The following is a 576,716-nucleotide window of genomic DNA, read 5'->3' as shown; positions in this document are numbered from 1 at the left end:
ACACAAAAAGTAGGAAACAGTGTGAGCAACTGGTAGGAAGAAGTATGGCACTATTAAGAAAGCCAATGTTTCGTCACGAGAGGTATTGAATCAGAGAATACCAGTAACCTATGGAAGGAGTAACGATGAATCTCTTAAGATACACAACGAGTGACATATCGCTTCTGGCAGACTGGCCACAGTAAGAATAAGTGGCAGACTGGGTGAGCAATAGGGACGAGTAACTATGACTCTCTTAAGGTAGCCAATGCCTCGTTACTAGGTGTTTGGATTAAGAAATCTCGAATAACCCCTAGGAGGAGATACGTTGACTCTTTTATGATACACAACTAGTGAATTATAGTTTCTGGCAGACAAAAACTACACAAAAAGTAGTAGACTGTGTGAGCAACTGGGAGGAAGAGGTATTGCACTATTAAGATAGCGACTTTTTCGTCACGAGAGGTATTGAATCAGAGAATACCAGTAGCCTATGGAAGGAGTAACGATGAATCTCTTAAGATACACAACGAGTGACATATCGCTTCTGGCAGACTGGCCACAGTAAGAAAAAGTGGCAGACTGTGAGAGCAATGGGGACGAGTAACTATGACTCTCTTAAGGTAGCCAATGCCTTGTTACTAGGTGTTTGGATTAAGAAATCTCGAATAACCCCTAGGAGGAGAAACGATGACTCTTTTATGATACACAACTAGTGACATATCGCTTCTGGCAGACTGGCAAGTACACAAAAAGTTGGAAACAGTGTGAGCAACTGGGAGGAAGAAGTATTGCACTATTAAGATAGCGACTTTTTCGTCACGGGAGGTATTGAATCAGAGAATACCAGTAACCTATGGAAGGAGTAACGATGAATCTCTTAAGATACACAACGAGTGACATATCGCTTCTGGCAGACTGGCCACAGTACGAATAAGTGGCAGACTGGGTGAGCAATTGGGACGAGTAACAATGACTCTCTTAAGGTAGCCAATGCCTCGTTACTAGGGGTTTGGATTAAGAAATCTCGAATACCCCTAGGAGGAGAAACGATGACACATTTATGATACACAACTAGTGAATTATAGTTTCTGACAGACAAAACTACACAAAAAATAGTAGACAGTGTGAGCAACTGGGAGGAAGAAGTATTGCACTATTAAGATAGCGACTTTTTCGTCACGAGAGGTATTGAATCAGAGAATACCAGTAACCTATGAAAGGAGTAACGATGAATCTCTTAAGATACACAACGAGTGACATATCGCTTCTGGCAGACTGGCAAGTACACAAAAAGTAGGAAACAGTGTGAGCAACTGGGAGGAAGAAGTATGGCACTATTAAGAGAGCCAATGTTACGTCACGAGAGGTATTGAATCAGAGAATACGAGTAACCTATGGAGGGAGTACCGATGAATCTCTTAAGATACACAACGAGTGACATATCGCTTCTGGCAGACTGGCCACAGTAAGAAAAAGTTACAGACTGGGTGAGCAATGGGGACGAGTAACTATGACTCTCTTAAGGTAGCCAATGCCTTGATACTAGGTGTTTGGATTAAGAAATCTCGAATAACCCCTAGGAGGAGAAACGATGACTCTTTTATGATACACAACTAGTGACATATCGCTTCTTTCAGACTGGCAAGTACACAAAAAGTAGGAAACAGTGTGAGCAACTGGGAGGAAGAAGTATGGCAGTATTAAGAAAGCCAATGTTTCGTCACGAGAGGTATTGAATCAGAGAATACCAGTAACCTATGGAAGGAGTAACGATGAATCTCTTAAGATACACAACGAGTGACATATCGCTTCTGGCAGACTGGCCACAGTAAGAATAAGTGGCAGACTGGGTGAGCAATTGGGACGAGTAACTATGACTCTCTTAAGGTAGCCAATGCCTCGTTACTAGGGGTTTGGATTAAGAAATCTCGAATACCCCTAGGAGGAGAAACGATGACACATTTATGATACACAACTAGTGAATTATAGTTTCTGGCAGACAAAACTACACAAAAAGTAGTAGACAGTGTGAGCAACTGGGAGGAAGAAGTATTGCACTATTAAGATAGCAACTTTTTCGTCACGGGAGGTATTGAATCAGAGAATACCAGTAACCTATGCAAGGAGTAACGATGAATCTCTTAAGATACACAACGAGTGACATATCGCTTCTGGCAGACTGGCCACAGTAAGAATAAGTGGCAGACTGGGTGAGCAATTGGGACGAGAAACTATGACTCTCTTAAGGTAGCCAATGCCTCGTTACTAGGGGTTTGGATTAAGAAATCTCGAATATCCCCTGGAGGAGAAACGATGACACATTTATGATACACAACTAGTGAATTATAGTTTCTGGCAGACAAAACTACACAAAAAGTAGTAGACAGTGTGAGCAACTGGGAGGAAGAAGTATTGCACTATTAAGATAGCGACTTTTTCGTCATGAGAGGTATTGAATCAGAGAATACCAGTAACCTATGAAAGGAGTAACGACGAATCTCTTAAGATACACAACGAGTGACATATCGCTCCTGGCAGACTGGCCACAGTAAGAAAAAGTGGCAGACTGGGTGAGCAATTGGGACGAGTAACTATGACTCTCTTAAGGTAGCCAATGCCTTGTTACTAGGTGTTTGGATTAAGAAATCTCGAATAACCCCTAGGAGGAGAAACGATGACTCTTTTATGATACACAACTAGTGACATATCGCTTCTGGCAGACTGGCAAGTACACAAAAAGTAGGAAACAGTGTAAGCAACTGGGAGGAAGAAGTATGGCACTATTAAGAGAGCCAATGTTTCGTCACGAGAGGTATTGAATCAGAGAATACGAGTAACCTATGGAGGGAGTAACGATGAATCTCTTAAGATACACAACGAGTGACATATCGCTTCTGGCAGACTGGCCACAGTACGAAAAAGTTACAGACTGGGTGAGCAATGGAGACGAGTAACTATGACTCTCTTAAGGTAGCCAATGCCTTGATACTAGGTGTTTGGATTAAGAAATCTCGAATAACCTCTAGGAGGAGAAACGATGACTCTTTTATGATACACAACTAGTGACATATCGCTTCTTTCAGACTGGCAAGTACACAAAAAGTAGGAAACAGTGTGAGCAACTGGTAGGAAGAAGTATGGCACTATTAAGAAAGCCAATGTTTCGTCACGAGAGGTATTGAATCAGAGAATACCAGTAACCTATGGAAGGAGTAACGATGAATCTCTTAAGATACACAACGAGTGACATATCGCTTCTGGCAGACTGGCCACAGTAAGAATAAGTGGCAGACTGGGTGAGCAATTGGAACGAGTAACTATGACTCTCTTAAGGTAGCCAATGCCTCGTTACTAGGGGTTTGGATCAAGAAATCTCGAATAACCAATAGGAGGAGAAACGATGACTCTTTTATGATACACAACTAGTGACATATCTCTTCTGGCAGACTGGCAAGTACACAAAAAGTAGGAAACAGTGTGAGCAACTGGGAGGAAGAAGTATTGCACTATTAAGATAGCGACTTTTTCGTCACGGGAGGTATTGAATCAGAGAATACCAGTAACCTACAGAAGGAGTAACGATGAATCTCTTAAGATACACAACGAGTGACATATCGCTTCTGGAAGACTGGCCACAGTACGAATAAGTGGCAGACTGGGTGAGCAATTGGGACGAGTAACAATGACTCTCTTAAGGTAGCCAATGCCTCGTTACTAGGGGTTTGGATTAAGAAATCTCGAATACCCCTAGGAGGAGAAACGATGACACATTTATGATACACAACTAGTGAATTATAGTTTCTGACAGACAAAACTACACAAAAAATAGTAGACAGTGTGAGCAACTGGGAGGAAGAAGTATTGCACTATTAAGATAGCGACTTTTTCGTCACGAGAGGTATTGAATCAGAGAATACCAGTAACCTATGAAAGGAGTAACGATGAATCTCTTAAGATACACAACGAGTGACATATCGCTTCTGGCAGACTGGCAAGTACACAAAAAGTAGGAAACAGTGTGAGCAACTGGGAGGAAGAAGTATGGCACTATTAAGAGAGCCAATGTTACGTCACGAGAGGTATTGAATCAGAGAATACGAGTAACCTATGGAGGGAGTAACGATGAATCTCTTAAGATACACAACGAGTGACATATCGCTTCTGGCAGACTGGCCACAGTACGAAAAAGTTACAGACTGGGTGAGCAATGGGGACGAGTAACTATGACTCTCTTAAGGTAGCCAATGCCTTGATACTAGGTGTTTGGATTAAGAAATCTCGAATAACCCCTAGGAGGAGAAACGATGACTCTTTTATGATACACAACTAGTGACATATCGCTTCTTTCAGACTGGCAAGTACACAAAAAGTAGGAAACAGTGTGAGCAACTGGGAGGAAGAAGTATGGCACTATTAAGAAAGCCAATGTTTCGTCACGAGAGGTATTGAATCAGAGAATACCAGTAACCTATGGAAGGAGTAACGATGAATCTCTTAAGATACACAACGAGTGACATATCGCTTCTGGCAGACTGGCCACAGTAAGAATAAGTGGCAGACTGGGTGAGCAATTGGGACGAGTAACTATGACTCTCTTAAGGTAGCCAATGCCTCGTTACTAGGGGTTTGGATTAAGAAATCTCGAATAACCCCTAGGAGGAGAAACGATGACACATTTATGATACACAACTAGTGAATTATAGGTTCTGGCAGACAAAACTACACAAAAAGTAGTAGACAGTGTGAGCAACTGGGAGGAAGAAGTATTGCACAATTAAGATAGCGACTTTTTCGTCACGGGAGGTATTGAATCAGAGAATACCAGTAACCTATGAAAGGAGTAACGACGAATCTCTTAAGATACACAACGAGTGACATATCGCTCCTGGCAGACTGGCCACAGTAAGAAAAAGTGGCAGACTGGGTGAGCAATTGGGACGAGTAACTATGACTCTCTTAAGGTAGCCAATGCCTTGTTACTAGGTGTTTGGATTAAGAAATCTCGAATAACCCCTAGGAGGAGAAACGATGACTCTTTTATGATACACAACTAGTGACATATCGCTTCTGGCAGACTGGCAAGTACACAAAAAGTAGGAAACAGTGTAAGCAACTGGGAGGAAGAAGTATGGCACTATTAAGAGAGCCAATGTTTCGTCACGAGAGGTATTGAATCAGAGAATACGAGTAACCTATGGAGGGAGTAACGATGAATCTCTTAAGATACACAACGAGTGACATATCGCTTCTGGCAGACTGGCCACAGTACGAAAAAGTTACAGACTGGGTGAGCAATGGAGACGAGTAACTATGACTCTCTTAAGGTAGCCAATGCCTTGATACTAGGTGTTTGGATTAAGAAATCTCGAATAACCTCTAGGAGGAGAAACGATGACTCTTTTATGATACACAACTAGTGACATATCGCTTCTTTCAGACTGGCAAGTACACAAAAAGTAGGAAACAGTGTGAGCAACTGGTAGGAAGAAGTATGGCACTATTAAGAAAGCCAATGTTTCGTCACGAGAGGTATTGAATCAGAGAATACCAGTAACCTATGGAAGGAGTAACGATGAATCTCTTAAGATACACAACGAGTGACATATCGCTTCTGGCAGACTGGCCACAGTAAGAATAAGTGGCAGACTGGGTGAGCAATTGGGACGAGTAACTATGACTCTCTTAAGGTAGCCAATGCCTCGTTACTAGGGGTTTGGATCAAGAAATCTCGAATAACCAATAGGAGGAGAAACGATGACTCTTTTATGATACACAACTAGTGACATATCTCTTCTGGCAGACTGGCAAGTACACAAAAAGTAGGAAACAGTGTGAGCAACTGGGAGGAAGAATCATTGCACTATTAAGATAGCGACTTTTTCGTCACGGGAGGTATTGAATCAGAGAATACCAGTAACCTATGGAAGGAGTAACGATGAATCTCTTAAGATACACAACGAGTGACATATCGCTTCTGGCAGACTGGCCACAGTACGAATAAGTGGCAGACTGGGTGAGCAATTGGGACGAGTAACAATGACTCTCTTAAGGTAGCCAATGCCTCGTTACTAGGGGTTTGGATTAAGAAATCTCGAATACCCCTAGGAGGAGAAACGATGACACATTTATGATACACAACTAGTGAATTATAGCTTCTGACAGACAAAACTACACAAAAAGTAGTAGACAGTGTGAGCAACTGGGAGGAAGAAGTATTGCACTATTAAGATAGCGACTTTTTCGTCACGAGAGGTATTGAATCACAGAATACCAGTAACCTATGAAAGGAGTAACGATGAATCTCTTAAGATACACAACGAGTGACATATCGCTTCTGGCAGACTGGCCACAGTAAGAATAAGTGGCAGACTGGGTGAGCAATTGGGACGAGTAACTATGACTCTCTTAAGGTAGCCAATGCCTCGTTACTAGGGGTTTGGATTAAGAAATCTCGAATATCCCTAGGAGGAGAAACGATGACACATTTATGATACACAACTAGTGAATTATAGTTTCTGGCAGACAAAACTACACAAAAAGTAGTAGACAGTGTGAGCAACTGGGAGGAAGAAGTATTGCACTATTAAGATAGCGACTTTTTCGTCACGAGAGGTATTGAATCAGAGAATACCAGTAATCTATGAAAGGAGTAACGACGAATCTCTTAAGATACACAACGAGTGACATATCGCTCCTGGCAGACTGGCCACAGTAAGAAAAAGTGGCAGACTGGGTGAGCAATTGGGACGAGTAACTATGACTCTCTTAAGGTAGCCAATGCCTCGTTACTAGGTGTTTGGATTATGAAATCTCGAATAACCCCTAGGAGGAGATACGTTGACTCTTTTATGATACACAACTAGTGAATTATAGTTTCTGGCAGACAAAAACTACACAAAAAGTAGTAGACTGTGTGAGCAACTGGGAGGAAGAGGTATTGCACTATTAAGATAGCGACTTTTTCGTCACGAGAGGTATTGAATCAGAGAATACCAGTAGCCTATGGAAAGAGTAACGATGAATCTCTTAAGATACACAACGAGTGACATATCGCTTCTGGCAGACTGGCCACAGTAAGAAAAAGTGGCAGACTGTGAGAGCAATGGGGACGAGTAACTATGACTCTCTTAAGGTAGCCAATGCCTTGTTACTAGGTGTTTGGATTAACAAATCTCGAATAACCCCTAGGAGGAGAAACGATGACTCTTTTATGATACACAACTAGTGACATATCGCTTCTGGCAGACTGGCAAGTACACAAAAAGTAGGAAACAGTGTGAGCAACTGGGAGGAAGAAGTATGGCACTATTAAGAGAGCCAATGTTTCGTCACGAGAGGTATTGAATCAGAGAATACGAGTAACCTATGGAGGGAGTAACGATGAATCTCTTAAGATACACAACGAGTGACATATCGCTTCTGGCAGGCTGGCCACAGTACGAAAAAGTTACAGACTGGGTGAGCAATGAGGACGAGTAACTATGACTCTCTTAAGGTAGCCAATGCCTTGATACTAGGTGTTTGGATTAAGAAATCTCGAATAACCTCTAGGAGGAGAAACGATGACTCCTTTATGATACACAACTAGTGACATATCGCTTCTTTCAGACTGGCAAGTACACAAAAAGTAGGAAACAGTGTGAGCAACTGGGAGGAAGAAGTATGGCACTATTAAGAAAGCCAATGTTTCGTCACGAGAGGTATTGAATCAGAGAATACCAGTAACCTATGGAAGGAGTAACGATGAATCTCTTAAGATACACAACGAGTGACATATCGCTTCTGGCAGACTGGCCACAGTAAGATTAAGTGGCAGACTGGGTGAGCAATTGGGACGAGTAACTATGACTCTCTTAAGGTAGCCAATGCCTCGTTACTAGGGGTTTGGATCAAGAAATCTCGAATAACCAATAGGAGGAGAAACGATGACTCTTTTATGATACACAACTAGTGACATATCTCTTCTGGCAGACTGGCAAGTACACAAAAAGTAGGAAACAGTGTGAGCAACTGGGAGGAAGAAGTATTGCACTATTAAGATAGCGACTTTTTCGTCACGGGAGGTATTGAATCAGAGAATACCAGTAACCTATGGAAGGAGTAACGACGAATCTCTTAAGATACACAACGAGTGACATATCGCTCCTGGCAGACTGGCCACAGTAAGAAAAAGTGGCAGACTGGGTGAGCAATTGGGACGAGTAACTATGACTCTCTTAAGGTAGCCAATGCCTCGTTACTACGGGTTTGGATTAAGAAATCTCGAATATCCCTAGGAGGAGAAACGATGACACATTTATGATACACAACTAGTGAATTATAGTTTCTGGCAGACAAAACTACACAAAAAGTAGTAGACAGTGTGAGCAACTGGGAGGAAGAAGTATTGCACTATTAAGATAGCGACTTTTTCGTCACGAGAGGTATTGAATCAGAGAATACCAGTAACCTATGAAAGGAGTAACGACGAATCTCTTAAGATACACAACGAGTGACATATCGCTCCTGGCAGACTGGCCACAGTAAGAAAAAGTGGCAGACTGGGTGAGCAATTGGGACGAGTAACTATGACTCTCTTAAGGTAGCCAATGCCTCGTTACTAGGTGTTTGGATTAAGAAATCTCGAATAACCCCTAGGAGGAGATACGTTGACTCTTTTATGATACACAACTAGTGAATTATAGTTTCTGGCAGACAAAAACTACACAAAAAGTAGTAGACTGTGTGAGCAACTGGGAGGAAGAGGTATTGCACTATTAAGATAGCGACTTTTTCGTCACGAGAGGTATTGAATCAGAGAATACCAGTAACCTATGGAAGGAGTAACGATGAATCTCTTAAGATACACAACGAGTGACATATCGCTTCTGGCAGACTGGCCACAGTAAGAATAAGTGGCAGACTGGGTGAGCAATTGGGACGAGTAACTATGACTCTCTTAAGGTAGCCAATGCCTCGTTACTAGGGGTTTGGATTAAGAAATCTCGAATAACCCCTAGGAGGAGAAACGATGACACATTTATGATACACAACTAGTGAATTATAGTTTCTGGCAGACAAAACTACACAAAAAGTAGTAGACTGTGTGAGCAACTGGGAGGAAGAGGTATTGCACTATTAAGATAGCGACTTTTTCGTCACGAGAGGTATTGAATCAGAGAATACCAGTAGCCTATGGAAAGAGTAACGATGAATCTCTTAAGATACACAACGAGTGACATATCGCTTCTGTCAGACTGGCCACAGTAAGAAAAAGTGGCAGACTGTGAGAGCAATGGGGACGAGTAACTATGACTCTCTTAAGGTAGCCAATGCCTTGTTACTAGGTGTTTGGATTAACAAATCTCGAATAACCCCTAGGAGGAGAAACGATGACTCTTTTATGATACACAACTAGTGACATATCGCTTCTGGCAGACTGGCAAGTACACAAAAAGTAGGAAACAGTGTGAGCAACTGGGAGGAAGAAGTATGGCACTATTAAGAGAGCCAATGTTTCGTCACGAGAGGTATTGAATCAGAGAATACGAGTAACCTATGGAGGGAGTAACGATGAATCTCTTAAGATACACAACGAGTGACATATCGCTTCTGGCAGGCTGGCCACAGTACGAAAAAGTTACAGACTGGGTGAGCAATGAGGACGAGTAACTATGACTCTCTTAAGGTAGCCAATGCCTTGATACTAGGTGTTTGGATTAAGAAATCTCGAATAACCTCTAGGAGGAGAAACGATGACTCTTTTATGATACACAACTAGTGACATATCGCTTCTTTCAGACTGGCAAGTACACAAAAAGTAGGAAACAGTGTGAGCAACTGGGAGGAAGAAGTATGGCACTATTAAGAAAGCCAATGTTTCGTCACGAGAGGTATTGAATCAGAGAATACCAGTAACCTATGGAAGGAGTAACGATGAATCTCTTAAGATACACAACGAGTGACATATCGCTTCTGGCAGACTGGCCACAGTAAGATTAAGTGGCAGACTGGGTGAGCAATTGGGACGAGTAACTATGACTCTCTTAAGGTAGCCAATGCCTCGTTACTAGGGGTTTGGATCAAGAAATCTCGAATAACCAATAGGAGGAGAAACGATGACTCTTTTATGATACACAACTAGTGACATATCTCTTCTGGCAGACTGGCAAGTACACAAAAAGTAGGAAACAGTGTGAGCAACTGGGAGGAAGAAGTATTGCACTATTAAGATAGCGACTTTTTCGTCACGAGAGGTATTGAATCAGAGAATACCAGTAACCTATGGAAGGAGTAACGACGAATCTCTTAAGATACACAACGAGTGACATATCGCTCCTGGCAGACTGGCCACAGTAAGAAAAAGTGGCAGACTGGGTGAGCAATTGGGACGAGTAACTATGACTCTCTTAAGGTAGCCAATGCCTCGTTACTACGGGTTTGGATTAAGAAATCTCGAATATCCCTAGGAGGAGAAACGATGACACATTTATGATACACAACTAGTGAATTATAGTTTCTGGCAGACAAAACTACACAAAAAGTAGTAGACAGTGTGAGCAACTGGGAGGAAGAAGTATTGCACTATTAAGATAGCGACTTTTTCGTCACGAGAGGTATTGAATCAGAGAATACCAGTAACCTATGAAAGGAGTAACGACGAATCTCTTAAGATACACAACGAGTGACATATCGCTCCTGGCAGACTGGCCACAGTAAGAAAAAGTGGCAGACTGGGTGAGCAATTGGGACGAGTAACTATGACTCTCTTAAGGTAGCCAATGCCTCGTTACTAGGTGTTTGGATTAAGAAATCTCGAATAACCCCTAGGAGGAGATACGTTGACTCTTTTATGATACACAACTAGTGAATTATAGTTTCTGGCAGACAAAAACTACACAAAAAGTAGTAGACTGTGTGAGCAACTGGGAGGAAGAGGTATTGCACTATTAAGATAGCGACTTTTTCGTCACGAGAGGTATTGAATCAGAGAATACCAGTAACCTATGGAAGGAGTAACGATGAATCTCTTAAGATACACAACGAGTGACATATCGCTTCTGGCAGACTGGCCACAGTAAGAATAAGTGGCAGACTGGGTGAGCAATTGGGACGAGTAACTATGACTCTCTTAAGGTAGCCAATGCCTCGTTACTAGGGGTTTGGATTAAGAAATCTCGAATAACCCCTAGGAGGAGAAACGATGACACATTTATGATACACAACTAGTGAATTATAGTTTCTGGCAGACAAAACTACACAAAAAGTAGTAGACTGTGTGAGCAACTGGGAGGAAGAAGTATTGCACTATTAAGATAGCGACTTTTTCGTCACAAGAGGTATTGAATCAGAGAATACCAGTAGCCTATGGAAGGAGTAACGATGAATCTCTTAAGATACACAACGAGTGACATATCGCTTCTGGCAGACTGGCCACAGTAAGAAAAAGTGGCAGACTGTGAGAGCAATGGGGACGAGTAACTATGACTCTCTTAAGGTAGCCAATGCCTTGTTACTAGGTGTTTGGATTAAGAAATCTCGAATAAACCCTAGGAGGAGAAACGATGACTCTTTTATGATACACAACTAGTGACATATCGCTTCTGGCAGACTGGCAAGTACACAAAAAGTAGGAAACAGTGTGAGCAACTGGGAGGAAGAAGTATGGCACTATTAAGAGAGCCAATGTTTCGTCACGAGAGGTATTGAATCAGAGAATACGAGTAACCTATGGAGGGAGTAACGATGAATCTCTTAAGATACACAACGAGTGACATATCGCTTCTGGCAGACTGGCCACAGTACGAAAAAGTTACAGACTGGGTGAGCAATGGGGACGAGTAACTATGACTCTCTTAAGGTAGCCAATGCCTTGATACTAGGTGTTTGGATTAAGAAATCTCGAATAACCTCTAGGAGGAGAAACGATGACTCTTTTATGATACACAACTAGTGACATATCGCTTCTTTCAGACTGGCAAGTACACAAAAAGTAGGAAACAGTGTGAGCAACTGGGAGGAAGAAGTATGGCACTATTAAGAAAGCCAATGTTTCGTCACGAGAGGTATTGAATCAGAGAATACCAGTAACCTATGGAAGGAGTAACGATGAATCTCTTAAGATACACAACGAGTGACATATCGCTTCTGGCAGACTGGCCACAGTAAGAATAAGTGGCAGACTGGGTGAGCAATTGGGACGAGTAACTATGACTCTCTTAAGGTAGCCAATGCCTCGTTACTAGGGGTTTGTATTAAGAAATCTCGAATATCCCTAGGAGGAGAAACGATGACACATTTATGATACACAACTAGTGAATTATAGTTTCTGGCAGACAAAACTACACAAAAAGTAGTAGACAGTGTGAGCAACTGGGAGGAAGAAGTATTGCACTATTAAGATAGCGACTTTTTCGTCACGAGAGGTATTGAATCAGAGAATACCAGTAACCTATGAAAGGAGTAACGACGAATCTCTTAAGATACACAACGAGTGACATATCGCTCCTGGCAGACTGGCCACAGTAAGAAAAAGTGGCAGACTGGGTGAGCAATTGGGACGAGTAACTATGACTCTCTTAAGGTAGCCAATGCCTCGTTACTAGGTGTTTGGATTATGAAATCTCGAATAACCCCTAGGAGGAGATACGTTGACTCTTTTATGATACACAACTAGTGAATTATAGTTTCTGGCAGACAAAAACTACACAAAAAGTAGTAGACTGTGTGAGCAACTGGGAGGAAGAGGTATTGCACTATTAAGATAGCGACTTTTTCGTCACGAGAGGTATTGAATCAGAGAATACCAGTAGCCTATGGAAAGAGTAACGATGAATCTCTTAAGATACACAACGAGTGACATATCGCTTCTGGCAGACTGGCCACAGTAAGAAAAAGTGGCAGACTGTGAGAGCAATGGGGACGAGTAACTATGACTCTCTTAAGGTAGCCAATGCCTTGTTACTAGGTGTTTGGATTAACAAATCTCGAATAACCCCTAGGAGGAGAAACGATGACTCTTTTATGATACACAACTAGTGACATATCGCTTCTGGCAGACTGGCAAGTACACAAAAAGTAGGAAACAGTGTGAGCAACTGGGAGGAAGAAGTATGGCACTATTAAGAGAGCCAATGTTTCGTCACGAGAGGTATTGAATCAGAGAATACGAGTAACCTATGGAGGGAGTAACGATGAATCTCTTAAGATACACAACGAGTGACATATCGCTTCTGGCAGGCTGGCCACAGTACGAAAAAGTTACAGACTGGGTGAGCAATGAGGACGAGTAACTATGACTCTCTTAAGGTAGCCAATGCCTTGATACTAGGTGTTTGGATTAAGAAATCTCGAATAACCTCTAGGAGGAGAAACGATGACTCTTTTATGATACACAACTAGTGACATATCGCTTCTTTCAGACTGGCAAGTACACAAAAAGTAGGAAACAGTGTGAGCAACTGGGAGGAAGAAGTATGGCACTATTAAGAAAGCCAATGTTTCGTCACGAGAGGTATTGAATCAGAGAATACCAGTAACCTATGGAAGGAGTAACGATGAATCTCTTAAGATACACAACGAGTGACATATCGCTTCTGGCAGACTGGCCACAGTAAGATTAAGTGGCAGACTGGGTGAGCAATTGGGACGAGTAACTATGACTCTCTTAAGGTAGCCAATGCCTCGTTACTAGGGGTTTGGATCAAGAAATCTCGAATAACCAATAGGAGGAGAAACGATGACTCTTTTATGATACACAACTAGTGACATATCTCTTCTGGCAGACTGGCAAGTACACAAAAAGTAGGAAACAGTGTGAGCAACTGGGAGGAGGAAGTATTGCACTATTAAGATAGCGACTTTTTCGTCACGGGAGGTATTGAATCAGAGAATACCAGTAACCTATGGAAGGAGTAACGACGAATCTCTTAAGATACACAACGAGTGACATATCGCTCCTGGCAGACTGGCCACAGTAAGAAAAAGTGGCAGACTGGGTGAGCAATTGGGACGAGTAACTATGACTCTCTTAAGGTAGCCAATGCCTCGTTACTACGGGTTTGGATTAAGAAATCTCGAATATCCCTAGGAGGAGAAACGATGACACATTTATGATACACAACTAGTGAATTATAGTTTCTGGCAGACAAAACTACACAAAAAGTAGTAGACAGTGTGAGCAACTGGGAGGAAGAAGTATTGCACTATTAAGATAGCGACTTTTTCGTCACGAGAGGTATTGAATCAGAGAATACCAGTAACCTATGAAAGGAGTAACGACGAATCTCTTAAGATACACAACGAGTGACATATCGCTCCTGGCAGACTGGCCACAGTAAGAAAAAGTGGCAGACTGGGTGAGCAATTGGGACGAGTAACTATGACTCTCTTAAGGTAGCCAATGCCTCGTTACTAGGTGTTTGGATTAAGAAATCTCGAATAACCCCTAGGAGGAGATACGTTGACTCTTTTATGATACACAACTAGTGAATTATAGTTTCTGGCAGACAAAAACTACACAAAAAGTAGTAGACTGTGTGAGCAACTGGGAGGAAGAGGTATTGCACTATTAAGATAGCGACTTTTTCGTCACGAGAGGTATTGAATCAGAGAATACCAGTAACCTATGGAAGGAGTAACGATGAATCTCTTAAGATACACAACGAGTGACATATCGCTTCTGGCAGACTGGCCACAGTAAGAATAAGTGGCAGACTGGGTGAGCAATTGGGACGAGTAACTATGACTCTCTTAAGGTAGCCAATGCCTCGTTACTAGGGGTTTGGATTAAGAAATCTCGAATAACCCCTAGGAGGAGAAACGATGACACATTTATGATACACAACTAGTGAATTATAGTTTCTGGCAGACAAAACTACACAAAAAGTAGTAGACTGTGTGAGCAACTGGGAGGAAGAAGTATTGCACTATTAAGATAGCGACTTTTTCGTCACGAGAGGTATTGAATCAGAGAATACCAGTAACCTATGAAAGGAGTAACGACGAATCTCTTAAGATACACAACGAGTGACATATCGCTCCTGGCAGACTGGCCACAGTAAGAAAAAGTGGCAGACTGGGTGAGCAATTGGGACGAGTAACTATGACTCTCTTAAGGTAGCCAATGCCTCGTTACTAGGTGTTTGGATTATGAAATCTCGAATAACCCCTAGGAGGAGATACGTTGACTCTTTTATGATACACAACTAGTGAATTATAGTTTCTGGCAGACAAAAACTACACAAAAAGTAGTAGACTGTGTGAGCAACTGGGAGGAAGAGGTATTGCACTATTAAGATAGCGACTTTTTCGTCACGAGAGGTATTGAATCAGAGAATACCAGTAGCCTATGGAAAGAGTAACGATGAATCTCTTAAGATACACAACGAGTGACATATCGCTTCTGGCAGACTGGCCACAGTAAGAAAAAGTGGCAGACTGTGAGAGCAATGGGGACGAGTAACTATGACTCTCTTAAGGTAGCCAATGCCTTGTTACTAGGTGTTTGGATTAACAAATCTCGAATAACCCCTAGGAGGAGAAACGATGACTCTTTTATGATACACAACTAGTGACATATCGCTTCTGGCAGACTGGCAAGTACACAAAAAGTAGGAAACAGTGTGAGCAACTGGGAGGAAGAAGTATGGCACTATTAAGAGAGCCAATGTTTCGTCACGAGAGGTATTGAATCAGAGAATACGAGTAACCTATGGAGGGAGTAACGATGAATCTCTTAAGATACACAACGAGTGACATATCGCTTCTGGCAGGCTGGCCACAGTACGAAAAAGTTACAGACTGGGTGAGCAATGAGGACGAGTAACTATGACTCTCTTAAGGTAGCCAATGCCTTGATACTAGGTGTTTGGATTAAGAAATCTCGAATAACCTCTAGGAGGAGAAACGATGACTCTTTTATGATACACAACTAGTGACATATCGCTTCTTTCAGACTGGCAAGTACACAAAAAGTAGGAAACAGTGTGAGCAACTGGGAGGAAGAAGTATGGCACTATTAAGAAAGCCAATGTTTCGTCACGAGAGGTATTGAATCAGAGAATACCAGTAACCTATGGAAGGAGTAACGATGAATCTCTTAAGATACACAACGAGTGACATATCGCTTCTGGCAGACTGGCCACAGTAAGATTAAGTGGCAGACTGGGTGAGCAATTGGGACGAGTAACTATGACTCTCTTAAGGTAGCCAATGCCTCGTTACTAGGGGTTTGGATCAAGAAATCTCGAATAACCAATAGGAGGAGAAACGATGACTCTTTTATGATACACAACTAGTGACATATCTCTTCTGGCAGACTGGCAAGTACACAAAAAGTAGGAAACAGTGTGAGCAACTGGGAGGAGGAAGTATTGCACTATTAAGATAGCGACTTTTTCGTCACGGGAGGTATTGAATCAGAGAATACCAGTAACCTATGGAAGGAGTAACGACGAATCTCTTAAGATACACAACGAGTGACATATCGCTCCTGGCAGACTGGCCACAGTAAGAAAAAGTGGCAGACTGGGTGAGCAATTGGGACGAGTAACTATGACTCTCTTAAGGTAGCCAATGCCTCGTTACTACGGGTTTGGATTAAGAAATCTCGAATATCCCTAGGAGGAGAAACGATGACACATTTATGATACACAACTAGTGAATTATAGTTTCTGGCAGACAAAACTACACAAAAAGTAGTAGACAGTGTGAGCAACTGGGAGGAAGAAGTATTGCACTATTAAGATAGCGACTTTTTCGTCACGAGAGGTATTGAATCAGAGAATACCAGTAACCTATGAAAGGAGTAACGACGAATCTCTTAAGATACACAACGAGTGACATATCGCTCCTGGCAGACTGGCCACAGTAAGAAAAAGTGGCAGACTGGGTGAGCAATTGGGACGAGTAACTATGACTCTCTTAAGGTAGCCAATGCCTCGTTACTAGGTGTTTGGATTAAGAAATCTCGAATAACCCCTAGGAGGAGATACGTTGACTCTTTTATGATACACAACTAGTGAATTATAGTTTCTGGCAGACAAAAACTACACAAAAAGTAGTAGACTGTGTGAGCAACTGGGAGGAAGAGGTATTGCACTATTAAGATAGCGACTTTTTCGTCACGAGAGGTATTGAATCAGAGAATACCAGTAACCTATGGAAGGAGTAACGATGAATCTCTTAAGATACACAACGAGTGACATATCGCTTCTGGCAGACTGGCCACAGTAAGAATAAGTGGCAGACTGGGTGAGCAATTGGGACGAGTAACTATGACTCTCTTAAGGTAGCCAATGCCTCGTTACTAGGGGTTTGGATTAAGAAATCTCGAATAACCCCTAGGAGGAGAAACGATGACACATTTATGATACACAACTAGTGAATTATAGTTTCTGGCAGACAAAACTACACAAAAAGTAGTAGACTGTGTGAGCAACTGGGAGGAAGAAGTATTGCACTATTAAGATAGCGACTTTTTCGTCAGAAGAGGTATTGAATCAGAGAATACCAGTAGCCTAAGGAAGGAGTAACGATGAATCTCTTAAGATACACAACGAGTGACATATCGCTTCTGGCAGACTGGCCACAGTAAGAAAAAGTGGCAGACTGGGTGAGCAATTGGGACGAGTAACTATGACTCTCTTAAGGTAGTAAATGCCTCGTTACTAGGTGTTTGGATTAAGAAATCTCGAATAACCCCTAGGAGGAGATACGTTGGCTCTTTTATGATACACAACTAGTGAATTATAGTTTCTGGCAGACAAAAACTACACAAAAAGAAGTAGACTGTGTGAGCAACTGGGAGGAAGAGGTATTGCACTATTAAGATAGCGACTTTTTCGTCACGAGAGGTATTGAATCAGAGAATACCAGTAACCTTTGGAAGGAGTAACGATGAATCTCTTAAGATACACAACGAGTGACATATCGCTTCTGGCAGACTGGCCACAGTAAGAATAAGTGGCAGACTGGGTGAGCAATTGGGACGAGTAACTATGACTCTCTTAAGGTAGCCAATGCCTCGTTACTAGGGGTTTGGATCAAGAAATCTCGAATAACCAATAGGAGGAGAAACGATGACTCTCTTATGATACACAACTAGTGACATATCTCTTCTGGCAGACTGGCAAGTACACAAAAAGTAGGAAACAGTGTGAGCAACTGGGAGGAAGAAGTATTGCACTATTAAGATAGCGACTTTTTCGTCACGGGAGGTATTGAATCAGAGAATACCAGTAACCTATGGAAGGAGTAACGATGAATCTCTTAAGATACACAACGAGTGACATATCGCTTCTGGCAGACTGGCCACAGTACGAATAAGTGGCAGACTGGGTGAGCAATTGGGACGAGTAACAATGACTCTCTTAAGGTAGCCAATGCCTCGTTACTAGGGGTTTGGATTAAGAAATCTCGAATACCCCTAGGAGGAGAAACGATGACACATTTATGATACACAACTAGTGAATTATAGTTTCTGACAGACAAAACTACACAAAAAGTAGTAGACAGTGTGAGCAACTGGGAGGAAGAAGTATTGCACTATTAAGATAGCGACTTTTTCGTCACGAGAGGTATTGAATCAGAGAATACCAGTAACCTATGAAAGGAGTAACGATGAATCTCTTAAGATACACAACGAGTGACATATCGCTTCTGGCAGACTGGCCACAGTAAGAAAAAGTGGCAGACTGGGTGAGCAATTGGGACGAGTAACTATGACTCTCTTAAGGTAGTAAATGCCTCGTTACTAGGTGTTTGGATTAAGAAATCTCGAATAACCCCTAGGAGGAGATACGTTGGCTCTTTTATGATACACAACTAGTGAATTATAGTTTCTGGCAGACAAAAACTACACAAAAAGAAGTAGACTGTGTGAGCAACTGGGAGGAAGAGGTATTGCACTATTAAGATAGCGACTTTTTCGTCACGAGAGGTATTGAATCAGAGAATACCAGTAACCTATGGAAGGAGTAACGATGAATCTCTTAAGATACACAACGAGTGACATATCGCTTCTGGCAGACTGGCCACAGTAAGAATAAGTGGCAGACTGGGTGAGCAATAGGGACGAGTAACTATGACTCTCTTAAGGTAGCCAATGCCTCGTTACTAGGGGTTTGGATTAAGAAATCTCGAATACCCCTAGGAGGAGAAACGATGACTCTTTTATGATACACAACTAGTGACATATCGCTTCTGGCAGACTGGCAAGTACACAAAAAGTAGGAAACAGTGTGAGCAACTGGGAGGAAGAAGTATGGCACTATTAAGAGAGCCAATGTTACGTCACGAGAGGTATTGAATCAGAGAATACGAGTAACCTATGGAGGGAGTAACGATGAATCTCTTAAGATACACAACGAGTGACATATCGCTTCTGGCAGACTGGCCACAGTACGAAAAAGTTACAGACTGGGTGAGCAATGGGGACGAGTAACTATGACTCTCTTAAGGTAGCCAATGCCTTGATACTAGGTGTTTGGATTAAGAAATCTCGAATAACCCCTAGGAGGAGAAACGATGACTCTTTTATGATACACAACTAGTGACATATCGCTTCTTTCAGACTGGCAAGTACACAAAAAGTAGGAAACAGTGTGAGCAACTGGGAGGAAGAAGTATGGCAGTATTAAGAAAGCCAATGTTTCGTCACGAGAGGTATTGAATCAGAGAATACCAGTAACCTATGGAAGGAGTAACGATGAATCTCTTAAGATACACAACGAGTGACATATCGCTTCTGGCAGACTGGCCACAGTAAGAATAAGTGGCAGACTGGGTGAGCAATTGGGACGAGTAACTATGACTCTCTTAAGGTAGCCAATGCCTCGTTACTAGGGGTTTGGATTAAGAAATCTCGAATACCCCTAGGAGGAGAAACGATGACACATTTATGATACACAACTAGTGAATTATAGTTTCTGACAGACAAAACTACACAAAAAGTAGTAGACAGTGTGAGCAACTGGGAGGAAGAAGTATTGCACTATTAAGATAGCGACTTTTTCGTCACGAGAGGTATTGAATCAGAGAATACCAGTAACCTATGAAAGGAGTAACGATGAATCTCTTAAGATACACAACGAGTGACATATCGCTTCTGGCAGACTGGCCACAGTAAGAATAAGTGGCAGACTGGGTGAGCAATTGGGACGAGTAACTATGACTCTCTTAAGGTAGCCAATGCCTCGTTACTACGGGTTTGGATTAAGAAATCTCGAATATCCCTAGGAGGAGAAACGATGACACATTTATGATACACAACTAGTGAATTATAGTTTCTGGCAGACAAAACTACACAAAAAGTAGTAGACAGTGTGAGCATCTGGGAGGAAGAAGTATTGCACTATTAAGATAGCGACTTTTTCGTCACGAGAGGTATTGAATCAGAGAATACCAGTAACCTATGAAAGGAGTAACGACGAATCTCTTAAGATACACAACGAGTGACATATCGCTCCTGGCAGACTGGCCACAGTAAGAAAAAGTGGCAGACTGGGTGAGCAATTGGGACGAGTAACTATGACTCTCTTAAGGTAGCCAATGCCTCGTTACTAGGTGTTTGGATTAAGAAATCTCGAATAACCCCTAGGAGGAGATACGTTGACTCTTTTATGATACACAACTAGTGAATTATAGTTTCTGGCAGACAAAAACTACACAAAAAGTAGTAGACTGTGTGAGCAACTGGGAGGAAGAGGTATTGCACTATTAAGATAGCGACTTTTTCGTCACGAGAGGTATTGAATCAGAGAATACCAGTAGCCTATGGAAGGAGTAACGATGAATCTCTTAAGATACACAACGAGTGACATATCGCTTCTGGCAGACTGGCCACAGTAAGAAAAAGTGGCAGACTGTGAGAGCAATAGGGACGAGTAACTATGACTCTCTTAAGGTAGCCAATGCCTTGTTACTAGGTGTTTGGATTAAGAAATCTCGAATAACCCCTAGGAGGAGAAACGATGACTCTTTTATGATACACAACTAGTGACATATCGCTTCTGGCAGACTGGCAAGTACACAAAAAGTAGGAAACAGTGTGAGCAACTGGGAGGAAGAAGTATGGCACTATTAAGAGAGCCAATGTTTCGTCACGAGAGGTATTGAATCAGAGAATACGAGTAACCTATGGAGGGAGTAACGATGAATCTCTTAAGATACACAACGAGTGACATATCGCTTCTGGCAGACTGGCCACAGTACGAAAAATTTACAGACTGGGTGAGCAATGGGGACGAGTAACTATGACTCTCTTAAGGTAGCCAATGCCTTGATACTAGGTGTTTGGATTAAGAAATCTCGAATAACCTCTAGGAGGAGAAACGATGACTCTTTTATGATACCCAACTAGTGACATATCGCTTCTTTCAGACTGGCAAGTACACAAAAAGTAGGAAACAGTGTGAGCAACTGGGAGGAAGAAGTATGGCACTATTAAGAAAGCCAATGTTTCGTCACGAGAGGTATTGAATCAGAGAATACCAGTAACCTATGGAAGGAGTAACGATGAATCTCTTAAGATACACAACGAGTGACATATCGCTTCTGGCAGACTGGCCACAGTAAGAATAAGTGGCAGACTGGGTGAGCAATTGGGACGAGTAACTATGACTCTCTTAAGGTAGCCAATGCCTCGTTACTAGGGGTTTGGATCAAGAAATCTCGAATAACCAATAGGAGGAGAAACGATGACTCTTTTATGATACACAACTAGTGACATATCTCTTCTGGCAGACTGGCAAGTACACAAAAAGTAGGAAACAGTGTGAGCAACTGGGAGGAAGAAGTATTGCACTATTAAGATAGCGACTTTTTCGTCACGGGAGGTATTGAATCAGAGAATACCAGTAACCTATGGAAGGAGTAACGATGAATCTCTTAAGATACACAACGAGTGACATATCGCTTCTGACAGACTTGCCACAGTAAGAAAAAGTGGCAGACTGGGTGAGCAATTGGGACGAGTAACTATGACTCTCTTAAGGTAGCCAATGCCTCGTTACTACGGGTTTGGATTAAGAAATCTCGAATATCCCTAGGAGGAGAAACGATGACACATTTATGATACACAACTAGTGAATTATAGTTTCTGGCAGACAAAACTACACAAAAAGTAGTAGACAGTGTGAGCATCTGGGAGGAAGAAGTATTGCACTATTAAGATAGCGACTTTTTCGTCACGAGAGGTATTGAATCAGAGAATACCAGTAACCTATGAAAGGAGTAACGACGAATCTCTTAAGATACACAACGAGTGACATATCGCTCCTGGCAGACTGGCCACAGTAAGAAAAAGTGGCAGACTGGGTGAGCAATTGGGACGAGTAACTATGACTCTCTTAAGGTAGCCAATGCCTCGTTACTAGGTGTTTGGATTAAGAAATCTCGAATAACCCCTAGGAGGAGATACGTTGACTCTTTTATGATACACAACTAGTGAATTATAGTTTCTGGCAGACAAAAACTACACAAAAAGTAGTAGACTGTGTGAGCAACTGGGAGGAAGAGGTATTGCACTATTAAGATAGCGACTTTTTCGTCACGAGAGGTATTGAATCAGAGAATACCAGTAGCCTATGGAAGGAGTAACGATGAATCTCTTAAGATACACAACGAGTGACATATCGCTTCTGGCAGACTGGCCACAGTAAGAAAAAGTGGCAGACTGTGAGAGCAATAGGGACGAGTAACTATGACTCTCTTAAGGTAGCCAATGCCTTGTTACTAGGTGTTTGGATTAAGAAATCTCGAATAACCCCTAGGAGGAGAAACGATGACTCTTTTATGATACACAACTAGTGACATATCGCTTCTGGCAGACTGGCAAGTACACAAAAAGTAGGAAACAGTGTGAGCAACTGGGAGGAAGAAGTATGGCACTATTAAGAGAGCCAATGTTTCGTCACGAGAGGTATTGAATCAGAGAATACGAGTAACCTATGGAGGGAGTAACGATGAATCTCTTAAGATACACAACGAGTGACATATCGCTTCTGGCAGACTGGCCACAGTACGAAAAATTTACAGACTGGGTGAGCAATGGGGACGAGTAACTATGACTCTCTTAAGGTAGCCAATGCCTTGATACTAGGTGTTTGGATTAAGAAATCTCGAATAACCTCTAGGAGGAGAAACGATGACTCTTTTATGATACCCAACTAGTGACATATCGCTTCTTTCAGACTGGCAAGTACACAAAAAGTAGGAAACAGTGTGAGCAACTGGGAGGAAGAAGTATGGCACTATTAAGAAAGCCAATGTTTCGTCACGAGAGGTATTGAATCAGAGAATACCAGTAACCTATGGAAGGAGTAACGATGAATCTCTTAAGATACACAACGAGTGACATATCGCTTCTGGCAGACTGGCCACAGTAAGAATAAGTGGCAGACTGGGTGAGCAATTGGGACGAGTAACTATGACTCTCTTAAGGTAGCCAATGCCTCGTTACTAGGGGTTTGGATCAAGAAATCTCGAATAACCAATAGGAGGAGAAACGATGACTCTTTTATGATACACAACTAGTGACATATCTCTTCTGGCAGACTGGCAAGTACACAAAAAGTAGGAAACAGTGTGAGCAACTGGGAGGAAGAAGTATTGCACTATTAAGATAGCGACTTTTTCGTCACGGGAGGTATTGAATCAGAGAATACCAGTAACCTATGGAAGGAGTAACGATGAATCTCTTAAGATACACAACGAGTGACATATCGCTTCTGGCAGACTGGCCACAGTACGAATAAGTGGCAGACTGGGTGAGCAATTGGGACGAGTAACAATGACTCTCTTAAGGTAGCCAATGCCTCGTTACTAGGGGTTTGGATTAAGAAATCTCGAATACCCCTAGGAGGAGAAACGATGACACATTTATGATACACAACTAGTGAATTATAGTTTCTGACAGACAAAACTACACAAAAAGTAGTAGACAGTGTGAGCAACTGGGAGGAAGAAGTATTGCACTATTAAGATAGCGACTTTTTCGTCACGAGAGGTATTGAATCAGAGAATACCAGTAACCTATGAAAGGAGTAACGATGAATCTCTTAAGATACACAACGAGTGACATATCGCTTCTGGCAGACTGGCCACAGTAAGAAAAAGTGGCAGACTGGGTGAGCAATTGGGACGAGTAACTATGACTCTCTTAAGGTAGTAAATGCCTCGTTACTAGGTGTTTGGATTAAGAAATCTCGAATAACCCCTAGGAGGAGATACGTTGGCTCTTTTATGATACACAACTAGTGAATTATAGTTTCCGGCAGACAAAAACTACACAAAAAGAAGTAGACTGTGTGAGCAACTGGGAGGAAGAGGTATTGCACTATTAAGATAGCGACTTTTTCGTCACGAGAGGTATTGAATCAGAGAATACCAGTAACCTATGGAAGGAGTAACGATGAATCTCTTAAGATACACAACGAGTGACATATCGCTTCTGGCAGACTGGCCACAGTAAGAATAAGTGGCAGACTGGGTGAGCAATAGGGACGAGTAACTATGACTCTCTTAAGGTAGCCAATGCCTCGTTACTAGGGGTTTGGATTAAGAAATCTCGAATACCCCTAGGAGGAGAAACGATGACTCTTTTATGATACACAACTAGTGACATATCGCTTCTGGCAGACTGGCAAGTACACAAAAAGTAGGAAACAGTGTGAGCAACTGGGAGGAAGAAGTATTGCACTATTAAGATAGCGACTTTTTCGTCACGAGAGGTATTGAATCAGAGAATACGAGTAACCTATGGAGGGAGTAACGAGGAATCTCTTAAAATACACAACGAGTGACATATCGCTTCTGGCAGACTGGCCACAGTACGAAAAAGTTACAGACTGGGTGAGCAATGGGGACGAGTAACTATGACTCTCTTAAGGTAGCCAATGCCTTTGATACTAGGTGTTTGGATTAAGAAATCTCGAATAACCCCTAGGAGGAGAAACGATGACTCTTTTATGATACACAACTAGTGACATATCGCTTCTTTCAGACTGGCAAGTACACAAAAAGTAGGAAACAGTGTGAGCAACTGGGAGGAAGAAGTATGGCACTATTAAGAAAGCCAATGTTTCGTCACGAGAGGTATTGAATCAGAGAATACCAGTAACCTATGGAAGGAGTAACGATGAATCTCTTAAGATACTCAACGAGTGACATATCGCTTCTGGCAGACTGGCCACAGTAAGAATAAGTGGCAGACTGGGTGAGCAATTGGGACGAGTAACTATGACTCTCTTAAGGTAGCCAATGCCTCGTTACTAGGGGTTTGGATCAAGAAATCTCGAATAACCAATAGGAGGAGAAACGATGACTCTTTTATGATACACAACTAGTGACATATCTCTTCTGGCAGACTGGCAAGTACACAAAAAGTAGGAAACAGTGTGAGCAACTGGGAGGAAGAAGTATTGCACTATTAAGATAGCGACTTTTTCGTCACGGGAGGTATTGAATCAGAGAATACCAGTAACCTATGGAAGGAGTAACGATGAATCTCTTAAGATACACAACGAGTGACATATCGCTTCTGGCAGACTGGCCACAGTACGAATAAGTGGCAGACTGGCTGAGCAATTGGGACGAGTAACAATGACTCTCTTAAGTTAGCCAATGCCTCGTTACTAGGGGTTTGGATTAAGAAATCTCGAATACCCCTAGGAGGAGAAACGATGACACATTTATGATACACAACTAGTGAATTATAGTTTCTGACAGACAAAACTACACAAAAAGTAGTAGACAGTGTGAGCAACTGGGAGGAAGAAGTATTGCACTATTAAGATAGCGACTTTTTCGTCACGAGAGGTATTGAATCAGAGAATACCAGTAACCTATGAAAGGAGTAACGATGAATCTCTTAAGATACACAACGAGTGACATATCGCTTCTGGCAGACTGGCCACAGTAAGAAAAAGTGGCAGACTGGGTGAGCAATTGGGACGAGTAACTATGACTCTCTTAAGGTAGTAAATGCCTCGTTACTAGGTGTTTGGATTAAGAAATCTCGAATAACCCCTAGGAGGAGATACGTTGGCTCTTTTATGATACACAACTAGTGAATTATAGTTTCTGGCAGACAAAAACTACACAAAAAGAAGTAGACTGTGTGAGCAACTGGGAGGAAGAGGTATTGCACTATTAAGATAGCGACTTTTTCGTCACGAGAGGTATTGAATCAGAGAATACCAGTAACCTATGGAAGGAGTAACGATGAATCTCTTAAGATACACAACGAGTGACATATCGCTTCTGGCAGACTGGCCACAGTAAGAATAAGTGGCAGACTGGGTGAGCAATAGGGACGAGTAACTATGACTCTCTTAAGGTAGCCAATGCCTCGTTACTAGGGGTTTGGATTAAGAAATCTCGAATACCCCTAGGAGGAGAAACGATGACTCTTTTATGATACACAACTAGTGACATATCGCTTCTGGCAGACTGGCAAGTACACAAAAAGTAGGAAACAGTGTGAGCAACTGGGAGGAAGAAGTATTGCACTATTAAGATAGCGACTTTTTCGTCACGAGAGGTATTGAATCAGAGAATACGAGTAACCTATGGAGGGAGTAACGAGGAATCTCTTAAAATACACAACGAGTGACATATCGCTTCTGGCAGACTGGCCACAGTACGAAAAAGTTACAGACTGGGTGAGCAATGGGGACGAGTAACTATGACTCTCTTAAGGTAGCCAATGCCTTTGATACTAGGTGTTTGGATTAAGAAATCTCGAATAACCCCTAGGAGGAGAAACGATGACTCTTTTATGATACACAACTAGTGACATATCGCTTCTTTCAGACTGGCAAGTACACAAAAAGTAGGAAACAGTGTGAGCAACTGGGAGGAAGAAGTATGGCACTATTAAGAAAGCCAATGTTTCGTCACGAGAGGTATTGAATCAGAGAATACCAGTAACCTATGGAAGGAGTAACGATGAATCTCTTAAGATACTCAACGAGTGACATATCGCTTCTGGCAGACTGGCCACAGTAAGAATAAGTGGCAGACTGGGTGAGCAATTGGGACGAGTAACTATGACTCTCTTAAGGTAGCCAATGCCTCGTTACTAGGGGTTTGGATCAAGAAATCTCGAATAACCAATAGGAGGAGAAACGATGACTCTTTTATGATACACAACTAGTGACATATCTCTTCTGGCAGACTGGCAAGTACACAAAAAGTAGGAAACAGTGTGAGCAACTGGGAGGAAGAAGTATTGCACTATTAAGATAGCGACTTTTTCGTCACGGGAGGTATTGAATCAGAGAATACCAGTAACCTATGGAAGGAGTAACGATGAATCTCTTAAGATACACAACGAGTGACATATCGCTTCTGGCAGACTGGCCACAGTACGAATAAGTGGCAGACTGGCTGAGCAATTGGGACGAGTAACAATGACTCTCTTAAGGTAGCCAATGCCTCGTTACTAGGGGTTTGGATTAAGAAATCTCGAATACCCCTAGGAGGAGAAACGATGACACATTTATGATACACAACTAGTGAATTATAGTTTCTGACAGACAAAACTACACAAAAAGTAGTAGACAGTGTGAGCAACTGGGAGGAAGAAGTATTGCACTATTAAGATAGCGACTTTTTCGTCACGAGAGGTATTGAATCAGAGAATACCAGTAACCTATGAAAGGAGTAACGATGAATCTCTTAAGATACACAACGAGTGACATATCGCTTCTGGCAGACTGGCCACAGTAAGAAAAAGTGGCAGACTGGGTGAGCAATTGGGACGAGTAACTATGACTCTCTTAAGGTAGTAAATGCCTCGTTACTAGGTGTTTGGATTAAGAAATCTCGAATAACCCCTAGGAGGAGATACGTTGGCTCTTTTATGATACACAACTAGTGAATTATAGTTTCTGGCAGACAAAAACTACACAAAAAGAAGTAGACTGTGTGAGCAACTGGGAGGAAGAGGTATTGCACTATTAAGATAGCGACTTTTTCGTCACGAGAGGTATTGAATCAGAGAATACCAGTAACCTATGGAAGGAGTAACGATGAATCTCTTAAGATACACAACGAGTGACATATCGCTTCTGGCAGACTGGCCACAGTAAGAATAAGTGGCAGACTGGGTGAGCAATAGGGACGAGTAACTATGACTCTCTTAAGGTAGCCAATGCCTCGTTACTAGGGGTTTGGATTAAGAAATCTCGAATACCCCTAGGAGGAGAAACGATGACTCTTTTATGATACACAACTAGTGACATATCGCTTCTGGCAGACTGGCAAGTACACAAAAAGTAGGAAACAGTGTGAGCAACTGGGAGGAAGAAGTATTGCACTATTAAGATAGCGACTTTTTCGTCACGAGAGGTATTGAATCAGAGAATACGAGTAACCTATGGAGGGAGTAACGAGGAATCTCTTAAAATACACAACGAGTGACATATCGCTTCTGGCAGACTGGCCACAGTACGAAAAAGTTACAGACTGGGTGAGCAATGGGGACGAGTAACTATGACTCTCTTAAGGTAGCCAATGCCTTTGATACTACGTGTTTGGATTAAGAAATCTCGAATAACCCCTAGGAGGAGAAACGATGACTCTTTTATGATACACAACTAGTGACATATCGCTTCTTTCAGACTGGCAAGTACACAAAAAGTAGGAAACAGTGTGAGCAACTGGGAGGAAGAAGTATGGCACTATTAAGAAAGCCAATGTTTCGTCACGAGAGGTATTGAATCAGAGAATACCAGTAACCTATGGAAGGAGTAACGATGAATCTCTTAAGATACTCAACGAGTGACATATCGCTTCTGGCAGACTGGCCACAGTAAGAATAAGTGGCAGACTGGGTGAGCAATTGGGACGAGTAACTATGACTCTCTTAAGGTAGCCAATGCCTCGTTACTAGGGGTTTGGATCAAGAAATCTCGAATAACCAATAGGAGGAGAAACGATGACTCTTTTATGATACACAACTAGTGACATATCTCTTCTGGCAGACTGGCAAGTACACAAAAAGTAGGAAACAGTGTGAGCAACTGGGAGGAAGAAGTATTGCACTATTAAGATAGCGACTTTTTCGTCACGGGAGGTATTGAATCAGAGAATACCAGTAACCTATGGAAGGAGTAACGATGAATCTCTTAAGATACACAACGAGTGACATATCGCTTCTGGCAGACTGGCCACAGTACGAATAAGTGGCAGACTGGCTGAGCAATTGGGACGAGTAACAATGACTCTCTTAAGGTAGCCAATGCCTCGTTACTAGGGGTTTGGATTAAGAAATCTCGAATACCCCTAGGAGGAGAAACGATGACACATTTATGATACACAACTAGTGAATTATAGTTTCTGACAGACAAAACTACACAAAAAGTAGTAGACAGTGTGAGCAACTGGGAGGAAGAAGTATTGCACTATTAAGATAGCGACTTTTTCGTCACGAGAGGTATTGAATCAGAGAATACCAGTAACCTATGAAAGGAGTAACGATGAATCTCTTAAGATACACAACGAGTGACATATCGCTTCTGGCAGACTGGCCACTGTAAGAAAAAGTGGCAGACTGGGTGAGCAATTGGGACGAGTAACTATGACTCTCTTAAGGTAGTAAATGCCTCGTTACTAGGTGTTTGGATTAAGAAATCTCGAATAACCCCTAGGAGGAGATACGTTGGCTCTTTTATGATACACAACTAGTGAATTATAGTTTCTGGCAGACAAAAACTACACAAAAAGAAGTAGACTGTGTGAGCAACTGGGAGGAAGAGGTATTGCACTATTAAGATAGCGACTTTTTCGTCACGAGAGGTATTGAATCAGAGAATACCAGTAACCTATGGAAGGAGTAACGATGAATCTCTTAAGATACACAACGAGTGACATATCGCTTCTGGCAGACTGGCCACAGTAAGAATAAGTGGCAGACTGGGTGAGCAATAGGGACGAGTAACTATGACTCTCTTAAGGTAGCCAATGCCTCGTTACTAGGGGTTTGGATTAAGAAATCTCGAATACCCCTAGGAGGAGAAACGATGACTCTTTTATGATACACAACTAGTGACATATCGCTTCTGGCAGACTGGCAAGTACACAAAAAGTAGGAAACAGTGTGAGCAACTGGGAGGAAGAAGTATTGCACTATTAAGATAGCGACTTTTTCGTCACGAGAGGTATTGAATCAGAGAATACGAGTAACCTATGGAGGGAGTAACGAGGAATCTCTTAAAATACACAACGAGTGACATATCGCTTCTGGCAGACTGGCCACAGTACGAAAAAGTTACAGACTGGGTGAGCAATGGGGACGAGTAACTATGACTCTCTTAAGGTAGCCAATGCCTTTGATACTACGTGTTTGGATTAAGAAATCTCGAATAACCCCTAGGAGGAGAAACGATGACTCTTTTATGATACACAACTAGTGACATATCGCTTCTTTCAGACTGGCAAGTACACAAAAAGTAGGAAACAGTGTGAGCAACTGGGAGGAAGAAGTATGGCACTATTAAGAAAGCCAATGTTTCGTCACGAGAGGTATTGAATCAGAGAATACCAGTAACCTATGGAAGGAGTAACGATGAATCTCTTAAGATACACAACGAGTGACATATCGCTTCTGGCAGACTGGCCACAGTAAGAATAAGTGGCAGACTGGGTGAGCAATTGGGACGAGTAACTATGACTCTCTTAAGGTAGCCAATGCCTCGTTACTAGGGGTTTGGATTAAGAAATCTCGAGTACCCCTAGGAGGAGAAACGATGACACATTTATGATACACAACTAGTGAATTATAGTTTCTGGCAGACAAAACTACACAAAAAGTAGTAGACAGTGTGAGCAACTGGGAGGAAGAAGTATTGCACTATTAAGATAGCGACATTTTCGTCACGAGAGGTATTGAATCAGAGAATACCAGTAACCTATGAAAGGAGTAACGATGAATCTCTTAAGATACACAACGAGTGACATATCGCTTCTGGCAGACTGGCCACAGTAAGAAAAAGTGGCAGACTGGGTGAACAATTGGGACGAGTAACTATGACTCTCTTAAGGTAGCCAATGCCTCGTTACTAGGGGTTTGGATTAAGAAATCTCGAATAACCCCTAGGAGGAGATACGTTAACTCTTTTATGATACACAACTAGTGAATTATAGTTTCTGGCAGACAAAAACTACACAAAAAGTAGTAGACTGTGTGAGCAACTGGGAGGAAGAAGTATGGCACTATTAAGAAAGCCAATGTTTCGTCACGAGAGGTATTGAATCAGAGAATACCAGTAACCTATGGAAGGAGTAACGATGAATCTCTTAAGATGCACAACGAGTGACATATCGCTTCTGGCAGACTGGCCACAGTAAGAATAAGTGGCAGACTGGGTGAGCAATTGGGACGAGTAACTATGACTCTCTTAAGGTAGCCAATGCCTCGTTACTAGGGGTTTCGATTAAGAAATTTCGAATAACCAATAGGAGGAGAAACGATGACTCTTTTATGATACACAACTAGTGACATATCGCTTCTGGCAGACTGGCAAGTACACAAAAAGTAGGAAACAGTGTGAGCAACTGGGAGGAAGAAGTATGGCACTATTAAGAGAGCCAATGTTACGTCACGAGAGGTATTGAATCAGAGAATACGAGTAACCTATGGAGGGAGTAACGATGAATCTCTTAAGATACACAACGAGTGACATATCGCTTCTGGCAGACTGGCCACAGTACGAAAAAGTTACAGACTGGGTGAGCAATGGGGACGAGTAACTATGACTCTCTTAAGGTAGCCAATGCCTTGATACTAGGTGTTTGGATTAAGAAATCTCGAATAACCTCTAGGAGGAGAAACGATGACTCTTTTATGATACCCAACTAGTGACATATCGCTTCTTTCAGACTGGCAAGTACACAAAAAGTAGGAAACAGTGTGAGCAACTGGGAGGAAGAAGTATGGCACTATTAAGAAAGCCAATGTTTCGTCACGAGAGGTATTGAATCAGAGAATACCAGTAACCTATGGAAGGAGTAACGATGAATCTCTTAAGATACACAACGAGTAACATATCGCTTCTGGCAGACTGGCCACAGTAAGAATAAGTGGCAGACTGGGTGAACAATTGGGACGAGTAACTATGACTCTCTTAAGGTAGCCAATGCCTCGTTACTAGGGGTTTGGATTAAGAAATCTCGAATAACCCCTAGGAGGAGATACGTTGACTCTTTTATGATACACAACTAGTGAATTATAGTTTCTGGCAGACAAAAACTACACAAAAAGTAGTAGACATAGGAGCAACTGGGAGGAAGAAGTATTGCACTATTAAGATAGCGACTTTTTCGTCACGGGAGGTATTGAATCAGAGAATACCAGTAACCTATGGAAGGAGTAACGATGAATCTCTTAAGATACACAACGAGTGACATATCGCTTCTGGCAGACTGGCCACAGTAAGAATAAGTGGCAGACTGGGTGAGCAATTGGGACGAGTAACTATGACTCTCTTAAGGTAGCCAATGCCTCGTTACTAGGGGTTTGGATTAAGAAATCTCGAATACCCCTAGGAGGAGAGACGATGACACATTTATGATACACAACTAGTGAATTATAGTTTCTGGCAGACAAAACTACACTAAAAGTAGTAGACAGTGTGAGCAACTGGGAGGAAGAAGTATTGCACTATTAAGATAGCGACATTTTCGTCACGAGAGGTATTGAATCAGAGAATACCAGTAACCTATGAAAGGAGTAACGATGAATCTCTTAAGATACACAACGAGTGGCATATCGCTTCTGGCAGACTTGCCACAGTAAGAAAAAGTGGCAGACTGGGTGAGCAATTGGGTCGAGTAACCATGACTCTCTTAAGGTAGCCAATGCCTCGTTACTAGGGGTTTGGATTAAGAAATCTCAAATAACCCCTAGGAGGAGAAACGATGACTCTTTTTTGATACACAACTAATGACATATATCTTCTGGCAGACTGGCAAGTACACAAAAAGTAGGAAACAGTGTGAGCAACTGGGAGGAAGAAGTATTGCACTATTAAGATAGCGACTTTTTCGTCACGAGAGGTATTGAATCAGAGAATACCAGTAACCTATGGAAGGAGTAACGGTGAATCTCTTAAGATACACAACGAGTGACATATCGCTTCTGGCAGACTGGCCACAGTAAGAAAAAGTGGCAGACTGTGTGAGCAATGGGGACGAGTAACTATGACTCTCTTAAGGTAGCCAATGCCTTGTTACTAGGTGTTTGGATTAAGAAATCTCGAATAACCCCTAGGAGGAGAAACGATGACTCTTTTATGATACACAACTAGTGACATATCGCTTCTGGCAGACTGGCAAGTACACAAAAAGTAGGAAACAGTGTGAGCAACTGGGAGGAAGAAGTATGGCACTATTAGGAAAGCCAATGTTTCGTCACGAGAGGTATTGAATCAGAGAATACGAGTAACCTATGGAGTGAGTAACGATGAATCTCTTAAGATACACAACGAGTGACATATCGCTTCTGGCAGACTGGCCACAGTAAGAATAAGTGGCGGACTGGGTGAGCAATTGGGACGAGTAACTATGACTCTCTTAAGGTAGCCAATGCCTCGTTACTAGGGGTTTGGATTAAGAAATCTCGAATAACCCCTAGGAGGAGAAACGATGACACATTTATGATACACAACTAGTGAATTATAGTTTCTGGCAGACAAAACTACACAAAAAGTAGTAGACTGTGTGAGCAACTGGGAGGAAGAAGTATTGCACTATTAAGATAGCGACTTTTTCGTCACGAGAGGTATTGAATCAGAGAATACCAGTAACCTATGGAAGGAGTAACGATGAATCTCTTAAGATACACAACGAGTGACATATCGCTTCTGGCAGACTTGCCACAGTAAGAAAAAGTGGCAGACTGGGTGAGCAATTGGGTCGAGTAACCATGACTCTCTTAAGGTAGCCAATGCCTCGTTACTAGGGGTTTGGATTAAGAAATCTCAAACAACCCCTAGGAGGAGAAACGATGACTCTTTTATGATACACAACTAATGACATATATCTTCTGGCAGACTGGCAAGTACACAAAAAGTAGGAAACAGTGTGAGCAACTGGGAGGAAGAAGTATTGCACTATTAAGATAGCGACTTTTTCGTCACGAGAGGTATTGAATCAGAGAATACCAGTAACCTATGGAAGGAGTAACGGTGAATCTCTTAAGATACACAACGAGTGACATATTGCTTCTGGCAGACTTGCCACAGTAAGAAAAAGTGGCAGACTGTGTGAGCAATGGGGACGAGTAACTATGACTCTCTTAAGGTAGCCAATGCCTTGTTACTAGGTGTTTGGATTAAGAAATCTCGAATAACCCCTAGGAGGAGAAACGATGACTCTTTTATGATACACAACTAGTGACATATCGCTTCTGGCAGACTGGCAAGTACACAAAAAGTAGGAAACAGTGTGAGCAACTGGGAGGAAGAAGTATGGCACTATTAGGAAAGCCAATGTTTCGTCACGAGAGGTATTGAATCAGAGAATACGAGTAACCTATGGAGTGAGTAACGATGAATCTCTTAAGATACACAACGAGTGACATATCGCTTCTGGCAGACTGGCCACAGTAAGAATAAGTGGCAGACTGGGTGAGCAATTGGGACGAGTAACTATGACTCTCTTAAGGTAGCCAATGCCTCGTTACTAGGGGTTTGGATTAAGAAATCTCGAATAACCCCTAGGAGGAGAAACGATGACACATTTATGATACACAACTAGTGAATTATAGTTTCTGGCAGACAAAACTACACCAAAAGTAGTAGACTGTGTGAGCAACTGGGAGGAAGAAGTATTGCACTATTAAGATAGCGACTTTTTCGTCACGAGAGGTATTGAATCAGAGAATACCAGTAACCTATGGAAGGAGTAACGATGAATCTCTTAAAATACACAACGAGTGACATATCGCTTCTGGCAGACTGGCCACAGTAAGAATAAGTGGCAGACTGGGTGAGCAATTGGGACGAGTAACTATGACTCTCTTAAGGTAGCCAATGCCTCGTTACTAGGGGTTTGGATCAAGAAATCTCGAATAACCAATAGGAGGAGAAACGATGACTCTTTTATGATGCGCAACTAGTGACATATCTCTTCTGGCAGACTGGCAAGTACACAAAAAGTAGGAAACAGTGTGAGCAACTGGGAGGAAGAAGTATTGCACTATTAAGATAGCGACATTTTCGTCACGAGAGGTATTGAATCAGAGAATACCAGTAACCTATGAAAGGAGTAACGATGAATCTCTTAAGATACACAACGAGTGACATATCGCTTCTGGCAGACTGGCCACAGTAAGAAAAAGTGGCAGACTGGGTGAACAATTGGGACGAGTAACTATGACTCTCTTAAGGTAGCCAATGCCTCGTTACTAGGGGTTTGGATTAAGAAATCTCGAATAACCCCTAGGAGGAGATACGTTAACTCTTTTATGATACACAACTAGTGAATTATAGTTTCTGGCAGACAAAAACTACACAAAAAGTAGTAGACTGTGTGAGCAACTGGGAGGAAGAAGTATTGCACTATTAAGATAGCGACTTTTTCGTCACGAGAGGTATTGAATCAGAGAATACCAGTAACCTATGGAAGGAGTAACGATGAATCTCTTAAGATACACAACGAGTGACATATCGCTTCTGGCAGACTTGCCACAGTAAGAAAAAGTGGCAGACTGGGTGAGCAATTGGGACGAGTAACCATGACTCTCTTAAGGTAGCCAATGCCTTGTTACTAGGTGTTTGGATTAAGAAATCTCGAATAACCCCTAGGAGGAGAAACGATGACTCTTTTATGATACACAACTAGTGACATATCGCTTCTGGCAGACTGGCAAGTACACAAAAAGTAGGAAACAGTGTGAGCAACTGGGAGGAAGAAGTATGGCACTATTAAGAAAGCCAATGTTTCGTCACGAGAGGTATTGAATCAGAGAATACGAGTAACCTATGGAGTGAGTAACGATGAATCTCTTAAGATACACAACGAGTGACATATCGCTTCTGGCAGACTGGCCACAGTAAGAATAAGTGGCAGACTGGGTGAACAATTGGGACGAGTAACTATGACTCTCTTAAGGTAGCCAATGCCTCGTTACTAGGGGTTTGGATTAAGAAATCTCGAATAACCCCTAGGAGGAGATACGTTGACTCTTTTATGATACACAACTAGTGAATTATAGTTTCTGGCAGACAAAAACTACACAAAAAGTAGTAGACATAGGAGCAACTGGGAGGAAGAAGTATTGCACTATTAAGATAGCGACTTTTTCGTCACGGGAGGTATTGAATCAGAGAATACCAGTAACCTATGGAAGGAGTAACGATGAATCTCTTAAGATACACAACGAGTGACATATCGCTTCTGGCAGACTGGCCACAGTAAGAATAAGTGGCAGACTGGGTGAGCAATTGGGACGAGTAACTATGACTCTCTTAAGGTAGCCAATGCCTCGTTACTAGGGGTTTGGATTAAGAAATCTCGAATACCCCTAGGAGGAGAAACGATGACACATTTATGATACACAACTAGTGAATTATAGTTTCTGGCAGACAAAACTACACTAAAAGTAGTAGACAGTGTCAGCAACTGGGAGGAAGAAGTATTGCACTATTAAGATAGCGACATTTTCGTCACGAGAGGTATTGAATCAGAGAATACCAGTAACCTATGAAAGGAGTAACGATGAATCTCTTAAGATACACAACGAGTGGCATATCGCTTCTGGCAGACTTGCCACAGTAAGAAAAAGTGGCAGACTGGGTGAGCAATTCTGTCGAGTAACCATGACTCTCTTAAGGTAGCCAATGCCTCGTTACTAGGGGTTTGGATTAAGAAATCTCAAATAACCCCTAGGAGGAGAAACGATGACTCTTTTATGATACACAACTAATGACATATATCTTCTGGCAGACTGGCAAGTACACAAAAAGTATTAAACAGTGTGAGCAACTGGGAGGAAGAAGTATTGCACTATTAAGATAGCGACTTTTTCGTCACGAGAGGTATTGAATCAGAGAATACCAGTAACCTATGGAAGGAGTAACGGTGAATCTCTTAAGATACACAACGAGTGACATATCGCTTCTGGCAGACTGGCCACAGTAAGAAAAAGTGGCAGACTGTGTGAGCAATGGGGACTAGTAACTATGACTCTCTTAAGGTAGCCAATGCCTTGTTACTAGGTGTTTGGATTAAGAAATCTCGAATAACCCCTAGGAGGAGAAACGATGACTCTTTTATGATACACAACTAGTGACATATCGCTTCTGGCAGACTGGCAAGTACACAAAAAGTAGGAAACAGTGTGAGCAACTGGGAGGAAGAAGTATGGCACTATTAGGAAAGCCAATGTTTCGTCACGAGAGGTATTGAATCAGAGAATACGAGTAACCTATGGAGTGAGTAACGATGAATCTCTTAAGATACACAACGAGTGACATATCGCTTCTGGCAGACTGGCCACAGTAAGAATAAGTGGCAGACTGGGTGAGCAATTGGGACGAGTAACTATGACTCTCTTAAGGTAGCCAATGCCTCGTTACTAGGGGTTTGGATTAAGAAATCTCGAATAACCCCTTGGAGGAGAAACGATGACACATTTATGATACACAACTAGTGAATTATAGTTTCTGGCAGACAAAACTACACCAAAAGTAGTAGACTGTGTGAGCAACTGGGAGGAAGAAGTATTGCACTATTAAGATAGCGACTTTTTCGTCACGAGAGGTATTGAATCAGAGAATACCAGTAACCTATGGAAGGAGTAACGATGAATCTCTTAAGATACACAACGAGTGACATATCGCTTCTGGCAGACTGGCCACAGTAAGAAAAAGTGGCAGACTGGGTGAGAAATTGGGACGAGTAACTATGACTCTTTAAGGTAGCCAATGCCTCGTTACTAGGGGTTAGGATTAAGAAATCTCGAATAACCCCTAGGAGGAGAAACGTTGACTCCTTTATGATACACAACTAGTGAATTATAGTTTCTGGCAGACAAAAACTACACAAAAAGTAGTAGACTGTGTGAGCAACTGGGAGGAAGAAGTATTGCACTATTAAGATAGCGCCTTTTTCGTCACGAGAGGTATTGAATCAGAGAATACCAGTAACCTATGGAAGGAGTAACGATGAATCTCTTAAGATACACAACGAGTGACATATCGCTTCTGGCAGACTGGCCACAGTAAGAAAAAGTGGCAGATTGTGTGAGCAATTGGGACGAGTAACTATGACTCTCTTAAGGTAGCCAATGCCTCGTTACTAGGGGTTTGGATTAAGAAATCTCGAATAACCCCTAGGAGGAAAAACGTTGACTCTTTTATGATACACAACAAGTGAATTATAGTTTCTGACAGACAAAAACTACACAAAAAGTAGTAGACTGTGTGAGCAAGTGGGAGGAAGAAGTATTGCACTATTAAGATAGCGACTTTTTCGTCACGAGAGGTATTGAATCAGAGAATGCCAGTAACCTATGGAAGGAGTAACGATGAATCTCTTAAGATACACAACGAGTGACATATCGCTTATGGCAGATTGGCCTCAGTAAGAAAAAGTGGCAGACTGGGTGAGCAATGGGGACGAGTAACTATGACTCTCTTAAGGTAGCCAATGCCTTGTTACTAGGTGTTTGGATTAAGAAATCTCGAATAACCCCTAGGAGGAGAAACGATGACTCTTTTATGATACACAACTAGTGACATATCGCTTCTGGCAGACTGGCAAGTACACAAAAAGTAGGAAACAGTGTGAGCAACTGGGAGGAAGAAGTATTGCACTATTAAGATAGCGCCTTTTTCGTCACGAGAGGTATTGAATCAGAGAATACCAGTAACCTATGGAAGGAGTAACGATGAATCTCTTAAGATACACAACGAGTGACATATCGCTTCTGGCAGACTGGCCACAGTAAGAAAAAGAGGCAGACTGGGTGAGCAATTGGGACGAGTAACTATGACTCTCTTAAGGTAGCCAATGCCTCGTTACTAGGGGTTTGGAATAAGAAATCTCGAATAACCCCTAGGAGGAGAAACATTGACTCTTTTATGATACACAAGTAGTGAATTATAGTTTCAGGCAAACAAAAACTACACAAAAAGTAGTAGACTGTGTGAGCAACTGGGAGGAAGAAGTATTGCACTATTAAGATAGCGCCTTTTTCGTCACGAGAGGTATTGAATCAGAGAATACCAGTAACCTATGGAAGGAGTAACGATGAATCTCTTAAGATACACAACGAGTGACATATCGCTTCTGGCAGACTGGCCACAGTAAGAAAAAGAGGCAGACTGGGTGAGCAATTGGGACGAGTAACTATGACTCTCTTAAGGTAGCCAATGCCTCGTTACTAGGGGTTTGGAATAAGAAATCTCGAATAACCCCTAGGAGGAGAAACATTGACTCTTTTATGATACACAAGTAGTGAATTATAGTTTCAGGCAAACAAAAACTACACAAAAAGTAGTAGACTGTGTGAGCAACTGGGAGGAAGAAGTATTGCACTATTAAGATAGCGCCTTTTTCGTCAAGAGATGTATTGAATCAGAGAATACCAGTAACCTATGGAAGGAGTAACGATGAATCTCTTAAGATACACAACGTGTGACATATCGCTTCTGGCAGACTGGCCACAGTAAGAGAAAGTGGCAGACTGGGTGAACAATTGGGACGAGTAACTATGACTCTCTTAAGGTAGCCAATGCCTCGTTACTAGGGGTTTGGATTAAGAAATCTCGAATAACCCCTAGGAGGAGAAACGATGACACATTTATGATACACAACTAGTGAATTATAGTTTCTGGCAGACAAAACTACACAAAAAGTAGTATACTGTGTGAGCAACTGGGATGAAGAAGTATTGCACTATTAAGATAGCGACTTTTTCGTCACGAGAGGTATTGAATCAGAGAATACCAGTAACCTATGGAAGGAGTAACGATGAATCTCTTAAGATACACAACGAGTGACATATCGCTTCTGGCAGATTGGCGTCAGTAAGAAAAAGTGGCAGACTGGGTGAGCAATGGGGACGAGTAACTATGACTCTCTTAAGGTAGCCAATGCCTCGTTACTAGGGGTTTGGATTAAGAAATCTCGAATAACCCCTAGGAGGAGAAACGATGACTCTTTTATGATACACAACTAGTGACATATCGCTTCTGGCAGACTGGCAAGTACACAAAAAGTAGGAAACAGTGTGAGCAACTGGGAGGAAGAAGTATTGCACTATTAAGATAGCGCCTTTTTCGTCACGAGAGGTATTGAATCAGAGAATACCAGTAACCTATGGAAGGAGTAACGATGAATCTCTTAAGATACACAACGAGTGACATATCGCTTCTGGCAGACTGGCCACAGTAAGAAAAAGAGGCAGACTGGGTGAGCAATTGGGACGAGTAACTATGACTCTCTTAAGGTAGCCAATGCCTCGTTACTAGGGGTTTGGAATAAGAAATCTCGAATAACCCCTAGGAGGAGAAACATTGACTCTTTTATGATACACAAGTAGTGAATTATAGTTTCAGGCAAACAAAAACTACACAAAAAGTAGTAGACTGTGTGAGCAACTGGGAGGAAGAAGTATTGCACTATTAAGATAGCGCCTTTTTCGTCAAGAGATGTATTGAATCAGAGAATACCAGTAACCTATGGAAGGAGTAACGATGAATCTCTTAAGATACACAACGTGTGACATATCGCTTCTGGCAGACTGGCCACAGTAAGAGAAAGTGGCAGACTGGGTGAACAATTGGGACGAGTAACTATGACTCTCTTAAGGTAGCCAATGCCTCGTTACTAGGGGTTTGGATTAAGAAATCTCGAATAACCCCTAGGAGGAGAAACGATGACACATTTATGATACACAACTAGTGAATTATAGTTTCTGGCAGACAAAACTACACAAAAAGTAGTAGACTGTGTGAGCAACTGGGAGGAAGAAGTATTGCACTATTAAGATAGCGACTTTTTCGTCACGAGAGGTATTGAATCAGAGAATACCAGTAACCTATGGAAGGAGTAACGATGAATCTCTTAAGATACACAACGAGTGACATATCGCTTCTGGCAGACTGGCCACAGTAAGAAAAAGTGGCAGACTGGGTGAGAAATTGGGACGAGTAACTATGACTCTTTAAGGTAGCCAATGCCTCGTTACTATGGGTTAGGATTAAGAAATCTCGAATAACCCCTAGGAGGAGAAACGTTGACTCCTTTATGATACACAACTAGTGAATTATAGTTTCTGGCAGACAAAAACTACACAAAAAGTAGTAGACTGTGTGAGCAACAGTGAGGAAGAAGTATTGCACTATTAAGATAGCGCCTTTTTCGTCACGAGAGGTATTGAATCAGAGAATACCAGTAACGTATGGAAGGAGTAACGATGAATCTCTTAAGATACACAACGAGTGACATATCGCTTATGGCAGACTGTCCTCATTAAGAAAAAGTGGCAGACTGGGTGAGCAATGGGGACGAGTAACTATGACTCTCTTAAGGTTGCCAATGCCTTGTTACTAGGTGTTTGGATTAAGAAATCTCGAATAACCCCTAGGAGGAGAAACGATGACTCTTTTATGATACACAACTGGTGACATATCGCTTCTGGCAGACTGGCAAGTACACAAAAAGTAGGAAACAGTGTGAGCAACTGGGAGGAAGAAGTATGGCACTATTAAGAAAGCCAATGTTTCGTCACGAGAGGTATTGAATCAGAGAATACGAGCAACCTATGGAGGGAGTAACGATGAATCTCTTGAGATACACAACGAGTGACATATCGCTTCTGGCAGACTGGCCACAGTAAGAATAAGTGGCGACTGGGTGAGCAATTGGTACGAGTAACTATGTCTCTCTTAAGGTAGCCAATGGCTCCTTACTAGGGGTTTGGATTAAGAAATCTCGAATAACCCCTAGGAGGAGAAACGATGACACATTTATGATACACAACTAGTGAATTATAGTTTCTGGCAGATAAAACTACACAAAAAGTAGTAGACTGTGTGAGCAACTGGGAGGAAGAAGTATTGCACTATTAAGATAGCGCCTTTTTCGTCACGAGAGGTATTGAATCAGAGAATACCAGTAACCTATGGAAGGAGTAACGATGAATCTCTTAAGATACACAACGAGTGACATATCGCTTCTGGCAGACTGGCCACAGTAAGAAAAAGAGGCAGACTGTGAGAGCAATGGGGACGAGTAACTATGACTCTCTTAAGGTAGCCAATGCCTCGTTACTAGGGGTTTGGATTAAGAAATCTCGAATAACCCCTAGGAGGAGAAACGTTGACTCTTTTATGATACACAGCTAGTGAATTATAGTTTCTGGCAGACAAAAACTACACAAAAAGTAGTAGACTGTGTGAGCAACTGGGAGGAAGAAGTATTGCACTATTAAGATAGCGCCTTTTTCGTCACGAGAGGTATTGAATCAGAGAATACCAGTAACCTATGGAAGGAGTAACGATGAATCTCTTAAGATACACAACGAGTGACATATCGCTTCTGGCAGACTGGCCACAGTAAGAAAAAGTGGCAGATTGTGTGAGCAATTGGGACGAGTAACTATGACTCTCTTAAGGTAGCCAATGCCTCGTTACTAGGGGTTTGGATTAAGAAATCTCGAATAACCCCTAGGAGGAAAAACGTTGACTCTTTTATGATACACAACAAGTGAATTATAGTTTCTGACAGACAAAAACTACACAAAAAGTAGTAGACTGTGTGAGCAAGTGGGAGGAAGAAGTATTGCACTATTAAGATAGCGACTTTTTCGTCACGAGAGGTATTGAATCAGAGAATGCCAGTAACCTATGGAAGGAGTAACGATGAATCTCTTAAGATACACAACGAGTGACATATCGCTTATGGCAGATTGGCCTCAGTAAGAAAAAGTGGCAGACTGGGTGAGCAATGGGGACGAGTAACTATGACTCTCTTAAGGTAGCCAATGCCTTGTTACTAGGTGTTTGGATTAAGAAATCTCGAATAACCCCTAGGAGGAGAAACGATGACTCTTTTATGATACACAACTAGTGACATATCGCTTCTGGCAGACTGGCAAGTACACAAAAAGTAGGAAACAGTGTGAGCAACTGGGAGGAAGAAGTATTGCACTATTAAGATAGCGCCTTTTTCGTCACGAGAGGTATTGAATCAGAGAATACCAGTAACCTATGGAAGGAGTAACGATGAATCTCTTAAGATACACAACGAGTGACATATCGCTTCTGGCAGACTGGCCACAGTAAGAAAAAGAGGCAGACTGGGTGAGCAATTGGGACGAGTAACTATGACTCTCTTAAGGTAGCCAATGCCTCGTTACTAGGGGTTTGGAATAAGAAATCTCGAATAACCCCTAGGAGGAGAAACATTGACTCTTTTATGATACACAAGTAGTGAATTATAGTTTCAGGCAAACAAAAACTACACAAAAAGTAGTAGACTGTGTGAGCAACTGGGAGGAAGAAGTATTGCACTATTAAGATAGCGCCTTTTTCGTCACGAGAGGTATTGAATCAGAGAATACCAGTAACCTATGGAAGGAGTAACGATGAATCTCTTAAGATACACAACGAGTGACATATCGCTTCTGGCAGACTGGCCACAGTAAGAAAAAGAGGCAGACTGGGTGAGCAATTGGGACGAGTAACTATGACTCTCTTAAGGTAGCCAATGCCTCGTTACTAGGGGTTTGGAATAAGAAATCTCGAATAACCCCTAGGAGGAGAAACATTGACTCTTTTATGATACACAAGTAGTGAATTATAGTTTCAGGCAAACAAAAACTACACAAAAAGTAGTAGACTGTGTGAGCAACTGGGAGGAAGAAGTATTGCACTATTAAGATAGCGCCTTTTTCGTCAAGAGATGTATTGAATCAGAGAATACCAGTAACCTATGGAAGGAGTAACGATGAATCTCTTAAGATACACAACGTGTGACATATCGCTTCTGGCAGACTGGCCACAGTAAGAGAAAGTGGCAGACTGGGTGAACAATTGGGACGAGTAACTATGACTCTCTTAAGGTAGCCAATGCCTCGTTACTAGGGGTTTGGATTAAGAAATCTCGAATAACCCCTAGGAGGAGAAACGATGACACATTTATGATACACAACTAGTGAATTATAGTTTCTGGCAGACAAAACTACACAAAAAGTAGTAGACTGTGTGAGCAACTGGGATGAAGAAGTATTGCACTATTAAGATAGCGACTTTTTCGTCACGAGAGGTATTGAATCAGAGAATACCAGTAACCTATGGAAGGAGTAACGATGAATCTCTTAAGATACACAACGAGTGACATATCGCTTCTGGCAGATTTTTCGTCAGTAAGAAAAAGTGGCAGACTGGGTGAGCAATGGGGACGAGTAACTATGACTCTCTTAAGGTAGCCAATGCCTTGTTACTAGGTGTTTGGATTAAGAAATCTCGAATAACCCCTAGGAGGAGAAACGATGACTCTTTTATGATACACAACTAGTGACATATCGCTTCTGGCAGACTGGCAAGTACACAAAATGTAGGAAACAGTGTGAGCAACTGGGAGGAAGAAGTATTGCACTATTAAGATAGCGCCTTTTTCGTCACGAGAGGTATTGAATCAGAGAATACCAGTAACCTATGGAAGGAGTAACGATGAATCTCTTAAGATACACAACGAGTGACATATCGCTTCTGGCAGACTGGCCACAGTAAGAAAAAGAGGCAGACTGGGTGAGCAATTGGGACGAGTAACTATGACTCTCTTAAGGTAGCCAATGCCTCGTTACTAGGGGTTTGGAATAAGAAATCTCGAATAACCCCTAGGAGGAGAAACATTGACTCTTTTATGATACACAAGTAGTGAATTATAGTTTCAGGCAAACAAAAAACTACACAAAAAGTAGTAGACTGTGTGAGCAACTGGGAGGAAGAAGTATTGCACTATTAAGATAGCGCCTTTTTCGTCAAGAGATGTATTGAATCAGAGAATACCAGTAACCTATGGAAGGAGTAACGATGAATCTCTTAAGATACACAACGTGTGACATATCGCTTCTGGCAGACTGGCCACAGTAAGAGAAAGTGGCAGACTGGGTGAACAATTGGGACGAGTAACTATGACTCTCTTAAGGTAGCCAATGCCTCGTTACTAGGGGTTTGGATTAAGAAATCTCGAATAACCCCTAGGAGGAGAAACGATGACACATTTATGATACACAACTAGTGAATTATAGTTTCTGGCAGACAAAACTACACAAAAAGTAGTAGACTGTGTGAGCAACTGGGAGGAAGAAGTATTGCACTATTAAGATAGCGACTTTTTCGTCACGAGAGGTATTGAATCAGAGAATACCAGTAACCTATGGAAGGAGTAACGATGAATCTCTTAAGATACACAACGAGTGACATATCGCTTCTGGCAGACTGGCCACAGTAAGAAAAAGTGGCAGACTGGGTGAGAAATTGGGACGAGTAACTATGACTCTTTAAGGTAGCCAATGCCTCGTTACTATGGGTTAGGATTAAGAAATCTCGAATAACCCCTAGGAGGAGAAACGTTGACTCCTTTATGATACACAACTAGTGAATTATAGTTTCTGGCAGACAAAAACTACACAAAAAGTAGTAGACTGTGTGAGCAACAGTGAGGAAGAAGTATTGCACTATTAAGATAGCGCCTTTTTCGTCACGAGAGGTATTGAATCAGAGAATACCAGTAACGTATGGAAGGAGTAACGATGAATCTCTTAAGATACACAACGAGTGACATATCGCTTATGGCAGACTGTCCTCATTAAGAAAAAGTGGCAGACTGGGTGAGCAATGGGGACGAGTAACTATGACTCTCTTAAGGTTGCCAATGCCTTGTTACTAGGTGTTTGGATTAAGAAATCTCGAATAACCCCTAGGAGGAGAAACGATGACTCTTTTATGATACACAACTGGTGACATATCGCTTCTGGCAGACTGGCAAGTACACAAAAAGTAGGAAACAGTGTGAGCAACTGGGAGGAAGAAGTATGGCACTATTAAGAAAGCCAATGTTTCGTCACGAGAGGTATTGAATCAGAGAATACGAGCAACCTATGGAGGGAGTAACGATGAATCTCTTGAGATACACAACGAGTGACATATCGCTTCTGGCAGACTGGCCACAGTAAGAATAAGTGGCGACTGGGTGAGCAATTGGTACGAGTAACTATGTCTCTCTTAAGGTAGCCAATGGCTCCTTACTAGGGGTTTGGATTAAGAAATCTCGAATAACCCCTAGGAGGAGAAACGATGACACATTTATGATACACAACTAGTGAATTATAGTTTCTGGCAGATAAAACTACACAAAAAGTAGGAGACTGTGTGAGCAACTGGGAGGAAGAAGTATTGCACTATTAAGATAGCGCCTTTTTCGTCACGAGAGGTATTGAATCAGAGAATACCAGTAACCTATGGAAGGAGTAACGATGAATCTCTTAAGATACACAACGAGTGACATATCGCTTCTGGCAGACTGGCCACAGTAAGAAAAAGAGGCAGACTGTGAGAGCAATGGGGACGAGTAACTATGACTCTCATAAGGTAGCCAATGCCTCGTTACTAGGGGTTTGGATTAAGAAATCTCGAATAACCCCTAGGAGGAGAAACGTTGACTCTTTTATGATACACAGCTAGTGAATTATAGTTTCTGGCAGACAAAAACTACACAAAAAGTAGTAGACTGTGTGAGCAACTGGGAGGAAGAAGTATTGCACTATTAAGATAGCGCCTTTTTCGTCACGAGATTTATTGAATCAGAGAATACCAGTAACCTATGGAAGGAGTAACGATGAATCTCTTAAGATACACAACGAGTGACATATCGCTTCTGGCAGACTGGCCACAGTAAGAATAAGTTTCAGACTGGGTGAGCAATTGGGACGAGCAACTATGACTCTCTTAAGGTAGCCAATGCCTCGTCACTAGGTGTTTGGATTAAGAAATCTCGAATAACCCCTAGGAGGAGAAACAATGACTCTTTTATGATACACAACTAGTGAATTATAGTCTCTGGCAGACAAAAACTACACAAAAAGTAGTAGACTGTGTGAGCAACTGGGAGGAAGAAGTATTGCACTATTAAGATAGCGACTTTTTCGTCACGAGAGGTATTGAATCAGAGAATACCAGTAACCTATGGAAGGAGTAACGATGAATCTCTTAAGATACACAACGAGTGACATATCGCTTCTGGCAGACTGGCCACAGTAAGAAAAAGTGGCAGACTGGGTGAGCAATGGGGACGAGTAACTATGACTCTCTCAAGGTAGCCAATGCCTTGTTACTAGATGTTTGGATTAAGAAATCTCGAATACCCCCTAGGAGGAGAAACGATGACTCTTTTATGATACACAACTAGTGACATATCGCTTCTGGCAGACTGGCAAGTACACAAAAAGTAGGAAACAGTGTGAGCAACTGGGAGGAAGAAGTATGGCACTATTAAGAAAGCCAATGTTTCGTCACGAGAGGTATTGAATCAGAGAATACGTGTAACCAATGGAGGGAGTAACGATGAATCTCTTAAGATACACAACGAGTGACATATCGCTTCTGGCAGACTGGCCGCAGTAGAATAAGTGGCAGACTGGGTGAGCAATTGGGACGAGTAACTATGACTCTCTTAAGGTAGTCAATGCCTCGTTACTAGGGGTTTGGATTAAGAAATCTCGAATAACCCCTAGGAGGAGAAACGATGACACATTTATGATACACAACTAGTGAATTATAGTTTCTGGCAGACAAAAACTACACAAAAAGTAGTAGACAGTGTGAGCAACTAGGAGGAAGAAGTATTGCACTATTAAGATAGCGACTTTTTCGTCACGAGAGGTATTGAATCAGAGAATACCAGTAACCTATGGAAGGAGTAACGATGAATCTCTTAAGATACACAACGAGTGACATATCGCTTCTGGCAGACTGGCCACAGTAAGAGTAAGTGGCAGACTGGGTGAGCAATTGGGACGAGTAACTACGACTCTCTTAAGGTAGCCAATGCCTCGTTACTAGGGGTTTGGATTAAGAAATCTCGAATAACCCCTAGGAGGAGAAACGATGACACATTTATGATACGCAACTAGTGAATTATAGTTTCTGGCAGACAAAACTACTCAAAAAGTAGTAGACAGTGTGAGTAATTGGGAGGAAGAATATTGCACTATTAAGATAGCGACTTTTTCGTCACAAGAGGTATTGAATCAGAGAATACCAGTAACCTATGGAAGGAGTAACGATGAATCTCTTAAGATACACAACGAGTGACATATCGCTTCTGGCAGACTGGCCACAGTAAGAAAAAGTGGCAGACTGGGTGAGCGATTGGGACGAGCAACTATGACTCTCTTAATGTAGCCAATGCCTCGTTACTAGGGGTTTGGATTAAGAAATCTCGAATAACCCCTAGGAGGAGAAACGTTGACTCTTTTATGATACACAACTAGTGAATTATAGTTTCTGGCAGAGAAAAACTACACAAAAAGTAGTAGACTGTGTGAGCAACTGGGAGGATGAAGTATTGCACTATTAAGATAGCGACTTTTTCGTCACGAGAGGTATTGAATCAGAGAATACCAGTAACCTATGGAAGGAGTAACGATGAATATCTTAAGATACACAACGAGTGACATATCGCTTCTGGCAGACTGGCCACAGTATGAAAAAGTGGCAGACTGGGTGAGCAATGGGGACGAGTAACTATGACTCTCTAAGGTACCCAATGCCTCGTTACTAGGGGTTTGGATTAAGAAATCTCGAATAACCCCTAGGAGGAGAAACGATGACTCTCTTATGATACACAAGTAGTGACATATCGCTTCTGGCAGACTGGCAAGTACACAAAAAGTAGGAAACAGTGTGAGCAACTGGGAGGAAGAAGTATTGCACTATTAAGATAGCGCCTTTTTCGTCACGAGAGGTATTGAATCAGAGAATACCAGTAACCTATGGAAGGAGTAACGATGAATCTCTTAAGATACACAACGAGTGACATATCGCTTCTGGCAGACTGGCCACAGTAAGAAAAAGAGGCAGACTGGGTGAGCAATTGGGACGAGTAACTATGACTCTCTTAAGGTAGCCAATGCCTCGTTACTAGGGGTTTGGAATAAGAAATCTCGAATAACCCCTAGGAGAAGAAACATTGACTCTTTTATGATACACAAGTAGTGAATTATAGTTTCAGGCAAACAAAAACTACACAAAAAGTAGTAGACTGTGTGAGCAACTGGGAGGAAGAAGTATTGCACTATTAAGATAGCGCCTTTTTCGTCAAGAGATGTATTGAATCAGAGAATACCAGTAACCTATGGAAGGAGTAACGATGAATCTCTTAAGATACACAACGTGTGACATATCGCTTCTGGCAGACTGGCCACAGTAAGAGAAAGTGGCAGACTGGGTGAACAATTGGGACGAGTAACTATGACTCTCTTAAGGTAGCCAATGCCTCGTTACTAGGGGTTTGGATTAAGAAATCTCGAATAACCCCTTGGAGGAGAAACGATGACACATTTATGATACACAACTAGTGAATTATAGTTTCTGGCAGACAAAACTACACCAAAAGTAGTAGACTGTGTGAGCAACTGGGAGGAAGAAGTATTGCACTATTAAGATAGCGACTTTTTCGTCACGAGAGGTATTGAATCAGAGAATACCAGTAACCTATGGAAGGAGTAACGATGAATCTCTTAAGATACACAACGAGTGACATATCGCTTCTGGCAGACTGGCCACAGTAAGAAAAAGTGGCAGACTGGGTGAGAAATTGGGACGAGTAACTATGACTCTTTAAGGTAGCCAATGCCTCGTTACTAGGGGTTAGGATTAAGAAATCTCGAATAACCCCTAGGAGGAGAAACGTTGACTCCTTTATGATACACAACTAGTGAATTATAGTTTCTGGCAGACAAAAACTACACAAAAAGTAGTAGACTGTGTGAGCAACTGGGAGGAAGAAGTATTGCACTATTAAGATAGCGCCTTTTTCGTCACGAGAGGTATTGAATCAGAGAATACCAGTAACCTATGGAAGGAGTAACGATGAATCTCTTAAGATACACAACGAGTGACATATCGCTTCTGGCAGACTGGCCACAGTAAGAAAAAGTGGCAGATTGTGTGAGCAATTGGGACGAGTAACTATGACTCTCTTAAGGTAGCCAATGCCTCGTTACTAGGGGTTTGGATTAAGAAATCTCGAATAACCCCTAGGAGGAAAAACGTTGACTCTTTTATGATACACAACAAGTGAATTATAGTTTCTGACAGACAAAAACTACACAAAAAGTAGTAGACTGTGTGAGCAAGTGGGAGGAAGAAGTATTGCACTATTAAGATAGCGACTTTTTCGTCACGAGAGGTATTGAATCAGAGAATGCCAGTAACCTATGGAAGGAGTAACGATGAATCTCTTAAGATACACAACGAGTGACATATCGCTTATGGCAGATTGGCCTCAGTAAGAAAAAGTGGCAGACTGGGTGAGCAATGGGGACGAGTAACTATGACTCTCTTAAGGTAGCCAATGCCTTGTTACTAGGTGTTTGGATTAAGAAATCTCGAATAACCCCTAGGAGGAGAAACGATGACTCTTTTATGATACACAACTAGTGACATATCGCTTCTGGCAGACTGGCAAGTACACAAAAAGTAGGAAACAGTGTGAGCAACTGGGAGGAAGAAGTATTGCACTATTAAGATAGCGCCTTTTTCGTCACGAGAGGTATTGAATCAGAGAATACCAGTAACCTATGGAAGGAGTAACGATGAATCTCTTAAGATACACAACGTGTGACATATCGCTTCTGGCAGACTGGCCACAGTAAGAGAAAGTGGCAGACTGGGTGAACAATTGGGACGAGTAACTATGACTCTCTTAAGGTAGCCAATGCCTCGTTACTAGGGGTTTGGATTAAGAAATCTCGAATAACCCCTAGGAGGAGAAACGATGACACATTTATGATACACAACTAGTGAATTATAGTTTCTGGCAGACAAAACTACACAAAAAGTAGTAGACTGTGTGAGCAACTGGGATGAAGAAGTATTGCACTATTAAGATAGCGACTTTTTCGTCACGAGAGGTATTGAATCAGAGAATACCAGTAACCTATGGAAGGAGTAACGATGAATCTCTTAAGATACACAACGAGTGACATATCGCTTCTGGCAGATTGGCGTCAGTAAGAAAAAGTGGCAGACTGGGTGAGCAATGGGGACGAGTAACTATGACTCTCTTAAGGTAGCCAATGCCTTGTTACTAGGTGTTTGGATTAAGAAATCTCGAATAACCCCTAGGAGGAGAAACGATGACTCTTTTATGATACACAACTAGTGACATATCGCTTCTGGCAGACTGGCAAGTACACAAAAAGTAGGAAACAGTGTGAGCAACTGGGAGGAAGAAGTATTGCACTATTAAGATAGCGCCTTTTTCGTCACGAGAGGTATTGAATCAGAGAATACCAGTAACCTATGGAAGGAGTAACGATGAATCTCTTAAGATACACAACGAGTGACATATCGCTTCTGGCAGACTGGCCACAGTAAGAAAAAGAGGCAGACTGGGTGAGCAATTGGGACGAGTAACTATGACTCTCTTAAGGTAGCCAATGCCTCGTTACTAGGGGTTTGGAATAAGAAATCTCGAATAACCCCTAGGAGGAGAAACATTGACTCTTTTATGATACACAAGTAGTGAATTATAGTTTCAGGCAAACAAAAACTACACAAAAAGTAGTAGACTGTGTGAGCAACTGGGAGGAAGAAGTATTGCACTATTAAGATAGCGCCTTTTTCGTCAAGAGATGTATTGAATCAGAGAATACCAGTAACCTATGGAAGGAGTAACGATGAGTCTCTTAAGATACACAACGTGTGACATATCGCTTCTGGCAGACTGGCCACAGTAAGAGAAAGTGGCAGACTGGGTGAACAATTGGGACGAGTAACTATGACTCTCTTAAGGTAGCCAATGCCTCGTTACTAGGGGTTTGGATTAAGAAATCTCGAATAACCCCTAGGAGGAGAAACGATGACACATTTATGATACACAACTAGTGAATTATAGTTTCTGGCAGACAAAACTACACAAAAAGTAGTAGACTGTGTGAGCAACTGGGAGGAAGAAGTATTGCACTATTAAGATAGCGACTTTTTCGTCACGAGAGGTATTGAATCAGAGAATACCAGTAACCTATGGAAGGAGTAACGATGAATCTCTTAAGATACACAACGAGTGACATATCGCTTCTGGCAGACTGGCCACAGTAAGAAAAAGTGGCAGACTGGGTGAGAAATTGGGACGAGTAACTATGACTCTTTAAGGTAGCCAATGCCTCGTTACTATGGGTTAGGATTAAGAAATCTCGAATAACCCCTAGGAGGAGAAACGTTGACTCCTTTATGATACACAACTAGTGAATTATAGTTTCTGGCAGACAAAAACTACACAAAAAGTAGTAGACTGTGTGAGCAACAGTGAGGAAGAAGTATTGCACTATTAAGATAGCGCCTTTTTCGACACGAGAGGTATTGAATCAGAGAATACCAGTAACGTATGGAAGGAGTAACGATGAATCTCTTAAGATACACAACGAGTGACATATCGCTTATGGCAGACTGTCCTCATTAAGAAAAAGTGGCAGACTGGGTGAGCAATGGGGACGAGTAACTATGACTCTCTTAAGGTTGCCAATGCCTTGTTACTAGGTGTTTGGATTAAGAAATCTCGAATAACCCCTAGGAGGAGAAACGATGACTCTTTTATGATACACAACTGGTGACATATCGCTTCTGGCAGACTGGCAAGTACACAAAAAGTAGGAAACAGTGTGAGCAACTGGGAGGAAGAAGTATGGCACTATTAAGAAAGCCAATGTTTCGTGACGAGAGGTATTGAATCAGAGAATACGAGCAACCAATGGAGGGAGTAACGATGAATCTCTTGAGATACACAACGAGTGACATATCGCTTCTGGCAGACTGGCCACAGTAAGAATAAGTGGCGACTGGGTGAGCAATTGGTACGAGTAACTATGTCTCTCTTAAGGTAGCCAATGGCTCCTTACTAGGGGTTTGGATTAAGAAATCTCGAATAACCCCTAGGAGGAGAAACGATGACACATTTATGATACACAATTAGTGAATTATAGTTTCTGGCAGATAAAACTACACAAAAAGTAGTAGACTGTGTGAGCAACTGGGAGGAAGAAGTATTGCACTATTAAGATAGCGCCTTTTTCGTCACGAGAGGTATTGAATCAGAGAATACCAGTAACCTATGGAAGGAGTAACGATGAATCTCTTAAGATACACAACGAGTGACATATCGCTTCTGGCAGACTGGCCACAGTAAGAAAAAGAGGCAGACTGTGAGAGCAATGGGGACGAGTAACTATGACTCTCTTAAGGTAGCCAATGCCTCGTTACTAGGGGTTTGGATTAAGAAATCTCGAATAACCCCTAGGAGGAGAAACGTTGACTCTTTTATGATACACAGCTAGTGAATTATAGTTTCTGGCAGACAAAAACTACACAAAAAGTAGTAGACTGTGTGAGCAACTGGGAGGAAGAAGTATTGCACTATTAAGATAGCGCCTTTTTCGTCACGAGATTTATTGAATCAGAGAATACCAGTAACCTATGGAAGGAGTAACGATGAATCTCTTAAGATACACAACGAGTGACATATCGCTTCTGGCAGACTGGCCACAGTAAGAATAAGTTTCAGACTGGGTGAGCAATTGGGACGAGCAACTATGACTCTCTTAAGGTAGCCAATGCCTCGTCACTAGGTGTTTGGATTAAGAAATCTCGAATAACCCCTAGGAGGAGAAACAATGACTCTTTTATGATACACAACTAGTGAATTATAGTCTCTGGCAGACAAAAACTACACAAAAAGTAGTAGACTGTGTGAGCAACTGGGAGGAAGAAGTATTGCACTATTAAGATAGCGACTTTTTCGTCACGAGAGGTATTGAATCAGAGAATACCAGTAACCTATGGAAGGAGTAACGATGAATCTCTTAAGATACACAACGAGTGACATATCGCTTCTGGCAGACTGGCCACAGTAAGAAAAAGTGGCAGACTGGGTGAGCAATGGGGACGAGTAACTATGACTCTCTCAAGGTAGCCAATGCCTTGTTACTAGATGTTTGGATTAAGAAATCTCGAATACCCCCTAGGAGGAGAAACGATGACTCTTTTATGATACACAACTAGTGACATATCGCTTCTGGCAGACTGGCAAGTACACAAAAAGTAGGAAACAGTGTGAGCAACTGGGAGGAAGAAGTATGGCACTATTAAGAAAGCCAATGTTTCGTCACGAGAGGTATTGAATCAGAGAATACGTGTAACCAATGGAGGTAGTAACGATGAATCTCTTAAGATACACAACGAGTGACATATCGCTTCTGGCAGACTGGCCGCAGTAGAATAAGTGGCAGACTGGGTGAGCAATTGGGACGAGTAACTATGACTCTCTTAAGGTAGTCAATGCCTCGTTACTAGGGGTTTGGATTAAGAAATCTCGAATAACCCCTAGGAGGAGAAACGATGACACATTTATGATACACAACTAGTGAATTATAGTTTCTGGCAGACAAAAACTACACAAAAAGTAGTAGACAGTGTGAGCAACTAGGAGGAAGAAGTATTGCACTATTAAGATAGCGACTTTTTCGTCACGAGAGGTATTGAATCAGAGAATACCAGTAACCTATGGAAGGAGTAACGATGAATCTCTTAAGATACACAACGAGTGACATATCGCTTCTGGCAGACTGGCCACAGTAAGAGTAAGTGGCAGACTGGGTGAGCAATTGGGACGAGTAACTACGACTCTCTTAAGGTAGCCAATGCCTCGTTACTAGGGGTTTGGATTAAGAAATCTCGAATAACCCCTAGGAGGAGAAACGATGACACATTTATGATACGCAACTAGTGAATTATAGTTTCTGGCAGACAAAACTACTCAAAAAGTAGTAGACAGTGTGAGTAATTGGGAGGAAGAATATTGCACTATTAAGATAGCGACTTTTTCGTCACAAGAGGTATTGAATCAGAGAATACCAGTAACCTATGGAAGGAGTAACGATGAATCTCTTAAGATACACAACGAGTGACATATCGCTTCTGGCAGACTGGCCACAGTAAGAAAAAGTGGCAGACTGGGTGAGCGATTGGGACGAGCAACTATGACTCTCTTAATGTAGCCAATGCCTCGTTACTAGGGGTTTGGATTAAGAAATCTCGAATAACCCCTAGGAGGAGAAACGTTGACTCTTTTATGATACACAACTAGTGAATTATAGTTTCTGGCAGAGAAAAACTACACAAAAAGTAGTAGACTGTGTGAGCAACTGGGAGGATGAAGTATTGCACTATTAAGATAGCGCCTTTTTCGTCACGAGAGGTATTGAATCAGAGAATACCAGTAACCTATGGAAGGAGTAACGATGAATATCTTAAGATACACAACGAGTGACATATCGCTTCTGGCAGACTGGCCACAGTATGAAAAAGTGGCAGACTGGGTGAGCAATGGGGACGAGTAACTATGACTCTCTAAGGTACCCAATGCCTCGTTACTAGGGGTTTGGATTAAGAAATCTCGAATAACCCCTAGGAGGAGAAACGATGACTCTCTTATGATACACAAGTAGTGACATATCGCTTCTGGCAGACTGGCAAGTACACAAAAAGTAGGAAACAGTGTGAGCAACTGGGAGGAAGAAGTATTGCACTATTAAGATAGCGCCTTTTTCGTCACGAGAGGTATTGAATCAGAGAATACCAGTAACCTATGGAAGGAGTAACGATGAATCTCTTAAGATACACAACGAGTGACATATCGCTTCTGGCAGACTGGCCACAGTAAGAAAAAGAGGCAGACTGGGTGAGCAATTGGGACGAGTAACTATGACTCTCTTAAGGTAGCCAATGCCTCGTTACTAGGGGTTTGGAATAAGAAATCTCGAATAACCCCTAGGAGGAGAAACATTGACTCTTTTATGATACACAAGTAGTGAATTATAGTTTCAGGCAAACAAAAACTACACAAAAAGTAGTAGACTGTGTGAGCAACTGGGAGGAAGAAGTATTGCACTATTAAGATAGCGCCTTTTTCGTCAAGAGATGTATTGAATCAGAGAATACCAGTAACCTATGGAAGGAGTAACGATGAATCTCTTAAGATACACAACGTGTGACATATCGTTTCTGGCAGACTGGCCACAGTAAGAGAAAGTGGCAGACTGGGTGAACAATTGGGACGAGTAACTATGACTCTCTTAAGGTAGCCAATGCCTCGTTACTAGGGGTTTGGATTAAGAAATCTCGAATAACCCCTAGGAGGAGAAACGATGACACATTTATGATACACAACTAGTGAATTATAGTTTCTGGCAGACAAAACTACACAAAAAGTAGTAGACTGTGTGAGCAACTGGGAGGAAGAAGTATTGCACTATTAAGATAGCGACTTTTTCGTCACGAGAGGTATTGAATCAGAGAATACCAGTAACCTATGGAAGGAGTAACGATGAATCTCTTAAGATACACAACGAGTGACATATCGCTTCTGGCAGACTGGCCACAGTAAGAAAAAGTGGCAGACTGGGTGAGAAATTGGGACGAGTAACTATGACTCTTTAAGGTAGCCAATGCCTCGTTACTATGGGTTAGGATTAAGAAATCTCGAATAACCCCTAGGAGGAGAAACGTTGACTCCTTTATGATACACAACTAGTGAATTATAGTTTCTGGCAGACAAAAACTACACAAAAAGTAGTAGACTGTGTGAGCAACAGTGAGGAAGAAGTATTGCACTATTAAGATAGCGCCTTTTTCGTCACGAGAGGTATTGAATCAGAGAATACCAGTAACGTATGGAAGGAGTAACGATGAATCTCTTAAGATACACAACGAGTGACATATCGCTTATGGCAGACTGTCCTCATTAAGAAAAAGTGGCAGACTGGGTGAGCAATGGGGACGAGTAACTATGACTCTCTTAAGGTTGCCAATGCCTTGTTACTAGGTGTTTGGATTAAGAAATCTCGAATAACCCCTAGGAGGAGATTCGATGACTCTTTTATGATACACAACTGGTGACATATCGCTTCTGGCAGACTGGCAAGTACACAAAAAGTAGGAAACAGTGTGAGCAACTGGGAGGAAGAAGTATGGCACTATTAAGAAAGCCAATGTTTCGTCACGAGAGGTATTGAATCAGAGAATACGAGCAACCTATGGAGGGAGTAACGATGAATCTCTTGAGATACACAACGAGTGACATATCGCTTCTGGCAGACTGGCCACAGTAAGAATAAGTGGCGACTGGGTGAGCAATTGGTACGAGTAACTATGTCTCTCTTAAGGTATCCAATGGCTCCTTACTAGGGGTTTGGATTAAGAAATCTCGAATAACCCCTAGGAGGAGAAACGATGACACATTTATGATACACAACTAGTGAATTATAGTTTCTGGCAGATAAAACTACACAAAAAGTAGTAGACTGTGTGAGCAACTGGGAGGAAGAAGTATTGCACTATTAAGATAGCGCCTTTTTCGTCACGAGAGGTATTGAATCAGAGAATACCAGTAACCTATGGAAGGAGTAACGATGAATCTCTTAAGATACACAACGAGTGACATATCGCTTCTGGCAGACTGGCCACAGTAAGAAAAAGAGGCAGACTGTGAGAGCAATGGGGACGAGTAACTATGACTCTCTTAAGGTAGCCAATGCCTCGTTACTAGGGGTTTGGATTAAGAAATCTCGAATAACCCCTAGGAGGAGAAACGTTGACTCTATTATGATACACAGCTAGTGAATTATAGTTTCTGGCAGACAAAAACTACACAAAAAGTAGTAGACTGTGTGAGCAACTGGGAGGAAGAAGTATTGCACTATTAAGATAGCGCCTTTTTCGTCACGAGATTTATTGAATCAGAGAATACCAGTAACCTATGGAAGGAGTAACGATGAATCTCTTAAGATACACAACGAGTGACATATCGCTTCTGGCAGACTGGCCACAGTAAGAATAAGTTTCAGACTGGGTGAGCAATTGGGACGAGCAACTATGACTCTCTTAAGGTAGCCAATGCCTCGTCACTAGGTGTTTGGATTAAGAAATCTCGAATAACCCCTAGGAGGAGAAACAATGACTCTTTTATGATACACAACTAGTGAATTATAGTCTCTGGCAGACAAAAACTACACAAAAAGTAGTAGACTGTGTGAGCAACTGGGAGGAAGAAGTATTGCACTATTAAGATAGCGACTTTTTCGTCACGAGAGGTATTGAATCAGAGAATACCAGTAACCTATGGAAGGAGTAACGATGAATCTCTTAAGATACACAACGAGTGACATATCGCTTCTGGCAGACTGGCCACAGTAAGAAAAAGTGGCAGACTGGGTGAGCAATGGGGACGAGTAACTATGACTCTCTCAAGGTAGCCAATGCCTTGTTACTAGATGTTTGGATTAAGAAATCTCGAATACCCCCTAGGAGGAGAAACGATGACTCTTTTATGATACACAACTAGTGACATATCGCTTCTGGCAGACTGGCAAGTACACAAAAAGTAGGAAACAGTGTGAGCAACTGGGAGGAAGAAGTATGGCACTATTAAGAAAGCCAATGTTTCGTCACGAGAGGTATTGAATCAGAGAATACGTGTAAGCAATGGAGGGAGTAACGATGAATCTCTTAAGATACACAACGAGTGACATATCGCTTCTGGCAGACTGGCCACAGTAAGAAAAAGTGGCAGACTGGGTGAGCGATTGGGACGAGCAACTATGACTCTCTTAATGTAGCCAATGCCTCGTTACTAGGGGTTTGGATTAAGAAATCTCGAATAACCCCTAGGAGGAGAAACGTTGACTCTTTTATGATACACAACTAGTGAATTATAGTTTCTGGCAGAGAAAAACTACACAAAAAGTAGTAGACTGTGTGAGCAACTGGGAGGATGAAGTATTGCACTATTAAGATAGCGACTTTTTCGTCACGAGAGGTATTGAATCAGAGAATACCAGTAACCTATGGAAGGAGTAACGATGAATATCTTAAGATACACAACGAGTGACATATCGCTTCTGGCAGACTGGCCACAGTATGAAAAAGTGGCAGACTGGGTGAGCAATGGGGACGAGTAACTATGACTCTCTAAGGTACCCAATGCCTCGTTACTAGGGGTTTGGATTAAGAAATCTCGAATAACCCCTAGGAGGAGAAACGATGACTCTCTTATGATACACAAGTAGTGACATATCGCTTCTGGCAGACTGGCAAGTACACAAAAAGTAGGAAACAGTGTGAGCAACTGGGAGGAAGAAGTATTGCACTATTAAGATAGCGCCTTTTTCGTCACGAGAGGTATTGAATCAGAGAATACCAGTAACCTATGGAAGGAGTAACGATGAATCTCTTAAGATACACAACGAGTGACATATCGCTTCTGGCAGACTGGCCACAGTAAGAAAAAGAGGCAGACTGGGTGAGCAATTGGGACGAGTAACTATGACTCTCTTAAGGTAGCCAATGCCTCGTTACTAGGGGTTTGGAATAAGAAATCTCGAATAACCCCTAGGAGGAGAAACATTGACTCTTTTATGATACACAAGTAGTGAATTATAGTTTCAGGCAAACAAAAACTACACAAAAAGTAGTAGACTGTGTGAGCAACTGGGAGGAAGAAGTATTGCACTATTAAGATAGCGCCTTTTTCGTCAAGAGATGTATTGAATCAGAGAATACCAGTAACCTATGGAAGGAGTAACGATGAATCTCTTAAGATACACAACGTGTGACATATCGCTTCTGGCAGACTGGCCACAGTAAGAGAAAGTGGCAGACTGGGTGAACAATTGGGACGAGTAACTATGACTCTCTTAAGGTAGCCAATGCCTCGTTACTAGGGGTTTGGATTAAGAAATCTCGAATAACCCCTAGGAGGAGAAACGATGACACATTTATGATACACAACTAGTGAATTATAGTTTCTGGCAGACAAAACTACACAAAAAGTAGTAGACTGTGTGAGCAACTGGGAGGAAGAAGTATTGCACTATTAAGATAGCGACTTTTTCGTCACGAGAGGTATTGAATCAGAGAATACCAGTAACCTATGGAAGGAGTAACGATGAATCTCTTAAGATACACAACGAGTGACATATCGCTTCAGGCAGACTGGCCACAGTAAGAAAAAGTGGCAGACTGGGTGAGAAATTGGGACGAGTAACTATGACTCTTTAAGGTAGCCAATGCCTCGTTACTATGGGTTAGGATTAAGAAATCTCGAATAACCCCTAGGAGGAGAAACGTTGACTCCTTTATGATACACAACTAGTGAATTATAGTTTCTGGCAGACAAAAACTACACAAAAAGTAGTAGACTGTGTGAGCAACAGTGAGGAAGAAGTATTGCACTATTAAGATAGCGCCTTTTTCGTCACGAGAGGTATTGAATCAGAGAATACCAGTAACGTATGGAAGGAGTAACGATGAATCTCTTAAGATACACAACGAGTGACATATCGCTTATGGCAGACGTCCTCATTAAGAAAAAGTGGCAGACTGGGTGAGCAATGGGGACGAGTAACTATGACTCTCTTAAGGTTGCCAATGCCTTGTTACTAGGTGTTTGGATTAAGAAATCTCGAATAACCCCTAGGAGGAGAAACGATGACTCTTTTATGATACACAACTGGTGACATATCGCTTCTGGCAGACTGGCAAGTACACAAAAAGTAGGAAACAGTGTGAGCAACTGGGAGGAAGAAGTATGGCACTATTAAGAAAGCCAATGTTTCGTCACGAGAGGTATTGAATCAGAGAATACGAGCAACCTATGGAGGGAGTAACGATGAATCTCTTGAGATACACAACGAGTGACATATCGCTTCTGGCAGACTGGCCACAGTAAGAATAAGTGGCGACTGGGTGAGCAATTGGTACGAGTAACTATGTCTCTCTTAAGGTAGCCAATGGCTCCTTACTAGGGGTTTGGATTAAGAAATCTCGAATAACCCCTAGGAGGAGAAACGATGACACATTTATGATACACAACTAGTGAATTATAGTTTCTGGCAGATAAAACTACACAAAAAGTAGTAGACTGTGTGAGCAACTGGGAGGAAGAAGTATTGCACTATTAAGATAGCGCCTTTTTCGTCACGAGAGGTATTGAATCAGAGAATACCAGTAACCTATGGAAGGAGTAACGATGAATCTCTTAAGATACACAACGAGTGACATATCGCTTCTGGCAGACTGGCCACAGTAAGAAAAAGAGGCAGACTGTGAGAGCAATGGGGACGAGTAACTATGACTCTCTTAAGGTAGCCAATGCCTCGTTACTAGGGGTTTGGATTAAGAAATCTCGAATAACCCCTAGGAGGAGAAACGTTGACTCTTTTATGATACACAGCTAGTGAATTATAGTTTCTGGCAGACAAAAACTACACAAAAAGTAGTAGACTGTGTGAGCAACTGGGAGGAAGAAGTATTGCACTATTAAGATAGCGCCTTTTTCGTCACGAGATTTATTGAATCAGAGAATACCAGTAACCTATGGAAGGAGTAACGATGAATCTCTTAAGATACACAACGAGTGACATATCGCTTCTGGCAGACTGGCCACAGTAAGAATAAGTTTCAGACTGGGTGAGCAATTGGGACGAGCAACTATGACTCTCTTAAGGTAGCCAATGCCTCGTCACTAGGTGTTTGGATTAAGAAATCTCGAATAACCCCTAGGAGGAGAAACAATGACTCTTTTATGATACACAACTAGTGAATTATAGTCTCTGGCAGACAAAAACTACACAAAAAGTAGTAGACTGTGTGAGCAACTGGGAGGAAGAAGTATTGCACTATTAAGATAGCGACTTTTTCGTCACGAGAGGTATTGAATCAGAGAATACCAGTAACCTATGGAAGGAGTAACGATGAATCTCTTAAGATACACAACGAGTGACATATCGCTTCTGGCAGACTGGCCACAGTAAGAAAAAGTGGCAGACTGGGTGAGCAATGGGGACGAGTAACTATGACTCTCTCAAGGTAGCCAATGCCTTGTTACTAGATGTTTGGATTAAGAAATCTCGAATACCCCCTAGGAGGAGAAACGATGACTCTTTTATGATACACAACTAGTGACATATCGCTTCTGGCAGACTGGCAAGTACACAAAAAGTAGGAAACAGTGTGAGCAACTGGGAGGAAGAAGTATGGCACTATTAAGAAAGCCAATGTTTCGTCACGAGAGGTATTGAATCAGAGAATACGTGTAACCAATGGAGGGAGTAACGATGAATCTCTTAAGATACACAACGAGTGACATATCGCTTCTGGCAGACTGGCCGCAGTAGAATAAGTGGCAGACTGGGTGAGCAATTGGGACGAGTAACTATGACTCTCTTAAGGTAGTCAATGCCTCGTTACTAGGGGTTTGGATTAAGAAATCTCGAATAACCCCTAGGAGGAGAAACGATGACACATTTATGATACACAACTAGTGAATTATATTTTCTGGCAGACAAAAACTACACAAAAAGTAGTAGACAGTGTGAGCAACTAGGAGGAAGAAGTATTGCACTATTAAGATAGCGACTTTTTCGTCACGAGAGGTATTGAATCAGAGAATACCAGTAACCTATGGAAGGAGTAACGATGAATCTCTTAAGATACACAACGAGTGACATATCGCTTCTGGCAGACTGGCCACAGTAAGAGTAAGTGGCAGACTGGGTGAGCAATTGGGACGAGTAACTACGACTCTCTTAAGGTAGCCAATGCCTCGTTACTAGGGGTTTGGATTAAGAAATCTCGAATAACCCCTAGGAGGAGAAACGATGACACATTTATGATACGCAACTAGTGAATTATAGTTTCTGGCAGACAAAACTACTCAAAAAGTAGTAGACAGTGTGAGTAATTGGGAGGAAGAATATTGCACTATTAAGATAGCGACTTTTTCGTCACAAGAGGTATTGAATCAGAGAATACCAGTAACCTATGGAAGGAGTAACGATGAATCTCTTAAGATACACAACGAGTGACATATCGCTTCTGGCAGACTGGCCACAGTAAGAAAAAGTGGCAGACTGGGTGAGCGATTGGGACGAGCAACTATGACTCTCTTAATGTAGCCAATGCCTCGTTACTAGGGGTTTGGATTAAGAAATCTCGAATAACCCCTAGGAGGAGAAACGTTGACTCTTTTATGATACACAACTAGTGAATTATAGTTTCTGGCAGAGAAAAACTACACAAAAAGTAGTAGACTGTGTGAGCAACTGGGAGGATGAAGTATTGCACTATTAAGATAGCGACTTTTTCGTTACGAGAGGTATTGAATCAGAGAATACCAGTAACCTATGGAAGGAGTAACGATGAATATCTTAAGATACACAACGAGTGACATATCGCTTCTGGCAGACTGGCCACAGTATGAAAAAGTGGCAGACTGGGTGAGCAATGGGGACGAGTAACTATGACTCTCTAAGGTACCCAATGCCTCGTTACTAGGGGTTTGGATTAAGAAATCTCGAATAACCCCTAGGAGGAGAAACGATGACTCTCTTATGATACACAACTAGTGACATATCGCTTCTGGCAGACTGCCAAGTACACAAAAAGTAGGAAACAGTATGAGCAACTGGGACTAAGAAGTATGGCACTATTAAGAAAGCCAATGTTTCGTCTCGAGAGGTATTGAATCAGAGAATACGAGTAACCTATGGAGGGAGTAACGATGAATCTCTTAAGATACACAACGAGTGACATATCGCTTCTGGCAGACTGGCCACAGTAAGAAAAAGTGGCAGACTGGGTGAGCAATTGGGACGAGTAACTATGACTCTCTTAAGGTAGCCAATGCCTCGTTACTAGGGGTTTGGAATAAGAAATCTCGAATAACCCCTAGGAGGAGAAACGATGACACTTTTATGATACACAACTAGTGAATTATAGTTTCTGGCAGACAAAAACTACACAAAACGTAGTAGATAGTGTGAGCAACTGGGAGGAAGAAGTATTGCACTATTAAGATAGCGACTTTTTCGTCACGAGAGGTATTGAATCAGAGAATACCAGTAACCTATGGAAGGAGTAACGATGAATCTCTTAAGATACACAACGAGTGACATATCGCTTCTGGCAGACTGGCCACAGTAAGAGTAAGTGGCAGACTGGGTGAGCAATTGGGACGAGTAACTACGACTCTCTTAAGGTAGCCAATGCCTCGTTACTAGGGGTTTGGATTAAGAAATCTCGAATAACCCCTAGGAGGAGAAACGATGACACATTTATGATACGCAACTAGTGAATTATAGTTTCTGGCAGACAAAACTACACAAAAAGTAGTAGACAGTGTGAGTAATTGGGAGGAAGAATATTGCACTATTAAGATAGCGACTTTTTCGTCACAAGAGGTATTGAATCAGAGAATACCAGTAACCTATGGAAGGAGTAACGATGAATCTCTTAAGATACACAACGAGTGACATATCGCTTCTGGCAGACTGGCCACAGTAAGAAAAAGTGGCAGACTGGGTGAGCGATTGGGACGAGCAACTATGACTCTCTTAATGTAGCCAATGCCTCGTTACTAGGGGTTTGGATTAAGAAATCTCGAATAACCCCTAGGAGGAGAAACGTTGACTCTTTTATGATACACAACTAGTGAATTATAGTTTCTGGCAGAGAAAAACTACACAAAAAGTAGTAGACTGTGTGAGCAACTGGGAGGATGAAGTATTGCACTATTAAGATAGCGACTTTTTCGTCACGAGAGGTATTGAATCAGAGAATACCAGTAACCTATGGAAGGAGTAACGATGAATATCTTAAGATACACAACGAGTGACATATCGCTTCTGGCAGACTGGCCACAGTATGAAAAAGTGGCAGACTGGGTGAGCAATGGGGACGAGTAACTATGACTCTCTAAGGTACCCAATGCCTCGTTACTAGGGGTTTGGATTAAGAAATCTCGAATAACCCCTAGGAGGAGAAACGATGACTCTCTTATGATACACAAGTAGTGACATATCGCTTCTGGCAGACTGGCAAGTACACAAAAAGTAGGAAACAGTGTGAGCAACTGGGAGGAAGAAGTATTGCACTATTAAGATAGCGCCTTTTTCGTCACGAGAGGTATTGAATCAGAGAATACCAGTAACCTATGGAAGGAGTAACGATGAATCTCTTAAGATACACAACGAGTGACATATCGCTTCTGGCAGACTGGCCACAGTAAGAAAAAGAGGCAGACTGGGTGAGCAATTGGGACGAGTAACTATGACTCTCTTAAGGTAGCCAATGCCTCGTTACTAGGGGTTTGGAATAAGAAATCTCGAATAACCCCTAGGAGGAGAAACATTGACTCTTTTATGATACACAAGTAGTGAATTATAGTTTCAGGCAAACAAAAACTACACAAAAAGTAGTAGACTGTGTGAGCAACTGGGAGGAAGAAGTATTGCACTATTAAGATAGCGCCTTTTTCGTCAAGAGATGTATTGAATCAGAGAATACCAGTAACCTATGGAAGGAGTAACGATGAATCTCTTAAGATACACAACGTGTGACATATCGCTTCTGGCAGACTGGCCACAGTAAGAGAAAGTGGCAGACTGGGTGAACAATTGGGACGAGTAACTATGACTCTCTTAAGGTAGCCAATGCCTCGTTACTAGGGGTTTGGATTAAGAAATCTCGAATAACCCCTAGGAGGAGAAACGATGACACATTTATGATACACAACTAGTGAATTATAGTTTCTGGCAGACAAAACTACACAAAAAGTAGTAGACTGTGTGAGCAACTGGGAGGAAGAAGTATTGCACTATTAAGATAGCGACTTTTTCGTCACGAGAGGTATTGAATCAGAGAATACCAGTAACCTATGGAAGGAGTAACGATGAATCTCTTAAGATACACAACGAGTGACATATCGCTTCTGGCAGACTGGCCACAGTAAGAAAAAGTGGCAGACTGGGTGAGAAATTGGGACGAGTAACTATGACTCTTTAAGGTAGCCAATGCCTCGTTACTATGGGTTAGGATTAAGAAATCTCGAATAACCCCTAGGAGGAGAAACGTTGACTCCTTTATGATACACAACTAGTGAATTATAGTTTCTGGCAGACAAAAACTACACAAAAAGTAGTAGACTGTGTGAGCAACAGTGAGGAAGAAGTATTGCACTATTAAGATAGCGCCTTTTTCGTCACGAGAGGTATTGAATCAGAGAATACCAGTAACGTATGGAAGGAGTAACGATGAATCTCTTAAGATACACAACGAGTGACATATCGCTTATGGCAGACTGTCCTCATTAAGAAAAAGTGGCAGACTGGGTGAGCAATGGGGACGAGTAACTATGACTCTCTTAAGGTTGCCAATGCCTTGTTACTAGGTGTTTGGATTAAGAAATCTCGAATAACCCCTAGGAGGAGAAACGATGACTCTTTTATGATACACAACTGGTGACATATCGCTTCTGGCAGACTGGCAAGTACACAAAAAGTAGGAAACAGTGTGAGCAACTGGGAGGAAGAAGTATGGCACTATTAAGAAAGCCAATGTTTCGTCACGAGAGGTATTGAATCAGAGAATACGAGCAACCTATGGAGGGAGTAACGATGAATCTCTTGAGATACACAACGAGTGACATATCGCTTCTGGCAGACTGGCCACAGTAAGAATAAGTGGCGACTGGGTGAGCAATTGGTACGAGTAACTATGTCTCTCTTAAGGTAGCCAATGGCTCCTTACTAGGGGTTTGGATTAAGAAATCTCGAATAACCCCTAGGAGGAGAAACGATGACACATTTATGATACACAACTAGTGAATTATAGTTTCTGGCAGATAAAACTACACAAAAAGTAGTAGACTGTGTGAGCAACTGGGAGGAAGAAGTATTGCACTATTAAGATAGCGCCTTTTTCGTCACGAGAGGTATTGAATCAGAGAATACCAGTAACCTATGGAAGGAGTAACGATGAATCTCTTAAGATACACAACGAGTGACATATCGCTTCTGGCAGACTGGCCACAGTAAGAAAAAGAGGCAGACTGTGAGAGCAATGGGGACGAGTAACTATGACTCTCTTAAGGTAGCCAATGCCTCGTTACTAGGGGTTTGGATTAAGAAATCTCGAATAACCCCTAGGAGGAGAAACGTTGACTCTTTTATGATACACAGCTAGTGAATTATAGTTTCTGGCAGACAAAAACTACACAAAAAGTAGTAGACTGTGTGAGCAACTGGGAGGAAGAAGTATTGCACTATTAAGATAGCGCCTTTTTCGTCACGAGATTTATTGAATCAGAGAATACCAGTAACCTATGGAAGGAGTAACGATGAATCTCTTAAGATACACAACGAGTGACATATCGCTTCTGGCAGACTGGCCACAGTAAGAATAAGTTTCAGACTGGGTGAGCAATTGGGACGAGCAACTATGACTCTCTTAAGGTAGCCAATGCCTCGTCACTAGGTGTTTGGATTAAGAAATCTCGAATAACCCCTAGGAGGAGAAACAATGACTCTTTTATGATACACAACTAGTGAATTATAGTCTCTGGCAGACAAAAACTACACATAAAGTAGTAGACTGTGTGAGCAACTGGGAGGAAGAAGTATTGCACTATTAAGATAGCGACTTTTTCGTCACGAGAGGTATTGAATCAGAGAATACCAGTAACCTATGGAAGGAGTAACGATGAATCTCTTAAGATACACAACGAGTGACATATCGCTTCTGGCAGACTGGCCACAGTAAGAAAAAGTGGCAGACTGGGTGAGCAATGGGGACGAGTAACTATGACTCTCTCAAGGTAGCCAATGCCTTGTTACTAGATGTTTGGATTAAGAAATCTCGAATACCCCCTAGGAGGAGAAACGATGACTCTTTTATGATACACAACTAGTGACATATCGCTTCTGGCAGACTGGCAAGTACACAAAAAGTAGGAAACAGTGTGAGCAACTGGGAGGAAGAAGTATGGCACTATTAAGAAAGCCAATGTTTCGTCACGAGAGGTATTGAATCAGAGAATACGTGTAACCAATGGAGGGAGTAACGATGAATCTCTTAAGATACACAACGAGTGACATATCGCTTCTGGCAGACTGGCCGCAGTAGAATAAGTGGCAGACTGGGTGAGCAATTGGGACGAGTAACTATGACTCTCTTAAGGTAGTCAATGCCTCGTTACTAGGGGTTTGGATTAAGAAATCTCGAATAACCCCTAGGAGGAGAAACGATGACACATTTATGATACACAACTAGTGAATTATAGTTTCTGGCAGACAAAAACTACACAAAAAGTAGTAGACAGTGTGAGCAACTAGGAGGAAGAAGTATTGCACTATTAAGATAGCGACTTTTTCGTCACGAGAGGTATTGAATCAGAGAATACCAGTAACCTATGGAAGGAGTAACGATGAATCTCTTAAGATACACAACGAGTGACATATCGCTTCTGGCAGACTGGCCACAGTAAGAGTAAGTGGCAGACTGGGTGAGCAATTGGGACGAGTAACTACGACTCTCTTAAGGTAGCCAATGCCTCGTTACTAGGGGTTTGGATTAAGAAATCTCGAATAACCCCTAGGAGGAGAAACGATGACACATTTATGATACGCAACTAGTGAATTATAGTTTCTGGCAGACAAAACTACTCAAAAAGTAGTAGACAGTGTGAGTAATTGGGAGGAAGAATATTGCACTATTAAGATAGCGACTTTTTCGTCACAAGAGGTATTGAATCAGAGAATACCAGTAACCTATGGAAGGAGTAACGATGAATCTCTTAAGATACACAACGAGTGACATATCGCTTCTGGCAGACTGGCCACAGTAAGAAAAAGTGGCAGACTGGGTGAACAATTGGGACGAGTAACTATGACTCTCTTAAGGTAGCCAATGCCTCGTTACTAGGGGTTTGGATTAAGAAATCTCGAATAACCCCTAGGAGGAGAAACGATGACACATTTATGATACACAACTAGTGAATTATAGTTTCTGGCAGACAAAACTACACAAAAAGTAGTAGACTGTGTGAGCAACTGGGAGGAAGAAGTATTGCACTATTAAGATAGCGACTTTTTCGTCACGAGAGGTATTGAATCAGAGAATACCAGTAACCTATGGAAGGAGTAACGATGAATCTCTTAAGATACACAACGAGTGACATATCGCTTCTGGCAGACTGGCCACAGTAAGAAAAAGTGGCAGACTGGGTGAGAAATTGGGACGAGTAACTATGACTCTTTAAGGTAGCCAATGCCTCGTTACTATGGGTTAGGATTAAGAAATCTCGAATAACCCCTAGGAGGAGAAACGTTGACTCCTTTATGATACACAACTAGTGAATTATAGTTTCTGGCAGACAAAAACTACACAAAAAGTAGTAGACTGTGTGAGCAACAGTGAGGAAGAAGTATTGCACTATTAAGATAGCGCCTTTTTCGTCACGAGAGGTATTGAATCAGAGAATACCAGTAACGTATGGAAGGAGTAACGATGAATCTCTTAAGATACACAACGAGTGACATATCGCTTATGGCAGACTGTCCTCATTAAGAAAAAGTGGCAGACTGGGTGAGCAATGGGGACGAGTAACTATGACTCTCTTAAGGTTGCCAATGCCTTGTTACTAGGTGTTTGGATTAAGAAATCTCGAATAACCCCTAGGAGGAGAAACGATGACTCTTTTATGATACACAACTGGTGACATATCGCTTCTGGCAGACTGGCAAGTACACAAAAAGTAGGAAACAGTGTGAGCAACTGGGAGGAAGAAGTATGGCACTATTAAGAAAGCCAATGTTTCGTCACGAGAGGTATTGAATCAGAGAATACGAGCAACCTATGGAGGGAGTAACGATGAATCTCTTGAGATACACAACGAGTGACATATCGCTTCTGGCAGACTGGCCACAGTAAGAATAAGTGGCGACTGGGTGAGCAATTGGTACGAGTAACTATGTCTCTCTTAAGGTAGCCAATGGCTCCTTACTAGGGGTTTGGATTAAGAAATCTCGAATAACCCCTAGGAGGAGAAACGATGACACATTTATGATACACAACTAGTGAATTATAGTTTCTGGCAGATAAAACTACACAAAAAGTAGTAGACTGTGTGAGCAACTGGGAGGAAGAAGTATTGCACTATTAAGATAGCGCCTTTTTCGTCACGAGAGGTATTGAATCAGAGAATACCAGTAACCTATGGAAGGAGTAACGATGAATCTCTTAAGATACACAACGAGTGACATATCGCTTCTGGCAGACTGGCCACAGTAAGAAAAAGAGGCAGACTGTGAGAGCAATGGGGACGAGTAACTATGACTCTCTTAAGGTAGCCAATGCCTCGTTACTAGGGGTTTGGATTAAGAAATCTCGAATAACCCCTAGGAGGAGAAACGTTGACTCTTTTATGATACACAGCTAGTGAATTATAGTTTCTGGCAGACAAAAACTACACAAAAAGTAGTAGACTGTGTGAGCAACTGGGAGGAAGAAGTATTGCACTATTAAGATAGCGCCTTTTTCGTCACGAGATTTATTGAATCAGAGAATACCAGTAACCTATGGAAGGAGTAACGATGAATCTCTTAAGATACACAACGAGTGACATATCGCTTCTGGCAGACTGGCCACAGTAAGAATAAGTTTCAGACTGGGTGAGCAATTGGGACGAGCAACTATGACTCTCTTAAGGTAGCCAATGCCTCGTCACTAGGTGTTTGGATTAAGAAATCTCGAATAACCCCTAGGAGGAGAAACAATGACTCTTTTATGATACACAACTAGTGAATTATAGTCTCTGGCAGACAAAAACTACACATAAAGTAGTAGACTGTGTGAGCAACTGGGAGGAAGAAGTATTGCACTATTAAGATAGCGACTTTTTCGTCACGAGAGGTATTGAATCAGAGAATACCAGTAACCTATGGAAGGAGTAACGATGAATCTCTTAAGATACACAACGAGTGACATATCGCTTCTGGCAGACTGGCCACAGTAAGAAAAAGTGGCAGACTGGGTGAGCAATGGGGACGAGTAACTATGACTCTCTCAAGGTAGCCAATGCCTTGTTACTAGATGTTTGGATTAAGAAATCTCGAATACCCCCTAGGAGGAGAAACGATGACTCTTTTATGATACACAACTAGTGACATATCGCTTCTGGCAGACTGGCAAGTACACAAAAAGTAGGAAACAGTGTGAGCAACTGGGAGGAAGAAGTATGGCACTATTAAGAAAGCCAATGTTTCGTCACGAGAGGTATTGAATCAGAGAATACGTGTAACCAATGGAGGGAGTAACGATGAATCTCTTAAGATACACAACGAGTGACATATCGCTTCTGGCAGACTGGCCGCAGTAGAATAAGTGGCAGACTGGGTGAGCAATTGGGACGAGTAACTATGACTCTCTTAAGGTAGTCAATGCCTCGTTACTAGGGGTTTGGATTAAGAAATCTCGAATAACCCCTAGGAGGAGAAACGATGACACATTTATGATACACAACTAGTGAATTATAGTTTCTGGCAGACAAAAACTACACAAAAAGTAGTAGACAGTGTGAGCAACTAGGAGGAAGAAGTATTGCACTATTAAGATAGCGACTTTTTCGTCACGAGAGGTATTGAATCAGAGAATACCAGTAACCTATGGAAGGAGTAACGATGAATCTCTTAAGATACACAACGAGTGACATATCGCTTCTGGCAGACTGGCCACAGTAAGAGTAAGTGGCAGACTGGGTGAGCAATTGGGACGAGTAACTACGACTCTCTTAAGGTAGCCAATGCCTCGTTACTAGGGGTTTGGATTAAGAAATCTCGAATAACCCCTAGGAGGAGAAACGATGACACATTTATGATACGCAACTAGTGAATTATAGTTTCTGGCAGACAAAACTACTCAAAAAGTAGTAGACAGTGTGAGTAATTGGGAGGAAGAATATTGCACTATTAAGATAGCGACTTTTTCGTCACAAGAGGTATTGAATCAGAGAATACCAGTAACCTATGGAAGGAGTAACGATGAATCTCTTAAGATACACAACGAGTGACATATCGCTTCTGGCAGACTGGCCACAGTAAGAAAAAGTGGCAGACTGGGTGAGCGATTGGGACGAGCAACTATGACTCTCTTAATGTAGCCAATGCCTCGTTACTAGGGGTTTGGATTAAGAAATCTCGAATAACCCCTAGGAGGAGAAACGTTGACTCTTTTATGATACACAACTAGTGAATTATAGTTTCTGGCAGAGAAAAACTACACAAAAAGTAGTAGACTGTGTGAGCAACTGGGAGGATGAAGTATTGCACTATTAAGATAGCGACTTTTTCGTTACGAGAGGTATTGAATCAGAGAATACCAGTAACCTATGGAAGGAGTAACGATGAATATCTTAAGATACACAACGAGTGACATATCGCTTCTGGCAGACTGGCCACAGTATGAAAAAGTGGCAGACTGGGTGAGCAATGGGGACGAGTAACTATGACTCTCTAAGGTACCCAATGCCTCGTTACTAGGGGTTTGGATTAAGAAATCTCGAATAACCCCTAGGAGGAGAAACGATGACTCTCTTATGATACACAACTAGTGACATATCGCTTCTGGCAGACTGCCAAGTACACAAAAAGTAGGAAACAGTATGAGCAACTGGGACTAAGAAGTATGGCACTATTAAGAAAGCCAATGTTTCGTCTCGAGAGGTATTGAATCAGAGAATACGAGTAACCTATGGAGGGAGTAACGATGAATCTCTTAAGATACACAACGAGTGACATATCGCTTCTGGCAGACTGGCCACAGTAAGAAAAAGTGGCAGACTGGGTGAGCAATTGGGACGAGTAACTATGACTCTCTTAAGGTAGCCAATGCCTCGTTACTAGGGGTTTGGAATAAGAAATCTCGAATAACCCCTAGGAGGAGAAACGATGACACTTTTATGATACACAACTAGTGAATTATAGTTTCTGGCAGACAAAAACTACACAAAACGTAGTAGATAGTGTGAGCAACTGGGAGGAAGAAGTATTGCACTATTAAGATAGCGACTTTTTCGTCACGAGAGGTATTGAATCAGAGAATACCAGTAACCTATGGAAGGAGTAACGATGAATCTCTTAAGATACACAACGAGTGACATATCGCTTCTGGCAGACTGGCCACAGTAAGAAAAATTGGCAGACAGGGTGAGCAATTGTAACGGGTAACTATGACTCTCTTAAGGTAGCCAATGCCTCGTTACTAGGGGTTTGGATTAAGAAATCTCGAATAACCCCTAGGAGGAGAAACGTTGACTCCTTTATGATACACAACTAGTGAATTATAGTTTCTGGCAGACAAAAACTACACAAAAAGTAGTAGACTGTGTGAGCAACTGGGAGCAAGAAGTATTGCACTATTAAGATAGCCCCTTTTTCGTCACGAGAGTTATTGAATCAGAGAATACCAGTAACCTATGGAAGGAGTAACGATGAATCTCTTAAGATACACAACGAGTGACATATCGCTTCTGGCAGACTGGCCACAGTAAGAAAAAGTGGCAGACTGGGTGAGCAATTGGGACGAGCAACTATGACTCTCTTAAGGTAGCCAATGCCTCGTTACTAGGGGTTTGGATTAACAAATCTCGAATAACCCCTAGGGGGAGAAACGTTGACTCCTTTATGATACACAACTAGTGAATTATAGTTTCTGGCAGACAAAAACTACACAAAAAGTAGTAGACTGTGTGAGCAACTGGGAGCAAGAAGTATAGCACTATTAAGATAGCGCCTTTTTCGTCACGAGAGGTATTGAATCAGAGAATACCAGTAACCTATGGAAGGAGTAACGATGAATCTCTTAAGATACACAACGAGTGACATATCGCTTCTGGCAGACTGGCCACAGTAAGAAAAAGTGGCAGACTGGGTGAGCAATTGGGACGAGTAACTATGACTCTCTTAAGGTAGCCAATGCCTCGTTACTAGGGGTTTGGAATAAGAAATCTCGAATAACCCCTAGGAGGAGAAACGATGACACTTTTATGATACACAACTAGTGAATTATAGTTTCTGGCAGACAAAAACTACACAAAACGTAGTAGATAGTGTGAGCAACTGGGAGGAAGAAGTATTGCACTATTAAGACAGCGACTTTTTCGTCACGAGAGGTATTGAATCAGAGAATACCAGTAACCTATGGAAGGAGTAACGATGAATCTCTTAAGATACACAACGAGTGACATATCGCTTCTGGCAGACTGGCCACAGTAAGAAAAATTGGCAGACAGGGTGAGCAATTGTAACGAGTAACTATGACTCTCTTAAGGTAGCCAATGCCTCGTTATTAGGGGTTTGGATTAAGTAATCTCGAATAACCCCTAGGAGGAGAAACGATGACTCTTTTATGATACACAACTAGTGACATATCGCTTCTGGCAGACTGGCCACAGTAAGAACAAGTGGCAGACTGGGTGAGCAATTTGGACGAGTAACTATGACTCTCTTAAGGTAGCCAATGCCTCGTTACTAGGGGTTTGGATTAAGAAATCTCGAATAACCCCTAGGAGGAGAAACGTTGACTCCCTTATGATACACAACTAGTGAATTATAGTTTCTGGCAGACAAAAACTACACAAAACGTAGTAGATAGTGTGAGCAACTGGGAGGAAGAAGTATTGCACTATTAAGATAGCGACTTTTTCGTCACGAGAGGTATAGAATCAGAGAATACCAGTAACCTATGGAAGGAGTAACGATGAATCTCTTAAGATACACAACGAGTGACATATCGCTTCTGGCAGACTGGCCACAGTAAGAAAAATTGGCAGACAGGGTGAGCAATTGTAACGAGTAACTATGACTCTCTTAAGGTAGCCAATGCCTCGTTATTAGGGGTTTGGATTAAGTAATCTCGAATAACCCCTAGGAGAAGAAACGATGACTCTTTTATGATACACAACTAGTGACATATTGCTTCTGGCAGACTGGCCACAGTAAGAACAAGTGGCAGACTGGGTGAGCAATTTGGACGAGTAACTATGACTCTCTTAAGGTAGCCAATGAGTCGTTACTAGGGGTTTGGATTAAGATATCTCGAATAACCTCTAGGAGGAGAAACGTTGACTCCCTTATGATACACAACTAGTGAATTATAGTTTCTGGCAGACAAAAACTACACAAAAAGTAGTAGACTGTGTGAGCAACTGGGAGCAAGAAGTATTGCACTATTAAGATAGCCCCTTTTTCGTCACGAGAGGTATTGAATCAGAGAATACCAGTAACCTATGGAAGGAGTAACGATGAATCTCTTAAGATACACAACGAGTGACATATCAGTTCTGGCAGACTGGCCACAGTAAGAAAAAGTGGCAGACTGGGTGAGCAATTGGGACGAGCAACTATGACTCTCTTAAGGTAGCCAATGCCTCGTTACTAGGGGTTTGGATTAACAAATCTCTAATAACCCCTAGGAGGAGAAACGTTGACTCCTTTATGATACACAACTAGTGAATTATAGTTTCTGGCAGACAAAAACTACACAAAAAGTAGTAGACTGTGTGAGCAACTCTGAGCAAGAAGTATTGCACTATTAAGATAGCGAATTTTTCGTCACGAGAGGTATTGAATCAGAGAATACCAGTAACCTATGGAAGGAGTAACGATGAATATCTTAAGATACACAACGAGTGACATATCGCTTCTGGCAGACTGGCCACAGTAAGAAAAAGTGGCAGACTGGGTGAGCAATTGGGACGAGTAACTATCTACATCTACATCTACATGACTACTCTGCAATTCACATTTAAGTGCTTGGCAGAGGGTTCATCGAACCACAATCATACTATCTCTCTACTATTCCACTCCCGAACAGCGAGCGGGAAAAACGAACACCTAAACCTTTCTGTTCGAGCTCTGATTTCTCTTATTTTATTTTGATGATCATTCCTACCTATGTAGGTTGGGCTCAACAAAATATTTTCGCATTCGGAAGAGAAAGTTGGTGACTGAAATTTCGTAAAAAGCTCTCGCCGCGACGAAAAACGTCTATGCTGTAATGACTTCCATCCCAACTCGTGTATCATATCTGCCACACTCTCTCCCCTGTAACGCGATAATACAAAACGAGCTGCCCTTCTTTGCACCCTCTCGATGTCCTCCGTCAATCCCACCTGGTAAGGATCCCACACCGCGCAGCAATATTCTAACAGAGGACGAACGAGTGTAGTGTAAGCTGTCTCTTTAGTGGACTTGTTGCATCTTCTAAGTGTCCTGCCAATGAAACGCAACCTTTGGCTCGCCTTCCCGACAATATTATCTATGTGGTCCTTCCAACTGAAGTTGTTTGTAATTTTAACACCCAGGTACTTAGTTGAATTGACAGCCTTGAGAATTGTACTATTTATCGAGTAATCGAATTCCAACGGATTTCTTTTGGAACTCATGTGGATCATCTCACACTTTTCGTTATTTAGCGTCAACTGCCACCTGACACACCATACAGCAATCTTTTCTAAATCGCTTTGCAGCTGATACTGGTCTTCGGATGACCTTACTAGACGGTAAATTACAGCATCATCTGCGAACAACCTAAGAGAACTGCTCAGATTGTCACCCAGGTCATTTATATAGATCAGGAACAGTAGAGGTCCCAGGACGCTTCCCTGGGGAACACCTGATATCACTTCAGTTTTACTCGATGATTTGCCGTCTATTACTACGAACTGCGACCTTCCTGACAGGAAATCACGAATCCAGTCGCACAACTGAGACGATACCCCATAGCTCCGCAGCTTGATTAGAAGTCGCTTGTGAGGAACGGTGTCAAAAGCTTTCCGGAAATCTAGAAATACGGAATCAACTTGAGATCCCCTGTCGATAGCGGCCATTACTTCGTGCGAATAAAGAGCTAGCTGCGTTGCACAAGAGCGATGTTTTCTGAAGCCATGTTGATTACGTGTCAATAGATCGTTCCCTTCGAGGTGATTCATAATGTTTGAATACAGTATATGCTCCAAAACCCTACTGCAAACCGACGTCAATGATATAGGTCTGTAGTTAAATGGATTACTCCTACTACCCTTCTTGAACACTGGTGCGACCTGCGCAATTTTCCAATCTGTAGGTACAGATCTATCGGTGAGCGAGCGGTTGTATATGAGTGCTAAGTAGGGAGCTATAGTATCAGCGTAATCTGAAAGGAACCTAATCGGTATACAATCTGGACCTGAAGACTTGCCCGTATCAAGCGATTTGAGTTGCTTCGCAACCCCTAAGGTATCTACTTCTAAGAAACTCATGCTAGCAGATGTTCGTGTTTCAAATTCTGGAATATTCCATTCGTCTTCCCTGGTGAAGGAATTTCGGAAAACTGCGTTCAATAACTCCGCTTTAGCGGCGCAGTCGTCGATAACAGTACCATCGGCACTGCGCAGCGAAGGTATTGACTGCGTCTTGCCGCTTGTGTACTTTACATACGACCAGAATTTCTTCGGATTTTCTACCAAATTTCGAGACAATGTTTCGTTGTGGAACCTATTAAAGGCATCTCGCATCGAAGTACGTGCCAAATTTCGCGCGTCTGTAAATTTTAGCTCATCTTCAGGATTTCGCGTTCTTCTGAACTTCGCATGCTTTTTCCGTTGCCTCTGCAACAGCGTTCGGACCTTTTTTGTGTACCACGGGGGATCCGTTCCATCTCTTACCAATTTATGAGGTATGAATATCTCAATTGCTGTTGCTACTATATCTTTGAATTTGAGCCACATCTCGTCTACATTCGCATAGTCAGTTCGGAAGGAATGGAAATTGTCTTTTAGGAAGGCTTCTAGTGGTACTTTATCCGCTTTTTTAAATAAAATTATTTTGCGTTTGTTTCTGATGGATTTGGAAGAAATGGTATTGAGCCTAGCTACAATGACCTTGTGATCACTAATCCCTGTATCAGTCATGATGCTCTCTATCAGCTCTGGATTGTTTGTGGCCAAGAGGTCAAGTGTGTTTTCGCAACCATTTACAATTCGCGTGGGTTCCTGGACTAACTGCTCTAAATAATTTTCGGAGAATGCATTTAGGACAATCTCGGAAGACGTTTTGTGCCTACCACCGGTTTTGAACAAGTATTTTTGCCAACATACCGAGGGTAGGTTGAAGTCCCCACCAACTATAACCGTATGAGTGGGGTATTTATTTGTTACGAGACTCAAACTTTCTCTGAACTGTTCCGCAACTGTATCATCGGAGTCTGGGGGTCGGTAGAAGGAGCCAATTATTAACTTAATTCGGCTGTTAAGTATACCTCCACCCACACCAATTCGCACAGAGTATCTACTTCGACTTCACTACAAGATAAACCACTACTGACAGACACCAACACTCCACCACCAATTCTGCCTAATCTATCTTTCCTGAACACCGTCTGAGACTTCGTAAAAATTTCTGCAGAACTTATTTCTGGCTTTAGCCAGCTTTCTGTACCTATAACGATATCCGCTTCTGTGCTTTCTATTAGCGCTTGAAGCTCAGGGACTTTTCCAGCGCAACTACAACAATTTACAACTATAATTCCGACTGTTCCTTGATCCAAGCACGTCCTGTAATTGCCAAGCACCCTTTGACATTGCAGCCCATCCCGCACTTTCCCGAGGCCTTCTAACCTAAAAAACCGCCCAGTCCACGCCACACAGCCTCCGCTACCCGTGTAGCCGCCAGCTGAGTGTAGTGAACTCCTGACCTATTCAGCGGAACCCGAAACCCCACCACCCTATGGCGCAAGTCAAGGAATCTGCAGCCAATACTCTCTTAAGGAAGCCAATGCCTCGTTACTAGGGGTTTGGATTAAGAAATCTCGAATAACCCCTAGGAGGAGAAACGTTGACTCTTTTATGGTACACAACTAGTGAATTATAGTTTCTGGCAGACAAAAACTACACAAAAAGTAGTAGACTGTGTGAGCAACTGGGAGGATGAAGTATTGCACTATTAAGATAGCGACTTTTTCGTCACGAGAGGTATTGAATCAGAGAATACCAGTAACCTATGGAAGGAGTAACGATGAATATCTTAAGATACACAACGAGTGACATATCGCTTCTGGCAGACTGGCCACAGTAAGAAAAAGTGGCAGACTGGGTGAGCAATGGGGACGAGTAACTATGACTCTCTTAAGGTACCCAATGCCTCGTTACTAGGGGTTTGGATTAAGAAATCTCGGATAACCCCTAGGAGGAGAAACGATGACTCTTTTATGATACACAACTAGTGACATATCGCTTCTGGCAGACTGGCAAGTACACAAAAAGTAGGAAACAGTGTGAGCAACTGGGACTAAGAAGTATGGCACTATTAAGAAAGCCAATGTTTCGTCACGAGAGGTATTGAATCAGAGAATACGAGTAACCTATGGAGGGAGTAACGATGAATCTCTTAAGATACACAACGAGTGACACATCGCTTCTGGCAGACTGGCCACAGTAAGAATAAGTGGCAGACTGGGTGAGCAATTGGGACGAGTAACTATGACTCTCTTAAGGTAGCCAATGCCTCGTTACTAGGGGTTTGGATTAAGAAATCTCGAATAACCCCTAGGAGGAGAAACGATGACACTTTTATGATACACAAGTAGTGAATTATAGTTTCTGGCAGACAAAAACTACACAAAACGTCGTAGATAGTGTGAGCAACTGGGAGGAAGAAGTATTGCACTATTAAGATAGCGACTTTTTCGTCACGAGAGGTATTGAATCAGAGAATACCAGTAACCTATGGAAGGAGTAACGATGAATCTCTTAAGATACACAACGAGTGACATATCGCTTCTGGCAGACTGGCCACAGTAAGAAAAAGTGGCAGACAGGGTGAGCAATTGTAACGAGTAACTATGACTCTCTTAAGGTAGCCAATGCCTCGTTACTAGGGGTTTGGATTAAGTAATATCGAATAACCCCTAGGAGGAGAAACGATGACTCTTTTATGATACACAACTAGTGACATATCGCTTCTGGCAGACTGGCCACAGTAAGAACAAGTGGCAGACAGGGTGAGCAATTTGGACGAGTAACTATGACTCTCTTAAGGTAGCCAATGCCTCGTTACTAGGGGTTTGGATTAAGAAATCTCGAATAATCCCTAGGAGGTGAAACGATGACTCTTTTTTGATACACAACTAGTGACATATCGCTTCTGGCAGACTGGCAAGTACACAAAAAGTAGTAAACTGTGTGAGCAATTGGGAGGAAGAAGTATGGCACTATTAAGAAAGCCAATGTTTCGTCACGAGAGGTATTGAATCAGAGAATACCAGTAACCTATGGAAGGAGTAACGATGAATCTCTTAAGATACACAACGACTGACATATCACTTCTGGCAGACTGGCCACAGTAAGAAAAAGTGGCAGACTGGGTGAGCAATTGGGACGAGCAACTATGACTCTCTTAAGGTAGCCAATGCCTCGTTACTAGGGGTTTGGATTAACAAATCTCGAATAACCCCTAGGAGGAGAAACGTTGACTCCTTTATGATACACAACTAGTGAATTATAGTTTCTGGCAGACAAAAACTACACAAAAAGTAGTAGACTGTGTGAGCAACTCTGAGCAAGAAGTATTGCACTATTAAGATAGCGAATTTTTCGTCACGAGAGGTATTGAATCAGAGAATACCAGTAACCTATGGAAGGAGTTACGATGAATATCTTAAGATACACAACGAGTGACATATCGCTTCTGGCAGACTGGCCACAGTAAGAAAAAGTGGCAGACTGGGTGAGCAATTGGGACGAGTAACTATGACTCTCTTAAGGTAGCCAGTGCCTCGTTACTAGGGGTTTGGATTAAGAAATCTCGAATAACCCCTAGGAGTAGAAACGTTGACTCTTTTATGGTACACAACTAGTGAATTATAGTTTCTGGCAGACAAAAACTACACAAAAAGTAGTAGACTGTGTGAGCAACTGGGAGGATGAAGTATTGCACTATTAAGATAGCGACTTTTTCGTCACGAGAGGTATTGAATCAGAGAATACCAGTAACCTATGGAAGGAGTAACGATGAATATCTTAAGATACACAACGAGTGACATATCGCTTCTGGCAGACTGGCCACAGTAAGAAAAAGTGGCAGACTGGGTGAGCAATGGGGACGAGTAACTATGACTCTCTTAAGGTACCCAATGCCTCGTTACTAGGGGTTTGGATTAAGAAATCTCGAATAATCCCTAGGAGGAGAAACGATGACTCTTTTTTGATACACAACTAGTGACATATCGCTTCTGGCAGACTGGCAAGTACACAAAAAGTAGGAAACTGTGTGAGCAACTGGGAGGAAGAAGTATGGCACTATTAAGAAAGCCAATGTTTCGTCACGAGAGGTATTGAATCAGAGAATACGAGTAACCTATGGAGGGAGTAACGATGAATCTCTTAAGATACACAACGAGTGACACATCGCTTCTGGCAGACTGGCCAAAGTAAGAATAAGTGGCAGACTGGGTGAGCAATTGGGACGAGTAACTATGACTCTCTTAAGGTAGCCAATGCCTCGTTACTAGGGGTTTGGATTAAGAAATCTCGAATAACCCCTAGGAGGAGAAACGATGACACTTTTATGATACACAAGTAGTGAATTATAGTTTCTGGCAGACAAAAACTACACAAAACGTCGTAGATAGTGTGAGCAACTGGGAGGAAGAAGTATTGCACTATTAAGATAGCGACTTTTTCGTCACGAGAGGTATTGAATCAGAGAATACCAGTAACCTATGGAAGGAGTAACGATGAATATCTTAAGATACACAACGAGTGACATATCGCTTCTGGCAGACTGGCCACAGTAAGAAAAAGTGGCAGACTGGGTGAGCAATGGGGACGAGTAACTATGACTCTCTTAAGGTACCCAATGCCTCGTTACTAGGGGTTTGGATTAAGAAATCTCGAATAATCCCTAGGAGGAGAAACGATGACTCTTTTTTGATACACAACTAGTGACATATCGCTTCTGGCAGACTGGCAAGTACACAAAAAGTAGGAAACTGTGTGAGCAACTGGGAGGAAGAAGTATGGCACTATTAAGAAAGCCAATGTTTCGTCACGAGAGGTATTGAATCAGAGAATACGAGTAACCTATGGAGGGAGTAACGATGAATCTCTTAAGATACACAACGAGTGACACATCGCTTCTGGCAGACTGGCCAAAGTAAGAATAAGTGGCAGACTGGGTGAGCAATTGGGACGAGTAACTATGACTCTCTTAAGGTAGCCAATGCCTCGTTACTAGGGGTTTGGATTAAGAAATCTCGAATAACCCCTAGGAGGAGAAACGATGACACTTTTATGATACACAAGTAGTGAATTATAGTTTCTGGCAGACAAAAACTACACAAAACGTCGTAGATAGTGTGAGCAACTGGGAGGAAGAAGTATTGCACTATTAAGATAGCGACTTTTTCGTCACGAGAGGTATTGAATCAGAGAATACCAGTAACCTATGGAAGGAGTAACGATGAATCTCTTAAGATACACAACGAGTGACATATCGCTTCTGGCAGACTGGCCGCAGTAAGAAAAAGTGGCAGACAGGGTGAGCAATTTGGACGAGTAACTATGACTCTCTTAAGGTAGCCAATGCCTCGTTACTAGGGGTTTGGATTAAGAAATCTCGAATAATCCCTAGGAGGTGAAACGATGACTCTTTTTTGATACACAACTAGTGACATATCGCTTCTGGCAGACTGGCAAGTACACAAAAAGTAGTAAACTGTGTGAGCAACTGGGAGGAAGAAGTATGGCACTATTAAGAAAGCCAATGTTTCGTCACGAGAGGTATTGAATCAGAGAATACGAGTAACCTATGGAGGGAGTAACGATGAATCTCTTAAGATACACAACGAGTGACATATCACTTCTGGCAGACTGGCCACAGTAAGAAAAAGTGGCAGACTGGGTGAGCAATTGGGACGAGTAACTATGACTCTCTTAAGGTAGCCAGTGCCTCGTTACTAGGGGTTTGGATTAAGAAATCTCGAATAATCCCTAGGAGGAGAAACGATGACTCTTTTATGATACACAACTAGTGACGTATCTCTTCTGGCAGACTGGCAAGTACACAAAAAGTAGGAAACAGTGTGAGCAACTGGGAGGAAGAAGTATTGCACTATTAAGATAGCGACTTTTTCGTCACGAGAGGTATTGAATCAGAGAATACCAGTAATCTATGGAAGGAGTAGCGATGAATCTCTTAAGATACACGACGAGTGACATATCGCTTCTGGCAGACTGGCCACAGTAAGAAAAAGTGGCAGACTGGGTGAGCAATTGGGACGAGCAACTATGAATCTCTTAAGGTAGCCAATGCCTCGTTACTAGGGGTTTGGATTAAGAAATCTCGAATAACCCCTAGGAGGAGAAACGTTGACTCCTTAATGATACACAACTAGTGAATTATAGTTTCTGGCAGACAAAAACTACACAAAAAGTAGTAGACTGTGTGAGCAACTGGGAGCAAGAAGTATTGCACTATTAAGATAGCCCCTTTTTCGTCACGAGAAGTATTGAATCAGAGAATACCAGTAACCTATGGAAGGAGTAACGATGAATCTCTTAAGATACACAACGAGTGACATATCGCTTCTGGCAGACTGAACACAGTAAGAAAAAGTGGCAGACTGGGTGAGCAATTGGGACGAGCAACTATGACTCTCTTAAGGTAGCCAATGCCTCGTTACTAGGGGTTTGGATTAAGTAATCTCGAATAACCCCTAGGAGGAGAAACGATGACTCTTTTTTGATACACAACTAGTGACATATCGCTTCTGGCAGACTGGCAAGTACACAAAAAGTAGGAAACTGTGTGAGCAACTGGGAGGAAGAAGTATGGCACTATTAAGAAAGCCAATGTTTCGTCACGAGAGGTATTGAATCAGAGAATACGAGTAACCTATGGAGGGAGTAACGATGAATCTCTTAAGATACACAACGAGTGACACATCGCTTCTGGCAGACTGGCCAAAGTAAGAATAAGTGGCAGACTGGGTGAGCAATTGGGACGAGTAACTATGACACTCTTAAGGTAGCCAATGCCTCGTTACTAGGGGTTTGGATTAAGAAATCTCGAATAACCCCTAGGAGGAGAAACGATGACACTTTTATGATACACAAGTAGTGAATTATAGTTTCTGGCAGACAAAAACTACACAAAACGTCGTAGATAGTGTGAGCAACTGGGAGGAAGAAGTATTGCACTATTAAGATAGCGACTTTTTCGTCACGAGAGGTATTGAATCAGAGAATACCAGTAACCTATGGAAGGAGTAACGATGAATATCTTAAGATACACAACGAGTGACATATCGCTTCTGGCAGACTGGCCACAGTAAGAAAAAGTGGCAGACTGGGTGAGCAATGGGGACGAGTAACTATGACTCTCTTAAGGTACCCAATGCCTCGTTACTAGGGGTTTGGATTAAGAAATCTCGAATAATCCCTAGGAGGAGAAACGATGACTCTTTTTTGATACACAACTAGTGACATATCGCTTCTGGCAGACTGGCAAGTACACAAAAAGTAGGAAACTGTGTGAGCAACTGGGAGGAAGAAGTATGGCACTATTAAGAAAGCCAATGTTTCGTCACGAGAGGTATTGAATCAGAGAATACGAGTAACCTATGGAGGGAGTAACGATGAATCTCTTAAGATACACAACGAGTGACACATCGCTTCTGGCAGACTGGCCAAAGTAAGAATAAGTGGCAGACTGGGTGAGCAATTGGGACGAGTAACTATGACTCTCTTAAGGTAGCCAATGCCTCGTTACTAGGGGTTTGGATTAAGAAATCTCGAATAACCCCTAGGAGGAGAAACGATGACACTTTTATGATACACAAGTAGTGAATTATAGTTTCTGGCAGACAAAAACTACACAAAACGTCGTAGATAGTGTGAGCAACTGGGAGGAAGAAGTATTGCACTATTAAGATAGCGACTTTTTCGTCACGAGAGGTATTGAATCAGAGAATACCAGTAACCTATGGAAGGAGTAACGATGAATCTCTTAAGATACACAACGAGTGACATATCGCTTCTGGCAGACTGGCCGCAGTAAGAAAAAGTGGCAGACAGGGTGAGCAATTTGGACGAGTAACTATGACTCTCTTAAGGTAGCCAATGCCTCGTTACTAGGGGTTTGGATTAAGAAATCTCGAATAATCCCTAGGAGGTGAAACGATGACTCTTTTTTGATACACAACTAGTGACATATCGCTTCTGGCAGACTGGCAAGTACACAAAAAGTAGTAAACTGTGTGAGCAACTGGGAGGAAGAAGTATGGCACTATTAAGAAAGCCAATGTTTCGTCACGAGAGGTATTGAATCAGAGAATACGAGTAACCTATGGAGGGAGTAACGATGAATCTCTTAAGATACACAACGAGTGACATATCGCTTCTGGCAGACTGGCCACAGTAAGAAAAAGTGGCAGACTGGGTGAGCAATTGGGACGAGTAACTATGACTCTCTTAAGGTAGCCAGTGCCTCGTTACTAGGGGTTTGGATTAAGAAATCTCGAATAATCCCTAGGAGGAGAAACGATGACTCTTTTATGATACACAACTAGTGACGTATCTCTTCTGGCAGACTGGCAAGTACACAAAAAGTAGGAAACAGTGTGAGCAACTGGGAGGAAGAAGTATTGCACTATTAAGATAGCGACTTTTTCGTCACGAGAGGTATTGAATCAGAGAATACCAGTAATCTATGGAAGGAGTAGCGATGAATCTCTTAAGATACACGACGAGTGACATATCGCTTCTGGCAGACTGGCCACAGTAAGAAAAAGTGGCAGACTGGGTGAGCAATTGGGACGAGCAACTATGAATCTCTTAAGGTAGCCAATGCCTCGTTACTAGGGGTTTGGATTAAGAAATCTCGAATAACCCCTAGGAGGAGAAACGTTGACTCCTTAATGATACACAACTAGTGAATTATAGTTTCTGGCAGACAAAAACTACACAAAAAGTAGTAGACTGTGTGAGCAACTGGGAGCAAGAAGTATTGCACTATTAAGATAGCCCCTTTTTCGTCACGAGAAGTATTGAATCAGAGAATACCAGTAACCTATGGAAGGAGTAACGATGAATCTCTTAAGATACACAACGAGTGACATATCGCTTCTGGCAGACTGAACACAGTAAGAAAAAGTGGCAGACTGGGTGAGCAATTGGGACGAGCAACTATGACTCTCTTAAGGTAGCCAATGCCTCGTTACTAGGGGTTTGGATTAAGTAATCTCGAATAACCCCTAGGAGGAGAAACGATGACTCTTTTATGATACACAACTAGTGACATATCGCTTCTGGCAGACTGGCCACAGTAAGAACAAGTGGCAGACTGGGTGAGCAATTTGGACGAGTAACTATGACTCTCTTAAGGTAGCCAATGCCTCGTTACTAGGGGTTTGGATTAAGAAATCTCGAATAACCCCTAGGAGGAGAAACGATGACTCTTTTATGATACACAACTAGTGACATATCTCTTCTGGCAGACTGGCAAGTACACAAAAAGTAGGAAACAGAGTGAGCAACTGGGAGGAAGAAGTATTGCACTATTAAGATAGCGACTTTTTCGTCACGAGAGGTATTGAATCAGAGAATACCAGTAATCTATGGAAGGAGTAACGATGAATCTCTTAAGATACACAACGAGTGACATATCACTTCTGGCAGACTGGCCACAGTAAGAAAAAGTGGCAGACTGGGTGAGCAATTGGGACGAGCAACTATGACTCTCTTAAGGTAGCCAATGCCTCGTTACTAGGGGTTTGGATTAACAAATCTCGTATAACCCCTAGGAGGAGAAACGTTGACTCCTTTATGATACACAACTAGTGAATTATAGTTTCTGGCAGACAAAAACTACACAAAAAGTAGTAGACTGTGTGAGCAACTCTGAGCAAGAAGTATTGCACTATTAAGATAGCGAATTTTTCGTCACGAGAGGTATTGAATCAGAGAATACCAGTAACCTATGGAAGGAGTAACGATGAATATCTTAAGATACACAACGAGTGACATATCGCTTCTGGCAGACTGGCCACAGTAAGAAAAAGTGGCAGACTGGGTGAGCAATTGGGACGAGTAACTATGACTCTCTTAAGGAAGCCAATGCCTCGTTACTAGGGGTTTGGATTAAGAAATCTCGAATAACCCCTAGGAGGAGAAACGTTGACTCTTTTATGGTACACAACTAGTGAATTATAGTTTCTGGCAGACAAAAACTACACAAAAAGTAGTAGACTGTGTGAGCAACTGGGAGGATGAAGTATTGCACTATTAAGATAGCGACTTTTTCGTCACGAGAGGTATTGAATCAGAGAATACGAGTAACCTATGGAAGGAGTAACGATGAATATCTTAAGATACACAACGAGTGACATATCGCTTCTGGCAGACTGGCCACAGTAAGAAAAAGTGGCAGACTGGGTGAGCAATGGGGACGAGTAACTATGACTCTCTTAAGGTACCCAATGCCTCGTTACTAGGGGTTTGGATTAACAAATCTCGGATAACCCCTAGGAGGAGAAACGATGACTCTTTTATGATACACAACTAGTGACACATCGCTTCTGGCAGACTGGCAAGTACACAAAAAGTAGGAAACAGTGTGAGCAACTGGGACTAAGAAGTATGGCACTATTAAGAAAGCCAATGTTTCGTCACGAGAGGTATTGAATCAGAGAATACGAGTAACCTATGGAGGGAGTAACGATGAATCTCTTAAGATACACAACGAGTGACACATCGCTTCTGGCAGACTGGCCACAGTAAGAATAAGTGGCAGACTGGGTGAGCAATTGGGACGAGTAACTATGACTCTCTTAAGGTAGCCAATGCCTCGTTACTAGGGGTTTGGATTAAGAAATCTCGAATAACCCCTAGGAGGAGAAACGATGACACTTTTATGATACACAAGTAGTGAATTATAGTTTCTGGCAGACAAAAACTACACAAAACGTCGTAGATAGTGTGAGCAACTGGGAGGAAGAAGTATTGCACTATTAAGATAGCGACTTTTTCGTCACGAGAGGTATTGAATCAGAGAATACCAGTAACCTATGGAAGGAGTAACGATGAATCTCTTAAGATACACAACGAGTGACATATCGCTTCTGGCAGACTGGCCACAGTAAGAAAAAGTGGCAGACAGGGTGAGCAATTGTAACGAGTAACTATGACTCTCTTAAGGTAGCCAATGCCTCGTTACTAGGGGTTTGGATTAAGTAATCTCGAATAACCCCTAGGAGGAGAAACGATGACTCTTTTATGATACACAACGAGTGACATATCGCTTCTGGCAGACTGGCCACAGTAAGAAAAAGTGGCAGACTGGGTGAGCAATTGGGACGAGCAACTATGAATCTCTTAAGGTAGCCAATGCCTCGTTACTAGGGGTTTGGATTAAGAAATCTCGAATAACCCCTAGGAGGAGAAACGTTGACTCCTTAATGATACACAACTAGTGAATTATAGTTTCTGGCAGACAAAAACTACACAAAAAGTAGTAGACTGTGTGAGCAACTGGGAGCAAGAAGTATTGCACTATTAAGATAGCCCCTTTTTCGTCACGAGAAGTATTGAATCAGAGAATACCAGTAACCTATGGAAGGAGTAACGATGAATCTCTTAAGATACACAACGAGTGACATATCGCTTCTGGCAGACTGAACACAGTAAGAAAAAGTGGCAGACTGGGTGAGCAATTGGGACGAGCAACTATGACTCTCTTAAGGTAGCCAATGCCTCGTTACTAGGGGTTTGGATTAAGTAATCTCGAATAACCCCTAGGAGGAGAAACGATGACTCTTTTATGATACACAACTAGTGACATATCGCTTCTGGCAGACTGGCCACAGTAAGAACAAGTGGCAGACTGGGTGAGCAATTTGGACGAGTAACTATGACTCTCTTAAGGTAGCCAATGCCTCGTTACTAGGGGTTTGGATTAAGAAATCTCGAATAATCCCTAGGAGGTGAAACGATGACTCTTTTCTGATACACAACTAGTGACATATCGCTTCTGGCAGACTGGCAAGTACACAAAAAGTAGTAAACTGTGTGAGCAACTGGGAGGAAGAAGTATGGTACTATCAAGAAAGCCAATGTTTCGTCACGAGAGGTATTGAATCAGAGAATACGAGTAACCTATAGAGGGAGTAACGATGAATCTCTTAAGATACACAACGAGTGACATATCGCTTCTGGCAGACTGGCCACAGTAAGAAAAAGTGGCAGACTGGGTGAGCAATTGGGACGAGTAACTATGACTCTCTTAAGGTAGCCAATGCCTCGTTACTAGGGGTTTGGATTAAGAAATCTCGAATAACCCCTAGGAGGAGAAACGATGACTCTTTTATGATACACAACTAGTGACATATCGCTCCTGGCAGACTGGCAAGTACACAAAAAGTAGTAAACTGTGTGAGCAACTGGGAGGAAGAAGTATGGCACTATTAAGAAAGCCAATGTTTCGTCACGAGAGGTATTGAATCAGAGAATACCAGTAACCTATGGAAGGAGTAACGATGAATCTCTTAAGATACACAACGACTGACATATCACTTCTGGCAGACTGGCCACAGTAAGAAAAAGTGGCAGACTGGGTGAGCAATTGGGACGAGCAACTATGACTCTCTTAAGGTAGCCAATGCCTCGTTACTAGGGGTTTGGATTAACAAATCTCGAATAACCCCTAGGAGGAGAAACGTTGACTCCTTTATGATACACAACTAGTGAATTATAGTTTCTGGCAGACAAAAACTACACAAAAAGTAGTAGACTGTCTGAGCAACTCTGAGCAAGAAGTATTGCACTATTAAGATAGCGAATTTTTCGTCACGAGAGGTATTGAATCAGAGAATACCAGTAACCTATGGAAGGAGTAACGATGAATCTCTTAAGATACACAACGAGTGACATATCGCTTCTGGCAGACTGGCCACAGTAAGAAAAAGTGGCAGACAGGGTGAGCAATTGTAACGAGTAACTATGACTCTCTTAAGGTAGCCAATGCCTCGTTACTAGGGGTTTGGATTAAGTAATCTCGAATAACCCCTAGGAGGAGAAACGATGACTCTTTTATGATACACAACTAGTGACATATCGCTTCTGGCAGACTGGCCACAGTAAGAACAAGTGGCAGACAGGGTGAGCAATTTGGACGAGTAACTATGACTCTCTTAAGGTAGCCAATGCCTCGTTACTAGGGGTTTGGATTAAGAAATCTCGAATAATCCCTAGGAGGTGAAACGATGACTCTTTTTTGATACACAACTAGTGACATATCGCTCCTGGCAGACTGGCAAGTACACAAAAAGTAGTAAACTGTGTGAGCAACTGGGAGGAAGAAGTATGGCACTATTAAGAAAGCCAATGTTTCGTCACGAGAGGTATTGAATCAGAGAATACCAGTAACCTATGGAAGGAGTAACGATGAATCTCTTAAGATACACAACGACTGACATATCACTTCTGGCAGACTGGCCACAGTAAGAAAAAGTGGCAGACTGGGTGAGCAATTGGGACGAGCAACTATGACTCTCTTAAGGTAGCCAATGCCTCGTTACTAGGGGTTTGGATTAACAAATCTCGAATAACCCCTAGGAGGAGAAACGTTGACTCCTTTATGATACACAACTAGTGAATTATAGTTTCTGGCAGACAAAAACTACACAAAAAGTAGTAGACTGTCTGAGCAACTCTGAGCAAGAAGTATTGCACTATTAAGATAGCGAATTTTTCGTCACGAGAGGTATTGAATCAGAGAATACCAGTAACCTATGGAAGGAGTTACGATGAATATCTTAAGATACACAACGAGTGACATATCGCTTCTGGCAGACTGGCCACAGTAAGAAAAAGTGGCAGACTGGGTGAGCAATTGGGACGAGTAACTATGACTCTCTTAAGGTAGCCAATGCCTCGTTACTAGGGGTTTGGATTAAGAAATCTCGAATAATCCCTAGGAGGTGAAACGATGACTCTTTTTTGATACACAACTAGTGACATATCGCTCCTGGCAGACTGGCAAGTACACAAAAAGTAGTAAACTGTGTGAGCAACTGGGAGGAAGAAGTATGGCACTATTAAGAAAGCCAATGTTTCGTCACGAGAGGTATTGAATCAGAGAATACCAGTAACCTATGGAAGGAGTAACGATGAATCTCTTAAGATACACAACGACTGACATATCACTTCTGGCAGACTGGCCACAGTAAGAAAAAGTGGCAGACTGGGTGAGCAATTGGGACGAGCAACTATGACTCTCTTAAGGTAGCCAATGCCTCGTTACTAGGGGTTTGGATTAACAAATCTCGTATAACCCCTAGGAGGAGAAACGTTGACTCCTTTATGATACACAACTAGTGAATTATAGTTTCTGGCAGACAAAAACTACACAAAAAGTAGTAGACTGTGTGAGCAACTCTGAGCAAGAAGTATTGCACTATTAAGATAGCGAATTTTTCGTCACGAGAGGTATTGAATCAGAGAATACCAGTAACCTATGGAAGGAGTAACGATGAATATCTTAAGATACACAACGAGTGACATATCGCTTCTGGCAGACTGGCCACAGTAAGAAAAAGTGGCAGACTGGGTGAGCAATTGGGACGAGTAACTATGACTCTCTTAAGGAAGCCAATGCCTCGTTACTAGGGGTTTGGATTAAGAAATCTCGAATAACCCCTAGGAGGAGAAACGTTGACTCTTTTATGGTACACAACTAGTGAATTATAGTTTCTGGCAGACAAAAACTACACAAAAAGTAGTAGACTGTGTGAGCTACTGGGAGGATGAAGTATTGCACTATTAAGATAGCGACTTTTTCGTCACGAGAGGTATTGAATCAGAGAATACCAGTAACCTATGGAAGGAGTAACGATGAATATCTTAAGATACACAACGAGTGACATATCGCTTCTGGCAGACTGAACACAGTAAGAAAAAGTGGCAGACTGGGTGAGCAATTGGGACGAGCAACTATGACTCTCTTAAGGTAGCCAATGCCTCGTTAATAGGGGTTTGGATTAAGTAATCTCGAATAACCCCTAGGAGGAGAAACGATGACTCTTTTATGATACACAACTAGTGACATATCGCTTCTGGCAGACTGGCCACAGTAAGAACAAGTGGCAGACTGGGTGAGCAATTTGGACGAGTAACTATGACTCTCTTAAGGTAGCCAATGCCTCGTTACTTGGGGTTTGGATTAAGAAATCTCGAATAACCCCTAGGAGGAGAAACGATGACACTTTTATGATACACAAGTAGTGAATTATAGTTTCTGGCAGACAAAAACTACACAAAACGTCGTAGATAGTGTGAGCAACTGGGAGGAAGAAGTATTGCACTATTAAGATAGCGACTTTTTCGTCACGAGAGGTATTGAATCAGAGAATACCAGTAACCTATGGAAGGAGTAACGATGAATCTCTTAAGATACACAACGAGTGACATATCGCTTCTGGCAGACTGGCCACAGTAAGAAAAAGTGGCAGACTGGGTGAGCAATGGGGACGAGTAACTATGACTCTCTTAAGGTACCCAATGCCTCGTTACTAGTGGTTTGGATTAACAAATCTCGGATAACCCCTAGGAGGAGAAACGATGACTCTTTTATGATACACAACTAGTGACACATCGCTTCTGGCAGACTGGCAAGTACACAAAAAGTAGGAAACAGTGTGAGCAACTGGGACTAAGAAGTATGGCACTATTAAGAAAGCCAATGTTTCGTCACGAGAGGTATTGAATCAGAGAATACGAGTAACCTATGGAGGGAGTAACGATGAATCTCTTAAGATACACAACGAGTGACACATCGCTTCTGGCAGACTGGCCACAGTAAGAACAAGTGGCAGACAGGGTGAGCAATAGGGACGAGTAACTATGACTCTCTTAAGGTAGCCAATGCCTCGTTACTAGGGGTTTGGATTAAGAAATCTCGAATAACCCCTAGGAGGAGAAACGATGACACTTTTATGATACACAAGTAGTGAATTATAGTTTCTGGCAGACAAAAACTACACAAAACGTCGTAGATAGTGTGAGCAACTGGGAGGAAGAAGTATTGCACTATTAAGATAGCGACTTTTTCGTCACGAGAGGTATTGAATCAGAGAATACCAGTAACCTATGGAAGGAGTAACGATGAATCTCTTAAGATACACAACGAGTGACATATCGCTTCTGGCAGACTGGCCACAGTAAGAAAAAGTGGCAGACAGGGTGAGCAATTGTAACGAGTAACTATGACTCTCTTAAGGTAGCCAATGCCTCGTTACTAGGGGTTTGGATTAAGTAATCTCGAATAACCCCTAGGAGGAGAAACGATGACTCTTTTATGATACACAACTAGTGACATATCGCTTCTGGCAGACTGGCCACAGTAAGAACAAGTGGCAGACAGGGTGAGCAATTTGGACGAGTAACTATGACTCTCTTAAGGTAGCCAATGCCTCGTTACTAGGGGTTTGGATTAAGAAATCTCGAATAATCCCTAGGAGGTGAAACGATGACTCTTTTTTGATACACAACTAGTGACATATCGCTCCTGGCAGACTGGCAAGTACACAAAAAGTAGTAAACTGTGTGAGCAACTGGGAGGAAGAAGTATGGCACTATTAAGAAAGCCAATGTTTCGTCACGAGAGGTATTGAATCAGAGAATACCAGTAACCTATGGAAGGAGTAACGATGAATCTCTTAAGATACACAACGACTGACATATCACTTCTGGCAGACTGGCCACAGTAAGAAAAAGTGGCAGACTGGGTGAGCAATTGGGACGAGCAACTATGACTCTCTTAAGGTAGCCAATGCCTCGTTACTAGGGGTTTGGATTAACAAATCTCGAATAACCCCTAGGAGGAGAAACGTTGACTACTTTATGATACACAACTAGTGAATTATAGTTTCTGGCAGACAAAAACTACACAAAAAGTAGTAGACTGTGTGAGCAACTCTGAGCAAGAAGTATTGCACTATTAAGATAGCGAATTTTTCGTCACGAGAGGTATTGAATCAGAGAATACCAGTAACCTATGGAAGGAGTTACGATGAATATCTTAAGATACACAACGAGTGACATATCGCTTCTGGCAGACTGGCCACAGTAAGAAAAAGTGGCAGACTGGGTGAGCAATTGGGACGAGTAACTATGACTCTCTTAAGGTAGCCAATGCCTCGTTACTAGGGGTTTGGATTAAGAAATCTCGAATAACCCCTAGGAGGAGAAACGTTGACTCTTTTATGGTACACAACTAGTGAATTATAGTTTCTGGCAGACAAAAACTACACAAAAAGTAGTAGACTGTGTGAGCAACTGGGAGGATGAAGTATTGCACTATTAAGATAGCGACTTTTTCGTCACGAGAGGTATTGAATCAGAGAATACCAGTAACCTATGGAAGGAGTAACGATGAATATCTTAAGATACACAACGAGTGACATATCGCTTCTGGCAGACTGGCCACAGTAAGAAAAAGTGGCAGACTGGGTGAGCAATGGGGACGAGTAACTATGACTCTCTTAAGTTACCCAATGCCTCGTTACTAGGGGTTTGGATTAAGAAATCTCGGATAACCCCTAGGAGGAGAAACGATGACTCTTTTATGATACACAACTAGTGACATATCGCTTCTGGCAGACTGGCAAGTACACAAAAAGTAGGAAACAGTGTGAGCAACTGGGACTAAGAAGTATGGCACTATTAAGAAAGCCAATGTTTCGTCACGAGAGGTATTGAATCAGAGAATACGAGTAACCTATGGAGGGAGTAACGATGAATCTCTTAAGATACACAACGAGTGACACATCGCTTCTGGCAGACTGGCCAAAGTAAGAATAAGTGGCAGACTGGGTGAGCAATTGGGACGAGTAACTATGACTCTCTTAAGGTAGCCAATGCCTCGTTACTAGGGGTTTGGATTAAGAAATCTCGAATAACCCCTAGGAGGAGAAACGATGACACTTTTATGATACACAAGTAGTGAATTATAGTTTCTGGCAGACAAAAACTACACAAAACGTCGTAGATAGTGTGAGCAACTGGGAGGAAGAAGTTTTGCACTATTAAGATAGCGACTTTTTCGTCACGAGAGGTATTGAATCAGAGAATACCAGTAACCTATGGAAGGAGTAACGATGAATCTCTTAAGATACACAACGAGTGACATATCGCTTCTGGCAGACTGGCCGCAGTAAGAAAAAGTGGCAGACAGGGTGAGCAATTGTAACGAGTAACTATGACACTCTTAAGGTAGCCAATGCCTCGTTACTAGGGGTTTGGATTAAGTAATCTCGAATAACCCCTAGGAGGAGAAACGATGACTCTTTTATGATACACAACTAGTGACATATCGCTTCTGGCAGACTGGCCACAGTAAGAACAAGTGGCAGACAGGGTGAGCAATTTGGACGAGTAACTATGACTCTCTTAAGGTAGCCAATGCCTCGTTACTAGGGGTTTGGATTAAGAAATCTCGAATAATCCCTAGGAGGTGAAACGATGACTCTTTTTTGATACACAACTAGTGACATATCGCTTCTGGCAGACTGGCAAGTACACAAAAAGTAGTAAACTGTGTGAGCAACTGGGAGGAAGAAGTATGGCACTATTAAGAAAGCCAATGTTTCGTCACGAGAGGTATTGAATCAGAGAGTACGAGTAACCTATGGAGGGAGTAACGATGAATCTCTTAAGATACACAACGAGTGACATATCGCTTCTGGCAGACTGGCCACAGTAAGAAAAAGTGGCAGACTGGGTGAGCAATTGGGACGAGTAACTATGACTCTCTTAAGGTAGCCAATGCCTCGTTACTAGGGGTTTGGATTAAGAAATCTCGAATAACCCCTAGGAGGAGAAACGATGACTCTTTTATGATACACAACTAGTGACATATCTCTTCTGGCAGACTGGCAAGTACACAAAAAGTAGGAAACAGAGTGAGCAACTGGGAGGAAGAAGTATTGCACTATTAAGATAGCGACTTTTTCGTCACGAGAGGTATTGAATCAGAGAATACCAGTAATCTATGGAAGGAGTAACGATGAATCTCTTAAGATACACAACGAGTGACATATCACTTCTGGCAGACTGGCCACAGTAAGAAAAAGTGGCAGACTGGGTGAGCAATTGGGACGAGCAACTATGACTCTCTTAAGGTAGCCAATGCCTCGTTACTAGGGGTTTGGATTAACAAATCTCGTATAACCCCTAGGAGGAGAAACGTTGACTCCTTTATGATACACAACTAGTGAATTATAGTTTCTGGCAGACAAAAACTACACAAAAAGTAGTAGACTGTGTGAGCAACTCTGAGCAAGAAGTATTGCACTATTAAGATAGCGAATTTTTCGTCACGAGAGGTATTGAATCAGAGAATACCAGTAACCTATGGAAGGAGTAACGATGAATATCTTAAGATACACAACGAGTGACATATCGCTTCTGGCAGACTGGCCACAGTAAGAAAAAGTGGCAGACTGGGTGAGCAATTGGGACGAGTAACTATGACTCTCTTAAGGAAGCCAATGCCTCGTTACTAGGGGTTTGGATTAAGAAATCTCGAATAACCCCTAGGAGGAGAAACGTTGACTCTTTTATGGTACACAACTAGTGAATTATAGTTTCTGGCAGACAAAAACTACACAAAAAGTAGTAGACTGTGTGAGCAACTGGGAGGATGAAGTATTGCACTATTAAGATAGCGACTTTTTCGTCACGAGAGGTATTGAATCAGAGAATACCAGTAACCTATGGAAGGAGTAACGATGAATATCTTAAGATACACAACGAGTGACATATCGCTTCTGGCAGACTGGCCACAGTAAGAAAAAGTGGCAGACTGGGTGAGCAATGGGGACGAGTAACTATGACTCTCTTAAGGTACCCAATGCCTCGTTACTAGGGGTTTGGATTAACAAATCTCGGATAACCCCTAGGAGGAGAAACGATGACTCTTTTATGATACACAACTAGTGACACATCGCTTCTGGCAGACTGGCAAGTACACAAAAAGTAGGAAACAGTGTGAGCAACTGGGACTAAGAAGTATGGCACTATTAAGAAAGCCAATGTTTCGTCACGAGAGGTATTGAATCAGAGAATACGAGTAACCTATGGAGGGAGTAACGATGAATCTCTTAAGATACACAACGAGTGACACATCGCTTCTGGCAGACTGGCCACAGTAAGAATAAGTGGCAGACTGGGTGAGCAATTGGGACGAGTAACTATGACTCTCTTAAGGTAGCCAATGCCTCGTTACTAGGGGTTTGGATTAAGAAATCTCGAATAACCCCTAGGAGGAGAAACGATGACACTTTTATGATACACAAGTAGTGAATTATAGTTTCTGGCAGACAAAAACTACACAAAACGTCGTAGATAGTGTGAGCAACTGGGAGGAAGAAGTATTGCACTATTAAGATAGCGACTTTTTCGTCACGAGAGGTATTGAATCAGAGAATACCAGTAACCTATGGAAGGAGTAACGATGAATCTCTTAAGATACACAACGAGTGACATATCGCTTCTGGCAGACTGGCCACAGTAAGAAAAAGTGGCAGACAGGGTGAGCAATTGTAACGAGTAACTATGACTCTCTTAAGGTAGCCAATGCCTCGTTACTAGGGGTTTGGATTAAGTAATCTCGAATAACCCCTAGGAGGAGAAACGATGACTCTTTTATGATACACAACTAGTGACATATCGCTTCTGGCAGACTGGCCACAGTAAGAACAAGTGGCAGACAGGGTGAGCAATTTGGACGAGTAACTATGACTCTCTTAAGGTAGCCAATGCCTCGTTACTAGGGGTTTGGATTAAGAAATCTCGAATAATCCCTAGGAGGTGAAACGATGACTCTTTTTTGATACACAACTAGTGACATATCGCTCCTGGCAGACTGGCAAGTACACAAAAAGTAGTAAACTGTGTGAGCAACTGGGAGGAAGAAGTATGGCACTATTAAGAAAGCCAATGTTTCGTCACGAGAGGTATTGAATCAGAGAATACCAGTAACCTATGGAAGGAGTAACGATGAATCTCTTAAGATACACAACGACTGACATATCACTTCTGGCAGACTGGCCACAGTAAGAAAAAGTGGCAGACTGGGTGAGCAATTGGGACGAGCAACTATGACTCTCTTAAGGTAGCCAATGCCTCGTTACTAGGGGTTTGGATTAACAAATCTCGAATAACCCCTAGGAGGAGAAACGTTGACTCCTTTATGATACACAACTAGTGAATTATAGTTTCTGGCAGACAAAAACTACACAAAAAGTAGTAGACTGTGTGAGCAACTCTGAGCAAGAAGTATTGCACTATTAAGATAGCGAATTTTTCGTCACGAGAGGTATTGAATCAGAGAATACCAGTAACCTATGGAAGGAGTTACGATGAATATCTTAAGATACACAACGAGTGACATATCGCTTCTGGCAGACTGGCCACAGTAAGAAAAAGTGGCAGACTGGGTGAGCAATTGGGACGAGTAACTATGACTCTCTTAAGGTAGCCAATGCCTCGTTACTAGGGGTTTGGATTAAGAAATCTCGAATAACCCCTAGGAGGAGAAACGTTGACTCTTTTATGGTACACAACTAGTGAATTATAGTTTCTGGCAGACAAAAACTACACAAAAAGTAGTAGACTGTGTGAGCAACTGGGAGGATGAAGTATTGCACTATTAAGATAGCGACTTTTTCGTCACGAGAGGTATTGAATCAGAGAATACCAGTAACCTATGGAAGGAGTAACGATGAATATCTTAAGATACACAACGAGTGACATATCGCTTCTGGCAGACTGGCCACAGTAAGAAAAAGTGGCAGACTGGGTGAGCAATGGGGACGAGTAACTATGACTCTCTTAAGTTACCCAATGCCTCGTTACTAGGGGTTTGGATTAAGAAATCTCGGATAACCCCTAGGAGGAGAAACGATGACTCTTTTATGATACACAACTAGTGACATATCGCTTCTGGCAGACTGGCAAGTACACAAAAAGTAGGAAACAGTGTGAGCAACTGGGACTAAGAAGTATGGCACTATTAAGAAAGCCAATGTTTCGTCACGAGAGGTATTGAATCAGAGAATACGAGTAACCTATGGAGGGAGTAACGATGAATCTCTTAAGATACACAACGAGTGACACATCGCTTCTGGCAGACTGGCCAAAGTAAGAATAAGTGGCAGACTGGGTGAGCAATTGGGACGAGTAACTATGACTCTCTTAAGGTAGCCAATGCCTCGTTACTAGGGGTTTGGATTAAGAAATCTCGAATAACCCCTAGGAGGAGAAACGATGACACTTTTATGATACACAAGTAGTGAATTATAGTTTCTGGCAGACAAAAACTACACAAAACGTCGTAGATAGTGTGAGCAACTGGGAGGAAGAAGTATTGCACTATTAAGATAGCGACTTTTTCGTCACGAGAGGTATTGAATCAGAGAATACCAGTAACCTATGGAAGGAGTAACGATGAATCTCTTAAGATACACAACGAGTGACATATCGCTTCTGGCAGACTGGCCGCAGTAAGAAAAAGTGGCAGACAGGGTGAGCAATTGTAACGAGTAACTATGACTCTCTTAAGGTAGCCAATGCCTCGTTACTAGGGGTTTGGATTAAGTAATCTCGAATAACCCCTAGGAGGAGAAACGATGACTCTTTTATGATACACAACTAGTGACATATCGCCTCTGGCAGACTGGCCACAGTAAGAACAAGTGGCAGACAGGGTGAGCAATTTGGACGAGTAGCTATGACTCTCTTAAGGTAGCCAATGCCTCGTTACTAGGGGTTTGGATTAAGAAATCTCGAATAATCCCTAGGAGGTGAAACGATGACTCTTTTTTGATACACAACTAGTGACATATCGCTTCTGGCAGACTGGCAAGTACACAAAAAGTAGTAAACTGTGTGAGCAACTGGGAGGAAGAAGTATGGCACTATTAAGAAAGCCAATGTTTCGTCACGAGAGGTATTGAATCAGAGAGTACGAGTAACCTATGGAGGGAGTAACGATGAATCTCTTAAGATACACAACGAGTGACATATCGCTTCTGGCAGACTGGCCACAGTAAGAAAAAGTGGCAGACTGGGTGAGCAATTGGGACGAGTAACTATGACTCTCTTAAGGTAGCCAATGCCTCGTTACTAGGGGTTTGGATTAAGAAATCTCGAATAATCCCTAGGAGGAGAAACGATGACTCTTTTATGATACACAACTAGTGACGTATCTCTTCTGGCAGACTGGCAAGTACACAAAAAGTAGGAAACATTGTGAGCAACTGGGAGGAAGAAGTATTGCACTATTAAGATAGCGACTTTTTCGTCACGAGAGGTATTGAATCAGAGAATACCAGTAATCTATGGAAGGAGTAGCGATGAATCTCTTAAGATACACAACGAGTGACATATCGCTTCTGGCAGACTGGCCACAGTAAGAAAAAGTGGCAGACTGGGTGAGCAATTGGGACGAGCAACTATGAATCTCTTAAGGTAGCCAATGCCTCGTTACTAGGGGTTTGGATTAAGAAATCTCGAATAACCCCTAGGAGGAGAAACGTTGACTCCTTAATGATACACAACTAGTGAATTATAGTTTCTGGCAGACAAAAACTACACAAAAAGTAGTAGACTGTGTGAGCAACTGGGAGCAAGAAGTATTGCACTATTAAGATAGCCCCTTTTTCGTCACGAGAAGTATTGAATCAGAGAATACCAGTAACCTATGGAAGGAGTAACGATGAATCTCTTAAGATACACAACGAGTGACATATCGCTTCTGGCAGACTGGCCACAGTAAGAAAAAGTGGCAGACTGGGTGAGCAATTGGGACGAGCAACTATGAGTCTCTTAAGGTAGCCAATGCCTCGTTACTAGGGGTTTGGATTAACAAATCTCGAATAACCCCTAGGAGGAGAAACGTTGACTCCTTTATGATACACAACTAGTGAATTATAGTTTCTGGCAGACAAAAACTACACAAAAGGTAGTAGACTGTGTGAGCAACTGGGAGCAAGAAGTATTGCACTATTAAGATAGCGCCTTTTTCGTCACGAGAGGTATTGAATCAGAGAATACCAGTAACCTATGGAAGGAGTATCGATGAATCTCTTAAGATACACAACGAGTGACATATCGCTTCTGGCAGACTGGCCACAGTAAGAAAAAGTGGCAGACTGGGTGAGCAATTGGGACGAGTAACTATGACTCTCTTAAGGTAGCCAATGCCTCGTTACTAGGGGTTTGGATTAAGAAATCTCGAATAACCCCTAGGAGGAGAAACGTTGACTCTTTTATGGTACACAACTAGTGAATTATAGTTTCTGGCAGACAAAAACTACACAAAAAGTAGTAGACTGTGTGAGCAACTGGGAGGATGAAGTATTGCACTATTAAGATAGCGACTTTTTCGTCACGAGAGGTATTGAATCAGAGAATACCAGTAACCTATGGAAGGAGTAACGATGAATCTCTTAAGATACACAACGAGTGACATATCGCTCCTGGCAGACTGGCCACAGTAAGAAAAAGTGGCAGACAGGGTGAGCAATTGTAACGAGTAACTATGACTCTCTTAAGGTAGCCAATGCCTCGTTACTAGGGGTTTGGATTAAGTAATCTCGAATAACCCCTAGGAGGAGAAACGATGACTCTTTTATGATACACAAATAGTGACATATCGCTTCTGGCAGACTGGCCACAGTAAGAACAAGTGGCAGACTGGGTGAGCAATTTGGACGAGTAACTATGACTCTCTTAAGGTAGCCAATGCCTCGTTACTAGGGGTTTGGATTAAGAAATCTCGAATAATCCCTAGGAGGTGAAACGATGACTCTTTTTTGATACACAACTAGTGACATATCGCTTCTGGCAGACTGGCAAGTACACAAAAAGTAGTAAACTGTGTGAGCAACTGGGAGGAAGAAGTATGGCACTATTAAGAAAGCCAATGTTTCGTCACGAGAGGTATTGAATCAGAGAATACGAGTAACCTATAGAGGGAGTAACGATGAATCTCTTAAGATACACAACGAGTGACATATCGCTTCTGGCAGACTGGCCACAGTAAGAAAAAGTGGCAGACTGGGTGAGCAATTGGGACGAGTAACTATGACTCTCTTAAGGTAGCCAATGCCTCGTTACTAGGGGTTTGGATTAAGAAATCTCGAATAACCCCTAGGAGGAGAAACGATGACTCTTTTATGATACACAACTAGTGACATATCTCTTCTGGCAGACTGGCAAGTACACAAAAAGTAGGAAACAGAGTGAGCAACTGGGAGGAAGAAGTATTGCACTATTAAGATAGCGACTTTTTCGTCACGAGAGGTATTGAATCAGAGAATACCAGTAATCTATGGAAGGAGTAACGATGAATCTCTTAAGATACACAACGAGTGACATATCGCTTCTGGCAGACTGGCCACAGTAAGAAAAAGTGGCAGACTGGGTGAGCAATTGGGACGAGTAACTATGACTCTCTTCAGGTAGCCAATGCCTCGTTACTAGGGGTTTGGATTAAGAAATCTCGAATAACCCCTAGGAGGAGAAACGATGACTTTTTAATGATACACAACTAGTGACATATCTCTTCTGGCAGACTGGCAAGTACACAAAAAGTAGGAAACAGTGTGAGCAACTGGGAGGAAGAAGTATTGCACTACTAAGATAGCGACTTTTTCGTCACGAGAGGTATTGATTCAGAGAATACCAGTAATCTATGGAAGGAGTAACGATGAATCTCTTAAGATACACAACGAGTGACATATCGCTTCTGGCAGACTGGCCACAGTAAGAAAAAGTGGCAGACTGGGTGAGCAATTGGGACGAGCAACTATGAATCTCTTAAGGTAGCCAATGCCTCGTTACTAGGGGTTTGGATTAAGAAATCTCGAATAACCCCTAGGAGGAGAAACGTTGACTCCTTAATGATACACAACTAGTGAATTATAGTTTCTGGCAGACAAAAACTACACAAAAAGTAGTAGACTGTGTGAGCAACTGGGAGCAAGAAGTATTGCACTATTAAGATAGCCCCTTTTTCGTCACGAGAGGTATTGAATCAGAGAATACCAGTACCCTATGGAAGGAGTAACGATGAATCCCTTAAGATACACAACGAGTGACATATCGCTTCTGGCAGACTGGCCACAGTAAGAAAAAGTGGCAGACTGGGTGAGCAATTGGGACGAGTAACTATGACTCTCTTAAGGTAGCCAATGCCTCGTTACTAGGGGTTTGGATTAAGAAATCTCGAATAACCCCTAGGAGGAGAAACGTTGACTCTTTTATGGTACACAACTAGTGAATTATAGTTTCTGGCAGACAAAAACTACACAAAAAGTAGTAGAGTGTGTGAGCAACTGGGAGGATGAAGTATTGCACTATTAAGATAGCGACTTTTTCGTCACGAGAGGTATTGAATCAGAGAATACCAGTAACCTATGGAAGGAGTAACGATGAATATCTTAAGATACACAACGAGTGACATATCGCTTCTGGCAGACTGGCCACAGTAAGAAAAAGTGGCAGACTGGGTGAGCAATGGGGACGAGTAACTATGACTCTCTTAAGGTACCCAATGCCTCGTTACTAGGGGTTTGGATTAAGAAATCTCGGATAACCCCTAGGAGGAGAAACGACGACTCTTTTATGATACACAACTAGTGACATATCGCTTCTGGCAGACTGGCAAGTACACAAAAAGTAGGAAACAGTGTGAGCAACTGGGACTAAGAAGTATGGCACTATTAAGAAAGCCAATGTTTCGTCACGAGAGGTATTGAATCAGAGAATACCAGTAATCTATGGAAGGAGTAACGATGAATCTCTTAAGATACACAACGAGTGACATATCGCTTCTGGCAGACTGGCCACAGTAAGAAAAAGTGGCAGACTGGGTGAGCAATTGGGACGAGTAACTATGACTCTCTTAAGGTAGCCAATGCCTCGTTACTAGGGGTTTGGATTAAGAAATCTCGAATAACCCCTAGGAGGAGAAACGATGACTTTTTAATGATACACAACTAGTGACATATCTCTTCTGGCAGACTGGCAAGTACACAAAAAGTAGGAAACAGTGTGAGCAACTGGGAGGAAGAAGTATTGCACTATTAAGATAGCGACTTTTTCGTCACGAGAGGTATTGATTCAGAGAATACCAGTAATCTATGGAAGGAGTAACGATGAATCTCTTAAGATACACAACGAGTGACATATCGCTTCTGGCAGACTGGCCACAGTAAGAAAAAGTGGCAGACAGGGTGAGCAATTGTAACGAGTAACTATGACTCTCTTAAGGTAGCCAATGCCTCGTTACTAGGGGTTTGGATTAAGTAATCTCGAATAACCCCTAGGAGGAGAAACGATGACTCTTTTATGATACACAACTAGTGACATGTCGCTTCTGGCAGACTGGCCACAGTAAGAACAAGTGGCAGACTGGGTGAGCAATTTGGACGAGTAACTATGACTCTCTTAAGGTAGCCAATGCCTCGTTACTAGGGGTTTGGATTAAGAAATCTCGAATAATCCCTAGGAGGTGAAACGATGACCCTTTTTTGATACACAACTAGTGACATATCGCTTCTCTCAGACGGCAAGTACACAAAAAGTAGTAAACTGTGTGAGCAACTGGGAGGAAGAAGTATGGCACTATTAAGAAAGCCAATGTTTCGTCACGAGAGGTATTGAATCAGAGAATACGAGTAACCTATGGAGGGAGTAACGATGAATCTCTTAAGATACACAACGAGTTACATATCGCTTCTGGCAGATTGGCCACAGTAAGAAAAAGTGGCAGACTGGGTGAGCAATTGGGACGAGTAACTATGACTCTCTTAAGGTAGCCAATGCCTCGTTACTAGGGGTTTGGATAAAGAAATCTCGAATAATCCCTAGGAGGAGAAACGATGACTCTTTTATGATACGCAACTAGTGACGTATCTCTTCTGGCAGACTGGCAAGTACACAAAAAGTAGGAAACAGTGTGAGCAACTGGGAGGAAGAAGTATTGCACTATTAAGATAGCGACTTTTTCGTCACGAGAGGTATTGAATCAGAGAATACCAGTAATCTATGGAAGGAGTAACGATGAATCTCTTAAGATACACAACGAGTGACATATCGCTTCTGGCAGACTGGCCACAGTAAGAAAAAGTGGCAGACTGGGTGAGCAATTGGGACGAGCAACTATGAATCTCTTAAGGTAGCCAATGCCTCGTTACTAGGGGTTTGGATTAAGAAATCTCGAATAACCCCTAGGAGGAGAAACGTTGACTCCTTAATGATACACAACTAGTGAATTATAGTTTCTGGCAGACAAAAACTACACAAAAAGTAGTAGACTGTGTGAGCAACTGGGAGCAAGAAGTATTGCACTATTAAGATAGCCCCTTTTTCGTCACGAGAGGTATTGAATCAGAGAATACCAGTACCCTATGGAAGGAGTAACGATGAATCCCTTAAGATACACAACGAGTGACATATCGCTTCTGGCAGACTGGCCACAGTAAGAAAAAGTGGCAGACTGGGTGAGCAATTGGGACGAGCAACTATGACTCTCTTAAGGTAGCCAATGCCTCGTTACTAGGGGTTTGGATTAACAAATCTCGAATAACCCCTAGGAGGAGAAACGTTGACTCCTTTATGATACACAACTAGTGAATTATAGTTTCTGGCAGACAAAAACTACACAAAAGGTAGTAGACTGTGTGAGCAACAGGGAGCAAGAAGTATTGCACTATTAAAATAGCGCCTTTTTCGTCACGAGAGGTATTGAATCAGAGAATACCAGTAACCTATGGAAGGAGTAACGATGAATCTCTTAAGATACACAACGAGTGACATATCGCTTCTGGCAGACTGGCCACAGTAAGAAAAAGTGGCAGACTGGGTGAGCAATTGGGACGAGTAACTATGACTCTCTTAAGGTAGCCAATGCCTCGTTACTAGGGGTTTGGATTAAGAAATCTCGAATAACCCCTAGGAGGAGAAACGTTGACTCTTTTATGGTACACAACTAGTGAATTATAGTTTCTGGCAGACAAAAACTACACAAAAAGTAGTAGAGTGTGTGAGCAACTGGGAGGATGAAGTATTGCACTATTAAGATAGCGACTTTTTCGTCACGAGAGGTATTGAATCAGAGAATACCAGTAACCTATGGAAGGAGTAACGATGAATATCTTAAGATACACAACGAGTGACATATCGCTTCTGGCAGACTGGCCACAGTAAGAAAAAGTGGCAGACTGGGTGAGCAATGGGGACGAGTAACTATGACTCTCTTAAGGTACCCAATGCCTCGTTACTAGGGGTTTGGATTAAGAAATCTCGGATAACCCCTAGGAGGAGAAACGACGACTCTTTTATGATACACAACTAGTGACATATCGCTTCTGGCAGACTGGCAAGTACACAAAAAGTAGGAAACAGTGTGAGCAACTGGGACTAAGAAGTATGGCACTATTAAGAAAGCCAATGTTTCGTCACGAGAGGTATTGAATCAGAGAATACCAGTAATCTATGGAAGGAGTAACGATGAATCTCTTAAGATACACAACGAGTGACATATCGCTTCTGGCAGACTGGCCACAGTAAGAAAAAGTGGCAGACTGGGTGAGCAATTGGGACGAGTAACTATGACTCTCTTAAGGTAGCCAATGCCTCGTTACTAGGGGTTTGGATTAAGAAATCTCGAATAACCCCTAGGAGGAGAAACGATGACTTTTTAATGATACACAACTAGTGACATATCTCTTCTGGCAGACTGGCAAGTACACAAAAAGTAGGAAACAGTGTGAGCAACTGGGAGGAAGAAGTATTGCACTATTAAGATAGCGACTTTTTCGTCACGAGAGGTATTGATTCAGAGAATACCAGTAATCTATGGAAGGAGTAACGATGAATCTCTTAAGATACACAACGAGTGACATATCGCTTCTGGCAGACTGGCCACAGTAAGAAAAAGTGGCAGACAGGGTGAGCAATTGTAACGAGTAACTATGACTCTCTTAAGGTAGCCAATGCCTCGTTACTAGGGGTTTGGATTAAGTAATCTCGAATAACCCCTAGGAGGAGAAACGATGACTCTTTTATGATACACAACTAGTGACATGTCGCTTCTGGCAGACTGGCCACAGTAAGAACAAGTGGCAGACTGGGTGAGCAATTTGGACGAGTAACTATGACTCTCTTAAGGTAGCCAATGCCTCGTTACTAGGGGTTTGGATTAAGAAATCTCGAATAATCCCTAGGAGGTGAAACGATGACCCTTTTTTGATACACAACTAGTGACATATCGCTTCTCTCAGACGGCAAGTACACAAAAAGTAGTAAACTGTGTGAGCAACTGGGAGGAAGAAGTATGGCACTATTAAGAAAGCCAATGTTTCGTCACGAGAGGTATTGAATCAGAGAATACGAGTAACCTATGGAGGGAGTAACGATGAATCTCTTAAGATACACAACGAGTTACATATCGCTTCTGGCAGATTGGCCACAGTAAGAAAAAGTGGCAGACTGGGTGAGCAATTGGGACGAGTAACTATGACTCTCTTAAGGTAGCCAATGCCTCGTTACTAGGGGTTTGGATAAAGAAATCTCGAATAATCCCTAGGAGGAGAAACGATGACTCTTTTATGATACGCAACTAGTGACGTATCTCTTCTGGCAGACTGGCAAGTACACAAAAAGTAGGAAACAGTGTGAGCAACTGGGAGGAAGAAGTATTGCACTATTAAGATAGCGACTTTTTCGTCACGAGAGGTATTGAATCAGAGAATACCAGTAATCTATGGAAGGAGTAACGATGAATCTCTTAAGATACACAACGAGTGACATATCGCTTCTGGCAGACTGGCCACAGTAAGAAAAAGTGGCAGACTGGGTGAGCAATTGGGACGAGCAACTATGAATCTCTTAAGGTAGCCAATGCCTCGTTACTAGGGGTTTGGATTAAGAAATCTCGAATAACCCCTAGGAGGAGAAACGTTGACTCCTTAATGATACACAACTAGTGAATTATAGTTTCTGGCAGACAAAAACTACACAAAAAGTAGTAGACTGTGTGAGCAACTGGGAGCAAGAAGTATTGCACTATTAAGATAGCCCCTTTTTCGTCACGAGAGGTATTGAATCAGAGAATACCAGTACCCTATGGAAGGAGTAACGATGAATCCCTTAAGATACACAACGAGTGACATATCGCTTCTGGCAGACTGGCCACAGTAAGAAAAAGTGGCAGACTGGGTGAGCAATTGGGACGAGCAACTATGACTCTCTTAAGGTAGCCAATGCCTCGTTACTAGGGGTTTGGATTAACAAATCTCGAATAACCCCTAGGAGGAGAAACGTTGACTCCTTTATGATACACAACTAGTGAATTATAGTTTCTGGCAGACAAAAACTACACAAAAGGTAGTAGACTGTGTGAGCAACAGGGAGCAAGAAGTATTGCACTATTAAAATAGCGCCTTTTTCGTCACGAGAGGTATTGAATCAGAGAATACCAGTAACCTATGGAAGGAGTAACGATGAATCTCTTAAGATACACAACGAGTGACATATCGCTTCTGGCAGACTGGCCACAGTAAGAAAAAGTGGCAGACTGGGTGAGCAATTGGGACGAGTAACTATGACTCTCTTAAGGTAGCCAATGCCTCGTTACTAGGGGTTTGGATTAAGAAATCTCGAATAACCCCTAGGAGGAGAAACGTTGACTCTTTTATGGTACACAACTAGTGAATTATAGTTTCTGGCAGACAAAAACTACACAAAAAGTAGTAGAGTGTGTGAGCAACTGGGAGGATGAAGTATTGCACTATTAAGATAGCGACTTTTTCGTCACGAGAGGTATTGAATCAGAGAATACCAGTAACCTATGGAAGGAGTAACGATGAATATCTTAAGATACACAACGAGTGACATATCGCTTCTGGCAGACTGGCCACAGTAAGAAAAAGTGGCAGACTGGGTGAGCAATGGGGACGAGTAACTATGACTCTCTTAAGGTACCCAATGCCTCGTTACTAGGGGTTTGGATTAAGAAATCTCGGATAACCCCTAGGAGGAGAAACGACGACTCTTTTATGATACACAACTAGTGACATATCGCTTCTGGCAGACTGGCAAGTACACAAAAAGTAGGAAACAGTGTGAGCAACTGGGACTAAGAAGTATGGCACTATTAAGAAAGCCAATGTTTCGTCACGAGAGGTATTGAATCAGAGAATACCAGTAATCTATGGAAGGAGTAACGATGAATCTCTTAAGATACACAACGAGTGACATATCGCTTCTGGCAGACTGGCCACAGTAAGAAAAAGTGGCAGACTGGGTGAGCAATTGGGACGAGTAACTATGACTCTCTTAAGGTAGCCAATGCCTCGTTACTAGGGGTTTGGATTAAGAAATCTCGAATAACCCCTAGGAGGAGAAACGATGACTTTTTAATGATACACAACTAGTGACATATCTCTTCTGGCAGACTGGCAAGTACACAAAAAGTAGGAAACAGTGTGAGCAACTGGGAGGAAGAAGTATTGCACTATTAAGATAGCGACTTTTTCGTCACGAGAGGTATTGATTCAGAGAATACCAGTAATCTATGGAAGGAGTAACGATGAATCTCTTAAGATACACAACGAGTGACATATCGCTTCTGGCAGACTGGCCACAGTAAGAAAAAGTGGCAGACAGGGTGAGCAATTGTAACGAGTAACTATGACTCTCTTAAGGTAGCCAATGCCTCGTTACTAGGGGTTTGGATTAAGTAATCTCGAATAACCCCTAGGAGGAGAAACGATGACTCTTTTATGATACACAACTAGTGACATGTCGCTTCTGGCAGACTGGCCACAGTAAGAACAAGTGGCAGACTGGGTGAGCAATTTGGACGAGTAACTATGACTCTCTTAAGGTAGCCAATGCCTCGTTACTAGGGGTTTGGATTAAGAAATCTCGAATAATCCCTAGGAGGTGAAACGATGACTCTTTTTTGATACACAACTAGTGACATATCGCTTCTCTCAGACTGGCAAGTACACAAAAAGTAGTAAACTGTGTGAGCAACTGGGAGGAAGAAGTATGGCACTATTAAGAAAGCCAATGTTTCGTCACGAGAGGTATTGAATCAGAGAATACGAGTAACCTATGGAGGGAGTAACGATGAATCTCTTAAGATACACAACGAGTGACATATCGCTTCTGGCAGACTGGCCACAGTAAGAAAAAGTGGCAGACTGGGTGAGCAATTGGGACGAGTAACTATGACTCTCTTAAGGTAGCCAATGCCTCGTTACTAGGGGTTTGGATAAAGAAATCTCGAATAATCCCTAGGAGGAGAAACGATGACTCTTTTATGATACACAACTAGTGACGTATCTCTTCTGGCAGACTGGCAAGTACACAAAAAGTAGGAAACAGTGTGAGCAACTGGGTGGAAGAAGTATTGCACTATTAAGATAGCGACTTTTTCGTCACGAGAGGTATTGAATCAGAGAATACCAGTAATCTATGGAAGGAGTAACGATGAATCTCTTAAGATACACAACGAGTGACATATCGCTTCTGGCAGACTGGCCACAGTAAGAAAAAGTGGCAGACTGGGTGAGCAATTGGGACGAGCAACTATGAATCTCTTAAGGTAGCCAATGCCTCGTTACTAGGGGTTTGGATTAAGAAATCTCGAATAACCCCTAGGAGGAGAAACGTTGACTCCTTAATGATACACAACTAGTGAATTATAGTTTCTGGCAGACAAAAACTACACAAAAAGTAGTAGACTGTGTGAGCAACTGGGAGCAAGAAGTATTGCACTATTAAGATAGCCCCTTTTTCGTCACGAGAGGTATTGAATCAGAGAATACCAGTACCCTATGGAAGGAGTAACGATGAATCCCTTAAGATACACAACGAGTGACATATCGCTTCTGGCAGACTGGCCACAGTAAGAAAAAGTGGCAGACTGGGTGAGCAATTGGGACGAGCAACTATGACTCTCTTAAGGTAGCCAATGCCTCGTTACTAGGGGTTTGGATTAACAAATCTCGAATAACCCCTAGGAGGAGAAACGTTGACTCCTTTATGATACACAACTAGTGAATTATAGTTTCTGGCAGACAAAAACTACACAAAAGGTAGTAGACTGTGTGAGCAACAGGGAGCAAGAAGTATTGCACTATTAAAATAGCGCCTTTTTCGTCACGAGAGGTATTGAATCAGAGAATACCAGTAACCTATGGAAGGAGTAACGATGAATCTCTTAAGATACACAACGAGTGACATATCGCTTCTGGCAGACTGGCCACAGTAAGAAAAAGTGGCAGACTGGGTGAGCAATTGGGACGAGTAACTATGACTCTCTTAAGGTAGCCAATGCCTCGTTACTAGGGGTTTGGATTAAGAAATCTCGAATAACCCCTAGGAGGAGAAACGTTGACTCTTTTATGGTACACAACTAGTGAATTATAGTTTCTGGCAGACAAAAACTACACAAAAAGTAGTAGAGTGTGTGAGCAACTGGGAGGATGAAGTATTGCACTATTAAGATAGCGACTTTTTCGTCACGAGAGGTATTGAATCAGAGAATACCAGTAACCTATGGAAGGAGTAACGATGAATATCTTAAGATACACAACGAGTGACATATCGCTTCTGGCAGACTGGCCACAGTAAGAAAAAGTGGCAGACTGGGTGAGCAATGGGGACGAGTAACTATGACTCTCTTAAGGTACCCAATGCCTCGTTACTAGGGGTTTGGATTAAGAAATCTCGGATAACCCCTAGGAGGAGAAACGACGACTCTTTTATGATACACAACTAGTGACATATCGCTTCTGGCAGACTGGCAAGTACACAAAAAGTAGGAAACAGTGTGAGCAACTGGGACTAAGAAGTATGGCACTATTAAGAAAGCCAATGTTTCGTCACGAGAGGTATTGAATCAGAGAATACGAGTAACCTATGGAGGGAGTAACGATGAATCTCTTAAGATACACAACGAGTGACACATCGCTTCTGGCAGACTGGCCTCAGTAAGAATAAGTGGCAGACTGGGTGAGCAATTGGGACGAGCAACTATGACTCTCTTAAGGTAGCCAATGCCTCGTTACTAGGGGTTTGGATTAAGAAATCTCGAATAACCCCTAGGAGGAGAAACGATGACACTTTTATGATACACAAGTAGTGAATTATAGATTCTGGCAGACAAAAACTACACAAAACGTCGTAGATAGTGTGAGCAACTGGGAGGAAGAAGTATTGCACTATTAAGATAGCGACTTTTTCGTCACGAGAGGTATATAATCAGAGAATACCAGTAACCTATGGAAGGAGTAACGATGAATCTCTTAAGATACACAACGAGTGACATATCGCTTCTGGCAGACTGGCCACAGTAAGAAAAAGTAGCAGACAGGGTGAGCAATTGTAACGAGTAACTATGACTCTCTTAAGGTAGCCAATGCCTCATTACTAGGGGTTTGGATTAAGTAATCTCGAATAACCCCTAGGAGGAGAAACGATGACTCTTTTATGATACACAACTAGTGACATATCGCTTCTGGCAGACTGGCCACAGTAAGAACAAGTGGCAGACTGGGTGAGCAATTTGGACGAGTAACTATGACTCTCTTAAGGTAGCCAATGCCTCGTTACTAGGGGTTTGGATTAAGAAATCTCGAATAATCCCTAGGAGGTGAAACGATGACTCTTTTTTGATACACAACTAGTGACATATCGCTTCTGGCAGACTGGCAAGTACACAAAAAGTAGTAAACTGTGTGAGCAACTGGGAGGAAGAAGTATGGCACTATTAAGAAAGCCAATGTTTCGTCACGAGAGGTATTGAATCAGAGAATACGAGTAACCTATAGAGGGAGTAACGATGAATCTCTTAAGATACACAACGAGTGACATATCGCTTCTGGCAGACTGGCCACAGTAAGAACAAGTGGCAGACTGGGTGAGCAATTGGGACGAGTAACTATGACTCTCTTAAGGTAGCCAATGCCTCGTTACTAGGGGTTTGGATTAAGAAATCTCGAATAACCCCTAGGAGGAGAAACGATGACTCTTTTATGATACACAACTAGTGACATATCTCTTCTGGCAGACTGGCAAGTACACAAAAAGTAGGAAACAGAGTGAGCAACTGGGAGGAAGAAGTATTGCACTATTAAGATAGCGACATTTTCGTCACGAGAGGTATTGAATCAGAGAATACCAGTAATCTATGGAAGGAGTAACGATGAATCTCTTAAGATACACAACGAGTGACATATCGCTTCTGGCAGACTGGCCACAGTAAGAAAAAGTGGCAGACTGGGTGAGCAATTGGGACGAGTAACTATGACTCTCTTAAGGTAGCCAATGCCTCGTTACTAGGGGTTTGGATTAAGAAATCTCGAATAACCCCTAGGAGGAGAAACGATGACTCTTTTATGATACACAACTAGTGACATATCTCTTCTGGCAGACTGGCAAGTACACAAAAAGTAGGAAACAGTGTGAGCAACTGGGAGGAAGAAGTATTGCACTATTAAGATAGCGACTTTTTCGTCACGAGAGGTATTGAATCAGAGAATACCAGTAATCTATGGAAGGAGTAACGATGAATCTCTTAAGATACACTACGAGTGACATATCGCTTCTGGCAGACTGGCCACAGTAAGAAAAAGTGGCAGACAGGGTGAGCAATTGTAACGAGTAACTATGACTCTCTTAAGGTAGCCAATGCCTCGTTACTAGGGGTTTGGATTAAGTAATCTCGAATAACCCCTAGGAGGACAAACGATGACTCTTTTATGATACACAACTAGTGACATATCGCTTCTGGCAGACTGGCCACAGTAAGAACAAGTGGCAGACTGGGTGAGCAATTTGGACGAGTAACTATGACTCTCTTAAGGTAGCCAATGCCTCGTTACTAGGGGTTTGGATTAAGAAATCTCGAATAATCCCTAGGAGGTGAAACGATGACTCTTTTTTGATACACAACTAGTGACATATCGCTTCTGGCAGACTGGCAAGTACACAAAAAGTAGTAAACTGTGTGAGCAACTGGGAGGAAGAAGTATGGCACTATTAAGAAAGCCAATGTTTCGTCACGAGAGGTATTGAATCAGAGAATACGAGTAACCTATAGAGGGAGTAACGATGAATCTCTTAAGATACACAACGAGTGACATATCGCTTCTGGCAGACTGGCCACAGTAAGAACAAGTGGCAGACTGGGTGAGCAATTGGGACGAGTAACTATGACTCTCTTAAGGTAGCCAATGCCTCGTTACTAGGGGTTTGGATTAAGAAATCTCGAATAACCCCTAGGAGGAGAAACGATGACTCTTTTATGATACACAACTAGTGACATATCTCTTCTGGCAGACTGGCAAGTACACAAAAAGTAGGAAACAGAGTGAGCAACTGGGAGGAAGAAGTATTGCACTATTAAGATAGCGACATTTTCGTCACGAGAGGTATTGAATCAGAGAATACCAGTAATCTATGGAAGGAGTAACGATGAATCTCTTAAGATACACAACGAGTGACATATCGCTTCTGGCAGACTGGCCACAGTAAGAAAAAGTGGCAGACTGGGTGAGCAATTGGGACGAGTAACTATGACTCTCTTAAGGTAGCCAATGCCTCGTTACTAGGGGTTTGGATTAAGAAATCTCGAATAACCCCTAGGAGGAGAAACGATGACTCTTTTATGATACACAACTAGTGACATATCTCTTCTGGCAGACTGGCAAGTACACAAAAAGTAGGAAACAGTGTGAGCAACTGGGAGGAAGAAGTATTGCACTATTAAGATAGCGACTTTTTCGTCACGAGAGGTATTGAATCAGAGAATACCAGTAATCTATGGAAGGAGTAACGATGAATCTCTTAAGATACACAACGAGTGACATATCGCTTCTGGCAGACTGGCCACAGTAAGAAAAAGTGGCAGACAGGGTGAGCAATTGTAACGAGTAACTATGACTCTCTTAAGGTAGCCAATGCCTCGTTACTAGGGGTTTGGATTAAGTAATCTCGAATAACCCCTAGGAGGACAAACGATGACTCTTTTATGATACACAACTAGTGACATATCGCTTCTGGCAGACTGGCCACAGTAAGAACAAGTGGCAGACTGGGTGAGCAATTTGGACGAGTAACTATGACTCTCTTAAGGTAGCCAATGCCTCGTTACTAGGGGTTTGGATTAAGAAATCTCGAATAATCCCTAGGAGGTGAAACGATGACTCTTTTTTGATACACAACTAGTGACATATCGCTTCTGGCAGACTGGCAAGTACACAAAAAGTAGTAAACTGTGTGAGCAACTGGGAGGAAGAAGTATGGCACTATTAAGAAAGCCAATGTTTCGTCACGAGAGGTATTGAATCAGAGAATACGAGTAACCTATAGAGGGAGTAACGATGAATCTCTTAAGATACACAACGAGTGACATATCGCTTCTGGCAGACTGGCCACAGTAAGAACAAGTGGCAGACTGGGTGAGCAATTGGGACGAGTAACTATGACTCTCTTAAGGTAGCCAATGCCTCGTTACTAGGGGTTTGGATTAAGAAATCTCGAATAACCCCTAGGAGGAGAAACGATGACTCTTTTATGATACACAACTAGTGACATATCTCTTCTGGCAGACTGGCAAGTACACAAAAAGTAGGAAACAGAGTGAGCAACTGGGAGGAAGAAGTATTGCACTATTAAGATAGCGACATTTTCGTCACGAGAGGTATTGAATCAGAGAATACCAGTAATCTATGGAAGGAGTAACGATGAATCTCTTAAGATACACAACGAGTGACATATCGCTTCTGGCAGACTGGCCACAGTAAGAAAAAGTGGCAGACTGGGTGAGCAATTGGGACGAGTAACTATGACTCTCTTAAGGTAGCCAATGCCTCGTTACTAGGGGTTTGGATTAAGAAATCTCGAATAACCCCTAGGAGGAGAAACGATGACTCTTTTATGATACACAACTAGTGACATATCTCTTCTGGCAGACTGGCAAGTACACAAAAAGTAGGAAACAGTGTGAGCAACTGGGAGGAAGAAGTATTGCACTATTAAGATAGCGACTTTTTCGTCACGAGAGGTATTGAATCAGAGAATACCAGTAATCTATGGAAGGAGTAACGATGAATCTCTTAAGATACACAACGAGTGACATATCGCTTCTGGCAGACTGGCCACAGTAAGAAAAAGTGGCAGACAGGGTGAGCAATTGTAACGAGTAACTATGACTCTCTTAAGGTAGCCAATGCCTCGTTACTAGGGGTTTGGATTAAGTAATCTCGAATAACCCCTAGGAGGAGAAACGATGACTCTTTTATGATACACAACTAGTGACATATCGCTTCTGGCAGACTGGCCACAGTAAGAACAAGTGGCAGACTGGGTGAGCAATTTGGACGAGTAACTATGACTCTCTTAAGGTAGCCAATGCCTCGTTACTAGGGGTTTGGATTAAGAAATCTCGAATAATCCCTAGGAGGTGAAACGATGACTCTTTTTTGATACACAACTAGTGACATATCGCTTCTGGCAGACTGGCAAGTACACAAAAAGTAGTAAACTGTGTGAGCAACTGGGAGGAAGAAGTATGGCACTATTAAGAAAGCCAATGTTTCGTCACGAGAGGTATTGAATCAGAGAATACGAGTAACCTATAGAGGGAGTAACGATGAATCTCTTAAGATACACAACGAGTGACATATCGCTTCTGGCAGACTGGCCACAGTAAGAACAAGTGGCAGACTGGGTGAGCAATTGGGACGAGTAACTATGACTCTCTTAAGGTAGCCAATGCCTCGTTACTAGGGGTTTGGATTAAGAAATCTCGAATAACCCCTAGGAGGAGAAACGATGACTCTTTTATGATACACAACTAGTGACATATCTCTTCTGGCAGACTGGCAAGTACACAAAAAGTAGGAAACAGAGTGAGCAACTGGGAGGAAGAAGTATTGCACTATTAAGATAGCGACATTTTCGTCACGAGAGGTATTGAATCAGAGAATACCAGTAATCTATGGAAGGAGTAACGATGAATCTCTTAAGATACACAACGAGTGACATATCGCTTCTGGCAGACTGGCCACAGTAAGAAAAAGTGGCAGACTGGGTGAGCAATTGGGACGAGTAACTATGACTCTCTTAAGGTAGCCAATGCCTCGTTACTAGGGGTTTGGATTAAGAAATCTCGAATAACCCCTAGGAGGAGAAACGATGACTCTTTTATGATACACAACTAGTGACATATCTCTTCTGGCAGACTGGCAAGTACACAAAAAGTAGGAAACAGTGTGAGCAACTGGGAGGAAGAAGTATTGCACTATTAAGATAGCGACTTTTTCGTCACGAGAGGTATTGAATCAGAGAATACCAGTAATCTATGGAAGGAGTAACGATGAATCTCTTAAGATACACAACGAGTGACATATCGCTTCTGGCAGACTGGCCACAGTAAGGAAAAGTGGCAGACAGGGTGAGCAATTGTAACGAGTAACTATGACTCTCTTAAGGTAGCCAATGCCTCGTTACTAGGGGTTTGGATTAAGTAATCTCGAATAACCCCTAGGAGGACAAACGATGACTCTTTTATGATACACAACTAGTGACATATCGCTTCTGGCAGACTGGCCACAGTAAGAACAAGTGGCAGACTGGGTGAGCAATTTGGACGAGTAACTATGACTCTCTTAAGGTAGCCAATGCCTCGTTACTAGGGGTTTGGATTAAGAAATCTCGAATAATCCCTAGGAGGTGAAGCGATGACTCTTTTTTGATACACAACTAGTGACATATCGCTTCTGGCAGACTGGCAAGTACACAAAAAGTAGTAAACTGTGTGAGCAACTGGGAGGAAGAAGTATGGCACTATTAAGAAAGCCAATGTTTCGTCACGAGAGGTATTGAATCAGAGAATACGAGTAACCTATAGAGGGAGTAACGATGAATCTCTTAAGATACACAACGAGTGACATATCGCTTCTGGCAGACTGGCCACAGTAAGAACAAGTGGCAGACTGGGTGAGCAATTGGGACGAGTAACTATGACTCTCTTAAGGTAGCCAATGCCTCGTTACTAGGGGTTTGGATTAAGAAATCTCGAATAACCCCTAGGAGGAGAAACGATGACTCTTTTATGATACACAACTAGTGACATATCTCTTCTGGCAGACTGGCAAGTACACAAAAAGTAGGAAACAGAGTGAGCAACTGGGAGGAAGAAGTATTGCACTATTAAGATAGCGACATTTTCGTCACGAGAGGTATTGAATCAGAGAATACCAGTAATCTATGGAAGGAGTAACGATGAATCTCTTAAGATACACAACGAGTGACATATCGCTTCTGGCAGACTGGCCACAGTAAGAAAAAGTGGCAGACTGGGTGAGCAATTGGGACGAGTAACTATGACTCTCTTAAGGTAGCCAATGCCTCGTTACTAGGGGTTTGGATTAAGAAATCTCGAATAACCCCTAGGAGGAGAAACGATGACTCTTTTATGATACACAACTAGTGACATATCTCTTCTGGCAGACTGGCAAGTACACAAAAAGTAGGAAACAGTGTGAGCAACTGGGAGGAAGAAGTATTGCACTATTAAGATAGCGACTTTTTCGTCACGAGAGGTATTGAATCAGAGAATACCAGTAATCTATGGAAGGAGTAACGATGAATCTCTTAAGATACACAACGAGTGACATATCGCTTCTGGCAGACTGGCCACAGTAAGAAAAAGTGGCAGACAGGGTGAGCAATTGTAACGAGTAACTATGACTCTCTTAAGGTAGCCAATGCCTCGTTACTAGGGGTTTGGATTAAGTAATCTCGAATAACCCCTAGGAGGAGAAACGATGACTCTTTTATGATACACAACTAGTGACATATCGCTTCTGGCAGACTGGCCACAGTAAGAACAAGTGGCAGACTGGGTGAGCAATTTGGACGAGTAACTATGACTCTCTTAAGGTAGCCAATGCCTCGTTACTAGGGGTTTGGATTAAGAAATCTCGAATAATCCCTAGGAGGTGAAACGATGACTCTTTTTTGATACACAACTAGTGACATATCGCTTCTGGCAGACTGGCAAGTACACAAAAAGTAGTAAACTGTGTGAGCAACTGGGAGGAAGAAGTATGGCACTATTAAGAAAGCCAATGTTTCGTCACGAGAGGTATTGAATCAGAGAATACGAGTAACCTATAGAGGGAGTAACGATGAATCTCTTAAGATACACAACGAGTGACATATCGCTTCTGGCAGACTGGCCACAGTAAGAACAAGTGGCAGACTGGGTGAGCAATTGGGACGAGTAACTATGACTCTCTTAAGGTAGCCAATGCCTCGTTACTAGGGGTTTGGATTAAGAAATCTCGAATAACCCCTAGGAGGAGAAACGATGACTCTTTTATGATACACCACTAGTGACATATCTCTTCTGGCAGACTGGCAAGTACACAAAAAGTAGGAAACAGAGTGAGCAACTGGGAGGAAGAAGTATTGCACTATTAAGATAGCGACATTTTCGTCACGAGAGGTATTGAATCAGAGAATACCAGTAATCTATGGAAGGAGTAACGATGAATCTCTTAAGATACACAACGAGTGACATATCGCTTCTGGCAGACTGGCCACAGTAAGAAAAAGTGGCAGACTGGGTGAGCAATTGGGACGAGTAACTATGACTCTCTTAAGGTAGCCAATGCCTCGTTACTAGGGGTTTGGATTAAGAAATCTCGAATAACCCCTAGGAGGAGAAACGATGACTCTTTTATGATACACAACTAGTGACATATCTCTTCTGGCAGACTGGCAAGTACACAAAAAGTAGGAAACAGTGTGAGCAACTGGGAGGAAGAAGTATTGCACTATTAAGATAGCGACTTTTTCGTCACGAGAGGTATTGAATCAGAGAATACCAGTAATCTATGGAAGGAGTAACGATGAATCTCTTAAGATACACAACGAGTGACATATCGCTTCTGGCAGACTGGCCACAGTAAGAAAAAGTGGCAGACAGGGTGAGCAATTGTAACGAGTAACTATGACTCTCTTAAGGTAGCCAATGCCTCGTTACTAGGGGTTTGGATTAAGTAATCTCGAATAACCCCTAGGAGGACAAACGATGACTCTTTTATGATACACAACTAGTGACATGTCGCTTCTGGCAGACTGGCCACAGTAAGAACAAGTGGCAGACTGGGTGAGCAATTTGGACGAGTAACTATGACTCTCTTAAGGTAGCCAATGCCTCGTTACTAGGGGTTTGGATTAAGAAATCTCGAATAATCCCTAGGAGGTGAAACGATGACTCTTTTTTGATACACAACTAGTGACATATCGCTTCTGGCAGACTGGCAAGTACACAAAATTAGTAAACTGTGTGAGCAACTGGGAGGAAGAAGTATGGCACTATTAAGAAAGCCAATGTTTCGTCACGAGAGGTATTGAATCAGAGAATACGAGTAACCTATGGAGGGAGTAACGATGAATCTCTTAAGATACACAACGAGTGACATATCGCTTCTGGCAGACTGGCCACAGTAAGAAAAAGTGGCAGACTGGGTGAGCAATTGGGACGAGTAACTATGACTCTCTTAAGGTAGCCAATGCCTCGTTACTAGGGGTTTGGATTAAGAAATCTCGAATAACCCCTAGGAGGAGAAACGATGACTCTTTTATGATACACAACTAGTGACATATCTCTTCTGGCAGACTGGCAAGTACACAAAAAGTAGGAAACAGTGTGAGCAACTGGGAGGAAGAAGTATTGCACTATTAAGATAGCCCCTTTTTCGTCACGAGAGGTATTGAATCAGAGAATACCAGTACCCTATGGAAGGAGTAACGATGAATCCCTTAAGATACACAACGAGTGACATATCGCTTCTGGCAGACTGGCCACAGTAAGAAAAAGTGGCAGACTGGGTGAGCAATTGGGACGAGCAACTATGACTCTCTTAAGGTAGCCAATGCCTCGTTACTAGGGGTTTGGATTAACAAATCTCGAATAACCCCTAGGAGGAGAAACGTTGACTCCTTTATGATACACAACTAGTGAATTATAGTTTCTGGCAGACAAAAACTACACAAAAGGTAGTAGACTGTGTGAGCAACAGGGAGCAAGAAGTATTGCACTATTAAAATAGCGCCTTTTTCGTCACGAGAGGTATTGAATCAGAGAATACCAGTAACCTATGGAAGGAGTAACGATGAATCTCTTAAGATACACAACGAGTGACATATCGCTTCTGGCAGACTGGCCACAGTAAGAAAAAGTGGCAGACTGGGTGAGCAATTGGGACGAGTAACTATGACTCTCTTAAGGTAGCCAATGCCTCGTTACTAGGGGTTTGGATTAAGAAATCTCGAATAACCCCTAGGAGGAGAAACGTTGACTCTTTTATGGTACACAACTAGTGAATTATAGTTTCTGGCAGACAAAAACTACACAAAAAGTAGTAGAGTGTGTGAGCAACTGGGAGGATGAAGTATTGCACTATTAAGATAGCGACTTTTTCGTCACGAGAGGTATTGAATCAGAGAATACCAGTAACCTATGGAAGGAGTAACGATGAATATCTTAAGATACACAACGAGTGACATATCGCTTCTGGCAGACTGGCCACAGTAAGAAAAAGTGGCAGACTGGGTGAGCAATGGGGACGAGTAACTATGACTCTCTTAAGGTACCCAATGCCTCGTTACTAGGGGTTTGGATTAAGAAATCTCGGATAACCCCTAGGAGGAGAAACGACGACTCTTTTATGATACACAACTAGTGACATATCGCTTCTGGCAGACTGGCAAGTACACAAAAAGTAGGAAACAGTGTGAGCAACTGGGACTAAGAAGTATGGCACTATTAAGAAAGCCAATGTTTCGTCACGAGAGGTATTGAATCAGAGAATACGAGTAACCTATGGAGGGAGTAACGATGAATCTCTTAAGATACACAACGAGTGACACATCGCTTCTGGCAGACTGGCCTCAGTAAGAATAAGTGGCAGACTGGGTGAGCAATTGGGACGAGCAACTATGACTCTCTTAAGGTAGCCAATGCCTCGTTACTAGGGGTTTGGATTAAGAAATCTCGAATAACCCCTAGGAGGAGAAACGATGAAACTTTAATGATACACAAGTAGTGAATTATAGATTCTGGCAGACAAAAACTACACAAAACGTCGTAGATAGTGTGAGCAACTGGGAGGAAGAAGTATTGCACTATTAAGATAGCGACTTTTTCGTCACGAGAGGTATATAATCAGAGAATACCAGTAACCTATGGAAGGAGTAACGATGAATCTCTTAAGATACACAACGAGTGACATATCGCTTCTGGCAGACTGGCCACAGTAAGAAAAAGTAGCAGACAGGGTGAGCAATTGTAACGAGTAACTATGACTCTCTTAAGGTAGCCAATGCCTCATTACTAGGGGTTTGGATTAAGTAATCTCGAATAACCCCTAGGAGGAGAAACGATGACTCTTTTATGATACACAACTAGTGACATATCGCTTCTGGCAGACTGGCCACAGTAAGAACAAGTGGCAGACTGGGTGAGCAATTTGGACGAGTAACTATGACTCTCTTAAGGTAGCCAATGCCTCGGTACTAGGGGTTTGGATTAAGAAATCTCGAATAATCCCTAGGAGGTGAAACGATGACTCTTTTTTGATACACAACTAGTGACATATCGCTTCTGGCAGACTGGCAAGTACACAAAAAGTAGTAAACTGTGTGAGCAACTGGGAGGAAGAAGTATGGCACTATTAAGAAAGCCAATGTTTCGTCACGAGAGGTATTGAATCAGAGAATACGAGTAACCTATAGAGGGAGTAACGATGAATCTCTTAAGATACACAACGAGTGACATATCGCTTCTGGCAGACTGGCCACAGTAAGAACAAGTGGCAGACTGGGTGAGCAATTGGGACGAGTAACTATGACTCTCTTAAGGTAGCCAATGCCTCGTTACTAGGGGTTTGGATTAAGAAATCTCGAATAACCCCTAGGAGGAGAAACGATGACTCTTTTATGATACACAACTAGTGACATATCTCTTCTGGCAGACTGGCAAGTACACAAAAAGTAGGAAACAGAGTGAGCAACTGGGAGGAAGAAGTATTGCACTATTAAGATAGCGACATTTTCGTCACGAGAGGTATTGAATCAGAGAATACCAGTAATCTATGGAAGGAGTAACGATGAATCTCTTAAGATACACAACGAGTGACATATCGCTTCTGGCAGACTGGCCACAGTAAGAAAAAGTGGCAGACTGGGTGAGCAATTGGGACGAGTAACTATGACTCTCTTAAGGTAGCCAATGCCTCGTTACTAGGGGTTTGGATTAAGAAATCTCGAATAACCCCTAGGAGGAGAAACGATGACTCTTTTATGATACACAACTAGTGACATATCTCTTCTGGCAGACTGGCAAGTACACAAAAAGTAGGAAACAGTGTGAGCAACTGGGAGGAAGAAGTATTGCACTATTAAGATAGCGACTTTTTCGTCACGAGAGGTATTGAATCAGAGAATACCAGTAATCTATGGAAGGAGTAACGATGAATCTCTTAAGATACACAACGAGTGACATATCGCTTCTGGCAGACTGGCCACAGTAAGAAAAAGTGGCAGACAGGGTGAGCAATTGTAACGAGTAACTATGACTCTCTTAAGGTAGCCAATGCCTCGTTACTAGGGGTTTGGATTAAGTAATCTCGAATAACCCCTAGGAGGACAAACGATGACTCTTTTATGATACACAACTAGTGACATGTCGCTTCTGGCAGACTGGCCACAGTAAGAACAAGTGGCAGACTGGGTGAGCAATTTGGACGAGTAACTATGACTCTCTTAAGGTAGCCAATGCCTCGTTACTAGGGGTTTGGATTAAGAAATCTCGAATAATCCCTAGGAGGTGAAACGATGACTCTTTTTTGATACACAACTAGTGACATATCGCTTCTGGCAGACTGGCAAGTACACAAAATTAGTAAACTGTGTGAGCAACTGGGAGGAAGAAGTATGGCACTATTAAGAAAGCCAATGTTTCGTCACGAGAGGTATTGAATCAGAGAATACGAGTAACCTATGGAGGGAGTAACGATGAATCTCTTAAGATACACAACGAGTGACATATCGCTTCTGGCAGACTGGCCACAGTAAGAAAAAGTGGCAGACTGGGTGAGCAATTGGGACGAGCAACTATGACTCTCTTAAGGTAGCCAATGCCTCGTTACTAGGGGTTTGGATTAACAAATCTCGAATAACCCCTAGGAGGAGAAACGTTGACTCCTTTATGATACACAACTAGTGAATTATAGTTTCTGGCAGACAAAAACTACACAAAAGGTAGTAGACTGTGTGAGCAACAGGGAGCAAGAAGTATTGCACTATTAAAATAGCGCCTTTTTCGTCACGAGAGGTATTGAATCAGAGAATACCAGTAACCTATGGAAGGAGTAACGATGAATCTCTTAAGATACACAACGAGTGACATATCGCTTCTGGCAGACTGGCCACAGTAAGAAAAAGTGGCAGACTGGGTGAGCAATTGGGACGAGTAACTATGACTCTCTTAAGGTGGCCAATGCCTCGTTACTAGGGGTTTGGATTAAGAAATCTCGAATAACCCCTAGGAGGAGAAACGTTGACTCTTTTATGGTACACAACTAGTGAATTATAGTTTCTGGCAGACAAAACTACACAAAAAGTAGTAGAGTGTGTGAGCAACTGGGAGGATGAAGTATTGCACTATTAAGATAGCGACTTTTTCGTCACGAGAGGTATTGAATCAGAGAATACCAGTAACCTATGGAAGGAGTAACGATGAATATCTTAAGATACACAACGAGTGACATATCGCTTCTGGCAGACTGGCCACAGTAAGAAAAAGTGGCAGACTGGGTGAGCAATGGGGACGAGTAACTATGACTCTCTTAAGGTACCCAATGCCTCGTTACTAGGGGTTTGGATTAAGAAATCTCGGATAACCCCTAGGAGGAGAAACGATGACTCTTTTATGATACACAACTAGTGACATATCGCTTCTGGCAGACTGGCAAGTACACAAAAAGTAGGAAACAGTGTGAGCAACTGGGACTAAGAAGTATGGCACTATTAAGAAAGCCAATGTTTCGTCACGAGAGGTATTGAATCAGAGAATACGAGTAACCTATGGAGGGAGTAACGATGAATCTCTTAAGATACACAACGAGTGACACATCGCTTCTGGCAGACTGGCCTCAGTAAGAATAAGTGGCAGACTGGGTGAGCAATTGGGACGAGCAACTATGACTCTCTTAAGGTAGCCAATGCCTCGTTACTAGGGGTTTGGATTAAGAAATCTCGAATAACCCCTAGGAGGAGAAACGATGAAACTTTAATGATACACAAGTAGTGAATTATAGATTCTGGCAGACAAAAACTACACAAAACGTCGTAGATAGTGTGAGCAACTGGGAGGAAGAAGTATTGCACTATTAAGATAGCGACTTTTTCGTCACGAGAGGTATATAATCAGAGAATACCAGTAACCTATGGAAGGAGTAACGATGAATCTCTTAAGATACACAACGAGTGACATATCGCTTCTGGCAGACTGGCCACAGTAAGAAAAAGTAGCAGACAGGGTGAGCAATTGTAACGAGTAACTATGACTCTCTTAAGGTAGCCAATGCCTCATTACTAGGGGTTTGGATTAAGTAATCTCGAATAACCCCTAGGAGGAGAAACGATGACTCTTTTATGATACACAACTAGTGACATATCGCTTCTGGCAGACTGGCCACAGTAAGAACAAGTGGCAGACTGGGTGAGCAATTTGGACGAGTAACTATGACTCTCTTAAGGTAGCCAATGCCTCGGTACTAGGGGTTTGGATTAAGAAATCTCGAATAATCCCTAGGAGGTGAAACGATGACTCTTTTTTGATACACAACTAGTGACATATCGCTTCTGGCAGACTGGCAAGTACACAAAAAGTAGTAAACTGTGTGAGCAACTGGGAGGAAGAAGTATGGCACTATTAAGAAAGCCAATGTTTCGTCACGAGAGGTATTGAATCAGAGAATACGAGTAACCTATAGAGGGAGTAACGATGAATCTCTTAAGATACACAACGAGTGACATATCGCTTCTGGCAGACTGGCCACAGTAAGAACAAGTGGCAGACTGGGTGAGCAATTGGGACGAGTAACTATGACTCTCTTAAGGTAGCCAATGCCTCGTTACTAGGGGTTTGGATTAAGAAATCTCGAATAACCCCTAGGAGGAGAAACGATGACTCTTTTATGATACACAACTAGTGACATATCTCTTCTGGCAGACTGGCAAGTACACAAAAAGTAGGAAACAGAGTGAGCAACTGGGAGGAAGAAGTATTGCACTATTAAGATAGCGACATTTTCGTCACGAGAGGTATTGAATCAGAGAATACCAGTAATCTATGGAAGGAGTAACGATGAATCTCTTAAGATACACAACGAGTGACATATCGCTTCTGGCAGACTGGCCACAGTAAGAAAAAGTGGCAGACTGGGTGAGCAATTGGGACGAGTAACTATGACTCTCTTAAGGTAGCCAATGCCTCGTTACTAGGGGTTTGGATTAAGAAATCTCGAATAACCCCTAGGAGGAGAAACGATGACTCTTTTATGATACACAACTAGTGACATATCTCTTCTGGCAGACTGGCAAGTACACAAAAAGTAGGAAACAGTGTGAGCAACTGGGAGGAAGAAGTATTGCACTATTAAGATAGCGACTTTTTCGTCACGAGAGGTATTGAATCAGAGAATACCAGTAATCTATGGAAGGAGTAACGATGAATCTCTTAAGATACACAACGAGTGACATATCGCTTCTGGCAGACTGGCCACAGTAAGAAAAAGTGGCAGACAGGGTGAGCAATTGTAACGAGTAACTATGACTCTCTTAAGGTAGCCAATGCCTCGTTACTAGGGGTTTGGATTAAGTAATCTCGAATAACCCCTAGGAGGACAAACGATGACTCTTTTATGATACACAACTAGTGACATGTCGCTTCTGGCAGACTGGCCACAGTAAGAACAAGTGGCAGACTGGGTGAGCAATTTGGACGAGTAACTATGACTCTCTTAAGGTAGCCAATGCCTCGTTACTAGGGGTTTGGATTAAGAAATCTCGAATAATCCCTAGGAGGTGAAACGATGACTCTTTTTTGATACACAACTAGTGACATATCGCTTCTGGCAGACTGGCAAGTACACAAAATTAGTAAACTGTGTGAGCAACTGGGAGGAAGAAGTATGGCACTATTAAGAAAGCCAATGTTTCGTCACGAGAGGTATTGAATCAGAGAATACGAGTAACCTATGGAGGGAGTAACGATGAATCTCTTAAGATACACAACGAGTGACATATCGCTTCTGGCAGACTGGCCACAGTAAGAAAAAGTGGCAGACTGGGTGAGCAATTGGGACGAGCAACTATGACTCTCTTAAGGTAGCCAATGCCTCGTTACTAGGGGTTTGGATTAACAAATCTCGAATAACCCCTAGGAGGAGAAACGTTGACTCCTTTATGATACACAACTAGTGAATTATAGTTTCTGGCAGACAAAAACTACACAAAAGGTAGTAGACTGTGTGAGCAACAGGGAGCAAGAAGTATTGCACTATTAAAATAGCGCCTTTTTCGTCACGAGAGGTATTGAATCAGAGAATACCAGTAACCTATGGAAGGAGTAACGATGAATCTCTTAAGATACACAACGAGTGACATATCGCTTCTGGCAGACTGGCCACAGTAAGAAAAAGTGGCAGACTGGGTGAGCAATTGGGACGAGTAACTATGACTCTCTTAAGGTGGCCAATGCCTCGTTACTAGGGGTTTGGATTAAGAAATCTCGAATAACCCCTAGGAGGAGAAACGTTGACTCTTTTATGGTACACAACTAGTGAATTATAGTTTCTGGCAGACAAAACTACACAAAAAGTAGTAGAGTGTGTGAGCAACTGGGAGGATGAAGTATTGCACTATTAAGATAGCGACTTTTTCGTCACGAGAGGTATTGAATCAGAGAATACCAGTAACCTATGGAAGGAGTAACGATGAATATCTTAAGATACACAACGAGTGACATATCGCTTCTGGCAGACTGGCCACAGTAAGAAAAAGTGGCAGACTGGGTGAGCAATGGGGACGAGTAACTATGACTCTCTTAAGGTACCCAATGCCTCGTTACTAGGGGTTTGGATTAAGAAATCTCGGATAACCCCTAGGAGGAGAAACGATGACTCTTTTATGATACACAACTAGTGACATATCGCTTCTGGCAGACTGGCAAGTACACAAAAAGTAGGAAACAGTGTGAGCAACTGGGACTAAGAAGTATGGCACTATTAAGAAAGCCAATGTTTCGTCACGAGAGGTATTGAATCAGAGAATACGAGTAACCTATGGAGGGAGTAACGATGAATCTCTTAAGATACACAACGAGTGACACATCGCTTCTGGCAGACTGGCCTCAGTAAGAATAAGTGGCAGACTGGGTGAGCAATTGGGACGAGCAACTATGACTCTCTTAAGGTAGCCAATGCCTCGTTACTAGGGGTTTGGATTAAGAAATCTCGAATAACCCCTAGGAGGAGAAACGATGACACTTTTATGATACACAAGTAGTGAATTATAGATTCTGGCAGACAAAAACTACACAAAACGTCGTAGATAGTGTGAGCAACTGGGAGGAAGAAGTATTGCACTATTAAGATAGCGACTTTTTCGTCACGAGAGGTATATAATCAGAGAATACCAGTAACCTATGGAAGGAGTAACGATGAATCTCTTAAGATACACAACGAGTGACATATCGCTTCTGGCAGACTGGCCACAGTAAGAAAAAGTAGTAGACAGGGTGAGCAATTGTAACGAGTAACTATGACTCTCTTAAGGTAGCCAATGCCTCGTTACTAGGGGTTTGGATTAAGTAATCTCGAATAACCCCTAGGAGGAGAAACGATGACTCTTTTATGATACACAACTAGTGACATATCGCTTCTGGCAGACTGGCCACAGTAAGAACAAGTGGCAGACTGGGTGAGCAATTTGGACGAGTAACTATGACTCTCTTAAGGTAGCCAATGCCTCGTTACTAGGGGTTTGGATTAAGAAATCTCGAATAATCCCTAGGAGGTGAAACGATGACTCTTTTTTGATACACAACTAGTGACATATCGCTTCTGGCAGACTGGCAAGTACACAAAAAGTAGTAAACTGTGTGAGCAACTGGGAGGAAGAAGTATGGCACTATTAAGAAAGCCAATGTTTCGTCACGAGAGGTATTGAATCAGAGAATACGAGTAACCTATAGAGGGAGTAACGATGAATCTCTTAAGATACACAACGAGTGACATATCGCTTCTGGCAGACTGGCCACAGTAAGAACAAGTGGCAGACTGGGTGAGCAATTGGGACGAGTAACTATGACTCTCTTAAGGTAGCCAATGCCTCGTTACTAGGGGTTTGGATTAAGAAATCTCGAATAACCCCTAGGAGGAGAAACGATGACTCTTTTATGATACACAACTAGTGACATATCTCTTCTGGCAGACTGGCAAGTACACAAAAAGTAGGAAACAGAGTGAGCAACTGGGAGGAAGAAGTATTGCACTATTAAGATAGCGACATTTTCGTCACGAGAGGTATTGAATCAGAGAATACCAGTAATCTATGGAAGGAGTAACGATGAATCTCTTAAGATACACAACGAGTGACATATCGCTTCTGGCAGACTGGCCACAGTAAGAAAAAGTGGCAGACTGGGTGAGCAATTGGGACGAGTAACTATGACTCTCTTAAGGTAGCCAATGCCTCGTTACTAGGGGTTTGGATTAAGAAATCTCGAATAACCCCTAGGAGGAGAAACGATGACTCTTTTATGATACACAACTAGTGACATATCTCTTCTGGCAGACTGGCAAGTACACAAAAAGTAGGAAACAGTGTGAGCAACTGGGAGGAAGAAGTATTGCACTATTAAGATAGCGACTTTTTCGTCACGAGAGGTATTGAATCAGAGAATACCAGTAATCTATGGAAGGAGTAACGATGAATCTCTTAAGATACACAACGAGTGACATATCGCTTCTGGCAGACTGGCCACAGTAAGAAAAAGTGGCAGACAGGGTGAGCAATTGTAACGAGTAACTATGACTCTCTTAAGGTAGCCAATGCCTCGTTACTAGGGGTTTGGATTAAGTAATCTCGAATAACCCCTAGGAGGACAAACGATGACTCTTTTATGATACACAACTAGTGACATGTCGCTTCTGGCAGACTGGCCACAGTAAGAACAAGTGGCAGACTGGGTGAGCAATTTGGACGAGTAACTATGACTCTCTTAAGGTAGCCAATGCCTCGTTACTAGGGGTTTGGATTAAGAAATCTCGAATAATCCCTAGGAGGTGAAACGATGACTCTTTTTTGATACACAACTAGTGACATATCGCTTCTGGCAGACTGGCAAGTACACAAAATTAGTAAACTGTGTGAGCAACTGGGAGGAAGAAGTATGGCACTATTAAGAAAGCCAATGTTTCGTCACGAGAGGTATTGAATCAGAGAATACGAGTAACCTATGGAGGGAGTAACGATGAATCTCTTAAGATACACGACGAGTGACATATCGCTTCTGGCAGACTGGCCACAGTAAGAAAAAGTGGCAGACTGGGTGAGCAATTGGGACGAGTAACTATGACTCTCTTAAGGTAGCCAATGCCTCGTTACTAGGGGTTTGGATTAAGAAATCTCGAATAATCCCTAGGAGGAGAAACGATGACTCTTTTATGATACACAACTAGTGACGTATCTCTTCTGGCAGACTGGCAAGTACACAAAAAGTAGGAAACAATGTGAGCAACTGGGAGGAAGAAGTATTGCACTATTAAGATAGCGACTTTTTCATCACGAGAGGTATTGAATCAGAGAATACCAGTAATCTATGGAAGGAGTAACGATGAATCTCTTAAGATACACAACGAGTGACATATCGCTTCTGGCAGACTGGCCACAGTAAGAAAAAGTGGCAGACTGGGTGAGCAATTGGGACAAGCAACTATGAATCTCTTAAGGTAGCCAATGCCTCGTTACTAGGGGTTTGGATTAAGAAATCTCGAATAACCCCTAGGAGGAGAAACGTTGACTCCTTAATGATACACAACTAGTGAATTATAGTTTCTGGCAGACAAAAACTACACAAAAAGTAGTAGACTGTGTGAGCAACTGGGAGCAAGAAGTATTGCACTATTAAGATAGCCCCTTTTTCGTCACGAGAGGTATTGAATCAGAGAATACCAGTAACCTATGGAAGGGGTAACGATGAATCTCTTAAGATACACAACGAGTGACATATCGCTCTTGGCAGACTGGCCACAGTAAGAAAAAGTGGCAGACTGGGTGAGCAATTGGGACGAGCAACTATGACTCTCTTAAGGTAGCCAATGCCTCGTTACTAGGGGTTTGGATTAACAAATCTCGAATAACCCCTAGGAGGAGAAACGTTGACTCCTTTATGATACACAACTAGTGAATTATAGTTTCTGGCAGACAAAAACTACACAAAAGGTAGTAGACTGTGTGAGCAACTGGGAGCAAGAAGTATTGCACTATTAAGATAGCGCCTTTTTCGTCACGAGAGGTATTGAATCAGAGAATACCAGTAACCTATGGAAGGAGTAACGATGAATCTCTTAAGATACACAACAAGTGACATATCGATTCTGGCAGACTGGCCACAGTAAGAAAAAGTGGCAGACTGGGTGAGCAATTGGGACGAATAACTATGACTCTCTTAAGGTAGCCAATGCCTCGTTACTAGGGGTTTGGATTAAGAAATCTCGAATAACCCCTAGGAGGAGAAACGTTGACTCTTTTATGGTACACAACTAGTGAATTATAGTTTCTGGCAGACAAAAACTACACAAAAAGTAGTAGACTGTGTGAGCAACTGGGAGGATGAAGTATTGCACTATTAAGATAGCGACTTTTTCGTCACGAGAGGTATTGAATCAGAGAATACCAGTAACCTATGGAAGGAGTAACATGAATCTCTTAAGATACACAACGAGTGACATATCGCTTCTGGCAGACTGGCCACAGTAAGAAAAAGTGGCAGACAGGGTGAGCAATTGTAACGAGTAACTATGACTCTCTTAAGGTAGCCGATGCCTCGTTACTAGGGGTTTGGATTAAGTAATCTCGAATAACCCCTAGGAGGAGAAACGATGACTCTTTTATGATACACAACTAGTGACATATCTCTTCTGGCAGACTGGCAAGTACACAAAAAGTAGGAAACAGAGTGAGCAACTGGGAGGAAGAAGTATTGCACTATTAAGATAGCGACTTTTTCGTCACGAGAGGTATTGAATCAGAGAATACCAGTAATCTATGGAAGGAGTAACGATGAATCTCTTAAGATACACAACGAGTGACATATCGCTTCTGGCAGACTGGCCACAGTAAGAAAAAGTGGCAGACTGGGTGAGCAATTGGGACGAGTAACTATGACTCTCTTAAGGTAGCCAATGCCTCGTTACTAGGGGTTTGGATTAAGAAATCTCGAATAACCCCTAGGAGGAGAAACGATGACTCTTTTATGATACACAACTAGTGACATATCTCTTCTGGCAGACTGGCAAGTACACAAAAAGTAGGAAACAGTGTGAGCAACTGGGAGGAAGAAGTATTGCACTATTAAGATAGCGACCTTTTCGTCACGAGAGGTATTGAATCAGAGAATACCAGTAATCTATGGAAGGAGTAACGATGAATCTCTTAAGATACACAACGAGTGACATATCGCTTCTGGCAGACTGGCCACAGTAAGAAAAAGTGGCAGACTGGGTGAGCAATTGGGACGAGCAACTATGACTCTCTTAAGGTAGCCAATGCCTCGTTACTAGGGGTTTGGATTAAGAAATCTCGAATAACCCCTAGGAGGAGAAACGTTGACTCCTTTATGATACACAACTAGTGAATTATAGTTTCTGGCAGACAAAAACTACACAAAAAGTAGTAGACTGTGTGAGCAACTGGGAGCAAGAAGTATTGCACGATTAAGATAGCCCCTTTTACGTCACGAGAGGTATTGAATCAGAGAATACCAGTAACCTATGGAAGGAGTAACAATGAATCTCTTAAGATACACAACGAGTGACATATCGCTTCTGGCAGACTGGCCACAGTAAGAAAAAGTGGCAGACTGGGTGAGCAATTGGGACGAGCAACTATGACTCTCTTAAGGTAGCCAATGCCTCGTTACTAGGGGTTTGGATTAACAAATCTCGAATAACCCCTAGGAGGAGAAACGTTGACTCCTTTATGATACACAACTAGTGAATTATAGTTTCTGGCAGACAAAAACTACACAAAAAGTAGTAGACTGTGTGAGCAACTGGGAGCAAGAAGTATTGCACTATTAAGATAGCGCCTTTGTCACGAGAGGTATTGAATCAGAGAATACCAGTAACCTATGGAAGGAGTAACGATGAATCTCTTAAGATACACAACGAGTGACATATCGCTTCTGGCAGACTGGCCACAGTAAGAAAAAGTGGCAGACTGGGTGAGCAATTGGGACGAGTAACTATGACTCTCTTAAGGTAGCCAATGCCTCGTTACTAGGGGTTTGGATTAAGAAATCTCGAATAACCCCTAGGAGGAGAAACGTTGACTCTTTTATGGTACACAACTAGTGAATTATAGTTTCTGGCAGACAAAAACTACACAAAAAGTAGTAGACTGTGTGAGCAACTGGCAGGATTAAGTATTGCACTATTAAGATTGCGACTTTTTCGTCACGAGAGGTATTGAATCAGAGAATACCAGTAACCTATGGAAGGAGTAACAATGAATCTCTTAAGATACACAACGAGTGACATATCGCTTCTGGCAGACTGGCCACAGTAAGAAAAAGTGGCAGACTGGGTGAGCAATTGGGACGAGCAACTATGACTCTCTTAAGGTAGCCAATGCCTCGTTACTAGGGGTTTGGATTAACATATCTCGAATAACCCCTAGGAGGAGAAACGTTGACTCCTTTATGATACACAACTAGTGAATTATAGTTTCTGGCAGACAAAAACTACACAAAAAGTAGTAGACTGTGTGAGCAACTGGGAGCAAGAAGTATTGCACTATTAAGATAGCGCCTTTTTCGTCACGAGAGGTATTGAATCAGAGAATACCAGTAACCTATGGAAGGAGTAACGATGAATCTCTTAAGATACACAACGAGTGACATATCGCTTCTGGCAGACTGGCCACAGTAAGAAAAAGTGGCAGACTGGGTGAGCAATTGGGACGAGTAACTATGACTCTCTTAAGGTAGCCAATGCCTCGTTACTAGGGGTTTGGATTAAGAAATCTCGAATAACCCCTAGGAGGAGAAACGTTGACTCTTTTATGGTACACAACTAGTGAATTATAGTTTCTGGCAGACAAAAACTACACAAAAAGTAGTAGACTGTGTGAGCAACTGGGAGGATGAAGTATTGAACTATTAAGATAGCGACTTTTTCGTCACAAGAGGTATTGAATCAGAGAATACCAGTAACCTATGGAAGGAGTAACGATGAATATCTTAAGATACACAATGAGTGACATATCGCTTCTAGCAGACTGGCCACAGTAAGAAAAAGTGGCAGACTGGGTGAGCAATGGGGACGAGTAACTATGACTCTCTTAAGGTACCCAATGCCTCGTTACTAGGGGTTTGGATTAAGAAATCTCGAATAAACCCTAGGAGGAGAAACGATGACTCTTTTATGATACACAACTAGTGACATATCGCTTCTGGCAGACTGGCAAGTACACAAAAAGTAGGAAACAGTGTGAGCAACTGGGACTAAGAAGTATGGCACTATTAAGAAAGCCAATGTTTCGTCACGAGAGGTATTGAATCAGAGAATACGAGTAACCTATGGAGGGAGTAACGATGAATCTCTTAAGATACACAACGAGTGACATATCGCTTCTGGCAGACTGGCCACAGTAAGAAAAAGTGGCAGACTGGGTGAGCAATTGGGACGAGTAACTATGACTCTCTTAAAGTAGCCAATGCCTCGTTACTAGGGGTTTGGATTAAGTAATCTCGAATAACCCCTAGGAGGAGAAACGATGACTCTTTTATGATACACAACTAGTGACGTATCGCTTCTGGCAGACTGGCCACAGTAAGAACAAGTGGCAGACTGGGTGAGCAATTTGGACGAGTAACTATGACTCTCTTAAGGTAGCCAATGCCTCGTTACTAGGGGTTTGGATTAAGAAATCTCGAATAATCCCTAGGAGGTGAAACGATGACTCTTTTTTGTTACACAACTAGTGACATATCGCTTCTGGCAGACTGGCAAGTAAACAAAAAGTAGTAAACTGTGTGAGCAACTGGGAGGAAGAAGTATGGCACTATTAAGAAAGCCAATGTTTCGTCACGAGAGGTATTGAATCAGAGAATAAGAGTAACCTATGGAGGGAGTAACGATGAATCTCTTGAGATACACAACGAGTGACATATCGCTTCTGGCAGACTTGCCACAGTAAGAAAAAGTGGCAGACTGGGTGAGCAATTGGGACGAGTAACTATGACTCTCTTAAGGTAGCCAATGCCTCGTTACTAGGGGTTTGGATTAAGAAATCTCGAATAACCCCTAGGAGGAGAAACGATGACTCTTTTATGATACACAACTAGTGACATATCTCTTCTGGCAGACTGGCAAGTACACAAAAAGTAGGAAACAGTGTGAGCAACTGGGAGGAAGAAGTATTGCACTATTAAGATAGCGACTTTTTCGTCACGAGAGGTATTGAATCAGAGAATACCAGTAATCTATGGAAGGAGTAACGATGAATCTCTTAAGATACACAACGAGTGACATATCGCTTCTGGCAGACTGGCCACAGTAAGAAATAGTGGCAAACTGGGTGAGCAATTGGGACGAGCAACTATGACTCTCTTAAGGTAGCCAATGCCTCGTTACTAGGGGTTTGGATTAAGAAATCTCGAATAACCCCTAGGAGGAGAAACGTTGACTCCTTTATGATACACAACTAGTGAATTATAGTTTCTGGCAGACAAAAACTACACAAAAAGTAGTAGACTGTGTGAGCAACTGGGAGCAAGAAGTATTGCACTATTAAGATAGCGCCTTTTTCGTCACGAGAGGTATTGAATCAGAGAATACCAGTAACCTATGGAAGGAGTAACGATGAATCTCTTAAGATACACAACGAGTGACATATCGCTTCTGGCAGACTGGCCACAGTAAGAAAAAGTGGCAGACTGGGTGAGCAATTGGTACGAGTAACTATGACTCTCCTAAGGTAGCCGATGCCTCGTTACTAGGGGTTGGGATTAAGTAATCTCGAATAACCCCTAGGAGGAGAAACGATGACTCTTTTATGATACACAACTAGTGACATATCTCTTCTGGCAGACTGGCAAGTACACAAAAAGTAGGAAACAGTGTGAGCAACTGGGAGGAAGAAGTATTGCACTATTAAGATAGCGACCTTTTCGTCACGAGAGGTATTGAATCAGAGAATACCAGTAATCTATGGAAGGAGTAACGATGAATCTCTTAAGATACACAACGAGTGACATGTCGCTTCTGGCAGACTGGCCACAGTAAGAAAAAGTGGCAGACTGGGTGAGCAATTGGGACGAGCAACTATGACTCTCTTAAGGTAGCCAATGCCTCGTTACTAGGGGTTTGGATTAAGAAATCTCGAATAACCCCTAGGAGGAGAAACGTTGACTCCTTTATGATACACAACTAGTGAATTATAGTTTCTGGCAGACAAAAACTACACAAAAAGTAGTAGACTGTGTGAGCAACTGGGAGCAAGAAGTATTGCACGATTAAGATAGCCCCTTTTACGTCACGAGAGGTATTGAATCAGAGAATACCAGTAACCTATGGAAGGAGTAACAATGAATCTCTTAAGATACACAACGAGTGACATATCGCTTCTGGCAGACTGGCCACAGTAAGAAAAAGTGGCAGACTGGGTGAGCAATTGGGACGAGCAACTATGACTCTTTTAAGGTAGCCAATGCCTCGTTACTAGGGGTTTGGATTAACAAATCTCGAATAACCCCTAGGAGGAGATACGTTGACTCCTTTATGATACACAACTAGTGAATTATAGTTTCTGGCAGACAAAAACTACACAAAAAGTAGTAGACTGTGTGAGCAACTGGGAGCAAGAAGTATTGCACTATTAAGATAGCGCCTTTGTCACGAGAGGTATTGAATCAGAGAATACCAGTAACCTATGGAAGGAGTAACGATGAATCTCTTAAGATACACAACGAGTGACATATCGCTTCTGGCAGACTGGCCACAGTAAGAAAAAGTGGCAGACTGGGTGAGCAATTGGGACGAGTAACTATGACTCTCTTAAGGTAGCCAATGCCTCGTTACTAGGGGTTTGGATTAAGAAATCTCGAATAACCCCTAGGAGGAGAAACGATGACTCTTTTATGATACACAACTAGTGACATATCTCTTCTGGCAGACTGGCAAGTACACAAAAAGTAGGAAACAGTGTGAGCAACTGGGAGGAAGAAGTATTGCACTATTAAGATAGCGACCTTTTCGTCACGAGAGGTATTGAATCAGAGAATACCAGTAATCTATGGAAGGAGTAACGATGAATCTCTTAAGATACACAACGAGTGACATATCGCTTCTGGCAGACTGGCCACAGTAAGAAAAAGTGGCAGACTGGGTGAGCAATTGGGACGAGCAACTATGACTCTCTTAAGGTAGCCAATGCCTCGTTACTAGGGGTTTGGATTAACAAATCTCGAATAACCCCTAGGAGGAGAAACGTTGACTCCTTTATGATACACAACTAGTGAATTATAGTTTCTGGCAGACAAAAACTACACAAAAAGTAGTAGACTGTGTGAGCAACTGGGAGCAAGAAGTATTGCACTATTAAGATAGCGCCTTTGTCATGAGAGGTATTGAATCAGAGAATACCAGTAACCTATGGAAGGAGTAACGATGAATCTCTTAAGATACACAACGAGTGACATATCGCTTCTGGCAGACTGACCACAGTAAGAAAAAGTGGCAGACTGGGTGAGCAATTGGGTCGAGTAACTATGACTCTCTTAAGGTAGCCAATGCCTCGTTACTAGGGGTTTGGATTAAGAAATCTCGAATAACCCCTAGGAGGAGAAACGTTGACTCTTTTATGGTACACAACTAGTGAATTATAGTTTCTGGCAGACAAAAACTACACAAAAAGTAGTAGACTGTGTGAGCAACTGGCAGGATGAAGTATTGCACTATTAAGATAGCGACTTTTTCGTCACGAGAGGTATTGAATCAGAGAGTACCAGTAACCTATGGAAGGATTAACAATGAATCTCTTAAGATACACAACGAGTGACATATCGCTTCTGGCAGACTGGCCACAGTAAGAAAAAGTGGCAGACTGGGTGAGCAATTGAGACGAGCAACTATGACTCTCTTAAGGTAGCCAATGCCTCGTTACTAGGGGTTTGGATTAACATATCTCGAATAACCCCTAGGAGGAGAAACGTTGACTCCTTTATGATACACAACTAGTGAATTATAGTTTCTGGCAGACAAAAACTACACAAAAAGTAGTAGACTGTGTGAGCAACTGGGAGCAAGAAGTATTGCACTATTAAGATAGCGCCTTTTTCGTCACGAGAGGTATTGAATCAGAGAATACCAGTAACCTATGGAAGGAGTAACGATGAATCCCTTAAGATACACAACGAGTGACATATCGCTTCTGGCAGACTGGCCACAGTAAGAAAAAGTGGCAGACTGGGTGAGCAATTGGGACGAGTAACTATGACTCTCTTAAGGTAGCCAATGAGTCGTTACTAGGGGTTTGGATTAAGAAATCTCGAATAACCCCTAGGAGGAGAAACGTTGACTCTTTTATGGTACACAACTAGTGAATTATAGTTTCTGGCAGACAAAAACTACACAAAAAGTAGTAGACTGTGTGAGCAACTGGGAGCAAGAAGTATTGCACTATTAAGATAGCGCATTTTCGTCACGAGAGGTATTGAATCAGAGAATACCAGTAACCTATGGAAGGAGTAACGATGAATCTCTTAAGATACACAACGAGTGACATATCGCTTCTGGCAGACTGGCCACAGTAAGAAAAAGTGGCAGACTGGGTGAGCAATGGGGACGAGTAACTATGACTCTCTTAAGGTAGCCAATGCCTCGTTACTAGGGGTTTGGATTAAGAAATCTCGAATAAACCCTAGGAGGAGAAACGATGACTCTTTTATGATACACAACTAGTGACATATCGCTTCTGGCAGACTGGCAAGTACACAAAAAGTAGGAAACAGTGTGAGCAACTGGGACTAAGAAGTATGGCACTATTAAGAAAGCCAATGTTTCGTCACGAGAGGTATTGAATCAGAGAATACGAGTAACCTATGGAGGGAGTAACGATGAATCTCTTAAGATACACAACGAGTGACATATCGCTTCTGGCAGACTGGCCACAGTAAGAAAAAGTGGCAGACTGGGTGAGCAATTGGGACGAGTAACTATGACTCTCTTAAAGTAGCCAATGCCTCGTTACTAGGGGTTTGGATTAAGTAATCTCGAATAACCCCTAGGAGGAGAAACGATGACTCTTTTATGATACACAACTAGTGACGTATCGCTTCTGGCAGACTGGCCACAGTAAGAACAAGTGGCAGACTGGGTGAGCAATTTGGACGAGTAACTATGACTCTCTTAAGGTAGCCAATGCCTCGTTACTAGGGGTTTGGATTAAGAAATCTCGAATAATCCCTAGGAGGTGAAACGATGACTCTTTTTTGTTACACAACTAGTGACATATCGCTTCTGGCAGACTGGCAAGTAAACAAAAAGTAGTAAACTGTGTGAGCAACTGGGAGGAAGAAGTATGGCACTATTAAGAAAGCCAATGTTTCGTCACGAGAGGTATTGAATCAGAGAATAAGAGTAACCTATGGAGGGAGTAACGATGAATCTCTTGAGATACACAACGAGTGACATATCGCTTCTGGCAGACTTGCCACAGTAAGAAAAAGTGGCAGACTGGGTGAGCAATTGGGACGAGTAACTATGACTCTCTTAAGGTAGCCAATGCCTCGTTACTAGGGGTTTGGATTAAGAAATCTCGAATAACCCCTAGGAGGAGAAACGATGACTCTTTTATGATACACAACTAGTGACATATCTCTTCTGGCAGACTGGCAAGTACACAAAAAGTAGGAAACAGTGTGAGCAACTGGGAGGAAGAAGTATTGCACTATTAAGATAGCGACTTTTTCGTCACGAGAGGTATTGAATCAGAGAATACCAGTAATCTATGGAAGGAGTAACGATGAATCTCTTAAGATACACAACGAGTGACATATCGCTTCTGGCAGACTGGCCACAGTAAGAAATAGTGGCAAACTGGGTGAGCAATTGGGACGAGCAACTATGACTCTCTTAAGGTAGCCAATGCCTCGTTACTAGGGGTTTGGATTAAGAAATCTCGAATAACCCCTAGGAGGAGAAACGTTGACTCCTTTATGATACACAACTAGTGAATTATAGTTTCTGGCAGACAAAAACTACACAAAAAGTAGTAGACTGTGTGAGCAACTGGGAGCAAGAAGTATTGCACTATTAAGATAGCGCCTTTTTCGTCACGAGAGGTATTGAATCAGAGAATACCAGTAACCTATGGAAGGAGTAACGATGAATCTCTTAAGATACACAACGAGTGACATATCGCTTCTGGCAGACTGGCCACAGTAAGAAAAAGTGGCAGACTGGGTGAGCAATTGGTACGAGTAACTATGACTCTCTTAAGGTAGCCGATGCCTCGTTACTAGGGGTTTGGATTAAGTAATCTCGAATAACCCCTAGGAGGAGAAACGATGACTCTTTTATGATACACAACTAGTGACATATCTCTTCTGGCAGACTGGCAAGTACACAAAAAGTGGGAAACAGTGTGAGCAACTGGGAGGAAGAAGTATTGCACTATTAAGATAGCGACCTTTTCGTCACGAGAGGTATTGAATCAGAGAATACCAGTAATCTATGGAAGGAGTAACGATGAATCTCTTAAGATACACAACGAGTGACATGTCGCTTCTGGCAGACTGGCCACAGTAAGAAAAAGTGGCAGACTGGGTGAGCAATTGGGACGAGCAACTATGACTCTCTTAAGGTAGCCAATGCCTCGTTACTAGGGGTTTGGATTAAGAAATCTCGAATAACCCCTAGGAGGAGAAACGTTGACTCCTTTATGATACACAACTAGTGAATTATAGTTTCTGGCAGACAAAAACTACACAAAAAGTAGTAGACTGTGTGAGCAACTGGGAGCAAGAAGTATTGCACGATTAAGATAGCCCCTTTTACGTCACGAGAGGTATTGAATCAGAGAATACCAGTAACCTATGGAAGGAGTAACAATGAATCTCTTAAGATACACAACGAGTGACATATCGCTTCTGGCAGACTGGCCACAGTAAGAAAAAGTGGCAGACTGGGTGAGCAATTGGGACGAGCAACTATGACTCTTTTAAGGTAGCCAATGCCTCGTTACTAGGGGTTTGGATTAACAAATCTCGAATAACCCCTAGGAGGAGATACGTTGACTCCTTTATGATACACAACTAGTGAATTATAGTTTCTGGCAGACAAAAACTACACAAAAAGTAGTAGACTGTGTGAGCAACTGGGAGCAAGAAGTATTGCACTATTAAGATAGCGCCTTTGTCACGAGAGGTATTGAATCAGAGAATACCAGTAACCTATGGAAGGAGTAACGATGAATCTCTTAAGATACACAACGAGTGACATATCGCTTCTGGCAGACTGGCCACAGTAAGAAAAAGTGGCAGACTGGGTGAGCAATTGGGACGAGTAACTATGACTCTCTTAAGGTAGCCAATGCCTCGTTACTAGGGGTTTGGATTAAGAAATCTCGAATAACCCCTAGGAGGAGAAACGATGACTCTTTTATGATACACAACTAGTGACATATCTCTTCTGGCAGACTGGCAAGTACACAAAAAGTAGGAAACAGTGTGAGCAACTGGGAGGAAGAAGTATTGCACTATTAAGATAGCGACCTTTTCGTCACGAGAGGTATTGAATCAGAGAATACCAGTAATCTATGGAAGGAGTAACGATGAATCTCTTAAGATACACAACGAGTGACATATCGCTTCTGGCAGACTGGCCACAGTAAGAAAAAGTGGCAGACTGGGTGAGCAATTGGGACGAGCAACTATGACTCTCTTAAGGTAGCCAATGCCTCGTTACTAGGGGTTTGGATTAACAAATCTCGAATAACCCCTAGGAGGAGAAACGTTGACTCCTTTATGATACACAACTAGTGAATTATAGTTTCTGGCAGACAAAAACTACACAAAAAGTAGTAGACTGTGTGAGCAACTGGGAGCAAGAAGTATTGCACTATTAAGATAGCGCCTTTGTCATGAGAGGTATTGAATCAGAGAATACCAGTAACCTATGGAAGGAGTAACGATGAATCTCTTAAGATACACAACGAGTGACATATCGCTTCTGGCAGACTGACCACAGTAAGAAAAAGTGGCAGACTGGGTGAGCAATTGGGTCGAGTAACTATGACTCTCTTAAGGTAGCCAATGCCTCGTTACTAGGGGTTTGGATTAAGAAATCTCGAATAACCCCTAGGAGGAGAAACGTTGACTCTTTTATGGTACACAACTAGTGAATTATAGTTTCTGGCAGACAAAAACTACACAAAAAGTAGTAGACTGTGTGAGCAACTGGCAGGATGAAGTATTGCACTATTAAGATAGCGACTTTTTCGTCACGAGAGGTATTGAATCAGAGAGTACCAGTAACCTATGGAAGGATTAACAATGAATCTCTTAAGATACACAACGAGTGACATATCGCTTCTGGCAGACTGGCCACAGTAAGAAAAAGTGGCAGACTGGGTGAGCAATTGAGACGAGCAACTATGACTCTCTTAAGGTAGCCAATGCCTCGTTACTAGGGGTTTGGATTAACATATCTCGAATAACCCCTAGGAGGAGAAACGTTGACTCCTTTATGATACACAACTAGTGAATTATAGTTTCTGGCAGACAAAAACTACACAAAAAGTAGTAGACTGTGTGAGCAACTGGGAGCAAGAAGTATTGCACTATTAAGATAGCGCCTTTTTCGTCACGAGAGGTATTGAATCAGAGAATACCAGTAACCTATGGAAGGAGTAACGATGAATCCCTTAAGATACACAACGAGTGACATATCGCTTCTGGCAGACTGGCCACAGTAAGAAAAAGTGGCAGACTGGGTGAGCAATTGGGACGAGTAACTATGACTCTCTTAAGGTAGCCAATGAGTCGTTACTAGGGGTTTGGATTAAGAAATCTCGAATAACCCCTAGGAGGAGAAACGTTGACTCTTTTATGGTACACAACTAGTGAATTATAGTTTCTGGCAGACAAAAACTACACAAAAAGTAGTAGACTGTGTGAGCAACTGGGAGCAAGAAGTATTGCACTATTAAGATAGCGCATTTTCGTCACGAGAGGTATTGAATCAGAGAATACCAGTAACCTATGGAAGGAGTAACGATGAATCTCTTAAGATACACAACGAGTGACATATCGCTTCTGGCAGACTGGCCACAGTAAGAAAAAGTGGCAGACTGGGTGAGCAATGGGGACGAGTAACTATGACTCTCTTAAGGTAGCCAATGCCTCGTTACTAGGGGTTTGGATTAAGAAATCTCGAATAAACCCTAGGAGGAGAAACGATGACTCTTTTATGATACACAACTAGTGACATATCGCTTCTGGCAGACTGGCAAGTACACAAAAAGTAGGAAACAGTGTGAGCAACTGGGACTAAGAAGTATGGCACTATTAAGAAAGCCAATGTTTCGTCACGAGAGGTATTGAATCAGAGAATACGAGTAACCTATGGAGGGAGTAACGATGAATCTCTTAAGATACACAACGAGTGACATATCGCTTCTGGCAGACTGGCCACAGTAAGAAAAAGTGGCAGACTGGGTGAGCAATTGGGACGAGTAACTATGACTCTCTTAAGGTAGCCAATACCTCGTTACTAGGGGTTTGGATTAAGTAATCTCGAATAACCCCTAGGAGGAGAAACGATGACTCTTTTATGATACACAACTAGTGACGTATATCTTCTGGCAGACTGGCCACAGTAAGAACAAGTGGCAGACTGGGTGAGCAATTTGGACGAGTAACTATGACTCTCTTAAGGTAGCCAATGCCTCGTTACTAGGGGTTTGGATTAAGAAATCTCGAATAATCCCTAGGAGGTGAAACGATGACTCTTTTTTGTTACACAACTAGTGACATATCGCTTCTGGCAGACTGGCAAGTAAACAAAAAGTAGTAAACTGTGTGAGCAACTGGGAGGAAGAAGTATGGCACTATTAAGAAAGCCAATGTTTCGTCACGAGAGGTATTGAATCAGAGAATACGAGTAACCTATGGAGGGAGTAACGATGAATCTCTTGAGATACACAACGAGTGACATATCGCTTCTGGCAGACTTGCCACAGTAAGAAAAAGTGGCAGACTGGGTGAGCAATTGGGACGAGTAACTATGACTCTCTTAAGGTAGCCAATGCCTCGTTACTAGGGGTTTGGATTAAGAAATCTCGAATAACCCCTAGAAGGAGAAACGATGACTCTTTTATGATACACAACTAGTGACATATCTCTTCTGGCAGACTGGCAAGTACACAAAAAGTAGGAAACAGTGTGAGCAACTGGGAGGAAGAAGTATTGCACTATTAAGATAGCGCCTTTTTCGTCACGAGAGGTATTGAATCAGAGAATACCAGTAACCTATGGAAGGAGTAACGATGAATCTCTTAAGATACACAACGAGTGACATATCGCTTCTGGCAGACTGGCCACAGTAAGAAATAGTGGCAAACTGGGTGAGCAATTGGGACGAGCAACTATGACTCTCTTAAGGTAGCCAATGCCTCGTTACTAGGGGTTTGGATTAAGAAATCTCGAATAACCCCTAGGAGGAGAAACGTTGACTCCTTTATGATACACAACTAGTGAATTATAGTTTCTGGCAGACAAAAACTACACAAAAAGTAGTAGACTGTGTGAGCAACTGGGAGCAAGAAGTATTGCACTATTAAGATAGCGCCTTTTTCGTCACGAGAGGTATTGAATCAGAGAATACCAGTAACCTATGGAAGGAGTAACGATGAATCTCTTAAGATACACAACGAGTGACATATCGCTTCTGGCAGACTGGCCACAGTAAGAAAAAGTGGCAGACTGGGTGAGCAATTGGGACGAGTAACTATGACTCTCTTAAGGTAGCCAATGCCTCGTTACTAGGGGTTTGGATTAAGTAATCTCGAATAACCCCTAGGAGGAGAAACGATGACTCTTTTATGATACACAACTAGTGACATATCGCTTCTGGCAGACTGGCCACAGTAAGAACAAGTGGCAGACTGGGTGAGCAATTTGGACGAGTAACTATGACTCTCTTAAGGTAGCCAATGCCTCGTTACTAGGGGTTTGGATTAAGAAATCTCGAATAATCCCTAGGAGGTGAAACGATGACTCTTTTATGATACACAACTAGTGACATATCGCTTCTGGCAGACTGGCAAGTACACAAAAAGTAGGAAACAGTGTGAGCAACTGGGACTACGAAGTATGGCACTATTAAGAAAGCCAATGTTTCGTCACGAAAGGTATTGAATCAGAGAATACAAGTAACCTATGGAGGGAGTAACGATGAATCTCTTAAGATACACAACGAGTGACACATCGCTTCTGGCAGACTGGCCACAGTAAGAATAAGTGGCAGACTGGGTGAGCAATTGGGACGAGTAACTATGACTCTCTTAAGGTAGCCAATGCCTCGTTACTAGGGGTTTGGATTAAGAAATCTCGAATAACCCCTAGGAGGAGAAACGATGACACTTTTATGATACACAAGTAGTGAATTATAGATTCTGGCAGACAAAAACTACACAAAACGTCGTAGATAGTGTGAGCAACTGGGAGGAAGAAGTATTGCACTATTAAGATAGCGACTTTTTCGTCACGAGAGGTATTGAATCAGAGAATACCAGTAACCTATGGAAGGAGTAACGATGAATCTCTTAAGATACACAACGAGTGACATATCGCTTCTGGCAGACTGGCCACAGTAAGAAAAAGTGGCAGACAGGGTGAGCAATTGTAACGAGTAACTATGACTCTCTTAAGGTAGCCGATGCCTCGTTACTAGGGGTTTGGATTAAGTAATCTCGAATAACCCCTAGGAGGAGAAACGATGACTCTTTTATGATACACAACTAGTGACATATCTCTTCTGGCAGACTGGCAAGTACACAAAAAGTAGGAAACAGAGTGAGCAACTGGGAGGAAGAAGTATTGCACTATTAAGATAGCGACTTTTTCGTCACGAGAGGTATTGAATCAGAGAATACCAGTAATCTATGTAAGGAGTAACGATGAATCTCTTAAGATACACAACGAGTGACATATCGCTTCTGGCAGACTGGCCACAGTAAGAAAAAGTGGCAGACTGGGTGAGCAATTGGGACGAGCAACTATGACTCTCTTAAGGTAGCCAATGCCTCGTTACTAGGGGTTTGGATTAAGAAATCTCGAATAACCCCTAGGAGGAGAAACGTTGACTCCTTTATGATACACAACTAGTGAATTATAGTTTCTGGCAGACAAAAACTACACAAAAAGTAGTAGACTGTGTGAGCAACTTGGAGCAAGAAGTATTGCACGATTAAGATAGCCCCTTTTACGTCACGAGAGGTATTGAATCAGAGAATACCAGTAACCTATGGAAGGAGTAACAATGAATCTCTTAGGATACACAACGAGTGACATATCGCTTCTGGCAGACTGGCCACAGTAAGAAAAAGTGGCAGACTGGGTGAGCAATTGGGACGAGCAACTATGACTCTCTTAAGGTAGCCAATGCCTCGTTACTAGGGGTTTGGATTAACAAATCTCGAATAACCCCTAGGAGGAGAAACGTTGACTCCTTTATGATACACAACTAGTGAATTATAGTTTCTGGCAGACAAAAACTACACAAAAAGTAGTAGACTGTGTGAGCAACTGGGAGCAAGAAGTATTGCACTATTAAGATAGCGCCTTTGTCACGAGAGGTATTGAATCAGAGAATACCAGTAACCTATGGAAGGAGTAACGATGAATCTCTTAAGATACACAACGAGTGACATATCGCTTCTGGCAGACTGGCCACAGTAAGAAAAAGTGGCAGACTGGGTGAGCAATTGGGACGAGTAACTATGACTCTCTTAAGGTAGCCAATGCCTCGTTACTAGGGGTTTGGATTAAGAAATCTCGAATAACCCCTAGGAGGAGAAACGTTGACTCTTTTATGGTACACAACTAGTGAATTATAGTTTCTGGCAGACAAAAACTACACAAAAAGTAGTAGACTGTGTGAGCAACTGGCAGGATGAAGTATTGCACTATTAAGATAGCGACTTTTTCGTCACGAGAGGTATTGAATCAGAGAGTACCAGTAACCTATGGAAGGATTAACAATGAATCTCTTAAGATACACAACGAGTGACATATCGCTTCTGGCAGACTGGCCACAGTAAGAAAAAGTGGCAGACTGGGTGAGCAATTGAGACGAGCAACTATGACTCTCTTAAGGTAGCCAATGCCTCGTTACTAGGGGTTTGGATTAACATATCTCGAATAACCCCTAGGAGGAGAAACGTTGACTCCTTTATGATACACAACTAGTGAATTATAGTTTCTGGCAGACAAAAACTACACAAAAAGTAGTAGACTGTGTGAGCAACTGGGAGCAAGAAGTATTGCACTATTAAGATAGCGCCTTTTTCGTCACGAGAGGTATTGAATCAGAGAATACCAGTAACCTATGGAAGGAGTAACGATGAATCCCTTAAGATACACAACGAGTGACATATCGCTTCTGGCAGACTGGCCACAGTAAGAAAAAGTGGCAGACTGGGTGAGCAATTGGGACGAGTAACTATGACTCTCTTAAGGTAGCCAATGAGTCGTTACTAGGGGTTTGGATTAAGAAATCTCGAATAACCCCTAGGAGGAGAAACGTTGACTCTTTTATGGTACACAACTAGTGAATTATAGTTTCTGGCAGACAAAAACTACACAAAAAGTAGTAGACTGTGTGAGCAACTGGGAGCAAGAAGTATTGCACTATTAAGATAGCGCATTTTCGTCACGAGAGGTATTGAATCAGAGAATACCAGTAACCTATGGAAGGAGTAACGATGAATCTCTTAAGATACACAACGAGTGACATATCGCTTCTGGCAGACTGGCCACAGTAAGAAAAAGTGGCAGACTGGGTGAGCAATGGGGACGAGTAACTATGACTCTCTTAAGGTAGCCAATGCCTCGTTACTAGGGGTTTGGATTAAGAAATCTCGAATAAACCCTAGGAGGAGAAACGATGACTCTTTTATGATACACAACTAGTGACATATCGCTTCTGGCAGACTGGCAAGTACACAAAAAGTAGGAAACAGTGTGAGCAACTGGGACTAAGAAGTATGGCACTATTAAGAAAGCCAATGTTTCGTCACGAGAGGTATTGAATCAGAGAATACGAGTAACCTATGGAGGGAGTAACGATGAATCTCTTAAGATACACAACGAGTGACATATCGCTTCTGGCAGACTGGCCACAGTAAGAAAAAGTGGCAGACTGGGTGAGCAATTGGGACGAGTAACTATGACTCTCTTAAGGTAGCCAATACCTCGTTACTAGGGGTTTGGATTAAGTAATCTCGAATAACCCCTAGGAGGAGAAACGATGACTCTTTTATGATACACAACTAGTGACGTATATCTTCTGGCAGACTGGCCACAGTAAGAACAAGTGGCAGACTGGGTGAGCAATTTGGACGAGTAACTATGACTCTCTTAAGGTAGCCAATGCCTCGTTACTAGGGGTTTGGATTAAGAAATCTCGAATAATCCCTAGGAGGTGAAACGATGACTCTTTTTTGTTACACAACTAGTGACATATCGCTTCTGGCAGACTGGCAAGTAAACAAAAAGTAGTAAACTGTGTGAGCAACTGGGAGGAAGAAGTATGGCACTATTAAGAAAGCCAATGTTTCGTCACGAGAGGTATTGAATCAGAGAATACGAGTAACCTATGGAGGGAGTAACGATGAATCTCTTGAGATACACAACGAGTGACATATCGCTTCTGGCAGACTTGCCACAGTAAGAAAAAGTGGCAGACTGGGTGAGCAATTGGGACGAGTAACTATGACTCTCTTAAGGTAGCCAATGCCTCGTTACTAGGGGTTTGGATTAAGAAATCTCGAATAACCCCTAGAAGGAGAAACGATGACTCTTTTATGATACACAACTAGTGACATATCTCTTCTGGCAGACTGGCAAGTACACAAAAAGTAGGAAACAGTGTGAGCAACTGGGAGGAAGAAGTATTGCACTATTAAGATAGCGCCTTTTTCGTCACGAGAGGTATTGAATCAGAGAATACCAGTAACCTATGGAAGGAGTAACGATGAATCTCTTAAGATACACAACGAGTGACATATCGCTTCTGGCAGACTGGCCACAGTAAGAAATAGTGGCAAACTGGGTGAGCAATTGGGACGAGCAACTATGACTCTCTTAAGGTAGCCAATGCCTCGTTACTAGGGGTTTGGATTAAGAAATCTCGAATAACCCCTAGGAGGAGAAACGTTGACTCCTTTATGATACACAACTAGTGAATTATAGTTTCTGGCAGACAAAAACTACACAAAAAGTAGTAGACTGTGTGAGCAACTGGGAGCAAGAAGTATTGCACTATTAAGATAGCGCCTTTTTCGTCACGAGAGGTATTGAATCAGAGAATACCAGTAACCTATGGAAGGAGTAACGATGAATCTCTTAAGATACACAACGAGTGACATATCGCTTCTGGCAGACTGGCCACAGTAAGAAAAAGTGGCAGACTGGGTGAGCAATTGGGACGAGTAACTATGACTCTCTTAAGGTAGCCAATGCCTCGTTACTAGGGGTTTGGATTAAGTAATCTCGAATAACCCCTAGGAGGAGAAACGATGACTCTTTTATGATACACAACTAGTGACATATCGCTTCTGGCAGACTGGCCACAGTAAGAACAAGTGGCAGACTGGGTGAGCAATTTGGACGAGTAACTATGACTCTCTTAAGGTAGCCAATGCCTCGTTACTAGGGGTTTGGATTAAGAAATCTCGAATAATCCCTAGGAGGTGAAACGATGACTCTTTTATGATACACAACTAGTGACATATCGCTTCTGGCAGACTGGCAAGTACACAAAAAGTAGGAAACAGTGTGAGCAACTGGGACTACGAAGTATGGCACTATTAAGAAAGCCAATGTTTCGTCACGAAAGGTATTGAATCAGAGAATACAAGTAACCTATGGAGGGAGTAACGATGAATCTCTTAAGATACACAACGAGTGACACATCGCTTCTGGCAGACTGGCCACAGTAAGAATAAGTGGCAGACTGGGTGAGCAATTGGGACGAGTAACTATGACTCTCTTAAGGTAGCCAATGCCTCGTTACTAGGGGTTTGGATTAAGAAATCTCGAATAACCCCTAGGAGGAGAAACGATGACACTTTTATGATACACAAGTAGTGAATTATAGATTCTGGCAGACAAAAACTACACAAAACGTCGTAGATAGTGTGAGCAACTGGGAGGAAGAAGTATTGCACTATTAAGATAGCGACTTTTTCGTCACGAGAGGTATTGAATCAGAGAATACCAGTAACCTATGGAAGGAGTAACGATGAATCTCTTAAGATACACAACGAGTGACATATCGCTTCTGGCAGACTGGCCACAGTAAGAAAAAGTGGCAGACAGGGTGAGCAATTGTAACGAGTAACTATGACTCTCTTAAGGTAGCCGATGCCTCGTTACTAGGGGTTTGGATTAAGTAATCTCGAATAACCCCTAGGAGGAGAAACGATGACTCTTTTATGATACACAACTAGTGACATATCTCTTCTGGCAGACTGGCAAGTACACAAAAAGTAGGAAACAGAGTGAGCAACTGGGAGGAAGAAGTATTGCACTATTAAGATAGCGACTTTTTCGTCACGAGAGGTATTGAATCAGAGAATACCAGTAATCTATGTAAGGAGTAACGATGAATCTCTTAAGATACACAACGAGTGACATATCGCTTCTGGCAGACTGGCCACAGTAAGAAAAAGTGGCAGACTGGGTGAGCAATTGGGACGAGCAACTATGACTCTCTTAAGGTAGCCAATGCCTCGTTACTAGGGGTTTGGATTAAGAAATCTCGAATAACCCCTAGGAGGAGAAACGTTGACTCCTTTATGATACACAACTAGTGAATTATAGTTTCTGGCAGACAAAAACTACACAAAAAGTAGTAGACTGTGTGAGCAACTGGGAGCAAGAAGTATTGCACGATTAAGATAGCCCCTTTTACGTCACGAGAGGTATTGAATCAGAGAATACCAGTAACCTATGGAAGGAGTAACGATGAATCTCTTAAGATACACAACGAGTGACATATCGCTTCTGGCAGACTGGCCACAGTAAGAAATAGTGGCAAACTGGGTGAGCAATTGGGACGAGCAACTATGACTCTCTTAAGGTAGCCAATGCCTCGTTACTAGGGGTTTGGATTAAGAAATCTCGAATAACCCCTAGGAGGAGAAACGTTGACTCCTTTATGATACACAACTAGTGAATTATAGTTTCTGGCAGACAAAAACTACACAAAAAGTAGTAGACTGTGTGAGCAACTGGGAGCAAGAAGTATTGCACTATTAAGATAGCGCCTTTTTCGTCACGAGAGGTATTGAATCAGAGAATACCAGTAACCTATGGAAGGAGTAACGATGAATCTCTTAAGATACACAACGAGTGACATATCGCTTCTGGCAGACTGGCCACAGTAAGAAAAAGTGGCAGACTGGGTGAGCAATTGGGACGAGTAACTATGACTCTCTTAAGGTAGCCAATGCCTCGTTACTAGGGGTTTGGATTAAGTAATCTCGAATAACCCCTAGGAGGAGAAACGATGACTCTTTTATGATACACAACTAGTGACATATCGCTTCTGGCAGACTGGCCACAGTAAGAACAAGTGGCAGACTGGGTGAGCAATTTGGACGAGTAACTATGACTCTCTTAAGGTAGCCAATGCCTCGTTACTAGGGGTTTGGATTAAGAAATCTCGAATAATCCCTAGGAGGTGAAACGATGACTCTTTTATGATACACAACTAGTGACATATCGCTTCTGGCAGACTGGCAAGTACACAAAAAGTAGTAAACTGTGTGAGCAACTGGGAGGAAGAAGTATGGCACTATTAAGAAAGCCAATGTTTCGTCACGAGAGGTATTGAATCAGAGAATACGAGTAACCTATGGAGGGAGTAACGATGAATCTCTTGAGATACACAACGAGTGACATATCGCTTCTGGCAGACTTGCCACAGTAAGAAAAAGTGGCAGACTGGGTGAGCAATTGGGACGAGTAACTATGACTCTCTTAAGGTAGCCAATGCCTCGTTACTAGGGGTTTGGATTAAGAAATCTCGAATAACCCCTAGAAGGAGAAACGATGACTCTTTTATGATACACAACTAGTGACATATCTCTTCTGGCAGACTGGCAAGTACACAAAAAGTAGGAAACAGTGTGAGCAACTGGGAGGAAGAAGTATTGCACTATTAAGATAGCGCCTTTTTCGTCACGAGAGGTATTGAATCAGAGAATACCAGTAACCTATGGAAGGAGTAACGATGAATCTCTTAAGATACACAACGAGTGACATATCGCTTCTGGCAGACTGGCCACAGTAAGAAATAGTGGCAAACTGGGTGAGCAATTGGGACGAGCAACTATGACTCTCTTAAGGTAGCCAATGCCTCGTTACTAGGGGTTTGGATTAAGAAATCTCGAATAACCCCTAGGAGGAGAAACGTTGACTCCTTTATGATACACAACTAGTGAATTATAGTTTCTGGCAGACAAAAACTACACAAAAAGTAGTAGACTGTGTGAGCAACTGGGAGCAAGAAGTATTGCACTATTAAGATAGCGCCTTTTTCGTCACGAGAGGTATTGAATCAGAGAATACCAGTAACCTATGGAAGGAGTAACGATGAATCTCTTAAGATACACAACGAGTGACATATCGCTTCTGGCAGACTGGCCACAGTAAGAAAAAGTGGCAGACTGGGTGAGCAATTGGGACGAGTAACTATGACTCTCTTAAGGTAGCCAATGCCTCGTTACTAGGGGTTTGGATTAAGTAATCTCGAATAACCCCTAGGAGGAGAAACGATGACTCTTTTATGATACACAACTAGTGACATATCGCTTCTGGCAGACTGGCCACAGTAAGAACAAGTGGCAGACTGGGTGAGCAATTTGGACGAGTAACTATGACTCTCTTAAGGTAGCCAATGCCTCGTTACTAGGGGTTTGGATTAAGAAATCTCGAATAATCCCTAGGAGGTGAAACGATGACTCTTTTATGATACACAACTAGTGACATATCGCTTCTGGCAGACTGGCAAGTACACAAAAAGTAGGAAACAGTGTGAGCAACTGGGACTACGAAGTATGGCACTATTAAGAAAGCCAATGTTTCGTCACGAAAGGTATTGAATCAGAGAATACAAGTAACCTATGGAGGGAGTAACGATGAATCTCTTAAGATACACAACGAGTGACACATCGCTTCTGGCAGACTGGCCACAGTAAGAATAAGTGGCAGACTGGGTGAGCAATTGGGACGAGTAACTATGACTCTCTTAAGGTAGCCAATGCCTCGTTACTAGGGGTTTGGATTAAGAAATCTCGAATAACCCCTAGGAGGAGAAACGATGACACTTTTATGATACACAAGTAGTGAATTATAGATTCTGGCAGACAAAAACTACACAAAACGTCGTAGATAGTGTGAGCAACTGGGAGGAAGAAGTATTGCACTATTAAGATAGCGACTTTTTCGTCACGAGAGGTATTGAATCAGAGAATACCAGTAACCTATGGAAGGAGTAACGATGAATCTCTTAAGATACACAACGAGTGACATATCGCTTCTGGCAGACTGGCCACAGTAAGAAAAAGTGGCAGACAGGGTGAGCAATTGTAACGAGTAACTATGACTCTCTTAAGGTAGCCGATGCCTCGTTACTAGGGGTTTGGATTAAGTAATCTCGAATAACCCCTAGGAGGAGAAACGATGACTCTTTTATGATACACAACTAGTGACATATCTCTTCTGGCAGACTGGCAAGTACACAAAAAGTAGGAAACAGAGTGAGCAACTGGGAGGAAGAAGTATTGCACTATTAAGATAGCGACTTTTTCGTCACGAGAGGTATTGAATCAGAGAATACCAGTAATCTATGTAAGGAGTAACGATGAATCTCTTAAGATACACAACGAGTGACATATCGCTTCTGGCAGACTGGCCACAGTAAGAAAAAGTGGCAGACTGGGTGAGCAATTGGGACGAGCAACTATGACTCTCTTAAGGTAGCCAATGCCTCGTTACTAGGGGTTTGGATTAAGAAATCTCGAATAACCCCTAGGAGGAGAAACGTTGACTCCTTTATGATACACAACTAGTGAATTATAGTTTCTGGCAGACAAAAACTACACAAAAAGTAGTAGACTGTGTGAGCAACTTGGAGCAAGAAGTATTGCACGATTAAGATAGCCCCTTTTACGTCACGAGAGGTATTGAATCAGAGAATACCAGTAACCTATGGAAGGAGTAACAATGAATCTCTTAGGATACACAACGAGTGACATATCGCTTCTGGCAGACTGGCCACAGTAAGAAAAAGTGGCAGACTGGGTGAGCAATTGGGACGAGCAACTATGACTCTCTTAAGGTAGCCAATGCCTCGTTACTAGGGGTTTGGATTAACAAATCTCGAATAACCCCTAGGAGGAGAAACGTTGACTCCTTTATGATACACAACTAGTGAATTATAGTTTCTGGCAGACAAAAACTACACAAAAAGTAGTAGACTGTGTGAGCAACTGGGAGCAAGAAGTATTGCACTATTAAGATAGCGCCTTTGTCACGAGAGGTATTGAATCAGAGAATACCAGTAACCTATGGAAGGAGTAACGATGAATCTCTTAAGATACACAACGAGTGACATATCGCTTCTGGCAGACTGGCCACAGTAAGAAAAAGTGGCAGACTGGGTGAGCAATTGGGACGAGTAACTATGACTCTCTTAAGGTAGCCAATGCCTCGTTACTAGGGGTTTGGATTAAGAAATCTCGAATAACCCCTAGGAGGAGAAACGTTGACTCTTTTATGGTACACAACTAGTGAATTATAGTTTCTGGCAGACAAAAACTACACAAAAAGTAGTAGACTGTGTGAGCAACTGGCAGGATGAAGTATTGCACTATTAAGATAGCGACTATTTCGTCACGAGAGGTATTGAATCAGAGAATACCAGTAACCTATGGAAGGAGTAACAATGAATCTCTTAAGATACACAACGAGTGACATATCGCTTCTGGCAGACTGGCCACAGTAAGAAAAAGTGGCAGACTGGGTGAGCAATTGAGACGAGCAACTATGACTCTCTTAAGGTAGCCAATGCCTCGTTACTAGGGGTTTGGATTAACATATCTCGAATAACCCCTAGGAGGAGAAACGTTGACTCCTTTATGATACACAACTAGTGAATTATAGTTTCTGGCAGACAAAAACTACACAAAAAGTAGTAGACTGTGTGAGCAACTGGGAGCAAGAAGTATTGCACTATTAAGATAGCGCCTTTTTCGTCACGAGAGGTATTGAATCAGAGAATACCAGTAACCTATGGAAGGAGTAACGATGAATCTCTTAAGATACACAACGAGTGACATATCGCTTCTGGCAGACTGGCCACAGTAAGAAAAAGTGGCAGACTGGGTGAGCAATTGGGACGAGTAACTATGACTCTCTTAAGGTAGCCAATGAGTCGTTACTAGGGGTTTGGATTAAGAAATCTCGAATAACCCCTAGGAGGAGAAACGTTGACTCTTTTATGGTACACAACTAGTGAATTATAGTTTCTGGCAGACAAAAACTACACAAAAAGTAGTAGACTGTGTGAGCAACTGGGAGGATGAAGTATTGAACTATTAAGATAGCGACTTTTTCGTCACGAGAGGTATTGAATCAGAGAATACCAGTAACCTATGGAAGGAGTAACGATGAATATCTTAAGATACACAATGAGTGACATATCGCTTCTAGCAGACTGGCCACAGTAAGAAAAAGTGGCAGACTGGGTGAGCAATGGGGACGAGTAACTATGACTCTCTTAAGGTACCCAATGCCTCGTTACTAGGGGTTTGGATTAAGAAATCTCGAATAAACCCTAGGAGGAGAAACGATGACTCTTTTATGATACACAACTAGTGACATATCGCTTCTGGCAGACTGGAAAGTACACAAAAAGTAGGAAACAGTGTGAGCAACTGGGACTAAGAAGTATGGCACTATTAAGAAAGCCAATGTTTCGTCACGAGAGGTATTGAATCAGAGAATACGAGTAACCTATGGAGGGAGTAACGATGAATCTCTTAAGATACACAACGAGTGACATATCGCTTCTGGCAGACTGGCCACAGTAAGAAAAAGTGGCAGACTGGGTGAGCAATTGGGACGAGTAACTATGACTCTCTTAAGGTAGCCAATGCCTCGTTACTAGGGGTTTGGATTAAGTAATCTCGAATAACCCCTAGGAGGAGAAACGATGACTCTTTTATGATACACAACTAGTGACGTATCGCTTCTGGCAGACTGGCCACAGTAAGAACAAGTGGCAGACTGGGTGAGCAATCTGGACGAGTAACTATGACTCTCTTAAGGTAGCCAATGCCTCGTTACTAGGGGTTTGGATTAAGAAATCTCGAATAATCCCTAGGAGGTGAAACGATGACTCTTTTTTGTTACACAACTAGTGACATATCGCTTCTGGCAGACTGGCAAGTAAACAAAAAGTAGTAAACTGTGTGAGCAACTGGGAGGAAGAAGTATGGCACTATTAAGAAAGCCAATGTTTCGTCACGAGAGGTATTGAATCAGAGAATACGAGTAACCTAAGGAGGGAGTAACGATGAATCTCTTGAGATACACAACGAGTGACATATCGCTTCTGGCAGACTTGCCACAGTAAGAAAAAGTGGCAGACTGGGTGAGCAATTGGGACGAGTAACTATGACTCTCTTAAGGTAGCCAATGCCTCGTTACTAGGGGTTTGGATTAAGAAATCTCGAATAACCCCTAGAAGGAGAAACGATGACTCTTTTATGATACACAACTAGTGACATATCTCTTCTGGCAGACTGGCAAGTACACAAAAAGTAGGAAACAGTGTGAGCAACTGGGAGGAAGAAGTATTGCACTATTAAGATAGCGACTTTTTCGTCACGAGAGGTATTGAATCAGAGAATACCAGTAATCTATGGAAGGAGTAACGATGAATCTCTTAAGATACACAACGAGTGACATATCGCTTCTGGCAGACTGGCCACAGTAAGAAAAAGTGGCAGACTGGGTGAGCAATTGGGACGAGCAACTATGACTCTCTTAAGGTAGCCAATGCCTCGTTACTAGGGGTTTGGATTAAGAAATCTCGAATAACCCCTAGGAGGAGAAACGTTGACTCCTTTATGATACACAACTAGTGAATTATAGTTTCTGGCAGACAAAAACTACACAAAAAGTAGTAGACTGTGTGAGCAACTGGGAGCAAGAAGTATTGCACGATTAAGATAGCCCCTTTTACGTCACGAGAGGTATTGAATCAGAGAATACCAGTAACCTATGGAAGGAGTAACAATGAATCTCTTAGGATACACAATGAGTGACATATCGCTTCTGGCAGACTGGCCACAGTAAGAAAAAGTGGCAGACTGGGTGAGCAATTGGGACGAGCAACTATGACTCTCTTAAGGTAGCCAATGCCTCGTTACTAGGGGTTTGGATTAACAAATCTCGAATAACCCCTAGGAGGAGAAACGTTGACTCCTTTATGATACACAACTAGTGCATTATAGTTTCTGGCAGACAAAAACTACACAAAAAGTAGTAGACTGTGTGAGCAACTGGGAGCAAGAAGTATTGCACTATTAAGATAGCGCCTTTGTCAAGAGAGGTATTGAATCAGAGAATACCAGTAACCTATGGAAGGAGTAACGATGAATCTCTTATGATACACAACGAGTGACATATCGCTTCTGGCAGACTGGCCACAGTAAGAAAAAGTGGCAGACTGGGTGAGCAATTGGGACGAGTAACTATGACTCTCTTAAGGTAGCCAATGCCTCGTTACTAGGGGTTTGGATTAAGAAATCTCGAATAACCCCTAGGAGGAGAAACGTTGACTCTTTTATGGTACACAACTAGTGAATTATAGTTTCTGGCAGACAAAAACTACACAAAAAGTAGTAGACTGTGTGAGCAACTGGCAGGATGAAGTATTGCACTATTAAGATAGCGACTATTTCGTCACGAGAGGTATTGAATCAGAGAATACCAGTAACCTATGGAAGGAGTAACAATGAATCTCTTAAGATACACAACGAGTGACATATCGCTTCTGGCAGACTGGCCACAGTAAGAAAAAGTGGCAGACTGGGTGAGCAATTGAGACGAGCAACTATGACTCTCTTAAGGTAGCCAATGCCTCGTTACTAGGGGTTTGGATTAACATATCTCGAATAACCCCTAGGAGGAGAAACGTTGACTCCTTTATGATACACAACTAGTGAATTATAGTTTCTGGCAGACAAAAACTACACAAAAAGTAGTAGACTGTGTGAGCAACTGGGAGCAAGAAGTATTGCACTATTAAGATAGCGCCTTTTTCGTCACGAGAGGTATTGAATCAGAGAATACCAGTAACCTATGGAAGGAGTAACGATGAATCTCTTAAGATACACAACGAGTGACATATCGCTTCTGGCAGACTGGCCACAGTAAGAAAAAGTGGCAGACTGGGTGAGCAATTGGGACGAGTAACTATGACTCTCTTAAGGTAGCCAATGAGTCGTTACTAGGGGTTTGGATTAAGAAATCTCGAATAACCCCTAGGAGGAGAAACGTTGACTCTTTTATGGTACACAACTAGTGAATTATAGTTTCTGGCAGACAAAAACTACACAAAAAGTAGTAGACTGTGTGAGCAACTGGGAGGATGAAGTATTGAACTATTAAGATAGCGACTTTTTCGTCACGAGAGGTATTGAATCAGAGAATACCAGTAACCTATGGAAGGAGTAACGATGAATATCTTAAGATACACAATGAGTGACATATCGCTTCTAGCAGACTGGCCACAGTAAGAAAAAGTGGCAGACTGGGTGAGAAATGGGGACGAGTAACTATGACTCTCTTAAGGTACCCAATGCCTCGTTACTAGGGGTTTGGATTAAGAAATCTCGAATAAACCCTAGGAGGAGAAACGATGACTCTTTTATGATACACAACTAGTGACATATCGCTTCTGGCAGACTGGAAAGTACACAAAAAGTAGGAAACAGTGTGAGCAACTGGGACTAAGAAGTATGGCACTATTAAGAAAGCCAATGTTTCGTCACGAGAGGTATTGAATCAGAGAATACGAGTAACCTATGGAGGGAGTAACGATGAATCTCTTAAGATACACAACGAGTGACATATCGCTTCTGGCAGACTGGCCACAGTAAGAAAAAGTGGCAGACTGGGTGAGCAATTGGGACGAGTAACTATGACTCTCTTAAGGTAGCCAATGCCTCGTTACTAGGGGTTTGGATTAAGTAATCTCGAATAACCCCTAGGAGGAGAAACGATGACTCTTTTATGATACACAACTAGTGACGTATCGCTTCTGGCAGACTGGCCACAGTAAGAACAAGTGGCAGACTGGGTGAGCAATTTGGACGAGTAACTATGACTCTCTTAAGGTAGCCAATGCCTCGTTACTAGGGGTTTGGATTAAGAAATCTCGAATAATCCATAGGAGGTGAAACGATGATTCTTTTTTGTTACACAACTAGTGACATATCGCTTCTGGCAGACTGGCAAGTAAACAAAAAGTAGTAAACTGTGTGAGCAACTGGGAGGAAGAAGTATGGCACTATTAAGAAAGCCAATGTTTCGTCACGAGAGGTATTGAATCAGAGAATACGAGTAACCTAAGGAGGGAGTAACGATGAATCTCTTGAGATACACAACGAGTGACATATCGCTTCTGGCAGACTTGCCACAGTAAGAAAAAGTGGCAGACTGGGTGAGCAATTGGGACGAGTAACTATGACTCTCTTAAGGTAGCCAATGCCTCGTTACTAGGGGTTTGGATTAAGAAATCTCGAATAACCCCTAGAAGGAGAAACGATGACTCTTTTATGATACACAACTAGTGACATATCTCTTCTGGCAGACTGGCAAGAACACAAAAAGTAGGAAACAGTGTGAGCAACTGGGAGGAAGAAGTATTGCACTATTAAGATAGCGACTTTTTCGTCACGAGAGGTATTGAATCAGAGAATACCAGTAATCTATGGAAGGAGTAACGATGAATCTCTTAAGATACACAACGAGTGACATATCGCTTCTGGCAGACTGGCCACAGTAAGAAATAGTGGCAAACTGGGTGAGCAATTGGGACGAGCAACTATGACTCTCTTAAGGTAGCCAATGCCTCGTTACTTGGGGTTTGGATTAAGAAATCTCGAATAACCCCTAGGAGGAGAAACGTTGACTCCTTTATGATACACAACTAGTGAATTATAGTTTCTGGCAGACAAAAACTACACAAAAAGTAGTAGACTGTGTGAGCAACTGGGAGCAAGAAGTATTGCACTATTAAGATAGCGCCTTTTTCGTCACGAGAGGTATTGAATCAGAGAATACCAGTAACCTATGGAAGGAGTAACGATGAATCTCTTAAGATACACAACGAGTGACATATCGCTTCTGGCAGACTGGCCACAGTAAGAAAAAGTGGCAGACTGGTTGAGCAATTGGGACGAGTAACTATGACTCTCTTAAGGTAGCCAATGCCTCGTTACTAGGGGTTTGGATTAAGTAATCTCGAATAACCCCTAGGAGGAGAAACGATGACTCTTTTATGATACACAACTAGTGACATATCGCTTCTGGCAGACTGGCCACAGTAAGAAAAAGTGGCAGACTGGGTGAGCAATTGGGACGAGCAACTATGACTCTCTTAAGGTAGCCAATGCCTCGTTACTAGGGGTTTGGATTAAGAAATCTCGAATAACCCCTAGGAGGAGAAACGTTGACTCCTTTATGATACACAACTAGTGAATTATAGTTTCTGGCAGACAAAAACTACACAAAAAGTAGTAGACTGTGTGAGCAACTGGGAGCAAGAAGTATTGCACGATTAAGATAGCCCCTTTTACGTCACGAGAGGTATTGAATCAGAGAATACCAGTAACCTATGGAAGGAGTAACAATGAATCTCTTAGGATACACAATGAGTGACATATCGCTTCTGGCAGACTGGCCACAGTAAGAAAAAGTGGCAGACTGGGTGAGCAATTGGGACGAGCAACTATGACTCTCTTAAGGTAGCCAATGCCTCGTTACTAGGGGTTTGGATTAACAAATCTCGAATAACCCCTAGGAGGAGAAACGTTGACTCCTTTATGATACACAACTAGTGAATTATAGTTTCTGGCAGACAAAAACTACACAAAAAGTAGTAGACTGTGTGAGCAACTGGGAGCATGAAGTATTGCACTATTAAGATAGCGCCTTTGTCAAGAGAGGTATTGAATCAGAGAATACCAGTAACCTATGGAAAGAGTAACGATGAATCTCTTAAGATACACAACGAGTGACATATCGCTTCTGGCAGACTGGCCACAGTAAGAAAAAGTGGCAGACTGGGTGAGCAATTGGGACTAGTAACTATGTCTCTCTTAAGGTAGCCAATGCCTCGTTACTAGGGGTTTGGATTAAGAAATCTCGAATAACCCCTAGGAGGAGAAACGTTGACTCTTTTATGGTACACAACTAGTGAATTATAGTTTCTGGCAGACAAAAACTACACAAAAAGTAGTAGACTGTGTGAGCAACTGGCAGGATGAAGTATTGCACTATTAAGATAGCGACTATTTCGTCACGAGAGGTATTGAATCAGAGAATACCAGTAACCTATGGAAGGAGTAACAATGAATCTCTTAAGATACACAACGAGTGACATATCGCTTCTGGCAGACTGGCCACAGTAAGAAAAAGTGGCAGACTGGGTGAGCAATTGAGACGAGCAACTATGACTCTCTTAAGGTAGCCAATGCCTCGTTACTAGGGGTTTGGATTAACATATCTCGAATAACCCCTAGGAGGAGAAACGTTGACTCCTTTATGATACACAACTAGTGAATTATAGTTTCTGGCAGACAAAAACTACACAAAAAGTAGTAGACTGTGTGAGCAACTGGGAGCAAGAAGTATTGCACTATTAAGATAGCGCCTTTTTCGTCACGAGAGGTATTGAATCAGAGAATACCAGTAACCTATGGAAGGAGTAACGATGAATCTCTTAAGATACACAACGAGTGACATATCGCTTCTGGCAGACTGGCCACAGTAAGAAAAAGTGGCAGACTGGGTGAGCAATTGGGACGAGTAACTATGACTCTCTTAAGGTAGCCAATGAGTCGTTACTAGGGGTTTGGATTAAGAAATCTCGAATAACCCCTAGGAGGAGAAACGTTGACTCTTTTATGGTACACAACTAGTGAATTATAGTTTCTGGCAGACAAAAACTACACAAAAAGTAGTAGACTGTGTGAGCAACTGGGAGGATGAAGTATTGAACTATTAAGATAGCGACTTTTTCGTCACGAGAGGTATTGAATCAGAGAATACCAGTAACCTATGGAAGGAGTAACGATGAATATCTTAAGATACACAATGAGTGACATATCGCTTCTAGCAGACTGGCCACAGTAAGAAAAAGTGGCAGACTGGGTGAGAAATGGGGACGAGTAACTATGACTCTCTTAAGGTACCCAATGCCTCGTTACTAGGGGTTTGGATTAAGAAATCTCGAATAAACCCTAGGAGGAGAAACGATGACTCTTTTATGATACACAACTAGTGACATATCGCTTCTGGCAGACTGGAAAGTACACAAAAAGTAGGAAACAGTGTGAGCAACTGGGACTAAGAAGTATGGCACTATTAAGAAAGCCAATGTTTCGTCACGAGAGGTATTGAATCAGAGAATACGAGTAACCTATGGAGGGAGTAACGATGAATCTCTTAAGATACACAACGAGTGACATATCGCTTCTGGCAGACTGGCCACAGTAAGAAAAAGTGGCAGACTGGGTGAGCAATTGGGACGAGTAACTATGACTCTCTTAAGGTAGCCAATGCCTCGTTACTAGGGGTTTGGATTAAGTAATCTCGAATAACCCCTAGGAGGAGAAACGATGACTCTTTTATGATACACAACTAGTGACGTATCGCTTCTGGCAGACTGGCCACAGTAAGAACAAGTGGCAGACTGGGTGAGCAATTTGGACGAGTAACTATGACTCTCTTAAGGTAGCCAATGCCTCGTTACTAGGGGTTTGGATTAAGAAATCTCGAATAATCCCTAGGAGGTGAAACGATGATTCTTTTTTGTTACACAACTAGTGACATATCGCTTCTGGCAGACTGGCAAGTAAACAAAAAGTAGTAAACTGTGTGAGCAACTGGGAGGAAGAAGTATGGCACTATTAAGAAAGCCAATGTTTCGTCACGAGAGGTATTGAATCAGAGAATACGAGTAACCTAAGGAGGGAGTAACGATGAATCTCTTGAGATACACAACGAGTGACATATCGCTTCTGGCAGACTTGCCACAGTAAGAAAAAGTGGCAGACTGGGTGAGCAATTGGGACGAGTAACTATGACTCTCTTAAGGTAGCCAATGCCTCGTTACTAGGGGTTTGGATTAAGAAATCTCGAATAACCCCTAGAAGGAGAAACGATGACTCTTTTATGATACACAACTAGTGACATATCTCTTCTGGCAGACTGGCAAGTACACAAAAAGTAGGAAACAGTGTGAGCAACTGGGAGGAAGAAGTATTGCACTATTAAGATAGCGACTTTTTCGTCACGAGAGGTATTGAATCAGAGAATACCAGTAATCTATGGAAGGAGTAACGATGAATCTCTTAAGATACACAACGAGTGACATATCGCTTCTGGCAGACTGGCCACAGTAAGAAATAGTGGCAAACTGGGTGAGCAATTGGGACGAGCAACTATGACTCTCTTAAGGTAGCCAATGCCTCGTTACTTGGGGTTTGGATTAAGAAATCTCGAATAACCCCTAGGAGGAGAAACGTTGACTCCTTTATGATACACAACTAGTGAATTATAGTTTCTGGCAGACAAAAACTACACAAAAAGTAGTAGACTGTGTGAGCAACTGGGAGCAAGAAGTATTGCACTATTAAGATAGCGCCTTTTTCGTCACGAGAGGTATTGAATCAGAGAATACCAGTAACCTATGGAAGGAGTAACGATGAATCTCTTAAGATACACAACGAGTGACATATCGCTTCTGGCAGACTGGCCACAGTAAGAAAAAGTGGCAGACTGGGTGAGCAATTGGGACGAGCAACTATGACTCTCTTAAGGTAGCCAATGCCTCGTTACTAGGGGTTTGGATTAAGAAATCTCGAATAACCCCTAGGAGGAGAAACGTTGACTCCTTTATGATACACAACTAGTGAATTATAGTTTCTGGCAGACAAAAACTACACAAAAAGTAGTAGACTGTGTGAGCAACTGGGAGCAAGAAGTATTGCACGATTAAGATAGCCCCTTTTACGTCACGAGAGGTATTGAATCAGAGAATACCAGTAACCTATGGAAGGAGTAACAATGAATCTCTTAGGATACACAATGAGTGACATATCGCTTCTGGCAGACTGGCCACAGTAAGAAAAAGTGGCAGACTGGGTGAGCAATTGGGACGAGCAACTATGACTCTCTTAAGGTAGCCAATGCCTCGTTACTAGGGGTTTGGATTAACAAATCTCGAATAACCCCTAGGAGGAGAAACGTTGACTCCTTTATGATACACAACTAGTGAATTATAGTTTCTGGCAGACAAAAACTACACAAAAAGTAGTAGACTGTGTGAGCAACTGGGAGCAAGAAGTATTGCACTATTAAGATAGCGCCTTTGTCAAGAGAGGTATTGAATCAGAGAATACCAGTAACCTATGGAAGGAGTAACGATGAATCTCTTAAGATACACAACGAGTGACATATCGCTTCTGGCAGACTGGCCACAGTAAGAAAAAGTGGCAGACTGGGTGAGCAATTGGGACGAGTAACTATGACTCTCTTAAGGTAGCCAATGCCTCGTTACTAGGGGTTTGGATTAAGAAATCTCGAATAACCCCTAGGAGGAGAAACGTTGACTCTTTTATGGTACACAACTAGTGAATTATAGTTTCTGGCAGACAAAAACTACACAAAAAGTAGTAGACTGTGTGAGCAACTGGCAGGATGAAGTATTGCACTATTAAGATAGCGACTATTTCGTCACGAGAGGTATTGAATCAGAGAATACCAGTAACCTATGGAAGGAGTAACAATGAATCTCTTAAGATACACAACGAGTGACATATCGCTTCTGGCAGACTGGCCACAGTAAGAAAAAGTGGCAGACTGGGTGAGCAATTGAGACGAGCAACTATGACTCTCTTAAGGTAGCCAATGCCTCGTTACTAGGGGTTTGGATTAACATATCTCGAATAACCCCTAGGAGGAGAAACGTTGACTCCTTTATGATACACAACTAGTGAATTATAGTTTCTGGCAGACAAAAACTACACAAAAAGTAGTAGACTGTGTGAGCAACTGGGAGCAAGAAGTATTGCACTATTAAGATAGCGCCTTTTTCGTCACGAGAGGTATTGAATCAGAGAATACCAGTAACCTATGGAAGGAGTAACGATGAATCTCTTTAGATACACAACGAGTGACATATCGCTTCTGGCAGACTGGCCACAGTAAGAAAAAGTGGCAGACTGGGTGAGCAATTGGGACGAGTAACTATGACTCTCTTAAGGTAGCCAATGAGTCGTTACTAGGGGTTTGGATTAAGAAATCTCGAATAACCCCTAGGAGGAGAAACGTTGACTCTTTTATGGTACACAACTAGTGAATTATAGTTTCTGGCAGACAAAAACTACACAAAAAGTAGTAGACTGTGTGAGCAACTGGGAGGATGAAGTATTGAACTATTAAGATAGCGACTTTTTCGTCACGAGAGGTATTGAATCAGAGAATACCAGTAACCTATGGAAGGAGTAACGATGAATATCTTAAGATACACAATGAGTGACATATCGCTTCTAGCAGACTGGCCACAGTAAGAAAAAGTGGCAGACTGGGTGAGAAATGGGGACGAGTAACTATGACTCTCTTAAGGTACCCAATGCCTCGTTACTAGGGGTTTGGATTAAGAAATCTCGAATAAACCCTAGGAGGAGAAACGATGACTCTTTTATGATACACAACTAGTGACATATCGCTTCTGGCAGACTGGAAAGTACACAAAAAGTAGGAAACAGTGTGAGCAACTGGGACTAAGAAGTATGGCACTATTAAGAAAGCCAATGTTTCGTCACGAGAGGTATTGAATCAGAGAATACGAGTAACCTATGGAGGGAGTAACGATGAATCTCTTAAGATACACAACGAGTGACATATCGCTTCTGGCAGACTGGCCACAGTAAGAAAAAGTGGCAGACTGGGTGAGCAATTGGGACGAGTAACTATGACTCTCTTAAGGTAGCCAATGCCTCGTTACTAGGGGTTTGGATTAAGTAATCTCGAATAACCCCTAGGAGGAGAAACGATGACTCTTTTATGATACACAACTAGTGACGTATCGCTTCTGGCAGACTGGCCACAGTAAGAACAAGTGGCAGACTGGGTGAGCAATTTGGACGAGTAACTATGACTCTCTTAAGGTAGCCAATGCCTCGTTACTAGGGGTTTGGATTAAGAAATCTCGAATAATCCCTAGGAGGTGAAACGATGATTCTTTTTTGTTACACAACTAGTGACATATCGCTTCTGGCAGACTGGCAAGTAAACAAAAAGTAGTAAACTGTGTGAGCAACTGGGAGGAAGAAGTATGGCACTATTAAGAAAGCCAATGTTTCGTCACGAGAGGTATTGAATCAGAGAATACGAGTAACCTAAGGAGGGAGTAACGATGAATCTCTTGAGATACACAACGAGTGACATATCGCTTCTGGCAGACTTGCCACAGTAAGAAAAAGTGGCAGACTGGGTGAGCAATTGGGACGAGTAACTATGACTCTCTTAAGGTAGCCAATGCCTCGTTACTAGGGGTTTGGATTAAGAAATCTCGAATAACCCCTAGAAGGAGAAACGATGACTCTTTTATGATACACAACTAGTGACATATCTCTTCTGGCAGACTGGCAAGTACACAAAAAGTAGGAAACAGTGTGAGCAACTGGGAGGAAGAAGTATTGCACTATTAAGATAGCGACTTTTTCGTCACGAGAGGTATTGAATCAGAGAATACCAGTAATCTATGGAAGGAGTAACGATGAATCTCTTAAGATACACAACGAGTGACATATCGCTTCTGGCAGACTGGCCACAGTAAGAAATAGTGGCAAACTGGGTGAGCAATTGGGACGAGCAACTATGACTCTCTTAAGGTAGCCAATGCCTCGTTACTTGGGGTTTGGATTAAGAAATCTCGAATAACCCCTAGGAGGAGAAACGTTGACTCCTTTATGATACACAACTAGTGAATTATAGTTTCTGGCAGACAAAAACTACACAAAAAGTAGTAGACTGTGTGAGCAACTGGGAGCAAGAAGTATTGCACTATTAAGATAGCGCCTTTTTCGTCACGAGAGGTATTGAATCAGAGAATACCAGTAACCTATGGAAGGAGTAACGATGAATCTCTTAAGATACACAACGAGTGACATATCGCTTCTGGCAGACTGGCCACAGTAAGAAAAAGTGGCAGACTGGTTGAGCAATTGGGACGAGTAACTATGACTCTCTTAAGGTAGCCAATGCCTCGTTACTAGGGGTTTGGATTAAGTAATCTCGAATAACCCCTAGGAGGAGAAACGATGACTCTTTTATGATACACAACTAGTGACATATCGCTTCTGGCAGACTGGCCACAGTAAGAACAAGTGGCAGACTGGGTGAGCAATTTGGACGAGTAACTATGACTCTCTTAAGGTAGCCAATGATTCGTTACTAGGGGTTTGGATTAAGAAATCTCGAATAATCCCTAGGAGGTGAAACGATGACTCTTTTATGATACACAACTAGTGACATATCGCTTCTGGCAGACTGGCAAGTACACAAAAAGTAGGAAACAGTGTGAGCAACTGGGACTACGAAGTATGGCACTATTAAGAAAGCCAATGTTTCGTCACGAGAGGTATTGAATCAGAGAATACGAGTAACCTATGGAGGGAGTAACGATGAATCTCTTAAGATACTCAACGAGTGACACATCGCTTCTGGCAGACTGGCCACAGTAAGAATAAGTGGCAGACTGGGTGAGCAATTGGGACGAGTAACTATGACTCTCTTAAGGTAGCCAATGCTTCGTTACTAGGGGTTTGGATTAAGAAATCTCGAATAACCCCTAGGAGGAGAAACGATGACACTTTTATGATACACAAGTAGTGAATTATAGATTCTGGCAGACAAAAACTACACAAAACGTCGTAGATAGTGTGAGCAACTGGGAGGAAGAAGTATTGCACTATTAAGATAGCGACTTTTTCGTCACGAGAGGTATTGAATCAGAGAATACCAGTAACCTATGGAAGGAGTAACGATGAATCTCTTAAGATACACAACGAGTGACATATCGCTTCTGGCTGACTGGCCACAGTAAGAAAAAGTGGCAGACAGGGTGAGCAATTGTAACGAGTAACTATGACTCTCTTAAGGTAGCCAATGCCTCGTTACTAGGGGTTTGGATTAAGTAATCTCGAATAACCCCTAGGAGGAGAAACGATGACTCTTTTATGATACACAACTAGTGACATATCGCTTCTGGCAGACTGGCCAAAGTAAGAACAAGTGGCAGACTGGGTGAGCAATTTGGACGAGTAACTATGACTCTCTTAAGGTAGCCAATGCCTCGTTACTAGGGGTTTGGATTAAGAAATCTCGAATAATCCCTAGGAGGTGAAACGATGACTCTTTTTTGATACACAACTAGTGACATATCGCTTCTGGCAGACTGGCAAGTACACAAAAAGTAGTAAACTGTGTGAGCAACTGGGAGGAAGAAGTATGGCACTATTAAGAAAGCCAATGTTTCGTCACGAGAGGTATTGAATCAGAGAATACGAGTAACCTATGGAGGGAGTAACGATGAATCTCTTAAGATACACAACGAGTGACATATCGCTTCTGGCAGACTGGCCACAGTAAGAAAAAGTGGCAGACTGGGTGAGCAATTGGGACGAGCAACTATGACTCTCTTAAGGTAGCCAATGCCTCGTTACTAGGGGTTTGGATTAACATATCTCGAATAACCCCTAGGAGGAGAAACGTTGACTCCTTTATGATACACAACTAGTGAATTATAGTTTCTGGCAGACAAAAACTACACAAAAAGTAGTAGACTGTGTGAGCAACTGGGAGCAAGAAGTATTGCACTATTAAGATAGCGCCTTTTTCGTCACGAGAGGTATTGAATCAGAGAATACCAGTAACCTATGGAAGGAGTAACGATGAATCACTTAAGATACACAACGAGTGACATATCGCTTCTGGCAGACTGGCCACAGTAAGAAAAAGTGGCAGACTGGGTGAGCAATTGGGACGAGTAACTATGACTCTCTTAAGGTAGCCAATGAGTCGTTACTAGGGGTTTGGATTAAGAAATCTCGAATAACCCCTAGGAGGAGAAACGTTGACTCTTTTATGGTACACAACTAGTGAATTATAGTTTCTGGCAGACAAAAACTACACAAAAAGTAGTAGACTGTGTGAGCAACTGGGAGGATGAAGTATTGAACTATTAAGATAGCGACTTTTTCGTCACGAGAGGTATTGAATCAGAGAATACCAGTAACCTATGGAAGGAGTAACGATGAATCTCTTAAGATACACAACGAGTGACATATCGCTTCTGGCAGACTGGCCACAGTAAGAAAAAGTGGCAGACTGGGTGAGCAATTGGGACGAGTAACTATGACTCTCTTAAGGTAGCCAATGCCTCGTTACTAGGGGTTTGGATTAAGTAATCTCGAATAACCCCTAGGAGGAGAAACGATGACTCTTTTATGATACACAACTAGTGACGTATCGCTTCTGGCAGACTGGCCACAGTAAGAACAAGTGGCAGACTGGGTGAGCAATTTGGACGAGTAACTATGACTGTCTTAAGGTAGCCAATGCCTCGTTACTAGGGGTTTGGATTAAGAAATCTCGAATAATCCCTAGGAGGTGAAACGATGACTCTTTTTTGTTACACAACTAGTGACATATCGCTTCTGGCAGACTGGCAAGTAAACAAAAAGTAGTAAACTGTGTGAGCAACTGGGAGGAAGAAGTATGGCACTATTAAGAAAGCCAATGTTTCGTCACGAGAGGTATTGAATCAGAGAATACGAGTAACCTATGGAGGGAGTAACGATGAATCTCTTGAGATACACAACGAGTGACATATCGCTTCTGGCAGACTGGCCACAGTAAGAAAAAGTGGCAGACTGGGTGAGCAATTGGGACGAGTAACTATGACACTCTTAAGGTAGCCAATGCCTCGTTACTAGGGGTTTGGATTAAGAAATCTCGAATAACCCCTAGGAGGAGAAACGTTGACTCCTTTATGATACACAACAAGTGAATTATAGTTTCTGGCAGACAAAAACTACACAAAAAGTAGTAGACTGTGTGAGCAACTGGGAGCAAGAAGTATTGCACTATTAAGATAGCGCCTTTTTCGTCACGAGAGGTATTGAATAAGAGAATACCAGTAACCTATGGAAGGAGTAACGATGAATCTCTTAAGATACACAACGAGTGACATATCGCTTCTGGCAGACTGGCCACAGTAAGAAAAAGTGGCAGACTGGGTGAGCAATTGGGACGAGTAACTATGACTCTCTTAAGGTAGCCAATGCCTCGTTACTAGGGGTTTGGATTAAGTAATCTCGAATAACCCCTAGGAGGAGAAACGATGACTCTTTTATGATACACAACTAGTGGCATATCGCTTCTGGCAGACTGGCCACAGTAAGAACAAGTGGCAGACTGGGTGAGCAATTTGGACGAGTAACTATGACTCTCTTAAGGTAGCCAATGCCTCGTTACTAGGGGTTTGGATTAAGAAATCTCGAATAATCCTTAGGAGGTGAAACGATGACTCTTTTATGATACACAACTAGTGACATATCGCTTCTGGCAGACTGGCAAGTACACAAAAAGTAGGAAACAGTGTGAACAACTGGGACTACGAAGTATGGCACTATTAAGAAAGCCAATGTTTCGTCACGAGAGGTATTGAATCAGAGAATACGAGTAACCTATGGAGGGAGTAACGATGAATCTCTTAAGATACACAACGAGTGACACATCGCTTCTGGCAGACTGGCCACACTAAGAATAAGTGGCAGACTGGGTGAGCAATTGGGACGAGTAACTATGAGTCTCTTAAGGTAGCCAATGCCTCGTTACTAGGGGTTTGGATTAAGAAATCTCGAATAACCCCTAGGAGGAGAAACGATGACACTTTTATGATACACAAGTAGTGAATTATAGATTCTGGCAGACAAAAACTACACAAAACGTCGTAGATAGTGTGAGCAACTGGGAGGAAGAAGTATTGCACTATTAAGATAGCGACTTTTTCGTCACGAGAGGTAATGAATCAGAGAATACCAGTAACCTATGGAAGGAGTAACGATGAATCTCTTAAGATACACAACGAGTGACATATCGCTTCTGGCAGACTGGCCACAGTAAGAAAAAGTGGCAGACTGGGTGAGCAATTGGGACGAGTAACTATGACTCTCTTAAGGTAGCCAATGCCTCGTTACTAGGGGTTTGGATTAAGTAATCTCGAATAACCCCTAGGAGGAGAAACGATGACTCTTTTATGATACACAACTAGTGACATATCGCTTCTGGCAGACTGGCCACAGTAAGAACAAGTGGCAGACTGGGTAAGCAATTCGGACGAGTAACTATGACTCTCTTAAGATAGCCAATGCCTCGTTACTAGGGGTTTGGATTAAGAAATCTCGAATAATCCCTAGGAGGTGAAACGATGACTCTTTTATGATACACAACTAGTGACATATCGCTTCTGGCAGACTGGCAAGTACACAAAAAGTAGGAACAGTGTGAACAACTGGGACTACGAAGTATGGCACTATTAAGAAAGCCAATGTTTCGTCACGAGAGGTATTGAATCAGAGAATACGAGTAACCTATGGAGGGAGTAACGATGAATCTCTTAAGATACACAACGAGTGACACATCGCTTCTGGCAGACTGGCCACAGTAAGAATAAGTGGCAGACTGGGTGAGCAATTGGGACGAGTAACTATGAGTCTCTTAAGGTAGCCAATGCCTCGTTACTAGGGGTTTGGATTAAGAAATCTCGAATAACCCCTAGGAGGAGAAACGATGACACTTTTATGATACACAAGTAGTGAATTATAGATTCTGGCAGACAAAAACTACACAAAACGTCGTAGATAGTGTGAGCAACTGGGAGGAAGAAGTATTGCACTATTAAGATAGCGACTTTTTCGTCACGAGAGGTATTGAATCAGAGAATACCAGTAACCTATGGAAGGAGTAACGATGAATCTCTTAAGATACACAACGAGTGACATATCGCTTCTGGCTGACTGGCCACAGTAAGAAAAAGTGGCAGACAGGGTGAGCAATTGTAACGAGTAACTATGACTCTCTTAAGGTAGCCAATGCCTCGTTACTAGGGGTTTGGATTAAGTAATCTCGAATAACCCCTAGGAGGAGAAACGATGACTCTATTATGATACACAATTAGTGACATATCGCTTCTGGCAGACTGGCCACAGTAAGAACAAGTGGCAGACTGGGTGAGCAATTTGGACGAGTAACTATGACTCTCTTAAGGTAGCCAATGCCTCGTTACTAGGGGTTTGGATTAAGAAATCTCGAATAATCCCTAGGAGGTGAAACGATGACTCTTTTTTGATACACAACTAGTGACATATCGCTTCTGGCAGACTGGCAAGTACACAAAAAGTAGTAAACTGTGTGAGCAACTGGGAGGAAGAAGTATGGCACTATTAAGAAAGCCAATGTTTCGTCACGAGAGGTATTGAATCAGAGAATACGAGTAACCTATGGAGGGAGTAACGATGAATCTCTTAAGATACACAACGAGTGACATATCGCTCCTGGCAGACTGGCCACAGTAAGAAAAAGTGGCAGACTGGGTGAGCAATTGGAACGAGTAACTATGACTCTCTTAAGGTAGCCAATGCCTCGTTACTAGGGGTTTGGATTAAGTAATCTCGAATAACCCCTAGGAGGAGAAACGATGACTCATTTATGATACACAACTAGTGACATATCGCTTCTGGCAGACTGGCCACAGTAAGAACAAGTGGCAGACTGGGTGAGCAATTTGGACGAGTAACTATGACTCTCTTAAGGTAGCCAATGCCTCGTTACTAGGGGTTTGGATTAAGAAATCTCGAATAACCCCTAGGAGGAGAAACTATGACACAACTAGTGAATTATAGTTTCTGGCAGTCACAAACTACACAGAACGTAGTAGATAGTGTGAGCAAATGGGAGGAAGAAGTATTGCACTATTAAGATAGCGACTTTTTCGTCACGAGGGGTATTGAATCAGAGAATACCAGTAACCTATAGAAGGAGTAACGATGAATCTCTTAAGATACACAACGAGTGACATATCGCTTCTGGCAGACTGGCCACAGTAAGAATAAGTGGCAGACTGGGTGAGCAATTGGGACGAGTAACTATGACTCTCTTAAGGTAGCCAATGCCTCGTTACTAGGGGTTTGGATTAAGAAATCTCGAATAACCCCTAGGAGGAGAAACGATGACACTTTTATGATACACAAGTAGTGAATTATAGTTTCTGGCAGACAAAAACTACACAAAACGTCGTAGATAGTGTGAGCAACTGGGAGGAAGAAGTATTGCACTATTAAGATAGCGACTTTTTCGTCACGAGAGGTATTGAATCAGAGAATACCAGTAACCTATGGAAGGAGTAACGATGAATATCTTAAGATACACAATGAGTGACATATCGCTTCTAGCAGACTGGCCACAGTAAGAAAAAGTGGCAGACTGGGTGAGCAATGGGGACGAGTAACTATGACTCTCTTAATGTACCCAATGCCTCGTTACTAGGGGTTTGGATTAAGAAATCTCGAATAAACCCTAGGAGGAGAAACGATGACTCTTTTATGATACACAACTAGTGACATATCGCTTCTGGCAGACTGGCAAGTACACAAAAAGTAGGAAACAGTGTGAGCAACTGGGACTAAGAAGTATGGCACTATTAAGAAAGCCAATGTTTCGTCACGAGAGGTATTGAATCAGAGAATACGAGTAACCTATGGAGGGAGTAACGATGAATCTCTTAAGATACACAACGAGTGACATATCGCTTCTGGCAGACTGGCCACAGTAAGAAAAAGTGGCAGACTGGGTGAGCAATTGGGACGAGTAACTATGACTCTCTTAAGGTAGCCAATGCCTCGTTACTAGGGGTTTGGATTAAGTAATCTCGAATAACCCCTAGGAGGAGAAACGATGACTCTTTTATGATACACAACTAGTGACGTATCGCTTCTGGCAGACTGGCAAGTACACAAAAAGTAGTAAACTGTGTGAGCAACTGGGAGGAAGAAGTATAACACTAGTAAGAAAGCGAATGTTTCGTCATGAGAGGTATTGAATCAGAGAATACGAGTAACCTATGGAGGGAGTAACGATGAATTTCTTAAGATACACAACGAGTGACATATCGCTTCTGGCAGACTGGCCACAGTAAGAAAAAGTGGCAGAGTGGGTGAGCAATTGGGACGAGTAACTATGACTCTCTTAAGGTAGCCAATGCCTCGTTACTAGGGGTTTGGATTAAGAAATCTCGAATAACCCCTAGGAGGAGAAAAGATGACTCTTTTATGATACACAACTAGTGACATATCGCTTCTGGCAGACTGGCCACAGTAAGAACAAGTGGCAGACTGGGTGAGCAATTTGGACGAGTAACTATGACTCTCTTAAGGTAGCCAATGCCTCGTTACTAGGGGTTTGGATTAAGAAATCTCGAATAACCCCTAGGAGGAGAAACTATGACACAACTAGTGAATTATAGTTTCTGGCAGTCACAAACTACACAGAACGTAGTAGATAGTGTGAGCAAATGGGAGGAAGAAGTATTGCACTATTAAGATAGCGACTTTTTCGTCACGAGGGGTATTGAATCAGAGAATACCAGTAACCTATAGAAGGAGTAACGATGAATCTCTTAAGATACACAACGAGTGACATATCGCTTCTGGCAGACTGGCCACAGTAAGAAAAAGTGGCAGACTGGGTGAGCAATTGGAACGAGTAACTATGACTCTCTTAAGGTAGCCAATGCCTCGTTACTAGGGGTTTGGATTAAGTAATCTCGAATAACCCCTAGGAGGAGAAACGATGACTCTTTTATGATACACAATTAGTGACATATCGCTTCTGGCAGACTGGCCACAGTAAGAACAAGTGGCAGACTGGGTGAGCAATTTGGACGAGTAACTATGACTCTCTTAAGGTAGCCAATGCCTCGTTACTAGGGGTTTGGATTAAGAAATCTCGAATAATCCCTAGGAGGTGAAACGATGACTCTTTTTTGATACACAACTAGTGACATATCGCTTCTGGCAGACTGGCAAGTACACAAAAAGTAGTAAACTGTGTGAGCAACTGGGAGGAAGAAGTATGGCACTATTAAGAAAGCCAATGTTTCGTCACGAGAGGTATTGAATCAGAGAATACGAGTAACCTATGGAGGGAGTAACGATGAATCTCTTAAGATACACAACGAGTGACATATCGCTTCTGGCAGACTGGCCACAGTAAGAAAAAGTGGCAGACTGGGTGAGCAATTGGAACGAGTAACTATGACTCTCTTAAGGTAGCCAATGCCTCGTTACTAGGGGTTTGGATTAAGTAATCTCGAATAACCCCTAGGAGGAGAAACGATGACTCATTTATGATACACAACTAGTGACATATCGCTTCTGGCAGACTGGCCACAGTAAGAACAAGTGGCAGACTGGGTGAGCAATTTGGACGAGTAACTATGACTCTCTTAAGGTAGCCAATGCCTCGTTACTAGGGGTTTGGATTAAGAAATCTCGAATAACCCCTAGGAGGAGAAACTATGACACAACTAGTGAATTATAGTTTCTGGCAGTCACAAACTACACAGAACGTAGTAGATAGTGTGAGCAAATGGGAGGAAGAAGTATTGCACTATTAAGATAGCGACTTTTTCGTCACGAGGGGTATTGAATCAGAGAATACCAGTAACCTATAGAAGGAGTAACGATGAATCTCTTAAGATACACAACGAGTGACATATCGCTTCTGGCAGACTGGCCACAGTAAGAATAAGTGGCAGACTGGGTGAGCAATTGGGACGAGTAACTATGACTCTCTTAAGGTAGCCAATGCCTCGTTACTAGGGGTTTGGATTAAGAAATCTCGAATAACCCCTAGGAGGAGAAACGATGACACTTTTATGATACACAAGTAGTGAATTATAGTTTCTGGCAGACAAAAACTACACAAAACGTCGTAGATAGTGTGAGCAACTGGGAGGAAGAAGTATTGCACTATTAAGATAGCGACTTTTTCGTCACGAGAGGTATTGAATCAGAGAATACCAGTAACCTATGGAAGGAGTAACGATGAATATCTTAAGATACACAATGAGTGACATATCGCTTCTAGCAGACTGGCCACAGTAAGAAAAAGTGGCAGACTGGGTGAGCAATGGGGACGAGTAACTATGACTCTCTTAATGTACCCAATGCCTCGTTACTAGGGGTTTGGATTAAGAAATCTCGAATAAACCCTAGGAGGAGAAACGATGACTCTTTTATGATACACAACTAGTGACATATCGCTTCTGGCAGACTGGCAAGTACACAAAAAGTAGGAAACAGTGTGAGCAACTGGGACTAAGAAGTATGGCACTATTAAGAAAGCCAATGTTTCGTCACGAGAGGTATTGAATCAGAGAATACGAGTAACCTATGGAGGGAGTAACGATGAATCTCTTAAGATACACAACGAGTGACATATCGCTTCTGGCAGACTGGCCACAGTAAGAAAAAGTGGCAGACTGGGTGAGCAATTGGGACGAGTAACTATGACTCTCTTAAGGTAGCCAATGCCTCGTTACTAGGGGTTTGGATTAAGTAATCTCGAATAACCCCTAGGAGGAGAAACGATGACTCTTTTATGATACACAACTAGTGACGTATCGCTTCTGGCAGACTGGCAAGTACACAAAAAGTAGTAAACTGTGTGAGCAACTGGGAGGAAGAAGTATAACACTAGTAAGAAAGCGAATGTTTCGTCATGAGAGGTATTGAATCAGAGAATACGAGTAACCTATGGAGGGAGTAACGATGAATTTCTTAAGATACACAACGAGTGACATATCGCTTCTGGCAGACTGGCCACAGTAAGAAAAAGTGGCAGAGTGGGTGAGCAATTGGGACGAGTAACTATGACTCTCTTAAGGTAGCCAATGCCTCGTTACTAGGGGTTTGGATTAAGAAATCTCGAATAACCCCTAGGAGGAGAAACGATGACTCTTTTATGATACACAACTAGTGACATATCGCTTCTGGCAGACTGGCCACAGTAAGAACAAGTGGCAGACTGGGTGAGCAATTTGGACGAGTAACTATGACTCTCTTAAGGTAGCCAATGCCTCGTTACTAGGGGTTTGGATTAAGAAATCTCGAATAACCCCTAGGAGGAGAAACTATGACACAACTAGTGAATTATAGTTTCTGGCAGTCACAAACTACACAGAACGTAGTAGATAGTGTGAGCAAATGGGAGGAAGAAGTATTGCACTATTAAGATAGCGACTTTTTCGTCACGAGGGGTATTGAATCAGAGAATACCAGTAACCTATAGAAGGAGTAACGATGAATCTCTTAAGATACACAACGAGTGACATATCGCTTCTAGCAGACTGGCCACAGTAAGAAAAAGTGGCAGACTGGGTGAGCAATGGGGACGAGTAACTATGACTCTCTTAATGTACCCAATGCCTCGTTACTAGGGGTTTGGATTAAGAAATCTCGAATAAACCCTAGGAGGAGAAACGATGACTCTTTTATGATACACAACTAGTGACATATCGCTTCTGGCAGACTGGCAAGTACACAAAAAGTAGGAAACAGTGTGAGCAACTGGGACTAAGAAGTATGGCACTATTAAGAAAGCCAATGTTTCGTCACGAGAGGTATTGAATCAGAGAATACGAGTAACCTATGGAGGGAGTAACGATGAATCTCTTAAGATACACAACGAGTGACATATCGCTTCTGGCAGACTGGCCACAGTAAGAAAAAGTGGCAGACTGGGTGAGCAATTGGGACGAGTAACTATGACTCTCTTAAGGTAGCCAATGCCTCGTTACTATGGGTTTGGATTAAGTAATCTCGAATAACCCCTAGGAGGAGAAACGATGACTCTTTTATGATACACAACTAGTGACGTATCGCTTCTGGCAGACTGGCAAGTACACAAAAAGTAGTAAACTGTGTGAGCAACTGGGAGGAAGAAGTATAACACTAGTAAGAAAGCGAATGTTTCGTCATGAGAGGTATTGAATCAGAGAATACGAGTAACCTATGGAGGGAGTAACGATGAATTTCTTAAGATACACAACGAGTGACATATCGCTTCTGGCAGACTGGCCACAGTAAGAAAAAGTGGCAGAGTGGGTGAGCAATTGGGACGAGTAACTATGACCCTCTTAAGGTAGCCAATGCCTCGTTACTAGGGGTTTGGATTAAGAAATCTCGAATAACCCCTAGGAGGAGAAACGATGACTCTTTTATGATACACAACTAGTGACATATCGCTTCTGGCAGACTGGCCACAGTAAGAACAAGTGGCAGACTGGGTGAGCAATTTGGACGAGTAACTATGACTCTCTTAAGGTAGCCAATGCCTCGTTACTAGGGGTTTGGATTAAGAAATCTCGAATAACCCCTAGGAGGAGAAACTATGACACAACTAGTGAATTATAGTTTCTGGCAGTCAAAAACTACACAGAACGTAGTAGATAGTGTGAGCAAATGGGAGGAAGAAGTATTGCACTATTAAGATAGCGACTTTTTCGTCACGAGAGGTATTGAATCAGAGAATACCAGTAACCTATGGAAGGAGTAACGATGAATCTCTTAAGATACACAACGAGTGACATATCGCTTCTGGCTGACTGGCCACAGTAAGAAAAAGTGGCAGACAGGGTGAGCAATTGTAACGAGTAACTATGACTCTCTTAAGGTAGCCAATGCCTCGTTACTATTGGTTTGGATTAAGTAATCTCGAATAACCCCTAGGAGGAGAAACGATGACTCTTTTATGATACACAATTAGTGACATATCGCTTCTGGCAGACTGGCCACAGTAAGAACAAGTGGCAGACTGGGTGAGCAATTTGGACGAGTAACTATGACTCTCTTAAGGTAGCCAATGCCTCGTTACTAGGGGTTTGGATTAAGAAATCTCGAATAATCCCTAGGAGGTGAAACGATGACTCTTTTTTGATACACAACTAGTGACATATCGCTTCTGGCAGACTGGCAAGTACACAAAAAGTAGTAAACTGTGTGAGCAACTGGGAGGAAGAAGTATGGCACTATTAAGAAAGCCAATGTTTCGTCACGAGAGGTATTGAATCAGAGAATACGAGTAAACTATGGAGGGAGTAACGATGAATCTCTTAAGATACACAACGAGTGACATATCGCTTCTGGCAGACTGGCAAGTACACAAAAAGTAGGAAACAGTGTGAGCAACTGGGACTAAGAAGTATGGCACTATTAACAAAGCCAATGTTTCGTCACGAGAGGTATTGAATCAGAGAATACGAGTAACCTATGGAGGGAGTAACGATGAATCTCTTAAGATACACAACGAGTGACATATCGCTTCTGGCAGACTGGCCACAGTAAGAAAAAGTGGCAGACTGGGTGAGCAATTGGGACGAGTAACTATGACTCTCTTAAGGTAGCCAATGCCTCGTTACTAGGGGTTTGGATTAAGTAATCTCGAATAACCCCTAGGAGGAGAAACGATGACTCTTTTATGATACACAACTAGTGACATATCGCTTCTGGCAGACTGGCCACAGTAAGAACAAGTGGCAGACTGGGTGAGCAATTTGGACGAGTAACTATGACTCTCTTAAGGTAGCCAATGCCTCGTTACTAGGGGTTTGGATTAAGAAATCTCGAATAACCCCTAGGAGGAGAAACTATGACACAACTAGTGAATTATAGTTTCTGGCAGTCAAAAACTACACAGAACGTAGTAGATAGTGTGAGCAAATGGGAGGAAGAAGTATTGCACTATTAAGATAGCGACTTTTTCGTCACGAGAGGTATTGAATCAGAGAATACCAGTAACCTATAGAAGGAGTAACGATGAATCTCTTAAGATACACAACGAGTGACATATCGCTTCTGGCAGACTGGCCACAGTAAGAATAAGTGGCAGACTGGGTGAGCAATTGGGACGAGTAACTATGACTCTCTTAAGGTAGCCAATGCCTCGTTACTAGGGGTTTGGATTAAGAAATCTCGAATAACCCCTAGGAGGAGAAACGATGACACTTTTATGATACACAAGTAGTGAATTATAGTTTCTGGCAGACAAAAACTACACAAAACGTCGTAGATAGTGTGAGCAACTGGGAGGAAGAAGTATTGCACTATTAAGATAGCGACTTTTTCGTCACGAGAGGTATTGAATCAGAGAATACCAGTAACCTATGGAAGGAGTAACGATGAATATCTTAAGATACACAATGAGTGACATATCGCTTCTAGCAGACTGGCCACAGTAAGAAAAAGTGGCAGACTGGGTGAGCAATGGGGACGAGTAACTATGACTCTCTTAATGTACCCAATGCCTCGTTACTAGGGGTTTGGATTAAGAAATCTCGAATAAACCCTAGGAGGAGAAACGATGACTCTTTTATGATACACAACTAGTGACATATCGCTTCTGGCAGACTGGCAAGTACACAAAAAGTAGGAAACAGTGTGAGCAACTGGGACTAAGAAGTATGGCACTATTAAGAAAGCCAATGTTTCGTCACGAGAGGTATTGAATCAGAGAATACGAGTAACCTATGGAGGGAGTAACGATGAATCTCTTAAGATACACAACGAGTGACATATCGCTTCTGGCAGACTGGCCACAGTAAGAAAAAGTGGCAGACTGGGTGAGCAATTGGGACGAGTAACTATGACTCTCTTAAGGTAGCCAATGCCTCGTTACTAGGGGTTTGGATTAAGTAATCTCGAATAACCCCTAGGAGGAGAAACGATGACTCTTTTATGATACACAACTAGTGACGTATCGCTTCTGGCAGACTGGCAAGTACACAAAAAGTAGTAAACTGTGTGAGCAACTGGGAGGAAGAAGTATAACACTAGTAAGAAAGCGAATGTTTCGTCATGAGAGGTATTGAATCAGAGAATACGAGTAACCTATGGAGGGAGTAACGATGAATTTCTTAAGATACACAACGAGTGACATATCGCTTCTGGCAGACTGGCCACAGTAAGAAAAAGTGGCAGAGTGGGTGAGCAATTGGGACGAGTAACTATGACTCTCTTAAGATAGCCAATGCCTCGTTACTAGGGGTTTGGATTAAGAAATCTCGAATAACCCCTAGGAGGAGAAACGATGACTCTTTTATGATACACAACTAGTGACATATCGCTTCTGGCAGACTGGCCACAGTAAGAACAAGTGGCAGACTGGGTGAGCAATTTGGACGAGTAACTATGACTCTCTTAAGGTAGCCAATGCCTCGTTACTAGGGGTTTGGATTAAGAAATCTCGAATAACCCCTAGGAGGAGAAACTATGACACAACTAGTGAATTATAGTTTCTGGCAGTCAAAAACTACACAGAACGTAGTAGATAGTGTGAGCAAATGGGAGGAAGAAGTATTGCACTATTAAGATAGCGACTTTTTCGTCACGAGAGGTATTGAATCAGAGAATACCAGTAACCTATAGAAGGAGTAACGATGAATCTCTTAAGATACACAACGAGTGACATATCGCTTCTGGCAGACTGGCCACAGTAAGAATAAGTGGCAGACTGGGTGAGCAATTGGGACGAGTAACTATGACTCTCTTAAGGTAGCCAATGCCTCGTTACTAGGGGTTTGGATTAAGAAATCTCGAATAACCCCTAGGAGGAGAAACGATGACACTTTTATGATACACAAGTAGTGAATTATAGTTTCTGGCAGACAAAAACTACACAAAACGTCGTAGATAGTGTGAGCAACTGGGAGGAAGAAGTATTGCACTATTAAGATAGCGACTTTTTCGTCACGAGAGGTATTGAATCAGAGAATACCAGTAACCTATGGAAGGAGTAACGATGAATATCTTAAGATACACAATGAGTGACATATCGCTTCTAGCAGACTGGCCACAGTAAGAAAAAGTGGCAGACTGGGTGAGCAATGGGGACGAGTAACTATGACTCTCTTAATGTACCCAATGCCTCGTTACTAGGGGTTTGGATTAAGAAATCTCGAATAAACCCTAGGAGGAGAAACGATGACTCTTTTATGATACACAACTAGTGACATATCGCTTCTGGCAGACTGGCAAGTACACAAAAAGTAGGAAACAGTGTGAGCAACTGGGACTAAGAAGTATGGCACTATTAAGAAAGCCAATGTTTCGTCACGAGAGGTATTGAATCAGAGAATACGAGTAACCTATGGAGGGAGTAACGATGAATCTCTTAAGATACACAACGAGTGACATATCGCTTCTGGCAGACTGGCCACAGTAAGAAAAAGTGGCAGACTGGGTGAGCAATTGGGACGAGTAACTATGACTCTCTTAAGGTAGCCAATGCCTCGTTACTAGGGGTTTGGATTAAGTAATCTCGAATAACCCCTAGGAGGAGAAACGATGACTCTTTTATGATACACAACTAGTGACGTATCGCTTCTGGCAGACTGGCAAGTACACAAAAAGTAGTAAACTGTGTGAGCAACTGGGAGGAAGAAGTATAACACTAGTAAGAAAGCGAATGTTTCGTCATGAGAGGTATTGAATCAGAGAATACGAGTAACCTATGGAGGGAGTAACGATGAATTTCTTAAGATACACAACGAGTGACATATCGCTTCTGGCAGACTGGCCACAGTAAGAAAAAGTGGCAGAGTGGGTGAGCAATTGGGACGAGTAACTATGACTCTCTTAAGGTAGCCAATGCCTCGTTACTAGGGGTTTGGATTAAGAAATCTCGAATAACCCCTAGGAGGAGAAACGATGACTCTTTTATGATACACAACTAGTGACATATCGCTTCTGGCAGACTGGCCACAGTAAGAACAAGTGGCAGACTGGGTGAGCAATTTGGACGAGTAACTATGACTCTCTTAAGGTAGCCAATGCCTCGTTACTAGGGGTTTGGATTAAGAAATCTCGAATAACCCCTAGGAGGAGAAACTATGACACAACTAGTGAATTATAGTTTCTGGCAGTCACAAACTACACAGAACGTAGTAGATAGTGTGAGCAAATGGGAGGAAGAAGTATTGCACTATTAAGATAGCGACTTTTTCGTCACGAGGGGTATTGAATCAGAGAATACCAGTAACCTATAGAAGGAGTAACGATGAATCTCTTAAGATACACAACGAGTGACATATCGCTTCTGGCAGACTGGCCACAGTAAGAATAAGTGGCAGACTGGGTGAGCAATTGGGACGAGTAACTATGACTCTCTTAAGGTAGCCAATGCCTCGTTACTAGGGGTTTGGATTAAGAAATCTCGAATAACCCCTAGGAGGAGAAACGATGACACTTTTATGATACACAAGTAGTGAATTATAGTTTCTGGCAGACAAAAACTACACAAAACGTCGTAGATAGTGTGAGCAACTGGGAGGAAGAAGTATTGCACTATTAAGATAGCGACTTTTTCGTCACGAGAGGTATTGAATCAGAGAATACCAGTAACCTATGGAAGGAGTAACGATGAATATCTTAAGATACACAATGAGTGACATATCGCTTCTAGCAGACTGGCCACAGTAAGAAAAAGTGGCAGACTGGGTGAGCAATGGGGACGAGTAACTATGACTCTCTTAATGTACCCAATGCCTCGTTACTAGGGGTTTGGATTAAGAAATCTCGAATAAACCCTAGGAGGAGAAACGATGACTCTTTTATGATACACAACTAGTGACATATCGCTTCTGGCAGACTGGCAAGTACACAAAAAGTAGGAAACAGTGTGAGCAACTGGGACTAAGAAGTATGGCACTATTAAGAAAGCCAATGTTTCGTCACGAGAGGTATTGAATCAGAGAATACGAGTAACCTATGGAGGGAGTAACGATGAATCTCTTAAGATACACAACGAGTGACATATCGCTTCTGGCAGACTGGCCACAGTAAGAAAAAGTGGCAGACTGGGTGAGCAATTGGGACGAGTAACTATGACTCTCTTAAGGTAGCCAATGCCTCGTTACTAGGGGTTTGGATTAAGTAATCTCGAATAACCCCTAGGAGGAGAAACGATGACTCTTTTATGATACACAACTAGTGACGTATCGCTTCTGGCAGACTGGCAAGTACACAAAAAGTAGTAAACTGTGTGAGCAACTGGGAGGAAGAAGTATAACACTAGTAAGAAAGCGAATGTTTCGTCATGAGAGGTATTGAATCAGAGAATACGAGTAACCTATGGAGGGAGTAACGATGAATTTCTTAAGATACACAACGAGTGACATATCGCTTCTGGCAGACTGGCCACAGTAAGAAAAAGTGGCAGAGTGGGTGAGCAATTGGGACGAGTAACTATGACTCTCTTAAGGTAGCCAATGCCTCGTTACTAGGGGTTTGGATTAAGAAATCTCGAATAACCCCTAGGAGGAGAAACGATGACTCTTTTATGATACACAACTAGTGACATATCGCTTCTGGCAGACTGGCCACAGTAAGAACAAGTGGCAGACTGGGTGAGCAATTTGGACGAGTAACTATGACTCTCTTAAGGTAGCCAATGCCTCGTTACTAGGGGTTTGGATTAAGAAATCTCGAATAACCCCTAGGAGGAGAAACTATGACACAACTAGTGAATTATAGTTTCTGGCAGTCACAAACTACACAGAACGTAGTAGATAGTGTGAGCAAATGGGAGGAAGAAGTATTGCACTATTAAGATAGCGACTTTTTCGTCACGAGGGGTATTGAATCAGAGAATACCAGTAACCTATAGAAGGAGTAACGATGAATCTCTTAAGATACACAACGAGTGACATATCGCTTCTAGCAGACTGGCCACAGTAAGAAAAAGTGGCAGACTGGGTGAGCAATGGGGACGAGTAACTATGACTCTCTTAATGTACCCAATGCCTCGTTACTAGGGGTTTGGATTAAGAAATCTCGAATAAACCCTAGGAGGAGAAACGATGACTCTTTTATGATACACAACTAGTGACATATCGCTTCTGGCAGACTGGCAAGTACACAAAAAGTAGGAAACAGTGTGAGCAACTGGGACTAAGAAGTATGGCACTATTAAGAAAGCCAATGTTTCGTCACGAGAGGTATTGAATCAGAGAATACGAGTAACCTATGGAGGGAGTAACGATGAATCTCTTAAGATACACAACGAGTGACATATCGCTTCTGGCAGACTGGCCACAGTAAGAAAAAGTGGCAGACTGGGTGAGCAATTGGGACGAGTAACTATGACTCTCTTAAGGTAGCCAATGCCTCGTTACTAGGGGTTTGGATTAAGTAATCTCGAATAACCCCTAGGAGGAGAAACGATGACTCTTTTATGATACACAACTAGTGACGTATCGCTTCTGGCAGACTGGCAAGTACACAAAAAGTAGTAAACTGTGTGAGCAACTGGGAGGAAGAAGTATAACACTAGTAAGAAAGCGAATGTTTCGTCATGAGAGGTATTGAATCAGAGAATACGAGTAACCTATGGAGGGAGTAACGATGAATTTCTTAAGATACACAACGAGTGACATATCGCTTCTGGCAGACTGGCCACAGTAAGAAAAAGTGGCAGAGTGGGTGAGCAATTGGGACGAGTAACTATGACCCTCTTAAGGTAGCCAATGCCTCGTTACTAGGGGTTTGGATTAAGAAATCTCGAATAACCCCTAGGAGGAGAAACGATGACTCTTTTATGATACACAACTAGTGACATATCGCTTCTGGCAGACTGGCCACAGTAAGAACAAGTGGCAGACTGGGTGAGCAATTTGGACGAGTAACTATGACTCTCTTAAGGTAGCCAATGCCTCGTTACTAGGGGTTTGGATTAAGAAATCTCGAATAACCCCTAGGAGGAGAAACTATGACACAACTAGTGAATTATAGTTTCTGGCAGTCACAAACTACACAGAACGTAGTAGATAGTGTGAGCAAATGGGAGGAAGAAGTATTGCACTATTAAGATAGCGACTTTTTCGTCACGAGGGGTATTGAATCAGAGAATACCAGTAACCTATAGAAGGAGTAACGATGAATCTCTTAAGATACACAACGAGTGACATATCGCTTCTGGCAGACTGGCCACAGTAAGAATAAGTGGCAGACTGGGTGAGCAATTGGGACGAGTAACTATGACTCTCTTAAGGTAGCCAATGCCTCGTTACTAGGGGTTTGGATTAAGAAATCTCGAATAACCCCTAGGAGGAGAAACGATGACACTTTTATGATACACAAGTAGTGAATTATAGTTTCTGGCAGACAAAAACTACACAAAACGTCGTAGATAGTGTGAGCAACTGGGAGGAAGAAGTATTGCACTATTAAGATAGCGACTTTTTCGTCACGAGAGGTATTGAATCAGAGAATACCAGTAACCTATGGAAGGAGTAACGATGAATATCTTAAGATACACAATGAGTGACATATCGCTTCTAGCAGACTGGCCACAGTAAGAAAAAGTGGCAGACTGGGTGAGCAATGGGGACGAGTAACTATGACTCTCTTAATGTACCCAATGCCTCGTTACTAGGGGTTTGGATTAAGAAATCTCGAATAAACCCTAGGAGGAGAAACGATGACTCTTTTATGATACACAACTAGTGACATATCGCTTCTGGCAGACTGGCAAGTACACAAAAAGTAGGAAACAGTGTGAGCAACTGGGACTAAGAAGTATGGCACTATTAAGAAAGCCAATGTTTCGTCACGAGAGGTATTGAATCAGAGAATACGAGTAACCTATGGAGGGAGTAACGATGAATCTCTTAAGATACACAACGAGTGACATATCGCTTCTGGCAGACTGGCCACAGTAAGAAAAAGTGGCAGACTGGGTGAGCAATTGGGACGAGTAACTATGACTCTCTTAAGGTAGCCAATGCCTCGTTACTAGGGGTTTGGATTAAGTAATCTCGAATAACCCCTAGGAGGAGAAACGATGACTCTTTTATGATACACAACTAGTGACGTATCGCTTCTGGCAGACTGGCAAGTACACAAAAAGTAGTAAACTGTGTGAGCAACTGGGAGGAAGAAGTATAACACTAGTAAGAAAGCGAATGTTTCGTCATGAGAGGTATTGAATCAGAGAATACGAGTAACCTATGGAGGGAGTAACGATGAATTTCTTAAGATACACAACGAGTGACATATCGCTTCTGGCAGACTGGCCACAGTAAGAAAAAGTGGCAGAGTGGGTGAGCAATTGGGACGAGTAACTATGACTCTCTTAAGGTAGCCAATGCCTCGTTACTAGGGGTTTGGATTAAGAAATCTCGAATAACCCCTAGGAGGAGAAACGATGACTCTTTTATGATACACAACTAGTGACATATCGCTTCTGGCAGACTGGCCACAGTAAGAACAAGTGGCAGACTGGGTGAGCAATTTGGACGAGTAACTATGACTCTCTTAAGGTAGCCAATGCCTCGTTACTAGGGGTTTGGATTAAGAAATCTCGAATAACCCCTAGGAGGAGAAACTATGACACAACTAGTGAATTATAGTTTCTGGCAGTCACAAACTACACAGAACGTAGTAGATAGTGTGAGCAAATGGGAGGAAGAAGTATTGCACTATTAAGATAGCGACTTTTTCGTCACGAGGGGTATTGAATCAGAGAATACCAGTAACCTATAGAAGGAGTAACGATGAATCTCTTAAGATACACAACGAGTGACATATCGCTTCTAGCAGACTGGCCACAGTAAGAAAAAGTGGCAGACTGGGTGAGCAATGGGGACGAGTAACTATGACTCTCTTAATGTACCCAATGCCTCGTTACTAGGGGTTTGGATTAAGAAATCTCGAATAAACCCTAGGAGGAGAAACGATGACTCTTTTATGATACACAACTAGTGACATATCGCTTCTGGCAGACTGGCAAGTACACAAAAAGTAGGAAACAGTGTGAGCAACTGGGACTAAGAAGTATGGCACTATTAAGAAAGCCAATGTTTCGTCACGAGAGGTATTGAATCAGAGAATACGAGTAACCTATGGAGGGAGTAACGATGAATCTCTTAAGATACACAACGAGTGACATATCGCTTCTGGCAGACTGGCCACAGTAAGAAAAAGTGGCAGACTGGGTGAGCAATTGGGACGAGTAACTATGACTCTCTTAAGGTAGCCAATGCCTCGTTACTAGGGGTTTGGATTAAGTAATCTCGAATAACCCCTAGGAGGAGAAACGATGACTCTTTTATGATACACAACTAGTGACGTATCGCTTCTGGCAGACTGGCAAGTACACAAAAAGTAGTAAACTGTGTGAGCAACTGGGAGGAAGAAGTATAACACTAGTAAGAAAGCGAATGTTTCGTCATGAGAGGTATTGAATCAGAGAATACGAGTAACCTATGGAGGGAGTAACGATGAATTTCTTAAGATACACAACGAGTGACATATCGCTTCTGGCAGACTGGCCACAGTAAGAAAAAGTGGCAGAGTGGGTGAGCAATTGGGACGAGTAACTATGACCCTCTTAAGGTAGCCAATGCCTCGTTACTAGGGGTTTGGATTAAGAAATCTCGAATAACCCCTAGGAGGAGAAACGATGACTCTTTTATGATACACAACTAGTGACATATCGCTTCTGGCAGACTGGCCACAGTAAGAACAAGTGGCAGACTGGGTGAGCAATTTGGACGAGTAACTATGACTCTCTTAAGGTAGCCAATGCCTCGTTACTAGGGGTTTGGATTAAGAAATCTCGAATAACCCCTAGGAGGAGAAACTATGACACAACTAGTGAATTATAGTTTCTGGCAGTCAAAAACTACACAGAACGTAGTAGATAGTGTGAGCAAATGGGAGGAAGAAGTATTGCACTATTAAGATAGCGACTTTTTCGTCACGAGAGGTATTGAATCAGAGAATACCAGTAACCTATGGAAGGAGTAACGATGAATCTCTTAAGATACACAACGAGTGACATATCGCTTCTGGCTGACTGGCCACAGTAAGAAAAAGTGGCAGACAGGGTGAGCAATTGTAACGAGTAACTATGACTCTCTTAAGGTAGCCAATGCCTCGTTACTATTGGTTTGGATTAAGTAATCTCGAATAACCCCTAGGAGGAGAAACGATGACTCTTTTATGATACACAATTAGTGACATATCGCTTCTGGCAGACTGGCCACAGTAAGAACAAGTGGCAGACTGGGTGAGCAATTTGGACGAGTAACTATGACTCTCTTAAGGTAGCCAATGCCTCGTTACTAGGGGTTTGGATTAAGAAATCTCGAATAATCCCTAGGAGGTGAAACGATGACTCTTTTTTGATACACAACTAGTGACATATCGCTTCTGGCAGACTGGCAAGTACACAAAAAGTAGTAAACTGTGTGAGCAACTGGGAGGAAGAAGTATGGCACTATTAAGAAAGCCAATGTTTCGTCACGAGAGGTATTGAATCAGAGAATACGAGTAAACTATGGAGGGAGTAACGATGAATCTCTTAAGATACACAACGAGTGACATATCGCTTCTGGCAGACTGGCAAGTACACAAAAAGTAGGAAACAGTGTGAGCAACTGGGACTAAGAAGTATGGCACTATTAACAAAGCCAATGTTTCGTCACGAGAGGTATTGAATCAGAGAATACGAGTAACCTATGGAGGGAGTAACGATGAATCTCTTAAGATACACAACGAGTGACATATCGCTTCTGGCAGACTGGCCACAGTAAGAAAAAGTGGCAGACTGGGTGAGCAATTGGGACGAGTAACTATGACTCTCTTAAGGTAGCCAATGCCTCGTTACTAGGGGTTTGGATTAAGTAATCTCGAATAACCCCTAGGAGGAGAAACGATGACTCTTTTATGATACACAACTAGTGACATATCGCTTCTGGCAGACTGGCCACAGTAAGAACAAGTGGCAGACTGGGTGAGCAATTTGGACGAGTAACTATGACTCTCTTAAGGTAGCCAATGCCTCGTTACTAGGGGTTTGGATTAAGAAATCTCGAATAACCCCTAGGAGGAGAAACTATGACACAACTAGTGAATTATAGTTTCTGGCAGTCAAAAACTACACAGAACGTAGTAGATAGTGTGAGCAAATGGGAGGAAGAAGTATTGCACTATTAAGATAGCGACTTTTTCGTCACGAGAGGTATTGAATCAGAGAATACCAGTAACCTATAGAAGGAGTAACGATGAATCTCTTAAGATACACAACGAGTGACATATCGCTTCTGGCAGACTGGCCACAGTAAGAATAAGTGGCAGACTGGGTGAGCAATTGGGACGAGTAACTATGACTCTCTTAAGGTAGCCAATGCCTCGTTACTAGGGGTTTGGATTAAGAAATCTCGAATAACCCCTAGGAGGAGAAACGATGACACTTTTATGATACACAAGTAGTGAATTATAGTTTCTGGCAGACAAAAACTACACAAAACGTCGTAGATAGTGTGAGCAACTGGGAGGAAGAAGTATTGCACTATTAAGATAGCGACTTTTTCGTCACGAGAGGTATTGAATCAGAGAATACCAGTAACCTATGGAAGGAGTAACGATGAATATCTTAAGATACACAATGAGTGACATATCGCTTCTAGCAGACTGGCCACAGTAAGAAAAAGTGGCAGACTGGGTGAGCAATGGGGACGAGTAACTATGACTCTCTTAATGTACCCAATGCCTCGTTACTAGGGGTTTGGATTAAGAAATCTCGAATAAACCCTAGGAGGAGAAACGATGACTCTTTTATGATACACAACTAGTGACATATCGCTTCTGGCAGACTGGCCACAGTAAGAACAAGTGGCAGACTGGGTGAGCAATTTGGACGAGTAACTATGACTCTCTTAAGGTAGCCAATGCCTCGTTACTAGGGGTTTGGATTAAGAAATCTCGAATAACCCCTAGGAGGAGAAACTATGACACAACTAGTGAATTATAGTTTCTGGCAGTCAAAAACTACACAGAACGTAGTAGATAGTGTGAGCAAATGGGAGGAAGAAGTATTGCACTATTAAGATAGCGACTTTTTCGTCACGAGAGGTATTGAATCAGAGAATACCAGTAACCTATGGAAGGAGTAACGATGAATCTCTTAAGATACACAACGAGTGACATATCGCTTCTGGCTGACTGGCCACAGTAAGAAAAAGTGGCAGACAGGGTGAGCAATTGTAACGAGTAACTATGACTCTCTTAAGGTAGCCAATGCCTCGTTACTAGGGGTTTGGATTAAGTAATCTCGAATAACCCCTAGGAGGAGAAACGATGACTCTTTTATGATACACAATTAGTGACATATCGCTTCTGGCAGACTGGCCACAGTAAGAACAAGTGGCAGACTGGGTGAGCAATTTGGACGAGTAACTATGACTCTCTTAAGGTAGCCAATGCCTCGTTACTAGGGGTTTGGATTAAGAAATCTCGAATAATCCCTAGGAGGTGAAACGATGACTCTTTTTTGATACACAACTAGTGACATATCGCTTCTGGCAGACTGGCAAGTACACAAAAAGTAGTAAACTGTGTGAGCAACTGGGAGGAAGAAGTATGGCACTATTAAGAAAGCCAATGTTTCGTCACGAGAGGTATTGAATCAGAGAATACGAGTAACCTATGGAGGGAGTAACGATGAATCTCTTAAGATACACAACGAGTGACATATCGCTTCTGGCAGACTGGCAAGTACACAAAAAGTAGGAAACAGTGTGAGCAACTGGGACTAAGAAGTATGGCACTATTAAGAAAGCCAATGTTTCGTCACGAGAGGTATTGAATCAGAGAATACGAGTAACCTATGGAGGGAGTAACGATGAATCTCTTAAGATACACAACGAGTGACATATCGCTTCTGGCAGACTGGCCACAGTAAGAAAAAGTGGCAGACTGGGTGAGCAATTGGGACGAGTAACTATGACTCTCTTAAGGTAGCCAATGCCTCGTTACTAGGGGTTTGGATTAAGTAATCTCGAATAACCCCTAGGAGGAGAAACGATGACTCTTTTATGATACACAACTAGTGACGTATCGCTTCTGGCAGACTGGCCACAGTAAGAACAAGTGGCAGACTGGGTGAGCAATTTGGACGAGTAACTATGACTCTCTTAAGGTAGCCAATGCCTCGTTACTAGGGGTTTGGATTAAGAAATCTCGAATAACCCTAGGAGGAGAAACGATGACACTTTTATGATACACAAGTAGTGAATTATAGTTTCTGGCAGACAAAAACTACACAAAACGTCGTAGATAGTGTGAGCAACTGGGAGGAAGAAGTATTGCACTATTAAGATAGCGACTTTTTCGTCACGAGAGGTATTGAATCAGAGAATACCAGTAACCTATAGAAGGAGTAACGATGAATCTCTTAAGATACACAACGAGTGACATATCGCTTCTGGCAGACTGGCCACAGTAAGAATAAGTGGCAGACTGGGTGAGCAATTGGGACGAGTAACTATGACTCTCTTAAGGTAGCCAATGCCTCGTTACTAGGGGTTTGGATTAAGAAATCTCGAATAACCCCTAGGAGGAGAAACGATGACACTTTTATGATACACAAGTAGTGAATTATAGTTTCTGGCAGACAAAAACTACACAAAACGTCGTAGATAGTGTGAGCAACTGGGAGGAAGAAGTATTGCACTATTAAGATAGCGACTTTTTCGTCACGAGAGGTATTGAATCAGAGAATACCAGTAACCTATGGAAGGAGTAACGATGAATATCTTAAGATACACAATGAGTGACATATCGCTTCTAGCAGACTGGCCACAGTAAGAAAAAGTGGCAGACTGGGTGAGCAATGGGGACGAGTAACTATGACTCTCTTAATGTACCCAATGCCTCGTTACTAGGGGTTTGGATTAAGAAATCTCGAATAAACCCTAGGAGGAGAAACGATGACTCTTTTATGATACACAACTAGTGACATATCGCTTCTGGCAGACTGGCAAGTACACAAAAAGTAGGAAACAGTGTGAGCAACTGGGACTAAGAAGTATGGCACTATTAAGAAAGCCAATGTTTCGTCACGAGAGGTATTGAATCAGAGAATACGAGTAACCTATGGAGGGAGTAACGATGAATCTCTTAAGATACACAACGAGTGACATATCGCTTCTGGCAGACTGGCCACAGTAAGAAAAAGTGGCAGACTGGGTGAGCAATTGGGACGAGTAACTATGACTCTCTTAAGGTAGCCAATGCCTCGTTACTAGGGGTTTGGATTAAGTAATCTCGAATAACCCCTAGGAGGAGAAACGATGACTCTTTTATGATACACAACTAGTGACGTATCGCTTCTGGCAGACTGGCAAGTACACAAAAAGTAGTAAACTGTGTGAGCAACTGGGAGGAAGAAGTATAACACTAGTAAGAAAGCGAATGTTTCGTCATGAGAGGTATTGAATCAGAGAATACGAGTAACCTATGGAGGGAGTAACGATGAATTTCTTAAGATACACAACGAGTGACATATCGCTTCTGGCAGACTGGCCACAGTAAGAAAAAGTGGCAGAGTGGGTGAGCAATTGGGACGAGTAACTATGACTCTCTTAAGATAGCCAATGCCTCGTTACTAGGGGTTTGGATTAAGAAATCTCGAATAACCCCTAGGAGGAGAAACGATGACTCTTTTATGATACACAACTAGTGACATATCGCTTCTGGCAGACTGGCCACAGTAAGAACAAGTGGCAGACTGGGTGAGCAATTTGGACGAGTAACTATGACTCTCTTAAGGTAGCCAATGCCTCGTTACTAGGGGTTTGGATTAAGAAATCTCGAATAACCCCTAGGAGGAGAAACTATGACACAACTAGTGAATTATAGTTTCTGGCAGTCAAAAACTACACAGAACGTAGTAGATAGTGTGAGCAAATGGGAGGAAGAAGTATTGCACTATTAAGATAGCGACTTTTTCGTCACGAGAGGTATTGAATCAGAGAATACCAGTAACCTATGGAAGGAGTAACGATGAATCTCTTAAGATACACAACGAGTGACATATCGCTTCTGGCTGACTGGCCACAGTAAGAAAAAGTGGCAGACAGGGTGAGCAATTGTAACGAGTAACTATGACTCTCTTAAGGTAGCCAATGCCTCGTTACTAGGGGTTTGGATTAAGTAATCTCGAATAACCCCTAGGAGGAGAAACGATGACTCTTTTATGATACACAATTAGTGACATATCGCTTCTGGCAGACTGGCCACAGTAAGAACAAGTGGCAGACTGGGTGAGCAATTTGGACGAGTAACTATGACTCTCTTAAGGTAGCCAATGCCTCGTTACTAGGGGTTTGGATTAAGAAATCTCGAATAATCCCTAGGAGGTGAAACGATGACTCTTTTTTGATACACAACTAGTGACATATCGCTTCTGGCAGACTGGCAAGTACACAAAAAGTAGTAAACTGTGTGAGCAACTGGGAGGAAGAAGTATGGCACTATTAAGAAAGCCAATGTTTCGTCACGAGAGGTATTGAATCAGAGAATACGAGTAACCTATGGAGGGAGTAACGATGAATCTCTTAAGATACACAACGAGTGACATATCGCTTCTGGCAGACTGGCAAGTACACAAAAAGTAGGAAACAGTGTGAGCAACTGGGACTAAGAAGTATGGCACTATTAAGAAAGCCAATGTTTCGTCACGAGAGGTATTGAATCAGAGAATACGAGTAACCTATGGAGGGAGTAACGATGAATCTCTTAAGATACACAACGAGTGACATATCGCTTCTGGCAGACTGGCCACAGTAAGAAAAAGTGGCAGACTGGGTGAGCAATTGGGACGAGTAACTATGACTCTCTTAAGGTAGCCAATGCCTCGTTACTAGGGGTTTGGATTAAGTAATCTCGAATAACCCCTAGGAGGAGAAACGATGACTCTTTTATGATACACAACTAGTGACATATCGCTTCTGGCAGACTGGCCACAGTAAGAACAAGTGGCAGACTGGGTGAGCAATTTGGAGGAGTAACTATGACTCTCTTAAGGTAGCCAATGCCTCGTTACTAGGGGTTTGGATTAAGAAATCTCGAATAACCCCTAGGAGGAGAAACTATGACACAACTAGTGAATTATAGTTTCTGGCAGTCAAAAACTACACAGAACGTAGTAGATAGTGTGAGCAAATGGGAGGAAGAAGTATTGCACTATTAAGATAGCGACTTTTTCGTCACGAGAGGTATTGAATCAGAGAATACCAGTAACCTATAGAAGGAGTAACGATGAATCTCTTAAGATACACAACGAGTGACATATCGCTTCTGGCAGACTGGCCACAGTAAGAATAAGTGGCAGACTGGGTGAGCAATTGGGACGAGTAACTATGACTCTCTTAAGGTAGCCAATGCCTCGTTACTAGGGGTTTGGATTAAGAAATCTCGAATAACCCCTAGGAGGAGAAACGATGACACTTTTATGATACACAAGTAGTGAATTATAGTTTCTGGCAGACAAAAACTACACAAAACGTCGTAGATAGTGTGAGCAACTGGGAGGAAGAAGTATTGCACTATTAAGATAGCGACTTTTTCGTCACGAGAGGTATTGAATCAGAGAATACCAGTAACCTATGGAAGGAGTAACGATGAATATCTTAAGATACACAATGAGTGACATATCGCTTCTAGCAGACTGGCCACAGTAAGAAAAAGTGGCAGACTGGGTGAGCAATGGGGACGAGTAACTATGACTCTCTTAATGTACCCAATGCCTCGTTACTAGGGGTTTGGATTAAGAAATCTCGAATAAACCCTAGGAGGAGAAACGATGACTCTTTTATGATACACAACTAGTGACATATCGCTTCTGGCAGACTGGCAAGTACACAAAAAGTAGGAAACAGTGTGAGCAACTGGGACTAAGAAGTATGGCACTATTAAGAAAGCCAATGTTTCGTCACGAGAGGTATTGAATCAGAGAATACGAGTAACCTATGGAGGGAGTAACGATGAATCTCTTAAGATACACAACGAGTGACATATCGCTTCAGGCAGACTGGCCACAGTAAGAAAAAGTGGCAGACTGGGTGAGCAATTGGGACGAGTAACTATGACTCTCTTAAGGTAGCCAATGCCTCGTTACTAGGGGTTTGGATTAAGTAATCTCGAATAACCCCTAGGAGGAGAAACGATGACTCTTTTATGATACACAACTAGTGACGTATCGCTTCTGGCAGACTGGCCACAGTAAGAACAAGTGGCAGACTGGGTGAGCAATTTGGACGAGTAACTATGACTCTCTTAAGGTAGCCAATGCCTCGTTACTAGGGGTTTGGATTAAGAAATCTCGAATAATCCCTAGGAGGTGAAACGATGACTCTTTTTTGTTACACAACTAGTGACATATCGCTTCTGGCAGACTGGCAAGTAAACAAAAAGTAGTAAACTGTGTGAGCAACTGGGAGGAAGAAGTATGGCACTATTAAGAAAGCCAATGTTTCGTCACGAGAGGTATTGAATCAGAGAATACGAGTAACCTATGGAGGGAGTAACGATGAATCTCTTGAGATACACAACGAGTGACATATCGCTTCTGGCAGACTTGCCACAGTAAGAAAAAGTGGCAGACTGGGTGAGCAATTGGGACGAGTAACTATGACTCTCTTAAGGTAGCCAATGCCTCGTTACTAGGGGTTTGGATTAACAAATCTCGAATAACCCCTAGGAGGAGAAACGATGACTCTTTTATGATACACAACTAGTGACATATCTCTTCTGGCAGACTGGCAAGTACACAAAAAGTAGGAAACAGTGTGAGCAACTGGGAGGAAGAAGTATTGCACTATTAAGATAGCGACTTTTTCGTCACGAGAGGTATTGAATCAGAGAATACCAGTAATCTAAGGAAGGAGTAACGATGAATCTCTTAAGATACACAACGAGTGACATATCGCTTCTGGCAGACTGGCCACAGTAAGAAATAGTGGCAAACTGGGTGAGCAATTGGGACGAGCAACTATGACTCTCTTAAGGTAGCCAATGCCTCGTTACTAGGGGTTTGGATTAAGAAATCTCGAATAACCCCTAGGAGGAGAAACGTTGACTCCTTTATGATACACAACTAGTGAATTATAGTTTCTGGCAGACAAAAACTACACAAAAAGTAGTAGACTGTGTGAGCAACTGGGAGCAAGAAGTATTGCACTATTAAGATAGCGCCTTTTTCGTCACGAGAGGTATTGAATCAGAGAATACCAGTAACCTATGGATGGAGTAACGATGAATCTCTTAAGATACACAACGAGTGACATATCGCTTCTGGCAGACTGGCCACAGTAAGAAAAAGTGGCAGACTGGGTGAGCAATTGGGACGAGTAACTATGACTCTCTTAAGGTAGCCAATGCCTCGTTACTAGGGGTTTGGATTAAGTAATCTCGAATAACCCCTAGGAGGAGAAACGATGACTCTTTTATGATACACAACTAGTGACATATCGCTTCTGGCAGACTGGCCACAGTAAGAACAAGTGGCAGACTGGGTGAGCAATTTGGACGAGTAACTATGACTCTCTTATGGTAGCCAATGCCTCGTTACTAGGGGTTTGGATTAAGAAATCTCGAATAATCCCTAGGAGGTGAAACGATGACTCTTTTATGATACACAACTAGTGACATATCGCTTCTGGCAGACTGGCAAGTACACAAAAAGTAGGAAACAGTGTGAGCAACTGGGACTACGAAGTATGGCACTATTAAGAAAGCCAATGTTTCGTCACTAGAGGTATTGAATCAGAGAATACGAGTAACCTATGGAGGGAGTAACGATGAATCTCTTAAGATACACAACGAGTGACACATCGCTTCTGGCAGACTGGCCACAGTAAGAATAAGTGGCAGACTGGGTGAGCAATTGGGACGAGTAACTATGAGTCTCTTAAGGTAGCCAATGCCTCGTTACTAGGGGTTTGGATTAAGAAATCTCGAATAACCCCTAGGAGGAGAAACGATGACACTTTTATGATACACAAGTAGTGAATTATAGATTCTGGCAGACAAAAACTACACAAAACGTCGTAGATAGTGTGAGCAACTGGGAGGAAGAAGTATTGCACTATTAAGATAGCGACTTTTTCGTCACGAGAGGTATTGAATCAGAGAATACCAGTAACCTATGGAAGGAGTAACGATGAATCTCTTAAGATACACAACGAGTGACATATCGCTTCTGGCAGACTGGCCACAGTAAGAATAAGTGGCAGACTGGGTGAGCAATTGGGACGAGTAACTATGACTCTCTTAAGGTAGCCAATGCCTCGTTACTAGGGGTTTGGATTAAGAAATCTCGAATAACCCCTAGGAGGAGAAACGATGACTCTTTTATGATACACAACTAGTGACATATCGCTTCTGGCAGACTGGCCACAGTAAGAACAAGTGGCAGACTGGGTGAGCAATTTGGACGAGTAACTATGACTCTCTTAAGGTAGCCAATGCCTCGTTACTAGGGGTTTGGATTAAGAAATCTCGAATAACCCCTAGGAGGAGAAACTATGACACAACTAGTGAATTATAGTTTCTGGCAGTCAAAAACTACACAGAACGTAGTAGATAGTGTGAGCAAATGGGAGGAAGAAGTATTGCACTATTAAGATAGCGACTTTTTCGTCACGAGAGGTATTGAATCAGAGAATACCAGTAACCTATAGAAGGAGTAACGATGAATCTCTTAAGATACACAACGAGTGACATATCGCTTCTGGCAGACTGGCCACAGTAAGAATAAGTGGCAGACTGGGTGAGCAATTGGGACGAGTAACTATGACTCTCTTAAGGTAGCCAATGCCTCGTTACTAGGGGTTTGGATTAAGAAATCTCGAATAACCCCTAGGAGGAGAAACGATGACACTTTTATGATACACAAGTAGTGAATTATAGTTTCTGGCAGACAAAAACTACACAAAACGTCGTAGATAGTGTGAGCAACTGGGAGGAAGAAGTATTGCACTATTAAGATAGCGACTTTTTCGTCACGAGAGGTATTGAATCAGAGAATACCAGTAACCTATGGAAGGAGTAACGATGAATATCTTAAGATACACAATGAGTGACATATCGCTTCTAGCAGACTGGCCACAGTAAGAAAAAGTGGCAGACTGGGTGAGCAATGGGGACGAGTAACTATGACTCTCTTAATGTACCCAATGCCTCGTTACTAGGGGTTTGGATTAAGAAATCTCGAATAAACCCTAGGAGGAGAAACGATGACTCTTTTATGATACACAACTAGTGACATATCGCTTCTGGCAGACTGGCAAGTACACAAAAAGTAGGAAACAGTGTGAGCAACTGGGACTAAGAAGTATGGCACTATTAAGAAAGCCAATGTTTCGTCACGAGAGGTATTGAATCAGAGAATACGAGTAACCTATGGAGGGAGTAACGATGAATCTCTTAAGATACACAACGAGTGACATATCGCTTCAGGCAGACTGGCCACAGTAAGAAAAAGTGGCAGACTGGGTGAGCAATTGGGACGAGTAACTATGACTCTCTTAAGGTAGCCAATGCCTCGTTACTAGGGGTTTGGATTAAGTAATCTCGAATAACCCCTAGGAGGAGAAACGATGACTCTTTTATGATACACAACTAGTGACGTATCGCTTCTGGCAGACTGGCCACAGTAAGAACAAGTGGCAGACTGGGTGAGCAATTTGGACGAGTAACTATGACTCTCTTAAGGTAGCCAATGCCTCGTTACTAGGGGTTTGGATTAAGAAATCTCGAATAATCCCTAGGAGGTGAAACGATGACTCTTTTTTGTTACACAACTAGTGACATATCGCTTCTGGCAGACTGGCAAGTAAACAAAAAGTAGTAAACTGTGTGAGCAACTGGGAGGAAGAAGTATGGCACTATTAAGAAAGCCAATGTTTCGTCACGAGAGGTATTGAATCAGAGAATACGAGTAACCTATGGAGGGAGTAACGATGAATCTCTTGAGATACACAACGAGTGACATATCGCTTCTGGCAGACTGGCCACAGTAAGAAATAGTGGCAAACTGGGTGAGCAATTGGGACGAGCAACTATGACTCTCTTAAGGTAGCCAATGCCTCGTTACTAGGGGTTTGGATTAAGAAATCTCGAATAACCCCTAGGAGGAGAAACGTTGACTCCTTTATGATACACAACTAGTGAATTATAGTTTCTGGCAGACAAAAACTACACAAAAAGTAGTAGACTGTGTGAGCAACTGGGAGCAAGAAGTATTGCACTATTAAGATAGCGCCTTTTTCGTCACGAGAGGTATTGAATCAGAGAATACCAGTAACCTATGGATGGAGTAACGATGAATCTCTTAAGATACACAACGAGTGACATATCGCTTCTGGCAGACTGGCCACAGTAAGAAAAAGTGGCAGACTGGGTGAGCAATTGGGACGAGTAACTATGACTCTCTTAAGGTAGCCAATGCCTCGTTACTAGGGGTTTGGATTAAGTAATCTCGAATAACCCCTAGGAGGAGAAACGATGACTCTTTTATGATACACAACTAGTGACATATCGCTTCTGGCAGACTGGCCACAGTAAGAACAAGTGGCAGACTGGGTGAGCAATTTGGACGAGTAACTATGACTCTCTTATGGTAGCCAATGCCTCGTTACTAGGGGTTTGGATTAAGAAATCTCGAATAATCCCTAGGAGGTGAAACGATGACTCTTTTATGATACACAACTAGTGACATATCGCTTCTGGCAGACTGGCAAGTACACAAAAAGTAGGAAACAGTGTGAGCAACTGGGACTACGAAGTATGGCACTATTAAGAAAGCCAATGTTTCGTCACGAGAGGTATTGAATCAGAGAATACGAGTAACCTATGGAGGGAGTAACGATGAATCTCTTAAGATACACAACGAGTGACACATCGCTTCTGGCAGACTGGCCACAGTAAGAATAAGTGGCAGACTGGGTGAGCAATTGGGACGAGTAACTATGAGTCTCTTAAGGTAGCCAATGCCTCGTTACTAGGGGTTTGGATTAAGAAATCTCGAATAACCCCTAGGAGGAGAAACGATGACACTTTTATGATACACAAGTAGTGAATTATAGATTCTGGCAGACAAAAACTACACAAAACGTCGTAGATAGTGTGAGCAACTGGGAGGAAGAAGTATTGCACTATTAAGATAGCGACTTTTTCGTCACGAGAGGTATTGAATCAGAGAATACCAGTAACCTATGGAAGGAGTAACGATGAATCTCTTAAGATACACAACGAGTGACATATCGCTTCTGGCTGACTGGCCACAGTAAGAAAAAGTGGCAGACAGGGTGAGCAATTGTAACGAGTAACTATGACTCTCTTAAGGTAGCCAATGCCTCGTTACTAGGGGTTTGGATTAAGTAATCTCGAATAACCCCTAGGAGGAGAAACGATGACTCTTTTATGATACACAATTTGTGACATATCGCTTCTGGCAGACTGGCCACAGTAAGAACAAGTGGCAGACTGGGTGAGCAATTTGGACGGGTAACTATGACTCTCTTAAGGTAGCCAATGCCTCGTTACTAGGGGTTTGGATTAAGAAATCTCGAATAATCCCCAGGAGGTGAAACGATGACTCTTTTTTGATACACAACTAGTGACATATCGCTTCTGGCAGACTGGCAAGTACACAAAAAGTAGTAAACTGTGTGAGCAACTGGGAGGAAGAAGTATGGCACTATTAAGAAAGCCAATGTTTCGTCACGAGAGGTATTGAATCAGAGAATACGAGTAACCTATGGAGGGAGTAACGATGAATCTCTTAAGATACACAACGAGTGACATATCGCTTCTGGCAGACTGGCAAGTACACAAAAAGTAGGAAACAGTGTGAGCAACTGGGACTAAGAAGTATGGCACTATTAAGAAAGCCAATGTTTCGTCACGAGAGGTATTGAATCAGAGAATACGAGTAACCTATGGAGGGAGTAACGATGAATCTCTTAAGATACACAACGAGTGACATATCGCTTCTGGCAGACTGGCCACAGTAAGAAAAAGTGGCAGACTGGGTGAGCAATTGGGACGAGTAACTATGACTCTCTTAAGGTAGCCAATGCCTCGTTACTAGGGGTTTGGATTAAGTAATCTCGAATAACCCCTAGGAGGAGAAACGATGACTCTTTTATGATACACAACTAGTGACATATCGCTTCTGGCAGACTGGCCACAGTAAGAACAAGTGGCAGACTGGGTGAGCAATTTGGACGAGTAACTATGACTCTCTTAAGGTAGCCAATGCCTCGTTACTAGGGGTTTGGATTAAGAAATCTCGAATAACCCCTAGGAGGAGAAACTATGACACAACTAGTGAATTATAGTTTCTGGCAGTCAAAAACTACACAGAACGTAGTAGATAGTGTGAGCAAATGGGAGGAAGAAGTATTGCACTATTAAGATAGCGACTTTTTCGTCACGAGAGGTATTGAATCAGAGAATACCAGTAACCTATAGAAGGAGTAACGATGAATCTCTTAAGATACACAACGAGTGACATATCGCTTCTGGCAGACTGGCCACAGTAAGAATAAGTGGCAGACTGGGTGAGCAATTGGGACGAGTAACTATGACTCTCTTAAGGTAGCCAATGCCTCGTTACTAGGGGTTTGGATTAAGAAATCTCGAATAACCCCTAGGAGGAGAAACGATGACACTTTTATGATACACAAGTAGTGAATTATAGTTTCTGGCAGACAAAAACTACACAAAACGTCGTAGATAGTGTGAGCAACTGGGAGGAAGAAGTATTGCACTATTAAGATAGCGACTTTTTCGTCACGAGAGGTATTGAATCAGAGAATACCAGTAACCTATGGAAGGAGTAACGATGAATCTCTTAAGATACACAACGAGTGACATATCGCTTCTGGCTGACTGGCCACAGTAAGAAAAAGTGGCAGACAGGGTGAGCAATTGTAACGAGTAACTATGACTCTCTTAAGGTAGCCAATGCCTCGTTACTAGGGGTTTGGATTAAGTAATCTCGAATAACCCCTAGGAGGAGAAACGATGACTCTTTTATGATACACAATTTGTGACATATCGCTTCTGGCAGACTGGCCACAGTAAGAACAAGTGGCAGACTGGGTGAGCAATTTGGACGGGTAACTATGACTCTCTTAAGGTAGCCAATGCCTCGTTACTAGGGGTTTGGATTAAGAAATCTCGAATAATCCCCAGGAGGTGAAACGATGACTCTTTTTTGATACACAACTAGTGACATATCGCTTCTGGCAGACTGGCAAGTACACAAAAAGTAGTAAACTGTGTGAGCAACTGGGAGGAAGAAGTATGGCACTATTAAGAAAGCCAATGTTTCGTCACGAGAGGTATTGAATCAGAGAATACGAGTAACCTATGGAGGGAGTAACGATGAATCTCTTAAGATACACAACGAGTGACATATCGCTTCTGGCAGACTGGCAAGTACACAAAAAGTAGGAAACAGTGTGAGCAACTGGGACTAAGAAGTATGGCACTATTAAGAAAGCCAATGTTTCGTCACGAGAGGTATTGAATCAGAGAATACGAGTAACCTATGGAGGGAGTAACGATGAATCTCTTAAGATACACAACGAGTGACATATCGCTTCTGGCAGACTGGCCACAGTAAGAAAAAGTGGCAGACTGGGTGAGCAATTGGGACGAGTAACTATGACTCTCTTAAGGTAGCCAATGCCTCGTTACTAGGGGTTTGGATTAAGTAATCTCGAATAACCCCTAGGAGGAGAAACGATGACTCTTTTATGATACACAACTAGTGACATATCGCTTCTGGCAGACTGGCCACAGTAAGAACAAGTGGCAGACTGGGTGAGCAATTTGGACGAGTAACTATGACTCTCTTATGGTAGCCAATGCCTCGTTACTAGGGGTTTGGATTAAGAAATCTCGAATAATCCCTAGGAGGTGAAACGATGACTCTTTTATGATACACAACTAGTGACATATCGCTTCTGGCAGACTGGCAAGTACACAAAAAGTAGGAAACAGTGTGAGCAACTGGGACTACGAAGTATGGCACTATTAAGAAAGCCAATGTTTCGTCACGAGAGGTATTGAATCAGAGAATACGAGTAACCTATGGAGGGAGTAACGATGAATCTCTTAAGATACACAACGAGTGACACATCGCTTCTGGCAGACTGGCCACAGTAAGAATAAGTGGCAGACTGGGTGAGCAATTGGGACGAGTAACTATGAGTCTCTTAAGGTAGCCAATGCCTCGTTACTAGGGGTTTGGATTAAGAAATCTCGAATAACCCCTAGGAGGAGAAACGATGACACTTTTATGATACACAAGTAGTGAATTATAGATTCTGGCAGACAAAAACTACACAAAACGTCGTAGATAGTGTGAGCAACTGGGAGGAAGAAGTATTGCACTATTAAGATAGCGACTTTTTCGTCACGAGAGGTATTGAATCAGAGAATACCAGTAACCTATGGAAGGAGTAACGATGAATCTCTTAAGATACACAACGAGTGACATATCGCTTCTGGCAGACTGGCCACAGTAAGAATAAGTGGCAGACTGGGTGAGCAATTGGGACGAGTAACTATGACTCTCTTAAGGTAGCCAATGCCTCGTTACTAGGGGTTTGGATTAAGAAATCTCGAATAACCCCTAGGAGGAGAAACGATGACTCTTTTATGATACACAACTAGTGACATATCGCTTCTGGCAGACTGGCCACAGTAAGAACAAGTGGCAGACTGGGTGAGCAATTTGGACGAGTAACTATGACTCTCTTAAGGTAGCCAATGCCTCGTTACTAGGGGTTTGGATTAAGAAATCTCGAATAACCCCTAGGAGGAGAAACTATGACACAACTAGTGAATTATAGTTTCTGGCAGTCAAAAACTACACAGAACGTAGTAGATAGTGTGAGCAAATGGGAGGAAGAAGTATTGCACTATTAAGATAGCGACTTTTTCGTCACGAGAGGTATTGAATCAGAGAATACCAGTAACCTATAGAAGGAGTAACGATGAATCTCTTAAGATACACAACGAGTGACATATCGCTTCTGGCAGACTGGCCACAGTAAGAATAAGTGGCAGACTGGGTGAGCAATTGGGACGAGTAACTATGACTCTCTTAAGGTAGCCAATGCCTCGTTACTAGGGGTTTGGATTAAGAAATCTCGAATAACCCCTAGGAGGAGAAACGATGACACTTTTATGATACACAAGTAGTGAATTATAGTTTCTGGCAGACAAAAACTACACAAAACGTCGTAGATAGTGTGAGCAACTGGGAGGAAGAAGTATTGCACTATTAAGATAGCGACTTTTTCGTCACGAGAGGTATTGAATCAGAGAATACCAGTAACCTATGGAAGGAGTAACGATGAATATCTTAAGATACACAATGAGTGACATATCGCTTCTAGCAGACTGGCCACAGTAAGAAAAAGTGGCAGACTGGGTGAGCAATGGGGACGAGTAACTATGACTCTCTTAATGTACCCAATGCCTCGTTACTAGGGGTTTGGATTAAGAAATCTCGAATAAACCCTAGGAGGAGAAACGATGACTCTTTTATGATACACAACTAGTGACATATCGCTTCTGGCAGACTGGCAAGTACACAAAAAGTAGGAAACAGTGTGAGCAACTGGGACTAAGAAGTATGGCACTATTAAGAAAGCCAATGTTTCGTCACGAGAGGTATTGAATCAGAGAATACGAGTAACCTATGGAGGGAGTAACAATGAATCTCTTAAGATACACAACGAGTGACATATCGCTTCAGGCAGACTGGCCACAGTAAGAAAAAGTGGCAGACTGGGTGAGCAATTGGGACGAGTAACTATGACTCTCTTAAGGTAGCCAATGCCTCGTTACTAGGGGTTTGGATTAAGTAATCTCGAATAACCCCTAGGAGGAGAAACGATGACTCTTTTATGATACACAACTAGTGACGTATCGCTTCTGGCAGACTGGCCACAGTAAGAACAAGTGGCAGACTGGGTGAGCAATTTGGACGAGTAACTATGACTCTCTTAAGGTAGCCAATGCCTCGTTACTAGGGGTTTGGATTAAGAAATCTCGAATAATCCCTAGGAGGTGAAACGATGACTCTTTTTTGTTACACAACTAGTGACATATCGCTTCTGGCAGACTGGCAAGTAAACAAAAAGTAGTAAACTGTGTGAGCAACTGGGAGGAAGAAGTATGGCACTATTAAGAAAGCCAATGTTTCGTCACGAGAGGTATTGAATCAGAGAATACGAGTAACCTATGGAGGGAGTAACGATGAATCTCTTGAGATACACAACGAGTGACATATCGCTTCTGGCAGACTGGCCACAGTAAGAAATAGTGGCAAACTGGGTGAGCAATTGGGACGAGCAACTATGACTCTCTTAAGGTAGCCAATGCCTCGTTACTAGGGGTTTGGATTAAGAAATCTCGAATAACCCCTAGGAGGAGAAACGTTGACTCCTTTATGATACACAACTAGTGAATTATAGTTTCTGGCAGACAAAAACTACACAAAAAGTAGTAGACTGTGTGAGCAACTGGGAGCAAGAAGTATTGCACTATTAAGATAGCGCCTTTTTCGTCACGAGAGGTATTGAATCAGAGAATACCAGTAACCTATGGATGGAGTAACGATGAATCTCTTAAGATACACAACGAGTGACATATCGCTTCTGGCAGACTGGCCACAGTAAGAAAAAGTGGCAGACTGGGTGAGCAATTGGGACGAGTAACTATGACTCTCTTAAGGTAGCCAATGCCTCGTTACTAGGGGTTTGGATTAAGTAATCTCGAATAACCCCTAGGAGGAGAAACGATGACTCTTTTATGATACACAACTAGTGACATATCGCTTCTGGCAGACTGGCCACAGTAAGAACAAGTGGCAGACTGGGTGAGCAATTTGGACGAGTAACTATGACTCTCTTAAGGTAGCCAATGCCTCGTTACTAGGGGTTTGGATTAAGAAATCTCGAATAACCCCTAGGAGGAGAAACTATGACACAACTAGTGAATTATAGTTTCTGGCAGTCAAAAACTACACAGAACGTAGTAGATAGTGTGAGCAAATGGGAGGAAGAAGTATTGCACTATTAAGATAGCGACTTTTTCGTCACGAGAGGTATTGAATCAGAGAATACCAGTAACCTATAGAAGGAGTAACGATGAATCTCTTAAGATACACAACGAGTGACATATCGCTTCTGGCAGACTGGCCACAGTAAGAATAAGTGGCAGACTGGGTGAGCAATTGGGACGAGTAACTATGACTCTCTTAAGGTAGCCAATGCCTCGTTACTAGGGGTTTGGATTAAGAAATCTCGAATAACCCTAGGAGGAGAAACGATGACACTTTTATGATACACAAGTAGTGAATTATAGTTTCTGGCAGACAAAAACTACACAAAACGTCGTAGATAGTGTGAGCAACTGGGAGGAAGAAGTATTGCACTATTAAGATAGCGACTTTTTCGTCACGAGAGGTATTGAATCAGAGAATACCAGTAACCTATGGAAGGAGTAACGATGAATCTCTTAAGATACACAACGAGTGACATATCGCTTCTGGCTGACTGGCCACAGTAAGAAAAAGTGGCAGACAGGGTGAGCAATTGTAACGAGTAACTATGACTCTCTTAAGGTAGCCAATGCCTCGTTACTAGGGGTTTGGATTAAGTAATCTCGAATAACCCCTAGGAGGAGAAACGATGACTCTTTTATGATACACAATTTGTGACATATCGCTTCTGGCAGACTGGCCACAGTAAGAACAAGTGGCAGACTGGGTGAGCAATTTGGACGGGTAACTATGACTCTCTTAAGGTAGCCAATGCCTCGTTACTAGGGGTTTGGATTAAGAAATCTCGAATAATCCCCAGGAGGTGAAACGATGACTCTTTTTTGATACACAACTAGTGACATATCGCTTCTGGCAGACTGGCAAGTACACAAAAAGTAGTAAACTGTGTGAGCAACTGGGAGGAAGAAGTATGGCACTATTAAGAAAGCCAATGTTTCGTCACGAGAGGTATTGAATCAGAGAATACGAGTAACCTATGGAGGGAGTAACAATGAATCTCTTAAGATACACAACGAGTGACATATCGCTTCAGGCAGACTGGCCACAGTAAGAAAAAGTGGCAGACTGGGTGAGCAATTGGGACGAGTAACTATGACTCTCTTAAGGTAGCCAATGCCTCGTTACTAGGGGTTTGGATTAAGTAATCTCGAATAACCCCTAGGAGGAGAAACGATGACTCTTTTATGATACACAACTAGTGACGTATCGCTTCTGGCAGACTGGCCACAGTAAGAACAAGTGGCAGACTGGGTGAGCAATTTGGACGAGTAACTATGACTCTCTTAAGGTAGCCAATGCCTCGTTACTAGGGGTTTGGATTAAGAAATCTCGAATAATCCCTAGGAGGTGAAACGATGACTCTTTTTTGTTACACAACTAGTGACATATCGCTTCTGGCAGACTGGCAAGTAAACAAAAAGTAGTAAACTGTGTGAGCAACTGGGAGGAAGAAGTATGGCACTATTAAGAAAGCCAATGTTTCGTCACGAGAGGTATTGAATCAGAGAATACGAGTAACCTATGGAGGGAGTAACGATGAATCTCTTGAGATACACAACGAGTGACATATCGCTTCTGGCAGACTGGCCACAGTAAGAAATAGTGGCAAACTGGGTGAGCAATTGGGACGAGCAACTATGACTCTCTTAAGGTAGCCAATGCCTCGTTACTAGGGGTTTGGATTAAGAAATCTCGAATAACCCCTAGGAGGAGAAACGTTGACTCCTTTATGATACACAACTAGTGAATTATAGTTTCTGGCAGACAAAAACTACACAAAAAGTAGTAGACTGTGTGAGCAACTGGGAGCAAGAAGTATTGCACTATTAAGATAGCGCCTTTTTCGTCACGAGAGGTATTGAATCAGAGAATACCAGTAACCTATGGATGGAGTAACGATGAATCTCTTAAGATACACAACGAGTGACATATCGCTTCTGGCAGACTGGCCACAGTAAGAAAAAGTGGCAGACTGGGTGAGCAATTGGGACGAGTAACTATGACTCTCTTAAGGTAGCCAATGCCTCGTTACTAGGGGTTTGGATTAAGTAATCTCGAATAACCCCTAGGAGGAGAAACGATGACTCTTTTATGATACACAACTAGTGACATATCGCTTCTGGCAGACTGGCCACAGTAAGAACAAGTGGCAGACTGGGTGAGCAATTTGGACGAGTAACTATGACTCTCTTAAGGTAGCCAATGCCTCGTTACTAGGGGTTTGGATTAAGAAATCTCGAATAACCCCTAGGAGGAGAAACTATGACACAACTAGTGAATTATAGTTTCTGGCAGTCAAAAACTACACAGAACGTAGTAGATAGTGTGAGCAAATGGGAGGAAGAAGTATTGCACTATTAAGATAGCGACTTTTTCGTCACGAGAGGTATTGAATCAGAGAATACCAGTAACCTATAGAAGGAGTAACGATGAATCTCTTAAGATACACAACGAGTGACATATCGCTTCTGGCAGACTGGCCACAGTAAGAATAAGTGGCAGACTGGGTGAGCAATTGGGACGAGTAACTATGACTCTCTTAAGGTAGCCAATGCCTCGTTACTAGGGGTTTGGATTAAGAAATCTCGAATAACCCTAGGAGGAGAAACGATGACACTTTTATGATACACAAGTAGTGAATTATAGTTTCTGGCAGACAAAAACTACACAAAACGTCGTAGATAGTGTGAGCAACTGGGAGGAAGAAGTATTGCACTATTAAGATAGCGACTTTTTCGTCACGAGAGGTATTGAATCAGAGAATACCAGTAACCTATGGAAGGAGTAACGATGAATCTCTTAAGATACACAACGAGTGACATATCGCTTCTGGCTGACTGGCCACAGTAAGAAAAAGTGGCAGACAGGGTGAGCAATTGTAACGAGTAACTATGACTCTCTTAAGGTAGCCAATGCCTCGTTACTAGGGGTTTGGATTAAGTAATCTCGAATAACCCCTAGGAGGAGAAACGATGACTCTTTTATGATACACAATTTGTGACATATCGCTTCTGGCAGACTGGCCACAGTAAGAACAAGTGGCAGACTGGGTGAGCAATTTGGACGGGTAACTATGACTCTCTTAAGGTAGCCAATGCCTCGTTACTAGGGGTTTGGATTAAGAAATCTCGAATAATCCCCAGGAGGTGAAACGATGACTCTTTTTTGATACACAACTAGTGACATATCGCTTCTGGCAGACTGGCAAGTACACAAAAAGTAGTAAACTGTGTGAGCAACTGGGAGGAAGAAGTATGGCACTATTAAGAAAGCCAATGTTTCGTCACGAGAGGTATTGAATCAGAGAATACGAGTAACCTATGGAGGGAGTAACGATGAATCTCTTAAGATACACAACGAGTGACATATCGCTTCTGGCAGACTGGCAAGTACACAAAAAGTAGGAAACAGTGTGAGCAACTGGGACTAAGAAGTATGGCACTATTAAGAAAGCCAATGTTTCGTCACGAGAGGTATTGAATCAGAGAATACGAGTAACCTATGGAGGGAGTAACGATGAATCTCTTAAGATACACAACGAGTGACATATCGCTTCTGGCAGACTGGCCACAGTAAGAAAAAGTGGCAGACTGGGTGAGCAATTGGGACGAGTAACTATGACTCTCTTAAGGTAGCCAATGCCTCGTTACTAGGGGTTTGGATTAAGTAATCTCGAATAACCCCTAGGAGGAGAAACGATGACTCTTTTATGATACACAACTAGTGACATATCGCTTCTGGCAGACTGGCCACAGTAAGAACAAGTGGCAGACTGGGTGAGCAATTTGGACGAGTAACTATGACTCTCTTAAGGTAGCCAATGCCTCGTTACTAGGGGTTTGGATTAAGAAATCTCGAATAACCCCTAGGAGGAGAAACTATGACACAACTAGTGAATTATAGTTTCTGGCAGTCAAAAACTACACAGAACGTAGTAGATAGTGTGAGCAAATGGGAGGAAGAAGTATTGCACTATTAAGATAGCGACTTTTTCGTCACGAGAGGTATTGAATCAGAGAATACCAGTAACCTATAGAAGGAGTAACGATGAATCTCTTAAGATACACAACGAGTGACATATCGCTTCTGGCAGACTGGCCACAGTAAGAATAAGTGGCAGACTGGGTGAGCAATTGGGACGAGTAACTATGACTCTCTTAAGGTAGCCAATGCCTCGTTACTAGGGGTTTGGATTAAGAAATCTCGAATAACCCTAGGAGGAGAAACGATGACACTTTTATGATACACAAGTAGTGAATTATAGTTTCTGGCAGACAAAAACTACACAAAACGTCGTAGATAGTGTGAGCAACTGGGAGGAAGAAGTATTGCACTATTAAGATAGCGACTTTTTCGTCACGAGAGGTATTGAATCAGAGAATACCAGTAACCTATGGAAGGAGTAACGATGAATCTCTTAAGATACACAACGAGTGACATATCGCTTCTGGCTGACTGGCCACAGTAAGAAAAAGTGGCAGACAGGGTGAGCAATTGTAACGAGTAACTATGACTCTCTTAAGGTAGCCAATGCCTCGTTACTAGGGGTTTGGATTAAGTAATCTCGAATAACCCCTAGGAGGAGAAACGATGACTCTTTTATGATACACAATTTGTGACATATCGCTTCTGGCAGACTGGCCACAGTAAGAACAAGTGGCAGACTGGGTGAGCAATTTGGACGGGTAACTATGACTCTCTTAAGGTAGCCAATGCCTCGTTACTAGGGGTTTGGATTAAGAAATCTCGAATAATCCCCAGGAGGTGAAACGATGACTCTTTTTTGATACACAACTAGTGACATATCGCTTCTGGCAGACTGGCAAGTACACAAAAAGTAGTAAACTGTGTGAGCAACTGGGAGGAAGAAGTATGGCACTATTAAGAAAGCCAATGTTTCGTCACGAGAGGTATTGAATCAGAGAATACGAGTAACCTATGGAGGGAGTAACGATGAATCTCTTAAGATACACAACGAGTGACATATCGCTTCTGGCAGACTGGCAAGTACACAAAAAGTAGGAAACAGTGTGAGCAACTGGGACTAAGAAGTATGGCACTATTAAGAAAGCCAATGTTTCGTCACGAGAGGTATTGAATCAGAGAATACGAGTAACCTATGGAGGGAGTAACGATGAATCTCTTAAGATACACAACGAGTGACATATCGCTTCTGGCAGACTGGCCACAGTAAGAAAAAGTGGCAGACTGGGTGAGCAATTGGGACGAGTAACTATGACTCTCTTAAGGTAGCCAATGCCTCGTTACTAGGGGTTTGGATTAAGTAATCTCGAATAACCCCTAGGAGGAGAAACGATGACTCTTTTATGATACACAACTAGTGACATATCGCTTCTGGCAGACTGGCCACAGTAAGAACAAGTGGCAGACTGGGTGAGCAATTTGGACGAGTAACTATGACTCTCTTAAGGTAGCCAATGCCTCGTTACTAGGGGTTTGGATTAAGAAATCTCGAATAACCCCTAGGAGGAGAAACTATGACACAACTAGTGAATTATAGTTTCTGGCAGTCAAAAACTACACAGAACGTAGTAGATAGTGTGAGCAAATGGGAGGAAGAAGTATTGCACTATTAAGATAGCGACTTTTTCGTCACGAGAGGTATTGAATCAGAGAATACCAGTAACCTATAGAAGGAGTAACGATGAATCTCTTAAGATACACAACGAGTGACATATCGCTTCTGGCAGACTGGCCACAGTAAGAATAAGTGGCAGACTGGGTGAGCAATTGGGACGAGTAACTATGACTCTCTTAAGGTAGCCAATGCCTCGTTACTAGGGGTTTGGATTAAGAAATCTCGAATAACCCCTAGGAGGAGAAACGATGACACTTTTATGATACACAAGTAGTGAATTATAGTTTCTGGCAGACAAAAACTACACAAAACGTCGTAGATAGTGTGAGCAACTGGGAGGAAGAAGTATTGCACTATTAAGATAGCGACTTTTTCGTCACGAGAGGTATTGAATCAGAGAATACCAGTAACCTATGGAAGGAGTAACGATGAATATCTTAAGATACACAATGAGTGACATATCGCTTCTAGCAGACTGGCCACAGTAAGAAAAAGTGGCAGACTGGGTGAGCAATGGGGACGAGTAACTATGACTCTCTTAATGTACCCAATGCCTCGTTACTAGGGGTTTGGATTAAGAAATCTCGAATAAACCCTAGGAGGAGAAACGATGACTCTTTTATGATACACAACTAGTGACATATCGCTTCTGGCAGACTGGCAAGTACACAAAAAGTAGGAAACAGTGTGAGCAACTGGGACTAAGAAGTATGGCACTATTAAGAAAGCCAATGTTTCGTCACGAGAGGTATTGAATCAGAGAATACGAGTAACCTATGGAGGGAGTAACGATGAATCTCTTAAGATACACAACGAGTGACATATCGCTTCTGGCAGACTGGCCACAGTAAGAAAAAGTGGCAGACTGGGTGAGCAATTGGGACGAGTAACTATGACTCTCTTAAGGTAGCCAATGCCTCGTTACTAGGGGTTTGGATTAAGTAATCTCGAATAACCCCTAGGAGGAGAAACGATGACTCTTTTATGATACACAACTAGTGACGTATCGCTTCTGGCAGACTGGCCACAGTAAGAACAAGTGGCAGACTGGGTGAGCAATTTGGACGAGTAACTATGACTCTCTTAAGGTAGCCAATGCCTCGTTACTAGGGGTTTGGATTAAGAAATCTCGAATAATCCCTAGGAGGTGAAACGATGACTCTTTTTTGTTACACAACTAGTGACATATCGCTTCTGGCAGACTGGCAAGTAAACAAAAAGTAGTAAACTGTGTGAGCAACTGGGAGGAAGAAGTATGGCACTATTAAGAAAGCCAATGTTTCGTCACGAGAGGTATTGAATCAGAGAATACGAGTAACCTATGGAGGGAGTAACGATGAATCTCTTGAGATACACAACGAGTGACATATCGCTTCTGGCAGACTTGCCACAGTAAGAAAAAGTGGCAGACTGGGTGAGCAATTGGGACGAGTAACTATGACTCTCTTAAGGTAGCCAATGCCTCGTTACTAGGGGTTTGGATTAACAAATCTCGAATAACCCCTAGGAGGAGAAACGATGACTCTTTTATGATACACAACTAGTGACATATCTCTTCTGGCAGACTGGCAAGTACACAAAAAGTAGGAAACAGTGTGAGCAACTGGGAGGAAGAAGTATTGCACTATTAAGATAGCGACTTTTTCGTCACGAGAGGTTTTGAATCAGAGAATACCAGTAATCTATGGAAGGAGTAACGATGAATCTCTTAAGATACGCAACGAGCGACATATCGCTTCTGGCAGACTGGCCACAGTAAGAAATAGTGGCAAACTGGGTGAGCAATTGGGACGAGCAACTATGACTCTCTTAAGGTAGCCAATGCCTCGTTACTAGGGGTTTGGATTAAGAAATCTCGAATAACCCCTAGGAGGAGAAACGTTGACTCCTTTATGATACACAACTAGTGAATTATAGTTTCTGGCAGACAAAAACTACACAAAAAGTAGTAGACTTTGTGAGCAACTGGGAGCAAGAAGTATTGCACTATTAAGATAGCGCCTTTTTCGTCACGAGAGGTATTGAATCAGAGAATACCAGTAACCTATGGATGGAGTAACGATGAATCTCTTAAGATACACAACGAGTGACATATCGCTTCTGGCAGACTGGCCACAGTAAGAAAAAGTGGCAGACTGGGTGAGCAATTGGGACGAGTAACTATGACTCTCTTAAGGTAGCCAATGCCTCGTTACTAGGGGTTTGGATTAAGTAATCTCGAATAACCCCTAGGAGGAGAAACGATGACTCTTTTATGATACACAACTAGTGACATATCGCTTCTGGCAGACTGGCCACAGTAAGAACAAGTGGCAGACTGGGTGAGCAATTTGGACGAGTAACTATGACTCTCTTAAGGTAGCCAATGCCTCGTTACTAGGGGTTTGGATTAAGAAATCTCGAATAATCCCTAGGAGGTGAAACGATGACTCTTTTATGATACACAACTAGTGACATATCGCTTCTGGCAGACTGGCAAGTACACAAAAAGTAGGAAACAGTGTGAGCAACTGGGACTACGAAGTATGGCACTATTAAGAAAGCCAATGTTTCGTCACGAGAGGTATTGAATCAGAGAATACGAGTAACCTATGGAGGGAGTAACGATGAATCTCTTAAGATACACGAGTGACACATCGCTTCTGGCAGACTGGCCACAGTAAGAATAAGTGGCAGACTGGGTGAGCAATTGGGACGAGTAACTATGAGTCTCTTAAGGTAGCCAATGCCTCGTTACTAGGGGTTTGGATTAAGAAATCTCGAATAACCCCTAGGAGGAGAAACGATGACACTTTTATGATACACAAGTAGTGAATTATCGATTCTGGCAGACAAAAACTACACAAAACGTCGTAGATAGTGTGAGCAACTGGGAGGAAGAAGTATTGCACTATTAAGATAGCGACTTTTTCGTCACGAGAGGTATTGAATCAGAGAATACCAGTAACCTATGGAAGGAGTAACGATGAATCTCTTAAGATACACAACGAGTGACATATCGCTTCTGGCTGACTGGCCACAGTAAGAAAAAGTGGCAGACAGGGTGAGCAATTGTAACGAGTAACTATGACTCTCTTAAGGTAGCCAATGCCTCGTTACTAGGGGTTTGGATTAAGTAATCTCGAATAACCCCTAGGAGGAGAAACGATGACTCTTTTATGATACACAATTTGTGACATATCGCTTCTGGCAGACTGGCAAGTACACAAAAAGTAGGAAACAGTGTGAGCAACTGGGACTACGAAGTATGGCACTATTAAGAAAGCCAATGTTTCGTCACGAGAGGTATTGAATCAGAGAATACGAGTAACCTATGGAGGGAGTAACGATGAATCTCTTAAGATACACAACGAGTGACACATCGCTTCTGGCAGACTGGCCACAGTAAGAATAAGTGGCAGACTGGGTGAGCAATTGGGACGAGTAACTATGAGTCTCTTAAGGTAGCCAATGCCTCGTTACTAGGGGTTTGGATTAAGAAATCTCGAATAACCCCTAGGAGGAGAAACGATGACACTTTTATGATACACAAGTAGTGAATTATAGATTCTGGCAGACAAAAACTACACAAAACGTCGTAGATAGTGTGAGCAACTGGGAGGAAGAAGTATTGCACTATTAAGATAGCGACTTTTTCGTCACGAGAGGTATTGAATCAGAGAATACCAGTAACCTATGGAAGGAGTAACGATGAATCTCTTAAGATACACAACGAGTGACATATCGCTTCTGGCTGACTGGCCACAGTAAGAAAAAGTGGCAGACAGGGTGAGCAATTGTAACGAGTAACTATGACTCTCTTAAGGTAGCCAATGCCTCGTTACTAGGGGTTTGGATTAAGTAATCTCGAATAACCCCTAGGAGGAGAAACGATGACTCTTTTATGATACACAATTTGTGACATATCGCTTCTGGCAGACTGGCCACAGTAAGAACAAGTGGCAGACTGGGTGAGCAATTTGGACGGGTAACTATGACTCTCTTAAGGTAGCCAATGCCTCGTTACTAGGGGTTTGGATTAAGAAATCTCGAATAATCCCCAGGAGGTGAAACGATGACTCTTTTTTGATACACAACTAGTGACATATCGCTTCTGGCAGACTGGCAAGTACACAAAAAGTAGTAAACTGTGTGAGCAACTGGGAGGAAGAAGTATGGCACTATTAAGAAAGCCAATGTTTCGTCACGAGAGGTATTGAATCAGAGAATACGAGTAACCTATGGAGGGAGTAACGATGAATCTCTTAAGATACACAACGAGTGACATATCGCTTCTGGCAGACTGGCAAGTACACAAAAAGTAGGAAACAGTGTGAGCAACTGGGACTAAGAAGTATGGCACTATTAAGAAAGCCAATGTTTCGTCACGAGAGGTATTGAATCAGAGAATACGAGTAACCTATGGAGGGAGTAACGATGAATCTCTTAAGATACACAACGAGTGACATATCGCTTCTGGCAGACTGGCCACAGTAAGAAAAAGTGGCAGACTGGGTGAGCAATTGGGACGAGTAACTATGACTCTCTTAAGGTAGCCAATGCCTCGTTACTAGGGGTTTGGATTAAGTAATCTCGAATAACCCCTAGGAGGAGAAACGATGACTCTTTTATGATACACAATTTGTGACATATCGCTTCTGGCAGACTGGCAAGTACACAAAAAGTAGGAAACAGTGTGAGCAACTGGGACTACGAAGTATGGCACTATTAAGAAAGCCAATGTTTCGTCACGAGAGGTATTGAATCAGAGAATACGAGTAACCTATGGAGGGAGTAACGATGAATCTCTTAAGATACACAACGAGTGACACATCGCTTCTGGCAGACTGGCCACAGTAAGAATAAGTGGCAGACTGGGTGAGCAATTGGGACGAGTAACTATGAGTCTCTTAAGGTAGCCAATGCCTCGTTACTAGGGGTTTGGATTAAGAAATCTCGAATAACCCCTAGGAGGAGAAACGATGACACTTTTATGATACACAAGTAGTGAATTATAGATTCTGGCAGACAAAAACTACACAAAACGTCGTAGATAGTGTGAGCAACTGGGAGGAAGAAGTATTGCACTATTAAGATAGCGACTTTTTCGTCACGAGAGGTATTGAATCAGAGAATACCAGTAACCTATGGAAGGAGTAACGATGAATCTCTTAAGATACACAACGAGTGACATATCGCTTCTGGCTGACTGGCCACAGTAAGAAAAAGTGGCAGACAGGGTGAGCAATTGTAACGAGTAACTATGACTCTCTTAAGGTAGCCAATGCCTCGTTACTAGGGGTTTGGATTAAGTAATCTCGAATAACCCCTAGGAGGAGAAACGATGACTCTTTTATGATACACAATTTGTGACATATCGCTTCTGGCAGACTGGCCACAGTAAGAACAAGTGGCAGACTGGGTGAGCAATTTGGACGGGTAACTATGACTCTCTTAAGGTAGCCAATGCCTCGTTACTAGGGGTTTGGATTAAGAAATCTCGAATAATCCCCAGGAGGTGAAACGATGACTCTTTTTTGATACACAACTAGTGACATACCGCTTCTGGCAGACTGGCAAGTACACAAAAAGTAGTAAACTGTGTGAGCAACTGGGAGGAAGAAGTATGGCACTATTAAGAAAGCCAATGTTTCGTCACGAGAGGTATTGAATCAGAGAATACGAGTAACCTATGGAGGGAGTAACGATGAATCTCTTAAGATACACAACGAGTGACATATCGCTTCTGGCAGACTGGCAAGTACACAAAAAGTAGGAAACAGTGTGAGCAACTGGGACTAAGAAGTATGGCACTATTAAGAAAGCCAATGTTTCGTCACGAGAGGTATTGAATCAGAGAATACGAGTAACCTATGGAGGGAGTAACGATGAATCTCTTAAGATACACAACGAGTGACATATCGCTTCTGGCAGACTGGCCACAGTAAGAAAAAGTGGCAGACTGGGTGAGCAATTGGGACGAGTAACTATGACTCTCTTAAGGTAGCCAATGCCTCGTTACTAGGGGTTTGGATTAAGTAATCTCGAATAACCCCTAGGAGGAGAAACGATGACTCTTTTATGATACACAACTAGTGACATATCGCTTCTGGCAGACTGGCCACAGTAAGAACAAGTGGCAGACTGGGTGAGCAATTTGGACGAGTAACTATGACTCTCTTAAGGTAGCCAATGCCTCGTTACTAGGGGTTTGGATTAAGAAATCTCGAATAACCCCTAGGAGGAGAAACTATGACACAACTAGTGAATTATAGTTTCTGGCAGTCAAAAACTACACAGAACGTAGTAGATAGTGTGAGCAAATGGGAGGAAGAAGTATTGCACTATTAAGATAGCGACTTTTTCGTCACGAGAGGTATTGAATCAGAGAATACCAGTAACCTATAGAAGGAGTAACGATGAATCTCTTAAGATACACAACGAGTGACATATCGCTTCTGGCAGACTGGCCACAGTAAGAATAAGTGGCAGACTGGGTGAGCAATTGGGACGAGTAACTATGACTCTCTTAAGGTAGCCAATGCCTCGTTACTAGGGGTTTGGATTAAGAAATCTCGAATAACCCTAGGAGGAGAAACGATGACACTTTTATGATACACAAGTAGTGAATTATAGTTTCTGGCAGACAAAAACTACACAAAACGTCGTAGATAGTGTGAGCAACTGGGAGGAAGAAGTATTGCACTATTAAGATAGCGACTTTTTCGTCACGAGAGGTATTGAATCAGAGAATACCAGTAACCTATGGAAGGAGTAACGATGAATCTCTTAAGATACACAACGAGTGACATATCGCTTCTGGCTGACTGGCCACAGTAAGAAAAAGTGGCAGACAGGGTGAGCAATTGTAACGAGTAACTATGACTCTCTTAAGGTAGCCAATGCCTCGTTACTAGGGGTTTGGATTAAGTAATCTCGAATAACCCCTAGGAGGAGAAACGATGACTCTTTTATGATACACAATTTGTGACATATCGCTTCTGGCAGACTGGCCACAGTAAGAACAAGTGGCAGACTGGGTGAGCAATTTGGACGGGTAACTATGACTCTCTTAAGGTAGCCAATGCCTCGTTACTAGGGGTTTGGATTAAGAAATCTCGAATAATCCCCAGGAGGTGAAACGATGACTCTTTTTTGATACACAACTAGTGACATATCGCTTCTGGCAGACTGGCAAGTACACAAAAAGTAGTAAACTGTGTGAGCAACTGGGAGGAAGAAGTATGGCACTATTAAGAAAGCCAATGTTTCGTCACGAGAGGTATTGAATCAGAGAATACGAGTAACCTATGGAGGGAGTAACGATGAATCTCTTAAGATACACAACGAGTGACATATCGCTTCTGGCAGACTGGCAAGTACACAAAAAGTAGGAAACAGTGTGAGCAACTGGGACTAAGAAGTATGGCACTATTAAGAAAGCCAATGTTTCGTCACGAGAGGTATTGAATCAGAGAATACGAGTAACCTATGGAGGGAGTAACGATGAATCTCTTAAGATACACAACGAGTGACATATCGCTTCTGGCAGACTGGCCACAGTAAGAAAAAGTGGCAGACTGGGTGAGCAATTGGGACGAGTAACTATGACTCTCTTAAGGTAGCCAATGCCTCGTTACTAGGGGTTTGGATTAAGTAATCTCGAATAACCCCTAGGAGGAGAAACGATGACTCTTTTATGATACACAACTAGTGACATATCGCTTCTGGCAGACTGGCCACAGTAAGAACAAGTGGCAGACTGGGTGAGCAATTTGGACGAGTAACTATGACTCTCTTAAGGTAGCCAATGCCTCGTTACTAGGGGTTTGGATTAAGAAATCTCGAATAACCCCTAGGAGGAGAAACTATGACACAACTAGTGAATTATAGTTTCTGGCAGTCAAAAACTACACAGAACGTAGTAGATAGTGTGAGCAAATGGGAGGAAGAAGTATTGCACTATTAAGATAGCGACTTTTTCGTCACGAGAGGTATTGAATCAGAGAATACCAGTAACCTATAGAAGGAGTAACGATGAATCTCTTAAGATACACAACGAGTGACATATCGCTTCTGGCAGACTGGCCACAGTAAGAATAAGTGGCAGACTGGGTGAGCAATTGGGACGAGTAACTATGACTCTCTTAAGGTAGCCAATGCCTCGTTACTAGGGGTTTGGATTAAGAAATCTCGAATAACCCCTAGGAGGAGAAACGATGACACTTTTATGATACACAAGTAGTGAATTATAGTTTCTGGCAGACAAAAACTACACAAAACGTCGTAGATAGTGTGAGCAACTGGGAGGAAGAAGTATTGCACTATTAAGATAGCGACTTTTTCGTCACGAGAGGTATTGAATCAGAGAATACCAGTAACCTATGGAAGGAGTAACGATGAATATCTTAAGATACACAATGAGTGACATATCGCTTCTAGCAGACTGGCCACAGTAAGAAAAAGTGGCAGACTGGGTGAGCAATGGGGACGAGTAACTATGACTCTCTTAATGTACCCAATGCCTCGTTACTAGGGGTTTGGATTAAGAAATCTCGAATAAACCCTAGGAGGAGAAACGATGACTCTTTTATGATACACAACTAGTGACATATCGCTTCTGGCAGACTGGCAAGTACACAAAAAGTAGGAAACAGTGTGAGCAACTGGGACTAAGAAGTATGGCACTATTAAGAAAGCCAATGTTTCGTCACGAGAGGTATTGAATCAGAGAATACGAGTAACCTATGGAGGGAGTAACGATGAATCTCTTAAGATACACAACGAGTGACATATCGCTTCTGGCAGACTGGCCACAGTAAGAAAAAGTGGCAGACTGGGTGAGCAATTGGGACGAGTAACTATGACTCTCTTAAGGTAGCCAATGCCTCGTTACTAGGGGTTTGGATTAAGTAATCTCGAATAACCCCTAGGAGGAGAAACGATGACTCTTTTATGATACACAACTAGTGACGTATCGCTTCTGGCAGACTGGCCACAGTAAGAACAAGTGGCAGACTGGGTGAGCAATTTGGACGAGTAACTATGACTCTCTTAAGGTAGCCAATGCCTCGTTACTAGGGGTTTGGATTAAGAAATCTCGAATAATCCCTAGGAGGTGAAACGATGACTCTTTTTTGTTACACAACTAGTGACATATCGCTTCTGGCAGACTGGCAAGTAAACAAAAAGTAGTAAACTGTGTGAGCAACTGGGAGGAAGAAGTATGGCACTATTAAGAAAGCCAATGTTTCGTCACGAGAGGTATTGAATCAGAGAATACGAGTAACCTATGGAGGGAGTAACGATGAATCTCTTGAGATACACAACGAGTGACATATCGCTTCTGGCAGACTTGCCACAGTAAGAAAAAGTGGCAGACTGGGTGAGCAATTGGGACGAGTAACTATGACTCTCTTAAGGTAGCCAATGCCTCGTTACTAGGGGTTTGGATTAACAAATCTCGAATAACCCCTAGGAGGAGAAACGATGACTCTTTTATGATACACAACTAGTGACATATCTCTTCTGGCAGACTGGCAAGTACACAAAAAGTAGGAAACAGTGTGAGCAACTGGGAGGAAGAAGTATTGCACTATTAAGATAGCGACTTTTTCGTCACGAGAGGTTTTGAATCAGAGAATACCAGTAATCTATGGAAGGAGTAACGATGAATCTCTTAAGATACGCAACGAGCGACATATCGCTTCTGGCAGACTGGCCACAGTAAGAAATAGTGGCAAACTGGGTGAGCAATTGGGACGAGCAACTATGACTCTCTTAAGGTAGCCAATGCCTCGTTACTAGGGGTTTGGATTAAGAAATCTCGAATAACCCCTAGGAGGAGAAACGTTGACTCCTTTATGATACACAACTAGTGAATTATAGTTTCTGGCAGACAAAAACTACACAAAAAGTAGTAGACTTTGTGAGCAACTGGGAGCAAGAAGTATTGCACTATTAAGATAGCGCCTTTTTCGTCACGAGAGGTATTGAATCAGAGAATACCAGTAACCTATGGATGGAGTAACGATGAATCTCTTAAGATACACAACGAGTGACATATCGCTTCTGGCAGACTGGCCACAGTAAGAAAAAGTGGCAGACTGGGTGAGCAATTGGGACGAGTAACTATGACTCTCTTAAGGTAGCCAATGCCTCGTTACTAGGGGTTTGGATTAAGTAATCTCGAATAACCCCTAGGAGGAGAAACGATGACTCTTTTATGATACACAACTAGTGACATATCGCTTCTGGCAGACTGGCCACAGTAAGAACAAGTGGCAGACTGGGTGAGCAATTTGGACGAGTAACTATGACTCTCTTAAGGTAGCCAATGCCTCGTTACTAGGGGTTTGGATTAAGAAATCTCGAATAATCCCTAGGAGGTGAAACGATGACTCTTTTATGATACACAACTAGTGACATATCGCTTCTGGCAGACTGGCAAGTACACAAAAAGTAGGAAACAGTGTGAGCAACTGGGACTACGAAGTATGGCACTATTAAGAAAGCCAATGTTTCGTCACGAGAGGTATTGAATCAGAGAATACGAGTAACCTATGGAGGGAGTAACGATGAATCTCTTAAGATACACGAGTGACACATCGCTTCTGGCAGACTGGCCACAGTAAGAATAAGTGGCAGACTGGGTGAGCAATTGGGACGAGTAACTATGAGTCTCTTAAGGTAGCCAATGCCTCGTTACTAGGGGTTTGGATTAAGAAATCTCGAATAACCCCTAGGAGGAGAAACGATGACACTTTTATGATACACAAGTAGTGAATTATCGATTCTGGCAGACAAAAACTACACAAAACGTCGTAGATAGTGTGAGCAACTGGGAGGAAGAAGTATTGCACTATTAAGATAGCGACTTTTTCGTCACGAGAGGTATTGAATCAGAGAATACCAGTAACCTATGGAAGGAGTAACGATGAATCTCTTAAGATACACAACGAGTGACATATCGCTTCTGGCTGACTGGCCACAGTAAGAAAAAGTGGCAGACAGGGTGAGCAATTGTAACGAGTAACTATGACTCTCTTAAGGTAGCCAATGCCTCGTTACTAGGGGTTTGGATTAAGTAATCTCGAATAACCCCTAGGAGGAGAAACGATGACTCTTTTATGATACACAACTAGTGACATATCGCTTCTGGCAGACTGGCCACAGTAAGAACAAGTGGCAGACTGGGTGAGCAATTTGGACGAGTAACTATGACTCTCTTAAGATAGCCAATGCCTCGTTACTAGGGGTTTGGATTAAGAAATCTCGAATAATCCCTAGGAGGTGAAACGATGACTTATTTTTGATACACAACTAGTGACATATCGCTTCTGGCAGACTGGCAAGTACACAAAAAGTAGTAAACTGTGTGAGCAACTGGGAGGAAGAGGTATGGCACTATTAAGAAAGCCAATGTTTCGTCACGAGAGGTATTGAATCAGAGAATACGAGTAACCTATGGAGGGAGTAACGATGAATCTCTTAAGATACACAACGAGTGACAAATCGCTTCTGGCAGACTGGCAAGTACACAAAAAGTAGGAAACAGTGTGAGCAACTGGGACTAAGAAGTATGGCACTATTAAGAAAGCCAATGTTTCGTCACGAGAGGTATTGAATCAGAGAATACGAGTAACCTATGGAGGGAGTAATGATGAATCTCTTAAGATACACAACGAGTGACATATCGCTTCTGGCAGACTGGCCACAGTAAGAAAAAGTGCTCGACTGAGTGAGCAATTGGGACGAGTAACTATGACTCTCTTAAGGTAGCCAATGCCTCGTTACTAGGGGTTTGGATTAAGAAATCTCGAATAACCCCTAGGAGGAGAAACTATGACACAACTAGTGAATTATAGTTTCTGGCAGTCAAAAACTACACAGAACGTAGTAGATAGTGTGAGCAAATGGGAGGAAGAAGTATTGCACTATTAAGATAGCGACTTTTTCGTCACGAGAGGTATTGAATCAGAGAATACCAGTAACCTATAGAAGGAGTAACGATGAATCTCTTAAGATACACAACGAGTGACATATCGCTTCTGGCAGACTGGCCACAGTAAGAAAAAGTGGCAGACAGGGTGAGCAATTGTAACGAGTAACTATGACTCTCTTAAGGTAGCCAATGCCTCGTTACTAGGGGTTTGGATTAAGTAATCTCGAATAACCCCTAGGAGGAGAAACGATGACTCTTTTATGATACACAACTAGTGACATATCGCTTCTGGCAGACTGGCCACAGTAAGAACAAGTGGCAGACTGGGTGAGCAATTTGGACGAGTAACTATGACTCTCTTAAGGTAGCCAATGCCTCGTTACTAGGGGTTTGGATTAAGAAATCTCGAATAACCCCTAGGAGGAGAAACGTTGACTCCTTTATGATACACAACTAGTGACATATCGCTTCTGGCAGACTGGCAAGTACACAAAAAGTAGTAAACTGTGTGAGCAACTGGGAGGAAGAAGTATGGCACTATTAAGAAAGCCAATGTTTCGTCACGAGAGGTATTGAATCAGAGAATACGAGTAACCTATGGAGGGAGTAACGATGAATCTCTTAAGATACACAACGAGTGACATATCGCTTCTGGCAGACTTGCCACAGTAAGAAAAAGTGGCAGACTGGGTGAGCAATTGGGACGAGTAACTATGACTCTCTTAAGGTAGCCAATGCCTCGTTACTAGGGGTTTGGATTAACAAATCTCGAATAACCCCTAGGAGGAGAAACGATGACTCTTTTATGATACACAACTAGTGACATATCTCTTCTGGCAGACTGGCAAGTACACAAAAAGTAGGAAACAGTGTGAGCAACTGGGAGGAAGAAGTATTGCACTATTAAGATAGCGACTTTTTCGTCACGAGAGGTTTTGAATCAGAGAATACCAGTAATCTATGGAAGGAGTAACGATGAATCTCTTAAGATACACAACGAGTGACATATCGCTTCTGGCAGACTGGCCACAGTAAGAAATAGTGGCAAACTGGGTGAGCAATTGGGACGAGCAACTATGACTCTCTTAAGGTAGCCAATGCCTCGTTACTAGGGGTTTGGATTAAGAAATCTCGAATAACCCCTAGGAGGAGAAACGTTGACTCCTTTATGATACACAACTAGTGAATTATAGTTTCTGGCAGACAAAAACTACACAAAAAGTAGTAGACTGTGTGAGCAACTGGGAGCAAGAAGTATTGCACTATTAAGATAGCGCCTTTTTCGTCACGAGAGGTATTGAATCAGAGAATACCAGTAACCTATGGATGGAGTAACGATGAATCTCTTAAGATACACAACGAGTGACATATCGCTTCTGGCAGACTGGCCACAGTAAGAAAAAGTGGCAGACTGGGTGAGCAATTGGGACGAGTAACTATGACGCTCTTAAGGTAGCCAATGCCTCGTTACTAGGGGTTTGGATTAAGTAATCTCGAATAACCCCTAGGAGGAGAAACGATGACTCTTTTGTGATACACAACTAGTGACATATCGCTTCTGGCAGACTGGCCACAGTAAGAACAAGTGGCAGACTGGGTGAGCAATTTGGACGAGTAACTATGACTCTCTTAAGGTAGCCAATGCCTCGTTACTAGGGGTTTGGATTAAGAAATCTCGAATAATCCCTAGGAGGTGAAACAATGACTCTTTTATGATACACAACTAGTGACATATCGCTTCTGGCAGACTGGCAAGTACACAAAAAGTAGGAAACAGTGTGAGCAACTGGGACTACGAAGTATGGCACTATTAAGAAAGCCAATGTTTCGTCACGAGAGGTATTGAATCAGAGAATACGAGTAACCTATGGAGGGAGTAACGATGAATCTCTTAAGATACACAACGAGTGACACATCGCTTCTGGCAGACTGGCCACAGTAAGAATAAGTGGCAGACTGGGTGAGCAATTGGGACGAGTAACTATGAGTCTCTTAAGGTAGCCAATGCCTCGTTACTAGGGGTTTGGATTAAGAAATCTCGAATAACCCCTAGGAGGAGAAACGATGACACTTTTATGATACACAAGTAGTGAATTATCGATTCTGGCAGACAAAAACTACACAAAACGTCGTAGATAGTGTGAGCAACTGAGAGGAAGAAGTATTGCACTATTAAGATAGCGACTTTTTCGTCACGAGAGGTTTTGAATCAGAGAATACCAGTAATCTATGGAAGGAGTAACGATGAATCTCTTAAGATACACAACGAGTGACATATCGCTTCTGGCAGACTGGCCACAGTAAGAAATAGTGGCAAACTGGGTGAGCAATTGGGACGAGCAACTATGACTCTCTTAAGGTAGCCAATGCCTCGTTACTAGGGGTTTGGATTAAGAAATCTCGAATAACCCCTAGGAGGAGAAACGTTGACTCCTTTATGATACACAACTAGTGAATTATAGTTTCTGGCAGACAAAAACTACACAAAAAGTAGTAGACTGTGTGAGCAACTGGGAGCAAGAAGTATTGCACTATTAAGATAGCGCCTTTTTCGTCACGAGAGGTATTGAATCAGAGAATACCAGTAACCTATGGATGGAGTAACGATGAATCTCTTAAGATACACAACGAGTGACATATCGCTTCTGGCAGACTGGCCACAGAAAGAAAAAGTGGCAGACTGGGTGAGCAATTGGGACGAGTAACTATGACTCTCTTAAGGTAGCCAATGCCTCGTTACTAGGGGTTTGGATTAAGTAATCTCGAATAACCCCTAGGAGGAGAAACGATGACTCTTTTATGATACACAACTAGTGACATATCGCTTCTGGCAGACTGGCCACAGTAAGAACAAGTGGCAGACTGGGTGAGCAATTTGGACGAGTAACTATGACTCTCTTAAGGTAGCCAATGCCTCGTTACTAGGGGTTTGGATTAAGAAATCTCGAATAATCCCTAGGAGGTGAAACAATGACTCTTTTATGATACACAACTAGTGACATATCGCTTCTGGCAGACTGGCAAGTACACAAAAAGTAGGAAACAGTGTGAGCAACTGGGACTACGAAGTATGGCACTATTAAGAAAGCCAATGTTTCGTCACGAGAGGTATTGAATCAGAGAATACGAGTAACCTATGGAGGGAGTAACGATGAATCTCTTAAGATACACAACGAGTGACACATCGCTTCTGGCAGACTGGCCACAGTAAGAATAAGTGGCAGACTGGGTGAGCAATTGGGACGAGTAACTATAAGTCTCTTAAGGTAGCCAATGCCTCGTTACTAGGGGTTTGGATTAAGAAATCTCGAATAACCCCTAGGAGGAGAAACGATGACACTTTTATGATACACAAGTAGTGAATTATCGATTCTGGCAGACAAAAACTACACAAAACGTCGTAGATAGTGTGAGCAACTGGGAGGAAGAAGTATTGCACTATTAAGATAGCGACTTTTTCGTCACGAGAGGTATTGAATCAGAGAATACCAGTAACCTATGGAAGGAGTAACGATGAATCTCTTAAGATACACAACGAGTGACATATCGCTTCTGGCTGACTGGCCACAGTAAGAAAAAGTGGCAGACAGGGTGAGCAATTGTAACGAGTAACTATGACTCTCTTAAGGTAGCCAATGCCTCGTTACTAGGGGTTTGGATTAAGTAATCTCGAATAACCCCTAGGAGGAGAAACGATGACTCTTTTATGATACACAACTAGTGACATATCGCTTCTGGCAGACTGGCCACAGTAAGAGCAAGTGGCAGACTGGGTGAGCAATTTGGACGAGTAACTATGACTCTCTTAAGGTAGCCAATGCCTCGTTACTAGGGGTTTGGATTAAGAAATCTCGAATAATCCCTAGGAGGTGAAACGATGACTTATTTTTGATACACAACTAGTGACATATCGCTTCTGGCAGACTGGCAAGTACACAAAAAGTAGTAAACTGTGTGAGCAACTGGGAGGAAGAAGTATGGCACTATTAAGAAAGCCAATGTTTCGTCACGAGAGGTATTGAATCAGAGAATACGAGTAACCTATGGAGGGAGTAACGATGAATCTCTTAAGATACACAACGAGTGACAAATCGCTTCTGGCAGACTGGCAAGTACACAAAAAGTAGGAAACAGTGTGAGCAACTGGGACTAAGAAGTATGGCACTATTAAGAAAGCCAATGTTTCGTCACGAGAGGTATTGAATCAGAGAATACGAGTAACCTATGGAGGGAGTAATGATGAATCTCTTAAGATACACAACGAGTGACATATCGCTTCTGGCAGACTGGCCACAGTAAGAAAAAGTGGCAGACTGAGTGAGCAATTGGGACGAGTAACTATGACTCTCTTAAGGTAGCCAATGCCTCGTTACTAGGGGTTTGGATTAAGAAATCTCGAATAACCCCTAGGAGGAGAAACTATGACACAACTAGTGAATTATAGTTTCTGGCAGTCAAAAACTACACAGAACGTAGTAGATAGTGTGAGCAAATGGGAGGAAGAAGTATTGCACTATTAAGATAGCGACTTTTTCGTCACGAGAGGTATTGAATCAGAGAATACCAGTAACCTATGGATGGAGTAACGATGAATCTCTTAAGATACTTAACGAGTGACATATCGCTTCTGGCAGACTGGCCACAGTAAGAAAAAGTGGCAGACTGGGTGAGCAATTGGGACGAGTAACTATGACTCTCTTAAGGTAGCCAATGCCTCGTTACTAGGGGTTTGGATTAAGTAATCTCGAATAACCCCTAGGAGGAGAAACGATGACTCTTTTATGATACACAACTAGTGACATATCGCTTCTGGCAGACTGGCCACAGTAAGAACAAGTGGCAGACTGGGTGAGCAATTTGGACGAGTAACTATGACTCTCTTAAGGTAGCCAATGCCTCGTTACTAGGGGTTTGGATTAAGAAATCTCGAATAACCCCTAGGAGGAGAAACGTTGACTCCTTTATGATACACAACTAGTGAATTATAGTTTCTGGCAGACAAAAACTACACAAAAAGTAGTAGACTGTGTGAGCAACTGGGAGCAAGAAGTATTGCACTATTAAGATAGCGCCTTTTTCGTCACGAGAGGTATTGAATCAGAGAATACCAGTAACCTATGGATGGAGTAACGATGAATCTCTTAAGATACACAACGAGTGACATATCGCTTCTGGCAGACTGGCCACAGTAAGAAAAAGTGGCAGACTGGGTGAGCAATTGGGACGAGTAACTATGACTCTCTTAAGGTAGCCAATGCCTCGTTACTAGGGGTTTGGATTAAGTAATCTCGAATAACCCCTAGGAGGAGAAACGATGACTCTTTTATGATACACAACTAGTGACATATCGCTTCTGGCAGACTGGCCACAGTAAGAACAAGTGGCAGACTGGGTGAGCAATTGGGACGAGTAACTATGACTCTCTTAAGGTAGCCAATGCCTCGTTACTAGGGGTTTGGATTAAGTAATCTCGAATAATCCCTAGGAGGTGAAACAATGACTCTTTTATGATACACAACTAGTGACATATCGCTTCTGGCAGACTGGCAAGTACACAAAAAGTAGGAAACAGTGTGAGCAACTGGGACTACGAAGTATGGCACTATTAAGAAAGCCAATGTTTCGTCACGAGAGGTATTGAATCAGAGAATACGAGTAACCTATGGAGGGAGTAACGATGAATCTCTTAAGATACACAACGAGTGACACATCGCTTCTGGCAGACTGGCCACAGTAAGAATAAGTGGCAGACTGGGTGAGCAATTGGGACGAGTAACTATGAGTCTCTTAAGGTAGCCAATGCCTCGTTACTAGGGGTTTGGATTAAGAAATCTCGAATAACCCCTAGGAGGAGAAACGATGACACTTTTATGATACACAAGTAGTGAATTATCGATTCTGGCAGACAAAAACTACACAAAACGTCGTAGATAGTGTGAGCAACTGGGAGGAAGAAGTATTGCACTATTAAGATAGCGACTTTTTCGTCACGAGAGGTTTTGAATCAGAGAATACCAGTAATCTATGGAAGGAGTAACGATGAATCTCTTAAGATACACAACGAGTGACATATCGCTTCTGGCAGACTGGCCACAGTAAGAAATAGTGGCAAACTGGGTGAGCAATTGGGACGAGCAACTATGACTCTCTTAAGGTAGCCAATGCCTCGTTACTAGGGGTTTGGATTAAGAAATCTCGAATAACCCCTAGGAGGAGAAACGTTGACTCCTTTATGATACACAACTAGTGAATTATAGTTTCTGGCAGACAAAAACTACACAAAAAGTAGTAGACTGTGTGAGCAACTGGGAGCAAGAAGTATTGCACTATTAAGATAGCGCCTTTTTCGTCACGAGAGGTATTGAATCAGAGAATACCAGTAACCTATGGATGGAGTAACGATGAATCTCTTAAGATACACAACGAGTGACATATCGCTTCTGGCAGACTGGCCACAGTAAGAAAAAGTGGCAGACTGGGTGAGCAATTGGGACGAGTAACTATGACTCTCTTAAGGTAGCCAATGCCTCGTTACTAGGGGTTTGGATTAAGTAATCTCGAATAACCCCTAGGAGGAGAAACGATGACTCTTTTATGATACACAACTAGTGACATATCGCTTCTGGCAGACTGGCCACAGTAAGAACAAGTGGCAGACTGGGTGAGCAATTTGGACGAGTAACTATGACTCTCTTAAGGTAGCCAATGCCTCGTTACTAGGGGTTTGGATTAAGAAATCTCGAATAATCCCTAGGAGGTGAAACAATGACTCTTTTATGATACACAACTAGTGACATATCGCTTCTGGCAGACTGGCAAGTACAGAAAAAGTAGGAAACAGTGTGAGCAACTGGGACTACGAAGTATGGCACTATTAAGAAAGCCAATGTTTCGTCACGAGAGGTATTGAATCAGAGAATACGAGTAACCTATGGAGGGAGTAACGATGAATCTCTTAAGATACACAACGAGTGACACATCGCTTCTGGCAGACTGGCCACAGTAAGAATAAGTGGCAGACTGGGTGAGCAATTGGGACGAGTAACTATGAGTCTCTTAAGGTAGCCAATGCCTCGTTACTAGGGGTTTGGATTAAGAAATCTCGAATAACCCCTAGGAGGAGAAACGATGACACTTTTATGATACACAAGTAGTGAATTATCGATTCTGGCAGACAAAAACTACACAAAACGTCGTAGATAGTGTGAGCAACTGGGAGGAAGAAGTATTGCACTATTAAGATAGCGACTTTTTCGTCACGAGAGGTATTGAATCAGAGAATACCAGTAACCTATGGAAGGAGTAACGATGAATCTCTTAAGATACACAACGAGTGACATATCGCTTCTGGCTGACTGGCCACAGTAAGAAAAAGTGGCAGACAGGGTGAGCAATTGTAACGAGTAACTATGACTCTCTTAAGGTAGCCAATGCCTCGTTACTAGGGGTTTGGATTAAGTAATCTCGAATAACCCCTAGGAGGAGAAACGATGACTCTTTTATGATACACAACTAGTGACATATCGCTTCTGGCAGACTGGCCACAGTAAGAACAAGTGGCAGACTGGGTGAGCAATTTGGACGAGTAACTATGACTCTCTTAAGGTAGCCAATGCCTCGTTACTAGGGGTTTGGATTAAGAAATCTCGAATAATCCCTAGGAGGTGAAACGATGACTTATTTTTGATACACAACTAGTGACATATCGCTTCTGGCAGACTGGCAATTACACAAAAAGTAGTAAACTGTGTGAGCAACTGGGAGGAAGAAGTATGGCACTATTAAGAAAGCCAATGTTTCGTCAAGAGAGGTATTGAATCAGAGAATACGAGTAACCTATGGAGGGAGTAACGATGAATCTCTTAAGATACACAACGAGTGACAAATCGCTTCTGGCAGACTGGCAAGTACACAAAAAGTAGGAAACAGTGTGAGCAACTGGGACTAAGAAGTATGGCACTATTAAGAAAGCCAATGTTTCGTCACGAGAGGTATTGAATCAGAGAATACGAGTAACCTATGGAGGGAGTAATGATGAATCTCTTAAGATACACAACGAGTGACATATCGCTTCTGGCAGACTTGCCACAGTAAGAAAAAGTGGCAGACTGAGTGAGCAATTGGGACGAGTAACTATGACTCTCTTAAGGTAGCCAATGCCTCGTTACTAGGGGTTTGGATTAAGAAATCTCGAATAACCCCTAGGAGGAGAAACTATGACACAACTAGTGAATTATAGTTTCTGGCAGTCAAAAACTACACAGAACGTAGTAGATAGTGTGAGCAAATGGGAGGAAGAAGTATTGCACTATTAAGATAGCGACTTTTTCGTCACGAGAGGTATTGAATCAGAGAATACCAGTAACCTATAGAAGGAGTAACGATGAATCTCTTAAGATACACAACGAGTGACATATCGCTTCTGGCAGACTGGCCACAGTAAGAAAAAGTGGCAGACAGGGTGAGCAATTGTAACGAGTAACTATGACTCTCTTAAGGTAGCCAATGCCTCGTTACTAGGGGTTTGGATTAAGTAATCTCGAATAACCCCTAGGAGGAGAAACGATGACTCTTTTATGATACACAACTAGTGACATATCGCTTCTGGCAGACTGGCCACAGTAAGAACAAGTGGCAGACTGGGTGAGCAATTTGGACGAGTAACTATGACTCTCTTAAGGTAGCCAATGCCTCGTTACTAGGGGTTTGGATTAAGAAATCTCGAATAATCCCTAGGAGGTGAAACGATGACTTATTTTTGATACACAACTAGTGACATATCGCTTCTGGCAGACTGGCAAGTACACAAAAAGTAGTAAACTGTGTGAGCAACTGGGAGGAAGAAGTATGGCACTATTAAGAAAGCCAATGTTTCGTCACGAGAGGTATTGAATCAGAGAATACGAGTAACCTATGGAGGGAGTAACGATGAATCTCTTAAGATACACAACGAGTGACAAATCGCTTCTGGCAGACTGGCAAGTACACAAAAAGTAGGAAACAGTGTGAGCAACTGGGACTAAGAAGTATGGCACTATTAAGAAAGCCAATGTTTCGTCACGAGAGGTATTGAATCAGAGAATACGAGTAACCTATGGAGGGAGTAATGATGAATCTCTTAAGATACACAACGAGTGACATATCGCTTCTGGCAGACTGGCCACAGTAAGAAAAAGTGGCAGACTGAGTGAGCAATTGGGACGAGTAACTATGACTCTCTTAAGGTAGCCAATGCCTCGTTACTAGGGGTTTGGATTAAGAAATCTCGAATAACCCCTAGGAGGAGAAACTATGACACAACTAGTGAATTATAGTTTCTGGCAGTCAAAAACTACACAGAACGTAGTAGATAGTGTGAGCAAATGGGAGGAAGAAGTATTGCACTATTAAGATAGCGACTTTTTCGTCACGAGAGGTATTGAATCAGAGAATACCAGTAACCTATAGAAGGAGTAACGATGAATCTCTTCAGATACACAACGAGTGACATATCGCTTCTGGCAGACTGGCCACAGTAAGAAAAAGTGGCAGACAGGGTGAGCAATTGTAACGAGTAACTATGACTCTCTTAAGGTAGCCAATGCCTCGTTACTAGGGGTTTGGATTAAGTAATCTCGAATAACCCCTAGGAGGAGAAACGATGACTCTTTTATGATACACAACTAGTGACATATCGCTTCTGGCAGACTGGCCACAGTAAGAACAAGTGGCAGACTGGGTGAGCAATTTGGACGAGTAACTATGACTCTCTTAAGGTACCCAATGCCTCGTTACTAGGGGTTTGGATTAAGAAATCTCGAATAACCCCTAGGAGGAGAAACGTTGACTCCTTTATGATACACAACTAGTGAATTATAGTTTCTGGCAGACAAAAACTACACAAAAAGTAGTAGACTGTGTGAGCAACTGGGAGCAAGAAGTATTGCACTATTAAGATAGCGCCTTTTTCGTCACGAGAGGTATTGAATCAGAGAATACCAGTAACCTATGGAAGGAGTAACGATGAATCTCTTAAGATACACAACGAGTGACATATCGCTTCTGGCAGACTGGCCACAGTAAGAAAAAGTGGCAGACTGGGTGAGCAATTGGGACGAGTAACTATGACTCTCTTAAGGTAGCCAATGCCTCGTTACTAGGGGTTTGGATTAAGTAATCTCGAATAACCCCTAGGAGGAGAAACGATGACTCTTTTATGATACACAACTAGTGACATATCGCTTCTGGCAGACTGGCAAGTACACAAAAAGTAGGAAACAGTGTGAGCAACTGGGACTACGAAGTATGGCACTATTAAGATAGCCAATGTTTCGTCACGAGAGGTATTGAATCAGAGAATACGAGTAACCTATATAGGGAGTAACGATGAATCTCTTAAGATACACAACGAGTGACACATCGCTTCTGGCAGACTGGCCACAGTAAGAATAAGTGGCAGACTGGGTGAGCAATTGGGACGAGTAACTATGACTCTCTTAAGGTAGCCAATGCCTCGTTACTAGGGGTTTGGATTAAGAAATCTCGAATAACCCCTAGGAGGAGAAACGATGACACTTTTATGATACACAAGTGGTGAATTATAGATTCTGGCAGACAAAAACTACACAAAACGTCGTAGATAGTGTGAGCAACTGGGAGGAAGAAGTATTGCATTATTAAGATAGCGACTTTTTCGTCACGAGAGGTATTGAATCAGAGAATACCAGTAACCTATGGAAGGAGTAACGATGAATCTCTTAAGATACACAACGAGTGACATATCGCTTCTGGCTGACTGGCCACAGTAAGAAAAAGTGGCAGACAGGGTGAGCAATTGTAACGAGTAACTATGATTCTCTTAAGGTAGCCAATGCCTCGTTACTAGGGGTTTGGATTAAGTAATCTCGAATAACCCCTAGGAGGAGAAACGATGACTCTTTTATGATACACAACTAGTGACATATCGCTTCTGGCAGACTGGCCACAGTAAGAACAAGTGGCAGACTGGGTGAGCAATTTGGACGAGTAACTATGACTCTCTTAAGGTAGCCAATGCCTCGTTACTAGGGGTTTGGATTAAGAAATCTCGAATAATCCCTAGGAGGTGAAACGATGACTCTTTTTTGATACACAACTAGTGACATATCGCTTCTGGCAGACTGGCAAGTACACAAAAAGTAGTAAACTGTGTGAGCAACTGGGAGGAAGAAGTATGGCACTATTAAGAAAGCCAATGTTTCGTCACGAGAGGTATTGAATCAGAGAATACGAGTAACCTATGGAGGGAGTAACGATGAATCTCTTAAGATACACAACGAGTGACATATCGCTTCTGGCAGACTGGCCAAGCAATTGGGACGAGTAACTATGACTCTCTTAAGGTAGCCAATGCCTCGTTACTAGGGGTTTGGATTAAGAAATCTCGAATAACCCCTAGGAGGAGAAACGATGACTCTTTTATGATACACAACTAGTGACATATCTCTTCTGGCAGACTGGCAAGTACACAAAAAGTAGGAAACAGTGTGAGCAACTGGGAGGAAGAAGTATTGCACTATTAAGATAGCGACTTTTTCGTCACGAGAGGTATTGAATCAGAGAATACCAGTAACCTATGGAAGGAGTAACGATGAATCTCTTAAGATACACAACGAGTGACATATCGCTTCTGGCAGACTGGCCACAGTAAGAAAAAGTGGCAGACTGGGTGAGCAATTGGGACGAGTAACTATGACTCTCTTAAGGTAGCCAATGCCTCGTTACTAGGGGTTTGGATTAACAAATCTCGAATAACCCCTAGGAGGAGAAACGTTGACTCCTTTATGATACACAACTAGTGAATTATAGTTTCTGGCAGACAAAAACTACACAAAAAGTAGTAGACTGTGTGAGCAACTGGGAGCAAGAAGTATTGCACTATTAAGATAGCGCCTTTTTCGTCACGAGAGGTATTGAATCAGAGAATACCAGTAACCTATGGAAGGAGTAACGATGAATCTCTTAAGATACACAACGAGTGACATATCGCTTCTGGCAGACTGGCCACAGTAAGAAAAAGTGGCAGACTGGGTGAGCAATTGGGACGAGTAACTATGACTCTCTTAAGGTAGCCAATGCCTCGTTACTAGGGGTTTGGATTAAGTAATCTCAAATAACCCCTAGGAGGAGAAACGATGACTCTTTTATGATACACAACTAGTGACATATCGCTTCTGGCAGACTGGCCACAGTAAGAACAAGTGGCAGACTGGGTGAGCAATTTGGACGAGTAACTATGACTCTCTTAAGGTAGCCAATGCCTCGTTACTAGGGGTTTGGATTAAGAAATCTCGAATAATCCCTAGGAGGTGAAACGATGACTCTTTTATGATACACAACTAGTGACATATCGCTTCTGGCAGACTGGCAAGTACACAAAAAGTAGGAAACAGTGTGAGCAACTGGGACTACGAAGTATGGCACTATTAAGATAGCCAATGTTTCGTCACGAGAGGTATTGAATCAGAGAATACGAGTAACCTATGGAGGGAGTAACGATGAATCTCTTAAGATACACAACGAGTGACACATCGCTTCTGGCAGACTGGCCACAGTAAGAATAAGTGGCAGACTGGGTGAGCAATTGGGACGAGTAACTATGACTCTCTTAAGGTAGCCAATGCCTCGTTACTAGGGGTTTGGATTAAGAAATCTCGAATAACCCCTAGGAGGAGAAACGATGACACTTTTATGATACACAAGTGGTGAATTATAGATTCTGGCAGACAAAAACTACACAAAACGTCGTAGATAGTGTGAGCAACTGGGAGGAAGAAGTATTGCACTATTAAGATAGCGACTTTTTCGTCACGAGAGGTATTGAATCAGAGAATACCAGTAACCTATGGAAGGAGTAACGATGAATCTCTTAAGATACACAACGAGTGACATATCGCTTCTGGCTGACTGGCCACAGTAAGAAAAAGTGGCAGACAGGGTGAGCAATTGTAACGAGTAACTATGATTCTCTTAAGGTAGCCAATGCCTCGTTACTAGGGGTTTGGAATAAGTAATCTCGAATAACCCCTAGGAGGAGAAACGATGACTCTTTTATGATACACAACTAGTGACATATCGCTTCTGGCAGACTGGCCACAGTAAGAACAAGTGGCAGACTGGGTGAGCAATTTGGACGAGTAACTATGACTCTCTTAAGGTAGCCAATGCCTCGTTACTAGGGGTTTGGATTAAGAAATCTCGAATAATCCCTAGGAGGTGAAACGATGACTCTTTTTTGATACACAACTAGTGACATATCGCTTCTGGCAGACTGGCAAGTACACAAAAAGTAGTAAACTGTGTGAGCAACTGGGAGGAAGAAGTATGGCACTATTAAGAAAGCCAATGTTTCGTCACGAGAGGTATTGAATCAGAGAATACGAGTAACCTATGGAGGGAGTAACGATGAATCTCTTAAGATACACAACGGGTGACATATCGCTTCTGGCAGACTGGCCAAGCAATTGGGACGAGTAACTATGACTCTCTTAAGGTAGCCAATGCCTCGTTACTAGGGGGTTGGATTAAGAAATCTCGAATAACCCCTAGGAGGAGAAACGATGACTCTTTTATGATACACAACTAGTGACATATCTCTTCTGGCAGACTGGCAAGTACACAAAAAGTAGGAAACAGTGTGAGCAACTGGGAGGAAGAAGTATTGCACTATTAAGATAGCGACTTTTTCGTCACGAGAGGTATTGAATCAGAGAATACCAGTAACCTATGGAAGGAGTAACGATGAATCTCTTAAGATACACAACGAGTGACATATCGCTTCTGGCAGACTGGCCACAGTAAGAAAAAGTGGCAGACTGGGTGAGCAATTGGGACGAGCAACTATGACTCTCTTAAGGTAGCCAATGCCTCGTTACTAGGGGTTTGGATTAAGAAATCTCGAATAACCCCTAGGAGGAGAAACGTTGACTCCTTTATGATACACAACTAGTGAATTATAGTTTCTGGCAGATAAAAACTACACAAAAAGTAGTAGACTGTGTGAGCAACTGGGAGCAAGAAGTATTGCACTATTAAGATAGCCCCTTTTTCGTCACGAGAGGTATTGAATCAGAGAATACCAGTAACCTATGGAAGGAGTAACGATGAATCTCTTAAGATACACAACGAGTGACATATCGCTTCTGGCAGACTGGCCAAGCAATTGGGACGAGTAACTATGACTCTCTTAAGGTAGCCAATGCCTCGTTACTAGGGGTTTGGATTAAGAAATCTCGAATAACCCCTAGGAGGAGAAACGATGACTCTTTTATGATACACAACTAGTGACATATCTCTTCTGGCAGACTGGCAAGTACACAAAAAGTAGGAAACAGTGTGAGCAACTGGGAGGAAGAAGTATTGCACTATTAAGATAGCGACTTTTTCGTCACGAGAGGTATTGAATCAGAGAATACCAGTAACCTATGGAAGGAGTAACGATGAATCTCTTAAGATACACAACGAGTGACATATCGCTTCTGGCAGACTGGCCACGGTAAGAAAAAGTCTCAGACTGGGTGAGCAATTGGGACGAGTAACTATGACTCTCTTAAGGTAGCCAATGCCTCGTTACTAGGGGTTTGGATTAACAAATCTCGAATAACCCCTAGGAGGAGAAACGTTGACTCCTTTATGATACACAACTAGTGAATTATAGTTTCTGGCAGACAAAAACTACACAAAAAGTAGTAGACTGTGTGAGCAACTGGGAGCAAGAAGTATTGCACTATTAAGATAGCGCCTTTTTCGTCACGAGAGGTATTGAATCAGAGAATACCAGTAACCTATGGAAGGAGTAACGATGAATCTCTTAAGATACACAACGAGTGACATATCGCTTCTGGCAGACTGGCCACAGTAAGAAAAAGTGGCAGACTGGGTGAGCAATTGGGACGAGTAACTATGACTCTCTTAAGGTAGCCAATGCCTCGTTACTAGGGGTTTGGATTAAGTAATCTCAAATAACCCCTAGGAGGAGAAACGATGACTCTTTTATGATACACAACTAGTGACATATCGCTTCTGGCAGACTGGCCACAGTAAGAACAAGTGGCAGACTGGGTGAGCAATTTGGACGAGTAACTATGACTCTCTTAAGGTAGCCAATGCCTCGTTACTAGGGGTTTGGATTAAGAAATCTCGAATAATCCCTAGGAGGTGAAACGATGACTCTTTTATGATACACAACTAGTGACATATCGCTTCTGGCAGACTGGCAAGTACACAAAAAGTAGGAAACAGTGTGAGCAACTGGGACTACGAAGTATGGCACTATTAAGATAGCCAATGTTTCGTCACGAGAGGTATTGAATCAGAGAATACGAGTAACCTATGGAGGGAGTAACGATGAATCTCTTAAGATACACAACGAGTGACACATCGCTTCTGGCAGACTGGCCACAGTAAGAATAAGTGGCAGACTGGGTGAGCAATTGGGACGAGTAACTATGACTCTCTTAAGGTAGCCAATGCCTCGTTACTAGGGGTTTGGATTAAGAAATCTCGAATAACCCCTAGGAGGAGAAACGATGACACTTTTATGATACACAAGTGGTGAATTATAGATTCTGGCAGACAAAAACTACACAAAACGTCGTAGATAGTGTGAGCAACTGGGAGGAAGAAGTATTGCACTATTAAGATAGCGACTTTTTCGTCACGAGAGGTATTGAATCAGAGAATACCAGTAACCTATGGAAGGAGTAACGATGAATCTCTTAAGATACACAACGAGTGACATATCGCTTCTGGCTGACTGGCCACAGTAAGAAAAAGTGGCAGACAGGGTGAGCAATTGTAACGAGTAACTATGATTCTCTTAAGGTAGCCAATGCCTCGTTACTAGGGGTTTGGAATAAGTAATCTCGAATAACCCCTAGGAGGAGAAACGATGACTCTTTTATGATACACAACTAGTGACATATCGCTTCTGGCAGACTGGCCACAGTAAGAACAAGTGGCAGACTGGGTGAGCAATTTGGACGAGTAACTATGACTCTCTTAAGGTAGCCAATGCCTCGTTACTAGGGGTTTGGATTAAGAAATCTCGAATAATCCCTAGGAGGTGAAACGATGACTCTTTTTTGATACACAACTAGTGACATATCGCTTCTGGCAGACTGGCAAGTACACAAAAAGTAGTAAACTGTGTGAGCAACTGGGAGGAAGAAGTATGGCACTATTAAGAAAGCCAATGTTTCGTCACGAGAGGTATTGAATCAGAGAATACGAGTAACCTATGGAGGGAGTAACGATGAATCTCTTAAGATACACAACGGGTGACATATCGCTTCTGGCAGACTGGCCAAGCAATTGGGACGAGTAACTATGACTCTCTTAAGGTAGCCAATGCCTCGTTACTAGGGGGTTGGATTAAGAAATCTCGAATAACCCCTAGGAGGAGAAACGATGACTCTTTTATGATACACAACTAGTGACATATCTCTTCTGGCAGACTGGCAAGTACACAAAAAGTAGGAAACAGTGTGAGCAACTGGGAGGAAGAAGTATTGCACTATTAAGATAGCGACTTTTTCGTCACGAGAGGTATTGAATCAGAGAATACCAGTAACCTATGGAAGGAGTAACGATGAATCTCTTAAGATACACAACGAGTGACATATCGCTTCTGGCAGACTGGCCACAGTAAGAAAAAGTGGCAGACTGGGTGAGCAATTGGGACGAGCAACTATGACTCTCTTAAGGTAGCCAATGCCTCGTTACTAGGGGTTTGGATTAAGAAATCTCGAATAACCCCTAGGAGGAGAAACGTTGACTCCTTTATGATACACAACTAGTGAATTATAGTTTCTGGCAGATAAAAACTACACAAAAAGTAGTAGACTGTGTGAGCAACTGGGAGCAAGAAGTATTGCACTATTAAGATAGCCCCTTTTTCGTCACGAGAGGTATTGAATCAGAGAATACCAGTAACCTATGGAAGGAGTAACGATGAATCTCTTAAGATACACTACGAGTGACATATCGCTTCTGGCAGACTGGCCACAGTAAGAAAAAGTGGCAGACTGGGTGAGCAATTGGGACGAGCAACTATGACTCTCTTAAGGTAGCCAATGCCTCGTTACTAGGGGTTTGGATTAACAAATCTCGAATAACCCCTAGGAGGAGAAACGTTGACTCCTTTATGATACACAACTAGTGAATTATAGTTTCTGGCAGACAAAAACTACACAAAAAGTAGTAGACTGTGTGAGCAACTGGGAGCAAGAAGTATTGCACTATTAAGATAGCGCCTTTTTCGTCACGAGAGGTATTGAATCAGAGAATACCAGTAACCTATGGAAGGAGTAACGATGAATCTCTTAAGATACACAACGAGTGACATATCGCTTCTGGCAGACTGGCCACAGTAAGAAAAAGTGGCAGACTGGGTGAGCAATTGGGACGAGTAACTATGACTCTCTTAAGGTAGCCAATGCCTCGTTACTAGGGGTTTGGATTAAGAAATCTCGAATAACCCCTAGGAGGAGAAACGTTGACTCTTTTATGGTACACAACTAGTGAATTATAGTTTCTGGCAGACAAAAGCTACACAAAAAGTAGTAGACTGTGTGAGCAATTGGGAGGATGAAGTATTGCACTATTAAGATAGCGACTTTTTCGTCACGAGAGGTATTGAATCAGAGAATACCAGTAACCTATGGAAGGAGTAACGATGAATATCTTAAGATACACAACGATTGACATATCGCTTCTGGCAGACTGGCCACAGTAAGAAAAAGTGGCAGACTGGGTGAGCAATGGGGACGAGTAACTATGACTCTCTTAAGGTACCCAATGACTCGTTACTAGGGGTTTGGATTAAGAAATCTCGGATAACCCCTAGGAGGAGAAACGATGACTCTTTTATGATACACAACTAGTGACATATCGCTTCTGGCAGACTGGCAAGTACACAAAAAGTAGAAAACAGTGTGAGCAACTGGGACTAAGAAGTATGGCACTATTAAGAAAGCCAATGTTTCTTCACGAGAGGTATTGAATCAGAGAATACGAGTAACCTATGGAGGGAGTAACGATGAATCTCTTAAGATACACAACGAGTGACACATCGCTTCTGGCAGACTGGCCACAGTAAGAATAAGTGGCAGACTGGGTGAGCAATTGGGACGAGTAACTATGAATCTCTTAAGGTAGCCAATGCCTTGTTACTAGGGGTTTGGATTAAGGAATCTCGAATAACCCCTAGGAGGAGAAACGATGACACTTTTATGATACACAAGTAGTGAATTATAGTTTCTGGCAGACAAAAAATACACAAAACGTCGTAGATAGTGTGAGCAACTGGGAGGAAGAAGTATTGCACTATTAAGATAGCGACTTTTTCGTCACGAGAGGTATTGAATCAGAGAATACCAGTAACCTATGGAAGGAGTAACGATGAATCTCTTAAGATACACAACGAGTGACATATCGCTTCTGGCTGACTGGCCACAGTAAGAAAAAGTGGCAGACAGGGTGAGCAATTGTAACGAGTAACTATGACTCTCTTAAGGTAGCCAATGCCTCGTTACTAAGGGTTTGGATTAAGTAATCTCGAATAACCCCTAGGAGGAGAAACGATGACTCTTTTATGATACACAACTAGTGACATATCGCTTCTGGCAGACTGGCCACAGTAAGAACAAGTGGCAGACTGGGTGAGCAATTTGGACGAGTAACTATGACTCTCTTAAGGTAGCCAATGCCTCGTTACTAGGGGTTTGGATTAAGAAATCTCGAATAATCCCTAGGAGGTGAAACGATGACTCTTTTATGATACACAACTAGTGACATATCGCTTCTGGCAGACTGGCAAGTACACAAAAAGTAGGAAACAGTGTGAGCAACTGGGACTACGAAGTATGGCACTATTAAGATAGCCAATGTTTCGTCACGAGAGGTATTGAAACAGAGAATACGAGTAACCTATGGAGGGAGTAACGATGAATCTCTTAAGATACACAACGAGTGACACATCGCTTCTGGCAGACTGGCCACAGTAAGAATAAGTGGCAGACTGGGTGAGCAATTGGGACGAGTAACTATGACTCTCTTAAGGTAGCCAATGCCTCGTTACTAGGGGTTTGGATTAAGAAATCTCGAATAACCCCTAGGAGGAGAAACGATGACACTTTTATGATACACAAGTGGTGAATTATAGATTCTGGCAGACAAAAACTACACAAAACGTCGTAGATAGTGTGAGCAACTGGGAGGAAGAAGTATTGCACTATTAAGATAGCGACTTTTTCGTCACGAGAGGTATTGAATCAGAGAATACCAGTAACCTATGGAAGGAGTAACGATGAATCTCTTAAGATACACAACGAGTGACATATCGCTTCTGGCTGACTGGCCACAGTAAGAAAAAGTGGCAGACAGGGTGAGCAATTGTAACGAGTAACTATGATTCTCTTAAGGTAGCCAATGCCTCGTTACTAGGGGTTTGGAATAAGTAATCTCGAATAACCCCTAGGAGGAGAAACGATGACTCTTTTATGATACACAACTAGTGACATATCGCTTCTGGCAGACTGGCCACAGTAAGAACAAGTGGCAGACTGGGTGAGCAATTTGGACGAGTAACTATGACTCTCTTAAGGTAGCCAATGCCTCGTTACTAGGGGTTTGGATTAAGAAATCTCGAATAATCCCTAGGAGGTGAAACGATGACTCTTTTTTGATACACAACTAGTGACATATCGCTTCTGGCAGAGTGGCAAGTACACAAAAAGTAGTAAACTGTGTGAGCAACTGGGAGGAAGAAGTATGGCACTATTAAGAAAGCCAATGTTTCGTCACGAAAGGTATTGAATCAGAGAATACGAGTAACCTATGGAGGGAGTAACGATGAATCTCTTAAGATACACAACGAGTGACATATCGCTTCTGGCAGACTGGCCAAGCAATTGGGACGAGTAACTATGACTCTCTTAAGGTAGCCAATGCCTCGTTACTAGGGGTTTGGATTAAGAAATCTCGAATAACCCCTAGGAGGAGAAACGATGACTCTTTTATGATACACAACTAGTGACATATCTCTTCTGGCAGACTGGCAAGTACACAAAAAGTAGGAAACAGTGTGAGCAACTGGGAGGAAGAAGTATTGCACTATTAAGATAGCGACTTTTTCGTCACGAGAGGTATTGAATCAGAGAATACCAGTAACCTATGGAAGGAGTAACGATGAATCTCTTAAGATACACAACGAGTGACATATCGCTTCTGGCAGACTGGCCACAGTAAGAAAAAGTGGCAGACTGGGTGAGCAATTGGGACGAGCAACTATGACTCTCTTAAGGTAGCCAATGCCTCGTTACTAGGGGTTTGGATTAAGAAATCTCGTATAACCCCTAGGAGGAGAAACGTTGACTCCTTTATGATACACAACTAATAAATTATAGTTTCTGGCAGACAAAAACTACACAAAAAGTAGTAGACTGTGTGAGCAACTGGGAGCAAGAAGTATTGCACTATTAAGATAGCGCCTTTTTCGTCACGAGAGGTATTGAATCAGAGAATACCAGTAACCTATGGAAGGAGTAACGATGAATCTCTTAAGATACACAACGAGTGACATATCGCTTCTGGCAGACTGGCCACAGTAAGAAAAAGTGGCAGACTGGGTGAGCAATTGGGACGAGTAACTATGACTCTCTTAAGGTAGCCAATGCCTCGTTACTAGGGGTTTGGATTAAGTAATCTCGAATAACCCCTAGGAGGAGAAACGATGACTCTTTTATGATACACAACTAGTGACATATCGCTTCTGGCAGACTGGCCACAGTAAGAAAAAGTGGCAGACTGGGTGAGCAATTTGGACGAGTAACTATGACTCTCTTAAGGTAGCCAATGCCTCGTTACTAGGGGTTTGGATTAAGAAATCTCGAATAATCCCTAGGAGGTGAAACGATGACTCTTTTATGATACACAACTAGTGACATATCGCTTCTGGCAGACTGGCAAGTACACAAAAAGTAGGAAACAGTGTGAGCAACTGGGACTACGAAGTATGGCACTATTAAGATAGCCAATGTTTCGTCACGAGAGGTATTGAATCAGAGAATACGAGTAACCTATGGAGGGAGTAACGATGAATCTCTTAAGATACACAACGAGTGACACATCGCTTCTGGCAGACTGGCCACAGTAAGAATAAGTGGCAGACTGGGTGAGCAATTGGGACGAGTAACTATGACTCTCTTAAGGTAGCCAATGCCTCGTTACTAGGGGTTTGGATTAAGAAATCTCGAATAACCCCTAGGAGGAGAAACGATGACACTTTTATGATACACAAGTGGTGAATTATAGATTCTGGCAGACAAAAACTACACAAAACGTCGTAGATAGTGTGAGCAACTGGGAGGAAGAAGTATTGCACTATTAAGATAGCGACTTTTTCGTCACGAGAGGTATTGAATCAGAGAATACCAGTAACCTATGGAAGGAGTAACGATGAATCTCTTAAGATACACAACGAGTGACATATCGCTTCTGGCTGACTGGCCACAGTAAGAAAAAGTGGCAGACAGGGTGAGCAATTGTAACGAGTAACTATGATTCTCTTAAGGTAGCCAATGCCTCGTTACTAGGGGTTTGGAATAAGTAATCTCGAATAACCCCTAGGAGGAGAAACGATGACTCTTTTATGATACACAACTAGTGACATATCGCTTCTGGCAGACTGGCCACAGTAAGAACAAGTGGCAGACTGGGTGAGCAATTTGGACGAGTAACTATGACTCTCTTAAGGTAGCCAATGCCTCGTTACTAGGGGTTTGGATTAAGAAATCTCGAATAATCCCTAGGAGGTGAAACGATGACTCTTTTTTGATACACAACTAGTGACATATCGCTTCTGGCAGAGTGGCAAGTACACAAAAAGTAGTAAACTGTGTGAGCAACTGGGAGGAAGAAGTATGGCACTATTAAGAAAGCCAATGTTTCGTCACGAGAGGTATTGAATCAGAGAATACGAGTAACCTATGGAGGGAGTAACGATGAATCTCTTAAGATACACAACGAGTGACATATCGCTTCTGGCAGACTGGCCAAGCAATTGGGACGAGTAACTATGACTCTCTTAAGGTAGCCAATGCCTCGTTACTAGGGGTTTGGATTAAGAAATCTCGAATAAACCCTAGGAGGAGAAACGATGACTCTTTTATGATACACAACTAGTGACATATCTCTTCTGGCAGACTGGCAAGTACACAAAAAGTAGGAAACAGTGTGAGCAACTGGGAGGAAGAAGTATTGCACTATTAAGATAGCGACTTTTTCGTCACGAGAGGTATTGAATCAGAGAATACCAGTAACCTATGGAAGGAGTAACGATGAATCTCTTAAGATACACAACGAGTGACATATCGCTTCTGGCAGACTGGCCACAGTAAGATAAAGTGGCAGACTGGGTGAGCAATTGGGACGAGCAACTATGACTCTCTTAAGGTAGCCAATGCCTCGTTACTAGGGGTTTGGATTAAGAAATCTCGAATAACCCCTAGGAGGAGAAACGTTGACTCCTTTATGATACACAACTAGTGAATTATAGTTTCTGGCAGATAAAAACTACACAAAAAGTAGTAGACTGTGTGAGCAACTGGGAGCAAGAAGTATTGCACTATTAAGATAGCCCCTTTTTCGTCACGAGAGGTATTGAATCAGAGAATACCAGTAACCTATGGAAGGAGTAACGATGAATCTCTTAAGATACACAACGAGTGACATATCGCTTCTGGCAGACTGGCCACAGTAAGAAAAAGTGGCAGACTGGGTGAGCAATTGGGACGAGCAACTATGACTCTCTTAAGGTAGCCAATGCCTCGTTACTAGGGGTTTGGATTAACAAATCTCGAATAACCCCTAGGAGGAGAAACGTTGACTCCTTTATGATACACAACTAGTGAATTATAGTTTCTGGCACACAAAAACTACACAAAAAGTAGTAGACTGTGTGAGCAACTGGGAGCAAGAAGTATTGCACTATTAAGATAGCGCCTTTTTCGTCACGAGAGGTATTGAATCAGAGAATACCAGTAACCTATGGAAGGAGTAACGATGAATCTCTTAAGATACACAACGAGTGACATATCGCTTCTGGCAGACTGGCCACAGAAAGAAAAAGTGGCAGACTGGGTGAGCAATTGGGACGAGTAACTATGACTCTCTTAAGGTAGCCAATGCCTCGTTACTAGGGGTTTGGATTAAGAAATCTCGAATAACCCCTAGGAGGAGAAACGTTGACTCTTTTATGGTACACAACTAGTGAATTATAGTTTCTGGCAGACAAAAGCTACACAAAAAGTAGTAGACTGTGTGAGCAACTGGGAGGATGAAGTATTGCACTATTAAGATAGCGACTTTTTCGTCACGAGAGGTATTGAATCAGAGAATACCAGTAACCTATGGAAGGAGTAACGATGAATATCTTAAGATACACAACGAGTGACATATCGCTTCTGGCAGACTGGCCACAGTAAGAAAAAGTGGCAGACTGGGTGAGCAATGGGGACGAGTAACTATGACTCTCTTAAGGTACCCAATGACTCGTTACTAGGGGTTTGGATTAAGAAATCTCGGATAACCCCTAGGAGGAGAAACGATGACTCTTTTATGATACACAACTAGTGACATATCGCTTCTGGCAGACTGGCAAGTACACAAAAAGTAGAAAACAGTGTGAGCAACTGGGACTAAGAAGTATGGCACTATTAAGAAAGCCAATGTTTCGTCACGAGAGGTATTGAATCAGAGAATACGAGTAACCTATGGAGGGAGTAACGATGAATCTCTTAAGATACACAACGAGTGACACATCGCTTCTGGCAGACTGGCCACAGTAAGAATAAGTGGCAGACTGGGTGAGCAATTGGGACGAGTAACTATGAATCTCTTAAGGTAGCCAATGCCTTGTTACTAGGGGTTTGGATTAAGGAATCTCGAATAACCCCTAGGAGGAGAAACGATGACACTTTTATGATACACAAGTAGTGAATTATAGTTTCTGGCAGACAAAAACTACACAAAACGTCGTAGATAGTGTGAGCAACTGGGAGGAAGAAGTATTGCACTATTAAGATAGCGACTTTTTCGTCACGAGAGGTATTGAATCAGAGAATACCAGTAACCTATGGAAGGAGTAACGATGAATCTCTTAAGATACACAACGAGTGACATATCGCTTCTGGCTGACTGGCCACAGTAAGAAAAAGTGGCAGACAGGGTGAGCAATTGTAACGAGTAACTATGACTCTCTTAAGGTAGCCAATGCCTCGTTACTAAGGGTTTGGATTAAGTAATCTCGAATAACCCCTAGGAGGAGAAACGATGACTCTTTTATGATACACAACTAGTGACATATCGCTTCTGGCAGACTGGCCACAGTAAGAACAAGTGGCAGACTGGGTGAGCAATTTGGACGAGTAACTATGACTCTCTTAAGGTAGCCAATGCCTCGTTACTAGGGGTTTGGATTAAGAAATCTCGAATAATCCCTAGGAGGTAAAACGATGACTCTTTTATGATACACAACTAGTGACATATCGCTTCTGGCAGACTGGCAAGTACACAAAAAGTAGGAAACAGTGTGAGCAACTGGGACTACGAAGTATGGCACTATTAAGATAGCCAATGTTTCGTCACGAGAGGTATTGAATCAGAGAATACGAGTAACCTATGGAGGGAGTAACGATGAATCTCTTAAGATACACAACGAGTGACACATCGCTTCTGGCAGACTGGCCACAGTAAGAATAAGTGGCAGACTGGGTGAGCAATTGGGACGAGTAACTATGACTCTCTTAAGGTAGCCAATGCCTCGTTACTAGGGGTTTGGATTAAGAAATCTCGAATAACCCCTAGGAGGAGAAACGATGACACTTTTATGATACACAAGTGGTGAATTATAGATTCTGGCAGACAAAAACTACACAAAACGTCGTAGATAGTGTGAGCAACTGGGAGGAAGAAGTATTGCACTATTAAGATAGCGACTTTTTCGTCACGAGAGGTATTGAATCAGAGAATACCAGTAACCTATGGAAGGAGTAACGATGATTCTCTTAAGATACACAACGAGTGACATATCGCTTCTGGCTGACTGGCCACAGTAAGAAAAAGTGGCAGACAGGGTGAGCAATTGTAACGAGTAACTATGATTCTCTTAAGGTAGCCAATGCCTCGTTACTAGGGGTTTGGAATAAGTAATCTCGAATAACCCCTAGGAGGAGAAACGATGACTCTTTTATGATACACAACTAGTGACATATCGCTTCTGGCAGACTGGCCACAGTAAGAACAAGTGGCAGACTGGGTGAGCAATTTGGACGAGTAACTATGACTCTCTTAAGGTAGCCAATGCCTCGTTACTAGGGGTTTGGATTAAGAAATCTCGAATAACCCCTAGGAGGAGAAACGATGACTCTTTTATGATACACAACTAGTGACATATCTCTTCTGGCAGACTGGCAAGTACACAAAAAGTAGGAAACAGTGTGAGCAACTGGGAGGAAGAAGTATTGCACTATTAAGATAGCGACTTTTTCGTCACGAGAGGTATTGAATCAGAGAATACCAGTAACCTATGGAAGGAGTAACGATGAATCTCTTAAGATACACAACGAGTGACATATCGCTTCTGGCAGACTGGCCACAGTAAGAAAAAGTGGCAGACTGGGTGAGCAATTGGGACGAGCAACTATGACTCTCTTAAGGTAGCCAATGCCTTGTTACTAGGGGTTTGGATTAAGAAATCTCGAATAACCCCTAGGAGGAGAAACGTTGACTCCTTTATGATACACAACTAGTGAATTATAGTTTCTGGCTGATAAAAACTACACAAAAAGTAGTAGACTGTGTGAGCAACTGGGAGCAAGAAGTATTAAGATACACAACGAGTGACATATCGCTTCTGGCAGACTGGCCACAGTAAGAAAAAGTGGCAGACTGGGTGAGCAATTGGGACGAGCAACTATGACTCTCTTAAGGTAGCCAATGCCTCGTTACTAGGGGTTTGGATTAACAAATCTCGAATAACCCCTAGGAGGAGAAACGTTGACTCCTTTATGATACACAACTAGTGAATTATAGTTTCTGGCAGACAAAAACTACACAAAAAGTAGTAGACTGTGTGAGCAACTGGGAGCAAGAAGTATTGCACTATTAAGATTGCGCCTTTTTCGTCACGAGAGGTATTGAATCAGAGAATACCAGTACCCTATGGAAGGAGTAACAATGAATCTCTTAAGATACACAACGAGTGACATATCGCTTCTGGCAGACTGGCCACAGTAAGAAAAAGTGGCAGACTGGGTGAGCAATTGGGACGAGTAACTATGACTCTCTTAAGGTAGCCAATGCCTCGTTACTAGGGGTTTGGATTAAGAAATCTCGAATAACCCCTAGGAGGAGAAACGTTGACTCTTTTATGGTACACAACTAGTGAATTATAGTTTCTGGCAGACAAAAGCTACACAAAAAGTAGTAGACTGTGTGAGCAACTGGGAGGATGAAGTATTGCACTATTAAGATAGCGACTTTTTCGTCACGAGAGGTATTGAATCAGAGAATACCAGTAACCTATGGAAGGAGTAACGATGAATATCTTAAGATACACAACGAGTGACATATCGCTTCTGGCAGACTGGCCACAGTAAGAAAAAGTGGCAGACTGGGTGAGCAATGGGGACGAGTAACTATGACTCTCTTAAGGTACCCAATGACTCGTTACTAGGGGTTTGGATTAAGAAATCTCGGATAACCCCTAGGAGGAGAAACGATGACTCTTTTATGATACACAACTAGTGACATATCGCTTCTGGCAGACTGGCAAGTAAACAAAAAGTAGAAAACAGTGTGAGCAACTGGGACTAAGAAGTATGGCACTATTAAGAAAGCCAATGTTTCGTCACGAGAGGTATTGAATCAGAGAATACGAGTAACCTATGGAGGGAGTAACGATGAATCTCTTAAGATACACAACGAGTGACACATCGCTTCTGGCAGACTGGCCACAGTAAGAATAAGTGGCAGACTGGGTGAGCAATTGGGACGAGTAACTATGAATCTCTTAAGGTAGCCAATGCCTTGTTACTAGGGGTTTGGATTAAGGAATCTCGAATAACCCCTAGGAGGAGAAACGATGACACTTTTATGATACACAAGTAGTGAATTATAGTTTCTGGCAGACAAAAACTACACAAAACGTCGTAGATAGTGTGAGCAACTGGGAGGAAGAAGTATTGCACTATTAAGATAGCGACTTTTTCGTCACGAGAGGTATTGAATCAGAGAATACCAGTAACCTATGGAAGGAGTAACGATGAATATCTTAAGATACACAACGAGTGACATATCGCTTCTGGCAGACTGGCCACAGTAAGAAAAAGTGGCAGACTGGGTGAGCAATGGGGACGAGTAACTATGACTCTCTTAAGGTACCCAATGACTCGTTACTAGGGGTTTGGATTAAGAAATCTCGGATAACCCCTAGGAGGAGAAACGATGACTCTTTTATGATACACAACTAGTGACATATCGCTTCTGGCAGACTGGCAAGTAAACAAAAAGTAGAAAACAGTGTGAGCAACTGGGACTAAGAAGTATGGCACTATTAAGAAAGCCAATGTTTCGTCACGAGAGGTATTGAATCAGAGAATACGAGTAACCTATGGAGGGAGTAACGATGAATCTCTTAAGATACACAACGAGTGACACATCGCTTCTGGCAGACTGGCCACAGTAAGAAAAAGTGGCAGACAGGGTGAGCAATTGTAACGAGTAACTATGACTCTCTTAAGGTAGCCAATGCCTCGTTACTAAGGGTTTGGATTAAGTAATCTCGAATAACCCCTAGGAGGAGAAACGATGACTCTTTTATGATACACAACTAGTGACATATCGCTTCTGGCAGACTGGCCACAGTAAGAACAAGTGGCAGACTGGGTGAGCAATTTGGACGAGTAACTATGACTCTCTTAAGGTAGCCAATGCCTCGTTACTAGGGGTTTGGATTAAGAAATCTCGAATAACCCCTAGGAGGAGAAACGATGACACTTTTATCATACACAAGTAGTGAATTATAGTTTCTGGCAGACAAAAACTACACAAAACGTCGTAGATAGTGTGAGCAACTGGGAGGAAGAAGTATTGCACTATTAAGATAGCGACTTTTTCGTCACGAGAGGTATTGAATCAGAGAATACCAGTAACCTATGGAAGGAGTAACGATGAATCTCTTAAGATACACAACGAGTGAAATATCGCTTCTGGCTGACTGGCCACAGTAAGAAAAAGTGGCAGACAGGGTGAGCAATTGTAACGAGTAACTATGACTCTCTTAAGGTAGCCAATGCCTCGTTACTAGGGGTTTGGATTAAGTAATCTCGAATAACCCCTAGGAGGAGAAACGATGACTCTTTTATGATACACAACTAGTGACATATCGCTTCTGGCAGACTGGCCACAGTAAGAACAAGTGGCAGACTGGGTGAGCAATTTGGACGAGTAACTATGACTCTCTTAAGGTAGCCAATGCCTCGTTACTAGGGGTTTGGATTAAGAAATCTCGAATAATCCCTAGGAGGTGAAACAATGACTCTTTTTTGATACACACCTAGTGACATATCGCTTCTGGCAGACTGGCAAGTACACAAATAGTAGTAAACTGTGTGAGCAACTGGGAGGAAGAAGTATGGCACTATTAAGAAAGCCAATGTTTCGTCACGAGAGGTATTGAATCAGAGAATACGAGTAACCTATGGAGGGAGTAACGATGAATCTCTTAAGATACACAACGAGTGACATATCGCTTCTGGCTGACTGGCCACAGTAAGAAAAAGTGTCAGACAGGGTGAGCAATTGTAACGAGTAACTATGATTCTCTTAAGGTAGCCAATGCCTCGTTACTAGGGGTTTGGAATAAGTAATCTCGAATAACCCCTAGGAGGAGAAACGATGACTCTTTTATGATACACAACTAGTGACATATCGCTTCTGGCAGACTGGCCACAGTAAGAACAAGTGGCAGACTGGGTGAGCAATTTGGACGAGTAACTATGACTCTCTTAAGGTAGCCAATGCCTCGTTACTAGGGGTTTGGATTAAGAAATCTCGAATAATCCCTAGGAGGTGAAACGATGACTCTTTTTTGATACACAACTAGTGACATATCGCTTCTGGCAGACTGGCAAGTACACAAAAAGTAGTAAACTGTGTGAGCAACTGGGAGGAAGAAGTATGGCACTATTAAGAAAGCCAATGTTTCGTCACGAGAGGTATTGAATCAGAGAATACGAGTAACCTATGGAGGGAGTAACGATGAATCTCTTAAGATACACAACGAGTGACATATCGCTTCTGGCAGACTGGCCAAGCAATTGGGACGAGTAACTATGACTCTCTTAAGGTAGCCAATGCCTCGTTAGTAGGGGTTTGGATTAAGAAATCTCGAATAACCCCTAGGAGGAGAAACGATGACTCTTTTATGATACACAACTAGTGACATATCTCTTCTGGCAGACTGGCAAGTACACAAAAAGTAGGAAACAGTGTGAGCAACTGGGAGGAAGAAGTATTGCACTATTAAGATAGCGACTTTTTCGTCACGAGAGGTATTGAATCAGAGAATACCAGTAACCTATGGAAGGAGTAACGATGAATCTCTTAAGATACACAACGAGTGACATATCGCTTCTGGCAGACTGGCCACAGTAAGAAAAAGTGGCAGACTGGGTGAGCAATTGGGACGAGTAACTATGACTCTCTTAAGGTAGCCAATGCCTCGTTACTAGGGGTTTGGATTAAGAAATCTCGAATAACCCCTAGGAGGAGAAACGTTGACTCCTTTATGATACACAACTAGTGAATTATAGTTTCTGGCTGATAAAAACTACACAAAAAGTAGTAGACTGTGTGAGCAACTGGGAGCAAGAAGTATTAAGATACACAACGAGTGACATATCGCTTCTGGCAGACTGGCCACAGTAAGAAAAAGTGGCAGACTGGGTGAGCAATTGGGACGAGCAACTATGACTCTCTTAAGGTAGCCAATGCCTCGTTACTAGGGGTTTGGATTAACAAATCTCGAATAACCCCTAGGAGGAGAAACGTTGACTCCTTTATGATACACAACTAGTGAATTATAGTTTCTGGCAGACAAAAACTACACAAAAAGTAGTAGACTGTGTGAGCAACTGGGAGCAAGAAGTATTGCACTATTAAGATTGCGCCTTTTTCGTCACGAGAGGTATTGAATCAGAGAATACCAGTACCCTATGGAAGGAGTAACAATGAATCTCTTAAGATACACAACGAGTGACATATCGCTTCTGGCAGACTGGCCACAGTAAGAAAAAGTGGCAGACTGGGTGAGCAATTGGGACGAGTAACTATGACTCTCTTAAGGTAGCCAATGCCTCGTTACTAGGGGTTTGGATTAAGAAATCTCGAATAACCCCTAGGAGGAGAAACGTTGACTCTTTTATGGTACACAACTAGTGAATTATAGTTTCTGGCAGACAAAAGCTACACAAAAAGTAGTAGACTGTGTGAGCAACTGGGAGGATCAAGTATTGCACTATTAAGATAGCGACTTTTTCGTCACGAGAGGTATTGAATCAGAGAATACCAGTAACCTATGGAAGGAGTAACGATGAATATCTTAAGATACACAACGAGTGACATATCGCTTCTGGCAGACTGGCCACAGTAAGAAAAAGTGGCAGACTGGGTGAGCAATGGGGACGAGTAACTATGACTCTCTTAAGGTACCCAATGACTCGTTACTAGGGGTTTGGATTAAGAAATCTCGGATAACCCCTAGGAGGAGAAACGATGACTCTTTTATGATACACAACTAGTGACATATCGCTTCTGGCAGACTGGCAAGTACACAAAAAGTAGAAAACAGTGTGAGCAACTGGGACTAAGAAGTATGGCACTATTAAGAAAGCCAATGTTTCGTCACGAGAGGTATTGAATCAGAGAATACGAGTAACCTATGGAGGGAGTAACGATGAATCTCTTAAGATACACAACGAGTGACACATCGCTTCTGGCAGACTGGCCACAGTAAGAATAAGTGGCAGACTGGGTGAGCAATTGGGACGAGTAACTATGAATCTCTTAAGGTAGCCAATGCCTTGTTACTAGGGGTTTGGATTAAGGAATCTCGAATAACCCCTAGGAGGAGAAACGATGACACTTTTATGATACACAAGTAGTGAATTATAGTTTCTGGCAGACAAAAACTACACAAAACGTCGTAGATAGTGTGAGCAACTGGGAGGAAGAAGTATTGCACTATTAAGATAGCGACTTTTTCGTCACGAGAGGTATTGAATCAGAGAATACCAGTAACCTATGGAAGGAGTAACGATGAATCTCTTAAGATACACAACGAGTGCCATATCGCTTCTGGCTGACTGGCCACAGTAAGAAAAAGTGGCAGACAGGGTGAGCAATTGTAACGAGTAACTATGACTCTCTTAAGGTAGCCAATGCCTCGTTACTAAGGGTTTGGATTAAGTAATCTCGAATAACCCCTAGGAGGAGAAACGATGACTCTTTTATGATACACAACTAGTGACATATCGCTTCTGGCAGACTGGCCACAGTAAGAACAAGTGGCAGACTGGGTGAGCAATTTGGACGAGTAACTATGACTCTCTTAAGGTAGCCAATGCCTCGTTACTAGGGGTTTGGATTAAGAAATCTCGAATAACCCCTAGGAGGAGAAACGATGACACTTTTATCATACACAAGTAGTGAATTATAGTTTCTGGCAGACAAAAACTACACAAAACGTCGTAGATAGTGTGAGCAACTGGGAGGAAGAAGTATTGCACTATTAAGATAGCGACTTTTTCGTCACGAGAGGTATTGAATCAGAGAATACCAGTAACCTATGGAAGGAGTAACGATGAATCTCTTAAGATACACAACGAGTGACATATCGCTTCTGGCTGACTGGCCACAGTAAGAAAAAGTGGCAGACAGGGTGAGCAATTGTAACGAGTAACTATGACTCTCTTAAGGTAGCCAATGCCTCGTTACTAGGGGTTTGGATTAAGTAATCTCGAATAACCCCTAGGAGGAGAAACGATGACTCTTTTATGATACACAACTAGTGACATATCGCTTCTGGCAGACTGGCCACAGTAAGAACAAGTGGCAGACTGGGTGAGCAATTTGGACGAGTAACTATGACTCTCTTAAGGTAGCCAATGCCTCGTTACTAGGGGTTTGGATTAAGAAATCTCGAATAATCCCTAGGAGGTGAAACAATGACTCTTTTTTGATACACAACTAGTGACATATCGCTTCTGGCAGACTGGCAAGTACACAAATAGTAGTAAACTGTGTGAGCAACTGGGAGGAAGAAGTATGGCACTATTAAGAAAGCCAATGTTTCGTCACGAGAGGTATTGAATCAGAGAATACGAGTAACCTATGGAGGGAGTAACGATGAATCTCTTAAGATACACAACGAGTGACATATCGCTTCTGGCTGACTGGCCACAGTAAGAAAAAGTGTCAGACAGGGTGAGCAATTGTAACGAGTAACTATGATTCTCTTAAGGTAGCCAATGCCTCGTTACTAGGGGTTTGGAATAAGTAATCTCGAATAACCCCTAGGAGGAGAAACGATGACTCTTTTATGATACACAACTAGTGACATATCGCTTCTGGCAGACTGGCCACAGTAAGAACAAGTGGCAGACTGGGTGAGCAATTTGGACGAGTAACTATGACTCTCTTAAGGTAGCCAATGCCTCGTTACTAGGGGTTTGGATTAAGAAATCTCGAATAATCCCTAGGAGGTGAAACGATGACTCTTTTTTGATACACAACTAGTGACATATCGCTTCTGGCAGACTGGCAAGTACACAAAAAGTAGTAAACTGTGTGAGCAACTGGGAGGAAGAAGTATGGCACTATTAAGAAAGCCAATGTTTCGTCACGAGAGGTATTGAATCAGAGAATACGAGTAACCTATGGAGGGAGTAACGATGAATCTCTTAAGATACACAACGAGTGACATATCGCTTCTGGCAGACTGGCCAAGCAATTGGGACGAGTAACTATGACTCTCTTAAGGTAGCCAATGCCTCGTTAGTAGGGGTTTGGATTAAGAAATCTCGAATAACCCCTAGGAGGAGAAACGATGACTCTTTTATGATACACAACTAGTGACATATCTCTTCTGGCAGACTGGCAAGTACACAAAAAGTAGGAAACAGTGTGAGCAACTGGGAGGAAGAAGTATTGCACTATTAAGATAGCGACTTTTTCGTCACGAGAGGTATTGAATCAGAGAATACCAGTAACCTATGGAAGGAGTAACGATGAATCTCTTAAGATACACAACGAGTGACATATCGCTTCTGGCAGACTGGCCACAGTAAGAAAAAGTGGCAGACTGGGTGAGCAATTGGGACGAGCAACTATGACTCTCTTAAGGTAGCCAATGCCTTGTTACTAGGGGTTTGGATTAAGAAATCTCGAATAACCCCTAGGAGGAGAAACGTTGACTCCTTTATGATACACAACTAGTGAATTATAGTTTCTGGCAGATAAAAACTACACAAAAAGTAGTAGACTGTGTGAGCAACTGGGAGCAAGAAGTATTGCACTATTAAGATAGCCCCTTTTTCGTCACGAGAGGTATTGAATCAGAGAATACCAGTAACCTATGGAAGGAGTAACGATGAATCTCTTAAGATACACAACGAGTGACATATCGCTTCTGGCAGACTGGCCACAGTAAGAAAAAGTGGCAGACTGGGTGAGCAATTGGGACGAGCAACTATGACTCTCTTAAGGTAGCCAATGCCTCGTTACTAGGGGTTTGGATTAACAAATCTCGAATAACCCCTAGGAGGAGAAACGTTGACTCCTTTATGATACACAACTAGTGAATTATAGTTTCTGGCAGACAAAAACTACACAAAAAGTAGTAGACTGTGTGAGCAACTGGGAGCAAGAAGTATTGCACTATTAAGATAGCGCCTTTTTCGTCACGAGAGGTATTGAATCAGAGAATACCAGTACCCTATGGAAGGAGTAACGATGAATCTCTTAAGATACACAACGAGTGACATATCGCTTCTGGCAGACTGGCCACAGTAAGAAAAAGTGGCAGACTGGGTGAGCAATTGGGACGAGTAACTATGACTCTCTTAAGGTAGCCAATGCCTCGTTACTAGGGGTTTGGATTAAGAAATCTCGAATAACCCCTAGGAGGAGAAACGTTGACTCTTTTATGGTACACAACTAGTGAATTATAGTTTCTGGCAGACAAAAGCTACACAAAAAGTAGTAGACTGTGTGAGCAACTGGGAGGATGAAGTATTGCACTATTAAGATAGCGACTTTTTCGTCACGAGAGGTATTGAATCAGAGAATACCAGTAACCTATGGAAGGAGTAACGATGAATATCTTAAGATACACAACGAGTGACATATCGCTTCTGGCAGACTGGCCACAGTAAGAAAAAGTGTCAGACTGGGTGAGCAATGGGGACGAGTAACTATGACTCTCTTAAGGTACCCAATGACTCGTTACTAGGGGTTTGGATTAAGAAATCTCGGATAACCCCTAGGAGGAGAAACGATGACTCTTTTATGATACACAACTAGTGACATATCGCTTCTGGCAGACTGGCAAGTACACAAAAAGTAGAAAACAGTGTGAGCAACTGGGACTAAGAAGTATGGCACTATTAAGAAAGCCAATGTTTCGTCACGAGAGGTATTGAATCAGAGAATACGAGTAACCTATGGAGGGAGTAACGATGAATCTCTTAAGATACACAACGAGTGACACATCGCTTCTGGCAGACTGGCCACAGTAAGAATAAGTGGCAGACTGGGTGAGCAATTGGGACGAGTAACTATGAATCTCTTAAGGTAGCCAATGCCTTGTTACTAGGGGTTTGGATTAAGGAATCTCGAATAACCCCTAGGAGGAGAAACGATGACACTTTTATGATACACAAGTAGTGAATTATAGTTTCTGGCAGACAAAAACTACACAAAACGTCGTAGATAGTGTGAGCAACTGGGAGGAAGAAGTATTGCACTATTAAGATAGCGACTTTTTCGTCACGAGAGGTATTGAATCAGAGAATACCAGTAACCTATGGAAGGAGTAACGATGAATCTCTTAATATACACAACGAGTGACATATCGCTTCTGGCTGACTGGCCACAGTAAGAAAAAGTGGCAGACAGGGTGAGCAATTGTAACGAGTAACTATGACTCTCTTAAGGTAGCCAATGCCTCGTTACTAAGGGTTTGGATTAAGTAATCTCGAATAACCCCTAGGAGGAGAAACGATGACTCTTTTATGATACACAACTAGTGACATATCGCTTCTGGCAGACTGGCCACAGTAAGAACAAGTGGCAGACTGGGTGAGCAATTTGGACGAGTAACTATGACTCTCTTAAGGTAGCCAATGCCTCGTTACTAGGGGTTTGGATTAAGAAATCTCGAATAACCCCTAGGAGGAGAAACGATGACACTTTTATCATACACAAGTAGTGAATTATAGTTTCTGGCAGACAAAAACTACACAAAACGTCGTAGATAGTGTGAGCAACTGGGAGGAAGAAGTATTGCACTATTAAGATAGCGACTTTTTCGTCACGAGAGGTATTGAATCAGAGAATACCAGTACCCTATGGAAGGAGTAACGATGAATCTCTTAAGATACACAACGAGTGACATATCGCTTCTGGCAGACTGGCCACAGTAAGAAAAAGTGGCAGACTGGGTGAGCAATTGGGACGAGTAACTATGACTCTCTTAAGGTAGCCAATGCCTCGTTACTAGGGGTTTGGATTAAGAAATCTCGAATAACCCCTAGGAGGAGAAACGTTGACTCTTTTATGGTACACAACTAGTGAATTATAGTTTCTGGCAGACAAAAGCTACACAAAAAGTAGTAGACTGTGTGAGCAACTGGGAGGATGAAGTATTGCACTATTAAGATAGCGACTTTTTCGTCACGAGAGGTATTGAATCAGAGAATACCAGTAACCTATGGAAGGAGTAACGATGAATATCTTAAGATACACAACGAGTGACATATCGCTTCTGGCAGACTGGCCACAGTAAGAAAAAGTGTCAGACTGGGTGAGCAATGGGGACGAGTAACTATGACTCTCTTAAGGTACCCAATGACTCGTTACTAGGGGTTTGGATTAAGAAATCTCGGATAACCCCTAGGAGGAGAAACGATGACTCTTTTATGATACACAACTAGTGACATATCGCTTCTGGCAGACTGGCAAGTACACAAAAAGTAGAAAACAGTGTGAGCAACTGGGACTAAGAAGTATGGCACTATTAAGAAAGCCAATGTTTCGTCACGAGAGGTATTGAATCAGAGAATACGAGTAACCTATGGAGGGAGTAACGATGAATCTCTTAAGATACACAACGAGTGACACATCGCTTCTGGCAGACTGGCCACAGTAAGAATAAGTGGCAGACTGGGTGAGCAATTGGGACGAGTAACTATGAATCTCTTAAGGTAGCCAATGCCTTGTTACTAGGGGTTTGGATTAAGGAATCTCGAATAACCCCTAGGAGGAGAAACGATGACACTTTTATGATACACAAGTAGTGAATTATAGTTTCTGGCAGACAAAAACTACACAAAACGTCGTAGATAGTGTGAGCAACTGGGAGGAAGAAGTATTGCACTATTAAGATAGCGACTTTTTCGTCACGAGAGGTATTGAATCAGAGAATACCAGTAACCTATGGAAGGAGTAACGATGAATCTCTTAATATACACAACGAGTGACATATCGCTTCTGGCTGACTGGCCACAGTAAGAAAAAGTGGCAGACAGGGTGAGCAATTGTAACGAGTAACTATGACTCTCTTAAGGTAGCCAATGCCTCGTTACTAAGGGTTTGGATTAAGTAATCTCGAATAACCCCTAGGAGGAGAAACGATGACTCTTTTATGATACACAACTAGTGACATATCGCTTCTGGCAGACTGGCCACAGTAAGAACAAGTGGCAGACTGGGTGAGCAATTTGGACGAGTAACTATGACTCTCTTAAGGTAGCCAATGCCTCGTTACTAGGGGTTTGGATTAAGAAATCTCGAATAACCCCTAGGAGGAGAAACGATGACACTTTTATCATACACAAGTAGTGAATTATAGTTTCTGGCAGACAAAAACTACACAAAACGTCGTAGATAGTGTGAGCAACTGGGAGGAAGAAGTATTGCACTATTAAGATAGCGACTTTTTCGTCACGAGAGGTATTGAATCAGAGAATACCAGTAACCTATGGAAGGAGTAACGATGAATCTCTTAAGATACACAACGAGTGACATATCGCTTCTGGCTGACTGGCCACAGTAAGAAAAAGTGGCAGACAGGGTGAGCAATTGTAACGAGTAACTATGACTCTCTTAAGGTAGCCAATGCCTCGTTACTAGGGGTTTGGATTAAGTAATCTCGAATAACCCCTAGGAGGAGAAACGATGACTCTTTTATGATACACAACTAGTGACATATCGCTTCTGGCAGACTGGCCACAGTAAGAACAAGTGGCAGACAGGGTGAGCAATTTGGACGAGTAACTATGACTCTCTTAAGGTAGCCAATGCCTCGTTACTAGGGGTTTGGATTAAGAAATCTCGAATAATCCCTAGGAGGTGAAACAATGACTCTTTTTTGATACACAACTAGTGACATATCGCTTCTGGCAGACTGGCAAGTACACAAATAGTAGTAAACTGTGTGAGCAACTGGGAGGAAGAAGTATGGCACTATTAAGAAAGCCAATGTTTCGTCACGAGAGGTATTGAATCAGAGAATACGAGTAACCTATGGAGGGAGTAACGATGAATCTCTTAAGATACACAACGAGTGACATATCGCTTCTGGCAGACTGGCCACAGTAAGAAAAAGTGGCAGACTGGGTGAGCAATTGGGACGAGTATCTATGACTCTCTTAAGGTAGCCAATGCCTCGTTACTAGGGGTTTGGATTAAGAAATCTCGAATAACCCCTAGGAGGAGAAACGATGACTCTTTTATGATACACAACTAGTGACATATCTCTTCTGGCAGACTGGCAAGTACACAAAAAGTAGGAAACAGTGTGAGCAACTGGGAGGAAGAAGTATTGCACTATTAAGATAGCGACTTTTTCGTCACGAGAGGTATTGAATCAGAGAATACCAGTAATCTATGGAAGGAGTAACGATGAATCTCTTAAGAGACACAACGAGTGACATATCGCTTCTGGCAGACTGGCCACAGTAAGAAAAAGTGGCAGACTGGGTGAGCAATTGGGACGAGCAACTATGACTCTCTTAAGGTAGCCAATGCCTCGTTACTAGGGGTTTGGATTAAGAAATCTCGAATAACCCCTAGGAGGAGAAACGTTGACTCCTTTATGATACACAACTAGTGAATTATAGTTTCTGGCAGACAAAAACTACACAAAAAGTAGTAGACTGTGTGAGCAACTGGGAGCAAGAAGTATTGCACTATTAAGATAGCCCCTTTATCGTCACGAGAGGTATTGAATCAGAGAATACCAGTAACCTATGGAAGGAGTAACGATTAATCTCTTAAGATACACAACGAGTGACATATCGCTTCTGGCAGACTGGCCACAGTAAGAAAAAGTGGCAGACTGGGTGAGCAATTGGGACGAGTAACTATGACTCTCTTAAGGTAGCCAATGCCTCGTTACTAGGGGTTTGGATTAACAAATCTCGAATAACCCCTAGGAGGAGAAACGATGACACTTTTATGATACACAAGTAGTGAATTATAGTTTCTAGCAGACAAAAACTACACAAAACGTCGTAGATAGTGTGAGCAACTGGGAGGAAGAAGTATTGCACTATTAAGATAGCGACTTTTTCGTCACGAGAGGTATTGAATCAGAGAATACCAGTAACCTATGGAAGGAGTAACGATGAATCTCTTAAGATACACAACGAGTGACATATCGCTTCTGGCAGACTGGCCACAGTAAGAAAAAGTGGCTGACTGGGTGAGCAATGGGGACGAGTAACTATGACTCTCTTAAGGTAGCCAATGCCTCGTTACTAGGGGTTTGGATTAAGTAATCTCGAATAACCCCTAGGAGGAGAAACTATGACTCTTTTATGATACACAACTAGTGACATATCGCTTCTGGCAGACTGGCAAGTACACAAAAAGTAGTAAACTGTGTGAGCAACTGGGAGGAAGAAGTATGGCACTATTAAGAAAGCCAATGATTCGTCACGAGAGGTATTGAATCAGAGAATACGAGTAACCTATGGAGGGAGTAACGATGAATCTCTTAAGATACACAACGAGTGACATATCGCTTCTGGCAGACTGGCCACAGTAAGAAAAAGTGGCAGACTGGGTGAGCGATTGGGACGAGTAACTATGACTCTCTTAAGGTAGCCAATGCCTCGTTACTAGGGGTTTGGATTAAGAAATCTCGAATAACCCCTAGGAGGAGAAACGATGACTCTTTTATGATACACAACTAGTGACATATCTCTTCTGGCAGACTGGCAAGTACACAAAAAGTAGGAAACAGTGTGAGCAACTGGGAGGAAGAAGTATTGCACTATTAAGATAGTGACTTTTTCGTCACGAGAGGTATTGAATCAGAGAATACGAGTAACCTATGGAGGGAGTAACGATGAATCTCTTAAAATACACAACGAGTGACATATCGCTTCTGGCAGACTGGCCAGAGTAAGAAAAAGTGGCAGACTGGGTGAGCAATTGGGACGAGTAACTATGAATCTCTTAAGGTAGCCAATGCCTCGTTACTAGGGGTTTGGATTAAGAAATCTCGAATAACCCCTAGGAGGAGAAACGTTGACTCCTTTATGATACACAACTAGTGAATTATAGTTTCTGGCAGACAAAAACTACACAAAAAGTAGTAGACTGTGTGAGCAACTGGGAGCAAGAAGTATTGCACTATTAAGATAGCGCCTTTTTCGTCACGAGAGGTATTGAATCAGAGAATAGAAGTAACCTATGGAAGGAGTAACGATGAATCTCTTAAGATACACAACGAGTGACATATCGCTTCTGGCAGACTGGCCACAGTAAGAAAAAGTGGCAGACTGGGTGAGCAATTGGGACGAGTAACTATGACTCTCTTAAGGTAGCCAATGCCTCGTTACTAGGGGTTTGGATTAAGAAATCTCGAATAACCCCTAGGAGGAGAAACGTTGACTTTTTTATGGTACACAACTAGTGAATTATAGTTTCTGGCACACAAAAACTACACAAAAAGTAGTAGACTGTGTGAGCAACTGGGAGGATGAAGTATTGCACTATTAAGATAGCGACTTTTTCGTCACGAGAGGTATTGAATCAGAGAATACCAGTAACCTATGGAAGGAGTAACGATGAATATCTTAAGATACACAACGAGTGACATATCGCTTCTGGCAGACTGGCCACAGTAAGAAAAAGTGGCAGACTGGGTGAGCAATGGGGACGAGTAACTATGACTCTTCTAAGGTACCCAATGCCTCGTTACTAGGGGTTTGGATTAAGAAATCTCGAATAACCCCTAGGAGGAGAAACGATGACTCTTTTATGATACACAACTAGTGACATATCGCTTCTGGCAGACTGGCAAGTACACAAAAAGTAGGAAACAGTGTGAGCAACTGGGACTAAGAAGTATGGCACTATTAAGAAAGCCAATGTTTCGTCACGAGAGGTATTGAATCAGAGAATACGAGTAACCTATGGAGGGAGTAACGATGAATCTCTAAAGATACACAACGAGTGACATATCGCTTCTGGCAGACTGGCCACAGTAAGAAAAAGTGGCAGACTGGGTGAGCAATTGGGACGAGTAACTATGACTCTCTTAAGGTAGCCAATGCCTCGTTACTAGGGGTTTGGATTAAGAAATCTCGAATAATCCCTAGGAGGTGAAACGATTACTCTTTTTTGATACACAACTAGTGACATATCGCTTCTGGCAGACTGGCAAGTACACAAAAAGTAGTAAACTGTGTGAGCAACTGGGAGGAAGAAGTATGGCACTATTAAGAAAGCCAATGATTCGTCACGAGAGGTATTGAATCAGAGAATACGAGTAACCTATGGAGGGAGTAACGATGAATCTCTTAAGATACACAACGAGTGACATATCGCTTCTGGCAGACTGGCCACAGTAAGAAAAAGTGGCAGACTGGGTGAGCGATTGGGACGAGTAACTATGACTCTCTTAAGGTAGCCAATGCCTCGTTACTAGGGGTTTGGATTAAGAAATCTCGAATAACCCCTAGGAGGAGAAACGATGACTCTTTTATGATACACAACTAGTGACATATCTCTTCTGGCAGACTGGCAAGTACACAAAAAGTAGGAAACAGTGTGAGCAACTGGGAGGAAGAAGTATGGCACTATTAAGAAAGCCAATGATTCGTCACGAGAGGTATTGAATCAGAGAATACGAGTAACCTATGGAGGGAGTAACGATGAATCTCTTAAGATACACAACGAGTGACATATCGCTTCTGGCAGACTGGCCACAGTAAGAAAAAGTGGCAGACTGGGTGAGCAATTGGGACGAGTAACTATGAATCTCTTAAGGTAGCCAATGCCTCGTTACTAGGGGTTTGGATTAAGAAATCTCGAATAACCCCTAGGAGGAGAAACGTTGACTCCTTTATGATACACAACTAGTGAATTATAGTTTCTGGCAGACAAAAACTACACAAAAAGTAGTAGACTGTGTGAGCAACTGGGAGCAAGAAGTATTGCACTATTAAGATAGCGCCTTTTTCGTCACGAGAGGTATTGAATCAGAGAATACCAGAAACCTATGGAAGGAGTAACGATGAATCTCTTAAGATACACAACGAGTGACATATCGCTTCTGGCAGACTGGCCACAGTAAGAAAAAGTGGCAGACTGGGTGAGCAATTGGGACGAGTAACTATGACTCTCTTAAGGTAGCCAATGCCTCGTTACTAGGGGTTTGGATTAAGAAATCTCGAATAACCCCTAGGAGGAGAAACGTTGACTCTTTTATGGTACACAACTAGTGAATTATAGTTTCTGGCACACAAAAACTACACAAAAAGTTGTAGACTGTGTGAGCAACTGGGAGGATGAAGTATTGCACTATTAAGATAGCGACTTTTTCGTCACGAGAGGTATTGAATCAGAGAATACCAGTAACCTATGGAAGGAGTAACGATGAATATCTTAAGATACACAACGAGTGACATATCGCTTCTGGCAGACTGGCCACAGTAAGAAAAAGTGGCAGACTGGGTGAGCAATGGGGACGAGTAACTATGACTCTTCTAAGGTACCAAATGCCTCGTTACTAGGGGTTTGGATTAAGAAATCTCGAATAACCCCTAGGAGGAGAAACGATGACTCTTTTATGATACACAACTAGTGACATATCGCTTCTGGCAGACTGGCAAGTACACAAAAAGTAGGAAACAGTGTGAGCAACTGGGACTAAGAAGTATGGCACTATTAAGAAAGCCAATGTTTCGTCACGAGAGGTATTGAATCAGAGAATACGAGTAACCTATGGAGGGAGTAACGATGAATCTCTTAAGATACACAACGAGTGACATATCGCTTCTGGCAGACTGGCCACAGTAAGAAAAAGTGGCAGACTGGGTGAGCAATTGGGACGAGTAACTATGACTCTCTTAAGGTAGCCAATGCCTCGTTACTAGGGGTTTGGATTAAGAAATCTCGAATAATCCCTAGGAGGTGAAACGATTACTCTTTTTTGATACACAACTAGTGACATATCGCTTCTGGCAGACTGGCAAGTACACAAAAAGTAGTAAACTGTGTGAGCAACTGGGAGGAAGAAGTATGGCACTATTAAGAAAGGCAATGATTCGTCACGAGAGGTATTGAATCAGAGAATACGAGTAACCTATGGAGGGAGTAACGATGAATCTCTTAAGATACACAACGAGTGACACATCGCTTCTGGCAGACTGGCCAGAGTAAGAAAAAGTGGCAGACTGGGTGAGCAATTGGGACGAGTAACTATGAATCTCTTAAGGTAGCCAATGCCTCGTTACTAGGGGTTTGGATTAAGAAATCTCGAATAACCCCTAGGAGGAGAAACGTTGACTCCTTTATGATACACAACTAGTGAATTATAGTTTCTGGCAGACAAAAACTACACAAAAAGTAGTAGACTGTGTGAGCAACTGGGAGCAAGAAGTATTGCACTATTAAGATAGCGCCTTTTTCGTCACGAGAGGTATTGAATCAGAGAATACCAGTAACCTATGGAAGGAGTAACGATGAATCTCTTAAGATACACAACGAGTGACATATCGCTTCTGGCAGACTGGCCACAGTAAGAAAAAGTGGCAGACTGGGTGAGCAATTGGGACGAGTAACTATGACTCTCTTAAGGTAGCCAATGCCTCGTTACTAGGGGTTTGGATTAAGAAATCTCGAATAACCCCTAGGAGGAGAAACGTTGACTCTTTTATGGTACACAACTAGTGAATTATAGTTTCTGGCACACAAAAACTACACAAAAAGTAGTAGACTGTGTGAGCAACTGGGAGGATGAAGTATTGCACTATTAAGATAGCGACTTTTTCGTCACGAGAGGTATTGAATCAGAGAATACCAGTAACCTATGGAAGGAGTAACGATGAATATCTTAAGATACACAACGAGTGACATATCGCTTCTGGCAGACTGGCCACAGTAAGAAAAAGTGGCAGACTGGGTGAGCAATGGGGACGAGTAACTATGACTCTTCTAAGGTACTCAATGCCTCGTTACTAGGGGTTTGGATTAAGAAATCTCGAATAACCCCTAGGAGGAGAAACGATGACTCTTTTATGATACACAACTAGTGACATATCGCTTCTGGCAGACTGGCAAGTACACAAAAAGTAGTAAACTGTGTGAGCAACTGGGAGGAAGAAGTATGGCACTATTAAGAAAGCCAATGATTCGTCACGAGAGGTATTGAATCAGAGAATACGAGTAACCTATGGAGGGAGTAACGATGAATCTCTTAAGATACACAACGAGTGACATATCGCTTCTGGCAGACTGGCCACAGTAAGAAAAAGTGGCAGACTGGGTGAGCGATTGGGACGAGTAACTATGACTCTCTTAAGGTAGCCAATGCCTCGTTACTAGGGGTTTGGATTAAGAAATCTCGAATAACCCCTAGGAGGAGAAACGATGACTCTTTTATGATACACAACTAGTGACATATCTCTTCTGGCAGACTGGCAAGTACACAAAAAGTAGGAAACAGTGTGAGCAACTGGGAGGAAGAAGTATTGCACTATTAAGATAGTGACTTTTTCGTCACGAGAGGTATTGAATCAGAGAATACGAGTAACCTATGGAGGGAGTAACGATGAATCTCTTAAGATACACAACGAGTGACATATCGCTTCTGGCAGACTGGCCAGAGTAAGAAAAAGTGGCAGACTGGGTGAGCAATTGGGACGAGTAACTATGAATCTCTTAAGGTAGCCAATGCCTCGTTACTAGGGGTTTGGATTAAGAAATCTCGAATAACCCCTAGGAGGAGAAACGTTGACTCCTTTATGATACACAACTAGTGAATTATAGTTTCTGGCAGACAAAAACTACACAAAAAGTAGTAGACTGTGTGAGCAACTGGGAGCAAGAAGTATTGCACTATTAAGATAGCGCCTTTTTCGTCACGAGAGGTATTGAATCAGAGAATACCAGTAACCTATGGAAGGAGTAACGATGAATCTCTTAAGATACACAACGAGTGACATATCGCTTCTGGCAGACTGGCCACAGTAAGAAAAAGTGGCAGACTGGGTGAGCAATTGGGACGAGTAACTATGACTCTCTTAAGGTAGCCAATGCCTCGTTACTAGGGGTTTGGATTAAGAAATCTCGAATAACCCCTAGGAGGAGAAACGTTGACTTTTTTATGGTACACAACTAGTGAATTATAGTTTCTGGCACACAAAAACTACACAAAAAGTAGTAGACTGTGTGAGCAACTGGGAGGATGAAGTATTGCACTATTAAGATAGCGACTTTTTCGTCACGAGAGGTATTGAATCAGAGAATACCAGTAACCTATGGAAGGAGTAACGATGAATATCTTAAGATACACAACGAGTGACATATCGCTTCTGGCAGACTGGCCACAGTAAGAAAAAGTGGCAGACTGGGTGAGCAATGGGGACGAGTAACTATGACTCTTCTAAGGTACCCAATGCCTCGTTACTAGGGGTTTGGATTAAGAAATCTCGAATAACCCCTAGGAGGAGAAACGATGACTCTTTTATGATACACAACTAGTGACATATCGCTTCTGGCAGACTGGCAAGTACACAAAAAGTAGGAAACAGTGTGAGCAACTGGGACTAAGAAGTATGGCACTATTAAGAAAGCCAATGTTTCGTCACGAGAGGTATTGAATCAGAGAATACGAGTAACCTATGGAGGGAGTAACGATGAATCTCTAAAGATACACAACGAGTGACATATCGCTTCTGGCAGACTGGCCACAGTAAGAAAAAGTGGCAGACTGGGTGAGCAATTGGGACGAGTAACTATGACTCTCTTAAGGTAGCCAATGCCTCGTTACTAGGGGTTTGGATTAAGAAATCTCGAATAATCCCTAGGAGGTGAAACGATTACTCTTTTTTGATACACAACTAGTGACATATCGCTTCTGGCAGACTGGCAAGTACACAAAAAGTAGTAAACTGTGTGAGCAACTGGGAGGAAGAAGTATGGCACTATTAAGAAAGCCAATGATTCGTCACGAGAGGTATTGAATCAGAGAATACGAGTAACCTATGGAGGGAGTAACCATGAATCTCTTAAGATACACAACGAGTGACATATCGCTTCTGGCAGACTGGCCACAGTAAGAAAAAGTGGCAGACTGGGTGAGCGATTGGGACGAGTAACTATGACTCTCTTAAGGTAGCCAATGCCTCGTTACTAGGGGTTTGGATTAAGAAATCTCGAATAACCCCTAGGAGGAGAAACGATGACTCTTTTATGATACACAACTAGTGACATATCTCTTCTGGCAGACTGGCAAGTACACAAAAAGTAGGAAACAGTGTGAGCAACTGGGAGGAAGAAGTATGGCACTATTAAGAAAGCCAATGATTCGTCACGAGAGGTATTGAATCAGAGAATACGAGTAACCTATGGAGGGAGTAACGATGAATCTCTTAAGATACACAACGAGTGACATATCGCTTCTGGCAGACTGGCAAGTACACAAAAAGTAGTAAACTGTGTGAGCAACTGGGAGGAAGAAGTATGGCACTATTAAGAAAGGCAATGATTCGTCACGAGAGGTATTGAATCAGAGAATACGAGTAACCTATGGAGGGAGTAACGATGAATCTCTTAAGATACACAACGAGTGACACATCGCTTCTGGCAGACTGGCCAGAGTAAGAAAAAGTGGCAGACTGGGTGAGCAATTGGGACGAGTAACTATGAATCTCTTAAGGTAGCCAATGCCTCGTTACTAGGGGTTTGGATTAAGAAATCTCGAATAACCCCTAGGAGGAGAAACGTTGACTCCTTTATGATACACAACTAGTGAATTATAGTTTCTGGCAGACAAAAACTACACAAAAAGTAGTAGACGGTGTGAGCAACTGGGAGCAAGAAGTATTGCACTATTAAGATAGCGCCTTTTTCGTCACGAGAGGTATTGAATCAGAGAATACCAGTAACCTATGGAAGGAGTAACGATGAATCTCTTAAGATACACAACGAGTGACATATCGCTTCTGGCAGACTGGCCACAGTAAGAAAAAGTGGCAGACTGGGTGAGCAATTGGGACGAGTAACTATGACTCTCTTAAGGTAGCCAATGCCTCGTTACTAGGGGTTTGGATTAAGAAATCTCGAATAACCCCTAGGAGGAGAAACGTTGACTCTTTTATGGTACACAACTAGTGAATTATAGTTTCTGGCACACAAAAACTACACAAAAAGTAGTAGACTGTGTGAGCAACTGGGAGGATGAAGTATTGCACTATTAAGATAGCGACTTTTTCGTCACGAGAGGTATTGAATCAGAGAATACCAGTAACCTATGGAAGGAGTAACGATGAATATCTTAAGATACACAACGAGTGACATATCGCTTCTGGCAGACTGGCCACAGTAAGAAAAAGTGGCAGACTGGGTGAGCAATGGGGACGAGTAACTATGACTCTTCTAAGGTACCCAATGCCTCGTTACTAGGGGTTTGGATTAAGAAATCTCGAATAACCCCTAGGAGGAGAAACGATGACTCTTTTATGATACACAACTAGTGACATATCGCTTCTGGCAGACTGGCAAGTACACAAAAAGTAGTAAACTGTGTGAGCAACTGGGAGGAAGAAGTATGGCACTATTAAGAAAGCCAATGATTCGTCACGAGAGGTATTGAATCAGAGAATACGAGTAACCTATGGAGGGAGTAACGATGAATCTCTTAAGATACACAACGAGTGACATATCGCTTCTGGCAGACTGGCCACAGTAAGAAAAAGTGGCAGACTGGGTGAGCGATTGGGACGAGTAACTATGACTCTCTTAAGGTAGCCAATGCCTCGTTACTAGGGGTTTGGATTAAGAAATCTCGAATAACCCTAGGAGGAGAAACGATGACTCTTTTATGATACACAACTAGTGACATATCTCTTCTGGCAGACTGGCAAGTACACAAAAAGTAGGAAACAGTGTGAGCAACTGGGAGGAAGAAGTATTGCACTATTAAGATAGTGACTTTTTCGTCACGAGAGGTATTGAATCAGAGAATACGAGTAACCTATGGAGGGAGTAACGATGAATCTCTTAAGATACACAACGAGTGACATATCGCTTCTGGCAGACTGGCAAGTACACAAAAAGTAGTAAACTGTGTGAGCAACTGGGAGGAAGAAGTATGGCACTATTAAGAAAGGCAATGATTCGTCACGAGAGGTATTGAATCAGAGAATACGAGTAACCTATGGAGGGAGTAACGATGAATCTCTTAAGATACACAACGAGTGACACATCGCTTCTGGCAGACTGGCCAGAGTAAGAAAAAGTGGCAGACTGGGTGAGCAATTGGGACGAGTAACTATGAATCTCTTAAGGTAGCCAATGCCTCGTTACTAGGGGTTTGGATTAAGAAATCTCGAATAACCCCTAGGAGGAGAAACGTTGACTCCTTTATGATACACAACTAGTGAATTATAGTTTCTGGCAGACAAAAACTACACAAAAAGTAGTAGACGGTGTGAGCAACTGGGAGCAAGAAGTATTGCACTATTAAGATAGCGCCTTTTTCGTCACGAGAGGTATTGAATCAGAGAATACCAGTAACCTATGGAAGGAGTAACGATGAATCTCTTAAGATACACAACGAGTGACATATCGCTTCTGGCAGACTGGCCACAGTAAGAAAAAGTGGCAGACTGGGTGAGCAATTGGGACGAGTAACTATGACTCTCTTAAGGTAGCCAATGCCTCGTTACTAGGGGTTTGGATTAAGAAATCTCGAATAACCCCTAGGAGGAGAAACGTTGACTCTTTTATGGTACACAACTAGTGAATTATAGTTTCTGGCAAACAAAAACTACACAAAAAGTAGTAGACTGTGTGAGCAACTGGGAGGATGAAGTATTGCACTATTAAGATAGCGACTTTTTCGTCACGAGAGGTATTGAATCAGAGAATACCAGTAACCTATGGAAGGAGTAACGATGAATATCTTAAGATACACAACGAGTGACATATCGCTTCTGGCAGACTGGCCACAGTAAGAAAAAGTGGCAGACTGGGTGAGCAATGGGGACGAGTAACTATGACTCTTCTAAGGTACCCAATGCCTCGTTACTAGGGGTTTGGATTAAGAAATCTCGAATAACCCCTAGGAGGAGAAACGATGACTCTTTTATGATACACAACTAGTGACATATCGCTTCTGGCAGACTGGCAAGTACACAAAAAGTAGTAAACTGTGTGAGCAACTGGGAGGAAGAAGTATGGCACTATTAAGAAAGCCAATGATTCGTCACGAGAGGTATTGAATCAGAGAATACGAGTAACCTATGGAGGGAGTAACGATGAATCTCTTAAGATACACAACGAGTGACATATCGCTTCTGGCAGACTGGCCACAGTAAGAAAAAGTGGCAGACTGGGTGAGCGATTGGGACGAGTAACTATGACTCTCTTAAGGTAGCCAATGCCTCGTTACTAGGGGTTTGGATTAAGAAATCTCGAATAACCCCTAGGAGGAGAAACGATGACTCTTTTATGATACACAACTAGTGACATATCTCTTCTGGCAGACTGGCAAGTACACAAAAAGTAGGAAACAGTGTGAGCAACTGGGAGGAAGAAGTATTGCACTATTAAGATAGTGACTTTTTCGTCACGAGAGGTATTGAATCAGAGAATACGAGTAACCTATGGAGGGAGTAACGATGAATCTCTTAAGATACACAACGAGTGACATATCGCTTCTGGCAGACTGGCCAGAGTAAGAAAAAGTGGCAGACTGGGTGAGCAATTGGGACGAGTAACTATGAATCTCTTAAGGTAGCCAATGCCTCGTTACTAGGGGTTTGGATTAAGAAATCTCGAATAACCCCTAGGAGGAGAAACGTTGACTCCTTTATGATACACAACTAGTGAATTATAGTTTCTGGCAGACAAAAACTACACAAAAAGTAGTAGACTGTGTGAGCAACTGGGAGCAAGAAGTATTGCACTATTAAGATAGCGCCTTTTTCGTCACGAGAGGTATTGAATCAGAGAATACCAGTAACCTATGGAAGGAGTAACGATGAATCTCTTAAGATACACAACGAGTGACATATCGCTTCTGGCAGACTGGCCACAGTAAGAAAAAGTGGCAGACTGGGTGAGCAATTGGGACGAGTAACTATGACTCTCTTAAGGTAGCCAATGCCTCGTTACTAGGGGTTTGGATTAAGAAATCTCGAATAACCCCTAGGAGGAGAAACGTTGACTTTTTTATGGTACACAACTAGTGAATTATAGTTTCTGGCACACAAAAACTACACAAAAAGTAGTAGACTGTGTGAGCAACTGGGAGGATGAAGTATTGCACTATTAAGATAGCGACTTTTTCGTCACGAGAGGTATTGAATCAGAGAATACCAGTAACCTATGGAAGGAGTAACGATGAATATCTTAAGATACACAACGAGTGACATATCGCTTCTGGCAGACTGGCCACAGTAAGAAAAAGTGGCAGACTGGGTGAGCAATGGGGACGAGTAACTATGACTCTTCTAAGGTACCCAATGCCTCGTTACTAGGGGTTTGGATTAAGAAATCTCGAATAACCCCTAGGAGGAGAAACGATGACTCTTTTATGATACACAACTAGTGACATATCGCTTCTGGCAGACTGGCAAGTACACAAAAAGTAGGAAACAGTGTGAGCAACTGGGACTAAGAAGTATGGCACTATTAAGAAAGCCAATGTTTCGTCACGAGAGGTATTGAATCAGAGAATACGAGTAACCTATGGAGGGAGTAACGATGAATCTCTAAAGATACACAACGAGTGACATATCGCTTCTGGCAGACTGGCCACAGTAAGAAAAAGTGGCAGACTGGGTGAGCAATTGGGACGAGTAACTATGACTCTCTTAAGGTAGCCAATGCCTCGTTACTAGGGGTTTGGATTAAGAAATCTCGAATAATCCCTAGGAGGTGAAACGATTACTCTTTTTTGATACACAACTAGTGACATATCGCTTCTGGCAGACTGGCAAGTACACAAAAAGTAGTAAACTGTGTGAGCAACTGGGAGGAAGAAGTATGGCACTATTAAGAAAGCCAATGATTCGTCACGAGAGGTATTGAATCAGAGAATACGAGTAACCTATGGAGGGAGTAACCATGAATCTCTTAAGATACACAACGAGTGACATATCGCTTCTGGCAGACTGGCCACAGTAAGAAAAAGTGGCAGACTGGGTGAGCGATTGGGACGAGTAACTATGACTCTCTTAAGGTAGCCAATGCCTCGTTACTAGGGGTTTGGATTAAGAAATCTCGAATAACCCCTAGGAGGAGAAACGATGACTCTTTTATGATACACAACTAGTGACATATCTCTTCTGGCAGACTGGCAAGTACACAAAAAGTAGGAAACAGTGTGAGCAACTGGGAGGAAGAAGTATGGCACTATTAAGAAAGCCAATGATTCGTCACGAGAGGTATTGAATCAGAGAATACGAGTAACCTATGGAGGGAGTAACGATGAATCTCTTAAGATACACAACGAGTGACATATCGCTTCTGGCAGACTGGCCACAGTAAGAAAAAGTGGCAGACTGGGTGAGCAATTGGGACGAGTAACTATGAATCTCTTAAGGTAGCCAATGCCTCGTTACTAGGGGTTTGGATTAAGAAATCTCGAATAACCCCTAGGAGGAGAAACGTTGACTCCTTTATGATACACAACTAGTGAATTATAGTTTCTGGCAGACAAAAACTACACAAAAAGTAGTAGACTGTGTGAGCAACTGGGAGCAAGAAGTATTGCACTATTAAGATAGCGCCTTTTTCGTCACGAGAGGTATTGAATCAGAGAATACCAGAAACCTATGGAAGGAGTAACGATGAATCTCTTAAGATACACAACGAGTGACATATCGCTTCTGGCAGACTGGCCACAGTAAGAAAAAGTGGCAGACTGGGTGAGCAATTGGGACGAGTAACTATGACTCTCTTAAGGTAGCCAATGCCTCGTTACTAGGGGTTTGGATTAAGAAATCTCGAATAACCCCTAGGAGGGAAACGTTGACTCTTTTATGGTACACAACTAGTGAATTATAGTTTCTGGCACACAAAAACTACACAAAAAGTTGTAGACTGTGTGAGCAACTGGGAGGATGAAGTATTGCACTATTAAGATAGCGACTTTTTCGTCACGAGAGGTATTGAATCAGAGAATACCAGTAACCTATGGAAGGAGTAACGATGAATATCTTAAGATACACAACGAGTGACATATCGCTTCTGGCAGACTGGCCACAGTAAGAAAAAGTGGCAGACTGGGTGAGCAATGGGGACGAGTAACTATGACTCTTCTAAGGTACCCAATGCCTCGTTACTAGGGGTTTGGATTAAGAAATCTCGAATAACCCCTAGGAGGAGAAACGATGACTCTTTTATGATACACAACTAGTGACATATCGCTTCTGGCAGACTGGCAAGTACACAAAAAGTAGGAAACAGTGTGAGCAACTGGGACTAAGAAGTATGGCACTATTAAGAAAGCCAATGTTTCGTCACGAGAGGTATTGAATCAGAGAATACGAGTAACCTATGGAGGGAGTAACGATGAATCTCTTAAGATACACAACGAGTGACATATCGCTTCTGGCAGACTGGCCACTGTAAGAAAAAGCGGATGACTGGGTGAGCAATTGGGACGAGTAACTATGACTCTCTTAAGGTAGCCAATGCCTCGTTACTAGGGGTTTGGATTAAGAAATCTCGAATAATCCCTAGGAGGTGAAACGATTACTCTTTTTTGATACACAACTAGTGACATATCGCTTCTGGCAGACTGGCAAGTACACAAAAAGTAGTAAACTGTGTGAGCAACTGGGAGGAAGAAGTATGGCACTATTAAGAAAGGCAATGATTCGTCACGAGAGGTATTGAATCAGAGAATACGAGTAACCTATGGAGGGAGTAACGATGAATCTCTTAAGATACACAACGAGTGACACATCGCTTCTGGCAGACTGGCCAGAGTAAGAAAAAGTGGCAGACTGGGTGAGCAATTGGGACGAGTAACTATGAATCTCTTAAGGTAGCCAATGCCTCGTTACTAGGGGTTTGGATTAAGAAATCTCGAATAACCCCTAGGAGGAGAAACGTTGACTCCTTTATGATACACAACTAGTGAATTATAGTTTCTGGCAGACAAAAACTACACAAAAAGTAGTAGACTGTGTGAGCAACTGGGAGCAAGAAGTATTGCACTATTAAGATAGCGCCTTTTTCGTCACGAGAGGTATTGAATCAGAGAATACCAGTAACCTATGGAAGGAGTAACGATGAATCTCTTAAGATACACAACGAGTGACATATCGCTTCTGGCAGACTGGCCACAGTAAGAAAAAGTGGCAGACTGGGTGAGCAATTGGGACGAGTAACTATGACTCTCTTAAGGTAGCCAATGCCTCGTTACTAGGGGTTTGGATTAAGAAATCTCGAATAACCCCTAGGAGGAGAAACGTTGACTCTTTTATGGTACACAACTAGTGAATTATAGTTTCTGGCACACAAAAACTACACAAAAAGTAGTAGACTGTGTGAGCAACTGGGAGGATGAAGTATTGCACTATTAAGATAGCGACTTTTTCGTCACGAGAGGTATTGAATCAGAGAATACCAGTAACCTATGGAAGGAGTAACGATGAATATCTTAAGATACACAACGAGTGACATATCGCTTCTGGCAGACTGGCCACAGTAAGAAAAAGTGGCAGACTGGGTGAGCAATGGGGACGAGTAACTATGACTCTTCTAAGGTACCCAATGCCTCGTTACTAGGGGTTTGGATTAAGAAATCTCGAATAACCCCTAGGAGGAGAAACGATGACTCTTTTATGATACACAACTAGTGACATATCGCTTCTGGCAGACTGGCAAGTACACAAAAAGTAGTAAACTGTGTGAGCAACTGGGAGGAAGAAGTATGGCACTATTAAGAAAGCCAATGATTCGTCACGAGAGGTATTGAATCAGAGAATACGAGTAACCTATGGAGGGAGTAACGATGAATCTCTTAAGATACACAACGAGTGACATATCGCTTCTGGCAGACTGGCCACAGTAAGAAAAAGTGGCAGACTGGGTGAGCGATTGGGACGAGTAACTATGACTCTCTTAAGGTAGCCAATGCCTCGTTACTAGGGGTTTGGATTAAGAAATCTCGAATAACCCCTAGGAGGAGAAACGATGACTCTTTTATGATACACAACTAGTGACATATCTCTTCTGGCAGACTGGCAAGTACACAAAAAGTAGGAAACAGTGTGAGCAACTGGGAGGAAGAAGTATTGCGCTATTAAGATAGTGACTTTTTCGTCACGAGAGGTATTGAATCAGAGAATACGAGTAACCTATGGAGGGAGTAACGATGAATCTCTTAAGATACACAACGAGTGACATATCGCTTCTGGCAGACTGGCCAGAGTAAGAAAAAGTGGCAGACTGGGTGAGCAATTGGGACGAGTAACTATGAATCTCTTAAGGTAGCCAATGCCTCGTTACTAGGGGTTTGGATTAAGAAATCTCGAATAACCCCTAGGAGGAGAAACGTTGACTCCTTTATGATACACAACTAGTGAATTATAGTTTCTGGCAGACAAAAACTACACAAAAAGTAGTAGACTGTGTGAGCAACTGGGAGCAAGAAGTATTGCACTATTAAGATAGCGCCTTTTTCGTCACGAGAGGTATTGAATCAGAGAATACCAGTAACCTATGGAAGGAGTAACGATGAATCTCTTAAGATACACAACGAGTGACATATCGCTTCTGGCAGACTGGCCACAGTAAGAAAAAGTGGCAGACTGGGTGAGCAATTGGGACGAGTAACTATGACTCTCTTAAGGTAGCCAATGCCTCGTTACTAGGGGTTTGGATTAAGAAATCTCGAATAACCCCTAGGAGGAGAAACGTTGACTTTTTTATGGTACACAACTAGTGAATTATAGTTTCTGGCACACAAAAACTAACAAAAAGTAGTAGACTGTGTGAGCAACTGGGAGGATGAAGTATTGCACTATTAAGATAGCGACTTTTTCGTCACGAGAGGTATTGAATCAGAGAATACCAGTAACCTATGGAAGGAGTAACGATGAATATCTTAAGATACACAACGAGTGACATATCGCTTCTGGCAGACTGGCCACTGTAAGAAAAAGTGGCAGCCTGGGTGAGCAATGGGGACGAGTAACTATGACTCTTCTAAGGTACCCAATGCCTCGTTACTAGGGGTTTGGATTAAGAAATCTCGAATAACCCCTAGGAGGAGAAACGATGACTCTTTTATGATACACAACTAGTGACATATCGCTTCTGGCAGACTGGCAAGTACACAAAAAGTAGGAAACAGTGTGAGTAACTGGGACTAAGAAGTATGGCACTATTAAGAAAGCCAATGTTTCGTCACGAGAGGTATTGAATCAGAGAATACGAGTAACCTATGGAGGGAGTAACGATGAATCTCTAAAGATACACAACGAGTGACATATCGCTTCTGGCAGACTGGCCACAGTAAGAAAAAGTGGCAGACTGGGTGAGCAATTGGGACGAGTAACTATGACTCTCTTAAGGTAGCCAATGCCTCGTTACTAGGGGTTTGGATTAAGAAATCTCGAATAATCCCTAGGAGGTGAAACGATTACTCTTTTTTGATACACAACTAGTGACATATCGCTTCTGGCAGACTGGCAAGTACACAAAAAGTAGTAAACTGTGTGAGCAACTGGGAGGAAGAAGTATGGCACTATTAAGAAAGCCAATGATTCGTCACGAGAGGTATTGAATCAGAGAATACGAGTAACCTATGGAGGGAGTAACGATGAATCTCTTAAGATACACAACGAGTGACATATCGCTTCTGGCAGACTGGCCACAGTAAGAAAAAGTGGCAGACTGGGTGAGCGATTGGGACGCGTAACTATGACTCTCTTAAGGTAGCCAATGCCTCGTTACTAGGGGTTTGGATTAAGAAATCTCGAATAACCCCTAGGAGGAGAAACGATGACTCTTTTATGATACACAACTAGTGACATATCTCTTTTGGCAGACTGGCAAGTACACAAAAAGTAGGAAACAGTGTGAGCAACTGGGAGGAAGAAGTATGGCACTATTAAGAAAGCCAATGATTCGTCACGAGAGGTATTGAATCAGAGAATACGAGTAACCTATGGAGGGAGTAACGATGAATCTCTTAAGATACACAACGAGTGACATATCGCTTCTGGCAGACTGGCCACAGTAAGAAAAAGTGGCAGACTGGGTGAGCAATTGGGACGAGTAACTATGAATCTCTTAAGGTAGCCAATGCCTCGTTACTAGGGGTTTGGATTAAGAAATCTCGAATAACCCCTAGGAGGAGAAACGTTGACTCCTTTATGATACACAACTAGTGAATTATAGTTTCTGGCAGACAAAAACTACACAAAAAGTAGTAGACTGTGTGAGCAACTGGGAGCAAGAAGTATTGCACTATTAAGATAGCGCCTTTTTCGTCACGAGAGGTATTGAATCAGAGAATACCAGAAACCTATGGAAGGAGTAACGATGAATCTCTTAAGATACACAACGAGTGACATATCGCTTCTGGCAGACTGGCCACAGTAAGAAAAAGTGGCAGACTGGGTGAGCAATTGGGACGAGTAACTATGACTCTCTTAAGGTAGCCAATGCCTTGTTACTAGGGGTTTGGATTAAGAAATCTCGAATAACCCCTAGGAGGAGAAACGTTGACTCTTTTATGGTACACAACTAGTGAATTATAGTTTCTGGCACACAAAAACTACACAAAAAGTTGTAGACTGTGTGAGCAACTGGGAGGATGAAGTATTGCACTATTAAGATAGCGACTTTTTCGTCACGAGAGGTATTGAATCAGAGAATACCAGTAACCTATGGAAGGAGTAACGATGAATATCTTAAGATACACAACGAGTGACATATCGCTTCTGGCAGACTGGCCACAGTAAGAAAAAGTGGCAGACTGGGTGAGCAATGGGGACGAGTAACTATGACTCTTCTAAGGTACCCAATGCCTCGTTACTAGGGGTTTGGATTAAGAAATCTCGAATAACCCCTAGGAGGAGAAACGATGACTCTTTTATGATACACAACTAGTGACATATCGCTTCTGGCAGACTGGCAAGTACACAAAAAGTAGGAAACAGTGTGAGCAACTGGGACTAAGAAGTATGGCACTATTAAGAAAGCCAATGTTTCGTCACGAGAGGTATTGAATCAGAGAATACGAGTAACCTATGGAGGGAGTAACGATGAATCTCTTAAGATACACAACGAGTGACATATCGCTTCTGGCAGACTGGCCACAGTAAGAAAAAGTGGCAGACTGGGTGAGCAATTGGGACGAGTAACTATGACTCTCTTAAGGTAGCCAATGCCTCGTTACTAGGGGTTTGGATTAAGAAATCTCGAATAATCCCTAGGAGGTGAAACGATTACTCTTTTTTGATACACAACTAGTGACATATCGCTTCTGGCAGACTGGCAAGTACACAAAAAGTAGTAAACTGTGTGAGCAACTGGGAGGAAGAAGTATGGCACTATTAAGAAAGGCAATGATTCGTCACGAGAGGTATTGAATCAGAGAATACGAGTAACCTATGGAGGGAGTAACGATGAATCTCTTAAGATACACAACGAGTGACACATCGCTTCTGGCAGACTGGCCAGAGTAAGAAAAAGTGGCAGACTGGGTGAGCAATTGGGACGAGTAACTATGAATCTCTTAAGGTAGCCAATGCCTCGTTACTAGGGGTTTGGATTAAGAAATCTCGAATAACCCCTAGGAGGAGAAACGTTGACTCCTTTATGATACACAACTAGTGAATTATAGTTTCTGGCAGACAAAAACTACACAAAAAGTAGTAGACTGTGTGAGCAACTGGGAGCAAGAAGTATTGCAGTATTAAGATAGCGCCTTTTTCGTCACGAGAGGTATTGAATCAGAGAATACCAGTAACCTATGGAAGGAGTAACGATGAATCTCTTAAGATACACAACGAGTGACATATCGCTTCTGGCAGACTGGCCACAGTAAGAAAAAGTGGCAGACTGGGTGAGCAATTGGGACGAGTAACTATGACTCTCTTAAGGTAGCCAATGCCTCGTTACTAGGGGTTTGGATTAAGAAATCTCGAATAACCCCTAGGAGGAGAAACGTTGACTCTTTTATGGTACACAACTAGTGAATTATAGTTTCTGGCACACAAAAACTACACAAAAAGTAGTAGACTGTGTGAGCAACTGGGAGGATGAAGTATTGCACTATTAAGATAGCGACTTTTTCGTCACGAGAGGTATTGAATCAGAGAATACCAGTAACCTATGGAAGGAGTAACGATGAATATCTTAAGATACACAACGAGTGACATATCGCTTCTGGCAGACTGGCCACAGTAAGAAAAAGTGGCAGACTGGGTGAGCAATGGGGACGAGTAACTATGACTCTTCTAAGGTACCCAATGCCTCGTTACTAGGGGTTTGGATTAAGAAATCTCGAATAACCCCTAGGAGGAGAAACGATGACTCTTTTATGATACACAACTAGTGACATATCGCTTCTGGCAGACTGGCAAGTACACAAAAAGTAGTAAACTGTGTGAGCAACTGGGAGGAAGAAGTATGGCACTATTAAGAAAGCCAATGATTCGTCACGAGAGGTATTGAATCAGAGAATACGAGTAACCTATGGAGGGAGTAACGATGAATCTCTTAAGATACACAACGAGTGACATATCGCTTCTGGCAGACTGGCCACAGTAAGAAAAAGTGGCAGACTGGGTGAGCGATTGGGACGAGTAACTATGACTCTCTTAAGGTAGCCAATGCCTCGTTACTAGGGGTTTGGATTAAGAAATCTCGAATAACCCCTAGGAGGAGAAACGATGACTCTTTTATGATACACAACTAGTGACATATCTCTTCTGGCAGACTGGCAAGTACACAAAAAGTAGGAAACAGTGTGAGCAACTGGGAGGAAGAAGTATTGCGCTATTAAGATAGTGACTTTTTCGTCACGAGAGGTATTGAATCAGAGAATACGAGTAACCTATGGAGGGAGTAACGATGAATCTCTTAAGATACACAACGAGTGACATATCGCTTCTGGCAGACTGGCCAGAGTAAGAAAAAGTGGCAGACTGGGTGAGCAATTGGGACGAGTAACTATGAATCTCTTAAGGTAGCCAATGCCTCGTTACTAGGGGTTTGGATTAAGAAATCTCGAATAACCCCTAGGAGGAGAAACGTTGACTCCTTTATGATACACAACTAGTGAATTATAGTTTCTGGCAGACAAAAACTACACAAAAAGTAGTAGACTGTGTGAGCAACTGGGAGCAAGAAGTATTGCACTATTAAGATAGCGCCTTTTTCGTCACGAGAGGTATTGAATCAGAGAATACCAGTAACCTATGGAAGGAGTAACGATGAATCTCTTAAGATACACAACGAGTGACATATCGCTTCTGGCAGACTGGCCACAGTAAGAAAAAGTGGCAGACTGGGTGATCAATTGGGACGAGTAACTATGACTCTCTTAAGGTAGCCAATGCCTCGTTACTAGGGGTTTGGATTAAGAAATCTCGAATAACCCCTAGGAGGAGAAACGTTGACTTTTTTATGGTACACAACTAGTGAATTATAGTTTCTGGCACACAAAAACTACACAAAAAGTAGTAGACTGTGTGAGCAACTGGGAGGATGAAGTATTGCACTATTAAGATAGCGACTTTTTCGTCACGAGAGGTATTGAATCAGAGAATACCAGTAACCTATGGAAGGAGTAACGATGAATCTCTTAAGATACACAACGAGTGACATATCGCTTCTGGCAGACTGGCCACTGTAAGAAAAAGTGGCAGACTGGGTGAGCAATGGGGACGAGTAACTATGACTCTTCTAAGGTACCCAATGCCTCGTTACTAGGGGTTTGGATTAAGAAATCTCGAATAACCCCTAGGAGGAGAAACGATGACTCTTTTATGATACACAACTAGTGACATATCGCTTCTGGCAGACTGGCAAGTACACAAAAAGTAGGAAACAGTGTGAGCAACTGGGACTAAGAAGTATGGCACTATTAAGAAAGCCAATGTTTCGTCACGAGAGGTATTGAATCAGAGAATACGAGTAACCTAAGGAGGGAGTAACGATGAATCTCTAAAGATACACAACGAGTGACATATCGCTTCTGGCAGACTGGCCACAGTAAGAAAAAGTGGCAGACTGGGTGAGCAATTGGGACGAGTAACTATGACTCTCTTAAGGTAGCCAATGCCTCGTTACTAGGGGTTTGGATTAAGAAATCTCGAATAATCCCTAGGAGGTGAAACGATTACTCTTTTTTGATACACAACTAGTGACATATCGCTTCTGGCAGACTGGCAAGTACACAAAAAGTAGTAAACTGTGTGAGCAACTGGGAGGAAGAAGTATGGCACTATTAAGAAAGCCAATGATTCGTCACGAGAGGTATTGAATCAGAGAATACGAGTAACCTATGGAGGGAGTAACGATGAATCTCTTAAGATACACAACGAGTGACATATCGCTTCTGGCAGACTGGCCACAGTAAGAAAAAGTGGCAGACTGGGTGAGCGATTGGGACGCGTAACTATGACTCTCTTAAGGTAGCCAATGCCTCGTTACTAGGGGTTTGGATTAAGAAATCTCGAATAACCCCTAGGAGGAGAAACGATGACTCTTTTATGATACACAACTAGTGACATATCTCTTCTGGCAGACTGGCAAGTACACAAAAAGTAGCAAACAGTGTGAGCAACTGGGAGGAAGAAGTATTGCACTATTAAGATAGTGACTTTTTCGTCACGAGAGGTATTGAATCAGAGAATACGAGTAACCTATGGAGGGAGTAACGATGAATCTCTTAAGATACACAACGAGTGACATATCGCTTCTGGCAGACTGGCCAGAGTAAGAAAAAGTGGCAGACTGGGTGAGCAATTGGGACGAGTAACTATGAATCTCTTAAGGTAGCCAATGCCTCGTTACTAGGGGTTTGGATTAAGAAATCTCGAATAACCCCTAGGAGGAGAAACGTTGACTCCTTTATGATACACAACTAGTGAATTATAGTTTCTGGCAGACAAAAACTACACAAAAAGTAGTAGACTGTGTGAGCAACTGGGAGCAAGAAATATTGCACTATTAAGATAGCGCCTTTTTCGTCACGAGAGGTATTGAATCAGAGAATACCAGTAACCTATGGAAGGAGTAACGATGAATCTCTTAAGATACACAACGAGTGACATATCGCTTCTGGCAGACTGGCCACAGTAAGAAAAAGTGGCAGACTGGGTGAGCAATTGGGACGAGTAACTATGACTCTCTTAAGGTAGCCAATGCCTCGTTACTAGGGGTTTGGATTAAGAAATCTCGAATAACCCCTAGGAGGAGAAACGTTGACTCCTTTATGATACACAACTAGTGAATTATAGTTTCTGGCAGACAAAAACTACACAAAAAGTAGTAGACTGTGTGAGCAACTGGGAGCAAGAAATATTGCACTATTAAGATAGCGCCTTTTTCGTCACGAGAGGTATTGAATCAGAGAATACCAGTAACCTATGGAAGGAGTAACGATGAATCTCTTAAGATACACAACGAGTGACATATCGCTTCTGGCAGACTGGCCACAGTAAGAAAAAGTGGCAGACTGGGTGAGCAATTGGGACGAGTAACTATGACTCTCTTAAGGTAGCCAATGCCTCGTTACTAGGGGTTTGGATTAAGAAATCTCGAATAACCCCTAGGAGGAGAAACGTTGACTCTTTTATGGTACACAACTAGTGAATTATAGTTTCTGGCACACAAAAACTACACAAAAAGTAGTAGACTGTGTGAGCAACTGGGAGGATGAAGTATTGCACTATTAAGATAGCGACTTTTTCGTCACGAGAGGTATTGAATCAGAGAATACCAGTAACCTATGGAAGGAGTAACGATGAATATCTTAAGATACACAACGAGTGACATATCGCTTCTGGCAGACTGGCCACAGTAAGAAAAAGTGGCAGACTGGGTGAGCAATGGGGACGAGTAACTATGACTCTTCTAAGGTACCCAATGCCTCGTTACTAGGGGTTTGGATTAAGAAATCTCGAATAACCCCTAGGAGGAGAAACGATGACTCTTTTATGATACACAACTAGTGACATATCGCTTCTGGCAGACTGGCAAGTACACAAAAAGTAGGAAACAGTGTGAGCAACTGGGACTAAGAAGTATGGCACTATTAAGAAAGCCAATGTTTCGTCACGAGAGGTATTGAATCAGAGAATACGAGTAACCTATGGAGGGAGTAACGATGAATCTCTTAAGATACACAACGAGTGACATATCGCTTCTGGCAGACTGGCCACAGTAAGAAAAAGTGGCAGACTGGGTGAGCAATTGGGACGAGTAACTATGACTCTCTTAAGGTAGCCAATGCCTCGTTACTAGGGGTTTGGATTAAGAAATCTCGAATAATCCCTAGGAGGTGAAACGATTACTCTTTTTTGATACACAACTAGTGACATATCGCTTCTGGCAGACTGGCAAGTACACAAAAAGTAGTAAACTGTGTGAGCAACTGGGAGGAAGAAGTATGGCACTATTAAGAAAGCCAATGATTCGTCACGAGAGGTATTGAATCAGAGAATACGAGTAACCTATGGAGGGAGTAACGATGAATCTCTTAAGATACACAACGAGTGACATATCGCTTCTGGCAGACTGGCCACAGTAAGAAAAAGTGGCAGACTGGGTGAGCAATTGGGACGAGTAACTATGACTCTCTTAAGGTAGCCAATGCCTCGTTACTAGGGGTTTGGATTAAGAAATCTCGAATAACCCCTAGGAGGAGAAACGATGACTCTTTTATGATACACAACTAGTGACATATCTCTTCTGGCAGACTGGCAAGTACACAAAAAGTAGGAAACAGTGTGAGCAACTGGGAGGAAGAAGTATTGCACTATTAAGATAGCGCCTTTTTCGTCACGAGAGGTATTGAATCAGAGAATACGAGTAACCTATGGAGGGAGTAACGATGAATCTCTTAAGATACACAACGAGTGACATATCGCTTCTGGCAGACTGGCCAGAGTAAGAAAAAGTGGCAGACTGGGTGAGCAATTGGGACGAGTAACTATGAATCTCTTAAGGTAGCCAATGCCTCGTTACTAGGGGTTTGGATTAAGAAATCTCGAATAACCCCTAGGAGGAGAAACGTTGACTCCTTTATGATACACAACTAGTGAATTATAGTTTCTGGCAGACAAAAACTACACAAAAAGTAGTAGACTGTGTGAGCAACTGGGAGCAAGAAGTATTGCACTATTAAGATAGCGCCTTTTTCGTCACGAGAGGTATTGAATCAGAGAATACCAGTAACCTATGGAAGGAGTAACGATGAATCTCTTAAGATACACAACGAGTGACATATCGCTTCTGGCAGACTGGCCACAGTAAGAAAAAGTGGCAGACTGGGTGAGCAATTGGGACGAGTAACTATGACTCTCTTAAGGTAGCCAATGCCTCGTTACTAGGGGTTTGGATTAAGAAATCTCGAATAACCCCTAGGAGGAGAAACGTTGACTCTTTTATGGTACACAACTAGTGAATTATAGTTTCTGGCACACAAAAACTACACAAAAAGTAGTAGACTGTGTGAGCAACTGGGAGGATGAAGTATTGCACTATTAAGATAGCGACTTTTTCGTCACGAGAGGTATTGAATCAGAGAATACCAGTAACCTTTGGAAGGAGTAACGATGAATATCTTAAGATACACAACGAGTGACATATCGCTTCTGGCAGACTGGCCACAGTAAGAAAAAGTGGCAGACTGGGTGAGCAATGGGGACGAGTAACTATGACTCTTCTAAGGTACCCAATGCCTCGTTACTAGGGGTTTGGATTAAGAAATCTCGAATAACCCCTAGGAGGAGAAACGATGACTCTTTTATGATACACAACTAGTGACATATCGCTTCTGGCAGACTGGCAAGTACACAAAAAGTAGTAAACTGTGTGAGCAACTGGGAGGAAGAAGTATGGCACTATTAAGAAAGCCAATGATTCGTCACGAGAGGTATTGAATCAGAGAATACGAGTAACCTATGGAGGGAGTAACGATGAATCTCTTAAGATACACAACGAGTGACATATCGCTTCTGGCAGACTGGCCACAGTAAGAAAAAGTGGCAGACTGGGTGAGCGATTGGGACGAGTAACTATGACTCTCTTAAGGTAGCCAATGCCTCGTTACTAGGGGTTTGGATTAAGAAATCTCGAATAACCCCTAGGAGGAGAAACGATGACTCTTTTATGATACACAACTAGTGACATATCTCTTCTGGCAGACTGGCAAGTACACAAAAAGTAGGAAACAGTGTGAGCAACTGGGAGGAAGAAGTATTGCACTATTAAGATAGTGACTTTTTCGTCACGAGAGGTATTGAATCAGAGAATACGAGTAACCTATGGAGGGAGTAACGATGAATCTCTTAAGATACACAACGAGTGACATATCGCTTCTGGCAGACTGGCCAGAGTAAGAAAAAGTGGCAGACTGGGTGAGCAATTGGGACGAGTAACTATGAATCTCTTAAGGTAGCCAATGCCTCGTTACTAGGGGTTTGGATTAAGAAATCTCGAATAACCCCTAGGAGGAGAAACGTTGACTCCTTTATGATACACAACTAGTGAATTATAGTTTCTGGCCGACAAAAACTACACAAAAAGTAGTAGACTGTGTGAGCAACTGGGAGCAAGAAGTATTGCACTATTAAGATAGCGCCTTTTTCGTCACGAGAGTTATTGAATCAGAGAATACCAGTAACCTATGGAAGGAGTAACGATGAATCTCTTAAGATACACAACGAGTGACATATCGCTTCTGGCAGACTGGCCACAGTAAGAAAAAGTGGCAGACTGGGTGAGCAATAGGGACGAGTAACTATGACTCTCTTAAGGTAGCCAATGCCTCGTTACTAGGGGTTTGGATTAAGAAATCTCGAATAACCCCTAGGAGGAGAAACGTTGACTCTTTTATGGTACACAACTAGTGAATTATAGTTTCTGGCACACAAAAACTACACAAAAAGTAGTAGACTGTGTGAGCAACTGGGAGGATGAAGTATTGCACTATTAAGATAGCGACTTTTTCGTCACGAGAGGTATTGAATCAGAGAATACCAGTAACCTATGGAAGGAGTAACGATGAATATCTTAAGATACACAACGAGTGACATATCGCTTCTGGCAGACTGGCCACAGTAAGAAAAAGTGGCAGACTGGGTGAGCAATGGGGACGAGTAACTATGACTCTTCTAAGGTACCCAATGCCTCGTTACTAGGGGTTTGGATTAAGAAATCTCGAATAACCCCTAGGAGGAGAAACGATGACTCTTTTATGATACACAACTAGTGACATATCGCTTCTGGCAGACTGGCAAGTACACAAAAAGTAGGAAACAGTGTGAGCAACTGGGACTAAGAAGTATGGCACTATTAAGAAAGCCAATGTTTCGTCACGAGAGGTATTGAATCAGAGAATACGAGTAACCTATGGAGGGAGTAACGATGAATCTCTTAAGATACACAACGAGTGACATATCGCTTCTGGCAGACTGGCCAGAGTAAGAAAAAGTGGCAGACTGGGTGAGCAATTGGGACGAGTAACTATGAATCTCTTAAGGTAGCCAATGCCTCGTTACTAGGGGTTTGGATTAAGAAATCTCGAATAACCCCTAGGAGGAGAAACGTTGACTCCTTTATGATACACAACTAGTGAATTATAGTTTCTGGCCGACAAAAACTACACAAAAAGTAGTAGACTGTGTGAGCAACTGGGAGCAAGAAGTATTGCACTATTAAGATAGCGCCTTTTTCGTCACGAGAGTTATTGAATCAGAGAATACCAGTAACCTATGGAAGGAGTAACGATGAATCTCTTAAGATACACAACGAGTGACATATCGCTTCTGGCAGACTGGCCACAGTAAGAAAAAGTGGCAGACTGGGTGAGCAATAGGGACGAGTAACTATGACTCTCTTAAGGTAGCCAATGCCTCGTTACTAGGGGTTTGGATTAAGAAATCTCGAATAACCCCTAGGAGGAGAAACGTTGACTCTTTTATGGTACACAACTAGTGAATTATAGTTTCTGGCACACAAAAACTACACAAAAAGTAGTAGACTGTGTGAGCAACTGGGAGGATGAAGTATTGCACTATTAAGATAGCGACTTTTTCGTCACGAGAGGTATTGAATCAGAGAATACCAGTAACCTATGGAAGGAGTAACGATGAATATCTTAAGATACACAACGAGTGACATATCGCTTCTGGCAGACTGGCCACAGTAAGAAAAAGTGGCAGACTGGGTGAGCAATGGGGACGAGTAACTATGACTCTTCTAAGGTACCCAATGCCTCGTTACTAGGGGTTTGGATTAAGAAATCTCGAATAACCCCTAGGAGGAGAAACGATGACTCTTTTATGATACACAACTAGTGACATATCGCTTCTGGCAGACTGGCAAGTACACAAAAAGTAGGAAACAGTGTGAGCAACTGGGACTAAGAAGTATGGCACTATTAAGAAAGCCAATGTTTCGTCACGAGAGGTATTGAATCAGAGAATACGAGTAACCTATGGAGGGAGTAACGATGAATCTCTTAAGATACACAACGAGTGACATATCGCTTCTGGCAGACTGGCCACAGTAAGAAAAAGTGGCAGACTGGGTGGGCAATTGGGACGAGTATCTATGACTCTCTTAAGGTAGCCAATGCCTCGTTACTAGGGGTTTGGATTAAGAAATCTCGAATAACCCCTAGGAGGAGAAACTATGACACAACTAGTGAATTGCAGTTTCTGGCAGACAAAAACTACACAAAACGTAGTAGATAGTGTGAGCAACTGGGAGGAAGAAGTATTGCACTATTAAGATATCGACTTTTTCGTCACGAGAGGAATTGAATCAGAGAATACCAGTAACCTATGGAAGGAGTAACGATGAATATCTTAAGATACACAACGAGTGACATATCGCTTCTGGCAGACTTTCCACAGTAAGAAAAAGTGGCAGACTGGGTGAGCAATGGGGACAAGTAACTATGACTCTCTTAAGGTAACCAATGCCTCGTTACTAGGGGTTTGGATTAAGAAATCTCGAATAACCCCTAGGAGGAGAAACGATGACTCTTTTATGATACACAACTAGTGACATATCGCTTTTGGCAGACTGGCAAGTACACAAAAAGTAGGAAACAGTGTGAGCAACTGGGACTAAGAAGTATGGCACTATTAAGAAAGCCAATGTTTCGTCACGAGAGGTATTGAATCAGAGAATACGAGTAACCTATGGAGGGAGTAACGATGAATCTCTTGAGATACACAACGAGTGACATATCGCTTCTGGCAGACTTGCCACAGTAAGAAAAAGTGGCAGACTGGGTGAGCAATTGGGACGAGTAACTATGACTCTTTTAAGGTAGCCAATGACTCGTTACTAGGGGTTTGGATTAAGAAATCTCGAATAACCCCTAGGAGGAGAAACGATGACTCTTTTATGATACACAACTAGTGACATATCTCTTCTGGCAGACTGGCAAGTACACAAAAAGTAGGAAACAGTGTGAGCAACTGGGAGGAAGAAGTATTGCACTATTAAGATAGCGACTTTTTCGTCACGAGAGGTATTGAATCAGAGAATACCAGTAATCTATGGAAGGAGTAACGATGAATCTCTTAAGATACACAACGAGTGACATATCGCTTCTGGCAGACTGGCCACAGTAAGAAAAAGTGGCAGACTGGGTGAGCAATTGGGACGAGCAACTATGACTCTCTTAAGGTAGACAATGCCTCGTTACTAGGGGTTTGGATTAAGAAATCTCGAATAACCCCTAGGAGGAGAAACGTTGACTCCTTTATGATACACAACTAGTGAATTATAGTTTCTGGCAGATAAAAACTACACAAAAAGTAGTAGACTGTGTGAGCCACTGGGAGCAAGAAGTATTGCACTATTAAGATAGCCCCTTTTTCGTCACGAGAGGTATTGAATCAGAGAATACCAGTAACCTATGGAAGGAGTAACGATGAATCTCTTAAGATACACAACGAGTGACATATCGCTTCTGGCAGACTGGCCACAGTAAGAAAAAGTGGCAGACTGGGTGAGCAATTGGGACGAGCAACTATGACTCTCTTAAGGTAGCCAATGCCTCGTTACTAGGGGTTTGGATTAACAAATCTCGAATAACCCCTAGGAGGAGAAACGTTGACTCCTTTATGATACACAACTAGTGAATTATAGTTTCTGGCAGACAAAAACTACACAAAAAGTAGTAGACTGTGTGAGCAACTGGGAGAAAGAAGTATTGCACAATTAAGATAGCGCCTTTTTCGTCACGAGAGGTATTGAATCAGAGAATACCAGTAACCTATGGAAGGAGTAACGATGAATCTCTTAAGATACACAACGAGTGACATATCGCTTCTGGCAGACTGGCCACAGTAAGAAAAAGTGGCAGACTGGGTGAGCAATTGGGACGAGTAACTATGACTCTCTTAAGGTAGCCAATGCCTCGTTACTAGGGGTTTGGATTAAGAAATCTCGAATAACCCCTAGGAGGAGAAACATTGACTCGTTTATGGTACACAACTAGTGAATTATAGTTTCTGGCAGACAAAAACTACACAAAAAGTAGTAGACTGTGTGAGCAACTGGGAGGATGAAGTATTGCACTATTAAGATAGCGACTTTTTCGTCACGAGAGGTATTGAATCAGAGAATACCAGTAACCTATGGAAGGAGTAACGATGAATATCTTAAGATACACAACGAGTGACATATCGCTTCTGGCAGACTGGCCACAGTAAGAAAAAGTGGCAGACTGGGTGAGCAATGGGGACGAGTAACTATGACTCTCTTAAGGTAGCCAATGCCTCGTTACTAGGGGTTTGGATTAAGAAATCTCGAATAACCCCTAGGAGGAGAAACGATGACACTTTTATGATACACAAGTAGTGAATTATAGTTTCTGGCAGACAAAAACTACACAAAACGTCGTAGATAGTGTGAGCAACTGGGAGGAAGAAGTATTGCACTATTAAGATAGCGACTTTTTCGTCACGAGAGGTATTGAATCAGAGAATACCAGTAACCTATGGAAGGAGTAACGATGAATCTCTTAAGATACACAACGAGTGACATATCGCTTCTGGCTGACTGGCCACAGTAAGAACAAGTGGCAGACTGGGTGAGCAATTTGGACGAGTAACTATGACTCTCTTAAGGTAGCCAATGCCTCGTTACTAGGGGTTTGGATTAAGTAATCTCGAATAACCCCTAGGAGGAGAAACGATGACTCTTTTATGATACACAACTAGTGACATATCGCTTCTGGCAGACTGGCCACAGTAAGAACAAGTGGCAGACTGGGTGAGCAATTTGGACGAGTAACTATGACTCTCTTAAGGTAGCCAATGCCTCGTTACTAGGGGTTTGGATTAAGAAATCTCGAATAATCCCTAGGAGGTGAAACGATGACTCTTTTTTGATACACAACTAGTGACATATCGCTTCTGGCAGACTGGCAAGTACACAAAAAGTAGTAAACTGTGTGAGCAACTGGGAGGAAGAAGTATGGCACTATTAAGAAAGCCAATGTTTCGTCACGAGAGGTATTGAATCAGAGAATACGAGTAACCTATGGAGGGAGTAACGCTGAATCTCTTAAGATACACAACGAGTGACATATCGCTTCTGGCAGACTGGCCACAGTAAGAAAAAGTGGCAGACTGGGTGAGCAATTGGGACGAGTAACTATGACTCTCTTAAGGTAGCCAATGCCTCGTTACTAGGGGTTTGGATTAAGAAATCTCGAATAACCCCTAGGAGGAGAAACGATGACTCTTTTATGATACACAACTAGTGACATATCTCTTCTGGCAGACTGGCAAGTACACAAAAAGTAGGAAACAGTGTGAGCAACTGGGAGGAAGAAGTATTGCACTATTAAGATAGCGACTTTTTCGTCACGAGAGGTATTGAATCAGAGAATACCAGTAATCTATGGAAGGAGTAACGATGAATCTCCTAAGATACACAACGAGTGACATATCGCTTCTGGCAGACTGGCCACAGTAAGAAAAAGTGGCAGACTGGGTGAGCAATTGGGACGAGCAACTATGACTCTCTTAAGGTAGCCAATGCCTCGTTACTAGGGGTTTGGATTAAGAAATCTCGAATAACCCCTAGGAGGAGAAACGTTGACTCCTTTATGATACACAACTAGTGAATTATAGTTTCTGGCAGACAAAAACTACACAAAAAGTAGTAGACTGTTTGAGCAACTGGGAGCAAGAAGTACTGCACTATTAAGATAGCCCCTTTTTCGTCACGAGAGGTATTGAATCAGAGAATACCAGTAACCTATGGAAGGAGTAACGATGAATCTCTTAAGATACACAACGAGTGACATATCGCTTCTGGCAGACTGGCCACAGTAAGAAAAAGTGGCAGACTGGGTGAGCAATTGGGACGAGTAACTATGACTCTCTTAAGGTAGCCAATGCCTCGTTACTAGGGGTTTGGATTAAGAAATCTCGAATAACCCCTAGGAGGAGAAACGTTGACTTTTTTATGGTACACAACTAGTGAATTATAGTTTCTGGCACACAAAAACTACACAAAAAGTAGTAGACTGTGTGAGCAACTGGGAGGATGAAGTATTGCACTATTAAGATAGCGACTTTTTCGTCACGAGAGGTATTGAATCAGAGAATACCAGTAACCTATGGAAGGAGTAACGATGAATATCTTAAGATACACAACGAGTGACATATCGCTTCTGGCAGACTGGCCACAGTAAGAAAAAGTGGCAGACTGGGTGAGCAATGGGGACGAGTAACTATGACTCTTCTAAGGTACCCAATGCCTCGTTACTAGGGGTTTGGATTAAGAAATCTCGAATAACCCCTAGGAGGAGAAACGATGACTCTTTTATGATACACAACTAGTGACATATCGCTTCTGGCAGACTGGCAAGTACACAAAAAGTAGGAAACAGTGTGAGCAACTGGGACTAAGAAGTATGGCACTATTAAGAAAGCCAATGTTTCGTCACGAGAGGTATTGAATCAGAGAATACGAGTAACCTATGGAGGGAGTAACGATGAATCTCTAAAGATACACAACGAGTGACATATCGCTTCTGGCAGACTGGCCACAGTAAGAAAAAGTGGCAGACTGGGTGAGCAATTGGGACGAGTAACTATGACTCTCTTAAGGTAGCCAATGCCTCGTTACTAGGGGTTTGGATTAAGAAATCTCGAATAACCCCTAGGAGGAGAAACGATGACTCTTTTATGATACACAACTAGTGACATATCTCTTCTGGCAGACTGGCAAGTACACAAAAAGTAGGAAACAGTGTGAGCAACTGGGAGGAAGAAGTATTGCACTATTAAGATAGTGACTTTTTCGTCACGAGAGGTATTGAATCAGAGAATACGAGTAACCTATGGAGGGAGTAACGATGAATCTCTTAAGATACACAACGAGTGACATATCGCTTCTGGCAGACTGGCCAGAGTAAGAAAAAGTGGCAGACTGGGTGAGCAATTGGGACGAGTAACTATGAATCTCTTAAGGTAGCCAATGCCTCGTTACTAGGGGTTTGGATTAAGAAATCTCGAATAACCCCTAGGAGGAGAAACGTTGACTCCTTTATGATACACAACTAGTGAATTATAGTTTCTGGCAGACAAAAACTACACAAAAAGTAGTAGACTGTGTGAGCAACTGGGAGCAAGAAGTATTGCACTATTAAGATAGCGCCTTTTTCGTCACAAGAGGTATTGAATCAGAGAATACCAGTAACCTATGGAAGGAGTAACGATGAATCTCTTAAGATACACAACGAGTGACATATCGCTTCTGGCAGACTGGCCACAGTAAGAAAAAGTGGCAGACTGGGTGAGCAATTGGGACGAGTAACTATGACTCTCTTAAGGTAGCCAATGCCTCGTTACTAGGGGTTTGGATTAAGAAATCTCGAATAACCCCTAGGAGGAGAAACGTTGACTCTTTTATGGTACACAACTAGTGAATTATAGTTTCTGGCACACAAAAACTACACAAAAAGTAGTAGACTGTGTGAGCAACTGGGAGGATGAAGTATTGCACTATTAAGATAGCGACTTTTTCGTCACGAGAGGTATTGAATCAGAGAATACCAGTAACCTATGGAAGGAGTAACGATGAATATCTTAAGATACACAACGATTGACATATCGCTTCTGGCAGACTGGCCACAGTAAGAAAAAGTGGCAGACTGGGTGAGCAATGGGGACGAGTAACTATGACTCTTCTAAGGTACCCAATGCCTCGTTACTAGGGGTTTGGATTAAGAAATCTCGAATAACCCCTAGGAGGAGAAACGATGACTCTTTTATGATACACAACTAGTGACATATCGCTTCTGGCAGACTGGCAAGTACACAAAAAGTAGGAAACAGTGTGAGCAACTGGGACTAAGAAGTATGGCACTATTAAGAAAGCCAATGTTTCGTCACGAGAGGTATTGAATCAGAGAATACGAGTAACCTATGGAGGGAGTAACGATGAATCTCTTAAGATACACAACGAGTGACATATCGCTTCTGGCAGACTGGCCACAGTAAGAAAAAGTGGCAGACTGGGTGAGCAATTGGGACGAGTATCTATGACTCTCTTAAGGTAGCCAATGCCTCGTTACTAGGGGTTTGGATTAAGAAATCTCGAATAACCCCTAGGAGGAGAAACTAAGACACAACTAGTGAATTGTAGTTTCTGGCAGACAAAAACTACATAAAACGTAGTAGATAGTGTGAGCAACTGGGAGGAAGAAGTATTGCACTATTAAGATATCGACTTTTTCGTCACGAGAGGAATTGAATCAGAGAATACCAGTAACCTATGGAAGGAGTAACGATGAATATCTTAAGATACACAACGAGTGACATATCGCTTCTGGCAGACTTTCCACAGTAAGAAAAAGTGGCAGACTGGGTGAGCAATGGGGACAATTAACTATGACTCTCTTAAGGTACCCAATGCCTCGTTACTAGGGGTTTGGATTAAGAAATCTCGAATAACCCCTAGGAGGAGAAACGATGACTCTTTTATGATACACAACTAGTGACATATCGCTTTTGGCAGACTGGCAAGTACACAAAAAGTAGGAAACAGTGTGAGCAACTGGGACTAAGAAGTATGGCACTATTAAGAAAGCCAATGTTTCGTCACGAGAGGTATTGAATAAGAGAATACGAGTAACCCATGGAGGGGGTAACGATGAATCTCTTAAGATACACAACGAGTGACATATCGCTTCTGGCAGACTTGCCACAGTAAGAAAAAGTGGCAGACTGGGTGAGCAATTGGGACGAGTAACTATGACTCTCTTAAGGTAACCAATGCCTCGTTACTAGGGGTTTGGATTAAGAAATCTCGAATAACCCCTAGGAGGAGAAACGATGACTCTTTTATGATACACAACTAGTGACATATCTCTTCTGGCAGACTGGCAAGTACACAAAAAGTAGGAAACAGTGTGAGCTACTGGGAGGAAGAAGTATTGCACTATTAAGATAGCGACTTTTTCGTCACGAGAGGTATTGAATCAGAGAATACCAGTAATCTATGGAAGGAGTAACGATGAATCTCTTAAGATACACAACGAGTGACATATCGCTTCTGGCAGACTGGCCACAGTAAGAAATAGTGGCAGACTGGGTGAGCAATTGAGACGAGCAACTATGACTCTCTTAAGGTAGCCAATGCCTCGTTACTAGGGGTTTGGATTAAGAAATCTCGAATAACCCCTAGGAGGAGAAACGTTGACTCCTTTATGATACACTACTAGTGAATTATAGTTTCTGGCAGACAAAAACTACACAAAAAGTAGTAGACTGTGTGAGCAACTGGGAGCAAGAAGTATTGCACTATTAAGATAGCGCCTTTTTAGTCACGAGAGGTATTGAATCAGAGAATACCAGTAACCTATGGAAGGAGTAACGATGAATCTCTTAAGATACACAACGAGTGACATATCGCTTCTGGCAGACTGGCCACAGTAAGAAAAAGTGGCAGACTGGGTGAGCAATTGGGACGAGTAACTATGACTCTCTTAAGGTAGCCAATGCCTCGTTACTAGGGGTTTGGATTAAGTAATCTCGAATAACCCCTAGGAGGAGAAACGATGACTCTTTTATGATACACAACTAGTGACATATCGCTTCTGGCAGACTGGCCACAGTAAGAACAAGTGGCAGACTGGGTGAGCAATTTGGACGAGTAACTATGACTCTCTTAAGGTAGCCAATGCCTCGTTACTAGGGGTTTGGATTAAGAAATCTCGAATAATCCCTAGGAGGTGAAACGATGACTCTTTTATGATACACAACTAGTGACATATCGCTTCTGGCAGACTGGCAATACACAAAAAGTAGGAAACAGTGTGAGCAACTGGGACTAAGAAGTATGGCACTATTAAGAAAGCCAATGTTTCGTCACGAGAGGTATTGAATCAGAGAATACGAGTAACCTATGGAGGGAGTAACGATGAATCTCTTAAGATACACAACGAGTGACACATCGCTTCTGGCAGACTGGCCACAGTAAGAATAAGTGGCAGACTGGGTGAGCAATTGGGACGAGTAACTATGACTCTCTTAAGGTAGCCAATGCCTCGTTACTAGGGGTTTGGATTAAGAAAACTCGAATAACCCCTAGGAGGAGAAACGATGACACTTTTATGTTACACAAGTAGTGAATTATAGTTTCTGGCAGACAAAAACTACACAAAACGTCGTAGATAGTGTGAGCAACTGGGAGGAAGAAGTATTGCACTATTAAGATAGCGACTTTTTCGTCACGAGAGGTATTGAATCAGAGAATACCAGTAACCTATGGAAGGAGTAACGATGAATCTCTTAAGATACACAACGAGTGACATATCGCTTCTGGCTGACTGGCCACAGTAAGAAAAAGTGGCAGACAGGGTGAGCAATTGTAACGAGTAACTATGACTCTCTTAAGGTACCCAATGCCTCGTTACTAGGGGTTTGGATTAAGTAATCTCGAATAACCCCTAGGAGGAGAAACGATGACTCTTTTATGATACACAACTAGTGACATATCGCTTCTGGCAGACTGGCCACAGTAAGAACAAGTGGCAGACTGGGTGAGCAATTTGGACGAGTAACTATGACTCTCTTAAGGTAGCCAATGCCTCGTTACTAGGGGTTTGGATTAAGAAATCTCGAATAATCCCTAGGAGGTGAAACGATGAATCTTTTTTGATACACAACTACTGACATATTCTTCTGGCAGACTGGCAAGTACACAAAAAGTAGTAAACTGTGTGAGCAACTGGGAGGAAGAAGTATGGCACTATTAAGAAAGCCAATGTTTCGTCACGAGAGGTATTGAATCAGAGAATACGAGTAACCTATGGAGGGAGTAACGATGAATCTCTTAAGATACACAACGAGTGACATATCGCTTCTGGCAGACTGGCCACAGTAAGAAAAAGTGGCAGACTGGGTGAGCAATTGGGACGAGTAACTATGACTCTCTTAAGGTAGCCAATGACTCGTTACTAGGGGTTTGGATTAAGAAATCTCGAATAACCCCTAGGAGGAGAAACGATGACACTTTTATGTTACACAAGTAGTGAATTATAGTTTCTGGCAGACAAAAACTACACAAAACATCATAGATAGTGTGAGCAACTGGGAGGAAGAAGTATTGCACTATTAAGATAGCGACTTTTTCGTCACGAGAGGTGTTGAATCAGAGAATACCAGTAACCTATGGAAGGAGTAACGATGAATCTCTTAAGATACACAACGAGTTACATATCGCTTCTGGCTGACTGGCCACAGTAAGAAAAAGTGGCAGACAGGGTGAGCAATTGTAACGAGTAACTATGACTCTCTTAAGGTAGACAATGCCTCGTTACTAGGGGTTTGGATTAAGTAATCTCGAATAACCCCTAGGAGGAGAAACGATGACTCTTTTATGATACACAACTAGTGACATATCGCTTCTGGCAGACTGGCCACAGTAAGAAAAAGTGGCAGACTGGGTGAGCAATTGGGACGAGTAACTATGACTCTCTTAAGGTGGCCAATGCCTCGTTACTAGGGGTTTGGATTAAGAAATCTCGAATAACCCCTAGGAGGAGAAACTATGACACAACTAGTGAATTGTAGTTTCTGGCAGACAAAAACTACACAAAACGTAGTAGATAGTGTGAGCAACTGGGAGGAAGAAGTATTGCACTATTAAGATATCGACTTTTTCGTCACGAGAGGAATTGAATCAGAGAATACCAGTAACCTATGGAAGGAGTAACGATGAATATCTTAAGATACACAACGAGTGACATATCGCTTCTGGCAGACTTTCCACAGTAAGAAAAAGTGGCAGACTGGGTGAGCAATGGGGACAAGTAACTATGACTCTCTTAAGGTACCCAATGCCTCGTTACTAGGGGTTTGGATTAAGAAATCTCGAATAACCCCTAGGAGGAGAAACGATGACTCTTTTATGATACACAACTAGTGACATATCGCTTTTGGCAGACTGGCAAGTACACAAAAAGTAGGAAACAGTGTGAGCAACTGGGACTAAGAAGTATGGCACTATTAAGAAAGCCAATGTTTCGTCACGAGAGGTATTGAATAAGAGAATACGAGTAACCCATGGAGGGGGTAACGATGAATCTCTTAAGATACACAACGAGTGACATATCGCTTCTGGCAGACTTGCCACAGTAAGAAAAAGTGGCAGACTGGGTGAGCAATTGGGACGAGTAACTATGACTCTCTTAAGGTAACCAATGCCTCGTTACTAGGGGTTTGGATTAAGAAATCTCGAATAACCCCTAGGAGGAGAAACGATGACTCTTTTATGATACACAACTAGTGACATATCTCTTCTGGCAGACTGGCAAGTACACAAAAAGTAGGAAACAGTGTGAGCTACTGGGAGGAAGAAGTATTGCACTATTAAGATAGCGACTTTTTCGTCACGAGAGGTATTGAATCAGAGAATACCAGTAATCTATGGAAGGAGTAACGATGAATCTCTTAAGATACACAACGAGTGACATATCGCTTCTGGCAGACTGGCCACAGTAAGAAATAGTGGCAGACTGGGTGAGCAATTGAGACGAGCAACTATGACTCTCTTAAGGTAGCCAATGCCTCGTTACTAGGGGTTTGGATTAAGAAATCTCGAATAACCCCTAGGAGGAGAAACGTTGACTCCTTTATGATACACTACTAGTGAATTATAGTTTCTGGCAGACAAAAACTACACAAAAAGTAGTAGACTGTGTGAGCAACTGGGAGCAAGAAGTATTGCACTATTAAGATAGCGCCTTTTTAGTCACGAGAGGTATTGAATCAGAGAATACCAGTAACCTATGGAAGGAGTAACGATGAATCTCTTAAGATACACAACGAGTGACATATCGCTTCTGGCAGACTGGCCACAGTAAGAAAAAGTGGCAGACTGGGTGAGCAATTGGGACGAGTAACTATGACTCTCTTAAGGTAGCCAATGCCTCGTTACTAGGGGTTTGGATTAAGTAATCTCGAATAACCCCTAGGAGGAGAAACGATGACTCTTTTATGATACACAACTAGTGACATATCGCTTCTGGCAGACTGGCCACAGTAAGAACAAGTGGCAGACTGGGTGAGCAATTTGGACGAGTAACTATGACTCTCTTAAGGTAGCCAATGCCTCGTTACTAGGGGTTTGGATTAAGAAATCTCGAATAATCCCTAGGAGGTGAAACGATGACTCTTTTATGATACACAACTAGTGACATATCGCTTCTGGCAGACTGGCAATACACAAAAAGTAGGAAACAGTGTGAGCAACTGGGACTAAGAAGTATGGCACTATTAAGAAAGCCAATGTTTCGTCACGAGAGGTATTGAATCAGAGAATACGAGTAACCTATGGAGGGAGTAACGATGAATCTCTTAAGATACACAACGAGTGACACATCGCTTCTGGCAGACTGGCCACAGTAAGAATAAGTGGCAGACTGGGTGAGCAATTGGGACGAGTAACTATGACTCTCTTAAGGTAGCCAATGCCTCGTTACTAGGGGTTTGGATTAAGAAAACTCGAATAACCCCTAGGAGGAGAAACGATGACACTTTTATGTTACACAAGTAGTGAATTATAGTTTCTGGCAGACAAAAACTACACAAAACGTCGTAGATAGTGTGAGCAACTGGGAGGAAGAAGTATTGCACTATTAAGATAGCGACTTTTTCGTCACGAGAGGTATTGAATCAGAGAATACCAGTAACCTATGGAAGGAGTAACGATGAATCTCTTAAGATACACAACGAGTGACATATCGCTTCTGGCTGACTGGCCACAGTAAGAAAAAGTGGCAGACAGGGTGAGCAATTGTAACGAGTAACTATGACCCTCTTAAGGTACCCAATGCCTCGTTACTAGGGGTTTGGATTAAGTAATCTCGAATAACCCCTAGGAGGAGAAACGATGACTCTTTTATGATACACAACTAGTGACATATCGCTTCTGGCAGACTGGCCACAGTAAGAACAAGTGGCAGACTGGGTGAGCAATTTGGACGAGTAACTATGACTCTCTTAAGGTAGCCAATGCCTCGTTACTAGGGGTTTGGATTAAGAAATCTCGAATAATCCCTAGGAGGTGAAACGATGAATCTTTTTTGATACACAACTACTGACATATTCTTCTGGCAGACTGGCAAGTACACAAAAAGTAGTAAACTGTGTGAGCAACTGGGAGGAAGAAGTATGGCACTATTAAGAAAGCCAATGTTTCGTCACGAGAGGTATTGAATCAGAGAATACGAGTAACCTATGGAGGGAGTAACGATGAATCTCTTAAGATACACAACGAGTGACATATCGCTTCTGGCAGACTGGCCACAGTAAGAAAAAGTGGCAGACTGGGTGAGCAATTGGGACGAGTAACTATGACTCTCTTAAGGTAGCCAATGACTCGTTACTAGGGGTTTGGATTAAGAAATCTCGAATAACCCCTAGGAGGAGAAACGATGACACTTTTATGTTACACAAGTAGTGAATTATAGTTTCTGGCAGACAAAAACTACACAAAACATCATAGATAGTGTGAGCAACTGGGAGGAAGAAGTATTGCACTATTAAGATAGCGACTTTTTCGTCACGAGAGGTATTGAATCAGAGAATACCAGTAACCTATGGAAGGAGTAACGATGAATCTCTTAAGATACACAACGAGTTACATATCGCTTCTGGCTGACTGGCCACAGTAAGAAAAAGTGGCAGACAGGGTGAGCAATTGTAACGAGTAACTATGACTCTCTTAAGGTAGCCAATGCCTCGTTACTAGGGGTTTGGATTAAGTAATCTCGAATAACCCCTAGGAGGAGAAACGATGACTCTTTTATGATACACAACTAGTGACATATCGCTTCTGGCAGACTGGCCACAGTAAGAAAAAGTGGCAGACTGGGTGAGCAATTGGGACGAGTAACTATGACTCTCTTAAGGTGGCCAATGCCTCGTTACTAGGGGTTTGGATTAAGAAATCTCGAATAACCCCTAGGAGGAGAAACTATGACACAACTAGTGAATTGTAGTTTCTGGCAGACAAAAACTACACAAAACGTAGTAGATAGTGTGAGCAACTGGGAGGAAGAAGTATTGCACTATTAAGATATCGACTTTTTCGTCACGAGAGGAATTGAATCAGAGAATACCAGTAACCTATGGAAGGAGTAACGATGAATATCTTAAGATACACAACGAGTGACATATCGCTTCTGGCAGACTTTCCACAGTAAGAAAAAGTGGCAGACTGGGTGAGCAATGGGGACAAGTAACTATGACTCTCTTAAGGTACCCAATGCCTCGTTACTAGGGGTTTGGATTAAGAAATCTCGAATAATCCCTAGGAGGTGAAACGATGACTCTTTTATGATACACAACTAGTGACATATCGCTTCTGGCAGACTGGCAATACACAAAAAGTAGGAAACAGTGTGAGCAACTGGGACTAAGAAGTATGGCACTATTAAGAAAGCCAATGTTTCGTCACGAGAGGTATTGAATCAGAGAATACGAGTAACCTATGGAGGGAGTAACGATGAATCTCTTAAGATACACAACGAGTGACACATCGCTTCTGGCAGACTGGCCACAGTAAGAATAAGTGGCAGACTGGGTGAGCAATTGGGACGAGTAACTATGACTCTCTTAAGGTAGCCAATGCCTCGTTACTAGGGGTTTGGATTAAGAAAACTCGAATAACCCCTAGGAGGAGAAACGATGACACTTTTATGTTACACAAGTAGTGAATTATAGTTTCTGGCAGACAAAAACTACACAAAACGTCGTAGATAGTGTGAGCAACTGGGAGGAAGAAGTATTGCACTATTAAGATAGCGACTTTTTCGTCACGAGAGGTATTGAATCAGAGAATACCAGTAACCTATGGAAGGAGTAACGATGAATCTCTTAAGATACACAACGAGTGACATATCGCTTCTGGCTGACTGGCCACAGTAAGAAAAAGTGGCAGACAGGGTGAGCAATTGTAACGAGTAACTATGACTCTCTTAAGGTACCCAATGCTTCGTTACTAGGGGTTTGGATTAAGTAATCTCGAATAACCCCTAGGAGGAGAAACGATGACTCTTTTATGATACACAACTAGTGACATATCGCTTCTGGCAGACTGGCCACAGTAAGAAAAAGTGGCAGACTGGGTGAGCAATTGGGACGAGTAACTATGACTCTCTTAAGGTGGCCAATGCCTCGTTACTAGGGGTTTGGATTAAGAAATCTCGAATAACCCCTAGGAGGAGAAACTATGACACAACTAGTGAATTGTAGTTTCTGGCAGACAAAAACTACACAAAACGTAGTAGATAGTGTGAGCAACTGGGAGGAAGAAGTATTGCACTATTAAGATATCGACTTTTTCGTCACGAGAGGAATTGAATCAGAGAATACCAGTAACCTATGGAAGGAGTAACGATGAATATCTTAAGATACACAACGAGTGACATATCGCTTCTGGCAGACTTTCCACAGTAAGAAAAAGTGGCAGACTGGGTGAGCAATGGGGACAAGTAACTATGACTCTCTTAAGGTACCCAATGCCTCGTTACTAGGGGTTTGGATTAAGAAATCTCGAATAACCCCTAGGAGGAGAAACGATGACTCTTTTATGATACACAACTAGTGACATATCGCTTTTGGCAGACTGGCAAGTACACAAAAAGTAGGAAACAGTGTGAGCAACTGGGACTAAGAAGTATGGCACTATTAAGAAAGCCAATGTTTCGTCACGAGAGGTATTGAATCAGAGAATACGAGTAACCCATGGAGGGAGTAACGATGAATCTCTCGAGATACACAACGAGTGACATATCGCTTCTGGCAGACTTGCCACAGTAAGAAAAAGTGGCAGACTGGGTGAGCAATTGGGACGAGTAACTATGACTCTCTTAAGGTAGCCAATGCCTCGTTACTAGGGGTTTGGATTAAGAAATCTCGAATAACCCCTAGGAGGAGAAACGATGACTCTTTTATGATACACAACTAGTGACATATCTCTTCTGGCAGACTGGCAAGTACACAAAAAGTAGGAAACAGTGTGAGCTACTGGGAGGAAGAAGTATTGCACTATTAAGATAGCGACTTTTTCGTCACGAGAGGTATTGAATCAGAGAATACCAGTAATCTATGGAAGGAGTAACGATGAATCTCTTAAGATACACAACGAGTGACATATCGCTTCTGGCAGACTGGCCACAGTAAGAAATAGTGGCAGACTGGGTGAGCAATTGAGACGAGCAACTATGACTCTCTTAAGGTAGCCAATGCCTCGTTACTAGGGGTTTGGATTAAGAAATCTCGAATAACCCCTAGGAGGAGAAACGTTGACTCCTTTATGATACACTACTAGTGAATTATAGTTTCTGGCAGACAAAAACTACACAAAAAGTAGTAGACTGTGTGAGCAACTGGGAGCAAGAAGTATTGCACTATTAAGATAGCGCCTTTTTAGTCACGAGAGGTATTGAATCAGAGAATACCAGTAACCTATGGAAGGAGTAACGATGAATCTCTTAAGATACACAACGAGTGACATATCGCTTCTGGCAGACTGGCCACAGTAAGAAAAAGTGGCAGACTGGGTGAGCAATTGGGACGAGTAACTATGACTCTCTTAAGGTAGCCAATGCCTCGTTACTAGGGGTTTGGATTAAGTAATCTCGAATAACCCCTAGGAGGAGAAACGATGACTCTTTTATGATACACAACTAGTGACATATCGCTTCTGGCAGACTGGCCACAGTAAGAACAAGTGGCAGACTGGGTGAGCAATTTGGACGAGTAACTATGACTCTCTTAAGGTAGCCAATGCCTCGTTACTAGGGGTTTGGATTAAGAAATCTCGAATAATCCCTAGGAGGTGAAACGATGACTCTTTTATGATACACAACTAGTGACATATCGCTTCTGGCAGACTGGCAATACACAAAAAGTAGGAAACAGTGTGAGCAACTGGGACTAAGATGTATGGCACTATTAAGAAAGCCAATGTTTCGTCACGAGAGGTATTGAATCAGAGAATACGAGTAACCTATGGAGGGAGTAACGATGAATCTCTTAAGATACACAACGAGTGACACATCGCTTCTGGCAGACTGGCCACAGTAAGAATAAGTGGCAGACTGGGTGAGCAATTGGGACGAGTAACTATGACTCTCTTAAGGTAGCCAATGCCTCGTTACTAGGGGTTTGGATTAAAAAAACTCGAATAACCCCTAGGAGGAGAAACGATGACACTTTTATGTTACACAAGTAGTGAATTATAGTTTCTGGCAGACAAAAACTACACAAAACGTCGTAGATAGTGTGAGCAACTGGGAGGAAGAAGTATTGCACTATTAAGATAGCGACTTTTTCGTCACGAGAGGTATTGAATCAGAGAATACCAGTAACCTATGGAAGGAGTAACGATGAATCTCTTAAGATACACAACGAGTGACATATCGCTTCTGGCTGACTGGCCACAGTAAGAAAAAGTGGCAGACAGGGTGAGCAATTGTAACGAGTAACTATGACTCTCTTAAGGTACCCAATGCCTCGTTACTAGGGGTTTGGATTAAGTAATCTCGAATAACCCCTAGGAGGAGAAACGATGACTCTTTTATGATACACAACTAGTGACATATCGCTTCTGGCAGACTGGCTACAGTAAGAACAAGTGGCAGACTGGGTGAGCAATTTGGACGAGTAACTATGACTCTCTTAAGGTAGCCAATGCCTCGTTACTAGGGGTTTGGATTAAGAAATCTCGAATAATCCCTAGGAGGTGAAACGATGAATCTTTTTTGATACACAACTACTGACATATTCTTCTGGCAGACTGGCAAGTACACAAAAAGTAGTAAACTGTGTGAGCAACTGGGAGGAAGAAGTATGGCACTATTAAGAAAGCCAATGTTTCGTCACGAGAGGTATTGAATCAGAGAATACGAGTAACCTATGGAGGGAGTAACGATGAATCTCTTAAGATACACAACGAGTGACATATCGCTTCTGGCAGACTGGCCACAGTAAGAAAAAGTGGCAGACTGGGTGAGCAATTGGGACGAGTAACTATGACTCTCTTAAGGTAGCCAATGCCTCGTTACTAGGGGTTTGGATTAAGAAATCTCGAATAACCCCTAGGAGGAGAAACGATGACTCTTTTATGATACACAACTAGTGACATATCTCTTCTGGCAGACTGGCAAGTACACAAAAAGTAGGAAACAGTGTGAGCAACTGGGAGGAAGAAGTATTGCACTATTAAGATAGCGACTTTTTCGTCACGAGAGGTATTGAATCAGAGAATACCAGTAATCTGTGGAAGGAGTAACGATGAATCTCTTAAGATACACAACGAGTGACATATCGCTTCTGGCAGACTGGCCACAGTAAGAAAAAGTGGCAGACTGGGTGAGCAATTGGGACGAGCAACTATGACTCTCTTAAGGTAGCCAATGCCTCGTTACTAGGGGTTTGGATTAAGAAATCTCGAATAACCCCTAAGAGGAGAAACGTTGACTCCTTTATGATACACAACTAGTGAATTATAGTTTCTGGCAGACAAAAACTACATAAAAACTAGTAGACTGTTTGAGCAACTGGGAGCAAGAAGTATTCCACTATTAAGATAGCCCCTTTTTCGTCACGAGAGGTATTGAATCAGAGAATACCAGTAACCTATGGAAGGAGTAACGATGAATCTCTTAAGATACACAACGAGTGACATATCGCTTCTGGCAGACTGGCCACAGTAAGAAAAAGTGGCAGACTGGGTGAGCAATTGGGACGAGTAACTATGACTCTCTTAAGGTAGCCAATGCCTCGTTACTAGGGGTTTGGATTAAGTAATCTCGAATAACCCCTAGGAGGAGAAACGATGACTCTTTTATGATACACAACTAGTGACATATCGCTTCTGGAAGACTGGCAAGTACACAAAAAGTAGGAAACAGTGTGAGCAACTGGGACTAAGAAGTATGGCACTATTAAGAAAGCCAATGTTTCGTCACGAGAGGTATTGAATCAGAGAATACGAGTAACCTATGGAGGGAGTAACGATGAATCTCTTAAGATACACAACGAGTGACACATCGCTTCTGGCAGACTGGCCACAGTAAGAATAAGTGGCAGACTGGGTGAGCAATTGGGACGAGTAACTATGACTCTCTTAAGGTAGCCAATGCCTCGTTACTAGGGGTTTGGATTAAGAAATCTCGAATAACCCCTAGGAGGAGAAACGATGACACTTTTATGTTACACAAGTAGTGAATTATAGTTTCTGGCAGACAAAAACTACACAAAACGTCGTAGATAGTGTGAGCAACTGGGTGGAAGAAGTATTGCACTATTAAGATAGCGACTTTTTCGTCACGAGAGGTATTGAATCAGAGAATACCAGTAACCTATGGAAGGAGTAACGATGAATCTCTTAAGATACACAACGAGTTACATATCGCTTCTGGCTGACTGGCCACAGTAAGAAAAAGTGGCAGACAGGGTGAGCAATTGTAACGAGTAACTATGACTCTCTTAAGGTAGCCAATGCCTCGTTACTAGGGGTTTGGATTAAGTAATCTCGAATAACCCCTAGGAGGAGAAACGATGACTCTTTTATGATACACAACTAGTGACATATCGCTTCTGGCAGACTGGCCACAGTAAGAAAAAGTGGCAGACTGGGTGAGCAATTGGGACGAGTAACTATGACTCTCTTAAGGTAGCCAATGCCTCGTTACTAGGGGTTTGGATTAAGAAATCTCGAATAACCCCTAGGAGGAGAAACGATGACTCTTTTATGATACACAACTAGTGACATAACTCTTCTGGCAGACTGGCAAGTACACAAAAAGTAGGAAACAGTGTGAGCAACTGGGAGGAAGAAGTATTGCACTATTAAGATAGCGACTTTTTCGTCACGAGAGGTATTGAATCAGAGAATACCAGTAATCTATGGAAGGAGTAACGATGAATCTCTTAAGATACACAACGAGTGACATATCGCTTCTGGCAGACTGGCCACAGTAAGAAAAAGTGGCAGACTGGGTGAGCAATTGGGACGAGCAACTATGACTCTCTTAAGGTAGCCAATGCCTCGTTACTAGGGGTTTGGATTAAGAAATCTCGAATAACCCCTAGGAGGAGAAACGTTGACTCCTTTATGATACACAACTAGTGAATTATAGTTTCTGGCAGACAAAAACTACACAAAAACTAGTAGACTGTGTGAGCAACTGGGAGCAAGAAGTATTCCACTATTAAGATAGCCCCTTTTTCGTCACGAGAGGTATTGAATCAGAGAATACCAGTAACCTATGGAAGGAGTAACGATGAATCTCTTAAGATACACAACGAGTGACATATCGCTTCTGGCAGACTGGCCACAGTAAGAAAAAGTGGCAGACTGGGTGAGCAATTGGGACGAGTAACTATGACTCTCTTAAGGTAGCCAATGCCTCGTTACTAGGGGTTTGGATTAAGAAATCTCGAATAACCCCTAGGAGGAGAAACGATGACTCTTTTATGATACACAACTAGTGACATATCTCTTCTGGCAGACTGGCAAGTACACAAAAAGTAGGAAACAGTGTGAGCAACTGGGAGGAAGAAGTATTGCACTATTAAGATAGCGACTTTTTCGTCACGAGAGGTATTGAATCAGAGAATACCAGTAATCTGTGGAAGGAGTAACGATGAATCTCTTAAGATACACAACGAGTGACATATCGCTTCTGGCAGACTGGCCACAGTAAGAAAAAGTGGCAGACTGGGTGAGCAATTGGGACGAGCAACTATGACTCTCTTAAGGTAGCCAATGCCTCGTTACTAGGGGTTTGGATTAAGAAATCTCGAATAACCCCTAGGAGGAGAAACGTTGACTCCTTTATGATACACAACTAGTGAATTATAGTTTCTGGCAGACAAAAACTACATAAAAACTAGTAGACTGTTTGAGCAACTGGGAGCAAGAAGTATTCCACTATTAAGATAGCCCCTTTTTCGTCACGAGAGGTATTGAATCAGAGAATACCAGTAACCTATGGAAGGAGTAACGATGAATCTCTTAAGATACACAACGAGTGACATATCGCTTCTGGCAGACTGGCCACAGTAAGAAAAAGTGGCAGACTGGGTGAGCAATTGGGACGAGTAACTATGACTCTCTTAAGGTAGCCAATGCCTCGTTACTAGGGGTTTGGATTAAGTAATCTCGAATAACCCCTAGGAGGAGAAACGATGACTCTTTTATGATACACAACTAGTGACATATCGCTTCTGGCAGACTGGCAAGTACACAAAAAGTAGGAAACAGTGTGAGCAACTGGGACTAAGAAGTATGGCACTATTAAGAAAGCCAATGTTTCGTCACGAGAGGTATTGAATCAGAGAATACGAGTAACCTATGGAGGGAGTAACGATGAATCTCTTAAGATACACAACGAGTGACACATCGCTTCTGGCAGACTGGCCACAGTAAGAATAAGTGGCAGACTGGGTGAGCAATTGGGACGAGTAACTATGACTCTCTTAAGGTAGCCAATGCCTCGTTACTAGGGGTTTGGATTAAGAAATCTCGAATAACCCCTAGGAGGAGAAACGATGACTCTTTTATGATACACAACTAGTGACATATCTCTTCTGGCAGACTGGCAAGTACACAAAAAGTAGGAAACAGTGTGAGCAACTGGGAGGAAGAAGTATTGCACTATTAAGATAGCGACTTTTTCGTCACGAGAGGTATTGAATCAGAGAATACCAGTAATCTATGGAAGGAGTAACGATGAATCTCTTAAGATACACAACGAGTGACATATCGCTTCTGGCAGACTGGCCACAGTAAGAAAAAGTGGCAGACTGGGTGAGCAATTGGGACGAGCAACTATGACTCTCTTAAGGTAGCCAATGCCTCGTTACTAGGGGTTTGGATTAAGAAATCTCGAATAACCCCTAGGAGGAGAAACGTTGACTCCTTTATGATACACAACTAGTGAATTATAGTTTCTGGCAGACAAAAACTACACAAAAACTAGTAGACTGTGTGAGCAACTAAGAGCAAGAAGTATTGCACTATTAAGATAGCCCCTTTTTCGTCACGAGAGGTATTGAATCAGAGAATACCAGTAACCTATGGAAGGAGTAACGATGAATCTCTTAAGATACACAACGAGTGACATATCGCTTCTGGCAGACTGGCCACAGTAAGAAAAAGTGGCAGACTGGGTGAGCAATTGGGACGAGCAACTATGACTCTCTTAAGGCAGCCAATGCCTCGTTACTAGGGGTTTGGATTAACAAATCTCGAATAAACCCTAGGAGGAGAAACGTTGACTCCTTTATGATACACAACTAGTGAATTACAGTTTCTGGCAGACAAAAACTACACAAAAAGTAGTAGACTGTGTGAGCAACTGGGAGGATGAAGTATTGCACTATTAAGATAACGACTTTTTCGTCACGAGAGGTATTGAATGAGAGAATACCAGTAACCTATGGAAGGAGTAACGATGAATATCTTAAGATACACAACGAGTGACATATCGCTTCTGGCAGACTGGCCACAGTAAGAAAAAGTGGCAGACTGGGTGAGCAATGGGGACGAGTAACTATGACTCTGTTAAGGTACCCATTGCCTCGTTACTAGGGGTTTGGATTAAGAAATCTCGGATAACCCCTAGGAGGAGAAACGATGACTCTTTTATGATACACAACTAGTGACATATCGCTTCTGGCAGACTGGCAAGTACACAAAAAGTAGAAAACAGTGTGAGCAACTGGGACTAAGAAGTATGGCACTATTAAGAAAGCCAATGTTTCGTCACGAGAGGTATTGAATCAGAGAATACGAGTAACCTATGGAGGGAGTAACGATGAATCTCTTAAGATACACAACGAGTGACACATCGCTTCTGGCAGACTGGCCACAGTAAGAATAAGTGGCAGACTGGGTGAGCAATTGGGACGAGTAACTATGACTCTCTTAAGGTAGCCAATGCCTCGTTACTAGGGGTTTGGATTAAGAAATCTCGAATAACCCCTAGGAGGAGAAACGATGACACTTTTATCATACACAAGTAGTGAATTATAGTTTCTGGCAGACAAAAACTACACAAAACGTCGTAGATAGTGTGAGCAACTGGGAGGAAGAAGTATTGCACTATTAAGATAGCGACTTTTTCGTCACGAGAGGTATTGAATCAGAGAATACCAGTAACCTATGGAAGGAGTAACGATGAATCTCTTAAGATACACAACGAGTGACATATCGCTTCTGGCAGACTGGCCACAGTAAGAAAAAGTGGCAGACAGTGTGAGCAATTGTAACGAGTAACTATGACTCTCTTAAGGTAGCCAGTGCCTCGTTACTAGGAGTTTGGATTAAGTAATCTCGAATAACCCCTAGAAGGAGAAACGATGACTCTTTTATGATACACAACTAGTGACATATCGCTTCTGGCAGACTGGCCACAGTAAGAACAAGTGGCAGACTGGGTGAGCAATTTGGACGAGTAACTATGACTCTCTTAAGGTAGCCAATGCCTCGTTACTAGGGGTTTGGATTAAGAAAACTCGAATAACCCCTAGGAGGAGAAACGATGACACTTTTATGTTACACAAGTAGTGAATTATAGTTTCTGGCAGACAAAAACTACACAAAACGTCGTAGATAGTGTGAGCAACTGGGAGGAAGAAGTATTGCACTATTAAGTTAGCGACTTTTTCGTCACGAGAGGTATTGAATCAGAGAATACCAGTAACCTATGGAAGGAGTAACGATGAATCTCTTAAGATACACAACGAGTGACATATCGCTTATGGCTGACTGGCCACAGTAAGAAAAAGTGGCAGACAGGGTGAGCAATTGTAACGAGTAACTATGACTCTCCTAAGGTACCCAATGCCTCGTTACTAGGGGTTTGGATTAAGTAATCTCGAATAACCCCTAGGAGGAGAAACGATGACTGTTTTATGATACACAACTAATGACATATCGCTTCTGGCAGACTGGCCACAGTAAGAACAAGTGGCAGACTGGGTGAGCAATGGGGACGAGTAACTATGACTCTGTTAAGGTACCCATTGCCTCGTTACTAGGGGTTTGGATTAAGAAATCTCGGATAACCCCTAGGAGGAGAAACGATGACTCTTTTATGATACACAACTAGTGACATATCGCTTCTGGCAGACTGGCAAGTACACAAAAAGTAGAAAACAGTGTGAGCAACTGGGACTAAGAAGTATGGCACTATTAAGAAAGCCAATGTTTCGTCACGAGAGGTATTGAATCAGAGAATACGAGTAACCTATGGAGGGAGTAACGATGAATCTCTTAAGATACACAACGAGTGACACATCGCTTCTGGCAGACTGGCCACAGTAAGAATAAGTGGCAGACTGGGTGAGCAATTGGGACGAGTAACTATGACTCTCTTAAGGTAGCCAATGCCTCGTTACTAGGGGTTTGGATTAAGAAATCTCGAATAACCCCTAGGAGGAGAAACGATGACACTTTTATCATACACAAGTAGTGAATTATAGTTTCTGGCAGACAAAAACTACACAAAACGTCGTAGATAGTGTGAGCAACTGGGAGGAAGAAGTATTGCACTATTAAGATAGCGACTTTTTCGTCACGAGAGGTATTGAATCAGAGAATACCAGTGACCTATGGAAGGAGTAACGATGAATCTCTTAAGATACACAACGAGTGACATATCGCTTCTGGCAGACTGGCCACAGTAAGAAAAAGTGGCAGACAGTGTGAGCAATTGTAACGAGTAACTATGACTCTCTTAAGGTAGCCAGTGCCTCGTTACTAGGAGTTTGGAAAAGTAATCTCGAATAACCCCTAGAAGGAGAAACGATGACTCTTTTATGATACACAACTAGTGACATATCGCTTCTGGCAGACTGGCCACAGTAAGAACAAGTGGCAGACTGGGTGAGCAATTTGGACGAGTAACTATGACTCTCTTAAGGTAGCCAATGCCTCGTTACTAGGGGTTTGGATTAAGAAAACTCGAATAACCCCTAGGAGGAGAAACGATGACACTTTTATGTTACACAAGTAGTGAATTATAGTTTCTGGCAGACAAAAACTACACAAAACGTCGTAGATAGTGTGAGCAACTGGGAGGAAGAAGTATTGCACTATTAAGTTAGCGACTTTTTCGTCACGAGAGGTATTGAATCAGAGAATACCAGTAACCTATGGAAGGAGTAACGATGAATCTCTTAAGATACACAACGAGTGACATATCGCTTATGGCTGACTGGCCACAGTAAGAAAAAGTGGCAGACAGGGTGAGCAATTGTAACGAGTAACTATGACTCTCCTAAGGTACCCAATGCCTCGTTACTAGGGGTTTGGATTAAGTAATCTCGAATAACCCCTAGGAGGAGAAACGATGACTGTTTTATGATACACAACTAATGACATATCGCTTCTGGCAGACTGGCCACAGTAAGAACAAGTGGCAGACTGGGTGAGCAATTTGGACGAGTAACTATGACTCTCTTAAGGTAGCCAATGCCTCGTTACTAGGGGTTTGGATTAAGTAATCTCGAATAACCCCTAGGAGGAGAAACGATGACTCTTTTATGATACACAACTAGTGACATATCGCTTCTGGCAGACTGGCCACAGTAAGAAAAAGTGGCAGACTGGGTGAGCAATTGGGACGAGTAACTATGACTCTCTTAAGGTAGCCAATGCCTCGTTACTAGGGGTTTGGATTAAGAAATCTCGAATAACCCCTAGGAGGAGAAACGATGACTCTTTTATGATACACAACTAGTGACATATCTCTTCTGGCAGACTGGCAAGTACACAAAAAGTAGGAAACAGTGTGAGCAACTGGGAGGAAGAAGTATTGCACTATTAAGATAGCGACTTTTTCGTCACGAGAGGTATTGAATCAGAGAATACCAGTAATCTATGGAAGGAGTAACGATGAATCTCTTAAGATACACAACGAGTGACATATCGCTTCTGGCAGACTGGCCACAGTAAGAAAAAGTGGCAGACTGGGTGAGCAATTGGGACGAGCAACTATGACTCTCTTAAGGTAGCCAATGCCTCGTTACTAGGGGTTTGGATTAAGAAATCTCGAATAACCCCTAGGAGGAGAAACGTTGACCCCTTTATGATACACAACTAGTGAATTATAGTTTCTGGCAGACAAAAACTACACAAAAACTAGTAGACTGTGTGAGCAACTGGGAGCAAGAAGTATTCCACTATTAAGATAGCCCCTTTTTCGTCACGAGAGGTATTGAATCAGAGAATACCAGTAACCTATGGAAGGAGTAACGATGAATCTCTTAAGATACACAACGAGTGACATATCGCTTCTGGCAGACTGGCCACAGTAAGAAAAAGTGGCAGACTGGGTGAGCAATTGGGACGAGTAACTATGACTCTCTTAAGGTAGCCAATGCCTCGTTACTAGGGGTTTGGATTAAATAATCTCGAATAACCCCTAGGAGGAGAAACGATGACTCTTTTATGATACACAACTAGTGACATATCGCTTCTGGCAGACTGGCCACAGTAAGAACAAGTGGCAGACTGGGTGAGCAATTTGGACGAGTAACTATGACTCTCTTAAGGTAGCCAATGCCTCGTTACTAGGGATTTGGATTAAGAAATCTCGAATAATCCCTAGGAGGTGAAACGATGACTCTTTTATGATACACAACTAGTGACATATCGCTTCTGGCAGACTGGCAAGTACACAAAAAGTAGGAAACAGTGTGAGCAACTGGGACTAAGAAGTATGGCACTATTAAGAAAGCCAATGTTTCGTCACGAGAGGTATTGAATCAGAGAATACGAGTAACCTATGGAGGGAGTAACGATGAATCTCTTAAGATACACAACGAGTGACACATCGCTTCTGGCAGACTGGCCACAGTAAGAATAAGTGGCAGACTGGGTGAGCAATTGGGACGAGTAACTATGACTCTCTTAAGGTAGCCAATGCCCGTTACTAGATGTATGGATTAAGAAAATTCTAATAACCCCTGGGAGGAGTAACGATGACTCTTTTATGATGCACTACTAGTGACATATCGCTTCTGGCAGACTGGCCGAAGAAAGAAAAAATGGCAGACTGGGTGAGCATTTGGGACGAGTAACTATGACTCTCTTAACGTAGCCAATGCCCGTTACTAGATGTATGGATTAAGAAAACTCGAATAACCCCTGGGAGGCGTAACGATGAATCTTTTATGATACACTACTAGTGACATATCGCTTCTGGCATACTGGACAAGTACACAAAAAGTAGTAAACTGTGTGAGCAATGGGGAGTAAGAACTATGGCACTATTAAGACAGCCAATGTCTCGTCACAAGTAGTATTGAATCAGAGAATACCAGCAACCTAGGGAAGGAATAACGATGAATTTCTTAAGATACACAACGAGTGACATATCGCTTCTGGCAGGCTGCCTGCAGTAAGAATAAATGACAGACTGGGTGAGCAATTGTGACGAGTAACTATGACTGTGTTAAGGTAGCCAATGCCTTGTTACTAGATGTTTGGGTTAAGAAATGACGAATAATCCGTGATAGGGGTAACGATTACTCTTTTATGATACACAACTAGTGACATATCGCTTCTGGCAGACTGGCCGCAGTAAGAATAAATGGCAGACTGGGTGAGCAATTGTGACGAGTAACTATGACTCTCTTAACGTACCCAATGCCCGTTACTAGATGTATGGATTAAGAAAATTCTAATAACCCCTGGGAGGAGTAACGATGACTCTTTTATCATGCACTACTAGTGACATATCACTTCTGGCAGACTGGACAAGTACACAAACGTAGTAAACTGTGTGAGCAACGGGGAGTAAGAATTATGGCACTATTAAGACAGCCAATGTTTCGTCACAAGTAGAATGCAATCAGAGAATACCAGCAACCTAGGGAAGGAATAACGATGAATCTCTTAAGATACACAACGAGTGACATATCGCTTGTGGCAGACTGGCCGCAGAAAGGAAAAATGACAGACTGGGTGAGCAATTGGGACGAGTAACTATGACTCTCTTAAGGCAGCCAATGCCTGTTACTAGATGTATGGATTAAGATAAATCTAATAACCCCTGGGAGGAGTAACGATGACTCTTTTATGATGCACTACTAGTGACATATCGCTTCTGGCAGACTGGCCGCAGAAAGAAAATATGGCAGACTGGGTGAGCATTTGGGACGAGTAACTATGACTCTCTTAACGTAGCCAATGCCACGTTACTGGGGGTTTGGATTAAGAAATTTCGAATAACCCCTGGGAGGAGTAACGATGACTCTTTTATGATGCACTACTAGTGACATATCGCTTCTGGCAGACTGGCCGAAGAAAGAAAAAATGGCAGACTGGGTGAGCATTTGGGACGAGTAACTATGACTCTCTTAACGTAGCCAATGCCCGTTACTAGATGTATGGATTAAGAAAACTCGAATAACCCCTGGGAGGCGTAACGATGAATCTTTTATGATACACTACTAGTGACATATCGCTTCTGGCATACTGGACAAGTACACAAAAAGTAGTAAACTGTGTGAGCAATGGGGAGTAAGAACTATGGCACTATTAAGACAGCCAATGTCTCGTCACAAGTAGTATTGAATCAGAGAATACCAGCAACCTAGGAAAGGAATAACGATGAATTTCTTAAGATACACAACGAGTGACATATCGCTTCTGGCAGGCTGCCCGCAGTAAGAATAAATGACAGACTGTGTGAGCAATTGTGACGAGTAACTATGACTGTGTTAAGGTAGCCAATGCCTTGTTACTAGATGTTTGGGTTAAGAAATGACGAATAATCCGTGATAGGGGTAACGATTACTCTTTTATGATACACAACTAGTGACATATCGCTTCTGGCAGACTGGCCGCAGTAAGAATAAATGGCAGACTGGGTGAGCAATTGTGACGAGTAACTATGACTCTCTTAACGTACCCAATGCCCGTTACTAGATGTATGGATTAAGAAAATTCTAATAACCCCTGGGAGGAGTAACGATGACTCTTTTATCATGCACTACTAGTGACATATCACTTCTGGCAGACTGGACAAGTACACAAACGTAGTAAACTGTGTGAGCAACGGGGAGTAAGAATTATGGCACTATTAAGACAGCCAATGTTTCGTCACAAGTATTATTCAATCAGAGAATACCAGCAACCTAGGGAAGGAATAACAATGAATCTCTTAAGATACACAACGAGTGACATATCGCTTTTGGCTGACTGGCTACTGAAAGGAAAAATGACGGACTGGGTGAGCAATTTTGACGAGTAACTATGACTGTGTTAAGGTAGCCAATGCCTCGTTAACAGAGGTTTGGGTTAAGAAATGAAGAATAATCCATGATAGGGGTAACGATTACTCTTTCATGATACACAACTAGTGACATATCGCTTCTGGCAGACTGGCCGCAGTAAGAATAAATGGCTGACTGGGTGAGCAATTGTGACGAGTAACTATGACTGTGTTAAGGTAGCTAATGCCTTGTTACTAGAGGTTTGGGTTAAGTAATGACGAATAATCCGTGATAGGGATAACGATTACTCTTTTATGATACACAACTAGTGACATATCGCTTCTGGCAGACTGGCCGCAGTAAGAATAAATGGCAGACTGGGTGAGCAATTGCGACGAGTAACTATGACTCTCTTAACGTAGCCAATGCCACGTTACTGGGGGTTTGGATTAAGAAATTTCGAATAACCCCTGGGAGGAGTAACGATGACTCTTTTATGATGCACTACTAGTGACATATCGCTTCTGGCAGACTGGCCGAAGAAAGAAAAAATGGCAGACTGGGTGAGCATTTGGGACGAGTAACTATGACTCTCTTAACGTAGCCAATGCCCGTTACTAGATGTATGGATTAAGAAAACTCGAATAACCCCTGGGAGGCGTAACGATGAATCTTTTATGATACACTACTAGTGACATATCGCTTCTGGCATACTGGACAAGTACACAAAAAGTAGTAAACTGTGTGAGCAATGGGGAGTAAGAACTATGGCACTATTAAGACAGCCAATGTTTCGTCACAAGTAGTATTGAATCAGAGAATACCAGCAACCTAGGGAAGGAATAACGGTGAATTTCTTAAGATACACAACGAGTGACATATCGCTTCTGGCAGGCTGGCCGCAGTAAGAATAAATGACAGACTGGGTGAGCAATTGTGACGAGTAACTATGACTGTGTTAAGGTAGCCAGTGCCTTGTTACTAGAAGTTTGGGTTAAGAAATGACGAATAATCCGTGATGGGGGTAACGATTACTCTTTTATGATACATAACTAGTGACATATCGTTTCTGGCAGACTGGCAGCAGTAAGAATAAATGGCAGACTGGGTGAGCAATATTGACGAGTAACTATGACTCTTTTAAAGTAGCCAATGCCCGTTACTAGATGTATGGATTAAGAAAATTCTAATAACCTCTGGGAGGAGTAACGATGACTCTTTTATGATACACTACTAGTGACAAATCGCTTCTGGCAGACTGGACAAGTACACAAAAAGTAGTATACTGTGAGAGCAACGGGGAGTAAGAATTATGGCACTTTTAAGGCAGCCAATGTTTCATCACAAGTAGTATTGAATCAGAGAATACCAGTAAACTATGGATGGAGTAACGAAGAATTTCTTAAGATACACAACGAGTGACTTATCACTTCTGGCAGGCTGGCCGCAGTAAGAATAAATGACAGTCATAGTTACTCGTCACAATTGCTCACCCAGTCTGTGTTAAAGTAGCCAATGCCTTGTTAACAGAGGTTTGGGTTAAGAAATGACGAATAATCCGTGATAGGGGTAACGATTACTCTTTTATGATACACAACTAGTGACATATCGCTTCTGGCAGACTGGCCGCAGTAAGAATAAATGGCAGACTGGGTGAGCAATTGTGACGAGTAACTATGGCTCTTTTAAGGTAGCCAATGCCCGTTACTAGATGTATGGATTAAGAAAATTCTAATAACCACTGGGAGGAGTAACGATGACTCTTTTATGATACACTACTAGTGACATATCGCTTCTGGCAGACTGGACAAGTACACAAACGTAGTAAACTGTGTGAGCAACGGGGAGTAAGAATTATTTCACTATTAAGACAGCCAATGTTTCGTCACAAGTAGTATTCAATCAGAGAATACCAGCAACCTAGGGAAGGAATAACGATGAATCTCTTAAGATACACAACGAGTGACATATCGCTTCTGGCAGGCTGGCTGCAGTAAGAATAAATGAAAGACTGGGTGAGCAATTGTGACGAGTAACTATGACTGTGTTAAGGTAGCCAGTGCCTTGTTACTAGAAGTTTGGGTTAAGAAATGACGAATAATGCGTGATGGGGGTAACGATTACTCTTTTATGATACACAACTAGTGACATATTGCTTCTGGCAGACTGGCCGGTGTAATAATAAATATCAGACTGGGTGAGCAATTGTGACGAGTAACTATGACTATTTTAAGGTAGCCAATGTCCGTTACTATATGTATGGATTAAGAAAATTCTAATAACCCCTGGGAGGAGCAACGATGACTCTTTTATGATGCACTACTAGTGACATATCGCTTCTGGCAGACTGGCCGAAGAAAGAAAAAATGGCAGACTGGGTGAGCATTTGGGACGAGTAACTATGACTCTCTTAACGTAGCCAATGCCCGTTACTAGATGTATGGATTAAGAAAACTCGAATAACCCCTGGGAGGCGTAACGATGAATCTTTTATGATACACAACTAGTGAGATATTGCTTCTGGCAGACTGGACAAGTACACAAAAAGTAGTAAACTGTGAGAGCAACGGGGAGTAAGAATTATGGCACTATTAAGGCAGCCAATGTTTCATCACAAGTAGTATTGAATCAGAGAATACCAGTAAACTATGGATGGAGTAACGATGAATTTCTTAAGATACACAACGAGTGACATATCGCTTCTGGCAGGCTGGCCGCAGTAAGAATAAATGACAGACTGGGTGAGCTATTGTGATGAGTAACTATGACTGTGTTAAGGTAGCCAATGCCTTGTTAACAGAGGTTTGGGTTATGAAATGACGAATAATCCGTGATAGGGGTAACGATTACTCTTTTATGACACACAACTAGTGACATATCGCTTCTGGCAGACTGGCCGCAGTAAGAATAAATGGCAGACTGGGTGAGCAATTGCAACGAATAACTATGACTCTCTTAAGGTAGCCAATGCCCGTTACTAGATGTATGGATTGAGAAAATTCTAATAACCACTGGGAGGAGTAACGATGACTCTTTTATGATACACTACTAGTGACATATCGCTTCTGGCAGACTGGACAAGTACACAAACGTAGTAAACTGTGTGAGCAACGGGGTGTAAGAATTATGGAACTATTAAGGCAGATAATGTTTCGTCACAAGTAGTATTCAATCAGAGAATACCAGCAACCAAGGGAAGGAATAACAATGAATCTCTTAAGATACACAACGAGTGACATATCGCTTCCAGTAGACTGGCAACTGAAAGGAAAAATGACGGACTGGGTGAGCAATTGGGACGAGTAACTATGACTCTCTTAAGGTAGCCAATGCCACGTTACTAGGGGTTTGGATTAAGAAATTTCGAATAACCCCTGGGAGGAATAACGAAGAATCTTTTATGATACACTACTAGTGAGATATTGCTTCTGGCAGACTGGACGAGTACACAAAAAGTTGTAAACTGTGAGAGCAACGGGGAGTAAGAATTATGGCACTATTAAGGCAGCCAATGTTTCATCACAAGTAGTATTGAATCAGAGAATACCAGTAAACTATGGATAGAGTAACGATGAATTTCTTAAGATACACAACGAGTGACATATCGCTTCTGGCAGGCTGGCCGCAGTAAGAATAAATGGCAGACTGGGTGGGCAATTGTGACGAGTAACCATGACTGTGTTAAGGTAGCCAATGCCTTGCTACTAGAGGTTTGGGTTAAGAAATGACGAATAATCCGTGATAGGGGTAACGATTACTCTTTTATGATACACAACTAGTGACATATCGCTTCTGGCAGACTGGCCGCAGTAAGAATAAATGGCAGACTGGGTGAGCAATTGTGACGAGTAACTATGACTCTCTTAAGGTAGCCAATGCCCGTTACTAGATGTATGGATTAAGAAAATTCTAATAACCCCTGGGAGGAGTAACGATGACTCTTTTATGATACACTACTAGTGTCATATCGCTTCTGGCAGACTGGACAAGTACACAAACGTAGTAAACTGTGTGAGCAACGGGGAGTAAGAATTATGGCACTATTAAGACAGCCAATGTTTCGTCACAAGTAGTATTCAATCAGAGAATACCAGCAACCTAGGGAAGGAATAACGATGAATCTCTTAAGATACACAACGAGTGACATATCGCTTCTGGCAGACTGGCCGCAGAAGGGAAAAATGACGGACTGGGTGAGAAATCGTGACGAATAACTATGACTCTCTTAAGGTAGCCAATGCCCGTTACTAGATGTATGGATTAAGAAAATTCTAATAACCCCTGGGAGGAGTAACGATGACACTTTTATGATGCACTACTAGTGACATGTCGCTTCTGGCAGACTGGCCGAAGAGAGAAAAAATGGCAGACTGGGTGAGCATTTGGGACGAGTAACAACGACTCTCTTAACGTAGCCAATGCCCGTTACTAGATGTATGGATTAAGAAAACTCGAATAACCCCTGGGAGGCGTAATGATGAATCCTTTATGATACACTACTAGTGACATATCGCTTCTGGCATACTGGACAAGTACACAAAAAGTAGTAAACTGTGTGAGCAATGGGGAGTAAGAACCATGGCACTATTAAGACAGCCAATGTTTCGTCACAAGTAGTATTGAATCATTTTAATACCAGCAACCTAGGGAAGGAATAACGATGAATTTCTTAAGATACACAACGATTGACATATCGCTTCTGGCAGGCTGGCCGCAGTAAGAATAAATGACAGACTGGGTGAGCAATTGTGACGAGTAACTATGACTCTTTTAAGGTAGCCAATGCCCGTTACTAGATGTATGGATTAAGAAAATTCTAATAACCACTGGGAGGAGTAACGATGACTCTTTTATGATACACTACTAGTGACATATCGCTTCTGGCAGACTGGACAAGTACACAAAAAGTAGTAAACTGTGAGAGCAACGGGGAGTAAGAATTATGGCACTATTAAGGCAGCCAATGTTTCATCATAAGTAGTATTGAATCAGAGAATACCAGTAAACTATGGATGGAGTAACGATGAATTTCTTAAGATACACAACGAGTGACATATCGCTTCTGGCAAGCTGGCCGCAGTAAGAATAAATGACAGACTGGGTGAGCAATTGTGACGAGTAACTATGACTGCGTTAAGGTAGCCAATGCCTTGTTAACAGAGGTTTGGGATAAGAAATGACGAATAATCCGTGATAGGGGTAACGATTACTCTCTTATGATACACAACTAGTGACATATCGCTTCTGGCAGACTGGCCGCATAAAGAATAAATTGCAGACTGGGTGAGCAATTGTGACGAGTAACTATGACTCTTTTAAGGTTGCCAATGCCCGTTACTAGATGTATGGATTAAGAAAATTCTAATAACCCCTGGGAGTAGTAACGATGACTCTTTCATGATACACTACTAGTGACATATCGCTTCTGGTAGACTGGACAAGTACACAAACGTAGTAAACTGTGTGAGCAACGGGGAGTAAGAATTAAGGCACTCTTAAGGCAGAAAATGTTTCATCACAAGTAGTATTTAATCAGAGAATACCAGTAAACTATGGATGGAGTAACGATGAATTTCTTAAGATACACAACGAGTGACATATCGCTTCTGGCAGGCTTACCGCAGTAAGAATAAATGGCAGACTGGGTGAGCAATTGTGACGAGTAACTATGACACTCTTAAGGTAGCCAATGCCCGTTACTAGATGTATGGATTAAGAAAATTCTAATAACCCCTGGGAGGAGTAACGATGACTGTTTTATGATGCACTAATCTTGACATATCGCTTCTGGCAGACTGTCCGCAGAAAGAAAAAATGGCAGACTGGGTGAGCACTTGGGACGTGTAACTATGACTCTCTTAACGTAGCCAATGCCCGTTACTAGATGTATGGATTAAGAAAACTCGAATAACCCCTGGGAGGCGTAACGATGAATCTTTTATGATACACTACTAGTGACATATCGCTTCTGGCATACTGGACAAGTACACAAAAAGTAGAAAACTGTGTGAGCAATGGGGAGTAAGAATTATGGCACTATTAAGACAGCCAATGTTTCGTCACAAGTAGTATTCAATCAGAGAATACCAGCAACCTAGGGAAGGAATAACGATGAATCTCTTAAGATACACAACGAGTGACATATCAATTCTGGCAGACTGGCCGCAGAAAGGAAAAATGACAGACTGGGTGAGCAATTGGGACGGGTAACTATGACTCTCTTAAGGTAGCCAATGCCACGTCACTAGGGGTTTGGGATAAGAAATTTCGAATAACCCCTGGGAGGAGTAACGATGAATTTTTTATGATACACAACTTGTGAGATATTGCTTCTGGCAGACTGGACAAGTACACAAAAAGTAGTAAACTGTGAGAGCAATGGGGAGTAAGAATTATGGCACTATTAAGGCAGCCAATGTTTCATCACAAGTAGTATTGAATCAGAGAATACCAGTAAACTATGGATGGAGTAACTATGAATTTCTTAAGATACACAACGAGTGACATATCGCTTCTGCCAGACTGGCCGCAGTAAGAATAAATGGCAGACTGGGTGAGCAATTGCGACGAATAACTATGACTCTCTTAAGGTAGCCAATGCCCGTTACTAGATATATGGATTAAGAAAATTCTAATAACCACTGGGAGGAGTAACGATGACTCTTTTATGATACACTCTTAGTGACATATCACTTCTGGCAGACTGGACAAGTACACAAACGTAGTAAACTGTGTGAGCAACGGGGAGTAAGAATTATGGCACTATTAAGACAGCCAATGTTTCATAACAAGTAGTACTCAATCAGAGAATACCAGCAACCTAGGGAAGGAATAACGATGAATCTTTTAAGATACACAACGAGTGACATATCGCTTCTTTCAGACTGGCCGCAGAAAGGAAAAATGGCAGACTGGGTGAGCAATTATGACGAGTAACTATGACTGTGTTAAGGTAGCCAGTGCCTTGTTACTAGAGGTTTGGGTTAAGAAATGACGAATAATCCGTGATAGGGGTAACGATTACTCTCTTATGATACACAACTAGTGACATATCGCTTCTGGCAGACTGGCCGCAGTAAGAATAAATGGCAGACTGGGTGAGCAATTGTGACGAGTAACTATGACTCTCTTAAGGTAGCCAATACCTGTTACTAGATGTATGGATTAAGAAAATTCTAATAACCCCTGGGAGGAGTATCGATGACTCTTTTATGATGCACTACTAGTGACATATCGCTTCTGGCAGACTGGCGCAGAAAGAAAAAATGGCAGATTGTTTGAGCATTTGGGACGAATAACTATCACTCTCTTAACGTAGCCAATGCCCGTTACTAGATGTATGGATTAAGAAAACTCGAATAACCCCTGGGAGGCGTAACGATGAATCTTTTATGATACACTACTAGTGACATATCGCTTCTGGCATACTGGACAAGTACACAAAAAGTAGTAAACTGTGTGAGCAATGGGGAGTAAGAACTATGGCACTATTAAGACAGCCAATGTTTCGTCACAAGTAGTATTGTATCAGAGAATACCAGCAAACTAGGGAAGGAATAACGATGAATTTCTTAAGATACACAACGAGTGACATATCGCTTCTGGCAGGCTGGCCGCAGTAAGAATAAATGACAGGTTGGTGAACAATTGTGACGAGTAACTATGACTGTGTTAATTTAGCCAATGCCTTTTTAACAGAGGCTTGGGTTAAGAAATGACGAATAATCCGTGATAGGGGTAACGATTACTCTTTTATGATACACAACTAGTGACATATCGCTTCTGGCAGACTGGCCGCAGTAAGAATAAATGGCAGACTGGTTGAGCAATTGTGACGAGTAACTATGACTCTCTTAAGGTAGCCAATACCCATTACTAGATGTATGGATGAAGAAAATTCTAATAACCCCTGGGAGGAGTTACGATGACGCTTTTATGATTCACCAATAGTGACATATCGTTTCTGGCAGACTGGCCGCAGAAAGAAAAAATGACTGACTGGGTGAGCAATTGTGACGAGTAACTATGACTCTCTTAAGGTAGCCAATGCCGCGTTACTAGTTGTTTGGATTAAAAAATTTCGAATAACCCCTGGGAAGAGTAACGAAGAATCTTTTATGATACACAACTAGTGAGATATTGCTTGTGGCAGACTGGACAAGTACACAAAAAGTAGTAAACTGTGAGAGCAACGGGGAGTAAGAATTATGGCACTATTAAGGCAGCCAATGTTTCATCACAAGTAGTATTGTATCAGAGAGTACCAGTAAAATATGGATGGAGTAACGATGAATTTCTTAAGATACACAACGAGTGACATATCGCTTCTGGCAGGCTGGCCGCAGTAAGAATAAATGACAGACTGGGTGAGCAATTGTGACGAGTAACTATGACTGTGTTAAGGTAGCCAATGCCTTGTTAACAGAAGTTTGGGTTATGAAATGACGAATAATCCGTGATAGGGGTAACTATTACTCTTTTATGATACACAACTAGTGACATATCGCTTCTGGCAGACTGGCCGCAGTAAGAATAAATGGCAGACTGGGTGAGCAATTGCGACGAATAACTATGACTCTCTTAAGGTAGCCAATGCAAGTTACTAGATGTATGGATTAAGAAAATTCTAATAACCCCTGGGAGGCGTAACGATGAATCTTTTATGATACACTACTAGTGACATATCGCTTCTGGCATACTGGACAAGTACACAAAAAGTAGTAAACTGTGTGAGCAATGGGTAGTAAGAATTATGGCACTATTAAGACAGCCAATGTTTCGTCACAAGTAGTATTCAATCAGAGAATACCAGCAACCTAGGGAAGGAATAACGATGAATCTCTTAAGATACACAACGAGTGACATATCGCTTCTGGCAGACTGGCCACAGAAAGGAAAAATGACAGACTGATTGTGCAATTGGGACGAGTAACTATGACTCTCTTAAGGTAGCCAATGCCACGTCACTAGGGGTTTGGGATAAGAAATTTCGAATAACCCCTGGGAGGAGTAACGATGAATCTTTTATGATACACAACTAGTGAGATATTGCTTGTGGCAGACTGGACAAGTACACAAAAAGTAGTAAACTGTGAGAGCAACGGGGAGTAAGAATTATGGCACTATTAAGGCAGCCAATGTTTCATCACAAGTAGTATTGAATCAGAGAATACCAGTAAATTATGGATGGAGTAACGATGAATTTCTTAAGATACACAACGAGTGACATATCGCTTCTGGCAGACTGGGCCGCAGTAAGAATAAATGGCAGACTGGGTGAGCAATTGTGACGAGTAACTATGACTCTCTTAAGGTAGCCAATGCCCATTACTAGATGTATGGATTAAGAAAATTCTAATAACCCCTGGGAGGAGTAACGATGACTCTTTTATGATGCACTACTAGTGACATATCGCTTCTGGCAGACAGGCCGCAGAAAGAAAAAATGACGGACTGGGTGAGCAATTATGACAAGTAACTATGACTCTCGTAAGGTAGCCAATGCCACGTTACTAGGGGTTTGGATTAAGAAATTTCGAATAACCCCTGGGAGGAGTAACGATGAATCTTTTATGATACACAACTAGTGAGATATTGCCTCTGGCAGACTGGACAAGTACACAAAATGTAGTAAACTGTGTGAGCAATGGGGAGTAAGAATTATGGCACTATTAAGACAGCCAATGTTTCGTCACAAGTAGTATTCAATCAGAGAATACCAGCAACCTAGGGAAGGAATAACGATGAATCTCTTAAGATACACAACGAGTGACATATCGCTTCTGGCAGACTGGCCGCAGAAAGGAAAAATGACAGACTGGGTGAGCAATTGTGACGAGTAACTATGACTGTGTTAAGGTAGCCAATGCCTTGTTACTAGTGGTTTGGGTTCAGAAATGACGAATAATCCGTGATAGGGGTAACGATTACTCTTTTATGATACACAACTAGTGGCATATCGCTTCTGGCAGACTGGCCTTAGTAAGAAGAAATGGCAGACTGTGTGAGCAATTTAGACGAGTAACTATGACTCTCTTAAGGTAGCCAATACCTGTTACTAGATGTATGGATTAAGAAAATTCTAATAACCCCTGGGGGGAGTAACGATGATTCTTTTATGATGCACTACTAGTGGCATATCGCTTCTGGCAGACTGGCCGCAGAAAGAAAAAATGGCAGACTGGGTGAGCATTTGGGACGAGTAACTATGACTCTCTTAACGTAGCCAATGCCCGTTACTAGATGTATGGATTAAGAAAACTCGAATAACCCCTGGGAGGCGTAATGATGAATCTTTTATGGTACACTACTAGTGACATATCGCTTCTGGCATACTGGACAAGTACACAAAAAGTAGTAAACTGTGTGAGCAATGGGGAGTAAGAACTATGGCACTATTAAGACAGCCAATGTTTCGTCACAAGTACTATTGAATCAGAGAATACCGGCAACCTAGGGAAGGAATAACGATGAATTTCTTAAGATACACAACGAGTGACATATCGCTTCTGGCAGGCTGGCCGCAGTAAGAATAAATGACAGATTGGTGAGCAATTGTGACGAGTAACTATGACTGTGTTAAGGTAGCCAATGCCTTTTTAACAGAGGCTTGGGTTAAGAAATGACGAATAATCCGTGATGGGGGTAACGATTACTCTTTTATGATACACAACTAGTGACATATCGCTTCTGGCAGACGCCGCAGTAAGAATAAATGGCAGACTGGGTGAGCAATTTCGACGAGTAACTATGACTCTTTTACGGTTGCCAATGCCCGTTACTAGATGTATGGATTAAGAAAATTCTAATAACTCCTGGGAGGAGTAACGATGACTCTTTTATGATACACTACTCGTGACATATCGCTTCTGGCAGACTGGACAAGTACACAAACGTAGTAAACTGTGTGAGCAACGGGGAGTAAGAATTATGGCACTATTAAGACAGCCAATGTTTCGTCACAAGTAGTATTCAATCAGAGAATACCAGCAACCTAGGGAAGGAATAACGATGAATCTCTTAAGATACACAACGAGTGACATACCGCTTCTGGCAGACTGGCCACAGAAAGGAAAAATGACGGACTGGGTGAGCAATTATGACGAGTAACTATGACTCTCGTAAGGTAGCCAATGCCACGTTACTAGGGGTTTGGATTAAGAAATTTCGAATAACCCCTGGGAGGAGTAACGATGAATCTTTTATGATACACAACTAGTGAGATATTGCCTCTGGCAGACTGGACAAGTACACAAAAAGTAGTAAACTGTGAGACCAACGGGGAGTAAGAATTATGGCACTATTAAGGCAGCCAATGTTTCATCACAAGTAGTATTGAATCAGAGAATACCAGTAAACTATGGATGGAGTAACGATGAATTTCTTAAGATACACAGTGAGTGACATATCGCTTCTGGCAGGCTGGCCGCAGTAAGAATAAATGGCAGACTGGGTGAGCAATTGTGACGAGTAACTATGACTCTCTTAAGGTAGCCAATGCCCATTACTAAATGTATGGATTAAGAAAATTCTAATAACCCCTGGGAGGAGTAACGATGACTCTTTTATGATGCACTAATCTTGACATATCGCTTCTGGCAGACTGGCCGCAGAAAGGAAAAATGACAGACTGGGTGAGCAATTGTGACGAGTAACTATGACTGTGTTAAGGTAGCCAATGCCTTGTTACTAGTTGTTTGGGTTCAGAAATGACGAATAATCCGTGATAGGGGTAACGATTACTCTTTTATGATACACAACTAGTGACATATCGCTTCTGGCAGACTGGCCTTAGTAAGAAGAAATGGCAGACTGTGTGAGCAATTGTGACGAGTAACTATGACTCTCTTAAGGTAGCCAATACCTGTTACTAGATGTATGGATTAAGAAAATTCTAATAACCCCTGGGAGGAGTAACGATGATTCTTTTATGATGCACTACTAGTGGCATATCGCTTCTGGCAGACTGGCCGCAAAAAGAAAAAATGGCAGACTGGGTGAGCATTTGGGACGAGTAACTATGACTCTCTTAACGTAGCCAATGCCCGTTACTAGATGTATGGATTAAGAAAACTCGAATAACCCCAGGGAGGCGTAATGATGAATCTTTTATGATACACTACTAGTGACATATCGCTTCTGGCATACTGGACAAGTACACAAAAAGTAGTAAACTGTGTGAGCAATGGGGAGTAAGAACTATGGCACTATTAAGACAGCCAATGTTTCGTCACAAGTACTATTGAATCAGAGAATACCGGCAACCTAGGGAAGGAATAACGATGAATTTCTTAAGATACACAACGAGTGACATATCGCTTCTGGCAGGCTGGCCGCAGTAAGAATAAATGGCAGACTGGGTGAGCAATTGTGACGAGTAACTATGACTGTGTTAAGGTAGCCAATGCCATGTTACTAGAGGTTTGGGTTAAGAAATGACGAATAATCCGTGATAGAGGTAACGATTACACTTTTATGATACACAACTAGTGACATATCGCGTCTGGCAGACTGGCCGCAGTAAGAATAAATGGCAGACTGGGTGAGCAATTGTGACGAGTAACTATGACTCTCTTAAGGTAGCCAATACCCATTACTAGATGTATGGATTAAGAAAATTCTAATAACCCCTGGGAGGAGTAACGATGACTCTTTTATGATTCACTACTAGTGACATATCGCTTCTGGCAGACTGGCCGCAGAAAGAAAAAATGACAGACTGGGTGAGCAATTGGGACGAGTAACTATGACTCTCTTAAGGTAGCCAATGCCACGTTACTAGGGGTTTGGATTAAGAAATTTCGAATAACCCCTGGGAGGAGTAACGAAGAATCTTTTATGATACACAACTAGTGAGATATTGCTTGTGGCAGACTGGACAAGTACACAAAAAGTAGTAAACTGTGAGAGCAACGGGGAGTAAGAATTATGGCACTATTAAGTCAGCCAATGTTTCATCACAAGTAGTATTGAATCAGAGAATACCAGTAAACTATGGATGGAGTAACGATGAATTTCTTAAGATACACAACGAGTGACATATCGCTTCTGGCAGGCTGGCCGCAGTAAGAATAAATGACAGACTGGGTGAGCAATTGTGACGAGTAACTATGACTGTGTCAAGGTAGCCAATGCCTTGTTAACAGAGGTTTGGGTTATGAAATGACGAATAATCCGTGATAGGGGTAACGATTACTCTTTTATGATACACAACTAGTGACATATCGCTTCTGGCAGACTGGCCGCAGTAAGAATAAATGGCAGACTGGGTGAGCAATTGCGACGAATAACTATGAGTCTCTTAAGGTAGCCAATGCCACGTCACTAGATGTATGGATTAAGAAAATTCTAATAACCACTGGGAGGAGTAATGATGACTCTTTTATGATACACTACTAGTGACATATCGCTTCTGGCAGACTGGACAAGTACACAAACGTAGTAAACTGTGTGAGCAATGGGGAGTAAGAATTATGGCACTATTAAGACAGCCAATGTTTCGTCACAAGTAGTATTGAATCTGAGAATACCAGTAAACTATGGATGGAGTAACGATGAATTTCTTAAGATACACAACGAGTGACATATCGCTTCTGGCACGCTGGCCGCAGTAAGAATAAATGGCAGACTGGGTGAGCAATTGTAACGAGTAACTATGACTGTGTTAAGGTAGCCAATGCCTTGTTACTAGAGGTTTGGGTTAAGAAATGACGAATAATCCGTGATAGGGGTAACGATTACTCTTTTATCATACACAACTAGTGACATATCGCTTCTGGCAGACTGGCCGCAGTAAGAAGAAATGGCAGACTGTGTGAGCAATTGTGACGAGTAACTATGACTCTCTTAAGGTAGCCAATACCTGTTACTAGATGTATGGATTAAGAAAATTCTAATAACCCCTGGGAGGAGTAACGATGATTCTTTTATGATGCACTACTAGTGACATATCGCTTCTGGCAGACTGGCCGCAGAAAGAAAAAATGGCAGACTGGGTGAGCATTTGGGACGAGTAACTATGATTCTCTTAACGTAGCCAATGCCCGTTACTAGACGTATGGATTAAGAAAACTCGAATAACCCCTGGGAGGCGTAACGATGAATCTTTTATGATACACTACTAGTAACATATCGCCTCTGGCATACTGGACAAGTACACAAAAAGTAGTAAACTGTGTGAGCAATGGGGAGTAAGAACTATGGCACTATTAACACAGCCAATGTTTCGTCACAAGTAGTATTGAATCAGAGAATACCAGCAACCTAGGGAAGGAATAACGATGAATTTCTTAAGATACACAACGAGTGACATATCGCTTCTGGCAGGCTGGCCGCAGTAAGAATAAATGACAGATTGGTGAGCAACTGTGACGAGTAACTATGACTGTGTTAAGGTAGCCAATGCCTTTTTAACAGAGGCTTGGGTTAAGAAATGACGAATATTCCGTGATGAGGGTGACGATTACTCTTTTATGATACACAACTAGTGACATATCGCTTCTGGCAGACTGGCCGCAGTAAGAATAAATGGCAGACTGGGTGAGCAATTTTGACGAGTAACTATGACTCTTTTACGGTTGCCAATGCCCGTTACTAGATGTATGGATTAAGAAAATTCTAATAACTCCTGGGAGGAGTAACGATGACTCTTTTATGATACACTACTAGTGACATATCGCTTCTGGCAGACTGGCCGCAGTAAGAATAAATGGCAGACTGGGTGAGCAATTGTGACGAGTAACTATGACTCTCTTAAGGCAGCCAATGCCCGTTACTTGATGTATGGATTAAGAAAATTCTAATAACCCCTGGGAGGAGTAACGATGACTCTTTTATGATGCACTACTAGTGACATATCGCTTCTGGCAGACTGGCCGCAGAAAGAAAAAATGGCAGACTGGGTGAGCATTTGGGACGAGTAACTATGTCTCTCTTAACGTAGCCAATGCCCGTTACTAGATGTATGGATTAAGAAAACTCGAATAACCCCCGGGAGGCGTAACGATGAATCTTTTATGACACACTACTAGTGACATATCGCTTCTGGCATACTGGACAAGTACAAAAAAAGTAGTAAACTGTGTGAGCAACGGGGAGTAAGAATTATGGCACTATTAAGACAGCCAATGTTTCGTCACAAGTAGTATTCAATCAGAGAATACCAGCAACCTAGGGAAGGAATAACGATGAATCTCTTAAGATACACAACGAGTGACATTTCGCTTCTGGCAGACTGACCGCAGAAAGGAAAAATGACAGACTGGGTGAGCAATTGGGACGAGTAACTATGACTCTCTTAAGGAAGCCAATGCCACGTTACTAGGGGTTTGTTTTAAGAAATTTCGAATAACCCCTGGGAGGAGTAACGAAGAATCTTTTATGATAAACAACTAGTGAGATATTCCTTCTGGCAGACTGGACAAGTACACAAAAAGTAGTAAACTGTGAGAGCAACGGGGAGTAAGAATTATGGCACTATTAAGGCAGCCAATATTTCATCACAAGTAGTATTTAATCAGAGAATACCAGTAAACTATGGATGGAGTAACGATGAATTTCTTAAGATACACAACGAGTGACATATCGCTTCTGGCATGCTGGCCGCAGTAAGAATAAATGGCAGACTGAGTGAGCAATTGTGACGAGTAACTATGACTGTGTTAAGGTAGCCAATGCCATGTTACTAGAGATTTGGGTTAGGAAATGACGAATAATCCGTGATAGGGGTAACGATTACTCTTTTATGATACACAACTAGTGACATATAGCTTCTGGCAGACTGGCCGCAGTAAGAATAAATGGCAGACTGGGTGAGCAATTGTGACGAGTAACTATGAGACTCATAAGGTAGCCAATACCCATTACTAGATGTATGGATTAAGAAAATTCTAATAACCCCTGGGAGGAGTAAAGATGACTCTTTTATGATTCACTACTAGTGACATATCGCTTCTGGCAGACTGGCCGCAGAAAGAAAAAATGGCAGACTGGGTGAGCATTTGGGACGAGTAACTATGACTCTCTTAACGTAGCCAATGCCCGTTACTAGATGTATGGATTAAGAAAACTCGAATAACCCCTGGGAGGCGTAACGATGAATCTTTTATGATACACTACTAGTGACATATCGCTTCTGGCATACTGGACAAGTACACAAAAAGTAGTAAACTGTGTGGGCAATGGGGAGTAAGAACTATGGCACTATTAAGACAGCCAATGTTTCGTCACAAGTAGTATTGAATCCGAGAATACCAGCAACCTAGGGAAGGAATAACGATGAATTTCTTAAGATACACAACGACTGACATATCGCTTCTGGCAGGCTGGCCGCAGTAAGAATAAATGACAGACTGGGTGAGCAATTGTGACGAGTAACTATGACTGTGTTAAGGTAGCCACTGCCTTGTTAACAGAGGTTTGGGTTAAGAAATGACGAATAATCCGTGATAGGGGTAACGATTACTCTTTTATGATACACAACTAGTGACATACCGCTTCTGGCAGACTGACCGCAGTAAGAATAAATGGCAGACTGGGTGAGCAATTGTGACGAGTAACTATGACTCTTTTAAGGTAGCCAATGCCCGTTACTAGATGTATGGATTAAGAAAATTCTAATAACCCCAGGGAGGAGTAACGGTGACTCTTTTATGATACACTACTAGTGACATATCGCTTCTGGCAGACTGGACAAGTACACAAACGTAGTAAACTCTGTGAGCAACGGGGAGTAAGAATTATGGCACTATTTAGACAGCCAATGTTTCGTCACAAGTAGTATTCAATCAGAGGATACCAGCAACCTAGCGAAGGAATAACGCTGAATCTCTTAAGATACACAACGAGTGACATATCGCTTCTGGCAGAGTGGCCGCAGAAAGGAAAAATGACAGACTGGGTGAGCAATTGGGACGAGTAACTGTGACTCTCTTAAGGTAGCCAATGCCACGTCACTAGGGGTTTGGGATAAGAAATTTCGAATAACCCCTGGGAGGAGTAACGATGAATCTTTTATGATACACAACTAGTGAGATATTGCTTCTGGCAGACTGGACAAGTACACAAAAAGTAGTAAACTGTGAGAGCAACGGGGAGTAAGAATTATGGCACTATTAAGGCAGCCAATGTTTCATCACAAGTAGTATTGAATCAGAGAATACCAGTAAACTATGGATGGAGTAACGATGAATTTCTTAAGATACACAACGAGTGACATATCTCTTCTGGCAGGCTGGCCGCAGTAAGAATAAATGGCAGACTGGGTGAGCAATTGTGACGAGTAACTATGACTGTGTTAAGGTAGCCAATGCCATGTTACTAGAGGTTTGGGTTAAGAAATGACGAATAATCCGTGATAGGGGTAACGATTACTCTTTTATGATACACAACTAGTGACATTTCGCTTCTGGCAGACTGGCCGCAGTAAGAATAAATGGCAGACTGGGTGAGCAATTGTGACGAGTAACTATGACTCTCTTAAGGTAGCCAATGACCGTTACTACATGTATGAATTAAGAAAACTCGAATAACCCCTGGGAGGCGTAACGATGAATCTTTTATGATACACTACTAGTGACATATCGCTTCTGGCAGACTGGTCGCAGAAAGAAAAAATGGTAGACTGGGTGAGCATTTGGGACGAGTAACTATGACTCTCTTAACATAGCCAATGCCCGTTACTAGATGTATGGATTAAGAAAACTCGAATAACCCCTGGGAGGCGTAACGATGAATCTTTTATGATACACTGCTAGTGACATATCTACATCTACATGACTACTCTGCAATTCACATTTAAGTGCTTGGCAGAGGGTTCATCGAACCACAATCATACTATCTCTCTACTATTCCACTCCCGAACAGCGAGCGGGAAAAACGAACACCTAAACCTTTCTGTTCGAGCTCTGATTTCTCTTATTTTATTTTGATGATCATTCCTACCTATGTAGGTTGGGCTCAACAAAATATTTTCGCATTCGGAAGAGAAAGTTGGTGACTGAAATTTCGTAAAAAGGTCTCGCCGCGACGAAAAACGTCTATGCTGTAATGACTTCCATCCCAACTCGTGTATCATATCTGCCACACTCTCTCCCCTATAACGCGATAATACAAAACGAGCTGCCCTTCTTTGCACCCTCTCGATGTCCTCCGTCAATCCCACCTGGTAAGGATCCCACACCGCGCAGCAATATTCTAACAGAGGACGAACGAGTGTAGTGTAAGCTGTCTCTTTAGTGGACTTGTTGCATCTTCTAAGTGTCCTGCCAATGAAACGCAACCTTTGGCTCGCCTTCCCGACAATATTATCTATGTGGTCCTTCCAACTGAAGTTGTTTGTAATTTTAACACCCAGGTACTTAGTTGAATTGACAGCCTTGAGAATTGTACTATTTATCGAGTAATCGAATTCCAACGGATTTCTTTTGGAACTCATGTGGATCATCTCACACTTTTCGTTATTTAGCGTCAACTGCCACCTGACACACCATACAGCAGTCTTTTCTAAATCGCTTTGCAGCTGATACTGGTCTTCGGATGACCTTACTAGTCGGTAAATTACAGCATCATCTGCGAACAACCTAAGAGAACTGCTCAGATTGTCACCCAGGTCATTTATATAGATCAGGAACAGTAGAGGTCCCAGGACGCTTCCTTGGGGAACACCTGATATCACTTCAGTTTTACTCGATGATTTGCCGTCTATTACTACGAACTGTGACCTTCCTGACAGGAAATCACGAATCCAGTCGCACAACTGAGACGCTTCTGGCAAACTGGCCGCAGTAAGAATAAATGGCAGACTGGGTGAGCAATTGTGACGAGTAACTATGACTCTTTTAAGGTAGCCAATGCCCATTACTAGATGTATGGATTAAGAAAATTCTAATAACCCCTGGGAGGAGTAACGGTGACTCTTTTATGATACACTACTAGTGACATATCGCTTCTGGCAGACTGGACAAGTACACAAACGTAGTAAACTCTGTGAGCAACGGGGAGTAAGAATTATGGCACTATTTAGACAGCCAATGTTTCGTCACAAGTAGTATTCAATCAGAGGATACCAGCAACCTAGGGAAGGAATAACAATGAATCTCTTAAGATACACAACGAGTGACATATCGCTTCTGGCAGAGTGGCCGCAGAAAGGAAAAATGACAGACTGGGTGAGCAATTGGGACGAGTAACTGTGACTCTCTTAAGGTAGCCAATGCCACGTCACTAGGGGTTTGGGATAAGAAATTTCGAATAACCCCTGGGAGGAGTAACGATGAATCTTTTATGATACACAACTAGTGAGATATTGCTTCTGGCAGACTGGACAAGTACACAAAAAGTAGTAAACTGTGAGAGCAACGGGGAGTAAGAATTATGGCACTATTAAGGCAGCCAATGTTTCATCACAAGTAGTATTGAATCAGAGAATACCAGTAAACTATGGATGGAGTAACGATGAATTTCTTAAGATACACAACGAGTGACATATCTCTTCTGGCAGGCTGGCCGCAGTAAGAATAAATGGCAGACTGGGTGAGCAATTGTGACGAGTAACTATGACTGTGTTAAGGTAGCCAATGCCATGTTACTAGAGGTTTGGGTTAAGAAATGACGAATAATCCGTGATAGGGGTAACGATTACTCTTTTATGATACACAACTAGTGACATATAGCTTCTGGCAGACTGGCCGCAGTAAGAATAAATGGCAGACTGAGTGAGCAATTGTGACGAGTAACTATGACTCTCTTAAGGTAGCCAATACCCATTACTAGATGTATGGATTAAGAAAATTCTAATAACCCCTGGGAGGAGTAACGATGACTCTTTTATGATTCACTACTGGCAGACTGGCCGCAGAAAGAAAAAATGGCAGACAGGGTGAGCATTTGGGACGAGTAACTATGACTCTCTTAACGTAGCCAATGCCCGTTACTAGATGTATGGATTAAGAAAACTCGAACAACCCCTGGGAGGCGTAACGATGAATCTTTTATGATACACTACTAGTGACATATCGCTTCTGGCATACTGGACAAGTACACAAAAAGTAGTAAACTGTGTGAGCAATGGGGAGTAAGAATTATGGCACTATTAAGACAGCCAATGTTTCGTCACAAGAAGTATTCAATCAGAGAATATCAGCAACCTAGAGAAGGAATAACGATGAATCTCTTAAGATACACAACGAGTGACATATCGCTTCTGGCAGACTGGCCACAGAAAGGAAAAATAACAGACTGGGTGAGCAATTGTGACGAGTAACTATGACTCTCTTAAGTTAGCCAATGCCACGTTACTAGGGGTTTGGATTAAGAAATTTCGAATAACCCCTGGGAGGAGTAACGATGAATCTTTTATGATACACAACTAGTGAGATATTGCTTCTGGCAGACTGGACAAGTACACAAAAAGTAGTAAACTGTGAGAGCAACGAGGAGCAAGAATTATGGCACTATTAAGGCAGCCAATGTTTCGTCACAAGTAGTATTGAATCAGAGAATACCAGTAAACTATGGATGGAGTAACGATGAATTTCTTAAGATACACAACGAGTGACATATCACTTCTGGCAGGCTGGCCGCAGTAAGAATAAATGACAGACTGGGTGAGCAATTGTGACGAGTAACTATGACTCCCTTAAGGTAGCCAATGCCACGTTACAGGGGTTAGGATTAAGAAATTTCGAATAACCCCTGGGAGGAGTAACGATGAATCTTTTATGATACACAACTAGTGAGATATTGCTTCTGGCAGACTGGACAAGTACACAAAAAGTAGTAAACTGTGAGAGCAACGAGGAGCAAGAATTATGGCACTATTAAGGCAGCCAATGTTTCATCACAAGTAGTATTGAATCAGAGAATACCAGTAAACTATGGATGGAGTAACGATGAATTTCTTAAGATACACAACGAGTGACATATCACTTCTGGCAGGCTGGCCGCAGTAAGAATAAATGGCAGACTGGGTGAGCAATTGTGACGAGTAACTATGACTCTCTTAAGGTAGCCAATGACCGTTACTACATGTATGAATTAAGAAAACTCGAATAACCCAAGGGAGGCGTAACGATGAATCTTTTATGATACACTACTAGTGACATATCGCTTCTGGCAGACTGGTCGCAGAAAGTAAAAATGGTAGACTGGGTGAGCATATGGGACGAGTAACTATGACTCTCTTAATGTAGCCAATGCCCGTTACTAGATGTATGGATTAAGAAAACTCGAATAACCACTGGGAGGCGTAACGATGAATCTTTTATGATACACTGCTAGTGACACATCGCTTCTGGCATACTGGACAAGTACACAAAAAGTAGTAAACTGTGTGAGCAATGGGGAGTAAGAACTATGGCACTATTAAGACAGCCAATGTTTCGTCACAAGTAGTATTGAATCAGAGAATACCAGCAACCCAGGGAAGGAATAACGATGAATTTCTTAAGATACACAACGAGTGACATATCGCTTCTGGCAAGCTGGCCGCAGTAAGAATAAATGACAGACTGTGTGAGCAATTGTGACGAGTAACTATGACTGTGTTAAGGGAGCCAATGCCTTGTTAACAGAGGTTTGGGTTAAAAAAAGACGAATAATCCGTGATAGGGGTAACGATTACTCTTTTATGATACACAACTAGTGACATATCGCTTCTGGCAAACTGGCCGCAGTAAGAATAAATGGCAGACTGGGTGAGCAATTGTGACGAGTAACTATGACTCTTTTAAGGTAGCCAATGCCCGATACTAGATGTATGGATTAAGAAAATTCTAATAACCCCTGGGAGGAGTAACGATGACTCTTTTATGATACACTACTAGTGACATACCGCTTCTGTCAGACTGGACAAGTACACAAACGTAGTAAACTGTGTGAGCAACGGGGAGTAAGAATTATGGCACTATTAAGACAGCCAATGTTTCATCACAAGTAGTATTCAATCAGAGAATACCAGCAACCTAGCGAAGGAATAACGCTGAATCTCTTAAGATACACAACGAGTGACATATCGCTTCTGGGAGACTGGCCGCAGAAAGGAAAAATGACAGACTGGGTGAGCAATTGGGGCGAGTAACTGTGACTCTCCTAAGGTAGCCAATGCCACGTCACTAGGGGTTTGGGATAAGAAATTTCGAATAACCCCTGGGAGGAGTAACGATGAATCTTTTATGATACACAACTAGTGAGATATTGCTTCTGGCAGACTGGACAAGTACACAAAAAGTAGTAAACTGTGAGAGCAACGGGGAGTAAGAATTATGGCACTATTAAGGCAGCCAATGTTTCATCACAAGTAGTATTGAATCAGAGAATACCAGTAAACTATGGATGGAGTAACGATGAATTTCTTAAGATACACAACGAGTGACATATCTCTTCTGGCAGGCTGGCCGCAGTAAGAATAAATGGCAGACTGGGTGAGCAATTGTGACGAGTAACTATGACTGTGTTAAGGTAGCCAATGCCATGTTACTAGAGGTTTGGGTTAAGAAATGACGAATAATCCGTGATAGGGGTAACGATTACTCTTTTATGATACACAACTAGTGACATATAGCTTCTGGCAGACTGGCCGCAGTAAGAATAAATGGCAGACTGAGTGAGCAATTGTGACGAGTAACTATGACTCTCTTAAGGTAGCCAATGACCGTTACTACATGTATGAATTAAGAAAACTCGAATAACCCCTGGGAGGCGTAACGATGAATCTTTTATGATACACTACTAGTGACATATCGCTTCTGGCAGACTGGTCGCAGAAAGAAAAAATGGTAGACTGGGTGAGCATTTGGGACGAGTAACTATGACTCTCTTAACGTAGCCAATGCCCGTTACTAGATGTATGGATTAAGAAAACTCGAATAACCCCTGGGAGGCGTAACGATGAATCTTTTATGATACACTGCTAGTGACATATCGCTTCTGGCATACTGGACAAGTACACAAAAAGTAGTAAACTGTGTGAGCAATGGGGAGTAAGAACTATGCCACTATTAAGACAGCCAATGTTTCGTCACAAGTAGTATTGAATCAGAGAATACCAGCAACCCAGGGAAGGAATAACGATGAATTTCTTAAGATACACAACGAGTGACATATCGCTTCTGGCAAGCTGGCCGCAGTAAGAATAAATGACAGACTGTGTGAGCAATTGTGACGAGTAACTATGACTGTGTTAAGGGAGCCAATGCCTTGTTAACAGAGGTTTGGGTTAAGAAAAGACGAATAATCCGTGATAGGGGTAACGATTACTCTTTTATGATACACAACTAGTGACATATCGCTTCTGGCAAACTGGCCGCAGTAAGAATAAATGGCAGACTGGGTGAGCAATTGTGACGAGTAACTATGACTCTTTTAAGGTAGCCAATGCCCGTTACTAGATGTATGGATTAAGAAAATTCTAATAACCCCTGGGAGGAGTAACGGTGAATCTTTTATGATACACTACTAGTGACATATCGCTTCTGGCAGACTGGACAGGTACACAAACGTAGTAAACTCTGTGAGCAACGGGGAGTAAGAATTATGGCACTATTTAGACAGCCAATGTTTCGTCACAAGTAGTATTCAATCAGAGGATACCAGCAACCTAGGGAAGGAATAACAATGAATCTCTTAAGATACACAACGAGTGACATATCGCTTCTGGCAGAGTGGCCGCAGAAAGGAAAAATGACAGACTGGGTGAGCAATTGGGACGAGTAACTGTGACTCTCTTAAGGTAGCCAATGCCACGTCACTAGGGGTTTGGGATAAGAAATTTCGAATAACCCCTGGGAGGAGTAACGATGAATCTTTTATGATGCACAACTAGTGAGATATTGCTTCTGGCAGACTGGACAAGTACACAAAAAGTAGTAAACTGTGAGAGCAACGGGGAGTAAGAATTATGGCACTATTAAGACAGCCAATGTTTCGTCACAAGTAGTATTGAATCAGAGAATACCAGCAACCTAGGGAAGGAATAACGATGAATTTCTTAAGATACACAACGAGTGACATATCGCTTCTGGCAGGTTGGCTGCAGTAAGAATAAATGACAGACTGGGTGAGCAATTGTGACGAGTAACTGTGACTGTGTTAAGGTAGCCAATGCCTTGTTAACAGAGGTTTGGGTTAAGAAATGACGAATAATCCGTGATAGGGGTAACGATTACTCTTTTATGATACACAAATAGTGACATATCGCTTCTGGCAGACTGGCCGCAGTAAGAATAAATGGCAGACTGGGTGAGAAATTGTGACGAGTAACTATGACTCTTTTAAGGTAAGCAATGCCCGTTACTAGATGTATGGATTAAGAAAATTCTAATAACCCCTGGGAGGAGTAACGATGACCCTTTTATGATACATTACTAGTGACATATCGCTTCTGGCAGACTGGACAAGTACACAAACGTAGTAAACTCTGTGAGCAACGGGGAGTAAGAATTATGGCACTATTTAGACAGCCAATGTTTCGTCACAAGTAGTATTCAATCAGAGGATACCAGCAACCTAGGGAAGGAATAACAATGAATCTCTTAAGATACACAACGAGTGACATATCGCTTCTGGCAGAGTGGCCGCAGAAAGGAAAAATGACAGACTGGGTGAGCAATTGGGACGAGTAACTGTGACTCTCTTAAGGTAGCCAATGCCACGTCACTAGGGGTTTGGGATAAGAAATTTCGAATAACCCCTGGGAGGAGTAACGATGAATCTTTTATGATACACAACTAGTGAGATATTGCTTCTGGCAGACTGGACAAGTACACAAAAAGTAGTAAACTGTGAGAGCAACGGGGAGTAAGAATTATGGCACTATTAAGGCAGCCAATGTTTCATCACAAGTAGTATTGAATCAGAGAATACCAGTAAACTATGGATGGAGTAACGATGAATTTCTTAAGATACACAACGAGTGACATATCTCTTCTGGCAGGCTGGCCGCAGTAAGAATAAATGGCAGACTGGGTGAGCAATTGTGACGAGTAACTGTGACTGTGTTAAGGTAGCCAATGCCTTGTTAACAGAGGTTTGGGTTAAGAAATGACGAATAATCCGTGATAGGGGTAACGATTACTCTTTTATGATACACAAATAGTGACATATCGCTTCTGGCAGACTGGCCGCAGTAAGAATAAATGGCAGACTGGGTGAGAAATTGTGACGAGTAACTATGACTCTTTTAAGGTAAGCAATGCCCGTTACTAGATGTATGGATTAAGAAAATTCTAATAACCCCTGGGAGGAGTAACGATGACTCTTTTATGATACATTACTAGTGACATATCGCTTCTGGCAGACTGGACAAGTACACAAACGTAGTACACTGTGTGAGCAACGGGGAGTAAGAATTATGGCACTATTAAGACAGCCAATGTTTCGTCACAAGTAGTATTCAATCAGAGAATACCAGCAACCTAGGGAAGGAATAAGGATGAATCTCTTAAGATACACAACGAGTGACATATCGCTTCTGGCAGACTGGCCGCAGAAAGGAAAAATGACAGACTGGGTGAGCAATTGGGACGAGTAACTATGACTCTCTTAAGGTAGCCAATGCCACGTTACTAGGGGTTTGGATTAAGAAATTTCGAATAACCCCTTAGAGGAGTAACAATGAATCTTTTATGATACACAACTAGTGAGATATTGCTTCTGGCAGACTGGACAAGTACACAAAAAGTAGTAAACTGTGTGAGCAATGGGGAGTAACAACTATGGCACTATTAAGACAGCCAATGTTTCGTCACAAGTAGTATTGAATCAGAGAATACCAGCAACCCAGGGAAGGAATAACGATGAATTTCTTAAGATACACAACGAGTGACATATCGCTTCTGGCAGGCTGGCCGCAGTAAAAATAAATGACAGACTGGGTGAGCAATTGTGACGAGTAACTATGACTGTGTTAAGGTAGCCAATGCCTTGTTAACAGAGGTTTGGGTTAAGAAATGACGAATAATCCGTGATAGGGGTAACGATTACTCTTTTATGATACACAACTAGTGACATATCGCTTCTGGCAGACTGGCCGCAGTAAGAATAAATGGCACACTGGGTGAGCAATTGTGACGAGTAACTATGACTCTCTTAAGGTAGCCAATGCCCATTACTAGATGTATGGATTAAGAAAATTCTAATAACCCCTGGGATGAGTAACGATGACTCTTTTATGATGCACTACTAGTGACATATCGCTTCTGGCAGACTGGCCGCAGAAAGAAGAAATCTCAGTCTGGGTGAGCATTTGGGACGAGTAACTATGACTCTCTTAACGTAGCCAATGCCCGTTACTAGATGTATGGATTAAGAAAACTCGAACAACCCCTGGGAGGCGTAAAGATGAATCTTTTATGATACACTACTAGTGACATATTGGTTCTGGCATACTGGACAAGTACACAAAAAGTAGTAAACTGTGTGAGCAATGGGGAGTAAGAATTATGGCACTATTAAGACAGCCAATGTTTCGTCACAAGTAGTATTCAATCAGAGAATACCAGCAACCTAGGGATGGAATAACGATGAATCTCTTAAGATACACAACGTGTGACATATCTCTTCTGGCAGACTGGCCGCAGAAAGGAAAAATGACAGACTGGGTGAGCAATTGGGGCGAGTAACTATGACTCTCTTAAGGTAGCCAATGCCACGTTACTAGGGGTTTGGATTAAGAAATTTCGAATAACCCCTGGGAGGTGTAACGATGAATCTTTTATGATACACAACTAGTGAGATATTGTTTCTGGCAGACTGGACAAGTACACAAAAAGTAGTAAACTGTGAGAGCAACGGGGAGTAAGAATTATGGCACTATTAAGGCAGGCAATGTTTCATCACAAGTACTATTGAATCAGAGTATACCAGTAAACTATGGATGGAGTAACGATGAATTTCTTAAGATACACAACGAGTGACATATCGCTTCTGGCAGGCTGGCCGCAGTAAGAATAAATAGCAGACTGGGTGAGCAATTGTGACGAGTAACTATGACTGTGTTAAGGTAGCCAATGCCTTGTTACTAGAGGTTTGGGTTAAGAAATGACAAATAATCCGTGAATGGGGTAACGATTACTCTTTTATGATACACAACTAGTGACATATCGCTTCTGGCAGACTGGCCGCAGTAAGAATAAGTGGCAGACTGGGTGAGCAATTGTGACGAGTAACTATGACTCTCTTAAGGTAGCCAATGACCGTTTCTAGATGTATGGATTAAGAAAATTCTAATAACCCCTGGGAGGAGTAACGATGACTCTTTTATGATGCACTACTAGTGACATATCGCTTCTGGCAGACTGGCCGCAGAAAGGGAAAATGACAGACTGGGTGAGCAATTGGGACGAGTAACTATGACTCTCTTAAGGTAGCCAATGCCCGTTACTAGATGTATGGATTAAGAAAACTCGAATAACCCCTGGGAGGCGTAATGATGAATCTTTTATGATACACTACTAGTGACATATCGCTTCTGGCATACTGGACAAGTACACAAAAAGTAGTAAACTGTGTGAGCAATGGGGAGTAAGAACTATGGCACTATTAAGACAGCCAATGTTTCGTCACAAGTAGTATTGAATCAGAGAATACCAGCAACCTAGGGAAGGAATAACGATGAATTTCTTAAGATACACAACGAGTGACATGTCGCTTCTGGCAGGCTGGCCGCAGTAAGAATAAATGACAGACTGGGTGAGCAATTGTGACGAGTAACTATGACTGTGTTAAGGTAGCCAATGCCTTGTTAACAGAGGTTTGGGTTAAGAAATGACGAATAATCCGTGATAGGGGTAACGATTACTCTTTTATGATACACAACTAGTGACATATCGCTTCTGGCAGACTGGCCGCAGTAAGAATAAATGACAGACTGGGTGAGCAATTGTGACGAGTAACTATGACTCTTTTAAGGTAGCCAATGCCCGTTACTAGATGTATGGATTAAGAAAATTCTAATAACCCCTGGGAGGAGTAACGATGACTCTTTTATGATACACTACTAGTGACATATCGCTTCTGGCAGACTGGACAAGTACACAAACGTAGTAAACTGTGTGAGCAACGGGGAGTAAGAATTATGGCACTATTAAGACAGCCAATGTTTCGTCACAAGTAGTATTCAATCAGAGAATACCAGCAACCTAGGGAAGGAATAACGATGAATCTCTTAAGATACACAACGAGTGACATATCGCTTCTGGCAGACTGGCCGCAGAAAGGAAAAATGACAGACTGGGTGAGCAATTGGGACGAGTAACTATGACTCTCTTAAGGTAGCCAATGCCACGTTACTAGGGGTTTGGATTAAGAAATGTCGAATAACCCTTGGGAGGAATAACAATGAATCTTTTATGATACACAACTAGTGAGATATTGTTTCTGGCAGACTGGACAAGTACACAGAAAGTAGTAAACTGTGAGAGCAACGGGGAGTAAGAATTATGGCACTATTAAGGCAGCCAATGTTTCATCACAAGTAGTATTGAATCAGAGAATACCAGTAAACTATGGATGGAGTAACGATGAATTTCTTAAGATACACAACGAGTGACATATCGCTTCTGGCAGGCTGGCCGCAGTAAGAATAAATGGCAGACTGGGTGAGCAATTGTGACGAGTAACTATGACTGTGTTAAGGTAGCCAATGCCTTGTTACTAGAGGTTTGGGTTAAGAAATGACGAATAACCCCTGGGAGGAGTAACGATGAATCTTTTATGATACACAACTAGTGAGATATTGCTTCTGGCAGACTGGACAAGTACACAAAAAGTAGTAAACTGTGAGAGCAACGGGGAGTAAGAATTATGGCACTATTAAGGCAGGCAATGTTTCATCACAAGTACTATTGAATCAGAGTATACCAGTAAACTATGGATGGAGTAACGATGAATTTCTTAAGATACACAACGAGTGACATATCGCTTCTGGCAGGCTGGCCGCAGTAAAAATAAATGGCAGACTGGGTGAGCAATTGTGACGAGTAACTATGACTGTGTTAAGGTAACCAATGCCTTGTTACTAGAGGTTTGGGTTAAGAAATGACGAATAATTCGTGACAGGGGTAACGATTACTCTTTTATGAGACACAACTAGTGACATATCGCTTCTGGCAAACTGGCCGCAGTAAGAATAAATGGCAGACTGGGTGAGCAATTGTGACGAGTAACTATGACTCTTTTAAGGTAGCCAATGCCCGTTACTAGATGTATGGATTAAGAAAATTCTAATAACCCCTGGGAGAAGTAACGATGACTCTTTTATGATACACTACTAGTGACATATCGCTTCTGGCAGACTGGACAAGTACACAAACGTAGTAAACTGTGTGAGCAACGGGGAGTAAGAGTTATGGCACTATTAAGACAGCCAATGTTTCGTCACAAGTAGTATTCAATCAGAGAATACCAGCAACCTAGGGAAGGAATAACGATGAATCTCTTAAGATACACAACGAGTGACATATCGCTTTTTGCAGACTGGCCGCAGAAAGGAAAAATGACAGACTGGGTGAGCAATTGGGACGTGTAACTATGACTCTCTTAAGGTAGCCAATGCCACGTTACTAGGGGTTTGGATTAAGAAATTTCGAATAACCCCTGGGAGGAGTAACGTAGAATCTTTTATGATACACAACTAGTGAGATATTGCTTCTGGCAGACTGGACAAGTACACAAAATGTAGTAAACTCTGAGAGCAACGGGGAGTAAGAATTATGGCACTATTAAGGCAGACAATGTTTCATCACAAGTAGTATTGAATCAGAGAATACCAGTAAACTATGGATGGAGTAACGATGAATTTCTTAAGATACACAACGAGTGACATATCGCTTCTGGCAGGCTGGCCGCAGTAAGAATAAATGGCTGACTGGGTGAACAATTGTGACGAGTAACTATGACTGTGTTAAGGTAGCCAATGCCTTGTTACTAGAGGTTTGGGTTAAGAAATGACGAATAATCCGTGATAGGGGTAACGATTACTCTTTTATGATACACAACTAGTGACATATCGCTTCTGGCAAACTGGCCGCAGTAAGAATAAATGGCAGACTGTGTGAGCAATTGTGACGAGTAACTATGACTCTTTTAAGGTAGCCAATGCCCGTTACTAGATGTATGGATTAAGATAATTCTAATAACCACTGGGAGGAGTAACGATGACTCTTGTATGATACACTACTAGTGACATATCGCTTCTGGCAGACTGGACAAGTACACAAACGTAGTAAACTGTGTGAGCAACGGGGAATAAGAATTATGGCACTATTAAGACAGCCAATGTTTCGTCACAAGTAGTATTCAATCAGAGAATACCAGCAACCTAGGGAAGGAATAACGATGAATCTCTTAAGATACACAACGAGTGACATATCGCTTCTGGCAGACTGGACGCAGAAAGAAAAAATGGCAGACTGGGTGAGCATTTGGGACGAGTAACTATGACTCTCTTAAGGTAGCCAATGCCACGTTACTAGGGGTTTGGATTAAGAAATTTCGAATAACCCCTTAGAGGAGTAACAATGAATCTTTTATGATACACAACTAGTGAGATATTGCTTCTGGCAGACTGGACAAGTACACAAAAAGTAGTAAACTGTGTGAGCAATGGGGAGTAACAACTATGGCACTAGTAAGACAGCCAATGTTTCGTCACAAGTAGTATTGAATCAGAGAATACCAGCAACCCAGGGAAGGAATAACGATGAATTTCTTAAGATACACAACGAGTGACATATCGCTTCTGGCAGGCTGGCCGCAGTAAAAATAAATGACAGACTGGGTGAGCAATTGTGACGAGTAACTATGACTGTGTTAAGGCAGCCAATGCCTTGTTAACAGAGGTTTGGGTTAAGAAATGACGAATAATCCGTGATAGGGGTAACGATTACTCTTTTATGATACACAACTAGTGACATATCGCTTCTGGCAGACTGGCCGCAGTAAGAATAAATGGCAGACTGGGTGAGCAATTGTGACGAGTAACTATGACTCTCTTAAGGTAGCCAATGCCCATTACTAGATGTATGGATTAAGAAAATTCTAATAACCCCTGGGATGAGTAACGATGACTCTTTTATGATGCACTACTAGTGACATATCGCTTCTGGCAGACTGGCCGCAGAAAGAAGAAATCTCAGACTGGGTGAGCATTTGGGACGAGTAACTATGACTCTCTTAACGTAGCCAATGCCCCTTACTAGATGTATGGATTAAGAAAACTCGAACAACCCCTGGGAGGCGTAACGATGAATCTTTTATGATACGCTACTAGTGACATATTGGTTCTGGCATACTGGACAAGTACACAAAAAGTAGTAAACTGTGTGAGCAATGTGGAGTAAGAATTATGGCACTATTAAGACAGCCAATGTTTCGTCACAAGTAGTATTCAATCAGAGAATACCAGCAACCTAGAGATGGAATAACGATGAATCTCTTAAGATACACAACGAGTGACATATCGCTTCTGGCAGACTGGCCGCAGAAAGGAAAAATGACAGACTGGGTGAGCAATTGGGGCGAGTAACTATGACTCTCTTAAGGTAGCCAATGCCACGTTACTAGGGGTTTGGATTAAGAAATTTCGAATAACCCCTGGGAGGAGTAACGATGAATCTTTTATGATACACAACTAGTGAGATATTGCTTCTGGCAGACTGGACAAGTACACAAAAAGTAGTAAACTGTGAGAGCAACGGGGAGTAAGAATTATGGCACTATTAAGGCAGGCAATGTTTCATCACAAGTACTATTGAATCAGAGTATACCAGTAAACTATGGATGGAGTAACGATGAATTTCTTAAGATACACAACGAGTGACATATCGCTTCTGGCACGCTGGCCGCAGTAAGAATAAATAGCAGACTGGGTGAGCAATTGTGACGAGTAACTATGACTGTGTTAAGGTAGCCAATGCCTTGTTACTAGAGGTTTGGGTTAAGAAATGACAAATAATCCGTGAATGGGGTAACGATTACTCTTTTATGATACACAACTAGTGACATATCGCTTCTGGCAGACTGGCCGCAGTAAGAATAAGTGGCAGACTGGGTGAGCAATTGTGACGAGTAACTATGACTCTCTTAAGGTAGCCAATGACCGTTTCTAGATGTATGGATTAAGAAAATTCTAATAACCCCTGGGAGGAGTAACGATGACTCTTTTATGATGCACTACTAGTGACATATCGCTTCTGGCAGACTGGCCGCAGAAAGAAAAAATGGCAGACTGGGTGAGCATTTGGGACGAGTAACTATGACTCTCTTAACGTAGCCAATGCCCGTTACTAGATGTATGGATTAAGAAAACTCGAATAACCTCTGGGAGGCGTAATGATGAATCTTTTATGATACACTACTAGTGACATATCGCTTCTGGCATACTGGACAAGTACACAAAAAGTAGTAAACTGTGTGAGCAATGGGGAGTAAGAACTATGGCACTATTAGGACAGCCAATGTTTCGTCACAAGTAGTATTGAATCAGAGAATACCAGCAACCTAGGGAAGGAATAAGGATGAATCTCTTAAGATACACAACGAGTGACATATCGCTTCTGGCAGACTGGCCGCAGAAAGGAAAAATGACAGACTGGGTGAGCAATTGGGACGAGTAACTATGACTCTCTTAAGGTAGCCAATGCCACGTTACTAGGGGTTTGGATTAAGAAATTTCGAATAACCCCTGGGAGGAGTAACGTAGAATCTTTTATGATACACAACTAGTGAGATATTGCTTCTGGCAGACTGGACAAGTACACAAAAAGTAGTAAACTGTGAGAGCAACGGGGAGTAAGAATTATGGCACTATTAAGGCAGCCAATGTTTCATCACAAGTAGTATTGAATCAGAGAATACCACTAAACTATGGATGGAGTAACGATGAATTTCTTAAGATACACAACGAGTGACATATCGCTTCTGGCAGGCTGGCCGCAGTAAAAATAAATGACAGACTGGGTGAGCAATTGTGACGAGTAACTATGACTGTGTTAAGGTAGCCAATGCCTTGTTAACAGAGGTTTGGGTTAAGAAATGACGAATAATTCGTGATAGGGGTAACGATTACTCTTTTATGATACATAACTAGTGACATATCGCTTCTGGCAGACGGGCCGCAGTAAGAATAAATGGCAGACTGGGTGAGCAATTGTGACGAGTAACTATGACTCTCTTAAGGTAGCCAATGCCCGTTACTAGATGTATGGATTAAAAAATTCTAATAACCCCTGGGAGGAGTAACGATGACTCTTTAATGATACACTACTAGTGACATATCGCTTCTGGCAGACTGGCCGCAGAAAGAAGAAATCTCAGACTGGGTGAGCATTTGGGACGAGTAACTATGACTCTCTTAACGTAGCCAATGCCCCTTACTAGATGTATGGATTAAGAAAACTCGAATAACCTCTGGGAGGCGTAATGATGAATCTTTTATGATACACTACTAGTGACATATCGCTTCTGGCATACTGGACAAGTACACAAAAAGTAGTAAACTGTGTGAGCAATGGGGAGTAAGAACTATGGCACTATTAGGACAGCCAATGTTTCGTCACAAGTAGTATTGAATCAGAGAATACCAGCAACCTAGGGAAGGAATAAGGATGAATCTCTTAAGATACACAACGAGTGACATATCGCTTCTGGCAGACTGGCCGCAGAAAGGAAAAATGACAGACTGGGTGAGCAATTGGGACGAGTAACTATGACTCTCTTAAGGTAGCCAATGCCACGTTACTAGGGGTTTGGATTAAGAAATTTCGAATAACCCCTGGGAGGAGTAACGTAGAATCTTTTATGATACACAACTAGTGAGATATTGCTTCTGGCAGACTGGACAAGTACACAAAAAGTAGTAAACTGTGAGAGCAACGGGGAGTAAGAATTATGGCACTATTAAGGCAGCCAATGTTTCATCACAAGTAGTATTGAATCAGAGAATACCACTAAACTATGGATGGAGTAACGATGAATTTCTTAAGATACACAACGAGTGACATATCGCTTCTGGCAGGCTGGCCGCAGTAAAAATAAATGACAGACTGGGTGAGCAATTGTGACGAGTAACTATGACTGTGTTAAGGTAGCCAATGCCTTGTTAACAGAGGTTTGGGTTAAGAAATGACGAATAATTCGTGATAGGGGTAACGATTACTCTTTTATGATACATAACTAGTGACATATCGCTTCTGGCAGACGGGCCGCAGTAAGAATAAATGGCAGACTGGGTGAGCAATTGTGACGAGTAACTATGACTCTCTTAAGGTAGCCAATGCCCGTTACTAGATGTATGGATTAAGAAAATTCTAATAACCCCTGGGAGGAGTAACGATGACTCTTTAATGATACACTACTAGTGACATATCGCTTCTGGCAGACTGGACAAGTACACAAACGTAGTAAACTGTGTGAGCAATGGGGAGTAAGAATTATGGCTCTATTAAGACAGCCAATGTTTCGTCACAAGTAGTATTCAATCAGAGAATACCAGCAACCTAGATAAGGAATAACGATGAATCTCTTAAGATACACAACGAGTGACATATCGCTTCTGGCAGACTGGCGGCAGAAAGAAAAAATGGCAGACTGGGTGAGCATTTGGGACCAGTAACTATGGCTCTCTTAACGTGGCCAATGCCCGTTACTAGATGTATGGATTAAGAAAACTCGAACAACCCCTGGGAGGCGTAACGATGAATCTTTTATGATACACAACGAGTGACATATCGCTTCTGGCAGGCTGGCCGCAGTAAGAATAAATGGCAGACTGGGTGAGCAATTGTGACGAGTAACTATGACTCTCTTAAGGTAGCCAATGACCGTTACTAGATGTATGGATTAAGAAAATTCTAATAACCCCTGGGAGGAGTAACGATGACTCTTTTATGATGCACTACTAGTGACATATCGCTTCTGGCAGACTGGCCGCAGAAAGAAAAAATGGCAGACTGGGTGAGCATTTGGGACGAGTAACTATGACTGTCTTAACGTAGCCAATGCCCGTTACTAGATGTATGGATTAAGAAAACTCGAATAACCCCTGGGAGGCGTAACGATGAATCTTTTATGATACACTACTAGTGACATATCGCTTCTGGCATACTGGACAAGTACACAAAAAGTAGTAAACTGTGTGAGCAATGGGGAGTAACAACTATGGCACTATTAAGACAGCCAATGTTTCGTCACAAGTAGTATTGAATCAGAGAATACCAGCAACCCAGGGAAGGAATAACGATGAATTTCTTAAGATACACAACGAGTGACATATCGCTTCTGGCAGGCTGGCCGCAGTAAAAATAAATGACAGACTGGGTGAGCAATTGTGACGAGTAACTATGACTGTGTTAAGGTAGCCAATGCCTTGTTAACAGAGGTTTGGGTTAAGAACTGACGAATAATCCGTGATAGGGGTAACGATTACTCTTTTATGATACACAACTAGTGACATATCGCTTCTGGCAAACTGGCCGCAGTAAGAATAAATGGCAGACTGGGTGAGCAATTGTGACGAGTAACTATGACTCTTTTAAGGTAGGCAATGCCCGTTACTAGATGTATGGATTAAGAAAACTCTAATAACCCCTGGGAGGAGTAACGATGACTCTTTTATGATACACTACTAGTGACATATCGCTTCTGGCAGACTGGACAAGTACACAAATGTAGTAAACTGTGTGAGCAACGGGGAGTAAGAATTATGGCACTATTAAGTAAGCATTTGGGACGAGTAACTATGACTCTCTTAACGTAGCCAATGCCCGTTACTAGATGTATGGATTAAGAAAACTCGAATAACCCCTGGGAGGCGTAATGATGAATCTTTTATGATACACTACTAGTGACATATCGCTTCTAGCAGACTGGCCGCAGAAAGGATAAATGACAGCCTGGGTGAGCAATTGGGACGAGTAACTATGACTGTCTTAAGGTAGCCAATGCCACATTACTAGGGGTTTGGATTGAGAAATTTCGAATAACCCCTGGGAGGAGTAACGAAGAATCTTTTATGATACACAACTAGTGAGATATTGCTTCTGGCAGACTGGACGAGTACACAAAAAGTAGTAAACTGTGAGAGCAACGGGGAGTAAGAATTATGGCACTATTAGGGCAGCCAATTTTTCATCACAAGTAGTATTGTATCAGAGAATACCAGTAAACTATGGATGGAGTAACGATGAATTTCTTAAGATACACAACGAGTGACATATCGCTTCTGGCAGGCTGGCTGCAGTAAGAATAAATGGCAGACTGGGTGAACAATTGTGACGAGTAACTATGACTGTGTTAAGGTAGCCAATGCCTTGTTACTAGAGGTTTGGGTTAAGAAATGACGAATAATCCGTGATAGGGGTAACGATTACTCTTTTATGATACACAACTATGACATATCGCTTCTGGCAGACTGGCCGCAGAAAGGAAAAATGACAGACTGATTGAGCAATTGGGACGAGTAACTATGACGCTCTTAAGGTAGCCAATGCCACGTTACTAGGGGTTTGGATTAAGAAATTTCGAATAACCCCTGGGAGGAGTAACGAAGAATCTTTTATGATACACAACTAGTGAGATATTGCTTCTGGCAGACTGGACAAGTACACAAAAAGTAGTAAACTGTGAGAGCAACGGGGAGTAAGAATTATGGCACTATTAAGGCAGCCAATGTTTCATCACAAGTAGTACTGAATCAGAGAATACCAGTTAACTATGGATGGAGTAACGATGAATTTCTTAAGATACACAACGAGTGACATATCGCTTCTGGCAGGCTGGCTGCAGTAAGAATAAATGACAGACTGGGTGAGCAATTGTGACGACTAACTATGACTGTGTTAAGGTAGCCAATGCCTTGTTAACAGAGGTTTGGGTTAAGAAATGACGAATAATCCGTGATAGGGGTAACGATTACTCTTTTATGATACACAACTAGTGACATATCGCTTCTGGGAGACTGGCCGCAGTAAGAATAAATGGCAGACTGCGTGAGAATTTGTGACGAGTAACTATGACTCTTTTAAGGTAGGCAATGCCTGTTACTAGATGTATGGATTAAGAAAATTCTAATAACCCCTGGGAGGAGTAACGATGACTCTTTTATGATACACTACTAGTGACATATCGCTTCTGGCAGACTGGACAAGTACATAAACGTAGTAAACTGTGTGAGCAACGGGGAGTAAGAATTATGGCACTATTAAGACAGCCAATGTGTCGTCACAAGTAGTATTGAATCAGAGAATACCAGCAACCTAGGGAAGGAATATGGATGAATCTCTTAAGATACACAACGAGTGACATATCGCTTCCAACAGACTGGACAAGTACACAAAAAGTAGTAAACTGTGAGAGCAACGGGGAGTAAGAATTATGGCACTATTAAGGCAGCCATTGTTTCATCACAAGTAGTACTGAATCAGAGAATACCAGTAAACTATGGATGGAGTAACGATGAATTTCTTAAGATACACAACGAGTGACATATCGCTTCTGGCAGGCTGGCTGCAGTAAGAATAAATGACAGACTGGGTGAGCAATTGTGACGACTAACTATGACTGTGTTAAGGTAGCCAATGCCTTGTTACTAGAGGTTTGGGTTAAGAACTGACGAATAATCCGTGATAGGGGTAACGATTACTCTTTTATGATACACAACTAGTGACATATCGCTTCTGGCAAACTGGCCGCAGTAAGAATAAATGGCAGACTGGGTGAGCAATTGTGACGAGTAACTATGACTCTTTTAAGGTAGGCAATGCCCGTTACTAGATGTATGGATTAAGAAAATTCTAATAACCCCTGGGAGGAGTAACGATGACTCTTTTATGATACACTACTAGTGACATATCGCTTCTGGCAGACTGGACAAGTACACAAATGTAGTAAACTGTGTGAGCAACGGGGAGTAAGAATTATGGCACTATTAAGTAAGCATTTGGGACGAGTAACTATGACTCTCTTAACGTAGCCAATGCCCGTTACTAGATGTATGGATTAAGAAAACTCGAATAACCCCTGGGAGGCGTAATGATGAATCTTTTATGATACACTACTAGTGACATATCGCTTCTAGCAGACTGGCCGCAGAAAGGATAAATGACAGCCTGGGTGAGCAATTGGGACGAGTAACTATGACTGTCTTAAGGTAGCCAATGCCACATTACTAGGGGTTTGGATTGAGAAATTTCGAATAACCCCTGGGAGGAGTAACGAAGAATCTTTTATGATACACAACTAGTGAGATATTGCTTCTGGCAGACTGGACGAGTACACAAAAAGTAGTAAACTGTGAGAGCAACGGGGAGTAAGAATTATGGCACTATTAGGGCAGCCAATTTTTCATCACAAGTAGTATTGTATCAGAGAATACCAGTAAACTATGGATGGAGTAACGATGAATTTCTTAAGATACACAACGAGTGACATATCGCTTCTGGCAGGCTGGCTGCAGTAAGAATAAATGGCAGACTGGGTGAACAATTGTGACGAGTAACTATGACTGTGTTAAGGTAGCCAATGCCTTGTTACTAGAGGTTTGGGTTAAGAAATGACGAATAATCCGTGATAGGGGTAACGATTACTCTTTTATGATACACAACTATGACATATCGCTTCTGGCAGACTGGCCGCAGAAAGGAAAAATGACAGACTGATTGAGCAATTGGGACGAGTAACTATGACGCTCTTAAGGTAGCCAATGCCACGTTACTAGGGGTTTGGATTAAGAAATTTCGAATAACCCCTGGGAGGAGTAACGAAGAATCTTTTATGATACACAACTAGTGAGATATTGCTTCTGGCAGACTGGACAAGTACACAAAAAGTAGTAAACTGTGAGAGCAACGGGGAGTAAGAATTATGGCACTATTAAGGCAGCCAATGTTTCATCACAAGTAGTACTGAATCAGAGAATACCAGTTAACTATGGATGGAGTAACGATGAATTTCTTAAGATACACAACAAGTGACATATCGCTTCTGGCAGGCTGGCTGCAGTAAGAATAAATGACAGACTGGGTGAGCAATTGTGACGACTAACTATGACTGTGTTAAGGTAGCCAATGCCTTGTTAACAGAGGTTTGGGTTAAGAAATGACGAATAATCCGTGATAGGGGTAACGATTACTCTTTTATGATACACAACTAGTGACATATCGCTTCTGGGAGACTGGCCGCAGTAAGAATAAATGGCAGACTGCGTGAGAATTTGTGACGAGTAACTATGACTCTTTTAAGGTAGGCAATGCCTGTTACTAGATGTATGGATTAAGAAAATTCTAATAACCCCTGGGAGGAGTAACGATGACTCTTTTATGATACATTACTAGTGACATATCGCTTCTGGCAGACTGGACAAGTACATAAACGTAGTAAACTGTGTGAGCAACGGGGAGTAAGAATTATGGCACTATTAAGACAGCCAATGTGTCGTCACAAGTAGTATTGAATCAGAGAATACCAGCAACCTAGGGAAGGAATATGGATGAATCTCTTAAGATACACAACGAGTGACATATCGCTTCCAACAGACTGGACAAGTACACAAAAAGTAGTAAACTGTGAGAGCAACGGGGAGTAAGAATTATGGCACTATTAAGGCAGCCATTGTTTCATCACAAGTAGTACTGAATCAGAGAATACCAGTAAACTATGGATGGAGTAACGATGAATTTCTTAAGATACACAACGAGTGACATATCGCTTCTGGCCGGCTGGCTGCAGTAAGAATAAATGACAGACTGGGTGAGCAATTGTGACGACTAACTATGACTGTGTTAAGGTAGCCAATGCCTTGTTACTAGAGGTTTGGGTTAAGAAATGACGAATAATCCGTGATAGGGGTAACGATTACTCTTTTATGATACACAACTAGTGACATATCGCTTCTGGCAAACTGGCCGCAGTAAGAATAAATGGCAGACTGGGTGAGCAATTGTGACGAGTAACTATGACTCTTTTAAGGTAGGCAATGCCCGTTACTAGATGTATGGATTAAGAAAATTCTAATAACCCCTGGGAGGAGTAACGATGACTCTTTTATGATACACAACTAGTGAGATATTGCTTCTGGCAGACTGGACAAGTACACAAAAAGTAGTAAACTGTGTGAGCAACGGGGAGTAAGAATTATGGCACTATTAAGACAGCCAATGGTTCGTCACAAGTAGTATTGAATCAGAGAATACCAGCAACCAAGGGAAGGAATAAGGATGAATCTCTTAAGATACACAACGAGTGACATATCGCTTCCAGCAGACTGGACAAGTACTCAAACGTAGTAAACTGTGTGAGCAACGGGGAGTAAGAATTATGGCACTATTAAGACAGCCAATGTTTCGTCACAAGTAGTATTCAATCAGAGAATACCAGCAACCTAGGGAAGGAATAACGATGAATCTCTTAAGATACACAACGAGTGACATATCGCTTCTGGCAGACTGGCCGCAGAATGGAAAAATGACAGACTGGGTGAGCAATTGGGACGAGTAACTATGACTCTCTTAAGGTAGCCAATGCCACGTTACTAGGGGTTTGGATTAAGAAATTTCGAATAACCCCTGGGAGGAGTAACGAAGAATCTTTTATAATACACAACTAGTGAGATATTGCTTCTGGCAGACTGGACAAGTACACAAAAAGTAGTAAACTGTGAGAGCAACGGGGAGTAAGAATTATGGCACTATTAAGGCAGCCAATTTTTCATCACAAGTAGTATTGAATCAGAGAATACCAGAAAACTATGGATGGAGTAACGATGAATTTCTTAAGATACACAACGAGAGACATATCGCTTCTGGCAGGCTGGCCGCAGTAAGGATAAATGGCAGACTGGGTGAGCAATTGAGACGAGTAACTATGACTCTCTTAAGGTAGCCAATGACCGTTACTAGATGTATGGATTAAGAAATTTCTAATAACCCCTGGGAGGAGTAACGATGACTCTTTTATGATGCACTACTAGTGACATATCGCTTCTGGCAGACTGGCCGCAGAAAGAAAAAATAGCAGACTGGGTGAGCATTTGGGACGGGTAACTATGACACTCTTAACGTAGCCAATGCCCGTTACTAGATGTATGGATTAAGAAAACTCGAATAACCCCTGGGAGGCGTAATGATGAATCTTTTATGATACACTACTAGTGACATATCGCTTCTGGCATACTGGACAAGTACACAAAAAATAGTAAACTGTGTGAGCAATGGGGAGTAAGAACTATGTCAATATTAAGACAGCCAATGTTTCTTCACAAGTAGTATTGAATCAGAGAATACCAGCAACCTAGGGAAGGAATAACGATGAATTTCTTAAAATACACAACGATTGACATATCGCTTCTGGCAGGTTGGCTGCAGTAAGAATAAATGACAGACTGGGTGAGCAATTGTGACGAGTAACTATGACTGTGTTAAGGTAGCCAATGCCTTGTTAACAGTCGTTTGGGTTAAGAAATGACAAATAATCCGTGATAGGGGTAACGATTACTCTTTTGTGATACACAACTAGTGACATATCGCTTCTGGCAGACTGGCCGCAGTAAGAATAAATGGCAGACTGGGTGAGAAATTGTGACGAGTAACTATGACTCTTTTAAGGTAGGCAATGCCCGTTACTAGATGTATGGCTTAAGAAAATTCTAATAACCCCTGGGAGGAGTAACGATGACTCTTTCATGATACACTACTAGTGACATATCGCTTCCAGCAGACTGGACAAGTACTCAAGCGTAGTAAACTGTGTGAGCAACGGGGAGTAAGTATTATGGCACTATTAAGACAGCCAATGTTTCGTCACAAGTAGTATTCAATCAGAGAATACCAGCAACCTAGGGAAGGAATAACGATGAATCTCTTAAGATACACAACGAGTGACATATCGCTACTGGCAGACTGGCCGCAGAAAGGAAAAATGACAGACTGGGTGAGCAATTGGGACGAGTAACTATGACTCTCTTAAGGTAGCCAATGCCACGTTACTAGGGGTTTGGATTAAGAAATTTCGAATAACCCCTGGGAGGAGTAACGAAGAATCTTTTATGATACACTACTAGTGAGATATTGCTTCTGGCAGACTGGACAAGTACACAAAAAGTAGTAAACTGTGAGAGCAACGGGGAGTAAGAATTATGGCACTATTAAGGCAGCCAATTTTTCATCACAAGTAGTATTGAATCAGAGAATACCAGTAAACTATGGATGGAGTAACGATGAATTTCTTAAGATACACAACGAGTGACATATCGCTTCTGGCAGGCTGGCCGCAGTAAGAATAAATGGCAGACTGGGTGAGCAATTGTGACGAGTAACTATGACTCTCTTAAGGTAGCCAATAACCGTTTCTAGATGTATGGATTAAGAAAATTCTAATAACCCCTGGGAGGAGTAACGATGACTCTTTTATGATGCACTACTAGTGACATATCGCTTCTGGCAGACTGGCCGCAGAAAGAAAAAATGGCAGACTGGGTGAGCATTTGGGACGAGTAACTATGACTCTCTTAACGTAGCCAATGCCCGTAACTAGATGTATGGATTAAGAAAACTCGAATAACCCCTGGGAGGCGTAATGATGAATCTTTTATGATACACTACTAGTGACATATCGCTTCTGGCAGACTGGCCGCAGAAAGAAAAAATGGCAGACTGGGTGAGTATTTGGGACGAGTAACTATGACTCTCTTAACGTAGCCAATGCCACGTTACTAGGGGTTTGGATTAAGAAATTTCGAATAACCCCTGGGAGGAGTAACGAAGAATCTTTTATGATACACAACTAGTGAGATATTGCTTCTGGCAGACTGGACAAGTACACAAAAAGTAGTAAACTGTGAGAGCAACGGGGAGTAAGAATTATGGCACTATTAAGGCAGCCAATGTTTCATCACAAGTAGTATTGAATCAGAGAATACCAGTAAACTATGGATGGAGTAACGATGAATTTCTTAAGATACACAACGAGTGACATATCGCTTCTGGCAGGCTGGCCGCAGTAAGAATAAATGTCAGACTGGGTGAGCAATTGTGACGAGTAACTATGACTGTGTTAAGGTAGCCAATGCCTTGTTACTAGAGGTTTGGGTTAAGAAATGACGAATAATCCATGATAGGGGTAACGATTACTCTTTTATGATACACAACTAGTGACATATCGCTTCTGGCAGACTGGCCGCAGAAAGAATAAATGGCAGACTGGGTGAGAAATCGTGACGAATAACTATGACTCTTTTAAGGTAGGCAATGCCCGTAACTAGATGTATGGATTAGAAAAATTCTAATAACCCCTGGGAGGAGTAACGATGACTCTTTTATGATACATTACTAGTGACATATCGCTTCTGGCAGACTGGACAAGTACACAAACGTAGTAAACTGTGTGAGCAACGGGGAGTAAGAATTATGGCACTATTAAGGCAGCCAATGTTTCATCACAAGTAGTATTGAATCAGAGAATACCAGTAAACTATGGATGGAGTAACGATGAATTTCTTAAGATACACAACGAGTGACATATCGCTTCTGGCAGGCTGGCCGCAGTAAGAATAAATGTCAGACTGGGTGAGCAATTGTGACGAGTAACTATGACTGTGTTAAGGTAGCCAATGCCTTGTTACTAGAGGTTTGGGTTAAGAAATGACGAATAATCCATGATAGGGGTAACGATTACTCTTTTATGATACACAACTAGTGACATATCGCTTCTGGCAGACTGGCCGCAGAAAGAATAAATGGCAGACTGGGTGAGAAATCGTGACGAATAACTATGACTCTTTTAAGGTAGGCAATGCCCGTAACTAGATGTATGGATTAGAAAAATTCTAATAACCCCTGGGAGGAGTAACGATGACTCTTTTATGATACATTACTAGTGACATATCGCTTCTGGCAGACTGGACAAGTACACAAACGTAGTAAACTGTGTGAGCAACGGGGAGTAAGAATTATGGCACTATTAAGGCAGCCAATGTTTCATCACAAGTAGTATTGAATCAGAGAATACCAGTAAACTATGGATGGAGTAACGATGAATTTCTTATGATACACAACGAGTGACATATCGCTTCTGGCAGGCTGGCCGCAGTAAGAATAAATGGCAGACTGTGTGAGCAATTGTGACGAGTAACTATGACTGTGTTAAGGTAGCCAATGCCATGTTACTAGAGGTTTGGGTTAAGAAATGACGAATAATCCGTGAGAGGGGTAACGATTACTCTTTTATGATACACAACTAGTGACATATCGCTTCTGGCAGACTGGCCGCAGTAAGAATAAATGGCAGACTGGGTGAGCAATTGTGACGAATAACTATGACTGTGTTAAGGTAGCCAATGCCTTGTTAACAGAGGTTTGGGTTAAGAAATGACGAATAATCCGTGATAGGGGTAACGATTACTCTTTTATGATACACAACTAGTGACATATCACTTCTGGCAAACTGGCCGCAGTAAGAATAAATGGCAGACTGGGTGAGCAATTGTGACGAGTAACTATGACTCTTTTAAGGTAGCCAATGCCCGTTACTAGATGCATGGATTAAGAAAATTCTAATAACCCCTGGGAGGAGTAACGATGACTCTTTTATGATACACTACTAGTGACATATCGCTTCTGGCAGACTGGACAAGTACACAAACGTAGTAAACTGTGTGAGCAACGGGGAGTAAGAATTATGGCACTATTAAGACAGCCAATGTTTCGTCACAAGTAGTATTCAATCAGAGAATACCAGCAACCTAGGGAAGAAATAACGATGAATCTCTTAAGTTACACAACGAGTGACATATCGCTTCTGGCAGACTGACCGCAGAAAGAAAAAATGGCAGACTGCGTGAGCAATTGGGACGAGTAACTATGACTCTCTTAAGGTAGCCAATGCCACGTTACTAGGGGTTTGGATTAAGAAATTTCGAATAACCCCTGGGAGGAGTAACGAAGAATCTTTTATGATACACAACTAGTGAGATATTGCTTCTGGCAGACTGGACAAGTACACAAAAAGTAGTAAACTGTGAGAGCAACGGGGAGTAAGAATTATGGCACTATTAAGGCAGCCAATGTTTCATCACAAGTAGTATTGAATCAGAGAATACCAGTAAACTATGGATGGAGTAACGATGAATTTCTTAAGATACACAACGAGTGACATATCGCTTCTGGCAGGCTGGCCGCAGTAAGAATAAATGTCAGACTGGGTGAGCAATTGTGACGAGTAACTATGACTGTGTTAAGGTAGCCAATGCCTTGTTACTAGAGGTTTGGGTTAAGAAATGACGAATAATCCATGATAGGGGTAACGATTACTCTTTTATGATACACAACTAGTGACATATCGCTTCTGGCAGACTGGCCGCAGAAAGAATAAATGGCAGACTGGGTGAGAAATCGTGACGAATAACTATGACTCTTTTAAGGTAGGCAATGCCCGTAATTAGATGTATGGATTAGAAAAATTCTAATAACCCCTGGGAGGAGTAACGATGACTCTTTTATGATACATTACTAGTGACATATCGCTTCTGGCAGACTGGACAAGTACACAAACGTAGTAAACTGTGTGAGCAACGGGGAGTAAGAATTATGGCACTATTAAGACAGCCAATGTTTCGTCACAAGTAGTATTGAATCAGAGAATACCAGCAACCTAGGGAAGGAATAAGGTGAATCTCTTAAGATACACAACGAGTGACATATCGCTTCTGGCAGACTGGCCGCAGAAAGGAAAAATGTCAGACTGGGTGAGCAATTGGGACGAGTAACTATGACTCTCTTAAGGTAGCCAATGCCACGTTACTAGGGGTTTGGATTAAGAAATTTCGAATAACCCCTTGGAGGAGTAACAATGAATCTTTTATGATACACAACTAGTGAGATATTTCTTCTGGCAGACTGGACAAGTACACAAAAAGTAGTAAACTGTGAGAGCAACGGGGAGTAAGAATTATGGCACTATTAAGGCAGCCAATGTTTCATCACAAGTAGTATTGAATCAGAGAATACCAGTAAACTATGGATGGAGTAACGATGAATTTCTTATGATACACAACGAGTGACATATCGCTTCTGGCAGGCTGGCCGCAGTAAGAATAAATGGCAGACTGTGTGAGCAATTGTGACGAGTAACTATGACTGTGTTAAGGTAGCCAATGCCATGTTACTAGAGGTTTGGGTTAAGAAATGACGAATAATCCGTGAGAGGGGTAACGATTACTCTTTTATGATACACAACTAGTGACATATCGCTTCTGGCAGACTGGCCGCAGTAAGAATAAATGGCAGACTGGGTGAGCAATTGTGACGAATAACTATGACTGTGTTAAGGTAGCCAATGCCTTGTTAACAGAGGTTTGGGTTAAGAAATGACGAATAATCCGTGATAGGGGTAACGATTACTCTTTTATGATACACAACTAGTGACATATCACTTCTGGCAAACTGGCCGCAGTAAGAATAAATGGCAGACTGGGTGAGCAATTGTGACGAGTAACTATGACTCTTTTAAGGTAGCCAATGCCCGTTACTAGATGCATGGATTAAGAAAATTCTAATAACCCCTGGGAGGAGTAACGATGACTCTTTTATGATACACTACTAGTGACATATCGCTTCTGGCAGACTGGACAAGTACACAAACGTAGTAAACTGTGTGAGCAACGGGGAGTAAGAATTATGGCACTATTAAGACAGCCAATGTTTCGTCACAAGTAGTATTCAATCAGAGAATACCAGCAACCTAGGGAAGGAATAAGGATGAATCTCTTAAGATACACTACGAGTGACATATCGCTTTTTGCAGACTGGCCGCAGAAAGGAAAAATGACAGACTGGGTGAGCAATTGATACGAGTAACTATGACTCTCTTAAGGTAGCCAATGCCACGTTACTAGGGGTTTGGATTAAGAAATTTCGAATAACCCCTGGGAGGAGTAACGAAGAATCTTTTATGATACACAACAAGTGAGATATTGCTTCTGGCAGACTGGACAAGTACACAAAATGTAGTAAACTGTGAGAGCAACGGGGAGTAAGAATTATGGCACTATTATGGCAGCCAATGTTCCATCACAAGTAGGATTGAATCAGAGAATACCAGTAAACTATGGATGGAGTAACGATGAATTTCTTAAGATACACAACGAGTGACATATCGCTTCTGGCAGGCTGGCCGCAGTAAGAATAAATGGCAGACTGGGTGAACAATTGTGAGGAGTAACTATGACTGTGTTAAGGTAGCCAATGCCTTGTTACTAGAGGTTTGGGTTAAGAAATGACGAATAATCCGTGATAGGGGTAACGATTACTCTTTTATGATACACAACTAGTGACATATCGCTTCTAGCATACTGGCCGCAGAAAGGAAAAATTACAGACTGGGTGAGAAATTGGGACGAGTAACTATGACTCTCTTAAGGTAGCCAATGCCACGTTGCTAGGGGTTTGGATTAAGAAATTTCGAATAACCCCTGGGAGGAGTAACGAAGAATCTTTTATGATACACAACTAGTGAGATATTGCTTCTGGCAGACTGGACAAGTACACAAAAAGTATTAAACTGTGAGAGCAACGGGGAGTAAGATTTATGGCCCTATTAAGGCAGCCAATGTTTCATCCCAAGTAGTATTGAATCAGAGAATACCAGTAAACTATGGATGGAGTAACGATGAATTTCTTAAGATACACAACGAGTGACATATCGCTTCTGGCAGGCTGGCCGCAGTAAGAATAAATGGCAGACTGGGTGAACAATTGTGACGAGTAACTATGACTGTGTTAAGGTAGACAATGCCTTGTTACTAGAGGTTTGGGTTAAGAAATGACGAATAATCCGTGATAGGGGTAACGATTACTCTTATATGATACACAACTTGTGACATATCGCTTCTGGCAGACTGGCCGCAGAAAGGAAAAATGACAGACTGGGTGAGCAATTGTGACGAGTAACTATGACTCTTTTAAGGTAGCCAATGCCCGTTACTAGATGCATGGATTAAGAAAATTCTAATAACCCCTAGAAGGAGTAACGATGACTCTTTTATGATACACTACTAGTGACATATCGCTTCCAGCAGACTGGACAAGTACACAAACGTAGTAAACTGTGTGAGCAATGGGGAGTAAGAATTATGGCACTATTAAGACAGCCAATGTTTCGTCACAAGTAGTATTCAATCAGAGAATACCAGCAACCTAGGGAAGGAATAACGATGAATCTCTTAAGTTACACAACGAGTGACATATCGCTTCTGGGAGACTGGCAGCAGAAAGAAAAAATGACAGACTGGGTGAGCAATTGGGACGAGCAACTATGACTCTCTTAAGGCAGCCAATGCCACGTTACTAGGGGTTTGGATTAAGAAATTTCGAATAACCCCTGGGAGGAGTAACGAAGAATCTTTTATGATACACAACTAGTGAGATATAGCTTCTGGCAGACTGGACAAGTACACAAAAAGTAGTAAACTGTGAGAGCAACGGGGAGTAAGAATTATGGCACTATTAAGGCAGCCAATGTTTCATCACAAGTAGTATTGAATCAGTGAATACCAGTAAACTATGGATGGAGTAACGATGAATTTCTTAAGATACACAACGAGTGACATATCGCTTCTGGCAGGCTGGCCGCAGTAAGAATAAATGTCAGACTGGGTGAGCAATTGTGACGAGTAACTATGACTGTGTTAAGGTAGCCAATGCCTTGTTACTAGAGGTTTGGGTTAAGAAATGACGAATAATCCGTGATAGGGGTAACGATTACTATTTTATGATACACAACTAGTGACATATCGCTTCTGGCAGACTGGCCGCAGTAAGAATAAATGGCAGACTGGGTGAGAAATCGTGACGAATAACTATGACTCTTTTAAGGTAGGCAATGCCCGTAACTAGATGTATGGATTAGAAAAATTCTAATAACCCCTGGGAGGAGTAACGATGACTCTTTTATGATACACTACTAGTGACATATCGCTTCTGGCAGACTGGACAAGTACACAAACGTAGTAAACTGTGTGAGCAACGGGGAGTAGGAATTATGGCACTATTAAGACAGCCAATGTTTCGTCACAAGTAGTATTCAATCAGAGAATACCAGCAACCTAGGGAAGGAATAAGGATGAATCTCTTAAGATACACAACGAGTGACATATCGCTTCTGGCAGACTGGCCGCAGAAAGGAAAAATGTCAGACTGGGTGAGCAATTGGGACGAGTAACTATGACGCTCTTAAGGTAGCCAATGCCACGTTACTAGGGGTTTGGATTAAGAAATTTCGAATAACCCCTTGGAGGAGTAACAATGAATCTTTTATGATACACAACTAGTGAGATATTGCTTCTGGCAGACTGGACAAGTACACAAAAAGTAGTAAACTGTGAGAGCAACGGGGAGTAAGAATTATGGCACTATTAAGGCAGCCAATGTTTCATCACAAGTAGTATTGAATCAGAGAATACCAGTAAACTATGGATGGAGTAACGATGAATTTCTTAAGATACACAACGAGTGACATATCGCTTCTGGCAGGCTGGCCGCAGTAAGAATAAATGGCAGACTGGGTGAGCAATTGTGACGAGTAACTATGACTGTGTTAAGGTAGCCAATGCCATGTTACTAGAGGTTTGGGTTAAGAAATGACGAATAATCCGTGAGAGGGGTAACGATTACTCTTTTATGATACACAACTAGTGACATATCGCTTCTGGCAGACTGGCCGCAGTAAGAATAAATGGCAGACTGGGTGAGCAATTGTGACGAATAACTATGACTGTGTTAAGGTAGCCAATGCCTTGTTAACAGAGGTTTGGGTTAAGAAATGACGAATAATCCGTGATAGGGGTAACGATTACTCTTTTATGATACACAACTAGTGACATATCGCTTCTGGCAAACTGGCCGCAGTAAGAATAAATGGCAGACTGGGTGAGCAATTGTGACGAGTAACTATGACTCTTTTAAGGTAGGCAATGCCCGTTACTAGATGTATGGATTAAGAAAATTCTAATAACCCCTGGGAGGAGTAACGATGACTCTTTTATGATACACAACTAGTGAGATATTGCTTCTGGCATACTGGACAAGTACACAAACGTAGTAAACTGTGTGAGCAACGGGGAGTAGGAATTATGGCACTATTAAGACAGCCAATGTTTCGTCACAAGTAGTATTCAATCAGAGAATACCAGCAACCTAGGGAAGGAATAAGGATGAATCTCTTAAGATACACAACGAGTGACATATCGCTTCTGGCAGACTGGCCGCAGAAAGGAAAAATGTCAGACTGGGTGAGCAATTGGGACGAGTAACTATGACGCTCTTAAGGTAGCCAATGCCACGTTACTAGGGGTTTGGATTAAGAAATTTCGAATAACCCCTTGGAGGAGTAACAATGAATCTTTTATGATACACAACTAGTGAGATATTGCTTCTGGCAGACTGGACAAGTACACAAAAAGTAGTAAACTGTGAGAGCAACGGGGAGTAAGAATTATGGCACTATTAAGGCAGCCAATGTTTCATCACAAGTAGTATTGAATCAGAGAATACCAGTAAACTATGGATGGAGTAACGATGAATTTCTTAAGATACACAACGAGTGACATATCGCTTCTGGCAGGCTGGCCGCAGTAAGAATAAATGGCAGACTGGGTGAGCAATTGTGACGAGTAACTATGACTGTGTTAAGGTAGCCAATGCCATGTTACTAGAGGTTTGGGTTAAGAAATGACGAATAATCCGTGAGAGGGGTAACGATTACTCTTTTATGATACACAACTAGTGACATATCGCTTCTGGCAGACTGGCCGCAGTAAGAATAAATGGCAGACTGGGTGAGCAATTGTGACGAATAACTATGACTGTGTTAAGGTAGCCAATGCCTTGTTAACAGAGGTTTGGGTTAAGAAATGACGAATAATCCTTGATAGGGGTAACGATTACTCTTTTATGATACACAACTAGTGACATATCGCTTCTGGCAAACTGGCCGCAGTAAGAATAAATGGCAGACTGGGTGAGCAATTGTGACGAGTAACTATGACTCTTTTAAGGTAGCCAATGCCCGTTACTAGATGCATGGATTAAGAAAATTCTAATAACCCCTGGGAGGAGTAACGATGACTCTTTTATGATACACTACTAGTGACGTATCGCTTCTGGCAGACTGGACAAGTACACAAACGTAGTAAACTGTGTGAGCAACGGGGAGTAAGAATTATGGCACTATTAAGACAGCCAATGTTTCGTCACAAGTAGTATTCAATCAGAGAATACCAGCAACCTAGGGAAGGAATAAGGATGAATCTCTTAAGATACACTACGAGTGACATATCGCTTTTTGCAGACTGGCCGCAGAAAGGAAAAATGACAGACTGGGTGAGCAATTGATACGAGTAACTATGACTCTCTGAAGGTAGCCAATGCCACGTTACTAGGGGTTTGGATTAAGAAATTTCGAATAACCCCTGGGAGGAGTAACGAAGAATCTTTTATGATACACAACTAGTGAGAAATTGCTTCTGGCAGACTGGACAAGTACACAAAATGTAGTAAACTGTGAGAGCAACGGGGAGTAAGAATTATGGCACTATTAAGGCAGCCAATGTTCCATCACAAGTAGGATTGAATCAGAGAATACCTGTAAACTATGGATGGAGTAACGATGAATTTCTTAAGATACACAACGAGTGACATATCGCTTCTGGCAGGCTGGCCGCAGTAAGAATAAATGGCAGACTGGGTGAACAATTGTGACGAGTAACTATGACTGTGTTAAGGTAGCCAATGCCTTGTTACTAGAGGTTTGGGTTAAGAAATGACGAATAATCCGTGATAGGGGTAACGATTACTCTTTTATGATACACAACTAGTGACATATCGCTTCTAGCAGACTGGCCGCAGAAAGGAAAAATTACAGACTGGGTGAGAAATTGGGACGAGTAACTATGACTCTCTTAAGGTAGCCAATGCCACGTTACTAGGTGTTTGGATTAAGAAATTTCGAATAACCCCTGGGCGGAGTAACGATGACTCTTTTATGATGCACTACTAGTGACATATCGCTTCTGGCAAACTGGCCGCAGTAAGAATAAATGGCAGACTGGGTGAGCAATTGTGACGAGTAACTATGACTCTTTTAAGGTAGCCAATGCCCGTTACTAGATGCATGGATTAAGAAAATTCTAATAACCCCTGGGAGGAGTAACGATGACTCTTTTATGATACGCTACTAGTGACATATCGCTTCTGGCAGACTGGACAAGTACACAAAAAGTAGTAAACTGTGTGAGCAATGGGGAGTAAGAACTATGGCACTATTGGGAGAGCCAAAGTTTCGTCACAAGTTGTATTGAAGCAGAGAATACTAGCAACCTAGGGAAGGAATAACGATGAATTTCTTAAGATACTCAACGAGTGACATATCGCTTCTGGCAGGCTGGCTGCAGTAAGAATAAATGACAGACTGGGTGAGCAATTGTGACGAGTGACTATGACTGTGTTAAGGTAGCCAATGCCTTGTTAACTGAGGTTTGGGTTAAGAAATGACGAATAATCCGTGATAGGGGTAACGATTACTCTTTTATGATACACAACTAGTGACATATCGCTTCTGGCAGACTGGCCGCAGTAAGAATAAATGGCAGACTGGGTGAGAAATCGTGACGAATAACTATGACTCTTTTAAGGTAGGCAATGCCCGTAACTAGATGTATGGATTAGGAAAATTCTAATAACCCCTGGGAGGACTAACGATGACTCTTTTATGATACATTACTAGTGACATATCGCTTCGAGCAGACTGGACAAGTACACAAACGTAGTAAACTGTGTGAGCAATGGGGAGTAGGAATTATGGCACTATTAAGACAGCCAATGTTTCGTCACAAGTAGTATATAATCAGAGAATACCAGCAACCTAGGGAAGGAATAAGGATGAATCTCTTAAGATACACAACGAGTGACATATCGCTACTGGCAGACTGGCCGTAGAAAGGAAAAATATCAGACTGGGTGAGCAATTGGGACGAGTAACTATGACTCTCTTAAGGTAGCCAATGCCACGTTACTAGGGGTTTGGATTAAGAAATTTCGAATAACCCCTGGGAGGAGTAACGAAGAATCTTTTATGATACACAACTAGTGAGATATTGCTTCTGGCAGACTGGACAAGTACACAAAATGTAGTAAACTGTGAGAGCAACGGGGAGTAAGAATTAATGCACTATTAAGGCAGCCAATGTTCCATCACAAGTAGGATTGAATCAGAGAATACCAGTAAACTATGGATGGAGTAACGATGAATTTCTTAAGATACACAACGAGTGACATATCGCTTCTGGCAGGCTGGCCGCAGTAAGAATAAATGGCAGACTGGGTGAACAGTTGTGACGAGTAACTATGACTGTGTTAAGGTAGCCAATGCCTTGTTACTAGAGGTATGGGTTAAGAAATGACGAATAATCCGTGATAGGGGTAACGATTACTCTTTAATGATACACAACTAGTGACATATCGCTTCTGGCAGACTGGCCGCAGTAAGAATAAGTGGCAGACTGGGTGAGCAATTGTGACGAGTAACTATGACTCTCTTAAGGTAGCCAATGACCGTTTCTAGATGTAAGGATTAAGAAAATTCTAATAACCCCTGGGAGGAGTAACGATGACTCTTTTATGATGCACTACTAGTGACATATCGCTTCTGGCAGACTGGCCGCAGAAAGAAAAAATGGCAGACTGGGTGGGCATTTGGGACGAGTAACTATGACTCTCTTAACGTAGCCAATGCCCGTTACTAGATGTATGGATTAAGAAAACTCGAATAACCCCTGGGAGGCGTAATGATGAATCTTTTATGATACACTACTAGTGACATATCGCTTCTGGCATACTGGACAAGTACACAAAAAGTAGTAAACTGTGTGAGCAATGGGGAGTAAGAACTATGGCACTATTAGGAGAGCCAATGTTTCGTCACAAGTTGTATTGAATCAGAGAATACCAGCAACCTAGGGAAGGAATAACGATGAATTTCTTAAGATACACAACGAGTGACATATCGCTTCTGGCAGGCTGGCCGCAGTAAGAATAAATGGCAGGCTGGGTGAGCAATTGTGACGAATAACTATGACTGTGTTAAGGTAGCCAATGCCATGTTAACAGAGGTTTGGGTTAAGAAATGACGAATAATCCGTGATAGGGGTAACGATTACTCTTTTATGATACACAACTAGTGACATATCGCTTCTGGCAAACTGGCCGCAGTAAGAATAAATGGCAGACTGTGTGAGCAATTGTGACGAGTAACTATGACACTTTTAAGGTAGACAATGCCCGTTACTAGATGCATGGATTAAGAAAATTCTAATAACCCCTGGGAGGAGTAACGATGACTCTTTTATGATACACTACTAGTGACATATCGCTTCTGGCAGACTGGACAAGTACACAAACGTAGTAAACTGTGTGAGCAACGGGGAGTAAGAATTATGGCACTATTAAGACAGCCAATGTTTCGTCACAAGTAGTATTCAATCAGAGAATACCAGCAACCTAGGGAAGGAATAACGAAGAATCTCTTAAGATACACAACGAGTGACATATCGCTTTTTGCAGACTGGCCGCAGAAAGGAAAAATGACAGACTGGGTGAGCAATTGGGACGAGTAACTATGACTCTCTTAAGGTAGCCAATGCCACGTTACTAGGGGTTTGGATTAAGAAATTTCGAATAACCCCTGTAAGGAGTAACGAAGAATCTTTTATGATACACAACTAGTGAGATATTGCTTCTGGCAGACTGGACTAGTACACAAAATGTAGTAAACTGTGAAAGCAACGGGGAGTAAGAATTATGGCACTATTAAGGCAGCCAATGTTCCATCACAAGTAGGATTGAATCAGAGAATACCAGTAAACTATGGATGGAGTAACGATGAATTTCTTAAGATACACAACGAGTGACATATCGCTTCTGGCAGGCTGGCCGCAGTAAGAATAAATGGCAGACTGGGTGAACAATTGTGACGAGTAACTATGACTGTGTTAAGGTAGCCAATGCCTTGTTACTAGAGGTTTGGGTTAAGAAATGACGAATAATCCGTGATAGGGGTAACGATTACTCTTTTATGATACACAACTAGTGACATATCGCTTCTGGCAAACTGGCCGCAGTAAGAATAAATGGCAGACTGGGTGAGCAATTGTGACGAGTAACTATGACTCTTTTAAGGTAGCCAATGCCCGTTACTAGATGTATGGATTAAGAAAATTCTAATAACCCCATGGAGGAGTAACGATGACTCTTTTATGATACACTACTAGTGACATATCGCTTCTGGCAGACTGGACAAGTACACAAACGTAGTAAACTGTGTGAGAAACGGGGAGTAAGAATTATGACACTATTAAGACAGCCAATGTTTCGTCACAAGTAGTATTGAATCAGAGAATACCAGCAACCTAGGGAAGGAATAAGGATGAATTTCTTAAGATACACAACGAGTGACATATCGCTTCTGGCAGGCTGGCCGCAGTAAGAATAAATGGCAGACTGGGTGAGCAATTGTGACGAGTAACTATGACTCTCTTAAGGTAGCCAATGACTGTTACTAGATGTATGGATTAAGAAAATTCTAATAACCCCTGGGAGGAGTAACGATGACTCTTTTATGATGCACTACTAGTGACATATCGCTTCTGGCAGACTGGCCGCAGAAAGAAAAAATGGCAGACTGGGTGAGCATTTGGGACGAGTATCTATGACTCTCTTAACGTAGCCAATGCCCGTTACTAGATGTATGGATTAAGAAAACTCGAATAACCCCTGGGAGGCGTAATGATGAATCTTTTATGATACACTACTAGTGACATATCGCTTCTGGCATACTGGACAAGTACACAAAAAGTAGTATACTGTGTGAGCAATGGGGAGTAAGAACTATGGCACTATTAAGACAGCCAATGTTTCGTCACAAGTAGTATTGAATCAGAGAATACCAGCATCTTAGGGAAGGAATAACGAAGAAATTCTTAAGACACACAACGAGTGACATATCGCTTCTGGCAGGCTGGCCGCAGTAAGAATAAATGATAGACTGGGTGAGCAATTGTGACGAGTAACTATGACTGTGTTAAGGTAGCCAATGCCTTGTTAACAGAGGTTTGGGTTAAGAAATGACGAATAATCCGTGATAGGGGTAACGATTACTCTTTTATGATACACAACTAGTGACATATCGCTTCTGGCAAACTGGCCGCAGTAAGAATAAATGGCAGACTGTGTGAGCAATTGTGACGAGTAACTATGACACTTTTAAGGTAGACAATGCCCGTTACTAGATGCATGGATTAAGAAAATTCAAATAACCCCTGGGAGGAGTAACGATGACTCTTTTATGATACACTACTAGTGACATATCGCTTCTGGCAGACTGGACAAGTACACAAACGTAGTAAACTGTGTGAGCAACGGGGAGTAAGAATTATGGCACTATTAAGACAGCCAATGTTTCGTCACAAGTAGTATTCAATCAGAGAATACCAGCAACCTAGGGAAGGAATAACGAAGAATCTCTTAAGATACACAACGAGTGACATATCGCTTTTTGCAGACTGGCCGCAGAAAGGAAAAATGACAGACTGGGTGAGCAATTGGGACGAGTAACTATGACTCTCTTAAGGTAGCCAATGCCACGTTACTAGGGGTTTGGATTAAGAAATTTCGAATAACCCCTGTAAGGAGTAACGAAGAATCTTTTATGATACACAACTAGTGAGATATTGCTTCTGGCAGACTGGACAAGTACACAAAATGTAGTAAACTGTGAGAGCAACGGCGAGTAAGAATTATGGCACTATTAAGGCAGCCAATGTTCCATCACAAGTAGGATTGAATCAGAGAATACCAGTAAACTATGGATGGAGTAACGATGAATTTCTTAAGATACACAACGAGTGACATATCGCTTCTGGCAGGCTGGCCGCAGTAAGAATAAATGGCAGACTGGGTGAACAATTGTGACGAGTAACTATGACTGTGTTAAGGTAGCCAATGCCTTGTTACTAGAGGTTTGGGTTAAGAAATGACGAATAATCCGTGATAGGGGTAACGATTACTCTTTTATGATACACAACTAGTGACATATCGCTTCTGGCAGACTGGCCGCAGAAAGGAAAAATGACAGACAGGGTGAGCAATTGTGACGAGTAACTATGACTCTTTTAAGGTAGCCAATGCCCGTTACTAGATGTATGGATTAAGAAAATTCTAATAACCCCTGGGAGGAGTAACGAAGAATCTTTTATGATACACAACTAGTGAGATATTGCTTCTGGCATACTGGACAAGTACACAAAAAGTAGTAAACTGTGAGAGCAACGGGGAGTAAGAATTATGGCACTATTAAGGCAGCCAACGTTACATCACAAGTAGTATTGAATCAGAGAATACCAGTAAACTATGGATGGAGTAACGATGAATTTCTTAAGATACACAACGAGTGACATATCGCTTCTGGCAGGCTGGCCGCAGTCAGAATAAATGGCAGACTGGGTGAGCAATTGTGACGAGTAACTATGACTGTGTTAAGGTAGCCATTGCCTTGTTACTAGAGGTTTGGGTTAAGAAATGACGAATAATCCGTGATAGGGGTAACGAATACTGTTTTATGATACACAACTAGTGACATATCGCTTCTGGCAGACTGGCCGCAGTAAGAATAAATGGCAGACTGGGTGAGCAATTGTGACGAGTAACTATGACTCTCTTAAGGTAGCCAATGACTGTTACTAGATGTATGGATTAAGAAAATTCTAATAACCCCTGGGAGGAGTAACGATGACTCTTTTATGATGCACTACTAGTGACATATCGCTTCTGGCAGACTGGCCGCAGAAAGAAAAAATGGCAGACTGGGTGAGCATTTGGGACGAGTATCTATGACTCTCTTAACGTAGCCAATGCCCGTTACTAGATGTATGGATTAAGAAAACTCGAATAACCCCTGGGAGGCATAATGATGAATCTTTTATGATACACTACTAGTGACATATCGCTTCTGGCATACTGGACAAGTACACAAAAAGTAGTATACTGTGTGAGCAATGGGGAGTAAGAACTATGGCACTATTAAGACAGCCAATGTTTCGTCACAAGTAGTATTGAATCAGAGAATACCAGCATCTTAGGGAAGGAATAACGAAGAAATTCTTAAGACACACAACGAGTGACATATCGCTTCTGGCAGGCTGGCCGCAGTAAGAATAAATGATAGACTGGGTGAGCAATTGTGACGAGTAACTATGACTGTGTTAAGGTAGCCAATGCCTTGTTAACAGAGGTTTGGGTTAAGAAATGACGAATAATCCATGATAGGGGTAACGATTACTCTTTTATGATACACAACTAGTGACATATCGCTTCTGGCAGGCTGGCTGCAGTAAGAATAAATGACAGACTGGGTGAGCAATTGTGACGAGTAACTATGACCGTGTTGAGGTAGCCAATTTCTTGTTAACAGAGGTTTGGGTTAAGAAATGACGAATATTCCGTGATAGGGGTAACGATTACTCTTTTATGATACACAACTAGTGACATATCGCTTCTGGCAGACTGGCCGCAGTAAGAATAAATGGCAGACTGGGTGAGAAATTTTGACGAGTAACTATGACTCTTTTAAGGTAGGCAATGCCCGTTACTAGATGTATGGATAAAGAAAATTCTAATAACCCCTGGGAGGAGTAACGATGACTCTTTTATGATACACTACTAGTGACATATCGCTTCTGGCAGACTGGACAAGTACACAAACGTAGTAAACTGTGTGAGCAACGGGGAGTAAGAATTATGACACTATTAAGACAACCAATGTTTCGTCACAAGTAGTATTGAATCAGAGAATACCAGCAACCTAGGGAAGGAATAAGGATGAATTTCTTAAGATACACAACGAGTGACATATCGCTTCTGGCAGGCTGGCCGCAGTAAGAATAAATAGCAGACTGGGTGAGCAATTGTGACGAGTAACTATGACTGTGTTGAGGTAGCCAATGCCTTGTTACTAGAGGTTTGGATTAAGAAATGACGAATAATCCGTGATAGGGGTAACGATTACTCTTTTAAGATACACAACTAGTGACATATCGCTTCTGGCTGATTGGCCGCAGTAAGAATAAATGGCAGACTGGGTGAGCAATTGTGACGAGTAACTATGACTGTGTTAAGGTAGCCAATGCCTTGTTAACAGAGGTTTGGGTTAAGAAATGACGAATAATATGTGATAGGGGTAACGATTACTCTTTTATGATACACAACTAGTGACATATCGCTTCTGGCAAACTGGCCGCAGTAAGAATAAATGGCAGACTGGGTGAGCAATTGTGACGAGTAACTATGACTCTTTTAAGGTAGCCAATGCCCGTTACTAGATGTATGGATTAAGAAAATTCTAATAACCCCTGGGAGGAGTAACGATGACTCTTTTATGATACACTACTAGTGACATATCGCTTCTGGCAGACTGGACAAGTACACAAACGTAGTAAACTGTGTGAGCAACGGGGAGTAAGAATTATGGCACTATTAAGACAGCCAATGTTTCATCACAAGTAGTAATCAATCAGAGAATACCAGCAACCTAGGGAAGGAACAAGGATGAATTTCTTAAGATACACAACGAGTAACATATCGCTTCTGGCAGACTTTCCGCAGAAAGGAAAAATGACAGACTGGGTGAGCAATTGGGACGAGTAACTATGACTCTCTTAAGGTAGCCAATGCCACGTTACTAGGGGTTTGGATTAAGAAATTTCGAATAACCCCTGGGAGGAGTAACGAAGAATCTTTTATGATACACAACTAGTGAGATATTGCTTCTGGCAGACTGGACAAGTACACAAAAAGTAGTAAACTGTGAGAGCAACGGGGAGTAAGAATTATGGCACTATTAAGGCAGCCAATGTTTCATCACAAGTAGTATTGAATCAGAGAATACCAGTAAACTATGGATGGAGTAACGATGAATTTCTTAAGATACACAACGAGTGACATATCGCTTCTGGCAGGCTGGCCGCAGTCAGAATAAATGGCAGACTGGGTGAGCAATTGTGACGAGTAACTATGACTGTGTTAAGGTAGCCATTGCCTTGTTACTAGAGGTTTGGGTTAAGAAATGACGAATAATCCGTGAGAGGGGTAACGATTACTCTTTTATGATACACAACTAGTGACATATCGCTTCTGGCAGACTGGCCGCAGTAAGAATAAATGGCAGACTGGGTGAGCAATTGTGACGAGTAACTATGACTCTCTTAAAGTAGCCAATGACCGTTACTAGATGTATGGATTAAGAAAATTCTAATAACCCCTGGGAGGAGTAACGATGACTCTTTTATGATGCACTACTAGTGACATATCGCTTCTGGCAGACTGGCCGCAGAAAGAAAAAATGGCAGACTGGGTGAGCATTTGGGACGAGTAACTATGACTCTCTTAACGTAGTTAATGCCCGTTACTAGATGTATGGATTAAGAAAACTCGAATAACCCCTGGGAGGCGTAATGATGAATCTTTTATGATACACTACTAGTGACATATCGCTTCTGGCATACTGGACAAGTACAGAAAAAGTAGTAAACTGTGTGAGCAATGGGGAGTAAGAACTATGGCACTATTAAGACAGCCAATGTTTCGTCACAAGTAGTATTGAATCAGAGAATACCAGCAACCTAGGGAAGGAATAACGATGAATTTCTTAAGATACACAACGAGTGACATATCGCTTCTGGCAGGCTGGCTGCAGTAAGAATAAATGACAGACTGGGTGAGCAATTGTGACGAGTAACTATGACTGTGTTAAGGTAGCCAATGCCTTGTTAACAGAGGTTTGGGTTAAGAAATGACGAACAATCCGTGATAGGGGTAACGATTACTCTTTTATGATACACAACTAGTGACATATCACTTCTGGCAGACTGGCCGCAGTAAGAATAAATGACGGACTGGGTGAGCAATTGTGACGAATAACTATGACTCTTTTAAGGTAGCCATTGCCTTGTTACTAGAGGTTTGGGTTAAGAAATGACGAATAATCCGTGAGAGGGGTAACGATTACTCTTTTATGATACACAACTAGTGACATATCGCTTCTGGCAGACTGGCCGCAGTAAGAATAAATGGCAGACTGGGTGAGCAATTGTGACGAGTAACTATGACTCTTTTAAGGTAGCCAATGCCTTGTTACTAGAGGTTTGGGTTAAGAAATGACGAATAATCCGTGATAGGGGTAACGATTACTCTTTTATGATACACAACTAGTGACATATCGCTTCTGGCAGACTGGACAAGTACACAAACGTAGTAAACTGTGTGAGCAACGGGGAGTAAGAATTATGGCACTATTAAGACAGCCAATGTTTCATCACAAGTAGTAATCAATCAGAGAATACCAGCAACCTAGGGAAGGAACAAGGATGAATTTCTTAAGATACACAACGAGTAACATATCGCTTCTGGCAGACTGGCCGCAGAAAGGAAAAATGACAGACTGGGTGAGCAATTGGGACGAGTAACTATGACTCTCTTAAGGTAGCCAATGCCACGTTACTAGGGGTTTGGATTAAGAAATGTCGAATAACCCTTGGGAGGAGTTACAATGAATCTTTTATAATACACAACTAGTGAGATATTGTTTCTGGCAGACTGGACAAGTACACAGAAAGTAGTAAACTGTGAGAGCAACGGGGAGTAAGAATTATGGCACTATTAAGGCAGCCAATGTTTCATCACAAGTAGTATTGAATCAGAGAATACCAGTAAACTATGGATGGAGTAACGATGAATTTCTTAAGATACACAACGAGTGACATATCGCTTCTGGCAGGCTGGCCGCAGTAAGAATAAATGGCAGACTGGGTGAGCAATTGTGACGAGTAACTATGACTGTGTTAAGGTAGCCAATGCCTTGTTACTAGAGGTTTGGGTTAAGAAATGACGAATAATCCGTGATAGGGGTAACGATTACTCTTTTATGATACACAACTAGTGACTTATCGCTTCTGGCAGACTGGCCGCAGTAAGAATAAATGGCAGACTGGGTGAGCAATTGTGACGAGTAACTATGACTCTCTTAAGGTAGCCAATGACCGTTACTAGATGTATGGATTAAGAAAATTCTAATAACCCCTGGGAGGAGTAACGATGACTCTTTTATGATGCACTACTAGTGACATATCGCTTCGGGCACACTGGCCGCAGAAAGAAAAAATGGCAGACTGGGTGAGCATTTGGGACGAGTAACTATGACTCTCTTAACGTAGCCAATGCCCGTTACTAGATGTATGGATTAAGAAAACTCGAATAACCCCTGGGAGGCGTAATGATGAATCTTTTATGATACACTACTAGTGACATATCGCTTCTGGCATACTGGACAAGTACACAAAAAGTAGTAAACTGTGTGAGCAATGGGGAGTAAGAACTATGGCACTATTAAGACAGCCAATGTTTCGTCACAAGTAGTATTGAATCAGAGAATACCAGCAACCTAGGGAAGGAATAACGATGAAGTTCTTAAGATACACAACGAGTGACATATCGCTTCTGGCAGGCTGGCCGCAGTAAGAATAAATGACAGACTGGGTGAGCAATTGTGACGAGTAACTATGACTGTGTTAAGGTAGCCAATGCCTTGTTAACAGAGGTTTGTGTTAAGAAATGACGAATAATCCGTGATAGGGGTAACGATTACTCTTTTATGATACACAACTAGTGACATATCGCTTCTGGCAGACTGGCCGCAGTAAGAATAAATGACAGACTGGGTGAGCAATTGTGACGAGTAACTATGACTCTTTTAAGGTAGCCAATGCCCGTTACTAGATATATGGATTAAGAAAATTCTAATAACCCCTGGGAGGAGTAACGATGACTCTTTTATGATACACTACTAGTGACATATCGCTTCTGGCAGACTGGACAAGTACACAAACGTAGTAAACTGTGTGAGCAACGGGGAGTAAGAATTATGGCACTATTAAGACAGCCAATGTTTCGTCACAAGTAGTATTCAATCAGAGAATACCAGCAACCTAGGGAAGGAATAACGATGAATCTCTTAAGATACACAACGAGTGACATATCGCTTCTGGCAGACTGGCCGCAGAAAGGAAAAATGACAGACTGGGTGAGCAATTGGGACGAGTAACTATGACTCTCTTAAGGTAGCCAATGCCACGTTACTAGGGGTTTGGATTAAGAAATGTCGAATAACCCTTGGGAGGAATAACAATGAATCTTTTATGATACACAACTAGTGAGATATTGTTTCTGGCAGACTGGACAAGTACACAGAAAGTAGTAAACTGTGAGAGCAACGGGGAGTAAGAATTATGGCACTATTAAGGCAGCCAATGTTTCATCACAAGTAGTATTGAATCAGAGAATACCAGTAAACTATGGATGGAGTAACGATGAATTTCTTAAGATACACAACGAGTGACATATCGCTTCTGGCAGGCTGGCCGCAGTAAGAATAAATGGCAGACTGGGTGAGCAATTGTGACGAGTAACTATGACTGTGTTAAGGTAGCCAATGCCTTGTTACTAGAGGTTTGGGTTAAGAAATGACGAATAATCCGTGATAGGGGTAACGATTACTCTTTTATGATACACAACTAGTGACATATCGCTTCTGGCAGACTGGCCGCAGTAAGAATAAATGGCAGACTGGGTGAGCAATTGTGACGAGTAACTATGACTCTCTTAAGGTAGCCAATGACCGTTACTAGATGTATGGATTAAGAAAATTCTAATAACCCCTGGGAGGAGTAACGATGACTCTTTTATGATGCACTACTAGTGACATATCGCTTCTGGCAGACTGGCCGCAGAAAGAAAGAATGGCAGACTGGGTGAGCATTTGGGACGAGTAACTATGACTCTCTTAACGTAGCCAATGCCCGTTACTAGATGTATGGATTAAGAAAACTCGAATAACCCCTGGGAGGCGTAATGATGAATCTTTTATGATACACTACTAGTGACATATCGCTTCTGGCATACTGGACAAGTACACAAAAAGTAGTAAACTGTGTGAGCAATGGGGAGTAAGAACTATGGCACTATTAAGACAGCCAATGTTTCGTCACAAGTAGTATTGAATCAGAGAATACCAGCAACCTAGGGAAGGAATAACGATGAATTTCTTAAGATACACAACGAGTGACATGTCGCTTCTGGCAGGCTGGCCGCAGTAAGAATAAATGACAGACTGGGTGAGCAATTGTGACGAGTAACTATGACTGTGTTAAGGTAGCCAATGCCTTGTTAACAGAGGTTTGGGTTAAGAAATGACGAATAATCCGTGATAGGGGTAACGATTACTCTTTTATGATACACAACTAGTGACATATCGCTTCTGGCAGACTGGCCGCAGTAAGAATAAATGACAGACTGGGTGAGCAATTGTGACGAGTAACTATGACTCTTTTAAGGTAGCCAATGCCCGTTACTAGATGTATGGATTAAGAAAATTCTAATAACCCCTGGGAGGAGTAACGATGACTCTTTTATGATGCACTACTAGTGACATATCGCTTCTGGCAGACTGGCCGCAGAAAGAAAAAATGGCAGACTGGGTGAGCATTTGGGACGAGTAACTATGACTCTCTTAACGTAGCCAATGCCCGTTACTAGATGTATGGATTAAGAAAACTCGAATAACCCCTGGGAGGCGTAATGATGAATCTTTTATGATACACTACTAGTGACATATCGCTTCTGGCATACTGGACAAGTACACAAAAAGTAGTAAACTGTGTGAGCAATGGGGAGTAAGAACTATGGCACTATTAAGACAGCCAATGTTTCGTCACAAGTAGTATTGAATCAGAGAATACCAGCAACCTAGGGAAGGAATAACGATGAATTTCTTAAGATACACAACGAGTGACATGTCGCTTCTGGCAGGCTGGCCGCAGTAAGAATAAATGACAGACTGGGTGAGCAATTGTGACGAGTAACTATGACTGTGTTAAGGTAGCCAATGCCTTGTTAACAGAGGTTTGGGTTAAGAAATGACGAATAATCCGTGATAGGGGTAACGATTACTCTTTTATGATACACAACTAGTGACATATCGCTTCTGGCAGACTGGCCGCAGTAAGAATAAATAACAGACTGGGTGAGCAATTGTGACGAGTAACTATGACTCTTTTAAGGTAGCCAATGCCCGTTACTAGATGTATGGATTAAGAAAATTCTAATAACCCCTGGGAGGAGTAACGATGACTCTTTTATGATACACTACTAGTGACATATCGCTTCTGGCAGACTGGACAAGTACACAAACGTAGTAAACTGTGTGAGCAACGGGGAGTAAGAATTATGGCACTATTAAGACAGCCAATGTTTCGTCACAAGTAGTATTCAATCAGAGAATACCAGCAACCTAGGGAAGGAATAACGATGAATCTCTTAAGATACACAACGAGTGACATATCGCTTCTGGCAGACTGGCCGCAGAAAGGAAAAATGACAGACTGGGTGAGCAATTGGGACGAGTAACTATGACTCTCTTAAGGTAGCCAATGCCACGTTACTAGGGGTTTGGATTAAGAAATGTCGAATAACCCTTGGGAGGAATAACAATGAATCTTTTATGATACACAACTAGTGAGATATTGTTTCTGGCAGACTGGACAAGTACACAGAAAGTAGTAAACTGTGAGAGCAACGGGGAGTAAGAATTATGGCACTATTAAGGCAGCCAATGTTTCATCACAAGTAGTATTGAATCAGAGAATACCAGTAAACTATGGATGGAGTAACGATGAATTTCTTAAGATACACAACGAGTGACATATCGCTTCTGGCAGGCTGGCCGCAGTAAGAATAAATGGCAGACTGGGTGAGCAATTGTGACGAGTAACTATGACTGTGTTAAGGTAGCCAATGCCTTGTTACTAGAGGTTTGGGTTAAGAAATGACGAATAATCCGTGATAGGGGTAACGATTACTCTTTTATGATACACAACTAGTGACATATCGCTTCTGGCAGACTGGCCGCAGTAAGAATAAATGGCAGACTGGGTGAGCAATTGTGACGAGTAACTATGACTCTCTTAAGGTAGCCAATGACCGTTACTAGATGTATGGATTAAGAAAATTCTAATAACCCCTGGGAGGAGTAACGATGACTCTTTTATGATGCACTACTAGTGACATATCGCTTCTGGCAGACTGGCCGCAGAAAGAAAAAATGGCAGACTGGGTGAGCATTTGGGACGAGTAACTATGACTCTCTTAACGTAGCCAATGCCCGTTACTAGATGTATGGATTAAGAAAACTCGAATAACCCCTGGGAGGCGTAATGATGAATCTTTTATGATACACTACTAGTGACATATCGCTTCTGGCATACTGGACAAGTACACAAAAAGTAGTAAACTGTGTGAGCAATGGGGAGTAAGAACTATGGCACTATTAAGACAGCCAATGTTTCGTCACAAGTAGTATTGAATCAGAGAATACCAGCAACCTAGGGAAGGAATAACGATGAATTTCTTAAGATACACAACGAGTGACATGTCGCTTCTGGCAGGCTGGCCGCAGTAAGAATAAATGACAGACTGGGTGAGCAATTGTGACGAGTAACTATGACTGTGTTAAGGTAGCCAATGCCTTGTTAACAGAGGTTTGGGTTAAGAAATGACGAATAATCCGTGATAGGGGTAACGATTACTCTTTTATGATACACAACTAGTGACATATCGCTTCTGGCAGACTGGCCGCAGTAAGAATAAATGACAGACTGGGTGAGCAATTGTGACGAGTAACTATGACTCTTTTAAGGTAGCCAATGCCCGTTACTAGATGTATGGATTAAGAAAATTCTAATAACCCCTGGGAGGAGTAACGATGACTCTTTTATGATACACTACTAGTGACATATCGCTTCTGGCAGACTGGACAAGTACACAAACGTAGTAAACTGTGTGAGCAACGGGGAGTAAGAATTATGGCACTATTAAGACAGCCAATGTTTCGTCACAAGTAGTATTCAATCAGAGAATACCAGCAACCTAGGGAAGGAATAACGATGAATCTCTTAAGATACACAACGAGTGACATATCGCTTCTGGCAGACTGGCCGCAGAAAGGAAAAATGACAGACTGGGTGAGCAATTGGGACGAGTAACTATGACTCTCTTAAGGTAGCCAATGCCACGTTACTAGGGGTTTGGATTAAGAAATGTCGAATAACCCTTGGGAGGAATAACAATGAATCTTTTATGATACACAACTAGTGAGATATTGTTTCTGGCAGACTGGACAAGTACACAGAAAGTAGTAAACTGTGAGAGCAACGGGGAGTAAGAATTATGGCACTATTAAGGCAGCCAATGTTTCATCACAAGTAGTATTGAATCAGAGAATACCAGTAAACTATGGATGGAGTAACGATGAATTTCTTAAGATACACAACGAGTGACATATCGCTTCTGGCAGGCTGGCCGCAGTAAGAATAAATGGCAGACTGGGTGAGCAATTGTGACGAGTAACTATGACTGTGTTAAGGTAGCTAATGCCTTGTTACTAGAGGTTTGGGTTAAGAAATGACGAATAATCCGTGAAAGGGGTAACGATTACTCTTTTATGATACACAACTAGTGACATATCGCTTCTGGCAGACTGGCCGCAGTAAGAATAAATGGCAGACTGGGTGAGCAATTGTGACGAGTAACTATGACTCTCTTAAGGTAGCCAATGACCGTTACTAGATGTATGGATTAAGAAAATTCTAATAACCCCTGGGAGGAGTAACGATGACTCTTTTATGATGCACTACTAGTGACATATTGCTTCTGGCACACTGGCCGCAGAAAGAATAAATGGCAGACTGGGTGAGCATTTTGGACGAGTAACTATGACTCTCTTAACGTAGCCAATGCCCGTTACTAGATGTATGGATTAAGAAAACTCGAATAACCCCTGGGAGGCGTAATGATGAATCTTTTATGATACACTACTAGTGACATATCGCTTCTGGCATACTGGACAAGTACACAAAAAGTAGTAAACTGTGTGAGCAATGGGGAGTAGGAACTATGGCACTATTAAGACAGCCAATGTTTCGTCACAAGTAGTATTGAATCAGAGAATACCAGCAACCTAGGGAAGGAATAACGATGAATTTCTTAAGATACACAACGAGTGACATATCGCTTCTGGCAGGCTGGCCGCAGTAAGAATAAATGACAGACTGGGTGAGCAATTGTGACGAGTAACTATGACTGTGTTAAGGTAGCCAATGCCTTGTTAACAGAGGTTTGGGTTAAGAAATGACGAATAATCCGTGATAGGGGTAACGATTACTCTTTTATGATACACAACTAGTGACATATCGCTTCTGGCAGACTGGCAGCAGTAAGAATAAATGACAGACTGGGTGAGCAATTGTGACGAGTAACTATGACTCTTTTAAGGTAGCCAATGCCCGTTACTAGATGTATGGATTAAGAAAATTCTAATAACCCCTGGGAGGAGTAACGATGACTCTTTTATGATACACTACTAGTGACATATCGCTTCTGGCAGACTGGACAAGTACACAAACGTAGTAAACTGTGTGAGCAACGGGGAGTAAGAATTATGGCACTATTAAGACAGCCAATGTTTCGTCACAAGTAGTATTCAATCAGAGAATACCAGCAACCTAGGGAAGGAATAACGATGAATCTCTTAAGATACACAACGAGTGACATATCGCTTCTGGCAGACTGGCCGCAGAAAGGAAAAATGACAGACTGGGTGAGCAATTGGGACGAGTAACTATGACTCTCTTAAGGTAGCCAATGCCACGTTACTAGGGGTTTGGATTAAGAAATGTCGAATAACGCTTGGGAGGATTAACAATGAATCTTTTATGATACACAACTAGTGAGATATTGTTTCTGGTAGACTGGACAAGTACACAGAAAGTAGTAAACTGTGAGAGCAACGGGGAGTAAGAATTATGGCACTATTAAGGCAGCCAATGTTTCATCACAAGTAGTATTGAATCAGAGAATACCAGTAAACTATGGATGGAGTAACGATGAATTTCTTAAGATACACAACGAGTGAAATATCGCTTCTGGCAGGCTGGCCGCAGTAAGAATAAATGGCAGACTGGGTGAGCAATTGTGACGAGTAACTATGACTCTTTTAAGGTAGCCAATGCCTTGTTACTAGAGGTTTGGGTTAAGAAATGACGAATAATCCGTGATAGGGGTAACGATTACTCTTTTATGATACACAACTAGTGACATATCGCTTCTGGCAGACTGGACAAGTACACAAACGTAGTAAACTGTGTGAGCAACGGGGAGTAAGAATTATGGCACTATTAAGACAGCCAATGTTTCATCACAAGTAGTAATCAATCAGAGAATACCAGCAACCTAGGGAAGGAACAAGGATGAATTTCTTAAGATACACAACGAGTAACATATCGCTTCTGGCAGACTGGCCGCAGAAAGGAAAAATGACAGACTGGGTGAGCAATTGGGACGAGTAACTATGACTCTCTGAAGGTAGCCAATGCCACGTTACTAGGGGTTTGGATTAAGAAATGTCGAATAACCCTTGGGAGGAGTTACAATGAATCTTTTATAATACACAACTAGTGAGATATTGTTTCTGGCAGACTGGACAAGTACACAGAAAGTAGTAAACTGTGAGAGCAACGGGGAGTAAGAATTATGGCACTATTAAGGCAGCCAATGTTTCATCACAAGTAGTATTGAATCAGAGAATACCAGTAAACTATGGATGGAGTAACGATGAATTTCTTAAGATACACAACGAGTGACATATCGCTTCTGGCAGGCTGGCCGCAGTAAGAATAAATGGCAGACTGGGTGAGCAATTGTGACGAGTAACTATGACTGTGTTAAGGTAGCCAATGCCTTGTTACTAGAGGTTTGGGTTAAGAAATGACGAATAATCCGTGATAGGGGTAACGATTACTCTTTTATGATACACAACTAGTGACTTATCGCTTCTGGCAGACTGGCCGCAGTAAGAATAAATGGCAGACTGGGTGAGCAATTGTGACGAGTAACTATGACTCTCTTAAGGTAGCCAATGACCGTTACTAGATGTATGGATTAAGAAAATTCTAATAACCCCTGGGAGGAGTAACGATGACTCTTTTATGATGCACTACTAGTGACATATCGCTTCGGGCACACTGGCCGCAGAAAGAAAAAATGGCAGACTGGGTGAGCATTTGGGACGAGTAACTATGACTCTCTTAACGTAGCCAATGCCCGTTACTAGATGTATGGATTAAGAAAACTCGAATAACCCCTGGGAGGCGTAATGATGAATCTTTTATGATACACTACTAGTGACATATCGCTTCTGGCATACTGGACAAGTACACAAAAAGTAGTAAACTGTGTGAGCAATGGGGAGTAAGAACTATGGCACTATTAAGACAGCCAATGTTTCGTCACAAGTAGTATTGAATCAGAGAATACCAGCAACCTAGGGAAGGAATAACGATGAATTTCTTAAGATACACAACGAGTGACATATCGCTTCTGGCAGGCTGGCCGCAGTAAGAATAAATGACAGACTGGGTGAGCAATTGTGACGAGTAACTATGACTGTGTTAAGGTAGCCAATGCCTTGTTAACAGAGGTTTGGGTTAAGAAATGACGAATAATCCGTGATAGGGGTAACGATTACTCTTTTATGATACACAACTAGTGACATATCGCTTCTGGCAGACTGGCCGCAGTAAGAATAAATGACAGACTGGGTGAGCAATTGTGACGAGTAACTATGACTCTTTTAAGGTAGCCAATGCCCGTTACTAGATATATGGATTAAGAAAATTCTAATAACCCCTGGGAGGAGTAACGATGACTCTTTTATGATACACTACTAGTGACATATCGCTTCTGGCAGACTGGACAAGTACACAAACGTAGTAAACTGTGTGAGCAACGGGGAGTAAGAATTATGGCACTATTAAGACAGCCAATGTTTCGTCACAAGTAGTATTCAAACAGAGAATACCAGCAACCTAGGGAAGGAATAACGATGAATCTCTTAAGATACACAACGAGTGACATATCGCTTCTGGCAGACTGGCCGCAGAAAGGAAAAATGACAGACTGGGTGAGCAATTGGGACGAGTAACTATGACTCTCTTAAGGTAGCCAATGCCACGTTACTAGGGGTTTGGATTAAGAAATGTCGAATAACCCTTGGGAGGATTAACAATGAATCTTTTATGATACACAACTAGTGAGATATTGTTTCTGGTAGACTGGACAAGTACACAGAAAGTAGTAAACTGTGAGAGCAACGGGGAGTAAGAATTATGGCACTATTAAGGCAGCCAATGTTTCATCACAAGTAGTATTGAATCAGAGAATACCAGTAAACTATGGATGGAGTAACGATGAATTTCTTAAGATACACAACGAGTGACATATCGCTTCTGGCAGGCTGGCCGCAGTAAGAATAAATGGCAGACTGGGTGAGCAATTGTGACGAGTAACTATGACTCTTTTAAGGTAGCCAATGCCTTGTTACTAGAGGTTTGGGTTAAGAAATGACGAATAATCCGTGATAGGGGTAACGATTACTCTTTTATGATACACAACTAGTGACATATCGCTTCTGGCAGACTGGACAAGTACACAAACGTAGTAAACTGTGTGAGCAACGGGGAGTAAGAATTATGGCACTATTAAGACAGCCAATGTTTCATCACAAGTAGTAATCAATCAGAGAATACCAGCAACCTAGGGAAGGAACAAGGATGAATTTCTTAAGATACACAACGAGTAACATATCGCTTCTGGCAGACTGGCCGCAGAAAGGAAAAATGACAGACTGGGTGAGCAATTGGGACGAGTAACTATGACTCTCTTTAGGTAGCCAATGCCACGTTACTAGGGGTTTGGATTAAGAAATGTCGAATAACCCTTGGGAGGAGTTACAATGAATCTTTTATAATACACAACTAGTGAGATATTGTTTCTGGCAGACTGGACAAGTACACAGAAAGTAGTAAACTGTGAGAGCAACGGGGAGTAAGAATTATGGCACTATTAAGGCAGCCAATGTTTCATCACAAGTAGTATTGAATCAGAGAATACCAGTAAACTATGGATGGAGTAACGATGAATTTCTTAAGATACACAACGAGTGACATATCGCTTCTGGCAGGCTGGCCGCAGTAAGAATAAATGGCAGACTGGGTGAGCAATTGTGACGAGTAACTATGACTGTGTTAAGGTAGCCAATGCCTTGTTACTAGAGGTTTGGGTTAAGAAATGACGAATAATCCGTGATAGGGGTAACGATTACTCTTTTATGATACACAACTAGTGACTTATCGCTTCTGGCAGACTGGCCGCAGTAAGAATAAATGTCAGACTGGGTGAGCAATTGTGACGAGTAACTATGACTCTCTTAAGGTAGCCAATGACCGTTACTAGATGTATGGATTAAGAAAATTCTAATAACCCCTGGGAGGAGTAACGATGACTCTTTTATGATGCACTACTAGTGACATATCGCTTCGGGCACACTGGCCGCAGAAAGAAAAAATGGCAGACTGGGTGAGCATTTGGGACGAGTAACTATGACTCTCTTAACGTAGCCAATGCCCGTTACTAGATGTATGGATTAAGAAAACTCGAATAACCCCTGGGAGGCGTAATGATGAATCTTTTATGATACACTACTAGTGACATATCGCTTCTGGCATACTGGACAAGTACACAAAAAGTAGTAAACTGTGTGAGCAATGGGGAGTAAGAACTATGGCACTATTAAGACAGCCAATGTTTCGTCACAAGTAGTATTGAATCAGAGAATACCAGCAACCTAGGGAAGGAATAACGATGAATTTCTTAAGATACACAACGAGTGACATATCGCTTCTGGCAGGCTGGCCGCAGTAAGAATAAATGACAGACTGGGTGAGCAATTGTGACGAGTAACTATGACTGTGTTAAGGTAGCCAATGCCTTGTTAACAGAGGTTTGGGTTAAGAAATGACGAATAATCCGTGATAGGGGTAACGATTACTCTTTTATGATACACAACTAGTGACATATCGCTTCTGGCAGACTGGCCGCAGTAAGAATAAATGACAGACTGGGTGAGCAATTGTGACGAGTAACTATGACTCTTTTAAGGTAGCCAATGCCCGTTACTAGATATATGGATTAAGAAAATTCTAATAACCCCTGGGAGGAGTAACGATGACTCTTTTATGATACACTACTAGTGACATATCGCTTCTGGCAGACTGGACAAGTACACAAACGTAGTAAACTGTGTGAGCAACGGGGAGTAAGAATTATGGCACTATTAAGACAGCCAATGTTTCGTCACAAGTAGTATTCAAACAGAGAATACCAGCAACCTAGGGAAGGAATAACGATGAATCTCTTAAGATACACAACGAGTGACATATCGCTTCTGGCAGACTGGCCGCAGAAAGGAAAAATGACAGACTGGGTGAGCAATTGGGACGAGTAACTATGACTCTCTTAAGGTAGCCAATGCCACGTTACTAGGGGTTTGGATTAAGAAATGTCGAATAACCCTTGGGAGGATTAACAATGAATCTTTTATGATACACAACTAGTGAGATATTGTTTCTGGTAGACTGGACAAGTACACAGAAAGTAGTAAACTGTGAGAGCAACGGGGAGTAAGAATTATGGCACTATTAAGGCAGCCAATGTTTCATCACAAGTAGTATTAAGTCAGAGAATACCAGTAAACTATGGATGGAGTAACGATGAATTTCTTAAGATACACAACGAGTGACATATCGCTTCTGGCAGGCTGGCCGCAGTAAGAATAAATGGCAGACTGGGTGAGCAATTGTGACGAGTAACTATGACTCTTTTAAGGTAGCCAATGCCTTGTTACTAGAGGTTTGGGTTAAGAAATGACGAATAATCCGTGATAGGGGTAACGATTACTCTTTTATGATACACAACTAGTGACATATCGCTTCTGGCAGACTGGACAAGTACACAAACGTAGTAAACTGTGTGAGCAACGGGGAGTAAGAATTATGGCACTATTAAGACAGCCAATGTTTCATCACAAGTAGTAATCAATCAGAGAATACCAGCAACCTAGGGAAGGAACAAGGATGAATTTCTTAAGATACACAACGAGTAACATATCGCTTCTGGCAGACTGGCCGCAGAAAGGAAAAATGACAGACTGGGTGAGCAATTGGGACGAGTAACTATGACTCTCTTTAGGTAGCCAATGCCACGTTACTAGGGGTTTGGATTAAGAAATGTCGAATAACCCTTGGGAGGAGTTACAATGAATCTTTTATAATACACAACTAGTGAGATATTGTTTCTGGCAGACTGGACAAGTACACAGAAAGTAGTAAACTGTGAGAGCAACGGGGAGTAAGAATTATGGCACTATTAAGGCAGCCAATGTTTCATCACAAGTAGTATTGAATCAGAGAATACCAGTAAACTATGGATGGAGTAACGATGAATTTCTTAAGATACACAACGAGTGACATATCGCTTCTGGCAGGCTGGCCGCAGTAAGAATAAATGGCAGACTGGGTGAGCAATTGTGACGAGTAACTATGACTGTGTTAAGGTAGCCAATGCCTTGTTACTAGAGGTTTGGGTTAAGAAATGACGAATAATCCGTGATAGGGGTAACGATTACTCTTTTATGATACACAACTAGTGACTTATCGCTTCTGGCAGACTGGCCGCAGTAAGAATAAATGGCAGACTGGGTGAGCAATTGTGACGAGTAACTATGACTCTCTTAAGGTAGCCAATGACCGTTACTAGATGTATGGATTAAGAAAATTCTAATAACCCCTGGGAGGAGTAACGATGACTCTTTTATGATGCACTACTAGTGACATATCGCTTCGGGCACACTGGCCGCAGAAAGAAAAAATGGCAGACTGGGTGAGCATTTGGGACGAGTAACTATGACTCTCTTAACGTAGCCAATGCCCGTTACTAGATGTATGGATTAAGAAAACTCGAATAACCCCTGGGAGGCGTAATGATGAATCTTTTATGATACACTACTAGTGACATATCGCTTCTGGCATACTGGACAAGTACACAAAAAGTAGTAAACTGTGTGAGCAATGGGGAGTAAGAACTATGGCACTATTAAGACAGCCAATGTTTCGTCACAAGTAGTATTGAATCAGAGAATACCAGCAACCTAGGGAAGGAATAACGATGAATTTCTTAAGATACACAACGAGTGACATATCGCTTCTGGCAGGCTGGCCGCAGTAAGAATAAATGACAGACTGGGTGAGCAATTGTGACGAGTAACTATGACTGTGTTAAGGTAGCCAATGCCTTGTTAACAGAGGTTTGGGTTAAGAAATGACGAATAATCCGTGATAGGGGTAACGATTACTCTTTTATGATACACAGCTAGTGACATATCGCTTCTGGCAGACTGGCCGCAGTAAGAATAAATGACAGACTGGGTGAGCAATTGTGACGAGTAACTATGACTCTTTTAAGGTAGCCAATGCCCGTTACTAGATGTATGGATTAAGAAAATTCTAATAACCCCTGGGAGGAGTAACGATGACTCTTTTATGATACACTACTAGTGACATATCGCTTCTGGCAGACTGGACAAGTACACAAACGTAGTAAACTGTGTGAGCAACGGGGAGTAAGAATTATGGCACTATTAAGACAGCCAATGTTTCGTCACAAGTAGTATTCAATCAGAGAATACCAGCAACCTAGGGAAGGAATAACGATGAATCTCTTAAGATACACAACGAGTGACATATCGCTTCTGGCAGACTGGCCGCAGAAAGGAAAAATGACAGACTGGGTGAGCAATTGGGACGAGTAACTATGACTCTCTTAAGGTAGCCAATGCCACGTTACTAGGGGTTTGGATTAAGAAATGTCGAATAACCCTTGGGAGGAATAACAATGAATCTTTTATGATACACAACTAGTGAGATATTGTTTCTGGCAGACTGGACAAGTACACAGAAAGTAGTAAACTGTGAGAGCAACGGGGAGTAAGAATTATGGCACTATTAAGGCAGCCAATGTTTCATCACAAGTAGTATTGAATCAGAGAATACCAGTAAACTATGGATGGAGTAACGATGAATTTCTTAAGATACACAACGAGTGACATATCGCTTCTGGCAGGCTGGCCGCAGTAAGAATAAATGGCAGACTGGGTGAGCAATTGTGACGAGTAACTATGACTGTGTTAAGGTAGCTAATGCCTTGTTACTAGAGGTTTGGGTTAAGAAATGACGAATAATCCGTGAAAGGGGTAACGATTACTCTTTTATGATACACAACTAGTGACATATCGCTTCTGGCAGACTGGCCGCAGTAAGAATAAATGGCAGACTGGGTGAGCAATTGTGACGAGTAACTATGACTCTCTTAAGGTAGCCAATGACCGTTACTAGATGTATGGATTAAGAAAATTCTAATAACCCTGGGAGGAGTAACGATGACTCTTTTATGATGCACTACTAGTGACATATCGCTTCTGGCAGACTGGCCGCAGAAAGAAAAAATGGCAGACTGGGTGAGCATTTGGGACGAGTAACTATGACTCTCTTAACGTAGCCAATGCCCGTTACTAGATGTATGGATTAAGAAAACTCGAATAACCCCTTGGAGGCGTAATGATGAATCTTTTATGATACACTACTAGTGACATATCGCTTCTGGCATACTGGACAAGTACACAAAAAGTAGTAAACTGTGTGAGCAATGGGGAGTAAGAACTATGGCACTATTAAGACAGCCAATGTTTCGTCACAAGTAGTATTGAATCAGAGAATACCAGCAACCTAGGGAAGGAATAACGATGAATTTCTTAAGATACACAACGAGTGACATATCGCTTCTGGCAGGCTGGCCGCAGTAAGAATAAATGACAGACTGGGTGAGCAATTGTGACGAGTAACTATGACTGTGTTAAGGTAGCCAATGCCTTGTTAACAGAGGTTTGGGTTAAGAAATGACGAATAATCCGTGATAGGGGTAACGATTACTCTTTTATGATACACAACTAGTGACATATCGCTTCTGGCAGACTGGCCGCAGTAAGAATAAATGACAGACTGGGTGAGCAATTGTGACGAGTAACTATGACTCTTTTAAGGTAGCCAATGCCCGTTACTAGATGTATGGATTAAGAAAATTCTAATAACCCCTGGGAGGAGTAACGATGACTCTTTTATGATACACTACTAGTGACATATCGCTTCTGGCAGACTGGACAAGTACACAAACGTAGTAAACTGTGTGAGCAACGGGGAGTAAGAATTATGGCACTATTAAGACAGCCAATGTTTCGTCACAAGTAGTATTCAATCAGAGAATACCAGCAACCTAGGGAAGGAATAACGATGAATCTCTTAAGATACACAACGAGTGACATATCGCTTCTGGCAGACTGGCCGCAGAAAGGAAAAATGACAGACTGGGTGAGCAATTGGGACGAGCAACTATGACTCTCTTAAGGTAGCCAATGCCACGTTACTAGGGGTTTGGATTAAGAAATGTCGAATAACCCTTGGGAGGAATAACAATGAATCTTTTATGATACACAACTAGTGAGATATTGTTTCTGGCAGACTGGACAAGTACACAGAAAGTAGTAAACTGTGAGAGCAACGGGGAGTAAGAATTATGGCACTATTAAGGCAGCCAATGTTTCATCACAAGTAGTATTGAATCAGAGAATACCAGTAAACTATGGATGGAGTAACGATGAATTTCTTAAGATACACAACGAGTGACATATCGCTTCTGGCAGGCTGGCCGCAGTAAGAATAAATGGCAGACTGGGTGAGCAATTGTGACGAGTAACTATGACTGTGTTAAGGTAGCTAATGCCTTGTTACTAGAGGTTTGGGTTAAGAAATGACGAATAATCCGTGAAAGGGGTAACGATTACTCTTTTATGATACACAACTAGTGACATATCGCTTCTGGCAGACTGGCCGCAGTAAGAATAAATGGCAGACTGGGTGAGCAATTGTGACGAGTAACTATGACTCTCTTAAGGTAGCCAATGACCGTTACTAGATGTATGGATTAAGAAAATTCTAATAACCCTGGGAGGAGTAACGATGACTCTTTTATGATGCACTACTAGTGACATATCGCTTCTGGCACACTGGCCGCAGAAAGAAAAAATGGCAGACTGGGTGAGCATTTGGGACGAGTAACTATGACTCTCTTAACGTAGCCAATGCCCGTTACTAGATGTATGGATTAAGAAAACTCGAATAACCCCTGGGAGGCGTAATGATGAATCTTTTATGATACACTACTAGTGACATATCGCTTCTGGCATACTGGACAAGTACACAAAAAGTAGTAAACTGTGTGAGCAATGGGGAGTAAGAACTATGGCACTATTAAGACAGCCAATGTTTCGTCACAAGTAGTATTGAATCAGAGAATACCAGCAACCTAGGGAAGGAATAACGATGAATTTCTTAAGATACACAACGAGTGACATATCGCTTCTGGCAGGCTGGCCGCAGTAAGAATAAATGACAGACTGGGTGAGCAATTGTGACGAGTAACTATGACTGTGTTAAGGTAGCCAATGCCTTGTTAACAGAGGTTTGGGTTAAGAAATGACGAATAATCCGTGATAGGGGTAACGATTACTCTTTTATGATACACAACTAGTGACATATCGCTTCTGGCAGACTGGCCGCAGTAAGAATAAATGACAGACTGGGTGAGCAATTGTGACGAGTAACTATGACTCTTTTAAGGTAGCCAATGCCCGTTACTAGATGTATGGATTAAGAAAATTCTAATAACCCCTGGGAGGAGTAACGATGACTCTTTTATGATACACTACTAGTGACATATCGCTTCTGGCAGACTGGACAAGTACACAAACGTAGTAAACTGTGTGAGCAACGGGGAGTAAGAATTATGGCACTATTAAGACAGCCAATGTTTCGTCACAAGTAGTATTCAATCAGAGAATACCAGCAACCTAGGGAAGGAATAACGATGAATCTCTTAAGATACACAACGAGTGACATATCGCTTCTGGCAGACTGGCCGCAGAAAGGAAAAATGACAGACTGGGTGAGCAATTGGGACGAGTAACTATGACTCTCTTAAGGTAGCCAATGCCACGTTACTAGGGGTTTGGATTAAGAAATGTCGAATAACCCTTGGGAGGAATAACAATGAATCTTTTATGATACACAACTAGTGAGATATTGTTTCTGGCAGACTGGACAAGTACACAGAAAGTAGTAAACTGTGAGAGCAACGGGGAGTAAGAATTATGGCACTATTAAGGCAGCCAATGTTTCATCACAAGTAGTATTGAATCAGAGAATACCAGTAAACTATGGATGGAGTAACGATGAATTTCTTAAGATACACAACGAGTGACATATCGCTTCTGGCAGGCTGGCCGCAGTAAGAATAAATGGCAGACTGGGTGAGCAATTGTGACGAGTAACTATGACTGTGTTAAGGTAGCCAATGCCTTGTTACTAGAGGTTTGGGTTAAGAAATGACGAATAATCCGTGATAGGGGTAACGATTACTCTTTTATGATACACAACTAGTGACATATCGCTTCTGGCAGACTGGCCGCAGTAAGAATAAATGGCAGACTGGGTGAGCAATTGTGACGAGTAACTATGACTCTCTTAAGGTAGCCAATGACCGTTACTAGATGTATGGATTAAGAAAATTCTAATAACCCCTGGGAGGAGTAACGATGACTCTTTTATGATGCACTACTAGTGACATATCGCTTCTGGCACACTGGCCGCAGAAAGAAAAAATGGCAGACTGGGTGAGCATTTGGGACGAGTAACTATGACTCTCTTAACGTAGCCAATGCCCGTTACTAGATGTATGGATTAAGAAAACTCGAATAACCCCTGGGAGGCGTAATGATGAATCTTTTATGATACACTACTAGTGACATATCGCTTCTGGCATACTGGACAAGTACACAAAAAGTAGTAAACTGTGTGAGCAATGGGGAGTAAGAACTATGGCACTATTAAGACAGCCAATGTTTCGTCACAAGTAGTATTGAATCAGAGAATACCAGCAACCTAGGGAAGGAATAACGATGAATTTCTTAAGATACACAACGAGTGACATATCGCTTCTGGCAGGCTGGCCGCAGTAAGAATAAATGACAGACTGGGTGAGCAATTGTGACGAGTAACTATGACTGTGTAAAGGTGGCCAATGCCTTGTTAACAGAGGTTTGGGTTAAGAAATGACGAATAATCCGTGATAGGGGTAACGATTACTCTTTTATGATACACAACTAGTGACATATCGCTTCTGGCAGACTGGCCGCAGTAAGAATAAATGACAGACAGGGTGAGCAATTGTGACGAGTATCTATGACTCTTTTAAGGTAGCCAATGCCCGTTACTAGATGTATGGATTAAGAAAATTCTAATAACCCCTGGGAGGAGTAACGATGACTCTTTTATGATACACTACTAGTGACATATCGCTTCTGGCAGACTGGACAAGTACACAAACGTAGTAAACTGTGTGAGCAACGGGGAGTAAGAATTATGGCACTATTAAGACAGCCAATGTTTCGTCACAAGTAGTATTCAATCAGAGAATACCAGCAACCTAGGGAAGGAATAACGATGAATCTCTTAAGATACACAACGAGTGACATATCGCTTCTGGCAGACTGGCCGCAGAAAGGAAAAATGACAGACTGGGTGAGCAATTGGGACGAGTAACTATGACTCTCTTAAGGTAGCCAATGCCACGTTACTAGGGGTTTGGATTAAGAAATGTCGAATAACCCTTGGGAGGAATAACAATGAATCTTTTATGATACACAACTAGTGAGATATTGTTTCTGGCAGACTGGACAAGTACACAGAAAGTAGTAAACTGTGAGAGCAACGGGGAGTAAGAATTATGGCACTATTAAGGCAGCCAATGTTTCATCACAAGTAGTATTGAATCAGAGAATACCAGTAAACTATGGATGGAGTAACGATGAATTTCTTAAGATACACAACGAGTGACATATCGCTTCTGGCAGGCTGGCCGCAGTAAGAATAAATGGCAGACTGGGTGAGCAATTGTGACGAGTAACTATGACTGTGTTAAGGTAGCCAATGCCTTGTTACTAGAGGTTTGGGTTAAGAAATGACGAATAATCCGTGATAGGGGTAACGATTACTCTTTTATGATACACAACTAGTGACATATCGCTTCTGGCAGACTGGCCGCAGTAAGAATAAATGGCAGACTGGGTGAGCAATTGTGACGAGTAACTATGACTCTCTTAAGGTAGCCAATGACCGTTACTAGATGTATGGATTAAGAAAATTCTAATAACCCCTGGGAGGAGTAACGATGACTCTTTTATGATGCACTACTAGTGACATATCGCTTCTGGCACACTGGCCGCAGAAAGAAAAAATGGCAGACTGGGTGAGCATTTGGGACGAGTAACTATGACTCTCTTAACGTAGCCAATGCCCGTTACTAGATGTATGGATTAAGAAAACTCGAATAACCCCTGGGAGGCGTAATGATGAATCTTTTATGATACACTACTAGTGACATATCGCTTCTGGCATACTGGACAAGTACACAAAAAGTAGTAAACTGTGTGAGCAATGGGGAGTAAGAACTATGGCACTATTAAGACAGCCAATGTTTCGTCACAAGTAGTATTGAATCAGAGAATACCAGCAACCTAGGGAAGGAATAACGATGAATTTCTTAAGATACACAACGAGTGACATATCGCTTCTGGCAGGCTGGCCGCAGTAAGAATAAATGACAGACTGGGTGAGCAATTGTGACGAGTAACTATGACTGTGTTAAGGTAGCCAATGCCTTGTTAACAGAGGTTTGGGTTAAGAAATGACGAATAATCCGTGATAGGGGTAACGATTACTCTTTTATGATACACAACTAGTGACATATCGCTTCTGGCAGACTGGCCGCAGTAAGAATAAATGACAGACTGGGTGAGCAATTGTGACGAGTAACTATGACTCTTTTAAGGTAGCCAATGCCCGTTACTAGATGTATGGATTAAGAAAATTCTAATAACCCCTGGGAGGAGTAACGATGACTCTTTTATGATACACTACTAGTGACATATCGCTTCTGGCAGACTGGACAAGTACACAAACGTAGTAAACTGTGTGAGCAACGGGGAGTAAGAATTATGGCACTATTAAGACAGCCAATGTTTCGTCACAAGTAGTATTCAATCAGAGAATACCAGCAACCTAGGGAAGGAATAACGATGAATCTCTTAAGATACACAACGAGTGACATATCGCTTCTGGCAGACTGGCCGCAGAAAGGAAAAATGACAGACTGGGTGAGCAATTGGGACGAGTAACTATGACTCTCTTAAGGTAGCCAATGCCACGTTACTAGGGGTTTGGATTAAGAAATGTCGAATAACCCTTGGGAGGAATAACAATGAATCTTTTATGATACACAACTAGTGAGATATTGTTTCTGGCAGACTGGACAAGTACACAGAAAGTAGTAAACTGTGAGAGCAACGGGGAGTAAGAATTATGGCACTATTAAGGCAGCCAATGTTTCATCACAAGTAGTATTGAATCAGAGAATACCAGTAAACTATGGATGGAGTAACGATGAATTTCTTAAGATACACAACGAGTGACATATCGCTTCTGGCAGGCTGGCCGCAGTAAGAATAAATGGCAGACTGGGTGAGCAATTGTGACGAGTAACTATGACTGTGTTAAGGTAGCCAATGCCTTGTTACTAGAGGTTTGGGTTAAGAAATGACGAATAATCCGTGATAGGGGTAACGATTACTCTTTTATGATACACAACTAGTGACATATCGCTTCTGGCAGACTGGCCGCAGTAAGAATAAATGGCAGACTGGGTGAGCAATTGTGACGAGTAACTATGACTCTCTTAAGGTAGACAATGATTGTTACTAGATGTATGGATTAAGAAAATTCTAATAACCCCTGGGAGGAGTAACGATGACTCTTTTATGATGCACTACTAGTGACATATCGCTTCTGGCACACTGGCCGCAGAAAGAAAAAATGGCAGACTGGGTGAGCATTTGGGACGAGTAACTATGACTCTCTTAACGTAGCCAATGCCCGTTACTAGATGTATGGATTAAGAAAACTCGAATAACCCCTGGGAGGCGTAATGATGAATCTTTTATGATACACTACTAGTGACATATCGCTTCTGGCATACTGGACAAGTACACAAAAAGTAGTAAACTGTGTGAGCAATGGGGAGTAAGAACTATGGCACTATTAAGACAGCCAATGTTTCGTCACAAGTAGTATTGAATCAGAGAATACCAGCAACCTAGGGAAGGAATAACGATGAATTTCTTAAGATACACAACGAGTGACATATCGCTTCTGGCAGGCTGGCCGCAGTAAGAATAAATGACAGACTGGGTGAGCAATTGTGACGAGTAACTATGACTGTGTTAAGGTAGCCAATGCCTTGTTAACAGAGGTTTGGGTTAAGAAATGACGAATAATCCGTGATAAGGGTAACGATTACTCTTTTATGATACACAACTAGTGACATATCGCTTCTGGCAGACTGGCCGCAGTAAGAATAAATGACAGACTGGGTGAGCAATTGTGACGAGTAACTATGACTCTTTTAAGGTAGCCAATGCCCGTTACTAGATGTATGGATTAAGAAAATTCGAATAACCCCTGGGAGGAGTAACGATGACTCTTTTATGATACACTACTAGTGACATATCGCTTCTGGCAGACTGGACAAGTACACAAACGTAGTAAACTGTGTGAGCAACGGGGAGTAAGAATTATGGCACTATTAAGACAGCCAATGTTTCGTCACAAGTAGTATTCAATCAGAGAATACCAGCAACCTAGGGAAGGAATAACGATGAATCTCTTAAGATACACAACGAGTGACATATCGCTTCTGGCAGACTGGCCGCAGAAAGGAAAAATGACAGACTGGGTGAGCAATTGGGACGAGTAACTATGACTCTCTTAAGGTAGCCAATGCCACGTTACTAGGGGTTTGGATTAAGAAATGTCGAATAACCCTTGGGAGGAATAACAATGAATCTTTTATGATACACAACTAGTGAGATATTGTTTCTGGCAGACTGGACAAGTACACAGAAAGTAGTAAACTGTGAGAGCAACGGGGAGTAAGAATTATGGCACTATTAAGTCAGCCAATGTTTCATCACAAGTAGTATTGAATCAGAGAATACCAGTAAACTATGGATGGAGTAACGATGAATTTCTTAAGATACACAACGAGTGACATATCGCTTCTGGCAGGCTGGCCGCAGTAAGAATAAATGGCAGACTGGGTGAGCAATTGTGACGAGTAACTATGACTGTGTTAAGGTAGCCAATGCCTTGTTACTAGAGGTTTGGGTTAAGAAATGACGAATAATCCGTGATAGGGGTAACGATTACTCTTTTATGATACACAACTAGTGACATATCGCTTCTGGCAGACTGGCCGCAGTAAGAATAAATGGCAGACTGGGTGAGCAATTGTGACGAGTAACTATGACTCTCTTAAGGTAGCCAATGACCGTTACTAGATGTATGGATTAAGAAAATTCTAATAACCCCTGGGAGGAGTAACGATGACTCTTTTATGATGCACTACTAGTGACATATCGCTTCTGGCACACTGGCCGCAGAAAGAAAAAATGGCAGACTGGGTGAGCATTTGGGACGAGTAACTATGACTCTCTTAACGTAGCCAATGGCCATTACTAGATGTATGGATTAAGAAAACTCGAATAACCCCTGGGAGGCGTAATGATGAATCTTTTATGATACACTACTAGTGACATATCGCTTCTGGCATACTGGACAAGTACACAAAAAGTAGTAAACTGTGTGAGCAATGGGGAGTAAGAACTATGGCACTATTAAGACAGCCAATGTTTCGTCACAAGTAGTATTGAATCAGAGAATACCAGCAAACTAGGGAAGGAATAACGATGAATTTCTTAAGATACACAACGAGTGACATATCGCTTCTGGCAGGCTGGCCGCAGTAAGAATAAATGACAGACTGGGTGAGCAATTGTGACGAGTAACTATGACTGTGTTAAGGTAGCCAATGCCTTGTTAACAGAGGTTTGGGTTAAGAAATGACGAATAATCCGTGATAGGGGTAACGATTACTCTTTTATGATACACAACTAGTAACATATCGCTTCTGGCAGACTGGCCGCAGTAAGAATAAATGACAGACTGGGTGAGCAATTGTGACGAGTAACTATGACTCTTTTAAGGTAGCCAATGCCCGTTACTAGATGTATGGATTAAGAAAATTCTAATAACCCCTGGGAGGAGTAACGATGACTCTTTTATGATACACTACTAGTGACATATCGCTTCTGGCAGACTGGACAAGTACACAAACGTAGTAAACTGTGTGAGCAACGGGGAGTAAGAATTATGGCACTATTAAGACAGCCAATGTTTCGTCACAAGTAGTATTCAATCAGAGAATACCAGCAACCTAGGGAAGGAATAACGATGAATCTCTTAAGATACACAACGAGGACATATCGCTTCTGGCAGACTGGCCGCAGAAAGGAAAAATGACAGACTGGGTGAGCAATTGGGACGAGTAACTATGACTCTCTTAAGGTAGCCAATGCCACGTTACTAGGGGTTTGGATTAAGAAATGTCGAATAACCCTTGGGAGGAATAACAATTAATCTTTTATGATACACAACTAGTGAGATATTGTTTCTGGCAGACTGGACAAGTACACAGAAAGTAGTAAACTGTGAGAGCAAAGGGGAGTAAAAATTATGGCACTATTAAGGCAGCCAATGTTTCATCACAAGTAGTATTGAGTCAGAGAATACCAGTAAACTATGGATGGAGTAACGATGAATTTCTTAAGATACACAACGAGTGACATATCGCTTCTGGCAGGCTGGCCGCTGTAAGAATAAATGGCAGACTGGGTGAGCAATTGTGACGAGTAACTATGACTGTGTTAAGGTAGCCAATGCCTTGTTACTAGAGGTTTGGGTTAAGGAATGACGAATAATCCGTGATAGGGGTAACGATTACTCTTTTATGATACACAACTAGTGACATATCGCTTCTGGCAGACTGGCCGCAGTAAGAATAAATGGCAGACTGGGTGAGCAATTGTGACGAGTAACTATGACTCTCTTAAGGTAGCCAATGACCGTTACTAGATGTATGGATTAAGAAAATTCTAATAACCCCTGGGAGGAGTAACGAAGACTCTTTTATGATGCACTACTAGTGACATATCGCTTCTGGCAGACTGGCCGCAGAAAGAAAAAAATGGCAGACTGGGTGAGCATTTGGGACGAGTAACTATGACTCTCTTAACGTAGCCAATGCCCGTTACTAGATGTATGGATTAAGGAAACTCGAATAACCCCTGGGAGGCGTAATGATGAATCTTTTATGATACACTACTAGTGACATATCGCTTCTGGCATACTGGACAAGTACACAAAAAGTAGTAAACTGTGTGAGCAATGGGGAGTAAGAACTATGGCACTATTAAGACAGCCAATGTTTCGTCACAAGTAGTATTGAATCAGAGAATACCAGCAACCTAGGGAAGGAATAACGATGAATTTCTTAAGATACACAACGAGTGACATATCGCTTCTGGCAGGCTGGCCGCAGTAAGAATAAATGACAGACTGGGTGAGCAATTGTGACGAGTAACTATGACTGTGTTAAGGTAGCCAATGCCTTGTTAACAGAGGTTTGGGTTAAGAAATGACGAATAATCCGTGATAGGGGTAACGATTACTCTTTTATGATACACAACTAGTAACATATCGCTTCTGGCAGACTGGCCGCAGTAAGAATAAATGACAGACTGGGTGAGCAATTGTGACGAGTAACTATGACTCTTTTAAGGTAGCCAATGCCCGTTACTAGATGTATGGATTAAGAAAATTCTAATAACCCCTGGGAGGAGTAACGATGACTCTTTTATGATACACAACTAGTGACATATCGCTTCTGGCAGACTGGACAAGTACACAAACGTAGTAAACTGTGTGAGCAACGGGGAGTAAGAATTATGGCACTATTAAGACAGCCAATGTTTCGTCACAAGTAGTATTCAATCAGAGAATACCAGCAACCTAGGGAAGGAATAACGATGAATCTCTTAAGATACACAACGAGGACATATCGCTTCTGGCAGACTGGCCGCAGAAAGGAAAAATGACAGACTGGGTGAGCAATTGGGACGAGTAACTATGACTCTCTTAAGGTAGCCAATGCCACGTTACTAGGGGTTTGGATTAAGAAATGTCGAATAACCCTTGGGAGGAATAACAATTAATCTTTTATGATACACAACTAGTGAGATATTGTTTCTGGCAGACTGGACAAGTACACAGAAAGTAGTAAACTGTGAGAGCAAAGGGGAGTAAAAATTATGGCACTATTAAGGCAGCCAATGTTTCATCACAAGTAGTATTGAGTCAGAGAATACCAGTAAACTATGGATGGAGTAACGATGAATTTCTTAAGATACACAACGAGTGACATATCGCTTCTGGCAGGCTGGCCGCAGTAAGAAAAAAATGGCAGACTGGGTGAGCATTTGGGACGAGTAACTATGACTCTCTTAACGTAGCCAATGCCCGTTACTAGATGTATGGATTAAGAAAACTCGAATAACCCCTGGGAGGCGTAATGATGAATCTTTTATGATACACTACTAGTGACATATCGCTTCTGGCATACTGGACAAGTACACAAAAAGTAGTAAACTGTGTGAGCAATGGGGAGTAAGAACTATGGCACTATTAAGACAGCCAATGTTTCGTCACAAGTAGTATTGAATCAGAGAATACCAGCAACCTAGGGAAGGAATAACGATGAATTTCTTAAGATACACAACGAGTGACATATCGCTTCTGGCAGGCTGGCCGCAGTAAGAATAAATGACAGACTGGGTGAGCAATTGTGACGAGTAACTATGACTGTGTTAAGGTAGCCAATGCCTTGTTAACAGAGGTTTGGGTTAAGAAATGACGAATAATCCGTGATAGGGGTACGATTACTCTTTTATGATACACAACTAGTGACATATCGCTTCTGGCAGACTGGCCGCAGTAAGAATAAATGACAGACTGGGTGAGCAATTGTGACGAGTAACTATGACTCTTTTAAGGTAGCCAATGCACGTTACTAGATGTATGGATTAAGAAAATTCTAATAACCCCTGGGAGGAGTAACGATGACTCTTTTATGATACACTACTAGTGACATATCGCTTCTGGCAGACTGGACAAGTACACAAACGTAGTAAACTGTGTGAGCAACGGGGAGTAAGAATTATGGCACTATTAAGACAGCCAATGTTTCGTCACAAGTAGTATTCAATCAGAGAATACCAGCAACCTAGGGAAGGAATAACGATGAATCTCTTAAGATACACAACGAGGACATATCGCTTCTGGCAGACTGGCCGCAGAAAGGAAAAATGACAGACTGGGTGAGCAATTGGGACGAGTAACTATGACTCTCTTAAGGTAGCCAATGCCACGTTACTAGGGGTTTGGATTAAGAAATGTCGAATAACCCTTGGGAGGAATAACAATGAATCTTTTATGATACACAACTAGTGAGATATTGTTTCTGGCAGACTGGACAAGTACACAGAAAGTAGTAAACTGTGAGAGCAACGGGGAGTAAGAATTATGGCACTATTAAGTCAGCCAATGTTTCATCACAAGTAGTATTGAATCAGAGAATACCAGTAAACTATGGATGGAGTAACGATGAATTTCTTAAGATACACAACGAGTGACATATCGCTTCTGGCAGGCTGGCCGCAGTAAGAATAAATGGCAGACTGGGTGAGCAATTGTGACGAGTAACTATGACTGTGTTAAGGTAGCCAATGCCTTGTTAACAGAGGTTTGGGTTAAGAAATGACGAATAATCCGTGATAGGGGTAACGATTACTCTTTTATGATACACAACTAGTGACATATCGCTTCTGGCAGACTGGCCGCAGTAAGAATAAATGGCAGACTGGGTGAGCAATTGTGACGAGTAACTATGACTCTCTTAAGGTAGCCAATGACCGTTACTAGATGTATGGATTAAGAGAATTCTAATAACCCCTGGGAGGAGTAAGGATGACTCTTTTATGATGCACTACTAGTGACATATCGCTTCTGGCACACTGGCCGCAGAAAGAAAAAATGGCAGACTGGGTGAGCATTTGGGACGAGTAACTATGGCTCTCTTAACGTAGCCAATGCCCGTTACTAGATGTATGGATTAAGAAAACTCGAATAACCCCTGGGAGGCGTAATGGTGAATCTTTTATGATACACTACTAGTGACATATCGCTTCTGGCATACTGGACAAGTACACAAAAAGTAGTAAACTGTGTGAGCAATGGGGAGTAAGAACTATGGCACTATTAAGACAGCCAATGTTTCGTCACAAGTAGTATTGAATCAGAGAATACCAGCAACCTAGGGAAGGAATAACGATGAATTTCTTAAGATTCACAACGAGTGACATATCGCTTCTGGCAGGCTGGCCGCAGTAAGAATAAATGACAGACTGGGTGAGCAATTGTGACGAGTAACTATGACTGTGTTAAGGTAGCCAATGCCTTGTTAACAGAGGTTTGGGTTAAGAAATGACGAATAATCCGTGATAGGGCTAACGAAAACTCTTTTATGATACACAACTAGTGACATATCGCTTCTGGCAGACTGGCCGCAGTAAGAATAAATGGCAGACTGGGTGAGTAATTGTGACGAGTAACTATGACTCTTTTAAGGTAGCCAATGCCCGTTACTAGATGTATGGATTAAGAAAATTCAAATAACCCCTGGGAGGAGTAACGATGACTCTTTTATGATACACTACTAGTGACATATCGCTTCTGGCAGACTGGAGAAGTACACAAACATAGTAAACTGTGTGAGCAACGGGGAGTAAGAATTATGGCACTAATAAGACAGCCAATGTTTCGTCACAAGTAGTATTCAATCAGAGAATACCAGCAACCTAGGGAAATAAGAACGATGAATCTCTTAAGATACACAACGAGTGACATATCGCTTCTGGCAGACTGGCCGCAGAAAGGAAAAATGACAGACTGGGTGAGCAATTGGGACGAGTAACTATCACTCTCTTAAGGTAGCCAATGCCACGTTACTAAGGGTTTGGATTAAGAAATTTCGAATAACACCTGGGAGCAGTAACGATGAATCTTTTATGATACACAACTAGTGACATATCGCTTCTGGCATACTGGACAAGGACACAAAAAGTAGTAAACTGTGTGACCAATGGGGAGTAAGAACTATGGCACTATTGAGACAGCCAATGTTTCGTCACAAGTAGTATCGAATCAGAGAATACCAGCAACCTAGGGAAGGTATAACGATGAATTTCTTAAGATACACAACGAATGACATATCGCTTCTGGCAGGCTGGCCGCAGTAAGAATAAATGACAGACTGGGTGAGCAATTGTGACGAGTAACTATGACTGTGTTAAGGTAGCCAATGCCTTGTTACCAGAGGTTTGGGTTAAGAAATGACGAATAATCCGTGATAGGGGGTAACGATTACTCTTTTATGATACACAACTAGTGACATATCGCTTCTGGCAGACTGGCTGCAGTAAGAATAAATGGCAGACTGGGTGAGCAATTGTGACTAGTAACTATGACTCTTTTAAGGTAGCCAATGCCCGTTACTAGATGTATGGATTAAAAAAATTCTAATAACCCCTGGGAGGAGTAACGATGACTCTTTTATGACAAACTACTAGTGACATATCGCTTCTGGCAGACTGGACAAGTACACAAACGTAGTAAACTGTGTGAGCAACGGGGAGTAAGTATTATGGCACTATTAAGACAGCCAATGTTTCGTCGCAAGTAGTATTCAATCAGAGAATACCAGCAACCTAGGGAAGGAATAACGATGAATCTCTTAAAATACACAATGAGTGACATATCGCTTCTGGTAGACTGGCCGCAGAAAGGAATAATGACAGACTGGGTGAGCAATTGAGACTAGTAACTATGACTATCTTAAGGTAGACAATGCCACGTTACTAGGGGTTTGGATTAAGAAATTTCGAATAACCCCTGGGAGGAGTAACGATGAATCTTTTATGATACACAACTAGTGAGATATTGCTTCTGGCAGACTGGACAAGTACACAAAAAGTAGTAAATTGTGAGAGCAACGGGGAGTAAGAATTATGGCACTATTAAGGCAGCCAATGTTTCATCACAACTAGTATTGAATCAGAGACTGGCCACAGTAAGAAAAAAAGTCAGACTGGGTGAGCAATTGTGACGAGTAACTATGAATCTCTTAAGGTAGCCAATGCCCGTTACTAGATGTATGGATTAAGAAAACTCGAATACCCCCTGGGAGGAGTAACGATGACTCTTTTATGATACACTACTAGTGACATATCGCTTCTAACAGACTGGCCACAGTAAGAAAAAAAGTCAGACTGGGTGAGCAATTGTGACGAGTAACTATGAATCTCTTACACTACTAGTGAAATTTCGAATAACCCCTGGGAGGAGTAACGATGAATCTTTTATGATACACAACTAGTGAGATATTGCTTCTGGCAGACTGGACAAGTACACAAAAAGTAGTAAACTGTGTGAGCAATGGGGAGTAAGAACTATGGCACTATTAAGACAGCCAATGTTTCGTCACAAGTAGTATTGAATCAGAGAATACCAGCAACCTAGGGAAGGAATAACGATGAATTTCTTAAGATACACAACGAGTGACATATCGCTTCTGGCAGGCTGGCCGCAATAAGAATAAATGACAGACTGGGTGAGCAATTGTGACGAGTAACTATGACTGTGTTAAGGTAGCCAATGAATTGTTAACAGAGGTTTGGGTTAAGAAATGACGAATAATCCGTGATAGGGGTAACGATTACTCTTTTATGATACACAAGTAGTGACATATCGCTTCTGGCAGACTGGCCGCAGTAAGAATAAATGGCCGACTGGGTGAGGAATTGTGACGAGTAACTATGACTCTCTTAAGGTAGCCAATGCCCGTTACTAGATGTATGGATTAAGAAAATTCTAATAACCCCTGGGAGGAGTAACGATGACTCTTTTATGACAAACTACTAGTGACATATCGCTTCTGGCAGACTGGACAAGTACACAAACGTAGTAAACTGTGTGAGCAACGGGGAGTAAGAATTATGGCACTATTAAGACAGCCATAGTTTCGTCGCAAGTAGTATTCAATCAGAGAATACCAGTAAACTATGGATGGAGTAACGATGAATTTTGTAAGATACACAAGGAGTGACATATCGCTTCTGGCAGGCTGGCCGCAGTAAGAATAAATGACAGACTGGGTGAGCAATTTTGCCGAGTAACTATGACTGTGTTAAGGTAGCCAATGCCTTGTTACTAGAGATTTGGGTTAAGAAATGACGAATAATCCGTGATAGGGGTATCGATTACTCTTTTATGATACACAACTAGTGACATATCGCTTCTGGCAGACTGGCCGCAGTAAGAATAAATGGCGGACTGGGTGAGCAATTGCGACGAGTAACTAAGACTCTTTTAAGGTAGCCAATGCCCGTTACTAGATGTATGGATTAAGAAAATTCTAATAACCCTGGGAGGAGTAACGATGACTCTTTTATGATACACTACTAGTGACATATCGCTTCTGGCAGACTGGACAAGTACACAAACGTAAACTGTGTGAGCAACGGGGAGTAAGAATTATGGCGCTATTAAGACAGCCAATGTTTCGTCACAAGTAGTATTGAATCAGAGAATACCAGCAACCTAGGGGAGGAATAACGATGAATTTCTTAAGATACACAACGAGTGACATATCGCTTCTGGCATGCTGGCCGCAGTAAGAATAAATGGCAGACTGGGTGAGCAATTGTGACGAGTAACTATGACTGTGTTAAGGTAGCCAATGCCTTGTTACTAGAGGTTTGGGTTAAGAAATGACGAATAATCCGTGATAGGGGTAACGATTACTCTTTTATGATACACAAGTAGTGACATATCGCTTCTGGCAGACGGGCCGCAGTAAGAATAAATGGCAGACTGGGTGAGGAATTGTGACGAGTAACTATGACTCTCTTAAGGTAGCCAATGCCCGTTACTAGATGTATGGATTAAGAAAACTCTAATAACCCCTGGGTGGCGTAACGATGAATCTTTTATGATACACTACTAGTGACATATCGCTTCTGGCATACTGGACAAGTACACAGAGAGTAGTAAATTGTGTGAGCAATGGGGAGTAAGAACTATGGCACTATTAAGACAGCCAATGTTTCGTCACAAGTAGTATTGAATCAGAGAATACCAGCAACCTAGGGAAGGAATAACGATGAATTTCTTAAGATACACAACGAGTGACATATCGCTTCTGGCAGGCTGGCCGCAGTAATAATAAATGACAGACTGGGTGAGCAATTTTGACGAGTAACTATGACTGTGTTAAGGTAGCCAAAGCCTTGTTAACAGAGGTTTGGGTTATGAAATGACGAATAATCCGTGATAGGGGTAACGATTACTCTTTTATGATACACAACTAGTGACATATCGCTTCTGGCAGACTGGCCGCAGTAAGAATAAATGGCAGACTGGGTGAGCAATTGTGACGAGTAACTATGACTCTTTCAAGGTAGCCAATGCCCGTTACTAGATGTATTTATTAAGAAAATTCTAATAACCCCTGGGAGGAGTAACGATGACTCTTTTATGATACACTACTAGTGACATATCGCTTCTGGCAGACTGGACAAGTACACAAACGTAATAAACTGTGTGAGCAACGAGGAGTACGAATTATGGCACTATTAAGACAGCCAATGTTTCGTCACAAGTAGTATTCAATCAGAGAATACTAGTAAACTATGGATGGAGTAACGATGAATTTCTTAAGATACACAAGGAGTGACATGTCGCTTCTGGCAGCCTGGCCGCAGTAAGAATAAATGGCAGACTGGGTGAGCAATTGTGACGAGTAACTATGACTCTTTTAAGGTAGCCAATGCCCGTTACTAGATGTATGGATTAAGAAAATTCTAATAACCTCTGGGAGGAGTAACGATGACTCTTTTATGATACACTACTAGTGACATATCGCTTCTGGCAGACTGGCCAAGTACACAAAAAGTAGTAAACTGTGTGAGCAATGGGGAGTAAGAACTATGGCACTATTAAGACAGCCAATGTTTCGTCACAAGTAGTATTGAATCAGAGAATACCAGCAACCTAGGGAAGGAATAACGATTAATTTCTTAAGATACACAACGAGTGACATATCGCTTCTGGCAGGCTGGCCGCAGTAAGAATAAATGACAGACTGGGTGAGCAATTTTGACGAGTAACTATGACTGTGTTAAGGTAGCCAATGCCTTGTTAACAGAGGTTTGGGTTATGAAATGACGAATAATCCGTGATAGGGGTAACGATTACTCTTTTATGATACACAACTAGTGACATATCGCTTCTGGCAGACTGGCCGCAGTAAGAATAAATGGCAGACTGGGTGAGCAATTGTGACGAGTAACTATGACTCTTTCAAGGTAGCCAATGCCCGTTACTAGATGTATTTATTAAGAAAATTCTAATAACCCCTGGGAGGAGTAACGATGACTCTTTTATGATACACTACTAGTGACATATCGCTTCTGGCAGACTGGACAAGTACACAAACGTAATAAACTGTGTGAGCAACGAGGAGTACGAATTATGGCACTATTAAGACAGCCAATGTTTCGTCACAAGTAGTATTCAATCAGAGAATACTAGTAAACTATGGATGGAGTAACGATGAATTTCTTAAGATACACAAGGAGTGACATGTCGCTTCTGGCAGCCTGGCCGCAGTAAGAATAAATGGCAGACTGGGTGAGCAATTGTGACGAGTAACTATGACTCTTTTAAGGTAGCCAATGCCCGTTACTAGATGTATGGATTAAGAAAATTCTAATAACCTCTGGGAGGAGTAACGATGACTCTTTTATGATACACTACTAGTGACATATCGCTTCTGGCAGACTGGCCAAGTACACAAAAAGTAGTAAACTGTGTGAGCAATGGGGAGTAAGAACTATGGCACTATTAAGACAGCCAATGTTTCGTCACAAGTAGTATTGAATCAGAGAATACCAGCAACCTAGGGAAGGAATAACGATTAATTTCTTAAGATACACAACGAGTGACATATCGCTTCTGGCAGGCTGGCCGCAGTAAGAATAAATGACAGACTGGGTGAGCAATTTTGACGAGTAACTATGACTGTGTTAAGGTAGCCAATGCCATATTACTAGAGGTTTGGGTTAAGAAATGACGAATAATCCGTGATAGGGGTAACGATTACTCTTTTATGATACACAAGTAGTGACATATCGCTTCTGGCAGACTGACCGCAGAAAGAAAAAATGACAGACTGGGTGAGAAATTGTGACGAGTAACTATGACTGTGTTAAGGTAGCCAATGCCTTGTTACTAGAGATTTGGGTTAAGAAATGACGAATAATCCGTGATAGGGCTATTGATTACTCTTTTATGATACACAACTAGTGACATATCGCTTCTGGCAGACTGGCCGCATTAAGAAATAGTGGCATACTGGGTGAGCAATTGTGACGAGTAACTATGACTCTCTTAAGGTAGCCAATGCCTCGTTACTAGGTATTTGGATTAAGAAATCTCGAATAACCCCTAGGAGGAGAAACGATGACACTTTTATGATACACAACTGGTGAATTATCGCTTTTGGCAGACAAAAAGTACACAAAAAGTAGTAAACTGTATGAGCAACTGGGAGGAAGAAGTATTGCGCTATTAAGATAGCCGAGATGTATTGAACCAGAGAATACCAGTAACCTAAAGGAAGGAGTAACAATGAATCTCTTAAAATACAAAACGAGTGACATATCGCTTCTGGCAGACTGGCCGCAGTAAGAAAAAATGACAGACTAGGTGAGCAATTGGGACGAGTAACTATGACTCTCTTAAGGTAGCTAATGCCTCGTTACTAGGAAATTGGATTAAGCAATCTCGAATAACCCCTAGGAGGGAAACGATGACTCTATTTTGGTACACAACTAGTGACACATCGCTTCTGACAGACTGGACAAGTACACTAAAAGTAGTAAACTGTGTGAGCAACAGGGAGGATGAACTAGGGCACTATAAAGAAAGCCAATGTTTCGTCACGAGTAGTATTGAATCAGAGAACACCAGTAAGCTATGGAAGGAGTAACGATGAATCTCTTAAGATACACAACGAGTGACATATCGCTTCATGCAGACTGGCAACAGTAAGAAATAGTGGCAGACTGGGTGAGCAATTGGGACGAGTAACTATGACTCTCTTAAGGTGGCCAATGCCTCGTTACTAGGGGTTTGGATTAAGAAATCTCGAATAACCCCTAGGAGGAGAAACGATGACACTTTTATGATACACAACTGGTGAATTATCGCTTTTGGCAGACAAAAAGTACACAAAAAGTAGTAAACTGTATGAGCAACTGGGAGGAAGAAGTATTGCACTATTAAGATACCCAATTTTTCGTCACGAGAGGTATTGAATCAAATAATACCAGTAACCTAAAGGAAGGAGTAACGATGAATTTCTTAAGATACACAACGAGTGACATTTCGCTTCTGGCAGACTGGCCGCATTAAGAAATAGTGGCATACTGGGTGAGCAATTGGGACGAGTAACTATGACTCTCTTAAGGTAACCAATGTCTCGTTACTAGGAATTTGGATTAAGTTATCTCGAATAACCCCTAGGAGGGAAGCGATGACTCTATTATGGTACACAACTAGTGACATATCGCTTCTGGCAGACTGGACAAGTACACAAAAAGTAGTAAACTGTGTGAGCAACAGGGAGGATGAACTAGGGCACTATAAAGAAAGCCAATGTTTCGTCACGAGTAGTATTGAATCAGGGAACACCAGTAAGCTATGGAAGGAGTAACGATGAATCTCTTAAGATACACAACGAGTGACATACCGCTTCTGGCAGACTGGCCGCAGTAACAAAAAGTGGCAGCCTATGTGAGCAATTGGGACGAGTAACTATCACTCTCTTAAGGTAGCCAATGCTTTGTTACAAGGGGTTTGGATTAAGAAATCTCGAATAACCCCTAGGAGGAGATACTATGACTATTTTATGATACACAACTAGTGAATTATCGCTTCTGGCAGACAAAAAGTACACAAAATGTAGTAAACTGTATGAGCAACTGGGAGGAAGAAGTATTGCACTATTAAGATATCCAATTTTTCGTCACGAGAGGTATTGAATCAGAGAATACCAGTAACTTATAGGAAGGTGTAACTATGAATCTCTTAAGATGCACAACGAGTGACATATCGCTTCTGGCAGACTGGCTGCAGTAAGAAAAAGTGGCAGACTGGGTGAGCAATTGGGACGAGTAACTATGACTCTCTTAAGGTAGCCAATGCCTCGTTACTAGGTATTTGGATTAAGAAATCTCGAATGACCCCTAGGAGGATAAACGATGACTCTATTATGATACACAACCAGTGACATATCGCTTCTGGCAGACTGGACAAGTACACAAAAAAACGTAGTAAACTGTGTGAGCAACACGGAGGATGAGCTAGGGCACTATTAAGAAAGCCAATGTTTCGTCACGAGTAGTATTGAATCAGAGAACACAAGTAACCTATGGAAGGAGTAACGATGAATCTCTTAAGATACACAACGAGTGACATATCGCTTCTGGCAAACTGGCCGCAGTAAGAAAAAGTGGCAGACTGGTTGAGCAATTGGGACGAGTTACTATGACTCTCTTAAGGTAGCCAATGCCTCGTTACTAGGTATTTGGATTAAGAAATCTCAAATAACCCCTAGGAGGAGAAACGATGACACTTTATGATACACAACTGGTGAATTATCGCTTTTGGCAGACAAAAAGTACACAAAAAGTAGTAAACTGTATGAGCAACTGGGAGGAAGAAGTATTGCACTATTAAGATACCCAATTTTTCGTCACGAGAGGTATTGAATCAAATAATACCAGTAACCTAAAGGAAGGAGTAACGATGAATCTCTTAAGATACACAACGAGTGACATATCGCTTCTGGCAGACTAGCCGCATCAAGAAATAGTGGCATACTGGGTGAGCAATTGGGACGATTAACTATGACTCTCTTAAGGTAACCAATGTCTCGTTACTAGGAATTTGTATTAAGTTATCTCGAATAACCCCTAGGAGGGAAACGATGACTCTATTATGGTACACAACTAGTGACATATCGCTTCTGGCAGACTGGACAAGTACACAAAAAGTAGTAAACTGTGTGAGCAACAGGGAGGATGAACTAGGGCACTATAAAGAAAGCCAATGTTTCGTCACGAGTAGTATTGAATCAGAGAACACCAGTAAGCTATGGAAGGAGTAACGATGAATCTCTTAAGATACACAACGAGTGACATACCGCTTCTGGCAGACTGGCCGCAGTAACAAAAAGTGGCAGCCTATGTGAGCAATTGGGACGAGTAACTATCACTCTCTTAAGGTAGCCAATGCTTTGTTACAAGGGGTTTGGATTAAGAAATCTCGAATAACCCCTAGGAGGAGATACTATGACTATTTTATGATACACAACTAGTGAATTATCGCTTCTGGCAGACAAAAAGTACACAAAAAGTAGTAAACTGTATGAGCAACTGGGAGGAAGAAGTATTGCACTATTAAGATATCCAATTTTTCGTCACGAGAGGTATTGAATCAGAGAATACCAGTAACTTATTGGAAGGTGTAACTATGAGTCTCTTAAGATGCAGAACGAGTGACATATCGCTTCTGGCAGACTGGCTGCAGTAAGAAAAAATGGCAGACTGGGTGAGCAATTGGGACGAGTAACTATGACTCTCTTAAGGTAGCCAATGCCTCGTTACTAGGTATTTGGATTAAGAAATCTCGAATAACCCCTAGGAGGATAAACGATGACTCTATTATGATACACAACCAGTGACATATCGCTTCTGGCAGACTGGACAAGTACACAAAAAAACGTAGTAAACTGTGTGAGCAACAGGGAGGATGAGCTAGGGCACTATTAAGAAAGCCAATGTTTCGTCACGAGTAGTATTGAATCAGAGAACACAAGTAACCTATGGAAGGAGTAACGATGAATCTCTTAAGATACACAACGAGTGACATATCGCTTCTGGCAAACTGGCCGCAGTAAGAAAAAGTGGCAGACTGGTTGAGCATTTGGGACGAGTTACTATGACTCTCTTAAGGTAGCCAATGCCTCGTTACTAGGGGTTGGATTGAGAAATCTCGAATAACCCCTAGGAGGAGAAACGATGACACTTTTATGATACACAACTGGTGAATTATCGCTTTTGGCAGACAAAAAGTACACAAAAAATAGTTAACTGTATGAGCAACTGGGAGGAAGAAGTATTGCACTATTAAGATAACCAATTTTTCGTCATGAGAGGTATTGAATGAAATAATACCAGTAACCTAAAGGAAGGAGTAACGATGAATCTCTTAAGATACACAACGAGTGACATATCGCTTCTGGCAGACTGGCCGCAGTAAGAAAAAGTGGCAGACTGGGTGAGCAATTGGGACGAGTAACTATGACTCTCTTAAGGTCGCCAATGCCTCGTTACTAGGAATTTGGATTAAGTTATCTCGAATAACCCCTAGGAGGGAAACGATGACTCTATTATGGTACACAACTAGTGACATATCGCTTCTGGCAGACTGGACAAGTCCACAAAAAGTAGTAAACTGTGTGAGCAACAGGGAGGATGAACTAGGGCACTATAAAGAAAGCCAATGTTTCGTCACGAGTAGTATTGAATCAGAGAACACCAGTAACCTATGGAAGGAGTAACGATGAATCTCTTAAGATACACAACGAGTGACATATCGCTTCATGCAGACTGGCAACAGTAAGTAAAAGTGGCAGACTGGTTGAGCAATTGGGACGAGTAACTATGACTCTCTTAAGGTAGCCAATGCCTCGTTACAAGGAATTTGGATTAAGAAATCTCGAATAACCCCTAGGAGGGAAACGATGACTCTATTTTGGTACACAACTAGTGACACATCGCTTCTGACAGACTGGACAAGTACACAAAAAGTAGTAAACTGTGTGAGCAACTGGGAGGAAGAAGTATTGCACTATTAAGATAGCTATTTTGTCGTCACGAGAGGTATTGAACCTGAGAATACCACTAACCTAAAGGAAGGAGTAACGATGAATCTCTTAAAATACAAAACGAGTGACATATCGCTTCTGGCAGACTGGCCGCAGTAAGAAAAAATGGCAGACTAGGTGAGCAATTGGGATGAGTAACTATGACTCTCTTAAGGTAGCCAATGCCTCATTACTAGGAATTTGGATTAAGAAATCTCGAATAACCCCTAGGAGGGAAACGATGACTCTATTTTGGTACACAACTAGTGACACATCGCTTCTGACAGACAAAAAGTACACAAAAAGTAGTAAACTGTATGAGCAACTGGGAGGAAGAAGTATTGCACTATTAAGATATTCAATTTTTCGTCACGACAGGTATTGAATCAGAGAATACCAGTAACCTATAGGAAGGTGTAACGATGAATCTCTTAAGATGCACAACGAGTGACATATCGCTTCTGGCAAACTGGCTGCAGTAAGAAAAAATGGCAGACTGGGTGAGCAATTGGGACGAGTAACTATGACTCTCTTAAGGAAGCCAATGCCTCGTTACTAGGTATTTGGATTAAGAAATCTCGAATAACCCCTAGGAGGAGAAACGGTGACACTTTATGATACACAACTGGTGAATTATCGCTTTTGGCAGACAAAAAGTACACAAAAGTAGTAAACTGTATGAGCAACTGGGAGGAAGAAGTATTGCACTATTAAGATAGCCGTGATGTATTGAACCAGAGAATACCAGTAACCTAAAGGAAGGAGTAACGATGAATCTCTTAAAATACGAAACGAGTGACATATCGCTTCTGGCAGACTGGCCGCAGTAAGAAAAAATGGCAGACTAGGTGAGCAATTGGGACGAGTAACTATGACTCTCTTAAGGTAGCCAATGCCTCGTTACTAGGAATTTGGATTAAGAAATCTCGAATAACCCCTAGGAGGGAAACGATGACTCTATTTTGGTACACAACAAGTGACACATCGCTTCTGACAGACTGGACAAGTACACAAAAAGTAGTAAACTGTGTGAGCAACAGGGAGGATGAACTAGGGCACTATAAAGAAAGCCAATGTTTCGTCACGAGTAGTATTGAATCAGAGAACACCAGTAAGCTATGGAAGGAGTAACGATGAATCTCTTAAGATACACAACGAGTGACATACCGCTTCTATCAGACTGGCCGCAGTAAGAAAAAGTGGCAGCCTGGGTGAGCAATTGGGACGAGTAACTATGACTCTCTTAAGGTAGCCAATGCTTTGTTACTAGGGGTTTGGATTAAGAAATCTCGAATGACCCCTAGGAGGAGATACTATGACTATTTTATGATACACAACTAGTGAATTATCGCTTCTGGCAGACAAAAAGTACACAAAAAGTAGTAAACTGTATGAGCAACTGGGAGGAAGAAGTATTGCACTATTAAGATAGCTATTTTGTCGTCACGAGATGTATAGAACCAGAGAATACCAGTAACCTAAAGGAAGGAGTAACGATGAATCTCTTAAAATACAAAACGAGTGACATATCGCTTCTGGCAGACTGTCCGCAGTAAGAAAAAATGGCAGACTAGGTGAGCAATTGGGACGAGTAACTATGACTCTCTTAAGGTAGCCAATGCCTCGTTACTAGGAATTTGGATTAAGAAATCTCGAATAACACCTAGGAGGGAAACGATGACTCTATTTTGGTACACAACTAGTGACACATCGCTTCTGACAGACTGGACAAGTACACAAAATGTAGTAAACTGTGTGAGCAACAGGGAGGATGAACTAGGGCACTATAAAGAAAGCCAATGTTTCGTCACGAGTAGTATTGAATCAGAGAACACCAGTAAGCTATGGAAGGAGTAACGATGAATCTCTTAAGATACACAACGAGTGACATACCGCTTCTGGCAGACTGGCCGCAGTAACAAAAAGTGGCAGCCTATGTGAGCAATTGTGACGAGTAACTATCACTCTCTTAAGGTAGCCAATGCTTTGTTACAAGGGGTTTGGATTAAGAAATCTCGAATAACCCCTAGGAGGAGAAACGATGACTCTTTTATGATACACAACTAGTGAATTATCGCATTTGGCAGACAAAAAGTACACAAAAAGTAGTAAACTGTATGAGCAACTGGGAGGAAGAAGTATTGCACTATTAAGATACCCAATTTTTCGTCACGACAGGTATTGAATCAGAGAATACCAGTAACCTATAGGAAGGTGTAACGATGAATCTCTTAAGATGCACAACGAGTGACATATCGCTTCTGGCAGACTGGCTGCAGTAAGAAAAAATGGCAGACTGGGTGAGCAATTGGGACGAGTAACTATGACTCTCTTAAGGAAGCCAATGCCTCGTTACTAGGTATTTGGATTAAGAAATCTCGAATAACCCCTAGGAGGAGAAACGATGACACTTTATGATACACAACTGGTGAATTATCGCTTTTGGCAGACAAAAAGTACACAAAAGTAGTAAACTGTATGAGCAACTGGGAGGAAGAAGTATTGCACTATTAAGATAGCCGAGATGTATTGAACCAGAGAATACCAGTAACCTAAAGGAAGGAGTAACGATGAATCTCTTAAAATACAAAACGAGTGACATATCGCTTCTGGCAGACTGGCCGCAGTAAGAAAAAATGGCAGACTAGGTGAGCAATTGGGACGAGTAACTATGACTCTCTTAAGGTAGCCAATGCCTCGTTACTAGGAATTTGGATTAAGAAATCTCGAATAACCCCTAGGAGGGAAACGATGACTCTATTTTGGTACACAACAAGTGACACATCACTTCTGACAGACTGGACAAGTACACAAAAAGTAGTAAACTGTGTGAGCAACAGGGAGGATGAACTAGGGCACTATAAAGAAAGCCAATGTTTCGTCACGAGTAGTATTGAATCAGAGAACACCAGTAAGCTATGGAAGGAGTAACGATGAATCTCTTAAGATACACAATGGGTGACATACCGCTTCTATCAGACTGGCCGCAGTAAGAAAAAGTGGCAGCCTGGGTGAGCAATTGGGACGAGTAACTATGACTCTCTTAAGGTAGCCAATGCTTTGTTACTAGGGGTTTGGATTAAGAAATCTCGAATGACCCCTAGGAGGAGATACTATGACTATTTTATGATACACAACTAGTGAATTATCGCTTCTGGCAGACAAAAAGTACACAAAAAGTAGTAAACTGTATGAGCAACTGGGAGGAAGAAGTATTGCACTATTAAGATAGCTATTTTGTCGTCACGAGATGTATAGAACCAGAGAATACCAGTAACCTAAAGGAAGGAGTAACGATGAATCTCTTAAAATACAAAACGAGTGACATATCGCTTCTGGCAGACTGGCCGCAGTAAGAAAAAATGGCAGACTAGGTGAGCAATTGGGACGAGTAACTATGACTCTCTTAAGGTAGCCAATGCCTCGTTACTAGGAATTTGGATTAAGAAATCTCGAATAACCCCTAGGAGGGAAACGATGACTCTATTTTGGTACACAACTAGTGACACATCGCTTCTGACAGACTGGACAAGTACACAAAAAGTAGTAAACTGTGTGAGCAACAGGGAGGATGAACTAGGGCACTATAAAGAAAGCCAATGTTTCGTCACGAGTAGTATTGAATCAGAGAACACCAGTAAGCTATGGAAGGAGTAACGATGAATCTCTTAAGATACACAACGAGTGACATACCGCTTCTGGCAGACTGGCCGCAGTAACAAAAAGTGGCAGCCTATGTGAGCAATTGGGACGAGTAACTATCACTCTCTTAAGGTAGCCAATGCTTTGTTACAAGGGGTTTGGATTAAGAAATCTCGAATAACCCCTAGGAGGAGATACTATGACTATTTTATGATACAAAACTAGTGAATTATCGCTTCTGGCAGACAAAAAGTACACAAAAAGTAGTAAACTGTATGAGCAACTGGGAGGAAGAAATATTGCACTATTAAGATATCCAATTTTTCGTCACGAGAGGTATTGAATCAGAGAATACCAGTAACTTATAGGAAGGTGTAACTATGAGTCTCTTAAGATGCACAACGAGTGACATATCGCTTCTGGCAGACTGGCTGCAGTAAGAAAAAATGGCAGACTGGGTGAGCAATTGGGACGAGTAACTATGACTCTCTTAAGGTAGCCAATGCCTCGTTACTAGGTATTTGGATTAAGAAATCTCGAATAGCCCCTAGGAGGATAAACGATGACTCTATTATGATACACAACCAGTGACATATCGCTTCTGGCAGACTGGACAAGTACACAAAAAAACGTAGTAAACTGTGAGAGCAACAGGGAGGATGAGCTAGGGAACTATTGAGAAAGCCAATGTTTCGTCACGAGTAGTATTGAATCAGAGAACACAAGTAACCTATGGAAGGAGTAACGATGAATCTCTTAAGATACACAACGAGTGACATATCGCTTCTGGCAAACTGGCCGCAGTAAGAAAAAGTGGCAGACTTGTTGAGCATTTGGGACGAGTTACTATGACTCTCTTAAGGTAGCCAATGCCTCGTTACTAGGGGTTGGATTGAGAAATCTCGAATAACCCCTAGGAGGAGAAACGATGACACTTTTATGATACACAACTGGTGAATTATCGCTTTTGGCAGACAAAAAGTACACAAAAAGTAGTTAACTGTATGAGCAACTGGGAGGAAGAAGTATTGCACTATTAAGATAGCTATTTTGTCGTCACGAGATGTATAGAACCAGAGAATACCAGTAACCTAAAGGAAGGAGTAACGATGAATCTCTTAAAATACAAAACGAGTGACATATCGCTTCTGGCAGACTGTCCGCAGTAAGAAAAAATGGCAGACTGGGTGAGCAATTGGGACGAGTAACTATGACTCTCTTAAGGTCGCCAATGCCTCGTTACTAGGAATTTGGATTAAGTTATCTCGAATAACCCCTAGGAGGGAAACGATGACTCTATTATGGTACACAACTAGTGACATATCGCTTCTGGCAGACTGGACAAGTCCACAAAAAGTAGTAAACTGTGTGAGCAACAGGGAGGATGAACTAGGGCACTATAAAGAAAGCCAATGTTTCGTCACGAGTAGTATTGAATCAGAGAACACCAGTAACCTATGGAAGGAGTAACGATGAATCTCTTAAGATACACAACGAGTGACATATCGCTTCATGCAGACTGGCAACAGTAAGTAAAAGTGGCAGACTAGGTGAGCAATTGGGACGAGTAACTATGACTCTCTTAAGGTAGCCAATGCCTCGTTACTAGGAATTTGGATTAAGAAATCTCGAATAACACCTAGGAGGGAAACGATGACTCTATTTTGGTACACAACTAGTTACACATCGCTTCTGACAGACTGGACAAGTACACAAAATGTAGTAAACTGTGTGAGCAACAGGGAGGATGAACTAGGGCACTATAAAGAAAGCCAATGTTTCGTCACGAGTAGTATTGAATCAGAGAACACCAGTAAGCTATGGAAGGAGTAACGATGAATCTCTTAAGATACACAACGAGTGACATACCGCTTCTGGCAGACTGGCCGCAGTAACAAAAAGTGGCAGCCTATGTGAGCAATTGTGACGAGTAACTATCACTCTCTTAAGGTAGCCAATGCTTTGTTACAAGGGGTTTGGATTAAGAAATCTCGAATAACCCCTAGGAGGAGAAACGATGACTCTTTTATGATACACAACTAGTGAATTATCGCATTTGGCAGACAAAAAGTACACAAAAAGTAGTAAACTGTATGAGCAACTGGGAGGAAGAAGTATTGCACTATTAAGATACCCAATTTTTCGTCACGACAGGTATTGAATCAGAGAATACCAGTAACCTATAGGAAGGTGTAACGATGAATCTCTTAAGATGCACAACGAGTGACATATCGCTTCTGGCAGACTGGCTGCAGTAAGAAAAAATGGCAGACTGGGTGAGCAATTGGGACGAGTAACTATGACTCTCTTAAGGAAGCCAATGCCTCGTTACTAGGTATTTGGATTAAGAAATCTCGAATAACCCCTAGGAGGAGAAACGATGACACTTTATGATACACAACTGGTGAATTATCGCTTTTGGCTGACAAAAAGTACACAAAAGTAGTAAACTGTATGAGCAACTGGGAGGAAGAAGTATTGCACTATTAAGATAGCCGATATGTATTGAACCAGAGAATACCAGTAACCTAAAGGAAGGAGTAACGATGAATCTCTTAAAATACAAAACGAGTGACATATCGCTTCTGGCAGACTGGCCGCAGTAAGAAAAAATGGCAGACTAGGTGAGCAATTGGGACGAGTAACTATGACTCTCTTAAGGTAGCCAATGCCTCGTTACTAGGAATTTGGATTAAGAAATCTCGAATAACCCCTAGGAGGGAAACGATGACTCTATTTTGGTACACAACAAGTGACACATCACTTCTGACAGACTGGACAAGTACACAAAAAGTAGTAAACTGTGTGAGCAACAGGGAGGATGAACTAGGGCACTATAAAGAAAGCCAATGTTTCGTCACGAGTAGTATTGAATCAGAGAACACCAGTAAGCTATGGAAGGAGTAACGATGAATCTCTTAAGATACACAACGAGTGACATACCGCTTCTATCAGACTGGCCGCAGTAAGAAAAAGTGGCAGCCTGGGTGAGCAATTGGGACGAGTAACTATGACTCTCTTAAGGTAGCCAATGCTTTGTTACTAGGGGTTTGGATTAAGAAATCTCGAATGACCCCTAGGAGGAGATACTATGACTATTTTATGATACACAACTAGTGAATTATCACTTCTGGCAGACAAAAAGTACACAAGAAGTAGTAAACTGTATGAGCAACTGGGAGGAAGAAGTATTGCACTATTAAGATAGCTATTTTGTCGTCACGAGATGTATAGAACCAGAGAATACCAGTAACCTAAAGGAAGGAGTAACGATGAATCTCTTAAAATACAAAACGAGTGACATATCGCTTCTGGCAGACTGTCCGCAGTAAGAAAAAATGGCAGACTAGGTGAGCAATTGGGACGAGTTACTATGACTCTCTTAAGGTAGCCAATGCCTCGTTACTTGGAATTTGGATTAAGAAATCTCGAATAACCCATAGGAGGGAAACGATGACTCTATTTTGGTACACAACTAGTGACACATCGCTTCTGACAGACTGGACAAGTACACAAAAAGTAGTAAACTGTGTGAGCAACAGGGAGGATGAACTAGGGCACTATAAAGAAAGCCAATGTTTCGTCACGAGTAGTATTGAATCAGAGAACACCAGTAACCTATGGAAGGAGTAACGATGAATCTCTTAAGATACACAACGAGTGACATATCGCTTCATGCAGACTGGCAACAGTAAGTAAAAGTGGCAGACTGGGTGAGCAATTGGGACGAGTAACTATGACTCTCTTAAGGTAGCCAATGCCTCGTTACTAGGGGTTTGGATTAAGAAATCTCGAATGACCCCTAGGAGGAGAAACGATGACTCTTTTATGATACACAACTGGTGAATTATCGCATTTGGCAGACAAAAAGTACACAAAAAGTAGTAAACTGTATGAGCAACTGGGAGGAAGAAGTATTGCACTATTAAGATAGCCAATTTTTCGTAACGAGAGGTATTGAATGAAATAATACCAGTAACCTAAAGGAAGGAGTAAAATGAATTTCTTAAGATAAACAACGAGTGATATATCGCTTCATGCAGACTGGCAACAGTAAGAAAAAGTGGCAGACCGGGTGAGCAATTGGGACGAGTAACTATGACTCTCTTAAGGTAGCCAATGCCTCGTTACTAGGGGTTTGGATTAAGAAATCTCGAATAACCCCTAGGAGGAGAAACGATGACACTTTTATGATACACAACTGGTGAATTATCGCTTTTGGCAGACAAAAAGTACACAAAAAGTAGTAAACCGTATGAGCAACTGGGAGGAAGAAGTATTGCACTATTAAGATACCCAATTTTTCGTCACGAGAGGTATTGAATCAAATAATACCAGTAACCTAAAGGAAGGAGTAACGATGAATCTCTTAAGATACACAACGAGTGACATATCGCTTCTGGCAGACTGGCCGCATTAAGAAATAGTGGCATACTGGGTGAGCAATTGGGACGAGTAACTATGACTCTCTTAAGGTAGCCAATATGTCGTTACTAGGAATTTGGATTAAGTTATCTCGAATAACCCCTAGGAGGGAAACGATCACTCTATTATGGTACACAACTAGTGACATATCGCTTCTGGCAGACTGGACAAGTCCACAAAAAAACGTAGTAAACTGTGTGAGCAACAGGGAGGATGAGCTAGGGCACTATTAAGAAAGCCAATGTTTCGTCACGAGTAGTATTGAATCAGAGAACACCAGTAACCTATGGAAGGAGTAACGATGAATCTCTTAAGATACACAACGAGTGACATATCGCTTCATGCAGACTGGCAACAGTAAGTAAAAGTGGCAGACTGGGTGAGCAATTGGGACGAGTAACTATGACTCTCTTAAGGTAGCCAATGCCTCGTTACTAGGAATTTGGATTAAGAAATCTCGAATAACCCCTAGGAGGGAAACGATGACTCTATTTTGGTACACAACTAGTGACACATCGCTTCTGACAGACTGGACAAGTACACAAAAAGTAGTAAACTGTGTGAGCAACTGGGAGGAAGAAGTATTGCACTATTAAGATAGCTATTTTGTCGTCACGAGAGGTAATGAACCAGAGAATACCACTAACCTAAAGGAAGGAGTAACGATGAATCTCTTAAAATACAAAACGAGTGACATATCGCTTCTGGCAGACTGGCCGCAGTAAGAAAAAATGGCACACTAGGTGAGCAATTGGGACGAGTAACTATGACTCTCTTAAGGTAGCCAATGCCTCGTTACTAGGAATTTGGATTAAGAAATCTCGAATAACCCCTAGGAGGGAAACGATGACTCTATTTTGGTACACAACTAGTGACACATCGCTTCTGACAGACTGGGCAAGTACACAAAAAGTAGTAAACTGTGTGGGCAACTGGGAGGAAGAAGTTTTGCACTATTAAGATAGCCAATTTTTCGTCACGAGAGGTATTGAATCAAATAATACCAGTAACCTAAAGGAAGGAGTAACGATGAATCTCTTAAGATACACAACGAGTGACATATCGCTTCTGGCAGACTAACCGCAGTAAGAAAAAGTGGCAGACTGGTTGAGCAATTGGGACGAGTTACTATGACTCTCTTAAGGAAGCCAATGCCTCGTTACTAGGAATTTAGATTAAGAAATCTCGAATAAACCCTAGGAGGGAAACGATGACTCTATTTTGGTACACAACTAGTGACACATCGCTTCTGACAGACTGGACAAATACACAAAAAGTAGTAAACTGTGTGAGCAACTGGGAGGAAGAAGTATTGCACTATTAAGATAGCTATTTTGTCGTCACGAGAGGTATTGAACCAGAGAATACCAGTAACCTATAGGAAGGTGTAACGATGAATCTCTTAAGATGCACAACGAGTGACATATCGCTTCTGGCAGACTGGCTGCAGTAAGAAAAAATGGCAGACTGGGTGAGCAATTGGGACGAGTAACTATGACTCTCTTAAGGTAGCCAATGCCTCGTTACTAGGTATTTGGATTAAGAAATCTCGAATAACCCCTAGGAGGAGAAACGATGACACTTTTATGATACACAACTGGTGAATTATCGCTTTTGGCAGACAAAAAGTACACAAAAAGTAGTAAACTGTATGAGCAACTGGGAGGAATAAGTATTGCACTATTAAGATAGCCAATTTGTCGTCACGAGAGGTATTAAACCAGAGAATACCAGTAACCTAAAGGAAGGAGTAACGATGAATCTCTTAAAATACAAAACGAGTGACATATCGCTTCTGGCAGACTGTCCGCAGTAAGAAAAAATGGCAGACTGGGTGAGCAATTGGGACGAGTAACTATGACCCTCTTAAGGTAGCCAATGCCTCGTTACTAGGAATTAGGATTAAGAAATCTCGAATAACCCCTAGGAGGGAAACGATGACTCTATTATGGTACACAACTAGTGACACATCGCTTCTGATAGACTGGACAAGTACACAAAAAGTAGTAAACTGTGTGAGCAACAGGGAGGATGAACTAGGGCACTATAAAGAAAGCCAATGTTTCGTCACGAGTAGTATTGAATCAGAGAACACCAGTAACCTATGGAAGGAGTAACGATGAATCTCTTAAGATACACAACGAGTGACATATCGCTTCATGCAGACTGGCAACAGTAAGTAAAAGTGGCAGACTGGGTGAGCAATTGGGACGACTAACTATGACTCTCTTAAGGTAGCCAATGCCTCGTTACTAGGGGTTTGGATTAAGAAATCTCGAATAACCCCTAGGAGGAGAAACGATGACTCTTTTATGGTACACAACTAGTGAATTATCGCTTCTGGCAGACAAAAAGTACACAAATAGTAGTAAACTGTATGGGCAACTGGGAGGAAGAAGTATTGCACTATTAAGATAGCCAATTTTTCGTCACGAGAGGTATTGAATCAAATAATACCAGTAACTTAAAGGAAGGAGTAACGATGAATCTCTTAAGATACACAACCAGTGACATATCGCTTCTGGCAGACTGGACAAGTACACAAAAAAAAGTAGTAAACTGTGTGAGCAACACGGAGGATGAGCTAGGGCACTATTAAGAAAGCCAATGTTTCGTCACGAGTAGTATTGAATCAGAGAACACAAGCAACCTATGGAAGGAGTAACGATGAATCTCTTAAGATACACAACGAGTGACATATCGCTTCTGGCAAACTGGCCGCAGTAAGAAAAAGTGGCAGTCTGGGTGAGCAATTGGGACGAGTTACTATGACTCTCTTAAGGAAGCCAATGCCTCGTTACTAGGAATTTAGATTAAGAAACCTCGAATAACCCCTAGGAGGGAAACGATGACTCTTTTATGATACAGAACTAGTGAATTATCGCTTCTGGCAGACAAAAAGTACACAAAAGTAGTAAACTGAATGAGCAACTGGGAGGAAGAAGTATTGCACTATTAAGATAGCCAATTTGTCGTCACGAGAGGTATTGAACCAGAGAATACCAGTAACCTAAAGGAAGGAGTAACGATGAATTTCTTAAAATACAAAACGAGTGACATAACGCTTCTGGCAGACTGGCCACAGTAAGAAAAAATGGCAGACTGGGTGAGCAATTGGAACGAGTAACTATGACTCTCTTAAGGTAGCCAATGCCTCGTTACTAGGGGTTTGGATTAAGAAATCTCGAATAACCCCTAGGAGGGAAACGATGACTCTATTATGGTACACAACTAGTGACACATCGCTTCTGACAGACTGGACAAGTACACAAAAAGTAGTAAACTGTGTGAGCAACAGGTAGGATGAACTAGGGCACTATAAAGAAAGCCAATGTTTCGTCACGAGTAGTATTGAATCAGAGAACACCAGTAACCTATGGAAGGAGTAACGATGAATCTCTTAAGATACACAACGAGTGACATATCGCCTCATGCAGACTGGCAACAGTAAGAAAAAGTGGCAGACTGGGTGAGCAATTGGGACGAGTAACTATGACTCTCTTAAGGTAGCCAATGCCTCGTTACTAGGGGTTTGGATTAAGAAATCTCGAATAACCCCTAGGAGGAGAAACGATGACTGTTTTATGATACACAACTAGTGAATTATCGCTTCTGGCATACAAAAAGTACACAAGAAGTAGTAAACTGTATGGGCAACTGGGAGGAAGAAGTTTTGCACTATTAAGATAGCTATTTTATCGTCACGAGAGGTATTGAACCAGAGAATACCACTAACCTAAAGGAAGGAGTAACGATGAATCTCTTAAAATACAAAACGAGTGACATATCGCTTCTGGCAGACTGGCCGCAGTAAGAAAAAATGGCACACTAGGTGAGCAATTGGGACGAGTATCTATGACTCTCTTAAGGTAGCCAATGCCTTGATACTAGGTGTTTGGATTAAGAAATATCGAATAACCCCTAGGAGGAGAAACGATGACTCTTTTATGATACACAACTAGTGACATATCGCTTCTTTCAGACTGGCAAGTACACAAAAAGTAGGAAACAGTGTGAGCAACTGGGAGGAAGAAGTATGGCACTATTAAGAAAGCCAATTTTTCGTCACGAGAGGTATTGAATCAAATAATACCAGTAACCTAATGGAGGGAGTAACGATGAATCTCTTAAGATACACAACGAGTGACATATCGCTTCTGGCAGACTAACCGCAGTAAGAAAAAATGGCAGACTGAGTGAGCAATTGGGACGAGTAACTATGACTCTCTTAAGGAAGCCAATGCCTTGTTACTAGGAATTTAGATTAAGAAATATCGAATAACCCCTAGGAGGGAAACGACGACTCTTTTATGATACAGAACTAGTGAATTATCGCTTCTGGCAGACAAAAAGTACACAAAAAGTAGTAAACTGTATGAGCAACTGGGAGGAAGAAGTATTGCACTATTAAGATAGCTATTTTATCGTCACGAGAGGTATTGAACCAGAGAATACCACTAACCTAAAGGAAGGAGTAACGATGAATCTCTTAAAATACAAAACGAGTGACATATCGCTTCTGGCAGACTGGCCGCAGTAAGAAAAAATGGCACACTAGGTGAGCAATTGGGACGAGTATCTATGACTCTCTTAAGGTAGCCAATGCCTCGTTACTAGGAATTTGGATTAAGAAATCTCGAATAACCCCTAGGAGGGAAACGATGACTCTATTTTGGTACACAACTAGTGACACATCGCTTCTGACAGACTGGGCAAGTACACAAAAAGTAGTAAACTGTGTGAGCAACAGGGAGGATGAACTAGGGTACTATAAAGGAAGCCAATGTTTCGTCACGAGTAGTATTGAATCAGAGAACACCAGTAACCTATGGAAGGAGTAACGATGAATCTCTTAAGATACACAACGAGTGACATACCGCTTGTGGCAGACTGGCCGCAGTAAGAAAAAGTGGCAGCCTGGGTGAGCAATTGGGACGAGTAACTATGATTCTCTTAAGGTAGCCAATGCTTTGTTACTAGGGGTTTGGATTACGAAATCTCGAATAACCCCTAGGAGGAGATACTAAGACTATTTTATGTTACACAACTAGTGAATTATCGCTTCTGGCAGACAAAAAGTACACAAAAAGTAGTAAAATGTATGGGCAACTGGGAGGAAGAAGTTTTGCACTATTAAGATAGCCAATTTTTCGTCACGAGAGGTATTGAATCAAATAATACCAGTAACCTAAAGGAAGGAGTAACAATGAATCTCTTAAGATACACAACGAGTGACATATCGCTTCTGGCAGACTGGACAAGTACACAAAAAAAAGTAGTAAACTGTGTGAGCAACAGGGAGGATGAGCTAGTTCACTATTAAGAAAGCCAATGTTTCGTCACGAGTAGTATTGAATCAGAGAACACAAGTAACCTATGGAAGGAGTAACGATGGATCTCTTAAGATACACAACGAGTGACATATCGCTTCTGGCAAACTGGCCGCAGTTAGAAACACAACTAGTGAATTATCGCTTCTGGCAGACAAAAAGTACACAAAAAGTAGTAAACTGTATGAGCAACTGGGAGGAAGAAGTATTGCACTATTAAGATAGGCAATTTGTCGTCACGAGAGGTATTGAAGCAGAGAATACCAGTAACCTGAAGGAAGGAGTAACGATGAATCTCTTAAAATACAAAACGAGTGACATATCGCTTCTGGCAGACTGGCCGCAGTAACAAAAAATTTCAGACTGGGTGAGCAATTGGGACGAGTAACTATGACTCTCTTAAGGTAGCCAATGCCTCGTTACTAGGAATTTTGATTAAGATATCTCGAATAACCGCTAGGAGGGAAACGATGACTCTATTATGGTACACAACTAGTGACACATCGCTTCTGACAGACTGGACAAGTACACAAAAAGTAGTAAACTGTGTGAGCAACAGGGAGGATGAACGAGGGCACTATAAAGAAAGCCAATGTTTCGTCACGAGTAGTACTGAATCAGAGAACACCAGTAACCTATGGAAGGATTAACGATGAATCTCTTAAGATACACAACGAGTGACATATCGCTTCATGCAGACTGGCAACAGTACGAAAAAGTGGCAGACTGGGTGAGCAATTGGGACGAGTAACTATGACTCTCTTAAGGTAGCCAATGCCTCGTTACTAGGGGTTTGGATTAAGAAATCTCGAATAACCCCTAGGAGGAGAAACGATGACTCTTTTATGATACACAACTACTGAATTATCGCTTCTGGCAGACAAAAAGTACACAAATAGTAGTAAACTGTATGGGCAACTGGGAGGAAGAAGTTTTGCACTATTAAGATAGCCAATTTTTCGTCACGAGAGGTATTGAATCAAATAATACCAGTAACCTAAAGGAAGGAGTAACAATGAATCTCTTAAGATACACAACGAGTGACATATCGCTTCTGGCAGACTAACCGCAGTAAGAAAAACTGGCAGACTGGGTGAGCAATTGGGACGAGTAACTATGACTCTCTTAAGGAAGCCAATGCCTCGTTACTAGGAATTTAGATTAAGAAATCTTGAATAACCCCTAGGAGGAAAACGATGACTCTTTTATGATACACAACTAGTGAATTATCGCTTCTGGCAGACAAAAAGTACACAAAAAGTAGTAAACTGTATGAGCAACTGGGGGGAAGAAGTATTGCACTATTAAGATATCCAATTTTTCGTCACGACAGGTATTGAATCAGAGAAAACCAGTAACCTATAGGAAGGTGTAACGATGAATCTCTTAAGATGCACAACGAGTGACATATCGCTTCTGGCAGACTGGCTGCAGTAAGAAAAAATGGCAGACTGGGTGAGCAATTGGGACGAGTAACTATGACTCTCTTAAGGTAGCCAATGCCTCGTTACTAGCTATTTGGATTAAGAAATCTCGAATAACCCCTAGGAGGATAAACGATGACTCTATTATGATACACAACCAGTGACATATCGCTTCTGGCAGACTGGACAAGTACACAAAAAAACGTAGTAAACTGTGTGAGCAACAGTGAGGATGAGCTAGGGCACTATTAAGAAAGCCAATGTTTCGTCACGAGTAGTATTGAATCAGAGAACACAAGTAACCTATGGAAGGAGTAACGATGAATCTCTTAAGATATACAACGAGTGACATATCGCTTCTGGCAAAGTGGCCGCAGTAAGAAAAAGTGGCAGACTGGTTGAGCAATTGGGACGAGTAACTATGACTCTCTTAAGGTAGCCAATGCCTCGTTACTAGGGGTTGGATTGAGAAATCTCGAATAACCCCTAGGAGGAGAAACGATGACTCTTTTATGATACACAACTAGTGAAGTATCGCTTCTGGCAGACAAAAAGTACACAAAAAGTAGTAAACTGTATTGGCAACTGGGAGGAAGAAGTTTTGCACTATTAAGATAGCCAATTTTTCGTCACGAGACGTATTGAACCAGAGAATACCAGCAACCTAAAGGAAGGAGTAACGATGAATCTCTTTAAATACAAGACGAGTGACATATCGCTTCTGGCAGACTGGCCGCAGTAACAAAAAATTTCAGACTGGGTGAGCAATTGGGACGAGTAACTATGACTCTCTTAAGGTAGCCAATGCCTCGTTACTAGGAATTTTGATTAAGATATCTCGAATAACCGCTAGGAGGGAAACGATGACTCTATTATGGTACACAACTAGTGACACATCGCTTCTGACAGACTGGACAAGTACACAAAAAGTAGTAAACTGTGTGAGCAACAGGGAGGATGAACGAGGGCACTATAAAGAAAGCCAATGTTTCGTCACGAGTAGTACTGAATCAGAGAACACCAGTAACCTATGGAAGGATTAACGATGAATCTCTTAAGATACACAACGAGTGACATATCGCTTCATGCAGACTGGCAACAGTACGAAAAAGTGGCAGACTGGGTGAGCAATTGGGACGAGTAACTATGACACTCTTAAGGTAGCCAATGCCTCGTTACTAGGGGTTTGGATTAAGAAATCTCGAATAACCCCTAGGAGGAGAAACGATGACTCTTTTATGATACACAACTACTGAATTATCGCTTCTGGCAGACAAAAAGTACACAAATAGTAGTAAACTGTATGGGCAACTGGGAGGAAGAAGTTTTGCACTATTAAGATAGCCAATTTTTCGTCACGAGAGGTATTGAATCAAATAATACCAGTAACCTAAAGGAAGGAGTAACAATGAATCTCTTAAGATACACAACGAGTGACATATCGCTTCTGGCAGACTAACCGCAGTAAGAAAAACTGGCAGACTGGGTCAGCAATTGGGACGAGTAACTATGACTCTCTTAAGGAAGCCAATGCCTCGTTACTAGGAATTTAGATTAAGAAATCTTGAATAACCCCTAGGAGGAAAACGATGACTCTTTTATGATACACAACTAGTGAATTATCGCTTCTGGCAGACAAAAAGTACACAAAAAGTAGTAAACTGTATGAGCAACTGGGGGGAAGAAGTATTGCACTATTAAGATATCCAATTTTTCGTCACGACAGGTATTGAATCAGAGAATACCAGTAACCTATAGGAAGGTGTAACGATGAATCTCTTAAGATGCACAACGAGTGACATATCGCTTCTGGCAGACTGGCTGCAGTAAGAAAAAATGGCAGACTGGGTGAGCAATTGTGACGAGTAACTATGACTCTCTTAAGGTAGCCAATGCCTCGTTACTAGCTATTTGGATTAAGAAATCTCGAATAACCCCTAGGAGGATAAACGATGACTCTATTATGATACACAACCAGTGACATATCGCTTCTGGCAGACTGGACAAGTACACAAAAAAACGTAGTAAACTGTGTGAGCAACAGGGAGGATGAGCTAGGGCACTATTAAGAAAGCCAATGTTTCGTCACGAGTAGTATTGAATCAGAGAACACAAGTAACCTATGGAAGGAGTAACGATGAATCTCTTAAGATATACAACGAGTGACATATCGCTTCTGGCAAAGTGGCCGCAGTAAGAAAAAGTGGCAGACTGGTTGAGCAATTGGGACGAGTAACTATGACTCTCTTAAGGTAGCCAATGCCTCGTTACTAGGGGTTGGATTGAGAAATCTCGAATAACCCCTAGGAGGAGAAACGATGACTCTTTTATGATACACAACTAGTGAAGTATCGCTTCTGGCAGACAAAAAGTACACAAAAAGTAGTAAACTGTATTGGCAACTGGGAGGAAGAAGTTTTGCACTATTAAGATAGTCAATTTTTCGTCACGAGACGTATTGAACCAGAGAATACCAGCAACCTAAAGGAAGGAGTAACGATGAATCTCTTTAAATACAAGACGAGTGACATATCGCTTCTGGCAGACTGGCTGCAGTAAGAAAAAATGGCAGACTGGGTGAGCAATTGGGACGAGTAACTATGACTCTCTTAAGGTGGCCAATGCCTCGTTACTAGCTATTTGGATTAAGAAATCTCGAATAACCCCTAGGAGGATAAACGATGACTCTATTATGATACACAACCAGTGACATATCGCTTCTGGCAGACTGGACAAGTACACAAAAAAAAGTAGTAAACTTTGTGAGCAACAGGGAGGATGAGCTAGGGCACTATTAAGAAAGCCAATGTTTCGTCACGAGTAGTATTGAATCAGAGAACACAAGTAACCTATGGAAGGAGTAACGATGAATCTCTTAAGATACACAACGAGTGACATATCGCTTCTGGCAAACTGGCCGCAGTAAGAAACACAACTAGTGAATTATCGCTTCTGGCAGACAAAAAGTACACAAAAAGTAGTAAACTGTATGAGCAACTGGGAGGAAGAAGTATTGCACTATTAAGATAGGCAATTTGTCGTCACGAGAGGTATTGAAGCAGAGAATACCAGTAACCTGAAGGAAGGAGTAACGATGAATCTCTATAAATACAAGACGAGTGACATATCGCTTCTGGCAGACTGGCCGCAGTAAGAAAAAATGGCAGACTGGGTGAGCAATTGGGACGAGTAACTATGACTCTCTTAAGGTAGCCAATGCCTCGTTACTAGGGGTTTGGATTAAGAAATCTCGAATAACCCCTAGGTAGGAAACGATGACTCTATTATGATACACAACCAGTGACATATCACTTCTGGCAGACTGGACAAGTACACAAAAAGTAGTAAACTGTGTGAGCAACAGGGAGGATGAACTAGGGCACTATAAAGAATGCCAATGTTTCGTCACGAGTAGTATTGAATCAGAGAACACCAGAAACCTATGGAAGGAGTAACGATGAATCTCTTAAGATACACAACGAGTGACATATCGCCTCATTCAGACTGGCAAGAGTAAGAAAAAGTGGCAGACTGTGTGAGCAATTGGGACGAGTAACTATGACTCTCTTAAGGTAGCCAATGCCTCGTTACTAGGTATTTGGATTAAGAAATCTCGAATAACCCCTAGGAGGATAAACGATGACTCTATTATGATACACAACCAGTGACATATCACTTCTGGCAGACTGTACAAGTACACAAAAAAACGTAGTAAACTGTGTGAGCAACAGGGAGGATAAGCTAGGGCACTATTAAGATAGCCAATGTTTCGTCACGAGTAGTATTGAATCAGGGAACACAAGTAACCTATGGAAGGAGTAACGATGAATCTCTTAAGATACACAACGAGTGACATATCGCTTCTGGCAAACTGGCCGCAGTAAGAAAAAGTGGCAGACTGGTTGAGCAATTGGGACGAGCTACTATGACTCTCTTAAGGTAGCCAATGCCTCGTTACTAGGGGTTGGATTGAGAAATCTCGAATAACCCCTAGGAGGAGAAACGATGACTGTTTTATGATACACAACTAGTGAATTATCGCTTCTGGCAGACAAAAAGTACACAAAAACTAGTAAACTGTATGAGCAACTGGGAGGAAGAAGTATTGCACTATTAAGATATCCAATTTTTCGTCACGACAGGTATTGAATCAGAGAATACCAGTAACCTATAGGAAGGTGTAACGATGAATCTCTTAAGATGCACAACGAGTGACATATCGCTTCTGGCAGACTGGCTGCAGTAACAAAAAATGGCAGACTGGGTGAGCAATTGGGACGAGTAACTATGACTCTCGTAAGGTAGCCAATGCCTCGTTACTAGTTATTTGGATTAAGAAATCTCGAATAACCCCTAGGAGGATAAACGATGACTCTATTATGATACACAACCAGTGACATATCGCTTCTGGCAGACTGGACAAGTACACAAAAAAACGTAGTAAACTGTGTGCGCAACAGGGAGGATGAGCTAGGGCACTATTAAGAAAGCCAATGTTTCGTCACGAGTAGTATTGAATCAGAGAGCACAAGTAACCTATGGAAGGAGTAACGATGAATCTCTTAACATACACAACGAGTGACATATCGCTTCTGGCAAACTGGCCGCAGTAAGAAAAACTGGCAGACTGGTTGAGCAATTGGGACGAGTAACTATGACTCTCTTAAGGTAGCCAATGCCTCGTTACTAGGGGTTGGATTGAGAAATCTCGAATAACCCCTAGGAGGAGAAACGATGACTGTTTTATGATACACAACTAGTGAATTATCGCTTCTGCCAGACAAAAAGTACACAAAAAGTAGTAAACTGTATGAGCAACTGGGAGGAAGAAGTATTGCACTATTAAGATATCCAATTTTTCGTCACGCCAGGTATTGAATCAGAGAATACCAGTAACCTGAAGGAAGGAGTAACGATGAATCTCTTAAAATACAAAACGATTGACATATCGCTTCTGGCAGTCTGGCCGCAGTAAGAAAAAATGGCAGACTGGGTGAGCAATTGGGACGAGTAACTATGACTCTCTTAAGGTAGCCAATGCCTCGTTACTAGGAATTAGGATTAAGAAATCTCGAATAACCCCTAGGAGGGAAACGATGACTCTATTTTGGTACACAACTCTTGACACATCGCTTCTGAAAGACTGGACAAGTACACAAAAAGTTGTAAACTGTGTGAGCAACAGGGAGGATGAACTAGGGCACTATAAAGAAAGCCAATGTTTCTTCACGAGTAGTACTGAATCAGAGAACACCAGTAACCTATGGAAGGAGTAACGATGAATCTCTTAAGATACACAACGAGTGACATATCTCTTCATGCAGACTGGCAACAGTAAGAAAAAGTGGCAGACTGAGTGAGCAATTGGGACGAGTAACTATGACTCTCTTAAGGAAGCCAATGCCTCGTTACTAGGTATTTGGATTAAGAAATCTCGAATAACACCTAGGAGGATAAACGATGACTCTATTATGACACACAACCAGTGACATATCGCTTCTGGCAGACTGGACAAGTACACAAAAAAACGTAGTAAAATGTGTGAGCAACAGGGAGGATGAGCTAGGGCACTATTAAGAAAGCCAATGTTTCGTCACGAGTAGTATTGAATCAGAGAGCACAAGTAACCTATGGAAGGAGTAACGATGAATCTCTTAACATACACAACGAGTAACATATCGCTTCTGGCAAACTGGCCGCAGTAAGAAAAACTGGCAGACTGGTTGAGCAATTGGGACGAGTAACTATGACTCTCTTAAGGTAGCCAATGCCTCGTTACTAGGGGTTGGATTGAGAAATCTCGAAAAACCCCTAGGAGGAGAAACGATGACTGTTTTATGATACACAACTAGTGAATTATCGCTTCTGGCAGACAAAAAGTACACAAAAAGTAGTAAACTGTATGAGCAACTGGGAGGAAGAAGTATTGCACTATTAAGATAGACAATTTGTCGTCACGAGAGGTATAGAACCAGAGAATACCAGTAACCTAAAGGAAGGAGTAACGATGAATCTCTTAAAATACAAAACGAGTGACATATCGCTTCTGGCAGACTGGCCGCAGTAAGAAAAAATGGCAGACTGGGTGAGCAATTGGGACGAGTAACTATGACTCTCTTAAGGTAGCCAATGCCTCGTTACTAGGAATTAGGATTAAGAAATCTCGAATAACCCCTAGGAGGGAAACGATGACTTTATTATGGTACACATCTAGTGACACATCGCTTCTGACAGACCGGACATGTACACAAAAAGTAGTAAACTGTGTGAGCAACAGGGAGGATGAACTAGGGCACTATAAAGAAAGCCAATGTTTCGTCACGAGTAGTATTGAATCAGAGGACACCAGTAACCTATGGAAGGAGTAACGATGAATCTCTTAAGATACACAACGAGTGACATATCGCCTCATGCAGACTGGCAACAGTAAGAAAAAGTGGCAGACTGGGTGAGCAATTGGGACGAGTAACTATGACTCTCTTAAGGAAGCCAATGCCTCCTTACTAGGAATTTAGATTAAGAAAACTCGAATAACCCCTAGGAGGGAAACGATGACTCTTTTATGATACAGAACTAGTGAATTATCGCTTCTGGCAGACAAAAAGTACACAAAAAGTAGTAAACTGTATGAGCAACTGGGAGGAAGAAGTATTGCACTATTAAGATATCCAATTTTTCGTCACGACAGGTATTGAATCAGAGAATACCAGTAACCTATAGGAAGGTGTAACGATGAATCTCTTAAGATGCACAACGAGTGACATATCGCTTCTGGCAGACTGGACAAGTACACAAAAAAACGTAGTAAACTGTGTGAGCAACAGGGAGGATGAGCTAGGGCACTATTAAGAAAGCCAATGTTTCGTCACGAGTAGTATTGAATCAGAGAGCACAAGTAACCTATGGAAGGAGTAACGATGAATCTCTTAACATACACAACGAGTGACATATCGCCTCATTCAGACTGGCAAGAGTAAGAAAAAGTGGCAGACTGTGTGAGCAATTGGGACGAGTAACTATGACTCTCTTAAGGTAGCCAATGCCTCGTTACTAGGTATTTGGATTAAGAAATCTCGAATAACCCCTAGGAGGATAAACGATGACTCTATTATGATACACAACCAGTGACATATCACTTCTGGCAGACTGTACAAGTACACAAAAAAACGTAGTAAACTGTGTGAGCAACAGGGAGGATAAGCTAGGGCACTATTAAGAAAGCCAATGTTTCGTCACGAGTAGTATTGAATCAGGGAACACAAGTAACCTATGGACGGAGTAACGATGAATCTCTTAAGATACACAACGAGTGACATATCGCTTCTGGCAAACTGGCCGCAGTAAGAAAAAGTGGCAGACTGGTTGAGCAATTGGGACGAGTTACTATGACTCTCTTAAGGTAGCCAATGCCTCGTTACTAGGGGTTGGATTGAGAAATCTCGAATAACCCCTAGGAGGAGAAACGATGACTGTTTTATGATACACAACTAGTGAATTATCGCTTCTGGCAGACAAAAAGTACACAAAAACTAGTAAACTGTATGAGCAACTGGGAGGAAGAAGTATTGCACTATTAAGATAGACAATTTGTCGTCACGAGAGGTATAGAACCAGAGAATACCAGTAACCTAAAGGAAGGAGTAACGATGAATCTCTTAAAATACAAAACGAGTGACATATCGCTTCTGGCAGACTGGCCGCAGTAAGAAAAAATGGCAGACTGGGTGAGCAATTGGGACGAGTAACTATGACTCTCTTAAGGTAGCCAATGCCTCGTTACTAGGAATTAGGATTAAGAAATCTCGATAACCCCTAGGAGGGAAACGATGACTTTATTATGGTACACAACTAGTGACACATCGCTTCTGACAGACCGGACATGTACACAAAAAGTAGTAAACTGTGTGAGCAACAGGGAGGATGAACTAGGGCACTATAAAGAAAGCCAATGTTTCGTCACGAGTAGTATTGAATCAGAGGACACCAGTAACCTTTGGAAGGAGTAACGATGAATCTCTTAAGATACACAACGAGTGACATATCGCCTCATGCAGACTGGCAACAGTAAGAAAAAGTGGCAGACTGGGTGAGCAATTGGGACGAGTAACTATGACTCTCTTAAGGTAGCCAATGCCTCGTTACTAGGGGTTTGGATTAAGAAATCTCGAATAACCCCTAGGGGGAGAAACGATGACTCTTTTATGATACACAACTAGTGAATTATCGCATCTGGCAGACAAAAAGTACACAAAAAGTAGTAACCTGTATGGGCAACTGGGAGGAAGAAGTTTTGCACTAATAAGATAGCCAATTTTTCGTCACGAGAGGTATTGAATCAAATAATACCAGTAACCTAAAGGAAGGAGTAACGATGAATCTCTTAAGATACACAACGAGTGACATATCGCTTCTGGCAGACTAACCGCAGTAAGAAAAAATGGCAGACTGGGTGAGCAATTGGGACGAGTAACTATGACTCTCTTAAGGAAGCCAATGCCTCCTTACTAGGAATTTAGATTAAGAAAACTCGAATAACCCCTAGGAGGGAAACGATGACTCTTTTATGATACAGAGCTAGTGAATTATCGCTTCTGGCAGACAAAAAGTACACAAAAAGTAGTAAACTGTATGAGCAACTGGGAGGAAGAAGTATTGCACTATTAAGATATCCAATTTTTCGTCACGACAGGTATTGAATCAGAGAATACCAGTAACCTATAGGAAGGTGTAACGATGAATCTCTTAAGATGCACAACGAGTGACATATCGCTTCTGGCAAACTGGACAAGTACACAAAAAAAAGTAGTAAACTGTGTGAGCAAAAGGGAGGATGAGCTAGTTCACTATTAAGAAAGCCAATGTTTCGTCACGAGTAGTATTGAATCAGAGAGCACAAGTAACCTATGGAAGGAGTAACGATGAATCTCTTAAGATACACAACGAGTGACATATCGCTTCTGGCAAACTGGCCGCAGTAAGAAAAACTGGCAGACTGGTTGAGCAATTGGGACGAGTAACTATGACTCTCTTAAGGAAGCCAATGCCTCCTTACTAGGAATTTAGATTAAGAAAACTCGAATAACCCCTAGGAGGGAAACGATGACTCTATTATGGTACACAACTCTTGACACATCGCTTCTGAAAGACTGGACAAGTACACAAAAAGTTGTAAACTGTGTGAGCAACAGGGAGGATGAACTAGGGCACTATAAAGAAAGCCAATGTTTCGTCACGAGTAGTACTGAATCAGAGAACACCAGTAACCTATGGAAGGAGTAACGATGAATCTCTTAAGATACACAACGAGTGACATATCTCTTCATGCAGACTGGCAACAGTAAGAAAAAGTGGCAGACTGAGTGAGCAATTGGGACGAGTAACTATGACTCTCTTAAGGAAGCCAATGCCTCGTTACTAGGTATTTGGATTAAGAAATCTCGAATAACACCTAAGAGGATAAACGATGACTCTATTATGATACACAACCAGTGACATATCGCTTCTGGCAGACTGGACAAGTACACAAAAAAACGTAGTAAAATGTGTGAGCAACAGGGAGGATGAGCTAGGGCACTATTAAGAAAGCCAATGTTTCGTCACGAGTAGTATTGAATCAGAGAGCACAAGTAACCTATGGAAGGAGTAACGATGAATCTCTTAAGATACACAACGAGTGACATATCGCTTCTGGCAAACTGGCCGCAGTAAGAAAAACTGGCAGACTGGTTGAGCAATTGGGACGAGTAACTATGACTCTCTTAAGGTAGCCAATGCCTCGTTACTAGGGGTTGGATTGAGAAATCTCGAATAACCCCTAGGAGGAGAAACGATGACTGTTTTATGATACACAACTAGTGAATTATCGCTTCTGGCAGACAAAAAGTACACAAAAAGTAGTAAACTGTATGAGCAACTGGGAGGAAGAAGTATTGCACTATTAAGATAGACAATTTGTCGTCACGAGAGGTATAGAACCAGAGAATACCAGTAACCTAAAGGAAGGAGTAACGATGAATCTCTTAAAATACAAAACGAGTGACATATCGCTTCTGGCAGACTGGCCGCAGTAAGAAAAAATGGCAGACTGGGTGAGCAATTGGGACGAGTAACTATGACTCTCTTAAGGTAGCCAATGCCTCGTTACTAGGAATTAGGATTAAGAAATCTCGAATAACCCCTAGGAGGGAAACGATGACTTTATTATGGTACACAACTAGTGACACATCGCTTCTGACAGACCGGACATGTACACAAAAAGTAGTAAACTGTGTGAGCAACAGGGAGGATGAACTAGGGCACTACAAAGAAAGCCAATGTTTCGTCACGAGTAGTATTGAATCAGAGGACACCAGTAACCTATGGAAGGAGTAACGATGAATCTCTTAAGATACACAACGAGTGACATATCGCCTCATGCAGACTGGCAACAGTAAGAAAAAGTGGCAGACTGGGTGAGCAATTGGGACGAGTAACTATGACTCTCTTAAGGAAGCCAGTGCCTCCTTACTAGGAATTTAGATTAAGAAAACTCGAATAACCCCTAGGAGGGAAACGATGACTCTTTTATGATACAGAACTAGTGAATTATCGCTTCTGGCAGACAAAAAGTACACAAAAAGTAGTAAACTGTATGAGCAACTGGGAGGAAGAAGTATTGCACTATTAAGATATCCAATTTTTCGTCACGACAGGTATTGAATCAGAGAATACCAGTAACCTATAGGAAGGTGTAACGATGAATCTCTTAAGATGCACAACGAGTGACATATCGCTTCTGGCAGACTGGCTGCAGTAAGAAAAAATGGCAGACTGGGTGAGCAATTGGGACGAGTAACTATGACTCTCGTAAGGTAGCCAATGCCTCGTTACTAGGTATTTGGATTAAGAAATCTCGAATAACCCCTAGGAGGATAAACGATGACTCTATTATGATACACAACCAGTGACATATCGCTTCTGGCAGACTGGACAAGTACACAAAAAAACGTAGTAAACTGTGTGAGCAACAGGGAGGATGAGCTAGGGCACTATTAAGAAAGCCAATGTTTCGTCACGAGTAGTATTGAGTCAGAGAGCACAAGTAACCTATGGAAGGAGTAACGATGAATCTCTTAACATACACAACGAGTGACATATCGCTTCTGGCAAACTGGCCGCAGTAAGAAAAACTGGCAGACTGGTTGAGCAATTGGGACGAGTAACTATGACTCTCTTAAGGTAGCCAATGCCTCGTTATTAGGGGTTGGATTGAGAAATCTCGAATAACCCCTAGGAGGAGAAACGATGACTGTTTTATGATACACAACTAGTGAATTATCGCTTCTGCCAGACAAAAAGTACACAAAAAGTAGTAAACTGTATGAGCAACTGGGAGGAAGAAGTATTGCACTATTAAGATATCCAATTTTTCGTCACGACAGGTATTGAATCAGAGAATACCAGTAACCTGAAGGAAGGAGTAACGATGAATCTCTTAAAATACAAAACGATTGACATATCGCTTCTGGCAGTCTGGCCGCAGTAAGAAAAAATGGCAGACTGGGTGAGCAATTGGGACGAGTAACTATGACTCTCTTAAGGTAGCCAATGCCTCGTTACTAGGAATTAGGATTAAGAAATCTCGAATAACCCCTAGGAGGGAAACGATGACTCTATTATGGTACACAACTCTTGACACATCGCTTCTGAAAGACTGGACAAGTACACAAAAAGTTGTAAACTGTGTGAGCAACAGGGAGGATGAGCTAGGGCACTATTAAGAAAGCCAATGTTTCGTCACGAGTAGTATTGAATCAGAGAGCACAAGTAACCTATGGAAGGAGTAACGATGAATCTCTTAAGATACACAACGAGTGACATATCGCTTCTGGCAAACTGGCCGCAGTAAGAAAAACTGGCAGACTGGTTGAGCAATTGGGACGAGTAACTATGACTCTCTTAAGGTAGCCAATGCCTCGTTACTAGGGGTTGGATTGAGAAATCTCGAATAACCCCTAGGAGGAGAAACGATGACTGTTTTATGATACACAACTAGTGAATTATCGCTTCTGGCAGACAAAAAGTACACAAAAAGTAGTAAACTGTATGAGCAACTGGGAGGAAGAAGTATTGCACTATTAAGATAGACAATTTGTCGTCACGAGAGGTATAGAACCAGAGAATACCAGTAACCTAAAGGAAGGAGTAACGATGAATCTCTTAAAATACAAAACGAGTGACATATCGCTTCTGGCAGACTGGCCGCAGTAAGAAAAAATGGCAGACTGGGTGAGCAATTGGGACGAGTAACTATGACTCTCTTAAGGTAGCCAATGCCTCGTTACTAGGAATTAGGATTAAGAAATCTCGAATAACCCCTAGGAGGGAAACGATGACTTTATTATGGTACACAACTAGTGACACATCGCTTCTGACAGACCGGACATGTACACAAAAAGTAGTAAACTGTGTGAGCAACAGGGAGGATGAACTAGGGCACTACAAAGAAAGCCAATGTTTCGTCACGAGTAGTATTGAATCAGAGGACACCAGTAACCTATGGAAGGAGTAACGATGAATCTCTTAAGATACACAACGAGTGACATATCGCCTCATGCAGACTGGCAACAGTAAGAAAAAGTGGCAGACTGGGTGAGCAATTGGGACGAGTAACTATGACTCTCTTAAGGAAGCCAGTGCCTCCTTACTAGGAATTTAGATTAAGAAAACTCGAATAACCCCTAGGAGGGAAACGATGACTCTTTTATGATACAGAACTAGTGAATTATCGCTTCTGGCAGACAAAAAGTACACAAAAAGTAGTAAACTGTATGAGCAACTGGGAGGAAGAAGTATTGCACTATTAAGATATCCAATTTATCGTCACGACAGGTATTGAATCAGAGAATACCAGTAACCTATAGGAAGGTGTAACGATGAATCTCTTAAGATGCACAACGAGTGACATATCGCTTCTGGCAGACTGGCTGCAGTAAGAAAAAATGGCAGACTGGGTGAGCAATTGGGACGAGTAACTATGACTCTCGTAAGGTAGCCAATGCCTCGTTACTAGGTATTTGGATTAAGAAATCTCGAATAACCCCTAGGAGGATAAACGATGACTCTATTATGATACACAACCAGTGACATATCGCTTCTGGCAGACTGGACAAGTACACAAAAAAACGTAGTAAACTGTGTGAGCAACAGGGAGGATGAGCTAGGGCACTATTAAGAAAGCCAATGTTTCGTCACGAGTAGTATTGAATCAGAGAGCACAAGTAACCTATGGAAGGAGTAACGATGAATCTCTTAACATACACAACGAGTGACATATCGCTTCTGGCAAACTGGCCGCAGTAAGAAAAACTGGCAGACTGGTTGAGCAATTGGGACGAGTAACTATGACTCTCTTAAGGTAGCCAATGCCTCGTTATTAGGGGTTGGATTGAGAAATCTCGAATAACCCCTAGGAGGAGAAACGATGACTGTTTTATGATACACAACTAGTGAATTATCGCTTCTGCCAGACAAAAAGTACACAAAAAGTAGTAAACTGTATGAGCAACTGGGAGGAAGAAGTATTGCACTATTAAGATATCCAATTTTTCGTCACGACAGGTATTGAATCAGAGAATACCAGTAACCTGAAGGAAGGAGTAACGATGAATCTCTTAAAATACAAAACGATTGACATATCGCTTCTGGCAGTCTGGCCGCAGTAAGAAAAAATGGCAGACTGGGTGAGCAATTGGGACGAGTAACTATGACTCTCTTAAGGTAGCCAATGCCTCGTTACTAGGAATTAGGATTAAGAAATCTCGAATAACCCCTAGGAGGGAAACGATGACTCTATTATGGTACACAACTCTTGACACATCGCTTCTGAAAGACTGGACAAGTACACAAAAAGTTGTAAACTGTGTGAGCAACAGGGAGGATGAACTAGGGCACTATAAAGAAAGACAATGTTTCGTCACGAGTAGTACTGAATCAGAGAACACCAGTAACCTATGGAAGGAGTAACGATAAATCTCTTAAGATACACAACGAGTGACATATCTCTTCATGCAGACTGGCAACAGTAAGAAAAAGTGGCAGACTGAGTGAGCAATTAGGACGAGTAACTATGACTCTCTTAAGGAAGCCAATGCCTCGTTACTAGGGGTTGGATTGAGAAATCTCGAATAACCCCTAGGAGGAGAAACGATGACTGTTTTATGATACACAACTAGTGAATTATCGCTTCTGGCAGACAAAAAGTACACAAAAAGTAGTAAACTGTATGAGCAACTGGGAGGAAGAAGTATTGCACTATTAAGATAGACAATTTGTCGTCACGAGAGGTATAGAACCAGAGAATACCAGTAACCTAAAGGAAGGAGTAACGATGAATCTCTTAAAATACAAAACGAGTGACATATCGCTTCTGGCAGACTGGCCGCAGTAAGAAAAAATGGCAGACTGGGTGAGCAATTGGGACGAGTAACTATGACTCTCTTAAGGTAGCCAATGCCTCGTTACTAGGAATTAGGATTAAGAAATCTCGAATAACCCCTAGGAGGGAAACGATGACTTTATTATGGTACACAACTAGTGACACATCGCTTCTGACAGACCGGACATGTACACAAAAAGTAGTAAACTGTGTGAGCAACAGGGAGGATGAACTAGGGCACTATAAAGAAAGCCAATGTTTCGTCACGAGTAGTATTGAATCAGAGGACACCAGTAACCTATGGAAGGAGTAACGATGAATCTCTTAAGATACACAACGAGTGACATATCGCCTCATGCAGACTGGCAACAGTAAGAAAAAGTGGCAGACTGGGTGAGCAATTGGGACGAGTAACTATGACTCTCTTAAGGAAGCCAGTGCCTCCTTACTAGGAATTTAGATTAAGAAAACTCGAATAACCCCTAGGAGGGAAACGATGACTCTTTTATGATACAGAACTAGTGAATTATCGCTTCTGGCAGACAAAAAGTACACAAAAAGTAGTAAACTGTATGAGCAACTGGGAGGAAGAAGTATTGCACTATTAAGATATCCAATTTTTCGTCACGACAGGTATTGAATCAGAGAATACCAGTAACCTATAGGAAGGTGTAACGATGAATCTCTTAAGATGCACAACGAGTGACATATCGCTTCTGGCAGACTGGCTGCAGTAAGAAAAAATGGCAGACTGGGTGAGCAATTGGGACGAGTAACTATGACTCTCGTAAGGTAGCTAATGCCTCGTTACTAGGTATTTGGATTAAGAAATCTCGAATAACCCCTAGGAGGATAAACGATGACTCTATTATGATACACAACCAGTGACATATCGCTTCTGGCAGACTGGACAAGTACACAAAAAAACGTAGTAAACTGTGTGAGCAACAGGGAGGATGAGCTAGGGCACTATTAAGAAAGCCAATGTTTCGTCACGAGTAGTATTGAATCAGAGAGCACAAGTAACCTATGGAAGGAGTAACGATGAATCTCTTAACATACACAACGAGTGACATATCGCTTCTGGCAAACTGGCCGCAGTAAGAAAAACTGGCAGACTGGTTGAGCAATTGGGACGAGTAACTATGACTCTCTTAAGGTAGCCAATGCCTCGTTATTAGGGGTTGGATTGAGAAATCTCGAATAACCCCTAGGAGGAGAAACGATGACTGTTTTATGATACACAACTAGTGAATTATCGCTTCTGCCAGACAAAAAGTACACAAAAAGTAGTAAACTGTATGAGCAACTGGGAGGAAGAAGTATTGCACTATTAAGATATCCAATTTTTCGTCACGACAGGTATTGAATCAGAGAATACCAGTAACCTGAAGGAAGGAGTAACGATGAATCTCTTAAAATACAAAACGATTGACATATCGCTTCTGGCAGTCTGGCCGCAGTAAGAAAAAATGGCAGACTGGGTGAGCAATTGGGACGAGTAACTATGACTCTCTTAAGGTAGCCAATGCCTCGTTACTAGGAATTAGGATTAAGAAATCTCGAATAACCCCTAGGAGGGAAACGATGACTCTATTATGGTACACAACTCTTGACACATCGCTTCTGAAAGACTGGACAAGTACACAAAAAGTTGTAAACTGTGTGAGCAACAGGGAGGATGAACTAGGGCACTATAAAGAAAGCCAATGTTTCGTCACGAGTAGTACTGAATCAGAGAACACCAGTAACCTATGGAAGGAGTAACGATAAATCTCTTAAGATACACAACGAGTGACATATCTCTTCATGCAGACTGGCAACAGTAAGAAAAAGTGGCAGACTGAGTGAGCAATTAGGACGAGTAACTATGACTCTCTTAAGGAAGCCAATGCCTCGTTACTAGGTATTTGGATTAAGAAATCTCGAATAACCCCTAGGAGGTTAAACGATGACTCTATTATGATACACAACCAGTGACATATCGCTTCTGGCAGACTGGACAAGTACACAAAAAAACGTAGTAAACTGTGTGAGCAACAGGGAGGATGAGCTAGGGCACTATTAAGAAAGCCAATGTTTCGTCACGAGTAGTATTGAATCAGAGAGCACAAGTAACCTATGGAAGGAGTAACGATGAATCTCTTAACATACACAACGAGTGACATATCGCTTCTGGCAAACTGGCCGCAGTAAGAAAAACTGGCAGACTGAGTGAGCAATTGGGACGAGTAACTATGACTCTCTTAAGGAAGCCAATGCCTCGTTACTAGGGGTTTGGATTAAGAAATCTCGAATAACCCCTAGGTAGGAAACGATGACTCTATTATGGTACACAAATAGTGACACATCGCTTCTGACAGACTGGACAAGTACACAAAAAGTAGTAAACTGTGTGAGCAACAGGGAGGATGAACTAGGGCACTATAAAGAATGCCAATGTTTCGTCACGAGTAGTATTGAATCAGAGAACACCAGAAACCTATGGAAGGAGTAACGATGAATCTCTTAAGATACACAACGAGTGACATATCGCCTCATTCAGACTGGCAAGAGTAAGAAAAAGTGGCAGACTGTGTGAGCAATTGGGACGAGTAACTATGACTCTCTTAAGGTAGCCAATGCCTCGTTACTAGGTATTTGGATTAAGAAATCTCGAATAACCCCTAGGAGGATAAACGATGACTCTATTATGATACAGAACTAGTGAATTATCGCTTCTGGCAGACAAAAAGTACACAAAAAGTAGTAAACTGTATGAGCAACTGGGAGGAAGAAGTATTGCACTATTAAGATATCCAATTTTTCGTCACGACAGGTATTGAATCAGAGAATACCAGTAACCTGTAGGAAGGTGTAACGATGAATCTCTTAAGATGCACAACGAGTGACATATCGCTTCTGGCAGACTAACCGCAGTAAGAAAAAATGGCAGACTGGGTGAGCAATTGGGACGAGTAACTATGACTCTCTTAAGGAAGCCAATGCCTCCTTACTAGGAATTTAGATTAAGAAAACTCGTATAACCCCTAGGAGGGAAACGATGACTCTTTTATGATACAGAACTAGTGAATTATCGCTTCTGGCAGACAAAAAGTACACAAAAAGTAGTAAACTGTATGAGCAACTGGGAGGAAGAAGTATTGCACTATTAAGATATCCAATTTTTCGTCACGACAGGTATTGAATCAGAGAATACCAGTAACCTGTAGGAAGGTGTAACGATGAATCTCTTAAGATGCACAACGAGTGACATATCGCTTCTGGCAGACTGGCTGCAGTAAGAAAAAATGGCAGACTGGGTGAGCAATTGGGACGAGTAACTATGACTCTCGTAAGGTAGCCAATGCCTCGTTACTAGGTATTTGGATTAAGAAATCTCGAATAACCCCTAGGAGGATAAACGATGACTCTATTATGATACACAACCAGTGACATATCGCTTCTGGCAGACTGGACAAGTACACAAAAAAACGTAGTAAACTGTGTGAGCAACAGGGAGGATGAGCTAGGGCTCTATTAAGAAAGCCAATGTTTCGTCACGAGTAGTATTGAATCAGAGAGCACAAGTAACCTATGGAAGGAGTAACGATGAATCTCTTAAGATACACAACGAGTGACATATCGCTTCTGGCAAACTGGCCGCAGTAAGAAAAACTGGCAGACTGGTTGAGCAATTGGGACGAGTAACTATGACTCTCTTAAGGTAGCCAATGCCTCGTTACTAGGGGTTGGATTGAGAAATCTCGAATAACCCCTAGGAGGAGAAACGATGACTGTTTTATGATACACAACTAGTGAATTATCGCTTCTGCCAGACAAAAAGTACACAAAAAGTAGTAAACTGTATGAGCAACTGGGAGGAAGAAGTATTGCACTATTAAGATATCCAATTTTTCGTCACGACAGGTATTGAATCAGAGAATACCAGTAACCTGAAGGAAGGAGTAACGATGAATCTCTTAAAATACAAAACGATTGACATATCGCTTCTGGCAGTCTGGCCGCAGTAAGAAAAAATGGCAGACTGGGTGAGCAATTGGGACGAGTAACTATGACTCTCTTAAGGTAGCCAATGCCTCGTTACTAGGAATTAGGATTAAGAAATCTCGAATAACCCCTAGGAGGGAAACGATGACTCTATTATGGTACACAACTCTTGACACATCGCTTCTGAAAGACTGGACAAGTACACAAAAAGTTGTAAACTGTGTGAGCAACAGGGAGGATGAACTAGGGCACTATAAAGAAAGCCAATGTTTCGTCACGAGTAGTACTGAATCAGAGAACACCAGTAACCTATGGAAGGAGTAACGATGAATCTCTTAAGATACACAACGAGTGACATATCTCTTCATGCAGACTGGCAACAGTAAGAAAAAGTGGCAGACTGAGTGAGCAATTGGGACGAGTAACTATGACTCTCTTAAGGAAGCCAATGCCTCGTTACTAGGTATTTGGATTAAGAAATCTCGAATAACCCCTAGGAGGATAAACGATGACTCTATTATGATACACAACCAGTGACATATCGCTTCTGGCAGACTGGACAAGTACACAAAAAAACGTAGTAAACTGTGTGAGCAACAGGGAGGATGAGCTAGGGCACTATTAAGAAAGCCAATGTTTCGTCACGAGTAGTATTGAATCAGAGAGCACAAGTAACCTATGGAAGGAGTAACGATGAATCTCTTAACATACACAACGAGTGACATATCGCTTCTGGCAAACTGGCCGCAGTAAGAAAAACTGGCAGACTGGTTGAGCAATTGGGACGAGTAACTATGACTCTCTTAAGGTAGCCAATGCCTCGTTACTAGGGGTTGGATTGAGAAATCTCGAATAACCCCTAGGAGGAGAAACGATGACTGTTTTATGATACACAACTAGTGAATTATCGCTTCTGGCAGACAAAAAGTACACAAAAAGTAGTAAACTGTATGAGCAACTGGGAGGAAGAAGTATTGCACTATTAAGATATCCAATTTTTCGTCACGACAGGTATTGAATCAGAGAATACCAGTAACCTATAGGAAGGTGTAACGATGAATCTCTTAAGATACACAACGAGTGACATATCGCTTCTGGCAGACTGAACGAGTACACAAAAAGTAGTAAACTGTGTGAGCAACAGGGAGGATGAACTAGGGCACTATAAAGAAAGCCAATGTTTCGTCACGAGTAGTAATGAATCAGAGAACACCAGTAACCTATGGAAGGAGTAACGATGAATCTCTTAAGATACACAACGAGTGACATATCGCCTCATGCAGACTGGCAACAGTAAGAAAAAGTGGCAGACTGGGTAAGCAATTGGGACGAGTAACTATGACTCTCTTAGGGTAGCCAATGCCTCGTTAATAGGGGTTTGGATCAAGAAATCTCGAATAACCCCTAGGAGGAGAAACGATGACTGTTTTATGATACACAACTAGTGAATTATCGCTTCTGGCAGACAAAAAGTACACAAGAAGTAGTAAACTGTATGGGCAACTGGGAGGAAGAAGTTTTGCACTATTAAGATTGCCAATTTTTCGTCACGAGAGGTATTGAATCAAGTAATACCAGTAACCTAAAGGAAGGAGTAACGATGAATCTCTTAAGATACACAACGAGTGACATATCGCTTCTGGCAGACTAACCGCAGTAAGAAAAAATGGCAGACTGGGTGAGCAATTGGGACGAGTAACTATGACTCTCTTAAGGAAGCCAATGCCTCGTTACTAGGAATTTAGATTAAGAAATCTCGAATAACCCCTAGGAGGGAAACGACGACTCTTTTATGATACAGAACTAGTGAATTATCGCTTCTGGCAGACAAAAAGTACACAAAAAGTAGTAAACAGTATGAGCAACTGGGAGGAAGAAGTATTGCACTAATAAGATATCCAATTTTTCGTCACGACAGGTATTGAATCAGAGAATACCAGTAACATATAGGAAGGTGTAACGATGAATCTCTTAAGATACACAACGAGTGACATATCGCTTCTGGCAGACTGGCCACAGTAAGAAAAAGTGGCAGACTGGGTGAGCAATTGGGACGAGTAACTATGACTCTCTCAAGGTAGCCAATGCCTCGTTACTAGGTCTTTGGATTAAGAAATCTCGAATAACCCCTAGGAGGGAAATGATGACTCTATTATGGTACACAACTAGTGACATATCGCTTCTGGCAGACTGGACAAGTACACAAAAAGTAGTAAACTGTGTGAGCAACAGGGAGGATGAACTAGGGCACTATAAAGAAAGCCAATGTTTCGTCACGAGTAGTACTGAATCAGAGAACACCAGTAACCTATGGAAGGAGTAACGATGAATCTCTTAAGATACACAACGAGTGACATATCTCTTCATGCAGACTGGCAACAGTAAGAAAAAGTGGCAGACTGAGTGAGCAATTGGGACGAGTAACTATGACTCTCTTAAGGAAGCCAATGCCTCGTTACTAGGTATTTGGATTAAGAAATCTCGAATAACCCCTAGGAGGATAAACGATGACTCTATTATGATACACAACCAGTGACATATCGCTTCTGGCAGACTGGACAAGTACACAAAAAAACGTAGTAAACTGTGTGAGCAACAGGGAGGATGAGCTAGGGCACTATTAAGAAAGCCAATGTTTCGTCACGAGTAGTATTGAATCAGAGAGCACAAGTAACCTATGGAAGGAGTAACGATGAATCTCTTAACATACACAACGAGTGACATATCGCTTCTGGCAAACTGGCCGCAGTAAGAAAAACTGGCAGACTGGTTGAGCAATTGGGACGAGTAACTATGACTCTCTTAAGGTAGCCAATGCCTCGTTACTAGGGGTTGGATTGAGAAATCTCGAATAACCCCTAGGAGGAGAAACGATGACTGTTTTATGATACACAACTAGTGAATTATCGCTTCTGGCAGACAAAAAGTACACAAAAAGTAGTAAACTGTATGAGCAACTGGGAGGAAGAAGTATTGCACTATTAAGATATCCAATTTTTCGTCACGACAGGTATTGAATCAGAGAATACCAGTAACCTATAGGAAGGTGTAACGATGAATCTCTTAAGATACACAACGAGTGACATATCGCTTCTGGCAGACTGAACGAGTACACAAAAAGTAGTAAACTGTGTGAGCAACAGGGAGGATGAACTAGGGCACTATAAAGAAAGCCAATGTTTCGTCACGAGTAGTAATGAATCAGAGAACACCAGTAACCTATGGAAGGAGTAACGATGAATCTCTTAAGATACACAACGAGTGACATATCGCCTCATGCAGACTGGCAACAGTAAGAAAAAGTGGCAGACTGGGTAAGCAATTGGGACGAGTAACTATGACTCTCTTAAGGTAGCCAATGCCTCGTTAATAGGGGTTTGGATCAAGAAATCTCGAATAACCCCTAGGAGGAGAAACGATGACTGTTTTATGATACACAACTAGTGAATTATCGCTTCTGGCAGACAAAAAGTACACAAGAAGTAGTAAACTGTATGGGCAACTGGGAGGAAGAAGTTTTGCACTATTAAGATTGCCAATTTTTCGTCACGAGAGGTATTGAATCAAGTAATACCAGTAACCTAAAGGAAGGAGTAACGATGAATCTCTTAAGATACACAACGAGTGACATATCGCTTCTGGCAGACTAACCGCAGTAAGAAAAAATGGCAGACTGGGTGAGCAATTGGGACGAGTAACTATGACTCTCTTAAGGAAGCCAATGCCTCGTTACTAGGAATTTAGATTAAGAAATCTCGAATAACCCCTAGGAGGGAAACGACGACTCTTTTATGATACAGAACTAGTGAATTATCGCTTCTGGCAGACAAAAAGTACACAAAAAGTAGTAAACAGTATGAGCAACTGGGAGGAAGAAGTATTGCACTAATAAGATATCCAATTTTTCGTCACGACAGGTATTGAATCAGAGAATACCAGTAACATATAGGAAGGTGTAACGATGAATCTCTTAAGATACACAACGAGTGACATATCGCTTCTGGCAGACTGGCCACAGTAAGAAAAAGTGGCAGACTGGGTGAGCAATTGGGACGAGTAACTATGACTCTCTCAAGGTAGCCAATGCCTCGTTACTAGGTCTTTGGATTAAGAAATCTCGAATAACCCCTAGGAGGGAATTGATGACTCTATTATGGTACACAACTAGTGACATATCGCTTCTGGCAGACTGGACAAGTACACAAAAAGTAGTAAACTGTGTGAGCAACAGGGAGGATGAACTAGGGCACTATAAAGAAAGCCAATGTTTCGTCACGAGTAGTATTGAATCAGAGAACACCAGTAAGCTATGGAAGGAGTAACGATGAATCTCTTAAGATACACAACGAGTGACATACCGCTTCTGGCAGACTGGCCGCAGTAAGAAAAAGTGGCAGCCTGGGTGAGCAATTGGGACGAGTAACTATGACTCCCTTAAGGTAGCCAATGCTTTGTTACTAGGGGTTTGGATTAAGAAATCTCGAATAACCCCTAGGAGGAGATACTATGACTATTTTATGATACACAACCAGTGACATATCGCTTCTGGCAGACTGGACAAGTACACAAAAAAACGTAGTAAACTGTGTGAGCAACAGGGAGGATGAGCTAGGGCACTATTAAGAAAGCCAATGTTTCGTCACGAGTAGTATTGAATCAGAGAGCACAAGTAACCTATGGAAGGAGTAACGATGAATCTCTTAACATACACAACGAGTGACATATCGCTTCTGGCAAACTGGCCGCAGTAAGAAAAACTGGCAGACTGGTTGAGCAATTGGGACGAGTAACTATGACTCTCTTAAGGTAGCCAATGCCTCGTTACTAGGGGTTGGATTGAGAAATCTCGAATAACCCCTAGGAGGAGAAACGATGACTGTTTTATGATACACAACTAGTGAATTATCGCTTCTGGCAGACAAAAAGTACACAAAAAGTAGTAAACTGTATGAGCAACTGGGAGGAAGAAGTATTGCACTATTAAGATATCCAATTTTTCGTCACGACAGGTATTGAATCAGAGAATACCAGTAACCTATAGGAAGGTGTAACGATGAATCTCTTAAGATACACAACGAGTGACATATCGCTTCTGGCAGACTGAACGAGTACACAAAACGTAGTAAACTGTGTGAGCAACAGGGAGGATGAACTAGGGCACTATAAAGAAAGCCAATGTTTCGTCACGAGTAGTAATGAATCAGAGAACACCAGTAACCTATGGAAGGAGTAACGATGAATCTCTTAAGATACACAACGAGTGACATATCGCCTCATGCAGACTGGCAACAGTAAGAAAAAGTGGCAGACTGGGTAAGCAATTGGGACGAGTAACTATGACTCTCTTAAGGTAGCCAATGCCTCGTTAATAGGGGTTTGGATCAAGAAATCTCGAATAACCCCTAGGAGGAGAAACGATGACTGTTTTATGATACACAACTAGTGAATTATCGCTTCTGGCAGACAAAAAGTACACAAGAAGTAGTAAACTGTATGGGCAACTGGGAGGAAGAAGTTTTGCACTATTAAGATTGCCAATTTTTCGTCACGAGAGGTATTGAATCAAGTAATACCAGTAACCTAAAGGAAGGAGTAACGATGAATCTCTTAAGATACACAACGAGTGACATATCGCTTCTGGCAGACTAACCGCAGTAAGAAAAAATGGCAGACTGGGTGAGCAATTGGGACGAGTAACTATGACTCTCTTAAGGAAGCCAATGCCTCGTTACTAGGAATTTAGATTAAGAAATCTCGAATAACCCCTAGGAGGGAAACGACGACTCTTTTATGATACAGAACTAGTGAATTATCGCTTCTGGCAGACAAAAAGTACACAAAAAGTAGTAAACAGTATGAGCAACTGGGAGGAAGAAGTATTGCACTAATAAGATATCCAATTTTTCGTCACGACAGGTATTGAATCAGAGAATACCAGTAACATATAGGAAGGTGTAACGATGAATCTCTTAAGATACACAACGAGTGACATATCGCTTCTGGCAGACTGGCCACAGTAAGAAAAAGTGGCAGACTGGGTGAGCAATTGGGACGAGTAACTATGACTCTCTCAAGGTAGCCAATGCCTCGTTACTAGGTCTTTGGATTAAGAAATCTCGAATAACCCCTAGGAGGGAAATGATGACTCTATTATGGTACACAACTAGTGACATATCGCTTCTGGCAGACAAAAAGTACACAAAAAGTAGTAAACTGTATGAGCAACTGGGAGGAAGAAGTATTGCACTATTAAGATAGCCAATTTGTCGTCACTAGAGGTATTGAACCAGAGAATACCAGTAACCTAAAGGAAGGAGTAACGACGAATCTCTTAAAATACAAAACGAGTGACATATCGCTTCTGGCAGACTGGCCGCAGTAAGAAAAAATGGCAGACTGGGTTAGCAATTGGGACGAGTAACTATGACTCTCTTAAGGTAGCCAATGCCTCGTTACTAGGAATTAGGATTAAGAAATCTCGAATAACCCCTAGGAGGGAAACGATGACTCTATTATGGTAAAAAACTAGTGACACATCGCTTCTGACAGACTGGACAAGTACACAAAAAGTAGTAAGCTGTGTGAGCAACAGGGAGGATGAACTAGGGCACTATAAAGAAAGCCAATGTTTCGTCACGAGTAGTATTGAATCAGAGAACACCAGTAACCTATGGAAGGAGTAACGATGAATCTCTGAAGATACACAACGAGTGACATATCGCCTCATGCAGACTGGCAACAGTAAGAAAAAGTGGCAGACTGGCTGAGCAATTGGGACGAGTAACTATGACTCTCTTAAGGTAGCCAATGCCTCGTTACTAGGGGTTTGGATTAAGAAATCTCGAATAACCCCTAGGAGGAGAAACGATGACTCTTTTATGATACACAACTAGTGAATTATCGCTTCTGGCAGACAAAAAGTACACAAAAAGTAGTAAACTGTATGGGCAACTGGGAGGAAAAGTTTTGCACTATTAAGATAGCCAATTTTTCGTCACGAGAGGTATTGAACCAGAGAATACCAGCAACCTAAAGGAAGGAGTAACGATGAATATCTTAAAATACAAAACGAGTGACATATCGCTTCTGGCAGACTGGCTGCAGTAAGAAAAAATGGCGGACTGGGTGAGCAATTGGGACGAGTAACTATGACTCTCTTAAGGTAGCCAATGCCTCGTTACTAGGTATTTGGATTAAGAAATCTCGAATAACCCCTAGGAGGATAAACGATGACTCTATTGTGATACACAACCGGTGACATATCGCTTCTGGCAGACTGGACAAGTACACAAAAAAACGTAGTAAACTGTGTGAGCAACAGGGAGGATGAACTAGGGCACTATAAAGAAAGCCAATGTTTCGTCTCGAGTAGTATTGAATCAGAGAACACCAGTAACCTATGGAAGGAGTAACGATGAATCTCTTAAGATACACAACGAGTGACATATCGCCTCATGCAGACTGGCAACAGTAAGAAAAAGTGGCAGACTGGGTGCGCAATTGGGACGAGTAACTATGACTCTCTTAAGGTAGCCAGTGCCTCGTTACTAGGGGTTTGGATTAAGAAATCTCGTATAACCCCTAGGAGGAGAAACGATGACTCTTTTATGATACACAACTAGTGAATTATCGCTTCTGGCAGACAAAAAGTACACAAAAAGTAGTAAACTGTATGGGCAACTGGGAGGAAGAAGTTTTGCACTATTAAGATAGCCAATTTCTCGTCACGGGAGGTATTGAATTAAATAGAACCAGTAACCTAAAGGAAGGAGTAAGGATGAATTTCTTAAGATACACAACGAGTGACATATCGCTTCTGGCAGACTAACCGCAGTAAGAAAAAATGGCAGACTGGGTGAGCAATTGGGACGAGTAACTATGACTCTCTTAAGGTAGCCAATGCCTCGTTACTAGGGGTTTGGATTAAGAAATCTCAAATAACCCCTAGGAGGAGAAACGATGACTCATTTATGATACACAACTAGTGACATATCTCTTCTGGCAGACTGGCCACAGTAAGAATGAAAGGCAGACTGGGTGAGCAATTTGGACGAATAACTATGACACTCTTAAGGTAGGCAATGCCTCGTTACTAGGGGTTTGGATTAAGAAATCTCGAGTAATCCCTAGGAGGTGAAACGATGACTATTTTTTGATACACAACTAGTGACATATCGCTTCTGGCAGACTGGCAAGTACACAAAAAGTAGGAAACAGTGTTAGCAACTGGGAGGAAGAAGTATGGCACTATTAAGAAAGCGAATGTTTCGTCACGAGAGGTATTGAATCAGAGAATACGAGTAACCTATGGAGGGAGTAACGATGAATCTCTTAAGATACACAACGAGTGACATATCGCTTCTGGCATACTGGCCACAGTAATAATAAGTGGCAGACTGGGTGAGCAATTGGGACGAGTAACTATGACTCTCTTAAGGTAGCCAATGCCTCGTTACTAGGGGTTTGGATTAAGAAATCTCGAATAACCCCTAGGCGGAGAAACGATGACACTTTTATGATACACAACTAGTGAATTATAGTTAATGGCAGACAAAAACTATACAAAAAGTTGTAGACAGTGTGAGCAACTGGGAGGAAGAAGTATTGCACTATTAAGATAGCGACTTTTTCGTCACGAGAGGTATTGAATCAGAGAATACCAGTAACCTATGGAAGGAGTAACGATGAATCTCTTAAGATACACAACGAGTGACATATCGCTTCTGGCAGACTGGCCACAGTAAGAAAAAGTAGCAGACTGTGTGAGCAATGGGGACGAGTAACTATGACTCTCTTAAGGTAGCCAATGCCCTGTTACTAGGTGTTTGGATTAAGAAATCTCGAATAACCTCTAGGAGGAGAAACGATGACTCTTTTTTGATACACAACTAGTGACATATCGCTTCTGGCAGACTGGCAAGTACACAAAAAGTAGGAAACAGTGTGAGCAACTGGGAGGAAGAAGTATGGCACTATTAAGTAAGCCAATGTTTCGTCACGGGAGGTATTGAATCAGAGAATACGAGTAACCTATGGAGGGAGTAACGATGAATCTCTTAAGATACACAACGAGTGACATATCGCTTCTGGCATACTGGCCACAGTAAGAATAAGTGGCAGACTGGGTGAGCAATTGGGACGAGTAACTATGACTCTCTTAAGGTAGCCAATGCCTCGTTACTAGGGGTTTGGATTAAGAAATCTCAAATAACCCATAGGAGGAGAAACGATGACACATTTATGATACACAACTAGTGAATTATAGTTTCTGGCAGACAAAAACTACACAAAAAGTAGTAGACAGTGTGAGCAACTGGGAGGAAGAAGTATTGCACTATTAAGATAGCGACTTTTTCGTCACAAGAGGTATTGAATCAGAGAATACCAGTAACCTATGAAAGGAGTAACGATGAATCTCTTAAGATACAAAACGAGTGACATATCGCTTCTGGCAGACTGGCCGCAGTAAGAAAAAATGGCAGACTGGGTGAGCAATTGGGACGAGTAACTATGACTCTCTTAAGGTAGCCAATGCCTCGTTACTAGGAATTAGGATTAAGAAATCTCGAATAACCCCTAGGAGGGAAACGATGACTCTATTATGGTACACAACTAGTGACACATCGCTTCTGACAGACTGGACAAGTACACAAAAAGTAGTAAACTGTGTGAGCAACTGGGTGAAGAAGTATTGCACTATTAAGATATCCAATTTTTCGTCACGACAGGTATTGTATCAGAGAATACCAGTAACCTATAGGAAGGTGTAACGATGAATCTCTTAAGATACACAACGAGTGACATATCGCTTCTGGCAGACTGAACAAGTACACAAAAAGTAGTAAACTGTGTGAGCAACAGGGAGGATGAACTAGGGCACTATAAAGAAAGCCAATGTTTCGTCACGAGTAGTAATGAATCAGAGAACACCAGTAACCTATGGAAGGAGTAACGATGAATCTCTTAAGATACACAACGAGTGACATATCGCCTCATGCAGACTGGCAACAGTAAGAAAAAGTGGCAGACTGGGTGAGCAATTGGGACGAGTAACTATGACTCTCTTAACGTAGCCAATGTCTCGTTACTAGGGGTTTGGATTAAGAAATCTCGAATAACCCATAGGAGGAGAAACGATGACACATTTATGATACACAACTAGTGAATTATAGTTTCTGGCAGACAAAAACTACACAAATAGTAGTAGACAGTGTGAGCAACTGGGAGGAAGAAGTATTGCACTATTAAGATAGCGACTTTTTCGTCACGAGAGGTATTGAATCAGAGAATACCAGTAACCTATGAAAGGAGTAACGATGAATCTCTTAAGATACAAAACGAGTGACATATCGCTTCTGGCAGACTGGCCACAGTAAGAAAAAGTGGCAGACTGGGTGAGCAATTGGGACGAGTAACTATGACTCTCTTAAGGTAGCCAATGCCTCGTTACTAGGGGTTTGGATTAAGAAATCTCGAATAACCCCTAGGAGGAGATACGTTGACTCTTTTATGATGCACAACTAGTGAATTATAGGTTCTGGCAGACAAAAACTACACAAAAAGTAGTAGACTGTGTGAGCAACTGGGAGGAAGATGTATTGCACAATTAAGATAGCGACTTTTTCGTCACTAGAGGTATTGAATCAGAGAATACCAGTAACCTATGGAAGGAGTAACGATGAATCTCTTAAGATACACAACGAGTGACATATCGCTTCTAGCAGACTGGCCACAGTAAGAAAAAGTGGCAGACTGTGTGAGCAATGGGGACGAGTAACTATGACTCTCTTAAGGTAGCCAATGCCCTGTTACTAGGTGTTTGGATTAAGAAATCTCGAATAACCCCTAGGAGGAGAAACGATGACTCTTTTATGATACACAACTAGTGACATATCGCTTCTGGCAGACTGGCAAGTACACAAAAAGTAGGAAACAGTGTGAGCAACTGGGAGGAAGAGGTATGGCACTATTAAGAAAGCCAATGTTTCGTCATGGGAGGTATTGAATCAGAGAATACGAGTAACCTATGGAGGGAGTAACGATGAATCTCTTAAGATACACAACGAGTGACATATCGCTTCTGGCAGACTGGCCACAGTAAGAAAATGTGGCAGACTGGGTGAGGAATTGGGACGAGTAACTATGACCCTCTTAAGGTAGCAAATGCCTCGTTACTAGGGATTTGGATTAAGAAATCTCGAATAACCCCTAGGAGGAGATACGTTGACTCTTTTATGATACACAACTAGTGAATTATAGGTTCTGGCAGACAAAAACTACACAAAAAGTAGTAGACTGTGTGAGCAACTGGGAGGAAGAAGTATTGCACTATTAAGATAGCGACTTTTTCGTCACGAGAGGTATTGAATCAGAGAATACCAGTAACCTATGGAAGGAGTAACGATGAATCTCTTAAGATACACAACGAGTGACATATCGCTTCTGGCAGACTGGCCACAGTAAGAAAAAGTGGCAGACTGTGTGAGCAATGGGGACGAGTAACTATGACCCTCTTAAGGTAGCCAATGCCTTGTTACTAGGTGTTTGGATTAAGAAATCTCGAATAACCCCTAGGAGGAGAAACGATGACTCTTTTATGATACACAACTAGTGACATATCGCTTCTGGCAAACTGGCAAGTACACAAAAAGTAGGAAACAGTGTGAGCAACTGGGAGGAAGAAGTATGGCACTATTAAGAAAGACAATGTTTCGTCACGAGAGGTATTGAATCAGAGAATACGTGTAACCTATGGAGGGAGTAACGATGAATCTCTTAAGATACACAACGAGTGACATATCGCTTCTGGCAGACTGGCCACAGTAAGAAAAAGTGGCAGACTGGGTGAGCAATTGGGACGAGTAACTATGACTCTCTTAAGGTAGCCAATGCCTTGTTACTAGGTGTTTGGATTAAGAAATCTCGAATAACCCCTAGGAGGAGAGACGATGACTCTTTTATGATACACAACTAGTGACATATCGCCTCTGGCAGACTGGCAAGTACACAAAAACTAGGAAACAGTGTGAGCAACTGGGAGGAAGAAGTATTGCACTATTAAGATAGCGACTTTTTCGTAACGAGAGGTATTGAATCAGAGAATACCAGTAACCTATGGAAGGAGTAACGATGAATCTCTTAAGATACACAATGAGTGACATATCGCTTCTGGCAGACTGGCCACAGTAAGAATAAGTGGCAGACTGGGTGAGCAATTGGGACGAGTAACTATGACTCCCTTAAGGTAGCCAATGCCTCGTTACTAGTGGTTTGGATTAAGAAATCTCGAATACCCCTAGGAGGAAAAACGATGACACATTTATGATACACAACTAGTGAATTATAGTTTCTGGCAGACAAAACTACACAAAAAGTAGTAGACAGTGTGAGCAACTGGGAGGAAGAAGTATTGCACTATTAAGAAGCGACTTTTTCGTCACGAGAGGTATTGAACCAGAGAATACCAGTAACCTATGAAAGGAGTAACGATGAATATCTTAAGATACACAACGAGTGACATATCGCTTCTGGCAGACTGGCCACAGTAAGAAAAAGTGGCAGACTAGGTGAGGAATTGGGACGAGTAACTATGACTCTCTTAAAGTAGCCAATGCCTCGTTACTAGGGGTTTGGATTAAGAAATCTCGAATAACCCCTAGGAGGAGATACGTTGACTCTTTTATGATACGCAACTAGTGAAATATAGTTTCTGGCAGACAAAAACTACACAAAAAGTAGTAGACTGTGTGAGCAACTGGGAGGAAGAAGTATTGCACTATTAAGATAGTGACTTTTTCGTCACGAGAGGTATTGAATCAGAGAATACCAGTAACCTATGGAAGGAGTAACGATGAATCTCTTAAGATACACAACGAGTGACATATCGCTTCTGACAGACTTGCCACAGTAAGAAAAAGTGGCAGACTGGGTGAGCAATTGGGACGAATAACCATGACTCTCTTAAGGTAGCCAATGCCTCGTTACTAGGGGTATGGATTAAGAAATCTCGAATAACCCCTAGGAGGAGAAACGATGACTCTTTTATGATACACAACTAGTTACATATATCTTCTGGCAGACTGGCAAGTACACAAAAAGTAGGAAACAGTGTGAGCAACTGGGAGGAAGAAGTATTGCACTATTAAGATAGCGACTTTTTCGTCACGAGAGGTATTGAATAAGAGAATACGAGTAACCTATGGAAGGAGTAACGATGAATCTCTTAAGATACACAACGAGTGACATATCGCTTCTGGCAGACTGGACACAGTAAGAAAAAGTGGCAGACTGGGTGAGCAATGGGGACGAGTAACTATGACTCTCTTAAGGTAGCCAATGCCTTGATACTAGGTGTTTGGATTAAGAAATCTCGAATAACCCCTAGGAGGATGAACGGTGACTCTTTTATGATACACAACTAGTGACATATCGCTTCTGGCAGACTGGCAAGTACACAAAAAGTAGGAAACAGTGTGAGCAACTGGGAGGAAGAAGTATGGCACTATTAAGAAAACCAATGTTTCGTCACGAGAGGTATTGAATCAGAGAATACCAGTAACCTATGGAAGGAGTAACGATGAATCTCTTAAGATACACAACGAGTGACATATCGCTTCTGGCAGACTGGCCACAGTACGAAAAAGTGGCAGACTGGGTGAGCAATTGGGACGAGTAACTATGACTCTCTTAAGGTAGCCAATGCCTCGTTACTAGGGGTTTGGATTAAGAAATCTCGAATAACCAATAGGAGGAGAAACGATGACTCTTTTATGATACACAACTAGTGACATATCTCTTCTGGCAGACTGGCAAGTACACAAAAAGTAGGAAACAGTGTGAGCAACTGGGAGGAAGAAGTATTGCACTATTAAGATAGCGATTTTTTCGTCACGGGAGGTATTGAATCAGAGAATACAAGTAACCTATGGAAGGAGTAACGATGAATCTCTTAAGATACACAACGAGTGACATATCGCTTCTGGCAGACTGGCCACAGTAAGAATAAGTGGCAGACTGGGTGAGCAATTGGGACGAGTAACTATGACTCTCTTAAGGTAGCCAATGCCTCGTTACTAGGGGTTTGGATTAAGAAATCTCGAATACCCCTAGGAGGAGAAACGATGACACATTTATGATACACAACTAGTGAATTATAGTTTCTGGCAGAAAAAACTACACAAAAAGTAGTAGACAGTGTGAGCAACTGGGAGGAAGAAGTATTGCACTATTAAGATAGCGACTTTTTCGTCACGAGATGTATTGAATCAGAGAATACCAGTAACCTATGAAAGGAGTAACGATGAATCTCTTAAGATACACAACGAGTGACATATCGCTTCTGGCAGACTGGCCACAGTAAGAAAAAGTGGCAGACTGAGTGAGCAATGGGGACGAGTAACTATGACTCTCTTAAGGTAGCCAATGCCCTGTTACTAGGTGTTTGGATTAAGAAATCTCGAATAACCCCTAGGAGGAGAAACGATGACTCTTTTATGATACACAACTAGTGACATATCGCTTCTGGCAGACTGGCAAGTACCCAAAAAGTAGGAAACAGTGTGAGCAACTGGGAGGAAGAGGTATGGCACTATTAAGAAATCCAATGTTTCGTCATGGGAGGTATTGAATCAGAGAATACGAGTAACCTATGGAGGGAGTAACGATGAATCTCTTAAGATACACAACGAGTGACATATCGCTTCTGGCAGACTGGCCACAGTAAGAAAAAGTGGCAGACTGGGTGAGCAATTGGGACGAGTAACTATGACCCTCTTAAGGTAGCAAATGCCTCGTTACTAGGGGTTTGGATTAAGAAATCTCGAATAACCACTAGGAGGAGATACGTTGACTCTTTTATGATACACAACTAGTGAATTATAATTTCTGGCAGACAAAAACTACACAAAAAGTAGTAGACTGTGTGAGCAACTGGGAGGAAGAAGTATTGCACTATTAAGATAGCGACTTTTTCGTCACGAGAGGTATTGAATCAGAGAATACCAGTAACCTATGGAAGGAGTAACGATGAATCTCTTAAGATACACAACGAGTGACATATCGCTTCTGGCAGACTGGCCACAGTAAGAAAAAGTGGCAGACTGGGTGAGCAATTGGGACGAGTAACTATGACTCTCTTAACGTAGCCAATGTCTCGTTACTAGGGGTTTGGATTAAGAAATCTCGAATAACCAATAGGAGGAGAAACGATGACTCTTTTATGATACACAACTAGTGACATATCTCTTCTGGCAGACTGGCAAGTACACAAAAAGTAGGAAACAGTGTGAGCAACTGGGAGGAAGAAGTATTGCACTATTAAGATAGCGACTTTTTCGTCACGAGAGGTATTGAATCAGAGAATACCAGTAACCTATGGTAGGAGTAACGATGAATCTCTTAAGATACACAACGAGTGACATATCGCTTCTGGCAGACTGGCCACAGTAAGAAAAAGTAGCAGACTGTGTGAGCAATGGGGACGAGTAACTATGACTCTCTTAAGGTAGCCAATGCCCTGTTACTAGGTGTTTGGATTAAGAAATCTCGAATAACCTCTAGGAGGAGAAACGATGACTCTTTTTTGATACACAACTAGTGACATATCGCTTCTGGCAGACTGGCAAGTACACAAAAAGTAGGAAACAGTGTGAGCAACTGGGAGGAAGAAGTATGGCACTATTAAGTAAGCCAATGTTTCGTCACGGGAGGTATTGAATCAGAGAATACGAGTAACCTATGGAGGGAGTAACGATGAATCTCTTAAGATACACAACGAGTGACATATCGCTTCTGGCATACTGGCCACAGTAAGAATAAGTGGCAGACTGGGTGAGCAATTGGGACGAGTAACTATGACTCTCTTAAGGTAGCCAATGCCTCGTTACTAGGGGTTTGGATTAAGAAATCTCAAATAACCCATAGGAGGAGAAACGATGACACATTTATGATACACAACTAGTGAATTATAGTTTCTGGCAGACAAAAACTACACAAAAAGTAGTAGACAGTGTGAGCAACTGGGAGGAAGAAGTATTGCACTATTAAGATAGCGACTTTTTCGTCACGAGAGGTATTGAATCAGAGAATACCAGTAACCTATGAAAGGAGTAACGATGAATCTCTTAAGATACAAAACGAGTGACATATCGCTTCTGGCAGACTGGCCGCAGTAAGAAAAAATGGCAGACTGGGTGAGCAATTGGGACGAGTAACTATGACTCTCTTAAGGTAGCCAATGCCTCGTTACTAGGAATTAGGATTAAGAAATCTCGAATAACCCCTAGGAGGGAAACGATGACTCTATTATGGTACACAACTAGTGACACATCGCTTCTGACAGACTGGACAAGTACACAAAAAGTAGTAAACTGTGTGAGCAACTGGGTGAAGAAGTATTGCACTATTAAGATATCCAATTTTTCGTCACGACAGGTATTGTATCAGAGAATACCAGTAACCTATAGGAAGGTGTAACGATGAATCTCTTAAGATACACAACGAGTGACATATCGCTTCTGGCAGACTGAACAAGTACACAAAAAGTAGTAAACTGTGTGAGCAACAGGGAGGATGAACTAGGGCACTATAAAGAAAGCCAATGTTTCGTCACGAGTAGTAATGAATCAGAGAACACCAGTAACCTATGGAAGGAGTAACGATGAATCTCTTAAGATACACAACGAGTGACATATCGCCTCATGCAGACTGGCAACAGTAAGAAAAAGTGGCAGACTGGGTGAGCAATTGGGACGAGTAACTATGACTCTCTTAACGTAGCCAATGTCTCGTTACTAGGGGTTTGGATTAAGAAATCTCGAATAACCCATAGGAGGAGAAACGATGACACATTTATGATACACAACTAGTGAATTATAGTTTCTGGCAGACAAAAACTACACAAAAAGTAGTAGACAGTGTGAGCAACTGGGAGGAAGAAGTATTGCACTATTAAGATAGCGACTTTTTCGTCACGAGAGGTATTGAATCAGAGAATACCAGTAACCTATGAAAGGAGTAACGATGAATCTCTTAAGATACAAAACGAGTGACATATCGCTTCTGGCAGACTGGCCACAGTAAGAAAAAGTGGCAGACTGGGTGAGCAATTGGGACGAGTAACTATGACTCTCTTAAGGTAGCCAATGCCTCGTTACTAGGGGTTTGGATTAAGAAATCTCGAATAACCCCTAGGAGGAGATACGTTGACTCTTTTATGATGCACAACTAGTGAATTATAGGTTCTGGCAGACAAAAACTACACAAAAAGTAGTAGACTGTGTGAGCAACTGGGAGGAAGATGTATTGCACAATTAAGATAGCGACTTTTTCGTCACTAGAGGTATTGAATCAGAGAATACCAGTAACCTATGGAAGGAGTAACGATGAATCTCTTAAGATACACAACGAGTGACATATCGCTTCTGACAGACTTGCCACAGTAAGAAAAAGTGGCAGACTGGGTGAGCAATTGGGACGAATAACCATGACTCTCTTAAGGTAGCCAATGCCTCGTTACTAGGGGTATGGATTAAGAAATCTCGAATAACCCCTAGGAGGAGAAACGATGACTCTTTTATGATACACAACTAATTACATATATCTTCTGGCAGACTGGCAAGTACACAAAAAGTAGGAAACAGTGTGAGCAACTGGGAGGAAGAAGTATTGCACTATTAAGATAGCGACTTTTTCGTCACGAGAGGTATTGAATAAGAGAATACGAGTAACCTATGGAAGGAGTAACGATGAATCTCTTAAGATACACAACGAGTGACATATCGCTTCTGGCAGACTGGACACAGTAAGAAAAAGTGGCAGACTGGGTGAGCAATGGGGACGAGTAACTATGACTCTCTTAAGGTAGCCAATGCCTTGATACTAGGTGTTTGGATTAAGAAATCTCGAATAACCCCTAGGAGGATGAACGGTGACTCTTTTATGATACACAACTAGTGACATATCGCTTCTGGCAGACTGGCAAGTACACAAAAAGTAGGAAACAGTGTGAGCAACTGGGAGGAAGAAGTATGGCACTATTAAGAAAACCAATGTTTCGTCACGAGAGGTATTGAATCAGAGAATACCAGTAACCTATGGAAGGAGTAACGATGAATCTCTTAAGATACACAACGAGTGACATATCGCTTCTGGCAGACTGGCCACAGTACGAAAAAGTGGCAGACTGGGTGAGCAATTGGGACGAGTAACTATGACTCTCTTAAGGTAGCCAATGCCTCGTTACTAGGGGTTTGGATTAAGAAATCTCGAATAACCAATAGGAGGAGAAACGATGACTCTTTTATGATACACAACTAGTGACATATCTCTTCTGGCAGACTGGCAAGTACACAAAAAGTAGGAAACAGTGTGAGCAACTGGGAGGAAGAAGTATTGCACTATTAAGATAGCGATTTTTTCGTCACGGGAGGTATTGAATCAGAGAATACAAGTAACCTATGGAAGGAGTAACGATGAATCTCTTAAGATACACAACGAGTGACATATCGCTTCTGGCAGACTGGCCACAGTAAGAAAAAGTGGCAGACTGGGTGAGCAATTGGGACGAGTAACTATGACTCTCTTAAGGTAGCCAATGCCTCGTTACTAGGGGTTTGGATTAAGAAATCTCGAATACCCCTAGGAGGAGAAACGATGACACATTTATGATACACAACTAGTGAATTATAGTTTCTGGCAGAAAAAACTACACAAAAAGTAGTAGACAGTGTGAGCAACTGGGAGGAAGAAGTATTGCACTATTAAGATAGCGACTTTTTCGTCACGAGATGTATTGAATCAGAGAATACCAGTAACCTATGAAAGGAGTAACGATGAATCTCTTAAGATACACAACGAGTGACATATCGCTTCTGGCAGACTGGCCACAGTAAGAAAAAGTGGCAGACTGAGTGAGCAATGGGGACGAGTAACTATGACTCTCTTAAGGTAGCCAATGCCCTGTTACTAGGTGTTTGGATTAAGAAATCTCGAATAACCCCTAGGAGGAGAAACGATGACTCTTTTATGATACACAACTAGTGACATATCGCTTCTGGCAGACTGGCAAGTACCCAAAAAGTAGGAAACAGTGTGAGCAACTGGGAGGAAGAGGTATGGCACTATTAAGAAAGCCAATGTTTCGTCATGGGAGGTATTGAATCAGAGAATACGAGTAACCTATGGAGGGAGTAACGATGAATCTCTTAAGATACACAACGAGTGACATATCGCTTCTGGCAGACTGGCCACAGTAAGAAAAAGTGGCAGACTGGGTGAGCAATTGGGACGAGTAACTATGACCCTCTTAAGGTAGCAAATGCCTCGTTACTAGGGGTTTGGATTAAGAAATCTCGAATAACCACTAGGAGGAGATACGTTGACTCTTTTATGATACACAACTAGTGAATTATAATTTCTGGCAGACAAAAACTACACAAAAAGTAGTAGACTGTGTGAGCAACTGGGAGGAAGAAGTATTGCACTATTAAGATAGCGACTTTTTCGTCACGAGAGGTATTGAATCAGAGAATACCAGTAACCTATGGAAGGAGTAACGATGAATCTCTTAAGATACACAACGAGTGACATATCGCTTCTGGCAGACTGGCCACAGTAAGAAAAAGTAGCAGACTGTGTGAGCAATGGGGACGAGTAACTATGACTCTATTAAGGTAGCCAATGCCCTGTTACTAGGTGTTTGGATTAAGAAATCTCGAATAACCTCTAGGAGGAGAAACGATGACTCTTTTTTGATACACAACTAGTGACATATCGCTTCTGGCAGACTGGCAAGTACACAAAAAGTAGGAAACAGTGTGAGCAACTGGGAGGAAGAAGTATGGCACTATTAAGTAAGCCAATGTTTCGTCACGGGAGGTATTGAATCAGAGAATACGAGTAACCTATGGAGGGAGTAACGATGAATCTCTTAAGATACACAACGAGTGACATATCGCTTCTGGCATACTGGCCACAGTAAGAATAAGTGGCAGACTGGGTGAGCAATTGGGACGAGTAACTATGACTCTCTTAAGGTAGCCAATGCCTCGTTACTAGGGGTTTGGATTAAGAAATCTCAAATAACCCATAGGAGGAGAAACGATGACACATTTATGATACACAACTAGTGAATTATAGTTTCTGGCAGACAAAAACTACACAAAAAGTAGTAGACAGTGTGAGCAACTGGGAGGAAGAAGTATTGCACTATTAAGATAGCGACTTTTTCGTCACGAGAGGTATTGAATCAGAGAATACCAGTAACCTATGAAAGGAGTAACGATGAATCTCTTAAGATACAAAACGAGTGACATATCGCTTCTGGCAGACTGGCCGCAGTAAGAAAAAATGGCAGACTGGGTGAGCAATTGGGACGAGTAACTATGACTCTCTTAAGGTAGCCAATGCCTCGTTACTAGGAATTAGGATTAAGAAATCTCGAATAACCCCTAGGAGGGAAACGATGACTCTATTATGGTACACAACTAGTGACACATCGCTTCTGACAGACTGGACAAGTACACAAAAAGTAGTAAACTGTGTGAGCAACTGGGTGAAGAAGTATTGCACTATTAAGATATCCAATTTTTCGTCACGACAGGTATTGTATCAGAGAATACCAGTAACCTATAGGAAGGTGTAACGATGAATCTCTTAAGATACACAACGAGTGACATATCGCTTCTGGCAGACTGAACAAGTACACAAAAAGTAGTAAACTGTGTGAGCAACAGGGAGGATGAACTAGGGCACTATAAAGAAAGCCAATGTTTCGTCACGAGTAGTAATGAATCAGAGAACACCAGTAACCTATGGAAGGAGTAACGATGAATCTCTTAAGATACACAACGAGTGACATATCGCCTCATGCAGACTGGCAACAGTAAGAAAAAGTGGCAGACTGGGTGAGCAATTGGGACGAGTAACTATGACTCTCTTAACGTAGCCAATGTCTCGTTACTAGGGGTTTGGATTAAGAAATCTCGAATAACCCATAGGAGGAGAAACGATGACACATTTATGATACACAACTAGTGAATTATAGTTTCTGGCAGACAAAAACTACACAAAAAGTAGTAGACAGTGTGAGCAACTGGGAGGAAGAAGTATTGCACTATTAAGATAGCGACTTTTTCGTCACGAGAGGTATTGAATCAGAGAATACCAGTAACCTATGAAAGGAGTAACGATGAATCTCTTAAGATACAAAACGAGTGACATATCGCTTCTGGCAGACTGGCCACAGTAAGAAAAAGTGGCAGACTGGGTGAGCAATTGGGACGAGTAACTATGACTCTCTTAAGGTAGCCAATGCCTCGTTACTAGGGGTTTGGATTAAGAAATCTCGAATAACCCCTAGGAGGAGATACGTTGACTCTTTTATGATGCACAACTAGTGAATTATAGGTTCTGGCAGACAAAAACTACACAAAAAGTAGTAGACTGTGTGAGCAACTGGGAGGAAGATGTATTGCACAATTAAGATAGCGACTTTTTCGTCACTAGAGGTATTGAATCAGAGAATACCAGTAACCTATGGAAGGAGTAACGATGAATCTCTTAAGATACACAACGAGTGACATATCGCTTCTAGCAGACTGGCCACAGTAAGAAAAAGTGGCAGACTGTGTGAGCAATGGGGACGAGTAACTATGACTCTCTTAAGGTAGCCAATGCCCTGTTACTAGGTGTTTGGATTAAGAAATCTCGAATAACCCCTAGGAGGAGAAACGATGACTCTTTTATGATACACAACTAGTGACATATCGCTTCTGGCAGACTGGCAAGTACACAAAAAGTAGGAAACAGTGTGAGCAACTGGGAGGAAGAGGTATGGCACTATTAAGAAAGCCAATGTTTCGTCATGGGAGGAATTGAATCAGAGAATACGAGTAACCTATGGAGGGAGTAACGATGAATCTCTTAAGATACACAACGAGTGACATATCGCTTCTGGCAGACTGGCCACAGTAAGAAAATGTGGCAGACTGGGTGAGGAATTGGGACGAGTAACTATGACCCTCTTAAGGTAGCAAATGCCTCGTTACTAGGGATTTGGATTAAGAAATCTCGAATAACCCCTAGGAGGAGATACGTTGACTCTTTTATGATACACAACTAGTGAATTATAGGTTCTGGCAGACAAAAACTACACAAAAAGTAGTAGACTGTGTGAGCAACTGGGAGGAAGAAGTATTGCACTATTAAGATAGCGACTTTTTCGTCACGAGAGGTATTGAATCAGAGAATACCAGTAACCTATGGAAGGAGTAACGATGAATCTCTTAAGATACACAACGAGTGACATATCGCTTCTGGCAGACTGGCCACAGTAAGAAAAAGTGGCAGACTGTGTGAGCAATGGGGACGAGTAACTATGACCCTCTTAAGGTAGCCAATGCCTTGTTACTAGGTGTTTGGATTAAGAAATCTCGAATAACCCCTAGGAGGAGAAACGATGACTCTTTTATGATACACAACTAGTGACATATCGCTTCTGGCAAACTGGCAAGTACACAAAAAGTAGGAAACAGTGTGAGCAACTGGGAGGAAGAAGTATGGCACTATTAAGAAAGACAATGTTTCGTCACGAGAGGTATTGAATCAGAGAATACGTGTAACCTATGGAGGGAGTAACGATGAATCTCTTAAGATACACAACGAGTGACATATCGCTTCTGGCAGACTGGCCACAGTAAGAAAAAGTGGCAGACTGGGTGAGCAATTGGGACGAGTAACTATGACTCTCTTAAGGTAGCCAATGCCTTGTTACTAGGTGTTTGGATTAAGAAATCTCGAATAACCCCTAGGAGGAGAGACGATGACTCTTTTATGATACACAACTAGTGACATATCGCCTCTGGCAGACTGGCAAGTACACAAAAACTAGGAAACAGTGTGAGCAACTGGGAGGAAGAAGTATTGCACTATTAAGATAGCGACTTTTTCGTAACGAGAGGTATTGAATCAGAGAATACCAGTAACCTATGGAAGGAGTAACGATGAATCTCTTAAGATACACAATGAGTGACATATCGCTTCTGGCAGACTGGCCACAGTAAGAATAAGTGGCAGACTGGGTGAGCAATTGGGACGAGTAACTATGACTCCCTTAAGGTAGCCAATGCCTCGTTACTAGTGGTTTGGATTAAGAAATCTCGAATACCCCTAGGAGGAAAAACGATGACACATTTATGATACACAACTAGTGAATTATAGTTTCTGGCAGACAAAACTACACAAAAAGTAGTAGACAGTGTGAGCAACTGGGAGGAAGAAGTATTGCACTATTAAGATAGCGACTTTTTCGTCACGAGAGGTATTGAACCAGAGAATACCAGTAACCTATGAAAGGAGTAACGATGAATATCTTAAGATACACAACGAGTGACATATCGCTTCTGGCAGACTGGCCACAGTAAGAAAAAGTGGCAGACTAGGTGAGGAATTGGGACGAGTAACTATGACTCTCTTAAAGTAGCCAATGCCTCGTTACTAGGGGTTTGGATTAAGAAATCTCGAATAACCCCTAGGAGGAGATACGTTGACTCTTTTATGATACGCAACTAGTGAAATATAGTTTCTGGCAGACAAAAACTACACAAAAAGTAGTAGACTGTGTGAGCAACTGGGAGGAAGAAGTATTGCACTATTAAGATAGTGACTTTTTCGTCACGAGAGGTATTGAATCAGAGAATACCAGTAACCTATGGAAGGAGTAACGATGAATCTCTTAAGATACACAACGAGTGACATATCGCTTCTGACAGACTTGCCACAGTAAGAAAAAGTGGCAGACTGGGTGAGCAATTGGGACGAATAACCATGACTCTCTTAAGGTAGCCAATGCCTCGTTACTAGGGGTATGGATTAAGAAATCTCGAATAACCCCTAGGAGGAGAAACGATGACTCTTTTATGATACACAACTAATTACATATATCTTCTGGCAGACTGGCAAGTACACAAAAAGTAGGAAACAGTGTGAGCAACTGGGAGGAAGAAGTATTGCACTATTAAGATAGCGACTTTTTCGTCACGAGAGGTATTGAATAAGAGAATACGAGTAACCTATGGAAGGAGTAACGATGAATCTCTTAAGATACACAACGAGTGACATATCGCTTCTGGCAGACTGGACACAGTAAGAAAAAGTGGCAGACTGGGTGAGCAATGGGGACGAGTAACTATGACTCTCTTAAGGTAGCCAATGCCTTGATACTAGGTGTTTGGATTAAGAAATCTCGAATAACCCCTAGGAGGATGAACGGTGACTCTTTTATGATACACAACTAGTGACATATCGCTTCTGGCAGACTGGCAAGTACACAAAAAGTAGGAAACAGTGTGAGCAACTGGGAGGAAGAAGTATGGCACTATTAAGAAAACCAATGTTTCGTCACGAGAGGTATTGAATCAGAGAATACCAGTAACCTATGGAAGGAGTAACGATGAATCTCTTAAGATACACAACGAGTGACATATCGCTTCTGGCAGACTGGCCACAGTACGAAAAAGTGGCAGACTGGGTGAGCAATTGGGACGAGTAACTATGACTCTCTTAAGGTAGCCAATGCCTCGTTACTAGGGGTTTGGATTAAGAAATCTCGAATAACCAATAGGAGGAGAAACGATGACTCTTTTATGATACACAACTAGTGACATATCTCTTCTGGCAGACTGGCAAGTACACAAAAAGTAGGAAACAGTGTGAGCAACTGGGAGGAAGAAGTATTGCACTATTAAGATAGCGATTTTTTCGTCACGGGAGGTATTGAATCAGAGAATACAAGTAACCTATGGAAGGAGTAACGATGAATCTCTTAAGATACACAACGAGTGACATATCGCTTCTGGCAGACTGGCCACAGTAAGAATAAGTGGCAGACTGGGTGAGCAATTGGGACGAGTAACTATGACTCTCTTAAGGTAGCCAATGCCTCGTTACTAGGGGTTTGGATTAAGAAATCTCGAATACCCCTAGGAGGAGAAACGATGACACATTTATGATACACAACTAGTGAATTATAGTTTCTGGCAGAAAAAACTACACAAAAAGTAGTAGACAGTGTGAGCAACTGGGAGGAAGAAGTATTGCACTATTAAGATAGCGACTTTTTCGTCACGAGATGTATTGAATCAGAGAATACCAGTAACCTATGAAAGGAGTAACGATGAATCTCTTAAGATACACAACGAGTGACATATCGCTTCTGGCAGACTGGCCACAGTAAGAAAAAGTGGCAGACTGAGTGAGCAATGGGGACGAGTAACTATGACTCTCTTAAGGTAGCCAATGCCCTGTTACTAGGTGTTTGGATTAAGAAATCTCGAATAACCCCTAGGAGGAGAAACGATGACTCTTTTATGATACACAACTAGTGACATATCGCTTCTGGCAGACTGGCAAGTACCCAAAAAGTAGGAAACAGTGTGAGCAACTGGGAGGAAGAGGTATGGCACTATTAAGAAAGCCAATGTTTCGTCATGGGAGGTATTGAATCAGAGAATACGAGTAACCTATGGAGGGAGTAACGATGAATCTCTTAAGATACACAACGAGTGACATATCGCTTCTGGCAGACTTGCCACAGTAAGAAAAAGTGGCAGACTGGGTGAGCAATTGGGACGAATAACCATGACTCTCTTAAGGTAGCCAATGCCTCGTTACTAGGGGTATGGATTAAGAAATCTCGAATAACCCCTAGGAGGAGAAACGATGACTCTTTTATGATACACAACTAATTACATATATCTTCTGGCAGACTGGCAAGTACACAAAAAGTAGGAAACAGTGTGAGCAACTGGGAGGAAGAAGTATTGCACTATTAAGATAGCGACTTTTTCGTCACGAGAGGTATTGAATAAGAGAATACGAGTAACCTATGGAAGGAGTAACGATGAATCTCTTAAGATACACAACGAGTGACATATCGCTTCTGGCAGACTGGACACAGTAAGAAAAAGTGGCAGACTGGGTGAGCAATGGGGACGAGTAACTATGACTCTCTTAAGGTAGCCAATGCCTTGATACTAGGTGTTTGGATTAAGAAATCTCGAATAACCCCTAGGAGGATGAACGGTGACTCTTTTATGATACACAACTAGTGACATATCGCTTCTGGCAGACTGGCAAGTACACAAAAAGTAGGAAACAGTGTGAGCAACTGGGAGGAAGAAGTATGGCACTATTAAGAAAACCAATGTTTCGTCACGAGAGGTATTGAATCAGAGAATACCAGTAACCTATGGAAGGAGTAACGATGAATCTCTTAAGATACACAACGAGTGACATATCGCTTCTGGCAGACTGGCCACAGTACGAAAAAGTGGCAGACTGGGTGAGCAATTGGGACGAGTAACTATGACTCTCTTAAGGTAGCCAATGCCTCGTTACTAGGGGTTTGGATTAAGAAATCTCGAATAACCAATAGGAGGAGAAACGATGACTCTTTTATGATACACAACTAGTGACATATCTCTTCTGGCAGACTGGCAAGTACACAAAAAGTAGGAAACAGTGTGAGCAACTGGGAGGAAGAAGTATTGCACTATTAAGATAGCGATTTTTTCGTCACGGGAGGTATTGAATCAGAGAATACAAGTAACCTATGGAAGGAGTAACGATGAATCTCTTAAGATACACAACGAGTGACATATCGCTTCTGGCAGACTGGCCACAGTAAGAAAAAGTGGCAGACTGGGTGAGCAATTGGGACGAGTAACTATGACTCTCTTAAGGTAGCCAATGCCTCGTTACTAGGGGTTTGGATTAAGAAATCTCGAATACCCCTAGGAGGAGAAACGATGACACATTTATGATACACAACTAGTGAATTATAGTTTCTGGCAGAAAAAACTACACAAAAAGTAGTAGACAGTGTGAGCAACTGGGAGGAAGAAGTATTGCACTATTAAGATAGCGACTTTTTCGTCACGAGATGTATTGAATCAGAGAATACCAGTAACCTATGAAAGGAGTAACGATGAATCTCTTAAGATACACAACGAGTGACATATCGCTTCTGGCAGACTGGCCACAGTAAGAAAAAGTGGCAGACTGAGTGAGCAATGGGGACGAGTAACTATGACTCTCTTAAGGTAGCCAATGCCCTGTTACTAGGTGTTTGGATTAAGAAATCTCGAATAACCCCTAGGAGGAGAAACGATGACTCTTTTATGATACACAACTAGTGACATATCGCTTCTGGCAGACTGGCAAGTACCCAAAAAGTAGGAAACAGTGTGAGCAACTGGGAGGAAGAGGTATGGCACTATTAAGAAAGCCAATGTTTCGTCATGGGAGGTATTGAATCAGAGAATACGAGTAACCTATGGAGGGAGTAACGATGAATCTCTTAAGATACACAACGAGTGACATATCGCTTCTGGCAGACTTGCCACAGTAAGAAAAAGTGGCAGACTGGGTGAGCAATTGGGACGAATAACCATGACTCTCTTAAGGTAGCCAATGCCTCGTTACTAGGGGTATGGATTAAGAAATCTCGAATAACCCCTAGGAGGAGAAACGATGACTCTTTTATGATACACAACTAATTACATATATCTTCTGGCAGACTGGCAAGTACACAAAAAGTAGGAAACAGTGTGAGCAACTGGGAGGAAGAAGTATTGCACTATTAAGATAGCGACTTTTTCGTCACGAGAGGTATTGAATAAGAGAATACGAGTAACCTATGGAAGGAGTAACGATGAATCTCTTAAGATACACAACGAGTGACATATCGCTTCTGGCAGACTGGACACAGTAAGAAAAAGTGGCAGACTGGGTGAGCAATGGGGACGAGTAACTATGACTCTCTTAAGGTAGCCAATGCCTTGATACTAGGTGTTTGGATTAAGAAATCTCGAATAACCCCTAGGAGGATGAACGGTGACTCTTTTATGATACACAACTAGTGACATATCGCTTCTGGCAGACTGGCAAGTACACAAAAAGTAGGAAACAGTGTGAGCAACTGGGAGGAAGAAGTATGGCACTATTAAGAAAACCAATGTTTCGTCACGAGAGGTATTGAATCAGAGAATACCAGTAACCTATGGAAGGAGTAACGATGAATCTCTTAAGATACACAACGAGTGACATATCGCTTCTGGCAGACTGGCCACAGTACGAAAAAGTGGCAGACTGGGTGAGCAATTGGGACGAGTAACTATGACTCTCTTAAGGTAGCCAATGCCTCGTTACTAGGGGTTTGGATTAAGAAATCTCGAATAACCAATAGGAGGAGAAACGATGACTCTTTTATGATACACAACTAGTGACATATCTCTTCTGGCAGACTGGCAAGTACACAAAAAGTAGGAAACAGTGTGAGCAACTGGGAGGAAGAAGTATTGCACTATTAAGATAGCGATTTTTTCGTCACGGGAGGTATTGAATCAGAGAATACAAGTAACCTATGGAAGGAGTAACGATGAATCTCTTAAGATACACAACGAGTGACATATCGCTTCTGGCAGACTGGCCACAGTAAGAAAAAGTGGCAGACTGGGTGAGCAATTGGGACGAGTAACTATGACTCTCTTAAGGTAGCCAATGCCTCGTTACTAGGGGTTTGGATTAAGAAATCTCGAATACCCCTAGGAGGAGAAACGATGACACATTTATGATACACAACTAGTGAATTATAGTTTCTGGCAGAAAAAACTACACAAAAAGTAGTAGACAGTGTGAGCAACTGGGAGGAAGAAGTATTGCACTATTAAGATAGCGACTTTTTCGTCACGAGATGTATTGAATCAGAGAATACCAGTAACCTATGAAAGGAGTAACGATGAATCTCTTAAGATACACAACGAGTGACATATCGCTTCTGGCAGACTGGCCACAGTAAGAAAAAGTGGCAGACTGAGTGAGCAATGGGGACGAGTAACTATGACTCTCTTAAGGTAGCCAATGCCCTGTTACTAGGTGTTTGGATTAAGAAATCTCGAATAACCCCTAGGAGGAGAAACGATGACTCTTTTATGATACACAACTAGTGACATATCGCTTCTGGCAGACTGGCAAGTACCCAAAAAGTAGGAAACAGTGTGAGCAACTGGGAGGAAGAGGTATGGCACTATTAAGAAAGCCAATGTTTCGTCATGGGAGGTATTGAATCAGAGAATACGAGTAACCTATGGAGGGAGTAACGATGAATCTCTTAAGATACACAACGAGTGACATATCGCTTCTGGCAGACTGGCCACAGTAAGAAAAAGTGGCAGACTGGGTGAGCAATTGGGTCGAGTAACTATGACCCTCTTAAGGTAGCAAATGCCTCGTTACTAGGGGTTTGGATTAAGAAATCTCGAATAACCACTAGGAGGAGATACGTTGACTCTTTTATGATACACAACTAGTGAATTATAATTTCTGGCAGACAAAAACTACACAAAAAGTAGTAGACTGTGTGAGCAACTGGGAGGAAGAAGTATTGCACTATTAAGATAGCGACTTTTTCGTCACGAGAGGTATTGAATCAGAGAATACCAGTAACCTATGGAAGGAGTAACGATGAATCTCTTAAGATACACAACGAGTGACATATCGCTTCTGGCAGACTGGCCACAGTAAGAAAAAGTGGCAGACTGTGTGAGCAATGGGGACGAGTAACTATGACTCTCTTAAGGTAGCCAATGCCTTGTTACTAGGTGTTTGGATTAAGAAATCTCGAATAACCCCTAGGAGGAGAAACGATGACTCTTTTATGATACACAACTAGTGACATATCGCTTCTGGCAAACTGGCAAGTACACAAAAAGTAGGAAACAGTGTGAGCAACTGGGAGGAAGAAGTATGGCACTATTAAGAAAGCCAATGTTTCGTCACGAGAGGTATTGAATCAGAGAATACGAGTAACCTATGGAGGGAGTAACGATGAATCTCTTAAGATACACAACGAGTGACATATCGCTTCTGGCAGACTGGCCACAGTAAGAAAAAGTGGCAGACTGGGTGAGGAATTGGGACGAGTAACTATGACTCTCTTAAGGTAGCCAATGCCTTGATACTAGGTGTTTGGATTAAGAAATCTCGAATAACCCCTAGGAGGAGAGACGATGACTCTTTTATGATACACAACTAGTGACATATCGCCTCTGGCAGACTGGCAAGTACACAAAAACTAGGAAACAGTGTGAGCAACTGGGAGGAAGAAGTAATGCACTATTAAGATAGCGACTTTTTCGTAACGAGAGGTATTGAATCAGAGAATACCAGTAACCTATGGAAGGAGTAACGATGAATCTCTTAAGATACACAACGAGTGACATATCGCTTCTGGCAGACTGGCCACAGTAAGAAAAAGTGGCAGACTGTGTGAGCAATGGGGACGAGTAACTATGACTCTCTTAAGGTAGCCAATGCCATGTTACTAGGTGTTTGGATTAAGAAATCTCGAATAACCCCTAGGAGGAGAAACGATGACTCTTTTATGATACACAACTACTGACATATCGCTTCTGGCAGACTGGCAAGTACACAAAAAGTAGGAAACAGTGTGAGCAACTGGGAGGAGGAAGTATGGCACTATTAAGAAAGCCAATGTTTCGTCACGAGAGGTATTGAATAAGAGAATACGAGTAACCTATGGAGGGAGTAACGATGAATCTCTTAAGATACACAACGAGTGACATATCGCTTCTGGCAGACTGGCCACAGTAAGAATAAGTGGCAGACTGGGTGAGCAATTGGGACGAGTAACTATGACCCTCTTAAAGTAGCCAATGCCTCGTTACTAGGGGTTTGGATTAAGAAATCTCGAATAACCCCTAGGAGGAGAAACGATGACACATTTATGATACACAACTAGTGAAATATAGTTTCTGGCAGACAAAAACTACACAAAAAGGAGTAGACAGTGTGAGCAACTGGGAGGAAGAAGTATTGCACTATTAAGATAGCGACTTTTTCGTCACGGGAAGTATTGAATCAGAGAATACCAGTAACCTATGGAAGGAGTAACGATGAATCTCTTAAGATACACAATGAGTGACATATCGCTTCTGGCAGACTGGCCACAGTAAGAATAAGTGGCAGACTGGGTGAGCAATTGGGACGAGTAACTATGACTCTTTTAAGGTAGCCAATGCCTCGTTACTAGGGGTTTGGATTAAGAAATCTCGAATACCCCTAGGAGGAAAAACGATGACACATTTATGATACACAACTAGTGAATTATAGTTTCTGGCAGACAAAACTACACAAAAAGTAGTAGACAGTGTGAGCAACTGGGAGGAAGAAGTATTGCACTATTAAGATAGCGACTTTTTCGTCACGAGAGGTATCGAACCAGAGAATACCAGTAACCTATGAAAGGAGTAACGATGAATCTCTTAAGATACACAACGAGTGACATATCGCTTCTGGCAGACTGGCCACAGTAAGAAAAAGTGGCAGACTAGGTGAGGAATTGGGACGAGTAACTATGACTCTCTTAAAGTAGCCAATGCCTCGTTACTAGGGGTTTGGATTAAGAAATCTCGAATAACCCCTAGGAGGAGATACGTTGACTCTTTTATGATACGCAACTAGTGAATTATAGTTTCTGGCAGACAAAAACTACACAAAAAGTAGTAGACTGTGTGAGCAACTGGGAGGAAGAAGTATTGCACTATTAAGATAGTGACTTTTTCGTCACGAGAGGTATTGAATCAGAGAATACCAGTAACCTATGCAAGGAGTAACGATGAATCTCTTAAGATACACAACGAGTGACATATCGCTTCTGACAGACTTGCCACAGTAAGAAAAAGTGGCAGACTGGGTGAGCAATTGGGACGAGTAACCATGACTCTCTTAAGGTAGCCAATGCCTCGTTACTAGGGGTATGGATTAAGAAATCTCGAATAACCCCTAGGAGGAGAAACGATGACTCTTTTATGATACACAACTAATGACATATATCTTCTGGCAGACTGGCAAGTACACAAAAAGTAGGAAACAGTGTGAGCAACTGGGAGGAAGAAGTATTGCACTATTAAGATAGCGACTTTTTCGTCACGAGAGGTATTGAATAAGAGAATACGAGTAACCTATGGAAGGAGTAACGATGAATCTCTTAAGATACACAACGAGTGACATATCGCTTCTGGCAGACTGGACACAGTAAGAAAAAGTGGCAGACTGGGTGAGCAATGGGGACGAGTAACTATGACTCTCTTAAGGTAGCCAATGCCTTGATACTAGGTGTTTGGATTAAGAAATCTAGAATAACCCCTAGGAGGATAAACGATGACTCTTTTATGATACACAACTAGTGACATATCGCTTCGGGCAGACTGGCAAGTACACAAAAAGTAGGAAACAGTGTGAGCAACTGGGAGGAAGAAGTATGGCACTATTCAGAAAACCAATGTTTCGTCACGAGAGGTATTGAATCAGAGAATACCAGTAACCTATGGAAGGAGTAACGATGAATCTCTTAAGATACACAACGAGTGACATATCGCTTCTGGCAGACTGGCCACAGTACGAAAAAGTGGCAGACTGGGTGAGCAATTGGGACGAGTAACTATGACTCTCTTAAGGTAGCCAATGCCTCGTTACTAGGGGTTTGGATTAAGAAATCTCGAATAACCAATAGGAGGAGAAACGATGACTCTTTTATGATACACAACTAGTGACATATCTCTTCTGGCAGACTGGCAAGTACACAAAAAGTAGGAAACAGTGTGAGCAACTGGGAGGAAGAAGTATTGCACTATTAAGATAGCGACTTTTTCGTCACGGGAGGTATTGAATCAGAGAATACAAGTAACCTATGGAAGGAGTAACGATGAATCTCTTAAGATACACAACGAGTGACATATCGCTTCTGGCAGACTGGCCACAGTAAGAATAAGTGGCAGACTGGGTGAGCAATTGGGACGAGTAACTATGACTCTCTTAAGGTAGCCAATGCCTCGTTACTAGGGGTTTGGATTAAGAAATCTCGAATACCCCTAGGAGGAGAAACGATGACACATTTATGATACACAACTAGTGAATTATAGTTTCTGGCAGAAAAAACTACGCAAAAAGTAGTAGACAGTGTGAGCAACTGGGAGGAAGAAGTATAGCACTATTAAGATAGCGACTTTTTCGTCACGAGATGTATTGAATCAGAGAATACCAGTAACCTATGAAAGGAGTAACGATGAATCTCTTAAGATACACAACGAGTGACATATCGCTTCTGGCAGACTGGCCACAGTAAGAAAAAGTGTCAGACTGGGTGAGGAATTGGGACGAGTAACTATGACTCTCTTAAAGTAGCCAATGCCTCGTTACTAGGGGTTTGGATTAAGAAATCTCGAATAACCCCTAGGAGGAGATACGTTGACTCTTTTATGATACGCAACTAGTGAATTATAGTTTCTGGCAGACAAAAACTACACAAAAAGTAGTAGACTGTGTGAGCAACTGGGAGGAAGAAGTATTGCACTATTAAGATAGTGACTTTTTCGTCACGAGAGGTATTGAATCAGAGAATACCAGTAGCCTATGGAAGGAGTAACGATGAATCTCTTAAGATACACAACGAGTGACATATCGCTTCTGACAGACTTGCCACAGTAAGAAAAAGTGGCAGACTGGGTGAGCAATTGGGACGAGTAACCATGACTCTCTTAAGGTAGCCAATGCCTCGTTACTAGGGGTATGGATTAAGAAATCTCGAATAACCCCTAGGAGGAGAAAGGATGACTCTTTTATGATACACAACTAATGACATATATCTTCTGGCAGACTGGCAAGTACACAAAAAGTAGGAAACAGTGTGAGCAACTGGGAGGAAGAAGTATTGCACTATTAAGATAGCGACTTTTTCGTCACGAGAGGTATTGAATAAGAGAATACGAGTAACCTATGGAAGGAGTAACGATGAATCTCTTAAGATACACAACGAATGACATATCGCTTCTGGCAGACTGGCCACAGTAAGAAAAAGTGGCAGACTGGATGAGCAATGGGGACGAGTAACTATGACTCTCTTAAGGTAGCCAATGCCTTGATACTAGGTGTTTGGATTAAGAAATCTCGAATAACCCCTAGGAGGAGAAACGATGACTCTTTTATGATACACAACTAGTGACATATCGCTTCTTTCAGACTGGCAAGTACACAAAAAGTAGGAAACAGTGTGAGCAACTGGGAGGAAGAAGTATGGCACTATTCAGAAAACCAATGTTTCGTCACGAGAGGTATTGAATCAGAGAATACCAGTAACCTATGGAAGGAGTAACGATGAATCTCTTAAGATACACAACGAGTGACATATCGCTTCTGGCAGACTGGCCACAGTACGAAAAAGTGGCAGACTGTGTGAGCAATTGGGACGAGTAACTATGACTCTCTTAAGGTAGCCAATGCCTCGTTACTAGGGGTTTGGATTAAGAAATCTCGAATAACCAATAGGAGGAGAAACGATGACTCTTTTATGATACACAACTAGTGACATATCTCTTCTGGCAGACTGGCAAGTACACAAAAAGTAGGAAACAGTGTGAGCAACTGGGAGGAAGAAGTATTGCACTATTAAGATAGCGACTTTTTCGTCACGGGAGGTATTGAATCAGAGAATACAAGTAACCTATGGAAGGAGTAACGATGAATCTCTTAAGATACACAACGAGTGACATATCGCTTCTGGCAGACTGGCCACAGTAAGAATAAGTGGCAGACTGGGTGAGCAATTGGGACGAGTAACTATGACTCTCTTAAGGTAGCCAATGCCTCGTTACTAGGGGTTTGGATTAAGAAATCTCGAATACCCCTAGGAGGAGAAACGTTGACACATTTATGATACACAACTAGTGAATTATAGTTTCTGGCAGAAAAAACTACGCAAAAAGTAGTAAACAGTGTGAGCAACTGGGAGGAAGAAGTATAGCACTATTAAGATAGCGACTTTTTCGTCACGAGATGTATTGAATCAGAGAATACCAGTAACCTATGAAAGGAGTAACGATGAATCTCTTAAGATACACAACGAGTGACATATCGCTTCTGGCAGACTGGCCACAGTAAGAAAAAGTGGCAGACTGGGTGAGGAATTGGGACGAGTAACTATGACTCTCTTAAAGTAGCCAATGCCTCGTTACTAGGGGTTTGGATTAAGAAATCTCGAATAACCCCTAGGAGGAGATACGTTGACTCTTTTATGATACGCAACTAGTGAATTATAGTTTCTGGCAGACAAAAACTACACAAAAAGTAGTAGACTGTGTGAGCAACTGGGAGGAAGAAGTATTGCACTATTAAGATAGTGACTTTTTCGTCACGAGAGGTATTGAATCAGAGAATACCAGTAGCCTATGGAAGGAGTAACGATGAATCTCTTAAGATACACAACGAGTGACATATCGCTTCTGACAGACTTGCCACAGTAAGAAAAAGTGGCAGACTGGGTGAGCAATTGGGACGAGTAACCATGACTCTCTTAAGGTAGCCAATGCCTCGTTACTAGGGGTATGGATTAAGAAATCTCGAATAACCCCTAGGAGGAGAAACGATGACTCTTTTATGATACACAACTAATGACATATATCTTCTGGCAGACTGGCAAGTACACAAAAAGTAGGAAACAGTGTGAGCAACTGGGAGGAAGAAGTATTGCACTATTAAGATAGCGACTTTTTCGTCACGAGAGGTATTGAATAAGAGAATACGAGTAACCTATGGAAGGAGTAACGATGAATCTCTTAAGATACACAACGAATGACATATCGCTTCTGGCAGACTGGCCACAGTAAGAAAAAGTGGCAGACTGGATGAGCAATGGGGACGAGTAACTATGACTCTCTTAAGGTAGCCAATGCCTTGATACTAGGTGTTTGGATTAAGAAATCTCGAATAACCCCTAGGAGGAGAAACGATGACTCTTTTATGATACACAACTAGTGACATATCGCTTCTTTCAGACTGGCAAGTACACAAAAAGTAGGAAACAGTGTGAGCAACTGGGAGGAAGAAGTATGGCACTATTAAGAAAGCCAATGTTTCGTCACGAGAGGTATTGAATCAGAGAATACCAGTAACCTATGGAAGGAGTAACGATGAATCTCTTAAGATACACAACGAGTGACATATCGCTTCTGGCAGACTGGCCACAGTAAGAATAAGTGGCAGACTGGGTGAGCAATTGGGACGAGTAACTATGACTCTCTTAAGGTAGCCAATGCCTCGTTACTAGGGGTTTCGATTAAGAAATTTCGAATAACCAATAGGAGGAGAAACGATGACTCTTTTATGATACATAACTAGTGACATATCTCTTCTGGCAGACTGGCAAGTACACAAAAAGTAGGAAACAGTGTGAGCAACTGGGAGGAAGAAGTATTGCACTATTAAGATAGCGACTTTTTCGTCACGGGAGGTATTGAATCAGAGAATACAAGTAACCTATGGAAGGAGTAACGATGAATCTCTTAAGATACACAACGAGTGACATATCGCTTCTGGCAGACTGGCCACAGTAAGAATAAGTGGCAGACTGGGTGAGCAATTGGGACGAGTAACTATGACTCTCTTAAGGTAGCCAATGCCTCGTTACTAGGGGTTTGGATTAAGAAATCTCGAATACCCCTAGGAGGAGAAACGTTGACACATTTATGATACACAACTAGTGAATTATAGTTTCTGGCAGAAAAAACTACGCAAAAAGTAGTAAACAGTGTGAGCAACTGGGAGGAAGAAGTATAGCACTATTAAGATAGCGACTTTTTCGTCACGAGATGTATTGAATCAGAGAATACCAGTAACCTATGAAAGGAGTAACGATGAATCTCTTAAGATACACAACGAGTGACATATCGCTTCTGGCAGACTGGCCACAGTAAGAATAAGTGGCAGACTGGGTGAGCAATTGGGACGAGTAACTATGACTCTCTTAAGGTAGCCAATGCCTCGTTACTAGGGGTTTCGATTAAGAAATTTCGAATAACCAATAGGAGGAGAAACGATGACTCTTTTATGATACATAACTAGTGACATATCTCTTCTGGCAGACTGGCAAGTACACAAAAAGTAGGAAACAGTGTGAGCAACTGGGAGGAAGAAGTATTGCACTATTAAGATAGCGACTTTTTCGTCACGGGAGGTATTGAATCAGAGAATACAAGTAACCTATGGAAGGAGTAACGATGAATCTCTTAAGATACACAACGAGTGACATATCGCTTCTGGCAGACTGGCCACAGTAAGAATAAGTGGCAGACTGGGAGAGCAATTGGGACGAGTAACTATGACTCTCTTAAGGTAGCCAATGCCTCGTTACTAGGGGTTTGGATTAAGAAATCTCGAATACCCCTAGGAGGAGAAACGTTGACACATTTATGATACACAACTAGTGAATTATAGTTTCTGGCAGAAAAAACTACGCAAAAAGTAGTAAACAGTGTGAGCAACTGGGAGGAAGAAGTATAGCACTATTAAGATAGCGACTTTTTCGTCACGAGATGTATTGAATCAGAGAATACCAGTAACCTATGAAAGGAGTAACGATGAATCTCTTAAGATACACAACGAGTGACATATCGCTTCTGGCAGACTGGCCACAGTAAGAAAAAGTGGCAGACTGGGTGAGGAATTGGGACGAGTAACTATGACTCTCTTAAAGTAGCCAATGCCTCGTTACTAGGGGTTTGGATTAAGAAATCTCGAATAACCCCTAGGAGGAGATACGTTGACTCTTTTATGATACGCAACTAGTGAATTATAGTTTCTGGCAGACAAAAACTACACAAAAAGTAGTAGACTGTGTGAGCAACTGGGAGGAAGAAGTATTGCACTATTAAGATAGTGACTTTTTCGTCACGAGAGGTATTGAATCAGAGAATACCAGTAGCCTATGGAAGGAGTAACGATGAATCTCTTAAGATACACAACGAGTGACATATCGCTTCTGACAGACTTGCCACAGTAAGAAAAAGTGGCAGACTGGGTGAGCAATTGGGACGAGTAACCATGACTCTCTTAAGGTAGCCAATGCCTCGTTACTAGGGGTATGGATTAAGAAATCTCGAATAACCCCTAGGAGGAGAAACGATGACTCTTTTATGATACACAACTAATGACATATATCTTCTGGCAGACTGGCAAGTACACAAAAAGTAGGAAACAGTGTGAGCAACTGGGAGGAAGAAGTATTGCACTATTAAGATAGCGACTTTTTCGTCACGAGAGGTATTGAATAAGAGAATACGAGTAACCTATGGAAGGAGTAACGATGAATCTCTTAAGATACACAACGAATGACATATCGCTTCTGGCAGACTGGCCACAGTAAGAAAAAGTGGCAGACTGGATGAGCAATGGGGACGAGTAACTATGACTCTCTTAAGGTAGCCAATGCCTTGATACTAGGTGTTTGGATTAAGAAATCTCGAATAACCCCTAGGAGGAGAAACGATGACTCTTTTATGATACACAACTAGTGACATATCGCTTCTTTCAGACTGGCAAGTACACAAAAAGTAGGAAACAGTGTGAGCAACTGGGAGGAAGAAGTATGGCACTATTAAGAAAGCCAATGTTTCGTCACGAGAGGTATTGAATCAGAGAATACCAGTAACCTATGGAAGGAGTAACGATGAATCTCTTAAGATACACAACGAGTGACATATCGCTTCTGGCAGACTGGCCACAGTAAGAATAAGTGGCAGACTGGGTGAGCAATTGGGACGAGTAACTATGACTCTCTTAAGGTAGCCAATGCCTCGTTACTAGGGGTTTCGATTAAGAAATTTCGAATAACCAATAGGAGGAGAAACGATGACTCTTTTATGATACATAACTAGTGACATATCTCTTCTGGCAGACTGGCAAGTACACAAAAAGTAGGAAACAGTGTGAGCAACTGGGAGGAAGAAGTATTGCACTATTAAGATAGCGACTTTTTCGTCACGGGAGGTATTGAATCAGAGAATACCAGTAACCTATGCAAGGAGTAACGATGAATCTCTTAAGATACACAACGAGTGACATATCGCTTCTGGCAGACTGGCCACAGTAAGAAAAAGTGGCAGACTGGGTTAGCAATTGGGACGAGTAACTATGACTCTCTTAAGGTAGCCAATGCCTCGTTACTAGGTGTTTGGATTAAGAAATCTCGAATAACCCCTAGGAGGATAAACGATGACTCTTTTATGATACACAACTAGTGACATATCGCTTCTGGCAGACTGGCAAGTACACAAAAAGTAGGAAACAGTGTGAGCAACTGGGAGGAAGAAGTATGGCACTATATAGAAAACCAATGTTTCGTCACGAGAGGTATTGAATCAGAGAATACCAGTAACCTATGGAAGGAGTAACGATGAATCTCTTAAGATACACAACGAGTGACATATCGCTTCTGGCAGACTGGCCACAGTACGAAAAAGTGGCAGACTGGGTGAGCAATTGGGACGAGTAACTATGACTCTCTTAAGGTAGCCAATGCCTCGTTACTAGGGGTTTGGATTAAGAAATCTCGAATAACCAATAGGAGGAGAAACGATGACTCTTTTATGATACACAACTAGTGACATATCTCTTCTGGCAGACTGGCAAGTACACAAAAAGTAGGAAACAGTGTGAGCAACTGGGAGGAAGAAGTATTGCACTATTAAGATAGCGACTTTTTCGTCACGGGAGGTATTGAATCAGAGAATACAAGTAACCTATGGAAGGAGTAACGATGAATCTCTTAAGATACACAACGAGTGACATATCGCTTCTGGCAGACTGGCCACAGTAAGAATAAGTGGCAGACTGGGTGAGCAATTGGGACGAGTAACTATGACTCTCTTAAGGTAGCCAATGCCTCGTTACTAGGGGTTTGGATTAAGAAATCTCGAATACCCCTAGGAGGAGAAACGATGACACATTTATGATACACAACTAGTGAATTATAGTTTCTGGCAGAAAAAACTACGCAAAAAGTAGTAGACAGTGTGAGCAACTGGGAGGAAGAAGTATAGCACTATTAAGATAGCGACTTTTTCGTCACGAGATGTATTGAATCAGAGAATACCAGTAACCTATGAAAGGAGTAACGATGAATCTCTTAAGATACACAACGAGTGACATATCGCTTCTGGCAGACTGGCCACAGTAAGAAAAAGTGTCAGACTGGGTGAGGAATTGGGACGAGTAACTATGACTCTCTTAAAGTAGCCAATGCCTCGTTACTAGGGGTTTGGATTAAGAAATCTCGAATAACCCCTAGGAGGAGATACGTTGACTCTTTTATGATACGCAACTAGTGAATTATAGTTTCTGGCAGACAAAAACTACACAAAAAGTAGTAGACTGTGTGAGCAACTGGGAGGAAGAAGTATTGCACTATTAAGATAGTGACTTTTTCGTCACGAGAGGTATTGAATCAGAGAATACCAGTAGCCTATGGAAGGAGTAACGATGAATCTCTTAAGATGCACAACGAGTGACATATCGCTTCTGACAGACTTGCCACAGTAAGAAAAAGTGGCAGACTGGGTGAGCAATTGGGACGAGTAACCATGACTCTCTTAAGGTAGCCAATGCCTCGTTACTAGGGGTATGGATTAAGAAATCTCGAATAACCCCTAGGAGGAGAAACGATGACTCTTTTATGATACACAACTAATGACATATATCTTCTGGCAGACTGGCAAGTACACAAAAAGTAGGAAACAGTGTGAGCAACTGGGAGGAAGAAGTATTGCACTATTAAGATAGCGACTTTTTCGTCACGAGAGGTATTGAATAAGAGAATACGAGTAACCTATGGAAGGAGTAACGATGAATCTCTTAAGATACACAACGAATGACATATCGCTTCTGGCAGACTGGCCACAGTAAGAAAAAGTGGCAGACTGGATGAGCAATGGGGACGAGTAACTATGACTCTCTTAAGGTAGCCAATGCCTTGATACTAGGTGTTTGGATTAAGAAATCTCGAATAACCCCTAGGAGGAGAAACGATGACTCTTTTATGATACACAACTAGTGACATATCGCTTCTTTCAGACTGGCAAGTACACAAAAAGTAGGAAACAGTGTGAGCAACTGGGAGGAAGAAGTATGGCACTATTAAGAAAGCCAATGTTTCGTCACGAGAGGTATTGAATCAGAGAATACCAGTAACCTATGGAAGGAGTAACGATGAATCTCTTAAGATACACAACGAGTGACATATCGCTTCTGGCAGACTGGCCACAGTAAGAATAAGTGGCAGACTGGGTGAGCAATTGGGACGAGTAACTATGACTCTCTTAAGGTAGCCAATGCCTCGTTACTAGGGGTTTCGATTAAGAAATTTCGAATAACCAATAGGAGGAGAAACGATGACTCTTTTATGATACATAACTAGTGACATATCTCTTCTGGCAGACTGGCAAGTACACAAAAAGTAGGAAACAGTGTGAGCAACTGGGAGGAAGAAGTATTGCACTATTAAGATAGCGACTTTTTCGTCACGGGAGGTATTGAATCAGAGAATACCAGTAACCTATGCAAGGAGTAACGATGAATCTCTTAAGATACACAACGAGTGACATATCGCTTCTGGCAGACTGGCCACAGTAAGAAAAAGTGGCAGACTGGGTTAGCAATTGGGACGAGTAACTATGACTCTCTTAAGGTAGCCAATGCCTCGTTACTAGGTGTTTGGATTAAGAAATCTCGAATAACCCCTAGGAGGATAAACGATGACTCTTTTATGATACACAACTAGTGACATATCGCTTCTGGCAGACTGGCAAGTACACAAAAAGTAGGAAACAGTGTGAGCAACTGGGAGGAAGAAGTATGGCACTATATAGAAAACCAATGTTTCGTCACGAGAGGTATTGAATCAGAGAATACCAGTAACCTATGGAAGGAGTAACGATGAATCTCTTAAGATACACAACGAGTGACATATCGCTTCTGGCAGACTGGCCACAGTACGAAAAAGTGGCAGACTGGGTGAGCAATTGGGACGAGTAACTATGACTCTCTTAAGGTAGCCAATGCCTCGTTACTAGGGGTTTGGATTAAGAAATCTCGAATAACCAATAGGAGGAGAAACGATGACTCTTTTATGATACACAACTAGTGACATATCTCTTCTGGCAGACTGGCAAGTACACAAAAAGTAGGAAACAGTGTGAGCAACTGGGAGGAAGAAGTATTGCACTATTAAGATAGCGACTTTTTCGTCACGGGAGGTATTGAATCAGAGAATACAAGTAACCTATGGAAGGAGTAACGATGAATCTCTTAAGATACACAACGAGTGACATATCGCTTCTGGCAGACTGGCCACAGTAAGAATAAGTGGCAGACTGGGTGAGCAATTGGGACGAGTAACTATGACTCTCTTAAGGTAGCCAATGCCTCGTTACTAGGGGTTTGGATTAAGAAATCTCGAATACCCCTAGGAGGAGAAACGATGACACATTTATGATACACAACTAGTGAATTATAGTTTCTGGCAGAAAAAACTACGCAAAAAGTAGTAGACAGTGTGAGCAACTGGGAGGAAGAAGTATAGCACTATTAAGATAGCGACTTTTTCGTCACGAGATGTATTGAATCAGAGAATACCAGTAACCTATGAAAGGAGTAACGATGAATCTCTTAAGATACACAACGAGTGACATATCGCTTCTGGCAGACTGGCCACAGTAAGAAAAAGTGTCAGACTGGGTGAGGAATTGGGACGAGTAACTATGACTCTCTTAAAGTAGCCAATGCCTCGTTACTAGGGGTTTGGATTAAGAAATCTCGAATAACCCCTAGGAGGAGATACGTTGACTCTTTTATGATACGCAACTAGTGAATTATAGTTTCTGGCAGACAAAAACTACACAAAAAGTAGTAGACTGTGTGAGCAACTGGGAGGAAGAAGTATTGCACTATTAAGATAGTGACTTTTTCGTCACGAGAGGTATTGAATCAGAGAATACCAGTAGCCTATGGAAGGAGTAACGATGAATCTCTTAAGATACACAACGAGTGACATATCGCTTCTGACAGACTTGCCACAGTAAGAAAAAGTGGCAGACTGGGTGAGCAATTGGGACGAGTAACCATGACTCTCTTAAGGTAGCCAATGCCTCGTTACTAGGGGTATGGATTAAGAAATCTCGAATAACCCCTAGGAGGAGAAACGATGACTCTTTTATGATACACAACTAATGACATATATCTTCTGGCAGACTGGCAAGTACACAAAAAGTAGGAAACAGTGTGAGCAACTGGGAGGAAGAAGTATTGCACTATTAAGATAGCGACTTTTTCGTCACGAGAGGTATTGAATAAGAGAATACGAGTAACCTATGGAAGGAGTAACGATGAATCTCTTAAGATACACAACGAATGACATATCGCTTCTGGCAGACTGGCCACAGTAAGAAAAAGTGGCAGACTGGATGAGCAATGGGGACGAGTAACTATGACTCTCTTAAGGTAGCCAATGCCTTGATACTAGGTGTTTGGATTAAGAAATCTCGAATAACCCCTAGGAGGAGAAACGATGACTCTTTTATGATACACAACTAGTGACATATCGCTTCTTTCAGACTGGCAAGTACACAAAAAGTAGGAAACAGTGTGAGCAACTGGGAGGAAGAAGTATGGCACTATTAAGAAAGCCAATGTTTCGTCACGAGAGGTATTGAATCAGAGAATACCAGTAACCTATGGAAGGAGTAACGATGAATCTCTTAAGATACACAACGAGTGACATATCGCTTCTGGCAGACTGGCCACAGTAAGAATAAGTGGCAGACTGGGTGAGCAATTGGGACGAGTAACTATGACTCTCTTAAGGTAGCCAATGCCTCGTTACTAGGGGTTTCGATTAAGAAATTTCGAATAACCAATAGGAGGAGAAACGATGACTCTTTTATGATACATAACTAGTGACATATCTCTTCTGGCAGACTGGCAAGTACACAAAAAGTAGGAAACAGTGTGAGCAACTGGGAGGAAGAAGTATTGCACTATTAAGATAGCGACTTTTTCGTCACGGGAGGTATTGAATCAGAGAATACCAGTAACCTATGCAAGGAGTAACGATGAATCTCTTAAGATACACAACGAGTGACATATCGCTTCTGGCAGACTGGCCACAGTAAGAAAAAGTGGCAGACTGGGTTAGCAATTGGGACGAGTAACTATGACTCTCTTAAGGTAGCCAATGCCTCGTTACTAGGTGTTTGGATTAAGAAATCTCGAATAACCCCTAGGAGGATAAACGATGACTCTTTTATGATACACAACTAGTGACATATCGCTTCTGGCAGACTGGCAAGTACACAAAAAGTAGGAAACAGTGTGAGCAACTGGGAGGAAGAAGTATGGCACTATATAGAAAACCAATGTTTCGTCACGAGAGGTATTGAATCAGAGAATACCAGTAACCTATGGAAGGAGTAACGATGAATCTCTTAAGATACACAACGAGTGACATATCGCTTCTGGCAGACTGGCCACAGTACGAAAAAGTGGCAGACTGGGTGAGCAATTGGGACGAGTAACTATGACTCTCTTAAGGTAGCCAATGCCTCGTTACTAGGGGTTTGGATTAAGAAATCTCGAATAACCAATAGGAGGAGAAACGATGACTCTTTTATGATACACAACTAGTGACATATCTCTTCTGGCAGACTGGCAAGTACACAAAAAGTAGGAAACAGTGTGAGCAACTGGGAGGAAGAAGTATTGCACTATTAAGATAGCGACTTTTTCGTCACGGGAGGTATTGAATCAGAGAATACAAGTAACCTATGGAAGGAGTAACGATGAATCTCTTAAGATACACAACGAGTGACATATCGCTTCTGGCAGACTGGCCACAGTAAGAATAAGTGGCAGACTGGGTGAGCAATTGGGACGAGTAACTATGACTCTCTTAAGGTAGCCAATGCCTCGTTACTAGGGGTTTGGATTAAGAAATCTCGAATACCCCTAGGAGGAGAAACGATGACACATTTATGATACACAACTAGTGAATTATAGTTTCTGGCAGAAAAAACTACGCAAAAAGTAGTAGACAGTGTGAGCAACTGGGAGGAAGAAGTATAGCACTATTAAGATAGCGACTTTTTCGTCACGAGATGTATTGAATCAGAGAATACCAGTAACCTATGAAAGGAGTAACGATGAATCTCTTAAGATACACAACGAGTGACATATCGCTTCTGGCAGACTGGCCACAGTAAGAAAAAGTGTCAGACTGGGTGAGGAATTGGGACGAGTAACTATGACTCTCTTAAAGTAGCCAATGCCTCGTTACTAGGGGTTTGGATTAAGAAATCTCGAATAACCCCTAGGAGGAGATACGTTGACTCTTTTATGATACGCAACTAGTGAATTATAGTTTCTGGCAGACAAAAACTACACAAAAAGTAGTAGACTGTGTGAGCAACTGGGAGGAAGAAGTATTGCACTATTAAGATAGTGACTTTTTCGTCACGAGAGGTATTGAATCAGAGAATACCAGTAGCCTAAGGAAGGAGTAACGATGAATCTCTTAAGATACACAACGAGTGACATATCGCTTCTGACAGACTTGCCACAGTAAGAAAAAGTGGCAGACTGGGTGAGCAATTGGGACGAGTAACCATGACTCTCTTAAGGTAGCCAATGCCTCGTTACTAGGGGTATGGATTAAGAAATCTCGAATAACCCCTAGGAGGAGAAACGATGACTCTTTTATGATACACAACTAATGACATATATCTTCTGGCAGACTGGCAAGTACACAAAAAGTAGGAAACAGTGTGAGCAACTGGGAGGAAGAAGTATTGCACTATTAAGATAGCGACTTTTTCGTCACGAGAGGTATTGAATAAGAGAATACGAGTAACCTATGGAAGGAGTAACGATGAATCTCTTAAGATACACAACGAATGACATATCGCTTCTGGCAGACTGGCCACAGTAAGAAAAAGTGGCAGACTGGATGAGCAATGGGGACGAGTAACTATGACTCTCTTAAGGTAGCCAATGCCTTGATACTAGGTGTTTGGATTAAGAAATCTCGAATAACCCCTAGGAGGAGAAACGATGACTCTTTTATGATACACAACTAGTGACATATCGCTTCTTTCAGACTGGCAAGTACACAAAAAGTAGGAAACAGTGTGAGCAACTGGGAGGAAGAAGTATGGCACTATTAAGAAAGCCAATGTTTCGTCACGAGAGGTATTGAATCAGAGAATACCAGTAACCTATGGAAGGAGTAACGATGAATCTCTTAAGATACACAACGAGTGACATATCGCTTCTGGCAGACTGGCCACAGTAAGAATAAGTGGCAGACTGGGTGAGCAATTGGGACGAGTAACTATGACTCTCTTAAGGTAGCCAATGCCTCGTTACTAGGGGTTTCGATTAAGAAATTTCGAATAACCAATAGGAGGAGAAACGATGACTCTTTTATGATACATAACTAGTGACATATCTCTTCTGGCAGACTGGCAAGTACACAAAAAGTAGGAAACAGTGTGAGCAACTGGGAGGAAGAAGTATTGCACTATTAAGATAGCGACTTTTTCGTCACGGGAGGTATTGAATCAGAGAATACCAGTAACCTATGCAAGGAGTAACGATGAATCTCTTAAGATACACAACGAGTGACATATCGCTTCTGGCAGACTGGCCACAGTAAGAAAAAGTGGCAGACTGGGTTAGCAATTGGGACGAGTAACTATGACTCTCTTAAGGTAGCCAATGCCTCGTTACTAGGTGTTTGGATTAAGAAATCTCGAATAACCCCTAGGAGGATAAACGATGACTCTTTTATGATACACAACTAGTGACATATCGCTTCTGGCAGACTGGCAAGTACACAAAAAGTAGGAAACAGTGTGAGCAACTGGGAGGAAGAAGTATGGCACTATATAGAAAACCAATGTTTCGTCACGAGAGGTATTGAATCAGAGAATACCAGTAACCTATGGAAGGAGTAACGATGAATCTCTTAAGATACACAACGAGTGACATATCGCTTCTGGCAGACTGGCCACAGTACGAAAAAGTGGCAGACTGGGTGAGCAATTGGGACGAGTAACTATGACTCTCTTAAGGTAGCCAATGCCTCGTTACTAGGGGTTTGGATTAAGAAATCTCGAATAACCAATAGGAGGAGAAACGATGACTCTTTTATGATACACAACTAGTGACATATCTCTTCTGGCAGACTGGCAAGTACACAAAAAGTAGGAAACAGTGTGAGCAACTGGGAGGAAGAAGTATTGCACTATTAAGATAGCGACTTTTTCGTCACGGGAGGTATTGAATCAGAGAATACAAGTAACCTATGGAAGGAGTAACGATGAATCTCTTAAGATACACAACGAGTGACATATCGCTTCTGGCAGACTGGCCACAGTAAGAATAAGTGGCAGACTGGGTGAGCAATTGGGACGAGTCACTATGACTCTCTTAAGGTAGCCAATGCCTCGTTACTAGGGGTTTGGATTAAGAAATCTCGAATACCCCTAGGAGGAGAAACGATGACACATTTATGATACACAACTAGTGAATTATAGTTTCTGGCAGAAAAAACTACGCAAAAAGTAGTAGACAGTGTGAGCAACTGGGAGGAAGAAGTATAGCACTATTAAGATAGCGACTTTTTCGTCACGAGATGTATTGAATCAGAGAATACCAGTAACCTATGAAAGGAGTAACGATGAATCTCTTAAGATACACAACGAGTGACATATCGCTTCTGGCAGACTGGCCACAGTAAGAAAAAGTGTCAGACTGGGTGAGGAATTGGGACGAGTAACTATGACTCTCTTAAAGTAGCCAATGCCTCGTTACTAGGGGTTTGGATTAAGAAATCTCGAATAACCCCTAGGAGGAGATACGTTGACTCTTTTATGATACGCAACTAGTGAATTATAGTTTCTGGCAGACAAAAACTACACAAAAAGTAGTAGACTGTGTGAGCAACTGGGAGGAAGAAGTATTGCACTATTAAGATAGTGACTTTTTCGTCACGAGAGGTATTGAATCAGAGAATACCAGTAACCTATGGAAGGAGTAACGATGAATCTCTTAAGATACACAACGAGTGACATATCGCTTCTGGCAGACTGGCCACAGTAAGAATAAGTGGCAGACTGGGTGAGCAATTGGGACGAGTAACTATGACTCTCTTAAGGTAGCCAATGCCTCGTTACTAGGGGTTTGGATTAAGAAATCTCGAATAACCCCTAGGAGGAGATACGTTGACTCTTTTATGATACGCAACTAGTGAATTATAGTTTCTGGCAGACAAAAACTACACAAAAAGTAGTAGACTGTGTGAGCAACTGGGAGGAAGAAGTATTGCACTATTAAGATAGTGACTTTTTCGTCACGAGAGGTATTGAATCAGAGAATACCAGTAGCCTATGGAAGGAGTAACGATGAATCTCTTAAGATGCACAACGAGTGACATATCGCTTCTGACAGACTTGCCACAGTAAGAAAAAGTGGCAGACTGGGTGAGCAATTGGGACGAGTAACCATGACTCTCTTAAGGTAGCCAATGCCTCGTTACTAGGGGTATGGATTAAGAAATCTCGAATAACCCCTAGGAGGAGAAACGATGACTCTTTTATGATACACAACTAATGACATATATCTTCTGGCAGACTGGCAAGTACACAAAAAGTAGGAAACAGTGTGAGCAACTGGGAGGAAGAAGTATTGCACTATTAAGATAGCGACTTTTTCGTCACGAGAGGTATTGAATAAGAGAATACGAGTAACCTATGGAAGGAGTAACGATGAATCTCTTAAGATACACAACGAATGACATATCGCTTCTGGCAGACTGGCCACAGTAAGAAAAAGTGGCAGACTGGATGAGCAATGGGGACGAGTAACTATGACTCTCTTAAGGTAGCCAATGCCTTGATACTAGGTGTTTGGATTAAGAAATCTCGAATAACCCCTAGGAGGAGAAACGATGACTCTTTTATGATACACAACTAGTGACATATCGCTTCTTTCAGACTGGCAAGTACACAAAAAGTAGGAAACAGTGTGAGCAACTGGGAGGAAGAAGTATGGCACTATTAAGAAAGCCAATGTTTCGTCACGAGAGGTATTGAATCAGAGAATACCAGTAACCTATGGAAGGAGTAACGATGAATCTCTTAAGATACACAACGAGTGACATATCGCTTCTGGCAGACTGGCCACAGTAAGAATAAGTGGCAGACTGGGTGAGCAATTGGGACGAGTAACTATGACTCTCTTAAGGTAGCCAATGCCTCGTTACTACGGGTTTCGATTAAGAAATTTCGAATAACCAATAGGAGGAGAAACGATGACTCTTTTATGATACATAACTAGTGACATATCTCTTCTGGCAGACTGGCAAGTACACAAAAAGTAGGAAACAGTGTGAGCAACTGGGAGGAAGAAGTATTGCACTATTAAGATAGCGACTTTTTCGTCACGGGAGGTATTGAATCAGAGAATACCAGTAACCTATGCAAGGAGTAACGATGAATCTCTTAAGATACACAACGAGTGACATATCGCTTCTGGCAGACTGGCCACAGTAAGAAAAAGTGGCAGACTGGGTTAGCAATTGGGACGAGTAACTATGACTCTCTTAAGGTAGCCAATGCCTCGTTACTAGGTGTTTGGATTAAGAAATCTCGAATAACCCCTAGGAGGATAAACGATGACTCTTTTATGATACACAACTAGTGACATATCGCTTCTGGCAGACTGGCAAGTACACAAAAAGTAGGAAACAGTGTGAGCAACTGGGAGGAAGAAGTATGGCACTATATAGAAAACCAATGTTTCGTCACGAGAGGTATTGAATCAGAGAATACCAGTAACCTATGGAAGGAGTAACGATGAATCTCTTAAGATACACAACGAGTGACATATCGCTTCTGGCAGACTGGCCACAGTACGAAAAAGTGGCAGACTGGGTGAGCAATTGGGACGAGTAACTATGACTCTCTTAAGGTAGCCAATGCCTCGTTACTAGGGGTTTGGATTAAGAAATCTCGAATAACCAATAGGAGGAGAAACGATGACTCTTTTATGATACACAACTAGTGACATATCTCTTCTGGCAGACTGGCAAGTACACAAAAAGTAGGAAACAGTGTGAGCAACTGGGAGGAAGAAGTATTGCACTATTAAGATAGCGACTTTTTCGTCACGGGAGGTATTGAATCAGAGAATACAAGTAACCTATGGAAGGAGTAACGATGAATCTCTTAAGATACACAACGAGTGACATATCGCTTCTGGCAGACTGGCCACAGTAAGAATAAGTGGCAGACTGGGTGAGCAATTGGGACGAGTAACTATGACTCTCTTAAGGTAGCCAATGCCTCGTTACTAGGGGTTTGGATTAAGAAATCTCGAATACCCCTAGGAGGAGAAACGATGACACATTTATGATACACAACTAGTGAATTATAGTTTCTGGCAGAAAAAACTACGCAAAAAGTAGTAGACAGTGTGAGCAACTGGGAGGAAGAAGTATAGCACTATTAAGATAGCGACTTTTTCGTCACGAGATGTATTGAATCAGAGAATACCAGTAACCTATGAAAGGAGTAACGATGAATCTCTTAAGATACACAACGAGTGACATATCGCTTCTGGCAGACTGGCCACAGTAAGAAAAAGTGTCAGACTGGGTGAGGAATTGGGACGAGTAACTATGACTCTCTTAAAGTAGCCAATGCCTCGTTACTAGGGGTTTGGATTAAGAAATCTCGAATAACCCCTAGGAGGAGATACGTTGACTCTTTTATGATACGCAACTAGTGAATTATAGTTTCTGGCAGACAAAAACTACACAAAAAGTAGTAGACTGTGTGAGCAACTGGGAGGAAGAAGTATTGCACTATTAAGATAGTGACTTTTTCGTCACGAGAGGTATTGAATCAGAGAATACCAGTAGCCTATGGAAGGAGTAACGATGAATCTCTTAAGATACACAACGAGTGACATATCGCTTCTGACAGACTTGCCACAGTAAGAAAAAGTGGCAGACTGGGTGAGCAATTGGGACGAGTAACCATGACTCTCTTAAGGTAGCCAATGCCTCGTTACTAGGGGTATGGATTAAGAAATCTCGAATAACCCCTAGGAGGAGAAACGATGACTCTTTTATGATACACAACTAATGACATATATCTTCTGGCAGACTGGCAAGTACACAAAAAGTAGGAAACAGTGTGAGCAACTGGGAGGAAGAAGTATTGCACTATTAAGATAGCGACTTTTTCGTCACGAGAGGTATTGAATAAGAGAATACGAGTAACCTATGGAAGGAGTAACGATGAATCTCTTAAGATACACAACGAATGACATATCGCTTCTGGCAGACTGGCCACAGTAAGAAAAAGTGGCAGACTGGATGAGCAATGGGGACGAGTAACTATGACTCTCTTAAGGTAGCCAATGCCTTGATACTAGGTGTTTGGATTAAGAAATCTCGAATAACCCCTAGGAGGAGAAACGATGACTCTTTTATGATACACAACTAGTGACATATCGCTTCTTTCAGACTGGCAAGTACACAAAAAGTAGGAAACAGTGTGAGCAACTGGGAGGAAGAAGTATGGCACTATTAAGAAAGCCAATGTTTCGTCACGAGAGGTATTGAATCAGAGAATACCAGTAACCTATGGAAGGAGTAACGATGAATCTCTTAAGATACACAACGAGTGACATATCGCTTCTGGCAGACTGGCCACAGTAAGAATAAGTGGCAGACTGGGTGAGCAATTGGGACGAGTAACTATGACTCTCTTAAGGTAGCCAATGCCTCGTTACTAGGGGTTTCGATTAAGAAATTTCGAATAACCAATAGGAGGAGAAACGATGACTCTTTTATGATACATAACTAGTGACATATCTCTTCTGGCAGACTGGCAAGTACACAAAAAGTAGGAAACAGTGTGAGCAACTGGGAGGAAGAAGTATTGCACTATTAAGATAGCGACTTTTTCGTCACGGGAGGTATTGAATCAGAGAATACCAGTAACCTATGCAAGGAGTAACGATGAATCTCTTAAGATACACAACGAGTGACATATCGCTTCTGGCAGACTGGCCACAGTAAGAAAAAGTGGCAGACTGGGTTAGCAATTGGGACGAGTAACTATGACTCTCTTAAGGTAGCCAATGCCTCGTTACTAGGTGTTTGGATTAAGAAATCTCGAATAACCCCTAGGAGGATAAACGATGACTCTTTTATGATACACAACTAGTGACATATCGCTTCTGGCAGACTGGCAAGTACACAAAAAGTAGGAAACAGTGTGAGCAACTGGGAGGAAGAATTATGGCACTATATAGAAAACCAATGTTTCGTCACGAGAGGTATTGAATCAGAGAATACCAGTAACCTATGGAAGGAGTAACGATGAATCTCTTAAGATACACAACGAGTGACATATCGCTTCTGGCAGACTGGCCACAGTACGAAAAAGTGGCAGACTGGGTGAGCAATTGGGACGAGTAACTATGACTCTCTTAAGGTAGCCAATGCCTCGTTACTAGGGGTTTGGATTAAGAAATCTCGAATAACCAATAGGAGGAGAAACGATGACTCTTTTATGATACACAACTAGTGACATATCTCTTCTGGCAGACTGGCAAGTACACAAAAAGTAGGAAACAGTGTGAGCAACTGGGAGGAAGAAGTATTGCACTATTAAGATAGCGACTTTTTCGTCACGGGAGGTATTGAATCAGAGAATACAAGTAACCTATGGAAGGAGTAACGATGAATCTCTTAAGATACACAACGAGTGACATATCGCTTCTGGCAGACTGGCCACAGTAAGAATAAGTGGCAGACTGGGTGAGCAATTGGGACGAGTCACTATGACTCTCTTAAGGTAGCCAATGCCTCGTTACTAGGGGTTTGGATTAAGAAATCTCGAATACCCCTAGGAGGAGAAACGATGACACATTTATGATACACAACTAGTGAATTATAGTTTCTGGCAGAAAAAACTACGCAAAAAGTAGTAGACAGTGTGAGCAACTGGGAGGAAGAAGTATAGCACTATTAAGATAGCGACTTTTTCGTCACGAGATGTATTGAATCAGAGAATACCAGTAACCTATGAAAGGAGTAACGATGAATCTCTTAAGATACACAACGAGTGACATATCGCTTCTGGCAGACTGGCCACAGTAAGAAAAAGTGTCAGACTGGGTGAGGAATTGGGACGAGTAACTATGACTCTCTTAAAGTAGCCAATGCCTCGTTACTAGGGGTTTGGATTAAGAAATCTCGAATAACCCCTAGGAGGAGATACGTTGACTCTTTTATGATACGCAACTAGTGAATTATAGTTTCTGGCAGACAAAAACTACACAAAAAGTAGTAGACTGTGTGAGCAACTGGGAGGAAGAAGTATTGCACTATTAAGATAGTGACTTTTTCGTCACGAGAGGTATTGAATCAGAGAATACCAGTAACCTATGGAAGGAGTAACGATGAATCTCTTAAGATACACAACGAGTGACATATCGCTTCTGGCAGACTGGCCACAGTAAGAATAAGTGGCAGACTGGGTGAGCAATTGGGACGAGTAACTATGACTCTCTTAAGGTAGCCAATGCCTCGTTACTAGGGGTTTGGATTAAGAAATCTCGAATAACCCCTAGGAGGAGATACGTTGACTCTTTTATGATACGCAACTAGTGAATTATAGTTTCTGGCAGACAAAAACTACACAAAAAGTAGTAGACTGTGTGAGCAACTGGGAGGAAGAAGTATTGCACTATTAAGATAGTGACTTTTTCGTCACGAGAGGTATTGAATCAGAGAATACCAGTAGCCTATGGAAGGAGTAACGATGAATCTCTTAAGATGCACAACGAGTGACATATCGCTTCTGACAGACTTGCCACAGTAAGAAAAAGTGGCAGACTGGGTGAGCAATTGGGACGAGTAACCATGACTCTCTTAAGGTAGCCAATGCCTCGTTACTAGGGGTATGGATTAAGAAATCTCGAATAACCCCTAGGAGGAGAAACGATGACTCTTTTATGATACACAACTAATGACATATATCTTCTGGCAGACTGGCAAGTACACAAAAAGTAGGAAACAGTGTGAGCAACTGGGAGGAAGAAGTATTGCACTATTAAGATAGCGACTTTTTCGTCACGAGAGGTATTGAATAAGAGAATACGAGTAACCTATGGAAGGAGTAACGATGAATCTCTTAAGATACACAACGAATGACATATCGCTTCTGGCAGACTGGCCACAGTAAGAAAAAGTGGCAGACTGGATGAGCAATGGGGACGAGTAACTATGACTCTCTTAAGGTAGCCAATGCCTTGATACTAGGTGTTTGGATTAAGAAATCTCGAATAACCCCTAGGAGGAGAAACGATGACTCTTTTATGATACACAACTAGTGACATATCGCTTCTTTCAGACTGGCAAGTACACAAAAAGTAGGAAACAGTGTGAGCAACTGGGAGGAAGAAGTATGGCACTATTAAGAAAGCCAATGTTTCGTCACGAGAGGTATTGAATCAGAGAATACCAGTAACCTATGGAAGGAGTAACGATGAATCTCTTAAGATACACAACGAGTGACATATCGCTTCTGGCAGACTGGCCACAGTAAGAATAAGTGGCAGACTGGGTGAGCAATTGGGACGAGTAACTATGACTCTCTTAAGGTAGCCAATGCCTCGTTACTACGGGTTTCGATTAAGAAATTTCGAATAACCAATAGGAGGAGAAACGATGACTCTTTTATGATACATAACTAGTGACATATCTCTTCTGGCAGACTGGCAAGTACACAAAAAGTAGGAAACAGTGTGAGCAACTGGGAGGAAGAAGTATTGCACTATTAAGATAGCGACTTTTTCGTCACGGGAGGTATTGAATCAGAGAATACCAGTAACCTATGCAAGGAGTAACGATGAATCTCTTAAGATACACAACGAGTGACATATCGCTTCTGGCAGACTGGCCACAGTAAGAAAAAGTGGCAGACTGGGTTAGCAATTGGGACGAGTAACTATGACTCTCTTAAGGTAGCCAATGCCTCGTTACTAGGTGTTTGGATTAAGAAATCTCGAATAACCCCTAGGAGGATAAACGATGACTCTTTTATGATACACAACTAGTGACATATCGCTTCTGGCAGACTGGCAAGTACACAAAAAGTAGGAAACAGTGTGAGCAACTGGGAGGAAGAAGTATGGCACTATATAGAAAACCAATGTTTCGTCACGAGAGGTATTGAATCAGAGAATACCAGTAACCTATGGAAGGAGTAACGATGAATCTCTTAAGATACACAACGAGTGACATATCGCTTCTGGCAGACTGGCCACAGTACGAAAAAGTGGCAGACTGGGTGAGCAATTGGGACGAGTAACTATGACTCTCTTAAGGTAGCCAATGCCTCGTTACTAGGGGTTTGGATTAAGAAATCTCGAATAACCAATAGGAGGAGAAACGATGACTCTTTTATGATACACAACTAGTGACATATCTCTTCTGGCAGACTGGCAAGTACACAAAAAGTAGGAAACAGTGTGAGCAACTGGGAGGAAGAAGTATTGCACTATTAAGATAGCGACTTTTTCGTCACGGGAGGTATTGAATCAGAGAATACAAGTAACCTATGGAAGGAGTAACGATGAATCTCTTAAGATACACAACGAGTGACATATCGCTTCTGGCAGACTGGCCACAGTAAGAATAAGTGGCAGACTGGGTGAGCAATTGGGACGAGTAACTATGACTCTCTTAAGGTAGCCAATGCCTCGTTACTAGGGGTTTGGATTAAGAAATCTCGAATACCCCTAGGAGGAGAAACGATGACACATTTATGATACACAACTAGTGAATTATAGTTTCTGGCAGAAAAAACTACGCAAAAAGTAGTAGACAGTGTGAGCAACTGGGAGGAAGAAGTATAGCACTATTAAGATAGCGACTTTTTCGTCACGAGATGTATTGAATCAGAGAATACCAGTAACCTATGAAAGGAGTAACGATGAATCTCTTAAGATACACAACGAGTGACATATCGCTTCTGGCAGACTGGCCACAGTAAGAAAAAGTGTCAGACTGGGTGAGGAATTGGGACGAGTAACTATGACTCTCTTAAAGTAGCCAATGCCTCGTTACTAGGGGTTTGGATTAAGAAATCTCGAATAACCCCTAGGAGGAGATACGTTGACTCTTTTATGATACGCAACTAGTGAATTATAGTTTCTGGCAGACAAAAACTACACAAAAAGTAGTAGACTGTGTGAGCAACTGGGAGGAAGAAGTATTGCACTATTAAGATAGTGACTTTTTCGTCACGAGAGGTATTGAATCAGAGAATACCAGTAGCCTATGGAAGGAGTAACGATGAATCTCTTAAGATACACAACGAGTGACATATCGCTTCTGACAGACTTGCCACAGTAAGAAAAAGTGGCAGACTGGGTGAGCAATTGGGACGAGTAACCATGACTCTCTTAAGGTAGCCAATGCCTCGTTACTAGGGGTATGGATTAAGAAATCTCGAATAACCCCTAGGAGGAGAAACGATGACTCTTTTATGATACACAACTAATGACATATATCTTCTGGCAGACTGGCAAGTACACAAAAAGTAGGAAACAGTGTGAGCAACTGGGAGGAAGAAGTATTGCACTATTAAGATAGCGACTTTTTCGTCACGAGAGGTATTGAATAAGAGAATACGAGTAACCTATGGAAGGAGTAACGATGAATCTCTTAAGATACACAACGAATGACATATCGCTTCTGGCAGACTGGCCACAGTAAGAAAAAGTGGCAGACTGGATGAGCAATGGGGACGAGTAACTATGACTCTCTTAAGGTAGCCAATGCCTTGATACTAGGTGTTTGGATTAAGAAATCTCGAATAACCCCTAGGAGGAGAAACGATGACTCTTTTATGATACACAACTAGTGACATATCGCTTCTTTCAGACTGGCAAGTACACAAAAAGTAGGAAACAGTGTGAGCAACTGGGAGGAAGAAGTATGGCACTATTAAGAAAGCCAATGTTTCGTCACGAGAGGTATTGAATCAGAGAATACCAGTAACCTATGGAAGGAGTAACGATGAATCTCTTAAGATACACAACGAGTGACATATCGCTTCTGGCAGACTGGCCACAGTAAGAATAAGTGGCAGACTGGGTGAGCAATTGGGACGAGTAACTATGACTCTCTTAAGGTAGCCAATGCCTCGTTACTAGGGGTTTCGATTAAGAAATTTCGAATAACCAATAGGAGGAGAAACGATGACTCTTTTATGATACATAACTAGTGACATATCTCTTCTGGCAGACTGGCAAGTACACAAAAAGTAGGAAACAGTGTGAGCAACTGGGAGGAAGAAGTATTGCACTATTAAGATAGCGACTTTTTCGTCACGGGAGGTATTGAATCAGAGAATACCAGTAACCTATGCAAGGAGTAACGATGAATCTCTTAAGATACACAACGAGTGACATATCGCTTCTGGCAGACTGGCCACAGTAAGAAAAAGTGGCAGACTGGGTTAGCAATTGGGACGAGTAACTATGACTCTCTTAAGGTAGCCAATGCCTCGTTACTAGGTGTTTGGATTAAGAAATCTCGAATAACCCCTAGGAGGATAAACGATGACTCTTTTATGATACACAACTAGTGACATATCGCTTCTGGCAGACTGGCAAGTACACAAAAAGTAGGAAACAGTGTGAGCAACTGGGAGGAAGAATTATGGCACTATATAGAAAACCAATGTTTCGTCACGAGAGGTATTGAATCAGAGAATACCAGTAACCTATGGAAGGAGTAACGATGAATCTCTTAAGATACACAACGAGTGACATATCGCTTCTGGCAGACTGGCCACAGTACGAAAAAGTGGCAGACTGGGTGAGCAATTGGGACGAGTAACTATGACTCTCTTAAGGTAGCCAATGCCTCGTTACTAGGGGTTTGGATTAAGAAATCTCGAATAACCAATAGGAGGAGAAACGATGACTCTTTTATGATACACAACTAGTGACATATCTCTTCTGGCAGACTGGCAAGTACACAAAAAGTAGGAAACAGTGTGAGCAACTGGGAGGAAGAAGTATTGCACTATTAAGATAGCGACTTTTTCGTCACGGGAGGTATTGAATCAGAGAATACAAGTAACCTATGGAAGGAGTAACGATGAATCTCTTAAGATACACAACGAGTGACATATCGCTTCTGGCAGACTGGCCACAGTAAGAATAAGTGGCAGACTGGGTGAGCAATTGGGACGAGTCACTATGACTCTCTTAAGGTAGCCAATGCCTCGTTACTAGGGGTTTGGATTAAGAAATCTCGAATACCCCTAGGAGGAGAAACGATGACACATTTATGATACACAACTAGTGAATTATAGTTTCTGGCAGAAAAAACTACGCAAAAAGTAGTAGACAGTGTGAGCAACTGGGAGGAAGAAGTATAGCACTATTAAGATAGCGACTTTTTCGTCACGAGATGTATTGAATCAGAGAATACCAGTAACCTATGAAAGGAGTAACGATGAATCTCTTAAGATACACAACGAGTGACATATCGCTTCTGGCAGACTGGCCACAGTAAGAAAAAGTGTCAGACTGGGTGAGGAATTGGGACGAGTAACTATGACTCTCTTAAAGTAGCCAATGCCTCGTTACTAGGGGTTTGGATTAAGAAATCTCGAATAACCCCTAGGAGGAGATACGTTGACTCTTTTATGATACGCAACTAGTGAATTATAGTTTCTGGCAGACAAAAACTACACAAAAAGTAGTAGACTGTGTGAGCAACTGGGAGGAAGAAGTATTGCACTATTAAGATAGTGACTTTTTCGTCACGAGAGGTATTGAATCAGAGAATACCAGTAACCTATGGAAGGAGTAACGATGAATCTCTTAAGATACACAACGAGTGACATATCGCTTCTGGCAGACTGGCCACAGTAAGAATAAGTGGCAGACTGGGTGAGCAATTGGGACGAGTAACTATGACTCTCTTAAGGTAGCCAATGCCTCGTTACTAGGGGTTTCGATTAAGAAATTTCGAATAACCAATAGGAGGAGAAACGATGACTCTTTTATGATACACAACTAGTGACATATCTCTTCTGGCAGACTGGCAAGTACACAAAAAGTAGGAAACAGTGTGAGCAACTGGGAGGAAGAAGTATTGCACTATTAAGATAGCGACTTTTTCGTCACGGGAGGTATTGAATCAGAGAATACCAGTAACCTATGCAAGGAGTAACGATGAATCTCTTAAGATACACAACGAGTGACATATCGCTTCTGGCAGACTGGCCACAGTAAGAATAAGTGAAAGACTGGGTGAGCAATTGGGACGAGTAACTATGACTCTCTTAAGGAAGCCAATGCCTCGTTACTATGGGTTTGGATTAAGAAATCTCGAATACCCCTAGGAGGAGAAACGATGACACATTTATGATACACAACTAGTGAATTATAGTTTCTGGCAGACAAAACTACACAAAAAGTAGTAGACAGTGTGAGCAACATGGAGGAAGAAGTATTGCACTATTAAGATAGCGACTTTTTCGTCACGAGAGGTATTGAATCAGAGAATACCAGTAACCTATGAAAGGAGTAACGATGAATCTCTTAAGATACACAACGAGTGACATATCGCTTCTGGCAGACTGGCCACAGTAAGAAAAAGTGGCAGACTGGGTGAGCAATTGGGACGAGTAACTATGACTCTCTTAAGGTAGCCAATGCCTCGTTACTAGGTGTTTGGATTAAGAGATCTCGAATAACCCCTAGGAGGAGAAACGATGACTCATTTATGATACACAACTAGTGACATATCGCTTCTTTCAGACTGGCAAGTACACAAAAAGTAGGAAACAGTGTGAGCAACTGGGAGGAAGAAGTATGGCACTATTAAGAAAGCCCATGTTTCGTCACGAGAGGTATTGAATCAGAGAATACCAGTAACCTATGGAAGGAGTAACGATGAATCTCTTAAGATACACAACGAGTGACATATCGCTTCTGGCAGACTGGCCACAGTAAGAATAAGTGGCAGACTGGGTGAGCAATTGGGACGAGTAACTATGACTCTCTTAAAGTAGCCAATGCCTCGTTACTAGGGGTTTCGATTAAGAAATCTCGAATAACCAATAGGAGGAGAAACGATGACTCTTTTATGATACACAACTAGTGACATATCTCTTCTGGCAGACTGGCAAGTACACAAAAAGTAGGAAACAGTGTGAGCAACTGGGAGGAAGAAGTATTGCACTATTAAGATAGCGACTTTTTCGTCACGGGAGGTATTGAATCAGAGAATACCAGTAACCTATGCAAGGAGTAACGATGAATCTCTTAAGATACACAACGAGTGACATATCGCTTCTGGCAGACTGGCCACAGTAAGAATAAGTGGCAGACTGGGTGAGCAATTGGGACGAGTCACTATGACTCTCTTAAGGTAGCCAATGCCTCGTTACTAGGGGTTTGGATTAAGAAATCTCGAATACCCCTAGGAGGAGAAACGATGACACATTTATGATACACAACTAGTGAATTATAGTTTCTGGCAGAAAAAACTACGCAAAAAGTAGTAGACAGTGTGAGCAACTGGGAGGAAGAAGTATAGCACTATTAAGATAGCGACTTTTTCGTCACGAGATGTATTGAATCAGAGAATACCAGTAACCTATGAAAGGAGTAACGATGAATCTCTTAAGATACACAACGAGTGACATATCGCTTCTGGCAGACTGGCCACAGTAAGAAAAAGTGTCAGACTGGGTGAGGAATTGGGACGAGTAACTATGACTCTCTTAAAGTAGCCAATGCCTCGTTACTAGGGGTTTGGATTAAGAAATCTCGAATAACCCCTAGGAGGAGATACGTTGACTCTTTTATGATACGCAACTAGTGAATTATAGTTTCTGGCAGACAAAAACTACACAAAAAGTAGTAGACTGTGTGAGCAACTGGGAGGAAGAAGTATTGCACTATTAAGATAGTGACTTTTTCGTCACGAGAGGTATTGAATCAGAGAATACCAGTAACCTATGGAAGGAGTAACGATGAATCTCTTAAGATACACAACGAGTGACATATCGCTTCTGGCAGACTGGCCACAGTAAGAATAAGTGGCAGACTGGGTGAGCAATTGGGACGAGTAACTATGACTCTCTTAAGGTAGCCAATGCCTCGTTACTAGGGGTTTCGATTAAGAAATTTCGAATAACCAATAGGAGGAGAAACGATGACTCTTTTATGATACACAACTAGTGACATATCTCTTCTGGCAGACTGGCAAGTACACAAAAAGTAGGAAACAGTGTGAGCAACTGGGAGGAAGAAGTATTGCACTATTAAGATAGCGACTTTTTCGTCACGAGAGGTATTGAATCAGAGAATACCAGTAACCTATGCAAGGAGTAACGATGAATCTCTTAAGATACACAACGAGTGACATATCGCTTCTGGCAGACTGGCCACAGTAAGAATAAGTGAAAGACTGGGTGAGCAATTGGGACGAGTAACTATGACTCTCTTAAGGAAGCCAATGCCTCGTTACTATGGGTTTGGATTAAGAAATCTCGAATACCCCTAGGAGGAGAAACGATGACACATTTATGATACACAACTAGTGAATTATAGTTTCTGGCAGACAAAACTACACAAAAAGTAGTAGACAGTGTGAGCAACATGGAGGAAGAAGTATTGCACTATTAAGATAGCGACTTTTTCGTCACGAGAGGTATTGAATCAGAGAATACCAGTAACCTATGAAAGGAGTAACGATGAATCTCTTAAGATACACAACGAGTGACATATCGCTTCTGGCAGACTGGCCACAGTAAGAAAAAGTGGCAGACTGGGTGAGCAATTGGGACGAGTAACTATGACTCTCTTAAGGTAGCCAATGCCTCGTTACTAGGTGTTTGGATTAAGAGATCTCGAATAACCCCTAGGAGGAGAAACGATGACTCATTTATGATACACAACTAGTGACATATCGCTTCTTTCAGACTGGCAAGTACACAAAAAGTAGGAAACAGTGTGAGCAACTGGGAGGAAGAAGTATGGCACTATTAAGAAAGCCCATGTTTCGTCACGAGAGGTATTGAATCAGAGAATACCAGTAACCTATGGAAGGAGTAACGATGAATCTCTTAAGATACACAACGAGTGACATATCGCTTCTGGCAGACTGGCCACAGTAAGAATAAGTGGCAGACTGGGTTACTAGGGGTTTCGATTAAGAAATCTCGAATAACCAATAGGAGGAGAAACGATGACTCTTTTATGATACACAACTAGTGACATATCTCTTCTGGCAGACTGGCAAGTACACAAAAAGTAGGAAACAGTGTGAGCAACTGGGAGGAAGAAGTATTGCACTATTAAGATAGCGACTTTTTCGTCACGGGAGGTATTGAATCAGAGAATACCAGTAACCTATGCAAGGAGTAACGATGAATCTCTTAAGATACACAACGAGTGACATATCGCTTCTGGCAGACTGGCCACAGTAAGAATAAGTGAAAGACTGGGTGAGCAATTGGGACGAGTAACTATGACTCTCTTAAGGTAGCCAATGCCTCGTTACTAGGGGTTTGGATTAAGAAATCTCGAATACCCCTAGGAGGAGAAACGATGACACATTTATGATACACAACTAGTGAATTATAGTTTCTGGCAGACAAAACTACACAAAAAGTAGTAGACAGTGTGAGCAACATGGAGGAAGAAGTATTGCACTATTAAGATAGCGACTTTTTCGTCACGAGAGGTATTGAATCAGAGAATACCAGTAACCTATGAAAGGAGTAACGATGAATCTCTTAAGATACACAACGAGTGACATATCGCTTCTGGCAGACTGGCCACAGTAAGAAAAAGTGGCAGACTGGGTGAGCAATTGGGACGAGTAACTATGACTCTCTTAAGATAGCCAATGCCTCGTTACTAGGTGTTTGGATTAAGAGATCTCGAATAACCCCTAGGAGGAGAAACGATGACTCTTTTATGATACACAACTAGTGACATATCGCTTCTTTCAGACTGGCAAGTACACAAAAAGTAGGAAACAGTGTGAGCAACTGGGAGGAAGAAGTATGGCACTATTAAGAAAGCCCATGTTTCGTCACGAGAGGTATTGAATCAGAGAATACCAGTAACCTATGGAAGGAGTAACGATGAATCTCTTAAGATACACAACGAGTGACATTTCGCTTCTGGCAGACTGGCCACAGTAAGAATAAGTGGCAGACTGGGTGAGCAATTGGGACGAGTAACTATGACTCTCTTAAGGTAGCCAATGCCTCGTTACTAGACGTTTCGATTAAGAAATTTCGAATAACCAATAGGAGGAGAAACGATGACTCTTTTATGATACACAACTAGTGACATATCTCTTCTGGCAGACTGGCAAGTACACAAAAAGTAGGAAACAGTGTGAGCAACTGGGAGGAAGAAGTATTGCACTATTAAGATAGCGACTTTTTCGTCACGGGAGGTATTGAATCAGAGAATACCAGTAACCTATGCAAGGAGTAACGATGAATCTCTTAAGATACACAACGAGTGACATATCGCTTCTGGCAGACTGGCCACAGTAAGAATAAGTGAAAGACTGGGTGAGCAATTGGGACGAGTAACTATGACTCTCTTAAGGTAGCCAATGCCTCGTTACTAGGGGTTTGGATTAAGAAATCTCGAATACCCCTAGGAGGAGAAACGATGACACATTTATGATACACAACTAGTGAATTATAGTTTCTGGCAGACAAAACTACACAAAAAGTAGTAGACAGTGTGAGCAACTGGGAGGAAGAAGTATTGCACTATTAAGATAGCGACTTTTTCGTCACGAGAGGTATTGAATCAGAGAATACCAGTAACCTATGAAAGGAGTAACGATGAATCTCTTAAGATACACAACGAGTGACATATCGCTTCTGGCAGACTGGCCACAGTAAGAAAAAGTGGCAGACTGGGTGAGCAATGGGGACGAGTAACTATGACTCTCTTAAGGTAGCCAATGCCTCGTTACTAGGTGTTTGGATTAAGAGATCTCGAATAACCCCTAGGAGGAGATACGTTGACTCTTTTATGATACGCAACTAGTGAATTATAGTTTCTGGCAGACAAAAACTACACAAAAAGTAGTAGACTGTTTGAGCAACTGGGAGGAAGAAGTATTGCACTATTAAGATAGTGACTTTTTCGTCACGAGAGGTATTGAATCAGAGAATACCAGTAACCTATGGAAGGAGTAACGATGAATCTCTTAAGATACACAACGAGTGACATATCGCTTCTGACAGACTTGCCACAGTAAGAAAAAGTGGCAGACTGGGTGAGCAATTGGGACGAGTAACCATGACTCTCTTAAGGTAGCCAATGCCTCGTTACTAGGGGTATGGATTAAGAAATCTCGAATAACCCCTAGGAGGAGAAACGATGACTCTTTTATGATACACAACTAATGACATATATCTTCTGGCAGACTGGCAAGTACACAAAAAGTAGGAAACAGTGTGAGCAACTGGGAGGAAGAAGTATTGCACTATTAAGATAGCGACTTTTTCGTCACGAGAGGTATTGAATAAGAGAATACGAGTAACCTATGGAAGGAGTAACGATGAATCTCTTAAGATACACAACGAGTGACATATCGCTTCTGGCAGACTGGACACAGTAAGAAAAAGTGGCAGACTGGGTGAGCAATGGGGACGAGTAACTATGACTCTCTTAAGGTAGCCAATGCCTTGATACTAGGTGTTTGGATTAAGAAATCTCGAATAACCCCTAGGAGGATAAACGATGACTCTTTTATGATACACAACTAGTGACATATCGCTTCTGGCAGACTGGCAAGTACACAAAAAGTAGGAAACAGTGTGAGCAACTGGGAGGAAGAAGTATGGCACTATTAAGAAAACCAATGTTTCGTCACGAGAGGTATTGAATCAGAGAATACCAGTAACCTATGGAAGGAGTAACGATGAATCTCTTAAGATACACAACGAGTGACATATCGCTTCTGGCAGACTGGCCACAGTACGAAAAAGTGGCAGACTGGGTGAGCAATTGGGACGAGTAACTATGACTCCCTTAAGGTAGCCAATGCCTTGTTACTAGGGGTTTGGATTAAGAAATCTCGAATAACCAATAGGAGGAGAAACGATGACTCTTTTATGATACACAACTAGTGACATATCTCTTCTGGCAGACTGGCAAGTACACAAAAAGTAGGAAACAGTGTGAGCAACTGGGAGGAAGAAGTATTGCACTATTAAGATAGCGACTTTTTCGTCACGGGAGGTATTGAATCAGAGAATACCAGTAACCTATGCAAGGAGTAACGATGAATCTCTTAAGATACACAACGAGTGACATATCGCTTCTGGCAGACTGGCCACAGTAAGAATAAGTGGCAGACTGGGTGAGCAATTGGGACGAGTAACTATGACTCTCTTAAGGTAGCCAATGCCTCGTTACTAGGGGTTTGGATTAAGAAATCTCGAATACCCCTAGGAGGAGAAACGATGACACATTTATGATACACAACTAGTGAATTATTGTTTCTGGCAGACAAAAACTACACAAAAAGTAGTAGACTGTGTGAGCAACTGGGAGGAAGAAGTATTGCACTATTAAGATAGTGACTTTTTCGTCACGAGAGGTATTGAATCAGAGAATACCAGTAACCTATGGAAGGAGTAACGATGAATCTCTTATGATACACAACGAGTGACATATCGATTCTGACAGACTTGCCACAGTAAGAAAAAGTGGCAGACTGGGTGAGCAATTGGGACGAGTAACCATGACTCTCTTAAGGTAGCCAATGCCTCTTTACTACGGGTATGGATTAAGAAATCTCGAATAACCCCTAGGAGGAGAAACGATGACTCTTTTATGATACACAACTAATGACATATATCTTCTGGCAGACTGGCAAGTACACAAAAAGTAGGAAACAGTGTGAGCAACTGGGAGGAAGAAGTATTGCACTATTAAGATAGCGAATTTTTCGTCACGAGAGGTATTGAATAAGAGAATACGAGTAACCTATGGAAGGAGTAACGATGAATCTCTTAAGATACACAACGAATGACATATCGCTTCTGGCAGACTGGCCACAGTAAGAAAAAGTGGCAGACTGGGTGAGCAATGGGGACGAGTAACTATGACTCTCTTAAGGTAGCGAATGCCTTGATACTAGGTGTTTGGATTAAGAAATCTCGAATAACCCCTAGGAGGAGAAACGATGACTCTTTTATGATACACAACTAGTGACATATCGCTTCTTTCAGACTGGCAAGTACACAAAAAGTAGGAAACAGTGTGAGCAACTGGGAGGAAGAAGTATGGCACTATTAAGAAAGAAAATGTTTGGTCACGAGAGGTATTGAATCAGAGAATACCAGTAACCTATGGAAGGAGTAACGATGAATCTCTTAAGATACACAACGAGTGACATATCGCTTCTGACAGACTTGCCACAGTAAGAAAAAGTGGCAGACTGGGTGAGCAATTGGGACGAGTAACCATGACTCTCTTAAGGTAGCCAATGCCTCGTTACTAGGGGTATGGATTAAGAAATCTCGAATAACCCTTAGGAGGAGAAACGATGACTCTTTTATGATACACAACTACTGACATATATCTTCTGGCAGACTGGCAAGTACACAAAAAGTAGGAAACAGTGTGAGCAACTGGGAGGAAGAAGTATTGCACTATTAAGATAGCGACTTTTTCGTCACGAGAGGTATTGAATAAGAGAATACGAGTAACCTATGGAAGGAGTAACGATGAATCTCTTAAGATACACAACGAGTGACATATCGCTTCTGGCAGGCTGGACACAGTAAGAAAAAGTGGCAGACTGGGTGAGCAATGGGGACGAGTAACTATGACTCTCTTAAGGTAGCCAATGCCTTGATACTAGGTGTTTGGATTAAGAAATCTCGAATAACCCCTAGGAGGAGAAACGATGACTCTTTTATGATACACAACTAGTGACATATCGCTTCTGGCAGACTGGCAAGTACACAAAAAGTAGGAAACAGTGTGAGCAACTGGGAGGAAGAAGTATGGCACTATTAAGAAAACCAATGTTTCGTCACGAGAGGTATTGAATCAGAGAATACCAGTAACCTATGGAAGGAGTAACGATGAATCTCTTAAGATACACAACGAGTGACATATCGCTTCTGGCAGACTGGCCACAGTACGAATAAGTGGCAGACTGGGTGAGCAATTGGGACGAGTAACAATGACTCTCTGAAGGTAGCCAATCCCTCGTTACTAGGGGTTTGGATTAAGAAATCTCGAATACCCCTAGGAGGAGAAACGATGACACATTTATGATACACAACTAGTGAATTATAGTTTCTGACAGACAAAACTACACAAAAAGTAGTAGACAGTGTGAGCAACTGGGAGGAAGAAGTATTGCACTATTAAGATAGCGACTTTTTCGTCACGAGAGGTATTGAATCAGAGAATACCAATAACCTATGAAAGGAGTAACGATGAATCTCTTAAGATACACAACGAGTGACATATCGCTTCTGGCAGACTGGCCACAGTAAGAATAAGTGGCAGACTGGGTGAGCAATTGGGACGAGTAACTATGACTCTCTTACGGTAGCCAATGCCTCGTTACTAGGGGTTTGGATTAAGAAATCTCGAATACCCCTAGGAGGAGAAACGATGACACATTTATGATACACAACTAGTGAATTATTGTTTCTGGCAGAAAAAACTACACAAAAAGTAGTAGACAGTGTGAGCAACTGGGAGGAAGAAGTATTGCACTATTAAGATAGCGACTTTTTCGTCACGAGATGTATTGAATCAGAGAATACCAGTAACCTATGAAAGGAGTAACGATGAATCTCTTAAGATACACAACGAGTGACATATCGCTTCTGGCAGACTGGACACAGTAAGAAAAAGTGGCAGACTGGGTGAGCAATGGGGACGAGTAACTATGACTCTCTTAAGGTAGCCAATGCCTTGATACTAGGTGTTTGGATTAAGAAATCTCGAATACCCCTAGGAGGAGAAACGATGACACATTTATGATACACAACTAGTGAATTATAGTTTCTGGCAGACAAAACTACACAAAAAGTAGTAGACAGTGTGAGCAACTGGGAGGAAGAAGTATTGCACTATTAAGATAGCGACTTTTTCGTCACGAGAGGTATTGAATCAGAGAATACCAGTAACCTATGAAAGGAGTAACGATGAATCTCTTAAGATACACAACGAGTGACATATCGCTTCTGGCAGACTGGCCACAGTAAGAAAAAGTGGCAGACTGGGTGAGCAATGGGGACGAGTAACTATGACTCTCTTAAGGTAGCCAATGCCTCGTTACTAGGTGTTTGGATTAAGAGATCTCGAATAACCCCTAGGAGGAGATACGTTGACTCTTTTATGATACGCAACTAGTGAATTATAGTTTCTGGCAGACAAAAACTACACAAAAAGTAGTAGACTGTTTGAGCAACTGGGAGGAAGAAGTATTGCACTATTAAGATAGTGACTTTTTCGTCACGAGAGGTATTGAATCAGAGAATACCAGTAACCTATGGAAGGAGTAACGATGAATCTCTTAAGATACACAACGAGTGACATATCGCTTCTGACAGACTTGCCACAGTAAGAAAAAGTGGCAGACTGGGTGAGCAATTGGGACGAGTAACCATGACTCTCTTAAGGTAGCCAATGCCTCGTTACTAGGGGTATGGATTAAGAAATCTCGAATAACCCCTAGGAGGAGAAACGATGACTCTTTTATGATACACAACTAATGACATATATCTTCTGGCAGACTGGCAAGTACACAAAAAGTAGGAAACAGTGTGAGCAACTGGGAGGAAGAAGTATTGCACTATTAAGATAGCGACTTTTTCGTCACGAGAGGTATTGAATAAGAGAATACGAGTAACCTATGGAAGGAGTAACGATGAATCTCTTAAGATACACAACGAGTGACATATCGCTTCTGGCAGACTGGACACAGTAAGAAAAAGTGGCAGACTGGGTGAGCAATGGGGACGAGTAACTATGACTCTCTTAAGGTAGCCAATGCCTTGATACTAGGTGTTTGGATTAAGAAATCTCGAATAACCCCTAGGAGGATAAACGATGACTCTTTTATGATACACAACTAGTGACATATCGCTTCTGGCAGACTGGCAAGTACACAAAAAGTAGGAAACAGTGTGAGCAACTGGGAGGAAGAAGTATGGCACTATTAAGAAAACCAATGTTTCGTCACGAGAGGTATTGAATCAGAGAATACCAGTAACCTATGGAAGGAGTAACGATGAATCTCTTAAGATACACAACGAGTGACATATCGCTTCTGGCAGACTGGCCACAGTACGAAAAAGTGGCAGACTGGGTGAGCAATTGGGACGAGTAACTATGACTCCCTTAAGGTAGCCAATGCCTTGTTACTAGGGGTTTGGATTAAGAAATCTCGAATAACCAATAGGAGGAGAAACGATGACTCTTTTATGATACACAACTAGTGACATATCTCTTCTGGCAGACTGGCAAGTACACAAAAAGTAGGAAACAGTGTGAGCAACTGGGAGGAAGAAGTATTGCACTATTAAGATAGCGACTTTTTCGTCACGGGAGGTATTGAATCAGAGAATACCAGTAACCTATGCAAGGAGTAACGATGAATCTCTTAAGATACACAACGAGTGACATATCGCTTCTGGCAGACTGGCCACAGTAAGAATAAGTGGCAGACTGGGTGAGCAATTGGGACGAGTAACTATGACTCTCTTAAGGTAGCCAATGCCTCGTTACTAGGGGTTTGGATTAAGAAATCTCGAATACCCCTAGGAGGAGAAACGATGACACATTTATGATACACAACTAGTGAATTATTGTTTCTGGCAGACAAAAACTACACAAAAAGTAGTAGACTGTGTGAGCAACTGGGAGGAAGAAGTATTGCACTATTAAGATAGTGACTTTTTCGTCACGAGAGGTATTGAATCAGAGAATACCAGTAACCTATGGAAGGAGTAACGATGAATCTCTTATGATACACAACGAGTGACATATCGATTCTGACAGACTTGCCACAGTAAGAAAAAGTGGCAGACTGGGTGAGCAATTGGGACGAGTAACCATGACTCTCTTAAGGTAGCCAATGCCTCTTTACTACGGGTATGGATTAAGAAATCTCGAATAACCCCTAGGAGGAGAAACGATGACTCTTTTATGATACACAACTAATGACATATATCTTCTGGCAGACTGGCAAGTACACAAAAAGTAGGAAACAGTGTGAGCAACTGGGAGGAAGAAGTATTGCACTATTAAGATAGCGAATTTTTCGTCACGAGAGGTATTGAATAAGAGAATACGAGTAACCTATGGAAGGAGTAACGATGAATCTCTTAAGATACACAACGAATGACATATCGCTTCTGGCAGACTGGCCACAGTAAGAAAAAGTGGCAGACTGGGTGAGCAATGGGGACGAGTAACTATGACTCTCTTAAGGTAGCGAATGCCTTGATACTAGGTGTTTGGATTAAGAAATCTCGAATAACCCCTAGGAGGAGAAACGATGACTCTTTTATGATACACAACTAGTGACATATCGCTTCTTTCAGACTGGCAAGTACACAAAAAGTAGGAAACAGTGTGAGCAACTGGGAGGAAGAAGTATGGCACTATTAAGAAAGAAAATGTTTGGTCACGAGAGGTATTGAATCAGAGAATACCAGTAACCTATGGAAGGAGTAACGATGAATCTCTTAAGATACACAACGAGTGACATATCGCTTCTGACAGACTTGCCACAGTAAGAAAAAGTGGCAGACTGGGTGAGCAATTGGGACGAGTAACCATGACTCTCTTAAGGTAGCCAATGCCTCGTTACTAGGGGTATGGATTAAGAAATCTCGAATAACCCTTAGGAGGAGAAACGATGACTCTTTTATGATACACAACTACTGACATATATCTTCTGGCAGACTGGCAAGTACACAAAAAGTAGGAAACAGTGTGAGCAACTGGGAGGAAGAAGTATTGCACTATTAAGATAGCGACTTTTTCGTCACGAGAGGTATTGAATAAGAGAATACGAGTAACCTATGGAAGGAGTAACGATGAATCTCTTAAGATACACAACGAGTGACATATCGCTTCTGGCAGGCTGGACACAGTAAGAAAAAGTGGCAGACTGGGTGAGCAATGGGGACGAGTAACTATGACTCTCTTAAGGTAGCCAATGCCTTGATACTAGGTGTTTGGATTAAGAAATCTCGAATAACCCCTAGGAGGAGAAACGATGACTCTTTTATGATACACAACTAGTGACATATCGCTTCTGGCAGACTGGCAAGTACACAAAAAGTAGGAAACAGTGTGAGCAACTGGGAGGAAGAAGTATGGCACTATTAAGAAAACCAATGTTTCGTCACGAGAGGTATTGAATCAGAGAATACCAGTAACCTATGGAAGGAGTAACGATGAATCTCTTAAGATACACAACGAGTGACATATCGCTTCTGGCAGACTGGCCACAGTACGAATAAGTGGCAGACTGGGTGAGCAATTGGGACGAGTAACAATGACTCTCTGAAGGTAGCCAATCCCTCGTTACTAGGGGTTTGGATTAAGAAATCTCGAATACCCCTAGGAGGAGAAACGATGACACATTTATGATACACAACTAGTGAATTATAGTTTCTGACAGACAAAACTACACAAAAAGTAGTAGACAGTGTGAGCAACTGGGAGGAAGAAGTATTGCACTATTAAGATAGCGACTTTTTCGTCACGAGAGGTATTGAATCAGAGAATACCAATAACCTATGAAAGGAGTAACGATGAATCTCTTAAGATACACAACGAGTGACATATCGCTTCTGGCAGACTGGCCACAGTAAGAATAAGTGGCAGACTGGGTGAGCAATTGGGACGAGTAACTATGACTCTCTTACGGTAGCCAATGCCTCGTTACTAGGGGTTTGGATTAAGAAATCTCGAATACCCCTAGGAGGAGAAACGATGACACATTTATGATACACAACTAGTGAATTATTGTTTCTGGCAGAAAAAACTACACAAAAAGTAGTAGACAGTGTGAGCAACTGGGAGGAAGAAGTATTGCACTATTAAGATAGCGACTTTTTCGTCACGAGATGTATTGAATCAGAGAATACCAGTAACCTATGAAAGGAGTAACGATGAATCTCTTAAGATACACAACGAGTGACATATCGCTTCTGGCAGACTGGCCACAGTAAGAAAAAGTGGCAGACTGGGTGAGGAATTGGGACGAGTAACTATGACTCTCTTAAAGTAGCCAATGCCTCGTTACTAGGGGTTTGGATTAAGAAATCTCGAATAACCCCTAGGAGGAGATACGTTGACTCTTTTATGATACGCTACTAGTGAATTATAGTTTCTGGCAGACAAAAACTACACAAAAAGTAGTAGACTGTGTGAGCAACTGGGAGGAAGAAGTATTGCACTATTAAGATAGCGACTTTTTCGTCACGAGAGGTATTGAATAAGAGAATACGAGAAACCTATGGAAGGAGTAACGATGAATCTCTTAAGATACACAACGAATGACATATCGCTTCTGGCAGACTGGCCACAGTAAGAAAAAGTGGCAGACTGTGAGAGCAATGGGGACGAGTAACTATGACTCTCTTAAGGTAGCCAATGCCTTGTTAATAGGTGTTTGGATTAAGAAATCTCGAATAACCCCTAGGAGGAGAAACGATGACTCTTTTATGATACACAACTAGTGACATATCGCTTCTGGCAGACTGGCAAGTACACAAAAAGTAGGAAACAGTGTGAGCAACTGGGAGGAAGAAGTATGGCACTATTAAGAAAGCCAATGTTTCGTCACGAGAGGTATTGAATCAGAGAATACGAGTAACCTATGGAAGGAGTAACGATGAATCTCTTAAGATGCACAACGAGTGACAGATCGCTTCTGGCAGACTGGCCACAGTAAGAAAAAGTGGCAGACTGGGTGAGCAATTGGGACGAGTAACTATGACTCTCTTAAGGTAGCCAATGCCTCGTTACTAGGTGTTTGGATTAAGAAATCTCGAATAACACCTAGGAGAAGATACGTTGACTCTTTTATGATACACAACTAGTGAATTATAGTTTCTGGCAGAAAAAACTACACAAAAAGTAGTAGACAGTGTGAGCAACTGGGAGGAAGAAGTATTGCACTATTAAGATAGCGACTTTTTCGTCACGAGATGTATTGAATCAGAGAATACCAGTAACCTATGAAAGGAGTAACGATGAATCTCTTAAGATACACAACGAGTGACATATCGCTTCTGGCAGACAGGCCACAGTAAGAAAAAGTGGCAGACTGGGTGAGGAATTGGGACGAGTAACTATGACTCTCTTAAAGTAGCCAATGCCTCGTTACTAGGGGTTTGGATTAAGAAATCTCGAATAACCCCTAGGAGGAGATACGTTGTCTCTTTTATGATACGCAACTAGTGAATTATAGTTTCTGGCAGACAAAAACTACACAAAAAGTAGTAGACTGTGTGAGCAACTAGGAGGAAGAAGTATTGCACTATTAAGATAGTGACTTTTTCGTCACGAGAGGTATTGAATCAGAGAATACCAGTAACCTATGGAAGGAGTAACGATGAATCTCTTAAGATACACAACGAGTGACATATCGCTTCTGACAGACTTGCCACAGTAAGAAAAAGTTGTAGACTGGGTGAGCAATTGGGACGAGTAACCATGACTCTCTTAAGGTAGCCAATGCCTCGTTACTAGGGGTATGGATTAAGAAATCTCGAATAACCCCTAGGAGGAGAAACGATGACTCTTTTATGATACACAACTAATGACATATATCTTCTGGCAGACTGGCAAGTACACAAAAAGTAGGAAACAGTGTGAGCAACTGGGAGGAAGAAGTATGGCACTATTATGAAAGAAAATGTTTGGTCACGAGAGGTATTGAATCAGAGAATACCAGTAACCTATGGAAGGAGTAACGATGAATCTCTTAAGATACACAACGAGTGACATATCGCTTCTGACAGACTTGCCACAGTAAGAAAAAGTGGCAGACTGGGTGAGCAATTGGGACGAGTAACCATGACTCTCTTAAGGTAGCCAATGCCTCGTTACTAGGGGTATGGATTAAGAAATCTCGAATAACCCCTAGGAGGAGAAACGATGACTCTTTTATGATACACAACTACTGACATATATCTTCTGGCAGACTGGCAAGTACACAAAAAGTAGGAAACAGTGTGAGCAACTGGGAGGAAGAAGTATTGCACTATTAAGATAGCGACTTTTTCGTCACGAGAGGTATTGAATAAGAGAATACGAGTAACCTATGGAAGGAGTAACGATGAATCTCTTAAGATACACAACGAGTGACATATCGCTTCTGGCAGGCTGGACACAGTAAGAAAAAGTGGCAGACTGGGTGAGCAATGGGGACGAGTAACTATGACTCTCTTAAGGTAGCCAATGCCTCGTTACTAGGGGTTTGGATTAAGAAATCTCGAATACCCCTAGGAGGAGAAACGATGACACATTTATGATACACAACTAGTGAATTATTGTTTCTGGCAGAAAAAACTACACAAAAAGTAGTAGACAGTGTGAGCAACTGGGAGGAAGAAGTATTGCACTATTAAGATAGCGACTTTTTCGTCACGAGATGTATTGAATCAGAGAATACCAGTAACCTATGAAAGGAGTAACGATGAATCTCTTAAGATACACAACGAGTGACATATCGCTTCTGGCAGACTGGCCACAGTAAGAAAAAGTGGCAGACTGGGTGAGGAATTGGGACGAGTAACTATGACTCTCTTAAAGTAGCCAATGCCTCGTTACTAGGGGTTTGGATTAAGAAATCTCGAATAACCCCTAGGAGGAGATACGTTGACTCTTTTATGATACGCAACTAGTGAATTATAGTTTCTGGCAGACAAAAACTACACAAAAAGTAGTAGACTGTGTGAGCAACTGGGAGGAAGAAGTATTGCACTATTAAGATAGTGACTTTTTCGTCACGAGAGGTATTGAATAAGAGAATACCAGTAACCTATGGAAGGAGTAACGATGAATCTCTTATGATACACAACGAGTGACATATCGATTCTGACAGACTTGCCACAGTAAGAAAAAGTGGCAGACTGGGTGAGCAATTGGGACGAGTAACCATGACTCTCTTAAGGTAGCCAATGCCTCTTTACTACGGGTATGGATTAAGAAATCTCGAATAACCCCTAGGAGGAGAAACGATGACTCTTTTATGATACACAACTAATGACATATATCTTCTGGCAGACTGGCAAGTACACAAAAAGTAGGAAACAGTGTGAGCAACTGGGAGGAAGAAGTATTGCACTATTAAGATAGCGAATTTTTCGTCACGAGAGGTATTGAATAAGAGAATACGAGTAACCTATGGAAGGAGTAACGATGAATCTCTTAAGATACACAACGAATGACATATCGCTTCTGGCAGACTGGCCACAGTAAGAAAAAGTGGCAGACTGGGTGAGCAATGGGGACGAGTAACTATGACTCTCTTAAGGTAGCGAATGCCTTGATACTAGGTGTTTGGATTAAGAAATCTCGAATAACCCCTAGGAGGAGAAACGATGACTCTTTTATGATACACAACTAGTGACATATCGCTTCTTTCAGACTGGCAAGTACACAAAAAGTAGGAAACTGTGTGAGCAACTGGGAGGAAGAAGTATGGCACTATTAAGAAAGAAAATGTTTGGTCACGAGAGGTATTGAATCAGAGAATACCAGTAACCTATGGAAGGAGTAACGATGAATCTCTTAAGATACACAACGAGTGACATATCGCTTCTGACAGACTTGCCACAGTAAGAAAAAGTGGCAGACTGGGTGAGCAATTGGGACGAGTAACCATGACTCTCTTAAGGTAGCCAATGCCTCGTTACTAGGGGTATGGATTAAGAAATCTCGAATAACCCTTAGGAGGAGAAACGATGACTCTTTTATGATACACAACTACTGACATATATCTTCTGGCAGACTGGCAAGTACACAAAAAGTAGGAAACAGTGTGAGCAACTGGGAGGAAGAAGTATTGCACTATTAAGATAGCGACTTTTTCGTCACGAGAGGTATTGAATAAGAGAATACGAGTAACCTATGGAAGGAGTAACGATGAATCTCTTAAGATACACAACGAGTGACATATCGCTTCTGGCAGGCTGGACACAGTAAGAAAAAGTGGCAGACTGGGTGAGCAATGGGGACGAGTAACTATGACTCTCTTAAGGTAGCCAATGCCTTGATACTAGGTGTTTGGATTAAGAAATCTCGAATAACCCCTAGGAGGAGAAACGATGACTCTTTTATGATACACAACTAGTGACATATCGCTTCTGGCAGACTGGCAAGTACACAAAAAGTAGGAAACAGTGTGAGCAACTGGGAGGAAGAAGTATGGCACTATTAAGAAAACCAATGTTTCGTCACGAGAGGTATTGAATCAGAGAATACCAGTAACCTATGGAAGGAGTAACGATGAATCTCTTAAGATACACAACGAGTGACATATCGCTTCTGGCAGACTGGCCACAGTACGAATAAGTGGCAGACTGGGTGAGCAATTGGGACGAGTAACAATGACTCTCTGAAGGTAGCCAATCCCTCGTTACTAGGGGTTTGGATTAAGAAATCTCGAATACCCCTAGGAGGAGAAACGATGACACATTTATGATACACAACTAGTGAATTATAGTTTCTGACAGACAAAACTACACAAAAAGTAGTAGACAGTGTGAGCAACTGGGAGGAAGAAGTATTGCACTATTAAGATAGCGACTTTTTCGTCACGAGAGGTATTGAATCAGAGAATACCAATAACCTATGAAAGGAGTAACGATGAATCTCTTAAGATACACAACGAGTGACATATCGCTTCTGGCAGACTGGCCACAGTAAGAATAAGTGGCAGACTGGGTGAGCAATTGGGACGAGTAACTATGACTCTCTTACGGTAGCCAATGCCTCGTTACTAGGGGTTTGGATTAAGAAATCTCGAATACCCCTAGGAGGAGAAACGATGACACATTTATGATACACAACTAGTGAATTATTGTTTCTGGCAGAAAAAACTACACAAAAAGTAGTAGACAGTGTGAGCAACTGGGAGGAAGAAGTATTGCACTATTAAGATAGCGACTTTTTCGTCACGAGATGTATTGAATCAGAGAATACCAGTAACCTATGAAAGGAGTAACGATGAATCTCTTAAGATACACAACGAGTGACATATCGCTTCTGGCAGACTGGCCACAGTAAGAAAAAGTGGCAGACTGGGTGAGGAATTGGGACGAGTAACTATGACTCTCTTAAAGTAGCCAATGCCTCGTTACTAGGGGTTTGGATTAAGAAATCTCGAATAACCCCTAGGAGGAGATACGTTGACTCTTTTATGATACGCAACTAGTGAATTATAGTTTCTGGCAGACAAAAACTACACAAAAAGTAGTAGACTGTGTGAGCAACTGGGAGGAAGAAGTATTGCACTATTAAGATAGCGACTTTTTCGTCACGAGAGGTATTGAATAAGAGAATACGAGAAACCTATGGAAGGAGTAACGATGAATCTCTTAAGATACACAACGAATGACATATCGCTTCTGGCAGACTGGCCACAGTAAGAAAAAGTGGCAGACTGTGAGAGCAATGGGGACGAGTAACTATGACTCTCTTAAGGTAGCCAATGCCTTGTTAATAGGTGTTTGGATTAAGAAATCTCGAATAACCCCTAGGAGGAGAAACGATGACTCTTTTATGATACACAACTAGTGACATATCGCTTCTGGCAGACTGGCAAGTACACAAAAAGTAGGAAACAGTGTGAGCAACTGGGAGGAAGAAGTATGGCACTATTAAGAAAGCCAATGTTTCGTCACGAGAGGTATTGAATCAGAGAATACGAGTAACCTATGGAAGGAGTAACGATGAATCTCTTAAGATGCACAACGAGTGACAGATCGCTTCTGGCAGACTGGCCACAGTAAGAAAAAGTGGCAGACTGGGTGAGCAATTGGGACGAGTAACTATGACTCTCTTAAGGTAGCCAATGCCTCGTTACTAGGTGTTTGGATTAAGAAATCTCGAATAACACCTAGGAGAAGATACGTTGACTCTTTTATGATACACAACTAGTGAATTATAGTTTCTGGCAGACAAAAACTACACAAAAAGTAGTAGACTGTGTGAGCAACTGGGAGGAAGAGGTATTGCACTATTAAGATAGCGACTTTTTCGTCACGAGAGGTATTGAATCAGAGAATACCAGTAACCTATGGAAGGAGTAACGATGAATCTCTTAAGATACACAACGAGTGACATATCGCTTCTGGCAGACTGGCCACAGTAAGAAAAAGTGGCAGACTGTGAGAGCAATGGGGACGAGTAACTATGACTCTCTTAAGGTAGCCAATGCCTTGTTACTAGGTGTTTGGATTAAGAAATCTCGAATAACCCCTAGGAGGAGAAACGATGACTCTTTTATGATACACAACTAGTGACATATCGCTTCTTTCAGACTGGCAAGTACACAAAAAGTAGGAAACAGTGTGAGCAACTGGGAGGAAGAAGTATGGCACTATTAAGAAAGAAAATGTTTGGTCACGAGAGGTATTGAATCAGAGAATACCAGTAACCTATGGAAGGAGTAACGATGAATCTCTTAAGATACACAACGAGTGACATATCGCTTCTGACAGACTTGCCACAGTAAGAAAAAGTGGCAGACTGGGTGAGCAATTGGGACGAGTAACCATGACTCTCTTAAGGTAGCCAATGCCTCGTTACTAGGGGTATGGATTAAGAAATCTCGAATAACCCTTAGGAGGAGAAACGATGACTCTTTTATGATACACAACTACTGACATATATCTTCTGGCAGACTGGCAAGTACACAAAAAGTAGGAAACAGTGTGAGCAACTGGGAGGAAGAAGTATTGCACTATTAAGATAGCGACTTTTTCGTCACGAGAGGTATTGAATAAGAGAATACGAGTAACCTATGGAAGGAGTAACGATGAATCTCTTAAGATACACAACGAGTGACATATCGCTTCTGGCAGGCTGGACACAGTAAGAAAAAGTGGCAGACTGGGTGAGCAATGGGGACGAGTAACTATGACTCTCTTAAGGTAGCCAATGCCTTGATACTAGGTGTTTGGATTAAGAAATCTCGAATAACCCCTAGGAGGAGAAACGATGACTCTTTTATGATACACAACTAGTGACATATCGCTTCTGGCAGACTGGCAAGTACACAAAAAGTAGGAAACAGTGTGAGCAACTGGGAGGAAGAAGTATGGCACTATTAAGAAAACCAATGTTTCGTCACGAGAGGTATTGAATCAGAGAATACCAGTAACCTATGGAAGGAGTAACGATGAATCTCTTAAGATACACAACGAGTGACATATCGCTTCTGGCAGACTGGCCACAGTACGAATAAGTGGCAGACTGGGTGAGCAATTGGGACGAGTAACAATGACTCTCTGAAGGTAGCCAATCCCTCGTTACTAGGGGTTTGGATTAAGAAATCTCGAATACCCCTAGGAGGAGAAACGATGACACATTTATGATACACAACTAGTGAATTATAGTTTCTGACAGACAAAACTACACAAAAAGTAGTAGACAGTGTGAGCAACTGGGAGGAAGAAGTATTGCACTATTAAGATAGCGACTTTTTCGTCACGAGAGGTATTGAATCAGAGAATACCAATAACCTATGAAAGGAGTAACGATGAATCTCTTAAGATACACAACGAGTGACATATCGCTTCTGGCAGACTGGCCACAGTAAGAATAAGTGGCAGACTGGGTGAGCAATTGGGACGAGTAACTATGACTCTCTTACGGTAGCCAATGCCTCGTTACTAGGGGTTTGGATTAAGAAATCTCGAATACCCCTAGGAGGAGAAACGATGACACATTTATGATACACAACTAGTGAATTATTGTTTCTGGCAGAAAAAACTACACAAAAAGTAGTAGACAGTGTGAGCAACTGGGAGGAAGAAGTATTGCACTATTAAGATAGCGACTTTTTCGTCACGAGATGTATTGAATCAGAGAATACCAGTAACCTATGAAAGGAGTAACGATGAATCTCTTAAGATACACAACGAGTGACATATCGCTTCTGGCAGACTGGCCACAGTAAGAAAAAGTGGCAGACTGGGTGAGGAATTGGGACGAGTAACTATGACTCTCTTAAAGTAGCCAATGCCTCGTTACTAGGGGTTTGGATTAAGAAATCTCGAATAACCCCTAGGAGGAGATACGTTGACTCTTTTATGATACGCAACTAGTGAATTATAGTTTCTGGCAGACAAAAACTACACAAAAAGTAGTAGACTGTGTGAGCAACTGGGAGGAAGAAGTATTGCACTATTAAGATAGCGACTTTTTCGTCACGAGAGGTATTGAATAAGAGAATACGAGAAACCTATGGAAGGAGTAACGATGAATCTCTTAAGATACACAACGAATGACATATCGCTTCTGGCAGACTGGCCACAGTAAGAAAAAGTGGCAGACTGTGAGAGCAATGGGGACGAGTAACTATGACTCTCTTAAGGTAGCCAATGCCTTGTTAATAGGTGTTTGGATTAAGAAATCTCGAATAACCCCTAGGAGGAGAAACGATGACTCTTTTATGATACACAACTAGTGACATATCGCTTCTGGCAGACTGGCAAGTACACAAAAAGTAGGAAACAGTGTGAGCAACTGGGAGGAAGAAGTATGGCACTATTAAGAAAGCCAATGTTTCGTCACGAGAGGTATTGAATCAGAGAATACGAGTAACCTATGGAAGGAGTAACGATGAATCTCTTAAGATGCACAACGAGTGACAGATCGCTTCTGGCAGACTGGCCACAGTAAGAAAAAGTGGCAGACTGGGTGAGCAATTGGGACGAGTAACTATGACTCTCTTAAGGTAGCCAATGCCTCGTTACTAGGTGTTTGGATTAAGAAATCTCGAATAACACCTAGGAGAAGATACGTTGACTCTTTTATGATACACAACTAGTGAATTATAGTTTCTGGCAGACAAAAACTACACAAAAAGTAGTAGACTGTGTGAGCAACTGGGAGGAAGAGGTATTGCACTATTAAGATAGCGACTTTTTCGTCACGAGAGGTATTGAATCAGAGAATACCAGTAACCTATGGAAGGAGTAACGATGAATCTCTTAAGATACACAACGAGTGACATATCGCTTCTGGCAGACTGGCCACAGTAAGAAAAAGTGGCAGACTGTGAGAGCAATGGGGACGAGTAACTATGACTCTCTTAAGGTAGCCAATGCCTTGTTACTAGGTGTTTGGATTAAGAAATCTCGAATAACCCCTAGGAGGAGAAACGATGACTCTTTTATGATACACAACTAGTGACATATCGCTTCTAGCAGACTGGCAAGTACACAATAAGTAGGAAACAGTGTGAGCAACTGGGAGGAAGAAGTATGGCACTATTAAGAAAGCCAATGTTTCGTCACGAGAGGTATTGAATCAGAGAATACCAGTAACCTATGGAAGGAGTAACGATGAATCTCTTAAGATGCACAACGAGTGACATATCGCTTCTGGCAGACTGGCCACAGTAAGAATAAGTGGCAGACTGGGTGAGCAATTGGGACGAGTAACTATGACTCTCTTAAGGTAGCCAATGCCTCGTTACTAGGGGTTTGGATTAAGAAATCTCGAATAACCAATAGGAGGAGAAACGATGACTCTTTTATGATACACAACTAGTGACATATCTCTTCTGGCAGACTGGCAAGTACACAAAAAGTAGGAAACAGTGTGAGCAACTGGGAGGAAGAAGTATTGCACTATTAAGATAGCGACTTTTTCGTCACGGGATGTACTGAATCAGAGAATACCAGTAACCTATGGAAGGAGTAACGATGAATCTCTTAAGATACACAACGAGTGACATATCGCTTCTGGCAGACTGGCCACAGTACGAATAAGTGGCAGACTGGGTGAGCAATTGGGACGAGTAACAATGACTCTCTGAAGGTAGCCAATGCCTCGTTACTAGGGGTTTGGATTAAGAAATCTCGAATACCCCTAGGAGGAGAAACGATGACACATTTATGATACACAACTAGTGAATTATAGTTTCTGACAGACAAAACTACACAAAAAGTAGTAGACAGTGTGAGCAACTGGGAGGAAGAAGTATTGCACTATTAAGATAGCGACTTTTTCGTCACGAGAGGTATTGAATCAGAGAATACCAATAACCTATGAAAAGAGTAACGATGAATCTCTTAAGATACACAACGAGTGACATATCGCTTCTGGCAGACTGGCCACAGTAAGAAAAAGTGGCAGACTGGGTGAGCAATTGGGACGAGTAACTATGACTCTCTTAAGGTAGTAAATGCCTCGTTACTAGGTGTTTGGATTAAGAAATCTCGAATAACCCCTAGGAGGAGAAACGATGACTCTTTTATGATACACAACTAGTGACATATCGCTTCTGGCTGACTGGCAAGTACACAAAAAGTAGGAAACAGTGTGAGCAACTGGGAAGAAGAAGTATGGCACTATTAAGAGAGCCAATGTTACGTCACGAGAGGTATTGAATCAGAGAATACGAGTAACCTATGGAGGGAGTAACGATGAATCTCTTAAGATACACAACGAGTGACATATCGCTTCTGGCAGACTGGCCACAGTACGAAAAAGTGGCAGACTGGGTGAGCAATTGGGACGAGTAACTATGACTCTCTTAAGGTAGCCAATGCCTCGTTACTAGGGGTTTGGATTAAGAAATCTCGAATAACCAATAGGAGGAGAAACGATGACTCTTTTATGATACACAACTAGTGACATATCTCTTCTGGCAGACTGGCAAGTACACAAAAAGTAGGAAACAGTGTGAGCAACTGGGAGGAAGAAGTATTGCACTATTAAGATAGCGACTTTTTCGTCACGGGATGTACTGAATCAGAGAATACCAGTAACCTATGGAAGGAGTAACGATGAATCTCTTAAGATACACAACGAGTGACATATCGCTTCTGGCAGACTGGCCACAGTACGAATAAGTGGCAGACTGGGTGAGCAATTGGGACGAGTAACAATGACTCTCTGAAGGTAGCCAATGCCTCGTTACTAGGGGTTTGGATTAAGAAATCTCGAATACCCCTAGGAGGAGAAACGATGACACATTTATGATACACAACTAGTGAATTATAGTTTCTGACAGACAAAACTACACAAAAAGTAGTAGACAGTGTGAGCAACTGGGAGGAAGAAGTATTGCACTATTAAGATAGCGACTTTTTCGTCACGAGAGGTATTGAATCAGAGAATACCAATAACCTATGAAAAGAGTAACGATGAATCTCTTAAGATACACAACGAGTGACATATCGCTTCTGGCAGACTGGCCACAGTAAGAAAAAGTGGCAGACTGGGTGAGCAATTGGGACGAGTAACTATGACTCTCTTAAGGTAGTAAATGCCTCGTTACTAGGTGTTTGGATTAAGAAATCTCGAATAACCCCTAGGAGGAGAAACGATGACTCTTTTATGATACACAACTAGTGACATATCGCTTCTGGCTGACTGGAAAGTACACAAAAAGTAGGAAACAGTGTGAGCAACTGGGAAGAAGAAGTATGGCACTATTAAGAGAGCCAATGTTACGTCACGAGAGGTATTGAATCAGAGAATACGAGTAACCTATGGAGGGAGTAACGATGAATCTCTTAAGATACACAACGAGTGACATATCGCTTCTGGCAGACTGGCCACAGTACGAAAAAGTGGCAGACTGGGTGAGCAATTGGGACGAGTAACTATGACTCTCTTAAGGTAGCCAATGCCTCGTTACTAGGGGTTTGGATTAAGAAATCTCGAATAACCCCTAGGAGGAGATACGTTGACTCTTTCATGATACGCAACTAGTGAATTCTAGTTTCTGGCAGACAAAAACTACACAAAAAGTAGTAGACTGTGTGAGCAACTGGGAAGAAGAAGTATTGCACTATTAAGATAGTGACTTTTTCGTCACGAGAGGTATTGAATCAGAGAATACCAGTAACCTATGGAAGGAGTAACGATGAATCTCTTAAGATACACAACGAGTGACATATCGCTTCTGACAGACTTGCCACAGTAAGAAAAAGTGGCAGACTGGGTGAGCAATTGGGACGAGTAACTATGACTCTCTTAAGGTAGCCAATGCCTCGTTACTAGGGGTATGGATTAAGAAATCTCGAATAACCCCTAGGAGGAGAAACGATGACTCTTTTATGATACACAACTATTGACATATATCTTCTGGCAGACTGGCAAGTACACAAAAAGTAGGAAACAGTGTGAGCAACTGGGAGGAAGAAGTATTGCACTATTAAGATAGCGACTTTTTCGTCACGAGAGGTATTGAATAAGAGAATACGAGTAACCTATGGAAGGAGTAACGATGAATCTCTTAAGATACACAACGAGTGACATATCGCTTCTGGCAGACTGGCCACAGTAAGAAAAAGTGGCAGACTGGGTGAGCAATTGGGACGAGTAACTATGACTCTCTTAAGGTAGTAAATGCCTCGTTACTAGGTGTTTGGATTAAGAAATCTCGAATAACCCCTAGGAGGAGAAACGATGACTCTTTTATGATACACAACTAGTGACATATCGCTTCTGGCTGACTGGCAAGTACACAAAAAGTAGGAAACAGTGTGAGCAACTGGGAAGAAGAAGTATGGCACTATTAAGAAAGCCAATGTTACGTCACGAGAGGTATTGAATCAGAGAATACGAGTAACCTATGGAGGGAGTAACGATGAATCTCTTAAGATACACAACGAGTGACATATCGCTTCTGGCAGACTGGCCACAGTACGAAAAAGTTACAGACTGGGTGAGCAATGGGGACGAGTAACTATGACTCTCTTAAGGTAGCCAATGCCTCGTTACTAGGTGTTTGGATTAAGAAATCTCGAATAACCCCTAGGAGGAGATACGTTGACTCATTTATGATACACAACTAGTGAATTATAGTTTCTGGCAGACAAAAACTACACAAAAAGTAGTAGACTGTGTGAGCAACTGGGAGGAAGAGGTATTGCACTATTAAGATAGCGACTTTTTCGTCACGAGAGGTATTGAATCAGAGAATACCAGTAGCCTATGGAAGGAGTAACGATGAATCTCTTAAGATACACAACGAGTGACATATCGCTTCTGGCAGACTGGCCACAGTAAGAAAAAGTGGCAGACTGTGAGAGCAATGGGGACGAGTAACTATGACTCTCTTAAGGTAGCCAATGCCTTGTTACTAGGTGTTTGGATTAAGAAATCTCGAATAACCCCTAGGAGGAGAAACGATGACTCTTTTATGATACACAACTAGTGACATATCGCTTCTGGCAGACTGGCAAGTACACAAAAAGTAGGAAACAGTGTGAGCAACTGGGAGGAAGAAGTATGGCACTATTAAGAGAGCCAATGTTTCGTCACGAGAGGTATTGAATCAAAGGATACGAGTAACCTATGGAGGGAGTAACTTTGAATCTTTTAAGATACACAACGAGTGACATATCGCTTCTGGCAGACTGGCCACAGTACGAAAAAGTTACAGACTGGGTGAGCAATGGGGACGAGTAACTATGACTCTCTTAAGGTAGCCAATGCCTTGATACTAGGTGTTTGGATTAAGAAATCTCGAATAACCCCTAGGAGGAGAAACGATGACTCTTTTATGATACACAACTAGTGACATATCGCTTCTTTCAGACTGGCAAGTACACAAAAAGTAGGAAACAGTGTGAGCAACTGGGAGGAAGAAGTATGGCACTATTAAGAAAGCCAATGTTTCGTCACGAGAGGTATTGAATCAGAGAATACCAGTAACCTATGGAAGGAGTAACGATGAATCTCTTAAGATGCACAACGAGTGACATATCGCTTCTGGCAGACTGGCCACAGTAAGAATAAGTGGCAGACTGGGTGAGCAATTGGGACGAGTAACTATGACTCTCTTCAGGTAGCCAATGCCTCGTTACTAGGGGTTTCGATTAAGAAATTTCGAATAACCAATAGGAGGAGAAACGATGACTCTTTTATGATACACAACTAGTGACATATCTCTTCTGGCAGACTGGCAAGTACACAAAAAGTAGGAAACAGTGTGAGCAACTGGGAGGAAGAAGTATTGCACTATTAAGATAGCGACTTTTTCGTCACGGGAGGTATTGAATCAGAGAATACCAGTAACCTATGCAAGGAGTAACGATGAATCTCTTAAGATACACAACGAGTGACATATCGCTTCTGGCAGACTGGCCACAGTAAGAATAAGTGGCAGACTGGGTGAGCAATTGGGACGAGTAACTATGACTCTCTTAAGGTAGCCAATGCCTCGTTACTAGGGGTTTGGATTAAGAAATCTCGAATATCCCTAGGAGGAGAAACGATGACACATTTATGATACACAACTAGTGAATTATAGTTTCTGGCAGACAAAACTACACAAAAAGTAGTAGACAGTGTGAGCAACTGGGAGGAAGAAGTATTGCACTATTAAGATAGCGACTTTTTCGTCACGAGAGGTATTGAATCAGAGAATACCAGTAACCTATGAAAGGAGTAACGACGAATCTCTTAAGATACACAACGAGTGACATATCGCTTCTGGCAGACTGGCCACAGTAAGAAAAAGTGGCAGACTGGGTGAGCAATTGGGACGAGTAACTATGACTCTCTTAAGGTAGCCAATGCCTCGTTACTAGGTGTTTGGATTAAGAAATCTCGAATAACCCCTAGGAGGAGATACGTTGACTCTTTTATGATACACAACTAGTGAATTATAGTTTCTGGCAGACAAAAACTACACAAAAAGTAGTAGACTGTGTGAGCAACTGGGAGGAAGAGGTATTGCACTATTAAGATAGCGACTTTTTCGTCACGAGAGGTATTGAATCAGAGAATACCAGTAGCCTATGGAAGGAGTAACGATGAATCTCTTAAGATACACAACGAGTGACATATCGCTTCTGGCAGACTGGCCACAGTAAGAAAAAGTGGCAGACTGTGAGAGCAATGGGGACGAGTAACTATGACTCTCTTAAGGTAGCCAATGCCTTGTTACTAGGTGTTTGGATTAAGAAATCTCGAATAACCCCTAGGAGGAGAAACGATGACTCTTTTATGATACACAACTAGTGACATATCGCTTCTGGCAGACTGGCAAGTACACAAAAAGTAGGAAACAGTGTGAGCAACTGGGAGGAAGAAGTATGGCACTATTAAGAGAGCCAATGTTTCGTCATGAGAGGTATTGAATCAGAGGATACGAGTAACCTATGGAGGGAGTAACGATGAATCTTTTAAGATACACAACGAGTGACATATCGCTTCTGGCAGACTGGCCACAGTACGAAAAAGTTACAGACTGGGTGAGCAATGGGGACGAGTAACTATGACTCTCTTAAGGTAGCCAATGCCTTGATACTAGGTGTTTGGATTAAGAAATCTCGAATAACCCCTAGGAGGAGAAACGATGACTCTTTTATGATACACAACTAGTGACATATCGCTTCTTTCAGACTGGCAAGTACACAAAAAGTAGGAAACAGTGTGAGCAACTGGGAGGAAGAAGTATGGCACTATTAAGAAAGCCAATGTTTCGTCACGAGAGGTATTGAATCAGAGAATACCAGTAACCTATGGAAGGAGTAACGATGAATCTCTTAAGATGCACAACGAGTGACATATCGCTTCTGGCAGACTGGCCACAGTAAGAATAAGTGGCAGACTGGGTGAGCAATTGGGACGAGTAACTATGACTCTCTTCAGGTAGCCAATGCCTCGTTACTAGGGGTTTCGATTAAGAAATTTCGAATAACCAATAGGAGGAGAAACGATGACTCTTTTATGATACACAACTAGTGACTTATCTCTTCTGGCAGACTGGCAAGTACACAAAAAGTAGGAAACAGTGTGAGCAACTGGGAGGAAGAAGTATTGCACTATTAAGATAGCGACTTTTTCGTCACGGGAGGTATTGAATCAGAGAATACCAGTAACCTATGCAAGGAGTAACGATGAATCTCTTAAGATACACAACGAGTGACATATCGCTTCTGGCAGACTGGCCACAATAAGAATAAGTGGCAGACTGGGTGAGCAATTGGGACGAGTAACTATGACTCTCTTAAGGTAGCCAATGCCTCGTTACTAGGGGTTTGGATTAAGAAATCTCGAATATCCCTAGGAGGAGAAACGATGACACATTTATGATACACAACTAGTGAATTATAGTTTCTGGCAGACAAAACTACACAAAAAGTAGTAGACAGTGTGAGCAACTGGGAGGAAGAAGTATTGCACTATTAAGATAGCGACTTTTTCGTCACGAGAGGTATTGAATCAGAGAATACCAGTAACCTATGAAAGGAGTAACGACGAATCTCTTAAGATACACAACGAGTGACATATCGCTTCTGGCAGACTGGCCACAGTAAGAAAAAGTGGCAGACTGGGTGAGCAATTGGGACGAGTAACTATGACTCTCTTAAGGTAGCCAATGCCTCGTTACTAGGTGTTTGGATTAAGAAATCTCGAATAACCCCTAGGAGGAGATACGTTGACTCTTTTATGATACACAACTAGTGAATTATAGTTTCTGGCAGACAAAAACTACACAAAAAGTAGTAGACTGTGTGAGCAACTGGGAGGAAGAGGTATTGCACTATTAAGATAGCGACTTTTTCGTCACGAGAGGTATTGAATCAGAGAATACCAGTAGCCTATGGAAGGAGTAACGATGAATCTCTTAAGATACACAACTAGTGACATATCGCTTCTGGCAGACTGGCAAGTACACAAAAAGTAGGAAACAGTGTGAGCAACTGGGAGGAAGAAGTATGGCACTATTAAGAGAGCCAATGTTTCGTCACGAGAGGTATTGAATCAGAGGATACGAGTAACCTATGGAGGGAGTAACGATGAATCTTTTAAGATACACAACGAGTGACATATCGCTTCTGGCAGACTGGCCACAGTACGAAAAAGTTACAGACTGGGTGAGCAATGGGGACGAGTAACTATGACTCTCTTAAGGTAGCCAATGCCTTGTTACTAGGTGTTTGGATTAAGAAATCTCGAATAACCCCTAGGAGGAGAAACGATGACTCTTTTATGATACACAACTAGTGACATATCGCTTCTGGCAGACTGGCAAGTACACAAAAAGTAGGAAACAGTGTGAGCAACTGGGAGGAAGAAGTATGGCACTATTAAGAGAGCCAATGTTTCGTCATGAGAGGTATTGAATCAGAGGATACGAGTAACCTATGGAGGGAGTAACGATGAATCTTTTAAGATACACAACGAGTGACATATCGCTTCTGGCAGACTGGCCACAGTACGAAAAAGTTACAGACTGGGTGAGCAATGGGGACGAGTAACTATGACTCTCTTAAGGTAGCCAATGCCTTGATACTAGGTGTTTGGATTAAGAAATCTCGAATAACCCCTAGGAGGAGAAACGATGACTCTTTTATGATACACAACTAGTGACATATCGCTTCTTTCAGACTGGCAAGTACACAAAAAGTAGGAAACAGTGTGAGCAACTGGGAGGAAGAAGTATGGCACTATTAAGAAAGCCAATGTTTCGTCACGAGAGGTATTGAATCAGAGAATACCAGTAACCTATGGAAGGAGTAACGATGAATCTCTTAAGATGCACAACGAGTGACATATCGCTTCTGGCAGACTGGCCACAGTAAGAATAAGTGGCAGACTGGGTGAGCAATTGGGACGAGTAACTATGACTCTCTTCAGGTAGCCAATGCCTCGTTACTAGGGGTTTCGATTAAGAAATTTCGAATAACCAATAGGAGGAGAAACGATGACTCTTTTATGATACACAACTAGTGACTTATCTCTTCTGGCAGACTGGCAAGTACACAAAAAGTAGGAAACAGTGTGAGCAACTGGGAGGAAGAAGTATTGCACTATTAAGATAGCGACTTTTTCGTCACGGGAGGTATTGAATCAGAGAATACCAGTAACCTATGCAAGGAGTAACGATGAATCTCTTAAGATACACAACGAGTGACATATCGCTTCTGGCAGACTGGCCACAGTAAGAATAAGTGGCAGACTGGGTGAGCAATTGGGACGAGTAACTATGACTCTCTTAAGGTAGCCAATGCCTCGTTACTAGGGGTTTGGATTAAGAAATCTCGAATATCCCTAGGAGGAGAAACGATGACACATTTATGATACACAACTAGTGAATTATAGTTTCTGGCAGACAAAACTACACAAAAAGTAGTAGACAGTGTGAGCAACTGGGAGGAAGAAGTATTGCACTATTAAGATAGCGACTTTTTCGTCACGAGAGGTATTGAATCAGAGAATACCAGTAACCTATGAAAGGAGTAACGACGAATCTCTTAAGATACACAACGAGTGACATATCGCTTCTGGCAGACTGGCCACAGTAAGAAAAAGTGGCAGACTGGGTGAGCAATTGGGACGAGTAACTATGACTCTCTTAAGGTAGCCAATGCCTCGTTACTAGGTGTTTGGATTAAGAAATCTCGAATAACCCCTAGGAGGAGATACGTTGACTCTTTTATGATACACAACTAGTGAATTATAGTTTCTGGCAGACAAAAACTACACAAAAAGTAGTAGACTGTGTGAGCAACTGGGAGGAAGAGGTATTGCACTATTAAGATAGCGACTTTTTCGTCACGAGAGGTATTGAATCAGAGAATACCAGTAGCCTATGGAAGGAGTAACGATGAATCTCTTAAGATACACAACTAGTGACATATCGCTTCTGGCAGACTGGCAAGTACACAAAAAGTAGGAAACAGTGTGAGCAACTGGGAGGAAGAAGTATGGCACTATTAAGAGAGCCAATGTTTCGTCACGAGAGGTATTGAATCAGAGGATACGAGTAACCTATGGAGGGAGTAACGATGAATCTTTTAAGATACACAACGAGTGACATATCGCTTCTGGCAGACTGGCCACAGTACGAAAAAGTTACAGACTGGGTGAGCAATGGGGACGAGTAACTATGACTCTCTTAAGGTAGCCAATGCCTTGATACTAGGTGTTTGGATTAAGAAATCTCGAATAACCCCTAGGAGGAGAAACGATGACTCTTTTATGATACACAACTAGTGACATATCGCTTCTTTCAGACTGGCATGTACACAAAAAGTAGGAAACAGTGTGAGCAACTGGGAGGAAGAAGTATGGCACTATTAAGAAAGCCAATGTTTCGTCACGAGAGGTATTGAATCAGAGAATACCAGTAACCTATGGAAGGAGTAACGATGAATCTCTTAAGATGCACAACGAGTGACATATCGCTTCTGCCAGACTGGCCACAGTAAGAATAAGTGGCAGACTGGATGAGCAATTGGGACGAGTAACTATGACTCTCTTCAGGTAGCCAATGCCTCGTTACTAGGGGTTTCGATTAAGAAATTTCGAATAACCAATAGGAGGAGAAACGATGACTCTTTTATGATACACAACTAGTGACATATCTCTTCTGGCAGACTGGCAAGTACACAAAAAGTAGGAAACAGTGTGAGCAACTGGGAGGAAGAAGTATTGCACTATTAAGATAGCGACTTTTTCGTCACGGGAGGTATTGAATCAGAGAATACCAGTAACCTATGCAAGGAGTAACGATGAATCTCTTAAGATACACAACGAGTGACATATCGCTTCTGGCAGACTGGCCACAGTAAGAATAAGTGGCAGACTGGGTGAGCAATTGGGACGAGTAACTATGACTCTCTTAAGGTAGCCAATGCCTCGTTACTAGGGGTTTGGATTAAGAAATCTCGAATATCCCTAGGAGGAGAAACGATGACACATTTATGATACACAACTAGTGAATTATAGTTTCTGGCAGACAAAACTACACAAAAAGTAGTAGACAGTGTGAGCAACTGGGAGGAAGAAGTATTGCACTATTAAGATAGCGACTTTTTCGTCACGAGAGGTATTGAATCAGAGAATACCAGTAACCTATGAAAGGAGTAACGACGAATCTCTTAAGATACACAACGAGTGACATATCGCTTCTGGCAGACTGGCCACAGTAAGAAAAAGTGGCAGACTGGGTGAGCAATTGGGACGAGTAACTATGACTCTCTTAAGGTAGCCAATGCCTCGTTACTAGGTGTTTGGATTAAGAAATCTCGAATAACCCCTAGGAGGAGATACGTTGACTCTTTTATGATACACAACTAGTGAATTATAGTTTCTGGCAGACAAAAACTACACAAAAAGTAGTAGACTGTGTGAGCAACTGGGAGGAAGAGGTATTGCACTATTAAGATAGCGACTTTTTCGTCACGAGAGGTATTGAATCAGAGAATACTAGTAGCCTATGGAAGGAGTAACGATGAATCTCTTAAGATACACAACGAGTGACATATCGCTTCTGGCAGACTGGCCACAGTAAGAAAAAGTGGCAGACTGTGAGAGCAATGGGGACGAGTAACTATGACTCTCTTAAGGTAGCCAATGCCTTGTTACTAGGTGTTTGGATTAAGAAATCTCGAATAACCCCTAGGAGGAGAAACGATGACTCTTTTATGATACACAACTAGTGACATATCGCTTCTGGCAGACTGGCAAGTACACAAAAAGTAGGAAACAGTGTGAGCAACTGGGAGGAAGAAGTATGGCACTATTAAGGAGAGCCAATGTTTCGTCACGAGAGGTATTGAATCAGAGGATACGAGTAACCTATGGAGGGAGTAACGATGAATCTTTTAAGATACACAACGAGTGACATATCGCTTCTGGCAGACTGGCCACAGTACGAAAAAGTTACAGACTGGGTGAGCAATGGGGACGAGTAACTATGACTCTCTTAAGGTAGCCAATGCCTTGATACTAGGTGTTTGGATTAAGAAATCTCGAATAACCCCTAGGAGGAGAAACGATGACTCTTTTATGATACACAACTAGTGACATATCGCTTCTTTCAGACTGGCAAGTACACAAAAAGTAGGAAACAGTGTGAGCAACTGGGAGGAAGAAGTATGGAACTATTAAGAAAGCCAATGTTTCGTCACGAGAGGTATTGAATCAGAGAATACCAGTAACCTATGGAAGGAGTAACGATGAATCTCTTAAGATGCACAACGAGTGACATATCGCTTCTGGCAGACTGGCCACAGTAAGAATAAGTGGCAGACTGGGTGAGCAATTGGGACGAGTAACTATGACTCTCTTCAGGTAGCCAATGCCTCGTTACTAGGGGTTTCGATTAAGAAATTTCGAATAACCAATAGGAGGAGAAACGATGACTCTTTTATGATACACAACTAGTGACATATCTCTTCTGGCAGACTGGCAAGTACACAAAAAGTAGGAAACAGTGTGAGCAACTGGGAGGAAGAAGTATTGCACTATTAAGATAGCGACTTTTTCGTCACGGGAGGTATTGAATCAGAGAATACCAGTAACCTATGCAAGGAGTAACGATGAATCTCTTAAGATACACAACGAGTGACATATCGCTTCTGGCAGACTGGCCACAGTAAGAATAAGTGGCAGACTGGGTGAGCAATTGGGACGAGTAACTATGACTCTCTTAAGGTAGCCAATGCCTCGTTACTAGAGGTTTGGATTAAGAAATCTCGAATATCCCTAGGAGGAGAAACGATGACACATTTATGATACACAACTAGTGAATTATAGTTTCTGGCAGACAAAACTACACAAAAAGTAGTAGACAGTGTGAGCAACTGGGAGGAAGAAGTATTGCACTATTAAGATAGCGACTTTTTCGTCACGAGAGGTATTGAATCAGAGAATACCAGTAACCTATGAAAGGAGTAACGACGAATCTCTTAAGATACACAACGAGTGACATATCGCTTCTGGCAGACTGGCCACAGTAAGAAAAAGTGGCAGACTGGGTGAGCAATTGGGACGAGTAACTATGACTCTCTTAAGGTAGCCAATGCCTCGTTACTAGGTGTTTGGATTAAGAAATCTCGAATAACCCCTAGGAGGAGATACGTTGACTCTTTTATGATACACAACTAGTGAATTATAGTTTCTGGCAGACAAAAACTACACAAAAAGTAGTAGACTGTGTGAGCAACTGGGAGGAAGAGGTATTGCACTATTAAGATAGCGACTTTTTCGTCACGAGAGGTATTGAATCAGAGAATACCAGTAGCCTATGGAAGGAGTAACGATGAATCTCTTAAGATACACAACGAGTGACATATCGCTTCTGGCAGACTGGCCACAGTAAGAAAAAGTGGCAGACTGTGAGAGCAATGGGGACGAGTAACTATGACTCTCTTAAGGTAGCCAATGCCTTGTTACTAGGTGTTTGGATTAAGAAATCTCGAATAACCCCTAGGAGGAGAAACGATGACTCTTTTATGATACACAACTAGTGACATATCGCTTCTGGCAGACTGCAAGTACACAAAAAGTAGGAAACAGTGTGAGCAACTGGGAGGAAGAAGTATGGCACTATTAAGAGAGCCAATGTTTCGTCACGAGAGGTATTGAATCAGAGAATACGAGTAACCTATGGAGGGAGTAACGATGAATCTCTTAAGATACACAACGAGTGACATATCGCTTCTGGCAGACTGGCCACAGTACGAAAAAGTTACAGACTGGGTGAGCAATGGGGACGAGTAACTATGACTCTCTTAAGGTAGCCAATGCCTTGATACTAGGTGTTTGGATTAAGAAATCTCGAATAACCCCTAGGAGGAGAAACGATGACTCTTTTATGATACACAACTAGTGACATATCGCTTCTTTCAGACTGGCAAGTACACAAAAAGTAGGAAACAGTGTGAGCAACTGGGAGGAAGAAGTATGGCACTATTAAGAAAGCCAATGTTTCGTCACGAGAGGTATTGAATCAGAGAATACCAGTAACCTATGGAAGGAGTAACGATGAATCTCTTAAGATGCACAACGAGTGACATATCGCTTCTGGCAGACTGGCCACAGTAAGAATAAGTGGCAGACTGGGTGAGCAATTGGGACGAGTAACTATGACTCTCTTCAGGTAGCCAATGCCTCGTTACTAGGGGTTTCGATTAAGAAATTTCGAATAACCAATAGGAGGAGAAACGATGACTCTTTTATGATACACAACTAGTGACATATCTCTTCTGGCAGACTGGCAAGTACACAAAAAGTAGGAAACAGTGTGAGCAACTGGGAGGAAGAAGTATTGCACTATTAAGATAGCGACTTTTTCGTCACGGGAGGTATTGAATCAGAGAATACCAGTAACCTATGAAAGGAGTAACGACGAATCTCTTAAGATACACAACGAGTGACATATCGCTTCTGGCAGACTGGCCACAGTAAGAAAAAGTGGCAGACTGGGTGAGCAATTGGGACGAGTAACTATGACTCTCTTAAGGTAGCCAATGCCTCGTTACTAGGTGTTTGGATTAAGAAATCTCGAATAACCCCTAGGAGGAGATACGTTGACTCTTTTATGATACACAACTAGTGAATTATAGTTTCTGGCAGACAAAAACTACACAAAAAGTAGTAGACTGTGTGAGCAACTGGGAGGAAGAGGTATTGCACTATTAAGATAGCGACTTTTTCGTCACGAGAGGTATTGAATCAGAGAATACCAGTAGCCTATGGAAGGAGTAACGATGAATCTCTTAAGATACACAACGAGTGACATATCGCTTCTGGCAGACTGGCCACAGTAAGAAAAAGTGGCAGACTGTGAGAGCAATGGGGACGAGTAACTATGACTCTCTTAAGGTAGCCAATGCCTTGTTACTAGGTGTTTGGATTAAGAAATCTCGAATAACCCCTAGGAGGAGAAACGATGACTCTTTTATGATACACAACTAGTGACATATCGCTTCTGGCAGACTGGCAAGTACACAAAAAGTAGGAAACAGTGTGAGCAACTGGGAGGAAGAAGTATGGCACTATTAAGAGAGCCAATGTTTCGTCACGAGAGGTATTGAATCAGAGGATACGAGTAACCTATGGAGGGAGTAACGATGAATCTTTTAAGATACACAACGAGTGACATATCGCTTCTGGCAGACTGGCCACAGTACGAAAAAGTTACAGACTGGGTGAGCAATGGGGACGAGTAACTATGACTCTCTTAAGGTAGCCAATGCCTTGATACTAGGTGTTTGGATTAAGAAATCTCGAATAACCCCTAGGAGGAGAAACGATGACTCTTTTATGATACACAACTAGTGACATATCGCTTCTTTCAGACTGGCAAGTACACAAAAAGTAGGAAACAGTGTGAGCAACTGGGAGGAAGAAGTATGGCACTATTAAGAAAGCCAATGTTTCGTCACGAGAGGTATTGAATCAGAGAATACCAGTAACCTATGGAAGGAGTAACGATGAATCTCTTAAGATGCACAACGAGTGACATATCGCTTCTGGCAGACTGGCCACAGTAAGAATAAGTGGCAGACTGGGTGAGCAATTGGGACGAGTAACTATGACTCTCTTCAGGTAGCCAATGCCTCGTTACTAGGGGTTTCGATTAAGAAATTTCGAATAACCAATAGGAGGAGAAACGATGACTCTTTTATGATACACAACTAGTGACATATCTCTTCTGGCAGACTGGCAAGTACACAAAAAGTAGGAAACAGTGTGAGCAACTGGGAGGAAGAAGTATTGCACTATTAAGATAGCGACTTTTTCGTCACGGGAGGTATTGAATCAGAGAATACCAGTAACCTATGCAAGGAGTAACGATGAATCTCTTAAGATACACAACGAGTGACATATCGCTTCTGGCAGACTGGCCACAGTAAGAATAAGTGGCAGACTGGGTGAGCAATTGGGACGAGTAACTATGACTCTCTTAAGGTAGCCAATGCCTCGTTACTAGGGGTTTGGATTAAGAAATCTCGAATATCCCTAGGAGGAGAAACGATGACACATTTATGATACACAACTAGTGAATTATAGTTTCTGGCAGACAAAACTACACAAAAAGTAGTAGACAGTGTGAGCAACTGGGAGGAAGAAGTATTGCACTATTAAGATAGCGACTTTTTCGTCACGAGAGGTATTGAATCAGAGAATACCAGTAACCTATGAAAGGAGTAACGACGAATCTCTTAAGATACACAACGAGTGACATATCGCTTCTGGCAGACTGGCCACAGTAAGAAAAAGTGGCAGACTGGGTGAGCAATTGGGACGAGTAACTATGACTCTCTTAAGGTAGCCAATGCCTCGTTACTAGGTGTTTGGATTAAGAAATCTCGAATAACCCCTAGGAGGAGATAAGTTGACTCTTTTATGATACACAACTAGTGAATTATAGTTTCTGGCAGACAAAAACTACACAAAAAGTAGTAGACTGTGTGAGCAACTGGGAGGAAGAGGTATTGCACTATTAAGATAGCGACTTTTTCGTCACGAGAGGTATTGAATCAGAGAATACCAGTAGCCTATGGAAGGAGTAACGATGAATCTCTTAAGATACACAACGAGTGACATATCGCTTCTGGCAGACTGGCCACAGTAAGAAAAAGTGGCAGACTGTGAGAGCAATGGGGACGAGTAACTATGACTCTCTTAAGGTAGCCAATGCCTTGTTACTAGGTGTTTGGATTAAGAAATCTCGAATAACCCCTAGGAGGAGAAACGATGACTCTTTTATGATACACAACTAGTGACATATCGCTTCTGGCAGACTGGCAAGTACACAAAAAGTAGGAAACAGTGTGAGCAACTGGGAGGAAGAAGTATGGCACTATTAAGAGAGCCAATGTTTCGTCACGAGAGGTATTGAATCAGAGAATACGAGTAACCTATGGAGGGAGTAACGATGAATCTCTTAAGATACACAACGAGTGACATATCGCTTCTGGCAGACTGGCCACAGTACGAAAAAGTTACAGACTGGGTGAGCAATGGGGACGAGTAACTATGACTCTCTTAAGGTAGCCAATGCCTTGATACTAGGTGTTTGGATTAAGAAATATCGAATAACCCCTAGGAGGAGAAACGATGACTCTTTTATGATACACAACTAGTGACATATCGCTTCTTTCAGACTGGCAAGTACACAAAAAGTAGGAAACAGTGTGAGCAACTGGGAGGAAGAAGTATGGCACTATTAAGAAAGCCAATGTTTCGTCACGAGAGGTATTGAATCAGAGAATACCAGTAACCTATGGAAGGAGTAACGATGAATCTCTTAAGATGCACAACGAGTGACATATCGCTTCTGGCAGACTGGCCACAGTAAGAATAAGTGGCAGACTGGGTGAGCAATTGGGACGAGTAACTATGACTCTCTTCAGGTAGCCAATGCCTCGTTACTAGGGGTTTCGGTTAAGAAATTTCGAATAACCAATAGGAGGAGAAACGATGACTCTTTTATGATACACAACTAGTGACATATCTCTTCTGGCAGACTGGCAAGTACACAAAAAGTAGGAAACAGTGTGAGCAACTGGGAGGAAGAAGTATTGCACTATTAAGATAGCGACTTTTTCGTCACGGGAGGTATTGAATCAGAGAATACCAGTAACCTATGCAAGGAGTAACGATGAATCTCTTAAGATACACAACGAGTGACATATCGCTTCTGGCAGACTGGCCACAGTAAGAATAAGTGGCAGACTGGGTGAGCAATTGGGACGAGTAACTATGACTCTCTTAAGGTAGCCAATGCCTCGTTACTAGGGGTTTGGATTAAGAAATCTCGAATATCCCTAGGAGGAGAAACGATGACACATTTATGATACACAACTAGTGAATTATAGTTTCTGGCAGACAAAACTACACAAAAAGTAGTAGACAGTGTGAGCAACTGGGAGGAAGAAGTATTGCACTATTAAGATAGCGACTTTTTCGTCACGAGAGGTATTGAATCAGAGAATACCAGTAACCTATGAAAGGAGTAACGACGAATCTCTTAAGATACACAACGAGTGACATATCGCTTCTGGCAGACTGGCCACAGTAAGAAAAAGTGGCAGACTGGGTGAGCAATTGGGACGAGTAACTATGACTCTCTTAAGGTAGCCAATGCCTCGTTACTAGGTGTTTGGATTAAGAAATCTCGAATAACCCCTAGGAGGAGATAAGTTGACTCTTTTATGATACACAACTAGTGAATTATAGTTTCTGGCAGACAAAAACTACACAAAAAGTAGTAGACTGTGTGAGCAACTGGGAGGAAGAGGTATTGCACTATTAAGATAGCGACTTTTTCGTCACGAGAGGTATTGAATCAGAGAATACCAGTAGCCTATGGAAGGAGTAACGATGAATCTCTTAAGATACACAACGAGTGACATATCGCTTCTGGCAGACTGGCCACAGTAAGAAAAAGTGGCAGACTGTGAGAGCAATGGGGACGAGTAACTATGACTCTCTTAAGGTAGCCAATGCCTTGTTACTAGGTGTTTGGATTAAGAAATCTCGAATAACCCCTAGGAGGAGAAACGATGACTCTTTTATGATACACAACTAGTGACATATCGCTTCTGGCAGACTGGCAAGTACACAAAAAGTAGGAAACAGTGTGAGCAACTGGGAGGAAGAAGTATGGCACTATTAAGAGAGCCAATGTTTCGTCACGAGAGGTATTGAATCAGAGAATACGAGTAACCTATGGAGGGAGTAACGATGAATCTCTTAAGATACACAACGAGTGACATATCGCTTCTGGCAGACTGGCCACAGTACGAAAAAGTTACAGACTGGGTGAGCAATGGGGACGAGTAACTATGACTCTCTTAAGGTAGCCAATGCCTTGATACTAGGTGTTTGGATTAAGAAATATCGAATAACCCCTAGGAGGAGAAACGATGACTCTTTTATGATACACAACTAGTGACATATCGCTTCTTTCAGACTGGCAAGTACACAAAAAGTAGGAAACAGTGTGAGCAACTGGGAGGAAGAAGTATGGCACTATTAAGAAAGCCAATGTTTCGTCACGAGAGGTATTGAATCAGAGAATACCAGTAACCTATGGAAGGAGTAACGATGAATCTCTTAAGATGCACAACGAGTGACATATCGCTTCTGGCAGACTGGCCACAGTAAGAATAAGTGGCAGACTGGGTGAGCAATTGGGACGAGTAACTATGACTCTCTTCAGGTAGCCAATGCCTCGTTACTAGGGGTTTCGGTTAAGAAATTTCGAATAACCAATAGGAGGAGAAACGATGACTCTTTTATGATACACAACTAGTGACATATCTCTTCTGGCAGACTGGCAAGTACACAAAAAGTAGGAAACAGTGTGAGCAACTGGGAGGAAGAAGTATTGCACTATTAAGATAGCGACTTTTTCGTCACGGGAGGTATTGAATCAGAGAATACCAGTAACCTATGAAAGGAGTAACGACGAATCTCTTAAGATACACAACGAGTGACATATCGCTTCTGGCAGACTGGCCACAGTAAGAAAAAGTGGCAGACTGGGTGAGCAATTGGGACGAGTAACTATGACTCTCTTAAGGTAGCCAATGCCTCGTTACTAGGTGTTTGGATTAAGAAATCTCGAATAACCCCTAGGAGGAGATACGTTGACTCTTTTATGATACACAACTAGTGAATTATAGTTTCTGGCAGACAAAAACTACACAAAAAGTAGTAGACTGTGTGAGCAACTGGGAGGAAGAGGTATTGCACTATTAAGATAGAGACTTTTTCGTCACGAGAGGTATTGAATCAGAGAATACCAGTAGCCTATGGAAGGAGTAACGATGAATCTCTTAAGATACACAACGAGTGACATATCGCTTCTGGCAGACTGGCCACAGTAAGAAAAAGTGGCAGACTGTGAGAGCAATGGGGACGAGTAACTATGACTCTCTTAAGGTAGCCAATGCCTTGTTACTAGGTGTTTGGATTAAGAAATCTCGAATAACCCCTAGGAGGAGAAACGATGACTCTTTTATGATACACAACTAGTGACATATCGCTTCTGGCAGACTGGCAAGTACACAAAAAGTAGGAAACAGTGTGAGCAACTGGGAGGAAGAAGTATGGCACTATTAAGAGAGCCAATGTTTCGTCACGAGAGGTATTGAATCAGAGGATACGAGTAACCTATGGAGGGAGTAACGATGAATCTTTTAAGATACACAACGAGTGACATATCGCTTCTGGCAGACTGGCCACAGTACGAAAAAGTTACAGACTGGGTGAGCAATGGGGACGAGTAACTATGACTCTCTTAAGGTAGCCAATGCCTTGATACTAGGTGTTTGGATTAAGAAATCTCGAATAACCCCTAGGAGGAGAAACGATGACTCTTTTATGATACACAACTAGTGACATATCGCTTCTTTCAGACTGGCAAGTACACAAAAAGTAGGAAACAGTGTGAGCAACTGGGAGGAAGAAGTATGGCACTATTAAGAAAGCCAATGTTTCGTCACGAGAGGTATTGAATCAGAGAATACCAGTAACCTATGGAAGGAGTAACGATGAATCTCTTAAGATGCACAACGAGTGACATATCGCTTCTGGCAGACTGGCCACAGTAAGAATAAGTGGCAGACTGGGTGAGCAATTGGGACGAGTAACTATGACTCTCTTCAGGTAGCCAATGCCTCGTTACTAGGGGTTTCGATTAAGAAATTTCGAATAACCAATAGGAGGAGAAACGATGACTCTTTTATGATACACAACTAGTGACATATCTCTTCTGGCAGACTGGCAAGTACACAAAAAGTAGGAAACAGTGTGAGCAACTGGGAGGAAGAAGTATTGCACTATTAAGATAGCGACTTTTTCGTCACGGGAGGTATTGAATCGGAGAATACCAGTAACCTATGCAAGGAGTAACGATGAATCTCTTAAGATACACAACGAGTGACATATCGCTTCTGGCAGACTGGCCACAGTAAGAATAAGTGGCAGACTGGGTGAGCAATTGGGACGAGTAACTATGACTCTCTTAAGTAGCCAATGCCTCGTTACTAGGGGTTTGGATTAAGAAATCTCGAATATCCCTAGGAGGAGAAACGATGACACATTTATGATACACAACTAGTGAATTATAGTTTCTGGCAGACAAAACTACACAAAAAGTAGTAGACAGTGTGAGCAACTGGGAGGAAGAAGTATTGCACTATTAAGATAGCGACTTTTTCGTCACGAGAGGTATTGAATCAGAGAATACCAGTAACCTATGAAAGGAGTAACGACGAATCTCTTAAGATACACAACGAGTGACATATCGCTTCTGGCAGACTGGCCACAGTAAGAAAAAGTGGCAGACTGGGTGAGCAATTGGGACGAGTAACTATGACTCTCTTAAGGTAGCCAATGCCTCGTTACTAGGTGTTTGGATTAAGAAATCTCGAATAACCCCTAGGAGGAGATACGTTGACTCTTTTATGATACACAACTAGTGAATTATAGTTTCTGGCAGACAAAAACTACACAAAAAGTAGTAGACTGTGTGAGCAACTGGGAGGAAGAGGTATTGCACTATTAAGATAGCGACTTTTTCGTCACGAGAGGTATTGAATCAGAGAATACCAGTAGCCTATGGAAGGAGTAACGATGAATCTCTTAAGATACACAACGAGTGACATATCGCTTCTGGCAGACTGGCCACAGTAAGAAAAAGTGGCAGACTGTGAGAGCAATGGGGACGAGTAACTATGACTCTCTTAAGGTAGCCAATGCCTTGTTACTAGGTGTTTGGATTAAGAAATCTCGAATAACCCCTAGGAGGAGAAACGATGACTCTTTTATGATACACAACTAGTGACATATCGCTTCTGGCAGACTGGCAAGTACACAAAAAGTAGGAAACAGTGTGAGCAACTGGGAGGAAGAAGTATGGCACTATTAAGAGAGCCAATGTTTCGTCACGAGAGGTATTGAATCAGAGAATGCGAGTAACCTATGGAGGGAGTAACGATGAATCTCTTAAGATACACAACGAGTGACATATCGCTTCTGGCAGACTGGCCACAGTACGAAAAAGTTACAGACTGGGTGAGCAATGGGGACGAGTAACTATGACTCTCTTAAGGTAGCCAATGCCTTGATACTAGGTGTTTGGATTAAGAAATCTCGAATAACCTCTAGGAGGAGAAACGATGACTCTTTTATGATACACAACTAGTGACATATCGCTTCTTTCAGACTGGCAAGTACACAAAAAGTAGGAAACAGTGTGAGCAACTGGGAGGAAGAAGTATGGCACTATTAAGAAAGCCAATGTTTCGTCACGAGAGGTATTGAATCAGAGAATACCAGTAACCTACGGAAGGAGTAACGATGAATCTCTTAAGATGCACAACGAGTGACATATCGCTTCTGGCAGACTGGCCAGAGTAAGAATAAGTGGCAGACTGGGTGAGCAATTGGGACGAGTAACTATGACTCTCTTCAGGTAGCCAATGCCTCGTTACTAGGGGTTTCGATTAAGAAATTTCGAATAACCAATAGGAGGAGAAACGATGACTCTTTTATGATACACAACTAGTGACATATCTCTTCTGGCAGACTGGCAAGTACACAAAAAGTAGGAAACAGTGTGAGCAACTGGGAGGAAGAAGTATTGCACTATTAAGATAGCGACTTTTTCGTCACGGGAGGTATTGAATCAGAGAATACCAGTAACCTATGCAAGGAGTAACGATGAATCTCTTAAGATACACAACGAGTGACATATCGCTTCTGGCAGACTGGCCACAGTAAGAATAAGTGGCAGACTGGGTGAGCAATTGGGACGAGTAACTATGACTCTCTTAAGGTAGCCAATGCCTCGTTACTAGGGGTTTGGATTAAGAAATCTCGAATATCCCTAGGAGGAGAAACGATGACACATTTATGATACACAACTAGTGAATTATAGTTTCTGGCAGACAAAACTACACAAAAAGTAGTAGACAGTGTGAGCAACTGGGAGGAAGAAGTATTGCACTATTAAGATAGCGACTTTTTCGTCACGAGAGGTATTGAATCAGAGAATACCAGTAACCTATGAAAGGAGTAACGACGAATCTCTTAAGATACACAACGAGTGACATATCGCTTCTGGCAGACTGGCCACAGTAAGAAAAAGTGGCAGACTGGGTGAGCAATTGGGACGAGTAACTATGACTCTCTTAAGGTAGCCAATGCCTCGTTACTAGGTGTTTGGATTAAGAAATCTCGAATAACCCCTAGGAGGAGATACGTTGACTCTTTTATGATACACAACTAGTGAATTATAGTTTCTGGCAGACAAAAACTACACAAAAAGTAGTAGACTGTGTGAGCAACTGGGAGGAAGAGGTATTGCACTATTAAGATAGCGACTTTTTCGTCACGAGAGGTATTGAATCAGAGAATACCAGTAGCCTATGGAAGGAGTAACGATGAATCTCTTAAGATACACAACGAGTGACATATCGCTTCTGGCAGACTGGCCACAGTAAGAAAAAGTGGCAGACTGTGAGAGCAATGGGGACGAGTAACTATGACTCTCTTAAGGTAGCCAATGCCTTGTTACTAGGTGTTTGGATTAAGAAATCTCGAATAACCCCTAGGAGGAGAAACGATGACTCTTTTATGATACACAACTAGTGACATATCGCTTCTGGCAGACTGGCAAGTACACAAAAAGTAGGAAACAGTGTGAGCAACTGGGAGGAAGAAGTATGGCACTATTAAGAGAGCCAATGTTTCGTCACGAGAGGTATTGAATCAGAGAATACGAGTAACCTATGGAGGGAGTAACGATGAATCTCTTAAGATACACAACGAGTGACATATCGCTTCTGGCAGACTGGCCACAGTACGAAAAAGTTACAGACTGGGTGAGCAATGGGGACGAGTAACTATGACTCTCTTAAGGTAGCCAATGCCTTGATACTAGGTGTTTGGATTAAGAAATCTCGAATAACCTCTAGGAGGAGAAACGATGACTCTTTTATGATACACAACTAGTGACATATCGCTTCTTTCAGACTGGCAAGTACACAAAAAGTAGGAAACAGTGTGAGCAACTGGGAGGAAGAAGTATGGCACTATTAAGAAAGCCAATGTTTCGTCACGAGAGGTATTGAATCAGAGAATACCAGTAACCTATGGAAGGAGTAACGATGAATCTCTTAAGATGCACAACGAGTGACATATCGCTTCTGGCAGACTGGCCACAGTAAGAATAAGTGGCAGACTGGGTGAGCAATTGGGACGAGTAACTATGACTCTCTTCAGGTAGCCAATGCCTCGTTACTAGGGGTTTCGATTAAGAAATTTCGAATAACCAATAGGAGGAGAAACGATGACTCTTTTATGATACACAACTAGTGACATATCTCTTCTGGCAGACTGGCAAGTACACAAAAAGTAGGAAACAGTGTGAGCAACTGGGAGGAAGAAGTATTGCACTATTAAGATAGCGACTTTTTCGTCACGGGAGGTATTGAATCAGAGAATACCAGTAACCTATGCAAGGAGTAACGATGAATCTCTTAAGATACACAACGAGTGACATATCGCTTCTGGCAGACTGGCCACAGTAAGAATAAGTGGCAGACTGGGTGAGCAATTGGGACGAGTAACTATGACTCTCTTAAGGTAGCCAATGCCTCGTTACTAGGGGTTTGGATTAAGAAATCTCGAATATCCCTAGGAGGAGAAACGATGACACATTTATGATACACAACTAGTGAATTATAGTTTCTGGCAGACAAAACTACACAAAAAGTAGTAGACAGTGTGAGCAACTGGGAGGAAGAAGTATTGCACTATTAAGATAGCGACTTTTTCGTCACGAGAGGTATTGAATCAGAGAATACCAGTAACCTATGAAAGGAGTAACGACGAATCTCTTAAGATACACAACGAGTGACATATCGCTTCTGGCAGACTGGCCACAGTAAGAAAAAGTGGCAGACTGGGTGAGCAATTGGGACGAGTAACTATGACTCTCTTAAGGTAGCCAATGCCTCGTTACTAGGTGTTTGGATTAAGAAATCTCGAATAACCCCTAGGAGGAGATACGTTGACTCTTTTATGATACACAACTAGTGAATTATAGTTTCTGGCAGACAAAAACTACACAAAAAGTAGTAGACTGTGTGAGCAACTGGGAGGAAGAGGTATTGCACTATTAAGATAGCGACTTTTTCGTCACGAGAGGTATTGAATCAGAGAATACCAGTAGCCTATGGAAGGAGTAACGATGAATCTCTTAAGATACACAACGAGTGACATATCGCTTCTGGCAGACTGGCCACAGTAAGAAAAAGTGGCAGACTGTGAGAGCAATGGGGACGAGTAACTATGACTCTCTTAAGGTAGCCAATGCCTTGTTACTAGGTGTTTGGATTAAGAAATCTCGAATAACCCCTAGGAGGAGAAACGATGACTCTTTTATGATACACAACTAGTGACATATCGCTTCTGGCAGACTGGCAAGTACACAAAAAGTAGGAAACAGTGTGAGCAACTGGGAGGAAGAAGTATGGCACTATTAAGAGAGCCAATGTTTCGTCACGAGAGGTATTGAATCAGAGAATACGAGTAACCTATGGAGGGAGTAACGATGAATCTCTTAAGATACACAACGAGTGACATATCGCTTCTGGCAGACTGGCAAGTACACAAAAAGTAGGAAACAGTGTGAGCAACTGGGAGGAAGAAGTATGGCACTATTAAGAGAGCCAATGTTTCGTCACGAGAGGTATTGAATCAGAGAATACGAGTAACCTATGGAGGGAGTAACGATGAATCTCTTAAGATACACAACGAGTGACATATCGCTTCTGGCAGACTGGCCACAGTACGAAAAAGTTACAGACTGGGTGAGCAATGGGGACGAGTAACTATGACTCTCTTAAGGTAGCCAATGCCTTGATACTAGGTGTTTGGATTAAGAAATCTCGAATAACCTCTAGGAGGAGAAACGATGACTCTTTTATGATACACAACTAGTGACATATCGCTTCTTTCAGACTGGCAAGTACACAAAAAGTAGGAAACAGTGTGAGCAACTGGGAGGAAGAAGTATGGCACTATTAAGAGAGCCAATGTTTCGTCACGAGAGGTATTGAATCAGAGAATACCAGTAACCTATGGAAGGAGTAACGATGAATCTCTTAAGATGCACAACGAGTGACATATCGCTTCTGGCAGACTGGCCACAGTAAGAATAAGTGGCAGACTGGGTGAGCAATTGGGACGAGTAACTATGACTCTCTTCAGGTAGCCAATGCCTCGTTACTAGGGGTTTCGATTAAGAAATTTCGAATAACCAATAGGAGGAGAAACGATGACTCTTTTATGATACACAACTAGTGACATATCTCTTCTGGCAGACTGGCAAGTACACAAAAAGTAGGAAACAGTGTGAGCAACTGGGAGGAAGAAGTATTGCACTATTAAGATAGCGACTTTTTCGTCACGGGAGGTATTGAATCAGAGAATACCAGTAACCTATGCAAGGAGTAACGATGAATCTCTTAAGATACACAACGAGTGACATATCGCTTCTGGCAGACTGGCCACAGTAAGAATAAGTGGCAGACTGGGTGAGCAATTGGGACGAGTAACTATGACTCTCTTAAGGTAGCCAATGCCTCGTTACTAGGGGTTTGGATTAAGAAATCTCGAATATCCCTAGGAGGAGAAACGATGACACATTTATGATCCACAACTAGTGAATTATAGTTTCTGGCAGACAAAACTACACAAAAAGTAGTAGACAGTGTGAGCAACTGGGAGGAAGAAGTATTGCACTATTAAGATAGCGACTTTTTCGTCACGAGAGGTATTGAATCAGAGAATACCAGTAACCTATGAAAGGAGTAACGACGAATCTCTTAAGATACACAACGAGTGACATATCGCTTCTGGCAGACTGGCCACAGTAAGAAAAAGTGGCAGACTGGGTGAGCAATTGGGACGAGTAACTATGACTCTCTTAAGGTAGCCAATGCCTCGTTACTAGGTGTTTGGATTAAGAAATCTCGAATAACCCCTAGGAGGAGAAACGATGACTCTTTTATGATACACAACTAGTGACATATCGCTTCTGGCAGACTGGCAAGTACACAAAAAGTAGGAAACAGTGTGAGCAACTGGGAGGAAGAAGTATGGCACTATTAAGAGAGCCAATGTTTCGTCACGAGAGGTATTGAATCAGAGAATACGAGTAACCTATGGAGGGAGTAACGATGAATCTCTTAAGATACACAACGAGTGACATATCGCTTCTGGCAGACTGGCCACAGTACGAAAAAGTTACAGACTGGGTGAGCAATGGGGACGAGTAACTATGACTCTCTTAAGGTAGCCAATGCCTTGATACTAGGTGTTTGGATTAAGAAATCTCGAATAACCTCTAGGAGGAGAAACGATGACTCTTTTATGATACACAACTAGTGACATATCGCTTCTTTCAGACTGGCAAGTACACAAAAAGTAGGAAACAGTGTGAGCAACTGGGAGGAAGAAGTATGGCACTATTAAGAAAGCCAATGTTTCGTCACGAGAGGTATTGAATCAGAGAATACCAGTAACCTATGGAAGGAGTAACGATGAATCTCTTAAGATGCACAACGAGTGACATATCGCTTCTGGCAGACTGGCCACAGTAAGAATAAGTGGCAGACTGGGTGAGCAATTGGGACGAGTAACTATGACTCTCTTCAGGTAGCCAATGCCTCGTTACTAGGGGTTTCGATTAAGAAATTTCGAATAACCAATAGGAGGAGAAACGATGACTCTTTTATGATACACAACTAGTGACATATCTCTTCTGGCAGACTGGCAAGTACACAAAAAGTAGGAAACAGTGTGAGCAACTGGGAGGAAGAAGTATTGCACTATTAAGATAGCGACTTTTTCGTCACGGGAGGTATTGAATCAGAGAATACCAGTAACCTATGCAAGGAGTAACGATGAATCTCTTAAGATACACAACGAGTGACATATCGCTTCTGGCAGACTGGCCACAGTAAGAATAAGTGGCAGACTGGGTGAGCAATTGGGACGAGTAACTATGACTCTCTTAAGGTAGCCAATGCCTCGTTACTAGGGGTTTGGATTAAGAAATCTCGAATATCCCTAGGAGGAGAAACGATGACACATTTATGATACACAACTAGTGAATTATAGTTTCTGGCAGACAAAACTACACAAAAAGTAGTAGACAGTGTGAGCAACTGGGAGGAAGAAGTATTGCACTATTAAGATAGCGACTTTTTCGTCACGAGAGGTATTGAATCAGAGAATACCAGTAACCTATGAAAGGAGTAACGACGAATCTCTTAAGATACACAACGAGTGACATATCGCTTCTGGCAGACTGGCCACAGTAAGAAAAAGTGGCAGACTGGGTGAGCAATTGGGACGAGTAACTATGACTCTCTTAAGGTAGCCAATGCCTCGTTACTAGGTGTTTGGATTAAGAAATCTCGAATAACCCCTAGGAGGAGATACGATGACTCTTTTATGATACACAACTAGTGACATATCGCTTCTGGCAGACTGGCAAGTACACAAAAAGTAGGAAACAGTGTGAGCAACTGGGAGGAAGAAGTATGGCACTATTAAGAGAGCCAATGTTTCGTCACGAGAGGTATTGAATCAGAGAATACGAGTAACCTATGGAGGGAGTAACGATGAATCTCTTAAGATACACAACGAGTGACATATCGCTTCTGGCAGACTGGCCACAGAAAGAATAAGTGGCAGACTGGGTGAGCAATTGGGACGAGTAACTATGACTCTCTTAAGGTAGCCAATGCCTCGTTACTAGGAGTTTGGATTAAGAAATCTCGAATATCCCTAGGAGGAGAAACGATGACACATTTATGATACACAACTAGTGAATTATAGTTTCTGGCAGACAAAACTACACAAAAAGTAGTAGACAGTGTGAGCAACTGGGAGGAAGAAGTGTTGCACTATTAAGATAGCGACTTTTTCGTCACGAGAGGTATTGAATCAGAGAATACCAGTAACCTATGAAAGGAGTAACGACGAATCTCTTAAGATACACAACGAGTGACATATCGCTTCTGGCAGACTGGCAAGTACACAAAAAGTAGGAAACAGTGTGAGCAACTGGGAGGAAGAAGTATGGCACTATTAAGAGAGCCAATGTTACGTCACGAGAGGTATTGAATCAGAGAATACGAGTAACCTATGGAGGGAGTAACGATGAATCTCTTAAGATACACAACGAGTGACATATCGCTTCTGGCAGACTGGCCACAGTACGAAAAAGTTACAGACTGGGTGAGCAATGGGGACGAGTAACTATGACTCTCTTAAGGTAGCCAATGCCTTGATACTAGGTGTTTGGATTAAGAAATCTCGAATAACCTCTAGGAGGAGAAACGATGACTCTTTTATGATACACAACTAGTGACATATCGCTTCTTTCAGACTGGCAAGTACACAAAAAGTAGGAAACAGTGTGAGCAACTGGGAGGAAGAAGTATGGCACTATTAAGAAAGCCAATGTTTCGTCACGAGAGGTATTGAATCAGAGAATACCAGTAACCTATGGAAGGAGTAACGATGAATCTCTTAAGATGCACAACGAGTGACATATCGCTTCTGGCAGACTGGCCACAGTAAGAATAAGTGGCAGACTGGGTGAGCAATTGGGACGAGTAACTATGACTCTCTTCAGGTAGCCAATGCCTCGTTACTAGGGGTTTCGATTAAGAAATTTCGAATAACCAATAGGAGGAGAAACGATGACTCTTTTATGATACACAACTAGTGACATATCTCTTCTGGCAGACTGGCAAGTACACAAAAAGTAGGAAACAGTGTGAGCAACTGGGAGGAAGAAGTATTGCACTATTAAGATAGCGACTTTTTCGTCACGGGAGGTATTGAATCAGAGAATACCAGTAACCTATGCAAGGAGTAACGATGAATCTCTTAAGATACACAACGAGTGACATATCGCTTCTGGCAGACTGGCCACAGTAAGAATAAGTGGCAGACTGGGTGAGCAATTGGGACGAGTAACTATGACTCTCTTAAGGTAGCCAATGCCTCGTTACTAGGGGTTTGGATTAAGAAATCTCGAATATCCCTAGGAGGAGAAACGATGACACATTTATGATCCACAACTAGTGAATTATAGTTTCTGGCAGACAAAACTACACAAAAAGTAGTAGACAGTGTGAGCAACTGGGAGGAAGAAGTATTGCACTATTAAGATAGCGACTTTTTCGTCACGAGAGGTATTGAATCAGAGAATACCAGTAACCTATGAAAGGAGTAACGACGAATCTCTTAAGATACACAACGAGTGACATATCGCTTCTGGCAGACTGGCCACAGTAAGAAAAAGTGGCAGACTGGGTGAGCAATTGGGACGAGTAACTATGACTCTCTTAAGGTAGCCAATGCCTCGTTACTAGGTGTTTGGATTAAGAAATCTCGAATAACCCCTAGGAGGAGAAACGATGACTCTTTTATGATACACAACTAGTGACATATCGCTTCTGGCAGACTGGCAAGTACACAAAAAGTAGGAAACAGTGTGAGCAACTGGGAGGAAGAAGTATGGCACTATTAAGAGAGCCAATGTTACGTCACGAGAGGTATTGAATCAGAGAATACGAGTAACCTATGGAGGGAGTAACGATGAATCTCTTAAGATACACAACGAGTGACATATCGCTTCTGGCAGACTGGCCACAGTACGAAAAAGTTACAGACTGGGTGAGCAATGGGGACGAGTAACTATGACTCTCTTAAGGTAGCCAATGCCTTGATACTAGGTGTTTGGATTAAGAAATCTCGAATAACCTCTAGGAGGAGAAACGATGACTCTTTTATGATACACAACTAGTGACATATCGCTTCTTTCAGACTGGCAAGTACACAAAAAGTAGGAAACAGTGTGAGCAACTGGGAGGAAGAAGTATGGCACTATTAAGAAAGCCAATGTTTCGTCACGAGAGGTATTGAATCAGAGAATACCAGTAACCTATGGAAGGAGTAACGATGAATCTCTTAAGATGCACAACGAGTGACATATCGCTTCTGGCAGACTAGCCACAGTAAGAATAAGTGGCAGACTGGGTGAGCAATTGGGACGAGTAACTATGACTCTCTTAAGGTAGCCAATGCCTCGTTACTAGGGGTTTCGATTAAGAAATTTCGAATAACCAATAGGAGGAGAAACGATGACTCTTTTATGATACACAACTAGTGACATATCTCTTCTGGCAGACTGGCAAGTACACAAAAAGTAGGAAACAGTGTGAGCAACTGGGAGGAAGAAGTATTGCACTATTAAGATAGCGACTTTTTCGTCACGGGAGGTATTGAATCAGAGAATACCAGTAACCTATGCAAGGAGTAACGATGAATCTCTTAAGATACACAACGAGTGACATATCGCTTCTGGCAGACTGGCCACAGTAAGAATAAGTGGCAGACTGGGTGAGCAATTGGGACGAGTAACTATGACTCTCTTAAGGTAGCCAATGCCTCGTTACTAGGGGTTTGGATTAAGAAATCTCGAATATCCCTAGGAGGAGAAACGATGACACATTTATGATCCACAACTAGTGAATTATAGTTTCTGGCAGACAAAACTACACAAAAAGTAGTAGACAGTGTGAGCAACTGGGAGGAAGAAGTATTGCACTATTAAGATAGCGACTTTTTCGTCACGAGAGGTATTGAATCAGAGAATACCAGTAACCTATGAAAGGAGTAACGACGAATCTCTTAAGATACACAACGAGTGACATATCGCTTCTGGCAGACTGGCCACAGTAAGAAAAAGTGGCAGACTGGGTGAGCAATTGGGACGAGTAACTATGACTCTCTTAAGGTAGCCAATGCCTCGTTACTAGGTGTTTGGATTAAGAAATCTCGAATAACCCCTAGGAGGAGAAACGATGACTCTTTTATGATACACAACTAGTGACATATCGCTTCTGGCAGACTGGCAAGTACACAAAAAGTAGGAAACAGTGTGAGCAACTGGGAGGAAGAAGTATGGCACTATTAAGAGAGCCAATGTTACGTCACGAGAGGTATTGAATCAGAGAATACGAGTAACCTATGGAGGGAGTAACGATGAATCTCTTAAGATACACAACGAGTGACATATCGCTTCTGGCAGACTGGCCACAGTACGAAAAAGTTACAGACTGGGTGAGCAATGGGGACGAGTAACTATGACTCTCTTAAGGTAGCCAATGCCTTGATACTAGGTGTTTGGATTAAGAAATCTCGAATAACCTCTAGGAGGAGAAACGATGACTCTTTTATGATACACAACTAGTGACATATCGCTTCTTTCAGACTGGCAAGTACACAAAAAGTAGGAAACAGTGTGAGCAACTGGGAGGAAGAAGTATGGCACTATTAAGAAAGCCAATGTTTCGTCACGAGAGGTATTGAATCAGAGAATACCAGTAACCTATGGAAGGAGTAACGATGAATCTCTTAAGATGCACAACGAGTGACATATCGCTTCTGGCAGACTAGCCACAGTAAGAATAAGTGGCAGACTGGGTGAGCAATTGGGACGAGTAACTATGACTCTCTTAAGGTAGCCAATGCCTCGTTACTAGGGGTTTCGATTAAGAAATTTCGAATAACCAATAGGAGGAGAAACGATGACTCTTTTATGATACACAACTAGTGACATATCTCTTCTGGCAGACTGGCAAGTACACAAAAAGTAGGAAACAGTGTGAGCAACTGGGAGGAAGAAGTATTGCACTATTAAGATAGCGACTTTTTCGTCACGGGAGGTATTGAATCAGAGAATACCAGTAACCTATGCAAGGAGTAACGATGAATCTCTTAAGATACACAACGAGTGACATATCGCTTCTGGCAGACTGGCCACAGTAAGAATAAGTGGCAGACTGGGTGAGCAATTGGGACGAGTAACTATGACTCTCTTAAGGTAGCCAATGCCTCGTTACTAGGGGTTTGGATTAAGAAATCTCGAATATCCCTAGGAGGAGAAACGATGACACATTTATGATCCACAACTAGTGAATTATAGTTTCTGGCAGACAAAACTACACAAAAAGTAGTAGACAGTGTGAGCAACTGGGAGGAAGAAGTATTGCACTATTAAGATAGCGACTTTTTCGTCACGAGAGGTATTGAATCAGAGAATACCAGTAACCTATGAAAGGAGTAACGACGAATCTCTTAAGATACACAACGAGTGACATATCGCTTCTGGCAGACTGGCCACAGTAAGAAAAAGTGGCAGACTGGGTGAGCAATTGGGACGAGTAACTATGACTCTCTTAAGGTAGCCAATGCCTCGTTACTAGGTGTTTGGATTAAGAAATCTCGAATAACCCCTAGGAGGAGAAACGATGACTCTTTTATGATACACAACTAGTGACATATCGCTTCTGGCAGACTGGCAAGTACACAAAAAGTAGGAAACAGTGTGAGCAACTGGGAGGAAGAAGTATGGCACTATTAAGAGAGCCAATGTTACGTCACGAGAGGTATTGAATCAGAGAATACGAGTAACCTATGGAGGGAGTAACGATGAATCTCTTAAGATACACAACGAGTGACATATCGCTTCTGGCAGACTGGCCACAGTACGAAAAAGTTACAGACTGGGTGAGCAATGGGGACGAGTAACTATGACTCTCTTAAGGTAGCCAATGCCTTGATACTAGGTGTTTGGATTAAGAAATCTCGAATAACCTCTAGGAGGAGAAACGATGACTCTTTTATGATACACAACTAGTGACATATCGCTTCTTTCAGACTGGCAAGTACACAAAAAGTAGGAAACAGTGTGAGCAACTGGGAGGAAGAAGTATGGCACTATTAAGAAAGCCAATGTTTCGTCACGAGAGGTATTGAATCAGAGAATACCAGTAACCTATGGAAGGAGTAACGATGAATCTCTTAAGATGCACAACGAGTGACATATCGCTTCTGGCAGACTAGCCACAGTAAGAATAAGTGGCAGACTGGGTGAGCAATTGGGACGAGTAACTATGACTCTCTTAAGGTAGCCAATGCCTCGTTACTAGGGGTTTCGATTAAGAAATTTCGAATAACCAATAGGAGGAGAAACGATGACTCTTTTATGATACACAACTAGTGACATATCTCTTCTGGCAGACTGGCAAGTACACAAAAAGTAGGAAACAGTGTGAGCAACTGGGAGGAAGAAGTATTGCACTATTAAGATAGCGACTTTTTCGTCACGGGAGGTATTGAATCAGAGAATACCAGTAACCTATGCAAGGAGTAACGATGAATCTCTTAAGATACACAACGAGTGACATATCGCTTCTGGCAGACTGGCCACAGAAAGAATAAGTGGCAGACTGGGTGAGCAATTGGGACGAGTAACTATGACTCTCTTAAGGTAGCCAATGCCTCGTTACTAGGAGTTTGGATTAAGAAATCTCGAATATCCCTAGGAGGAGAAACGATGACACATTTATGATACACAACTAGTGAATTATAGTTTCTGGCAGACAAAACTACACAAAAAGTAGTAGACAGTGTGAGCAACTGGGAGGAAGAAGTGTTGCACTATTAAGATAGCGACTTTTTCGTCACGAGAGGTATTGAATCAGAGAATACCAGTAACCTATGAAAGGAGTAACGACGAATCTCTTAAGATACACAACGAGTGACATATCGCTTCTGGCAGACTGGCCACAGTAAGAAAAAGTGGCAGACTGGGTGAGCAATTGGGACGAGTAACTATGACTCTCTTAAGGTAGCCAATGCCTCGTTACTAGGTGTTTGGATTAAGAAATCTCGAATAACCCCTAGGAGGAGAAACGATGACTCTTTTATGATACACAACTAGTGACATATCGCTTCTGGCAGACTGGCAAGTACACAAAAAGTAGGAAACAGTGTGAGCAACTGGGAGGAAGAAGTATGGCACTATTAAGAGAGCCAATGTTACGTCACGAGAGGTATTGAATCAGAGAATACGAGTAACCTATGGAGGGAGTAACGATGAATCTCTTAAGATACACAACGAGTGACATATCGCTTCTGGCAGACTGGCCACAGTACGAAAAAGTTACAGACTGGGTGAGCAATGGGGACGAGTAACTATGACTCTCTTAAGGTAGCCAATGCCTTGATACTAGGTGTTTGGATTAAGAAATCTCGAATAACCTCTAGGAGGAGAAACGATGACTCTTTTATGATACACAACTAGTGACATATCGCTTCTTTCAGACTGGCAAGTACACAAAAAGTAGGAAACAGTGTGAGCAACTGGGAGGAAGAAGTATGGCACTATTAAGAAAGCCAATGTTTCGTCACGAGAGGTATTGAATCAGAGAATACCAGTAACCTATGGAAGGAGTAACGATGAATCTCTTAAGATGCACAACGAGTGACATATCGCTTCTGGCAGACTGGCCACAGTAAGAATAAGTGGCAGACTGGGTGAGCAATTGGGACGAGTAACTATGACTCTCTTCAGGTAGCCAATGCCTCGTTACTAGGGGTTTCGATTAAGAAATTTCGAATAACCAATAGGAGGAGAAACGATGACTCTTTTATGATACACAACTAGTGACATATCTCTTCTGGCAGACTGGCAAGTACACAAAAAGTAGGAAACAGTGTGAGCAACTGGGAGGAAGAAGTATTGCACTATTAAGATAGCGACTTTTTCGTCACGGGAGGTATTGAATCAGAGAATACCAGTAACCTATGCAAGGAGTAACGATGAATCTCTTAAGATACACAACGAGTGACATATCGCTTCTGGCAGACTGGCCACAGTAAGAATAAGTGGCAGACTGGGTGAGCAATTGGGACGAGTAACTATGACTCTCTTAAGGTAGCCAATGCCTCGTTACTAGGAGTTTGGATTAAGAAATCTCGAATATCCCTAGGAGGAGAAACGATGACACATTTATGATACACAACTAGTGAATTATAGTTTCTGGCAGACAAAACTACACAAAAAGTAGTAGACAGTGTGAGCAACTGGGAGGAAGAAGTGTTGCACTATTAAGATAGCGACTTTTTCGTCACGAGAGGTATTGAATCAGAGAATACCAGTAACCTATGAAAGGAGTAACGACGAATCTCTTAAGATACACAACGAGTGACATATCGCTTCTGGCAGACTGGCCACAGTAAGAAAAAGTGGCAGACTGGGTGAGCAATTGGGACGAGTAACTATGACTCTCTTAAGGTAGCCAATGCCTTGATACTAGGTGTTTGGATTAAGAAATCTCGAATAACCTCTAGGAGGAGAAACGATGACTCTTTTATGATACACAACTAGTGACATATCGCTTCTTTCAGACTGGCAAGTACACAAAAAGTAGGAAACAGTGTGAGCAACTGGGAGGAAGAAGTATGGCACTATTAAGAAAGCCAATGTTTCGTCACGAGAGGTATTGAATCAGAGAATACCAGTAACCTATGGAAGGAGTAACGATGAATCTCTTAAGATGCACAACGAGTGACATATCGCTTCTGGCAGACTAGCCACAGTAAGAATAAGTGGCAGACTGGGTGAGCAATTGGGACGAGTAACTATGACTCTCTTAAGGTAGCCAATGCCTCGTTACTAGGGGTTTCGATTAAGAAATTTCGAATAACCAATAGGAGGAGAAACGATGACTCTTTTATGATACACAACTAGTGACATATCTCTTCTGGCAGACTGGCAAGTACACAAAAAGTAGGAAACAGTGTGAGCAACTGGGAGGAAGAAGTATTGCACTATTAAGATAGCGACTTTTTCGTCACGGGAGGTATTGAATCAGAGAATACCAGTAACCTATGCAAGGAGTAACGATGAATCTCTTAAGATACACAACGAGTGACATATCGCTTCTGGCAGACTGGCCACAGAAAGAATAAGTGGCAGACTGGGTGAGCAATTGGGACGAGTAACTATGACTCTCTTAAGGTAGCCAATGCCTCGTTACTAGGAGTTTGGATTAAGAAATCTCGAATATCCCTAGGAGGAGAAACGATGACACATTTATGATACACAACTAGTGAATTATAGTTTCTGGCAGACAAAACTACACAAAAAGTAGTAGACAGTGTGAGCAACTGGGAGGAAGAAGTGTTGCACTATTAAGATAGCGACTTTTTCGTCACGAGAGGTATTGAATCAGAGAATACCAGTAACCTATGAAAGGAGTAACGACGAATCTCTTAAGATACACAACGAGTGACATATCGCTTCTGGCAGACTGGCCACAGTAAGAAAAAGTGGCAGACTGGGTGAGCAATTGGGACGAGTAACTATGACTCTCTTAAGGTAGCCAATGCCTCGTTACTAGGTGTTTGGATTAAGAAATCTCGAATAACCCCTAGGAGGAGAAACGATGACTCTTTTATGATACACAACTAGTGACATATCGCTTCTGGCAGACTGGCAAGTACACAAAAAGTAGGAAACAGTGTGAGCAACTGGGAGGAAGAAGTATGGCACTATTAAGAGAGCCAATGTTACGTCACGAGAGGTATTGAATCAGAGAATACGAGTAACCTATGGAGGGAGTAACGATGAATCTCTTAAGATACACAACGAGTGACATATCGCTTCTGGCAGACTGGCCACAGTACGAAAAAGTTACAGACTGGGTGAGCAATGGGGACGAGTAACTATGACTCTCTTAAGGTAGCCAATGCCTTGATACTAGGTGTTTGGATTAAGAAATCTCGAATAACCTCTAGGAGGAGAAACGATGACTCTTTTATGATACACAACTAGTGACATATCGCTTCTTTCAGACTGGCAAGTACACAAAAAGTAGGAAACAGTGTGAGCAACTGGGAGGAAGAAGTATGGCACTATTAAGAAAGCCAATGTTTCGTCACGAGAGGTATTGAATCAGAGAATACCAGTAACCTATGGAAGGAGTAACGATGAATCTCTTAAGATGCACAACGAGTGACATATCGCTTCTGGCAGACTGGCCACAGTAAGAATAAGTGGCAGACTGGGTGAGCAATTGGGACGAGTAACTATGACTCTCTTCAGGTAGCCAATGCCTCGTAACTAGGGGTTTCGATTAAGAAATTTCGAATAACCAATAGGAGGAGAAACGATGACTCTTTTATGATACACAACTAGTGACATATCTCTTCTGGCAGACTGGCAAGTACACAAAAAGTAGGAAACAGTGTGAGCAACTGGGAGGAAGAAGTATTGCACTATTAAGATAGCGACTTTTTCGTCACGGGAGGTATTGAATCAGAGAATACCAGTAACCTATGCAAGGAGTAACGATGAATCTCTTAAGATACACAACGAGTGACATATCGCTTCTGGCAGACTGGCCACAGTAAGAATAAGTGGCAGACTGGGTGAGCAATTGGGACGAGTAACTATGACTCTCTTAAGGTAGCCAATGCCTCGTTACTAGGAGTTTGGATTAAGAAATCTCGAATATCCCTAGGAGGTGAAACGATGACACATTTATGATACACAACTAGTGAATTATAGTTTCTGGCAGACAAAACTACACAAAAAGTAGTAGACAGTGTGAGCAACTGGGAGGAAGAAGTGTTGCACTATTAAGATAGCGACTTTTTCGTCACGAGAGGTATTGAATCAGAGAATACCAGTAACCTATGAAAGGAGTAACGACGAATCTCTTAAGATACACAACGAGTGACATATCGCTTCTGGCAGACTGGCCACAGTAAGAAAAAGTGGCAGACTGGGTGAGCAATTGGGACGAGTAACTATGACTCTCTTAAGGTAGCCAATGCCTTGATACTAGGTGTTTGGATTAAGAAATCTCGAATAACCTCTAGGAGGAGAAACGATGACTCTTTTATGATACACAACTAGTGACATATCGCTTCTTTCAGACTGGCAAGTACACAAAAAGTAGGAAACAGTGTGAGCAACTGGGAGGAAGAAGTATGGCACTATTAAGAAAGCCAATGTTTCGTCACGAGAGGTATTGAATCAGAGAATACCAGTAACCTATGGAAGGAGTAACGATGAATCTCTTAAGATGCACAACGAGTGACATATCGCTTCTGGCAGACTAGCCACAGTAAGAATAAGTGGCAGACTGGGTGAGCAATTGGGACGAGTAACTATGACTCTCTTAAGGTAGCCAATGCCTCGTTACTAGGGGTTTCGATTAAGAAATTTCGAATAACCAATAGGAGGAGAAACGATGACTCTTTTATGATACACAACTAGTGACATATCTCTTCTGGCAGACTGGCTAGTACACAAAAAGTAGGAAACAGTGTGAGCAACTGGGAGGAAGAAGTATTGCACTATTAAGATAGCGACTTTTTCGTCACGGGAGGTATTGAATCAGAGAATACCAGTAACCTATGCAAGGAGTAACGATGAATCTCTTAAGATACACAACGAGTGACATATCGCTTCTGGCAGACTGGCCACAGAAAGAATAAGTGGCAGACTGGGTGAGCAATTGGGACGAGTAACTATGACTCTCTTAAGGTAGCCAATGCCTCGTTACTAGGAGTTTGGATTAAGAAATCTCGAATATCCCTAGGAGGAGAAACGATGACACATTTATGATACACAACTAGTGAATTATAGTTTCTGGCAGACAAAACTACACAAAAAGTAGTAGACAGTGTGAGCAACTGGGAGGAAGAAGTGTTGCACTATTAAGATAGCGACTTTTTCGTCACGAGAGGTATTGAATCAGAGAATACCAGTAACCTATGAAAGGAGTAACGACGAATCTCTTAAGATACACAACGAGTGACATATCGCTTCTGGCAGACTGGCCACAGTAAGAAAAAGTGGCAGACTGGGTGAGCAATTGGGACGAGTAACTATGACTCTCTTAAGGTAGCCAATGCCTCGTTACTAGGTGTTTGGATTAAGAAATCTCGAATAACCCCTAGGAGGAGAAACGATGACTCTTTTATGATACACAACTAGTGACATATCGCTTCTGGCAGACTGGCAAGTACACAAAAAGTAGGAAACAGTGTGAGCAACTGGGAGGAAGATGTATGGCACTATTAAGAGAGCCAATGTTACGTCACGAGAGGTATTGAATCAGAGAATACGAGTAACCTATGGAGGGAGTAACGATGAATCTCTTAAGATACACAACGAGTGACATATCGCTTCTGGCAGACTGGCCACAGTACGAAAAAGTTACAGACTGGGTGAGCAATGGGGACGAGTAACTATGACTCTCTTAAGGTAGCCAATGCCTTGATACTAGGTGTTTGGATTAAGAAATCTCGAATAACCTCTAGGAGGAGAAACGATGACTCTTTTATGATACACAACTAGTGACATATCGCTTCTTTCAGACTGGCAAGTACACAAAAAGTAGGAAACAGTGTGAGCAACTGGGAGGAAGAAGTATGGCACTATTAAGAAAGCCAATGTTTCGTCACGAGAGGTATTGAATCAGAGAATACCAGTAACCTATGGAAGGAGTAACGATGAATCTCTTAAGATGCACAACGAGTGACATATCGCTTCTGGCAGACTGGCCACAGTAAGAATAAGTGGCAGACTGGGTGAGCAATTGGGACGAGTAACTATGACTCTCTTCAGGTAGCCAATGCCTCGTTACTAGGGGTTTCGATTAAGAAATTTCGAATAACCAATAGGAGGAGAAACGATGACTCTTTTATGATACACAACTAGTGACATATCTCTTCTGGCAGACTGGCAAGTACACAAAAAGTAGGAAACAGTGTGAGCAACTGGGAGGAAGAAGTATTGCACTATTAAGATAGCGACTTTTTCGTCACGGGAGGTATTGAATCAGAGAATACCAGTAACCTATGCAAGGAGTAACGATGAATCTCTTAAGATACACAACGAGTGACATATCGCTTCTGGCAGACTGGCCACAGAAAGAATAAGTGGCAGACTGGGTGAGCAATTGGGACGAGTAACTATGACTCTCTTAAGGTAGCCAATGCCTCGTTACTAGGAGTTTGGATTAAGAAATCTCGAATATCCCTAGGAGGAGAAACGATGACACATTTATGATACACAACTAGTGAATTATAGTTTCTGGCAGACAAAACTACACAAAAAGTAGTAGACAGTGTGAGCAACTGGGAGGAAGAAGTGTTGCACTATTAAGATAGCGACTTTTTCGTCACGAGAGGTATTGAATCAGAGAATACCAGTAACCTATGAAAGGAGTAACGACGAATCTCTTAAGATACACAACGAGTGACATATCGCTTCTGGCAGACTGGCCACAGTAAGAAAAAGTGGCAGACTGGGTGAGCAATTGGGACGAGTAACTATGACTCTCTTAAGGTAGCCAATGCCTTGATACTAGGTGTTTGGATTAAGAAATCTCGAATAACCTCTAGGAGGAGAAACGATGACTCTTTTATGATACACAACTAGTGACATATCGCTTCTTTCAGACTGGCAAGTACACAAAAAGTAGGAAACAGTGTGAGCAACTGGGAGGAAGAAGTATTGCACTATTAAGATAGCGACTTTTTCGTCACGGGAGGTATTGAATCAGAGAATACCAGTAACCTATGGAAGGAGTAACGATGAATCTCTTAAGATGCACAACGAGTGACATATCGCTTCTGGCAGACTAGCCACAGTAAGAATAAGT

The sequence above is a fragment of the Schistocerca gregaria genome, chromosome 7, assembly GCF_023897955.1.
Source record: "Schistocerca gregaria isolate iqSchGreg1 chromosome 7, iqSchGreg1.2, whole genome shotgun sequence".
Lineage (NCBI taxonomy): Eukaryota > Metazoa > Arthropoda > Insecta > Orthoptera > Acrididae > Schistocerca > Schistocerca gregaria.
This window is presented reverse-complemented; position numbering follows the sequence as displayed.